The sequence below is a fragment of the Carassius carassius genome, chromosome 7 (assembly GCF_963082965.1).
Source record: "Carassius carassius chromosome 7, fCarCar2.1, whole genome shotgun sequence".
NCBI classification, from domain to species: Eukaryota; Metazoa; Chordata; class Actinopteri; order Cypriniformes; family Cyprinidae; genus Carassius; species Carassius carassius.
This window is the reverse complement of record NC_081761.1, coordinates 14,618,629-15,133,357: the sequence shown is the minus strand read 5'-3', so window position 1 is coordinate 15,133,357 and position 514,729 is coordinate 14,618,629. Positions and strand designations below refer to the sequence as shown.

General features: G+C 39.8%; 9 protein-coding genes and 188 non-coding genes across 207 annotated transcripts; 191 read left to right on the top strand and 6 right to left on the bottom strand.

Annotated features, from left to right (window-relative positions):
• Positions 1-118,327: 118,327 nt before the first annotated feature.
• On the top strand, positions 118,328-157,093 carry lcorl (ligand dependent nuclear receptor corepressor-like). 2 transcript variants are annotated; one of them, XM_059553996.1, is made up of 8 exons: positions 118,359-118,528; positions 120,820-120,885; positions 120,986-121,065; positions 125,997-126,126; positions 142,250-142,462; positions 143,384-143,456; positions 149,919-154,393; positions 156,926-157,093. In XM_059553996.1, the coding sequence occupies exons 1-8, from the start codon at positions 118,432-118,434 to the stop codon at positions 156,937-156,939; spliced, it is 5,148 nt and encodes a 1,715-aa protein (XP_059409979.1). In that variant the 5' UTR covers positions 118,359-118,431; the 3' UTR covers positions 156,940-157,093. The 2 variants fall into 2 exon arrangements, with proteins under 2 accessions (XP_059409980.1, XP_059409979.1); XM_059553997.1 differs by lacking the exons at positions 149,919-154,393; positions 156,926-157,093 and adding an exon at positions 144,166-145,968 and having other exon boundaries at positions 118,328-118,528.
• Positions 157,094-159,038: 1,945 nt separating this feature from the next.
• LOC132143613 (condensin complex subunit 3-like) lies at positions 159,039-180,464 on the bottom strand. Of its 3 annotated transcripts, XM_059553994.1 has the most exons (23): positions 180,101-180,329; positions 179,964-179,998; positions 179,586-179,703; positions 178,791-179,003; positions 178,440-178,668; positions 178,146-178,291; positions 177,920-178,004; positions 177,460-177,655; positions 176,808-176,957; positions 176,535-176,675; positions 176,220-176,343; positions 174,723-174,812; positions 174,445-174,630; positions 163,279-163,389; positions 162,990-163,109; positions 162,692-162,910; positions 161,337-161,518; positions 160,992-161,154; positions 160,722-160,892; positions 160,440-160,566; positions 159,841-159,882; positions 159,684-159,753; positions 159,039-159,581 (listed from the first exon to the last, which is right to left on the bottom strand). In XM_059553994.1, the coding sequence occupies exons 2-23, from the start codon at positions 179,981-179,983 to the stop codon at positions 159,455-159,457; spliced, it is 3,030 nt and encodes a 1,009-aa protein (XP_059409977.1). In that variant the 5' UTR covers positions 179,984-179,998; positions 180,101-180,329; the 3' UTR covers positions 159,039-159,454. The 3 variants fall into 3 exon arrangements, with proteins under 3 accessions (XP_059409977.1, XP_059409976.1, XP_059409978.1); XM_059553993.1 differs by lacking the exons at positions 179,964-179,998; positions 180,101-180,329 and adding an exon at positions 180,341-180,464; XM_059553995.1 differs by lacking the exon at positions 179,964-179,998.
• A 798-nt stretch (positions 180,465-181,262) lies between these two features.
• Positions 181,263-213,108, top strand: fam184b (family with sequence similarity 184 member B). 2 transcript variants are annotated; one of them, XM_059553989.1, is made up of 19 exons: positions 181,263-181,747; positions 193,816-193,995; positions 194,120-194,773; positions 197,113-197,239; positions 198,092-198,243; positions 199,166-199,438; positions 200,611-200,706; positions 202,914-203,093; positions 203,398-203,504; positions 204,511-204,628; positions 204,711-204,893; positions 205,259-205,481; positions 207,951-208,081; positions 208,193-208,356; positions 209,701-209,865; positions 210,595-210,703; positions 210,791-210,895; positions 211,007-211,260; positions 212,619-213,108. In XM_059553989.1, the coding sequence occupies exons 1-19, from the start codon at positions 181,592-181,594 to the stop codon at positions 212,707-212,709; spliced, it is 3,468 nt and encodes a 1,155-aa protein (XP_059409972.1). In that variant the 5' UTR covers positions 181,263-181,591; the 3' UTR covers positions 212,710-213,108. The 2 variants fall into 2 exon arrangements, with proteins under 2 accessions (XP_059409972.1, XP_059409971.1); XM_059553988.1 differs by having other exon boundaries at positions 181,264-181,747; positions 197,113-197,248.
• Positions 213,109-213,116: 8 nt separating this feature from the next.
• Positions 213,117-224,925, bottom strand: LOC132143612 (uncharacterized). 3 transcript variants are annotated; one of them, XM_059553991.1, is made up of 19 exons: positions 224,756-224,922; positions 223,637-223,815; positions 223,416-223,520; positions 223,024-223,194; positions 222,834-222,921; positions 222,110-222,726; positions 221,042-221,189; positions 220,409-220,837; positions 219,502-219,676; positions 219,147-219,304; positions 218,658-218,843; positions 218,338-218,423; positions 218,185-218,247; positions 217,949-218,040; positions 217,783-217,862; positions 217,178-217,266; positions 216,933-217,075; positions 213,542-213,644; positions 213,117-213,440 (listed from the first exon to the last, which is right to left on the bottom strand). In XM_059553991.1, the coding sequence occupies exons 2-19, from the start codon at positions 223,801-223,803 to the stop codon at positions 213,236-213,238; spliced, it is 3,105 nt and encodes a 1,034-aa protein (XP_059409974.1). In that variant the 5' UTR covers positions 223,804-223,815; positions 224,756-224,922; the 3' UTR covers positions 213,117-213,235. The 3 variants fall into 3 exon arrangements, with proteins under 3 accessions (XP_059409974.1, XP_059409973.1, XP_059409975.1); XM_059553990.1 differs by having other exon boundaries at positions 220,409-221,189; XM_059553992.1 differs by lacking the exons at positions 213,117-213,440; positions 213,542-213,644 and adding an exon at positions 214,404-214,493 and having other exon boundaries at positions 220,409-221,189; positions 224,756-224,925.
• Positions 224,926-230,407: 5,482 nt separating this feature from the next.
• Positions 230,408-230,480, top strand: trnar-ucg (transfer RNA arginine (anticodon UCG)). Its single transcript has one exon. It is a non-coding gene; the product is annotated as a tRNA-Arg (tRNA).
• A 7,303-nt stretch (positions 230,481-237,783) lies between these two features.
• On the top strand, positions 237,784-237,856 carry trnaq-uug (transfer RNA glutamine (anticodon UUG)). The gene has a single exon. It is a non-coding gene; the product is annotated as a tRNA-Gln (tRNA).
• Positions 237,857-238,795: 939 nt separating this feature from the next.
• trnar-ucg (transfer RNA arginine (anticodon UCG)) lies at positions 238,796-238,868 on the top strand. Its single transcript has one exon. It is a non-coding gene; the product is annotated as a tRNA-Arg (tRNA).
• Positions 238,869-239,028: 160 nt separating this feature from the next.
• Positions 239,029-239,101, top strand: trnaq-uug (transfer RNA glutamine (anticodon UUG)). Its single transcript has one exon. It is a non-coding gene; the product is annotated as a tRNA-Gln (tRNA).
• Positions 239,102-240,168: 1,067 nt separating this feature from the next.
• On the top strand, positions 240,169-240,241 carry trnaq-uug (transfer RNA glutamine (anticodon UUG)). Its single transcript has one exon. It is a non-coding gene; the product is annotated as a tRNA-Gln (tRNA).
• Positions 240,242-241,568: 1,327 nt separating this feature from the next.
• Positions 241,569-241,641, top strand: trnar-ccg (transfer RNA arginine (anticodon CCG)). Its single transcript has one exon. It is a non-coding gene; the product is annotated as a tRNA-Arg (tRNA).
• Positions 241,642-242,760: 1,119 nt separating this feature from the next.
• On the top strand, positions 242,761-242,833 carry trnar-ucg (transfer RNA arginine (anticodon UCG)). The gene has a single exon. It is a non-coding gene; the product is annotated as a tRNA-Arg (tRNA).
• Positions 242,834-243,908: 1,075 nt separating this feature from the next.
• Positions 243,909-243,981, top strand: trnar-ucg (transfer RNA arginine (anticodon UCG)). The gene has a single exon. It is a non-coding gene; the product is annotated as a tRNA-Arg (tRNA).
• Positions 243,982-244,697: 716 nt separating this feature from the next.
• On the top strand, positions 244,698-244,770 carry trnaq-uug (transfer RNA glutamine (anticodon UUG)). The gene has a single exon. It is a non-coding gene; the product is annotated as a tRNA-Gln (tRNA).
• An 825-nt stretch (positions 244,771-245,595) lies between these two features.
• Positions 245,596-245,668, top strand: trnar-ccg (transfer RNA arginine (anticodon CCG)). The gene has a single exon. It is a non-coding gene; the product is annotated as a tRNA-Arg (tRNA).
• Positions 245,669-245,838: 170 nt separating this feature from the next.
• On the top strand, positions 245,839-245,911 carry trnar-ucg (transfer RNA arginine (anticodon UCG)). Its single transcript has one exon. It is a non-coding gene; the product is annotated as a tRNA-Arg (tRNA).
• Positions 245,912-246,072: 161 nt separating this feature from the next.
• Positions 246,073-246,145, top strand: trnar-ucg (transfer RNA arginine (anticodon UCG)). The gene has a single exon. It is a non-coding gene; the product is annotated as a tRNA-Arg (tRNA).
• Positions 246,146-247,207: 1,062 nt separating this feature from the next.
• Positions 247,208-247,280, top strand: trnar-ucg (transfer RNA arginine (anticodon UCG)). Its single transcript has one exon. It is a non-coding gene; the product is annotated as a tRNA-Arg (tRNA).
• A 1,327-nt stretch (positions 247,281-248,607) lies between these two features.
• Positions 248,608-248,680, top strand: trnar-ccg (transfer RNA arginine (anticodon CCG)). The gene has a single exon. It is a non-coding gene; the product is annotated as a tRNA-Arg (tRNA).
• Positions 248,681-249,804: 1,124 nt separating this feature from the next.
• Positions 249,805-249,877, top strand: trnaq-uug (transfer RNA glutamine (anticodon UUG)). The gene has a single exon. It is a non-coding gene; the product is annotated as a tRNA-Gln (tRNA).
• An 818-nt stretch (positions 249,878-250,695) lies between these two features.
• Positions 250,696-250,768, top strand: trnar-ucg (transfer RNA arginine (anticodon UCG)). Its single transcript has one exon. It is a non-coding gene; the product is annotated as a tRNA-Arg (tRNA).
• A 943-nt stretch (positions 250,769-251,711) lies between these two features.
• Positions 251,712-251,784, top strand: trnar-ucg (transfer RNA arginine (anticodon UCG)). Its single transcript has one exon. It is a non-coding gene; the product is annotated as a tRNA-Arg (tRNA).
• Positions 251,785-252,859: 1,075 nt separating this feature from the next.
• trnar-ucg (transfer RNA arginine (anticodon UCG)) lies at positions 252,860-252,932 on the top strand. The gene has a single exon. It is a non-coding gene; the product is annotated as a tRNA-Arg (tRNA).
• A 959-nt stretch (positions 252,933-253,891) lies between these two features.
• Positions 253,892-253,964, top strand: trnar-ucg (transfer RNA arginine (anticodon UCG)). Its single transcript has one exon. It is a non-coding gene; the product is annotated as a tRNA-Arg (tRNA).
• A 1,483-nt stretch (positions 253,965-255,447) lies between these two features.
• trnar-ucg (transfer RNA arginine (anticodon UCG)) lies at positions 255,448-255,520 on the top strand. The gene has a single exon. It is a non-coding gene; the product is annotated as a tRNA-Arg (tRNA).
• Positions 255,521-256,417: 897 nt separating this feature from the next.
• Positions 256,418-256,490, top strand: trnar-ccg (transfer RNA arginine (anticodon CCG)). Its single transcript has one exon. It is a non-coding gene; the product is annotated as a tRNA-Arg (tRNA).
• Positions 256,491-257,205: 715 nt separating this feature from the next.
• trnar-ucg (transfer RNA arginine (anticodon UCG)) lies at positions 257,206-257,278 on the top strand. Its single transcript has one exon. It is a non-coding gene; the product is annotated as a tRNA-Arg (tRNA).
• Positions 257,279-258,184: 906 nt separating this feature from the next.
• trnar-ucg (transfer RNA arginine (anticodon UCG)) lies at positions 258,185-258,257 on the top strand. Its single transcript has one exon. It is a non-coding gene; the product is annotated as a tRNA-Arg (tRNA).
• Positions 258,258-258,916: 659 nt separating this feature from the next.
• Positions 258,917-258,989, top strand: trnar-ucg (transfer RNA arginine (anticodon UCG)). Its single transcript has one exon. It is a non-coding gene; the product is annotated as a tRNA-Arg (tRNA).
• Positions 258,990-259,810: 821 nt separating this feature from the next.
• Positions 259,811-259,883, top strand: trnar-ccg (transfer RNA arginine (anticodon CCG)). The gene has a single exon. It is a non-coding gene; the product is annotated as a tRNA-Arg (tRNA).
• Positions 259,884-260,053: 170 nt separating this feature from the next.
• On the top strand, positions 260,054-260,126 carry trnar-ucg (transfer RNA arginine (anticodon UCG)). The gene has a single exon. It is a non-coding gene; the product is annotated as a tRNA-Arg (tRNA).
• Positions 260,127-260,610: 484 nt separating this feature from the next.
• trnar-ucg (transfer RNA arginine (anticodon UCG)) lies at positions 260,611-260,907 on the top strand. The gene is made up of 2 exons: positions 260,611-260,647; positions 260,872-260,907. It is a non-coding gene; the product is annotated as a tRNA-Arg (tRNA).
• An 824-nt stretch (positions 260,908-261,731) lies between these two features.
• Positions 261,732-261,804, top strand: trnar-ccg (transfer RNA arginine (anticodon CCG)). The gene has a single exon. It is a non-coding gene; the product is annotated as a tRNA-Arg (tRNA).
• A 170-nt stretch (positions 261,805-261,974) lies between these two features.
• On the top strand, positions 261,975-262,047 carry trnar-ucg (transfer RNA arginine (anticodon UCG)). Its single transcript has one exon. It is a non-coding gene; the product is annotated as a tRNA-Arg (tRNA).
• A 484-nt stretch (positions 262,048-262,531) lies between these two features.
• On the top strand, positions 262,532-262,828 carry trnar-ucg (transfer RNA arginine (anticodon UCG)). The gene is made up of 2 exons: positions 262,532-262,568; positions 262,793-262,828. It is a non-coding gene; the product is annotated as a tRNA-Arg (tRNA).
• Positions 262,829-263,649: 821 nt separating this feature from the next.
• Positions 263,650-263,722, top strand: trnar-ccg (transfer RNA arginine (anticodon CCG)). The gene has a single exon. It is a non-coding gene; the product is annotated as a tRNA-Arg (tRNA).
• Positions 263,723-263,892: 170 nt separating this feature from the next.
• trnar-ucg (transfer RNA arginine (anticodon UCG)) lies at positions 263,893-263,965 on the top strand. The gene has a single exon. It is a non-coding gene; the product is annotated as a tRNA-Arg (tRNA).
• Positions 263,966-264,125: 160 nt separating this feature from the next.
• trnar-ccg (transfer RNA arginine (anticodon CCG)) lies at positions 264,126-264,362 on the top strand. Its single transcript has 2 exons — positions 264,126-264,162; positions 264,327-264,362. It is a non-coding gene; the product is annotated as a tRNA-Arg (tRNA).
• A 2,412-nt stretch (positions 264,363-266,774) lies between these two features.
• trnar-ucg (transfer RNA arginine (anticodon UCG)) lies at positions 266,775-266,847 on the top strand. Its single transcript has one exon. It is a non-coding gene; the product is annotated as a tRNA-Arg (tRNA).
• Positions 266,848-267,668: 821 nt separating this feature from the next.
• On the top strand, positions 267,669-267,741 carry trnar-ccg (transfer RNA arginine (anticodon CCG)). The gene has a single exon. It is a non-coding gene; the product is annotated as a tRNA-Arg (tRNA).
• Positions 267,742-267,911: 170 nt separating this feature from the next.
• trnar-ucg (transfer RNA arginine (anticodon UCG)) lies at positions 267,912-267,984 on the top strand. Its single transcript has one exon. It is a non-coding gene; the product is annotated as a tRNA-Arg (tRNA).
• Positions 267,985-269,815: 1,831 nt separating this feature from the next.
• trnar-ccg (transfer RNA arginine (anticodon CCG)) lies at positions 269,816-269,888 on the top strand. The gene has a single exon. It is a non-coding gene; the product is annotated as a tRNA-Arg (tRNA).
• Positions 269,889-270,058: 170 nt separating this feature from the next.
• trnar-ucg (transfer RNA arginine (anticodon UCG)) lies at positions 270,059-270,131 on the top strand. Its single transcript has one exon. It is a non-coding gene; the product is annotated as a tRNA-Arg (tRNA).
• Positions 270,132-271,243: 1,112 nt separating this feature from the next.
• Positions 271,244-271,316, top strand: trnar-ucg (transfer RNA arginine (anticodon UCG)). Its single transcript has one exon. It is a non-coding gene; the product is annotated as a tRNA-Arg (tRNA).
• Positions 271,317-272,142: 826 nt separating this feature from the next.
• On the top strand, positions 272,143-272,215 carry trnar-ccg (transfer RNA arginine (anticodon CCG)). The gene has a single exon. It is a non-coding gene; the product is annotated as a tRNA-Arg (tRNA).
• Positions 272,216-272,385: 170 nt separating this feature from the next.
• Positions 272,386-272,458, top strand: trnar-ucg (transfer RNA arginine (anticodon UCG)). The gene has a single exon. It is a non-coding gene; the product is annotated as a tRNA-Arg (tRNA).
• Positions 272,459-274,288: 1,830 nt separating this feature from the next.
• Positions 274,289-274,361, top strand: trnar-ccg (transfer RNA arginine (anticodon CCG)). The gene has a single exon. It is a non-coding gene; the product is annotated as a tRNA-Arg (tRNA).
• A 170-nt stretch (positions 274,362-274,531) lies between these two features.
• Positions 274,532-274,604, top strand: trnaq-uug (transfer RNA glutamine (anticodon UUG)). The gene has a single exon. It is a non-coding gene; the product is annotated as a tRNA-Gln (tRNA).
• Positions 274,605-274,765: 161 nt separating this feature from the next.
• Positions 274,766-275,002, top strand: trnar-ccg (transfer RNA arginine (anticodon CCG)). Its single transcript has 2 exons — positions 274,766-274,802; positions 274,967-275,002. It is a non-coding gene; the product is annotated as a tRNA-Arg (tRNA).
• An 824-nt stretch (positions 275,003-275,826) lies between these two features.
• On the top strand, positions 275,827-275,899 carry trnar-ccg (transfer RNA arginine (anticodon CCG)). The gene has a single exon. It is a non-coding gene; the product is annotated as a tRNA-Arg (tRNA).
• Positions 275,900-276,069: 170 nt separating this feature from the next.
• Positions 276,070-276,142, top strand: trnar-ucg (transfer RNA arginine (anticodon UCG)). The gene has a single exon. It is a non-coding gene; the product is annotated as a tRNA-Arg (tRNA).
• Positions 276,143-276,857: 715 nt separating this feature from the next.
• Positions 276,858-276,930, top strand: trnar-ucg (transfer RNA arginine (anticodon UCG)). The gene has a single exon. It is a non-coding gene; the product is annotated as a tRNA-Arg (tRNA).
• An 821-nt stretch (positions 276,931-277,751) lies between these two features.
• trnar-ccg (transfer RNA arginine (anticodon CCG)) lies at positions 277,752-277,824 on the top strand. Its single transcript has one exon. It is a non-coding gene; the product is annotated as a tRNA-Arg (tRNA).
• A 170-nt stretch (positions 277,825-277,994) lies between these two features.
• Positions 277,995-278,067, top strand: trnar-ucg (transfer RNA arginine (anticodon UCG)). The gene has a single exon. It is a non-coding gene; the product is annotated as a tRNA-Arg (tRNA).
• A 1,020-nt stretch (positions 278,068-279,087) lies between these two features.
• On the top strand, positions 279,088-279,160 carry trnar-ucg (transfer RNA arginine (anticodon UCG)). Its single transcript has one exon. It is a non-coding gene; the product is annotated as a tRNA-Arg (tRNA).
• Positions 279,161-279,320: 160 nt separating this feature from the next.
• On the top strand, positions 279,321-279,393 carry trnar-ucg (transfer RNA arginine (anticodon UCG)). Its single transcript has one exon. It is a non-coding gene; the product is annotated as a tRNA-Arg (tRNA).
• Positions 279,394-280,598: 1,205 nt separating this feature from the next.
• trnar-ccg (transfer RNA arginine (anticodon CCG)) lies at positions 280,599-280,835 on the top strand. Its single transcript has 2 exons — positions 280,599-280,635; positions 280,800-280,835. It is a non-coding gene; the product is annotated as a tRNA-Arg (tRNA).
• Positions 280,836-281,902: 1,067 nt separating this feature from the next.
• Positions 281,903-281,975, top strand: trnar-ucg (transfer RNA arginine (anticodon UCG)). The gene has a single exon. It is a non-coding gene; the product is annotated as a tRNA-Arg (tRNA).
• Positions 281,976-282,690: 715 nt separating this feature from the next.
• trnar-ucg (transfer RNA arginine (anticodon UCG)) lies at positions 282,691-282,763 on the top strand. Its single transcript has one exon. It is a non-coding gene; the product is annotated as a tRNA-Arg (tRNA).
• Positions 282,764-283,096: 333 nt separating this feature from the next.
• Positions 283,097-283,169, top strand: trnar-ccg (transfer RNA arginine (anticodon CCG)). Its single transcript has one exon. It is a non-coding gene; the product is annotated as a tRNA-Arg (tRNA).
• Positions 283,170-283,339: 170 nt separating this feature from the next.
• On the top strand, positions 283,340-283,412 carry trnar-ucg (transfer RNA arginine (anticodon UCG)). The gene has a single exon. It is a non-coding gene; the product is annotated as a tRNA-Arg (tRNA).
• Positions 283,413-283,896: 484 nt separating this feature from the next.
• On the top strand, positions 283,897-284,193 carry trnar-ucg (transfer RNA arginine (anticodon UCG)). Its single transcript has 2 exons — positions 283,897-283,933; positions 284,158-284,193. It is a non-coding gene; the product is annotated as a tRNA-Arg (tRNA).
• An 822-nt stretch (positions 284,194-285,015) lies between these two features.
• Positions 285,016-285,088, top strand: trnar-ccg (transfer RNA arginine (anticodon CCG)). The gene has a single exon. It is a non-coding gene; the product is annotated as a tRNA-Arg (tRNA).
• A 170-nt stretch (positions 285,089-285,258) lies between these two features.
• Positions 285,259-285,331, top strand: trnal-uag (transfer RNA leucine (anticodon UAG)). The gene has a single exon. It is a non-coding gene; the product is annotated as a tRNA-Leu (tRNA).
• Positions 285,332-285,492: 161 nt separating this feature from the next.
• trnar-ccg (transfer RNA arginine (anticodon CCG)) lies at positions 285,493-285,729 on the top strand. Its single transcript has 2 exons — positions 285,493-285,529; positions 285,694-285,729. It is a non-coding gene; the product is annotated as a tRNA-Arg (tRNA).
• A 1,204-nt stretch (positions 285,730-286,933) lies between these two features.
• On the top strand, positions 286,934-287,006 carry trnar-ucg (transfer RNA arginine (anticodon UCG)). The gene has a single exon. It is a non-coding gene; the product is annotated as a tRNA-Arg (tRNA).
• An 821-nt stretch (positions 287,007-287,827) lies between these two features.
• On the top strand, positions 287,828-287,900 carry trnar-ccg (transfer RNA arginine (anticodon CCG)). Its single transcript has one exon. It is a non-coding gene; the product is annotated as a tRNA-Arg (tRNA).
• Positions 287,901-288,070: 170 nt separating this feature from the next.
• On the top strand, positions 288,071-288,143 carry trnar-ucg (transfer RNA arginine (anticodon UCG)). The gene has a single exon. It is a non-coding gene; the product is annotated as a tRNA-Arg (tRNA).
• Positions 288,144-288,571: 428 nt separating this feature from the next.
• Positions 288,572-288,868, top strand: trnar-ucg (transfer RNA arginine (anticodon UCG)). Its single transcript has 2 exons — positions 288,572-288,608; positions 288,833-288,868. It is a non-coding gene; the product is annotated as a tRNA-Arg (tRNA).
• An 821-nt stretch (positions 288,869-289,689) lies between these two features.
• trnar-ccg (transfer RNA arginine (anticodon CCG)) lies at positions 289,690-289,762 on the top strand. The gene has a single exon. It is a non-coding gene; the product is annotated as a tRNA-Arg (tRNA).
• Positions 289,763-289,932: 170 nt separating this feature from the next.
• Positions 289,933-290,005, top strand: trnar-ucg (transfer RNA arginine (anticodon UCG)). Its single transcript has one exon. It is a non-coding gene; the product is annotated as a tRNA-Arg (tRNA).
• Positions 290,006-290,166: 161 nt separating this feature from the next.
• On the top strand, positions 290,167-290,403 carry trnar-ccg (transfer RNA arginine (anticodon CCG)). Its single transcript has 2 exons — positions 290,167-290,203; positions 290,368-290,403. It is a non-coding gene; the product is annotated as a tRNA-Arg (tRNA).
• Positions 290,404-292,817: 2,414 nt separating this feature from the next.
• On the top strand, positions 292,818-292,890 carry trnar-ucg (transfer RNA arginine (anticodon UCG)). Its single transcript has one exon. It is a non-coding gene; the product is annotated as a tRNA-Arg (tRNA).
• An 824-nt stretch (positions 292,891-293,714) lies between these two features.
• Positions 293,715-293,787, top strand: trnar-ccg (transfer RNA arginine (anticodon CCG)). The gene has a single exon. It is a non-coding gene; the product is annotated as a tRNA-Arg (tRNA).
• A 170-nt stretch (positions 293,788-293,957) lies between these two features.
• Positions 293,958-294,030, top strand: trnar-ucg (transfer RNA arginine (anticodon UCG)). The gene has a single exon. It is a non-coding gene; the product is annotated as a tRNA-Arg (tRNA).
• A 715-nt stretch (positions 294,031-294,745) lies between these two features.
• Positions 294,746-294,818, top strand: trnar-ucg (transfer RNA arginine (anticodon UCG)). Its single transcript has one exon. It is a non-coding gene; the product is annotated as a tRNA-Arg (tRNA).
• Positions 294,819-295,716: 898 nt separating this feature from the next.
• On the top strand, positions 295,717-295,790 carry trnar-ccg (transfer RNA arginine (anticodon CCG)). The gene has a single exon. It is a non-coding gene; the product is annotated as a tRNA-Arg (tRNA).
• Positions 295,791-295,959: 169 nt separating this feature from the next.
• On the top strand, positions 295,960-296,032 carry trnaq-uug (transfer RNA glutamine (anticodon UUG)). Its single transcript has one exon. It is a non-coding gene; the product is annotated as a tRNA-Gln (tRNA).
• Positions 296,033-296,502: 470 nt separating this feature from the next.
• trnar-ucg (transfer RNA arginine (anticodon UCG)) lies at positions 296,503-296,799 on the top strand. The gene is made up of 2 exons: positions 296,503-296,539; positions 296,764-296,799. It is a non-coding gene; the product is annotated as a tRNA-Arg (tRNA).
• Positions 296,800-297,623: 824 nt separating this feature from the next.
• On the top strand, positions 297,624-297,697 carry trnar-ccg (transfer RNA arginine (anticodon CCG)). Its single transcript has one exon. It is a non-coding gene; the product is annotated as a tRNA-Arg (tRNA).
• A 169-nt stretch (positions 297,698-297,866) lies between these two features.
• Positions 297,867-297,939, top strand: trnar-ucg (transfer RNA arginine (anticodon UCG)). The gene has a single exon. It is a non-coding gene; the product is annotated as a tRNA-Arg (tRNA).
• Positions 297,940-299,541: 1,602 nt separating this feature from the next.
• trnar-ccg (transfer RNA arginine (anticodon CCG)) lies at positions 299,542-299,778 on the top strand. Its single transcript has 2 exons — positions 299,542-299,578; positions 299,743-299,778. It is a non-coding gene; the product is annotated as a tRNA-Arg (tRNA).
• An 824-nt stretch (positions 299,779-300,602) lies between these two features.
• Positions 300,603-300,675, top strand: trnar-ccg (transfer RNA arginine (anticodon CCG)). Its single transcript has one exon. It is a non-coding gene; the product is annotated as a tRNA-Arg (tRNA).
• A 170-nt stretch (positions 300,676-300,845) lies between these two features.
• On the top strand, positions 300,846-300,918 carry trnar-ucg (transfer RNA arginine (anticodon UCG)). Its single transcript has one exon. It is a non-coding gene; the product is annotated as a tRNA-Arg (tRNA).
• Positions 300,919-301,633: 715 nt separating this feature from the next.
• Positions 301,634-301,706, top strand: trnar-ucg (transfer RNA arginine (anticodon UCG)). Its single transcript has one exon. It is a non-coding gene; the product is annotated as a tRNA-Arg (tRNA).
• Positions 301,707-302,527: 821 nt separating this feature from the next.
• trnar-ccg (transfer RNA arginine (anticodon CCG)) lies at positions 302,528-302,600 on the top strand. The gene has a single exon. It is a non-coding gene; the product is annotated as a tRNA-Arg (tRNA).
• Positions 302,601-302,770: 170 nt separating this feature from the next.
• On the top strand, positions 302,771-302,843 carry trnar-ucg (transfer RNA arginine (anticodon UCG)). Its single transcript has one exon. It is a non-coding gene; the product is annotated as a tRNA-Arg (tRNA).
• A 315-nt stretch (positions 302,844-303,158) lies between these two features.
• Positions 303,159-303,231, top strand: trnar-ucg (transfer RNA arginine (anticodon UCG)). The gene has a single exon. It is a non-coding gene; the product is annotated as a tRNA-Arg (tRNA).
• Positions 303,232-303,391: 160 nt separating this feature from the next.
• trnar-ucg (transfer RNA arginine (anticodon UCG)) lies at positions 303,392-303,464 on the top strand. The gene has a single exon. It is a non-coding gene; the product is annotated as a tRNA-Arg (tRNA).
• Positions 303,465-304,128: 664 nt separating this feature from the next.
• Positions 304,129-304,202, top strand: trnar-ccg (transfer RNA arginine (anticodon CCG)). Its single transcript has one exon. It is a non-coding gene; the product is annotated as a tRNA-Arg (tRNA).
• A 170-nt stretch (positions 304,203-304,372) lies between these two features.
• On the top strand, positions 304,373-304,445 carry trnar-ucg (transfer RNA arginine (anticodon UCG)). The gene has a single exon. It is a non-coding gene; the product is annotated as a tRNA-Arg (tRNA).
• A 715-nt stretch (positions 304,446-305,160) lies between these two features.
• trnar-ucg (transfer RNA arginine (anticodon UCG)) lies at positions 305,161-305,233 on the top strand. Its single transcript has one exon. It is a non-coding gene; the product is annotated as a tRNA-Arg (tRNA).
• An 821-nt stretch (positions 305,234-306,054) lies between these two features.
• Positions 306,055-306,127, top strand: trnar-ccg (transfer RNA arginine (anticodon CCG)). The gene has a single exon. It is a non-coding gene; the product is annotated as a tRNA-Arg (tRNA).
• Positions 306,128-306,297: 170 nt separating this feature from the next.
• trnar-ucg (transfer RNA arginine (anticodon UCG)) lies at positions 306,298-306,370 on the top strand. Its single transcript has one exon. It is a non-coding gene; the product is annotated as a tRNA-Arg (tRNA).
• Positions 306,371-306,685: 315 nt separating this feature from the next.
• Positions 306,686-306,758, top strand: trnar-ucg (transfer RNA arginine (anticodon UCG)). Its single transcript has one exon. It is a non-coding gene; the product is annotated as a tRNA-Arg (tRNA).
• Positions 306,759-306,918: 160 nt separating this feature from the next.
• trnar-ucg (transfer RNA arginine (anticodon UCG)) lies at positions 306,919-306,991 on the top strand. Its single transcript has one exon. It is a non-coding gene; the product is annotated as a tRNA-Arg (tRNA).
• Positions 306,992-307,655: 664 nt separating this feature from the next.
• On the top strand, positions 307,656-307,729 carry trnar-ccg (transfer RNA arginine (anticodon CCG)). The gene has a single exon. It is a non-coding gene; the product is annotated as a tRNA-Arg (tRNA).
• Positions 307,730-307,898: 169 nt separating this feature from the next.
• Positions 307,899-307,971, top strand: trnar-ucg (transfer RNA arginine (anticodon UCG)). The gene has a single exon. It is a non-coding gene; the product is annotated as a tRNA-Arg (tRNA).
• Positions 307,972-308,686: 715 nt separating this feature from the next.
• trnar-ucg (transfer RNA arginine (anticodon UCG)) lies at positions 308,687-308,759 on the top strand. The gene has a single exon. It is a non-coding gene; the product is annotated as a tRNA-Arg (tRNA).
• Positions 308,760-309,092: 333 nt separating this feature from the next.
• trnar-ccg (transfer RNA arginine (anticodon CCG)) lies at positions 309,093-309,165 on the top strand. Its single transcript has one exon. It is a non-coding gene; the product is annotated as a tRNA-Arg (tRNA).
• A 170-nt stretch (positions 309,166-309,335) lies between these two features.
• Positions 309,336-309,408, top strand: trnar-ucg (transfer RNA arginine (anticodon UCG)). The gene has a single exon. It is a non-coding gene; the product is annotated as a tRNA-Arg (tRNA).
• Positions 309,409-310,123: 715 nt separating this feature from the next.
• trnar-ucg (transfer RNA arginine (anticodon UCG)) lies at positions 310,124-310,196 on the top strand. The gene has a single exon. It is a non-coding gene; the product is annotated as a tRNA-Arg (tRNA).
• An 821-nt stretch (positions 310,197-311,017) lies between these two features.
• On the top strand, positions 311,018-311,090 carry trnar-ccg (transfer RNA arginine (anticodon CCG)). The gene has a single exon. It is a non-coding gene; the product is annotated as a tRNA-Arg (tRNA).
• Positions 311,091-311,260: 170 nt separating this feature from the next.
• trnar-ucg (transfer RNA arginine (anticodon UCG)) lies at positions 311,261-311,333 on the top strand. Its single transcript has one exon. It is a non-coding gene; the product is annotated as a tRNA-Arg (tRNA).
• A 315-nt stretch (positions 311,334-311,648) lies between these two features.
• On the top strand, positions 311,649-311,721 carry trnar-ucg (transfer RNA arginine (anticodon UCG)). The gene has a single exon. It is a non-coding gene; the product is annotated as a tRNA-Arg (tRNA).
• Positions 311,722-311,881: 160 nt separating this feature from the next.
• On the top strand, positions 311,882-311,954 carry trnar-ucg (transfer RNA arginine (anticodon UCG)). Its single transcript has one exon. It is a non-coding gene; the product is annotated as a tRNA-Arg (tRNA).
• An 824-nt stretch (positions 311,955-312,778) lies between these two features.
• Positions 312,779-312,851, top strand: trnar-ccg (transfer RNA arginine (anticodon CCG)). The gene has a single exon. It is a non-coding gene; the product is annotated as a tRNA-Arg (tRNA).
• A 170-nt stretch (positions 312,852-313,021) lies between these two features.
• On the top strand, positions 313,022-313,094 carry trnar-ucg (transfer RNA arginine (anticodon UCG)). The gene has a single exon. It is a non-coding gene; the product is annotated as a tRNA-Arg (tRNA).
• A 484-nt stretch (positions 313,095-313,578) lies between these two features.
• On the top strand, positions 313,579-313,875 carry trnar-ucg (transfer RNA arginine (anticodon UCG)). Its single transcript has 2 exons — positions 313,579-313,615; positions 313,840-313,875. It is a non-coding gene; the product is annotated as a tRNA-Arg (tRNA).
• An 821-nt stretch (positions 313,876-314,696) lies between these two features.
• trnar-ccg (transfer RNA arginine (anticodon CCG)) lies at positions 314,697-314,769 on the top strand. The gene has a single exon. It is a non-coding gene; the product is annotated as a tRNA-Arg (tRNA).
• Positions 314,770-314,939: 170 nt separating this feature from the next.
• On the top strand, positions 314,940-315,012 carry trnar-ucg (transfer RNA arginine (anticodon UCG)). Its single transcript has one exon. It is a non-coding gene; the product is annotated as a tRNA-Arg (tRNA).
• Positions 315,013-315,173: 161 nt separating this feature from the next.
• trnar-ccg (transfer RNA arginine (anticodon CCG)) lies at positions 315,174-315,410 on the top strand. Its single transcript has 2 exons — positions 315,174-315,210; positions 315,375-315,410. It is a non-coding gene; the product is annotated as a tRNA-Arg (tRNA).
• A 1,372-nt stretch (positions 315,411-316,782) lies between these two features.
• On the top strand, positions 316,783-316,855 carry trnar-ucg (transfer RNA arginine (anticodon UCG)). The gene has a single exon. It is a non-coding gene; the product is annotated as a tRNA-Arg (tRNA).
• Positions 316,856-317,681: 826 nt separating this feature from the next.
• trnar-ccg (transfer RNA arginine (anticodon CCG)) lies at positions 317,682-317,754 on the top strand. Its single transcript has one exon. It is a non-coding gene; the product is annotated as a tRNA-Arg (tRNA).
• Positions 317,755-317,924: 170 nt separating this feature from the next.
• On the top strand, positions 317,925-317,997 carry trnar-ucg (transfer RNA arginine (anticodon UCG)). Its single transcript has one exon. It is a non-coding gene; the product is annotated as a tRNA-Arg (tRNA).
• Positions 317,998-319,827: 1,830 nt separating this feature from the next.
• trnar-ccg (transfer RNA arginine (anticodon CCG)) lies at positions 319,828-319,900 on the top strand. The gene has a single exon. It is a non-coding gene; the product is annotated as a tRNA-Arg (tRNA).
• Positions 319,901-320,070: 170 nt separating this feature from the next.
• On the top strand, positions 320,071-320,143 carry trnar-ucg (transfer RNA arginine (anticodon UCG)). Its single transcript has one exon. It is a non-coding gene; the product is annotated as a tRNA-Arg (tRNA).
• Positions 320,144-320,304: 161 nt separating this feature from the next.
• Positions 320,305-320,541, top strand: trnar-ccg (transfer RNA arginine (anticodon CCG)). Its single transcript has 2 exons — positions 320,305-320,341; positions 320,506-320,541. It is a non-coding gene; the product is annotated as a tRNA-Arg (tRNA).
• An 824-nt stretch (positions 320,542-321,365) lies between these two features.
• trnar-ccg (transfer RNA arginine (anticodon CCG)) lies at positions 321,366-321,438 on the top strand. Its single transcript has one exon. It is a non-coding gene; the product is annotated as a tRNA-Arg (tRNA).
• A 170-nt stretch (positions 321,439-321,608) lies between these two features.
• Positions 321,609-321,681, top strand: trnar-ucg (transfer RNA arginine (anticodon UCG)). The gene has a single exon. It is a non-coding gene; the product is annotated as a tRNA-Arg (tRNA).
• Positions 321,682-322,396: 715 nt separating this feature from the next.
• On the top strand, positions 322,397-322,469 carry trnar-ucg (transfer RNA arginine (anticodon UCG)). Its single transcript has one exon. It is a non-coding gene; the product is annotated as a tRNA-Arg (tRNA).
• An 821-nt stretch (positions 322,470-323,290) lies between these two features.
• On the top strand, positions 323,291-323,363 carry trnar-ccg (transfer RNA arginine (anticodon CCG)). The gene has a single exon. It is a non-coding gene; the product is annotated as a tRNA-Arg (tRNA).
• Positions 323,364-323,533: 170 nt separating this feature from the next.
• Positions 323,534-323,606, top strand: trnar-ucg (transfer RNA arginine (anticodon UCG)). The gene has a single exon. It is a non-coding gene; the product is annotated as a tRNA-Arg (tRNA).
• A 161-nt stretch (positions 323,607-323,767) lies between these two features.
• On the top strand, positions 323,768-324,004 carry trnar-ccg (transfer RNA arginine (anticodon CCG)). Its single transcript has 2 exons — positions 323,768-323,804; positions 323,969-324,004. It is a non-coding gene; the product is annotated as a tRNA-Arg (tRNA).
• An 824-nt stretch (positions 324,005-324,828) lies between these two features.
• Positions 324,829-324,901, top strand: trnar-ccg (transfer RNA arginine (anticodon CCG)). The gene has a single exon. It is a non-coding gene; the product is annotated as a tRNA-Arg (tRNA).
• Positions 324,902-325,071: 170 nt separating this feature from the next.
• On the top strand, positions 325,072-325,144 carry trnar-ucg (transfer RNA arginine (anticodon UCG)). The gene has a single exon. It is a non-coding gene; the product is annotated as a tRNA-Arg (tRNA).
• Positions 325,145-325,859: 715 nt separating this feature from the next.
• On the top strand, positions 325,860-325,932 carry trnar-ucg (transfer RNA arginine (anticodon UCG)). The gene has a single exon. It is a non-coding gene; the product is annotated as a tRNA-Arg (tRNA).
• Positions 325,933-326,753: 821 nt separating this feature from the next.
• On the top strand, positions 326,754-326,826 carry trnar-ccg (transfer RNA arginine (anticodon CCG)). Its single transcript has one exon. It is a non-coding gene; the product is annotated as a tRNA-Arg (tRNA).
• A 170-nt stretch (positions 326,827-326,996) lies between these two features.
• trnar-ucg (transfer RNA arginine (anticodon UCG)) lies at positions 326,997-327,069 on the top strand. Its single transcript has one exon. It is a non-coding gene; the product is annotated as a tRNA-Arg (tRNA).
• A 466-nt stretch (positions 327,070-327,535) lies between these two features.
• trnar-ucg (transfer RNA arginine (anticodon UCG)) lies at positions 327,536-327,608 on the top strand. Its single transcript has one exon. It is a non-coding gene; the product is annotated as a tRNA-Arg (tRNA).
• Positions 327,609-327,768: 160 nt separating this feature from the next.
• Positions 327,769-327,841, top strand: trnar-ucg (transfer RNA arginine (anticodon UCG)). The gene has a single exon. It is a non-coding gene; the product is annotated as a tRNA-Arg (tRNA).
• A 664-nt stretch (positions 327,842-328,505) lies between these two features.
• Positions 328,506-328,578, top strand: trnar-ccg (transfer RNA arginine (anticodon CCG)). Its single transcript has one exon. It is a non-coding gene; the product is annotated as a tRNA-Arg (tRNA).
• Positions 328,579-328,748: 170 nt separating this feature from the next.
• trnar-ucg (transfer RNA arginine (anticodon UCG)) lies at positions 328,749-328,821 on the top strand. The gene has a single exon. It is a non-coding gene; the product is annotated as a tRNA-Arg (tRNA).
• A 715-nt stretch (positions 328,822-329,536) lies between these two features.
• trnar-ucg (transfer RNA arginine (anticodon UCG)) lies at positions 329,537-329,609 on the top strand. The gene has a single exon. It is a non-coding gene; the product is annotated as a tRNA-Arg (tRNA).
• Positions 329,610-329,942: 333 nt separating this feature from the next.
• Positions 329,943-330,015, top strand: trnar-ccg (transfer RNA arginine (anticodon CCG)). The gene has a single exon. It is a non-coding gene; the product is annotated as a tRNA-Arg (tRNA).
• Positions 330,016-330,185: 170 nt separating this feature from the next.
• Positions 330,186-330,258, top strand: trnar-ucg (transfer RNA arginine (anticodon UCG)). Its single transcript has one exon. It is a non-coding gene; the product is annotated as a tRNA-Arg (tRNA).
• Positions 330,259-330,742: 484 nt separating this feature from the next.
• Positions 330,743-331,039, top strand: trnar-ucg (transfer RNA arginine (anticodon UCG)). The gene is made up of 2 exons: positions 330,743-330,779; positions 331,004-331,039. It is a non-coding gene; the product is annotated as a tRNA-Arg (tRNA).
• An 822-nt stretch (positions 331,040-331,861) lies between these two features.
• Positions 331,862-331,934, top strand: trnar-ccg (transfer RNA arginine (anticodon CCG)). The gene has a single exon. It is a non-coding gene; the product is annotated as a tRNA-Arg (tRNA).
• Positions 331,935-332,104: 170 nt separating this feature from the next.
• trnar-ucg (transfer RNA arginine (anticodon UCG)) lies at positions 332,105-332,177 on the top strand. Its single transcript has one exon. It is a non-coding gene; the product is annotated as a tRNA-Arg (tRNA).
• A 161-nt stretch (positions 332,178-332,338) lies between these two features.
• Positions 332,339-332,575, top strand: trnar-ccg (transfer RNA arginine (anticodon CCG)). The gene is made up of 2 exons: positions 332,339-332,375; positions 332,540-332,575. It is a non-coding gene; the product is annotated as a tRNA-Arg (tRNA).
• A 1,204-nt stretch (positions 332,576-333,779) lies between these two features.
• trnar-ucg (transfer RNA arginine (anticodon UCG)) lies at positions 333,780-333,852 on the top strand. The gene has a single exon. It is a non-coding gene; the product is annotated as a tRNA-Arg (tRNA).
• An 821-nt stretch (positions 333,853-334,673) lies between these two features.
• Positions 334,674-334,746, top strand: trnar-ccg (transfer RNA arginine (anticodon CCG)). Its single transcript has one exon. It is a non-coding gene; the product is annotated as a tRNA-Arg (tRNA).
• Positions 334,747-334,916: 170 nt separating this feature from the next.
• Positions 334,917-334,989, top strand: trnar-ucg (transfer RNA arginine (anticodon UCG)). The gene has a single exon. It is a non-coding gene; the product is annotated as a tRNA-Arg (tRNA).
• Positions 334,990-336,518: 1,529 nt separating this feature from the next.
• trnar-ccg (transfer RNA arginine (anticodon CCG)) lies at positions 336,519-336,591 on the top strand. The gene has a single exon. It is a non-coding gene; the product is annotated as a tRNA-Arg (tRNA).
• Positions 336,592-336,761: 170 nt separating this feature from the next.
• trnar-ucg (transfer RNA arginine (anticodon UCG)) lies at positions 336,762-336,834 on the top strand. The gene has a single exon. It is a non-coding gene; the product is annotated as a tRNA-Arg (tRNA).
• A 2,811-nt stretch (positions 336,835-339,645) lies between these two features.
• trnar-ucg (transfer RNA arginine (anticodon UCG)) lies at positions 339,646-339,718 on the top strand. The gene has a single exon. It is a non-coding gene; the product is annotated as a tRNA-Arg (tRNA).
• An 822-nt stretch (positions 339,719-340,540) lies between these two features.
• trnar-ccg (transfer RNA arginine (anticodon CCG)) lies at positions 340,541-340,613 on the top strand. Its single transcript has one exon. It is a non-coding gene; the product is annotated as a tRNA-Arg (tRNA).
• Positions 340,614-340,783: 170 nt separating this feature from the next.
• On the top strand, positions 340,784-340,856 carry trnar-ucg (transfer RNA arginine (anticodon UCG)). Its single transcript has one exon. It is a non-coding gene; the product is annotated as a tRNA-Arg (tRNA).
• A 1,831-nt stretch (positions 340,857-342,687) lies between these two features.
• Positions 342,688-342,760, top strand: trnar-ccg (transfer RNA arginine (anticodon CCG)). The gene has a single exon. It is a non-coding gene; the product is annotated as a tRNA-Arg (tRNA).
• A 170-nt stretch (positions 342,761-342,930) lies between these two features.
• Positions 342,931-343,003, top strand: trnar-ucg (transfer RNA arginine (anticodon UCG)). The gene has a single exon. It is a non-coding gene; the product is annotated as a tRNA-Arg (tRNA).
• Positions 343,004-344,115: 1,112 nt separating this feature from the next.
• On the top strand, positions 344,116-344,188 carry trnar-ucg (transfer RNA arginine (anticodon UCG)). The gene has a single exon. It is a non-coding gene; the product is annotated as a tRNA-Arg (tRNA).
• Positions 344,189-345,258: 1,070 nt separating this feature from the next.
• On the top strand, positions 345,259-345,331 carry trnar-ucg (transfer RNA arginine (anticodon UCG)). The gene has a single exon. It is a non-coding gene; the product is annotated as a tRNA-Arg (tRNA).
• Positions 345,332-346,274: 943 nt separating this feature from the next.
• trnar-ucg (transfer RNA arginine (anticodon UCG)) lies at positions 346,275-346,347 on the top strand. Its single transcript has one exon. It is a non-coding gene; the product is annotated as a tRNA-Arg (tRNA).
• An 822-nt stretch (positions 346,348-347,169) lies between these two features.
• trnar-ccg (transfer RNA arginine (anticodon CCG)) lies at positions 347,170-347,242 on the top strand. The gene has a single exon. It is a non-coding gene; the product is annotated as a tRNA-Arg (tRNA).
• Positions 347,243-348,540: 1,298 nt separating this feature from the next.
• trnar-ccg (transfer RNA arginine (anticodon CCG)) lies at positions 348,541-348,613 on the top strand. Its single transcript has one exon. It is a non-coding gene; the product is annotated as a tRNA-Arg (tRNA).
• A 1,165-nt stretch (positions 348,614-349,778) lies between these two features.
• trnaq-uug (transfer RNA glutamine (anticodon UUG)) lies at positions 349,779-349,851 on the top strand. The gene has a single exon. It is a non-coding gene; the product is annotated as a tRNA-Gln (tRNA).
• An 822-nt stretch (positions 349,852-350,673) lies between these two features.
• trnar-ccg (transfer RNA arginine (anticodon CCG)) lies at positions 350,674-350,746 on the top strand. Its single transcript has one exon. It is a non-coding gene; the product is annotated as a tRNA-Arg (tRNA).
• A 938-nt stretch (positions 350,747-351,684) lies between these two features.
• On the top strand, positions 351,685-351,757 carry trnar-ucg (transfer RNA arginine (anticodon UCG)). The gene has a single exon. It is a non-coding gene; the product is annotated as a tRNA-Arg (tRNA).
• A 160-nt stretch (positions 351,758-351,917) lies between these two features.
• trnar-ucg (transfer RNA arginine (anticodon UCG)) lies at positions 351,918-351,990 on the top strand. Its single transcript has one exon. It is a non-coding gene; the product is annotated as a tRNA-Arg (tRNA).
• A 2,925-nt stretch (positions 351,991-354,915) lies between these two features.
• Positions 354,916-354,988, top strand: trnar-ucg (transfer RNA arginine (anticodon UCG)). Its single transcript has one exon. It is a non-coding gene; the product is annotated as a tRNA-Arg (tRNA).
• A 943-nt stretch (positions 354,989-355,931) lies between these two features.
• trnar-ucg (transfer RNA arginine (anticodon UCG)) lies at positions 355,932-356,004 on the top strand. Its single transcript has one exon. It is a non-coding gene; the product is annotated as a tRNA-Arg (tRNA).
• An 824-nt stretch (positions 356,005-356,828) lies between these two features.
• Positions 356,829-356,901, top strand: trnar-ccg (transfer RNA arginine (anticodon CCG)). The gene has a single exon. It is a non-coding gene; the product is annotated as a tRNA-Arg (tRNA).
• Positions 356,902-357,071: 170 nt separating this feature from the next.
• trnar-ucg (transfer RNA arginine (anticodon UCG)) lies at positions 357,072-357,144 on the top strand. The gene has a single exon. It is a non-coding gene; the product is annotated as a tRNA-Arg (tRNA).
• A 161-nt stretch (positions 357,145-357,305) lies between these two features.
• Positions 357,306-357,378, top strand: trnaq-uug (transfer RNA glutamine (anticodon UUG)). The gene has a single exon. It is a non-coding gene; the product is annotated as a tRNA-Gln (tRNA).
• Positions 357,379-358,448: 1,070 nt separating this feature from the next.
• On the top strand, positions 358,449-358,521 carry trnar-ucg (transfer RNA arginine (anticodon UCG)). Its single transcript has one exon. It is a non-coding gene; the product is annotated as a tRNA-Arg (tRNA).
• Positions 358,522-359,464: 943 nt separating this feature from the next.
• Positions 359,465-359,537, top strand: trnar-ucg (transfer RNA arginine (anticodon UCG)). The gene has a single exon. It is a non-coding gene; the product is annotated as a tRNA-Arg (tRNA).
• Positions 359,538-360,359: 822 nt separating this feature from the next.
• trnar-ccg (transfer RNA arginine (anticodon CCG)) lies at positions 360,360-360,432 on the top strand. Its single transcript has one exon. It is a non-coding gene; the product is annotated as a tRNA-Arg (tRNA).
• Positions 360,433-360,830: 398 nt separating this feature from the next.
• Positions 360,831-360,903, top strand: trnar-ucg (transfer RNA arginine (anticodon UCG)). Its single transcript has one exon. It is a non-coding gene; the product is annotated as a tRNA-Arg (tRNA).
• Positions 360,904-361,973: 1,070 nt separating this feature from the next.
• On the top strand, positions 361,974-362,046 carry trnar-ucg (transfer RNA arginine (anticodon UCG)). Its single transcript has one exon. It is a non-coding gene; the product is annotated as a tRNA-Arg (tRNA).
• A 943-nt stretch (positions 362,047-362,989) lies between these two features.
• trnaq-uug (transfer RNA glutamine (anticodon UUG)) lies at positions 362,990-363,062 on the top strand. Its single transcript has one exon. It is a non-coding gene; the product is annotated as a tRNA-Gln (tRNA).
• Positions 363,063-363,884: 822 nt separating this feature from the next.
• trnar-ccg (transfer RNA arginine (anticodon CCG)) lies at positions 363,885-363,957 on the top strand. The gene has a single exon. It is a non-coding gene; the product is annotated as a tRNA-Arg (tRNA).
• A 398-nt stretch (positions 363,958-364,355) lies between these two features.
• On the top strand, positions 364,356-364,428 carry trnar-ucg (transfer RNA arginine (anticodon UCG)). Its single transcript has one exon. It is a non-coding gene; the product is annotated as a tRNA-Arg (tRNA).
• A 1,070-nt stretch (positions 364,429-365,498) lies between these two features.
• Positions 365,499-365,571, top strand: trnar-ucg (transfer RNA arginine (anticodon UCG)). Its single transcript has one exon. It is a non-coding gene; the product is annotated as a tRNA-Arg (tRNA).
• Positions 365,572-366,514: 943 nt separating this feature from the next.
• On the top strand, positions 366,515-366,587 carry trnar-ucg (transfer RNA arginine (anticodon UCG)). The gene has a single exon. It is a non-coding gene; the product is annotated as a tRNA-Arg (tRNA).
• Positions 366,588-367,408: 821 nt separating this feature from the next.
• trnar-ccg (transfer RNA arginine (anticodon CCG)) lies at positions 367,409-367,481 on the top strand. The gene has a single exon. It is a non-coding gene; the product is annotated as a tRNA-Arg (tRNA).
• Positions 367,482-368,646: 1,165 nt separating this feature from the next.
• trnaq-uug (transfer RNA glutamine (anticodon UUG)) lies at positions 368,647-368,719 on the top strand. Its single transcript has one exon. It is a non-coding gene; the product is annotated as a tRNA-Gln (tRNA).
• Positions 368,720-369,541: 822 nt separating this feature from the next.
• Positions 369,542-369,614, top strand: trnar-ccg (transfer RNA arginine (anticodon CCG)). Its single transcript has one exon. It is a non-coding gene; the product is annotated as a tRNA-Arg (tRNA).
• Positions 369,615-370,779: 1,165 nt separating this feature from the next.
• On the top strand, positions 370,780-370,852 carry trnaq-uug (transfer RNA glutamine (anticodon UUG)). The gene has a single exon. It is a non-coding gene; the product is annotated as a tRNA-Gln (tRNA).
• A 1,375-nt stretch (positions 370,853-372,227) lies between these two features.
• trnar-ucg (transfer RNA arginine (anticodon UCG)) lies at positions 372,228-372,300 on the top strand. The gene has a single exon. It is a non-coding gene; the product is annotated as a tRNA-Arg (tRNA).
• Positions 372,301-372,460: 160 nt separating this feature from the next.
• On the top strand, positions 372,461-372,533 carry trnar-ucg (transfer RNA arginine (anticodon UCG)). The gene has a single exon. It is a non-coding gene; the product is annotated as a tRNA-Arg (tRNA).
• Positions 372,534-375,458: 2,925 nt separating this feature from the next.
• trnar-ucg (transfer RNA arginine (anticodon UCG)) lies at positions 375,459-375,531 on the top strand. Its single transcript has one exon. It is a non-coding gene; the product is annotated as a tRNA-Arg (tRNA).
• A 943-nt stretch (positions 375,532-376,474) lies between these two features.
• On the top strand, positions 376,475-376,547 carry trnar-ucg (transfer RNA arginine (anticodon UCG)). Its single transcript has one exon. It is a non-coding gene; the product is annotated as a tRNA-Arg (tRNA).
• Positions 376,548-377,369: 822 nt separating this feature from the next.
• On the top strand, positions 377,370-377,442 carry trnar-ccg (transfer RNA arginine (anticodon CCG)). The gene has a single exon. It is a non-coding gene; the product is annotated as a tRNA-Arg (tRNA).
• A 1,541-nt stretch (positions 377,443-378,983) lies between these two features.
• On the top strand, positions 378,984-379,056 carry trnar-ucg (transfer RNA arginine (anticodon UCG)). The gene has a single exon. It is a non-coding gene; the product is annotated as a tRNA-Arg (tRNA).
• Positions 379,057-379,999: 943 nt separating this feature from the next.
• Positions 380,000-380,072, top strand: trnar-ucg (transfer RNA arginine (anticodon UCG)). The gene has a single exon. It is a non-coding gene; the product is annotated as a tRNA-Arg (tRNA).
• An 822-nt stretch (positions 380,073-380,894) lies between these two features.
• Positions 380,895-380,967, top strand: trnar-ccg (transfer RNA arginine (anticodon CCG)). Its single transcript has one exon. It is a non-coding gene; the product is annotated as a tRNA-Arg (tRNA).
• Positions 380,968-382,264: 1,297 nt separating this feature from the next.
• trnar-ccg (transfer RNA arginine (anticodon CCG)) lies at positions 382,265-382,337 on the top strand. The gene has a single exon. It is a non-coding gene; the product is annotated as a tRNA-Arg (tRNA).
• A 1,198-nt stretch (positions 382,338-383,535) lies between these two features.
• Positions 383,536-383,608, top strand: trnar-ucg (transfer RNA arginine (anticodon UCG)). Its single transcript has one exon. It is a non-coding gene; the product is annotated as a tRNA-Arg (tRNA).
• An 826-nt stretch (positions 383,609-384,434) lies between these two features.
• On the top strand, positions 384,435-384,507 carry trnar-ccg (transfer RNA arginine (anticodon CCG)). Its single transcript has one exon. It is a non-coding gene; the product is annotated as a tRNA-Arg (tRNA).
• Positions 384,508-384,677: 170 nt separating this feature from the next.
• trnar-ucg (transfer RNA arginine (anticodon UCG)) lies at positions 384,678-384,750 on the top strand. Its single transcript has one exon. It is a non-coding gene; the product is annotated as a tRNA-Arg (tRNA).
• A 943-nt stretch (positions 384,751-385,693) lies between these two features.
• trnar-ucg (transfer RNA arginine (anticodon UCG)) lies at positions 385,694-385,766 on the top strand. Its single transcript has one exon. It is a non-coding gene; the product is annotated as a tRNA-Arg (tRNA).
• A 656-nt stretch (positions 385,767-386,422) lies between these two features.
• On the top strand, positions 386,423-386,495 carry trnar-ucg (transfer RNA arginine (anticodon UCG)). The gene has a single exon. It is a non-coding gene; the product is annotated as a tRNA-Arg (tRNA).
• Positions 386,496-387,764: 1,269 nt separating this feature from the next.
• trnar-ucg (transfer RNA arginine (anticodon UCG)) lies at positions 387,765-387,837 on the top strand. Its single transcript has one exon. It is a non-coding gene; the product is annotated as a tRNA-Arg (tRNA).
• Positions 387,838-417,248: 29,411 nt separating this feature from the next.
• On the bottom strand, positions 417,249-426,288 carry chrna9a (cholinergic receptor, nicotinic, alpha 9a). The gene is made up of 6 exons (XM_059553220.1): positions 426,178-426,288; positions 424,053-424,207; positions 423,684-423,867; positions 421,298-421,649; positions 417,980-418,276; positions 417,249-417,643 (listed from the first exon to the last, which is right to left on the bottom strand). The coding sequence occupies exons 1-6, from the start codon at positions 426,271-426,273 to the stop codon at positions 417,411-417,413; spliced, it is 1,317 nt and encodes a 438-aa protein (XP_059409203.1). The 5' UTR covers positions 426,274-426,288; the 3' UTR covers positions 417,249-417,410.
• A 5,821-nt stretch (positions 426,289-432,109) lies between these two features.
• Positions 432,110-435,520, bottom strand: LOC132143056 (rho-related GTP-binding protein RhoH-like). 3 transcript variants are annotated; one of them, XM_059553219.1, is made up of 2 exons: positions 435,143-435,520; positions 432,110-433,487 (listed from the first exon to the last, which is right to left on the bottom strand). In XM_059553219.1, the coding sequence occupies exon 2, from the start codon at positions 433,149-433,151 to the stop codon at positions 432,564-432,566; it is 588 nt and encodes a 195-aa protein (XP_059409202.1). In that variant the 5' UTR covers positions 433,152-433,487; positions 435,143-435,520; the 3' UTR covers positions 432,110-432,563. The 3 variants fall into 3 exon arrangements, with proteins under 3 accessions (XP_059409202.1, XP_059409201.1, XP_059409199.1); XM_059553218.1 differs by having other exon boundaries at positions 432,110-433,493; positions 435,147-435,520; XM_059553216.1 differs by having other exon boundaries at positions 432,110-433,490; positions 435,147-435,520.
• A 1,399-nt stretch (positions 435,521-436,919) lies between these two features.
• n4bp2 (NEDD4 binding protein 2) lies at positions 436,920-458,670 on the bottom strand. The gene is made up of 16 exons (XM_059553982.1): positions 458,233-458,670; positions 456,086-456,995; positions 455,337-455,461; positions 454,782-454,870; positions 454,432-454,508; positions 454,036-454,188; positions 451,478-453,885; positions 448,400-448,485; positions 448,236-448,281; positions 447,044-447,210; positions 446,831-446,955; positions 440,440-440,566; positions 440,178-440,360; positions 438,273-438,441; positions 437,676-437,799; positions 436,920-437,285 (listed from the first exon to the last, which is right to left on the bottom strand). Exons 1-16 carry the CDS (start codon positions 458,504-458,506, stop codon positions 437,225-437,227), a joined length of 5,124 nt encoding a protein of 1,707 aa, XP_059409965.1. The 5' UTR covers positions 458,507-458,670; the 3' UTR covers positions 436,920-437,224.
• Positions 458,671-461,893: 3,223 nt separating this feature from the next.
• Positions 461,894-507,542, top strand: LOC132143609 (sister chromatid cohesion protein PDS5 homolog A). 3 transcript variants are annotated; one of them, XM_059553983.1, is made up of 34 exons: positions 461,894-462,054; positions 462,780-462,944; positions 485,878-486,081; positions 486,307-486,393; positions 486,579-486,676; positions 486,760-486,886; positions 486,984-487,064; positions 487,212-487,352; positions 487,442-487,557; positions 487,663-487,757; positions 487,853-487,998; positions 489,802-489,953; positions 490,080-490,193; positions 490,354-490,435; positions 492,473-492,521; positions 492,610-492,749; positions 492,936-493,051; positions 493,681-493,786; positions 494,042-494,202; positions 494,327-494,450; positions 494,589-494,747; positions 494,832-494,900; positions 494,983-495,119; positions 495,223-495,346; positions 496,863-497,067; positions 497,156-497,270; positions 497,419-497,551; positions 497,637-497,756; positions 497,836-497,904; positions 498,909-499,060; positions 499,185-499,269; positions 502,589-502,926; positions 505,373-505,589; positions 506,629-507,542. In XM_059553983.1, exons 2-34 carry the CDS (start codon positions 462,819-462,821, stop codon positions 506,668-506,670), a joined length of 4,230 nt encoding a protein of 1,409 aa, XP_059409966.1. In that variant the 5' UTR covers positions 461,894-462,054; positions 462,780-462,818; the 3' UTR covers positions 506,671-507,542. The 3 variants fall into 3 exon arrangements, with proteins under 3 accessions (XP_059409966.1, XP_059409968.1, XP_059409967.1); XM_059553984.1 differs by lacking the exon at positions 461,894-462,054 and adding an exon at positions 462,083-462,201; XM_059553985.1 differs by lacking the exon at positions 505,373-505,589.
• Positions 507,543-508,698: 1,156 nt separating this feature from the next.
• Positions 508,699-513,246, bottom strand: LOC132143610 (ubiquitin-conjugating enzyme E2 K). Its single transcript, XM_059553986.1, has 7 exons — positions 513,086-513,246; positions 512,208-512,301; positions 512,046-512,104; positions 511,203-511,285; positions 510,935-511,034; positions 510,722-510,850; positions 508,699-509,276 (listed from the first exon to the last, which is right to left on the bottom strand). The coding sequence occupies exons 1-7, from the start codon at positions 513,146-513,148 to the stop codon at positions 509,202-509,204; spliced, it is 603 nt and encodes a 200-aa protein (XP_059409969.1). The 5' UTR covers positions 513,149-513,246; the 3' UTR covers positions 508,699-509,201.
• Positions 513,247-514,729: the final 1,483 nt, after the last annotated feature.

Sequence of the window (514,729 nt, the reverse complement as noted above, 5' to 3'; positions counted from 1 at the left end):
GGTGGGGGGGGAGGATCGCCCGGTGCTGTACATTAGCCGGAAGCTCTCTAAGAGAGAGGCTAAGTACAGCACCATAGAAAAGGAGTGTTTGGCCATCAGGTGGGCGGTCCTCACCCTTCGTTACTACCTCCTGGGCCGGGAGTTCACCCTCTGCTCGGACCACGCGCCCCTCCAGTGGCTCCACCGCATGAAGGATACCAACGCGCGAATCACCCGTTGGTATCTAGCTTTACAGCCATTTAAGTTCAAGGTGATTCACAGGCCGGGGGCGCAGATGGCTGTGGCCGACTTCCTCTCCAGGAATGGGGGGGGGGGCTGCAGGCCGGATGGCTCCCCGGCCTGAGTCGGGCGGTGGGGGTATGTGGCAGGGGAGGTGTGGTTCAGCGAGGTCTGCGACGGGAGAGAGAGTGAGGAGATCAGCGGTGGTAAGTGAGTTAAGTGAGAAACAAGTGACACCTGCTTCTCATTGCAGTGATTGGCGTGGGGAAGCAGTATTTAAGCCGGCTGGGAACCAGAGGAAAGTGAGAGACCTGAGGACTCGTGGGAGAAACGACCGACAGAAAGCGAGAGCCTGAAAGTATCAATGTTATGATTTATGCGCATGTGGCGCGACTGTGTGTTTCGTTCATTTTGATTTAGCGTAATAAAGTTCCCACGAGCCTCAGTACGCCGACCCTGGTCTCCTTCCTTCTCTGCCATACGAACTTTATCACACAAATAAACTGATAGCCAATCCTACAGTGTTTCCTCTACCTTCCCAGTGTCCCCACAGGATTTTGTGAGACTGTGATGGGTGCACATTGGTTCTTTTAGTCTAGGGGGGTACATGAATTATGAGCTTCTAGAGCGTTTGACATCCTAACTGAACTCCTTTTCACAAATTAAGAGCAAATAATAAGTGCTCTCTCTCTATTTATATTGAAAGTGCAAATAGATACAAATTTTTTTAACATGATGCAGAGCTATAGACAACTACACAACCTATTATAGCCTACATACTGTACTAATAACAGCCTAGATATGTTATGTAGCCTAATTTTTGAGCATCAGGGAGTCACTCTCAAAATGTGGGGTATTAAAATCGCTTTTAAATGCGTGTGCGTGTTTTACTTTGTTTCCATTTAATGATGCTGGGCGTGCATTCTACAATAAGAGACAATAATTTTGTCAGACACTGCAATGAAACCTCCTTTGATGTTTCTTATGGGCCAATGAGGGTCTTTTTTCTGCTTGCGCTGAAGAAAATGTTAAATAATTTTTCAAAAATCCGGCAAGCCTGATGCCCCTGCATACATGGGGCCCCTAATTTGACACTGGACATCAAGTGACAACCTAACAAAGTACTAATAATGTTTACTGCAGCATATTTAATGTTTTCTGGTTCAGCTTCTTTTCCAAAGACACAAAATATTGTATGGTTATTGGATAGTTAGACATTTTATGCTTTTATTATTGTGTTTTCCCTCCTGTCCAAGGGCCCCAATAAGAGCAAATATGTGACTCACTTTTAATTTATGACCCATGAGTTTGGAGCCACTCTGAAGGGGTTCTATATTTCCTATACACTGTCAGGGTATGTATGAGTAATATACTATATATAGTTTATTAATAGGTCAGTGACGTCTATTGCCTTCACAACATTCAGCACATTCAGCAAAATCAGTTCCAGTGTGTCATCTTGCTTGCTTCCTGTCTGCAAACAGGGCCTGTTTTTTCAGTTATAGTTATACAGTATCAGGGCTCAATACTAGGTTCTATAGAAAGCAGTTAATGATCCACTCTCTTTTAGGACATGCTGTTTTTGTGACTTCATTTGCATGTTTGCTGAAACAATTTCAGCCAGAAGTTCCATGCTGGCAGGCAACTGAAGCTTTCTGTGATTGGAAAGAAAATCTTTCTTTGTGTTCTCCCATGTTGGCCGTGTTTAAAATTGTTAGTTCCACCATGGATAACCATTGTCTTATAGTGTTTTGCTTTTGATAAGAGCTGAAAAAACATCTCCACCAACACTAAAACATGCATCTTCAATTCCAACGTGAAACAGGCAATGCTGTATGATCCGAAACATAGAGAACAACAAAACACATCACACAGACTGCAAACAATTATCAACACCTGCTTCAGAAGGATATTAAACATCTGATGGAAAGACAAAGTCAACAATGTGGACCTGTGGAAAAGGACAAGCCAAGACCCCATAGACTTACAAATCCTAAAGAGAAAGTGGAGTTGGATTGGACATACCCTCAGAAAACCTGCCACAAACATCACCCGACAAGCCCTGAAATTGAACCCCCACGGGAAAAGGAAACAAGGTCACCGCAGGAACAGCTGGAGAAGAAGTGCAGAGGCAGAAATGTCAGAGAGTGGGCTCAACTGGGAAGAAAAGCCATAAACAGAGTGAAATTTTGCATATTCGTCAATGGCCTATGTACCCATGAGGAGTCTTGGTTAACTTAATGCAGTACACATACAAAGTTTTTTTTTATAATATATAATAAATTAATAAAAGATAGAATAACAGATAGAATAGAAAAAGAATAGAGCAAGCTAGTGTTACAGGCCTTTTTTGCTTTTGTTAATTGTACAATAAAAATAGATAGAATACAAAATAGATTAGAAAAGTTAGTGTTGTTTATGTAAAGAAAACAAGTAGTAAATGAATAGAGTGCAAGTCTAAATATAATATATAGGAATATAATTAGAATAGAGAGTGCTAGAGTTAGAGTGCCAAATAAAGATGGAAGAGATGTGTTTTTAGCCGACTTTTGAAGATGGCTAAGGACTCTAGGGGCAGGTCATTCCACCAGGAGGAAACATTTAACTTAAAAGTATGTGAAAGTGATTTTGTGCCTCTTTGAAATGGCACAATAAAACAACGTTCACTTGCAGAACACAAACTTCTAAAGGGCACATAAATCTGATGTCATGAATTTAGTTAAAGGGGTGCCGAGCCAGTGGTGGTTTTGTAGGCAAACATTAATGCCTTGGATTTTATGTGAGCAGCTATTGGTAGCCACTGCAAACTGATTAACAGAGGTGTGCATTCTTTTTGGCTCATTAAACATTAATCTTGATACCGCGTTCTGGATTAATTGTAAAGGTTTGATAGAATTGGTTGAAAGACCTGCCAAGAGAGCATTGCAATAGTCCAGCCTGGACAGAACAAGAGTTTGAAAGAGGAGTTGTGAAGCATGCTCCAAAAGAAAAGTCCTGATCTTACTGATGCTGAATAAAGTAAATCTTCAGAACTTACCAGGCAGTTTTAGCAATGTGAAACATTTGAGCAAACCTGCAGCATCTACCACATTACATTGCTAGGACTAGAGATATGATGACTAGGTGCCTATAAGTATTGTTATGGTGCAAAAAGACAAACTTCAGAGGCATGTCATCAATAACCTTTAATGGAATGTAAATGTACATCCAAGCTTAGCTGCAGGAATCTGCGAGGGCAATGGACAATAAAATTGGTGTACCCAGGGCAGGCTTAGTAACAATTACTCTTGTATGGTTGTCTATTTACAATAAACATTATAATGCTGTCAAAATGAATGATTAATCTAAGTGATTAATCAAAAACTAAAAATGAAAAATAACTCATAATCCTGATAACTTCTTGATTGATAGCTTCCTGTATTCGCTACATACGTCTGCTATGTCCAGTGGGGGGGGGGGGGGTTAACGAGTTACAAAGTTGGTAAAGCCTACTTATCACAACATTGTCAATCATGTTGTCAATCGCAAACGATAATTTATTAAAACGTCTCGCTACCAAACTACCTACAGTTGCTTAATTTGTGGAGGACGAAGAGAAAACACCCATTTGGTAAATGAGCCAGTACTGAGAAAAAATAACTTTTAAGTAGGGTCCAGTGCCTTTTCGATACTTTTATAAATGGTGCCGGTGCCTAAACGGTGCCTGAACCGATACTTAAAAAAAGAACCACAAAAAAAACTATGGATAACATTAAAGAACATTACAAATATTTAAAATAAATCCATAGCTTTCACCTTGGATGCTCTCATTTCCACAATTACAAGTTGTGCTTCCCTTAATCTAAGGCTAATAAATGTATTTCACAATCTGGGTCATTATTTAATACAACACCAAACATAATGTTATTTAGTTAAGATATTATAATATACTGATATTTAGTTAAGATGAGTGCTGTCTGTCACTGTGTTTAATCAGTTCTGTGAATTACTGTATGCTCATTCTTTATAAAGTAGCAACAATGTCGTTTGTAAAGTACAGTACTGTGCAAAAGTCTTTAGTCTTTAGTCATTAGTATTTTCACCCCAAAAAAGGGTTTTAAGCCAGTTATTTATATCTTTTGCTGTAGTGTGTCAGAAGGAAATATCAGTTTGCCATTAATTTTAATAATAATCTAGTGCGATTTTGAATGCACAAGCAGTCTGACAACGGCGAAATGAATGTTTGGAAATGTAAACTGTTATTTTACACTGACACACTACAGCAAAATATATAAATAACTGGCCGAACACCATTCTTTTGGGTGAACATACTAACGTGACTAAGACTTTTGCACAGTAGTGTATGTATGAAGTACGTATGATTAAATTAAGTTTATTTAAATAAGTGTAATTAAAGTATGTGTTCGTTCATATGTGTTAAGGGCTTGATTTTCGCTGGAGGAAACAGCTGTGGTCTGACAAGCGAAAACTTTACAGTAGCTAGATGAGAAACCGACTGCTCCCTCATGACCTTTTGTAAACTGTATTTATGACAAAGAACTGCACAGATACTGATATTCTAACAATCTATCGATAAACACACCTTGTGTCCTCTGTCTCTGTATGAGTCCGCTCACTGTCTGCGGTTTGAAGAGCGCGCTGAAAGACGGGGAGGAGACCGGTCTGACGCCAGTTTCATATGAAATTTAAGGGGACTGACTCTTGAGGCGATCGGACACCGGTTCCATACCCAACCCTACTTTTAAGAAATATATTTTTTGATAAACGAACCCAACACTGGCTATGTCCTGGCTGGAGTGTGATGTGATTTGTGTCATGTGCAGGTGCGATGGATCGCGTACAAACCAATAGGGTGTCGGAATGGTACATGTTTATACCGAGCGCCAACCTCCCGCTCTCTCTCTTGAGGCCAATAAGGAAGTGACTAAAACTGCAATTCATCGACTGGCCGCTTGAGGCTGGCTGCAAAAGGGAGTCAGTCCCATAGACTCCCCATGTTAAAATGCCCAACTTTACAGCAGGAAAAAAACATGTTTACAGCCTGGTTCAAAAAATGATTTTGGTCTAAATAGCAAATTTTGCCCTTCATTACAACTGTGAGGGGGGTGAATTTTTTTAAAACTCATCCGTTTAAATTATATTAAGACTTAAAGTTCTGCATAATTAAGGGCGTAGCCACTTGAGTGACAGGTGGATTGCTGCTGCTGACACTGCCGTCGTGCTAGGTGGGTGTGGCTACAGCAACTACCTCCCGCCTTTTTGCCCATTTTTGATTGTCCAGGAGAGTCGCGCGGTGACGCGCTGCCAAGATGGCGACGGGCCGCTCTACACACTTTAGGCTTCAAAAACACACTTCAGGAGTCTACGGATGAGGTCACGGACGTCCATGTTTTTATACAGTCTATGGTTTATACTTCTCATCCAACCACAATCAAATTCACTCCATCTGGATGGCGTGATTTATCTGGATAGGTTTTTTTTTTTTTTTTTGAATGACGACAAGCCGGAATGAAATAGCAGTAACGAAGCTATTTTTAAAATGTAAGGAGTAGAAAGTACAGATACTTGCATGAAAATGTAAGAAGTAGAAGTAAAAAATCGGCTGAAAAATAATTACTCAAGTAAAGTATAGATACCCAAAATTTCTACTTAAGTAATGTAACGAAGTATTTATACTTCGTTACTTGACACCTCTGATAATTTGTTACAGTATATGTAGATAAGTAAGAATAAATATCAATTTAATGAATAGTAATATTAATAATAATAATAATAATTCTATTATAAAAATATTATTGTAAAATTAGATTGTAAAATATATGTCTAATAATATTGAGTAATCAATTTAGTGTATCGAGGTACCAGGGACTGGTATTATACTGAAGCTAAAATTGTGGCATCAAGCCATACTCTTCTAGAAACACAGACACACTCACATACATATTTCAATAGACTCTCAGTAGGTATTACTGATGTGTTAACTTTTGAAGGACTGGAGGACTGCAGGGGAAAGGAAACACATGTCTACAAACTAATATGTATCTTAATATCTGTCTTATAAACTATTGAATTATTTAAATAATTTAGATAAGCCATAAAACATTTGAGAAGCGTTTACGGAAAGTGATTTATTTTGTTTCCTCTTTCTCCTTGCTTCACTCTCCCCATTTCTCTCTCTCTCTTTCTCTGTTTCACTGCATCTTTCTATTTCTAGGCCTTATTTCCACTTTGAATGAGGTATGACTTCATGATTCCACTGACATAACTTGGGCGATATGAGTACTAAATAATTTCCACATTTCTTAGAAATGGCATGATAGAAGTAATACACTCCATCATCAATCCAGAAGCGTGTGTTAGAAAGAGAAATAAATATAGTGTGAATATAGGGAGAGTGTGTGTCATATTTTATGCAGTTAATAAAATGCAAAAATGAAATATAATCCCTTCTTTGAATCAGATAGTAAAAAATATATATAATCATTTGATTCCAAAAACACACACACACACACACACTTCTGAGCGACTACATCTTAGATACAGCAAAATGCTGCACAATGTAGTCTACATAAGTGTCAAGCATTTTTAAACATGCACATGCACACAGAGTTTTGGCACATTATTTGGGATCAGGGTGGCCTGTGTGTATTTGAGAGCTCTGAGCTTGAGACGCCACTAAACTCAAACCACATGTTTGGGAGAGTGTGTGAGAGAGTGTGAGATAGGCAGACAGCGGGAGGAAAAAACACCTTACTCGGCTGTTGGTGTTGCCAAATCCAGTGCTCTCTCTGTACAATCTCCTGCACTTTTGAAGCTGTCCACAGCTCATAAAGTCAGAAAAACTGCAATTCCCATAAGACTCAGCTACAGCCAGGGCTAGCTGCTTACAATCATCAGAAGTAAAGGAGGCATATATCAACTTGAGCATCAAAAACATGTATCCACCCAACTATTGAGCTCATATAATTATTAATATTAGTTAATGACAAGTACAGTACATAACAGATGTGCTGAATGAGAAGAGGTTTTATAACATTTTTCTGTCATACATTGCAGCATCATAAACTATTAATCTATTAATAGAGTAATTAATAATTTTGATAATGCATACTTAATTCTGAGCATCACAGCTACACAGGAGTAAATTAAATAAGTGAATAATTACATTTATATATACTACATTTTTCTTATGCCCCATGAATCTGTGCATGAATTATAGGAGTAACTTCCATTAAATTGTTACCAATCAGCAAAATGTTTACTCTGGAATGTTTGGAAAACTTCCAGTAAACACTGCTAACAGTGATTAGAGGGAAAATGGGAGACAATGACATATTAAGCATCCGTGTGACAGTAAACCTGGAAAGAGACGTGAGGACTTGGGGAGGAAAATGACAGATTCTTTGTGCATTGCAGTAAATTATTCATTGGATATATTGTAAATTAAATTAGTAGAGCAGACAACAAATGCGCTGTATATGTTGTCTTTTTATAGTTACAATGCAACACAAAAGACGAAAGAAAATAACCAGGAGCATCTTTATCCATATGAAATACATGATGCAATTATAAAAATCCACCTGACACATTAAAGCACAACATAGACTGTATAAAAATTCATGAGAGATCTGAGCTGCTTTTAACATTACTATGGGAACTGGAAACAAAAACATTAGACAAGAACCACAAGGCAAAATGTGGCACAAGGGCTGCCCCAAAATCACGACAATGCGTAATTTACCCATGAAAATGTGACACTGCGTAAATTTACCCAAAAACAAGACCTAAAACCATACACACATTCACATTATATAGTGCAATAAGCACACATAGACGCACTGAGGAGCAAACTGCATTGGTCTGGGAATACTGATGTCATTCAGATGACATCACGGGTGTGGTTAAAATTTTAATCCCTGAGTTCGTTTTGGTTTATCCCTCAATTACAATCTATTACACTTTCCCTTTCTCTTTCATACACATGCACATAGTGGAACAAGTGTGCCTGAAACACACACATACTGAAAATCAGCAGTGCCCAGTGTTTGTTCCCATTAAGCTCACATCATGTTTTATTAAAAATTCTTTATTTTAAGGGAAAATTTTAAAGAATAATTGTAAAAATATATATTTTTGAAGTTACAAAGTCAATCACAAAGAAACAACACTACAATCAAGCACATTTTAAAATCTATACTAGTCCACATTCAGCTAAGTAACTTATTAAAAAATCAAATAAAACAAACCAATAAAACATTTAATTCATGGGGATGAACACAGAAACTAGCTTTATTATGAAGCCTCTTTTTAAATGGATGTCAGCTTATCTATAGTCTCTTAAAGCTGGATTTTTGCCCTGATTTTCCACTGATTTACAATATGGAGAAGTTGATGCTAGTAGCCAAAGTTCAGAACCAGTCTGCAGATTTAAGTTGACAGAATATATAGAAAATCAATTAACAAGCATCAGTTAATATTTAAAGTATGTTTATGAAATTTTATGTAATATTTATTAAAATAACAGGATTTCGTTAAATAAATGTCTATGTCATGTATTAAGTTCATACATATTTTAAGACGAACAACTATTATTAACAATATCTATGAAATTATACTTTTTCTTATTGATGACACACTGAAGCTGTGTGATTTCATAGTAGTGTACCCTTTAAGCTCACCTTAGAATAATATGAAATCTTAAAAAAAATCACAGCACTGTAATTTATAATATTATGGATGTAAAAGTACAAGCCAATAATGCCTGTAAAATAATATATTAGCATAACACACAATCTTATACAGCAAGTCAGCTAACTGTGTTCTGTAGAATCTTTGCTATGTTGCTAAAACTATCTTTTGGATCTAATGTAATTATTTCCCACATCCATGTTCTTGGTTATAATATGCAAAAGTCTGAACATTAATCTCTAATTTTACATTAAGTAGTGAAACATACCTAAAATAAAGGCTTAAATGTCTCAAAAATGCACATTTAAGTGGCCCCTCTTTTGGTGAAGTTTTTTGACAGCTAAAAAAAAAGAAAAAAAAAAAGAAAAGAAATGTTTCTTGAGCACCGTTGATTAACATATTATAATGATTTCTGAAGGATCATATGACACTAAAAACTGGAGTAAAGATGCTAAAAATTCAGCTTTGCCATCACATGAATAAATTGCATTTTAAATTGTAATGTTATTATTATTACTGTGTGTTTTTTTTTTTTTTTTTTTTTTTTTATGGTAGTGTGTAATGACAGATACATAATTTAACAATGACAATAAAGTTTCAAAAGCAGACATGTCTTTTTCACATTGCCTTTGTTGTGACTGGTTAATCACACTTTTATTTTGCTAAACAAAAATGTTTGAAGCGGTTCCACAGCGGGTGGAAATGAACAAAATAATCAAAGAGTAAAGAATTTACTCATCATCATCACCTCGTTTTAGTTTACCCACGATTTATTGACTATTGGTTGAAAAGATATACATAATGCATAAACCTGAGATGTTGGTAACTTGTAATAAATTCATGTTGTAATATAAATTTATATATATATATATATATATACAGTGCCCTAAAAAAGTTTGGAATTGCCCTATGGGGTTTTGGACAATATCAGCATAAATCAATACACTGTGTACAAGTCACAGTCAGACATGGGTCTTTGGCAACTGCGCTGTCTGATTACTAGATCAAACTACTTTTTTGAAGCTCATAGGTTAAGCATACCTTTAGAGATTTAATTACTAATCAGAAAACAGTACTATCTCTTCTGAATTCATAAATTTTTTATCCAGCAATATATTTTCACCATTTGTTTTGTCCCTTAGCAATGCAAAGTCATCACAAAATTCAGGTTTTGTGCTGATATTTTGCCTACGGTGCTTCCAAACTTTTCGGAGGGCACTTTGTAAATTACATATAATTTAGTTTTGATTGCTTGTTGATAGTGTAAGAAAAACAGTGTTCCACATAGCTTTAATCTAGAAACTGTGCAAACATCAAATAGTAAATGTAAAAGGAATGTAAAAAAAAAAAAAAAAAACGCAGAAGGGACCTTGCTTTCTTGTTTCTGAAGCCCAACACACACAGTTGATGCACCGATACATATTCACACAACATATGTTCATTTACTTTGAAAAGAAAACTGATGACAACACAAAACCAAACTCACTTAATGCTGATTTGATATTTTCCCACAGTCCACAGAAAGCATTCCAAATTTTACAAAGAGGGGCAACACACACACACAAACACACATACACACACACACACACACACATACAGACATTTGCCTGTCCAAATGCATGCATAAAGGGAGATGGAATCTCTTCAATAAGACACTTGCAAATATTTGAGAACAAGAGTAATGATGAAGGCCATTGTGCTTTGGGCATCCAGCAAACTGAGTCTCGTTTAAAGGCCCTGGTACTCACACACACTGTTTGAGTTTGCGAGTTTGTTTGTGTGTGTGTGTGTGTGTGTGTATTAGAGAGAAAGAGAGGGTGCAAAACTTTATGATAATAACCAACATCACAATTAACACAAAACAACACATTTCTTTCATTCATGTTTTTGCTAGACACAACACAAATGCTTTAGATTTATGTTGCAGGAAGGTGTTTAAACTGTTTACAGTTTTTTACGATTGTTTACACACTAAAATAAAAATTTCCACACAATTAGCAAAATTTTACTCCAATGAGCAAAACACCTCCACAGATTTGCACAACATTACACACAATGTCTGCTTCACCCTTTTTGCAAAACATTACACACAGTGATTTGTAAAACTCTACACACATTTTCACACCTTAGACACAGATAAGGATTGTGAGGTTACTTCCTTGTAATTACAAAGCACCGGATTGCCAATTACCACACTAATGAATGAATTGGATAAACACATCTACCAGGTGTGGAAGCACACATGTGCTAATTTGAAAACGCAGCACTCAGGTGTGCTATATAAGGCAGCAGGTGAGTTCACCTGTCTTCAACAAAAATGGAAGGAGTTAGAAGAAGAAGAAGAGTGAGAATGAGAGGGGGAGCTCAAAGAGGAGATGAAGGTGGTAGAGTTAGAGGAAGAGGAGAAGGAGGTAGAGGAAGAGGAGAAGGAGGTAGAGGAAGACACTTAGGTAGAGGAAGAGGTAGAGAAGGACTTGAAGAGGTGATAGAACCTGAACAAAGAAGACGAGGACCAAATTTGACTCGAGAAATCCGTGCCATGTTATCAACCATGGACTGACACTGATGGAAGCTGGACAAAGAGTTCAACCAAATCTCAGCAGAAATACTGTTGCGTCAGTAATTCGGACATTTCATCGAGAAAACATGTAAGCTAACCACACAGTATACATTGAAACTGAAGCTTGTATAATCAATATTGTTTACGGTGACATTTGACAGTAGGCTGCATATATATATATATATAGATATATATATATATATATATATATATATATATATATATATCTATATATCTATATCTTTTTTTTTTGGCCAATAATTGTATCAGGCTACGAGAAATCCAAGCCAATATCATCAATGACAATATTTTCAATAACCTCCAATGAGTCTCTCTGTCAACATTAGGTTGAATCCTAAAGAAAAATCAAATATACATGAAGCAACTGTATCATTTGCATTGTTCATCTGACTATGGTGTGGTATCATGCACTGCTCATAATGTTCTGTCACAAAACAAATACTGTGCTATAGATATTGAATAGCATCCTATTTTCTTTAATGTGTTTCAGAGGGTCTTGCAAATGGATGCTGCTGAAATTCAACATGAATTTATATATGTGGATGAGGCTGGATTTAACCTTGCAAAAACAAGAAGAGGGAGAAATGTAATTGGGCACAGGGCAATCACCAATGTGCCAGGGCAGCGAGGGGGTAACATCACCCTTTGCGCTGCTATCACACAAAATGGGGTCCTCCACCACAATGCAAATCTGGGACCCTATAATGCAAATCTGATACTTGCATTTCTTGACCGATTGCATGAGATTGTCACAGCATTACACCAAGTGGACCAGACGCGGTACATTGTCATTTGGGACAATGTCTCATTTCATCGGGCTGCTCTGGTCCAGAACTGGTTCCATGATCACCCTGATTTTGAAGTTTTATACCTTCCCCCATACTCCCCCTTCCTGAATCCTATAGAAGAATTTTTTTCAGCGTGGCGGTGGAAGGTATATGACCTGCGGCCTTATGACCATTTGCCCCTCATTCAGGCCATGGAACAGGCATGTGATCTTATTGAAGCAGCTTCAGTGCAGGGGTGGATTCGTCACACAAGGCGATTCTTCCAACGGTGCCTTGCCAATGAAGACATAGCCTGTGATGTGGATGAAATCTTATGGCCTGATCCAGCCAGACGGAGAGACGGATAGTTACAGTATTCTTGTTGCTTTTACAGTAGTTTTCTTTCATTTCTGTTTACTTTTACTTTACTTCTCTTCAGAGTCAAAGTGTATGTACTGTCATGCAGTAATTTTTATTTGTCTATAGATTTTATTTGTTTACAGTTATTGATATCATTGTTGGTGAATTACTGTAACTGATTATGGTAAGAAATACTGTAAGTATTGAAATAAATACTTGAAATATTCAGTCTGCAGCATCAAGTGTTGTGCAGTGCTTGGTAAGGTTGTAGTAGGCCTACAGTATTTGTCTACATTCTCCTTATATCTCAAAACAAATCATGAATAATGTTGTGAGTTTCTCACTATTTTTGTCACCTAAATTATCTCTTACATACAGTAAGAATGTCTGGCCAAAAATCTTTTTTTTTTTTTTTTTTTTTTTTTTTTTTTTAACAAATGTTTTTTATTTATCACAGCAGTGTGAAACTGGCTGCAAGAGTGTATGATCATTGATGACTGTGTTGGTTAAATGAAAACAAATAGCATTTTCACAAATATGTGTATATGTTTTGACTGAAGTGTGTCATTTTGCAAACAATCTAGGAATTTTGCTAATTGATTGTGGTGTTTGGATAATTGTGATTATATTTTGACAAAAAGAACTCTGTTTTCAAAATTGCGTGTATACAATTGAAAAAAACTGTAAAACCAGTTTCATATCAATGCTGTTTGAATTGTTATAATTGATGTAAATACCTCTTTAAAGTAACAATATTAGGAAATACTGTGTCTGCCAGGAATAGGCCTACTTATTTACTGAAGGTTACATGAATAAATTCATATAATTCCAGATACAAACCCTCTCTCTTCAGTTGAGATCACTGAGTTATGGTAAGGCTTTGTTTGTGTGTGTGTGTGTGTGTGTGTGTGTTTGTATATCTGTCTAAACGGTCTACTTGGAATAAACTGCCGGTCATAAGTACACATGCTCTCTCTTTCCATCAAATATTAGGAAGAGCTCATGCCGCCACCAACGCTGTTTTTGTAACTTCAGAATGCTAATAATGTGGTTGCTAATGATTAAATAGTCTGACTCTTGGGAGCGGTTTGTGGAATGTGAGCCTGAGAGATGTTTGGGCCTGTCAGCAGTGGCCGTAAGTGATTAGCTATGACCTAAACACCATCTGAATTAAGCACCAATCAAATCTGTCCATAGCATGTAATCATCAGGGCTATTATTGCACTCCAGAGAGCTCAAATCAAAACAATGAATATATTAATTTACTAAAAGAGGCACATAGAAAATCAAGTCAAAGCCAGAGAGGTGGGAAATGTAAGGTCACAGAAACCACATGAGGGCTAATATTTGCATTTCTTAAAGGAATAGTTCACCAAAAAAATTTAAATTCTGTAATTTACTCACCTTCATGTCATACCAGTATGGTAAAACAATAAAAACACCAACAAAGGCAACATAAAAGTTGTGTTCTATATATTTATCCCAAGTCTTACAACAGTTACGTTTTAATTTTGTATGAGAAATAGACTGTATTTTCAGCAACTGAACAGATTTGACTGAAAGTTTTGGAGGGCCAAAATCATTGACTGAAGCTGTGACGTTTATTAATTAGTGCTTATCTGATGACAGGTTTTGACTGTCTGTTTTGTGCACACAACATGTACATGCTGCAGCCAGCAGTGTGGACACACTGTAATTCAGTGTGACCAAAAAATGTGCTGGAATGGCAATAAGTCAAATATTTTAGGCTGAAACATTGAAAGGCAGCTTGTTGCGGAAGAACTACTGTAAAACTGGTTTAATTTATCACCTGAGAACATGACACCATGAACAGCATGAAGATTTGAATTACTGTAATTACTTCAAGGTTATTATTTTCAGTTTTTAGCTGAATTAAAATTGTTATATGTTCACTAAAAATACATTCCAGTTCATCACTACAAGAGCCCAAAATCTGAGTTATTATTCACAGAATTTAGCCTCCCCTGAAGCTGTTTTGTGACCAGAATTTGAAATCTGGACACAATCTTTGGCCAAGGGAAGATTATAAATGAATAATGACTGAAATATGAATCTGTTTGAAATGCAAAATCCTTATTTGGATTCAAAAGAATAGGAATATAGAGTTTTATGGATGACTTTTACAGTATTCTTTTTGGAACTTGGCAGCACCTTGGTCACAATGAACTGTCGTTGTATGGCAAGAGTTGCTTAATGATTCCTATGGGTTTGGAACAACATGATAGTGACAGAAGTTTCCTTTTCGGAGTGAATTATTATATTATTAAAAGCTGCTGAAGTTGCTTGCTTTAGGATAAAATACACACAGACAAACAGAGCTTGACATGAAAGCAACAGACAGAGATAGAGAAAAAAATGGAAGCATAAATGTATTGTATTATGCCAATATTTTGTACATCATCAAGGCGTAGCTCACTTGACATATCAAGCAAAACAGTTATACATCATCTGTGACCTGGAGAGAGAGAGAAAGAAAGAGTGAAAAAGAAAGAGTAAAACCGAGCCATAGCGTTTGAACTTTAGGGGGTGGACAGTTAAAATGCTCCAAAATCAAAAGTCTCTTTGAAACAAAAGCCACACAACAACAATCATTTCCAGACCTCCTTCTGATCAAATGCACTAAACAAAAGTACATGTGGGAGAGTCTCTAATTGACTCTTATGGCAAAGTCAATCTGAACCACACCATGCTGATGTCATGCTGGGGTTTTCCAAAAGAACAATACAAATGTGATCCAAGCTTTAGAGTGAAACACTTGTACCAATACAACCCCACCAAATCAAAATTCATGACAAAGTTTCAAAGCTTGTGGGTGTTTCACAAATGGAGGTGTTAGAGGAGGGACTGACTGCAAGCAACAAAACAGCAGACTAGTCCAATGGGTTCAAATCAAACACACTATATGTTTTAACGTATTTAACTGGACTGATGGAAACTTCAACATTTAAAGCAATAGGCTGAATTTACTACCTTTTCTCACTGTATTTCAGTACTAAATGTGGATGCTATCAGTAGCCACCTGGAATTGCTCCTTAACATTGTCCACATGTGATCCTTGGCTGTGCCCAAAACTGAATACACTCTTTTGAATAAGTACTTTTCTTTTGAATAAGTACTTACTTTTGGGACCACAAAAAAAATACGTTCTACATCTATAGTATTAATTTGCAGAAGTAATTCAGATGTAGGCTACACAATCTTTGGCCCTTTCTCGATAGGCTGTGTTAATATGCGATCTTGCATCCTTGCATTCTTGGACATCATCAACCATTATCAAAGTTAAAATTCAAATATTCAGAAACAAGTACAGAGAACGCATTAAAGTAACCGTAGTTGTTCTTGATTTCAAGAATGCATCGAATACAGACTTTAGAGAATTGAACTGTTAGAAACAGTTGAGCAAGAAGATCACAGCACATCTCAATTCTCACAAAGATGCGCTCGAAATCTTCATGTCCTTGTGAGTTTATTCTTTCAAGGCAGTCTGGTAAGACCAGTCTCCACAAGAAGGCAAGATGCATTCTTAAAATTGAGAAAATGCCTTCATGTTGTCATTACCATCCACTTACCAGTGTCAGCTGAGTTGCTTCATTGCCATTCAGAGTGCACACTTCAGCATTGGCACAGTCTGTGAAAGTGTCTGTTTATGATTACCATTAAATGGGCTGTTTTTAGTACAGCTTAAATCATATATATGTATAGTATGTATGCACATACATATATATGGCTAAAATACTCAGGAGGTCACTGATACTGGACGCCTTGGACATTTAAGTTAAAAATGGCTGTGCACAATATTACATAAAAAATAAGGTGGTTATTACCAAAAGCAGCTGGGTTTACTTACAGTGAGTGACATTAACCTAAAGCTCTGAATTGATAAAAAAAAACAAATAAAAACATTACTTACTTGGGTTTATTGTTTCTAGAAATGTTGTCTTTAAGAGATTTTTCTTTCCCTTTACCAAGAACTTGATGATTTAATGACTGTTTTGCAGGTTTAGCCATTTTGCACATATGAGATGTATTTCTTACTATAGAAATTATATTATTTAAAAAAAGCACCTTATTGAGCCTGGCTACGCCTAAAGAATATGGAGAACAATAAAATAATATGGCAAGCTAAATATGAAAATCAACATGTATTCCCCAGTAGTATAATTAAGTATTGTAGCCTGAATCCACGGGCAACTCTTTGATTAAATTCTGAAGTAAGAGTCACCATCGACCATGTGATATTTCAATATATCACAGGAAATAAAAATGATGAGGGTGATAATTCCACACAGAATAGAGACAGGAAATTTCTCAGATGTGCTCCTCTTGACAGATGTTTTAATGGTTTATTTGCTGACATTTGAGAGTGTTTATGTTGTTGTGATCTGCAGTTTATAACTGCAGAGGAAGATAAATTAATAACTCAATTGGAGACTGACTCATCGAGACAAACCTTGATTGGAGTGACATTTCAAAAACATTTTCAGTCACAGCCTGTCAAAGGACATTAGGAGAGAGGGCGAACGAAACAGAATAAATGAGAGATAAGATAACAATTAAGTGTTCCAAGCTCCCAAAGAATTTTTGTCTATTGTCATTTTTCAATACTGAGATTTCTGCAATGGTATAAATGCTTAGAACTAATTCAGTGGCACTAATTCTAAAATAACAAAACATGACAACTGACTCCTGACCAAATGGTAACACTTTAGTATAGTGAGCAATTCTCACTATTAACTAGTTGCTTGTTAGTATGCTCCCATGCTCCTATATTCTACATCCATAATACCTAAACTTAACAATTACCTTAATTAATAAGCAGCAAATCGGGAGTTTATTGAGGCAAATTACATTGTCCATACTGAGAACTGGACCTTAAAATAAAGTGTGAAGGACCAAAAAAATATATTATATATATATATATATATATATATATATATATATATATATATATATATATATATATATATATATATATATATATATATAATTTTAGGAAAAGGGACTATTTTTGAAGCTTACCAACATGCCAACATGCCATTTTGAAGCTACAACAACCAAGGTGGTGATAACCAATCAATATTCTAAGAGGGTTAGTTTGTGTTGTCAGTAAGCCATAGTATTTATGGAATAACAATAAATTATACTTTCTCTCATTTCCTTTAAAACTAAGGTAACTAAGGTTACAACGAGGCACTGAATTAATTCAGAAATTTTAAGCTTTTTATAATGTGTAGTATTTGAGCTGTAAAGCTGTTTAAATCCCTTTTTTAAATCATGTTAACATATTACATGTTTGTATCTTGTGGCTATAGGCTACTACTTACATATTGGTTCACACTTACAAAATGGACTCATTTACTTCAATTGTGAGTGCCTTGCTGTAATTGGCTGTTTTTTTGTAAGAAGGCACTACATTTTTGTGTCAATCAGCATTATGTATAAATGATGTAGATTGTTCTAAATTTGTACTTAATCTGGAATATTCAGTTAATAGTTACAATGAAGCAAAAAAGCAGAGAGTAAATAGTATGCTATATTGTGTTGTATGTCATGATTGGGGTTGCCTGACAGAAATCCAAATGCTCATTCACAAGCACAAATCCCTTCTCATTAGAGCACTGATTAGTGGAGCAGGTTTGTTTGTACGGAGAAGAGTCATGTTCATCAATGAACTGCTACAAAGAGAACGCATTCATTTAGCATGCCTGAGTGGACGAGAAAGTTGAAAGGAAACAAGAAGAGGAAGGAGGGGATGAACGGTGGACACCATTTATTAATGTATATCAAGACAGACATATCGATGGGTTACACATGTAACCTACATTGGAACTGACAAGAACAAGAGACTAGTATGTAGCGCATAAAACTGTTATGTGGCTCAGGTCTATGTGAATCATAAGTCATAGTCTGCTATAAGAATATATTTTTACTCTTATGTGCTAATGATTGTAACTGTGAACAGTTTAACAGCAGAGAGCTACATTAAGCTCCAACTTACGTCCTATGGTGTGTGTGTGTGTGTGTGTGTGTGTGTGTGTGTGTGTGTGTGTGCACGCGCACTTACATATTGCAGGGCAGCTGGATTTAGTTTCTGAGTTTTAATGAGCTTCTCAGTGTGATACTAAGATTGCAGGCTTTATTAAGCATTTCTAATGAGGTCCACCCATTCCACAAACCCACAAAGACATATTTACAATGACAGTAACTCTAAAGCAAAAACCAGCAAATTAGGTCATGAAAAATGTTTCTCATAACAAATTATGTAATTTTATGGTGAGTTCTGAAGTTCTAAAGTTACCTTTTTTTATATTTTAGAAAACAACAAGAGGATAAGCCCAGAAATGTATATATGATCTTGCTATTCTTTATTATTATGCACATCAGGGTGTATTTATGCTATAGGTAATATAAATATAATAAAAATAAGTAATAAGGTGCAAGAGACCATGCTGTATAGTGAATAACTCACAGCACGCATTGAGTACTTTAATGCTTTTATAAAATGGTTACACAATAAAAAATATTAAAACCAAAAATATATGCATGATATGTTAGTTTTCTTAAGTAAATTTGTAAAATAATGTCCTTCCGCTAAAAAATAGTTCTTGACAGCAACAGTAAACTAGTTCAAATGTCAAAATATAACTAAAAACTCACTTGTTATTATCTATTAATTCAAAACCAGGGACAAAACATTTTTGTATGTTTTTGTCTTTTTATTGTTATGGGTTTCTAACTCAGTTAATTAAACTGAATTACTGTAATTCCATTTTTTTGTTCAGTAATGCACTAATGACATCAAGTGGCATCAAAGTGACTACTGATCATCTGAAATGTAGCATGATCATAGCATCATAAATGTAGAATAGAAGGAACAATGTAAAATGTAGACATTTACACACAAAAAAATATTTTGTAGTCTGTTATGATTAGTACACTTCACCTCCACAGGCTGTCACTGACATTTGTTCTCACAATAAGCATTTGGATATTTGGGGCAGCTTTGGCCTAATGATAAGAGAGTTGGACTTGTAACCCGAAGGTCGCTGGTTGAAGTCTTGGTGCTGGCAGGAGTTGTAGGTGGGGGACAGAGTGAATGAACAGTGCTCTCTTCCACCCTCAGTACCCATGGCTGAAGTGCCCTTAAGCAAGGCACTGAACCCTCAGTTGCTCCCCGGGCACTGGATATATAGCTGCCCACTGCTCCAGGTGTGTGTTCAGGCTGTGTTCACTTCTCACTGCTGTGTGTGTGCACTTGGATGGGTTAAATGCAGAGCACCAATTCTGAGTATGGGTTACTATACTTGGCAAAATGTCACGACTTTCACTTTCATTGATTTGATAACAGTTAACCTATTTGATACTGTCCATGCATCATTCATCTGAGAGAACATATTCTCAACTGGTGCATTACTTCCTGGCAAACACATGATAATTTAGAGAGGTTAGTGTGTTTGATGTCATCATCTTGAAAGAAGGTAAACACTGTGCTCCATCTCTGAGAAGGTGATGTTTCTTTTCTTTTTTTCTTAATTTTTCAAGTGATTCCCCATTTGAAAACTCTTGCAGGCTAGTGACCTCATCAAACAGTGGATCCTCATTGATGGTCACATTAGCATTTCTCCTGCAGTTTGGCTGCTGCCTTCTGAATTTCCTCACATTGAATTTGCTGTTTTAAACGGAGACATTGCAGATCTTTGAGATCATCTGTGTGCTTGCACCATGTTTTATGTATGTGCAGTTGTTAAGAATGATTGAGATGTTTTGAGAAAAGACTCTTTAGAAATTGCTCCATTGTCCACAAGCTTCCTGGGTAGTCCTCACACCAAAACAGGAATGAAGTTTTCATTATATCCTGCTGTCAGTTTTGCCTCAATGTTCCTTAGAATTGCAGCATGCTCAAAAGCACAACGTTAATTGTTTAATTGAATACAGTTGAGTTCCCAGGAACAAAGGTCAGCCAAAGTTCAGTCATCAAAGATTGTTCTTAGAAACACAGGGCATTTGTCTTTAAAAACAAACAAACAACAAAAATATTTTAATGGCACATACATTTGCAGCACTCTTTCATTTACAGGGAGCATGGACAGCCAGTGAACATTACTGTGACAAAGTAGTTTTTCCTGACAAAATCTCTTTAGTCTTTCAACTGAAAATATTTTGTGAGCAGGTACTGAACACTAAGAGGAATCATATCCAAATCTTTTCTGGCTGTGTTATGAATGATGAGGGCAAGGAAACCTAAGCCAATAACATCACCCTGCAGAGCCGTTTTGTATTTTTGTATGGGCATTGACCCTACCAAGCTTATTCAGTCCTCCAAAATTGGTGCTTGTGTTGTCTACAGAGAATGCTACAACTTTGTTTTCGAGGTGAACATTTTAAATAATCACCAGGCCCTCAGCTGCAATTTCCTCCGCTGTTACCCCCTTCCAGTTCAATCAAATCCAGCTGTTTTGTTTCCACAGATATGCTGCCATCATATATCTTTACATATCTGACTACTTGTGTAAGAAGTTTCACTTGGTTGGACACATCAATGGACAGGAACACATACTGAACCTGTTCTAGGTCCTGTGTTACCAGAGAAGCTGCCCAGGGTGCAAACACATTACTCATAATGACTTCACATTTTGTTCTGGCACATGTAAACTTGATCTGAAACTTTGATTGTGATGCATGCTGCAGTATGCAAAACACCCTCCTTTACTGCTAAATCATATTCTTGTTGGAAGGCCTCTACCTTCTTGAATGTGATTATTTTCTTTTCTTTTTTAAAAAATATTTTAACATCGAAAGGAAAATTGTTAATTTTCAAGTTATTTGATACAAAATCACCTTATAATTATCATCAGGGCTCGAATTGAGGGCGGGTGGGGGGGGGTTATCCCCGAAAAATTACAAAAAGCATCACCCTTGTGAAACCACCACCCCCACAACTATCTCCTGTAGATTAATAATGTTGTGTTTTATGTAAAATTTATCATGCAAATTGAAATGTTAATGTTACAAACTATAACAGCGATTGGCCACTCAGAACTAGATACTATAACAAACTGCGCAAGTTTTTTTTCATGCAAAATGGTAGAGGAACGTTGAGTGTTACCGACTTTTCAAACAAACAAAAACACATCTCCAGAGTCCAGAAGCTTTCACTTCGCGATGAAGCACATTAGAAAGAAGTTAGAGTGCCCTTATAATTCAAGGAATGAAAGAAAATATACCCATGTATGAATTTTTATGTTTCTATATTCATTGCACACGCAGTGTACTTTTAATATGATAAATATGATAATAATTTTAAATAACAATGTAGAGCAACGCAGTGTTTCATTTCTTGAATGAATCTGTTTTTGAACGAATCACATGCTTAAGCGGTCCAGTCACTTGTTTCGTTTCTAATTGAATCAGCCGTTTTGAACGAATCGTTTTGAATGATTCAACAAATCATTTATTAAAACAGCGATTTGGTGTCATCTACGGGTGGTTTTATTGTCATCATTATTTATCCATGACAGGCCTAAACAAGACAAGGTGCCAGCACAAAAATGCATTCAGCAAAATACTGTTTAATTAACAGTATTGAGCCAAATACCTCCATTTCAGGCCCCAGAAGGAAAATAAGAATTTTTTTTTCATTAAATAAAAACCTTTTTGGACAAATTTTGTAATCATTGTGTAAAATTAGCTAAAGGACAAACCCCAAACACCCCGGATCAAACATTTCATTGAAATGATTGAACTGAAAACGACTTGCTCATGAATTGGGCATGATAAACGGCAAGAACTGCTAGACGGCTTATACAATTTTCAGAAAAAAAAATAATAATAAAAATCAGTTTGTTTCTCACACAAAGCTATCATATAGCTTCAGATTACTTGGAATACAAAACACATATTTATATGGTGCTTTTGAAGTTTGAAAGCTCCAGTTCCTATTATAATTTTATGGAAAAACTGACCAGTACATTCTTTCAAATTTCCACTGAAGAATGAAATTAAGCACATTTGGAAGAAGACAAGAGTGAGAAAATAATGACATTTCCATTTTGGGGTGAACTGTTTTCTTCACACTCAAAACAAACATGCTTATCGATAGACAAGATACTGTAGAAAAGGAAGACACCTATACTTACTAAAACCACCTATACACAGATCATGGTTCATGTAAATGTGTTATGTGCGATAACACAAACCAAGAAAACCACATCACTGAGAATCTACCTCAGTTTGTTCAGTTTTCTTAAACCCAAACTAGCCCCACAAAAGTCTAAACCCTATAACATACTCCAGGGAGGAAGAAAAAAGATGTGGAGGTATTTGACATTAAACAAGAGGTATTTTTGTAAGGTCACACACTCACTCAAGGATTTGTAGCTCCTGGCAAATGAAACTACAGTGTCAGAACAGTGTTTGCATCTTTCACAGAGAGAAAAGAAAAAGGGGTAACACTTTAGTATAGGGTCCAATTCACACTGATAATTAGTTGCTTATTAGCATGTCTATTATTAACATATTGGCTGTTTATTAGTGCTTATAAAGTACATATAATGCATCACATCCATAATCCTACCCAATTCCCAAAACTTAACAACTACCATATAAACTATAAGTAAGCATCAAATAAGGAGTTAATTGAGGCAAAAGTTATAGTTAATGGTTAGTTAATAGTGTGAATTGGACCGAAAAAGGAAATCAATGTGTTTTCATTTGAATCTGCTGTCAATCTCATCAGATATTTGAGGTTAAACCTCCAGAATCTTTGTTCTGCACTTTCCCTTCTCACAGGAATGTTAAATAGATACACAGCTCACCATCTAACTTCTCCAAAGGACAAAGTTTGTTATCAGAATGTGAGCAGCAGAGAAATACAGAGTGACCCAAAATGATCTGCTACAGCCATCTGATCACATACTATGTAATCGTAAATACACATCAGTTTTAAATCAACCAAGAAGAAGGGAAATCAAATGATCAAGAAAATTGCAATGAATATGAGTGTGTAAGAACACATCTGACTCTGTTTTTATTTTGCTTGTTTTTTAATGTCCTCATATATAAAGTAAAGCATGTTGAAAACCTACTTCTGAAGCTGACTTCACATTTGTAAGGCTCATATAAATCTGCCAAATCATGTCAAACCTAATAATTTCAACACCTTTCTTTGAGAGTTAAGTTTAGAGGTAGGGCATAGTAAATATCATTATTTTAGTATGAAAACCATGACGTCTATATAAGAGGATAATATAAAAAGTCTGTGTGTGTGTCTGTGTTTACTACGTTCATCACTCTGTCCCTGATTGCAGTTGACAGTGCCGATTGCGGCAGACATCGGTAGCCTGAAGTCAGCACCAGCTGTGAGTAGCAGCACCTCCAGAGCTCGGAGAGGGGACAGGGAGAGCACTGACCCAGCCAGGAGGCTATGATCTGGTCTAGCACTCCATCGCTACCCCCTACAGCCCTGGAGCAAGGTGACACCCAAAAAAAACAAAAAAGTACAGTGAAAAGAGAAAAAGACATGTCAGAATTGGCACATAGAGAAAGACAATCAAAGCTAAGACAAAACAGTGCCGATGGAAGAGTAACCAATGTCAAACATACACAAACACGCAACCTGGCTGCTTTCCTTCGGACCAGATGTGTGAGCATTTTTCTCTGTCTGTGAGCATTGGAGAAATAAACACAGCGATACATCTGCAATAGCAATGTCCTGTTGTACTGTATGGGAGGAAGTATTTGCTTAATTAAGGCTCTAGATTTGAGTTCTACTTCCTTGTTCGTGCCAAAATCACATCAATTACTATGTGCTTCAAATAAACAAATTAAATGAAAAATAAACAACAGTTTCATGGGAGGAAAGTTGATCTGTAGAAATAGTCTCTGACAAATGACAAGATTATTAGGTTGCTATGAAAAGATGCTATTCTCATATTTTCTAACCAGTGGATATACGTAGTGTAACATGCACCAGATGATGACCTTTGACCTTCAACTGCGGGCCGATCAGAGTGAACACACAGTTAGGCCATAAATCCATGTACACAAGCACACGTTCATGCTCACTTTAGGACCTTAGCATGCATTATTAATGCCCTGATTCATTCCATATTTTATATGGCAATAGTAGCTCTAAGCACTCTAAGACATGGTCAGACCTGTAGCACTAGATCAGAGAAGCATGTTCACACGGTTGACGTAATGGATGATGTCAGCTTTCACTGAAAATGACAGTGTTGAGTTTTATGACAGTTGATGTCAACCGAATAAATAACCCTATAGGTATTTATTTTGTGTTGCCAAATTTTCTTTGGGTCCAATTTAGAACTTATGAAGGAACTTATCTATCTATCATCTTGTTCTTTCTTTTGTTTTGTTTTGTTTCTTTATTTTGTTTTTTCTGCAGTCTGCTTGAAGCAAATGTTTAAGACTTGATCTTTACTGTTATCATTACTCTTTGCATCCAGGTGTTAAATTGGGCTAGAGCAAACTGAAATGACATCCGGGCAACTGGAGATCTCATCAGTGTTGGTAGGTATTTGTGTGTAACATTTGTAAAGATACTAATGTGGACAATATCATTAAACTGAAAGCTTATAAAATGTAAATCCTTGAGAGCTAAGTCCTCAGGACCTAGAAGATTTATAAAGGTTCCATTGCAGGTTAGTTCATTAATCAGACGCAACACTAGGGACACTCACTATCATCAAATCTTTTTATGAAATGTATAACAAAATTAAGTAATAAATAGTTAAAACTCCATAGTAACCTAAAATGTAACCTAAAAAACAATTACAACATCAATTTCATGAAATTCTATGAGAAAAAAAACGATTTACTGTTAACTCTAATTATTTTAAATACATTATAAATATTTATTTTAAATATATATTTGAATGAATTTGTTTCTGTTTTTAAAATGTACATTTATTTGAAAATATATTTTAAAACATTATTAGAATAAAATCAGCATCAATTTGATGAAATTCCATGGACCTATATTATTTGTCTCTAAATTAGTTCATATGCAAAAAAGGTAAAAATAAATATTTAATAATATAATTATAAAATAATAATTTTAATACATTTGTAATGTATGTTTTAGTGTCTACACAATCATTTATGCTAGAAATACACTTAACACATGAACACGCATATGATGTTTGATAAAAACCGCATCTACTTATAGGCCTGTGCAGTAGCAATTTTATTCAAATTTTTATTTTATTTAAGTAATCACGTGGTCATGTCTTATTTTGCTTTGGCCTAGAGTTCCCATACCTCCAAAATCGCAATATAATTGTTGTTTGTGTTCACTAGGATGGAAATGGACAACCATTGACATTTCTCTCAATACAGTGTTGCATTGGTTCTGTTCCATATAAAATATTTCTTCAGTCTTAGTCTGTGATGAAAAGAATGGAAATGAATCTTGACTTGACCTGACTTGACTTCTGTACCATACAAACACATAAACCTAAACACATACTGACATCTCCAATTCCTCATCCCAGTCTCCTGCTGGTCACACTATACTTTGCTATAAATGCTAAAGGTGATCCACACATTTCTGTTCACCTCAAGACACATCCCGTCTGTGTGCATCACTTCTGCTCTGCTACATTACACAAACCCCTTCAAACCTCCTCTGTGGCTGGTATTTACTAAGAAGAGAGAAAACAACAAGAAATATTAGAATACTGCTAGAGGGGGACAAAAATAAGAAATATCACTGTGCAAGAAATGTGCTACATGGTAACCGTTGGCAACTGTTCCCACCCCTAGGTTGTTTGTTTTGAGTGTAAGGATTCCAACCAGCTGTTAATGACAGCAATAATCAGCGCTCAATCCGTGTGTGTTTGGTTTGTAAATGTGAATGTCTCACTGGTTTTCACACATTAACAGACAGACATGTGGCCTGGTGAATCTACTTGTCAGAAATATCACAAACCATAAGTGTCTTCACAATGCACACAACACACACACATTAGTTTACAGCCTCACACACACATGCCCACACCAAACCGGAAATGTCACCAAAGCCTCTAAAGAAAACAATCATGACATAACACAAAAACATTCTTATATCTACTGCATATTAAGCTGGGATAGAAGAAAATATTAACAGAAACAAAGCGGGATACAATAAGGCTATTAGTGGATCCAAGTCATGTCGGAAAGATCGTATTTATGAGTTGAATGAACATGAACACCGCAGCAGCCTCAAATTTGGGAATTTTCTCATGTCATTGAATTTCAATTATTTTCTTAATTCACAGCATCTCATGAAATGAATAAATAAATAACACAACTGATGTGCCTTTCAATAAAAAAATGTATGTACTTTCTCTAACCAAAACCTAACATTAACCCTAACCCAAACTTGTAAATCTAAACTTCTCAAGATTACTTGACTGCTGTGTGGACTTTAAAGTGGTTTCAAAGAAGGAATGTTAAGTTCAACTTTGAGTGGATGACTCACATTGGCCAAAGTTGTACTTTAATGTACAATGAATATACATAAAGCCTACATGTCATATTCAGTATAATATATATACTGTACATTGCCCTTCAGATTAACACAAGACCTCCCACATAAACAGGAATTTCCTGAGTGCTGTAAAGGTTAAAGGGCACAAATAAGTAATTCTTTAAGAAATGTTGTGCTGTTCCACTTTAATGTAATATCGGTAACACTTTACAATAGGTTCATTAGTTAACTACTTAAGTTAACATGAACTAATAATGAACAATACTTCTACATCATTTATTATTCTAAGTTAATGTTAATTTCAGCATTTACTAATGCATTATTAAAACCACAAGTTTTGATTGTTAACATTAATTAATGCACTTTGAACCAACATGAACAAAAAATTAATGACTGTATTTTCATTAACTATCATTAACAAAGATGAATAAAGTTTGTTAATGAATCAACTAATGTTAACAAATGACATTGTAATATTACTGATACACAATAAGCATACTTTAAGTAAATATTATTTTTCACCTAAAGTAAATAATGTGTAAATTATGTGTAATTTATTATCTATATAATTTTTTAATTAAAATTTGGGTTCTGTAGGACTTCAAGACGTCTGTTAAACGCAGTGTGAACTTACAGAGAAATTCTTATCATTGTTTACATTTTAATACTATAATATTTTATGAGAGTATAACATGAAAAACACGAATACATTCTCACATGTAAACTTATCACAGAAACACGCGCAGACACATGTGCAAAGAAACCTTTAATCTGCTTTGAATATCAATTCAGACTGTCACAGACAGCAACGCGCAAAGAATAAAAACGATAATCAAAGAGGAGAAGAGAAAAGGGGAATTAAAAATCAAAGGAGAAGAAGAGGGGCTCTCTCTCTTCCTCTCTCAACCCTTCATCACAAAGCTGAATCAATTACTGCCACTCCAGAATGTGAGTCAGTGAGAGAGAGAGAGAGTTTGCAAAGGAGGAGAAGAGAGGGATTTGCCAGAGACTCAACCAAAAGGCAGGAATGTGTGGAGAATAGGAATCAGGTGCTTTTCCTGAAATCCGATAACGTCGTTTGCCTTTTGTTTTCATCTTTCTTTCATTGACACACACACACACACACACACACACACACACACACACACACACACACACTCACTCACAACAAAACTCCCTTAGTCATCAGAAGCACATAGTCAATCTGCACATGCGAGCACACATACCATTACACATTCTGTCAGGGAACACCCATTGCGATCAAAGGCCATGTGTTCTGTGATGTATGAATATATGGATGATTGTGGAGCCACGACAAAACTCAACGTGAACACACACACACACACACATCATATTTGGTACTCTAACTTTGAAATGCCAGCAGTGAACTGTTAGTGCTTTCAACTTCAAATACTTACAGACAGACTGAGGCGCACACACTCATATTCATATGCATGTACGCTAACAAAAGCCAAAAGCCAGGCACGCTGTTTTCGGCCTCTCAGAGTGATATGAGGCATAAAGGTGGCACGGATTCTGTTTATCATTGGTTTGATGCAGTTTGCTTTAAAGAGTATGCTCTATAACCACATCATACACACATGCAGACACACACACCACATCACAAATTCTAAACCTCAAACACAAATGACTCCAGACAATGTGGCAGACCACAAAGTTAGCAAGCCAGTGACAGAAAGAGAGAGAGAGAGAGAGAGAGAGAGAGAGAGAGAGAGAGAGAGAGAGAGAGAGAGTTACAGTGAATTTTACCACTTGCACCAACTCTTAAATTAAACAGCATGTTACAGTAAGTGAAGTGCTATAAAATAATTTTATCATTGGCATTTGATAGGTCTCTTTTTCCAGATGACTAAAGTTTCATCTGGGAACAGACCTGGTCTTGCTTCAGCCTTGAGAGCAGGGTTGTTTAATTTATTTAACAATATATTTTTATTTAGTGAGGGCACCAAAGCCATCTCATGTCCTGTAATATCAATCACTTACCAATGCTGCTGGGAAAAGACACTGTAATTGCAGGCCAAAGAAAACTGAGCTCTTCAAAATGTGTATTTTGCATTTGGAAGGAGCCATCCACTGACTGTGAAAAAGGAAAGGGATTTGTATTTGCTTTTAACTACAATCATATTCTTTTTTCTTTAGTACTTGTCTCTTTTCCAATGAGATTCCTTGAAACCATAATTAAATCCGGATATTATGGTACAAATGGCATGTAAATGTTGAGAGCTAGCTAAATTAATCCCAGACTGCAAATGGACAATAACACTACAACAACTGGTAATATGCTTCTAATTGAGACTTTATTTATTTTTGCACTTATTGTATGATCAAGGACACTGTGCTTCCAGTACAATACCAAAAGCCCAGAATGATACAATGATAGTATATGACAGATGTGCCAGAGTTACACAAACAAGCACACATTCAGTTAAAGACAAGTCAAAAACAATAATGCTGCATCTAAGAGTGAGTTTTCCATGTCGCCCTGGGGCTTGTGAATCATAAATATACCGTCTACAAAACACACACACACACACACACATACACATACAAAATGGGCACAGAGTGTTAAAAACTACAATCTTCAATATGGGGTAATACCAGTTTAGTTTATCTAAACATTTCAAATTTTTATACATTTGTATATATTTATAGGTAAGTATATATTTAAAATGAGGTAACAGCATAACACTTTAGTATAGGGATGAGTTCTCACTAGTAGCCAGTTGCTTATTAGCATGCCTATTATGAACATATTGCCTGTTTATTAGCACTTATAAAGCACAAAATCTGCATGACCACATTCTACATCCCGAATCTTACCCAATACCTAAACTTACTAACTATTAATAAGCAGCAAATTAGGAGTCTATTGAGGCAAAAATTGTGATTAATGCTTAAAATAAAGTGTGACCAACAATTGTCTTGATGTTAAACTACATTATATTTACTGAACATACTCTACTTCTATTCATCACAGCCTGTCATTCCTGTGAAACTTTAAATACAGTGTTTAAATACACACTAAAGTGTATGAGCAAGTTTGGATTATGGTCACATAATCACAGGTGTGGCCATAGCTGTAAGACTAAAAAGTAGACTTAAAAGTAGTGGACTTACAAAGAAGCCTCAGAGTTGTGTGATATTGCTTTTATACAGCAGTTCAATAAAAATCTAATCATTTTAGATACTGTATTTCCTCCCACTTTGTCAATTTTTCTCTGCTAAGAAAAAAATTAATAAAGAGAAATTTCGTTTAATAAACAGCCATGCAGGAAGCCAGTTGTACCAGTGTGCCCTGTTTGAAATTGTTTAATTTGTATGTTCGTTCTATTTATTTATTTATGCAATTTACACAATGTTTAAGTTTAAATAGCACTGCATAGTCTTCAATGTAAAATAAATTATACAGTCAAACCAAAATTTATTCAGACACCTTCATAATTTCTTACATTATCACAGTTTATTTGCTTTAGTTTAGAAATTGGTAATAAAATATAACAAGAACTCTTATGACAAGAGGTAAAGACAATTCACAGTGTCACAGTTCACTTTATTTTGCTATACTCACTTACATAAATGAACTATAGTGTCCTGCACCCACTAGTAAAACAATATAAACAATTATATCTGGTGTCTGAATAATTTTTGGTTTGACTGTGGATTAATTCTTGTTAAAACTACAAAGTAATTCAGTCAAGAACAGAGTTATTTTCTTTCTTTCATTTTCTTGGGTTAAGGACACCGAAAGCAGAGCTAGTAAATTAGGCATGGTCACTTTAAGAGACAAACGCTTTTGAATGTTTAAATTGGCAAGGTTTGAAAACACATGAAAATGATAAGCTTTCGTGATGATGCGCAGCAGTGGCCCGTCAACTGTCCTGAGGATCTGGTCTTAGCCAGTCGGTTAAGATCGCCGGTGCCCCCCCCCCCCCAGCCTTGGGCCCCTATAATCATCACCACCTTTGACCCCACTAGCGACCTTTGACCCCACTAGACATGCTTAAATAAGCTCTCTAGCTCAGATCTAATCTAAAGTATAAGGTCATCCTTAAGCTTAATGCTGGGAGGAGCTCTGTGATTTATGGGCAACCAGCAGGATTTCTGTTTTATTGATGTTCTTGAAGACAGGAAACAATAGAAAGGGGTGGACAAACTGAGTTGAGTTTAACTTTAAAATAAATTTGAATATCATCAGCTTAGCTATGAAAATTGAAACCATGACGTCTGGTGATCTGACCCAGTGGCAGCAAGTAAATGAGAAATAGAAGTGGACCAAGTACAGAACCTTGGGGGACACCATGGGAAATAGTGACAGTGTGAGATCTATTCTTATCTAAACTAACGATGTGCTGTCTATCCAATGGATAGGAAGTAAGCCACTGAAGAGTAGCACCAGTGATATCTATAGCAGATAGTCAAGAAAGAAGTACAGAGTGGCAAACAGTATCAAAGACTGCACTCAGATCGAGGAGAACCAGGATATAGTGGGCACCTGAATCAGAAACCAGATGAGATCATTAACCACTTTTAAAAGTGCTGTTTCTGTGATGTGAAGGACTAAAACCAAACTGAAACTGCTTATAAAAATTATGTTTCTCTAAATGTGACTAGAGTTGTGCTGCAACTACCTTCTCAAATATTTTAGCAACAAATGGGAGGTTTGATATTGGTCTAAAAAAAAGTTCAGATCTTTGTTATCAAGACCAGGTTTCTTAAGGATTGGGATGATGGCAGCTATTTTTAAGACTTGTGGAACATTACCAGTGGCAAGGGATCTGTTTATAATATGAGTAGTAGGTTGGATGAGCGAAGGCAAAATAGTTTTGAGTAAGTATATTGGAATAGGATCAAGTGTGCTGGAGGCAGAGTTAGATTTGATAATCAGTTGTTCAACCACATATATATTTGTGGGTAAGAAAGTGTTGAGTGGGTAACCTATCAGACATGGAGAAAGGTGGGGATAGACAGATGGAGAAAAGTCTTGGTAAATGTTTACGTAGGAAAAAAGACTGAAAGCTTTCAAAAAAGATCAACAGAGCCATTATTAGATACTGAATATGGTTTAACAAGTTTGTTGATCTCAGAGAAACAAGCTTTAAGTTTGCACTTGGCTTTATTAATGACAGTAGAGAGATAGGTAGAGCATGCAGTGTTAAGTGCTTCTTTATATTTCACTACTGAATCTGAAAAAGCAAAAAACATGCACTAAAAGGGAGGATTTTTTATAAAGCCATTCAAGGCGCCTATATTCAGCTTTCATTACTCTAAGTTCAGGGATGAAAAAAAGAGAGAAGTGAGCAGAAGGGACATTTCTAGTATTTAGTGGACCAAGGTCATCCAGTACACTGCAAATAGTTTCATAATTGGTTGAGAGTATCTCATCAGGGCTCAGGAGGTTGAGGGCGGATGAGACAGGGAAGGCAGCAATAGCTACAGGGGGGGTTGCCCTCGAAGTGGCTCCTTGTACTAGTAGAGCAGCTCTTGGAATGGGCACAGCTAAACAGCTAAACACTTTTCCCCCAGTTGCCCTGATTCCACAGGTAATCAGGCAGATTAGGAAACAGAAACTGTCTCATTCGGTGGGAGTGACAAGGAGCTGCTGGATGACAGCCTGTCATTAGCAGCCTCAGATGCTAAGGAGCTGTTGGGCTCAATAGCTGTCCCTGTCCCCCTGCCACCAACCAAGCCCAGCAACACTCTCTGTCCTCTCAAAAGCCATCGAGGAGATGGGATTGGAGTGGTCTCCACCAGAAGAACCCTCCCACAGCCATCTGGATGAGTGGTTCCTGCCAGGGTGCAGGAAAGCCCCTCATCAGTGATCCTCTCTTTTTTTTCCGGAGGTCCACGATGAGCTCACCAGATCATGCCACACCCTATAGTCTGGCCGCCTCCGCTCTTCTGCTTCATCCACCCTCACTTCGGTCAACAGCGCTGAAGGCAAGGGGTATGAGAAGTTGCCTCCGCTCAACAAGGCCTCTGGCCACCCTCTGTGATCAGCTGGAAGGCTACGGCTGCCCATCCATTCAAGTTGTGAAGAGTGATGTCAACCCTCGCTGTTCATGCCTACTTATTGGCTCAGCAACGGCCCCGGCACTCCACTCAATGGCCATGCTCCAAGTCTACCAGGCAAAGCTCCTCGCTAGCGAAGATGAGTCAGACCCAGCAATGCTCAGGGAGTTGAGAAGCACGACAGACCTGGAATTGCGCGCAACAAAAACCACGGCCCAGCACAGAAGGTACTGAAGCACAGAAGTCATCCCAAGCCATGCAACACTTCCTATCAATGCACACCAGCTCTGCAGCTGCCTCAAGATGGCCCAAATCTGCACCGACTCAGCAGCCCACAAAGCCTGCTACTGTGGCGGAAGAGGAGGGGACCAAGTCCCGCTGCAGCCGGACCACCCCCCATAAGCCACCAATCACCCCGTCCAGTTCCGGGTGCAGCCAGCAATGCGTTTGCTGTAAACTTTGGGCCCGTTCAAGCACCCAAGTGGTGATCCACTGTTATAGCGGGCAAAAGAAACCACAAACATTTTCAAAGAGAGAGCAAATTTCCTCTTCTGTTTCATATGAGTAACGTGTCCCCTTGCAGCGACCATGCACTTGACCCAATCCAACCCTTGTCCTCCCAGGCCGAGGCATGGCAGGCCATCCCCGGAGTATCAGAATGGCTTCCTGCATGAGGAAGTGAGGAATATGCTGAAAAAGGGAGCCATAGAGGTTAGGGTTAGGGTTAGGGTTAGGTGGTTCCTCTGGCCCATAGAGGTGGTTCCTCTGGCCCAGAACGAGTCAGACTTCTACAGCCATTTCTTCCTCATCCCCAAGAAGGACGGAGGCCCTAGGGCCCATCCTCAATCTCAGACGTCTGAATCACGAGCGTGCCCCGACCATACAACAGCTCGCAGCCTCCTTCAAGTCTGGTGCCTCTCACCACCTCTAGAGGTTTCAGAAAATGCTAGGCCTCATGGCTATAGCATCTCCAGTGCTACGCTTGGGCATGCTGCAAATGCACCCCCTCCAGCACTATCTGAAATTGTGGGTCCTATCCCTGGCATGGCATCATGGAAACCAGATTATCATTGTAGATCAGGTCTATAGCAGCCCTGACCCCCTGGATGAAATCTCAGTGGATGAAACAGGGAGTTTCCCTGGGAAGGAGGATGGTGGTTTCGACAGATGCTTCCAACACAGGTTGGGGAGCTTTTCGTGAAGAGAAACTGACGTTTGACCACTGGTCAACAGTGGAAAGCAGTCTGCACATCAACTGCCTCAAAATGTCGGCAGTATGGCTAGCCTGTCAAACCATCCTACCAGACCTCAGGGGAGGTCCTACATAAATCACCAGGGGGGACTGTCCTCGAAGTGGCTCCTTGTACTAGTATAGCACCTCTTGGAATGGGCCCAGGTAAACCTGCGCTCATTGAAAGCAGCACACGTTCCAGCATATTGAACCGTGGAGCGGATATGTTGTCACGAAGCAAGGTCCCCCCCAGAGGAGTGGATGCTTCATCCACAGACAGCAGAAACTTTCTAAATGGATAATTGGTGGTATTCTGCTAGCAGAAACTTTCTAAATGGATAATTGGTGGTATTCTGCTAGCCATTGAGCCCACTCAACTAGAAGCATTGCCTCTTTGTGGGCATGGTCTGGCGATGTGACCACTGCAGAAATTTGTGAGGCGGCTGGCTGAGTCTCTCCATCCACTTTTGCTAGGTTCTACAACCTGGATGTCCCTGCCTTGCAGGCAAGGGTTATATCAGAGATCTGAAGTTTATGATCAGAGATGCCCAATTCAAAACCCTGAGCACCAACATTGTCAATACCAACAGTGCAAAGCAAATCAAGAATATGAGAATGTGAATGTGTGGGGATATTAATACGCTGTAATACATCAAAATAATCAAAAACAGACAAAAAATATTTTTTCAGTATTATAATTAGAAACAACATGTATGTTAAAATCACTTAGCATTATCATTCTGTCATGCTGAGCACAGGTGAGAGTGAGAAGTTCAATCAACTCGAGAGGAAACTTGCGTTATATTTAGGAGGTTTATTAATCAACAAAATCAGAACTGGAGCAGGATCAGAAAATTTTAAATAATAGACATTCAAAACTTGAAACAGTCACATCATAACTATGGTAGCACATAGATCTGTGCGACCAGACCACAGGTATTGAAGAAAGAGGGTTGTAGTCATAAATCCACTGATGCTTTGCAGACTGATGGATGTAACGTGGACGATAAGCAATTCCGAGGGTTTTACATCATTGTTGATATATCCAGACGGGAGGGACAGTTAAGGTTATGCAGCTGCGATGAGGTATAACAAAGATCCATGCCATCAATGAAAACCAAAAATAAGCCCGGCTATGACTAGAGCCAGTGGTCTCAAATTGGTTTCAAAAAGTGAGACATTGAACGGAAGTTTGCAAAGCAGTCCCAAAAATATCACAATCAGCAGTCCAATCAGAACCATTCCAAACGTTCCAATATGGTGATGTCACTGTTTATGCGGAAGTTCAGAAACTGAAGCAATTAATGCAAAAATAAAACAAAAAAATCTGATAGGTTTCAAGTTCTATAATCAAACTCTAAGCAGCAATATTGGAGATGCTGTCTGCATTAAGCGTGAAGGACACTTAGTACCCTAACGAGAGGTGCTTAACAGCATCTCCAATATTGCTGCTTAGAGTTTGATATAGAACTTGTAACTTAGCTGATTTTTTTGTTTTATTTTTGCATGAATTGCTTTAAGAGATTTTATTGTTACTATTGCCTCTAGTGAGACTTTACTTTTAACTACCACTTCAGGCGGGTGAGAGTGCTTTATGGTTTAGGCTAGATTTGACTGTCCTTACCCTATACCTGAACAATCATAGGGTTAAAGGTGTAAGATAAAAGGACACACTGAATAACAATATCTTTCAAACATATATGTGTGTGTGCAGAATCAGCTGATTATATTTGTAGTATAAAATCAGTTCAAAGTTTTATACACAAGGCATTAGGTCTTTAATAGTTTATCAGCTTTTGTTTTTAACAGTAAATTGGCGTGACCAAAAGGGCCAGGTTTGATTTAACATAATGTTCAACTAAATAAACTTTGCATTTTTAACAATAGTTTCAGTTATATATGAATTCTGGGCTGTTATTGTCAGAAAATTGTGTTTTCAGTGTGTTCAATGTCCTACACACACATAGCTGACACCTCCACAAATCTGCTGCTACTATGAACACACTCACATCCAGACACACACACACACAGCAGTTGATATATGGAGCCTGCAGTCACTGAGTCAACATTTCACACATCAGGAGGGAAAAGACAGGAGTGTGCATAGCTTATTCACAGACAGCTCTGCTAATTCAAGCTGTCATTATGGGCAATGATCTCATTACAGCCACTTTCTTTGCACACTATTACCAAACTATTAATGTTCTGGTGGATGTTTTGCATCCACTGCAGAACCTGTTAGAATTAGCCTAATGTACATTTTCCACCATTCTAGAGCACCATTACAACTATACCAAACTGTTCCACAGAGTCAGCGGAGTCTCTTTTGGCATCACAATAATGCTTAATGCAGATGAAGCTACACTGAAATATATTTTGACAACGCCAGCTTCTGCTTGTCTGCTGCTAAGGGGTTCAACCTTTTTAGCCTATAAGCAGCTAACGCATCCACACTCAACTCCATTTCACAAACTTTATAGCCTTATGACCTTCAACATTTGAGTCTCTCTTAAAGAACACTGAGTTTAATTTACTTGTAAAATCCCCATGTGGCTGCTGCATCACCAGTCAATTAGCCGTAAAATGCTATGTGAAAATCTTAGCAAGACGGAGTAGCTGGCGCAGTCTGGATGAATTAAAAATATCATTGGGCAAATGAAAAGCTTGCTATGCATGGGCACACCATCCATCATGTTTATGAGCTGACCTGTTAAACCTGTCTCAGTGCTTTTATTGTCTCAAGACTGAACAGAGTGACTCCTTACTTTCATCAACCCTGTCCGATGCTAACCATGCTTTAGATCAGTGGTTCCCAAACTTTTCCATTCCACGACCCACCTAGACAAGTGTAATCTATTTCATGACCCACCACAATATTTGAGGAAAAAAAAAGGTTGATATTACTTTAAGCCTAATCTTACTTAAAAGTTTGATGACAGAAATGAAGTATTTAAGAAAAAAAACCTTTTTATTTTAGAGTAGGCCTACACCTGAAAAAAATCACTATTAATATTTAAGTTTTAATTTTTGTTTACAGACTTTAGAATATGTAGTGTCCATAAAAACGTTAAACAGGCTCACTCCAGTGAACTGTAATCTGCGCTGCTGTGTTTTGTTGCAGAAAATGCATTCACGATCCTTCCGTGTGTGTCGGTGAGAACGGAGCACAATCCAACACTTTTTTTAGAAAAAGCATAAGAAGCAAAGCAGAACTATCTAAAACTGTTTGGAGATTAAAATAATTGTGAAATAGGTAAAAAATAATAATAAACATGTGTCTCGTTTTAAATAAACAAAAAAAAAAAAAAACTGGATGACATTAAGTTCAGGCAGAAATTTATTTTAGCAATGGTTAAATTAATGTTCAGCAATATCTTCAAAAGATTTCTGAACTTTGGCAAATTTTTCTCTAAAAAGAGATGATACGTCAAGGAGTATTGCATTATTTTTTTGTGCATTTTGTTATGTGGAAATGTTTAAATCTTGTAGTGTTACAATTAACCCTGCGTTTGTGCACTGCTCACCCTGTACATGTGAAATGCTTTTTACAAACCGTTTCCCGAACGAAAAAAGTGCACAGAGCTCAAACGGACGATAGAAATGAATGAACATGGCCTACCTGAAACCGTTTTCGTAACATTTGTTTTCTGGTGTATGCAATCTCATGCGGAATATAGTGTATTGAAGTGAGCAAGTTTTTCTCTTTTAATAATGCGGACCGATTGAACCTTTTAATGACATTGCTCTGAGACCTTCACTGTTATTACAACTCGTGCGCGCCCGCGCTTCAAAACACGCAAAGCACGCGGACTTAATTGCAATTCGAAAATCACACTAAGGATATTGCAGTCCTTATTAATGTTGGTGGGCTATATCATTGTGACGAGTGGGTTCCCGGTTCCCGCCTCCTCCTTCCCGTGATTGAGAAGTTTTTAATGTGTTAGACTGGTGCCGAAGCCTGGGAGGAAGGAGGGACGCGGTGCCGAAGATCCCTCGGCACTGAGGTGAATCCGCAGTGCCATCGAGCAGGGCGAAGGAGGATGCTCGAGGCGGTGGGCTGGAGTGAGTTGCCGGGGAGACGGACGCTCCTCTTTTGTATCCTTCCGATCTCCTCCGTGGTTCTCGAGACTGGTGAGTCGAGCAGGTGTCGCTCAATTCCAATCACTCCACCGGCCTCGCACCGTTCCCACTCGTCACTTTCGTGCAGCCCTAGACTGAACTGTGTGTGTGTGTGTCATTGAAACGCAAATTTAGCTGCAGCCAAGTGACTTTGTGCGACCCACCTTGTTCCATTCTGTGACCCACAAGTGGGTCGCGACCCACAGTTTGAAAACCCCTGCTTTAGATGATGACAAAGAGCCCTTGATGAGCCACGGACTCTTAAATCAAGCATCTGAAAGAGAAGATTGAAGAGGTTGTCATCAGGACAGAGTTTCAGGGGTGTGTTATTTTGACATTTTCAGACCTTCAGAGTGTGTAAGATAGCATTTGTCTACTATTAACTTCCTTTGAAGGCTACATGACCAGTTTTAAACATCTTATTCCAGTCATTCGCAGTGAACATCTGCTGAACAATGAGATGAGATTCACAGTCCATCCTTGGAGTTCACAGCTTTGTTTCCCCACAGAAATTATCATGTTTCTCTGGGGAAACACATTACAAAAGATTTTCCACATAAACCTGTGGAAGAGTTTCACTGTTATAAAACTAGAAGGATTCATCCTCCCTTAAAAGACCTTTTCCTTCCATACATCTGTGCAAATTTGTGTGTCTCTTTGTATTCAGCAGTATGATACCTGTGAGCAAGGCTTCTTTGAATTTAAAGAAAAACACAAGTACGACAGAGAGAGAAAACCATTTCGGCTCTATAACTAATTGACCTGGCATACATGCATGAGTATTTTTTCTTCTGTTTTCATCAATCACTCCAAAACCAAAATTGCTCTTTCTTCACCACTGGAAAAGTCCCATTCACACAGACATTAGCCCCCTGGATCCATGTGGTGAGTTCTACTGGTGAGGGTGAAATCTGAATCGCTTCAGATATTCATCTGAGTGTCTTAACCTTCGCTCCTATTATTAAAGCTGTTATTGTTGGAGAGACACGTTCAGGACAAAGAGAGAAATAGAGGAAACCTTAGCCAGGATAAAATAGTTCCCCAACCTGTTCTAACAAAATAACCTCAGTGCACTGCTTAACACATTAAGAGTGAGTGAGTGAGTGATTAATGAATGAATGGACATTTGCAGGCACATTTCCATAAAGTTCATTTACTACAAGGTTATATTTGAATTATTGTGGACTCACTATGATCCTGATCCTGATCCAATTCTGCAGTTACTGGATTCTAATTATTATCATTTCATTAATTGAACTGTACCACATCATTACCACGGATATTGTATTGAAACTTGAGATAAATATAGAATAGAATAGAATAAAATAGAATAGAATAGAACAGAACAGAACAGAACAGTCTGTGAATAAAAGAGTAAAGTAAATGGCTTAAAGAAAAAGTAAGTGTATGAATGAGTGAATATGTGCAACATAAGCACATTGGAAAAAGTCTTTTTTTTTTTTTTTTGCTAAACTCCAAAAACATACCCATACATACAAATCACAGCAGTTTACAGCCTAAAGGACTACTAGGTAGGGCTGCACGATTAATCGAATGTGATTATCATGCGCATCTTGTCAGTAAAGCTGGTTCTGTAATCAGTAGTAAATCTCCATCACGTGCTTTCAGAAGGAGTAGCATTTACTACACAGAGGCATAGTCCATTGACAAGCTACACAAAATCTCGTTCATATTTGCAGAAGATTTAATTGTGCGATTATGAAAACAAAGAAATTGTTCTACGATTATAAAAGCTGTTTGCGTAGCTTGTCGGTGAACTACGGCTCTGTGTATTAAATTCTGCTGCGTCTGAAAGCATGTGAACTGTTTCACCACATTTAATAACATGTTTTTAATCCAAACGTCATACGAGTGTTTGAAATAAATGAAATAAAAAATTATAATAGGGCAAACTGAGATAAACCATATATTGTAATAGTTGTGTGTTTATTAGTCACATTGAATTAATGAAAGCAGTTAAGTCTTCTGTTTATTCATTTCCTAGATTTCTTCTGCAGGATGTATTTGGAGTTTCAGCGTGATAGTGCCCTCTGGCATGTAAAAAAAATTACATTTAAAAATTTAAAAAAAAACACATTACACTTACGAAGAGTCCCCATTAAATTTGAAACTCACCTTGTGTGTTCTTGCTGCTAGGTTAAAGGTTGCGCTCACAGGGCTCCTAAAGATCAAAGCCACTGTTGCTGTGGCAATGGCTGCTGTCTGGGATGTTGCCGTGGTGATGAGAGTTTCTGGCCACCTGCCTGAACGTTCTGCCATGTTAACACACACCTTTAACATCATGCTTTCATAGAAACGCATCTCATGCACTCAGCTGCACTAAACATACTGAAAATCTGGGCTGAGAAATCTGGAAGTTCTTTGGTCAATTTAGCTGGATGACTGATTTTCTTTTTGACAAACATATATTGTTTCTACTTAAAAACAACCAATGTACGAAAATGTAAAAAAAAAAAATAATAATCAAAGGTTATAGAGATCACATTTTATTTTTTCCCTCATTAAATGTGAAGAAACACATACACACACACACACAAATCTGTGAGATCCCAGTGTGTGATGTGCATGTTATGTATATATGATTAATGAATGATATGTAATTACTTTCTCCCCTCTCTGCATGACAGCAACTGTTTTAATAACAGCACTGGCCCATCTCTCAGAGCGATGAATGAAAAGGCCCGTCAGACACTTGGGCAGCTAAAAGTCTTTAACACCTGTGGACTGAGGGGGCGTGGGAAACACAGAGGAAGTGATTGATCTGAATCCACACACTTTCACACAAGCCAACAGGCCAGGACAGAGTGTTACATAGAAGAATCAAATAATCACAGAGTGATTCAGCAAACTTAGAAGAAAACCAGGGCTCCAAATTAAAATATATATTTAAATCATTTAAGATCTTAATTTGATCATTTTCAAAAGTATTTGAAATCATAAGTTCTTTTAAATCTAAAGTGTAAACAATCTAGGATTCCCAAATTCACTTCTATAGTGCCAAAATGACCCTGCAAAAGTGGCAGATGCTCAGAGGTGGCATAAATGCATTTACACAACAATTTTAGTTGTTACATATTGTTACAACAAATGCAGGTATGACATAGTCCAGATTTTATGCAGTATGAGGAAAGGATGTGTGGCATCCCATACTTGGAATTTGTGCACTTCATTTAACCCATCCAAGTGTACACACACAGTAGCGAACACACACCATGAACACACACCCAGTTGGCAGCCACTGCTGCGGTACCCAGGGAGTAGTTGAGGGTTCAGTGACTTGATCAGGGGTCTTGCCTCAGTCGTGGTATTGAGGGAGGAGAGAGCACTGGTTATTCACTCTGTCCACCAACAATCCCTACCAGACCTGAGACTCAAATGACCTTTGGGTTATAAGTCTGACTCTCTAACCATTGGGCCACAACTACCATTACAATATCTTTATAAAGAATTTTGTGCGGGAACAGAACAATCTTGAAGGAGTCATGAACAAGGAAAATCAAAATTCCCTTAATCTTTTAATGTACAGTATAAGTGGTCATCGTGCTATAAAAACCTCCTGTAAGTTTCAGGACTTAAAACTTTCCTGTTAGTCTAAAAGCAGCTTATATTAAAGCTACTCTGCCAAAAAAGCAGGTTGTGGAATGTGTCACTTAAAAGCGACATAATAGTGTGGGTAAACACCGCCTCCGCAGAATAAGGCAGAATAAGATCAACACCTGGTTCTACATCAATACCTGTTTAGCCCCGCCCACCAATTCGTGCAGATGGTGTAAAAAAGAGGTGACCACAGGTCTAGGCAGAAACCAAAGGATAAACTTTATTTGATGAACTTTATTTTTAATAAAGTTCAAGACCACGAACTTTGTCCTTTGTTCACTACAATTTACAGAGGATTTGTTTATAAATAAGGAACAATTAGACAAACGTTTTTCAGAAATACTGAAACTATCCTTTGGTACTGAGCATTTATGCAATTTTCTGCTAAATCACAGCAGTGTTCATCATCGGTGTAGGATGTAGGCTATCAAAAACTCACAACTGTTTGCCAGTCATAGCAGTGGGTATTTATTTCCAAGTCTACAATCCGCCAGGCCTGTTCAAACAGAGCGCTCTGATGAGGGGAGTTAAAACAGGACAGAAAATAGCCTATTACTTAAATTATGATGTTTTTTAAAAATCTTGACAACATTATGAGTGGACCTCAGAGAACAGTATAAAAATAAAAAAACAAAGGCAGTTCATGACCCCTTTAAGATTTGTAAAGATGCCTGTCTTGTGGGTTAGGTTTTCCCTACACTGTTGGGACCAGATGTTACCAAGTATAGTAAAACCTGAAATCACCTGCATTGTGGGAACCAGAGCCCACAAGGAAAACAGCTTAATAAACCTATAAATCATATCTTTAGTAAATAATGTAAAAAAAGTATGAGTAATAATTATGAAAATTACGCTAAGGGGTAAAGTGAAGGGACTAAAAATATCAGAATAATATGTGATTAGTCACAATCACAATATAAATGTCTGTGTTCATGTGTATTTACTGAGGTGATAGTAATACTTTAAGCTATAATGTTGACCTTTAAATCAGGAAAGTAGTGAGAACTATTCGCCTGACTGGATGGGCAGGTCTCTGGTTATGATTGCCATTTTAAACTGATCTGATAGCAGTTGTTCAATTTGAGGGTTCTGATTTTTGTGAGAAAGTCTGTTCTTGAATAAGTTATAAATGGTAATATCTACCTGGACTACCTTGGCCACTTCACATCCATGAGACTGCATTTTTGATAGCACCATTAAGATAAGCTGTCAGTCATAGGAAGTGTTAGGAGGTCGTGACCCTCAGGCTTACTATCATGAAAGCCCAGCCACCATCAGGGTTGACAAGGTGTTTTCATATTCAAAGACAAAACATTTAAGAATGTTCTGATTATTTATCATTGTTTTTAAAATAATACCAATGGGGGAAAAAACTATCCAGAAAAATAGAAACACTAGGATCACATTCGAAGGTAAAGTAATTGTGCTAACAAAAGGTTGCATGTGATAGGTACAGGAGTTACCGAAAAATGTGAACTTGGGAAAATAGGCAATATATTTTTATGAAGGTGTTTTACCACCATTTTCATCCTGTCACAGTTATGGATTTATGTTCTTTCTGAGTTTCCTTATTTGGTCATGTTCCTTTTCTTGTTTAGTTAATTAATTAGCCCCACACCTGTTTCTGTTTCCCACTGATTACATTCCCAGTGTTTAAAAGTCTGTGTTCTTCATTTATTCCTTTGTCCGCTATTAATGTTTGATGTTAGAGTATTTGGATTTGTGTTTGGATGTGCCCTTTTTCCTCCTGTGGATCTCTAAAAGCCTTATTTGTTATCTCCTTCATTGAACTTTTCACGTCGTTTTCACTTAGCACACTTAAACGTGTTACAGAATAGCGGACCTAAAATTAAGTAATTTAGATGTGTTTTTTTCATTTTGTTTTCTCCCTCTCCCGGCAGTCCGACTCCTGTGCCTGGAGCAACGGGACCATTCGCTGGAGGACCATACCAGGGACTTTAACGATCTGGCATGCCGATCTGGCATGGACTTCCCTGACCGCTCACTCTGTGCTTTCTACTATGCCAGCCTGAGCGAGCGAGAGCACGACTGACCAGGTGTGTGAGCCGCTAACACCGTGCGTCATGGGATTACTGGTGGAGATCTAGGGTGTGGAGGGGAGCCCTGCCCACCCTCCTGCGACTGAGGGTGAGCTGCAACTGGTTTCTGGAAATTATATGCAGGAATGAATGGACATTTTTTTAAATGGACTGTATAGATTGGTTTGGGGAGGTAATTTCTAATTCTCATGTATCTCCGCTGGTTCTGCCCAGCCCTAATCCTCCTGTGTTCCCTCCCTGCCTCCCTCTCCCGCCTCCTCCTAGACCAGTCAGTTCTTCTGCTCCACCTCTGCTGGTGCCTGTCAGCCCTTCGGCTCACCCTCAGTCAGTGCCCCCTCTGGTCCGCCTCGGGACTTCCAATCTCCAGCTCCACCTTGGCGTGAGAATCCCCTGTCACCGCTTCCAGCCTGCGAGTCCTGGGCTCCACCTCAGACCTCTGACCAATCGGCTCCGTCATCGCTATCCGGTCGCTATCCTGGCTGGCCCCTGGAACTCAATCTGGCTCCGGGCTCCTCCCTCCATCCACTCCACCCTGGCACATGGGTCTATGTTCCGTCTCCATTGCCTGCCCCTTGACTGCCCCATGCCCGTGTCCTGAACCCCCATCCTCCCTCCGCTGGACTATTTCTGACGGTGCGGGGATGCACCGTTCCGGGAGGGGGCGAACTGTCAAAGTTTCCCACTGATTACATTCCCAGTGTTTAAAAGACTGTTCTCCATTTATTCCTTTGTCCACTATTAATGTTTGATGTTGGAATATTTGGATTTCTGTTTGGATGTGCCATTTTTCCTCCCGTGGATCATTAAAAGCCTTATTTGTTATCTCCTTCGTCAAGCGTTTTACTTAGCACACCTACCCGTGTTACACACCCAACACAGCTTCCAACCTTTTTAGAATAGATTTGTACAACTTTTGAATAGTCTCCATTTGAATGCGGTTTTATCAGAATATGTGTTGAAGATGGTCTGTCAGAGCATCTGCCAGTAGCTTCAGAGATGTTGGAGGAGGGAACTGGCTTTTCACCAATCTCTCCAAAACTGCCCACAGTGGTTTGAAAATATTTGAGTCAGGTGACTGAGCTGCCAGGGCTCAAGTTCTTCCTAGTGCTCCAGGTTTTTGGATTGATGCCATATTTTTGCATTTTGACATTGGTGCCATGAAAGTTTTATCAATTGCAGCTCTTTCACAAATTTTGGCTTTGTGAAGTTCTCTGTGATAAATTTGTTGAAAAATGGTCTTTGAGGAGAATATTGAGGTTTGCTGTCACTTTTGCTGAAGTAGTCCTGTGTTTAGACACCGTCCTTTCAAAGGTCTATAATTCACTTTCAGATTTTGTCCACCATTCTTCTTGGCTGATGAAGTCTTGCCATGCTTTACGTATGCAATAATCGTAAAAACTATTTGCCCTTTTTGAAAGTCTGACAAGCCACTCATTTCAACAAACGCTTGTACTAACCACTGCTGAAGTGATCTAAAACCAAGTGAATGTAGACAAAAAAATGCCTACAAAAATGATTAAGTCTCATAATAGGTGTTCACATAATTTTTCCAACCCCTGTAGTACTAAGTCATGTACTAGAGTCACAATTTAAAACGCCAATACACCATGTCAAGTGTAAACCGCAATCTGTCTCGCCTGACCACTTGTGATTGGATCACCCGAGACGGATGTTAATACCAGGTGTAAACAGCGCCTTCGGCTCTCATAGTCCAATCAGATCGGTGACTGGTTTAATGAATATGCATTGTTCGAAGTTATTTGGCCACGTTTTTGTCCAGCTGTGTAATCAGGCATAGATTATTCAATAAACATTCTGGTTTTCTTAATGAGAACTCTGAATTGTTTGAAAGGCTCATTCAGAGAGCTAAAATAGGTAGGTAAAAAAAGAGCCTCAAAGGAACTAAAAACCCAAAAACATTAGATCAGGTTGAAGCACCTGCAATGTAACATATTCAAATCGAGGTGAAAAACAATACACTGCCCTGGGATCATTCTTCCGTTGTGGAAAAACCTGTTTATAAACGAGTATAAATGTTAGTTTTAAATGACCATTAGCCTTGCAGTGATAGATCTAAATGTGATTATCTGAAGCAAGAGTTGATAATGTTAAGAAAAAGTCAAAATGATTAATGCTTTATGTGTGCATGTTTGGGCAAGGTGGGGAATTTAGGGCCAATGTGCTACCAAAATCCATGTGCCGAAATGAAATCACCAGTGTTCGAGCCAATCCATGCAATTTATTCAGAGACAGTCACAATCAATAAATAAACAGCACAAAGCGATCTGAGAGAGGAAGACACAATAGATTACACAGGAAAAAAGAAGATAGGGACACAAAAGAGAAAAAGACGGAGGGCTTGATTTTTCCAGGAAATGTCTTCTTAGATGCCAGAGAAGGTAAAGATGGAGAGGCATCTGGAGAGAGGGGATGCATGTAGGAGTTTATGTGTATATGTGTGTTGTGTATAGGGACTGGAGATGAATGGAGGAAATTTCAACACTGATTTGGGACTGCAAACAATCCACACACACCGACAAAGAGGGGAAATCATGCAACAGTGCTCACACTTCAGTCCCTGGATCCTCTCTCAATCTCTCTTTCTCTTTGCTTCATTTTCCATTTTTCTCTGTCTGTCTTTCTATGTCTACACATGACCAAAAAATATTTCTACACATGCAAAAAAGTGTATTATGATGGCTGAACTTATTTTCTCTCTGCTTCATAATATACTTCATGCATCTAATACAAAAAGAAAAGGCTTTAAATGGACAGTTCACCCAAAAATGAAAAGTATGTCATTAATTTTTCACCCTCATGTCGTTCCAAACCTGTAAGACCTTCATTTATCTATGGAACGCAAATCAAGCTATTTTTTAGACATTCCGAGAGCTCTCTGACCCTCCCATTAACAGCAAGGATCCTTACACGATAAAGGCTCATAAACGTAGCAATGAGATCGTTAAAATAATCCATGTGACAGTGGTTCAACTGTAATTTTATGAAACTATGAGAATACTTTTTGTGCGCAAATAAAACTTTTGGAGACTATCACATATGTAAACAACGTATACTTTTCTGTGTCAGCAACACCGTACACAGATACGCTGTTTACATTGTTTAAACTTTGATCTGAGCTTAAATAAAATTTCCGTGTGCAGTACATTGCATACGTTGTTTACGTATGTAATGCTCTTCAAAATGGCACTATAGGGTGACGTGAAGGAGATGAATTGTTGAATACAGTTGTTATTTTTGTTTTCTTTGTGCACTAAAATATTCTCATAGCTTCTTAAAGTTATGGTTGAACCACTGATGTCACATGGATTATTTTAACAATCTCCTTGCTGTTTCTAAACCTTGATCGTGTAAGGATCCTTGCTGTCTATGGATGTCTTACAGGTTTGGAGCAACATGAGGGTGTGTAACTAATAACAGAATTTTCATTTTTGGGTGAACTATCCCTTTAAGTAGTGATATAATTAACAGCTGTCTTTTCATCCTCTTTTATTCTTCATTCCACTTTAATGACAACATATCTACAAAATCATGCATAAAACAGATTGTAATGTGTGTTCACCATGCCCTGCTGTTAACTTCCTCAGGTCTATCATACGTTCTCCTGTGTTCTCATGAGGCTGCAAAAAGTAATTCACCAGATTGTTACAGCAAGACAATCAAGACACTTAAACTAAATAAACATGGAACACAGTGTAACATTTTGCATGTGATTGTGCAAGTGCATGTCTGTGCATCTGTTTGCATGTGCTCTAATTTCAGATCAATTAATCAAAGGTAGTGTCATAAAAATATGCGTTGTAGAGACACACAATAACCTTTCCATTATCATAAAACATGTATTGTTATCCTTGATGATGGATCTTTCTCTCTCTCTCTCTCTCTCTCTCTCTCTCTCTCTCTCTCTCTCTCTCGCTCTCTCTCTCGCTCTCTCTCTCTCTCTCTCTCTCTATCTCTCACACACACACACACACACACACATACACACAAACACAACTGCAACACAAACAGACACATTCCCACAACTTATGATGTGCTGACAGGATTTAAATCCCTTCAGAAGACTGGCCAGGAAGGAATGGGAGGGTGTGTCAGGAAGTGTTAGAAATTTTTGTGTTCCTGTAGCCCAGTCTTCCTTTCTCATTGTCGCACACATACACTCATACACACAGTCACATACACACTTTCCAAGCAGAGGTAGGGTGTGATATGGACGAAATGAGTCAGTCATTCACACATCTTGTCAATCACTCACATTTACCAAGTGAGGTTTGAGGACAAAATTGTACCTTTACTAAGGTGACATTTACTGTTGCAAAGGTTAGTGTATTGTATTCATAATTACTTTTACATGAAAACAACAGAAGGCTAAGTCTAATGTTCTTATTCAGAGAGCCGAGTAAATGTGTCAAATGTTCCATAAGGTACACCTGCTATTTCATATCTGTCATCATCTCGATTTTAAGCACATGCAGTCACACAAACACACAAAATCTATGACACAATCTATAACCACTCCCAAACCACAGACAAGCTGTATCACCCCCTTCGCCAGTATGCAGACAGCTAAAATAAAAGTAACAAGAGTTAAAACTAGAGTCAAATGCATTTAATATGTTATATGTTAAAATAATTTACCTTATTCCATCTTACAGTTTTTTTTTATAATCACTAGGACCCATGTTTCAATAATTAGGTCACTTCTTCAAAACTCTTCACAGTGAGCGCAACAGCATTCCATGTGGGTTAAACTGTGGATCAGTTATCACTGTGTTGGAACAAAATGCATTCAATGACTACATCTTTCATGATATGAATTCTTCTCTCACGTAGAGACAACCGCCACCCAAGTAGTGTTGCCAGATTGTATAGCCAAAAGCTCACCAAAACCCACCCACTCCAACAAAAAAACGCCCAAATCTTTTACAGTTTTCTTTTATTTCTAACATCCTTTTGTCCAATCTGTAGTCACATTTTCAAAATACTATACACAATTAGCACAACATCAGTCTGTTGTGACCATACGTTTAACACAATTCATGTTGTTTTACACAATCTTCAGTTAATTAACATGTTTCTAAAATGCTTAAATGTTATTTTCACATAAGCTTACCTCATACCAAAATAATAGATTTTTTTCTTTTTTTTTTTTTGCAAATGCTTAAACACAGCATGACAGAAATGAAGACCTAACAGCAACTCAAAAGTATTGAACAAATATCTCTATATAAAATATTGTAACAACTGATAAGCATTTTTTAACAGATCACTAAAATATTTAGAAATAGCTGATTCCAGTCTCATATGGAGGAATAGTCAGGTGTTGATGCTCTTTCCGTTACATCAAAGTAGAGTAAAAACATACCTCTTACACATGCAGAACCCATGAAAGCTTATTTCTGCAATGGAATATAAAGAGTAAAATGTAATTGTGACTTTGTTTCATCTCACAGTTCTGACTTTTATTTCTTGCAATTGTGAATCTTATAAAGTCTGAATTGCAAGATGTAAACTCGCAATTCCAAGAACAGAAGTCCAAATTGTGAGATAAAAAGTTCACAATTACTGTTTTTACTTTTTTTATCCTGTGACGGAAACAAGCTTGCATAGTAACTAAAGGTCATGTATGTTGTAATTTTTCTTGATCAGTGGCAACAGCAACCATGGGGCACCATCCACATCCAATCCCTACCCTCTGGAGAGGAACTTCAATCAAGGTTCCATTTGAATTTCTGATTTAAATTTTTTTGTACATTCTATAAAGTAATGACTCATTCAATTTTAGACAGTATGTTGCCAAGAATTAACACATTCAACGCTTAAAAATGTAAAATGGGGTTCAGATGAAGGTAACTAAATTACAAAAAAACAATGGAATTTTTGAACAATGAACAATTATTTTTTTATTAATTAATTAATACAATTAATTATTTATTAATTGTCTATGTAAGTAGAACTAAAACATCTATGTCAAACTTGTAGAAGGAAGTAATGCAGTTTTTTTAAAGCCATCAAATGTTAGTATTTTGACAGTCAATGTTCAATGATTGACTATATGTTCCCATTGGATAGAAAAGCAGTGCTACTGTGTTTTGTCCGAATGACTCATTTTTGAATTGTGTTTGCTGTGTTTTGATAGAGTTAGTATATGTAGAAAAAGTTATTCAGCATTTTGAAATGTAGAGTTTGTATTTATTTAACAGAATGTGGTTTTGACCAGAAAATTAACTATTTCTATTTTGGCTAATTCTGTGATGTGTGTTGCTGTCAAGTCAAGTCACCTTTATTTATATAGCGCTTTAAACAAAATACATTGTGTCAAAGCAACTGAACAACATTCATTAGGAAAACAGTGTGTCAATAATGCAAAATGATAGTTAAAGGCAGTTCATCAATGAATTCAGTTATGTCATCTCTGTTCAGTTAAATAGTGTCTGTGCATTTATTTGCAATCAAGTCATGATATCGCTGTAAATGAAGTGACCCCAACTAAGCAAGCCAGAGGTGACAGCGGCAAGGAACCGAAACTCCATCGGTGACAGAATGGAGAAAAAAACCTTGGGAGAAACCAGGCTCAGTTGGGGGGCCAATTCTCCTCTGACCAGATGAAACGTACTCGGTTACTAAACGTAACCTCGGTTCTCTCTAGAAGAGCGAACGAGTACTGCGTCTTAGCTAAGACGCTACGGGAAAAGTCTCTTTTCATGAAATACTGAAGCAAAAAATTATCCTTAATTTTGTATTTTTGTAAAGCGCATTTGCAGCAGTACACAGCCATAGGCGAGACGGCTCGTTCGCTCATTGGCTTGTTCTGCGGCAACTGCACAGCCTATCGAGCGCGGGCTGATGCAACATCAGACCAATAAGGGCGCTTCGCGCCCTTCTTGCCACTTCCCGCCGAAACGGGTGTGGCCCAACCTATAAAAGGAGCTCGAAAAGGCTGACTCACCTGATTTATTTCATCGCCGAAGCGAACCAGAGTGAATCGTGCGCACGGCAGAGAACGCAGTACTCGTTCGCTCTTCTAGAGAGAACCGAGGTTACGTTTAGTAACCGAGTACGTTCTCTTACGAGAGCTCTCTCGTACTGCGTCTTAGCTAAGACGCTACGGGAAACCAATGTAAAACGCCGTGCGCGCAGGGATCACACACCAATAAACCTGAAGCAACGCCCAGGATTTACAGTGCACAGTCACCTGAGGGATTTACAGAGAGTCCAGGACAGAAAAGGGAAAAAGCCCTCCGTCCTATATCTAGCAGCATCCGTAGATGCGGCAATATGACATCACACAGCCGAGGCAAGGCCTGACCAATGTGGCAATGCGGGTCTTACGCAATACTGCCCATATAACAGTCGGCAGCGCATAGCGCCCGTGAACTCAGAATTCCCCTCAGGGCCCTGATTCGACTATACCGACAACAGCCTTGCTTGCAAGGCGGGGACCTCCAGGTTATAGAACCTGATGAATGTAGACGGCGAGGCCCAACCTGCCGCCATACATATATCCTGCAAGGAGATCCCAGTAGACCACACCCACGATGAGGCGACGCCTCTTGTGGAGTGTGCTCTGCCGCCCAACGGGCACTGAAGGCCCCTGGAAGCGTAAGCTAACGCTATGGCGTCAACTATCCATCTGGATAGAGTCTGTCTCGAAACAGCCATTCCCTTGGAATGTCCACCGAACGAGACAAACAGCTGCTCCGTCTGCCGAAAGGCAGCAGAGCGAGACACATAAGCTCTTAAAACCCTGACAGGGCAAAGAAGACTTGAGTCTCCATCCTCCCCTGACACCGGCAGGGCAGACAGGGCAATAACCTGAGCCCGAAATGGTGTGTTGAGGGATTTCGGCACATAACCGTGCCTAGGTTTGAGTATGACCCTTGAGTCATTGGGCCCAAACTCCAAGCACGACTGGCTCACCGAGAGCGCGTGCAAATCACCCACATGCTTCACAGAAGCGAGAGCCAACAAGAATACTGTCTTGAACGACAGATGCTGAAGGTTAACCGATTGGATAGGCTCAAAAGGGGGACTCTTCAAGGCCTCCAAAACCGCCGCGAGGTCCCACATAGGGACTGACGGAGGTCTGGGAGGATTCAGCCTCCTAGCTCCTCTGAGGAACCAGATGACCAAATCGTTCCTTCCTATTGACTGACCGGATGCCGTTTCAGAAAACGCAGCGATGGCCGCCACATAAACTTTGAGCGTGGATGGGGCTCTGCCCTTATCCAACAGCTCCTGTAGGAAGGAGAGGACCTCCGTCACCTCACAACTAAGGGGTGAATAACCTCGAGCTGTGCACCAGCTGGAGAACACCGACCACTTCGAGGCATACAGACGTCGTGTCGACGGAGCTCTAGCCTGAGTGATGGTATTTAGCACTCCCACTGCGAGATCAGCGGGTAACCGTTGAGCGCCCACACATGGAGGGACCACAACTCCGGTTGAGGGTGCCAAATCGAGCCCCTGGCCTGCGAGAGGAGGTCCCTCCTCAACGGTACCGGCCACGGGGGGACATCTGCTAACTGCATCAAATCTGGGAACCATGGTTGGTTCTTCCAAAGAGGTGCTACAAGCAGTATTGAACATCTCGTTTCTCTCACCCGTTCTATCACCTGCGGAAGGAGGGAGATGGGAGGGAACGCATAAAGCGGGCAGCACGGCCATCTCCACGACAGCGCGCTTTCGTTCTTGGAAAAGAACGCGGGCAGTGAGCGTTTTCGTGGGACGCAAAGAGGTCCACCTCCGCCATGCCAAATCTCTCCCACAACAGCCGGACTGTTTGCGGGTGTAGAGACCATTCACCCGTAGGAACATTGCCTCTGGACAGCCTGTCTGGACCCAGATTCTGCAGTCCAGGCACATGCACTGCTCTCAGCGAGCGCACGTTGCGCTGAGCCCAAACCAGGAGGCGTTCCGTCAGCCTGCACAGGTTTCGGGACCCGAGACCGCCCTGGCGATTTATGTAGGACACCACGGACATGTTGTCCGCACGGACTACGACGTGGTGATCCTTGATATGGGGACAAAAGCGCGTCAGCGCGTTCTCCACTGCCAGCATTTCCAGGCAGTTAATATGATGGAGCTTTTCCCGTTCTGACCATAGGCCAAAGGACGGTCTGCCTTCGAGCAGCGCTCCCCATCCCGAAGTGGAGGCGTCCGTCGACACCATTTTCACACTCGGGGAAGTCCCCAGGCTTACACCTGATCGGTACCAGCCGTTCGCTGTCCAAGGTGCTAGAGCCGCAACACAGCTTTGATCGACCTTGAAATGCAGCCGGCCAGACGCCCACGCTCTGCGCGGCACCCGAGCCTTCAGCCAGAACTGCAGGGGGCGCATGCGGAGCAGGCGCAGCCGCAGAACCGGAGATGATGAGGCCATGAGACTCAGCATCTTTTGACAGTGTTTGAGCGACACGGTCGCACCGCAGCGGAAAGAACTCGCTGCGCGCTGAATGCCCATCGCGCGCTGTGGTGACAGTCGCGCCGTCATGGAACACGAGTTCAGAACTATACCCAGAAACAGGATCGTCTGACTGGGGTTTAGCGAACTCTTCGCCCAACTGACACTGAGGCCGAGCTTCTCGAGGTGATCGAGTAAAACGGCCCTGTGGTCCACGAGCTCCACTCGTGATCGGGCCAGAACCAGCCAGTCGTCCAAATAATTCAGCACTCGTATGCCTCTGAGTCTGAGAGGAGCGAGCGCTGCATCCATGCACCTCGTAAACGTACGAGGAGCCACGGAGGACTGTAAACTGGTATGCCTGGCCTTCGAAGGCGAATCTCAAATATCGCCTGTGGTTTGACGCTATCTGTATTTGAAAACACGCGTCCCTCAGACCTATTGACATGAACCAGTCCCCTCTGCGAATCTGCGCGAGGAGTTTCTTGGTCGTAAGCATTTTGAAACTGCGTTTCATCAATGCCTTGTTCAGCTGTCTTAGATCCAGTATGGGCCTGAGACCCCCGTCTCTCTTGGGCACCAGAAAGTATCTGCTGTACAGCCCCCCCCTCGCTTTGAGCTTAAGACACAGGCTCTACAGCCCCTTTGCTCAACAGTTTTGATATTTCGGCCCGAAGTATGTGTGCTACTTCTGTTTTGACCGTAGTTTCGGCGCGCGCTGAAAAGCGTGGAGGGCGTCGAAAAAAACTGTAGCGAGTAGCCTCTCTTTATAATGCCTAGCACCCAATCCGAAACCCCTGGAAGCGCTGACCATGCATCTGCATGAATGGCTAAGGGCTGGATGCGAAGCGCGCTCTGTTGACCGGGCAACGGCGGCTCTCGGGTGTGCTGCGCATTTGAAGCGGGGAGCGCGCTGATCACAGCGGGCAGATCGCTCCTCCTCGACCCCGTCCCGGCGCTTAACCGACTGGGGGAAGGCTGAGCAGGTCCCGTGGGACTCGATATGTCTGCGAGTGACTGTGGGCTGCATATGCCACTTTCAACTCGCTGTCTGCCTGTGCAGAGCGTACGTGCACGGGCCTCGTTTTTACAGAAGCCATGCGCCGTATGTGACATAGTATATGTGGGCACTGGGGAGTGGGCACGTTTACTATGCGGCGCGCTCGACCGATCTGTGTCGATCTTATGTGCGCGAGCCCTGTGTGCAGGGCTGTGCTTACATGTGGAGATGGGCACTGAGGAGTGGGCATCGTCACTACATTTATAGCACCATCGGCCGTGGCCGGACGAACGTGCACAGGTTTTGTTTTTACAGAAACCACATGACGCGTGTGACATAGTGATTGGGGGCACTGAGGAGTGGGCACGTCTACTATGTAGTGCGCATGATCGACTTGAGTCGCTTTTATGGGCGCGAGCCCTGTGTGAAGGGCTGTGCTTATATGTGGAGATGGGCACTGAGCAGTGGGCATCGTCACTACATTTATAGCACCATCGGCCGTGGCCGGGACACCAGAAATTACACCTTTTTCGGGAAATATCTGGGTAGCCGTGATAACGGTTTTCGTGTGCAGGCAAGCGGGCAACCGTACAGGCTTGTGCATTGCAAGAAAACGCTGAAACAGTCACAATCTCTGGAACTGAAACAGCGGCGCGCTTAGGTGAGAGCCCGGCCACAGCGGAACTCGTACACCAGCGCTTCGATGAAGCAGCCATCGTGTGTAGTCCCGACGCAGCGTCATGCAGCATGCGTAGATGGCTTTCCTAGGATGGCTTCGGGGCTCCCGGCCTCACCGTAATCCTCTGCCGCGGTCCCCGTGGCGCGGGGCGACGGCCGGTAGAGCGAGAACGGGGGTCTCGAGCTGCGTTGCTGAAGCTGTTGTGATAACGGCTTTTGTGTGCAGGCAAGCGGGCAACTGTGCAGGCTTGCGCATTGCAGAAAATGCTGAGACAGTCACAATTCCTGGAACTGAAACAGCGGCGCGCTTGGGTGAGAGCTCGGCCACAGCAGATCTCGTACACCTGCGCTTCGTTGAAGCAGCCATCGTTAGTAGTGGCGACGCAGCGTCACACAGCAGGCTTTAGATGGCAACACCGCTTTTGCCGCCGTCCAGCAGAGGGCGGACAAAGGTGCGTCGCTATCGCCTGTTCCACCGGCGGAAGTGAGTGGTAGTTCCTGTTTTTAGCATCATCAGTGTGGAGAATGCTAGTGAGACAGACGAACGAGTTCGCGCTGAATATGGAGCGTTCCAAGCCTTCGCCACCTCTTCGTGAAGCTCAGGAAGAAATGAGGCGGGCTTTGATAAGTACGCTCATCCGAAAGGGAAATACCATCCAGCCGGGAACGAGAGGGGGGGGGGGGGGGCGCTAATGCAAACCACTCGTGGCCGAGACTCATCGCGGCCAACACGAGCATTCGCCCTGGCTCCTTCTCGATGTCAGCTCGTCTGCTGGGCTTCTGAGCAGAAGTCGCAAGATCCTCGGAGCTCACCCAGCCCTCACTGCCCGAAGCTAGCAGAGAGCGCGTGTCCTCTTCCTCCGACGCGGCCCTGAGATCGACTTCCTCGGACGACGCGCCGGCAAACAGCGGGCGCTGCCCACCGGGAAGCGATGCAGGCGGGGCCGGTGAAGCAGGGAGAACCGGCGAGCTCGGTTGAGCTGAAGACGGTTCCGGAATCCGCTGGAAGCGATGCTTTTACGGCGCCTCAGCGCAGCAGAGAATGCAGGCTCAGAGAAAAAGGCCAGGCGAGTCCTCAGAGTCACCATGGCAACAGCTCGCAGTGGGGGCATCCGCCGTCAGCGAGCGCAAGCGCTATGGCGTCAACTATCCATCTGGATAGAGTCTGTCTCGAAACAGCCATTCCCTTGGAATGTCCACCGAACGAGACAAACAGCTGCTCCGTCTGCCGAAAGGCAGCAGAGCGAGACACATAAGCTCTTAAAACCCTGACAGGGCAAAGAAGACTTGAGTCTCCATCCTCCCCTGACACCGGCAGGGCAGACAGGGCAATAACCTGAGCCCGAAACGGTGTGTTGAGGGATTTCGGCACATAACCGTGCCTAGGTTTGAGTATGACCCTTGAGTCATTGGGCCCAAACTCCAAGCACGACTGGCTCACCGAGAGCGCGTGCAAATCACCCACATGCTTCACAGAAGCGAGAGCCAACAAGAATACTGTCTTGAACGACAGATGCTGAAGGCTAACCGATTGGATAGGCTCAAAAGGGGGACCCTTCAAGGCCTCCAAAACCGCCGCGAGGTCCCACATAGGGACTGACGGAGGTCTGGGAGGATTCAGCCTCCTAGCTCCTCTGAGGAACCGGATGACTAAATCGTTCCTTCCTATTGACTGACCGGACGCCGTTTCAGAAAACGCCGCGATGGCCGCCACATAAACTTTGAGCGTGGACGGGGCTCTGCCCTTATCCAACAGCTCCTGTAGGAAGGAGAGGACCTCCGTCACCTCACAACTAAGGGGTTAATAACCTCGAGCTGTGCACCAGCTGGAGAACACCGACCACTTCGAGGCATACAGACGTCGTGTCGATGGAGCTCTAGCCTGAGTGATGGTATTTAGCACTCCCACTGCGAGATCAGCGGGTAACCGTTGAGCGCCCACACATGGAGGGACCACAACTCCGGTTGAGGGTGCCAAATCGAGCCCCTGGCCTGCGAGAGGAGGTCCCTCCTCAACGGTACCGGCCACGGGGCGACATCTGCTAACTGCATCAAATCTGGGAACCATGGTTGGTTCTTCCAAAGAGGTGCTACAAGCAGTATTGAACATCTCGTTTCTCTCACCCGTTCTATCACCTGCGGAAGGAGGGAGACGGGAGGGAACGCATAAAGCGGGCAGCACGGCCATCTCTGCGACAGCGCGCTTTCGTTCTTGGAAAAGAACGCGGGGCAGTGAGCATTTTCGTGGGACGCAAAGAGGTCCACCTCCGCCATGCCAAATCTCTCCCACAACAGCCGGACTGTTTGCGGATGTAGAGACCATTCGCCCGTAGGAACATTGCCTCTGGACAGCGAGCGCACGTTGCGCTGAGCCCAAACCAGGAGGCGTTCCGTCAGCCTGCACAGGTTTCGGGACCCGAGACCGCCCTGGCGATTTATGTAGGACACCACGGACATGTTGTCCGCACGGACTACGACGTGGTGATCCTTGATATGGGGACAAAAGCGCGTCAGCGCGTTCTCCACTACCAGCATTTCCAGGCAGTTGATATGATGGAGCTTTTCCCATTCTGACCATAGGCCATCCCGAAGTGGAGGCATCCGTCGACACCATTTTCACACTCGGGGAAGTCCCCAGGCTTACACCTGATCGGTACCAGCAGTTCGCTGTCCAAGGTGCTAGAGCCGCAACACAGCTCTGATCGACCTTGAAATGCAGCCGGCCAGATGCCCACGCTCTGCGCGGCACCCTAGCCTTCAGCCAAAACTGTAGGGGGCGCATGCGGAGCAGGCCCAGCCGCAGAACCGGAGATGATGAGGCCATGAGACTCAGCATCTTTTGACAGTGTTTGAGCGACACGGTCGCACCGCAGCGGAAAGAACTCGCTGCGCGCTGAATGCCCATCGCGCGCTGTGGTGACAGTCGCGCCGTCATGGAACACGAGTTCAGAACTATACCCAGAAACAGGATCGTCTGACTGGGGTTCAGCGAACTCTTCACCCAATTGACACTGAGGCCGAGCTTCTCGAGGTGATCGAGTAAAACGGCCCTGTGGTCCACGAGCTCCACTCGTGATCGGGCCAGAACCAGCCAGTCGTTCAAATAATTCAGCACTCGTATGCCTCTGAGTCTGAGAGGAGCGAGCGCTGCATCCATGCACCTCGTAAACGTACGAGGAGCCACGGAGGACTGTAAACTGGTATGCCTGGCCTTCGAAGGCGAATCTCTATTGACATGAACCAGTCCCCTCTGCGAATCTGCGCGAGGAGTTTCCTGGTCGTAAGCATTTTGAAACTGCGTTTCATCAATGCCTTGTTCAGCTGTCTTAGATCCAGTATGGGCCTGAGACCCCCGTCTCTCTTGGGCACCAGAAAGTATCTGCTGTACAGCCCCCCCCCCTCGCTTTGAGCTTGAGACACAGGCTCTACAGCCCCTTTGCTCAACAGTTTTGATATTTCGGCCCGAAGTATGTGTGCTACTTCTGTTTTGACCGTAGTTTCGACGCGCGCTGAAAAGCGCGGAGGGCGTCGAAAAAAACTGTAGCGAGTAGCCTCTCTTTATAATGCCTAGCACCCAATCCGAAACCCCTGGAATCGCTGACCATGCATCTGCATGAATGGCTAAGGGCTGGATGCGAAGCGCGCTCTGTTGACCGGGCAACGGCGGCGCTCGGGTGTGCTGCGCATTTGAGGCGGGGAGCGCGCTGATCATAGCGGGCAGATCGCTCCTCCTCGACCCCGTCCCGGCACTTAACCGACTGGGGGAAGGCTGAGCAGGTCCCGTGGGACTCGATATGTCTGCGAGTGACTGTGGGCTGCATATGCCACTTTCAACTCGCTGTCTGCCTGTGCAGAGCGTACGTGCACGGGCCTCGTTTTTACAGAAGCCATGCGCCGTATGTGACATAGTATATGTGGGCACTGGGGAGTGGGCACGTTTACTATGCGGCGCGCTCGACCGATCTGTGTCGATCTTATGTGCGCGAGCCCTGTGTGCAGGGCTGTGCTTACATGTGGAGATGGGCACTGAGGAGTGGGCATCGTCACTGCATTTATAGCACCATCGGCCGTGGCCGGACGAGAGTGCACAGGTTTTTTTGTTTGGTTTTTTTTACAGAAACCACATGACGCGTAAGACATAGTAATTGTGGGCACTGAGGGGTGGGCACGCTTACTATGCAGTGTGCGCGATCGACTTGAGTCGCTTTTATGGGCGCAGGCCCTGTGTGCAGGGCTGTGCTTACATGTGGAGATGGGCACTGAGGAGTGGGCATCGTCACTACATTTATAGCACCATCGGCCGTGGCCGGACGAACGTGCACGGGTTTCGTTTTTACAGAAACCACATGACGCGTGTGACATAGTGATTGTGGGCACTGAGGAGTGGGCACGTCTACTATGTAGTGCGCGTGATTGACTTGAGTCGCTTTTATGGGCGCGAGCCCTGTGTGAAGGGCTGTGCTTATATGTGGAGACGGGCACTGAGCAGTGGGCATCGTCACTACATTTATAGCACCATCGGCCGTGGCCGGGACACCAGAAATTACACCTTTTTCGGGAAATATCTGGGTAGCCGTGATAACGGTTTTCGTGTGCAGGCAAGCGGGCAACCGTACAGGCTTGCGCATTGCAAGAAAACGCTGAAACAGTCACAATCTCTGGAACTGAAACAGCGGCGCGCTTAGGTGAGAGCCCGGCCACAGCGGAACTCGTACACCGGCGCTTCGATGAAGCAGCCATCGTGTGAAGTGCCGACGCAGCGTCATGCAGCATGCATAGATGGCTTTCCTAGGATGGCTTCGGGGCTCCCAGCCTCACCGTAATCCTCTGCCGCGGTCCCCGCGGCGCGGGGCGACGGCCAGTAGAGCGAGAACGGGGGTCTCGAGCTGCGTTGCTGAAGCTGTGCAGGCTTGCGCATTGCAGAAAACCCTGAGACAGTCACAATTCCTGGAACTGAAACAGCGGCGCGCTTGGGTGAGAGCTCGGCCACAGCGGAACTCGTACACCTGCGCTTCGATGAAGCAGCCATCGTTAGTAGTGCCGACGCAGCGTCACACAGCAGGCTTTAGATGGCAACACCGCTTTTGCCGCTGTCCAGCAGAGGGCGGACAAAGGTGCGTCGCTATCGCCTGTTCCACAGGCGGAAGTGAGTGGTAGTTCCTGTTTTTAGCATCATCAGTGTGGAGAATGCTAGTGAGACAGACGAACGAGTTCGCGCTGAATATGGAGCGTTCCAAGCCTTCGCCACCTCTTCGCGAAGCTCAGGAAGAAATGAGGCGGGCTTTGATAAGTACGCTCATCCGAAAGGGAAATACCATCCAGCCGGGAACGAGAGGGGGGGGGCGCTGGTGCAAACCACTCGCGGCCGAGACTCATCGCGGCCAACACGAGCATTCACCCCGGCTCCTTCTCGATGTCAGCTCGTCTGCTGGGCTTCTGAGCAGAAGGCGCAAGATCCTAGGAGCTCGCCCAGCCCTCACTGCCCGAAGCTAGCAGAGAGCGCGTGTCCTCTTCCTCCGACGCGGCCCTGAGATCGACTTCCTCGGACGACGCGCCGGCAAACAGCGGGCGCTGCCCACCGGGAAGCGATGCAGGCGGGGCCAGTGAAGCAGGGCGAACCGGCGAGCTCGGTTGAGCTGAAGACGGTTCCGGAATCCGCTGGAAGCGATGCTTTTACGGCGCCTCAGCGCAGCGGAGAATGCAGGCTCAGAGAAAAAGGCCAGGCGAGTCCTCAGAGTCACCATGGCAACAGCTCGCAGTGGGGGCATCCGCCGTCAGCGAGCGCGAGCGCTGCATGATCTTCACCCAGGCAGGAGACACAGATGACGTACCAGTCTCCCTCGCTGAGTGGGGCTCTGACGAGCTGCAGGAAGGCATCTTAAAAAAGACGCGAGCTCTTTTACGAGTGTGTGTCGCAGGGCGAACACACACACACACATAAAGAACAGCTTGGATATAACAGAATTGAAAGGATATAGGCGCCGGATAGCGCAGCAGGAACGGCAGTGGAAGGCGGCGATGCCAGCAGCTTCAGAATGGCTCGTCCTGCTGATGTGCTTTCTCAGACGGCGCTTGCTTCCTCCGTGATCCAGCGATGCGTGAGCTTCGCTGAAGAGATGAAAAATCAGGTGAGTCAGCCTTTTCGAGCACCTTTTATAGGTTGGGCCACACCCGTTTCGGCGGGAAGTGGCAAGAAAGGCGCGAAGCGCCCTTATTGGTCTGATGTTGCATCAGCCCGCGCTCGATAGGCTGTGCAGTTGCCGCAGAACAAGCCAATGAGCGAACGAGCCATCTCGCCTATGGCTGTGTACTGCTGGAAATGCGCTTTACAAAAATACAAAATTAAGGATAATTTTTTGCTTCAGTATTTCGTGAAAAGAGACTTTTCCCGTAGCGTCTTAGCTAAGACGCAGTACGAGAGAGCTCTCGTAAGAGAACCAGTAGTTCAATTCCAGGCTGCAGCAAAGTCAGATTGTGCAGAAGAATCATCTGTTTCCTGTGGTCTTGTCCTGGTGGTCCTCTGAGACAAGGTCTTTACAGCGGATCTGTATCTGGGGCTCTAGTTGTCCTGTTCTCCGCTGTCTTTCAGGGATGTAGAGGTCCTTTCTAGGTGCTGATCCACCATCTGGTCTGGATACGTACTGGATCCGGGTGACTGCAGTGACCCTCTGATCTGGATACAGACTGGATCTGGTGGCTATGGTGACCTTGGAATAAGAGAGAAACAGACAAATATTAGCGTAGATGCCATTCTTCTAATGATGTAGCAAGTACATAGGGTGTTATGGGAAGTGTTCCCGGTTCCCGGCTGTATTAAGAGCTTAGAATAAGTACTTTAAGTATTAGTAAATGCTTGTTAGCAATTGAAAAAAAACTGTAACTGTCAAAATAATGTGATAGAATGTTATTGCCATATCAATAAAGACTGATTAGGACCATTTCAACTTCTTAAAACTAAATAATAATGTCAAAATAATATGAAAATAGAAAAATGTCCTAGGAAAACTGGTAAAAACAGGACAAATACATTAAAGAGAACTGAGCCCAAACCTATGGAGGCACATGGGTAACGATATTCAATTTGCAATGTAATATGCAAAATGACAATGCAATATGTAAAATGACAATGCATTTCTGTATTTACATTTTCATTTTCCAATACATTTGTGCAACGTTTGGTGCGAAATGAAAATGAAAATTTAATTACATTAATTTTCATTTGCCATTTCATACACCAGTTTTAATATGTAAAATGAAAACTAATTTTAACGCTTTATAAGTTAAAATGAAAATGTATTACAGAAATTATTAGATATGTATAACATGTTCAAGCAAAAACTGTGGCAAAATTATCATTTAAATGCTATTTTTCTTAAATGCATTAACACTTACAGTCAAGACACTTACGATTGCATTTTCATTCAGTGTCCCGCAATGAATGTAGTAAAATTCAATGTGCACATTGAAAATGCATTCCGAGCCGATCATTAAGGTCTCCGCCCCCTCGCGCCATGTCAATCACTGCGTGAACACGGCGGGGTTTTGCAGAAGGTCTGAGACTCAAATCTTAAGAAGGATTCAAGTGAGAGAACATGGACAAGACAGTTGGTCAGTGTACGTTTTGATCATTTCAGTTTATGGCTTTAATATTTCATTCGCACTTGCGGGCGGAGCTGAAACGCTGCTTTCATCTGATTGGTCGAATCGCTCCACCTTCAGCTCGGTCTTTTCATTCTTTCAGGCAGAATAAGAGTCAGTGCGAGTGAAGCACTGTAATGTCTGAAACCACCGCTCACTGTTAATTAGCATAATATTTGAATCAGATGTAGCTGGGCACATAATTCGTGCTGCTGAGACCTGCAAATTATTTCTAGGTTGTAGTATTGTATGAATATTGTCCCACTGATAAATACAGTGCAAATAGTTCTGTCTCTTTGGAAAAAAGTGAAGTGGAAATAAAAATCAATAATAGACTGAACAGTTCCATGTCTGTAACATTTACCACTCTCATATTTTAAGTCATAAGGCACTAGGTATGTGTGTGTGACATTAATAAATAATTGTAAAAATAGTTACATTTCTAAAAAAAAAAATATTAAAATTAGCTCTATGCTGCTCAGTGCTCCTGTAGCCTACCCCAGAGCGCCCTCTCGCGGCTGTAGACGGTAATGTTTTCTCTTGGTTCTGAATAAATGCGACTTATATATATTTTTTTCCTCGTCATGACGTGTTTTTGGACTGATGCAACTTATACCGAAAAATACGGGTAACATTATTATTATTATTTATTATGAGGGTAACGGACACAGACTAGAACTTTAATGTTTCACCAAATTCAGCTCAGATCTTCAGACTCGTCTGACTCGTGTTGCTGTTTAACTGGCCAGACTTACCTTCCCAAAAAATCCTATTTAATTTTATTTCATAAATTTAACTATATTTATTTCCACTTCACTGTTATCCAAGGAGACAGAACTATTTGCACTGTTTTTATCAGTGGGACAATATTTATACAATACTATAACCTAGAAATAATTTAACGGGGTCTCTTGCAAATCGCAGCAGCACGAATTATGTGCCCAGCTACATATGATTCAAATATTATGCTAATTAACAGTGAGCGGTGGTTTCAGACATTTCAGTGCTTCACTCGCACTGACTCTTATTCTGCCTGAAAGAATGAAAAGACTGAGTTGAAGGTGGAGCGATTCGACCAATCAGATGAAAGGAGCGTTTCAGCGCCGCCCACAAGTGCGAATGTAATATTGAAGCCATAAACCGAAATGATCAAAACGTACACGGGCCAACTGTCTTGTCCATGTTCTCTCACTTGAATCCTCTTCTTGAGATTTGAGACCTTCTGCAAGCCCCGCCGTGTTCACGCAGTGATTGACATGCTGGGAGGGGGCGGACACGTGATCGGCTCGGAATGCATTTTCAATGCGCACATTGAATTTTGCTACATTCATTGCGGGACATTGAATGAAAATGCAATCGTAAGTGTCTTGACTGTGAGTGTTAATGCATTTAGGAAAAATAGCATTTAAATGATAATTTTGCCACAGTTTTTGCTTGAACATGTTATACGTATCTAATCATTTCTGTAATACATTTTCATTTTCATTTTGCAACTTATAAAGCATTAAAATTAGTATTCATTTTACATATTAAAACTGTTGTATGAAATGCCAAATGAAAATTATGTAATTTAATTTTCATTTTCATTTTGCACCAAACGTTGCACAAATGTATTGGAAAATGTAAATGTAAATACAGAAATGCATTGCCATTTTACATATTGCATTGTCATTTTGCATATTACATTGCATATTGAATATCGCTACCCATGTGCTTCCATACAAACCAGCCCAAATTTTGTCCACCCACTCAAAATAATTTTTACCCCCACAAATAAATTCAAAATGGCCCCAAACTCTATTATCAACAGGCCAATTTGCATATTTATTTAATAATAATAATAATAATAAATTAATAAAGAACTATCAAGCCAGTTGGGTGTTAGTCTTACAATTTCATTACCATCTGTATAAAAAGGGAGGCTTCAGGGATCATTTTGTAATGTAATGTTAACATGGACCATGTAATATATAGTGCAGTGAATTCTACCTTGATTTGAATTAAAAATAAAAAATAAATTAATTTATGCATTTAGCAGATGCTTTTATCCAAAGCAACTTACAGTGCATTCAGGCTATCAATTTTTACCTATAATGTGTTCCCAGGGAATCGAACCCCCAACCTTGCGCTTGATAGCGCAATAGTCTACCAATTAAGCTACTGGAACACTATAATATATTACTGTATTTTCCGGACTATAAGTCGCACTTTTTTTCATAGTTTGGCTGGTCCTGCGACTTATAGTCATGTGCGACTTATTTATCAAAATTAATTTGACATGAACCGAGAGAAATGAACCAAGAGAAAACATTACCGTCTTCAGCCGCGAGAGGGCGCTCTATACTGCCGGAGATGCTGCTCAGTGCTCCTGTAGACTTATAGTCCGAAAAATACGGTATTTTGTTAGAACTATGTGAAGAGTTGTGAAAAAAAGTCCTAAGTATTGAGCAATGTGTCTTAGCACAGTGGCTGCAAAGGGTGCTCGCAAGCACCCTTCTGAAACCTAAAAGGCTGAATTGGACACCCTACAATTCTAAGGACCATGTATATGCACACACAACAACCATTACAGGTCCACAAAAACACATTAAGTTGGCCATTTGGAGCAGGGCCAGTGCTTACATTCTGAGAACCGAAAACAAACATTTCTAGAAACTAAGTTCCCAAAGTGTATTAAATATTGCTTTTTTGTTAGGGAGAAAAAAAGTCTTTACAGAAGTAGAATGATTGTTCAGTTTTGCAGAAAGCACCCCTAAAAAAATCCATTAGGGAACACTCGGTTATTTTTAGATTGTCTTGAAAAACTTCCCAATGATATTCTGAGCATTTTATTGTCTGGAAAATATAAATAAATACAAGCTAAAATAACATTCCTAGAACATTTTATATTGAGTTCCCCAAAAAACTTTAGGGGAGCGTTATGGGGGAGTGGTCAGGACACTTGTTGGAAAACAAGCATTATTTTTTTCAATTCCCCTTACAAAGACATTACAGTTTTTCTCGATTGTTTACACACATTTTCTGAAAGCATGCCTCATATTCTCAAAACTCTACACACAAATCCAAAAACACACACACAATGGGCAAAACCCCTCAATGCTCCTGCGAAATGAAACTTTACATTCAAAACAATGTTATTTCTTCTCAAAATGGTATTTTGTTTTCAAATGACACACACAAACCATCATATGAATAGACATTTATAAGAACCATTTGAACACTGATGTGCTCAGTGTAAAACACTATGATGAATGGAAAACACATTCTCCATTCATCATAATCAGTGTTACACTTACTACAGATAGTACATACATAAGTGTGTTGTAAAATATTTGAGAATATTGTTTTTACAGAACACACAAATACACGGTAACGAATATATTACATTTTTCCCACAAAAACAATGTACACACTGTACATCCCAACCAACACAAAGTAGGACATACAGTGGTCTACATACAAAAAAACAGAAGAATTTACTGTATACAGTTACAGTAATACTGTAAAAAAAAACACTATGCTGCATCCTCTCTTCTGTTGCGGTCTGGCCACAGCACCTCATCCACATCACAAGCAATGTTTTCCCTGGCCAAGCAGCGGGGGAAATATCGCCTAGCATGGCGATTCCAGCCATGAAAAGCATCAGCTGCTATATCTCCACATGCGTCCTCCATAGCTTGGAGAAGAGGTATACGCGTTTGAGGATTTCGGTCATACACTTTCCATCTCCAGGCAGAAAAAAAATTCCTCAATAGGATTGAGGAATGGAGAATATGGAGGGAGATAAACAACTAAAAAGCGTGGGTGGGCAGTGAACCAGTTACGAACCAGAGCAGCCCTGTGGAAACTTACGTTGTCCCAAATGACAACGTACCTGAGCTGCTCTGGGCCATCTACCTGATCTGGTGGAATGAGTGTGTTGTGTAGGGTGTCCAGGAATGTGATCAGATGGGCGGTGTTGTAGGGGCCAAGGGTAGCATGGTGATGGATGACGCCGTGATGGGTAATCACTGCACACATTGTGATGTTCCCTCCGCGCTGGCCAGGGACTTCAACAATGGCACGCTGGCCGATTATATTCCTTCCCCTCTTTCGTCTTTTTGTGAGTTTGAACCCAACCTCATCAATGAAGATGAACTGGTGCTCCACTGCAGCCACCTCTAGCTCAAGGACTCTCTGAAACACACATGACAATATCAGAAATAGACATGGAGTGGTCACTATTGTGAAGCTCAATCATTATGATTACAATATTGAAATATGTATAATTTACAGTAATGTATACAGTGTTGAGAGTATGCATCAATTGTGGGACTCACTTGCACATAGTTATGTCGCAATTCTTTGACTCTTTCTGAATTGCGTTCAAATGGCACCCTGTAGACCTGCTTCATCCTGAGATGATTTCTGCGCAAGACACGGTCCAGTGTTGATAAGCTTACCCTATCAATATTTTGAAATATGTCATTGTTTTCTATTATCTTTCTTTGTATTTGCCGTAATGTTATGGCATTGTTTTCTAGGACCATGTTAATGATTTGAGTTTCCTGTTCAGGAGACAGAACACGTTCCCGACCGCCTTGTGTTGGTAATCTTTCAGTTCTGCCAAACAAATACATAGTAAAATAGTGTAAATACAAAGTAGGTATACATTTCCTATATACATGAAGCATACTTTACAGCATTTTTACAGTCCTACAGAACAGTCCACAGGCAATACTGTACTACTGTACTCATTGAATACTGTATTTATATGTAGTACTGCAATTTTCTAGTGAGAGTAGATTTCTTACCTATTCTCATTTCGGAAAGTCCGGATGATGGATGCCACAGTGTACCTGCTCAAATTTGGCTGTACTCTTTGCCCAGCCTCCCTCATTGTTAGACCATGGTTGACCACATGATCAACTAAAGTGGCTCGGATCTCATCAGAGATTACGTTCCTTGGCCTTCCTCGTCCTCGTCCTCCTCCTCATCCCCGTCCCCATCCCCGTCCCCGTCCTCCTCCTCCTCCTCCTACTCTCACTCATCTGGCTCTGCCTCTGTTTCCAATGTTGGCATCCATTGTTCCATTGAAGAGCTCACCTGTTGCCCTTTTATGCTAAAGCTCTGATTGCTAATTGTAAAACTGTGTGACGGGTGTTTGCCCATATGATGAGTCAGTGTGCATATCTGAATGGCAGTGTGTTCCTTGTGAAAACAAGAAATTTTCCGCATGAAAATGGTGCCTAAAGCAGAGAATTGTGTGTAGTGTTTTGAAAAAAGTGTGTTTTAGAACTGCAGTTTGAGTGTAAAGCAGGAATTGTGTTTGTAGTTTAGCAGAATTGGCTCAGGGGGTTGGTGAATGAGTTACATGTTGTGGTCATTGTGTCTCAAGTACCAGAAAATGTGTGTAAACAAACGAGAAAAAGTGTAACATGGTCCTAGAAAACAATGCCATAACATTACGGCAAATACAAAGAAAGATAATAGAAAACAATGACATATTTCAAAATATTGATAGGGTAAGCTTATCAACACTGGACCGTGTCTTGCGCAGAAATCATCTCAGGATGAAGCAGGTCTACAGGGTGCCATTTGAACGCAATTCAGAAAGAGTCAAAGAATTGCGACATAACTATGTGCAAGTGAGTCCCACAATTGATGCATACTCTCAACACTGTATACATTACTGTAAATTATACATATTTCAATATTGTAATCATAATGATTGAGCTTCACAATAGTGACCACTCCATGTCTATTTCTGATATTGTCATGTGTGTTTCAGAGAGTCCTTGAGCTAGAGGTGGCTGCAGTGGAGCACCAGTTCATCTTCATTGATGAGGTTGGGTTCAAACTCACAAAAAGACGAAAGAGGGGAAGGAATATAATCGGCCAGCGTGCCATTGTTGAAGTCCCTGGCCAGCGCGGAGGGAACATCACAATGTGTGCAGTGATTACCCATCACGGCGTCATCCATCACCATGCTACCCTTGGCCCCTACAACACCGCCCATCTGATCACATTCCTGGACACCCTACACAACACACTCATTCCACCAGATCAGGTAGATGGCCCAGAGCAGCTCAGGTACGTTGTCATTTGGGACAACGTAAGTTTCCACAGGGCTGCTCTGGTTCGTAACTGGTTCACTGCCCACCCACGCTTTTTAGTTGTTTATCTCCCTCCATATTCTCCATTCCTCAATCCTATTGAGGAATTTTTTTTCTGCCTGGAGATGGAAAGTGTATGACCGAAATCCTCAAACGCGTATACCTCTTCTCCAAGCTATGGAGGACGCATGTGGAGATATAGCAGCTGATGCTTTTCATGGCTGGAATCGCCATGCTAGGCGATATTTCCCCCGCTGCTTGGCCAGGGAAAACATTGCTTGTGATGTGGATGAGGTGCTGTGGCCAGACCGCAACAGAAGAGAGGATGCAGCATAGTGTTTTTTTTTACAGTATTACTGTAACTGTATACAGTAAATTCTTCTGTTTTTTTGTATGTAGACCACTGTATGTCCTACTTTGTGTTGGTTGGGATGTACAGTGTGTACATTGTTTTTGTGGGAAAAATTAAATATATTCGTTACCGTGTATTTGTGTGTTCTGTAAAAACAATATTCTCAAATATTTTACAACACACTTATGTATGTACTATCTGTAGTAAGTGTAACACTGATTATGATGAATGGAGAATGTGTTTTCCATTCATCATAGTGTTTTACACTGAGCACATCAGTGTTCAAATGGTTCTTATAAATGTCTATTCATATGATGGTTTGTGTGTGTCATTTGAAAACAAAATACCATTTTGAGAAGAAATAACATTGTTTTGAATGTAAAGTTTCATTTTGCAGGAGCATTGAGGGGTTTTGCCCATTGTGTGTGTGTTTTTGGATTTGTGTGTAGAGTTTTGAGAATATGAGGCATGCTTTCAGAAAATGTGTGTAAACAATCGAGAAAAACTGTAATGATTTGAGTTTCCTGTTCAGGAGACAGAACACGTTCCCGACCGCCTTGTGTTGGTAATCTTTCAGTTCTGCCAAACAAATACATAGTAAAATAGTGTAAATACAAAGTAGGTATACATTTCCTATATACATGAAGCATACTTTACAGCATTTTTACAGTCCTACAGAACAGTCCACAGGCAATACTGTACTACTGTACTCATTGAATACTGTATTTATGTGTAGTACTGCAATTTTCTAGTGAAAATAGATTTCTTACCTATTCTCATTTCGGAAAGTCCGGATGATGGATGCCACAGTGTACCTGCTCAAATGTGGCTGTACTCTTTGCCCAGCCTCCCTCATTGTTAGACCATGGTTGACCACATGATCAACTAAAGTGGCTCGGATCTCATCAGAGATTACATTCCTTGGCCTTCCTCGTCCTCGTCCCCATCCTCATCCCCGTCCTCGTCCCCGTCCTCCTCCTCCTCCTCCTCCTCCTCCTCTTCCTACTCCTCCTCCTCCTCCTACTCTCACTCATCTGGCTCTGCCTCTGTTTCCAATGTTGGCATCCATTGTTCCATTGAAGAGCTCACCTGTTGCCCTTTTATGCTAAAGCTCTGATTGCTAATTGTAAAACTGTGTGACGGGTGTTTGCCCATGTGATGAGTCAGTGTGCATATCTGAATGGCAGTGTGTTCCTTGTGAAAACAAGAAATGTTCCGCATGAAAATTGTGCCTAAAGCAGAGAATTGTGTGTAGTGTTTTGAAAGAAGTGTGTTTTAGAACTGCAGTTTGAGTGTAAAGCAGGAATTGTGCTTGTAGTTTAGCAGAATTGGCTCAGGGGGTTGGTGAATGAGTTACATGTTGTGGTCATTGTGTCTCAAGTACCAGAAAATGTGTGTAAACAATTGAGAAAAACTGTAATGGTGAATAAACTGCACATGTCAGCATTCATGTTTATTTAAAGCTCTATTATTAGTTTGTTTTTTTTTTGACAAAAGAGTTGAAAGTATGTGAGCGTGAGTATATGTTTTTGTGTGTGTCTGGGAACAAAATTGTAAGACCCTGTTCCCTAATAAATGAAAATCATTACATTTGCCATATGGGGTGCCCATCCCAATGATTTCACAAAGAGAGCAAAAGAGAGTGAATGTGTGAAATTGGGAAAAAGAGGAAGGAAGAATGAGGTGATCTTGGAGGGAGAAATGGAAACAGTGTTTTATTTTCAAAAGAACGAGCCCGCCGAGACATTTATCGGGAATGAATAGCCTATAAACACAAAAACTCACACACACACACATCCTCAGGGTTTGGGTTGGATCCACTATGCTATTGTTATCTTGTGTTTTTATATATACGACAAAACTTAGAAAAACAACCTAGAGTTACGAGTCACACGAGTGTAGCTAAAAGAGGCAAATAACTTGTATAATGTCAGGATATGTATGTGTTCATGCAAGCGTGCATGTGTTTGAGTATGTCACATAGATTAGCGCAGCTGTACTGGTCAGTGTAGATCAGCAATATATCACAAAGTCCCCCCCCATCCATCTTTTTTTCAGTTATGCATACAGTACACTCACACTCATACAAATATTGTAATGTCTGAGAACCTTGGACAGATGACAAGGGAATACTTCTGTTTCTCTCTTTTCTGTTTGAAAAAATGGTAGAGTTATAATGCAGATACAATGGAGCTATTCTGTGGTTCTAAAACCAGGAAGAGAATTAGGATTTTTGAGACATAAGTTATACTTCAGAAATGTAATGGGTTTTTAGAATAGTACTTTTTGATTTATGAGTAAAATAAGATCTCTATTTAAAATAACTTGAATAGATTTTGCCGTTTTGTTTTACAACAAATGAGAATTTTGGGTCCCACTTTATATTATGTCCATAATACCTGTGTACTTAGTAACTAAATGTGTATGTAGTCTGTAACCACAGTGTAAGTACACATTGGTACAGCTGTAATATTTCTGTAACTACACATATGTAACAACCCTCAGGAAGGTTTGTGTAAGTAGAAATGTGTAACAGGACATAGTTATTATTTTGTAACAACAATGTGTATAAGAGTAATTGGAACCATTTGATCCAGGAGGTGGAGATGGGTAGGTTTAGGGGTTAAGCAGGATCCAGGAGGTGGAGATGTTACTAGTTACTATGTAAGTACACAGGTATTAGGGACACAATATAAAGTAGGACCGTATTTTGAAACCATTGTGAAAAATGTACATTGCTAACAAACTGCTATTTGAGCACTACTACTGGATAGGATTTTACTCAGAGAATCAGACAACCACTATAGTTCTTACATGTTTGAAAATGTGTGCTTTTGAGATGTGTTCACAAACTCACAAACATACATGCACAGATTTCTGCTTGTGGTTTAGTTCATTATCTTTCGAGTTCTTAGTATTTCAAAGCCTGTGTGTGTATTAGGACATATAAATAATAGGAAGTCAAGCTGTGAGTTTTCAGGAAAACTAAGATGAAAGCAAAGCAGAGTGTGTTTACAAGGCAACACATCATTACATGAGAAACTAAATGACTGTATTTAGTCTTATAATCAACATACATTAATCTCACCATCACCAATCTCTCCTTTGGCTCTATTTCTGTTCTCTATTCTCATTCTTCCTCTCTCTCTCTCTCTCTCACTCACTCACACACATACACACACACACACACACACACTGACCTGTCCAGTGTCCACAGTTTTATTCTTTAAGATTCTGGAATGAGCTGAGCTGTGATTCACTCAGATTACCATAATTACTCTTAAACTCTTTTTATTATTCATGTGTCCTCCTTAATTATTCATGATTTAACATTCAAGTCCATGCCCCCTGTATTCAGCCTATTAGCCAGATATTCCCTCAGGGGGTCTGTGTGTGTGTGTGTGTGTGTGTGTGTGTGTGTGTGTGTGTGTGTGTGTGTGTGTGTGTGTGTGTGTGTGTGTGTGTGTGTGTGTGTGTGTGTGTGTGTGTGTGTGTGTGTGTGTGTGTGCATTTATAGATCAAGCTTCTATGGAAAGTTAAAGTTAAACATATAACATCAGATGGCTAAATGAATCAAATTAATTTGATAAACACTCATTTGTAAAACACAACACTTTTTTACAAAAATGAGTGAAAATAAATTATGTTGCCAGCTTTATTGGAAGCATCTGATATCTCACTGTTCAAACACACACATACACGTTGTGTTTCCATGTTTTATGGGGGCATTGCATAGGCATAATGGTTTTTATACTGTACAAACTGTGTTTTCTACAAATCAACCCTACACCTAAACCTACCCCTAACAGGAAAGTTTCTGTATTTTAGATTTTCAATAAACCTTAATTCTGTATGATTAATAAGATTGTTTACTTGTGGGGACATTTGGTCCCCATAACGTGATAAATACCAGGTACACACTCACACACACACACACACACACACACACACACATATACTTAAGCATGCCTGGGTAATATATTAGAATAGCAGTTTTCATTTTAAGTCAAATAAGGTCTGTAGTTAACACTTCATTAATAGACCTTTGTTCTACAACAGAAATTGTCATAATTCAAACATGAATTTTGAAGCTGCAACTTTTGAATATGCAATTTTCTAACTAGTTTCTATATAAGGTCTACAACAGTTGCCTGGTTGATCAAGCACACAAACGCATTTCCCTGTGGTAGAGGGAGTCCTGGACTTGGGTAGTAACTTAGTCATTTGCTTTTTAAATTTTCTATCTATCTATCTATCTATCTATCTATCTATCTATCTATATATATATATATATATATATATATATAATTTATTTTGACCAGCCCTACTCGCAAATATGCACATTTACACTTAAAGTAAATCTGACATGCAAAATTATTAGTTTATAGTACGGTACTTACATTTTTCACATTCTGTCTGTTCTTATCTGGGTGCATCACACAAATTCGACAGCCCAGTAGGATCAGCCTGCAACACAAAAAAGGAATTCTCAATGTCTGAGCTCACCCCAGAGTACAGGTCCTCAGGGAAGGCCTTATCTTCCTCCATATCTGAACAGGGTTTCTGCACTTTACAGTCAAGTTAATCTTCCCAGAATACAGAAGGAGAGAGAACTAAGAGAAAAAAGTCATTTAAAGGCTAATCTTAACCTTAATGGAACAGATAAACAATCAATATGAACAGTGCTAATATCTCAGTCTCCATCGATTTCATTTTCAGGTGAGTCTTACAATCTCCTCCAAGCCTGCACCCCTAAATGAGGATTGCTGAATCTGTATTGTTTTCTATACAGTAGATATTTGCAAAACAATTTTACACCCTGCACAAACAGGGGAATCATGCAGATTTTTTATATATCCGGGGACCCAGTCCAGTCATTTGGTTCCCTATAAAAGTCCCACAAAGAAATTATGAAGAAAAGGTTTACTACTTAGCAGTTACTTTTAATGCGTAAGAGGTTAAATTTCCATTCTATATAGTTTTGTGTTTTATAAAAAAAAGAAACAAGCTAATTTGCAATTGAATGACAGCCAGTGATTACAATGTATTTTTAGTTGTCTGGGAAAAGCAACTTTAACATTTAACAAGTAATTTATTTGTGGAAGATGTAATTCAGTGAAACATCTGAAACACACAGTGACTAACTGTCCAACACTGATATACAACAGAGAAAGAAAGAGAAAAAACATGAACATCACTTCTTCACTTATATGATCGAAATAGTCCCGATCTCTCTTTCATGTCATGGGATCTGCTCTGCATTTCCTTTTTTTCTAGCCACCTCATGCTGTGTTCAAATTCCAGAGACTCAATTAACCTTCAGAGACCCAAAAATTTATATTGATTGTATTATTTCCCGCCTTTAAACTTGTTTTTAAGCCAATGCTATAAAACATGACTTTCTTACCATCAAGCTGAAATTTAGATATGTTCATCTCAGAGCAGCCTTCTTACACTCGATCCTTAAATATTCCTGCATCTCGCAGATCCCCTTAAAGTTATTTTAAAATGGGGCACAGTTGTTCTGAATTGTATATAGCCTTCTTAGTACACATGAAGTTGAAGCCTTTTATGTTCATCTCAGAGCAGCTAAATAAAAATAAAGTTTAATTAGGCTACCCTAAAAATGATTTGAAATAGTTTATCAATGATTTATTGAATGGGCCAAATGGTCAATGTTTGTATGGCCAAACTGCTGTTAAGAGTGTTTTGGCTGCATCAAGCTAAATGTTCTTCTTTAAAGTCAATGAAAACTGTGGGGGGAAATGTAGTATACAATAAATTGATCAAAGGACTTTTGGGTTGTAATGAAAACTTAATTTAAAATAGATGCTTTTTTTTTTTACTTTCTGCTCATAGTATCCTGAATTTGAACAAACATGTTTAGCAGCATAAGTGTTTTCAACTTGTAAAATAATAAGAAATGTTTCTTGAGCACCAAATAAGCAAGAATAATTTCTAAAGCATCACGAGGGACTGAAAATGCCCGCATGCTGAAAATTCAGCTTTGCCATTACAGGAATACATTTTTAACCTCTCAGAAATTTTAAATGGTAATACTAGTTCACAATTTAACTGTTTTACTGTAATTTTGAATAAATAAACACAGCCTTTGTCAGCAAAAGAGATTTCTTTCAAAAAACATAAAAAAATAAAATAAAAACAATCTTTTAAACGGCACTTACAAATTTTGATCCAAAGCAACCAGGAGTAAAGTGTTAGACAGCGTCCTCTGTGTTTGACTTTGGCATGCAGGATAGATCCAAACTCGAAATATTTTCAAGCCAAATGTATTGCTATGATACATTTCAGAACATTAGTTGCTGTTGTATTGTGTTGTTTTAACCCATATTTTATGAAATCTAAATATTATTTAATTGCTTCAAACAAGTAATGCAGTGTTCCAGCAGTGAGTGTCTGGGGATTCAAAATGAATTTATAAAACAAACACACAGTCATATAATAGGCTGTTAACGGTTCTTGTTCTGGGAACAAGGGCCCTAAATACTTCTAACAAGGGCATAAATTCTTCAAACTCAAAGCCTTGTCATATTAGTTTTAGATATTTTCCTTCTAGATCCACCTCACACACTCAAACACAGACATTGGACTTAATGTTTTTTGTTCTTGCCTACTGGGTCTGTGGTTAGCCACAAGCCAATCAACGAATCAATGTAGTGCTGCCTCAAAAGACAGACTGACAGACAGACAGACACACACACACACACACACACACACACACACACACATACACACACACACACACACACACCATTTTAACTGCTCAAGACAGCACAGACACAATGATTACCAATGTATAAATGTATGAATTACACAATACTGAAAATATTTAAAATAAAATATTGTGTTAACATATTACAATATATTGAATAACACAAAAAGGAATTGTTGACTGTATATTTTTATCATAACAAGCAATATTATCATAACATGCAGACATGTATATTCAGCAAAACACTTCAAATTAAATATATGCGATAAAATACATTTATTTGGGAACTTGTATGTGCAGTATATACAATCATGAGTAATAATACAATAATATATACATATAAATATATACATATAAATGTTAATATCTACATACATACCATGTTGTCATGACCTTAAAAAGAGTTTTCCGAAATTTTTTAGATTTATTTTAGTAATATTTTTTCCTATACACCATCACACATTTTCAAAACTGTGCAATAAGTCATGAAAGAGAAATGAATTAATTAAGCATTTCCATAAAGCTAATGCATATATATATGTTTGTGTGTGTGTGTGTGTGTGTGTGTGTGTGTGTGTGTGTGTGTGTGTGTGTGTGTGTGTGTGTGTGTGTGTGTGTGTGTGTGTGTGTGTGTGTGTGTGTGTGCGTGCGTGCGTGCGTGTGTGTATGTGTGTGTGTGTGTGTGTGTGTGTGTGTGTGTGTGTATACAGTACAGACCAAAAGTTTGGACACACCTTCTCATTCAAAGAGTTTTCTTTATTTTCATGACTATGAAAATTGTAGAGTCACACTGAAGGCATCAAGGGCTATTTGACCAAGAAGGAGAGTGATGGGGTGCTGTGCCAGATGACCTGGCCTCCACAGTCACTGGACCTGAACCCAATCGAGATGGTTTAGGGGTGAGCTGGACCGCAGACAGAAGGCAAAAGGGCCAACAAATGCTAAGCATCTTTTGGGGAACTCCTTCAAGACTGTTGGAAGACCATTTCAGGTGACTACCTCTTGAAGCTCATCAAGAGAATGCCAAGAGTGTGCAAAGCAGTAATCAAAGCAAATGTGACTACTTTGAAGAACCTAGAATATGACACATTTTCAGTTGTTTCACACTTTTTTGTTATGTATATAATTCCATATATAATTCCACATGTGTTAATTCATAGTTTTGATGCCTTCAGTCTGAATCTACAATTTTCATAGTCATGAAAATATAGAAAACTCTTTGAATGAGAAGGTGTGTCCAAACTTTTGGTCTGTACTGTATATGTATATATATATATATATGTATATGTATATATATGTATATGTATATGTATATGTATATACATATATGTATATATATGTATATATATATATATATATATATATATATATATATATATATATATATATATATATATATATATATATATATATATATATATATATATATCATGCATATATTGCAGTATCCTGAAAAATTTTAATACTAGTTTCCCATATGAAAATTTATTATTTAATATTATTTTAGTCCCATACATTTCCCATATGGATACTTATTGAACATCCTAAATAAAAATATACGCAAATACTAAATTACATTCATATACAGATATACACATACAATTTTTTATCAAAAACATATGGCATTAAATAGCTTTAATCAAAATCCAGCTTTAGTAATGCTTCGTTCTCTATCACACACACAAAAATCTATATGAAACCAACAAATTCTAGTGATAAATAATAATTTCCATGTTTATACCTAAGAGTTTAAATCAAACGTTTTTTTCTATCTTTCATTTTTACTCATGAAATAAAAACAATCTATTGAAAATTAATCGCAAAATAACTGCAGTTTGTCTGCTTAGTTTCAGCAGTTATTGAAGAAAAGGAAAAGGAAGAGAAGGGGAGTTTTTTCTTTTTTTACACACCTGCTTGGATCCAATAAATGTCTAAATTTGATTAATGAGACATTCAAATGGTTCTGAGTTTTGGATCTGTAGCTAAATGCATAAAACACATACATCCATCATTGGCTTGAAGAACATTATTTAAAACAATGATCTTTCACGGTCCTTTGTACATGTGTCCCCTATGTCCTGTTTGCATACCTGAGCTTAAATGAAGTTGATCAAATGTGACCACAGGGTGAACACAGGGTCATGGTCATAGGACATCAAGTGCAAGTGTGTGATATTGCACTTATGGATTTCGGCATACTAGAAATAAAAATGATCGTTTATTTTCTGATTCCTCATACACACATAGGAATACACAGAGATCTCCTAACCTTGTTAGGTGACCATGAACTGAGGAGTTTAGATCGTTGTCGCCATCTAGTGGATATTGGGAGCTGTTCTCAGTCTAAATGGTTTCTTTGTTTTGTTTTAAATTACTGAATGGTCGTTTACAACCTAATATATGTATGTTAATGAGAAATGTTTTTAATTATTTCTGAGGGTTTTTTTAGGCTATTTTTTTTTCATGTTCGTTCATCGTTTGTTTGTTTGTTTATTTTTGTTTTGTTTTTGATTAAAGAGGGCCCCGTTTATGCTCCTCAATCTTCATGCTATTATGAGCTAAAGTGGCATAAACTATGTCATATGACAATTAGAGTATATTTTCATGAATTTGACTGTGCTATTGCTTAAATATGTGATTGCATATGCTATGTGTTACCCTTCTGATGACATTAAACACTGTGCAGGTAAATTTACTTTGATCCCAAAGAATATAAACTTCCATCACAAATCTATCCAAAACAGTTCCAATTTTGCATATAGTTCACCCCAAATGTCCCAATATATTTTATAGAGAAATACTGAACATACATAAATAATTAGATTCTTCAGTCTGAACATGCATGACACTTCTGTTTCTGAAAAAAATAACCATGAAATTAAAACAGAAGAAAAAAAACTTGGCAACACAACATCATTGTAGTCTTTTTGGGTCTACACTGTAAAAACAACAACAAAAAAAAAAAAAATATATATATATATATATATATATATATATATATATATATATATAATGTACAGGCAGATAATTAGCATGACTTTTTTGTTAAATTTACGGACATTTCCTTCAACTTTAAAAAAGAAAATTCGGTATAGATTTACATTAACTTCTGTACCATAAACAGACAATCCATTAAGCAGAAACTTCTACAAAAATTTTAGCATAGGCCAATCTTTAGTAGCAAATAAAACCAGCACAATATATATAAATTATACATGATTTATTTTTACCTCATTTAAACATTCTTAAAATTGCATTCAGTGGCTTTTGTTTGCCTTAAACAGGTGAAGACAAAAATATTATGGCATCAATTAATTTAACAATGTGCAAAGTGCCATTGAAAATGCTTGTATTGTGGAACACTTTTTAGTTTTAAACAGCAACAAACAAGGAAAAAAAGAAAACATGAGCAGGAACTTGTACAATATTGGTGATGCACCAAATAGTTTTATCCTTGTCACCACTCATTTTCAAATACATGGGGAACAAAATAATATAAACAGGGCTGTCATTAATAATTGCTATAAACTTATAGTCAAGTGAAATGTTCCAGTGTTGACACCATTTTCCTATAGGAGAACCCAAGATTATTTAAAAGGACAGTTAACCCAAAAATGTGAATTCGGTCATTAGTTACTCACCCTCATACTGTTACAAATCCATAAGATTTTGATTCATCTTTGGAACACAAATGAAGAGTATTTTAAATGAAATCTCTGTGCTTTCTGTCCCTCCATTGACAGCCAATGCAACTACCATTGTAAGGTCCAATACGGTATAGCTCTCATATTTCATTAAAATCCTCATTAGTGTTCCAAAAATTAACAAAAGTCTAACAGGATTGGAATGAGATTTTGTCACGCTGTCTAGTCTCTGTTTCCCTGGGTGTCCACTAGTGGGCTCACTTCCCCTTAGGCACTTCACCGTAGGCACTAGTATTCCACTAGTCTTGTCCTTTCATCACAGCGCCACGAGGCAAGATGGACGCTAGCCCAGCGCCACAGCACAAAGTGGTCGCCAGCCCCACGCCACGATGCAAGATGGCCGCCAGCCCAGCGCCACTGCCCAAGATGGCCGCTGAGACATTCTTGGAATATTTCTCTATGCTGAACAGGATCATAGAGATTCCCAGGTGTGTTCACGTCACGTCTGTTGAGCCAGCGCCACAGTACAAGATGGCCACCAGCCCAGTGCCACAGCACAAGATGGCCGCCAGCCCAGTGCCACAGCACAAGATGGCCGCCAGCCCAGCGTCACAACGCAAGATGGCCGCCGGCCCAGCGCCACAGCACAAGATGGCCGCCGGCCCAGCACTACTGCCCAAGATGGCCGCCGGCCCAGCACTACTGCCCAAGATGGCCGTCAGCTCATCGCCACTGCCCAAGATGGCCGCCGGTCCTGAGTCGAGTCAGGTTCCCATTGACCTGCCAGAGCCGAATCAGGTTCCCGTTGACCTTCCAGAGTCGAGTCAGGTTCCCGTTGACCCTCCAGAGTTGAGTCAGGTTCCAGTTGACCCTCCAGAGTCGAGTCAGGTTCCCATGGACCCTCCAGAGTCGAGACAGGTTCCTGTTGACCTTCCAGAGTCGAGTCAGGTGCCCGTTGACCTTCCAGAGTTGAGTCAGGTTCCGGTTGACCCTCCAGAGTTGAGTCAGGTTCCCGTGAACCCTCCAGAGTCGAGTCAGGTTCCTGTTGACCTTCCAGAGTCGAGTCAGGTGCCCGTTGACCTTCCAGAGTTGAGTCAGGTTCCGGTTGACCCTCCAGAGTCGAGTCAGGTGCTTGTGGACCCTCCAGAGTCGAGTCAGGTGCTCGTGGACCCTCCAGAGTCAGGGTTAGTCACCGTTGACCCTCCAGAGTCAGGGTTAGTCACCGTTGACCTTCCAGAGTCAGGGTTAGTCACCGTTGACCGTCCAGAGTCAGGGCTAGTCACTGTTGACCTTCCAGAGTCAGGGCTAGTCACCGTTGACCTTCCAGAGTCAGGGCTAGTCACCGTTGACCTTCCAGAGTCAGGGCTAGTCACCGTTGACCTTCCAGAATCAGGGCTAGTCACCGTTGACCTTCCAGAGTCAGGGCTAGTCACCGTGGACCTTCTAGAGTCAGGGCTAGTCACCGTGGACCTTCCAGAGTCAGGGCTAGTCACCGTTGACCCTTCAGAGTCAGGGCTAGTCACCGTTGACCCTTCAGAGACAGGGCTAGTCACCATTGTCACCGTTGACCTTCCAGAGTCAGGGCTAGTCACCGTTGACCTTCCAGAGTCAGGGCTAGTCACCGTTGATCTTCCAGAGTCAAGTCAAGTCACTGCTGATCTTCAAGGACAGAGTCAAGTCACTGGTGATCTTCAAGGACAGAGTCAAGTCACTGGTGATCTTCAAGGACAGAGTCAAGTCACTGGTGATCTTCTAGGATAGAGTCAAGTCACTGGTGATCTTCAAGGGCAAAGTCAAGTCACCGGGGTTCTTCATGGGAGAATTCAAGTCACCAGTGATCTTCAGGAACAGAGGCAAGTCACCATTGATCTTCATGAACAAATACAAGTCACCAATGATCTTCATGAACAAGAACATGTCACCAATAATCTTCATGAGCAGAGCCAAGTCAGCATGGATCTTCGGGAATCCAGTATAAACACCATGGGATTACCAGAGTCTCGTCACATCTCTGAGGGACTACCAGAGTCTCCCCATGTCTCTGCTGAACTATCAGAGCCTATCCACGTCTCTGATGAACTACCAGAGCCTCTCCACGTCTCTGCTGAACTACTAGAGTCTCTCCTCGGCTCGGCTGATCTACCAGAGTCTCTCCTCGCCTCTGTGGAACTTCCAGAGTCTCGTCACATCTCAGTCGAACTCTCTGAGCACCCAACTGATCCTGTGGTGGCCACAGTCACAGAAGTCCTTAACTTGTTCATGTTTTCTGTTTCAGGCTTGCCCAACCAGACTTGTCCTCCTGTTTATTCGGCCGCACAGATGTGGTGGTCTTCTGCTCCGCCCTGGGGGGTTTTGGTCTCGACCACACGGTTGTGGTGGTCTTCTGCTCCGCCCTGGGGGGTTTCCATCCCAACCACACGGTTGTGGTGGTCTTCTGCTCCACCCTGGGGGGTTGCTGCCTCGACCACACAGATGTGGTGGTCTTCTGCTCCGCCCTGGTGGGCGTCACGTTATGTCCTCCTGGACTTGTGTTTTTGTGGTTGTTCTGTTTTGTACTTTTGTCTGTGTCTTTCTTTCGGTTTCCATCTATGGACCTGGCCCTCCATTCCTCCCCCTGATCCTCCGCAGGTCCACCTCCCTCCTGGGTTTCTTGTCTGTGTCTTTCTTTCTGTTTCCCTCTAAGGACCTGGCCCTGCGACCCCACTGCCCTGGACTCCTTGTTTTGTGTTGCACTTCTCTTGTCTCTGTTTTCCCCATTTTACCTGGTCCTCTTGTCTCTGTCTCCCCATTTTACCTGGTCCTCTTGTCTCTGTTTTCCCCATTTTACCTGGCCCTCCGTCCCTCCCCCTGGTCCTCCGCCGCTCCACCTCCCTCCTGGTCTCTTTGTGTCTTTGGTCTTCCCTTGGGTTCGGGTGGAGCATCTGGCAGCTGCTCCGTGGAGGAGGGGGTAATGTCACTCTGTCTAGTCTCTGTTTCCCTGGGTGTCCACTAGTGGGCTCACTTCCCCTTAGGCACTTCACCGTAGGCACTAGTATTCCACTAGTCTTGTCCTTTCATCACAGTAATTGCACTCCTGCTAATTGCAGCAGGTGCCTTCACTTAATTGTCATTAGCCTCCCTATATTTACCAGTCTTTTCATGTTGTCTGTATGGAGTCCTTACCCTTCGTGATCCCAGTCTTCTCGTCCTCCGAGATTCCTCGTCTTCCTGTTCCCTTCCTGTCCTTTCCCTGTTTGTTTTATTTTTGGATTGTTCTCTGGTTTTGACCCTGGCTTGTTTGACTTCATTTTGGATTATCCCATTAAAATATCATACCTGCAATTGGATCTCTCCCTCTCCTGTGTCTCACTTGGGTCGCGATCTTCACAGATTTTTATATATATTCAGATATATATATATATTCATATAATATTTTGGATGAAATAACCCTTTAAGTTAGATTACTAACCTCTAATTCATGCTAAATTATCTGCATCTTAAACTGACATGATTCTGTAAAAATACTTTCTTGTATAGCATTTAAAAATATTGAACAAAGATTTATGCAGTCATGCCTCATAGTTCAAATTATGAAACTAGATTCTAGATTTGAGGTTGTGTTTGAGTGTGTGAGTGGACTTGGATCATGTTTCCTAAAGCAGTATGGCTTGTTTAATTTGTGGAATTTGTAAATTAGTGTGTAAACACCCAGTTTACAGAGCTAGGCCCAATATGAGGAAGGAGGGGGTGAGGAGCAGCTGAAGTTTGTAGTCTGAAAGCTTTTCCTCAGACAACTCAGTTACTTTCACTAGGTCAAGACAGGACAGGACAAGTCTCTGCAAACACGACACACACAAGTCATGCATTAATCATGGAAGATCCATTCAAGAGACAGTCACTGCCTGAGAATAAGACTGAGACAGAGAGAGACGAAGGTGATTCAATGCATTTTAAAAAATCTACAGACACAGATGGGTATGTAATCAGGTTGTGTATTCAAAATATAAGTGCATTTATGTGTATAAGTTATGCATTTGTCAATCAAACAAGAAAGAAAGAATTAATGAAAACACACAATGCTACTGGTTTTGGTCGCCTCACTAAACAACATAACACAAACCAGGTGCCTGTGTCTCCTGTTCTTTCTCTCTCACTGGTACCTTTAACCCAAAACATCTGTTTGCAGTCTCATTTTGTAAGGTTTAAACTGCAGTCAGTTATAAATCGAAACAGACAAAAAATAAAATAAAATGTCGAAGCATAAAATCAAATGATTACCCATTAAACAGTCTTAAAGCTTTACTCTTTGAAGATTATTTCACAGTTTTGATCAGTCAGAATCTGAGTCAAGGTGTGTGAGCCAATTTCCCCCACTTTACTGAAATATCTGAAAAGCTCAGTGCCAACAAGTGGGGGTCCTAATGAGAAAACATTGATTTTCTACAGGAAATGGAACAGAGGAGATTAAATGTTTTTTTCCAACAGCGATGTTTGCACGTTCCTTCACACACCACTAAATTCTTCTACACTGCCAAACATTTTATCTATCAACAGGAGAGCCGTTGACTGATTTATACCAGTGAACTGAACCACCCCGCCACCACGCCAAATAAAACCACAGCAAATAATTACTGTTATAAAATCCAACAAGATATAAGTAAAAACATCTTCGACTTTGAAACAGTTTTTTGCGAGGACATGCAGGAATGAGGACAGTGAGAGTTATCGAAACCTGTCATGGAAATGAACCTGTTGTGCAAAGAACTCGAGAGTCCTTGTGTGTTTGCCAGACATTTTTTAAAACCACTTAGCATTGGAAAAATTCAAATGGTAATGGATTCACTGCCAGGGATTGTGTCAAACGTTTAAAAACCTGTTAGCAAGTGTCCAATTACAACAGTGGTGTTATTATTTTGACATAAATCAGGAACCAGTCATGACTACAGAGTATGCAAATTTTAGTCACTATATTTGTTATGTTATTTGTAGGTGAGCATTCACCAGAGATGATGCTTCCTGCAATAATATCCAATAATGTCATATCTCTTGTTTTCCTCGTCAGCAAATAACTGTTGATTTTGAGCATGTTGGAGTTAGTTGCTTATAAAAACATAAGGTACAATTCATAAATATACTGTAGCTGCAAACAGTGATAATGGACCACACTACTATGGTGCCTTCACAATATTGTGCCTCTATAGTACAATAATACAATACAATAATATGCAATAATAATATTACAATGCAATACACTGTGAGCAAATGCATTAAAGCAGGTTGATATAAGAGGACTACTATATTTCGAAGTCTATTGAAAGTGCCACACTTTCTGTTGAATCTACATACACATACATATTAGACCAACAATATTCTACTAGATGTTGTCCCAGTCATTTTACGATACAGGATGTTTGTTTTATTATTAGCTTTATTTATAATGTTGCTGTAATTGTGTCATAATTATTTTTTATGTACTTATAATCAGCAATATTTAGATTTGTACATTAAATTAAGGGCTGATGTGTGTCTCATCAAAAACTAAATTAAACATCATTATTATAATCTTTATTATTTTTAGGTAAGACACAACACCTGAGGTTTCTCCATGGGCGCTGTAAATAGCATTGCATCAAAACATTAGCTAAATAACAAATGAGCAAATTAGAAAACTTGCTGTTGAACTTGAATACTGTCTTGAATAAGAAAATGCATGTTGTCTTTTCATATGTCAGGCATATAAAAAGTTATAAATATCTATAAAAATAAATACAAATATCTCCAATTAGGCTATAAAAACAGCCTGTGCATTGGAATCTCTGAGACATAAATTGCCCCTGGTGATCTGGGTGGTAATTGGTTATTGGGTGATCAATCCAATTAAATAATCACTCTTACTTTATTTCTATGGACAAACCTATTACTTGCTATATGTGCTGCATCTCTTTTTAAACTCTGCTTTAGGTTTCTGCAACAAGCTTTAAAAAAAGATTGAATAAGATCCACTGGGCTAGAGAGCAGATGACAGAGAGGGTTGAAAAAAGGGGCTTATAACACTTAACTTTTCAAAGTGGCTGGAAACGGCAAGAGGCAAGAAATGTAACACATTTTCTGTGTGTGATTTTACAGTGTATTCAGCTGCTCCGTCTTGCACTGGACAGAATTTGTCTTTTGCATCTATTTTTGGAATATCAGTATGCCACACACACAATTGCTGCATGTATGTCGCTGATCCTCCAGACAGATGAGTTTGAATTTATCTTTGTGAAGATTGCAGATCATTTTATTTATTTTTTCTGACACCGAGGTTTGGCAGAGGATTGTACTTTAATCCTACTCCATGGATTCACAAGATAATTTTGAGGTTCCAGAGCTGCCTTTATGGCCTATGCAGCATCAAATAGCATTTAAAATATTCAAAATAAATGAACAAATAATACAAATAAAACAAAATAAACTCCAAAACATTTACATTTCAAATTTAAGAATAATAATAAAAAATTAAAAAAACACTCATGCAAACATACACTCAAGCATGTCTGTATTATGAGTGTGTTTTATTGCTTACTGTTTCAATTACTGTACCTGTACTCTGAAGTGATTAAGTTATTTTTTAACCACCTTTTTTTTTTTGATGGTCTAGTGATCTTAAAGGAAGCTAGTGGAAGAGAGGGCCGGGAATAAGGACAGTCCACGAGGCAGGATTCAAACTCCAAAGTGTGACTACAACAAATGTCGATGCTTACTCTATACTGCATTCTAAAATAACACAAATCTATTTTACTTGATTATAGTATTGTACTTTGCAAACAATCATTACATAAAAATCAGGACAACATATGAATGGTTAGTCTGTATAATTCTGCATAGTTTCAGAGTTTCAGTCCTTTGAAATTGCTATTAAGCGGATTACTTAGCTATTCAGAATTCCATCTCCTTATCATTCCTATTCATCGTCAAAATCCTGTGTATGATTAATCCAACTTGTGAACCAAATGGCAACATTTTTGAAATTCTTAATTTTACCCAAACTTGTGTGATTTATACATTGCCCCACATTACTCAAAATGTGATTTATATTCTGATTGCATCAGACAACATATAATAGCATTTGAGATTTAATCAAATGCTGAATTTATAAGTAGAAAATAAATGTACATAGTTTAACTGGCCAGCAGATGACGCAGCAAGAAGACCTGGCATAATGAACTACATCATTCAGCGAAGCCATTAATCTGGAATTTAGCTCTTATTTGAGTATAGCAAACATCACTCTTCGATATACACACTTAAGTTAAGTATTCCTGGTATTTCGATTGCTCAACAACAACAAAAAAACATTAACCATTAATTCAGTTTTCTAGACAAAGACACATTTCTCAAAAAGTTTAAAGAGTAGCTTAATTTAAACATTAGGTAGCAAAACTAGCCAAGTTACAATTCTTTGGTATTTGAAATTTTCTAGTGCTTTTCATTTACTGCAAAATAACTTTACAGTAGTAAAATGAAAATTATTTTTTTCCCCCAAAAGTTAATTGCTGAATTATATATCTGTATATGTAATTTAATTTATGTACATTGTAATAGACATAGAGCTGCAAAAAATAATCCCTGAATCCTAAGAGAATTTGGTAACACTTTATTTTAAGGTGTAATTGTTACACGTGTTACATGTACTTAATATTATAATAACAATTAATTATGCATTATTACATGCAAGTAACCCTAAACCAAAGCCTAATCATATAGTAAGTACATGTAGTTAATTAAAGCAGTTAACACTGTAACAAGGACACCTTAAAATAAAGTATAACCAAGATTGTTTTTTGTTTGTTTTTGTTACAGTGTTATTGATCTCAGTGTTCACTGGGCAGGAAAGTCATCTGTGTATTTGAATTGTAAGCATTTACAGTTTTTTTTCAACTGCTTACACACAAAATCTTTACTTGTCACACAATTTCTAGAAGCTGACAAACAGACACCAAATCTGCAAAACCATACACTAATTTTCGACCTTTGACTCAGTTTTCAATTTCATAAAACACTTTTTGCAAAACACAACACACAATTCTCTATGTAACACAAAAATCTAACAGGAATTAATATTATGGCAAAGGTGTTTGCAAATATTTGCTTTTGAGATGTGTTTGTGATATTTTGAGTGCAGTGTGTGAGGCATTTTGTAGTTTGTGTGTGCAATTCTTGGATTTGTGTGTAAAAAAAGAGGCAAAGTTTTGAAAGTGTGTGTTAGCAACTGAAAACAAAAAAAAATTAAAAGAAGAGAAACTGTAATGACTAGATTGAAAAGTTTGAAAGGTAAATTTGTGACCCTGGACCACAAAAAAAAAAAAAAAAAAAAAAAATAGTCTGAAGTGTTCATTTTTAGAAATTGAGATGTATACATCATCTGAAAGCTTAATAAATATTCTTCTCATTGATGTATGGATTGTTATGATTGGACAGTATTTGCCTGAGATAAAATTATTTAAAAATCTGGAATCTGAGGGTGCAAAAAAATGGTTTGGTCAGTTAGATGTTCTATGTTTGCTAAAGTATTGTTAGTTGGTTGCTAGGATATTCTAGGTGGTTGCTTGGCTCTTGCTATGCAGTTGCTGGGGTGTTGCTAGAATGGTTGATAGAGTTCTGGGTGATAATAGACATTCCCACCTATAACAGAAAATCAAATAGTGTCAGTGCTTTAGACCATCCTTAAAAATATTTTGGTTTGCAGTAACAGTAAAAAAAAATAAAAAAAGGGTCAGTAGGTAGGTCTATATTTTTTTTCAAGTTTCAATGTAAAAAAAAAAGTACAATTTTGGTGATGGTGATTACGTAGGTATGAATTTAAACAAATTAGCATATCGTGTCGTCGCTGACTGGGGTTTCAACCCGTGCCTTCGGGCGCATCATTGCAAACCTCATTTTGATGCAGGCTATATAGACCACAAACTAATTGAAATCTTTGTCAAAAACATGTTAATTGCATGAATTTCAGGTGAGAAAAAAAAAAATGAGGTACTGTTTTACTTGCATCCACCGCTAGGTGTCGTGCAACCTACAAATGTGAGACGGTTTACTTTGCTTTCTTGGGTTGTCACTTTTGTAAAAAAAAATCCTGTTTAATTTGAGTGACAAGTGTTCATTGAATCGATTGTAAAATCGATTTAGCATGTCTGGATGAATTTTATACAGCAAATAACATCAAATATAGGTAAAACCACGGACAACAGGCAGGACGAATGTAAAGATTCAATATATTGGTAAAGACCAATATTTCTGATGAATTATTGGCGTTAAGTTACGTGCACAATGACAAACAGGAGTCCAGCATTCTCGAAAAACAGTAAGTAGAGTGGACTGCCATAATGCAAAACATTTACTGCAGGCTTCAACATGGCTGTGTTTACGATTAGAAATGTCAACAACAACAAAAAATCGTAGGCGATTCTAGCCTGAATCTGTATCTGTATGCATGAGACTGTCTGAATACTGGCAGAATTCACATTTCTGTTGTAAAAAGAGAAACACTGTGCAGAATTATTATTTGCTGTTATGCGTGTGTGTCCGAAGCTGCAGTTTCTGTGTGGCGCGTGTTCAAAAAAAAAAAAACACTGGACGCGCCCCGAGAGAAGGTCGTTAAAATCAATTTCCTATTTTCGTTTTCGAAACTTGTGTTGGTTGGTCCAATCGATTCGTGCAATAGATTTTCGAACAAAAAATGACAGTCAACACGGTCACGGTTTTAGACTAGACGGGAGAAGTTAACGCCAAATTGTTATCTGATGAGTTAGTAATCCACTCAACACAGAAAAAGCCAATTTCCTAATTGTTCACACAGCTGTCTTGCATAATAACAACTACTACAAAAGGGGAAGAGAAGAAGAACAAAGAAGATAAATGAGGAGATACAGTAAGACAAAAAAAGAAGTATGAGCAGTGGAAACAGAAGAGGTTTAAGAGTGAGAGGTGGTGGCCAGGGTAGAGGGAGAAGAGGAAGAGGAGATAGAGAAAGATAAAGAAGAGCTGAAGATGTAGGAGGAGGAGAAGAGATTGAAGAGATGGATAGATTGGAGGGCAATGGTATAGTGGAAAGAGAAAATATAAGAAGAGGTGGACAGGGAGGAAGAGGAGGGCAAAGAGGAAGAGGAGGCCAAGGTGTAAGAGGAGGGAGGAGAGGTAGAATGAGGGTAGGGTACACGCGTGTTTCAAATGAAATCAGAGCCACACTTATTGACTATGTCATAAATCATGGTCTCTCACTGAGAGAAGCTGGCCAGAGAGTTCAGCCCAGGCACGTGCACAGGTAGGGCTCAACCTGTGCAGAGCATATGCCCTTTTTGCCCTTACACTCCGAAGTGCCCTTTTTTTGGTGGTGTTTTTTTTTTTATCAATGCTATTGGTCAACCTTTATGTCTGTTTTACAAATATTTAGCAAATGAAAGTTCTTAAAACGAGCTTGTGTAAATCTTATGCGATCCTCAAGCTGTCAGTAAGCTGATAACTCCGCCCCCTCTATATTCATTGAATCAAAAGTTCCACAGCAGCCGCACAGTAGACAACAGCTGACCTGAACAAAGTTTTGCGAAGGGTAAATAAATATCTTGTTGTTGAATAAGTACTACTAAACACTATGTTTATAAAGGCTCATATTTTATTTATTTGATGTCTGACTGACTGAGACATGTGGGACGTCGCCTGATAGGGCTAGCATTTGCCATCTAGTCATAGCCAATACATAGCCAACACTTAAATAGCCTGTGCATATAGTAGCTAGCATTTCATCTTTTATAAAATGCGATTTTGGCCAAATGCATTTTACCACAGGAAAAACTGAGCGCTCCGTCTATATAGCTGAAAATAGATGAAAATGTAATGTGATGTGACGGCAGGCGCCGTCGCCATTTTAATGACGGACAAAAAAAATTCACATTTGCACACATTCGCTGGCCAATACTATATATTGATAAGTAATACAACAACATATAATTTGTTTTTACCATCGGAAAACCATAACCGGTGCGCCCCCGCGCTGTGTCGTACTGGAACTTACACAAAGCGACGAGTGATCCTCGTCACCTAGATAACATATATTTCTAAGAAATTTCTTCTTTGATTTATGATTGCTGATACACTTAATTTATTGACATTTAGGCTAATCGTGTTATGGTATACTCTCCGCTCGTCCTCACATGTATAAAATGTAGTAGTAACTAAAAAAAATTAGAGAAGATCACTGTGAAATCTTTATATTTTATCATGCAGAATGTAATTCATGATTCATTTCAAGTCTTCATTTATTTGATCCAAAATACAGCAAAAACAGTAATATTGTCTAATATTTTTACAATTTTAAATAAGTGTTTTCTATTTGAATATATTTTAAAATGTAATTTATTTTTGTGATCAAAGCTGGATTTTCAGCATCATTACTCCAGTTCAGTACTCTTCAGTGTCACTTGATCCTTCAGAAATGCTTTTCACTGCAACTGTACTTTTAATATACAGGTACCCATAATGAGTTGCACTGCTATCCAACTCCAAGATTCTCTAGAGTAGAAAAAGAACTACAGATAAATTATAGTAAATTTGTGTTTTACAGTAATGCCATTGATTGCAGTCAATACTACTGTGAAATTGTTGTTAAAGTTTGAGTTCACACTTTGAAGCAGCAGTTTACATAGATATGCCTAAATCTTTTCACATATAGTAGCATGGAATAGTTTATGGACACATACTTAAAATTCAGAAAAAATATATCTTTGAGTTGACAGTAAAATTGCAGTAATTGGGTTGCACATACTTGAACAAACTTGAATCACATCTCCTTCACTCTAACGGAGTTCCTCTCAAAGGGCACTTTGTATATTTGCTTCATTTGAATAGCATTTCTTCTTAGAACACGGTCAATTGTGGAGAGACTGCATTGGTGGATATTGTGGAACAGTTGATTGTCCGGTGTTATTCTTTGCTGAATTTCTTTGAGGCGGAGGGTGTTGTTCTGGACCACCATGTCAACAATGGCATCCTCTTGTTCAACTGAAAATTTGTCTTGTTCGTCCATTTTAATTATCTCTAACTTCAATTAGGGCTGTCACGATTATGAAATTTGGCTGACGATTAATTGTCCAATAAATAATTGCGATCATGGCGATTAATTGTCTGTTTTAGGGCTTTGTCGATTAATTGTCTGTTTTAGGGCTTTGACGATTAATTGTCTGTTTTAGGGCTTTGTCAATTAATTGTCATACAAATTGTTGTGATTATTTAATTGAATCCCTTGTAAGTTGTCACTTGCAATAACACATTAATACACTTAAAGCCTTTAAATATTAAATTAATTTATTAAATGAAAAATATGTATCTTTCAGAAATGTGTACATTTAAAGAAAAAATGTAAATGTATATGAAAGTATAAATAATAAAAACAATCACCATAAAGTTACCATAACACAAAAAGGACTGTCGTGTCAATATCTCAAACTAAAGTAAAATATAAATATTTTTTACAAATTTGAAAATTCTGTAAATAACAGAAACAATGAATCACAAATATAAACTATGACCATAACAGAACAGGCCATAAAAGTCCAATTCTGAAACAAAAACAATCATGCTGGTAGATTACGGGAAAGGAACACTAGCATGTTGACCTTTTCTGGCTTAAGACAGCATCTAACTGGGGTGACAATATTGCCAGCTGTACTGAACACTCTTTCAGAAGCAGTACTTGTTGCACAAATGCACATGTACTTTCTTGCCAACTTGGAAATCAAAGGAAACCTAGATTCATTGTCTTTCCACCACATCAGAGGGTCTGCCGAGTTATCTAGTGCTTCTTCCTGTAGGTACCTTGACAGTTCAGCATCAGCTTGCTCTCTTTTTGTTAAGCCATGTGTAGAAGGTTGAGCTTTTCTTTTCTGCAGCAGATCACACAGTCTCTTCTTTTTTGGAGGAGGTGCAGAAGATGTTGTAGGCACATCATCATCTGCTGCAGCTCTGTCAGACACTGTTAAAAGTAAAGGGGTAGCTTTTACCTTAAGCAGGATGTCTACCTAATATAACCCTTAAAAATTACTTTTGTTAGTGTAATCTTGTGTTGGTGTATATATACACTGAATAAAACCAGTTAATTTAGATTGCAGCATGAACATTTTTAGGTCATATTTTAGGTAAATATTTTACAGTGTACTTCCTACCTTGTTCAACATTGTGTCCTTCCTCTGTCATCTCCATTATCTCTTTTAAAAGCTGGCCTTTGGTGTCATCTATAATTGCAGCTTCAAAGTGGGCCCTGTATCTTGGATCAAGAAGGGTGGCCTTTCTCAGGAGCTCTTGAAGTGGAGCTGGGCTATACTTTTCATCAAGTACAGCGCACATTTTTTTCTTGATATTTGAAGTAAGAGTTGTGTCATTGGAGTCAGGGGATAAGAGTTCATCTTTTAAAAGGTCTAGAACAGGCTTCACCGAAGACACAGTAACATATTTTTCCCCTGATAGAACATCTGTGAAATCAGCCACAGGTTTCAGTGCCGCATTAATGGACTCAAGGACAGATACATCTTGCCAGGTTGGGTTTAGGTGTCCATGTTTTCTGTCATCAATCAGGACACGTCTGATTGCAGGTATTTGCTCCAGAACTCTGTCTATCATTTTTTGTTTTGTTCCCCAGCGTGTAGAGACATCCTGGAGGAAATATGACATGTTTGTTATAGTTTATCTAATTATTAACTATATATATATATTATATATATATATATATATATATATATATATATATATATATATATATATACATATATATAAAATAAAAACATTAGTTTTAGAGATTATATAATATAATTTAAAGTAGAAAATTGGTTTGAGGATTATAATATATTTTTTAAAAGATAAATTTACTTTATACTTGTTTTACTTAATTTAATATACAAAATAAAAATACTTTTAATAAAATATTTAACTTACCAGAACTAAATTATGCTGAGGAATGTCGGCCTCCATCTGTGCCTTTTTCAGGTCTCTTCTTTTTAACCAGCTCATGCTGAACGTGTTCACCAGATTCCTGCAAAGTCCTAGGGCACGTGCTGTGCGATCCTTCTCACTTGCTATGGCATTTGTAACAGCCAAGTGGAGATTATGGCCCAAACAATTTAGCCATGGCCAGCCAAGTTTGCCCACTGCAGCCACAATATTAGCCCCATTATCAGTGGTTATGCAGGATTTTTTTTTCTCATCTAATTCCCAATCTGATAAAATGCACTTAAGAGTTTCTGAAAGTGTATCAGCAGTATGGTTCTCTGGGGTGTATCTTGTCTCTAGACATTTTGATACTAGTGTCCAGTCAGTTGTGAGGTAATGTACTGTTAGGCTCATGTACGGGGTCATATTTACACTGGACCACATGTCTGTTGTGGCTGAATAAAAATCAATTTCTTTCAAATCCTTGAGGATTTCATCCTTCACTTCTCTGTATAAATTTGGAATTGCGGTTTTGGAAATGTACGTTTACCCTGGCAATTCATATTGCTTGTCAAAGTTGTAGAGCATTTCTTTAAATGCTGGTTTCTCCACAGTATTAAAAGGCTGCATTTCCTTAGCAATGTATCTCGTGACACTGTCGGTCAGTGTGCGCCATTTCATACTGTCGCGTTTATATTTTGTTACCCGTTCGAAGGCCTGCGCTATTGTCACCTGACTGGAAGTATGAGCGGCTGTGGATGACTTCAAAACTTCGGCGAACTCTTTTGGGTGATGTGCTTTCAGGTGATTCCTAAGATTTGTGGTGTTGGCAGCTTTCGCTGGTATTTCTCTCCTACAAATTCGACACACTGCCGTGTCAACGTCTTTTGGCTGTCCTTTATCATCGGGTGTAAAACCAAAATGTGCCCAGATCGGCGCTGTCGTTTTCTGCTTTGAAACTAAATCCATCTTTGTTAAATAACTGGGCTGCTCTAACTCAAAATGATGGAGAAATCAACAGGGCAATATCATTTGAATGTAATGCTCGTAATTGCTCAGCGTAATGAGTTCAGAGGGAGACCGGTAGAAGTAGAGTGCTGCAGGTACTACAGCGCCCCCTTGTGTCTTCTAATAGTGGGCAATAATAACGATCATCTGTAATGACCGCGATTAGACCAATTAATCGCGATCAAACGATTATTTAATAATCATGACAGGTCTAACTTCAATTCTAAAAAAGGTTTGGACAAGCAGGAACATTTACTGTAGAGATCTATGCAAGGCAAGAGTACATGGACTCTATTGTGTAACGTTAGTAAAGTGGTGAGGGAGCAAGTGCGAGTTAATGATAAATTTATTGAACAATAAAACAAACACTGAACATGAAGACAGGAGAACGAGATATCTTGCAGGTCTGGTATAATCCGGGAAGAGACAAAGCTCTTGGGTGATCCAGGGTGCGGTGGTGAGTTGGCAGCAGGAGAGCGTGACACAGGGTTCCGAAGACAGGACAATCCAATGACGAGAAGAACATAAACAGGAACGTGAGAAAACAGGAAGTAACACTAGAATTGACAAACAACGCTCTGACAAACACAAGACGAAAGACAGGGCAATATATAGGGAAAGGGTAATGAGTAGCAGCTGGTGATCATGAACAATTAGCGGAGATGCCCACATGAAATAATCAGTGCTGACGCAATACACACACTCACTCCACCCACATAGTGCAAAACCTGAGGCCACCTGAGGCCTGAGGCCACGGCTGCTGTCCCGAGCCTCCGCAGTAGAGACACAGTCCTTGGGACCTCCGCCTCTCTTTATCCTCCCGGGACAGTCGAGCTCTACCCACCTGCATGGGTTCGTGATCGATGACGGGACCGACCATGTTCTCTCGACTTGAGTTACCCACTCTCCGGGATGCGGAGAAGGCGTGCTGCGCCCCCAGGCAGTTAATCCGAGCGTCCACGCGGAGCGCCAAGTCGATGAGCCCGTTGAGACTGGTTGGCAACTCGAGGAGGTAGATCTCCTTGTGAACACGGTAGGCGAGGCTGTAGGGAAAAGTTCGTGGAACACTTGGTTAGGAATGTTCTGCAAAAATCTGGCTCACCAGAGTAACTCTCCGGCAATGGAAGACGAGGTTCGGGTCGGTAGTGGGCTTTGGGGATGTCCTGGGGAACGGGCAGTGCGGGGGGCGCAGCGGGTGAGGTCAGCTGATGGATTTGCTGGGTGAGCTTAGACACCTGTGTCACAAGTGCTCGGACAGCGTGTCCGGTGTTGACTATGCTCTCCTGCTGCTGATCCATACGGCTGACACTGTGATGAATAAAGTCTGTGAGAGAAGTGGTACTCAATGCTTCAATGTTGGGTCAGAGCATTCTGTAACGGTAGTAAAGAGGTGAGGAAGCAAGTGCGAGTTAATGATAAATTTATTGAACAATAAAACAAACACTGAACACGAAGACAGGAGAACGAGTGATCTTGCAGGTCTGGTATAATCCAGGAAGAGACAAATCTCACGGGTGATCCAGGGTGCGGTGGTGAGTTGGCAGCAGGAGAGCGTGACACAGAAACTGCGGGGGAAGAGCCGTTAAGGTGAGTGGTAAAGTCCGTGGATGAAGAGGAGTGGATGGGTTTCCGAAGACAAGACAATCCAACGATGAGAAGAACATAAGCAGGAACGTGAGAAAACAGGAAGTAACACTAGAATTGACAAACAACGCTCTGACAAACATAAGACAAAAGACAGGGCAATATGTAGGGAAAGGGTAATGAGTAGCAGCTGGTGATCATGAACAATTAGCGGAGACGCCCACATGCAACAATCAGTGCTGATGCAAGACACACACTCAATCCACCCACATAGTGCAAAACCCGAGGCCACAGTTAACCAACCGTGACACTTTGTAAAATTAGAATGATATAGTTACTTACCGGTTTTCCCTCTGAAATATACGGATAATTGAAGCCACTGTGGATCTGTTTATATTGGGCTGAACTCTCTGGCCAGCTTCTCTCAGTGAGAGACCATGATTTATGACATGGTCAATAAGTGTGGCTCTGATTTCATTTGAAACACGCGTGTACCCTACCCTCATTCTACCTTTCCTCCCTCCTCTTACACCTTGGCCTCCTCTTCCTCTTTGCCCTCCTCTTCCTCCATGTCCACCTCTTCTTTTATTTTCTCTTTTTTTTTTTTCTTATAACTTCTTCTGTTTCCACTGCTCATACTTATTTATTTGTCTTACTGTATCTTCTCATTTGTCTTCTTTGTTCTTCTTCTCTTCCCCCTTTGTAGTTGTTGAAATTACATAAGACAGCTGTGTGAACAATTAGGAAATTGGCTTTTTCTGTGTTGAGTGGATTACTAACTCATCAGATAACAATTTGGCGTTAATTGAAGACACAAGGTGTGCAACTGACTATTTTACAATTCACAGAGTTTCGTTTGTTGTGTTTTGAAAATTGTACAAAAATGCTTATGATCTTTGTGAAGAACAATGAAAAAGTTACAAATGTTTTTCCTGATATATTAAAGATTTGGTTGGCTGTATGAACAGCTGTGATAAAATAAGGGATTTGTGTGCACAGTGTTTTGAGAAAATTATGCTTTTGATTTGTTATTTGTATGAAATGAAAGAGAATTTACTATGTGTTTAGGACAATTACAAAGTGTACTGGTCACTGTGGTAACTGTTTTGAGAGCTGTTACCTGAGTTTGGAGAAATGTACCAAATCGATTGAGAAAAACTGTAATTGTGTCATTATGCTCAGGTGTATCTCGTCAATTACCCTCATTACGTTCATTCCCCTTATTGCATTCTGTTCAGTGTTTGGTTGTCCAGTCTCGTCGATGTGTACATGTTTCTGCCTTCTCCCTATGGTTTACCCCATGTGGATTATTAAAGACTTTGTATCATCATCTTCCTCGCTACGTGCTTCTCTCTAGCATCACACCGTGATAGAAGACCGGACCTTATAAAAGTAAAGCAGCGTGTTTCCCCACGTTTTGATTTTCCTTTTTGCAGTTTTATTTTTATTTTATGGATGATCCTGCCGTCTTCCTCCTCCTGCTGGAGCAGAGGAGACTTTCCCTCGAAGATCATATGACACTATTCGTGGAAATCGCCAACCATACCCACTACCCAGAGTACTGCCTCTGCACTTTCTACAAAACCAGCCTGAACCTGTGCAGAGCGTGGTTGTCCGAGCATGGTCCTCGGGGGAATTTCGCCGCCTTTGTGGACTTGGTGCTGTTGTCCTGTGGATCACCTCTGACTGTGTACATCACTGATGACACCAGCCCCACTCTGGACCCAGAGCCCTGCCCACCATCTCCCCGCTGCACAGAGCCGAAGCCTGAGCCCACCACTGACAGAGAGCCAGAGTCCGCCGCAACCGATGAGCCATTGCCATGGACGGTGACAGAGCTGAGGATCGCCGCAGAGCCAGAAGCCACAACGTCAGACCAGGTGCAAGAGCAGGCAACAGAGCTCGCCATGGTGGAAAGTGTCCGACTTCAGCCTTTGAGTCCCAGACTCTGCTTCGGCCCTTCGACCCAGCAGTTCCACCATGGCTCCTAGCTCACTCCTCTCCACCGTGGCCCATCAGTCAACCAGCTCCGCCAGGCTCCCTCGTTCCTCCGCCTTGGTTTGTCGTCGAACATCACATTCCCCAAAATTGCCGGTTAATTGTGTCATTATGTTCAGGTGTGTCTTGTCAATTACCCTCTTTAAATTCCCCTTATAACTTGCATTCTGTTCAGTGTTTGGTTGTCTGGTCTCGTCGATGTGTACGTGTGTTTCTGTCTTCTCCCTATGGTTTAACCCTATGTGGATTATTAAAGACTTTGTATCATCATCTTCCTTGTTACGTGCTTCTCTGCCGTATCACACCATGACAACAATAGAGAATCTGTTAATCTCACAAATTGCCAGGATTGTTTCATACTGAGCAAGTTTTGTGAACTCAGTTTTGCTCTAATGTGTCAGTCTAAAGATAGCTCAAGTTAATCTAAGATGATAGGATCTAAGATAATAAATCTAATTTCCAAATCCCACTTGTCCCTTTATTTTCTGTCTTTTATCACTCCACCTTTCTTCTTAAATGCAGCAATAAAAAGAAGTGGTAATATCTAGCCCACTTTTGGCATACCCCAGTAATCTTAAAGTAAAACACACATTAGGGCAACTCTAAAGAGACATTTTAATTGCTGCAGATGTGGTTACCAAGGAGAAAGGGCACTGGAGATCAAACAAACCCTTCCAGAGGGAGAATTTGTTTCTATCTGTGAAGACATCAGACAAACCGTGGGGCTCTATACATGTCAAAGAGAGTGTGCGGACACAGAAATGTGGAGAGACAGAAACAAGGCATAAAGGAATGCATTCAAGGTTAATGCATCTTCATAACAATTCACTCTGTATTTGAACTACTGCATGATAAACTCAACCTTTCTTGCACTGTGTATTTCTCTAAACATCTGTATATATATATTTAATCATCCTACCCTTCTCTTGGCAGGGCAAATAGTTTTAAAAAAAAATACAACCCGAATTCCGGAAAAGTTGGGACGTTTTTTAAATTTTAATAAAATGAAAACTAAAGGAATTTCAAATCACATGAGCCAATATTTTATTCACAATAGAACATAGATAACGTAGCAAATGTTTAAACTGAGAAATTTTACACTTTTATCCACTTAATTAGCTCATTTAAAATTTAATGCCTGCTACAGGTCTCAAAAAAGTTGGCACGGGGGCAACAAATGGCTAAAAAAGCAAGCAGTTTTGAAAAGATTCAGCTGGGAGAACATCTAGTGATTAATTAAGTTAATTGATATCAGGTCTGTAACATGATTAGCTATAAAAGCTTTGTCTTAGAGAAGCAGAGTCTCTCAGAAGTAAAGATGGGCAGAGGCTCTCCAATCTGTGAAAGACTGCGTAAAAAAATTGTGGAAAACTTTAAAAACAATGTTCCTCAACGTCAAATTGCAAAGGCTTTGCAAATCTCATCATCTACAGTGCATAACATCATCAAAAGATTCAGAGAAACTGGAGAAATCTCTGTGCGTAAGGGACAAGGCCGGAGACCTTTATTGGATGCCCGTGGTCTTCGGGCTCTCAGACGACACTGCATCACTCATCGGCATGATTGTGTCAATGACATTACTAAATGGGCCCAGGAATACTTTCAGAAACCACTGTCGGTAAACACAATCCGCCGTGCCATCAGCAGATGCCAACTAAAGCTCTATCATGCAAAAAGGAAGCCATATGTGAACATGGTCCAGAAGCGCCGTCGTGTCCTGTGGGCCAAGGCTCATTTAAAATGGACTATTTCAAAGTGGAATAGTGTTTTATGGTCAGACGAGTCCAAATTTGACATTCTTGTTGGAAATCACGGACGCCGTGTCCTCCGGGCTAAAGAGGAGGGAGACCTTCCAGCATGTTATCAGCGTTCAGTTCAAAAGCCAGCATCTCTGATGGTATGAGGGTGCATAAGTGCATACGGTATGGGCAGCTTGCATGTTTTGGAAGGCTCTGTGAATGCTGAAAGGTATATAAAGGTTTTAGAGCAACATATGCTTCCCTCCAAACAACGTCTATTTCAGGGAAGGCCTTGTTTATTTCAGCAGGTCAATCCAAAACCACATACTGCAGCTATAACAACAGCATGGCTTCGTCGTAGAAGAGTCCGGGTGCTAACCTGGCCTGCCTGCAGTCCAGATCTTTCACCTATAGCGAACATTTGGCGCATCATTAAACGAAAAATAAGTCAAAGACGACCACGAACTCTTCAGCAGCTGGAAATCTATATAAGGCAAGAATGGGACCAAATTCCAACAGCCAAACTCCAGCAACTCATAGCCTCAATGCCCAGACGTCTTCAAACTGTTTTGAAAAGAAAAGGAGATGCTACACCATGGTAAACATGCCCCGTCCCAACTATTTTGAGACCTGTAGCAGAAATCAAAATTGAAATGAGCTCATTTTGTGCATAAAATTGTAAACTTTCTCAGTTTAAACATTTGCTATGTTATCTATGTTCTATTGTGAATAAAATATTGGCTCATGTGATTTGAAAGTCTTTTAGTTTTAATTTTATTAAAATTTAAAAAACGTCCCAACTTTTCCGGAATTCGGGTTGTATAAAAAATAAAATTTAACTGTATTTATTTTTTTATCTATCCCTCTTGAATTAAACAGGTGAATGCACATGCATGCACAATGAAAAGCTCATTCATATTCAGAAAGTACACAATAAATACAATATAAATTTTAAAAGGATGCCACCTCCCTTCTTGGCCTTGCTGTTTATCCAGTGTTAAGGTCAAATTCAGTAAATCTGTTTTTCTATTAAACATAAAACATCACATAAAAAAATCTTTAAATACACAAAAATTACTTAAGCAGTGGTACATAACCTTTTCCTATCTGTCACCATCTCTATTTGAAACATAAAAATGCATGTTACTTGCAGAGGTTTTTTTTTTACGTTGGTTGTGCTTCATAGCATTGATAATGTGTGTTGACAAAACTGTGATCAACAGATCAACGCATCTGTCATTGTACATCCACATACAGTGGAGATCAAAATTAGAGAACAATTTATGAACATTTGATTGTTTCAGAAATAATGTAATCTTTTATCATTCAAAATTTGAAGGAATTTTAGTTGTGGCTATACCATGCTATTAGAACAGTGTTTTACAAAATAACCAAGGCACTTTGACAAAAAACCTTTATTTTGTGGAAAACACTGTGATGAAAATCAGAGAACAGCAATGATTGTAGCATGAAGAAAGAATACAACAAAAATTTCTGAAGGCTACAGCAGTAAAAATATTAGCAGGAAGTGAAGAGGCCCTTGCTTTGCACGTCTGCAGCTATAGTCAAGTCAAGTCACCTTTATTTATATAGCGCTTTAAACAAAATACATTGCGTCAAAGCAACTGAACAACATTCATTAGGAAAACAGTGTGTCAATAATGCAAAATGATAGTTAAAGGCAGTTCATCATTGAATTCAGTGATGTCATTGCTGTTCAGTTAAATAGTGTCTGTGCATTTATTTGCAATCAAGTCAACGATATCGCTGTAGATGAAGTGACTCCAACTAAGCAAGCCAGAGGCGACAGCAGCAAGGAACCGAAACTCCATCGGTGATGCAGCAAAACTATATCCAGGCTGCAGCAAAGTCAGATTGTGCAGAAGAATCATCTGTTTCTGTGGTCTTGTCCTGGTGGTCATTTGAGACAAGGTCTTTACAGGGGATCTGTATCTGGGGCTCTAGTTGTCCTGGTCTACGCTGTCTTTCAGGGCAGTAGAGGTCCTTTCTAGGTGCTGATCCACCATCTGGTCTGGATACGTACTGGATCCGGGTGACTGCAGTGACCCTCTGATCTGGATACAGACTGGATCTGGTGGCTACGGTGACCTCGGAATAAGAGAGAAACCGACAAATATTAGCGTAGATGCCATTCTTCTAATGATGTAGCAAGTACTTAGGGTGTTATGGGAAGTGTTCCCGGTTCCGGTCTACCTAATTAATGCAGCCTAAAAATCCTTTAACGGATTTGGATATTAAAAGCATATTAGTATGTTATGTGTAAGCCAGGTTAAAGAGATGGGTCTTTAATCTAGATCAGTGGCTCCCAACCTTTTTCAGCTCGCGGCCCACACAACCAAACACATATGTTTGCGCGGCCCACTGCAAAAACAAATAACTGAACCCGCTATTGTTGGGTTCATAACTTAGTGCTCAGAAGCTAGATTGTTAACTGTCTTTATTGAATGAACTAGGGCTGTGCGATATGAAAAAAAAAAACCTATCGCGATTTCTTGATCAATTTTGCGATTTTGATTTTAATCACAATTTTGACGCACACAGATATGCTTTACAGGCATAAATGCATTCAGGATGTATTTGAAACATATTTCCAAAAGAAAACCATTAGAGCTTTATCAAAAAGTTGTAACGTCTCTAGAACAGACATAAGTCAAAATAATCACTATAGTAGCCTAAAGGTGTAACAACATTTCTAGACTTATGGCAAAAAAATAAATAAATTATAAATAAATAAATCCCGTGTCCAGGGACGCACGCAGATTTCCTTTGCTCTGTCACAAAACCAGACGTGCTGGCTCAGAAACACGCATAAAAAGATCCAGCCAGAGCTCAGAAGCGTAGACAGTCAGCGGAGCAAGCAGTCAGGAGGGAAACTGTTGAGAGCCATTTATGCATGTTTGAATTTGTTGTTCTGTAGCATATGCAGCAAAAATATAAATTGGTTGTCTATTCTTAAACCAATCAGCGAGCTCGAATAGTGGAAGCAAAGTTACAGTTTAATATTTATTTTTTTGTTATTTAATTATATATACAATGATGTTATTATGTTACGACTTAGACATTTTTACATATATTAATAATATTATTATTTCTTTTAATAGTAATTTGCGGCCCACCTGCAATACGGCCCACAGGTTGAAAACCACTGATCTAGATTTAATCTGCAAGAGTGTGTCTGCCTCCCGAACAATGTTAGGTAGGTTATTCCAGAGTTTAGGCGCCAAATAGCAAAAGGATCTGCCGCCCGCAGTTGATTTTAATATTCTAGGTATTATCAAATTGCCTGAGTTTTGTTTCAAGTTTTGAGAACGTAGCGGACATAGAGGATTATAATGTAAAAGGAGCTCATTCAAATACTGAGGTGCTAAACCATTCAGGGCTTTATAAGTAATAAGCAATATTTTAAAATCTATACGATGTTTGATAAGGGAGCCAGTGCAGTGTTGACAGGACCGGGCTAATATGGTCATACTTCCTGGTTCTAGTAAGAACTCTTGCTGCTGCATTTTGGACTAGCTGTAGTTTGTTTACTAAGCGTCCAATAAAGCATTACAATAATCTAACCTTGAGGTCATAAATGCATGGATTAACATTTCTGCATTTGACATTGAGAGCATAGGCCGTAATTTAGATATATTTTTGAGATGGAAAAATGCAGTTTTACAAATGCTAGAAACGTGGCATTCTAAGGAAAGATTGCGATCAAATAGCACACCTAGGTTCCTAACTGATGACGAAGAATTGACAGAGCAACCATCAAGTCTTAGTGTTCTAGGATATTACAAGCAGAGTTTTTAGGTCCTATAATTAACACCTCTGTTTTTTCAGAATTTAGCAGTAAGAAATTACTCGTCATAGGTTATAGGACATCACTATGGTGTGATCTTGGTCCTTTCTTCCAATTTTTTCACCAGTTTGGTGACTATAGTGGGTTTCTTAGCCATAACTTTGTTACCAAGGATTTTCCAAAGATTTTCAGTTGGGCTTAGATCAGGACTTAACTGATTCATTATTTCAAATGTTTTCAGCTTCAAGGAACTTTACCCATTTTGTTGTGTGACAGGGGGCATTGTCCTGCATGAAAATGGTTGGCTGATGGGTCGATGAATGCAGGGTAAGAACCACATGTTGCCACAGGAGGTTCTAATAAACATTTGCATTAACCTTGCCATGTATCTGTATAAGAGGCCCAACTCCTGCAGCAGAAAACATCCCCCAAACTAGGGATGCACAATCATGATTTTTCATGGCCGATTCCGGTACCGATTTTTTTTTACAAGCAAACTGGCCGATTCCGATACCGATTTTTTTTTATTATCTTTAAGCAACAAACCAGAAAGAAGGAAAGTGTGCATAAACAAGATGTTTATTTGGTATTTAATAGGCCAAACTGGCTTTTGGCTATTGAAAACAATAACCATAACCATCTGAAATTAACAGCACAGTAAGTAGACTACATTCAATACAAACATAGATGGTACAGACATCAGCATTTAGCTTTTGTTTTTGAATTGTGTTGAAACTACAGAGAACTGGCCTTAAATTAAAAGAGTAACTGTAACCATGTGAAAATAAAGGCAATAACTGCATAGTTCTACAATCCAAACAACAAAATCAACACACATTCAATAAGATGTTTCTTAATCAGCGTTCAGTATTTGTTTTAGTTTTTAAATTTGCTTTTAAATTTAAAAAAAGGTCTTTACCAGTTAGACTAAATAAAAGTATGCTATATAAAAACCTTATTCCAAAATGTTAATATCAAATAATGTTGGTGCGAATAAAACAAAGATGCAAAAATTATTTCATTCATCAGATAAAAAAAAAAAAAGAATTATGGTAATGATTCACATCTATATTTTTTTACTTGAGCCAATGAAAAATAAATGTATTGTCTCAAGTAAAAAAATATAGATGTGAATCATTACCCTAAAAAAATTTAATTGGATGAATGAAACACTTTTTTGAGTGTGCTACAGCAGGTGATTTTTATGTAAGTCTATGTAATTTCAAGGTAAAATAAAAATAATCATCCTATACAGAACTGACGTTTACTTCTGGCTTTTCAAAAGTGTATGCAAGTTCTACTTTACAAAAAAAAAAAAATTCAGTTTTGTCACAGTTTAGTCCATTTTGTTTCTCATCCAACACGTGAGAAGTTGAGCTGAACATCTCTTCATGGTCTACTCGTGTTCAGGGCGCGGACCGGTACAGCTTTAGTGCGCGCAGAAAAGGGGCTCTTATTTGTGCGCTGTAATAAGTTGAACCTTAATAATCATCCTGAAGAAGGAGGCGGGAACCGGCGGACAATCAAATAACATTTTAATAATACAAAATAAACACAAAACAGCGCACCAGCCCCTCACGGACGACTGGTGCGCTCAAATAAAAACCAAAACACAACTAAAAGCCCAGGCCTGGTCCTCTCTCGTCCTTCACTGTCGTCGCTCCAGTTTTATATCCTTCCATCTCCTATGTGGGACTCGAGACCGGCGGTGGGTCGCAGGTATCACTGATTTGCCCAATCATTGCCGGCCTCACCCACGTCCCTCGGCCCCGCTCCACTCGCCACATACCCCCATCGCCCCTCGCAGGCCGGGGGGTACCCACGAGACTGCGCTCTACTCCCCCCCCCCCCTCCGGGGGGGACCGCTCACGGGAACCTGCGGGAACCTGGGGGTAGGACAGACGAGGCGAGAGAAAAGGAGATGGAAGGAGGAGCGACAGAGACGAGAGAGGGGATAGAGAAAAAAAAAAAATTCTGGTTCCCAGACGCACTGCTGCTCGGCCCTCCACCGGCTGGGCGATCTCCTCCGCGGTGCCTGGCGGTGGCACTGGACGGCCCTCGGCGGACGGCACGACACCCCTCCGCCGCCCGGTGGACAGCGACGGCTCCTCCGGTTTTGGGCAGCCGGCAGGAGTCCCCCGTTCCCTGCTCCTCCGGATACCTTCACGGAGGCAGCAGGCTCTGGCCCCCTGGCGAACGGCGCCGACTCCTCCGCTCCCTCACGGACGGCAGCCGTCCCTCCACATCGCGGGAGGTCGGCAGCAAGCTCGCCCGTCCCTGGCAACTCGCTCCAGTCCACCGCCTCGAGCGTCCATGGCGGCATCCTCCTCGCCAGCTCCGTGGCACCGCGGATTCACCACAGCGGCGAGGGATCTTCAGCAGCGCGTCCCTCCTTCTCCCGGGTTTCAGCACCACTGTAATAAGTTGAACCTTAATAATCATCCGGAAGAAGGAGGCGGGAACCGGCGGACAATCAAATAACATTTTAATAATACATAATAAACACAAAACAGCGCACCAGCCCCTCACGGACGACTGGTGCGCTCAAATAAAAGCCAAAACACAACTAAAAGCCCAGGCCTGGTCCTCTCTCGTCCTTCACTGTCGTCGCTCCAGTTTTATATCCTTCCATCTCCTACGTGGGACTCGAGACCGGCGGTGGGTCGCAGGTGTCACTGATTTGCCCAATCATTGCCGGCCTCACTCCTTGTTCCCACGTCCCTCGGCCCCGCCCCACTCGCCACATGCGCCAATACACCAACGGCTGATCGCTTCCTGTTATCTGTGCCTCAGACATGAAGATCTGCATTCCCAGTGCTGAACGGCTGCCCTTGTCCTGCACACAGATTTCGAAATACTTCCACACAAATGACATAGCGAACCATTACAATGTAGTCGGTTCAGGCGAGCGCACTTCTGGAAAAATCATTCGAAAAAAGACCAAAAACCGGCCGATTGTCGATCGCGTATTTTAATTTAAAACCTGCAGGTTCCGATTTATGGCCGGTCAACCGGTGCATCCCTACCCCAAACCATGACACTTCCTCCTTCAACTTTCACTGACTTCTTTACACATTTTGCGTTCAGTCTTTCCCCAGTTTGATGACAAACATAATTTTTCTTTTGTTAGTTAGTGACACGGTAAAGATGCAATATTCTAGAAATCACAGATTTGCTACAACCAGCTTCTCTTGCTATGGCTGCTATTGGCCTCCATCTGGACAGACTGTTGTCAAATGGTTTCAGTCACACTAGAACCCACCATCTTGTAAAGTCAGTGAAAACTGCACTTTAACTCCTTTTAGGGTAACTTCAAATAGGACCAAGCAGTGAAATTTAGGAAATTTTTGTCACGGTTGGTAAACCGTGATCTCTGGGTTTTGCACTTTGTGGGTGAAGTCTGTGTGTTACGCGTCAGCACTGATTAGTTTGTGGGCGTCTCCGTTAATTGTCATCAGCAATTGTGTGTTTCTGCGTTGGATGTCCGTCTCTCCCCGGAAACCCGTCCACTCTACGCAACCCACCACCAAGCAACACCACTTACCTTCGGCTCGCTTCCCCGCAGTTCCTGGGTCCCCCTCTCCTGCTGCCAACTCACCTCCGCCTTCCAGATTCGTCACTCATCACCACCATCTTGGACTGTGCATTCCTCCCAGCGTTGTTTGTGTCTCAAGTACTGTCTGTATCATTGTCTTCATTAAATCTCATTAATCTTGCACTTGCTTCCTGCCACTCCTTCACCCAGTCGTTACAGAACGCTCTCACCAAACATGGAAGCAGCAAGCACCACTCCACTGTCTGAATTCATCCACCACAGCCTCGGACGATAAGATGCATCCCTGCGCATTTTTCTCACATAGTTTATCTCCTGCTGAACGCAATTTATGACATTGGTAACAGAGAATTGTTGGCCGTCAAATTAGCTTTAGAGGAGTGGCGTCACTGGTTGGAAGGGTCAGGGGTAGCTTTCATTGTTTGGACCGATCACAAGAATTTAGAGTACATTAGAACTGCCAAAAGACTCAATTCCAGGCAGGCTCGGTGGGCACTTTTTCGGTCGTTTTGATTTTACTCTGTCGTACCGCCCTGGTTCCAAAAATGTCAAACCCAATTCTTTGTCACGTCTTTTTGATCCCTCCGCCTGCCCGGTGACTCCCGAGTGTATTTTACCTGAGAAAATAGTCGTCTCGTATGGGAGGTCGAATCGTAGCACTCGTATGGGAGGTCGAATCGTAGGTCAAGACGGCCTTAGAAGGGGTAACGCCTCCGCCGGGTTGCCCACCGAATCGTTTATTTGTGCCGGAAGAGTTACGGTCCGAAGTTATTCAGTGGAGTCACTGCTCTAACGTTGCTTGTCATCCAGAGATAAGCCGAACCAAGGGGTTAGTTAAACAATGATTCTGATGGTCACTTATGGCTCGTGATGTCCACGATTTTGTTTTGGCTTGCTCAGTTTGCGCTAGTGCTAAGTCGTCTAACCGGCCTCCTGATGGGCTTCTTCAACTGCTGTCTGTCCCTTCGAGACCCTGGTCACATATCGCACTAGGATTTTGTTACTGCCCTCTAATGGCATGACGGTCGTTTTGACCGTAGTGGACCAGTTCTCGAAGGCGGCACATTTCATTCCATTGCCCTAATTACCTACAGCCAAGGAGACAGCGGTCACTTTCCTAGATCACGTCTTTCGGTTACATGGCCTCCCGGTAGACGTGGTTTCTGACAGGGGATCCCAATTCATATCCAAATTTTGGAAGGAATTTTGTAAATTGCTAGGAGCGACAGTTTGTCTGTCTTCGGGTTATCATCCCCAGAGTAACGGGCAGTCTGAGCGAGCCAACCAAGATTTAGAGAGAATGTTGCGATTGTTTTGTCTCCAAGAATCCTTCTTCCTGGAGCCAACAACTCTCTATGGTGGAGTACGCTCACAATTCGTTACCAGTGTCAGCCACGGCCTCTCTCCGTTTCAGTGCAGCGTAGGTTACCAGCCACCAGCTTTTCCTAGTCTGGAATCTGAAGTCGCGGTCCCCTCCGCTCACGCATTTGTGAAGAGGTGCCAGCGCACCTGGACCAGAGTCCGCGAGACTCTGCTCCGGATGAGGGAGCGCACTAAGGCCAAGGCCGATCGCCACCGGTCAAAGCCTCCCGTTTACGTCGTGGGTCAAAAAGTGTGGCTTTCTACTAACAATATTCCTTTCCGTTCCATTTCTAACAAATTAGCTCCCAAATTCATTGGCCCATTTACTGTCACCAAGATCATTAGTCTGGTGACAGTCCGCCTCAAACTACCTCCAGCGTACAGGAGAATACATCCCGCCTTCCATGTGTCCAAAATTAAACCGGTCCGGAGGAGAGGAGTTGGGTACCTGCTAGGGACATACTGGATCACTCCCCTATTGATGATTACAATCAGCAGGTAGGCCCTTCTGGGAACTCCAGGAGGCGTTCTTAGAGGGGGGGGGGGGGTACTGTCACGGTTGGTAAACCGTGATCTCTGGGTTTTAAACTTTGTGGGTGAAGTCTGTGGATGAAGTCTGTGTGTTACGCTTCAGCACTGATTAGTTTGTGGGCGTCTCCGTTAATTGTCATCAGCAACAGCTGTCACTCGTTACTCATCCCTATATATTGGCTTGTCTAGTGTCTTGTGTTCGTGAGAGTGTTGTTTCATGTTTATGACCTATGCTTTGCTTTCTTGTGTGGTTCTGCGTTGGACCCCGTCCACTCTACGAAACCCACCACCAAGCAACACCACTTACCTTCGGCTCGCTTCCCCGCAGTTCCTGTGTCACCCTCTCCTGCTGCCAACTCACCTCCGCCTTCCGGATTCGTCACTCATCACCACCATCTTGGACTGTGCATTCCTCCCAGCGTTGTTTGTGTCTCAAGTACTGTCTGTATCATTGTCTTCATTAAATCTCATTAATCTCGCACTTGCTTCCTGCCACTCCTTCACCCAGTCGTTACAATTGTAAGTTGTTCTAATTGTAAATTTTAATCTCCACTATACGTCCTACTAGGTATAAACCTGAAAAAAGGTAATTAAAACATGTAAATAACATCTCTGCTGCTTTTGTTTTGTCTGGCCAAATTAAATGTTTTAAATAACATTACTGCCGTTTATCTATAACATTTGCTCATTAAGATAATTTCACATGGATCAGAGGACTTGCTCTGTCATTTATAATTTATTTTATAACAAAAAGTTATTGCTACATGCTGCAGTTTTACTATATTTGCCCCAGTTATAACCCCCCCCCCCCCACCACCCCCCCCCCCCCAAAACAACACTAAAGAGCAGACTGAATATTATGGGGTTAGAATTGTTGCATTATTCCAAATAAATAGATTATGATCCACAAATAAATGTAACGAGATTCACAAAAATATATCAAATTCACAAATGAATATAAAGAGTTTCACAAAAAAAATTAAAACTCACAAATAAATAAAATGAGATTTGCAAATAAAAAAAAATATATTTACAAATGTGTTTAATGTCACAAACACAACTCTACCTGGTATTTATTTGTGAACCGCTGTCTGTGCATTTGTAAATCACTGCACGCATTTGTGGATCGGTTCCTGTGCATTTGTGGATTTGAAACACTTCTAGCGTCGACGTGCAGATAAATCCACAAATAAGTGGACTCCACCCACCGTTTACTCAAGCCAATCAAATAACGGCCACATTGAGCTGACCAATCGTAGCACGTTATCGCTTCAACCAATCACGTTTTGGCTTACAGCCAGGGGAACTGCGGGAATTGACACCGAACTTGAGACCAACAACAGACAGTCAGGGCATTTCTCAATACCAAGTTCGCAGAGTCTGGACTTCCGTCCTTCCGAGTTTGGACATGCCAAGTTGGACTCAGAAGAACGAACTCTCGAGGACGGGAGGACGCGAGTCCAGTCATTCTACAAATGGAACGGCAGCGTACTTGATAGCTTCACTCAGCATGCATGTTTTACTTGAATTAACTTCTTTTTTATTTTCAATATATTAAATATATTAGTATTAAAAAACTAATATTTACCTACTCTGATTATTTTCACTTTATATTTATAATGAAATTGAATATAATATTAAACGACTGTCTCTTTTTTATTTTAAAAACTATTAAACATTAATATGTGGTTCAGGTAACATTAATACTGTGATTATATTTACGTCGTTCAAAATAAATAAAATATGTGGAAACAACTGCCTCTTTTCATTAAGAACAATCTAGCAATAAACCCACTCAGCTACAATTTAAATAATACGGTTGAAAAGTGTAAATCAATTGTAAATAAGTGTAAATCAAAATGGAACAGCTTAGGATTGCCATTGCAATTGCTATTTATCAAGATGCTGAAGAGGAGGCTGCCGAACGGAGGAGACGAATCCTTCAAAGAAAAGCCAGGATGCAGCGGAGGATGGCGAAGAGACGTGCCATATTAGCATGTCTCTCTAGCATTGTACGTTTTTCTAATTATTCTTTCTTCATAAACTGCCCATATACTTATGTGGACTTAGTTAGGTATATCCAAATGAAAAGTCATAATAAAAATTTATTATAATGTATCATATAGGCACCCTATCAACAGACTACAAAGTACGATCTCACAAAAAGTTATGTAAACTATTGCAGGGATGTAATGAGACAACATTAGATTTTTCAGTATACCAAATAAACTGACAAGTACAATAGGTTTGACAGTTGATAACATTTAAATTAACTAGCTTACACTTCACACACCTTTTATTTGTCTTTGTGGTGCTCAAATAAGTTTATAGTTTATCATCTTTATATAGCTAGGTGCACATCATATTACTGCATTAACACAAACAGGACAATTTAATATCTATAATAATCATATAGGCTACAACTTTTAGACTCTGGGATGAATGTTGTGCTAGAGCTTATCAATAAATGAATGAAACCGAAATAGAGTATAAAGAAATACTTCACGAAAAGAGCAAATGTTAGAGGGAGATTTAATTATGGCAGATTTTAGTAAATTTTAGACAAAATCCTTAAAACAACTGAGTATATAGCTTATATTAAATCCAAAAATATAATAAATACAATGCAACGACAGTACATATAGTAACAACTTTTTAAAAGCAATACATATAACAAATACATAATACAACAAAAGTAAAAACATTCTTAATATATTATCTATATATTTTAACAGGAACAAAGTCCCACTCGCAGGTATTCACAGATCAATGACCAGGTACCAATCCTGGTCAAGTTTTTTTCTGGAGAGGATTTAAAGCCAGCTTTCAGGCTCTCCAGGAACAGCATCAACATGCTGGTACAGATGCTGCCCCGTCAAAAAGCCCATGGATGGAGCCGTGAAATTGAAGTACTTGTTACGGTTTATTGGCTTGCCTGTTGAGCATCCGACAGGGTCACATCAGATGACTTCAGCATGCCACTTTCAACAGTTTGTAGGACTGTTCACAATGTTGTGGAGGAGATGATGACCATCCTCCACAAAATTATTCATTTTCCAAAAGCAGAGGAAATGGATGAGGTGGGGGGCCTTGCTGGCCATGAGGCATTCCGCTGTGCTGCTGGTGCCACATCAGGATTGTTCCTCCTGCAATGCCACAAAAAAGATGCTACATAAATAGAAAGATCTTCCCTTCCATCATTCTACAGGGCACCTGTGATGCTAAAGGCATATTTATAGATGTGTATATTGGCAATCCAGGCTCTGTACAGGATGCCCTTGTGCTGCGCAGATCACCAATGTACCAGCAGGCTTTGTATTCACCAGCTGGATACTATCTTTTGGGAGATGGGGGATACCCTTGCTTGCAGCATCCTATTGCAATCATGACCCCATACCGCCAGCCTGTCGCAAGTAAGAACACTTTTTTATGTCAGACAGACAGACACACACACACGATAAACCAAATTTTTACTGTTATGAATTTGCAATACACTACACATTTTCTACACGATTTTTGATTAACAGGCCAAGTTGAAGCCCGATACAACAGGCATTATGCACAAGCACGGAACATCATCGAGCGCACTTTTGGGATGTTAAAAACTCACTGGCGTGCAATTTTCTTGCGGGCCCTAGAGATCAGGCCACTGTTCGCCCCAAAGGTGATTGGTGCCTGTTGTATCCTCCACAACATCTGTGTGATGGGAGGTGATCTCTTGGAGGAGGAGGAGGAAAGCCAAGGACAAGAAGACAGCGAGGATGGTGAGAATGCAGCAGTGGGTGAGAGGGACCTATCAGGGAACCATCTCCGAGGACGTCTGGCTGCTCAGCTTTCTTCTCCCGTGGAACTGCCTGGGTGTCTAACTGAACAGTACTACATCTAGACAGTAAACCTTTCCAGATGTTGTCATGTTCATTAAAAGAGCAACATAAACAGTTGAAATAGCTATGACATTAATTAGAAAGATAGGTATGAATAAATGTGCAAGTAGATGGGTATAGATACATTTATACGTTTTCTTAATGTTGGTATGTTCTTCTTGAGATTTAACTGCATGATTGTAAATAATTGTATACCACTATAGACATTGGATATTACATTATTTTATATTATTTGTGTTTTTGTTGTAAATATAAAGAATACACTGTTGCTATAACAATGATTTGCCAGGGTTGAAATTGAAACATTCATTTTTATTTTTTTTTATTCAAATAATCTATATAAAATCATTTATCATTAAATACAACATTAATTTAGAATTTATTAAGTTTTTCTAAAAGAGAAATATGTCTCTGCTCTGGCTGTTGCTGCCCTCTCTCTCTCCTCTTCTCTCGCCAATGCTTCTCTCTCCCTCTCCTCTTCCCTCTCTGCCTGTTCTTTTAGAAACTAAAGAAGAGCCTGGCTGTCCCGTCGCCTCTTTCTTGACTGCTGGCTACTCCTGGCTTCCACAGAAGGGGCTGAACCTGGTGTGCTGACTGAGCCACCTGTAGTGGCAGTGGGTTTGATGCAACAACTCGAGTGCTGCCCCTGGAGTGCAGCATCCATTGCAGTGTACCACTGCCAGGTGGCAGCAGTCACACTACCGGCCTCTACCCCTTTTCCTGTGGGTGGGTCCCTAAGCTCCTGAAATAAAGCAAAATGCTGTCATGTTCTCACCTCACGTTGTTCCACACTTTTAGACATTTTTTATTTTTGCTCTACACAGAGAAAGATATTCTTAAGAATTTTTGTAACCTAACAGTTTGAGGCACCAAAAAATTACACATGTCAGTGGTGCCCCAGAACTCTTAGGTTACAAATATTCTTCCTTTGTGTAAAGCAAAAAAAAAAAAAAAAAAAAGATTAAATAAATAGTGTATACAGGTGTGAAACAACTTAAAATTGTAGGTGAATGGCAGAATGTTCATTTTGGGGTGAACTATTCTTTTTACAGTCTCAGAGTAAACAATGTAAACGGAGTAAACTACATTTTACAAAATAAAATGTAAGGGCCAATGCATCTATGTTAGGTTTCAAATATGACCGGAAAGTCTTTACACACATCTTGGTAAGCCTCTTTCAGTAACAGAAAGTAGAGAAACAGGCAGATTACCTTGTATTTATCTTTTAGGTTATTCAATTTTTTCTTTGCCTGTTTGGCAGTTATGGCCAAACCAGAAGTGGAACAAAATGCCTATAGGCAAAACAAACCCATAAAGATTTACATGATTCCACTTCAATAACGTATTCATTCTTATGGATGAAGACTGTCCAAATCTAGCTCCAAACCTTCAGACATGCAGGGAATTATACAAGCACTCAAAATGAATACTCACTCCCATCAACTTTTGGAGGAATTGCGCCTCCCGGTGAAAAGCCTTTCGTTGGCCGCCCGCCACTCTATCAAGGCCCGAGTTTCCTCAGCAGTCCCTTGATAAAAAATAATGCTTAATTTAAGTTGATGAAAAATAATACAATTATAAAAGAATTTGTAAAAAAAATGTAAATAAAGACAAGCAAACTATTTGGTTAAAATGACAAGAGCACTCTAAAATAAGGTTTGCATTTGATATAAGTATCGTTAGGCAAACGTTAGTTAGGAAACTTTTCCCTCAGGCAAAACAATTGCCCATTAGATATACCCAAAGCAAAATATATCAAATGTTTATCCACTACAGAATCAACACAGGCAGCCCCATATTTTACAAAATGTTACAGGGCCTAGCTACTTTTTAGGAGGACTTGCCGAGGGTTAGGCTACTTTTCAACTCGTAACGAAATCGTCTGAGCAAATTTTCAAATAGTTCCTTAAAATTCGACGGTAGCTTTGAAGTTTAAACAACATTCTGGCATCAAAGCTCTTAGAACTACGTTACATTTTGTGATAAAACAACAATAGTATTTCGAAATGTATAACTTACAGTTGTGAGTTTTCTCCTCCGCCATTGATGCTAACCTGGTTCGAGCTGAATTCTGGGTTATGGCCCGTATCAAGTCCGCACAAGTCACCTCTCCATGCATCCTCGGTAAAAGGAGCGGAGCAAGAACACATCCGGGGATTTGAACTGGACTTGGCTAGATGTGAACTTTGAAAAGGGAAACAGTACTTGGGCAGCGACTGATGACATTTCACAAGTCCACAAGTAACGTTACAGACAAGTACGCACAACATGGCCGATCAGGCAAGACGCCCCCCCGGATTTAAGCCAAAACGTGATTGGTTGAAGCGATAACGTGCTACGATTGGTCAGCTCAATGTGGCCGTTATTTGATTGGCTTGAGTAAACGGTGGGTGGAGTCCACTTATTTGTGGATTTATCTGCACGTCGACGCTAGAAGTGTTTCAAATCCACAAATGCACAGGAACCGATCCACAAATGCGTGCAGTGATTTACAAATGCACAGACAGCGGTTCACAAATAAATACCAGGTAGAGTTGTGTTTGTGACATTAAACACATTTGTAAATATATTTTTTTTTATTTGCAAATCTCATTTTATTTATTTGTGAGTTTTATATTTTTTTGTGAAACTCTGTACATTTATTTGTGAATTTGATATATTTTTGTGAATCTTGTTACATTTATTTGTGGATCATAATCTATTTATTTGGAATAAAGCAACAATTCTAACCCCATAGAATATAGGGGAAGAGCGAAGGAATTGAAATCTGGATGACCAAACAGACCAACCTGGTTCCCTTGAGCCAGTAACGCATGCATGTTGTGAGCATGTGCACAAACTCTGACAGAGTCTCTTTGTTCAAAAATTTGAATTTGGACATATAATGCCATTTAATAGTCTCTCTCTCTCTCTCTCTCTCTCTCTCATGCAATTGTTTGTCCTTTTTTTCTGCCCTTTCCCTTTTGACTCTCCTACCTCTAACCTCAAATGTACAGTAGCCATGCATCTTGGAATTGATATGCTTTTCATATGATCAGACTGGATAATATGAGCTATACCACATTTTATCCCTTACTATTTATTTTTTTGTAAAGCATCAAATCAATTTCCATTGTAATGTATAAATGCTGTACGTTTTGGTTACTGATTTTGGTACATGCATTTGTATTATCTTATGCCCCACTTGCGTTTCAAGTGGTGGGGTTGGAGTAGACCTTTATTCCTAACTTTTTCTAGAAATCCAAATTTATACAAAGTTGCCACTGTCTAATATAATTTTGATTTGTCATGAGATTGAGTTGGGCTTTATGTCTTGGTTGTTGCAATGCCATTTTTGGACTATTTTACCAATAAGGTTTACATAGATACAATCCCTGTCAATGGAACAATGCTGTCCTTACCACCATTAGCCATGTAGCTGTGGAGGAGGGGCATTGTTGCCATCAACCTAAAAGAGCTCTTTTCATCAAGGACTCATTAGAATTAGATAAAATGTAGCTAGAGGGAGTCAGCAGTGTATGTACAGTAACATGACCATGATGAATCAGATGACTTTATATGCCTGACTCCTTCAAAGTATGCACATTTAAAGGCAGACCTCCTCAGAGAGCCTTTAAAATCAGGTGTGGATTTGCACAATGAGTGGGGAGTTGTCTAAAAAGTTGTTAGCAAATTATGTGTGTGCATCTGTTTCTTTTTTAATTTCTGCACTATTTGATTTACTGTTAGTTAAAAGGGCCTTGTGCAAATTAAAACATGCCTGAATACATTCAAGAAGTCATTCTTACAAAGCTGTAACATGGCAAAGCTCGAAATTATTAGAGAACTAGAGCATGTTTTAATGTCTTTCCAATACTGAACAATAAAAAATGGTCAAAAGAAAACAAATACTACACCTACTTTTCTCCATACAAAATAATTTAGTTACTTGGTTTAATTATTTGTTTTGAGTTTACTAAAACAATACAGAACATATTAGTTACTATGTTGGTGAATATTTCCAATAGCAAACAGGGCACATGATAGAGAGAGATATTATCCATAAGATAGCTATTTTCTTTCTTTCTTTCTTTTTTTCTTTTTATTTTGTTTGTCTATTCAGTGATATTGGTAGAGATTTGAGGTTCAAACTGAAAGTCATGCAGTAAAATTGTCATGTGGGATTGAATGTATACATTGTGAAAGCTGTATCAGAAAGACTGATATCCAAATTAGTTCAAATAGACCTCAAGTGACACTCTGATATCAGATGGATTTTACACACTTGGACAATTTGTAAAATTAAAACATGTTGACCGATACTTTTGATATATGACCTGTATATTGATCCAAAATGGAGAAGGGGAATATACAATCAATTGCATGTGAATCTGAATTAGAAGCAGCATATTGAATTGTAAAACAGACATGTTCTCTCCCCTCTGTGTGTGTGTGTGTGTGTGTGTGTTTGACATAGATGCTCAGCTGGGCTTTTAACTCCATCTGTTCTCTCTGAGTGCCTTCGTATTTCTGAACAGTTGGACTTCATATACATTCCATGTGTATGTGTGTGTGTGTGTTCGTGCATGTGTTTCACTTTAGTGAAATGGGGGAGGGGCACACATTACGTTTAATGTTAACGTTTTGAAATCTAAAGACAAAAGGACACATCAGTAGATTTATAATTCATGATTCACCAAAGTTAAATGCATAGAGCACAATTGAATTATGAAAATAATGTGCCCACAATTTTATCATTAAAATTTTACTCGACACAATGCAATATCTGCTTGATTCTCCTGATCGGTAAAGCTGCTTTTCTGTGCCACTTCTACAGTATTATTAAACTAACAGCCGTTTTAGCACAGAAATACTATTATAATCAGCTTCTAGTTGATGATTAAACAGTAGGCCACAAACTGTTGCATAAGAGCTGATAGTTTATGCACACATTGTAAAGGTCTTGTAATATTATGTGATTGATAGGAAGAATATTATTTAATGGTAATACTAGTACGAGAGTTATAGTTGACAGCTGCAGACATGTCAACTTAACCTTAAAACCTAAATATTAAATTAAACACTGGCATTAAGATACACTGCATTCAGTTCATCAAACAGCTACTGTAATTTTCCGTAACTCAAACAGCACACAGCAATTTTGCAAAATAAATGCGCATACTGCGGGTTGTTTACATCTCTAAGCTCCGCCCCTGACCTGTTCTGACACGTGTCAATCAACCGGAGCCGTGATATGGATGACGCGCGGTGACGTCACGCTTAGAGCCGGGGCGAAGGTGGACGGACAGAATGGCGACCCAGTGCCGGAGCTCTAGATGCACGGCCGAAAGAAAAGGATTCCGGCGGGAACTCGACTCATGGCGACACAAACTCATTCACTGTGTCGGTAAGAATAAATCAACGGTGCCGAAAAGCCGTGTTTGCGTAACGTTAGTTGCAAAAGCGTACATATCGCACAATCCATCCACTCAGTGTCGCGCTCGGTTTCTTTCTCTCCCGGTTCTTGCGGAGCTCCCTCCCCCAGCCGCTGCTAGCTCTCGGAAGTTGCTAAGCGAGCGTGTGTCAAGTAAAAAACAAAACAAAAGCCGTGGTCCGCGCGAGCCCGAGGTAACGTTAGCCTTTGTAGCTAACAGAAAAAAACGGACACGGCCAAGCGAGCTCTGCCATTTTCTTTGTTCTTACTTTTTGATTTCTCAATAACCGAGTTAGCTTTGCACTTATTGACCCTTTATGCACAGAATACCGATGTACAAACGATCGCTTGATTGTATTATAATAATAATTCATCACTAGGGTCAGTCATTATTCAGTCACTTGCACCCTTGACATGGATTGTTGTTGAGATGTCCAAAAGTAGAAGAGTTTTAAGAAGTCATTAGAGAGTGTTTCTTTACTAAATTACTGAAGGTTTTTTTTGACGTTTTGAAAACGGTTAACGTTAATTGAATAGATACACAGCTTACGCTTTTAAAATGTGGCAAAACTGTACTGTTGTTGTTGACACTTGTTTGGCAGAGTTCACGGTGTTCAGCGTAAATCCACAGATTCAGATGACTAATGACGTTTAACGTTACAAACGAATCACTAACGTTAAATGAGCTCCGGTTTATTGTGAAACTGTTGACACGCATTTTATACACTGCTGTAAACGGTACTATATATTGAATTTATGCAAATTAAAATGAGTTGTTAGAATTGTTTTTACTACAACAGAATACAATTGATGTAAAAAGAATCTAAGTTTAATAGGTTGTGATTTGTTGTTTGGTTTTAAGGGTTGAATACAGTCGAGAATGTCAAGACCTCTGAGGTTTATAAGGGTAACTTAAATAATGGCATATTTAAAACTAGATTTTTAAAGATGTGATGGTCCATTAAACATGTATTAAATGTTTTTTTATCTTAAAATGACATTTGTGGCTTTATTGCTTTGAGAAAAAAAATTCTTGGGTGAGCTTTTGTGTGTGTTTTTTATTTTTAAGGAACTAATGTGAATGAATTTACACTTTTATCATAGCATCATGACCACCTGATTTTTTGTTGTTATTTTTTTTTATACATAGGGCTATACTTGTCTTGCAACTAATGATTTTGTGTGCAGTGACTATGTGCTTTTGTTGTTAGAACATTTCATAGAATTAAATATTACATTTAAAATACATTTTTTACTAGCCAATATTGTAAACAAGAAACCGTTTACATTTGTAAACATTTTAACAAAGCCATCAACTACTAGGGCTGTGCAAAAAATCGAATGCAATTTTCATGCGCATCTTGTCAGTAAAGGCACTCCTGTGATTAGAAGTATATCTCCAGCACGTGCATTCAGATCAGGGTTGCCAGGTTTTCAAAACAAAACCTGCCCAATTACTTCTCAAAACTAGCCCAATTGCTTTTCGTTCCGGGTGATAAAATAAATTTTTTTTTGCGGGGTTCCCTTGGTAAAATTTGCATTTTAGGGGCTAAACATCCAGTTATTTGTATTGGGGTCGCTTCAACCCGCAGACATGAAAAACAACCGCGGACTTGGCAACACTGGTTGGCCTTTACTACACAGAGCCGTAGTTCACAGAAAATCGATTTCAAAATCGAAAGGCGATCCTTTGTCGATTTTGAAAGCAAGTTTGTGTAGCTTGTCGGTGGACTATGGCTCTGTGTAGTAAATGCCGCTCCACCTGAACCAGTGTTGCCAAGTCCACGGTTGTTTTTCCATGTCTGTGGGTTGAAGCGACCCCAATACCAATAATGTGATGTTTAGCCCCTAAATTTTACCAAGGCAACCCTGCCAAAAAACGTGTATTTAAACCCCGGGACGCAATTTTTATCAGGGAACCTTCTGGAAACGCAATTGGGCTAGTTTTGAGAAGCAAGTGGGCAGGATTTGTTTTGAAAACCTGGCAACCCTGATCTGAACGCACGTGCTGGAGATGTACTTCTAATCACAGGAGCGCCTTTACTGACAAGATGCGCATGAAAATCGCATTAGATTTTTTGCACAGCCCTATCAACTACCACTTTCTTGGCAGGGATGAGTTGTGACGGATCTGTGTAGGTTTACGATATGAATGTGTTTATGATGATGTATTTGTTTTATAGGGTACTTTTTACTCTTGGATTTATTTTTTTATTTTTTTGCAAATGATAATTCTTTTTTTTTTTTTTTTTTTTTTTTTGCAGGGTTTGAAAGTATACTGGAGGGAATATATGGACCAAGGCTGCTGCAAGATCTCAATATATTTGATGGTGAGTTTTATGTTGTGTGTGTGGTAATATTCACCTATGCTTGGTCTTAGAAAATTCAGCTTATTTGACACTGATGATTATTCATATGTTTCTCCCTCAGAGTGTGAACCAGAGGCTGTGGATGATTGGTCAATGAATGCAAACTGCTCTTTTTGCAACCTGCAGCAAGAGATATTAAATGTAAGTCGACCCAAATCTTTCAGTGAAGCATGGTTCTGTGATCAGTAGTAAATCTCCATCCCAAGGACAGAGGGCGCTCTTGGGTGGAAAGCCTAAATTAATTTAACACTTGACTGACCTTATGAAGTGAGTTTGGAGTAAAAACATGTTATTAAATGTGTGTTTTTGTTTTTTTTACGTTGTTTCAAAAGGAACAGCATTTACTACACAGAGCTTTAATTTACAGAGAAGCTACATAAACAGCTATCATTATCCTTCTGATTTCTTCGATTTCATAATCGCATGATTATATCTTCCGCAGTTTTTTTTTGTCAGTGAACTACTGCTCTATGTAGTAAATGCTGCTCCATCTGTAAGCAGGTGATGGAGATTTACTACGGATTACAGAACCGGCTTTAAAGGGTTAGTTAGCCCAATTTGCTAAATTATGTAATTAATAACTTACCCTCATGTTGTTCCAAACCCATGAGACCTCAGTTTATTTTTGGAACACAGTTTAACCCTTATGAGTTGTTGGGGACGTTTTCGTCCACTAGGGGGTAAAGTTGAGTCTTATTTTGGCCACAACTTTCTCTGTGTTTGAGCTAATGGAATGATTTTTGCTGACAAAATCTTATTTTGACCCATATTTTGGGAAAATGCTTGAAATTTTTCAAAAACTCAACAGTACACTGTGGGCAAATTCACTACCCTTTCGGTATGTTTGTGGATGAAAACATCCACTAAATTAAACTGCTTTAAAAAAATTTGCATAAATCTATTAATCAACCTCAGTTCTGATCGAAACTACCAAATGTTTAAAAAAATTCCAAGATTTTAACTCTTTAATTACCAAGTTCATAAATGATGTCACTGATTTGGGGGAAAAAACACACAAAATTACACATTTTCAACATAAAAAGTGATTGTGGACTGGATATTTTTTTTACCTTTTATCACAGTCTTGGGCATGTCAAAGATTAGTAACAAGATTGGCTTTGATGCATTGTTAGTTTTTGTGCAGCATTAGATTTAAACTTTTTCTCCCTAATTTGTTGTTGGTGGCTGTTTTTGCCCCATTGACTTCCATTATAACGAAATTTTATGATTGCAAAGCCATGACACCATATAATCATGCATTCTTGATTGTTTGTGGTTTTCCCTTTTGGGATGAGGTAAAAAAAAATATTTTTACAGTTGATCACTAGGTGGGACCATTAACCCTTTAGATAGGCGTGTGCAAAAAAAGGCTTAGTTTCTGGCTTGTATATGAAGTTATATGGAGTATAACAGCAAATTATAGTGTTTGTGTGTGTGTGAGATTCTTGATTGTTGGTGGTTTTCCCTGTTGGGAAGAGGTAACATTTGTTATTTTTTACAGTTGATCACTAGGTGGGACCATTAACCCTTTAGATAGGCCTGTGCAAAAAAAGGCTTAGTTTCTGGCTTGTATATGGAGTTATATGGAGTATAATAGCAAATTATAGTGTGTGTGTGAGAGAGAGAGAGAGAGAGAGAGAGAGAGAAAGAGAGGGTGTGAGAGAGACCTTTGTGCACTTACCTTGATGTACAGTATCTGTAAAAATCCAAATATGCACCTCATGCTCTCAGAACTACATGGAGTAAACAATAAAAAAAGAAGTGTGTTTATGCACCTGCTGCCTTTTGATGGTGAAAAGTACAGGTGGCCTATATGTGAAATGCTTGTCTTTTCTTGATGGTAAAGCCAGTTTAAAAACCTTAAAATCCTGTAAAAAAATCTACTTTGCATCAAATTTATGAACATAATGTATTATGAATCAAAATGCAATACCAACTTCAAATAAGCTGCAGCTTGCTTGAGGGGTCAAGCTACATAATCATTTCTAAAACTTTGGTACAAGTCAAGCCTTTTCTCGTATTGCTTGCTGCTCTTCTCACCATTAAATGACCAGCACGATGGCATGCAAGTGTTTAAATCCACATACTTTGCTTTTGTTTAGTCTATTTGCTTGTTAAGTCTGACGTCACGTTGCAGCGCTTCCGTGTCCAAACGCTCAATCAGTTACAACAAAAGATGCTAATATAAACTCACAATGTGATAGAATACTAGCGAAAAAGTTATAATATTAACCTTTAACTCCATACCGAAGTCCCAGATAGCCAGATAATGAAAAAATAAATATAAAAAAATATATATAAAAATTATGTGTTTGGGACGCTGTGAGCACGGAGACTGTAGTGTATATCGTAAGTTTGAAAGCGTTTAACTTAAATTACCAATATGAATAAACAGTGCTCATAAACGGCTGCTGAGGTCATATTCTCAAGTGAAGCGAGTTGAGGCCTGGACCCGGAAACCGCGCTTCTTACGTCATCATTTAACAACCGAATACTTTCACCACCATTAAAAGGCAGCAGGTGCATAAATACACTTTTGTTTACTCCATGTAGTTCTGAGAGCTGAGGTGTACATTGTGATTTTCTGAAATACATCAAGGTAAGTGCGCAAAGGTCTCTTTCACACACACTCTCTCTCTCTTTCTCACACACACACACAATATAATATGCTGTTATACTCCATACAGCTTCATATACAAGTCAGAAAATAAGCTTTTTTTGCACAGGCCTATCTAAAGGGTTAATGGTCCCACCTAGTGATCAACTGTAAAAATAACAAATGTTACCTCTTCCCAACAGGGAAAACCACTAACAATCAAGAATCTCACACACACACAAACACTATAATTTGCTGTTATACTCCATATAACTCCATATACAAGCCAGAAACTAAGCCTTTTTTTGCACAGGCCTATCTAAAGGGTTAATGGTCCCACCTAGTGATCAACTGTAAAAATAACAAATTTTACCTCTTCCTAAAAGGGAAAACCACAAACAATCAAGAATGCATGATTATATGGTGTCATGGCTTTGCAATCAAAAAATGTCGTTATAATGGAAGTCAATAGGGCAAAAACAGCCACCAACAACAAATTAGGGAGAATTTTTTTTTAATCTAATGCTGCACAAAAACTAAAAATGCATCAAAGCCAATGTTGCTGATAATCTTTGACATGTCCAAGACTGTTATAAAAGTAAAAAAAAAAAAATCCAGCCACAATTACTTTTATATTGAAAATAAGTCATTTTGTGTGTTCCCCCCCCCCCCAAATCAGTGACATCATTTATGAACTTGGCAATTAAAGAGTTAAAATCTTGGATTTTTAAAAAAAACATTTGGTAGTTTTGATCAGGACTGAAGTTGATTAACAGATTTATGCAAAAAAATGAATCTGATACATTTTTACAGCAGTTTAATTTAGTGGATGTTTTCATCCCGAACATACCGAAAGGGTAGTGAATTAGAACAATCCACAAGGGTTAAGATATTTTAGATTTAGTCCGAGAGCTCTGTTTCTCCATTGAAGCTGTTTGTACGGTATACTGTCCATGTCCAGAAAGGTAATAAAAACATCTTCAAAGTAGTCCATGTGACATCAGAGGGTCAGTTAGAATTTTTTGAAGCATCGAAAATACATTTTGGTCCAAAAATAGCATAAACTACGACTTTATTCAGCATTGTCTTCTCTTCCGTAACTGTTGTGAGACAGTTCAAAACAAAGCAGTTTGTCATATCCGGTTCGCACACGAATCATTTGATGTAACCGGATCTTTTTGAACCAGTTCACCAAATCGAACTGAATCGTTTGAAATGTTTCGCGTCTCTAATACACATTAATCCACAAATGACTTAAGCTGTTAACTTTTTTTAATGTGGCTGACACTCCCTCAGAGTTAAAACAAACCAATATCCCGGAGTAATTCATTTACTCAAGCAGTACACTGACTGAACTGCTGTGAAGAGAGAACTGAAGATGAACGCCGAGCCGAGCCAGATAATGACTCGTTCACGAGTCAAGAACCGTTTCTGTCAGACGTGTCCGATTCGAGAACTGAGGAGCTGATGATACTGCGCATGTGTGATTCAGCGTGAAGCAAACTGACACACAGAGCGTCTGAACCAAACTGATTCTTTTGGTGATTGATTCTGAACTGATTCTGTGCTAACGTTACGAGCCCAGGTAAACCGAAGGCTTGCAATAATCACCAATAACGCCATTACGTCGAGCGCAAAAGAACCGATGAACCGTTTTCTTCAACCGGTTTATTGAATCGAACTGTCAGAAAGAACTACTGGTGATCCGAAAACCGATGCAACCAGTTCTTGACTCGTGAACGAGTCATTATCTGGCTCGGCTCGGTGTTCATCTTCAGTTCTCTCTTCACAGCAGTTCAGTCAGTGTACTGCTTGAGTAAATGAATTACTCCGGGATATTGGTTTGTTTTTACTCAAAGGGAGTGTCAGCCACATTAAAAAAGTTAACAGCTTAAGTCATTTGTGGATTAATGCGTATTAGAGACGTGAACCGTTTAAAATGATTCAGTTCGATTTGGTGAACTGGTTCAAAAAGATCCGGTTACATCGAATGATTCGTTCGCGAACCGGATATGACAAACTGCTTTGTTTTGAACTCTCTCACAACAGACACGGAAGAGAAGACAATGCTGAATAAAGTCGTATTTTTTGCTATTTTTGGACCAAAATGTATTTTTGATGCTTCAAAAAATTCTAACTGACTCTCTGATGTCACACTACTACTGACTACTTTGAAGATGTTTTTCTTACCTTTCTGGACATGGACAGTATACCATAAACACAGTTTCAATGGAGGGACTGAGAGCTCTCTGGCTAAATCTAAAATATCTTAAACTGTGTTCAGAAGATAAATGGAGGTCTTACTGGTTTGGAACAACATGAGGGTGAGTTATTAATGACATAATTTTTATTTTTGGGTGAACTATCCCTTTAATGATACAATGCACATGACAATCGTATTCGATTATTCATGCAGTCCTAGTATGGGCTGTATCTGACAGGGGTCAGTAACTGACTATTGCTTTTTGTGACATAGGACCAACCTGCTGTGGCCGTGCCTGGCTCGCCACCACCTGCTGAAACCCCCCAACCTCAGGGCCTGTCCACCTCTGATAAACTCCAGTGCCAAGCAGACCAATTCCTCAGTGCTATATTTCTTAAGAAGGGTGAGATACATTTTTACTTCCATTATCCATAGGGTGTGAAGTCATTGTGACAACTATTACGTATTTTATGATTGGTCCAACTGCTGGGTCATGATCCAAAAATTAGTAGCAGGTCTGTTCTGGTAGGTTTGCAGACCTACTTGGGATGCCTCCATTGTAGATAAGGCAGTATTTATCCTAGCAGCATAATTATCATAGCAACAGATTTTTACTTCAGTATTTCTGTCAGCTTTCTGTAGCGCAACTGCTGAACTTGGCGCCTAGCATCCAGACACATATACAGTACTCGGAAATTGAATAAAGGAAAATGTAAAATACAACACTATGAATGAAATATACATCGTTGCTGTTTTTTCCCAGTCGAGCAGTGAGTGATTTTCTCTTTCTTATGTTGTTTTATTAGCATTATTGGCACAGACAGCAGCAAGTATATTAGGTTGCAGTTACTTTAGGATTGACTGCATAAATCTAATCAGAGTTGGGGATACACGTTACTGTATTCTAATTACTTTTCCTGGTAATGCAAAAATGTAATGCGTTACATATCAAATTTATGTAATTTGATTGCAGTTAATAATGTCAATAAAATTGTTACTTAAGTAGCAAATGCAGTGTTAAAAAATATCAGTGTGCCTTTTAAAGGTCCCATGACATGGATTATTTCCTTTTCTTTAAATGCTTTTTAATGTTACCTTAGGTGTACTTATATTGTCAGTATGATTATTACATTTACAATTTAGAAATAAAAAGCATTTCTATTTCTATCTTTGTTGTGCAGCATAACAGCGTCATTCATTGTAACGGCAGTTAAGGCAAGAGTGCAGATATACTCGCGATGTGTGATTGACAGCTCCGAAAAAAAAAGGGAGCGTTCTTTGATCGCTCTCTGTAGTTAAATCACAATTTAAATAACAGATTTGTTTCATGCTACTAAGAGAAACAACGTGAAGTTGATTGTTTAGTCACTGGCTTGATTCACTGATGCATAAACAGTATTAAATGACTTTGAAAGAAAGTCTGTGTGAACTTGAAGAATTAGCTACACATCAGAAATCACTGATCACAGATCAGGCATTAATGAACACTGTTACTCACGGTTTGTGGTGGTGCTGTCGAATCCATATCATAAAAGTTTGTTTGTAACGCCTGTGCTGACATTGCGACTGAATTATATGTAAATATTTGGGCGGGCAAAGAAGCGAAAGGGGAGATAAAATTTCTCCTTATAACGTCACCAGGAGGAGATTCCAGATCAGCCCGTTTGAGCTTCCATTTTCTCAAAGGCAGAGAAAGATAGCAAAATCTCGATTTACACCGATTAGAATTTCTAGAAACTTGGGGACCATATACAGGCTAGGGGAACTCATTTTAATGTTAAAAAACCTCAGAAAGTGAAATTTTCATGTCATAGGACCTTTAATAAATCACTGGAGATTGCGAGCTAAAATGCAGGTGAGTCCTACAACATTTAGCTGCAATGAATCAATCATATTTCAAAATGTTGCACACGATTTCACATATTTTTGTCTGGCATTATAGTTTGGGAAATGTTCAACAAGTGAATGTGTATAGTAGGGTTGGGCCGATAGACGATTTATACCTGCGGTTCTCAATTCCAGTCCCCGCGCCCCCTGCTCTGCACATTTTGTATGTTTTTCTAATGCTTCAGATGTTTGTTCTATTTGAACACAAGTTCCCTGTGAAGTGGACATCACAGGATATTCCGCCATCAATTCCAGTTCAAAGTGAATGTATATGTTGCATTCAAAGTGCACTGAAGTGTGCAAGACATGAATATGATGTCACACTTGTCCATGTGTGAAGATGTTGGAGAGCTGGGGGGCGTGAGGACTGGAATTGAGAACCGCTGGTGTAGAGTAGGAATTGTTGTCTGTCATTTCTCAGATCACAAATGCAGACATCATTTTATGTTAACACAGCGCGATGCAACGCGTAAAAACACATAAGTCATTATAATCCATAATTGTGTCCCCACTGGATGCATTTAATGGCTCTTTTGTAATGAGTTTTATTGTTTTTGTCTTGTCTTACCAGTGTTCTGACCGGGATCACAGTATAATAATGGGCATAACATTTCCGTCACACGCTTTGCATTCAGCCAATCACAAGGCACTGGATAGCTGGCCAATCAGAGCACACCTCACTTTTCAGATCGATGAGCTTTGTAAAAAACGACACGTTTCAGAAAGATTTTTTTTTTTAACCTTAAGCTGCATAAATACATTTAATTAGACCAAATACCCCAAATAATGTTCTTTTTAGCAACATCATACGATCCCTTTAACCAGGGTTTCCGTGGGGTCTTAAAAAGTCTTAAATTTAGTTATCAAATTTAAGGCCTTAAAAAGTCTTAAATTGTACAAGAAAGTCTTAATTATGATATCAAGAGGTATTAAATTTGGGGACTGACAGACCAGAATTGCCATCTGGCTTAATGTGACGATTAAATTTCAAAAGGCAATGATTTCATTAAATAAACTGAAGCGCTGCACGTTCAAAGTCCGGTGCTGCACTGCTTTGTGTTCTGCCATTACCTGGGAAACAGTAGTGCTGGCCGATATAGCTAAAATATCACTTTTGATATCATTCTGTATCAATAATTATTCACATTTTTTAAAACGAAAATATATATTTTTTTAATTTAAATTATAGATTAATTATTTTCAAAGAAATTATAATTTAAGTGTCAAAACTGAGGCATACATTAAAATAAATAATAATATAAAACACTGCCTTTTAGTCAAAGTTCTGAACATAAGCCTTTACTGTCTTGGAATGCTTTGTAGCATTTAGGAGGCAAAAACACATGGACAGGAACTTGGAACAAAAGTCCATGCATGGTTTCACAAAGAGTGCTTTAAGCCAATATATTCATGAGAATATAATTGTCTCTCTCTCGATGTGTGTGCAAGTCTTTAAAGGAGCATGTGATTGCAATGTAGAAAGGTAAGCATGTCAACATGCTCAGAACTAAGGCTTGCCCTGCGCTTTGAAGCAATGTTTGAAGCAACAGACGCTCTGCTGGCGTGGATGTGGCCGGAATACACATCATGGTCTTTGCCAGTGTTGGATAGCGCGCTTGATTCATTTTCCACCAAGACAGTGGATTCTCCTTCTTGGACAGGGGATGTTCTCCGAAATACATAAGGATCTGTGGAATAAAATGTGTTTTGTTTTGGTTATTTATCTTTGCAAAAAGTTTCTGTTTTAAAAATGTTATATTATGTGAATTGCCTTATTGTGGAAATTGTTAAATAAGAGCAAAAAAAAAAAAAAGATCTTGCCTACCTCCTTCTGCACAGCTTGGTTTAACTGCTGCTCCTCATCTTCCTCATCACTGGAGTTGGAGTCTGATCCCAGTATGTCGAGGAACAATGTGACCTTCTTGACATGCGCTTCTGGAGAGTTGTGTGCTGTGCTGGATGCTCCATTTACTCTTAAAGTGGGCTGCCTCACTTGCTTTTTGTTAGCAACAGCTAGTGCCATGGTTTGTACTGTGCTTTGGACCTTGAATATTTGGTCAGCAGTCAATAATTTAGTTTTCGAAACCTGGGATCTGGAGCAGTAGCAAGTAGGGTAATGTTTGGAGATTCAGGTGTAAACTCTGTCAGTCCTTGCCATCTTGCTGTGATCTGTTCTGTCGCATGAGCCTGGAATGACCTCACTGGTGCAGTCTCAGGATCTGGACTCTGCACGGTGATCTTAAGATTGTGCACTAGATGTGGAAGTGCAGAAAGTGTAACAAAATGCTGTCCGCTCAGAAACACTGTTGCTGCTTCAAAGGGCTCAAGAACCTGGCAAAGCTCTTCAATCAGGCTCCACTGTTCAGGCTTGAGATCAAGGTAGTGTTTTGCTCTCTGAGTCACTGCTGGGTCAGAGAGTGTAGCAGTCACTGGCCATCTTTGTTCTAGCAGCCTGGACAACATCTGATAGGTGCTGTTCCACCGTGTGCATACATCTTGCACTAGCATGTTTGTCTCGGTGCCCATTTGCTTCTGCTTCTCCATCAACTTGGTGCATGCTAATTCACTCTTCTTAAAATGTTCAACAAGGAATCTTACAGAAGCCACACACTTGGAGATAGCTTGGTGGATCTTTAGCGAGCTTTGTACAACCAAGTTGAGGGTGTGCCCTGCACATCGCAATGATGCCCATCCATGCCTTTCTTGCAAAATCTTTGCTGCTGCTACGACATTAGCACCGTTTCGTGAACAACAGCCTTGATTTTCTCTGGTGGAATGTCGAATTTGGCAATTACATCCTCAATCCACTTTGCAATATTAGCAGCCGTGTGTCTCTCTTCAAGGGGCATCGTTGTCAGGCAGTGGGACAACATTTCCCAATCCTCCCCAAGATAGTGACACGTCACCCCCAGATAAGCCTCTGTTGCAACGCTCGTCCAAATATCAGTTGTTAGTGCAACACTGTCAGTCTCCCGCAGGGCTTTCATCAACTTGCCTTTGATGCCTTCATACTTTTTCTCCATCTTTTTCGTGAAGAAGGCTCTTGAAGGAAGCTCTTACTTGGGATTGAAAGTGGAAATCATCGCTTTAAAACCATCATCCTCCACCATGGACAGTGGGCCCATGTCTGTAATAATCATGTTTAAAATGCTCTCTGAAAACTCAGCTGCTTGCTCAGTGGAACATGAAGTAGTTGTCCGCACATATCTGTCCATATGAAGCTGTGATGATTTACAGAAAAAGGTGAAAAAATAATTATTGATATTACTCAGCTAAAATATCATTATCATACAGTAAGTTCATGGCTGTGCATTTATAAATCCTATTCATGGCAATCAAACTAAAATGAACAAAGACTCAAATTGGAGCACATTAGGCTTAGGGACGTGATTATAACGTATTCAACGTTCAGAATTCAAACGAAAGTATCAACTGAGTATTCAGAGGGATGGTATAAAGAAAGTTTCAAAAAAAGTTGTGAATAATATAATTTGTATTATGGCTGCACGATATTGAAGAGAAATGTGATATGCCATAACTTTGTTTGAATGTTTTCACATTCTGTCACATTATAAAGAGAGTATCTAGTATATTTATTCGTAAAAGCTATTCACAACTTTTTTTGGCAGTAAATTAACTCCTTTGGTAACCGTTATATAAACTAAGCTGTTAAATAATCTGGTGGTGTAACGGCCCCTCCGTATCTGCGTGCGGTTTATTTTCACCGTCGTGGGTTGTCCCTTAAATTAGTTAATATACTTTATTTAACCGCCTTCACTAGCAATCACATTGAGTTAATGCTACACTGAATTAACCTTGTCCCGGGTGACGGTCCTCCGGTCTCTGAGTAGAGTGGATGTTTTCTGCTGAGATGCTGCAGCATGGACGATGTGCTGTTGTGGTATGCCAGCTCTATTTGGCAATGGACACAGGTCGCGACGTTCTCTCTAGGTTTCAATATGAAATGATCCCAAACCTTGGACATTTTGAGTCGTTTTCTCCTATTTGTTTCTTCTTTTTGCTCATCGCTAGTGTTGTCAAAAGACCCGGTACTTCGGTACCAAGTTGGTACTAAAAAAATTTAAATGTGACGGTACCAGGTTTCTTTAAGTACCGGTAGTATCGAGCTGTTAGCGCTGTTTCTCACACATGCAAAGAGAGAGAGAGCGAGAGTCTTACCACGCTGAATCGTCACGCTATATGTAAACTATTCTTTGTCTTCTCCTGTCAAAATAGAGTTCATTAAGAATTTTTATGTTCATTTTCGAACAAGCAGGAGACATACCGGTTTCTCCAGTAGTGGGCGGAGCTAATGCGCAAATGGCAATTTCATTGGCTGGCGCTGATCTCTTACGTCCCTGTTTTGATTTCAGCAAATCATTTTGACCAAACGCAGACAACGTGATTAATATTCATGAACCCAGCAGCTCATCAATTCATAGTGCATTGTATATACATTAGTATGATAGTAGAATTAGTAGTAGTATTATCTTTTAATAATAATTAATATGATCTATTAATATTTTTTTACAGAAACCCTCAATGACCAAAAATATCTTAAGCATCACCACCAGTCTTAAGTTCAGTTAAAATGACAAATATGCATTCATTAGGCCTAAAAGTTAATTTTTACATAAAGGCATTGTGCTAGAAATATTACTATTATTTAGTAAAATGTATGTGATACTGCTACTACTGTTGAACATTTTATAAAACTTTATTTTTTAAAGAAATAAATAACAATATTTCTTCCATGTTTTAATTTTAATAGCAAATCCCCTTTATTTACCTAAAATAAAATGTTAAAATTTCATAAATTAAAAGACAAATTAAATTTGGGTGAAATTTGTTTACTGTTTTTCATAATTATATAACTTGTAGAAAAACTTTAAACACAATTGTAAATAAGTATAAAGAATGGCATTGGTTTTATTTTTAGTGCTAAAAAGTTTTTTTTTTAAATTAGCATATTTTTGTGTTTTGCTTTGGTACCAAAATTGGTACCGAGAACCGTGGATTTTCACTGGTATCGGTACCGAATACTGAAATTTTGGTACCGTGACAACACTACTCATCGCCATTATTATCGCTCCCTTCCATTTTGCAGCCCGCGCACTCAAATCAAAACATTGCCTCCTTGCATCTCCTTCCGCTTTGTGAGTGACGTAAACGCGTTGTCACATTAAAAAAAGAATTGCGAAAGTACCTGACGTGAGCTTTAAAACAAATTAAAAGAGGCTTCGAGGCAGAGGAATTTGCCTCGATAATTTTTTGTAATCGAGTTACTCGAGGAATCGTTTTAGCCCTAAAATTAACACAATTTGAGATCAGAAACAGTTTTTTTTAAACAAAACTAAATTAAATATCCAATTTCTAATGTTTTATATGCAGATTAAATAGGTCTTTATTGTATAAGTCTAATTGTATAGGCCACAGGAGGGAGCAATGAGCAAAATAATGCAGCCCATTTAAATTGTCAACACAAGGAAGTAACTTTGTAAAATCTTGCATTACATCTAAACTAACTAAACTAATTGAATATAATATTCAGAATATAATTCGGAATATAGTTTCGGAAATTACATAAAAATTTATGAACAAAACGGCATCATGTATTTATGCGTTTCTTAAAAAGTCTTAATTTATGATATTATTTCAAGATGTCTTAAATTTGGGGATGGAAAGACCAGAATTGCGATATGGCTGAATGTGAAGATTAAACTTCAAATTAATGCACATTAAAAGACTAGTGAGGACAGCAACCACTGGCGCCTAATATTCAAGTCTGCTGGAAAACTATGCAGACCAGCAACACTAAACCTATGTACCATCCTGACCACTGTATTAAAAACCGATAAATCTACGCCAACTTGAAGCTATCCTAACTGATGCAATACTATGCTACTAACTAACTATGCTTCTAACAATACTAAAGTTACACTAACAACTATGCTAATTAACTACATAGGCTACACGAAATAATCTAAATAACTATATCAATGCTATGCTAAATAGATGCTATAATGCTCTATCCTGGTCGCTTTCAATACTCGCAATTCCAACTCCTGACTCACTACAGTGATTTTGACGAAAACAAGATGGTTTTATACTGCCAAGGGCATGGTAGCTCGTACCAACGGGCGTGGTGAGCTGGAAACTGCTTACATCACCTGTAGGGCTGACAACAAATATTCTAAATTCGAATATATATTCGAATAGTTTAAAAAAAACTAATTTCGAGGGTGAAAATTAATATTAGAATGAAAAATAAATGTGGAAAAAAACGCCCGCGGTAGCAGAGACGTGGCTTTCTGCTTTGCGAGTGGGCACGCTAGCGTGCCTGAGGGTTTAGGGACAGGTCATGGGAGTCGCACTGTCTGGCACAGCATCATTGCTGAAAGTTGATGGCTTCATGGAAGATGGCAGCAAGTGCAGAGCCCAACTCGACCGCAGCAGAGAAAGTGAGGTAAAATTGTTGACCCGCAAGATAAAGTTGTATGCAAGCTATTTAAGATAAAGTTAGTAAGCATGTATAGATTTACTGAACTCGCGATGTGATGCGATACGATTCACGATACTGGTTTCACGGTACGATTTTCTCACGATTGTTTGTACAAAATGAGATTTAAGAAAGATAAATGAAAAAGTTTCCTTTTATTATTTCATTCTCACTCAGACAAAATTTAAAATTTAAAATGGTTTAATTATCATCACGGTGACTTTTTCATTTCATCTAATCTAATCTTTAATGTTGATGATAAATTCGCTGACAGCATTAAAACATTCCTGTATTTATTGTATATAATATTCTATATTATTTAAAGGTTTAAATACTCCCTCATCAACTACGGAAGAATGCTGTACATTTCTTTCTGAAACTGAAATATCTTTGTCAAATAACAAAACTAAATTGATATATTAAAACAAATCCCAAATAAAATAAATAATACAAAATAAATCTTTTCATATAAACAAACTAAGGCTTTGCCAGTGCTCTTTCCTAGCTTAGAATCTCCATTTTAGTATGACCTCGAATTTAGCTTGGAATTCAAATTGGTTGTACGTCTGTTTCTAATTAGTAGACCTATTCTTCTGACATTTGATTATTCTAGTTAAACTCTTTAGTTTATATTAACTTGTTCATTCGGGTGCTCATGTCTCTAACAAGGATTCAACGTAATCTACTAGTCAATAATTACAGAGTAAAACAGAATAAAATCAAATGTAACAATTTATTATCAGTCAGGTAAATATGAATTCTGCCAATTACATATCCAATTGAAACACATCAAATCATATCAATACAAAACATCAAATTCTCAAAGATGAATCTAAAAGTAAAATATGCATAACTGACCTTAGAAAATACATAGTATGAAGTGAAGAGACACACAACACACTACGGGCTTTCTGGCTACAGAAATCGCCCTGATCCTTTTGCTGCAATCGTTTAAATACCTCAGACCAAGACAAACATCCCCCGAGATGGAGACAGGAACTAACAATTGGAATTTGCATTAACTCAGGTCCCAAGCCTGGGTGGTTTTACAACTCAAAGGGAATAAAGGGTAATTTACATGGAGGACCCTAGGAAAGGACACTCCCATCACAGTAATCAAGATATCTCTTGACTCTTCGGATCTGTATTATCTTCTAATCTACTTTTGTGAATGAGTTGAATGAACTGATACATCTCGTTCGTGAATGAAATGAATGAGTATACAGGGTCAGTGAGCCAAGCATGTAAATCTCGATCAGCAATCAGCAGATACAAAGCGCAGATACGCTCGTTTTCATATTTAGCATACAGAACATAACTCCACGTTTAATCCCCGATTAATGTGAATATTATATATGATGACCAAAATATTAAAATGTTAATTATGCAAGAAAACCTCATGCTTTCTTCATCTGAACAACTTATTTAAACTATTTAATGCGATTATGTACACATTTTAGTAAAGCCAAATCAGTTTAGTAAAGCCACTAATGCAGCCATCTCAAGCTGTAGTGCTTTTTTGCTGCTTGCGTGTGGAGAAAAAACACAGACGTCCATAGGGAGGCACTGGAAGTGTGCGTTGCACACACCAACATGAAATACGTCTCTTACAAATCTGGAACGCAGTCATTCTTTGAATTATCGATACTAATAAATTTAGGAATCATGACGTTTTTAATTTCCGAGAATCGCGATACTTTTGCAGTATCGGTGCACCGTGCAACACTAGTCTGTGACGCCGTGTCCCGGTCAGAACACCGGTGTAACAAGAGAAAAACAACAAAACCCATTATAAACAAGGCATTTGTTGCATCAAGTTTGGACATAATTACTGATTATAATGACTTATAATGTCTTTTTACGTGTTGTTGCATATCTTATCGCGCCACGTAAACATAAAACCATGTCTGCATTTGTGATCCTAGAAACGACAAACAACAAGCACTCTACACTGCTCAAAACTCGCGTTCTAGTCATCAGTGGCAAATTCTTTACATATGAAAATGTACTTATAGACTGTGAGTCAGAAGCGCCAGACTGTTCTTGCAAAGTTGCAATTGCTCCACTTTATAGAAACAGACACCCACATTGTAGGCTTCTTTCCCAGAGACAGTCCTCATCCTCCATAAAATGCGCTGCACACATCTGAATATTTGGGATGAACTGTTCTGGAACAGTGTTGTAAATACAACTTAAAGTGATAGTTCACCCAAAAATTTACATTTTATGTTTATCTGCTTACCCCAGGGCATCCAAGATGTAGGTGACTTTGTTGTACACATTTCGTGATTGTTGTTTTATGATGTAATTTCATTTAGTTAATCGATATCACAAAATGAGTGCTGTTTTTCCTCCAAAAATCAGCATGATTACAAATGTGATATTGATTTTATACAACTGTTCAACAAACAAGAAGTTAATATTAAGAGACTTACGTTTTAGACACTATATTGCCTGTTTTTGTTAATAATATTAAAATATTACCTATGTGTGTAACTGCAAGTTGAATGCATTATTCCGTGTGTAAATGCCATTTCAGATGCAGCTTCTGTGTTTCCTGTGCATTGCAATGATGAATTTTGTTGATTGATAATTTCATTTGATTGATAACAGCCCAAATATCTTATTATAATTGACTTAAATATAAGAATTTGACTCAAATGATAATGCACACTTTTAGAAAAAATGGCTTTAAGGTAAAAATGACCATAAAAGGTAAAGGGAAGTTGGGAAGTCATGGCCTAGTGGTTAGAGAGTTTAACTCCTAACCCTAGGGTTGTGGGTTCGAGTCTTGGGCCATCAATACCACGGCACCGAACCCCCAACTGCTCCCCAAGTGCCGCAGCATAAATCGCTGGCCACTGCTCCTGGTGTGTGTTCACTGCTGTGTGTGTGCACTTTGGATGGGTTAAATGCAGAGCATGAATTCTGAGTATGGGTCACCATACTTGGCTGTATGTCACGTCACTTTTACTCACTTTCACTAAAAATAAATTTAAACTTATTGGAAAAGATTCATTTCTGTCTCTGCTGTAAACTGACCACCACACAGAATATGAAGAATATAAAAAAAATCAGCTGTCAACTGGTGTCCTCAAGATATCAGCACAGTAACACTCAAATTATTATTGATAAAATTCCAGAAAATAGAGATAATGTTTTGTCAATATCGCACACCCCTAGCTGCCAGCCGTTCCGTGCAATTACTTGCCAAAGAAGAGCTTAACTTTAGGTTGTCAGTGTTCTTTTCATTTTCTCTCTTCTTCAGCCCTTTATTTTTCTTGCTGCAGTTAGCGGGAAGCAGTGACTGAGTGATTGACAGCTAATGTTAACCAATCTTTAAATCTGCATTAATGTTAATAATGTAAGTATAAAATCTGTAAATACCTAATTTGTAGTAGTGTTGCTCCTAAATTTTTGCTGGTGCTCCTTACTTTTTGACGCTGAGAGCACCAGTGCTTTCCGATGTAAAAAAAAAAGTAAATTTCGAGCCCTGCTTACAAATCTCCTTTATGCACCAAGAGCTTATAACACTCCAAAGAGAAAGGAAAAATTTTAATTGCATCATACCAGTTTTCGAATTGTCAAAGCTCTTGCCCCCCACCCCACCCAAAAAAAAATAAATAAATAAATGTACATTTGTATTTCAATTCAAGTTTATTTGTATAGCGCTTTTTACAATACAAATCGTTACAAAGCAACTTTACAGAAAATTGTTTCTACAATATTTAGTAGTAGCTTATGGTGGTGACTGTCAGTTTGTGCACGTTTGATAGGATTTTTAGAAAAAATTAATACAAGACGTAGTCAGCTAGACAATGAACATTATAAATATTATTAATTAATAATTATTATATGATGCAGTCACACATGTAGCAATAATTGTTAGTTCTGTTTGTTGATTCAGGGCTAGCATCATCTGAGGTCCTCTGAGGGTCAGCATCATCTCTTCTCAGGTGTTCTGGATCCAGACTGGAGCTTGTGTAAATCCTAGTTACAAAACATAGAAACAAAATAGAGACATCATTAGCATAGCTGCTGATCCAACAAAGTAAAATTAGTTTAACCCAAGCTAATGAATAAAAATGCACATTTGATCAGATGCAACTACACTCACAATTTAAGAGATACATTATTCGAATGATTGGTGAAAGAGATGCATTTTTAATCTAGATTATACAGAGAGAGTGTGTCTGAACCCCGAACATTATCAGGAAGGCTATTCCAGAGTTTGGGAGCCAAATGTGAGAAAGCTCTACCTCCTTTAGTGGACTTTGCTATCCTAGGAACTACCAAAAGTCCAGCGTTTTGTGACCTTAGGGTGCGTGATGGGTTGTAGCGTGGTAGAAGGCTAGTTAGGTACGCAGGAGCTAAACCATTTAGGGCCTTATAGGTAAGTAATGATAATTTGTAACTGATACGGAACTTAATGGGTAACCAGTGCAGAGACTGTAAAATTGGGGTAATATGATCATATTTTCTTGACCTCGTAAGGACTCTAGCTGCTGCATTTTGGACTACCTGTAGCTTGTTTATTGACGAAGCAGGACAACCACCTAGAAGTGCATTACAATAGTCCAGTCTAGAGGTCATGAATGCATGAACTAGCTTTTCTGCATCAGAAACAGATAACATGTTTCGTAGCTTGGCAATGTTTCTAAGATGGACGAATGCAGTTTTTGTAACATTGGAAATATGATTTTCAAAAGACAAATTGCTGTCTAATATAACACCCAGATTTCTGACTGTAGAGGAAGTAACAGTACATCCGTCTAGTTGCAGATTGTAATCTACAAGATTCTGTGTAGTGTTTTTTGGTCCAATAATTAATATCTCTGTCTTATCCGAATTTAATTGGAGAAAATTATTTGTCATCCAATCTTTTACATTTTTAACACATTTTGTCAGCTTAGATAATTGAGAAGTTTCATCTGGTCTCGTTGAGATATATAGCTGAGTATCATCAGCATAACAGTGGAAGCTAATTCCGTATTTTCTAATAATATTACCAAGGGGCAACATGTATATTGAAAATAGAAGGGGACCTAGGACGGATCCTTGTGGCACTCCATATTTTACTGATGATAAATGAGATGACACCCCATTTAAGTAAACAAAATGGTAGCGATCGGACAGGTAGGATCTAAACCATCTTAGAGCCTGCCTGCCCTTAAATACCTGTATAGTTTTGTAATCGATCTATGAGTATGTCATGATCTATGGTGTCGAACGCAGCACTAAGATCAAGTAAGACTAGAAATGAGATGCAGCCTTGATCTGACGCAAGAAGCAGGTCATTTGTAATTTTAACAAGTGCAGTTTCTGTGCTATGGTGGGGCCTGAAACCTGACTGAAATTCTTCATACAGATCATTGTTATGCAGGAAGGTGCTCAATTGAGCAGACACAACTTTTTCTAAAATTTTAGACATAAATGGAAGATTTGAAATAGGCCTATAATTTGCCAGTACACTAGGATTTAGTTTTGGTTTCTTAATAAGAGGCTTGATAACCTCCAGCTTGAATGGTTTTGGGATGTGACCAAAAGATAACGACGAGTTAATGATATTGAGAAGTGGTTCTTCGGCTACAGGTAACAACTCTTTCAGTTAGTGATAGACCGAAATAAAAATTCTGCGCCGAAAACGAAAATTTAGGATGCACTTGGCCGAAAACTGAAACTGAAGCCGAAAATGGCAAATGGCAAAAAATCACAATAGCCTATAATAATCAAACTTTTATTAACGGTTACATAACAAAACATAAAATATTTTTTACAATAAATATAAATAATAATTATTCTTCAAGTTTTATGTTCCATCAAATAAAATTGTTTTTTAAAAATTGTGCAAAAAAATCCACAATTTTGGAGATTTTTGCAGAACAAATGTTACATATTGCAACTTTGGTGTCCTCTCGTATAGGGCTGTCACTTTTGTGAAAAAAAAATCCTGTTCGATTTTTGAGACATAGGCAAAGTGTTCATTGAATTGTTAGTAAATTGCCTATATTTGGCGTTGATCCGTTTTTCAACGCCAAATATAGGCAAATCCACCGACAACTAAACAGGCATTAGGGCGAACGTAAAGAGGGCGCTTGAGACGCGCACAAGTCAGCAATGTGGACTGCCATAACATCAATGAAAAACATTACTGAAGGCTACATTGATATTATGCAATAATAGGCTCTCTCTCTCTCTCTCTCTCTGTGTGTGTGTGTGTGTGTGTGTGTGTGTGTGTGTGTGTCAGAACCTGCAGTTGCTGTGTGACGCGCGTTCGCTGCGAGCGTATAGTGACGAGCTGGATGCGCTCCGAGAGAAGGCCGTTAAAATCGATTCCCTGTTTTCGTTTTCGAAACTTGTGTTGGTTGGTCCGATCGATTGTGCAGCTTTTGTGACAAGCTTTTTTTGATTGTGACAGCCCTTTGACATGCTTAATCTTTGATAGGCAGATGCGTGATAACAGCTCGACCGTGAGTGAAACCTAAGCGCTTGCGCACGGATGGGAGGGGCGGGTGACATTCATTTTCGGTTTACGTTTTCGGCTGTTTTTTTTATTTCGGCCCGAAACCGATAATGCCATTTCGGCCGAAAATTTTCGGCGGCTGAAATTTCGTTGCACCCCTACTTTCAGTAATTTAGTGGGTACAGGATCTAATAAACATGTTGTTGGTTTAGATACAGTGATAAGTTTATTTAGCTCTTCCTGTTCTATAGTTGTAAAGCACTGCAGTTTACCTTTGGGTGCGATGGATGAAACTGAAGTGTTAAACTGAACTGACGTTGTAGAATCTTTATTTATTTCATATAATATAATTTAATTTACTTGCGAATTTCATTAACTTTGTGTGTTTCAGAACATGTTTTTGCAGCTGAGCATTTACTATATGTAAAATTAAATAAAAATCTATATACTTTGAACAGTGCGCATGTAGGCATTTTATTTAATTAAAAAACTAATTTATCTTGAATCTAGTTATATAACCCTTTCATATTTTCTAGCGGAAGTTGTCCTAGTTGGGTAAACTTCTATAGTGGTGAATGAGACTACATTAAATATGTTTTGTCACAATAGTGTTTCTACAAGAGGGAAAAAATAGAAAGACCATTAATCAGTTTCAATCTCTTGTGTTTGATCATGTCTAAATATTTATTCAAAGGCAAAACCTAAAAATAAGTAAGCAGTTATGACCTGCAATACTCTTTTGAGCAACTAGACTAGATACATGTATATTTATTAGAGTGGGTAAACAATTGCATTGCAAATGGAAATTATTATTTTTCTGGTCACAAAATGACTTTAATTTGCCTCTTTGCATTCAATTTAAAACACTTTTCTCCATTTAAACTTAAATACTACACTAACTGTATTAGGTTATACATGACTGAAAATAGGATACAATTCATAACAAAAACGGTTGATCTGCATGTTTGTCTTCGGTGTAGCAACCCTGCTTTGTTGCTTTGTACTAGCACTTATCCTTTCTTTTCTTTTCTTGGCTATCATATTCAAAAAAAAAAAACACCTGGCTATGTGTTCTGTTCTAGACTAACTGAGACTTGTCATGGCACTTGTATACTGTCGTTGTTCCCTTGTTGGTCTGATCGCTTCTATTGTTCTCATTTGTAAGTCGCTTTGGATAAAAGCGTCAGCTAAATGATTAAATGTAAATGTAAATTATCTGATTAACTTGTTTAATTTAAAAAAAATTTAGCCTAATAAACAAATGTGGTCATAAATTTGGTACTTTAATGAGCCACATCTGGGTTAAGAAATGTGAATTTATTTATCAATATATTATGCATTTTTATAATGGCATTAACCATATTATTATGCTGAAGTAATATATTGCATGTCAGATTTTACATGATTTGGCCCATGGTGTTGGAAGAATTGTGACAGCTTGTGTATGTACACGTGTCAAAACAATGTATGATAAGGACCGAAAGAGAGAGCAAGAAGAGAATGAGGAGAGAAAGAAAGGGAGAGAGAGCAAGATTTCAGATTTGTTACGATTGTTGTTTAGTAACTCTAAATTCTGAAATGCATTGAAAAATATGTAGTAAAAGTAGAAAATGTGTTTTTATATAAGGAACCATTTGATGAGATACTCAGCAATTTTTCTATTGTTCAATTTCTTAGAATTCCCTCAGAGCTGCGATTCCAGCGTACCGTTGGTGGCACAGGAGTTGATGCACAAGATGATTCGGAGGTTTGCTTTAGAGTATGCATGTAAAAGCCAGGCTCACGAGGGCCTGAATGGCCTAAGCGACACCTCTGAGCTTCTCCCCCATCAGCCGGACCGTGATGGGCCTCTGGACCTCACCATCAGCCGAGCTTCTCAGGCCCTGCAAGGTAATCAAGGCTTTTTTTTTTTTTTTTTATGGAAATCACGACCATTTTCAATTCAAAAGACCAGATTCTGGAGTTTGTAGCTTTGAAATATTAAACAGTATCACTGTTAATATTCAGACATTTTTCAGTCTTTTCAGAGAATCTGGTCTTTGACTTTTTTTAATTATGCTCATCATTGAAAGGCACAGAACTCTGAATAAATGGTCAATTTACTGAGAGTAGGGATATGCCGGTATAAAATTTTCATGTTGCGATTAATTGCTAATACTTTTATCATGGCATGATAAAAGTATCACGGTATTATCACGATGTTGAAATATAGTTTAAAAAATAATAACAGTATAACCGGTTTAATAACTTTTTTCTTATAAAAGAAATAACTGAATATTTAAATACAATAAAACAATACAGAAAAATATATAAAATAAATGTTTTACACAAATTAAAGTGCAAAAGAACTATAAAGACCATAAAGCAATAGCTACATTTGCTACAGAAGTTATTAATCTTTGTTAAAAAATACAAGTCTTAGTTCATGTTAGCTCATTAAATAACACAGTTGCAAGTCCTAATGTAAAGTGTGACTGAACAATAAAGAATCAAAACACTTTCAAATAATATCTAGGGGATGTTGTAGTCCAGGTAAAATGTAAAAAAAAAAAAAAGTTTGAAAATGATTAGCCTATTAAGTAATAATATTTAAGTATTTGGCGCTGTGATGAACACTGTAGCAAATCAACAAATCTGAATGGCTATTTAAATCTATTTAAGTACGTTTTAGAAAATAGCTGCTATTTATGGGGTTTCCAGGGTAATGGCTGCATTTTCTGCAGTTTAGTGCCATCTGCTGTCAAAGAGTGAATGTGCTTTCATTCAGTGCATCTCTCACACGTTCCCCTGTGTGCTTGTTAACTTTTATAGTTGATGGAGTACTTGACCTCTCAAAGAAAAATACATCACCAGAAAATGAAACTACTCAAAGAAAGTTTTCAGGGTGAGTACTTCAGGTTTTGTTTACCAAGTTGTGTTCTTGACTTTCTTCATCCTACCAAAGCCAAAGAAAAATTTGGTACTAAAATGGTAACATTTATATTACAAGTAATATTGATGAGCTTTTTATTCCAGAAAATATTAATTTTATTTCCGAATCTTTTTCATTTGTATTCTTTCTGATTATTGTGTGAACAAATTCTACTCCTGATTCATTTGATGTGTTTTATGTATAATTTAGTGGTGGTTTTGTTGCACTGCCAAAGGGTTGACTCTTTTCTAACTTGTTGGAAGGTAACGTCACATTTACCGACAGTCAGGGGCTTTACTTGTTCCTTTGTACCGCCTGTATTTATTCATTTGTTTGATCTATTCGTTGACTTATGCTATATTATTTTCACATGAGAAAATAGATACCAGAGTCGCACAAAATGCATCTGCATTACAAAGATACTGGAAGTAATCCCATAAGCGCTTGTCTTTCTCCACACAATTGATGAGAGACTGTCCTTCCAAGAAGTATCGTTTGCAACCTAAGGCCAAAAACAAAGTGTTTTATACCCAAACAACTCAAAGGCTTTGTGTTATACAGACAATTGAAAAGTGAGTGATGTTACCAAAAGACAAGGCAGTAAAGGAGTGGACCCTGAGTGTGTCCTGTCATTGGTCTGCTCATCAGTACATTTCTCATCCTCCCACTCACCTCCCCTTAGGAGACCAATCAGAGAGGACTTTTTGGATCGCAGCTCTGAGTTTGCAGAAGGTTTGCTCTCTAAAGCCTTGAAAGATATTCAGTCTGGATCACTGGATATTCACAAAGCAGCCATACTATACGGGATACCTCAGAAAACCTTACAGTTTCAGACAGAGGCCTTATTGCCAGAGTGGAAGGCAGGGGAACCATCGATTTTTGGTGACAGTGGCAAGGGGACAGAGGCAGTGTCCCCAACCAATGACACTCGATTAGTCCTGCAGAAGGTAGAAGCATGGGCTCGCTCACAGTCAAAGCAGTCTGAAGTAAGAAAATGTAAATTTACATCACTAGAGCACACCGAGCTAAAGTTCCCGGCAGCCGTGACTGCCTCGTCATACCTTCACCACTTAACCTTGCAGAGGATCGTCTCGCAGCTACGGGAGCAGAACGACGGGACTGAGACCACAACATCTCCTCAGAGTCTTGCCGCTGGGCCAGCTGTGCACATCCGAGTCCCTCAGGTATGCTTCAGTGCTCAGCCCAAAGCGCAGCTGGATCTGGCTGGCCTGGTGGATGCTGTATACCAAGCCAACAAAGCCTCTGATGGCTCCACTGCTTTCCACAAGTTGAAGACCATTCTCCCTAAACAGGGCTTGATGGAAAGCCACTCGGGCTTCGAGTCGCGTCTACTCCAGGGTGACCTGCCTCCACTGTGTCTGAACATGAAGAACGGGAGCGTTGGCGGGAGCGTCACTGGAAGTGTGGTTGACAGCGGAGATGATGACCGCCGAGACAAGCAGCCACGGAAAAAGCGGGGCCGTTATCGGCAATATGACTACGATATCCTGGAGGAAGCCATAGCCATGGTGATTAGTGGGAAGATGAGCGTGTCAAAAGCTCAGGGCGTTTATGGGGTGCCACACAGCACCTTGGAGTACAAAGTCAAAGAGCGAACGGGCACACTCAAGACCCCACCAAAAAAGAAGCTCCGTCTTGTTGAAGCAGCAACCTCAGGCTCAGGAAAGTCAGGGACAACAACCAATGCCTCATCTACTGCCTACAAACGGTCTTAACTCAAAACCAAAACCTCAACTATTTCATAGAAATGGTTTTAACTAAAAATTGCCTAAACTACAGCCAACAAGGATAAAAAAACATGCAGTCAGGATCTCATTCAGACTTAGAAGATACACTTGAACAGGATAAATGGTACATTTTATCAAGTTACAAAACATGCCTTTAAAAAAATCTATTCAGGTGTTTCACTGTGGGTATCTATATTAATATATTTAAAATATTGTAAAGCACTGTTGATTTTAAAGTTAATCACTCTTTTAAAACTAAGAAATATAATATTCAGGTTTTGTTCATACATAAGCTAATCTCAGCTTGAAGATTGTTGTATGCAGCTTTCACACTAATTAGTCTTTGTAGTGACTGGTCTTTTCATTTGAAGTCTATCAACATTATTTTTTATGGTGTCTGTGTGACAGCCTGGTGATAGAATGACTGTAACATCTCTTTAACTCACCAGTGGGAGATCCTAATATGCAATGGTTAGATATACACTCACCTAAAGGATTATTAGGAACACCATACTAATACTGTTTGACCCCCTTTCGCCTTCAGAACTGCCTTAATTCTACGTGGCATTGATTCAACAAGGTGCTGAAAGCATTCTTTAGAAATGTTGGCCCATATTAATAGGATAGCATCTTGCAGTTGATGGATATTTGTGGGATGCACATCCAGGGCACAAAACTCCTGTTCCACCACATCCCAAAGATGCTCTATTGGGTTGAGATCTGGTGACTGTGGGGGCCATTTTAGTACAGTGAACTCATTGTCATGTTCAAGAAACCAATTTGAAATGATTCTAGCTTTGTGACATGGCGCATTATCCTGCTGGAAGTAGCCATCAGAGAATGGGTACATGGTGGTCCTAAAGGGATGGACATCGTCAGAAACAATGCTCAGGTAGGCCATGGCCTTTAAACGATGCCCAATTGGCACTAAGGGGCCTAAAGTGTGCCAAGAAAACATCCCCCACACCATTACACCCACCACCACCAGCCTGCACAGTGGTAACAAGGCATGATGGATCCATGTTATCATTCTGTTTAAGCCAAATTCTGACTCTACCATCTGAATGTCTCAACAGAAATCGAGACTCATCAGACCAGGCAACATTTTTCCAGTCTTCAACTGTCCAATTTTGGTGAGCTCGTGCAAATTGTAGCCTCTTTTTCCTATTTGTAGTGGAGATAAGTGGTACCCGGTGGGGTCTTCTGCTGTTGTATCCCATCCGCCTCCAGGTTGTGCGTGTTGTGGCTTCACAAATGCTTTGCTGCATACCTCGGTTGTAACGAGTGGTTAATTTAGTCAAAGTTGCTCTTCTATCAGCTTGAATCAGTCGGCCCATTCACCTCTGACCTCTAGCATCAACAAGGCATTTTCGCCCACAGGACTGCCGCATACTGGATGTTTTTCCCTTTTCACACCATTCTTCGTAAACCCTAGAAATGGTTGTGCGTGAAAATTCCAGTAACTGAGCAGATTGTGAAATACTCAGACCGCTCCGTCTGGCACCAACAACCATGCCACGCTCAAAATTGCTTAAATCACCTTTCTTTCCCATTCTGACATTCAGTTTGGAGTTCACGAGATTGTCTTGACCAGGACCACACCCCTAAATGCATTGAAGCAACTGCTATTTGATTGGTTGATTAGATAATTGCATTAATGAGAAATTGAACAGGTTTTCCTAATAATCCTTTAGGTGAGTGTAGGTACGAGTTTACACTCCAGCAAAGGAAAATGTCTTTATTAAATGCATTTTCACCTCAATTTTAGCCAGCTCAACATCGTGATGTCTCTCAGCCATCGGCGATGGACAATGGCGTCTTCTATCGGCCCAATCCTAACTGAAATCCTCACTCAATATTCCCTTTTCAGAATTGAATTTCTTTTTTATAATGTTGTGTTGTTCCTCAAACTAAAGACATCCTTGCATTATCTGCCTGCTGAAACCAAAACAGTTCAGGGTCATTTTGCCTCTCCACTTACACACTCCATGAATGAAGCAGTTCAGAGTAGAGCGCTGCCGAACTTGGATCAAAATTTCTCCTTGTCCATATTTCATGATGCACATACCATGGGACTGAAATGCAAAGCCTGATTCAAGTGCTGCTCTGAATTGCTTTGTTTTTATGACCAGGCTTCTATAGTTTTGCTGCTCTTGGTTGTTGTTTTGTTCATGCTACTGATTACTATAACGTTAAATGGCCTATTATACAACAGTTTCATTTCATGATACTGGTAATTCAACAAGTCCATATTTATAGTATGGACTTTTTTCTTACTGTATTTAAAAGCTTGTATAGTTGGAATATAATATTTAGTTGCACTTTACAAAAGTTGCACACATACTTGTGATACAGGTTATTGTTTCGTACTTGCTATGAAAAATATTGCCATACACTGATTTTGAATGGCATCTTTTTTCACTTATCTGATTCACAATTATAATTGTAGTGCTTTGCAAAGTGTAGCTGAAATGTTAATTTTGTGATTGAAGCTTTGGAAATATAAACATTTCAATATGAAATGTTAATGTGTTTATCTTTTGTGTTGTGAATGTTCTGTAAATGTTTTACCTTTTGTTGTTCCTTAAAGTTAAATTCCCCTTATCCTTAAAGAGAGAACAGATTTACTGATATATTTTTAATTTTAATTTGGAAGCATTTATCAAACCACCATGAATGTTCTTCACCGCTCTTAAAATAACGACAGTGCCTGCTCTTACAGCTACTGTTCAGTTATTTTGCAAGCCAGTAGCAGTTTTACATAAATCTTTGGAGGGGGAAAAAAAAGTTTTTATATACTACTGCGGATCATATATAATCTGTATGGTGGATTTATATACTGTTACCACAATTAACAATGTAACTTTTTTGGGGGTGGTATAGATGTCACAGGCACATTTTCACTTGTAATGTAAAGGGTGGTCATGTAAGAGTTAATGTCATGCAGATTTTTTAAATCATATACATGTACATTGTCAGTGCTGCATTCTCCTTTTCATTATATAGGATACTGTTAGGCTTGATTTGGGGAATGCAGAACTGTTATTTCTCTTTTGTGTTCTAATAATTCTTAATATTCTGTCCTGTATAATTACAATCCAAAAACATTACTATTCTCAGGGTAACAACAGTCCTATTGAAACATAGCGCATGATAGTGTTAGAACTGCTCTTTTATATAAAAATAAGGGCCCTTAGGTTTCTTTTATAGAGCCAAAATGGTTCATCCAAAGCCAATTTGTTTTCTCCCATATTATGGGGACAGTTTATGTTCAGGAGTGGTTACAGATAAGAAAGGCATAATATAAATTATTGTGAGCTAAATTGGGTTTAACTGTTTTTCCCCTCAAAAAAGTTTGGCTTGATTTATAGATGGATTATTAAACAGATCAGTATCACCAATTTAGGCCTTTCCAAGTATGTTTAATTTCATATTCATAATGGGTGCAGGATATTAATCATTTTGCAATCAGTTATGCATATTTGTTGCACTATGATTGATTTTGCATTATTCCCTCTAATATCTAATTGTATGTATGTGTGTTGTGTTGTTTTTTTCCGATGTAATCAGAATAGGAAGTTTAAATGTTGTGTTGGTTTTGTGTTGAAGCACTTTTTTTTGCTCTTGCACATTGATATGTGATTCTTTACTGCACTAAAACTAAAAGCTAATTGGTCATTTAAGCATGTTGTCTGAAATGTATTTGGTGTGGTCTCATTTGTAACATTTCAGGATTAGGGTAATCAAAGCAAGAATTAAATTAATTGTAATAGAAATACTGACGGCATATTACTCCAGTGTGTATTTTATATCCTTTTATATATTTTTTTCTCTTAACGTTTCCCTCCATCCCTTGACAAACCTGCGTTACCCCTTGGGGTAGTTTTTATTTTAATTTCAAAGAGACGACATTGCCTGCAAATGTTGTTGGTTTGTAATTGGTTTTATCAAGAGACACATTGATTCATCAGGAAACAAAATTATTCAAGTTTGATTTAAAATAATTAAATATTCTCTATAGTTTTCCTGAGTGTAAGCGTTGCTACAATCGCCATCCTATTGCCTTCAATTTACCAATAAAAAATTGTTCCATGTACAGAGTTGTTTGTACTTTGTTGTAAATTTCGAATACATGCATAAACTTGACAGAAGTGGAATATTACTTTATCTGTGGCATTTAAACATCTTTAATTCTGCATATAAGGGAAGTCGTGGCCTAATGGTTAGAGAGTCGGACTCCCAATCGAAAGGTTGTGAGTTCGAGTCCCGGGCCGGCAGGAATTGTGGGTGGGGGGAGTGCATGTACAGTTCTCTCTCCACCCTCAATACCACGACTTAGGTGCCCTTGAGCAAGGCATCGAACCCCCAACTGCTCCCCGGGCGCCGCAGCATAAAAGGCTGCCCACTGGCTGAATGTCACTTCACTCACTCACTCATATATATGACCATAACATGCATGCAATGTCTTGTGGTGCCTTTAAGGAGATGAGGAGTGCTCTTTTAAATACAGCTATGCAAACTTTATAATTTTTGTAATATGTCTTTTTGGTAGGATGTTAAAATTTTAATCCAATTCAAATGCATTGCACATTACAATAGAGTAAAAAATACAAAGCTCAGCTCACATTCATGAAAAGCTAATTATGTCAGTGATTGAGTAATGACTTAAACCAATTTATTTATGTAGTTCCTTAGGGCCAAGTGTGGAAGACTGGTCCAGACTGGAGAAGGAAGGTGGTTCTAAAGCTCCAGTGGTCTGGAGAGTCACTGTGTTGGAGAAGGTCCTGTCTTCGCTTTGTTCCCATCATAGACTGCTACTCTGTCATATTTTAAAGGACATGCAGGAAGATTATAACATCTCTGTAACACTGCGGGATGCTCACAGAAGACAGTTTAAGGCTGGATCTCTCTGTTGCCATGCTGATAAAAAATCACTTAATGAGGCCCCAATACTTACATTCAGTGACTGCTCAGTAACTGCCGGCATTTGTTGTAGAAAAGCTTGTAGGCTTCCAACGATTGCATTTTCTCCTCTATGCGTCTGTCTGAGGAACATTCATGGCAATGCCTGCCAAAATACATCTATGGCAAGTGTTGGGCAAGATATCTGTTCTAACCCCACTGTTTGTTGTACTCACTCAAAACTACCCTCATGCCAGCTTCAGCACAATGTTGATCATACCTACATTTCTCTTGTAAAAGAAACTCTAATCACCCATCAATGTGATTGTAACTCTCACAATAGATGCAAAGGAAGCCGTAGCCCCTCCCCACCACCACTATCACCAAAGCCAGTGGACCTGGACTGTAAAATAGTGGTCAAGTCCAGTATATTACAAATTCAGGACTGCAAGTCATTAAACATGGCACCACCTCCTCTCTTACCTCACAGAACGAAGGATGAAGATACAGCTTTGTACTCTAACACTCTTCATGTGGGATCTCCTGATGAATGTTGTGAAAAGGTTGCACTGTTGCCTACACAAGCAGAGAAGGAGAATGACCACCAGTGTGGGTCTTTTATAGGAGATCTAATGGATAGAGTCACTGAAAAGTTAAGAAGTATCCAACCTTCAGAGAAGGAACAAAATCTTCTTACCCATGCTAGTCAAATAACCAAGACAGATGACACGCATTTGACAGAGATTATAACAACTGTGCTACACAACAGTAATGACAAAGATTACAACCTTAATGAGCTTTTACAACAGCATGTAGCCACTGAACAGCGATCCCCTCAGACACGTTCCCGTAAGAGACTGGAAACGTTAGTTGGCATGAGCAAGTCTCCTGATCTTCCATCATCAAGAAGACAAAGCTTACAAATCAAAAGAGATCTGGCCAGACTTAGTCCATCATATTTTAAGAGGAATATAGGGTTTGAGAGAGATCGGTCCTTAAAAACGGGTAAAAATGCACAGCTAACATACTCTCTTGTTGAACAATCAGATTGTAGAAAGTTGGGCAGAATTTCCAAGGCAGTCGACTCAAAGCCTGTAAAGGATACCTTAGAAAATTCGACCACATATGCACAAACTAAGGAGAAACTGAATAAACAAAAGAGGCAAGAAACTCAACCCCAACTTGTATGTCTTGAAGAAACAATGCCTCTTGATGATAGTGCACAATTGCAAACAACTGATAGTGACCGGAAGGTAAAAGCAAAAATTCACAAAGAGAAAAATCTGACTATTCAAGTTGGAAGAGCCAGACGAAATATTGTACCACCTCAGCGTTTCTCTTCCTATGTAACTGAGCCACGGAAAATGTATTTTGCAGCCTGTTTTTCAGAAAGTATATTCACCAAGCATTCCCGTAAGGACATTAGCTCAACAGCACTTGGCTCTACAGAAGAAATTGCCTGGCCAAATGATATATGTGACAAACAGCCTTTTCAAACTGAGGATAAACGAGAAGACTGTGATGTGCCACAGAACATAACTTCATCAAAAAATCTGATTTCATCCAAAAAAGAGCAAGCGTGTGGGCACAAGGATAATGGAAGGAATCCTGATAAAGAGAGTGCAAGAAAAAGAAAACCATGCCAGAATTATACTTCACCATCAAAAAGATCTAAACTCCATAAGACCAACAGTCTAAACACTGACTCACAAAGTCCTACTGAAACAGTGTCTAACTTGACTACCACTGAGAGTGGACAAGAAGATAAAGTAAGCCTGTCTGGACTGAAATATGATAGTCCAATAAAGCTCATGTTTGTTTCCTCTGTGACCGGTGAAGATGGTGTAAAATATACTCTTAAAGCAGCTGCCTCAGGCTCAAATTCCCAAAGAGAGATGTTTGATCCATGCGTGGAATCCTCATGGTCAGGCAGTGCCATCGATGAACATTTCCAGGATTCAGTCCTTGAATCAGCTTCAGGGAGAACTGTTGAACATGGTGGAAACAAGTGCACTTCATCAAAAGTGGTTTCACGTGATGCAGTATTGCCCAGTTGTTCAAACAATGAAGATGAAATCCAAGAAACACTACTAATTGTACATGAAACATCTCCAGTAAAAAGGCGTCCTGGGCGCCCCAAAAAAATAGGACCACATATTGTGAAGTCTGTGAAACGTCCCATCGGCAGACCTCCAAAACCCAAAATAACAGACTTCTGTTCAACTGGTACAACCGGTTCCAGTGCAGTAAATCACAGGACAACAGAAATGTCTTGTAAGGATAATAGAAATAAAAATCTAAAAATCACCATAGCGAATGGAAGATCAAGAAGGGCAAAAAGAGTTGTTTCTGAAGATTTGAGCAATATCTCAGAACATCAACATGTTTTTGAACTATTAAATGGTGGCACATACAATGAAATATGTTCTAGAAAGACTAGTAGTAATGATGAACTGCTTAAAGACCACCATTTTGTTATGCCTATTGAAGAAAGGAAATGTGTCTCTTCGGGCAGCAACATCAAATGTCAAAGACAGAGTGACACAGCGGTGTCAAGAAAGCCAGGAAGACCTCCCAAAGTCAAAATTTCTGGGATCTCTGTCACTGTCACCGCAGGATCACCAAGGCAAAGAAAGATACATATAAAAAGGGACACAAATGATTCACATCTGCGCAGAAAGACTCTTCTCATTGAAATTCAACCTTCTAAAGACCAGAAGACAATCTGCATTCCTACTGACATTCACAAGGATATAGTGGATGCACCAAAAGAACATAGTCAGAATACCAGAGGGCAGTTCATTCCAGTGAGGCATTCTGTTAGAGAACGCAAACCCTCCATTCATTTGCTCCACTCTGTTGCTACTGCCAGATCCTGCGCATTGGTTCGCAGGTCACGAAAACTACTGCTGAATAAGGTTAGCTGTGAATCCAGCCAGAATACAAAGAACAGACAAGAGCAAGGAGAGCTCCCAAAAAATGCACTTTCCATGAGGACCAAGAATGTCAGTTGCATAAAAGATGTTCGTTTTTCTACCATTTCGATGGATTCCATTTTTTCATCAAATGAGGGCTTCAGGTGGTGGCCCACCTTAGCATCACCTGAAACTTTAAATGAAGAGTTAGCTAGGAGGATCAAGCTAATGTCCAACACTTGGGTATCAGATGTTGGGTTTCAGGCTAAAAAGTCAGGGGAGATTAAATCAGATCTTAAACCCAAAACTTGTGAGAAGCTCAGAGGTTCTGCTAAGAAGTCTGCTTCTGCCATCAAAATGCTTTTTGAGGGAAACTGTAATATGGAGAAGCTCTGTACTTGGTTTATGCAGTCCACAGAGACTCAGTCCCTTGCTATTGTAAAGAAGACCACGGAAAAAAATCCTAAGGATGTCTTTCACTACAACCTCAGCAGACCCAATTGCAAAGGCAATGTTTGCCCAAGTCCACAAGCAGAGAGACTCAGGAAACATGTCAAGAAATTTGCTAAAGTTGTCCCAAATAGTCCCTCAATACACAAACAAGCACAAGAAATGCTGTCCAAATCAACAAGATCAAAAGCCAAGAGAAAGCTTTTTAATACATCGTTTAAACAGAGGCATGACATTAGACATAGAATGTCTAGGTCTAGAAGCACATGGGTTGTCTATAGAACAGCTCTGCTTAGAGCGAGACTTAAGTTTAAAACCAGGCCTAGGATAACATTAGGAGGTGATATGGCACACAAAGTGTTGGGTGATCAAATGAGGACAAGGACTTCAGGTGCTGAGACTCCAGAATTATGGAAAGAAATGCCTAACTTGGTAGGAAGGACATCCAGACCAGTCATGAAAGTTCAAAATGCATTAAATCTTCTTGTCAAAACTCCTCAGAAAATGATTGGGATTGCCAATATTTCAAAGCAGCACAGAATCAGCTCCAAAGCTTGGAGTCCAGAGTCCCTAAAGCAGTGCAGGGTGTTTCTGAAAAAGATAAACTCCCCAAACACAAAGTCAGCGACAGAGGAATGTAACATTTGCACAGTAAAGCTCTATGATGTCTCACATCAAGAGGAGAATGAGGATGTTTTGGTTGGAGGGACACCTCCCAGTACAGTTAACCTTCCAATAGAGCTGCACTCATCCCCAAAAAGCCAGAGCAAGGGAGGAGGAAAAAGAGGCAAACGGAAAAGTTGGAGCACAAGTCCATCTTCCCCAACAAAAATGCTCAGACAATCAAGGAGCAGCAGGGGTGTTCTAGGAGCAAGGTGGTGTGACTTTGTGCTCGGTAAGTCATCTTTTAGCATTATTTCACTATGCCTTAGACACATGGCGTTATTTTAATGACAAATGTCGAGAGCGCATTATTGTAGCGCAGATGAGAGTGCTCGCACTTAAAACATGTCTCTCCTCATTTAAACTGACCTGTGCACTCACAAATCTCTCAATGCTCATGTGCTAGATATTAACTCTTTTCCCACCTGAATTAAACATTGTCAAACGTTATGCACTTTTAAAAAGAAGTCTCAAAACAGATTTGTTCAGGTCCTTTCCTTGTTTTTTTTTTTTTTTTTTTATTGTATTTAAACTATATATAAACTGGTTATTGTACATCGTTTTACTAGGCCCACTTTATCTCTTTTATGTTTGTATTTTGATATTTTCTCTGAAAGCACATATGCATCTCTCTGTAAAGTACTTTGTAAACAGTTTTAAAAGGCTAAATAACGCTTAAACCAATCAGACCTCCACGACTGATGAAAGTGTGTCAAATCTAATTGGCTGGGAGGGAAGTGAACCTGGAATTAAATGCTGGAAACAACATGATCAAACATGGATCTTTAATTTCTTTCCAGTTTAATCATATTTGGCAATGGCAATGAAATGTAGCCTATATTAGAAATGGTTAGGAATTGGGTGCTTGGATGATTTGTACATATAACCTCTGTCCTGGTTGGTCTCGGAGCAGTTTTTTTTAAAACAGCATATTATCATCTATGGCTCTAAAGACTTAATATAAAAGATCAGTGTTATGTCACAATGTCAGATACCTCAACTGAATTTAAAATCACTGCAATAAATTCTCAGTTGGTATGATGGCAATAATAAGTAAAAACTCCTATCAAACCAGCATCATCTGCAAAAATAGATGTAACTGATTGATGTTCAAACAAGTAATAAATGATCTGATAGCATCGATGTTTGGACATTTATTGGGAGTTTTTATTTATTTATCCAGTGTTTGTTTTCAGTTCAATTTTAGTTGGATTTAAAAAATAAAATTTCTGAAAACCCACTTCATATTAGCTACACATTCAATGGCACTCTTCTCTAAAATAGTGAATATACAGTTATTTGACAGTTACATGTAACTGTATTGCATTGACTGTAAATGCATTAAAAACATAATATAAGAAATTCATTTATAGTGTTATATTCGGTCTCCAAATATTAAGTATCGGCGTTAAGTATCTTAAGTATTGTGCATCAATGCAAGTATTAAATTATAAAGAAATTACAGATCCATCTTTTAAATCTGATTGGTTGATAATTTTTGACAACATTTAGTTCTGGTGCGAAAAGAGTTACTATCTAGCGCATGAGCATAGAGAGATTTGTGAATGCAAAATATCACCATATAGACATACTCTAATCAAGTTCGCAAGTGCTAATTCATTCTAGCTACAGAAGCTCTGTTTTGAGCATTAATAGTGTTAGAACATGCCTCCACACCAGAAATATCTGATCCAGAGCCAGACACCCGATCCTGTAAGAAAATATGTTTTGTCTGGTAACGGAACAACTAGTCACCAAAATTGTCTAAAACCCAAAATCTGTTAACGAGTCCTGTCTGGTACTCAAAACTGTATTAACAGTCTTCTATCAGCCAAGAAGTTGACTGAGTAAAGCCAGCAAAGTGCAGAATCATAGATGAAGTACTGATGATATAAAAGGAGCAGAGTTTATTGAATAGTCTTAGTTGTGTATGTTTCAATTCCCCGATTTCCTCTGAAAAATACAAATCCAACAAGGGTAATTAAACCAAAAGCAATAGCAATGGAAAATTATGGCTTTACATAATCCCGTGGCATTTAAAACCATGAAGACATTCTCTTATCTAGTACACAAGGACAAATATCCCTTGAAACCACACAATCATAAGACTAAACAATGGGAAAATTATATAAAAAGAAAAATTCATATGACTAATCAATTAATGAATCAAGGTAGTATATAAATGGTTAAAATGATCATAAATTAAGGAATAAATGGAGAATAAACAAATATAAAAAAGTAAAACAAGTATATTGTTGCTCTCTTGAAGCAAAACACAGTTTGTTTTTGAGGATCCTTAGATCCTTCGTTAGGCAGAGTAAGTTAAAAGAGATTTTTTTTTTTTTTTGTAAGTTACACTAAACTGAATAATAACTCATCCAGTTTAACACCAAGGCATATTTGAATTTAACTCACTCTGAAAGTAGTACTGAGGTTTGTTCCTGCCATACCAGTGCAATAGCCCATGTCAAATAAATTCAACCTGACTTGTGTTGTAGACTTAGCACTCCTATCTGCATACTGGCATGAAGTATGTTTCTGGCTTCGGTAAAGAATGCTTTGATATTAGATTGAAAAGTTAGATTTTCTTCCTTTGCAGTGTTTACTTTGTATTGATTCTATTAGTGTGGTACCAGAATGGTCTGCTTTCAAAAGTTTACTTGTTGTTTTTTAATCCGATAAGGATTTAAAAACGGCACATTCTGTATATACAGTATTTTCTTTGAGAACTCAAATCTAAATGTCTTCAATTTGTGCTTTTCAGGGTCATTGAAATAACTTGGGACCAGTTTTTGGACAAGACATGTTCTTGAACTCTTATCATAAGGTGCCTTTCGACAGTGGTCTGGCCGAGTATCACAAGCATTATGACACGCAACCTCTGCAAGCGTCATGTAGCAAAAAAAAAAAAAACTTTAAGACACTTGTTGCACTATTTAATCTTATTTTGTTTTTATGTTTGTAAAATGTTTTATCTACCTTTTAAAATCTACTTTGAATTTTATTTTTGATGCAGACCATGAGATCTAGTTACATGGAGAATCAAAGGTTACAAGAGCATTATGCTGTTTGGTTTGCCCAAATCTCATAAGAGTTGAACATCAAGGCAAACTTTTATATTTCATTCAATTTCATTTCATTTCATTTTTTTAACACTTTATAATCTTAGAAGTTGTAAGAGATCTTTAAAATTGGATTTTTGTGAATATTTCAGTTTTTAAACATTGCTGATCTTTTTAAGTTGGGAGTATATTTAAGTCTTTTCTCATGTGCCATTGATGTGTCAGACAAAAACTGCCCACTTAAAATAATTACAATGCATTATGGAATTTGAAAATGATGGTAGAGTCTCCTTTTTTTTTAGAGTCCTGTATTTATAGAAACCTGTGAATTTCAACTCTTTGCCAAGTTGTGGGAAATAATTTAAGCATTAATTTACATCCAGGTTCATGTTCTCATTGCACTACTAAACTGCTACCCATTCCATTTTATTCCTGACTTTAACCATTGTTATAATATACAGTGTATTTTTGGTGCAATGTCTCGCTCTCAAAAAGATGTAAGATTCTCTTTACTTTCTTTTAAATTAAAAGCTTTTAAGATGATCCAGAGGCAAATGTTCCACATTGTTTCTTAAATACAAAAACTTATGTTGTGCAAATCTTAATTTGTGATCTATTGCAGTATGTGACATCTACCTCCTGAAATCTACTGGTAAAGCATGGTAGATTGGTCTAAACGGATAAACCTTTTGTTGTAACCATGTCATTCGTCTAGACCTCTACCAAATACATTGTTTATACAGCCTGTATGTTTAGTTATTTAAATTGCTGTGTTCGTTCTAGTTTCCATCTGCTGTTACCAATCTGTGGCCCTGCCCCTGAGATTATAGAAGTTTAAAAGCGTTGATGTCCGCTTAGTCAATGTCAATGTCAATGTCACCTTTATTTATATAGCGCTTTAAACAAAATACATTGCGTCAAAGCAACTGAACAACATTCATTAGGAAAACAGTGTCAATAATGCAAAAATGATAGTTAAAGGCAGTTCATCATTGGATTCAGTTATGTCATCTCTGTTCAGTTAAATAGTGTCTGTGCATTTATTTGCAATCAAGTCAACGATATCGCTGTAGATGAAGTGTCCCCAACTAAGCAAGCCAGAGGCGACAGCGGCAAGGAACCGAAACTCCATCGGTGACAGAATGGAGAAAAAAACCTTGGGAGAAACCAGGCTCAGTTGGGGGGCCAGTTCTCCTCTGACCAGACGAAACCAGTAGTTCAATTCCAGGCTGCAGCCAAGTCAGATTGTGCAGAAGAATAGAAGCTTAGTCTATTTAGGTTCCCTGTAGCAAAACTGGCTTGCATCAGGGCACTACAAGTCCACCTTAGATGTATTTAGATGCATAAAACTGGTTTGTTTGGTTGTCACCTAGTTTATTCTATTAGATTTTAACCATTGTCTGGATACTTGTTAGCTAGAGACGTTTGTTCCGAAACTGCTGAAGTTATTTCCATCATATACATACTATGTGCCAACATAAAGAGGCTTCCATCAACTGCTTTAGGGCCACATTAACCATTCAACCTGCTGGAGTAATCCAAAAACTGTCAAAAGTACAGTCAAAAATGGTGCATTCTTTATACCTATGCCAACCATATGCTGGAGTTAAAGCTTAAGAAAATTGTCAGAAGACCTTCTGTATATATCATTTTCAGATCTGTAGTTTTGGCACTGTAAACGTGTTACCTGGTGCTATATGTTGTACATGAACATGCAAATTATGTACACATTGTATTTTCTCTGTTTTTATACTTCAACGAAGTCGTCTCAATCGTTAGAACAATAAAAGCCCTTGCAAACTGATTTTGAGTGTGTTACAAGGCTTAAACATTTTTATTCAGACTAAAATGCATACAAATGAAAGCAACTTTTTCTTTCAAATATTAGCCATTATTAACATACACCAACTGTTTATAGTATCATAGGATCAGTTACCTTAAAATAGTTAACTATAAAAAGTTAATAGTTTGGCTCAATAGCTCTTACACTCTTACACCAACAGCCTTGAGCAAGTAAATGAATGTTAAGATGACTCCTACCCAAAGACAACCTCTTGAGAAGTATGACATTCATTTTGACAATCAAGACCTTATTCCAGGTTGAAACTGTAAATAGTCTAAACAGTTACACTAGTCTCTTTGTATTCAAAATTAGCAGTATATAATTTCTTAGGTAAATCGGAAGAAACTGTAGGATGTAAAGGGCCAAAAGTGGACCTTAAGTACTTCACTTATGGACCATTGGACTCCTGGTTCATAAGGGCAGTCAGATCCTGCTTCGTTTTATCCAAAGCAGCAATCTTGGCTCGGCGACTTGGTCGCACTGATGGAGGTGCTTCAGGAACATTTTCTTCATCACTATAGAAAGATTAGATGGAAAACAAAAGATAAGCAACCTACTACATTAAAAATGTACATTTGAGATTAACAACAAAACGATTAGATGTAGAATAAACCAACCCTTCATCAGAGGACAATTCTGCTTTACTAGCTAACTTCCCATTCTTTGCAGTGGAAGCTTTTTTCTGGCCTGAAACACAGCAGAGTGAAAGTTAATACAACAATCACATAGGAGAAAGATTCACTTATCGCATTTGACTAAATTAAATAACTCCACCTCTTTTTGCACGTTTAGGTTTGATCTCCTCTTTGGTCACCTCTGCAAGGATGCACAGATAGTTTTGTTAATGTAACATACATTTAATACTATAGATATAAGAAAACCACTTGCATTTTTATACTGAACCTGAGAGAGAATCAACTATCAGTGTCAGAGACACTGGATTTTAAAGGGTGTGTTTTAACCTGTGTTTTTTTTTTTTCTTATTGCTCATTTACATCAAATATTGTAATTCAATGTAGAATATTAAATTTGAACAATTATAAATGTTTTATATATTTTTTTATGTAAGTTATATGTATTTGTATATATATATATATATGTATTTGTATATATATATATATATGTATTTGTATATATATATATATATGTATTTGTATATATATATATATGTATTTGTATATATATATATATATATATATATATATATATATATATATATATATATATATAAACAATCGTGTTTTTATAATTATTACAATTATACCCCCTCTCTTAGTTCCACCAACACTGAGTGAGTTCAGATTCTACACTATATGGGTCTAAAAACATCCATTTTAGATGGATAAAGATTGGTATAATGTGTTAGCTAGTACCTGCAGTGTTTTCATCCAAGGTAAGCAAAGTTGTGTCCTGATTACTGCCTGATTTGGAACAACGATCTCCATTTAGCTGGTTACAAAGCTTCTCAATAACCCTTGTACAGTACTTATCTTTCACTTCCTGTAACCCACACACACAAGAGAAACAGTCAATCATAATTGCTTACCTTAAATGGCAATCTAATCTGATCAATTTCTGCTTAATCTGCTGCTTTTATCCAATGCTTCTTTTTAAACATTTAGAAGATCACAAAAGAGACATAACTATGGAAGTACCTGTAAAATATCTTTTAACAGGAGTTGCAATTCACTGTTAGCAGGTCCAGGTTCAGTGTTAATCTCCAGCCAGCTGAGAGTTTTACAATACAGACGCACCTCAGGAGCAGAAATGTCCCTCAAGATTTCATTACAAATACGCACTGCCAGAGAGTCATGCACAGACACAGCCTGCAAAAAAAGTTTTGATTATTTACATAAATCATTAAGTGCTTTGAACACAACCCATTACTGTTATTTTTGTAAGCGTGCATGTATATTCAAGTGTACCTGTACAGCAGCAGGTTGCACAAGAGCGCTGGGTCGTGTTAGTTCAACAAACAGTTCAGCCACGTTGGATGCGTCTACCTCAGACAATGGAGATGTCACAGGAGCATTGAAAAGAGTTCTCATGGTTGGTAGGAAACTCTCCTCCACACATTCTTGATTTGTTCTAGTGTATAATAATTACAGTAACAATAGTCTTAAATTTTAATGGCAGCATTAACATGTACTCATTATATTGAAGGGTTAGCTCCGTAAGTAACAATTTTCATTTTTGGATGAACTATTTCTTTAAATAAAATACAATAAATATTTAAGATCAAGGACGGGAGAATCTCCCACCATGTATACCTGCTGGCCCGCGCATACAGCTGTAAGAATACCCCCAGGCAATGGCGCAGTCTTTGGTCATCCTCTGTTACAGGATTGTACCACAGCAGAACCAGACGGGACAGCAGCTTTGGGCTTAGAATTCTCCCACAGTACATCAACTTGGCCAGACCCTCTGCTGTCTCCGTGCGGAGCTCACAGATCTGAAATAATGACATTTCATTTGGTACAGCACTTGCATCATTTAGGCACATTGTCAAAATGACTGCCAATCAGCATTAGCAAGTTGCCAGCTTAAGGAGTTGGCAGAAAAACTAGGCATTGATGTGAACGAAGCTGTAACAGTTGTCCAGCGTAACGTTGGTTTTTTTAACAGCAAAGTTGACAATTTTTGATTTTTGTTCAATGGAATACTGCCATCTCTTCCCTGATGAAGCATACAATAGCGTGGGGCCTGGGCAGTTAAGTTGTCCAATAGACCAATTTCAGTGTTTGCAAACAGCAATGACATTGTTGTGGGTGGAGCCTATCTGGTGGCAGAAAATGACAGTTTTAAAGTAGCAATCTATAGAAGCCATTCAATAAAAGAATAAAAAAGGTAATTTTATAATTCAAAATTCAGACTTTCACACAATTTCAAGATTATATCGCTCAATTCTGACAAGAAAAATCACCTCATTCCCTCTCAGCTCAAAATCATGAGTTTATATCCCACACTTCTGGCTTTTTATCCTCAGAACTGACAAACTCGTAATAGAGTTAAAATCAATTCATAAAGTCTGAACTAGGAGATGAAAATTGACATTTGCTAGAAAAAAAACTGATGAAATAGGTAAATGTTGTAGGAATAAATAGTATTTCACGATGTAACTGTAGTAGGGCTAATAACATATGTCCCCTATGAACTGCACAACATGTAAATATTATGTAGATGACCAATTGTATAAATCAAATTTATGCTGGGTAAACGAAAGTTTCCATCCATAGTTTGTCCATTTAAACATCTGCGTTTAGCTTTATGGACTCTTTGATGACAGTATTCTATAAAAAATTATTTGCATTCCAATGGAACAACAATGATTTTTTTTTTCTTATTCCATGGATTTTAACCATTTCCCTCTACTTGTTACCAATGTTTTGTAACTGTGAATTCTACTCCAAACTAGTCTATAGCCAGACAAGTTTCAATTCTTCGATCACAGCAATTAGCAAATAACGGTCCAATCAACTAGACAAAAATCAAGTCCCTATCTTTATTTTGTTTCTCGTTCAAGAAACAGTTTAACAACTGTCACTTAAGGCAGGAATCATTAGGTTTACTAGTGATAGCGACGTTCCAATATAGCATAAGTAATAACATAATGGATAGGCAGTACCTCACTATCAAGGAATTCTGAGAGCATCTTCAGAATGCTTTGGACGGTACTCTCCTCCTCAGTTTGCTGTTCAGGCTGTCCATTACTGTCTGGTGAGTCAGGTACTTGTGAGATAGGAGCAGACTTGTTTGACAAGATGTTGAGGCCATTGAGCAGGAGCTGGTCAATGAGAGCTCGGAGAGAACTGATCCTGATTTTAGGCTCATCTAGTTGTGTTATCTAAACAAAAATAAATTACCTCTAAGCCACTAGTACAAAGTGAATTAATTCATCTTTATAGCAAGCGTGTTATAAATACCTGCAAAAGCAGCACAAGGTGTGTGTTGGCAAGGTCTTTACTGTGGAGAGCAGCCGTTCCCAAACAGATGACAGCCATGTTGCGCACAGCAGGGTTAGGGTTGGACACACTTGGCAGAATCTACAGTAGAATTGAGAGATCACTTTTAAGTTACATTCCCATAACTGCACCCCCTAATGAATTATTGCACTGATTTTGGGTTGAGAGTTCAGTAACCAAAGTGGCTTGTCCTATACCACAGAATGGCAGGAAATGGCTATTGATGTGAGTGCTTTTGTGAGTATTGTACCAGTGATTCTATCAGAGCATTCATGGTAGGGCAGATTCCTCTCTTGATGTTAATTTGCTTGAACAACTCGGCACACATTGTCAGACACTTCAACAAGGTCTCTGGATCACTCTGTGGAAAATACACAAATGAGGTAAGATTACATTAAGTGGGATTATTTAAATTCAGCAATCAAGTCTGTAAAAGTGTGCATATATTGACAGCAAGGTAAAGTCAACCATTCAGAAATGTTCACCTATTACTTGAAGCCAAGACTCAGGCCATTTAACAATCCATCTTTTAATAGATTCACTCACAACACTGATTGATAGTTAGTAGCCGGTGTTAGTGCTCAATTCATGATCATATGATACAAGTTCAACAGTGAACAAATTTGATTCAAGATTTTTATTCGTCACATACTAAATTATATAGAGCAGCGGTCCCCAACCTTTTTAGCGCCAAGGACTGGTTTAATGTCAGACAATATTTTCATGGACCGGGCTTTAAGGTGTGACGGATAAATACAACAAAATAAAATGATACGACTGGCATAAAAACTGTGGTATATTGTAAATATAGTAATAAACATGAATCCACTGTGTATTCTTGTCCAACTTTATTAGCAGCGTCCTCATAACATCACGCCAACAACATAACATGAATAACATCCTCTCTGCCCCTAACGCTCACTGACTCTGCGACATTTAAACATGCCTTAAAAATATAAGATACCGCAAAAATCCACCGCGCCCGGCTCTACTGGTCCAATCAGCGCAGGGTTGTTCCAGTGTTGTTTTGTCAAAAATTTAAAAAATATATATAATGAGCGAGCACATCATGAATCTATTTTCCCAAACCGTGTTTTTGTCTTTTCCTGAATCACTACGGTACCCTTATAATAAGTGTTTATATCCGGACTATTTTAGTCTGGTTGTGGTCGGCAACGCTGCAGAGTAGCACAGTACCTGCGTGACTCGCCATAGATGTAAACAGAGAGAAGTAGCTCCGGCTACAATGTTCTTCCGCCAGACGCGAGCGCCAAAAGTTACCGACTGCAGCTTTAATGTAAGTTATTTATTCTTTCTTGTGCGGCCCGGTACCAAATGACGCACGGACCGGTACCGGTCCGCGGCCCGGGGGTTGGGGCTGCTGATAAAGAGCATATATAACCATATATGAAATGTGAGTCCGCTCCATGGACAGTGCAATTATTAAAGAATACAACACAGATGAAAATTTACATAAATATAGCTATGAAAGAATTAAATAAAAGTAAACAATAAAAATATAAGAATAAAATATAAAAAATATATATATTGTAGAATTAAATATAGAACGCAAAATAATGTGCATGAAAGTAGGGATGTCCAGATCCTATCACGTGATTGGAAATCGGGCCTGATCTCGTGGTTTCAGACTCAATCGGATGCAACCTCCCGATCAGGACTCGGATATATATATATTCTCATTAATTTTTAACACATCTTTAGTTATGCGGTGGCACAGAGTTAGACCCTTTTGACTCCACACAGAAACAGCGACGCGTGCGGCATGACATCACTTTGTTTTCAAGAGCTGGTGTGAATAAATATAAATTCAAACTCAGAGACATGATGGTCCGAATGAAATATCAGGTCATGCGCAGACTCAGAATACAGAGAGATGAACATCACGGAGCGCTAAACTCTCATGCAGTGTGTGTTTCATTCATACTCTGATATCAGGAAATTCCTAATATGGACAAAAGCGTCCAGCTATGCTGTGGTGCTCACAGGAAAACAGAAACTTATGCAAACATGAAGAAATTAATATACAATCACGACAATAAATAGTTATTCAAGTCATGTCCAGCAGGTGATAAATAAAGTATATGAACAATGCAGTGCTAATTGACATAGTACGTATTACAGTATAGAAACTATTCTGCATTATTATGTGATAAACAGTGTTTGTAGTATATAAACAAATTATTATTTGTTATTGTCCAGGATTTATAGATTTCTAAGCCAATTAAAAGCTAAAAATAAGAGAAAAATTTAAGTTGCCTATACAGGGTTTCTGCAGGTATCTTCAAATTAAATTTAATGCCTTTTTAATGCCATTTTAAAAATTTTTAATGCCATACACGACCCATGACTTAACACGGATATTTTATATACGGATACAATCGTTTTATTTTAAATAGACATGTCGCAAATTATTAATTGCAACCATCCAGTTTGATGATGATGCAATCATGAAATTATATAACTCAGAACTGAATTAGAAATGGCTCAGGAGGCAGCTTAATTAATTGTCAAATTATTTGGAGATATTTCAAAATTAGCAAAAAGAGAATTATTGTATTTATAATTTTATCACAAAAACAGCTCTTCAATAAGCTCAACTTTTTAAATGCTGGAACTTTATGTATTCAAAGTACATACATGTAAGCAAGAGCTATAGAAATTGCACATTCATTTACTGTGTAAATAAGTTTATTAAGGCATGTGCCTTAATTCAGTCGATTTTAGTTCCAACTCTGACTCAACATTTTTCAATTCACAGCACTTTTCCTTGAATCTCCTCAGAGTATTAGATTTTGTTATCATTTCAGCCATGAGCGTTTTCGATTTGTTTTAGGCCTGCTCAGCTAGTTGATCGGCTTCCTTCTGAAGGCTGGCGCACATGACCGTCAACACCCCCTTTTTCTTTTTCAGTTCTTCCAACTCATCTTCCAAAGCTTTTCTCTTTAGTCCACGCATGGCACCCTCTCTCTTCCTCCTCTCCTCATCAAGGTAGATCCTGTATCTGGTCCTGGCTGAGGCTACAGAATGCAGTAGTTCCTTTGTGAGGGACACTTTGAGAACCCCCCCAAAGCATGCACTTGGTCACAGACAAGTCTCTGGGCCTCAACAGTTTCTTCTTTTATGTTGCATGTCTCTACTTCCTTGTTTACGGAGAAGCCTCTCGGAGAAGATGGACAGCTGTGTTCAGACACCAGAGCACCTCCGCCTGCAAAGTCGCATTCGAGCCAAACGTTGATCGAATATCGCTCGATTTTGCTGTGGTAATGTTAGCTGCTCCACAAACGTTGGTGACAGCATCAGTTGTCGTCGTAACGTTATTACTTTTAGATTTGTCGGTCACGCCAAAGTAACTAGACATAGTAGTTTGCTGTTTTGCTCTTACCGCGGATTTGTTGCCGTCACACTGCATATGGGATTTTACGGCGCCAATTCCCATTGTCCCCAACTTAAATGCTTTTCTGCAAACACCGCAAAATCCTTCATCATTTTTACCACTAACAGGCTGCAACCATGTCTTGAAATTTTCGTTTTCCAGCCACTTCAGTTGGAATTTGCACTTTCCCATTTTTCCTCAGACCTCGTCCACCACTGTACAAAATGCCCGCCGCCCGCGTCACCTCCGTATCACGGCAATTTTGCTGCGGCCAAAACCAATTACCAAACCGAAAGCAAATAAAATTATTAATTATGAAGGCTATATTCAAAGAAATTGATATAAAATTCTCTTCAAAACTATAAAAAAATTTAATGCCTCTAGGAATCAAATTTAATGCTTTTTAATGCCTTTTAAGGCCTTAATTTTTGCAAAATCCATTTAAGGACTTTTAATGCTTTTTAATGCCCCGCGGAAACCCTGCTATACTACCAGTCAGAAGTTTTTGAACAGTAAGCTTGTTAATGTTTTTTTTTTTTTAAAGAAGTCCCTTCTGTTCGCCAAGCCCGCATTTATTTGATCCAAAGCACAGCAAAACAGTAAGATTTTGAAACATTTTTACTAGCCTATTTAAAATAGCTTTTTTATATTTGAATATATTTCAAAATGTAATTTATTGAACATCCTGGATCTGTTTTTTCACTCTATATTCTTTTTTTATGTATTATAAAAGTATCTGATCGGGACTCTGTATCGGCAGATACTCAAAATCAAATGACTTGGACTCGAGGTAGGGCTGGGCGATATGGGGCAAAAAATATATCTCGATATATTTTGCTATATCTCGATATACGATATATATCTCGATATCTTTACAGGAAAAATAACCCCCCAAAAACTACTGCAAAAACAAATTATGCCAAATACAAGTCTTTTTTTATTAAAGTGCAAAGAGGTTCATGTAAGAACAAAGTGCTTCTGCAACATAAAAAAATAAATCTCTGCATACAAAATAATAATTTAACTGTAAAATAAAGGAAGAAATATAACTTATTGCCTTTTCATTCAAAAATATAACAACTAACTTGAGGTAGGCCGTGCATACAGGAATAAAGTGCAGGGATTTAAAAAAAATCCCTGGTAACATAAATAATAATAATTTAAATATAAAATAAAATAAATACATATTGCCTTTTCGTTCAAAAATAAAACAACTCAACCTCATCTTTGCATTAACTGTTGTAGCTATCAACAAATAGCCAAAAAACTAGTTTGTGTAACTCTTTTACATTTTAATATTTTGAGCAAGGAATACCAATCTGTCTACTGTGTCAGGATTCAGTGCAGCCCTTTGACAAGTAACTATATTTCCACTGCAGCTGAAGATCCTTTCAGACGGACTGCTAGTGGCAGGCACACAGAGGTACTTTTTTGCAAGGGTGCTCAGTGCTGGATAGGCAACCTCATGTTCCTGCCACCATTGTAGTGGATCTGCCTCACTCTCCAAACATGCAGACTGTAAATAGCTTGACAGCTCATTCTCAATGGACTCGCGAGGTGTGAATGAAGAGTAAGGGGTTGCATCTTGGACAAAGAAGCTGGCTAGTGTTTTTTTCTTTTTAGCAATGGGGGGCACAGGATCTGCTATGGCACTCACTTGTGCGGACTGAGGCACAGCTTTGTCAACACCTGCAGAGGCAGAGCTCTCCTGATCACCCAGCAAACTCTGTGCTTCGCAGATGACCCTCTCTTTCAATGCAACCAGTTTCCCACTGCTGACATATTTCCCCCGAAACCGTGGGTCTATAAAGGAAGCAATGTCCAGCAAGTCACTGGTAGAGGGCTCTGAATACTTCTCATTTAAGTAAGTCAGGATGGTGTGTTTGATGGACTTTGTTAGCTCACTGTCACCTTCCTCAGGAGCAAGGAGGCTGCTGTTAAAGAGCTGGAGCACAGGTCTTACATAGGAGAGTGTCACATACTCCTCGCCTGACAAAGCGTCAGTGAAGTCATGCAGGGGCTTCAGTGCTCTTTGGATGGCCTCTAGCACCTCTATGTCTTGCCAGGTAAGAACCAGAGGTCTTGTTTTCTTGTCAGCAGACAGGACTTTGGCAAGAGCCCTTTCCTGCTCAAGGACGCGTTCTATCATTTGTAGACGTGATCCCCACCGTGTGGTGGACTCCGTACTGAGCTGATGAGCTGGTAAATTCATCTGTGCCTGCACTTCGGCCAGCTCCCTCCGCTTTTTCCAGCTGTAGGAGAATGCGCTCACAGTTTTCTTGCAGAGAGAAATGGCCCGTGTGATACGAGGGTCTTGCATTCCATGACCTGTAACACAGTAAAAGCAAAAATGAAATATTGTTTTAAAATGTAGTTTAATAGCTCAAGACATGAATTATCTCTTAATTTTGTGACTGTATAAGTATAGTTTCTTTTTAATTTGTAATAAAGTTATTATTTTGACATTTACCTTTTTAATTATTTTGCAATACACTGTTTTTTTTAAAAAAGACCAGATTATTTGCCAGTCCCTTCAACCCAACCAAACATTTCACACCGAAAACACTGAAAAAAAATATTCATTGAATTTAATAAAAACATTATGGTAAGTGATTGCACACAATTGATTTTAGCTTAATTTAAACAAATGTTATAAGTTGAACTGTTAAACGTTAACGTAATGCATTTGTTAAAATGTAGCTTAAATCAATTGTGCAACCACTTACCATAAAGAAATTGATTACAAAAACATTTTCAGTGTACATGTGTACTGTGCGCGCGCACACACACACAGACACATGCACGCACGCACGCACGCACGCCCATGTAAGACCAGGTATATTCCACTCACCAATCGCCAAATGTAGTCTGTGACCAAAACATTGCATCCTCTGCCAGTTGTTGTTTTGGACTGCGCAGACGATATTCGCTCCGTTGTCAGTGGTGATGGCCACGGGTCCATTTGGATTTAACATCCAGGTTGTTGTTACGTCTCTGAGGGCCTCTGCGATATTTTCCCCTGTGTGATCTTGTGGGAAATATGTGGTTTGAAGGCATGCACTTTTAATCTTCCAGTCCAAAATATAATGTATGGTGACGCACATGTAAGGCTCGCATGTCCTGCTGCTCCACATGTCTGTAGTCAGGGCATAGTCAGTAACCTTCTCTAATTCGGAAGCAAGACGCTCTCTCTCCGTAGTGTACAGTCGTGGGAGTTCTTGTCTCGCAAAGTAATGCCGACTAGGTAAACTGTATCTCGGATCAAGTGTTTTTAGCATGCTTATAAAGCCACGTTGTTCAACGATGGAAATGGGTGCCATGTCCACCGCTATATGAAATGCCACGGACTTTGTGATGCTACACCACCTTGCGCTCTTTCTTTCATATTCTACACTCCGCGTTAGAGCATTGTGTAGTGTTATCTGTGTAGTGTGTGGAGTGTTGCCAGTGGGTTTAGTGGCCGGGATCCTTAATCTGTTGCACTCCTCGTAAGCGAGTTTGTGTCTTGTCTGCAGATGGTGGAACAGGTTTGTGGTGCTAGAAGCTTTGGTTGGAACCAACTTGCGGCATTCACGGCAGTATACCTCGGTTTGCTGTTCGTCCGACGCCTTAAACCCGAAGTATCTCCATATAATGGAGCCATTTGTCCTTTTTTTTGAGACGAATTCTGGATCTGTAGCCTGCGGGCTGATTGTGGGCGCCGCCATGTTAAATCAAATGAGACAACACGCGAGGGGAGGGGGAACAAAAGCAAGGGAGCGGGGGGCGAGCGGGAGCGAGCGAGCACAGCACAGAGAATGCAAACAAGCAAAGTGGCGTAATCAAAATTAAATATAAACAATATATCGATATATACGATATGTCAAAATCCATATCGAGTTAAAAAAATATCTCGATATATCGTAAATATCGAGATATCGCCCACCCCTAACTCGAGGGCAAAAAAATTAAAGTTTTATATATTAAGATACACAGGAATGTATAAGAAGCAAATGTGCAAAAAGGTTGACACTGTCAGTGTGTCAATGTGAGGTAGTGAATAGAGAATATCTTACTGATAAAGTGAACATTAAGTGGAGACATGAAGATGTTAAGAGGCTGGTTTTGAGTTTAGGAGCCTGCTGGCCTGGGGGAAGAAACTCCTCCTGAGGAGAGCTGAAGATCTTTGCCCGAACCCGACGAGACCCGACGGGTTCGGGTTTAATTTATATCATCTTACACGGGCTCGGGTCGGGCTCGCGCTCCGGTTTGCGAGGTAAACGAGCGGTCATGTGATGTGTTTCGATTAGTGCAAGAAAGATGCGAAAATGTATGCGGAGTAGGTGTAACGGAGGCTTGCCTCTGGTGATTACGTTTTGGTGGCACTAGCAACTAAAGCAAAGTCTGAGGTGTGGAACAGTTTTGACCATGTTTATAATGAGAATAATGAGTGAATAATGACGCACCATCAGTGAGCACAGGAACGCCCTGAAGCCATCTACAGTGGATTCAATCATTTTCCTGCACAAAAACATGTAGGTTTAGCCTAATCTCTGTGAGTAAAAGTTTTTTAAATGATAACTAAATATTCATTGAGTCTTAAATGCATAATGTGGACAGAGTATTTATGCTAATGTTGGCATTATTCTTTTATTAAATGTCAGCTGCTAGTAAGAAAATCCGGCGGAGCCTTTATCTTAATTTCATTATTGCCAAATACCCATCTTAATTTAAAATTTATCTTAATTTAATTTGTTTAAAAAAGACTCGTTTTTATTGGTGGGTTGGTCGATTTATAGGCTAAATGAGCCTATGCATATTTAGAGTGCTGAGATGTTAAGATGTCACAGAGGACTTATTTTATTTCTTTATTCCAACTTCCAAGTGGTCTAGTCTACGTTAGTTATGAATAAATGATGTTAAAACATGTATAAATTACTCATTCTTGTCACAAGGAAAAAGAGCGTGTGTGTGCGCGCACATTTGAATAATGTCGGGCTGTAAGGGGGTTCGAGCTTGTAAAAAGCTGTCAATCAAAATGTACTTGTCGGGTTCGGGCCGAAAATTGACGGGCTTGGGTCCTGTCGGGCCTAACTTAGCTTAGCTAAGCGCATCAACTCTCCGCATGGCTCTGCAGTCTTGACTGGAGCTGTTCCCACAGAACACTGAGATACACAGAGTCAATACACTTTCTATAGCCCCTGAATAGAAAGTTTTCAGGATTGCTGGTGAGACCCTGAATTTCCTCAGCTGTCGCAGATGGTACAGTCTTTGCCTAGCTTTGTTAACCTGTGTTTGAATGTGAGTAGTCCAAGTCAGGTCCTCTGAGATGTTTACACCAAGGTACTTGAAGTTGCTCACCCTCTCCTCAGGTGTCCCGCTGATCATAAGAGGTGTATAGGGCTGCTGCTGTCTCTTCCTGAAGTCCACAATCAGTTCTTTAGTTTTGCTCACATTCAGAGAGCGACTGTTGTCCTGGCACCATGATGTTAATTTCTCTACATCATCCAAGTATGCGGTCTCATTGTTGTGAATGAGGCCCAGAACCACAGTATCATCAGCAAATTTGATTATAGATGTGGAGCTGTGGGAAGACACACAGTCATGTGTGTAGAGAGAGTAGAGCAGGGGACTCAGGACACAGCCCTGTGGGGCTCCTAAGTTCAGGGTGATGGAATTGGAGGTGTACTGGCCTAGTTTCACCACATGAGGTCTTCCAGTGTGGAAATCAAGAATCCAGTTGCAGAGTGAAGAATTCAGTCCAAGGTCCATGAGTTTAGAAGCTAGCTTTATGGGGACTATAGTATTAAAAGCTGAGCATAGTTCCCATTATTGCTGATTCAACACCCCATCCATAAAAAGGAGACAAATATTGATATTTTAATTACAATAAGGCACTCTATATAGATTTCCTTCCTCCCAGCATGTAAAAATGTGTTGAAATCGCTGCTGCGCCATTTCCACCTTCTTTCCAAAGCACTATGAGCATCCATGAACTGCGTTTTCGATGAAGATGGGGAAGCACGAGAAACCGAAGGATAGATTTCCAGCCACTGTATTAGCTCTACTGCTATATAAGTTTATGGAAATGAGAACTAATCAACATGCACCGATCACGTTATTACTGCAGAGCACATATTCAGTTCATGAGTAGCCTAACCTTTCCGCTCGGATCGCAGGTGGATTTCCCTCACTAACTATATGAGTGAGAGAGTGCCGCCGGGACATTCAGTTTTGTTGAAATAAAACCATTTGACATAATAAAGACCGTGAGTCGTGACCCAAACCGCACCCGCATCAAATCTATTAGGCTACATCAAGTAAGCAAAATTATTTTCTCATGCAATCAAACAAAAATTAGGCATTCAAGTTGGTGTCTTGAAGACAGACATGAAGCGCAACGTGATAATTAACAAAAAAGAAAAAAATGAGACATCCTTTCTGTAAACAATACTAAACTTAAGTCTAGCGTCTTGTGATCATTCTGCCAGACTTTAGGGATAAATGTGCATATAGGCTAAATCACATAATACACATGCTTATAATTCTTCATAAATTAAGAGCATATTAAAATATGAACCTTACTGTTACAATGTGGTTGCTGTTATTGAATTTCATTAGTCTCAGTTATGATTTATGCGCAGTTGTTCACAGAAAAGTGAGCAAGACAACAGTTACACATGCTTATAATTCTTCATAAATTAAGAGCATATTAAAATATGAACCTTACTGTTACAATGTGGTTGCTGTTATTGAATTTCATTAGTCTCAGTTATGATTTATGCGCAGTTGTTCACAGAAAAGTGAGCAAGACAACAGTTACAATATCACGATTATGGTTATATAAGAAAAAAAGACATCTAACCATCAGAATCAAACTATGCTACATTTATTATATTAAATATCTCAATACACATCATTAGAAATGACATTTTACAACTTATGTAGATTAATTTAGTTAGTAAAAAGGCTTGACTGCTTCATTTTGGTGTATATTTGTATACTTTTATATATAATTTTATCAATCTCAGCATGCGTTAATTTTGTCACTAAACGTTTGCCTCACTAACACTAATCTGCCTAACACTATCTGTTAATTCTGCTAAACTTTAAAAAGTAAAAGTAAAACTGAAACTAAACTAAATAAAAATGTTTACAAAATAAAAACTAAACTAAAACTAACAACAAAATCAAATAAAAATTAAACTGAATTTCATAGCAAATTTGACAACTAAATTAAAAGCTATAATAACCTTGGTGTGTGTGCTTGCTGCGCGTCTACATTTGACATAACAAACCTGAGCACACAAAAGAGGCGATGTGAATGGCTATTTTTTCCCTGAGTGTCATGTGTGCCGGGCTCCGTTTTTATGACAGGAGAGGTTGAGAAAACACAGAAAAAGTCAAAAGAAAATTCTAAGCTTTTATTAAGTCCAAGAATAAAATGATTATTTTACTTGGCGTGTTAAATTTGACTTGCAGAACTTTTGTGCTTTTTTTTCCCTAACAGTTTGGATTTGAATAAAGAGAGGAAACTTTTACTTAACCTTTTCACAGGCATATTGTTTTCATAGACATATCTTGATGTATCGTTATAGGATTTTCTAGCAATAAATTGATTATCGCAGAGTCACTGTATCGTGATATCTCATCATGATCCATGTATCGTGATTCATATTGTTTCTTGAGGTACACTGCGATTCCCACCCCTAGTTTTCAATGTCACGATTTCTGAAGCATTATTCTAATATACAAATTTTTTGTTCAAATAACATTTCGTATTAATAACAGTTGAAAACATTATTTTCTGCATGTGTAACACAGGCCTGCGAGTAGGTGCTGTGCAGGTAAACATCACTCCCCTGATCTCAAGAAACGCACTAGCAACTGACACTAGTGGCTTCAGTCATTTAGTCTCCTTGTTAGTGTGTCCGTCTCTCATGCCGGAGACCCGAGTTTCGAGTTCCACTTGGAACGAGAATGAGGTGTGGTGATGAGGACCAAGGAAAGAGGAGTTACACATGCAAGTATGAGTGTTTCTACCTTCTCCACGCGCTGCTCTTTGATATTGTCAGCAGGCTGTGAAGCTTCCAGGGTGAGCTGGTTCTTGAGCTCCTCAAGCTGAGAGATGGAGTCTTTCAGTACAGCTGCGCGACTGAAGTCCTGACAGCTGATGCATTCTTCTAGAGTCTGCTTCGCCTCCATTATCTGCACTCGCACCTCTGCCAGCTATAGAAAAATATTTAGATATGTTATTTGGGGCAATCTAATGTAAGTTGTTGATGTCACTTAACAGCAGTGGTGTATAAGGTGTCACTCACTCTGACTTGTTTTCTGCGTTTCTCATTCTCATCCACAGGTGCAGAGATGGGCAAAATGGGCTCTCTCACATCAGAGATTATTTCTGCAACCTGATTAAAATATAACCATACACAACAAACTGTCAGCAAATTGCTGCAGAGCAACTTTCTTGCATTAATGAGCAGATCTCAAAGGCCACATTAACATAATCAACCAAATACAACTTTTTCAACCATCTAAAAGTGATTAATATTGTCATGTGCATGAAAAACACTTAAATCAGATTTTTTTTGCCACTCAGTTTGGGCCTATTTAAAGGGGGGGGGGGGTACAATGGTGTTTCATGTATTCAGAGTTGTTCATAGTGTTAAAGAGATGGATTATCATGCTAAACATGGCCAAAGTTATAAAAAAAATAATTTAGAAGAATGACAGAATTTCTGTGCCGAAAATCTTACTTCCGGGTTGGTACAAGTTTCGGCTGTTTTTTTTCGATCATGGATCTAATGACGCAGGCGAGAATGAAAGTCCTTATATGAGCATTTCTCCCAGAAAAGCGCCCGTGCACACGTTGACCAGAGGAGAGTGAGACCACGCAAATCAACACACTTCCTCGGGAGATCGTCGGCAGCGCTGCATAGGATTTGTTCAAGAATGTCTCCAATTAACTGCGTTTTTGGATGTGAGGGAAAGTTTTCCATGTTCAGCTTCCCAAAGAACCCAGCGTTACATGAACAGTGGATGCAGTTTGTTTTTCCGGGGCAGCGACGGAGTGTAGTGCCTATGTGTGTTCTGGTCATTTCAGTGACAAATGTTTTATAAACAAGGCCCAGGTCGACGCTGGATGTGCACATCGTTTGCTATTAAAACATGGAGCCGTCCCTGTGATAAAAGACCCCATTCATGTAATAACAACTGCATCAGATTTCTGTCTTTTGTTGGAAATCAGCACATAAGTGAATATATGTTAATGGAAACAACACATATTTTAGCTCCGCCCACCACATGCCTCCAGGAGCTCGACTTTTTCCAGAGAGAATCAGAAAGCTGTATTTTTCTTTTATAAATATGATAAAACTGAAGACTTTTGGGACGTATGAAGGATGCAGTACTACTCTATAGGTACTCAAGATTAACATTACATTATGTGAAACAGTGTATGTTATGTACCCTTTAAATCTTTGTTTGAAATTGTATATATACACTGGACCTACATGTAGACCATTCCTCAAGCCCATTCCTGGAGAACCCCTGCACTGCACATTTTGTATGTCTCTCTTATCTGACACACCCTGTTCAGTTCATAGAGCTCCCTCTGAAAGAGCTGATGATCTGAATCAGGGGGCTGTTTCATAAAACAAGTTTACCAAATAAGCCAGGTTTATTTAAGTTATTCCGATTTTGTTGGGAACCACTGACGTGGTCACAGCCAAAGAAAAACACATGCTATCTGAGAGCAAACTGATACAATCTCACGTTGATTTTTTTAAGAGTCTGATTGTCACACAAAGACTGACCATCTGAATTTTCTGTGTCTCGTCTCGCAGAAGTCCAATTAGTTTCTCCACTAGCAGACCAATCAGAGAGGTGGGCGTGTTGGGCATCACAAGAATTTCCTGTAGCACCGCTACCATGCGCTTCCTAGAGCAGTTCATGGGATTATTAAAACTTTAACATAACACATTTTTAATGTAAAATAAATGTGCAGTAAAAATAATAAAAAATTAAAAGTGTCTTTGTACCACAGAGGCACAAAGAAAACGTACTAGACACATTTTCTAAAATATTTTTGATCTGCACTGATTAGTATGAGACGTATTGATAACTCAGACCTGCCCCCTTCTTCTGAAGAGTCCAGACACCCGACTAGCACAATCAACTGCTGTCCAACAAACTCTTGGGTCATCGCCATCTCAAGCTGTGTCATATCAGCTTTCTTCTCCTCAGACAGCCCAGTAATGCTCCTTAGATAACTGAAACAAAAATGCTTTCGTTATTTAACTGGGTTTGCATTTGCAAATGTTTAACGTTAAACTGAATTCAAAAGAAAATAAATAAGAACATTTAAAAGGGTTACAAGAAACATAAGTGAAAAGCATAATCACCTGTACAGATACTCAGCAAAGATGGCCGCCTCAGGGAGTAACTGCTCCAGTAATTCCTCACCCTCATTTCCTTTACTCTTGACAAACTCACACAACGCTCTCCAGTACAACACATTTTCACATGTTAGGGAGTCCACAGGAATTAATTTCCTGTACAGAGAAACATATACATTAAAGCATTAAGACTAATTTTAAAAATTGTCCAAGATACTCTGATATACTGTCAGGCAGTGTAGAAACTCAAAGTATAAAAAATTATGTAACAACTGAACATTACTTTGTATTATTTTGAACTAACCCTTTTATAAATATTATATACTTTTTAATGAACACAAAATAAAAATCTATTTTATTATCTCTTAAAAGTTATCATCTACAGCACCGATACAGATTTTTTTAATAGCCAATACTGACTGGAAGGTCCAAGATCTGAAGACTTTTAAAAATGGCAAATATGGGAAAAACTAGCTAAATGTATAAATACAATGCTTCTAATGATAGCTGAAAGCAAAGAATGATGTAATAAGATGTAATATTTCCATAAAAATTTTCTCGAATTCCAAATGAATACAGAAAAGGCTGTTTGATTTATGTCACAAAGCTGCAGCCACTGAATTAAGCTTGTTGCAGTGTATGGGTTCAAGCAGGTGACCTCTCATCCAGCCTGACACCGTTCTGCAAGAGGTCATCCGGGCTTGTCGCCATGGAAAAGATGGCATGTAAGGTAGTAACAGCAGTTTCTGCACAGTTCTCCACATCCAGTTTGTGCAGCAACTGCAAAACATCTCCCTGCAGCAAGCGAAGCCAAGCAGGCAGCAAATGGGTCTTGACGACCTCCTTTACTGAGTCTGAGGAAATAGACATGATTTGTTTTATTGACTTTAACTGACCTGTCAGCAACATGGCTATTTCTTGGCAAGCACAGAGCAATATAAGATACGCAATTAACAAAACTAAGAGTAACAACAACAAAAGAATTCTAAAATGGATTCAGATGATTCCTTCCCAAAACATTTCTATTAATTATGTCTTGACTGATATGTCTTTAAAGACTTGGAGGACCGTGTTATGATTCTTTGACTGCTTGATCAACAAACACTGTACTTCCTTACCTGCAGAGTCACTGAGCCCTTCATGCAATAGACTGACTCTCTGAGCAATGCTCAGTGCTCGAATATGCACTTTCTCTGCCAGCACCTGACACACATACATGATCAAACATAAACACACATTACATTTGAACTTATAGTGTGCATAACCATTCAAAACAGAAACTCATACAGGATCAAACAACATAAGGGAGAATAAATTACAGGATTTTATTTTTGACAATTTCACCTGATAAGCAAGTTTCCTGACTTTCTCTTTAACATCCCGGGTACGCTTGTAGATTTTAGTAAGTGTAGTGACCGAGGGAGCAATGCAAGATAGCACAGCCCGTCGAACCTCAGGGTTTGAGTCATTTTCCAAAAGCAGAACATAAGCTAAAAACACAAAATGAATCACTTTTATAATTTTTACCTTTCATTAATAGAAGATTCATGGATCAGTAATGAACTCGTTTACTTGTTTAAGAATGGACTGTAGCTCAATGTCCTTTAGCGTGGTTTTAAGTAAGAGCATTCAGAGTACCTTTAATAGTGGGGCAGTCTGAGTTACTGGGGTCCTGGAGTCTTGCCATGGCCAGTGCTGCCTGAATCCTGACATTAGGGTATTTGTCTGTGACTCTGATCAGCATGGCCTCATGGATTCTATCACAGAGACCATCATCAATCTGAGCATTCTCACTGAGACTGCCCAGCAACTTATTCACCAGCTGACAAACACGAAACCGCACAGCATGGCTGTTCGCACCATGAGACTGAGGGAGGAAAAAAATATGATAACGATAAGAAAACTTATGTAAAAAAACGTAATGCTATGATGAGATATGCTCTCCAGTGTGCTTTTTCTCATGCTAAATGCCTGTATGTGTGACACTACCTCTAACAGGAAGCTGAACAAGAAGTTCAAAAACTCATTCTCGTCTTCTTCCTCCTCCTCTTCAGCATCCTCATTAACAGGAGTTTCGAAACTAGCAGCAAACTTTGTGACAAAATCAATGACATTCTCCACTGCTGGCTCCCGGGTGTAAATGATCATGGCATACTTCAGGCAGCGGATGAACTCCTCATGGAATTCGGTCTTATCTTCCAACTACACACAGAACAGAATTAAAACAGATCTCGATTTCATAATGTTTTTCAATGTATTAGACAGCAATGTTGAGGGGGGAAAAGCCCATTCACCTACAGTAAAAATGCATTTTGTGAAACATTACAATTTATTTTTTTTTTTTTTATGTTATGTCTTGTGATGGCAAAGCTGAATTTTCAGCAGCTATTCATATTTTCTGGCATGCAATGCTCAAAGGTATTATGGTGGAAGATTTATTTTTATAAATGACAATTGAATTTATAAATATAAATTGTTGTGTTACTTTCTTTAACTTCATGAATGTGTATTATTTGGTTTCTTAAATTATTTGAGTTAATTGTTTGTAAAATGAGAGATACATTAGCCCATTATTCTTGTGATTGGTTGTTAACTTTCATATTAATTGGATAAATGTATCAATTAGAATTCTATCAGTATTCTTAGATGGACAGAAGAAAAAAAATATAAGATTTTTGTAAAAATGTAATCAATGTAATGTACCTTTCTTGAACATAGGAGCATTTAAAACCCGACCAAAAAATTATGAATGGTAGTGTATCATTATATGTAAATCTCCTGTACCTTATTATATCTGTTCTTCAAACTGGCAACAAGTTTGGCCTTGTTATTATGAGCTTTCTGTGCTCTCCGGAAAGCCTCCTCAATCTCCAGATCACGGTCTCCAGGCATGTTGATGTTACTAAAACACACACAAAAATTACTTGCCAGCCTAGCCTACTGGTGTGAATGAGTGATATTTGATGTTTACAAAACCAAAACACCCAATAATTTCAGAAAGATAACGTTAACCAAATGGAACATAGTATAAGAAGGACACTTGCTTGAACATGCATTTTTTGTTGTTGTTGTTTTAGCGTTAGCTGTTAATAACACATTGCACAGGTTAAGGTTAATTAGTCACAGCAGACGAGTTCACTTACGACAGAATCATTAAGTTACCTGATCTTTCCTCGTCCCATCGGACACTTAATGATCTAATGTAACGTTAAATAAAGAGTTATTCATTAAATGACCTAACATATACGGCACAACACGATGGTATCCCAAACTAATCAAAACGAATACAAGAAATGTACTGGAAAAATCGCGGAGTTAAAAGTCAAACTCCGTCTGTGAAACAGAACGGTGTCTGTGCTTATAAAATGAGCGATTCGATCAATTGTTAGCCCCGACAGTTAGCATCAAAACAAAAAACATAACGAACTAACTCATAATTACCATTTAAACGAATTAAAGTTTTCAAATCATTCGTCTTTGTTAATGACTGTGTAAAATACTTAGTTTTTAACCAAGATATTTTGTAAAATATACTCTACCTGCGGAAAATCGCTCTTGAATTTCCTATGTTGAATAACGGTGAACGCGCCACTTTTCGAAATGTCCTCTCGCGAGAGCAACCTAGTCCCGCCTCCTTCAGCCTCTGGCTGTCAATCATAGCCAGCTGTGGCCAATGAATAAAAACGCGTGGCCGCATCCTTGAATTAGTTAAACACGTGGGTTATCCTCCAGGGGGCGTTCAGAGGCTTAGTAAGAGCAGCGTTCAAATCTGTTCAACAGAAGCTCTCGTTTAAAATCTCAGGACGTGTTTTTGTCTCAATGGATGTCTTTGAGCACTAATTAATATATATTTTTAATTTTATTAATTCGTTTAATGGAGCCTGACAAAGAAATGTATTTACAATGACTGAATAAAACTGACTTATCATGTACTTACAGACACCTGATCAAAAATATAATAAATAAATCAACTCCTCTCCAGCTCAACTCCTTTGAAGGCAGCAAAACACATTTCTGATCATATATCATAACTCCTGTAGAATGACGCGAGTATGGATATTGACAGTATATCAAAGCAGTATATCAAAGCCCTGTATGCGTTTTCTGATTAGTATTATGCACAGTACTATGCATACAACTTGGTTATAGCGAAATACGCTTCATACGTGTGAGGATTTCACCTTTCACGTTTGTTTTAAATAGCCCACGCAAGTAATTTTGTACCTTCAAAATGAACCTGGCTCTCTTACGTCCTCTGCTGTTCTGGGACAAAGAAAATCCATTTGTTTATATTTATTTAATCATTTATTTATTTATGTGATTTTGTTAATAACAAAAACGACTTAAATCTTTATACACTCACAAAGTGAATGACTGTGGTATCATAAGACACCGCGGCTGTGGAAATTGCGCGAGCTTATGTTTGTTGTGCTCTTGGGCGTGTTGGTGTTCATGGGAGGGGCCGAGATTACACTGCAGTGTGACCCGCCCGTGACTCGTAATGTAAGACTGTAGTCACGCCCCGGGTGAGAGACAGGTGTACGGGCTGGGGGCACATGCCGTGAGTGAGTCGTGTCCCGCGGGGTGGCGGAGCGCCGATGGCATTATCTTGTGCGCTGTGCACTCACCGGAGGCAGCTTCACGGCGGAGCGGGAGAGTGTTCGCCGGTCGCTGCAGCATGCACAATGCTTTCGGCTGTCGTGAGGACTCTACCTTCAGGATCACGTCGATGCAACCAGGGTATTGCGCAGCCCAGTTTGTGATTGATCAGCGTGCTCTAACGGGTTATTATGGCTTCCAGCTCTGGGAAGATGAACCTACCCCCCGGCGGCAGCGGTGCATGTAACGGGACCGCTATTGCGGATATCCCCAGTGGTGTGAATGTAGAACTCTATGATTATCAAATGCACACGAAAATGTGCAAGAAAATAGCGCAACTGACAAAGGTAAGCACGTAATTTTAATACTTAACTAACGGGACTCTTTATCTTAATTATCTGTTTTCTAGATATCCGCTCACATCCGCAGATGTGTGTCCACAAACACACACACACACACACGCACGCACACACACACACACACACACACACACACACACACACACACACACACCTATAGGCTACAGTAGGCTATATATATGCAAATACTCAAATGTATCTTTTTGCTACCGCGCATATTTTACGCTTAATCATTTACATGTACTTAAAGACAGTTTAAGACAGTAATAATAGTAATAATAATAATAATAATAATAATAATATAGTTGTCAATGTGAATTATATATAGGCCTAGAAATGATCAGTTTATGCTGCCTGACGCACTGTTGTTTTTTCATGGAATGCAACAGGGTTTTAATGCACGCGGCGTCGCTTCACTGTCTTTCCATTACAGGTGATGCAGAACAAGCAAAGGGGAATCCAAGACCAGTCATGATTTCAATAGCCTAGATGTTGTTTGGTAGCAGATATGCGCTTTCATTGAGTTTATATAGTTCACGGCGGGCTACTGAAGTTCACGTTGCAAATGGCTCATCTAAAACAATCTGACCCGTTGGGTGATCGCTGGCAACAAAAAAGTGCGATTATTTATTATCAGGTTTATATGTGTGCATAAGAACCACCCCTTCACAAGCAAGCAGCATCCAGTTGTTATGAGATAAACGCGACAGGACAGTTTGGCAAAAGATAGTTCTCTTCTAGTTGAGTTAAGCCACATTTGTTTCAGTTTTGTGTTGGTTCCACTAGCAAAAAAAACACACTGGAATTAATGTTTGTTAGGTCATACTTTACTAGTGCAATAGTAGGCTATTATCTGTTAAAAGCTAGCATTTTTTTAATTGTGCCAATATTGACTGAATATTGGCACAATTCAAAAAATTGCCGCTTTTAACTGATAATAGCCTATACTATTGCACAAGATGTTGTTTGGTAGCAGATATGCGCTTTCATTGAGTTTATATAGTTCACGGCGGGCTACTGAAGTTCACGTTGCAAATGGCTCATCTAAAACAATCTGACCCGTTGGGTGATCGCTGGCAACAAAAAAGTGCGATTATTTATTATCAGGTTTATATGTGTGCATAAGAACCACCCCTTCACAAGCAAGCAGCATCCAGTTGTTATGAGGTAAACGCGACAGGACAGTTTGGCAAAAGATAGTTCTCTTCTAGTTGAGTTAAGCCACATTTGTTTCAGTTTTGTGTTGGTTCCACTAGCAAAAAAAACACACTGGAATTAATGTTTGTTAGGTCATACTTTACTAGTGCAATAGTAGGCTATTATCTGTTAAAAGCTAGCATTTTTTTAATTGTGCCAATATTGACTGAATATTGGCACAATTAAAAAAATTGCCGCTTTTAACTGATAATAGCCTATACTATTGCACTAGTACAGTATGACCTAACAAACATTAATTCCAGTGCATGACTGTAATAGAAAAGTGTATACAATTATAATACTGATTGTCACTTTTGATAACAATATATGCTAAAATACCAAATACCAAAGTGACCAAACAATCTGTTTCACAGCACACTAAATTAAATATACTGTATGTAAACAAAATGTATTGATGAAACACAACTTCCTAGATGCAAACACATTTACAAAAACCTCCCTTTATACTCTCAACACTTTGGGGTTTCAGTTTGAATGATGCATTTTGGTTAAACTGCACCTTGATGATGTATGATAAAATCAATAGCCATTATTCAATCTGACACTGCCTGAAAAATTATTGTCCTCTTAACCAACAATGAAGAATTACTATAAAAACATTAGGTTTAAGGGCTGTAGCCTACTATACACACAATTAATAGCTATTCATTTAGGCCTTTACTTTTTTTGAACTCTTATAATTTTTGGTCATCTTTATTAGGACTGTAAAAGAAAAATTAAGATTTTATTGGCAAAACAGATAATTAATAATGATTTTTGAAAATTGTTAAAAACAGACTTATCTGTTTTATGCAAACTCTTCAAATGTTGATTAAAATAAGGCTTAAAATCTTGTATTCTCTTTATGGCCTTGGAATAGAACACTTAAATATATAAAATGTACAATACTGTAAATCCAAAAATGTACATCCAAATGTCACTTTGGATAAAAAAAAATATATACATTGAAATACCAAAAGATCAAACAACCTATGCATAGTCCACACACTGAACATATGAAATTAAAAGTTAATGAGCACAAAATTTAGTTTAGCAACAAAGAACTTCTTAATAGAAGCAAATGCATTTACACAAAATTCCCTATATTGTCAACCTCTGGAGTTTCAGTTTGAATTTTTTGTTAAACTGAACCTTGATGATTTATGATAAAATTAATAGTGCCAAATATATCTGTCGCTGTGTGAAAAATAATGACCCTCTTGGCCAGTTATAAAGTATGAAAACTGAGGTTAAAAGCTTTAATATCTATACACTATTAATGGCTAATGCATACACAGTCATTTGGATCTGTTAAGGTGGGAGAAGGGAAGTGAGAGAGTACGTATCAGGTTTTATTAGTATGGACCTTAGGGAAGATGCCAAATTTACTGAGAGTGAAAACAAGGCTGTGGGGGACGTAAGCCTTTTCTATGGACATTTTTCATCTAGAATTGATTTCTAGAAAGCATTTTTTGTTTTTATGTTTGATAGCCAGGTATGCAACAGTGCAAGCTAATGAAAGGCCTGTATGTCCCTCAAAGCCTCGCTTTTATTCTTGTCAAAAAAAAGGGTTTGCCCTGACTAAGGTCCACTGGGGTTAGGAACATCGAAATGGCAGCACTGTTGCTAAACAAAATAGGTCAGGGCTCAAAATTCAAACCTGCCATGCTGTGCGTGTGTGTGAATATGCATGCAGGAGTGTGTATGTGAGAGTATGCCTATGAGCTTGAATGTCACAGCTGTGTGGAATCCCTCTCTGTATCATCATGTTAACATACTCCTAATAGTTATCTTTAGCTGTGTGTTTGTTTGTGTGTGTGTCTATTAGAACAGACGTGTGAGTCATACCCTCTCTACATTCGGCTCAGCTTTTTGTGACACTTAGTAATGCTACACACCAAAGCCACACTATTTATACCAATCAGGAGCATAGGAGATTTGATCTACTTCAGTCTATTATTGGTATTAGAACATGATGGGAATGTCATAATGGGTGCCATGAGTCTAATTGCTAAAAAAACTTATGAAAACTTTAAGGTCCAAACAGGGGTGTGTTTCCCATACAACATCGCAACTCACAGCTAACTGTTACATATTTTGAGTTTATCATTTAGTTTACCAATGTAGGAATTAGGGCTGCATGATTAATTGACCATGCACATCTTATCAGTAAAGCCAGTTCTGTGATTAGTAGTTAATCTCCAGCACATGGTTTCAGATGGAGCAGCATTTACTACACAGAGCCGAAGTTTACTGATGAGCTATGCAAAATCGAGTTCTTATTTGCAGCATACGTTTTCTGTAAAGATACGAATCAAAACAACTCACCTGTCGAATAAAATCAGCATCTCTTTCTAGTTGAAGTTTGTCGCGAAGCTACTTCCGTATTTGTCCACGACACTGTTGTCATGTGGTTTCTACGTCAGTAAAGGTGGTAACAAAGGGTAACTAACATCATTGACAGGCGACTGTACTGCCCCGTGTCAATGTTTAGAATGGGAATTTTCTCATGATTTACAAGTAGTTAAAAACATTAGAGATATTGTTAGTAATCAGCTGGACAAAATATATAACTCTAGCCTAGTGGTTTTTGGATATTTTACTGCAAATAACTTACATATTGTACCTTTAATATGAAGTATGTAACTGGGATACACTTATGGTTTATATAGTCTGCAGCTTTCTCCACAATGTAATTTATTTGAGTTGCTGTCAAATTTGTTTGTGATGTTTGTTGCTTCACATCTTTGAAAGCTGTTTAGAGATTTGCTGGATACACATAGAAGTAAGCAAACTAAATATTCAAGCAGATTTATATCTGTACTTCTTAACTTTGGGTAAATAGAAATTGTAATCTCAAAGTCTGTACAAATTTCCATTAATAAATGGTGGTTTCCTGTACATCTGTTCATCTATATCAGATAAACCAAAACAAACAGTGGTTGGTCCTTTTACATATCAGATGGCCACTTGGGGAGTTCTTGGCCAGAAAATGTCAAAAGCCTGGCTAGGCTGCAAACGTTAGACAGACAAAATGTTGTTAGGCTACTCACAGTAGCTAAACATTCATGCTTAACAGACTTTTGTAGGACTACGGTTCATTCACATTAATGATAATAACAATGACTAACTATAAAGTTTTAATAATCACTCTAAATATATGAAAATAAGAAAGTCCACAGTATAACGGATCAGATGAATGGTATTGTTGGAACCACTTTCAGAATGTTTTATTAGCTGATAAATGCTGACTGAATCTATTTGACTTTAAACAGCTTTTAAACCAGCACGTGCTTAGAAAAAAACAGATTGTTATCATGTGTTGGAGTGGAATTTATCTTTATAGATATTGTTCTTCATGTAAACAGGCCTTCACACATGCAAATGCAAACTCAATAAATTCACTAGCCGTTCTATCATTTGTGTTTGTTAAGAAGGGAGAAGGAAAGCAAGACAGTATGTATCAGATTTCATTAGTATGGATCTTAGTCAGGCAGGGTGCCATATTTGCAGAGAATGAAAACAAGGACAAATAGATAGAGAGAGACGGGTATTTCAGCACTTTCTATTTAAAATAGTAAGTTTTGTAAACAAAAAAAATCTATTCCTATAATCTGGTGTTTATCTTACTTTTCTCTCTGCCTCAATCCATTCCAGTCTGCTTGTTAAGTTATGAGTGCTGTTGCTCTATATAAAGCTAGCAGACATTTCAGTCATACAGATATATGACATTACTTTCCCTTTTATTCTATGCACCTGTAAAAATGAGAGTTCATGTTCAAGGACTGAGAGAGAGAGAGGCAGGGAATAGACCGAAGGTGAAAGTTATAAAGGGGAGTCAGGGGACAGAGAGAGAGAGAAAGAGAGAGAGAGAAGGTGGTCGGCTTAAACACTATGGAGGACAGGAAAAGAGGTGGAGAAAGAGAGACGGGTGAGTGAAGAGGAGACAGTGACTTCCTGGCAGTTTATCATATGGAATGTCCAGCTCTGCTGCGGTGGCGATTAACGACAGACAGTCAGGCGTCATGGTAACACACGACCCGCTGGAGGGATGAGTGAGACGTTGGGAATCTGATGACACCCCAGGCATGGGGACTTGTGGGTAGGACACATTGACGGATAGCCAAAGTGACACATAATATTAGGACTCTCTCATATGCCTACACATATTTAGACTCAAATACACAAACGCTACTCACAGATTACACTGTGTTATGAAACAAAACTTTCTGCAAACAGTTTTTTTTTTTTGGACAAATGATCAGTATAGAGTTGATATTTTATTTCCTATTCACTTAGTTCGGTTCACTTTGCAGTTTTTGTAACCGTTACAAAAATAATGCAGCTTATTATCTTTTTGTGTGTGTGTGTGTGTGTGTGCGTGCACGCTTTATAATTTGCACAGGATCAGCACTGCTGTGGAGTAGCCCAGTATCTATGTGACTCGACATAGATGTAAACAGAGAGAAGCAGCTCCAGCTGCAATGTTCTTCCACAAGATGCCTGCAGTTCTGCTTATTAACCGCTAGAGAACCAAAAATTGTGGACTGGTGTTTTAAATAAGGCTGGACGATTATGGCCTAAAATCAAAACCTTGATTAATTGAACATTTTACCTCGATTACGATTAATGAACGATTATTTTGTTTCTTTGTTGTTTTTTTGCCCTCATAGTTCAGTGACAAGATTTGTACTGTAAATATGGTGAGATATTTTTCCCTATTGAAAGAGCGATCTGACATCATAGCTCACTATTAGCAGTTATTTTATCTATGTTCGTAACATTTCTTAAAGATTATTGCTCGGTGTAAGAGATAAATAAAGATAAGATAAAGATTAATTAGTAAAGCAACCCTCTACACACACCTTGGCAATATAATCGCCATTGGCTAGTAAAATGTTTAGTTTACTCTCCAGACTGATATACTATTTTACACACACACACACACATGTAAATATATATATATATATAAATGTATATATATATATATAACACATATGTAAATATATATATATATATAAATGTATATATATATATATAACACACATGTAAATATATATATATATAAATATATATATATATATAACACACATGTAAATATATATATAAATATATATATATATATAACACACATGTAAATATATATATAAATATATATATATATATAACACACATGTAAATATATATATATATATATATAAATATATATATATATATATATATGTATGTGTATATATATATATATATATATATATGTATATGTACATATACTCTCTCTCTCTTTGCATGTGTGAGAAACAGCGCTATCAGAAAAGCGACGGAGAGTCGAGCGCCTTCACACAGAGTTTAGAGTTCGGCAAATACAGGTGTGCTGTGTGTCCATTGAGATGAACTGAAAAGTACAGATCGCTTGATGTAGAGACAACTCTGAAGCGCTTAGTCGGTGTTCAGCGAGTAAAAATGTGCTAATCTTATAATAGCCTTGAACACACACACTGGCGAGTAAAATCTAAGAATTTATAAGCCAATGGCTTACAAAAGCCAGTGATTTACTCGCAATGTAGAGGGTTGCACAGCACCACGAGTGATTGCATGTGTAAATTAGTCATACCGTCTCTATATTATTGTAAATAGCCTAGTTCCTTCAAAAGTAGAAAAATATGCTATAACAAGTTTGAGATTCTAAGCTACTTTAGTGATAAATCCCAGGACAGCGCTGACAACTAGTTTCTGAGTTCCTCTGTGCGTGCAAATCTTCACAGCTTCACAGCTGTTTATAGTGTTTGTGCCACAATGCAGCTGAGCGAACATGGGAGCTCGATATAATAATACACATCCAATCATCTAATCACTTGAATGTCCAAACCATAAAACAAATACAACTGACAAAGTTTAGTGAAGACACAAGGCTCACCGCTCGTGCGCCATCACTATGTGTTGAACCGGTGTTCACCTCCGTGGTTTGCTTTTATGCCACTGACTGGACGAAGCAGAGTCATGTCACACGCGGTAGTATGCTTTTAAGGGGTAAGTATTAACAGGATTAAAAAACCGAAATAACCGACATGGGAAAATTACATTGGTTAGAGGTTCTGAATTTCGGTTTCGATTACTTTTCGATTAATCGTCCAGCCCTAGTTTTAAATAAATGCACACACGCACACAGCTCTTTTGCCTTTTGTCAAGAATGAGTCATTTATACATGTTTTAACATAATTTAATAATGACTAATGTAGGCTATAGGCCACTTGGAAGTTGGAACAAAGAAATAAAATAAGTTCTCTGTAACACCGTAACTACCCTTACAAAAAAATCCTACAGCAATCCTGTACGATTTTGGTTTTATGTGCAGGGATCCTGTAGGACTTTATAAAAATCCTACAGGACAGGGCACATTCCTGCAGGAATCCTGTAGGATTTTGGTTTTATGTGCAGGGATCCTGTAGGACTGAATAAAAATCCTACAGGACAGGGCACATTCCTGTAGGATTCCCGTAGGACTCTGTAGGATTCCTGCATGTTTCCTGTAGGATTCTGTAGGATTCCTACATGTTTCCCGTAGGATTCCTGTAGGATTCTGTAGGATTCCTACATGTGTCCTGTAGGATTCCTGCATGTTTCCTGTAGGATTCTGTAGGATTCCTACATGTTTCCTGTAGGATTCTGTAGGATTCCTGCATGTTTCCTGTAGGATTCTGTAGGAGTCCTACAGGAAAATGGTCACGAAAATCCTGCGGGATCCTGTAGGAATATGCAGGTATGTGGTCTGTAGGATTCCTGCAGGATTTTTTTGTAAGGGATAGGACTGTCACTTTTGTGAAAAAAATCATTTTCGATTTTTAAGACATAAGTGTTCAATTTAAATCGATTTTCCATGTCTAAAAAAAAAGAAGTTTCCTTTTTCAACTTCAAATAACGGACGAACGAAAAGAGAGCGCTGGAAACACACAAGTCAGCAATATTTCTTATGTATTGGCATGAAGTTTCATGCAGAAAAACAAACAGCAACAGGAGTGCAACATTCTCAAAAAAATATATATGCAGAGGGGACGGCTGCCATAACAAAAGAAAAACATCACTGCAGGCTTCTGCAGGCTTCAACCCGGCTGCAGTTTTGATTTAGGCAATTCAAAAATCTCCAAGATTATTTTAAATAATGATTCAATCCATTTCAAACAACTGTTCAAAAAGAAGACGCACTCTGACCGCACTGAGTTCCCAGGGACACTCAGGTACAGCTGCGCAAGGTGGGGGTATTACCAGGGCCGGCACTAGGTTATTTGGTGCCCAAGGCGAGAGACTCCTCCATCCCCCCCCCCGGGAAAAAGAAACTCCACAGTTATTCCATAGTTATTCATTTTTTATTTTAAATGTTCACACAACAACTCTTTAAAAGCAACAACCTGAAGGATACAGTAGAAAACAATAGAGAAGCATTAAGATCTCACCTCAAGGAAAAGCAGTTATAGTGTTTTCATTTTATTACGTGTTTTCATTTACCCCATCATTTAAAGCACTAAAACCAGCTGTCAGATGTTTTCGCGCCACTCCCGGTTGCTGAGCAGCTGAGTTTGACAGCTGCCTGTCAGAGTGACTCAGTCGTTTTTTAGGATTGTAAATCTAGTAAAAGAAATTGACAAATACAAGGAGTATGTGGACAGTGCACAGTAAAAGTGTACAGTGTGTGCGCAGCTTTCATAATACAATACATACATTTAATTAACTTTTTTTTTTTTTTAATTCTGCAATTTTGCGCCCCATCCAGCAGATGGCGCCTGTCGGCAAAGCCGGCCCTGGGTATTACTGCCAATTTTCCACCACAAAAGCCAGTCGCTGTCAGCTTGCAATGGTCCTTTTTATAACTCAGAATCTCCTGTAACTAGTTGCGCGTAAACACGTCTTTACATTGACTTAACATTGAAATCATTCGCGCAAGGCGCTCTATTCATGTTTGGTGTGAACGCAGCATAAGAGGTCGCTTTCGACTTCACTGGGTCTTATAGGCGCGTAAAATTGCTGGTATTTTCCGTCTAGCTTTCGCAAGGCATACTGCACTTTCGGAATTTTTTATTTTCTTTTTCTGCTTGTTTGCCAGTTTTGTTACATCTATATTTTTTAATTGCTTAATTATTTTAAAATTAATAGTGTACATATTTGGTTAAAATCGATTCCCCATTTTCATTTTCGAAACTTTTTTTGGTTGGTCCGATCGATTGTGCAATCGATTTTCGAACTGAAAGTGACAGCCCTAATCGTAACATCTCAGCACTCTAAATAGGCCTAGGCATACACTTAATAAAAATTAATAAACATAAAAATTAGTCTTTCTTAACAAATTAAATGAAGATAAATTCTAAATTAAGATGGGTATTTGGCAATAACGAAATTAAAATAAAGGCTCCGTTGGATTTGCTTAACCACTTCTCTCCACAATCCGACCTCCACATGATGTTTTTTTTTTTTGCATTTCACATAACCCACTGGCTCATTATTCTCATTATGCACATGGTCAAAACTTTTCCACACCTCAGACTTTGCTTTAGTTGCTGGTGAAACCAAAACGTAATCGCCAGAGGCAAGCCTCCATTACACCTACTCAGCATCCATTTTCGTATCTTTCTCGCACTAATTGAAATGCATCACATGACCGCTCATTTACCGTGCAAGCCCAAGCCCATGTAAAATTATATAAATTAAGCCCGAACTCGTCCGAACCCATCGGGTTTGGTTAAAGATCTTCAGCTCTAGTGAGGAATATCTGAGGCCATATTAGCATTGCAGAGCAGCAAGGCCCCTGGCCCCGATGGCTTTCCCATCAAATTTTATAAGACATTTCTGCTAAATTATCTCCACTCCACTCCTATCTCAAGGAACTCTGCAAAAGTCCCTTACTGAAGCATTGATTACACTTTTGTTAAAGCCACAGAAAGAACCAACACAATGAAGTGTATAGTCAAAACTATAGCAAAATTACTGGCTATTCGTTTAGAGTCTTCCCTAGTCAGTATCATCTCAGCAAATCATACTGGTTTTATAAAAGGTCTGCACAAATTTCCCAACATTTGTCGCCTCTTAAATCTTCTTTACACCCACCTATCTCAAGACACCCCTGAAATTGTAGTATCATTAGATGCCGAAAACACATTTGATAGAATGGAATGGGATTATCTTTCGTTAGATATGGATAGGTTTGGATTCAGCACCAGATTTTTTGGATGGATCCATCTGTCGTATACTTCTCCAGTTGCTTCCATGGTTACTAAATAAATGGAGGTCAATTTTTTTTTTCTTTGGGCCCATTAAGCCCCCTTTTATTTACAATTGCAATTGAACCATTGTCTGTAGCAATAAAATCCACACCCTCTTTTCATGGCATATAAAATGGGGTGTCGAACATAAGCTCTCATTATATGCGGATGACCTGCTTCTTTACATTTCAGATCCTTTAACGTGCATCAATGATATTATCAAAGTCTTGCACAATTTTGGGACCTTATCGGGCTACAAGTTGAATATCTCCAAGAGTCGATTCATGCTTGTTAATACACTTGCCAGGCATATTCCTTACTCTGTGTTTCCCTTTCGCATGGCAAGATCTGAGTTTAAATATCTGGGTGTTAATATCACACAAAACTTTAAAGGACTATATGAAAATAATTTTACTCCTCTATTGATTAAACTTAAATCTGATCTTCTTAAATGGAGGATTCTCCATCTGTCTTTGGTTGGCAGAGTGAACTGTGTTAAAATGACAGTCCTTTCTAGATTTTTATATACCAGGCGATGAATCGAGTAAAGACAACTAAACTGTATTGCTTTTACATCCTTATTGGCTCTCAAACAAGTTTTATTACATTGGAAATCTACAAATCCGCCTAAAGCATTACACATCAGGATTTTATATTATACCAACACTTGGAAAATATTAAATATTCAATTAGAGGTTCCCATAAATTCTCTTACAGTATGTCTGCCAACCCTTATTATCATATTTCTCTGATATAAATATACTTCCTGGGGAGTAATGGGATTTACATTATTGCAATTTCTTCTTATCCTCACCCCTCTCTTATGTAGGGTATATGTTTGTTCATCACAGTATAATGACACTGTATTATACCTACTATTACATTATAAACTATTGCATCTTTGTTATCTTTGATTTATTTTAATTTTCTTTTATCATTATTATCATTATCTATAATATAAAAAATACAATCCCTGTACAAACAATAGCATTTTTATTTGGAATAATATGTATGATTTAGCTTCAAGAATAAAGTCATCATGTTGTATTTGTTTAATTTACTGCAGAAAGGGTGCAATTAATGTTTAATTTTAGGTGTCAATGAATTATTTCTTGAAACTTCACAGAATGTAACTTTTTTTGTAATGGAGACTATGTTAAAAGGTTATGAGTTGTGCACATCATGTGGGAAGAGGGAATTGTGGTTTCTTATTATACCGATTCAACAGATTATGTCAGAATTGTTGGATAAAGTCGAGACATCCTGAAGTCAGACAGACCTAAATTTGGGGGGAGGGGGGCACAAACAATCTTAAGCACTCATAGAAGGTTAACACAGACATCTGCAGAGCATAAACAGACACACATGTACAAGATAAACTGCAGCTCAGTTACTGCAGACTGTGGGCGTGTGACTGATTCAATCGGAGAGGTGAAAGATTTCATCATCAAGACTTTTTGTTTTGTGCTATAGGCCTGGAGCTACACTCTTACAAATAAAGGTTCCAAGAGGGGGGTTTCGCAGCAACAGAAGAACCATTTTTGTTTTCCCCAAAGAATTTTTCAATGATTAGAATTCTTAATTCTATTTATGTGTGTGTTTTATGCATAGGTGATATATTCTTTAAACACTAAGAATGAGGAGCAAGAGGCAACTCTGCAGTCACTACGCCGTGTTGCCACGGAGACACAGGGCAGCCTCCAGCCAACCACAGATCAGGATGAAGAAGAGGAGGAGTCAGCATTTATTCTGAGGACACGCCTTCTAGAGCTGCAGGCCACTGTAGAGGAAGTAAAAACATAAATGGTCACACATACACACATATTTTGTAATGGACTCAATATAAGTATATTAAATACAACATGGAGAGAATCACTTCATTTTCTTAGGATTTGTGGATGTGTATCCATTTCAGGTGGAGGAGCGTGGACAGAGGGCTGAAATAGAGTATGCGGAGCGCATAGCCATGTTAACCCAAGAGACATCAGATCTGCGCAGAGACTATCAGAACCTGCAGACAGATAGAGACAACCAACACAAATTACTGCAACAAACACAGGAGGAAAACAAGCGCTTGGAGAATGAGTGCCAAGAGCAACGTAGAGCCAGAGATGAAGAGAGAAAGAGAGAAGAGGAGGAGAAAATGAATAGAGTGGAGGAGGAGAGGAAGAGAGAGATGGAGGAGAGGAATCGTGAGTCACAGGAAAGACAACGCGTAGAGGAGCAGTGTGAAGAAAGGTTGAAAATGGTAAGAAAGGAGCTACAGGCTCTGAAGGAGGAGAAAGAGAGAACGGAGAAGGAATGGAAGAGAGATGTGGATGACTGGAAGAAGAGAGCAAAAGAGATTGAAGAAGAGAGGAGGGAGGAGCAAAAGGCAGCTGAGAAGACACTACAAAAGAGCCTCAATGAACACATCAATCAGTGGCACCAGAGAGAGCAAGAAAACCGCAAGTCCCAGAATGCAACACTTCAGCAGAGGCTGAGAAAAGCAGAGACGGACTTGGAGGTTCAAGAACAGAGGTTGAATGAGAGCAACAGACACTGCAGCAAACTTCAGGAGAGAGTAGAGGTACACATGTGGTTTCAACAGGGTCCAAACTTTTGCCTATTCTAGGTTAATCAGAATGTTATTTTAATGTATTGTGCATTTTTAATACTTTACTTAAAAAAAAAAAAAAAAAAAAAAAATATATATATATATATATATATATATATATATATATATATATATATATATATATATATATAAAGCATAATTCTATTTTATACACAGTATAAACATTGTGTAAGACATTCAGTATATTTAGATTTTACTTTTGTTATCCAACATAAAACATATGCCAAAATAAATATGCAGGTGATTCGCTGTGGAGACAGAACCAGCCAAAAGTGAGAATAATTTGGTTTAAGGAAATTCAAATGATATACAAAAAAAAACTGAATATGAAATTTGACACTTCAAAAAATTTCAAACACAAGCTCATATTACATTATTAACATGGAAAAACTGAAAATTGTGATTTCCAGGCCTGATAATTCATGAAGATGTTTGTGCCGAATATAAATGTTTCTATTTATGCATAGCAAAAACAAAACACTCATTGTGTACACACAATCCAGTATTGCTTTACAAGACATTTCACATAAATTCACTTGACTGACCATGTGTAACTGACCTTTCAGCGGGGTGGTCGTCTCAGTGTAAGGGGGCAGTAATTACTGCTGTGACTGACACTTCCGAATCTAATTGAGACAGAGATTAGAGGGACCAGACAAACACCCACAATTACCATCACTCAGACACAAACAGCTGTGTAGAAACAGATGGCATACCAGACTTAAACAGTCCGTGACAATACCCCACAGATCTGTAGTCGGTTTTTATACAACAAAGTCTGCACAGAACCTGCAGAATATAAAAATAACATAGGCTTTTTTAAGTGGGACACAAAAGTAAGTCGTTACACTTAGTATTTAGTACAGGATAAAGCCAAGTGATTAAATCAGTAAGAGTTACTAGGCATGCAACATTGACTCCTCCGTCTCTGATGCAGCTTTTTACATACGCTGCGGCTAATGTGCATTAGATGTGCCTAAAAATGCCAGGCACAGAGAGAGATGAGTAACACCCTCTCTGCTCTGGCATGACATCCTTCACAGAAAATTAATCAGAGGCACCTCAGATCTGCAAACTCAGAGCCGCTGCTGTGATGTAATCAAAGGTTCGTGGGCTCAAAGTGTTCATGGGGCGGCCAGAATTGACTGATTAAAGTCATCTTGGGCTTCATGGGCCTGACAGATGATACCATTACGGTTGTTCATTTCTGCCACAGGATCATTCAATAACAGGATCCTGCAGAATAATGGACAACTACATTTTTTAGAAAATGTGAGTGGTGCTAGGGTGGTTGTCAGGTGGTTGCAATGCAGTTTCTGAGGTTTTTGTAGTGGTTTTTAGTGTGTTGCTATGTGGTCTCTATGGTGTTCTGGTTAGTTATTGTGATATTCTCATTAAAATCTTCTAAAGAAAGTGGTTAAGAAAGTGAATAATAACATAAATTCTAGGAAGTTCATAAGACTGTTCCTAAGCGCAATTCTTGAAAAAAGTTATCACACTTTTTTTTTTCAGAAGAAGAAAATGACAGGCTTCCAAAGAAAAAACAATAATTAAAAAAAGAACATTGTTACGAAATACAAAATAGGAATACAACACTTTCTTAACTTTATTTCTTAAGTTGAAAAAAAAAAAAAGATAATAATGGTTGAGAGGAATACAGAAGGATTCAGTGCCACCTTCAGTGCAAGTCTATGATATTTTCTCTTCAGTGATCCTCACGATTTGAAATATCATTCATGTGCATATCACATGTACAAGTTATGCTTTGTAGGTTAATACCTATGGTTAGGGATTGTAACCCCTAATAAACCCCTAATATCCCTTCTAACCCTAATTCCGGATATAGGCTACACAATTTTAGGCCGTAAATTGTGAACAAAAGGCCAAAATCTGAGGCAGATCTGTGCTCATTCACATGAGTGACGATAGATTGAATGAGGTCATCTGAGAGAAGTGCCGATACGATGCCTATGCTCAGAGCCTTGCAATGTATTTTGACTGGAAATGTCATCACCAATGACCTACAGCCAATGAGAGAGCAAGATACAGGGCAAGGGATATTTCAGGGGAAGGAGTCATAGTCTACATTTCTGTAAGACAGATTTGTCTGGATTCTTCAAAGTGAAATATTGTATCATGTGTGACCCTCAGTCGCTGATCCGTCATGTTACCTGCAAACGACTGAATGGAGCATTAATTCGATGACTTTGTAAATTGTGTAGTGTATACCCAGTATAAGTTTAAGCAGTTGTTATAATTATGCTGATTTGTGTTACTCATTTCTTTTACAGGACCTTGAGGAGCAGTTGGAGGATGGGCGTCACCGGGTGGCCGAGGCTGAGGCTGAGGCAAAGAAGGCAGAGGAGGAGTTAGCTGTAGCCAAAGAACGATTATTACTGCAAGAGAATGAGCTACAGAGCAAGTCAGGTGCACATACACAGTACAGATCAGTAAAAGGCTTGTGTACTTACATTTGTCATCATTGGAAATCAAATAATCAGAAATGCTAAATAATTAATTAAACTAATAGCGTTAATCTTTCAAAATCAATAGTTGGTAGAAGATATTTCAAAGAGAGTCTAGTAAATAAGTTAATAGACAAAATAAAAAGTTAGTTTTAATTCCATATCACTGAACAGAAGCCACAGACGTTCACTTTGCAATCAAGTTTGTCAGTCTGTCCAAGGTAGATTTAGGAGCCATTTACACAGGACATATTTTCAGTGTTTTGTCAGTTCTATTTCTATAATTGTTGGTCCACGCAGACATGTGTCAGATGGACGTCTTTGCCTTTTGCGTCACACCTCTTTTTTCAGTCTCCCAGCATAAGTGCCCTGTTTTCGCTGTCTCGAGATCTGAGCATTCTGTTCCGTTCCATTGCACTGCATCTGTCTTGTTTCTCAGGAAACAAAGCTAATGCATAATTGTAGTACTTTGAGCTTAAATTGCTCTGATGGTATAGGAAAATGCCTTTTTACAGAATTTAAGCATAGGATTACGTGGCATGATTGTTTTTTTAGATTAGCAATTTAACATTAATTAAAAAGCCTTTATTACAATATAAACATCTGCCTTTTCAGAAGTAAATAAGTTGCCAGTTTACTGTCAGCAGTTATCGTTTACAGTCAGTTTAATGTTAATTTTTCCAGTGTTTATTTTTACATCTCTGTAGAAATTATTGCTTTTGTCATATGACACTTGAGATCAACAGCTTGTTCACTGATTGTTCTGCTTCCTTTGATCTAATTACCATCTTTCTCATTTCTGCAGAGGAGTTAATGAGCCAGAGTTCATCTCAGGTGAGGGTCTCTGCTGAAGTGGAAGAGCTAAGGTCTCAACTGAGTCGTCTCAACATTAGAAACAAAGAGCTGGAGCTTCAGAACAGTGGCCGATCCAATGACCACGCTCGCATGCTTAAACAGGCAAGTCATTCAAGTCATGTATGAAGGATTGTATTTCTAAGTTGAATGCACATGAACAGCACCACAATGTCATCATTACATTTAATTTAGCCCTTAGTTGGGGGGGTGTAAGCAGTGTTAATATTGTTAACTAAGATTATTAAAAATAATCTTCAGTGAATGGAAAAAGCTGAAATAACATGAAATATTACAAAAATATTATTAAAATGTTAAAAGAAAAACTTGAACTGAAACAAAAATAGTCTACAATATTACCCTAATATTATTAAACTGTCAACTAGATACAATAAAAATTGAAATGAATGAATACTGTAATAACTGATAAATGGCATATTAACAGCACAATACTTTTTTGCTTAAATGAATTAAAATAAAAAACAAAAACATTTTTTAAGTGAATTTAAGCATCACAAATAAAATAATACACTATAGAAATTACTGTGATTTGCTGAAGTGTACATTTTACAATTATTAGTGTTTTAAGGATTTAAAAGAGCATTAGATGAGAGCAAACCTAATCTAAAAGTAGGATAAATGAACATTTAAATGACAATTAAATATCCAACATCAACTAATACTAATAAAAATAGAAAAGAATTGTATAACGCGCTACTGTTTTTAATCAGCTGTACTGTTCTCTACAGCACGTCTAACATACAAGAACACATAAACCACATGGTGAAATGATATGAAATCACATCCCAAATGAGGCCTGCCATCTCAGACACACAAATACAAACGAATAAAGCACACCATAAAATGTTCTCTGAAAAGCGTTTGTATGCAGAAAAAGATCAGCCAAGCCCTTTAACTTCTTAAAACATCACAACTGACACACCAGAGGCTTAAAATGCGTAGTGACATTCTTTTGAAACTACAGGATTACAGTTTTATGTCATTAAGAATCATGTGTGTGTTTTAGCATGCAGATGCTCTATCCTCTATGCGTCTGGAGCTGCAGCGAGCTCACATTGAGGAGATCAGACGCCTTCAGCAGGAGGTGGAGAATGAAAGAAAGAATGACAGACAGGAGCTGGAAGAAGAGAAGAAAGAGGTTCAGCAGAAGATGGAAGAAGAGAAAGTAAGGCTGAAAGAGCAGCTTCGGAAAGCACTTGAAGAAGTGATACGCAAACATGCCAGTGAGCTGCGGCAAGCACATGCAATGCTGGATGCAGAGAAAAAGAAGACGCAGCAGGTAAGACCGATTTCAACTGTGGTTTGCACTTGCAGACACACTAGCTTTGCTTAAGAACATCATACCTTCTCATTTACTCCTGTTAATACTAGAGTGAAAGGTGAGCAATCGGAACTGACTTTCTGATTTGAATTGATTGGTAAATATTTCAATGTCTAACAAAATTTAAATGTCTTCCAATAACAAAAGGCAGAGACTGAACATGGGATTTTAGGAATATTCTAAAAGAATATATTACGAGTATAATCTGTACACTTACCCATCTATATTAGTGTGGCTTTATTGTTACAGGGAAATAAAAATAATTTTGTTCGTGCTTTGTTTATAGACACACGTTATTATTCACAATGCAAATCTCCAAGCCCAAGTCCATTCAGTCCAATTATGGAAACTAAGCTGCAAAAATGGGTCATTCTGAAATCAGAATCACATTAACATATGACGCATATTCTGCATTCAGAAACTTGGCCCATCCTTATGAACATTCAGAGATTAGCCATCATATCATAACAAGTCGCATAAAAAGTCTTAAAGGTACAGAAGCCAAAACAGCCTATTTAAATGTTTAGTTGAACCAAAAATAAAACTTCATTTATTCAAGCTTTGTTTCATTCGCACATAACTTTCTTTCTTGTGTGGAACACAAAAGGAAAATGTTCACCCTCTTTCATGTAATGAACTCCAAAAAGAACAAAATAACACAATAAAATATTATAAAAGTGTTCAATACAGCTCATGTGGTTCTAAAGTAAAAGACTGAAATATAAGTAGATAATTCTTTGCTGAAAAACTTTATTTTGTTGAATGTCATTGAGCAACATTCTGCACAGAATCCTGGCTTGTGATCCACAAAAGGAAAAAAAGAAGGTTTAGAATTACATTAAATAAATTTTCTTTTTTTGTAGAGCTCATTCTAAAAGTTAGAAAGGGAGGAAAATGGTTATGTTATATTAAATTAACATTTTGCTACAAGAACGTGTTCCTGTAAGGGATGGATGGGGGAGATAAACAAATAAAAACAGCTGCAAAGATGTAGACTGTATGTCTTTAAAACAATTTAAAAAGTAACTGGCAAAGCAGTATTAAAAAGATCTGATGTATAATTTGATTTTTTTTTTTAAATACTATTGAAATTAAGAGATACTTGTATTATTATGTTGGTTTGACTACAGATTGAGGAGCAGATGAAAACCGGAGGAGAAGAGCGAAAGGCTTTAGAGACAGAGAGGGAAGAGCTACAAAACCAACTACAGCTGTCCAACAGAGAGGTAAGTTACTGCAAAGAATACCATTATATTTGTCCTCTTAAATTAAAATTATCCAAAGCGACTTACAGCGCATTCAGGCTATTCATTTTTTACCTATCATGTGTTCCCATCGAACCCCCAACCTTGTGCTTGATAACGCAATGCTCTACCACTTGAGCTACAGGAACACTTAAAAGCCAAAACAATCTTGGATATGTTTGCATAACATTGTTGACCTACTAATGAATCAGGTCACCACAAACATACTCAGTCCTTCTGCTTAAATACGCAGAGACAGACTGAGAGGCCCAGAGCTCTCCACATGACCATGATAAATGAGAAAACACAAAGAACATTTGTAGTGCCCAAGGCACAAGGCTTCGTCTAATGCTTCATCTAATATGCCAACAGGCTTGGAACTGGTTTATGATAATGAAATAGTGCTTAATAAGTGACAGCTAGGAAGAGGATTGTTGTTTTAGTGCTGTGTTGCAGTAAAGCAAGCATTAGTTTCAGCTATTTATCAGAAAACCATTTGTTTTAAGTCAAGTTAAATATATGGATTTTAGTGGTATCGTAGTGTTTAATGATCTAAGTTGGTGCACATAAGGTTGAAGGTTAAATTGCCTCTAGGGACAATTCTTGAAAAATCCTACGCTAGATTTTCTGGCTCATTTGTTTCCAAGTGTTTTTAACACTGGCCTTAGGTTTGCATGCAGCTACACCAAAAAAGTACTAAAATGATCTACTAAAGCTCATCTGCTAACACGTCTATAGGATTGTCATGCATTTTTTCTGATTTAACAGAATAAATATGCCATTTGATGTGTGCTTCCAAACAACTGCAAAATAGTGGGCGGTATCATTGCAGGTGGATTAAATAGAACGTGCGAAATGATTTATGAATCCTGAAAGCCGTTTCAGAAACGGTTACTGTGTGAGCAAATTAACAGGACTGAAAGGCAGGTAATCTAATTCCCGCTGTGCACCATGCTGTCACTTTAGCAGAACTTTGAGAACGAAGGACACATAGTGTGACAGTACTGCTGAATTGCTGACATTATTGTGATAATAAAATATCCTCATGAGCGATGGTTTTGTTCAAAACTGTATTTAGAATAGAAATCATAAATTAACTTAAACTTCACATTGCCAAGATATTCAAACAGAACTATAACGTGTTATATATCATATTTCAATCACTTCAACATTGCTGTCTGACAGCTCTCTTTCGTAGGACCTGCTGTCCACAACCTTATAGGGACAAAAATGGTTGTTCGTGACCCACCCATTGAGAACCGCTGCTTTAAATATTGAGACACAGATGACTCAATTTCCCATGACACCTTATAAGCTCATTAAGATGTTTTTGCTTTTTATCAACAGGACCATTGGACGTGCTTGTCCTGCTTTAAACATAATGGCATTCAGACATTATGCACAAATATAATCAAAATACAATTGCAGAACATTAATGAAAAAGAAAAATGGGTCTCTTTAGTCTTCTACAACTTCAAGTTCTGTATTATATTTAAGTTTGTAATAGACAATAATGATAATAAGTGTTTTTCAGTTGTTGAAAGAAGTCTTTTATGGTCACCAAGATGCATTTATTTGATCACAAATGCATTAAAGACAATCATATTATAATAGTTTTCTGTTTTAATAAATTTCTTATTATTCTCAGTGTTGAAAATGATTGGCCTGCTTAATATTTTGAGGCAAATGTTTTGACGAATAAACATTCAAAGCGATAGCATTTATTTGAAATAGAAATATTTTGTAACATTGATCAATGAAATAAAAGTATTCATTTCTTAAAAAAAAAAAAAACAACAGAACAACATTGCAGAAAAACTTTTGAAAGATAGTAAAGTTGATTACAAATTACACCTCACCTCATAACAGAAATAAAATATATATATTTTCATAAATGGTGACAACATTACAGATTAAATAACATTACTTTTGACAATATTACCGGTAACTGAGTGTAGTAAGAAAACAAATTACTCTTTCCACTGATCTAGAGAATGGATTCAGACACACCCTATAACAATCCCCATTGTATCCTTTTGAGAAAGCACCTTAACCTCAGGTTGCTTTAAATAAAGACTATTCTATAACAGAAGATCAGTTTCTTTGTATAGGCCACATGAATTATCAAGCTTGAGTGGATTTCACATGCTGTTAAGGTCTTTGCTGATCTAAGATGTATTGGCTTGCAGATGGTGAAATTGGAGGGGGTGATTCAGATGCTGGAGAGAGAAAGAGAAGAGGAGAAGGAAAGGGCAAGAGAGAGAGAGCAGGAGTATGCAAAGGTGGAGCGACAGTCAGCATGTGGCCCAGAGTGTGTACGTGTGAGAGAAGAACTGGAAAACACACACAGCAGTATGCAGCAAATACAGGTTCTCGCTCTTTTTGCTCTAGACACTCTTCCATTTGACATGTGGACAAAGTGTCAGTGATGTCCCTTTCCATTACTGTGCAGCTCTATCACACGTACACACAAGCATACACAGATCTGCAATTCCCTTAAGGCAGGACAAGGTTCTGCTGATCTCAGCAGATCTGTGCCGCCCAGAGGAAAGAAAGACGTTATTATTCACCTAGCAACCAATCGACTTCTTTTTCTTCCTTAATCCATGGATCTTTCCTTCCATCCATGAATCTATCCATCCTTGTCCTCCTTTCTTTTTATGTCTCCCCCAGGAGGAGTTTGCTGCACAGAAGGAAGTGTTACAGGCAGAGATTTCTGCTCTACAGCAAGAGAGAGACATTCTACAACAGTCCAATCATAGTATAGAGGAGAGAATCAGGTGTGTGAAATGAAAGTGAGACATTAAGGGACAGAAAGAGAAATTCGCTCACATTACATGTGTGTTTCTAATAGAGTCTGTTAATTAAAATATTTAATTGAAAGTCATTTTAATTATGTTATTAATTAATTTTTGGGTCAGTACGATTCCTCAGTGTGCTCACCAAGGCACTTTATTTGATAAAAAAATAAAGATTACAAGTTATTTTAATATTTGGCAATATTATAACTAGTGTCATTGTAAACAAATGTATTTTTGTGCTGGAAGCAGTCATTACTTCAGTCTTCAGTGTCACATGATTCTTTATTAGTCATTTGAAGATTTTGATTTTGTGCTACAAATACATTTTTTTTTTGTTAGTATAAATGTTGACAACATTTTTTCTGCAGAGAACATTTTTTTCAGTATTCATTGAATGTAAAGTACAAACAACAGAGTTAAAATAAATCAAATACATTTTGTAAAAATAACTACATTTTATCACCAGTTTTGATCAGTTTAATGCATCCTGTCTTTGAAAAAATGTAAAAGTCTTACTGACCACAAACGTAGTGTGTATTACTGCCCCAAAATGGATGAATTTAGTTTTTGTATTTTTCTGCAACAGCTCACAATGCACTTACCTCAGTGCTAATATGCAGTAATTGAATAAAAATCTTAAATAATTTCATACCCTTTATAGACTTTTTGGCAGAATCACAAAAACAAACAGTGCTGTTGTTCTGAATGTGCCATGCATTATGATCAACCAGAGCCATGCTGATACTTAGCAATCAGCAACTGTGGCAATTAAAGGCAATACAAAAAAGGGATACAATTATAATAACATTACAAAGTCTTCAAACACATATTGGTCAATTAAATTGAGAAGCAAAATTAAACCATTATACAGTATAAACATATTAGTCAAATGCGATAATGTGTTAACTTTGACATCCCTAGTTTCTAATAATGTGTAAAATGGGTATAGAGTGCAATTTCATTCATTTAATATTATTGTGTGTAGGCTACAGTTTGAGAAGCAGTTCTCCGATCAGATTGTGGAAATGAAGAGAGAAAGAGAGGAAGAGATCAGAAAGAAGAACCAACAGTGGCAACACAGAGTAGACGAACTGCAGACACAGGTAAAACACACTGACAGTTTCCTCAGACCCACCATACACACAGTTCGGGCTATCAGCGTTGTTTTTCTGTCTTTGTGTGTAGTTGGAGGAGAGGAGAGCGCTCTCAGAGAAGATGGAAGGAGAGAGAGAGAGACGTTACGGTAATGGAGAGATGGAACGAATGAAGCAGGAGATCCAAAAGACGAGAGATATGAACAGCACGCTCAGATCTCAGCTTCACTCCACCATTCAAGAGAAAGAGAGACTGATGAGGAAGCAGTTACAAGTGCGTATACACTAGGGCTGTCAGGAGATTTCCTATGATTAATATATTTATCATTACTAATGAATAATCATTAATAATAAATAACATTTAACTGAGAGAGCTGCCAAAGGGATCATTAAAAAAACCATCATATACTCTCAGGTTATTCCAAACTTCTGAGTATTTCTTATATGCTTCATTATATGCTTCATCCATATAATTCAAGAAATTGGGGTCCAGTGATGTTTTGGATCTCAATGACTGAGTGAACAGAAAGCATTGAAATGATTACAGCGCACGCACACACACACACACACACACACACACACACACACACACACAATTTGGAAAGAACTTTATGTTAGTTATATGATGTTGTCCTGTAGGTGGTAAAAGAGGAAGATGAGGACGAGGACGAGGAGGATGGAAAGGCTACGGTAGAAAGGGAAGAGGAGAGGGCAAAGCGGGGGTGGCGTGAGCGAGAGGAGGAGTTGTTGCGTGTGGAAAGGTTAAATCACCAGCGTGCTCTTCAGGCCCTGGAAGCACAAGCTAATGAAGAACTTCAGTCGGAAAGACAACGCTTGCTCACACAGCACAAACTACAGCTGGGTAACCATCACACCCCATTCAGAATGTTTTTGCAAATATCATAGTCACATTCTTGATATAATACTTTTAGATACCATAATACTACATGCGCTGCAGTCTGAAGGTTTTACCTCTTTGTTGCCATCTCTGTTTGAAAACCTGGAATTGCAGTTACTTGCGGAAATATCTTCATTGTGTGGGTTGTACTCTGGCATGGCTCCAGCGTGGATGATGTCTAATGTTTTGAGGAGTGTGTGTGACTGTCAGTCACCGCACCAGTGTGAATCCTCTATTTAGTAATCAGCGATCTAGTCTATGTTTTGGAATATATGATCCAAAATAAGACTTTTCACCGTATATTGTCATCTGAACAAGTAAGTAACAAGTCTGTCACGTTTGTTCTGACCAACTGAGGGAAAAAGCATTATAATAAATTGTGCTACCAATGGTGATTTAATCTAATAATAGATTAGCTCATATCACATCAAACCGTGCAAATTATTAATGTTTACATCAGCATTGCAACTATGACTATAGTGTGTATTTGCATGTAGATCAAAATTTCTTTACAGTCTAATCTCTAATTGTCATTCCATTCGAATTTCATAGAAATTCTTTTAATCCAAAAAGCAAACTATGTTCCCATCGAAATGGTTGTCTTTAAAATACAAATCTTGTGTAATCACAGGCTATCTGTTATAGAACCACATTTAAAACTGGAATATAATTTAATTTCATTCACATGTGTTTAATATAATTCTTTCTGGATTACAATCCGCCAGCAAAACAATTTTTTGAACATTTAATTACTCTAACTGGTGTGAGAAAAGGCTTTTAACGATCCGTCTCTAGCAGAATCCTCATATGCGATAGCCTAGTAGCTGGGATAATTTCTTCATGTTTACAGACGTGATGTAATGAAGCGGCAGCATGCTCAAATATCACGCGAAAACCTACCCATAACATTCAAATTAGAAAACATTATTAGAAACTAACCGTTGTTAATCGGACTAAAGTAAGGTGATAGTTTTGAACACTGGCTGGTTATGTACTTGCTCAAATATTGATTTTGGATAATTTTTTACTAAAAAAAGTTACAGATTGCAGCTTTAAGTCTATTTTACAAAAAGGACACAAAAAATCTTCCCTAGTCATCCAGGGGCTGGGGGCCTTATCACACCACCAATGGGGCAGCAAGATGATGTAAAATAAAGCATATCTCTATGATATAATTAGTTCCTGTAACAATTTTCTTTCGTGGGAAGAAGGAGGCGGGAACCGGCGGACAATCAAATAAGACTTTAATAATAAAATAAAGACAAAACAGCGCGACAGCCCCTCACGGATGACTGCCGCGCACAAACAAAATCAAAACACAACTAAAATCCAGGCCTGGTCCTCTCTCGTCCTTCACTGTCGTCGCTCCTGTTTTATATCATTCCATCTCCTCCGCGGGACTCGAGACCGGTGGGTCGAGCAGGTGTCGCTCATTTCTAATCACTCCACTGGCCTCGCCCCGTTCCCACGGCTCTCGGCCCCGCCCCACTCATCACAGTTCCCTTAACAAAATTTAAGAACCATTTTTAAGAACCATGGTTCTCATGATATTGGACAACCCAAATATACTGTATGAAAAAATTTGTGATTTCCAGATCTGAAAAGGTTAAAGTGGAAACCATGAACAACATTAAATTACGTACTCTATTTAGTTATAATAATGTATGATTTTTTTTTTTTTTTATTAACCGCTTTGTCAATGTAGATACAATGGAAATATCTTGGTGTGTTTTCAAATATTGCCGTTGACAATGAGGGGCCCTGGGTGATGGAGTCAGAAAGGTAGAGGACCACTAAGACATAACTAAGGCAGTGCATATACCGTAATCTAATCTAATAACTCACACAACAAAATTTTAACAAAATAACACATACTGAATATTGTGCACTATACATGAATACAGTTAATCAGCAACACATTAGAATTAAAATTTTTTTTAATACAAACATTAAAATGAATGAACATGAATCAATGTAAAAAAAAATTTTATTTAAAAAAAGGTTACTGGCCTATATTTTCCTATTCAGCCTACTCTTCTGTCATTAGGGATATGAATAAGAATGAATGTTAATTAAAGGACTAAAATGGAGCTTAATAATATTCAAACGGCAGACAGAAGAGACTAGCAGGGATATCTTTGTTTATTAAAAAGTTTTAATATGCTGATTGCCATATCTTTATTAGAACATTGATGGTAATTGTAAGTACTGTCAATATCTGTCATAATGAGGAAGGTGTATAATATAAGGTAAGGTTTGTGTGAAAAAATCGTATTCTTTTACAATGAACTGATGATTATGTATTGCATTTTGCACAACAGCACCATCTTGTGCCACCGACTAAAGTAGAGCAAGACTGAACACAGCGCATATAGCATGTCTGATCTAATGTGTCTTCCAACTGTGTGTGTGTGTGTGTGTGTGTGTGTGTAGACAAGCAGAAGGCAGAGCTGACCCAGCAGCACACTGAGTGGGTGAGACAGGTCACCCAGAGACACATGCAGCAGATCGAGGACCTTCAGAACGAAATACACACACACACACAAATGATGGCCCTGCAGCAGGTAGACATACAAACCAGACAGACAGACAGACACACACACACACACACTTACACTGCCTCAAGGGGTTCATCACCCCACGTCTCTCTCTCTCCCTATTTGTCTCCTCCTCAGGATCTGAAGCAGCAAAACCGCTTACAGTCGCTAGAGAGACAGCTGGATGAGAAGAGCAGTGAGGTTCAGGAGCTAAAGAGAGAGAACGAAGATCTGAAAGAACGCATGAGTGCAGTCATAGCACAGAAAGTAGAACAAGATGACCATAAACAGAAACACAAGAGGTCAGTACCAAAATAACTACAGGCACAATCACACATGGAAGGTCAGTAACAAGATGACCTCAAACACGCACGCAGACAGGAGGTCAGTAACAAGATGACCACAAGCACACTCACACGGGCATCAGTGGCAAGACTGACTGCTAAGTAGTACACATTGCTGCTATTCTGGTCAAGAACTGCTTACTTGTGCCCATTATTCACTGACAAGGGGCCCATTTGAAACTGTTCCATGTTTCCACTACTCTGCATTAGCTCCTTAAAGGGATAGTTCTCTCAATTATTTACCCTCATGTCATTCCAAACTTATTAAACGTTTATCTTAGAAACACAAATTAACATTTTAATTAAACCTGAGAAATTTCCATCTTCCATTTGAGCCTCCTGTTGACTATATTAGATGTGCTCTATGTCCATGTATTGATAAATGTTTTTTGTGAAAAAAGTCTACATTAAATCTGGTCATCATATCAAGCTATATGTTTCTTCAGAACACTTGGATTGAATTGGTCAATTCATAAGAATTTATTTAAGAATGTCTTTATGAAATGTTCTCCACTGGAAGTTCTAAAGGAATGAACTTCCAGTGGAGGTATTTAAATATCTTATGAATCATAAAAAAATATCTCTTACAGGTTTGAGAGTAAGTAAATTATGACAGATTTCTTTTTTTTTTTTTTTGAGAGAGAGTGAACTAACCCTTTAAACCTGCTGGTGTCAAACCAGGAAACACTAACATAATAGTCCACATCAAGTAAACGTTTCTCAACAGTAACAACTTGGTTTGGTCAGATTGACACAAAACAAAACTTGGGCTCTCTATAGGATGCAGAGAAGACGTGCATGTTCAGTTGATCTTGTTGATATGCATGTCATTTGCACATTGGCTTTGGGCAGTTTATTATTACTTTTGTCCTCTATTATTATCTAAAATAATTTGCTTTTATTCAAGTTTATTAAATTAAATGTCATGTTTGAATCAATTTAAACCGGTTTTATTTGTGACATTAAATTACTACTGGCATCTTGTGATGGCATGAAGAATCAATTAAATTAAAATAGCTTTTAAATCTCTTTTCAAAACTCATAGGACTTATAAATTTAATTTGTAGGCAGACAATGTACTTTAGTAACAATGACTTTTAAAACATTGTTCACTTTGCCAATTGTTAGAGTTTTCAGATCTCTCTGCTCCTGGAAAAGTGGTATTAAACAGATTGTCTGAGCGTAAAGGCACCAACCACATGCTGTGATGTTTAAGGCAAAGTAAATCTAATATCTGCTGTAGGCTTGAGAACAAAGTAGAATATACATGCGTGATATTGATGTATTGTGTCTGATGTGCAGTTTCTCAGAGGAACGCGATGAGGCGGGTGAAGCAGTTGGGTCGGACCACAGGAATAACATGGAGAGTGTGAAGAGAGAGCACAGAATGGAGATCCAGACCATACTATCAGACTTCAGCAATGCCCAAACACGACTACAGGCCCGCATAGTTGCCTTGGAAACAGAGTACCTACTCCTCCCACATCAATAATGCAAAACGCAAACCATACATACATACAGAATTAACCCAAGCAAGACAATATATGGCAATGTCTTGTGACTTGGATTTCCTTCAGATTTCCATAGAACTGAAGCGAGTAAAATTCCACACACTGCATGCTATTTAATGAAATATATTGGCTAATTTAATAATAATCGCCATAAAAATGCAGTGCTTACAGATCTGTTTAACACATTTTCCTATATTTTACCACTGCTTAACATTTTACTGCATCATATAACAGAGTCATAATTACTCATTTCAAAAAAGTTGTACAATACCTTATAGTTCTACAACAAAATACAGTTGAAATACATAAGGTTCCGTTAGAATGATTCATATTATCTATATAAGAATGTCATGTCAATAATAAAAGTTTTACAGTGTTTTAGTGCCATATTAAAATAACAAATAAGATTTCAAGAATAAAATCAAAACATTATGAAAATAAAGGCTGCATTTTCCTTGTAAATAAACTTTTTAATATTTTTGAAAATAAATCGTAAAATGAGAATAAAGACATAAGATTTTGTAATGATAGAATGCTACACCTTTATTCTTGTCTATTAAAATCTTATTGTGAGATTATTCTCTTAACATTTTGACTTTTATTCTTTTCTTTACTAAAACAGTTCAAGTGTTGTATTTAATTAATATTTGTGTCCGCTTTGTGTGCTTGTATTTTATGATTGTAGGTTGAGAGAAAGGGAAGAAAGGGGGAAGAGGAGAGTAGAAGACCTGCACACAATTGCTAAACTACAGGACAAGCTCAGCGAGAGAGACCGACTCATCAAAAGTCTAGTGGTTAGACATGCACATACACAGACAAGTATGAGACACAAGACGCTAGTAGCCTTCTGTCTCATCACATCATTTTTATTTTCCTTTCAGGAGGACCTCCACCAGCTATCCCAGCATCCAACTCTGTGCAGCGATGAAATATTGAAGCCATATGACTCTAGGACACAAGCAGGGACCCTCACACCTACTATGAAGGTAGCACACATTTACACTTTTTCAAATCCCAGTCCATTCATCTAGTATCATACAATAACTAAAAGAACATGATTAATAAAGCTTGGACTTGATCTGTTGCCTTGTTTGTAGAAAAAAGGGGTTGAGGAAACTAGCATCCCAAACCTCTGCTCGTATGATGGGGGGTCACCGAAGGCCAAATGCTCACCAGTTATGGAGCGTGGTAGTCTGGAACAGTGCGGGCGAGGGAACACCCTAACAAGGACACACACACCCACCTCCCCTCATTCTGAACACAGAGCCTCCTCTATCAGACAGAGCCGCCCACCTTCACAAGAGGTGCGACATCAGCCACCGCCTAAAGTCAACTACAACCAGCACATCAGGTAATCACCCACAAAACAGCCAATCCAGAAAACTCCTGGAAACTTTTTTTTCTTTTTGAGGTAGATTAATACAAATCTCAATGTATGTCCTATGTTCATGTGGAGAATTAATAATACATAATTACATATTTTTCATTGATTAGATGCTTTTATCCAAAAAATTCTTTGTATATGGTGCATCTTCTGTTCTGAGATGAATCATCTCATATTGTAAAACATGGTCTGAAATTTTTTAATGTAGTTAAGGATTTCTATAGGCACGTGTGGCAATCATCCAAATAATTATTTAAAACTAGTGTTATTAATTCAAACTATTAAAACATAAATTGTTAAAAAATTAATAAAATGCAAATGTATATGTAAATACCATAGACTGTATAAAAACATGGACGTAGTGTCCGTGACGTCACCTATTGGTTTCCGAAGAGCGTTTTTGAAGCCAAAAATGGGCAGAGATGGCCATCTTGGTTGCACGTCACTCCCGGATAATCGAAAATGGGCAAAAAAGCGGCAGCACGTTGCTGAAACCACGCTCACCTAGCTCAACGGTGGTGACAGCAGCGGCAATCCACCTGTCACTCAAGTGGCTGAGCCCTTAATTATGCAGAACTTTAAGGCTTAATAGAATTTAAACAGATGAGTTATAAAAAAAATTCCCTCCCCCTCACAGTTGTCACGATGATTAAAAATTAGCTATATAGTCTAAAATAATTTTTTGTACCAGGCTGTTAACATGTTTTTTCTGCTGTAAAGTTGGGCATTTTAACATGGGGAGTCTATGGAATTGATTCTGTCCTTTTGGAGCCAGCCTCCAGCAGTCAGTCGATGAATTATAGTTCTAGTCATTTCCGTGTTGGTTTTTAGAGGGAGCAGAAGGTTGCCGCTTGGTAAATACATGCAAATATTAAAGCTAATTTGAAATATTAGGAAATACTATAAATCACATTAAATAATACTAAAATAGCACTCTTCAAAACTAACCCAAAGACCAATAAAAGCTCCTTTTTACCTTCTATCCAATATAAAATACCTTTGTAGAAAGGGTGGATATTTGTAAAAAAAAAAAGAAAAGAAAGAAAGTCTAAAATAGTTACAAAGTATATTTGCCAAAATGTGTAGTATGCAATAGCATAAACTATAATTAGAAGAAGCTGACACCTGAAGCCTTGCACGGTAAAGTAAAAAATTGTTCTGCCCACTTTTACATAAATTAGGTAAATGCATTCTAACCTTATAAACACACACACAAAAAAAATATTGATAGTGTCAAAAAATCCTCTTAACTTTATTTCCCCCCTCTCTCTCAAGATGTCATATTTACAATTCCTGCTTTTATTTATCTTGTACTTTTGTTTCAGGACTCCAGCTGAGCAGAGGGTTATTGAAACAGGGCCTGATGGACAAGACCCTCAAAAACAGGAGTGGTTCACCAAATACTTCTCTTTCTGAGGTCCCACAAACCTTCGTCCATATCGGTCCCAACATTTTGAGTACAAGCTCACCAAAGTCTCCTTTTTCTGCATAATTACACTCAACCGCAAGCTAACACCAAATAAGCTTTTCTACAGGATGCATCTCACTTTTATCCTGTTGATCGAATGGCAGCAAAAAAAAAAAAAAATACCTGAACAGGTCTGCAGCAAATCCAACATGGACAACTATTAATTTATAAAAATGAACTGCCCATTCTGGATTGCTGGAGATGTGGTGTGGACTGCTGAGACTTTTCTGAATAAACAAAAATGAGAATCCAAGAACAGCTGGTTTTGCCATACTATGCCAAAACTGTAACTGTAATCTCAAGATAATTAATGTATATCAATAAATTACTTATTTTTGTTTTTTAAATTGCATGATTGCATATTTTCTTTATTTGTTTTTAATATCTTTTTACAGAAAATTAGAATACTGTACCCTGGACTAGTCATTCGATATATACAGGTCTATCTATTGTGTTAATTAAAATAGAAACGTTTCACTGAAATAATTTGCAGTTCATAAGAGCTTCTGTAGCTGACGTATAGTGGAGTATCTCCGACTGGAAAGATTTGAGGGCGCTCTTCAGTGTCCTCTGCTGGTTGCTCTGGGCTTTGCTCTTGTATTTAATGCTCAAAAGTTTATCAGCCAGATAGTGCAGCCACAACACGTTAGAATGAGGATTATAGTTGGACCAGCAGTTACTGAGACAGAGAAAATGCAAAGAAAACAATGAGAATCAATCATTCAGTGGTTTAGAATGAAAGAATTTGAAAGATGTTTTGTCTAAGGCTAAAGCACATACTTGTTTTCTTTCTTCATTAGACGGTAGATTTCAAACTGATAATCTCCTTGACCCATAAACAACTCCTCATCATTAGATATATCACATGACACCGTCAGTCCATCTAAAAGAGAGAGAGAGAGACAAACTAAATTATTTCAAAATTTACAACAATTTCCTATTCATTGTATCAGGCTGTAGAAAGTTGTTCACCTCTTACCAAAATTTTACTCTTCAATTTACACCAATATATTTGAATATAGTAAAAACAACAACAAAAAACATATGACGGTTTTATAGACAAGCAACATTAATTTAAACAAAACATGGCTGAACAAAACAACTTTTCGATGTTTCAAAAAATTCCAACTGACCCTCTGATTACTTTGATGATGTTTTTCTTACCTTTCTGGACATGGACAGTAGACCGTACAAACAGTTTCAATGGAGGGACTGAGAGCTCTCAGACTAAATCTAAAATATCTTAAACTGTGTCCCGAAGATGAATGGAGGTCTCACGGGTTTGGAACGACATGAGGGTGAGTTATTAATGACATAACTTTCATTTTTCGGTGAACTAACCCTTTAACATATTTTGGATGAAAACCAGGAGGCTTGTGACTGTCCCATAGACTGCCAAGTAAATTATACTGTCAAGGTCCAGAAAAGTATGAAAGACATCGTCAGAATAGTCCATCTGCCATCAGTGGTTCAACCGTAACGTTATGAAATAACAGGAATACTTTTTATACACAAAGAAAACAAAAATAATGGCTTAATTCAACAATTTCTCTCCTCTGGGTCTCTTCACATCACCGTAGCACCATTTTGGAGAATATAAGCTGAACGCAAACTGCGTATGCTATACTGTGTCACAAGGATGTTGATTTGAAAGAAAACAGCACATCTTTGTGTCACGGTTTACACAAGAATGTAAGCTGCATGCATTCAGCGGATATCCTCCAAAATGGCGCTATACGGTGATATGGAGAGACACAGAGGAGACAAATTGTTAAATAAAGTCATTATTTTTATTTTATCTGCATACAAAAATTATTCTCGACACTTCATAACGATGCTGATGGACCTTGACAGTGTAATTTACTTGGCAGTCTACGGGACAGTCACAAGTAGGGCTGCACGATGTGTCGTTTAAGCATCGATATCGCGATGTACGAATCCACGATAGTCACATCGCAGGATGTGCGATGTAGGCTGTCGTAGTTGATCTGTTATTCATTAACTGTACGGGCCAGCTGCTCCCCGGCCCTTGACGAATGTGATTCGCAGATTAATTGCACAGCTTAACCATCATAGAGTGAAAGTTTTTTCATTGACAGGAAAATTTTTTCAGAGAGAGTTCAGAGTTCAGGGCAGAGAGAGAGAGAGAGCGCGCGAGAGAGACAGAGAGCGTGCGCGAGAGAGACAGAGAGCGTGCGCGAGAGAGACACAGAGAGAGAGAGAGCGCGCGCGAGAGAGACAGAGAGAGAGCGAGCCGTCTTCAAACAACAGGAGCACTGTCTTGCTCTCTCTCCCTCCCGCATATTAATCAATTGACGCGATGGTGTCGATGTTTAAATCATTTAAAATGAGAATGTAAGTGTGCTCACCCCATTTTTGTTTGTAAGAAAAAATATCGCAATATATATCGCAGAAAAATAAAATATCGCAATGTCATTTTTTCCCAATATCGTGCAGCCCTAGTCACAAGCCTTCCGGTTTTCATCCAAAATATCTTAAATTGTGTTCCGAAGACAAAAGAAGCTTTTATGGGATTGGAACGACATTTTGATTAAATGATTCATGATGATAATTTTGATTTTGTGGTGGAGTATCCCTTTAAAAGGATAACTTTGTATTCTTATGGTCAGTAAATGAAATTGAGCAAATAAATGAACAAATTGTACTCTTTCTTCATGACATTTATGCTACCTTCATTAAAGCGATACAAAGTGTAATAAAAATCTGCAAACGTGTCCTTAAACAGCTAGCCAGTTGGGACTGAATATTGATTTGTAGCTAATATATGAGAAATTAGCAAATTAACATTTGTAAAAACTAAGAGAATATTAAATTATGCCATAATAAATACTACAGACTGTCAAAATTATGTTGCTGCATTATTTAAATTGTTAGATGCTGTGGAGAAAGTTAAGGAAGGTCTCTGAATTCAGGACAAAAAAAATCACAATTCAGGGTTTCTGCAGGTATCTTCAAATTAAATTTAATGCCTTTTTAATGCCATACACGACCCATGACTAACCACGGATATTTTATATACAGATATAATCATTTTATTTTAAATAGACATAGATAGGCAAATTATTAATTGCAACCATCCAGTTTGATGATGATGCAATCATAAAATTATATAACTCAGAACTGAATTAGAAATGGCTCAGGAGGCAGCTTAATTAATTGTCAATTTATTTGGAGATATTTCAAAATTAGCAAAAAGACAATTATTGTATTTATAATTTTATCATCACAAAAACAGCTCTTCAATAAGCTCAACTTTTTAAATGCTGGAACTTAATGTATTCAAAGTACATACATGTAAGCAAGAGCTATAGAAATTACTGTGTAAATAAGTTCATTAAGGCATGTGCCTTAATTCAGTCGATTTTAGTTCCAACTCTGACTCAACATTTTTCAATTCACAGCACTTTTCCTTGAATCTCCTCAGAGTATTAGATTTTGTTATCATTTCAGCCATGAGCGTTTTCGATTTGTTTTCGGCCTGCTCAGCTAGTTGATCGGCGTCCTTCTGAAGGCTGGCGCACACGACCGTCAACACCCCCTTTTTCTTTTTCAAACACCGCAAAATCCTTTTTTACCACTAACAGGCTGCAACCATGTCTTGAAATTTTCGTTTTCCAGCCACTTCAGTTGGAATTTGCACTTTCCCATTTTTCCTCAGACCTCGTCCACCGCTGTACAAAATGCCCGCCGCCCGCGTCACCTCCGTATCACGGTAATTTTGCTCCGGCCGAAACCAATTACCAAACTGGTTCCGTGTGTTTATCACACTAACTTACATTTTGCGGAAGCAAATAAAATTATTAATTATGAAGGCTATATTCAAAGAAATTGATATAAAATTCTCTTCAAAACTATTAAAAAATTGAATGCCTGTAAGAATCAAATTTAATGCTTTTTAATGCCTTTTAAGGCCTTAATTTTTGCAAAATCCATTTAAGGACTTTTAATGCTTTTTAATGCCCCGCGGAAACCCTGACAATTGTATGAGTGAGGCTAGGAAGACATGCAAAATGTATTTCATGTAGCTTAACATCTACATCTATAGTAGTTAATAAGCATGGGATTTGTGACTAATGTTATGAAAACAAGTCACAATGGCAAACTATTTGCACCAAAAAGAGTTAGAGAAAGAGTTTTGTCTTAGACTGACCAATCTCCAGGCGTGAGAGTGAGTAGTCGATAACGTTGACGTGAACCCCTCGTGTCTCTATGGAATGCACTTTTCCATTCAGAATAAACTCATTGTGCTTGTGCTTAATGTTCTTCACCAGGATGTTTCCCCAATGAAGATCTCTGAAACATCAGCACACAACATTTACTTCAGCTTACACAGAAAAGGTTTTTTCACATTGTACATTTATAATAAAACTTCAATTTCAGCTTTAAACATGTTACCTGTGTTCAAAGCACAGTGCTTGCTCAGCTACAGCCAAAGCTGCAGTTACTTGATGTAGAACACTCTTGGCCTGGACCATAGAAGATAGCTGCAATCAACGGTACACACAAAAAAACTTTTAACTTGTTGTAATGATACACTATAGTTCCAAGCATATGGATGCCCCACTTCTAATTAACAGGTTAGGCTATTACATTGATTTTTTAAAGGAATAGTTCACTCAAAAATCTATTTATTTTTCATTAATTACACACCCTCATGTCATTTCAAACCATAACACTTCATTTGTGTTTGGAAAATGAACTTGTTTGAAATTAAATCTGAGATTCCATCAAAATACAAAATTTGGAATAAAGGTTTTCTGAGACTTAAAGCTTTCTGGTTTCATTAAAATATTTGTTTCAAAGAAGAGTTGAAGTCTTAACTAAATGATGACAACATTTTGAACCATACAATGACAAAAGCATCAGTGAGGTCAGGAACTGATGTTGGCCTCAATTCACCTCGAAGGTGTTCAGTGGAGTTCAGTCTTCACAGAAATTACTGGAATACCGCAACCTATATAGAGAAGCAAAAAAGCAAAACTCGTGTGTGTGCAAGGTACCTTTCCATTCATGTTCTCTAGATCACTCCCTCCAAACTCAAACTCCAGGATTAAAAACAGCTGCTCGTCTTCAAAGAAATCTGTGCCAACAGAATAAATACATTAATAAACATTAAATGTAACAATGCAATTAAACAGCGTAAAGATAGTTTAAATTTTAGCTTACCGGGTCTGTCATTCTCAGATCCCTTCTGGCGGTCAAACTTGTCCCAGGCTTTGAGCAGAGCTTTCGGATAGCATCCACGAACACAATGTAGACTAAAAATTAAACCAACAGTCAAAAAACAAAAATCACCTTCTTCATGTGTTCTTCTTTATTCATATAACTATAACACACACAAACACAGACTTTCATTCACCTAATTTTATACCCAAGCTAGCTAAGAAAAAAAAGCTGCATACTTGTTGAGCCCAATGAAACCATCTGTCTTGTTAAACTCCTTCGTGTTAAGGCTGCTCAGCTCCCTGTAGGGACATTAAAGATGTGTATGAATATTTACACAACATTACATTCAAATGTACAATAGATTTGCTGAGCTACGCCAGGCTTCCTACTTGGAAATGATGATTTCATGGAGGATTTCGCCAAATGTTTTCTGGTGTTCACCATTGACCTGCTGACTACCTTCTACTGGGATGATCTACAGAAATTACATTCAAACATTACTTTTGTAAGTTTAAGAAAGAACAATAATGCCAAACTTTTATACTTCACCAAACAAATGACCAAACTTCTATTTCTACATATATAAAGTATGTACATATAAATTTATTTTTAATACTGAATGTATATATTAAAATCACCCTGTGATATGTCAGACAGTAGTTAGTACGCTTCTATGATAAAACCATATGTGATTAAATCGTGAACATACTTTGAGAGCAACAGTCTCGTTGGACTCATTTATGGTTGAGAAGACCTCTCCAAACGTCCCTTCTCCGATCTTGTTGCAGTGTTTCATGCGAGATGGAGGGATGCAGTCACTGAAGGAAAGTGGGCCGCTCTGCTGACATTCCTGATACACTTTTTCTGCATCACTTATATCTTCGTCATATGAAATCTGGACCATAGACAAAGGAGGACAGTGAAAAAACCACAACAAAAAGAGAATAGAGACAAAAGAAATCACTGTGTGTGAGAGTATACTCAGTCTGGATAAAAAAATAAAAACATTTTTTTATCGATGGACTTGTAATATGTTTTGTGTGTTTGAGTGTATATACATAAATATAATTTTTTTTTTTTGTACCTGTCTTAGTCCCATCAATACAGGAAAGTTTACAAGTCTTAGGGATACAGTTTCCTAAAATAACAATTGTTCATTAGTTTTGATGAGTGAACACAGATCTCTTTATGTCTTTACCATGGAGGTGTTCATGTTGGAACGGAGCATGCGTGAAGGTGTGAATCTGGATGGTGTGCAGACAGGGGAACCAAACAAGTCTAGACTGTTTTCAGCTGGAAACCTAGAGCCTGGGGACTTCAAATGAGACTGAACCAAGCGTCGAGGGGTGGGGAATGCTGTGGTAAACAAACACAAACATTCAGCAATTTACACGTAATGGGTGCTTTTAGGAAAAGTGACAAGCACTTAAGGCCATTTGACACACTTTCAAGTTATCAAAGGGAGAGAGAGGTATTAAAACACGGGTGGCACTGAAAGCTTGCCGCCAATCATATATGATGTATGAATCATCTAGCCTGCTGTAAACACTTACCAGTTTTCTTCTTATGCAGGGACAGTGCTGCCTTTAGTCGGCCCCAGGATTGTGTTGTGAGTGTGTCAGGAGTGAAGTTGGCCAGGATGGAAGACAGATTCATTTGCTCCATTCTGAGAGGGGTCACAGCCAGACCAATCCCACTGGTGCCCTGCAGCCAGCCCCATGTTGAGTCCTGTACATATGTACAGAAAAAGAGACCAAGCAGAAACACTTGGATAAAATCAATTGAAAAATCAGTGGCATTTTTCATCTCTCTGAAAAATAACATCTTTCAGCCAAAGACCCACTTTTAGATTTAATTTACTAAACACAGACTAACAAAGTCCAAAGGGGGCTGAAAGCACACAGCCAATATTCTATAATGACTTTACATTCTACATACCTATACTGAATAAATAAATCTAAAAGTGCTGAAGCATATCACTAGGTTGTCAGATGTTGGTCTGGGATAAAAAAAAAAAAAAAATGTGTATATATATATATATATATATATATATATATTAATAATAATACAAATAATTTTGCTTATAGTGGGACCTTAACAGTAATGTTTATTAAAATATATAATTACTCATTCCCTTTAAAGTTAACAAACATTGCAAAACTAAAAATATAAAATTGGACTGTCAGTTTAACATTTTAATTTTGTGTGTAAAACATATTTGAAAAATTATTTAAAATAATTGTAATAATAATAATTAATCATACCCCTTGACCCATGCATACATTTCATAGAGGATTTAAATAAGCAATTCCCAAATTAACTGCAGGAATGTGTGAACCGAGTGAACGGTTACATCATAAAAACTCAACAGTAAAATGTAAAAAAAAAACAAGCATGTTTATAAAACATTTTCATTTACTTGTAAAAGAATTGAATGCATTCTTGACAATGATAACTGACCCCTGCACAAGTGTCAGCTCCAGCAGACAACATGCTGCAACAGGAACTGTAGTCTCCTGATACAGCCTTTGTTCGCCCTTCCTTTCTCTTGCGCTTTCCATTGAATTCTCCAGTACCCCTCTTTGACCAGCGGCTGACATTAAGTCCACTCACGCAAACTTTACGACCGGTGCCAGAACCAGCACCTGTGCGTTCTTTAGGCACAGCAGGTGGTCGTGTTTTGCTAGGAGCTGCAGAAGAAGGTGGAGAGACCGGAGGTAGCTGGAATGATGCTGACAAATTTTGAACAACTGCTTCAGCTTTACGGGGAGTCCTATTATTTACTAGACTGTTTAGGATAATATTCCCTGTCTCCTTATAAGGTGAAGAGGTGGCACTTTCCCTGTGACAGGTGTATGGGGACTCAGCGCAGGGTGCTTTTGTTGGCCCCTGGTGGACAGAAGGATATGCACCCAAGTCAAGACGTGGAATTCTGACAGCAAGGGAAGATAACAGACATTCAGCTTTAAGACGCCCAGTGAGGGTCTGGTTTGAGCAAACTGCTCCAGGAAAAGGGGAAGTGGAAAGAGAACTTGAGGAGGAGATATAGAGTGATGATTTGGAAATTGAAGAGAAGCTGGATGATAAGGTTACATAGGTTTTGCTGTTCTGAGTGGTTGCTGCCACAGAGGACTCCAAACAAACTGAAGCAATCTTCTCTTCCCCTTTCCTGCTGAAGCTTTGTACCATGTCTGAGACATCTGTTTTTTTGAGCTTAATGGTTACATCCACTGTGCGACACCTACATATCAGACAAAACAGACAAAACTTAACTGAAACTTTTCATTCAAATAAAAACATATGACAGTTGTACAGTCCCAGTCAAAGGTTTGAACATACAGTATATACTCATCCTTTATTAACACTATTTCCCACATTAATAAACAGTCAGAACATCAAAATAATGAACTGACAAAACAGCCACTTTGCAGGGATTCCAGCATTTCATGAGGTTCACCCTGGGATACTTTTTAAGCAGTATGTATGTTTGCTGAAAATTTGTTGGCTGTTATTCCTTCACTTTCTGATCAAACTTTGCTCTGTTAATGTTTTGCAGTTAGTGCAATTTTAATGTTAGTGAAGTTGTTGTTTTGTAAAGAGATTAATGTTAATATTATAAATGAACTGCTCCATCATTATGAGTCACTTTAACCCACATACATTGTGTTTTAAGCACTGACTGAAAGTGGAATTCTAATTACATCACAAAATAATGGGACAGGTTTTGTCCATACAATAAAAGGGAACTTCTCTAAAACAACAGGAAATCAAGCAGTGTATGATGATAACAGACTCCGATTTTTAGCTTCAGACTTTAAAATTAGAATGCGCATTATTTTCATGTTTGTCATGCATATCCCTGCAACAAGGCACATGTTTCTGCATGAGTTTGTTGTGAGCAGAATGACTTTAAAGTCTGGTAGTGTTCAGATTATAAATGTCATGTAGTGTATTCCAGCCTACAGTACAGTTATGAAACAACACAACAGTAATTAATCGATGACAGAATTACCATTTTCAGTGAAATACTCCTTTAAGTAAAAAACAATTGTTTTTAATTACATTATAATAATTATATTTTTAATTTTTGCTATATACTCCTCTACAGATAAAAAAAAACACCACTCTCTAAAAATCAGTGAATAAACAACTATTACTCACCTCTTTTTTAGCTCATCTGTTAAAGATTTTATGTGTGACTGTGGTGACACACATCCAAAACTTGTGCTTGGCTGTGCAGACATGGCCTCTGCACATCCTTCTTTTCCCTGATCCCTCTCTCCATCCCCGGTTCGTTCTTCCACAACCGCTTCCTCTTCTCCCTCCATCTGCTCCATCACTCTCTCTCCAGAAGAGATGCCTGGGTTTGGGAGCTGTTGACTTGTCTTCTCCTGTGCTGTGTGCTCACAAACTCTGACACTCTTCAAACTATGAAGACTGTTGTTGTTTTCTGTAGGTTGGTGCATTTCATCAAAGCTAAGAGAGGAAATCTCACTGATGGAGGGCTCTGGTAAGTTTTTGAGCTGTCTGCAGACAAGGGAAGGGGTGCTTGATAGCAGGGGACGTTTACTTGGGAGCTGCTGGTCATCGCTATCATTGAAAGAGACCTCAGCCAGAGCCACACATTTGTGTGAGCGTTTGCGGTTCTTGAGAGCAGCTTGATTCTTTGAGTCATGTTTATCCATGTCAGATGGCCTTCTGCTTGCAACAAGCTTATTTTTGGAGAATGAAGGGGGGAACTCATCTGAGGAATCTAGTGTGCGGTGAAGAACAACAGACTAGGAGGAAAGGAAAAAAGCGGGAAAGACAAGAATCCTGCTTTAACGACAGTCCATCAGAATTTACTCTCTTGCATACAAAGTAACCCCAGTATACTGTTACTTACAATCCTCTTAGTTTGGATAGTTGCCAGTGGTCTTTTGCGTTGTGTAACAAATCTGCCCAAATGGGGAGGGTCTAATACCTTCTTGGAACTGCAGGGGTACAAAACAACATTTCACTTATGCTGACTGTGTTATGTATTATTATTACTCTATTGAGTTTCAGATTTTTCACAAAATATGTTACAAGCTTACCCAGCACATTCATCAGCAGATGTTTTTGAACGGACTTCATTCTTCATCATCAAGGCGTCATCCTCATATTCACTGCTACTGAAAACGATTAATTGTTTATTTCGTTTTGCATTTGTTGTTTGAGTTCTCGCAGCTGTTGTCCTTACTGATGGTTTTGCATTTGCCTTTTTTCTGCCAAAGCAAAGTCATACAGAACAGTGAAGACTAAGATAATAGCTGTTCAGTCTACTGAGTATTTCTAATGGGTTTTAGAATCTTCAAATGGTGAGTAAAATAAGATCTAGGGTTCATGAAAGTTGACAGAAAATTCTTTATTCAAATAATATATTCTCTGTGTTTATAGTTCATCTGTTCTACACAATGTTGTTGAGTTGTTTTGCCACAGTCCTGACCTGGATGATACAGATGGCCTGTAGTTTTCCTCATCACTCTCTTTCTCCTTTACGGCAGTCATGCCTTTGCTCTTTGCAGCATGGGAGCCTGGTTCTCTTACTCTCCTTAGAACAGAGAAACGAATGAGAAATTGTAATGCATAATAACAGCTTGCTTACAGAAGAGTTTTGTAATATAAAATGGCAATGTTAATGAATAAATAGTTGAGAGCAAGTTTTACCGTTTCTTGGGATGTGTGATTTCTGATATGGACCGATCTGATGAGGGGGTGCTTGAAAAAGAGAAAGCTGCTTTCTTCAGGTCAGGGGAGAACCAAGGCTCCACCTTTCGCATTCTTTTACTGTACGTTTTGATAAACACCGGCCCATTTTTTCCTGTTGCATTCATCTTGGATCTTTACTACAAAGTAGAATTAAAACCATTACCATATAAAAATGGAGAAATAATAACTTGTAACTTAAACTAGAGCATGTGCTAGCCAAAGCAAGGTCTTGGGTTAAAGCCCCTGAGAAATCATGAAGTGACCCAAAACAGAAAACGCAAATGTAATTCCTCTGCTAATAAATGTATGTTTGATGAATGTTAGTAACACTTTACATTGTTTAGTTCGTTAATATTAGTCAACTTAAATCATTTAGCATGAACTAAAAATTTATAATACTTCTACTGCATTTATTAATATAATTTCATTTTAATTTCATATCAAACATGGTATCTGTTAACATAAATTAATGCAATGTAAAAAAACTAACATGAACATTTTTATTAACCAAAATTAACAAAGGTTAATAAAAGCTATAAGAATACATGACTCCCTGTTAGTTCAGGTTAACAAATGAGACCTTACTGTACAGTGTCACTATAAACATTGCACCTCACAATCCCCGAAGAGACAATCTTTACAGATGGAGATTACATAAAAATCATCATGTTTTAGTCTTATTTGAAATGTAGGTTTTCTAGAGATTTGTATAAACTAATTATTATTTAATGATCCCTTGAAACAGCTTGTGTAACGTACCAACACAAAAATGAAGGCACTAAAACACAAGCAGACAATCAACTTGAACGTTCAGTGACATTTCACTGACAGTTTTCAAATATACACATTTTCAAAGCAAATGTCCTAGATCAGAACGGATCGAACGGTTTGCAGTTACTAACAGACTTTCTTGATACACATTATTTGAAATCATTTGAAAATAAGTATAATTAATTAATTAATTCTTGACTGCATACATGCATAACCCTCTATCGTTATACTGTACAGGAAGCAACTGCGCTACCATACCCATATTTTAAAAACCAAAAGCGTTATTATGTTGACAATTAAATTTACCTCAACAAATTATCACCATGTAGATAGCTTCTCAAGATTACTTAATAGCTGTAGAAGCAAACAATGTGAAGTCTTCGATTACCGAACCAATGAACAATACTGAGAAGGGCCATACCGAGGAACCGCTTTACGTTCAAACCTGAGAACGGTTGCTGATTGGCTTTTTCTTCTTCATGTGTAATGCCGGCTCGATCTTTTGGATCATTGTCGCCACCTTCTGTATACTGTGGACTGTACACCCTTCTTAAGGGCTGCAGCAGCCATCATCTGTGCGTGTTCAGCTCTGCCTTATGAAATTAAACAAGTGCCTTAATTGCACATTAATGCACTGCTTAGTCCAGACTTTTAATCATGTAACAAACAATCCATAATACTTTCATATTAGATAGTAGGGCTACTGATATCACCATTTATGTCAAATCTCTTTTTTTTCAAGTTTAAAATAACAAAAATATACTGTAATTATAGCCCATTACTCATTTAATACATTAAATGTCTACGTTAATAGTCATTCCTACTATTGGGTGCCTTTAGACATCATAAAATGTAGAAACTAAACACAGATTTTAAAATTACGTTTCGCATAATAATGATAGAGAGATGTAAAACATCTGGGGAAAAAAAGATTGTGGTCAAGCTCAGGCAAATAAATTTAAGCATTTATGAAACAATGAATACAAATATTAAAAAATAAACAGTTTAAAAGGTTTATGATTTTAATGAATGGCCATTGTGTACATTATCTTAGAAAACTCATTGTCCGTTTAAAAGCTGATCAGGTAATAAATTATTCAAATTAATTACATATATAGATTACTTTCTTGCCAGCACATTGTCAGAGTTATGGACCTGATATGTTTGTCTTTGTTCCATGTAAGCCATGTCCTGGTTTTCCCATGTGTTTCCTTAAGCCCTTATTTGGTCCTTCCTGTTTCCTGTTCGCATTATGTTCCCTGATTAGTTCTCCATTAGTTCCAGCTGTGTTTGATTAATTAGCTAGCTTACTCATTGTACTTAAGCTCTGTGTTTCCTTGTCTCCAGCGTCTGGTGTTGAATGTCTTCGTGTCTGTCGATGTTGGTTTGGGTTTGGGTTTGGGTTTGGGTTTGGGTTTGGGTTTGGGTTTGGGTTTGGGTTTGGGTTTGGGTTTGGGTTTGGGTTTGGGTTTGGGTTTGGGTTTGGGTTTGGGTTTGGGTTTGGGTTTGGGTTTGGGTTTGGGTTTGGGTAGTGATGGCAAAATCGAGGCCTCGTGAACCAATGAAACAGTTGAACCAAATGTGCCATATTGTTTCGAGGCTTCGAATCAATCCGACACCCGTCTCAACGGTGACACCTAGTGGTCACTTGCAGGTGTTGATCTGAAACAACCTTGACGAGCCATTAAAAAAATGTGTTGTTTTTTTATTATTATAATGTTCTAATATGTGAAGCTTGTAACCTATAGGCTCCTCACTGTGCATAATGTTATTTTGGTCATGAAAAATGAATATTAATAAAAGAAATCAAGCCACAATGTCTCACTTTTTTAGAGATTTTTATTCAAAAATATTAATTAATCTGCTGTGGAAGGACTTAGCCTACTTCTTTTTTTTACAGATAATTTCTCCAGCCTTTGAAAAAATCCTCTCACAAGGGACACTTGTTGCTGGCATACAAAGATATTTTTTTGCAAGGACATACAAATGAGGAAAGATTACTGCTCTCTCTTTCCAGTAAGTTAGTGGATCATGAGTTCTTGGCAAATACGCATCGTTGATGTATTTTTTCACTTCCACTGTAGCATCAGCTGTAGCATTGTGTATCATCTTGGTTTGATGGATGCGAGTATCAAAAAGTTCCCATAAACTGTCCTGTGTTTCTACTGGTGTTGATGTTGATGTTGATGGTGATGGTGATGATGATGATGATGGGTGTGATGTTGACATTTCTGGGTCTGAATAAAAATGAAAACAGCAATTAGTAACAAATCCTAAACTGACGGCATATATGAAGGATATATTATATTACATGATTCAGATTACATAACATAACACAGACTGAAACTGCTCACCAGGATTTGTGTTTGAACGCATCAGTGAAGCACACTCCAGTGTGATATGCTTTTCAGCTTCCTGGGCTTTGGCAGCATTTCCAAATGCCACATTTTTGAACCTTGGGTCCAGCAGTGTAGCCAGTGCCAAGGCTCTAAAACTCTCATAACCTCCACATCTGGAGTGCAGACCTTCTTGCAGATGTGAGCCTATGAGCCAAAACAGGAGAAACACATATTTATAATAATGACAATAATATGACAGTTATGGCCAATCACATGGGTAGTATGGTCATTGTGGCCTACCTAATTGAACAGTTGATTCCTGCGTTGCATTTCCTTTTTTCTGTGCAAGCTTGTGCTGCAACATCCTGTACAGTGGTATAAGCTTTGAAGCAGGCACTCTCTTTTCCTCTGACATCTCTGTTGTTGCGAGTTTGAATGGTTGCAGTATTGACAATGATTGTTCAATAATGTCATAATCAATACTTGTCAGGGGAGCAGTATCATTGTTTAAGTTGGAAAGTGCAGCAGCCACTGGTTCACGTTGGTCATACACGCGCTGTAGCATGTCAAATGTGCTGTTCCATCTCGTGTCAACCTCCTGTATCAGTTTCAGAGTTGGTCTTCCCATCAAGCTCTGCATCTCCACAAGCTTGTCCTTTGCTTTGCAGCTGGATCTGAACAACCCCACTATCTTTCTGGCCTTCTGGCGTATTTCATTGATGACTGGGGTTTGATCTAGTGCCTTTTTCACAATCAAATTTAAAGTATGAGCAAAACATGGGACATGGCGAAGGTGGAGTAGCTGGGCACTTAGGATCATGTTAGATGCATTGTCAGCCACCATGCACTGAACTTTGGAGGTTATTCCCCACTCAGCCATTAGCAAGGCTTTAGCCTCCATGAGATGCTGGGCTGTGTGGGTTTGGTAAAACCTCCTTACACCCAGTACAACAGTTGCCATTTTTGCCTCTGGTGTTATGTAATGGCAAGTCACACCAAGATATCCATCCATATTAATGGAGGACCACATGTCAGCTGTAAGGCTAACAAATTCGGCCTTTTGTAGGTCCTCCATTGTCTTCTCCTTGGCTTTGTTGTACTTTTCGCTGACCATTATTTTAAGCACCTTCCGGGATGGGAGGACATAGCTTGGATCAAGCTTGTTCACAAATGCCCTGAATCCCTCATCGTCCACGATGGTGAAGGGCTGCAGATCCTTCACCACCATGTTTATAAGAGCCTCATCCAATTCCCTCTGTCTGACTTTTAAAAGAGAAAACAAAACATACTTTCAAACAAATACATTGGAAAAATACAGCTTCAATTAGTGCACATCTATTAAAAGTATAGCCTACTGGTTCATTATTTGGAAATCTTCCAGTGTTTATAAGCAGTGCTTTATATAACTTATAAACTTTATAAACAGTGTCCCAAAAGGTTGTAATTATATTTCAATTATAATTATATCCCAAACAATGCATACCTTGCTTAGATGGCCCAGCAGTGTCAGTAGCAGGCCTAGGTACAGGGGGAATGCCATCCTCTGCACCCTGCAAAATGGCAGGATGAGTGCTCCTCAAATGGCGCATCATGGATGATGTATTGTTGCAGTAGGCTAGCTGCCGATCACAATACACACATCTCACTTTATTTGGGGTTTCTAAATGGAAATGCTCCCACACCACAGATGTACGGCATCTCTTCTGGGGAGCTTCCATTTTATCTATCTATCCAAATCTATCTATCTATATATGAATCGATCTATGTATCTAGATATGTATCTATAATCTATGTATCTATATATGTATCTATCTATAATATATGTATTTATATATGTATCTATAATCTATCTATATATGTATCTATCTATAATATATGTATTTATATATGTATCTATAATCTATCTATATATGTATCTATCTATTAATCTAGCTGTCTATATATATTTATATCTATGTATCTATTAATGTGTCACTATATGTATACTCTGTCTGTCTCTAGCCTCTCAGTCAATGTGCTGTGTCAATTTAAATGTAAGTCTAAATTGCCTATAACTAATCAAATCGCACTATGTCACTATATCACCAAAAATCCGCTATCTCAAAGTCAAACTCCTCTCACAAAAACCCACGAGTTCAAAATGCGTTTATTTCACTTTTATACAGATGTGCGATTGTGTGGTCTGTTCCCGACCGTTCCAATCAAACGCTGATTCGGCGGACCACGCCTGATGAAACAATTAGTGAAACACTTCGAGGCTTCGTTTGGTCATAGTCACGTGACATGGGTGTTTCGAATCACGCTTCGGATCAGTGTTTCGACACATCTGCGCTTCGGGATCTCGCAAAGCTTCGGAACGACTGTTTCGCTTCAGCCATCCTTAGGTTTGGGTTTGGGTTTGGGTTTGATTAAAGTCTAGGTTGAGCATCTCCTGTGTCCATGTCTCCCTGTTCCATCGCTCCTTGAGAAAACCGAAACTGTATAATAAGTGGTGCCCCTTTGTCTTTTTGTTTTTTTCCTTCTCTTCCTGTGGCAAGGAATTAGCTGCTTGCTTCTCCTCCCTAGCCTGCAGATATCTCATCTTTGTGAACTATGTGTGGGAGTTCTGTGGGATCGCTGTGAAAACAGCGCTGAATGATGACATGTTAAACTCTCTGTTCTGGATTGGGGCCAATTGTTATTGCCCAGTGGACCTCCCAGACACCACAGGATTGAGCTGGAGAGAAGGGATCCTTCGGTGTCTGGATAGTGTCCATCCCCGAACCAGAACCAGCCTGCTGGCCGTGCTGAGAGTCAGTCTCTCCGCTGACAAAAACTGCCTACCTCACCACTAACCAGAAGAGGAATCTGAGGAGAAAAAGACTGCTCCCACAGCCCACTCCAGTGTCGGCTCCTGCCCCCGAATCCTGCCCAGAAAGGGCTCCGGTTCTCATATAAATCTTTAATAATAACTCTTTCCAAGAGTTATTCAGGACACCAATTCCCTTTCCTCCAATCTTGGTTCCACTGGTTGTCACATTGTGTCAATTTCAAGTGAAATTACCGGAAGGATCACTCAAGCATGTCCAGAATCAATCAGTCCATCTGTAACTACTGAAGAAGCAGAGACGGATAGCTGTGACACAGCTGATGGGTGAAGAATGGTGAGAAAGCAGTCCAGACTGGTAGCACCAAAACAACACTTTTCAAGTTTACAAAACGGCACGAGACACAGTGGGTCTCAGCAAAGCTTCTGTGTCACGGGTGGTATACAGGGTATCAAGAGCACTTTCAAATAAGCTCCCTCAGTTCCCAAACCAAATGGCTGAGCTGAACAAACTCAAAAGAGGGTTCTTCAGCATAGCAAGATTTCAAGGATTATAACTTCACTGTATTGAGGTTCACTGAGGTTGTGAATTAAATTACCAGCTGAGTCGTCTTTCAGAGGTTAGTTTTAAGTTGGCTGCGCAACAGGTACCAGGATGATAAGTTCAAAGAGACAGAATAGCTGTGATAAAGGAACATGAGAGTTAGCATAGAACTGCCAACGGAACATGAGAACTGGCAATTTCATGAAAACTGTTTCAGTTTAGTTTGTTTCTGACTGTCTGTCAATGCCTCTGGGGACACCAGTGAACAAGGCCCAGTGGCCTAATGGATAAGGCATCAGCATTCGGAGCTGAGGATTGTGGGTTTGAGTCCCACCTGGGTCATCTTTCAATAGTTGCATTTAAGCTGGCAGTGCAAGAAAAAAATCCAAGAACGATAACTTTACTATAGACACAAGAATTAGCATAGAACTCTTTTTTTTTAAAATCACTTTCAATTTAGCTTGCACCAGAATGTTAATGAATACCTCAGGCTTAATCAGAGAAAATGCCCAGTTGTCTAATAAATAAGGCATCCACCTTCGGGGCTGGGGGTTGTGAATTAAATTACCACCTGAGTTGTCTTTCATAGGTTAGATTTAAGTTGGCTGCGCAACAGGTACCAGGATGATAAGTTCAAAGTCAAAGTCACCTTTATTTAAATAGCGCTTTGAACAAAATACATTGCGTCAAAGCAACTGAACAACATTCATTAGGAAAACAGTGTCAATAATGAAAAAAATGATAGTTAAAGGCAGTTCATCATTGAATTCAGTTATGTCATCTCTGTTCAATTAAATAGTGTCTGTGCATTTATTTGCAATCAAGTTAACGATATCGCTGTAGATGAAGTGTCCCCAACTAAGCAAGCCAGAGGCGACAGCGGCAAGGAACCGAAACTCCATCGGTGACAGAATGGAGAAAAAAAACCTTGGGAGAAACCAGGCTCAGTTGCGGGGCCAGTTCTCCTCTGACCAGACGAAACCAGTAGTTCAATTCCAGGCTGCAGCAAAGTCAGATTGTGCAGAAGAATCATCTGTTTCCTGTGGTCTTGTCCTGGTGCTCCTTTGAGACAAGGTCTTTACAGGGGATCTGTATCTGGGGCTCTACTTGTCCTGGTCTCCGCTGTCTTTAAGGGATGTAGAGGTCCTTTCTAGGTGCTGATCCAGCATCTGGTCTGGATACGTACTGGATCCGGGTGACTGCAGTGACCCTCTGATCTGGACACAGACTGGATCTGGTGGCCACGGTGACCTCGGAACAAGAGAGAAACAGACAAATATTAGCGTAGATGCCATTCTTCTAATGATGTAGCAAGTACATAGGGTGTTATGGGAAGTGTTTCCGATTCCGGTTTACCTAATTAATGCAGCCTAAAAATCCTTTAACGGATTTGGATAATAAAAGCATATTAGTATGTTATGTGTATGCCAGGTTAAAGAGATGGGTCTTTTATCTAGATTTAAACTGCAAGAGTGTGTCTGCCTCCCGAACAATGTTAGGTAGGTTATTCCAGAGTTTAGGCGCCAAATAGGAAAAGGATCTGCCGCCCGCAGTTGATTTTGATATTCTAGGTATTATCAAATTGCCTGAGTTTTGAGAACATAGCGGATGTAGAGGATTATAATGTAAAAGGAGCTCATTCAAATACTGAGGTGCTAAACCATTCAGGGCTTTATAGGTAATAAGCAATATTTTAAAATCTATACGATGCTTGATAGGGAGCCAGTGCAGTGTTGACAGGACCGGGCTAATATGGTCATACTTCCTGGTTCTAGTAAGAACTCTTGCTGCTGCATTTTGGACTAGCTGTAGTTTGTTTACTAAGCGTGCAGAACAACCACCCAATAAAGCATTACAATAATCTAACCTTGAGGTCATAAAAGCATGGATTAACATTTCTGCATTTGACATTGAGAGCATAGGCCGTAATTTAGATATATTTTTGAGATGGAAAAATGCAGTTTTACAAATGCTAGAAACGTGGCTTTCTAAGGAAAGATTGCGATCAAATAGCACACCTAGGTTCCTAACTGATGACGAAGAATTGACAGAGCAACCATCAAGTCTTAGACAGTGTTCTAGGTTATTACAAGCGGAGTTTTTAGGTCCTATAATTAACACCTCTGTTTTTTCAGAATTTAGCAGTAAGAAATTACTCGTCATCCAGTTTTTTATATCGACTATGCAATCCATTAGTTTTTCAAATTGGTGTGTTTCACCGGGCTGCGAAGAAATATAGAGTTGAGTATCATCAGCATAACAGTAAAAGCGAACACCATGTTTCCTGATGATATCTCCCAAGGGTAACATATAAAGCGTGAAGAGTAGCGGCCCTAGTACTGAGCCTTGAGGTACTCCATACTGCACTTGTGATCGATAGGATACATCTTCATTCACTGCAACGAACTGATGGCGGTCATATAAGTACGATTTAAACCATGCTAATGCACTTCCATTAATGCCAACAAAGTGTTCAAGTCTATGCAAAAGAATGTTGTGGTCAATTGTGTCAAACGCAGCACTAAGATCCAATAAAACTAATAGAGAGATACACCCACGATCAGATGATAAGAGCAGATCATTTGTAACTCTAAGGAGAGCAGTCTCAGAACTATGATACGGTCTAAATCCTGACTGGAAATCCTCACATATACCATTTTTCTCTAAGAAGGAATATAATTGTGAGGATACCACCTTTTCTAGTATCTTGGACAGAAAAGGGAGATTCGAGATTGGTCTATAATTAACTAGTTATTTGGGGTCAAGCTGTGGTTTTTTGATGAGAGGCTTAATAACAGCCAGTTTGAAGGTTTTGGGGACATATCCTAATGACAATGAGGAATTAATAATAGTCAGAAGAGGATCTATGACTTCTGGAAGCACCTCTTTTAGGAGCTTAGATGGTATAGGGTCTAACATACATGTTGTTGGTTTAGATGATTTAACAAGTTTATACAATTCTTCCTCGCCTATAGTAGAGAATGAGTGGAACTGTTCCTCAGGGGGTCTATAGTGCACTGTCTGGTGTGATACTGTAGTTGATGGCTGAATGGTTGCAATTTTATCTCTAATAGTATCGATTTTAGAAGTAAAGTAGTTCATAAAGTCATTACTGCTGTGATGTTGGGAAATGTCAACACTTGTTGAGGCTTTATTTTTCGTTAATTTAGCCACTGTATTGAATAAATACCTGGGGTTATGTTTGTTTTCTTCTAAAAGAGAAGAAAAGTAATCGGATCTAGCAGTTTTTAATGCTTTTCTGTAGGATATGTTACTTTCCCGCCAAGCAATACGAAATACCTCTAGTTTTGTTTTCCTCCAGCTGCGCTCCATTTTTCGGGCTGCTCTCTTTAGGGTGCGAGTATGCTCATTATACCATGGTGTCAAACTGTTTTCCTTAACCTTCCTTAAACGTAAAGGAGCAACTGTATTTAAAGTGCTAGAAAAGAGAGAGTCCATAGTTTCTGTTACATCATCAAGTTCTGAAGTTTTGGATATGCTAAGAAACTTGGATACATCAGGAAGATAACTTAAAAAGCAGTCTTTTATGTTAGAAGTGATGGTTCTTCCATACTTGTAACAAGAAGTAGGATTTACAATTTTGGCTATATGAAGTTTGCACAAAACTAAATTATGATCTGAGATATCATCACTTGGCTGAATAATTTCGACACCATCAACATCAATTCCATGTGACAGTATTAAATCTAGAGTATGATTTCGACAATGAGTAGGTCCTGAAACGTGTTGTCTAACACCAATAGAGTTCAGAATGTCTATAAATGCTGATCCCAATGCATCTTTTTCATTATCAACATGGATATTAAAATCACCAACTATTAAGACTTTATCTGCAGCCAGAACTAACTCGGATGTAAAATCACCAAACTCTTTAATAAAGTCTGTATGGTGCCCTGGTGGCCTGTATACAGTAGCCAGTACAAACATAACAGAGGATTTATCATTAACATTTGTTTCTCTGGATAATGTTATATGAAGCACCATTACTTCAAATGAGTTATACTTGAAGCCTGCTCTCTGAGAGATCCTGAAAACGTTGTTATAAATTGAAGCAACACCTCCACCTTTGCCTTTTAGACGCGGCTCATGTTTATAACAGTAATCTTGGGGGGTGGACTCATTTAAAATAATGTAATCATCAGGTTTTAGCCAGGTTTCTGTCAAACAGAGTACATCTATATTATGATCAGTGATCATATTATTTACAAAAAGTATTTTCGTAGAAAGGGATCTGATATTCAATAAGCCAAGCTTTATCATTTGTTTATCCATATTGCTTCTGTTTTTTATTTGTTGAACCTCAATTAAATTGTTAATCTTAACTTGGTTTGGACGTTTTTTGTTTTTTCTAGTTCGGGGAACAGACACAGTCTCTATAGTGTGATATCTAGGTGAAAAAGTCTCTATGTGCTGAGAATTAACTGACCTCTGTGACGGGAGGCAGCTAGCAGACGGTCGGTTTAGCCAGTCTGTCTGCTTCCTGACCTGGGCCCCAGTTAGTCAAGTATAAACACTAAGACTATTTGCCAAATTTCTAGAGAGAAAAGTGGCGCCACCCCAGGAGGGATGAAGACCATCTCTTTTAAGCAAGTCAGGTCTGCCCCAAAAGCTCGTCCAATTGTCTATGAAACCTATGTTATTCTGTGGGCACCACTTAGACATCCAGCCATTGAGTGATGACAATCTGCTATGCATCTCATAACCACGGAAAGCAGGGAGGGGACCAGAGCATATTACAGTGTCTGACATCGTGCTTGCAAGTTCACACACCTCTTTAATGTTATTTTTAGTGATCTCCGACTGGCGAAGTCGAACATCATTAGCGCCGGCATGAATAACAATCTTACTGTATTTACGTTTAGCATTAGCCAGCACTTTTAAATTTGCCAAGATGTCAGGCGCTCTGGCTCCCGGTAAACATTTGACTATGGTGGCTGGTGTCTCTATATTCACGTTCCATACAATAGAATCACCAATAACTAGAGCACTTTCATCAGGTTTCTCAGTGGGTGCATCACTGAGTGGGGAGAACCTGTTTAATGTTTTGATCGGAACAGAAGAGCGGTGTTTTGACCCACGACTACGCTGCCTCACCATCACCCAGTTGCCCTGCTGCAAGGGCTCTGTTTCCGGAACCGAACAATGTACAGGAATCCCTGAGCTAGACGTATCCAAAGCCGTATCTAGAGCCCTAACATTCTTACTGTCCTCAATTAAAGTTTGGATGCGTGTCTCTAATTCTGAAATCTTCTCTGTCAGCCTAACTATTTCCCTGCATTTATCACATGTGAATCCCTCATCAGCGACAGAGATAGATAAACTATACATGTGGCAAGAGGTGCAAGAAACAATGATAGGAGAAGCCATTACTCACCGTGCTTGATGAAAATTCTTACTGCGGTTGTTTGATGAACTTGTGAAAAACTGGAGCGAGAGGAGAAAAGAATACAGCGATAGGTTCGAATGAAAACACTAATGACAAGCTAACGAGTGCTAACGCTTTGCAGGTGAAAAGAGACAGAATAGCTGTGATAAAGGAACATGAGAGTTAGCATAGAACTGCCAACGGAACATGAGAACTGGCAATTTCATGAAAACTCTTTCAGTTTAGTTTGTTTCTGACTGTCTGTCAATGCCTCTATATATATGAGATTTGGAGGAGTGACTGTTTTAACAGAGTATTTTCATTTTAAAGAAACAAAAGAAATAAGGATTTTAGGTGTTCTAATGGGAAAAGAAGAAAGGAATGTTAAAGAAAAAATGTGGGAAGAAATAGTAGGAGGTATTGAAAGAAGGTTACATTTTTGGAAATTGAGGACATTAAGTTTAAAAGGGAAGGTTTTAATTTTAAATGTGTTAATGGTGTCAAAGTTGTGGTATGTTTTATATGTGACTGCTATGCCAATGTGGGTGGAGACAAGGTTGAAAAAATGTTTTTTTAGATTTTTTATGGAATAGTAAACCGTCAAGAATTGCATATAGTACATTAATAGGAGAAGTAGGGAAAGGAGGGATGGGATTAATTGATGTTGAACAGAGGAAAAATGGCTTAAGAATTAAAATAGTAAAAAAATATCTAGATGATGGTCACAAAACTGCATGGAAAAAGACAATGGAATATTTTTTAAACAAATGTGGGGATTTTAACATGGGGGATGGGATTTTATGGATGAAAACAAAGAATTGGATGACAGAGCGCTTACCAGAGTTTTATAGGGAAATGTTTAGTGCCTGGGGAAAATTTTTAGATAGACTTGAGTATGATCCACATGGGAGAGAAAACATTTTAAATCAACCTCTGTTTTTACACCAAAACATTTTAAAACAAGACAAAGGAATTTTTTTAAAGAAATGGATGGAAGTGGGGATAACAAGAGTGAGAGATGTTTTGTATGAATTTAAAGAAGGGTTTTTACCTACACAATTTATTGTAGGTGCAATGGAGGAGGCAAAAGAGGATTACAGTGAACAAGTAATAAAAAATAAATATGAAATCATTAAAAATGCAATACCTAAAGAGTGGATAAAAAGAATAGAAAGTATGGAAGGAGAGCCAAAAGAGAAATGTATTCATGTGAAATTAGGGGGGAAACTGTATGATTTTAAGGAATGTACTGTGAAAATGATTTATTGTGCTTTTAGAGATGATGTTTTTAAAGAGCCGATTGCAAATGGTTACTGGGTGCAGAAATTCAAAGATTTAAAAAAAGAGTGTATATGGGGAAACATGACGGGGAAATGTGTGGAAACAAAATTGGAATGTTTGGAGTATTTTATAAGGCATAAAGTGGTTTTTACTGATGTTATTTTAAATAAAATAGGAATGGAAGAAAATGCTCTGTGTAAAGTGTGCCAGGAAGAGGAAGAGGGGATTTTACATATTTTTTACATTGTAGAGAGCTAGAGGACTTTTTAAGGAAATGTAAATGTTTAATTAAAGATGTGACTGAGGAGTGGGATGAAAATGGAATGGAATGGAACAGAGTTGTGATGTTTGGTTGGGAAAAAAAAGTGTCAAAACAAAAGTTTCATTAATCTGTGTGTAATGCTAATGAAAAGTGCAATATGGGACAGAAGAACTGTGGCTAAAAAGGAAAAAAATGTGTTGGATGTTTGGAGGGTGTTTAAAAGAAAAACAGAATTATATATTGAAAGACTGTATGTGTACTTTAAAGGTGTAAATATGTTAGACTCTTTTTATGATGTTTTTACCCCAAAAGTGTATTGTGTTTTAAATGATTTAATGTGGAAGCTGCCAGGAAGTGAAGGAGATTTTTAAATTATCTATGTAAAGGAAAGATGTGTAATGTAGAGATATGTAAAGACAATGTTCTGTATTTTCTATTGTTTGTGTTTAATCTATTGTATTTTATTGATTGAAATTTCTTAAAAAAAAAAAAAAAAAAATCAGCCTCCGGAGCTGGGAATTGTGGGTTCAAGTCCCACCTGGGTCGTCTTTGAGGGCTTTCATTTAAGTGGGCTATGCAAGAAATTTAAGGATGATAACTTCAATATGACACTATTTCCACAAGAATAAGCATAGAACTGGCAATTTCATGATATTGCTTTCAGTTTAGTTTGTTTCTGACTGTCTGTAAATGCCTCTGGGTTCACCAGAGAGCTAGGCCCAGTGGCCTAATGGATAAGGCATCAGCCTTTGGAACTGAGGATTGTGGGTTCAAGTCCCACCTGGGTCATCTTTCAAGATTTACATTTAAGCTGGCAGTGCAAGAAAGACATTCAAGGACGATAACTTTACTGTAGACACAAGAATTAGCATAGAACTGGCAATGCCATGATCCAACTTTTAGTTTATTTCTGACTGTCTGTCAATGCCTCTGGTTCACCAGTGAACAAGGCCCAGTGGCCTAATGGATAAGGCGTCAGCCTTTGGAGCTGAGGATTGTGGAGTCCCACCTGGGTCATCTTTCAAGAGTTACATTTAAGCTCGCAGTGCATGAAAGACATTCAAGGACGATGACTTTACTGTAGACACAAGACTTAGCATAGAACTGGCAATACCATGATTTCACTTTTAGATTGTTTCTGACTGTCTGTCAATATCTCTGGGTTCACCAGTGAGCAAGGCCCAGTGGCCTAATGGATAAGGCATCAGCCTCCGGAGCTGGGAATTGTGGGTGCAAAGTCCCACCTGGGTCGTCTTTGAGGGCTTTCATTTAAGGGGCCTATGCAAGAAATTTCAGCATGATAACTTCAATATGACACTATAGCCAGCTCTGTGTGGACTTGTGGGAAAAGGTCCAGTGGCCAAAAGAATAAGGCATCGAGCTGAAGATTGTGGGTTCAAGTCATGAGGATTAGCATAGAACTGGCAATTTTCTGAAAGCTCACTCAGATCAGCTTTGGATAAGACTGTCTGTAAATGCCTCTGGGTACACCGGTGAACAAGGCCCAGTGGCCTAATGGATAAGGCATCAGCCTTCGGAGCTGAGGATTGTGGGTTCATTTTTCAAGGGTGTTGTTTATGTTGGCAGTGCATGAATGAAATTTCAGTATGATAACTTCAATATGACACTATAGTCACATGATTCAGAGTCTGTCAATTTCATGAAAACTCTTTCAGTTTAGTTTGTTTCTGACTGTCTCTCAGTGCCTCTGGCTTCACCAGCGAACAAGGCCCAGTGGCCTAATGGATAAGGCATCAGCCTTCGGAGCTGAGGATTGTGGGTGCGAGTCCCACCTGGGTCAGTTTTCAGGAGTTACATTAAGCTGGCAGTGCAAGAAAGAAATTCAAGGTTGATAACTTCACTCTAGACACAAGAAGTAGCATAGAACTGGCAATTTCCTGATATTGCTTTTAGTTTGTTTCTGACTGTCTGTCAATGCCTCTGGGGTCACCAGTGAAAGAGGCCCAGTGGCCTAATGGATAAGGCATCAGCTTTTGGAGCTGAGGATTGTGGGTTCAAGTCCCACCTGGGTCATCTTTCAATAGTTGCATTTAAGCTGGCAGTGCAAGAAAAAAATCCAAGGACGATAACTTTACCATAGACACAAGAATTAGCATAGAATTGGCTTTTTTTTAAATCACTTTCAATTTAGCTTGCACCAGAATGTTAATGAATACCTCAGGCTTAATCAGAGAAAATGCCCAGTTGTCTAATAAATAAGGCATCAACCTTCGGAGCTGGGGGTTGTGAATTAAATTACCACCTGAGTTGTCTTTCATAGGTTAGATTTAAGTTGGCTGCGCAACAGGTACCAGGATGATAAGTTCAAAGAGACAGAATAGCTGTGATAAAGGAACATGAGAGTTAGCATAGAACTGCCAACGGAACATGAGAACTGGCAATTTCATGAAAACTCTTTCAGTTTACTTTGTTTCTGACTGTCTGTCAATGCCTCTGGGTTCACCGGTGAACAAGGCCCAGTGGCCTAATGCATCGGTCTTCGGAGCCGAGGATTGTGGGTTCATCTTTCAAGGGTGGCATTTATGTTGGCGGTGCAAGTAAGAAATTCTAGGACGATAACGTCAATATGACACTATAGCCACAAGAATAAGCATAAAATTGGCAAATTTCTAAAAGCTCACTCAGTTCAGCTTGGATAAGACTGTCTGTAAATGCCTCTGTGTGGACTTGTGGGAAAAGGTCCAGTGGCCAAACGGATGAGGCATCAACCTTCAAAGCTGAAGATTGTGGGTTCAAGTCATGAGAATTAGCATAGAACAGGCAATTTTCTGAAAGCTCACTCAGTTTAGCTTTGGATAAGACTGTATGTAAATGCGTCTGGGTTCACTAACAGATGAGGCCCAGTGGTCTAATGGATAAGGCATCGGCCTCCGGAGCTGTGAATTGTGGGTTCAAGTCCCACCTGGGTTGTCTTTGAGGGCTTTCATTTAAGTGGGCTATGCAAGAAATTTCAGGATGATAACTTCAAAATGACACTATTTCCACAAGAATAAGCATAGAACTGGCAATTTCATGATATTGCTTTCAGTTTAGTTTGTTTCTGACTGTCTGTAAATGCCTCTGGGTTCACCAGAGAGCAAGGCCCAGTGGCCTAATGAATAAGGCATCAGCCTTTGGAGCTGAGGATTGTGGGTTCGAGTCCCACCTGGGTCATCTTTCAAGGGTTACATTTAAGCTGGCAGTGCAAGAAAGACATTCAAGGACGATAACTTTACTGTAGAAACAAGAATTAGCATAGAACTGGCAATACCATGATACCACTTTTAGTTTATTTCTGACTGTCTGTCAATGCCTCTGGTTCACCAGTGAACAAGGCCCAGTGGCCTAATGGATAAGGCGTCAGCCTTCGGAGCTGAGGATTGTGGAGTCCCACCTGGGTCATCTTTCAAGAGTTACATTTAAGCTGGCAGTGCAAGAAAGACATTCAAGGATGATGACTTTACTGTAGACACAAGAATTAGCATAGAACTGGCAATACCATGATTTCACTTTTAGATTGTTTCTGACTGTCTGTCAATATCTCTGGGTTCACCAGTGAACAAGGCCCAGTGGCCTAATGGATAAGGCATCAGCCTCCGGAGCTGGGAATTGTGGGTGCAAAGTCCCACCTGGGTCGTCTTTGAGGGCTTTCATTTAAGGGGGCTATGCAAGAAATTTCAGCATGATAACTTCACTATGACACTATAGCCAGCTCTGTGTGGACTTGTGGGAAAAGGTCCAGTGGCCAAAAGGATAAGGCATCGAGCTGAAGATTGTGGGTTCAAGTCATGAGGATTAGCATAGAACTGGCAATTTTCTGAAAGCTCACTCAGATCAGCTTTGGATAAGACTGTCTGTAAATGCCTCTGGGTACACCGGTGAACAAGGCCAAGTGGCCTAATGGTTAAGGCATTAGCCTTCGGAGCTGAGCATTGTGGGTTCATCTTTCAAGGGTGTTGTTTATGTTGGCAGTGCATGAATGAAATTTCAGTATGATAACTTCAATATGACACTATAGCCACATGATTCAGCCTAGAACTGTCAATTTCATGAAAACTCTTTCAGTTTAGTTTGTTTCTGTCTGTCTGTCAATGCCTCTGGGTTCACCGGTGAACAAGGCCCAGTGGCCAAATGCATCGGTCTTCGGAGCTGAGGATTGTGGGTTCATCTTTCAAGGGTGGCATTTATGTTGGCGGTGCAAGTAAGAAATTCTAGGACGATAACGTCAATATGACACTATAGCCACAAGAATAAGCATAATATTGCCAAATTTCTGAAAGCTCAAACGGTTCAGCTTGGATAAGACTGTCTGAAAATGCCTCTATGTGGACTTTTGGGAAAAGGTCCAGTGGCCAAACGGATAAGGCATCAACCTTCAGAGCTGAAGATTGTGGGTTCAAGTCATGAGAATTAGCATAGAACAGGCAATTTTCTGAAAGCTCACTCAGTTCAGCTTTGGTTAAGACTGTATGTAAATGCGTCTGGGTTCACTAACAGATGAGGCCCAGTGGCCTAATGGATAAGGCATCAGCCTCCGGAGCTGGGAATTGTGGGTTCAAGTCCCACCTGGGTCGTCTTTGAGGGCTTTCATTTAAGTGGGCTATGCAAGAAATTTCAGTATGATAACTTCAATATGACACAATTTCCACAAGAATAAGCATAGAACTGGCAATTTTGCGATGTTGCTTTCAGTTTAGTTTGTTTCTGACTGTCTGTAAATGCCTCTGGGTTCACCAGAGAGCAAAGCCCAGTGGCCTAATGGATAAGGCATCAGCCTTCAGAGCTGAGGATTGTGGGTTCGAGTCCCACCTGGGTCATCTTTCAAGAGTTACATTTAAGCTGGCAGTGCAAGAAAGACATTCAAGGACGATAACTTTACTGTAGACAAAAGAATTAGCATAGAACTGGCAATACCGTGATACCACTTTTAGTTTATTTAGCCTTCGGAGCTGAGGATTGTGGAGTCCCACCTGGGTCATCTTTCAAGAGTTACATTTAAGCTGGCAGTGCAAGAAAGACATTCAAGGACGATTACTTTACTGTAGACACAAGAATTAGCATAGAACTGGCAATACCATGATTTCACTTTTAGATTGTTTCTGACTGTCTGTCAATATCTCTGGGTTCACCAGTGAGCAAGGCCCAGTGGCCTAATGGATAAGGCATCAGCCTCCGGAGCTGGGAATTGTGAGTGCAAAGTCCCACCTGGGTCGTCTTTGAGGGCTTTCATTTAAGGGGGCTATGCAAGAAATTTCAGCATGATAACTTCAATATGACACTATAGCCAGCTCTGTGTGGACTTGTGGGAAAAGGTCCAGTGGCCAAAAGGATAAGGCATCGAGCTGAAGATTGTGGGTTCAAGTCATGAGGATTAGCATAGAACTGTCAATTTTCTGAAAGCTCACTCAGATCAGCTTTGCATAAGACTGTCTGTAAATGCCTCTGGGTACACCGGTGAACAAGGCCCAGTGGCCTAATGGATAACGCATCAGCCTTTGGAGCTGAGGATTGTGGATTCATCTTTCAAGGGTGTTGTTTATGTTGGCAGTGCATGAATGAAATTTCAGTATGATAACTTCAATATGACACTATAGCCACATGATTCAGCGTAGAACTGTCAATTTCATGAAAACTCTTTCAGTTTAGTTTGTTTCTGACTGTCTCTCAGTGCCTCTGGGTTCACCAGTGAACAAGGCCCAGTGGCCCAATGGATAAGGCATCAGCCTTCGGAGCTGAGGATTGTGGGTTCAAGTCCCACCTGGGTCAGTTTACAGGACTTACATTAAGCTGGCAGTGCAAAAAAGAAATTCAAGGTTGATAACTTCACTCTAGACGCAAGAATTAGCATAGAACTGGCTTTTTTTAAATCACTTTCAATTTAGCTTGCACCAGAATGTTAATGAATACCTCAGGCTTAATCACAGAAAATGCCCAGTTGTCTAATAAATAAGGCATCAACCTTCGGAGCTGGGGGTTGTGAATTAAATTACCACCTGAGTTGTCTTTCATAGGTTAGATTTAAGTTGGCTGCGCAACAGGTACCAGGATGATAAGTTCAAAGAGACAGAATAGCTTTGATAAAGGAACATGAGAGTTAGCATAGAACTGCCAACGGAACATGAGAACTGGCACTTTCATGAAAACTCTTTCAGTTTAGTTTGTTTCTGACTGTCTGTCAATGCCTCTGGGTTCACCGGTGAACAAGGCCCAGTGTGAACAAGGTCCAAATGCATCGGTCTTCGGAGCTGAGGATTGTGGGTTCATCTTTCAAGGGTGGCATTTATGTTAGCGGTGCAAGTAAGAAATTCTAGGACGATAACGTCAATATGACACTATAGCCACAAGAATAAGCATAAAATTGCCAAATTTCTGAAAGCTCACTCAGTTCAGCTTGGATAAGACTGTCTGAAAATGCCTCTGTGTGGACTTGTGGGAAAAGGTCCAGTGGCCAAACGGATAAGGCATCAACATTCAGAGCTGAAGATTGTGGGTTCAAGTCATGAGAATTAGCATAGAACAGGCAATTTTCTGAAAGCTCACTCAGATCAGCTTTGGTTAAGACTGTATGTAAATGCGTCTGGGTTCACTAACAGGTGAGGCCCAGTGGCCTAATGGATAAGGCATCAGCCTCCGGAGCTGGGAATTGTGGGTTCAAGTCCCACCCGGGTCCTCTTTGAGGGCTGTAATTTAAGTGGGCTATGCAAGAAATTTCAGGATGATAACTTCAATATGACACTATTACCACAAGAATTAGCATAGAACTGGCAATTTTCTCGATATTGCTTTCAGTTTAGTTTGTTTCTGACTGTCTGTAAATGCCTCTGGGTTCAACAGAGAACAAGGCCCAGTGGCCTAATGGATAAGGCATCAGCCTTCGGAGCTGAGGATTGTTGGTTCGAGTCCCACCTGGGTCAACTTTCAAGAGTTACATTTAAGCTGGCAGTGTAAGAAAGACATTCAAGGACGATGACTTTACTGTAGACACAAGAATTAGCATAGAACTGGCAATACCATGATTTCACTTTTAGATTGTTTCTGACTGTCTGTCAATATCTCTGGGTTCACCAGTGAGCAAGGCCCAGTGGCCTAATGGATAAGGTATCAGCCTCCGGAGCTGGGAATTGTGGGTGCAAAGTCCCACCTGGGTCGTCTTTTGAGGGCTTTCATTTAAGGGGGCTATGCAAGAAATTTCAGCATGATAACTTCAATATGACACTATAGCCAGCTCTGTGTGGACTTGTGGGAAAAGGTCCAGTGGCCAAAAGGATAAGGCATCGAGCTGAAGATTGTGGGTTCAAGTCATGAGGATTAGCATAGAACTGTCAATTTTCTGAAAGCTCACTCAGATCAGCTTTGCATAAGACTGTCTGTAAATGCCTCTGGGTACACCGGTGAACAAGGCCCAGTGGCCTAATGGATAAGGCATCAGCCTTCGGAGCTGAGGATTGTGGATTCATCTTTCAAGGGTGTTGTTTATGTTGGCAGTGCATGAATGAAATTTCAGTATGATAAGTTCAATATGACACTATAGCCACATGATTCAGCGTAGAACTGTCAATTTCATGAAAACTCTTTCAGTTTAGTTTGTTTCTGACTGTCTCTCAGTGCCTCTGGGTTCACCAGTGAACAAGGCCCAGTGGCCTAATGGATAAGGCGTCAGCCTTTGGAGCTGAGGATTGTGGGTTCGAGTCCCACCTGGGTCAGTTTTCAATAGTTGCATTTAAGCTGGCAGTGCAAGAAAAAAATCCAAGGACGATAACTTTACTATAGACACAAGAATTAGCATAGAACTGGCTTTTTTTTTAAATAACTTTCAATTTAGCTTGCACCAGAATATTAATGAATACCTCAGGCTTAATCAGAGAAAATGCCCAGTTGTCTAATAAATAAGGCATCAACCTTCGGAGCTGGGGGTTGTGAATTAAATTACCACCTGAGTTGTCTTTCATGGGTTAGATTTAAGTTGGCTGCGCAACAGGTACCAGGATGATAAGTTCAAAGAGACAGAATAGCTGTGATAAAGGAACATGAGAGTTAGCATAGAACTGCCAACGGAACATGAGAACTGGCAATTTCATGAAAACTCTTTCAGTTTAGTTTGTTTCTGACTGTCTGTCAATGCCTCTGGGTTCACCGGTGAACAAGGCCCAGTGGCCTAATGCATCGGTCTTCGGAGCTGAGGATTGTGGGTTCATCTTTCAAGGGTGGCATTTATGTTGGCTGTGCAAGTAAGAAATTCTAGGACGATAACGTCAATATGACACTATAGCCACAAGAATAAGCATAAAATTGGCAAATTTCTGAAAGCTCACTCAGTTCAGCTTGGATAAGACTTTCTGAAAATGCCTCTATGTGGACTTTTGGGAAAAGGTCCAGTGGACAAACGGATAAGGCATCAACCTTCAGAGCTGAAGATTGTGGGTTCAAGTCATGAGAATTAGCATAGAACAGGCAATTTTCTGAAAGCTCACTCAGTTCAGCTTTGGTTAAGACTGTATGTAAATGCGTCTGGGTTCAGTAACAGATGAGGCCCAGTGGCCTAATGGATAAGGCGTCAGCCTCCGGAGCTGGGAATTGTGGGTTCAAGTCCCACCTGGGTCGTCTTTGAGGGCTTTCATTTAAGTGGGCTATGCAAGAAATTTCAGTATGATAACTTCAATATGACACTATTTCCACAAGAATAAGCATAGAACTGGCAATTTCGAGATATTGCTTTCAGTTTAGTTTGTTTCTGACTGTCTGTAAATGCCTCTGGGTTCACCAGAGAGCAAAGCCCAGTGGCCTAATGGATAAGGCATCAGCCTTCGGAGCTGAGGATTATGGGTTCGAGTCCCACCTGGGTCATCTTTCAAGAGTTACATTTAAGCTTGCAGTGCAAGAAAGATATTCAAGGTTGATAACTTCCCTCTAGACACAAGAATTAGCATAGAACTGGCAATTTCCTGATATTGCTTTTAGTTTGTTTCTGACTGTCTGTCAATGCCTCTGGGGTCACCAGTGAACGAGTCCCAGTGGCCTAATGGATAAGACATCAGCCTTCGGAGCTGAGGATTGTGGGTTCAAGTCCCACCTGGGTCATCTTTCAATAGTTGCATTTAAAATGGCATTGCAAGAAAAAAAAGCAAGCACGATAACTTTACTATAGACACAAGAATTAGCATAGAACTGGCTTTTTTTAAATCACTTTCAATTTAGCTTGCATCAGAATGTTAATGAATACCTCAGGCTTAATCACAGAAAATGCCCAGTTGTCTAATAAATAAGGCATCAACCTTCGGAGGTGGGGGTTGTGAATTAAATTACCACCTGAGTTGTCTTAGGTTAGATTTAAGTTGGCTGCTCAACAGATACCAGGATGATAAGTTCAAAGAGACAGAATAGCTGTGATAAAGGAACATGAGAGTTAGCATAGAACTGCCAACGGAACATGAGAACTGGCAATTTCATGAAAACTCTTTCAGTTTAGTTTGTTTCTGACTGTCTGTCAATGCCTCTGGGTTCACCGGTGAACAAGGCCCAGTGGCCTAATGCATCGGTCTTCGGAGCTGAGGATTGTGGGTTCATCTTTCAAGGGTGGCATTTATGTTGGCTGTGCAAGTAAGAAATTCTAGGACGATAACGTCAATATGACACTATAGCCACAAGAATAAGCATAAAATTGGCAAATTTCTGAAAGCTCACTCAGTTCAGCTTGGATAAGACTTTCTGAAAATGCCTCTATGTGGACTTTTGGGAAAAGGTCCAGTGGACAAACGGATAAGGCATCAACCTTCAGAGCTGAAGATTGTGGGTTCAAGTCATGAGAATTAGCATAGAACAGGCAATTTTCTGAAAGCTCACTCAGTTCAGCTTTGGTTAAGACTGTATGTAAATGCGTCTGGGTTCAGTAACAGATGAGGCCCATTGGCCTAATGGATAAGGCATCAGCCTCCGGAGCTGAGAATTGTGGGTTCAAGTCCCACCTGGGTCGTCTTTGAGGGCTTTCATTTAAGTGGGCTATGCAAGAAATTTCAGTATGATAACTTCAATATGACACTATTTCCACAAGAATAAGCATAGAACTGGCAATTTCGCGATATTGCTTTCAGTTTAGTTTGTTTCTGACTGTCTGTAAATGCCTCTGGGTTCACCAGAGAGCAAGGCCCAGTGGCCTAATGGATAAGGCATCATCCTTCGGAGCTGAGGATTATGGGTTCGAGTCCCACCTGGGTCATCTTTCAAGAGTTACATTTAAGCTGGCAGTGCAAGAAAGACATTCAAGGACGATAACTTTACTGTAGACACAAGAATTAGCATAGAACTGGCAATACCGTGATACCACTTTTAGTTTATTTCTGACTGTCTGTCAATGCCTCTGGTTCACCAGTGAACAAGGCCCAGTGGCCTAATGGATAAGGCGTCAGCCTTCGGAGCTGAGGATTGTGGAGTCCCACCTGGGTCATCTTTCAAGAGTTACATTTAAGCTGGCAGTGCAAGAAAGACATTCAAGGACGATGACTTTACTGTAGACACAAGAATTAGCATAGAACTGGCAATACCATGATTTCACTTTTAGATTGTTTCTGACTGTCTGTCAATATCTCTGGGTTCACCAGTGAGCAAGGCCCAGTGGCCTAATGGATAAGGCATCAGCCTCAGGAGCTGGGAATTGTGGGTGCAAAGTCCCACCTGGGTCGTCTCTGAGGGCTTTCATTTAAGGGGGCTATGCAAGAAATTTCAGCATGATAACTTCAATATGACACTATAGCCAGCTCTGTGTGGACTTGTGGGAAAAGGTCCAGTGGCCAAAAGGATAAGGCATCGAGCTGAAGATTGTGGGTTCAAGTCATGAGGATTAGCATAGAACTGTCAATTTTCTGAAAGCTCACTCAGATCAGCTTTGCATATGACTGTATGTAAATGCCTCTGGGTACACTGGTGAACAAGGCCCAGTGGCCTAATGGATAAGGCATCAGCCTTCGGAGCTGAGGATTGTGGATTCATCTTTCAAGGGTGTTGTTTATGTTGGCAGTGCATGAATGAAATTTCAGTATGATAACTTCAATATGACACTATAGCCACATGATTCAGCGTAGAACTGTCAATTTCATGAAAACTCTTTCAGTTTAGTTTGTTTCTGTCTGTCTGTCAATGCCTCTGGGTTCACCGGTGAACAAGGCCCAGTGGCCAAATGCATCGGTCTTCGGAGCTGAGGATTGTGGGTTCATCTTTCAAGGGTGGCATTTATGTTGGCGGTGCAAGTAAGAAATTCTAGGACGATAACGTCAATATGACACTATAGCCACAAGAATAAGCATAAAATTGCCAAATTTCTGAAAGCTCAAACGGTTCAGCTTGGATAAGACTGTCTGAAAATGCCTCTATGTGGACTTTTGGGAAAAGGTCCAGTGGCCAAACGGATAAGGCATCAACCTTCAGAGCTGAAGATTGTGGGTTCAAGTCATGAGAATTAGCATAGAACAGGCAATTTTCTGAAAGCTCACTCAGTTCAGCTTTGGTTAAGACTGTATGTAAATGCGTCTGGGTTCACTAACAGATGAGGCCCAGTGGCCTAATGGATAAGGCATCAGCCTCCGGAGCTGGGAATTGTGGGTTCAAGTCCCACCTGGGTCGTCTTTGAGGGCTTTCATTTAAGTGGGCTATGCAAGAAATTTCAGTATGATAACTTCAATATGACACTATTTCCACAAGAATAAGCATAGAACTGGCAATTTCGCGATGTTGCTTTCAGTTTAGTTTGTTTCTGACTGTCTGTAAATGCCTCTGGGTTCACCAGAGAGCAAAGCCCAGTGGCCTAATGGATAAGGCATCAGCCTTCAGAGCTGAGGATTGGGGGTTCGAATCCCACCTGGGTCATCTTTCAAGAGTTACATTTAAGCTGGCAGTGCAAGAAAGACATTCAAGGACGATAACTTTACTGTAGACAAAAGAATTAGCATAGAACTGGCAATACCGTGATACCACTTTTAGTTTATTTAGCCTTCGGAGCTGAGGATTGTGGGTTCGAGTCCCACCTGGGTCAGTTTACAGGAGTTACATTTAAGCTGGCAGTGCAAGAAAGACATTCAAGGACGATGACTTTACTGTAGACACAAGAATTAGCATAGAACTGGCAATACCATGATTTCACTTTTAGATTGTTTCTGACTGTCTGTCAATATCTCTGGGTTCACCAGTGAGCAAGGCCCAGTGGCCTAATGGATAAGGCATCAGCCTCCGGAGCTGGGAATTGTGAGTGCAAAGTCCCACCTGGGTCGTCTTTGAGGGCTTTCATTTAAGGGGGCTATGCAAGAAATTTCAGCATGATAACTTCAATATGACACTATAGCCAGCTCTGTGTGGACTTGTGGGAAAAGGTCCAGTGGCCAAAAGGATAAGGCATCGAGCTGAAGATTGTGGGTTCAAGTCATGAGGATTAGCATAGAACTGTCAATTTTCTGAAAGCTCACTCAGATCAGCTTTGCATAAGACTGTCTGTAAATGCCTCTGGGTACACCGGTGAACAAGGCCCAGTGGCCTAATGGATAACGCATCAGCCTTCGGAGCTGAGGATTGTGGATTCATCTTTCAAGGGTGTTGTTTATGTTGGCAGTGCATGAATGAAATTTCAGTATGATAACTTCAATATGACACTATAGCCACATGATTCAGCGTAGAACTGTCAATTTCATGAAAACTCTTTCAGTTTAGTTTGTTTCTGACTGTCTCTCAGTGCCTCTGGGTTCACCAGTGAACAAGGCCCAGTGGCCTAATGGATAAGGCATCAGCCTTTGGAGCTGAGGATTGTGGGTTCGAGTCCCACCTGGGTCAGTTTACAGGAGTTACATTAAGCTGGCAGTGCAAAAAAGAAATTCAAGGTTGATAACTTCACTTTAGACACAAGAATTAGCATAGAACTGGCTTTTTTTAAATCACTTTCAATTTAGCTTGCACCAGAATGTTAATGAATACCTCAGGCTTAATCACAGAAAATGCCCAGTTGTCAAATAAGGCATCAACCTTCGGAGCTGGGGGTTGTGAATTAAATTACCACCTGAGTTGTCTTTCATAGGTTAGATTTAAGTTGGCTGCGCAACAGGTACCAGGATGATAAGTTCAAAGAGACAGAATAGCTGTGATAAAGGTACATGAGAGTTAGCATAGAACTGCCAACGGAACATGAGAACTGGCAATTTCATGAAAACTCTTTCAGTTTAGTTTGTTTCTGTCTGTCTGTCAATACCTCTGGGTTCACCGGTGAACAAGGCCCAGTGGCCAAATGCATCGGTCTTCGGAGCTGAGGATTGTGGGTTCATCTTTCAAGGGTGGCATTTATGTTGGCGGTGCAAGTAAGAAATTCTAGGACGATAACGTCAATATGACACTATAGCCACAAGAATAAGCATAAAATTGCCAAATTTCTGAAAGCTCAAACGGTTCAGCTTGGATAAGACTGTCTGAAAATGCCTCTATGTGGACTTTTGGGAAAATGTCCAGTGGCCAAACGGATAAGGCATCAACCTTCAGAGCTGAAGATTGTGGGTTCAAGTCATGAGAATTAGCATAGAACAGGCAATTTTCTGAAAGCTCACTCAGTTCAGCTTTGGTTAAGACTGTATGTAAATGCGTCTGGGTTCACTAACAGATGAGGCCCAGTGGCCTAATGGATAAGGCATCAGCCTTCGGAGCTGAGGATTGTGGGTTCGAGTCCCACCTGGGTCATCTTTCAAGAGTTACATTTAAGCTGGCAGTGCAAGAAAGACATTCATGGACGATAACTTTACTGTAGACAAAAGAATTAGCATAGAACTGGCAATACCGTGATACCACTTTTAGTTTATTTCTGACTGTCTGTCAATGCCTCTGGTTCACCAGGGAACAAGGCCCAGTGGCCTAATGGATAAGGCGTCAGCCTTCGGAGCTGAGGATTGTGGAGTCCCACCTGGGTCATCTTTCAATAGTTACATTTAAGCTGGCAGTGCAAGAAAGACATTCAAGGACGATGACTTTACTGTAGACACAAGAATTAGCATAGAACTGGCAATACCATGATTTCACTTTTAGATTGTTTCTGACTGTCTATCAATATCTCTGGGTTCACCAGTGAGCAAGGCCCAGTGGCCTAATGGATAAGGCATCAGCCTCCGGAGCTGGGAATTGTGAGTGCAAAGTCCCACCTGGGTCGTCTTTGAGGGCTTTCATTTAAGGGGGCTATGCAAGAAATTTCAGCATGATAACTTCAATATGACACTATAGCCAGCTCTGTGTGGACTTGTGGGAAAAGGTCCAGTGGCCAAAAGGATAAGGCATCGAGCTGAAGATTGTGGGTTCAAGTCATGAGGATTAGCATAGAACTGTCAATTTTCTGAAAGCTCACTCAGATCAGCTTTGCATAAGACTGTCTGTAAATGCCTCTGGGTACACCGGTGAACAAGGCCCAGTGGCCTAATGGATAACGCATCAGCCTTCGGAGCTGAGGATTGTGGATTCATCTTTCAAGGGTGTTGTTTATGTTGGCAGTGCATGAATGAAATTTCAGTATGATAACTTCAATATGACACTATAGCCACATGATTCAGCGTAGAACTGTCAATTTCATGAAAACTCTTTCAGTTTAGTTTGTTTCTGACTGTCTCTCAGTGCCTCTGGGTTCACCAGTGAACAAGGCCCAGTGGCCCAATGGATAAGGCATCAGCCTTCGGAGCTGAGGATTGTGGGTTCAAGTCCCACCTGGGTCAGTTTACAGGAGTTACATTAAGCTGGCAGTGCAAAAAAGAAATTCAAGGTTGATAACTTCACTCTAGACGCAAGAATTAGCATAGAACTGGCTTTTTTTAAATCACTTTCAATTTAGCTTGCACCAGAATGTTAATGAATACCTCAGGCTTAATCACAGAAAATGCCCAGTTGTCTAATAAATAAGGCATCAACCTTCGGAGCTGGGGGTTGTGAATTAAATTACCACCTGAGTTGTCTTTCATAGGTTAGATTTAAGTTGGCTGCGCAACAGGTACCAGGATGATAAGTTCAAAGAGACAGAATAGCTTTGATAAAGGAACATGAGAGTTAGCATAGAACTGCCAACGGAACATGAGAACTGGCACTTTCATGAAAACTCTTTCAGTTTAGTTTGTTTCTGACTGTCTGTCAATGCCTCTGGGTTCACCGGTGAACAAGGCCCAGTGTGAACAAGGTCCAAATGCATCGGTCTTCGGAGCTGAGGATTGTGGGTTCATCTTTCAAGGGTGGCATTTATGTTAGCGGTGCAAGTAAGAAATTCTAGGACGATAACGTCAATATGACACTATAGCCACAAGAATAAGCATAAAATTGCCAAATTTCTGAAAGCTCACTCAGTTCAGCTTGGATAAGACTGTCTGAAAATGCCTCTGTGTGGACTTGTGGGAAAAGGTCCAGTGGCCAAACGGATAAGGCATCAACATTCAGAGCTGAAGATTGTGGGTTCAAGTCATGAGAATTAGCATAGAACAGGCAATTTTCTGAAAGCTCACTCAGATCAGCTTTGGTTAAGACTGTATGTAAATGCGTCTGGGTTCACTAACAGATGAGGCCCAGTGGCCTAATGGATAAGGCATCAGCCTCCGGAGCTGGGAATTGTGGGTTCAAGTCCCACCCGGGTCCTCTTTGAGGGCTTTAATTTAAGTGGGCTATGCAAGAAATTTCAGGATGATAACTTCAATATGACACTATTACCACAAGAATTAGCATTGAACTGGCAATTTTCTCGATATTGCTTTCAGTTTAGTTTGTTTCTGACTGTCTGTAAATGCCTCTGGGTTCAACAGAGAACAAGGCCCAGTGGCCTAATGGATAAGGCATCAGCCTTCGGAGCTGAGGATTGTTGGTTCGAGTCCCACCTGGGTCAACTTTCAAGAGTTACATTTAAGCTGGCAGTGTAAGAAAGACATTCAAGGACGATGACTTTACTGTAGACACAAGAATTAGCATAGAACTGGCAATACCATGATTTCACTTTTAGATTGTTTCTGACTGTCTGTCAATATCTCTGGGTTCACCAGTGAGCAAGGCCCAGTGGCCTAATGGATAAGGTATCAGCCTCCGGAGCTGGGAATTGTGGGTGCAAAGTCCCACCTGGGTCGTCTTTTGAGGGCTTTCATTTAAGGGGGCTATGCAAGAAATTTCAGCATGATAACTTCAATATGACACTATAGCCAGCTCTGTGTGGACTTGTGGGAAAAGGTCCAGTGGCCAAAAGGATAAGGCATCGAGCTGAAGATTGTGGGTTCAAGTCATGAGGATTAGCATAGAACTGTCAATTTTCTGAAAGCTCACTCAGATCAGCTTTGCATAAGACTGTCTGTAAATGCCTCTGGGTACACCGGTGAACAAGGACCAGTGGCCTAATGGATAAGGCATCAGCCTTCGGAGCTGAGGATTGTGGATTCATCTTTCAAGGGTGTTGTTTATGTTGGCAGTGCATGAATGAAATTTCAGTATGATAACTTCAATATGACACTATAGCCACATGATTCAGCGTAGAACTGTCAATTTCATGAAAACTCTTTCAGTTTAGTTTGTTTATGACTGTCTCTCAGTGCCTCTGGGTTCACCAGTGAACAAGGCCCAGTGGCCTAATGGATAAGGCATCAGCCTCCGGAGCTGGGAATTGTGGATTCAAGTCCCACCTGGGTCGTCTTTGAGGGCTTTCATTTAAGTGGGCTATGCAAGAAATTTCAGTATGATAACTTCAATATGACACTATTTCCACAAGAATAAGCATAGAACTGGCAATTCCGCGATATTGCTTTCAGTTTAGTTTGTTTCTGACTGTCTGTAAATGCTTCTGGGCTCACCAGAGAGCAAGGCCCAGTGGCCTAATGGATAAGGCATCAGCCTTCGGAGCTGAGGATTGTGGGTTCGAGTCCCACCTGGGTCATCTTTCAAGAGTTACATTTTAGCTGGCAGTGCAAGAAAGACATTCAAGGACAATGACTTTACTGTAGACACAAGAATTAGCATAGAACTGGCAATACCATGATACCACTTTTAGTTTATTTCTGACTGTCTGTCAATGCCTCTGGTTCACCAGTGAACAAGGCCCAGTGGCCTAATGGATAAGGCGTCAGCCTTCGGAGCTGAGGATTGTGGAGTCCCACCTGGGTCATCTTTCAAGAGTTACATTTAAGCTGGCAGTGCAAGAAAGACATTCAAGGACAATGACTTTACTGTAGACACAAGAATTAGCATAGAACTGGCAATACCATGATTTCACCTTTAGATTGTTTCTGTCTGTCTGTCAATATCTCTGGGTTCACCAGTGAGCAAGGCCCAGTGGCCTAATGGATAAGGCATCAGCCTCCGGAGCTGGGAATTGTGAGTGCAAAGTCCCACCTGGGTCGTCTTTGAGGGCTTTCATTTAAGGGGGCTATGCAAGAAATTTCAGCATGATAACTTCAATATGACACTATGGACTTGTGGGAAAAGGTCCAGTGGCCAAAAGCATAAGGCATCGAGCTGAAGATTGTGGGTTCAAGTCATGAGGATTAGCATAGAACTGTCAATTTTCTGAAAGCTCACTCAGATCAGCTTTGCATAAGACTGTCTGTAAATGCCTCTGGGTACACCGGTGAACAAGGCCCAGTGGCCTAATGGATAAGGCATCAGCCTTCGGAGCTGAGGATTGTGGATTCATCTTTCAAGGGTGTTGTTTATGTTGGCAGTGCATGAATGAAATTTCAGTATGATAACTTCAATATGACACTATAGCCACATGATTCAGCGTAGAACTGTCAATTTCATGAAAACTCTTTCAGTTTAGTTTGTTTCTGACTGTCTCTCAGTGCCTCTGGGTTCACCAGTGAACAAGGCCCAGTGGCCTAATGGATAAGGCATCAGCCTCCGGAGCTGGGAATTGTGGGTGCAAAGTCCCACCTGGGTCGTCTTTGAGGGCTTTCATTTAAGGGTGCTATGCAAGAAATTTCAGCATGATAACTTCAATATGACACTATAGCCAGCTCTGTGTGGACTTGTGGGAAAAGGTCCAGTGGCCAAAAGGATAAGGCATCGAGCTGAAGATTGTGGGTTCAAGTCATGAGGATTAGCATAGAACTGTCAATTTTCTGAAAGCTCACTCAGATCAGCTTTGCATAAGACTGTCTATAAATGCCTCTGGGTACACCGGTGAACAAGGACCAGTGGCCTAATGGATAAGGCATCAGCCTTCGGAGCTGAGGATTGTGGATTCATCTTTCAAGGGTGTTGTTTATGTTGGCAGTGCATCAATGAAATTTCATTATGATAACTTCAATATGACACTATAGCCACATGATTCAGCGTAGAACTGTCAATTTCATGAAAACTCTTTCAGTTTAGTTTGTTTCTGACTGTCTCTCAGTGCCTCTGGGTTCACCAGTAAACAAGGCCCAGTGGCCTAATGGATAAGGCATCAGCCTTCGGAGCTCAGGATTGTGGGTTCGAGTCCCACCTGGGTCAGTTTTCAGGAGTTACATTAGGCTGGCAGTGCAAGAAAGAAATTCAAGGTTGATAACTTCACTCTAGAGACAAGAATTAGCATAGAACTGGCAATTTCCTGATATTGCTTTTAGTTTGTTTCTGACTGTCTGTCAATGCCTCTGGGGTCACTAGTGAACGAGGCCCAGCGGCCTAATGGATAAGGCATCAGCCTTCAGAGCTGAGTATTGTGGGTTCGAGTCCCACCTGGGTCATCTTTCAATAGTTGCATTTAAGCTGGCAGTGCAAGAAAAAAATCCAGGGACGATAACTTTACTATAGACCCAAGAATTAGCATAGAACTGGCTTTTTTTTAAATAACTTTCAATATAGCCTTCACCAGAATATTAATGAATACCTCAGGCTTAATCAGAGAAAATGCCCAGTTGTCTAATAAATAAGGCATCAACCTTCTGAGCTGGGGGTTGTGAATTAAATTACCACCTGAGTTGTCTTTCATAGGTTAGATTTAAGTTGGCTGCGCAACTGGTACCAGGATGATAAGTTCAAAGAGACAGAATAGCTGTGATAAAGGAACATGAGAGTTAGCATAGAACTGCCAACGGAACATGAGAACTGGCAATTTCATGAAAACTCTTTCAGTTTAGTTTGTTTCTGACTGTCTGTCAATGCCTCTGGGTACACCGGTGAACAAGGCCCAGTGGCCTAATGCATCGGTCTTCGGAGCTGAGGATTGTGGGTTCATCTTTCAAGGGTGGCATTTATGTTGGCGGTGCAAGTAAGAAATTCTAGGACGATAACGTCAATATGACAATATAGCCACAAGAATAAGCATAAAATTGGCAAATTTCTGAAAGCTCACTCAGTTCAGCTTGGATAAGACTGTATGTAAATGCGTCTGGGTTCACTAACAGATGAGGCCCAGTGGCCTAATGGATAAGGCATCAGCCTCCGGAGCTGGGAATTGTGGGATCGAGTCCCACCTGGGTCATCTTTCAAGAGGTACATTTAAGCTGGCAGTGCAAGAAAGACATTCAAGGACGATAACTTTACTGTAGACACTAGAATTAGCATAGAACTGGCAATACCATGATTTCACTTTTAGATTGTTTCTGACTGTCTGTCAATATCTCTGGGTTCACCAGTGAGCAAGGCCCAGTGGCCTAATGGATAAGGCATCAGCCTCCGGAGCTGGGAATTGTGGGTGCAAAGTCCCACCTGGGTCGTCTTTGAGGGCTTTCATTTAAGGGGGCTATGCAAGAAATTTCAGCATGATAACTTCAATATGACACTATAGCCAGCTCTGTGTGGACTTGTGGGAAAAGGTCCAGTGGCCAAAAGGATAAGGCATCGAGCTGAAGATTGTGGGTTCAAGTCATGAGGATTAGCATAGAACTGTCAATTTTCTGAAAGCTCACTCAGATCAGCTTTGCATAAGACTGTCTGTAAATGCCTCTGGGTACACCGGTGAACAAGGCCCAGTGGCCTAATGGATAAGGCATCAGCCTTCGGAGCTGAGGATTGTGGATTCATCTTTCAAGGGTGTTGTTTATGTTGGCAGTGCATGAATGAAATTTCAGTATGATAACTTCAATATGACACTATAGCCACATGATTCAGCGTAGAACTGTCAATTTCATGAAAACTCTTTCAGTTTAGTTTGTTTCTGACTGTCTCTCAGTGCCTCTAGGTTCACCAGTGAACAAGGCCCAGTGGCCTAATGGATAAGGCATCAGCCTTCGGAGCTGAGGATTGTGGGTTCGAGTCCCACCTGGGTCAGTTTTCAGGAGTTACATTAAGCTGGCAGTGCAAGAAAGAAATTCAAGGTTGATAACTTCACTCTAGACACAAGAATTAGCATAGAACTGGCTTTTTTTTAAATCACTTTCAATTTAGCTTGCACCAGAATGTTAATGAATACCTCAGGCTTAATCACAGAAAATGCCCAGTTGTCTAATAAATAAGGCATCATCCTTCGGAGCTGGGGTTGTGAATTAAATTACCACCTGAGTTGTCTTAAATAGGTTAGATTTAAGTTGGCTGCGCAACAGGTACCAGGATTATAAGTTCAAAGAGACAGAATAGCTGTGATAAAGGAACATGAGAGTTAGCATAGAACTGCCAATGGAACATGAGAACTGGCAATTTCATGAAAACTCTTTCAGTTTAGATTGTTTCTGACTGTCTGTCAATGCCTCTGGGTTCACCGGTGAACAAGGCCCAGTGGCCTAATGCATCGGTCTTCGGAGCTGAGGATTGTGGGTTCATCTTTCAAGGGTGGCATTCATGTTGGCGGTGCAAGTAAGAAATTCTAGGACGATAACGTCAATATGACAATATAGCCACAAGAATAAGCATAAAATTGGCAAATTTCTGAAAGCTCACTCAGTTCAGCTTGGATAAGACTGTCTGTAAATGCCTCTGTGTGGACTTGTGGGAAAAGGTCCAGTGGCCTAATGGATAAGGAATCAGCCTCCGGAGCTGGGAATTGTGGGTTCAAGTCCCACCTGGGCCCTCTTTGAGGGCTTTCATTTAAGTGGGCTATGCAAAAAATTTCAGGATGATAACTTCAATATGACACTATTTCCACAAGAATAAGCATAGAACTGGCAATTTCGCGATATTGCTTTCAGTTTAGTTTGTTTCTGACTGTCTGTAAATGACTCTGGGTTCACTAGAGAGCAAGGCCCAGTGGCCTAATGGATAAGGCATCAGCCTTCGGAGCTGAGGATTGTGGGTTCGAGTCCCACCTGGGTCATCTTTCAAGAGTTACATTTAAGCTGGCAGTGCAAGAAAGACATTCAAGGATGATAACTTTACTGTAGACACAAGAATTAGCATAGAACTGGCAATACCATGATTTCACTTTTAGATTGTTTCTGACTGTCTGTCAATATCTCTGGGTTCACCAGTGGCCTAATGGATAAGGCATCAGCCTCCGGAGCTGGGAATTGTGGGTGCAAAGTCCCACCTGGGTCTTCTTTGAGGGCTTTCATTTAAGGGTGCTATGCAAGAAATTTCAGCATGTGGGAAAAGGTCCAGTGGCCAAAAGGATAAGGCATCGAGCTGAAGATTGTGGGTTCAAGTCATGAGGATTAGCATAGAACTGTCAATTTTCTGAAAGCTCACTCAGATCAGCTTTGCATAAGACTGTCTGTAAATGCCTCTGGGTACACCGGTGAACAAGGCCCAGTGGCCTAATGGATAAGGCATCAGCCTTCGGAGCTGAGGATTGTGGATTCATCTTTCAAGGGTGTTGTTTATGTTGGCAGTGCATGAATGAAATTTCAGTATGATAACTTCAATATGACACTATAGCCACATGATTCAGCGTAGAACTGTCAATTTCATGAAAACTCTTTCAGTTTAGTTTGTTTCTGACTGTCTCTCAGTGCCTCTGGGTTCACCAGTGAACAAGGCCCAGTGGCCTAATGGATAAGGCATCAGCCTTCGGAGCTGAGGATTGTGGGTTCGAGTCCCACCTGGGTCAGTTTTCAGGAGTTACATTAAGCTGGCAGTGCAAGAAAGAAATTCAAGGTTGATAACTTCACTCTAGACACAAGAATTAGCATAGAACTGGCTTTTTTTAAATCACTTTCAATTTAGCTTGCACCAGAATGTTAATGAATACCTCAGGCTTAATCACAGAAAATGCCCAGTTGTCTAATAAATAAGGCATCATCCTTCGGAGCTGGGGTTGTGAATTAAATTACCACCTGAGTTGTCTTAAATAGGTTAGATTTAAGTTGGCTGCGCAACAGGTACCAGGATTATAAGTTCATAGAGACAGAATAGCTGTGATAAAGGAACATGAGAGTTAGCATAGAACTGCCAATGGAACATGAGAACTGGCAATTTCATGAAAACTCTTTCAGTTTAGTTTGTTTCTGATTGTCTGTCAATGCCTCTGGGTTCACCGGTGAACAAGGCCCATTGGCCTAATGCATCGGTCTTCGGAGCTGAGGATTGTGGGTTCATCTTTCAAGGGTGGCATTTATGTTGGCGGTGCAAGTAAGAAATTCTAGGACGATAACGTCAATATGACAATATAGCCACAAGAATAAGCATAAAATTGGCAAATTTCTGAAAGCTCACTCAGTTCAGCTTGGATAAGACTGTCTGTAAATGCCTCTGTGTGGACTTGTGGGAAAAGGTCCAGTGGCCAAACGGATGGGGCATCAACCTTCAGAGCTGAAGATTGTGGGTTTCAGTCATGAGAATTAGCATAGAACAGGCAATTTTCTGAAAGCTCACTCAGTTCAGCTTTGGATAAGACTGTATGTAAATGCGTCTGGGTTCACTAAGAGATGAGGCCCAGTGGCCTAATGGATAAGGCATCAGCCTCCGGAGCTGGGAATTGTGGGTTCAAGTCCCACCTGGGCCCTCTTTGAGGGCTTTCATTTAAGTGGGCTATGCAAAAAATTTCAGGATGATAACTTCAATATGACACTATTTCCACAAGAATAAGCATAGAACTGGCAATTTCGCTATATTGCTTTCAGTTTAGTTTGTTTCTGACTGTCTGTAAATGCCTCTGGGTTCACTAGAGAGCAAGGCCCAGTGGCCTAATGGATAAGGCATCAGCCTTCGGAGCTGAGGATTGTGGGTTCGAGTCCCACCTGGGTCATCTTTCAAGAGTTACATTTAAGCTGGCAGTGCAAGAAAGACATTCAAGGACGATAACTTTACTGTAGACACAAGAATTAGCATAGAACTGGCAATACCATGATTTCACTTTTAGATTGTTTCTGACTGTCTGTCAATATCTCTGGGTTCACCAGTGAGCAAGGCCCAGTGGCCTAATGGATAAGGCATCAGCCTCCGGAGCTGGGAATTGTGGGTGCAAAGTCCCACCTGGGTCGTCTTTGAGGGCTTTCATTTAAGGGTGCTATGCAAGAAATTTCAGCATGATAACTTCAATATGACACTATAGCCAGCTCTGTGTGGACTTCTGGGAAAAGGTCCAGTAGCCAAAAGGATAAGGCATCGAGCTGAAGATTGTGGGTTCAAGTCATGAGGATTAGCATAGAACTGTCAATTTTCTGAAAGCTCACTCAGATCAGCTTTGCATAAGACTGTCTGTAAATGCCTCTGGGTACACCGGTGAACAAGGCCCAGTGGCCTAATGGATAAGGCATCAGCCTTCGGAGCTGAGGATTGTGGATTCATCTTTCAAGGGTGTTGTTTATGTTGGCAGTGCATGAATGAAATTTCAGTATGATAACTTCAATATGACACTATAGCCACATGATTCAGCGTAGAACTGTCAATTTCATGAAAACTCTTTCAGGTTAGTTGGTTTCTGACTGTCTCTCAGTGCCTCTGGGTTCACCAGTGAACAAGGCCCAGTGGCCTAATGGATCAGCCTTCGGAGCTGAGGATTGTGGGTTCGAGTCCCACCTGGGTCATCTTTCAATAGTTGCATTTAAGCTGGCAGTGCAAGAAAGAAATCCAAGGACGATAACTTTACTATAGACCCAAGAATTAGCATAGAACTGGCTTTTTTTTAAATAACTTTCAATATAGCTTTCACCAGAATATTAATGAATACCTCAGGCTTAATCAGAGAAAATGCCCAGTTGTCTAATAAATAAGGCATCAACCTTCTGAGCTGGGGGTTGTGAATTAAATTACCACCTGAGTTGTCTTTCATAGGTTAGATTTAAGTTGGCTGCGCAACTGGTACCAGGATGATAAGTTCAAAGAGACAGAATAGCTGTGATAAAGGAACATGAGAGTTAGCATAGAACTGCCAACGGAACATGAGAACTGGCAATTTCATGAAAACTCTTTCAGTTTAGTTTGTTTCTGACTGTCTGTCAATGCCTCTGGGTACACCGGTGAACAAGGCCCAGTGGCCTAATGCATCGGTCTTCGGAGCTGAGGATTGTGGGTTCATCTTTCAAGGGTGGCATTTATGTTGGCGGTGCAAGTAAGAAATTCTAGGACGATAACGTCAATATGACAATATAGCCACAAGAATAAGCATAAAATTGGCAAATTTCTGAAAGCTCACTCAGTTCAGCTTGGATAAGACTGTCTGTAAATGCCTCTGTGTGGACTTGTGGGAAAAGGTCCAGTGGCCAAACGGATGGGGCATCAACCTTCAGAGCTGAAGATTGTGGGTTTAAGTCATGAGAATTAGCATAGAACAGGCAATTTTCTGAAAGCTCACTCAGTTCAGCTTTGGATAAGACTGTATGTAAATGCGTCTGGGTTCACTAAGAGATGAGGCCCAGTGGCCTAATGGATAAGGCATCAGCCTCCGGAGCTGGGAATTGTGGGTTCAAGTCCCACCTGGGCCCTCTTTGAGGGCTTTCATTTAAGTGGGCTATGCAAAAAATTTCAGGATGATAACTTCAATATGACACTATTTCCACAAGAATAAGCATAGAACTGGCAATTTCGCGATATTGCTTTCAGTTTAGTTTGTTTCTGACTGTCTGTAAATGCCTCTGGGTTCATTAGAGAGCAAGGCCCAGTGGCCTAATGGATAAGGCATCAGCCTTCGGAGCTGAGGATTGTGGGTTCGAGTCCCACCTGGGTCATCTTTCAAGAGTTACATTTAAGCTGGCAGTGCAAGAAAGACATTCAAGGACGATAACTTTACTGTAGACACAAGAATTAGCATAGAACTGGCAATACCATGATTTCACTTTTAGATTGTTTCTGACTGTCTGTCAATATCTCTGGGTTCACCAGTGAGCAAGGCCCAGTGGCCTAATGGATAAGGCATCAGCCCCCGGAGCTGGGAATTGTGGGTGCAAAGTCCCACCTGGGTCGTCTTTGAGGGCTTTCATTTAAGGGTGCTATGCAAAAAATTTCAGCATGATAACTTCAATATGACACTATAGCCAGCTCTGTGTGGACTTCTGGGAAAAGGTCCAGTGGCCAAAAGGATAAGGCATCGAGCTGAAGATTGTGGGTTCAAGTCATGAGGATTAGCATAGAACTGTCAATTTTCTGAAAGCTCACTCAGATCAGCTTTGCATAAGACTGTCTGTAAATGCCTCTGGGTACACCGGTGAACAAGGCCCAGTGGCCTAATGGATAAGGCATCAGCCTTCGGAGCTGAGGATTGTGGATTCATCTTTCAAGGGTGTTGTTTATGTTGGCAGTGCATGAATGAAATTTCAGTATGATAACTTCAATATGACACTATAGCCACATGATTCAGCGTAGAACTGTCAATTTCATGAAAACTCTTTCAGGTTAGTTTGTTTCTGACTGTCTCTCAGTGCCTCTGGGTTCACCAGTGAACAAGGCCCAGTGGCCTAATGGATCAGCCTTCGGAGCTGAGGATTGTGGGTTCGAGTCCCACCTGGGTCAGTTTTCAGGAGTTACATTAAGCTGGCAGTGCAAGAAAGAAATTCAAGGTTGATCACTTCACTCTAGACACAAGAATTAGCATAGAACTGGCTTTTTTTAAATCACTTTCAATTTAGCTTGCACCAGAATGTTAATGAATACTTCAGGCTTAATCACAGAAAATGCCCAGTTGTCTAATAAATAAGGCATCATCCTTCGGAGCTGGGGTTGTGAATTAAATTACCACCTGAGTTGTCTTAAATAGGTTAGATTTAAGTTGGCTGCGCAACAGGTACCAGGATTATAAGTTCAAAGAGACAGAATAGCTGTGATAAAGGAACATGAGAGTTAGCATAGAACTGCCAATGGAACATGAGAACTGGCAATTTCATGAAAACTCTTTCAGTTTAGTTTGTTTCTGACTGTCTGTCAATGCCTCTGGGTTCACCGGTGAACAAGGCCCAGTGGCCTAATGCATCGGTCTTCGGAGCTGAGGATTGTGGGTTCATCATTCAAGGGTGGCATTTATGTTGGCGGTGCAAGTAAGAAATTCTAGGACAATAATGTCAATATGACACTATAGCCACAAGAATAAGCATAAAATTGGCAAATTTCTGAAAGCTCACTCAGTTCAGCTTGGATAAGACTGTCTGTAAATGCCTCTGTGTGGACTTGTGGGAAAAGGTCCAGTGGCCAAACGGATGGGGCATCAACCTTCAGAGCTGAAGATTGTGGGTTTAAGTCATGAGAATTAGCATAGAACAGGCAATTTTCTGAAAGCTCACTCAGTTCAGCTTTGGATAAGACTGTATGTAAATGCGTCTGGGTTCACTAACAGATGAGGCCCAGTGGCCTAATGGATAAGGCATCAGTCTCCGGAGCTGGGATTTGTGGGTTCAAGTCCCACCTGGGCCCTCTTTGAGGGCTTTCATTTAAGTGGGCTATGCAAAAAATTTCAGGATAATAACTTCAATATGACACTATTTTCACAAGAATAAGCATAGAACTGGCAATTTCGTGATATTGCTTTCAGTTTAGTTTGTTTCTGACTGTCTGTAAATGCCTCTGGGTTCACTAGAGAGCAAGGCCCAGTGGCCTAATGGATAAGGCATCAGCCTTCGGAGCTGAGGATTGTGGGTTCGAGTCCCACCTGGGTCATCTTTCAAGAGTTACATTTAAGCTAGCAGTGCAAGAAAGACATTCAAGGACGATAACTTTACTGTAGACACGAGAATTAGCATAGAACTGGCAATACCATGATTTCCCTTTAGATTGTTTCTGACTGTCTGTCAATATCTCTGGGTTCACCAGTGAGCAAGGCCCAGTGGCCTAATGGATAAGGCATCAGCCTCCGGAGCTGGGAATTGTGGGTGCAAAGTCCCACCTGGGTCGTGTTTGAGGGCTTTCATTTAAGGGTGCTATGCAAGAAATTTCAGCATGATAACTTCAATATGACACTATAGCCAGCTCTGTGTGGACTTGTGGGAAAAGGTCCAGTGGCCAAAAGGATAAGGCATTGAGCTGAAGATTGTGGGTTCGAGTCCCACCTGGGTCAGTTTTCAGGAGTTACATTAAGCTGGCAGTGCAAGAAAGAAATTCAAGGTTGATAACTTCACTCTAGACACAAGAATTAGCATAGAACTGGCATTTTTTTAAATCACTTTCAATTTAGCTTGCACAAGAATGTTAATGAAAACCTCAAGGTTTAATCACAGAAAATGCCCAGTTGTCTAATAAATAAGGCATCATCCTTCGGAAATGGGGTTGTGAATTAAATTACCACCTGAGTTGTCTTAAATAGGTTAGATTTAAGTTGGCTGCGCAACAGGTACCAGGATTATAAGTTCAAAGAGACAGAATAGCTGTGATAAAGGAACATGAGAGTTAGCATAGAACTGCCAATGGAACATGAGAACTGGCAATTTCATGAAAACTCTTTCAGTTTAGTTTGTTTCTGACTGTCTGTCAATGCCTCTGGGTTCACCGGTGAACAAGGCCCAGTGGCCTAATGCATCGGTCTTCGGAGCTGAGGATTGTGGGTTCATCTTTCAAGGGTGGCATTTATGTTGGCGGTGCAAGTAAGAAATTCTAGGACGATGACTTTACTGTAGACACAAGAATTAGCATAGAACTGGCAATACCATGATTTCACTTTTAGATTGTTTCTGACTGTCTGTCAATATCTCTGGGTTCACCAGTGAGCAAGGCCCAGTGACCTAATGGATAAGGCATCAGCCTCCGGAGCTGGGAATTGTGGGTGCAAAGTCCCACCTGGGTCGTCTTTGAGGGCTTTCATTTAAGGGTGCTATGCAAGAAATTTCAGCATGATAACTTCAATATGACACTATAGCCAGCTCTGTGTGGACTTGTGGGAAAAGGTCCAGTGGCCAAAAGGATAAGGCATCGAGCTGAAGATTGTGGGTTCAAGTCATGAGGATTAGCATAGAACTGTCAATTTCATGAAAACTCTTTCAGTTTAGTTTGTTTCTGACTGTCTTTCAGTGCCTCTGGGTTCACCAGTGAGCAAGGCCCAGTGGCCTGATGGATAAGGCATCAGCCTCCGGAGCTGGGAATTGTGGGTGCAAAGTCCCACCTGGGTCGTGTTTGAGGGCTTTCATTTAAGGGTGCTATGCAAGAAATTTCAGCATGATAACTTCAATATGACACTATAGCCAGCTCTGTGTGGACTTGTGGGAAAAGGTCCAGTGGCCAAAGGATAAGGCATTGAGCTGAAGATTGTGGGTTCGAGTCCCACCTGGGTCAGTTTTCAGGAGTTACATTAAGCTGGCAGTGCAAGAAAGAAATTCAAGGTTGATAACTTCACTCTAGACACAAGAATTAGCATAGAACTGGCTTTTTTTTAAATCACTTTCAATTTAGCTTGCACAAGAATGTTAATGAAAACCTCAAGGTTTAATCACAGAAAATGCCCAGTTGTCTAATAAATAAGGCATCATCCTTCGGAAATGGGGTTGTGAATTAAATTACCACCTGAGTTGTCTTAAATAGGTTAGATTTAAGTTGGCTGCGCAACAGGTACCAGGATTATAAGTTCAAAGAGACAGAATAGCTGTGATAAAGGAACATGAGAGTTAGCATAGAACTGCCAATGGAACATGAGAACTGGCAATTTCATGAAAACTCTTTCAGTTTAGTTTGTTTCTGACTGTCTGTCAATGCCTCTGGGTTCACCGGTGAACAAGGCCCAGTGGCCTAATGCATCGGTCTTCGGAGCTGAGGATTGTGGGTTCATCTTTCAAGGGTGGCATTTATGTTGGCGGTGCAAGTAAGAAATTCTAGGACGATGACTTTACTGTAGACACAAGAATTAGCATAGAACTGGCAATACCATGATTTCACTTTTAGATTGTTTCTGACTGTCTGTCAATATCTCTGGGTTCACCAGTGAGCAAGGCCCAGTGACCTAATGGATAAGGCATCAGCCTCCGGAGCTGGGAATTGTGGGTGCAAAGTCCCACCTGGGTCGTCTTTGAGGGCTTTCATTTAAGGGTGCTATGCAAGAAATTTCAGCATGATAACTTCAATATGACACTATAGCCAGCTCTGTGTGGACTTGTGGGAAAAGGTCCAGTGGCCAAAAGGATAAGGCATCGAGCTGAAGATTGTGGGTTCAAGTCATGAGGATTAGCATAGAACTGTCAATTTTCTGAAAGCTCACTCAGATCAGCTTTGCATAAGACTGTCTGTAAATGCATCTGGGTACACCGGTGAACAAGGCCCAGTGGCCTAATGGATAAGGCATCAGCCTTCGGAGCTGAGGATTGTGGATTCATCTTTCAAGGGTGTTGTTTATGTTGGCAGTGCATGAATGAAATTTCAGTATGATAACTTCAATATGACACTATAGCCACATGATTCAGCGTAGAACTGTCAATTTCATGAAAACTCTTTCAGTTTAGTTTGTTTCTGACTGTCTCTCAGTGCCTCTGGGCTCACCAGTGAACAAGGCCCAGTGGCCTAATGGATAAGGCATCAGCCTTCGGAGCTGAGGATTGTGGGTTCGAGTCCCACCTGGGTCAGTTTTCAGGAGTTACATTAAGCTGGCAGTGCAAGAAAGAAATTCAAGGTTGATAACTTCACTCTAGACACAAGAATTAGCATAGAACTGGCTTTTTTTAAATCACTTTCAATTTAGCTTGCACCAGAATGTTAATGAATACCTCAGGCTTAATCACAGAAAATGCCCAGTTGTCTAATAAATAAGGCATCAACCTTCGGAGCTGGGGTTGTGAATTAAATTACCACCTGAGTTGTCTTAAATAGGTTAGATTTAAGTTGGCTGTGCAACAGGTACCAGGATTATAAGTTCAAAGAGACAGAATAGCTGTGATAAAGGAACATGAGAGTTAGCATAGAACTGCCAATGGAACATGAGAACTGGCAATTTCATGAAAACTCTTTCAGTTTAGTTTGTTTCTGACTGTCTGTCAATGCCTCTGGGTTCACCGGTGAACAAGGCCCAGTGGCCTAATGCATCGGTCTTCGGAGCTGAGGATTGTGGGTTCATCTTTCAAGGGTGGCATTTATGTTGGCGGTGCAAGTAAGAAATTCTAGGACAATAACGTCAATATGACACTATAGCCACAAGAATAAGCATAAAATTGGCAAATTTCTGAAAGCTCACTCAGTTCAGCTTGGATAAGACTGTCTGAAAATGCCTCTATGTGGACTTTTGGGAAAAGGTCCAGTGGCCAAACGGATAAGGCATCAACCTTCAGAGCTGAAGATTTTGGGTTCAAGTCATGAGAATTAGCATAGAACAGGCAATTTTCTGAAAGCTCACTCAGTTCAGCTTTGGTTAAGACTGTATGTAAATGCGTCTGGGTTCACTAACAGATGAGGCCCAGTGGCCTAATGGATAAGGCATCAGCCTCCGGAGCTGGGAATTGTGGGTTCAAGTCCCACCTGGGTCGTCTTTGAGGGCTTTCATTTAAGTGGGCTATGCAAGAAATTTCAGTATGATAACTTCAATATGACACTATTTCCACAAGAATAAGCATAGAACTGGCAATTTCGCGATATTGCTTTCAGTTTAGTTTGTTTCTGACAGTCTGTAAATGCCTCTGGGTTCACCAGAGAGCAAGGCCCAGTGGCCTAATGGATAAGGCATCAGCCTTCGGAGCTGAGGATTGTGGGTTTGAGTCCCACCTGGGTCATCTTTCAAGAGTTACATTTAAGCTGGCAGTGCAAGAAAGACATTCAAGGACGATAACTTTACTGTAGACAAAAGAATTAGCATAGAACTGGCAATACCGTGATACCACTTTTAGTTTATTTCTGACTGTCTGTCAATGCCTCTGGTTCACCAGTGAACAAGGCCCAGTGGCCTAATGGATAAGGCATCAGCCTTCGGAGCTGAGGATTGTGGAGTCCCACCTGGGTCATCTTTCAAGAGTTACATTTAAGCTGGCAATGCAAGAAAGACATTCAAGGACGATGACTTTACTGTAGACACAAGAATTAGCATAGAACTGGCAATACCATGATTTCACTTTTAGATTGTTTCTGACTGTCTGTCAATATCTCTGGGTTCACCAGTGAGCAAGGCCCAGTGGCCTAATGGATAAGGCATCAGCCTCCGGAGCTGGGAATTGTGGGTGCAAAGTCCCACCTGGGTCGTCTTTGAGGGCTTTCATTTAAGGGGGCTATGCAAGAAATTTCAGCATGATAACTTCAATATGACACTATAGCCAGCTCTGTGTGGACTTGTGGGAAAAGGTCCAGTGGATAAGGCATCGAGCTGAAGATTGTGGGTTCAAGTCATGAGGATTAGCATAGAACTGTCAATTTTCTGAAAGCTCACTCAGATCAGCTTTGCATAAGACTGTCTGTAAATGCCTCTGGGTACACTGGTGAACAAGGCCCAGTCGCCTAATGGATAAGGCATCAGCCTTCGGAGCTGAGGATTGTGGATTCATCTTTCAAGGGTGTTGTTTATGTTGGCAGTGCATGAATGAAATTTCAGTATGATAACTTCAATATGACACTATAGCCACATGATTCAGCGTAGAACTGTCAATTTCATGAAAACTCTTTCAGTTTAGTTTGTTTCTGACTGTCTCTCAGTGCCTCTGGGTTCACTAGTGAACAAGGCCCAGTGGCCAAATGGATAAGGCATCAGTCTTTGGAGCTGAGGATTGTGTGTTCGAGTCCCACCTTAGGTCAGTTTACAGGAGTTACATTAAGCCGGCAGTGCAAAAAAGAAATTCAAGGTTGATAACTTCACTCTAGACACAAGAATTAGCATAGAACTGGCTTTTTTTAAATCACTTTCAATTTAGCTTGCACCAGAATGTTAATGAATACCTCAGGCTTACTCAGAGAAAATGCCCAGTTGTCTAATAAATAAGGCATCAACCTTCGGAGCTGGGGGTTGTGAATTAAATTACCACCTGAGTTGTCTTTCATAGGTTAGATTTAAGTTGGCTGCGCAACAGGTACCAGGATGATAAGTTCAAAGAGACAGAATAGCTGTGATAAAGGAACATGAGAGTTAGCATAGAACTGCCAACGGAACATGAGAACTGGCAATTTCATGAAAACTCTTTCAGTTTAGTTTGTTTCTGACTGTCTGTCAATGCCTCTGGGTTCACCGGTGAACAAGGCCCAGTGGCCAAATGCATCGGTCTTCGGAGCTGAGGATTGTGGGTTCATCTTTCAAGGGTGGCATTTATGTTGGCGGTGCAAGTAAGAAATTCTAGGACGATAACGTCAATATGACACTATTGCCACAAGAATAAGCATAAAATTGCCAAATTTCTGAAAGCTCACTCAGTTCAGCTTGGATAAGACTGTCTGAAAATGCCTCTGTGTGGACTTGTGGGAAAAGGTCCAGTGGCCAAACGGATAAGGCATCAACATTCAGAGCTGAAGATTGTGGGTTCAAGTCATGAGAATTAGCATAGAACAGGCAATTTTCTGAAAGCTCACTCAATTCAGCTTTGGTTAAGACTGTATATAAATGCGTCTGGGTTCACTAATAGATGAGGCCCAGTGGCCTAATGGATAAGGCATCAGCCTCCGGAGCTGGGAATTGTGGGTTCAAGTCCCACCTGGGTCGTCTTTGGGCGCTTTCATTTAAGTGGGCTATGCAAGAAATTTCAGGATGATAACTTCAATATGACACTATTTCCACAAGAATTAGCATAGAACTGGCAATTTCGCGATATTGCTTTCAGTTTAGTTTGTTTCTGACTGTCTGTAAATGCCTCTGGGTTCAACAGAGAGCAAGGCCCAGTGGCCTAATGGATAAGGCATCAGCCTTCGGAGCTGAGGATTGTGGGTTCGAGTCCCACCTGGGTCATCTTTCAAGAGTTACATTTAAGCTGGCAGTGCAAGAAAGACATTCAAGGACGATAACTTTACTGTAGACAAAAGAATTAACATTGAACTGGCAATATCGTGATACCACTTTTAGTTTATTTCTGACTGTCTGTCAATGCCTCTGGTTCACCAGTGATAAAAGGCCCAGTGGCCTAATGGATAAGGCGTCAGCCTTCGGAGCTGAGGATTGTGGAGTCCCACCTGGGTCATCTTTCAAGAGTTACATTTAAGCTGGCAGTGCAAGAAAGACATTCAAGGACGATGACTTTACTGTAGACACAAGAATTAGCATAGAACTGGCAATACCATGATTTCACTTTTAGATTGTTTCTGACTGTCTGTCAATATCTCTGGGTTCACCAGTGAGCAAGGCCCAGTGGCCTAATGGATAAGGCATCAGCCTCCAGAGCTGGGAATTGTGGGTGCAAAGTCCCACCTGGGTCGTCTTTGAGGGCTTTCATTTAAGGGGGCTATGCAAGAAATTTCAGCATGATAACTTCAATATGACACTATAGCCAGCTCTGTGTGGACTTGTGGGAAAAGGTCCAGTGGCCAAAAGGATAAGGCATCGAGCTGAAGATTGTGGGTTCAAGTCATGAGAATTAGCATAGAACTGGCAATTTTCTGAAAGCTCACTCAGATCAGCTTTGCATAAGACTGTCTGTAAATGCCTCTGGGTACACCGGTGAACAAGGCCCAGTGGCCTAATGGATAAGGCATCAGCCTTCGGAGCTGAGGATTGTGGGTTCATCTTTCAAGGGTGTTGTTTATGTTGGCAGTGCATGAATGAAATTTCAGTATGATAACTTCAATATGACACTATAGCCACATGATTCAAAGTAGAACTGTCAATTTCATGAAAACTCTTTCAGTTTAGTTTGTTTCTGACTAAGCCTTCGGAGCTGAGGATTGTGGAGTCCCACCTGGGTCCTCTTTCAAGAGTTACATTTAAGCTGGCAGTGCAAGAAAGAAATTCAAGGTTGATAACTTCACTCTAGACACAAGAATTAGCATAGAACTGGCAATTTCCTGATATTGCTTTTAGTTTGTTTCTGACTGTCTGTCAATGCCTCTGGGGTCACCAGTGAACGAGGCCCAGTGGCCTAATGGATAAGGCATCAGCCTTCGGAGCTGAGGATTGTGGGTTCGAGTCCCACCTGGGTCATCTTTCAATAGTTGCATTTAAGCTGGCAGTGCAAGAAAAAAATCCAAGGACGATAACTTTACTATAGACACAAGAATTAGCATAGAACTGGCTTCTTTTTTAAAATAACTTTCAATTTAGCTTGCACCAGAATATTAATGAATACCTCAGGCTTAATCAGAGAAAATGCCCAGTTGTCTAATAAATAAGGCATCAACCTTCGGAGATGGGGGTTGTGAATTAAATTACCACCTGAGTTGTCTTTCATAGGTTAGATTTAAGTTGGCTGCGCAACAGGTACCAGGATGATAAGTTCAAAGAGACAGAATAGCTGTGATAAAGGAACATGAGAGTTAGCATAGAACTGCCAACGGAACATGAGAACTGGCAATTTCATGAAAACTCTTTCAGTTTAGTTTGTTTCTGACTGTCTGTCAATGCCTCTGGGTACACCGGTGAACAAGGCCCAGTGGCCTAATGCATTGGTCTTCGGAGCTGAGGATTGTGGGTTCATCTTTCAAGGGTGGCATTTATGTTGGCGGTGCAAGTAAGAAAATTTAGGACGATAACGTCAATATGACACTATAGCCACAAGAATAAGCATAAAATTGGCAAATTTCTGAAAGCTCACTCAGTTCAACTTGGATAAGACTGTCTGTAAATGCCTCTGTGTGGACTTGTGGGAAAAGGTCCAGTGGCCAAACGGATGGGGCATCAACCTTCAGAGCTGAAGATTGTGGGTTCAAGTCATGAGAATTAGCATAGAACAGGCAATTTTCTGAAAGCTCACTCAGTTCAGCTTTGGATAAGACTGTATGTAAATGCGTCTGGGTTCACTAACAGATGAGGCCCAGTGGCCTAATGGATAAGGCATCAGCCTCCGGAGCTGGGAATTGTGGGTTCAAGTCCCACCTGGGTCGTCTTTGAGGGCTTTCATTTAAGTGGGCTATGCAAGAAATTTCAGTATGATAACTTCAATATGACACTATTTCCACAAGAATAAGCATAGAACTGGCAATTTCGCAATATTGCTTTCAGTTTAGTTTGTTTCTGACAGTCTGTAAATGCCTCTGGGTTCACCAGAGAGCAAGGCCCAGTGGCCTAATGGATAAGGCATCAGCCTTCGGAGCTGAGGATTGTGGGTTTGAGTCCCACCTGGGTCATCTTTCAAGAGTTACATTTAAGCTGGCAGTGCAAGAAAGACATTCAAGGACGATAACTTTACTGTAGACAAAAGAATTAGCATAGAACTGGCAATACCGTGATACCACTTTTAGTTTATTTCTGACTGTCTGTCAATGCCTCTGGTTCACCAGTGAACAAGGCCCAGTGGCCTAATGGATAAGGCATCAGCCTTCGGAGCTGAGGATTGTGGAGTCCCACCTGGGTCATCTTTCAAGAGTTACATTTAAGCTGGCAATGCAAGAAAGACATTCAAGGACGATGACTTTACTGTAGACACAAGAATTAGCATAGAACTGGCAATACCATGATTTCACTTTTAGATTGTTTCTGACTGTCTGTCAATATCTCTGGGTTCACCAGTGAGCAAGGCCCAGTGGCCTAATGGATAAGGCATCAGCCTCCGGAGCTGGGAATTGTGGGTGCAAAGTCCCACCTGGGTCGTCTTTGAGGGCTTTCATTTAAGGGGGCTATGCAAGAAATTTCAGCATGATAACTTCAATATGACACTATAGCCAGCTCTGTGTGGACTTGTGGGAAAAGGTCCAGTGGATAAGGCATCGAGCTGAAGATTGTGGGTTCAAGTCATGAGGATTAGCATAGAACTGTCAATTTTCTGAAAGCTCACTCAGATCAGCTTTGCATAAGACTGTCTGTAAATGCCTCTGGGTACACTGGTGAACAAGGCCCAGTCGCCTAATGGATAAGGCATCAGCCTTCGGAGCTGAGGATTGTGGATTCATCTTTCAAGGGTGTTGTTTATGTTGGCAGTGCATGAATGAAATTTCAGTATGATAACTTCAATATGACACTATAGCCACATGATTCAGCGTAGAACTGTCAATTTCATGAAAACTCTTTCAGTTTAGTTTGTTTCTGACTGTCTCTCAGTGCCTCTGGGTTCACTAGTGAACAAGGCCCAGTGGCCAAATGGATAAGGCATCAGTCTTTGGAGCTGAGGATTGTGTGTTCGAGTCCCACCTTAGGTCAGTTTACAGGAGTTACATTAAGCTGGCAGTGCAAAAAAGAAATTCAAGGTTGATAACTTCACTCTAGACACAAGAATTAGCATAGAACTGGCTTTTTTTAAATCACTTTCAATTTAGCTTGCAACAGAATGTTAATGAATACCTCAGGCTTAATCACAGAAAATGCCCAGTTGTCTAATAAATAAGGCATCATCCTTCGGAGCTGGGGTTGTGAATTAAATTACCACCTGAGTTGTCTTAAATAGGTTAGATTTAAGTTGGCTGCGCAACAGGTACCAGGATTATAAATTCAAAGAGACAGAATAGCTGTGATAAAGGAACATGAGAGTTAGCATAGAACTGCCAATGGAACATGAGAACTGGCAATTTCATGAAAACTCTTTCAGTTTAGTTTGTTTCTGACTGTCTGTCAATGCCTCTGGGTTCACCGGTGAACAAGGCCCAGTGGCCTAATGCATCGTTCTTCGGAGCTGAGGATTGTGGGTTCATCATTCAAGGGTGGCATTTATGTTGGCGGTGCAAGTAAGAAATTCTAGGACGATAACGTCAATATGACAATATAGCCACAAGAATAAGCATAAAATTGGCAAATTTCTGAAAGCTCACTCAGTTCAGCTTGGATAAGACTGTCTGTAAATGCCTCTGTGTGGACTTGTGGGAAAAGGTCCAGTGGCCAAACGGAAGGGGCATCAACCTTCAGAGCTGAAGATTGTGGGTTTAAGTCATGAGAATTAGCATAGAACAGGCAATTTTCTGAAAGCTCACTCAGTTCAGCTTTGGATAAGACTGTATGTAAATGCGTCTGGGTTCACTAACAGATGAGGCCCAGTGGCCTAATGGATAAGGCATCAGCCTCCGAAGCTGGGAATTGTGGGTTCAAGTCCCACCTGGGCCCTCTTTGAGGGCTTTCATTTAAGTGGGCTATGCAAAAAATTTCAGGATAATAACTTCAATATGACACTATTTCCACAAGAATAAGCATAGAACTGGCAATTTCACGATATTGCTTTCAGTTTAGTTTGTTTCTGACTGTCTGTAAATGCCTCTGGGTTCACTAGAGAGCAAGGCCCAGTGGCCTAATGGATAAGGCATCAGCCTTTGGAGCTGAGGATTGTGGGTTCGAGTCCCACCTGGGTCATCTTTCAAGAGTTACATTTAAGCTGGCAGTGCAAGAAAGACATTCAAGGACGATAACTTTTCTGTAGACACAAGAATTAGCATAGAACTGGCAATACCATGATTTCACTTTTAGATTGTTTCTGACTGTCTGTCAATATCTCTGGGTTCACCAGTGAGCAAGGCCCAGTGGCCTAATGGATAAGGCATCAGCCTCCGGAGCTGGGAATTGTGGGTGCAAAGTCCCACCTGGGTCGTCTTTGAGGGCTTTCATTTAAGGGTGCTATGCAAGAAATTTCAGCATGATAACTTCAATATGACACTATAGCCAGCTCTGTGTGGACTTGTGGGAAAAGGTCCAGTGGCCAAAAGGATAAGGCATTGAGCTGAAGTTTGTGGGTTCGAGTCCCACCTGGGTCAGTTTTCAGGAGTTACATTAAGCTGGCAGTGCAAGAAAGAAATTCAAGGTTGATAACTTCACTCTAGACACAAGAATTAGCATAGAACTGGCTTTTTTTTAAAAATCACTTTCAATTTAGCTTGCACCAGAATGTTAATGAATACCTCAGGCTTAATCACAGAAAATGCCCAGTTGTCTAATAAATAAGGCATCATCCTTCGGAGCTGGGGTTGTGAATTAAATTACCACCTGAGTTGTCTTAAATAGGTTAGATTTAAGTTGGCTGCGCAACAGGTACCAGGATTATAAGTTCAAAGAGACAGAATAGCTGTGATAAAGGAACATGAGAGTTAGCATAGAACTGCCAATGGAACATGAGAACTGGCAATTTCATGAAAACTCTTTCAGTTTAGTTTGTTTCTGACTGTCTGTCAATGCCTCTGGGTTCACCGGTGAACAAGGCCCAGTGGCCTAATGCATCGGTCTTCGGAGCTGAGGATTGTGGGTTCATCTTTCAAGGGTGGCATTTATGTTGGCGGTGCAAGTAAGAAATTCTAGGACGATAACGTCAATATGACAGTATAGCCACAAGAATAAGCATAAAATTGGCAAATTTCTGAAAGCTCACTCAGTTCAGCTTGGATAAGACTGTCTGTAAATGCCTCTGTGTGGACTTGTGGGAAAAGGTCCAGTGGCCAAACGGATGGGGCATCAACCTTCAGAGCTGAAGATTGTGGGTTTAAGTCATGAGAATTAGCATAGAACAGGCAATTTTCTGAAAGCTCACTCAGTTCAGCTTTGGATAAGACTGTATGTAAATGCGTCTGGGTTCACTAAGAGATGAGGCCCAGTGGCCTAATGGATAAGGCATCAGCCTCCGGAGCTGGGAATTGTGGGTTCAAGTCCCACCTGGGTCCTCTTTGAGGGCTTTCATTTAAGTGGGCTATGCAAAAAATTTCAGGATGATAACTTCAATATGACACTATTTCCACAAGAATAAGCATAGAACTGGCAATTTCGCGATATTACTTTCAGTTTAGTTTGTTTCTGACTGTCTGTAAATGCCTCTGGGTTCACTAGAGAGCAAGGCCCAGTGGCCTAATGGATAAGGCATCAGCCTTCGGAGCTGAGGATTGTGGGTTCGAGTCCCACCTGGGTCATCTTTCAAGAGTTACATTTAAGCTGGCAGTGCAAGAAAGACATTCAAGGACGATAACTTTACTGTAGACACAAGAATTAGCATAGAACTGGCAATACCATGATTTCACTTTTAGATTGTTTCTGACTGTCTGTCAATATCTCTGGGTTCACCAGTGAGCAAGGCCCAGTGGCCTAATGGATAAGGCATCAGCCTCCGGAGCTGGGAATTGTGGGTGCAAAGTCCCACCTGGGTCGTCTTTGAGGGCTTTCTTTTAAGGGGGCTATGCAAGAAATTTCAGCATGATAACTTCAATATGACACTATAGCCAGCTCTGTGTGGACTTGTGGGAAAAGGTCCAGTGGCCAAAAGGATAAGGCATCGAGCTGAAGATTGTGGGTTCAAGTCATGAGGATTAGCATAGAACTGTCAATTTTCTGAAAGCTCACTCAGATCAGCTTTGCATAAGACTGTCTGTAAATGCCTCTGGGTACACCGGTGAACAAGGCCCAGTGGCCTAATGGATAAGGCATCAGCCTTCGGAGCTGAGGATTGTGGATTCATCTTTCAAGGGTGTTGTTTATGTTGGCAGTGCATGAATGAAATTTCAGTATGATAACTTCAATATGACACTATAGCCACATGATTCAGCGTAGAACTGTCAATTTCATGAAAACTCTTTCAGTTTAGTTTGTTTCTGACTGTCTCTCAGTGCCTCTGGGTTCACCAGTGAACAAGGCCCAGTGGCCTAATGGATAAGGCATCAGCCTTCGGAGCTGAGGATTGTGGGTTCGAGTCCCACCTGGGTCAGTTTTCAGGAGTTACATTAAGCTGGCAGTGCAAGAAAGAAATTCAAGGTTGATAACTTCACTCTAGACACAAGAATTAGCATAGAACTGGCTTTTTTTAAATCACTTCCAATTTAGCTTGCACCAGAATGTTAATGAATACCTCAGGCTTAATCACAGAAAATGCCCAGTTGTCTAATAAATAAGGCATCATCCTTCGGAGCTGGGGTTGTGAATTAAATTACCACCTGAGTTGTCTTAAATAGGTTAGATTTAAGTTGGCTGCGCAACAGGTACCAGGATTATAAGTTCAAAGAGACAGAATAGCTGTGATAAAGGAACATGAGAGTTAGCATAGAACTGCCAATGGAACATGAGAACTGGCAATTTCATGAAAACTCTTTCAGTTTAGTTTGTTTCTGACTGTCTGTCAATGCCTCTGGGTTCACCGGTGAACAAGGCCCAGTGGCCTAATGCATCGGTCTTCGGAGCTGAGGATTGTGGGTTAATCATTCAAGGGTGGCATTTATGTTGTCGGTGCAAGTAAGAAATTCTAGGACGATAACGTCAATATGACACTATAGCCACAAGAATAAGCATAAAATTGGCAAATTTCTGAAAGCTCACTCAGTTCAGCTTGGATAAGACTGTCTGTAAATGCCTCTGTGTGGACTTGTGGGAAAAGGTCCAGTGGCCAAACGGATGGGGCATCAACCTTCAGAGCTGAAGATTGTGGGTTTAAGTCATGAGAATTAGCATAGAACAGGCAATTTTCTGAAAGCTCACTCAGTTCAGCTTTGGATAAGACTGTATGTAAATGCTTCTGGGTTCACTAACAGATGAGGCCCAGTGGCCTAATGGATAAGGCATCAGCCTCCGGAGCTGGGAATTGTGGGTTCAAGTCCCACCTGGGCCCTCTTTGAGGGCTTTCATTTAAGTGGGCTATGCAAAAAATTTCAGGATAATAACTTCAATATGACACTATTTCCACAAGAATAAGCATAGAACTGGCAATTTCGCGATATTGCTTTCAGTTTAGTTTGTTTCTGACTGTCTGTAAATGCCTCTGGGTTCACTAGAGAGCAAGGCCCAGTGGCCTAATGGATAAGGCATCAGCCTTCGGAGCTGAGGATTGTGGGTTCGAGTCCCACCTGGGTCGTCTTTGAGGGCTTTCATTTAAGGGGGCTATGCAAGAAATTTCAGCATGATAACTTCAATATGACACTATGGACTTGTGGGAAAAGGTCCAGTGGCCAAAAGGATAAGGCATCGAGCTGAAGATTGTGGGTTCAAGTCATGAGGATTAGCATAGAACTGTCAATTTTCTGAAAGCTCACTCAGATCAGCTTTGCATAAGACTGTCTGTAAATGCCTCTGGGTACACCGGTGAACAAGGCCCAGTGGCCTAATGGATAAGGCATCAGCCTTCGGAGCTGAGGATTGTGGATTCATCTTTCAAGGGTGTTGTTTATGTTGGCAGTGCATGAATGAAATTTCAGTATGATAACTTCAATATGACACTATAGCCACATGATTCAGCGTAGAACTGTCAATTTCATGAAAACTCTTTCAGTTTAGTTTGTTTCTGACTGTCTCTCAGTGCCTCTGGGTTCACCAGTGAACAAGGCCCAGTGGCCTAATGGATAAGGCATCAGCCTCTGGAGCTGGGAATTGTGGGTGCAAAGTCCCACCTGGGTCGTCTTTGAGGGCTTTCATTTAAGGGTGCTATGCAAGAAATTTCAGCATGATAACTTCAATATGACACTATAGCCAGCTCTGTGTGGACTTGTGGGAAAAGGTCCAGTGGCCAAAAGGATAAGGCATCGAGCTGAAGATTGTGGGTTCAAGTCATGAGGATTAGCATAGAACTGTCAATTTTCTGAAAGCTCACTCAGATCAGCTTTGCATAAGACTGTCTATAAATGCCTCTGGGTACACCGGTGAACAAGGCCCAGTGGCCTAATGGATAAGGCATCAGCCTTCGGAGCTGAGGATTGTGGATTCATCTTTCAAGGGTGTTGTTTATGTTGGCAGTGCATCAATGAAATTTCATTATGATAACTTCAATATGACACTATAGCCACATGATTCAGCGTAGAACTGTCAATTTCATGAAAACTCTTTCAGTTTAGTTTGTTTCTGACTGTCTCTCAGTGCCTCTGGGTTCACCAGTAAACAAGGCCCAGTGGCCTAATGGATAAGGCATCAGCCTTCGGAGCTGAGGATTGTGGGTTCGAGTCCCACCTGGGTCAGTTTTCAGGAGTTACATTAGGCTGGCAGTGCAAGAAAGAAATTCAAGGTTGATAACTTCACTCTAGAGACAAGAATTAGCATAGAACTGGCAATTTCCTGATATTGCTTTTAGTTTGTTTCTGACTGTCTGTCAATGCCTCTGGGGTCACTAGTGAACGAGGCCCAGCGGCCTAATGGATAAGGCATCAGCCTTCGGAGCTGAGTATTGTGGGTTCGAGTCCCACTTGGGTCATCTTTCAATAGTTGCATTTAAGCTGGCAGTGCAAGAAAAAAATCCAAGGACGATAACTTTACTATAGACCCAAGAATTAGCATAGAACTGGCTTTTTTTTAAATAACTTTCAATATAGCTTTCACCAGAATATTAATGAATACCTCAGGCTTAATCAGAGAAAATGCCCAGTTGTCTAATAAATAAGGCATCAACCTTCTGAGCTGGGGGTTGTGAATTAAATTACCACCTGAGTTGTCTTTCATAGGTTAGATTTAAGTTGGCTGCGCAACTGGTACCAGGATGATAAGTTCAAAGAGACAGAATAGCTGTGATAAAGGAACATGAGAGTTAGCATAGAACTGCCAACGGAACATGAGAACTGGCAATTTCATGAAAACTCTTTCAGTTTAGTTTGTTTCTGACTGTCTGTCAATGCCTCTGGGTACACCGGTGAACAAGGCCCAGTGGCCTAATGCATCGGTCTTCGGAGCTGAGGATTGTGGGTTCATCTTTCAAGGGTGGCATTTATGTTGGCGGTGCAAGTAAGAAATTCTAGGACGATAACTTTACTGTAGACACAAGAATTAGCATAGAACTGGCAATACCATGATTTCACTTTTAGATTGTTTCTGACTGTCTGTCAATATCTCTGGGTTCACCAGTGAGCAAGGCCCAGTGACCTAATGGATAAGGCATCAGCCTCCGGAGCTGGGAATTGTGGGTGCAAAGTCCCACCTGGGTCGTCTTTGAGGGCTTTCGTTTAAGGGTGCTATGCAAGAAATTTCAGCATGATAACTTCAATATGACACTATAGCCAGCTCTGTGTGGACTTGTGGGAAAAGGTCCAGTGGCCAAAAGGATAAGGCATCGAGCTGAAGATTGTGGGTTCAAGTCATGAGGATTAGCATAGAACTGTCAATTTTCTGAAAGCTCAGTCAGATCAGCTTTGCATAAGACTGTCTGTAAATGCCTCTGGGTACACCGGTGAACAAGGCCCAGTGGCCTAATGGATAAGGCATCAGCCTTCGGAGCTGAGGATTGTGGATTCATCTTTCAAGGGTGTTGTTTATGTTGGCAGTGCATGAATGAAATTTCAGTATGATAACTTCAATATGACACTATAGCCACATGATTCAGCGTAGAACTGTCAATTTCATGAAAACTCTTTCAGTTTAGTTTGTTTCTGACTGTCTCTCAGTGCCTCTGGGTTCACCAGTGAGCAAGGCCCAGTGGCCTAATGGATAAGGCATCAGCCTCCGGAGCTGGGAATTGTGGGTGCAAAGTCCCACCTGGGTCGTCTTTGAGGGCTTTCATTTAAGGGTGCTATGCAAGAAATTTCAGCATGATAACTTCAATATGACACTATAGCCAGCTCTGTGTGGACTTGTGGGAAAAGGTCCAGTGGCCAAAAGGATAAGGCATTGAGCTGAAGTTTGTGGGTTCGAGTCCCACCTGGGTCAGTTTTCAGGAGTTACATTAAGCTGGCAGTGCAAGAAAGAAATTCAAGGTTGATAACTTCACTATAGACACAAGAATTAGCATAGAACTGGCTTTTTTTTAAAAATCACTTTCAATTTAGCTTGCACCAGAATGTTAATGAATACCTCAGGCTTAATCACAGAAAATGCCCAGTTGTCTAATAAATAAGGCATCATCCTTCGGAGCTGGGGTTGTGAATTAAATTACCACCTGAGTTGTCTTAAATAGGTTAGATTTAAGTTGGCTGCGCAACAGGTACCAGGATTATAAGTTCAAAGAGACAGAATAGCTGTGATAAAGGAACATGAGAGTTAGCATAGAACTGCCAATGGAACATGAGAACTGGCAATTTCATGAAAACTCTTTCAGTTTAGTTTGTTTCTGACTGTCTGTCAATGCCTCTGGGTTCACCGGTGAACAAGGCCCAGTGGCCTAATGCATCGGTCTTCGGAGCTGAGGATTGTGGGTTCATCTTTCAAGGGTGGCATTTATGTTGGCGGTGCAAGTAAGAAATTCTAGGACGATAACGTCAATATGACAGTATAGCCACAAGAATAAGCATAAAATTGGCAAATTTCTGAAAGCTCACTCAGTTCAGCTTGGATAAGACTGTCTGTAAATGCCTCTGTGTGGACTTGTGGGAAAAGGTCCAGTGGCCAAACGGATGGGGCATCAACCTTCAGAGCTGAAGATTGTGGGTTTAAGTCATGAGAATTAGCATAGAACAGGCAATTTTCTGAAAGCTCACTCAGTTCAGCTTTGGATAAGACTGTATGTAAATGCGTCTGGGTTCACTAAGAGATGAGGCCCAGTGGCCTAATGGATAATGCATCAGCCTCCGGAGCTGGGAATTGTGGGTTCAAGTCCCACCTGGGCCCTCTTTGAGGGCTTTCATTTAAGTGGGCTATGCAAAAAATTTCAGGATGATAACTTCAATATGACACTATTTCCACAAGAATAAGCATAGAACTGGCAATTTCGCGATATTGCTTTCAGTTTAGTTTGTTTCTGACTGTCTGTAAATGCCTCTGGGTTCACTAGAGAGCAAGGCCCAGTGGCCTAATGGATAAGGCATCAGCCTTCGGAGCTGAGGATTGTGGGTTCGAGTCCCACCTGGGTCATCTTTCAAGAGTTACATTTAAGCTGGCAATGCAAGAAAGACATTCAAGGACGATAACTTTACTGTAGACACAAGAATTAGCATAGAACTGGCAATACCATGATTTCACTTTTAGATTGTTTCTGACTGTCTGTCAATATCTCTGGGTTCACCAGTGAGCAAGGCCCAGTGGCCTAATGGATAAGGCATCAGCCTCCGGAGCTGGGAATTGTGGGTGCAAAGTCCCACCTGGGTCGTCTTTGAGGGCTTTCATTTAAGGGGGCTATGCAAGAAATTTCAGCATGATAACTTCAATATGACACTATAGCCAGCTCTGTGTGGACTTGTGGGAAAAGGTCCAGTGGCCAAAAGGATAAGGCATCGAGCTGAAGATTGTGGGTTCAAGTCATGAGGATTAGCATAGAACTGTCAATTTTCTGAAAGCTCACTCAGATCAGCTTTGCATAAGACTGTCTGTAAATGCCTCTGGGTACACCGGTGAACAAGGCCCAGTGGCCTAATGGATAAGGCATCAGCCTTCGGAGCTGAGGATTGTGGATTCATCTTTCAAGGGTCTTGTTTATGTTGGCAGTGCATGAATGAAATTTCAGTATGATAACTTCAATATGACACTATAGCCACATGATTCAGCGTAGAACTGTCAATTTCATGAAAACTCTTTCAGTTTAGTTTGTTTCTGACTGTCTCTCAGTGCCTCTGGGTTCACCAGTGAACAAGGCCCAGTGGCCTAATGGATAAGGCATCAGCCTTCGGAGCTGAGGATTGTGGGTTCGAGTCCCACCTGGGTCAGTTTTCAGGAGTTACATTAAGCTGGCAGTGCAAGTAAGAAATTCTAGGACGATAACGTCAATATGACAATATAGCCACAAGAATAAGCATAAAATTGGCAAATTTCTGAAAGCTCACTCAGTTCAGCTTGGATAAGACTGTCTGTAAATGCCTCTGTGTGGACTTGTGGGAAAAGGTCCAGTGGCCAAACGGATGGGGCATCAACCTTCAGAGCTGAAGATTGTGGGTTTAAGTCATGAGAATTAGCATAGAACAGGCAATTTTCTGAAAGCTCACTCAGTTCAGCTTTGGATAAGACTGTATGTAAATGCGTCTGGGTTCACTAAGAGATGAGGCCCAGTGGCCTAATGGATAAGGCATCAGCCTCCGGAGCTGGGAATTGTGGGTTCAAGTCCCACCTGGGCCCTCTTTGAGGGCTTTCATTTAAGTGGGCTATGCAAAAAATTTCAGGATGATAACTTCAATATGACACTATTTCCACAAGAATAAGCATAGAACTGGCAATTTTGCGATATTGCTTTCAGTTTAGTTTGTTTCTGACTGTCTGTAAATGCCTCTGGGTTCATTAGAGAGCAAGGCCCAGTGGCCTAATGGATAAGGCATCAGCCTTCGGAGCTGAGGATTGTGGGTTCGAGTCCCACCTGGGTCATCTTTCAAGAGTTACATTTAAGCTGGCAGTGCAAGAAAGACATTCAAGGACGATAACTTTACTGTAGACACAAGAATTAGCATAGAACTGGCAATACCATGATTTCACTTTTAGATTGTTTCTGACTGTCTGTCAATATCTCTGGGTTCACCAGTGAGCAAGGCCCAGTTGCCTAATGGATAAGGCATCAGCCTCCGGAGCTGGGAATTGTGGGTGCAAAGTCCCACCTGGGTCGTCTTTGAGGGCTTTCATTTAAGGGTGCTATGCAAAAAATTTCAGCATGATAACTTCAATATGACACTATAGCCAGCTCTGTGTGGACTTCTGGGAAAAGGTCCAGTGGCCAAAAGGATAAGGCATCGAGCTGAAGATTGTGGGTTCAAGTCATGAGGATTAGCATAGAACTGTCAATTTTCTGAAAGCTCACTCAGATCAGCTTTGCATAAGACTGTCTGTAAATGCCTCTGGGTACACCGGTGAACAAGGCCCAGTGGCCTAATGGATAAGGCATCAGCCTTCGGAGCTGAGGATTGTGGATTCATCTTTCAAGGGTGTTGTTTATGTTGGCAGTGCATGAATGAAATTTCAGTATGATAACTTCAATATGACACTATAGCCACATGATTCAGCGTAGAACTGTCAATTTCATGAAAACTCTTTCAGGTTAGTTTGTTTCTGACTGTCTCTCAGTGCCTCTGGGTTCACCAGTGAACAAGGCCCAGTGGCCTAATGGATCAGCCTTCGGAGCTGAGGATTGTGGGTTCGAGTCCCACCTGGGTCAGTTTTCAGGAGTTACATTAAGCTGGCAGTGCAAGAAAGAAATTCAAGGTTTGAACACTTCACTCTAGACACAAGAATTAGCATAGAACTGGCTTTTTTTAAATCACTTTCAATTTAGCTTGCACCAGAATGTTAATGAATACTTCAGGCTTAATCACAGAAAATGCCCAGTTGTCTAATAAATAAGGCATCATCCTTCGGAGCTGGGGTTGTGAATTAAATTACCACCTGAGTTGTCTTAAATAGGTTAGATTTAAGTTGGCTGCGCAACAGGTACCAGGATTATAAGTTCAAAGAGACAGAATAGCTGTGATAAAGGAACATGAGAGTTAGCATAGAACTGCCAATGGAACATGAGAACTGGCAATTTCATGAAAACTCTTTCAGTTTAGTTTGTTTCTGACTGTCTGTCAATGCCTCTGGGTTCACCGGTGAACAAGGCCCAGTGGCCTAATGCATCGGTCTTCGGAGCTGAGGATTGTGGGTTCATCATTCAAGGGTGGCATTTATGTTGGCGGTGCAAGTAAGAAATTCTAGGACGATAATGTCAATATGACACTATAGCCACAAGAATAAGCATAAAATTGGCAAATTTCTGAAAGCTCACTCAGTTCAGCTTGGATAAGACTGTCTGTAAATGCCTCTGTGTGGACTTGTGGGAAAAGGTCCAGTGGCCAAACGGATGGGGCATCAACCTTCAGAGCTGAAGATTGTGGGTTTAAGTCATGAGAATTAGCATAGAACAGGCAATTTTCTGAAAGCTCACTCAGTTCAGCTTTGGTTAAGACTGTATGTAAATGCGTCTGGGTTCACTAACAGATGAGGCCCAGTGGCCTAATGGATAAGGCATCAGTCTCCGGAGCTGGGATTTGTGGGTTCAAGTCCCACCTGGGCCCTCTTTGAGGGCTTTCTTTTAAGTGGGCTATGCAAAAAATTTCAGGATAATAACTTCAATATGACACTATTTTCACAAGAATAAGCATAGAACTGGCAATTTCGTGATATTGCTTTCAGTTTAGTTTGTTTCTGACTGTCTGTAAATGCCTCTGGGTTCACTAGAGAGCAAGGCCCAGTGGCCTAATGGATAAGGCATCAGCCTTAGGAGCTGAGGATTGTGGGTTCGAGTCCCACCTGGGTCATCTTTCAAGAGTTACATTTAAGCTAGCAGTGCAAGAAAGACATTCAAGGACGATAACTTTACTGTAGACACAAGAATTAGCATAGAACTGGCAATACCATGATTTCACTTTTAGATTGTTTCTGACTGTCTGTCAATATCTCTGGGTTCACCAGTGAGCAAGGCCCAGTGGCCTAATGGATAAGGCATCAGCCTCCGGAGCTGGGAATTGTGGGTGCAAAGTCCCACCTGGGTCGTGTTTGAGGGCTTTCATTTAAGGGTGCTATGCAAGAAATTTCAGCATGATAACTTCAATATGACACTATAGCCAGCTCTGTGTGGACTTGTGGGAAAAGGTCCAGTGGCCAAAAGGATAAGGCATTGAGCTGAAGATTGTGGGTTCGAGTCCCACCTGGGTCAGTTTTCAGGAGTTACATTAAGCTGGCAGTGCAAGAAAGAAATTCAAGGTTGATAACTTCACTCTAGACACAAGAATTAGCATAGAACTGGCTTTTTTTTAAATCACTTTCAATTTAGCTTGCACAAGAATGTTAATGAAAACCTCAAGGTTTAATCACAGAAAATGCCCAGTTGTCTAATAAATAAGGCATCATCCTTCGGAAATGGGGTTGTGAATTAAATTACCACCTGAGTTGTCTTAAATAGGTTAGATTTAAGTTGGCTGCGCAACAGGTACCAGGATTATAAGTTCAAAGAGACAGAATAGCTGTGATAAAGGAACATGAGAGTTAGCATAGAACTGCCAATGGAACATGAGAACTGGCAATTTCATGAAAACTCTTTCAGTTTAGTTTGTTTCTGACTGTCTGTCAATGACTCTGGGTTCACCGGTGAACAAGGCCCAGTGGCCTAATGCATCGGTCTTCGGAGCTGAGGATTGTGGGTTCATCTTTCAAGGGTGGCATTTATGTTGGCGGTGCAAGTAAGAAATTCTAGGACGATGACTTTACTGTAGACACAAGAATTAGCATAGAACTGGCAATACCATGATTTCACTTTTAGATTGTTTCTGACTGTCTGTCAATATCTCTGGGTTCACCAGTGAGCAAGGCCCAGTGACCTAATGGATAAGGCATCAGCCTCCGGAGCTGGGAATTGTGGGTGCAAAGTCCCACCTGGGTCGTCTTTGAGGGCTTTCATTTAAGGGTGCTATGCAAGAAATTTCAGCATGATAACTTCAATATGACACTATAGCCAGCTCTGTGTGGACTTGTGGGAAAAGGTCCAGTGGCCAAAAGGATAAGGCATCGAGCTGAAGATTGTGGGTTCAAGTCATGAGGATTAGCATAGAACTGTCAATTTTCTGAAAGCTCACTCAGATCAGCTTTGCATAAGACTGTCTGTAAATGCCTCTGGGTACACCGGTGAACAAGGCCCAGTGGCCTAATGGATAAGGCATCAGCCTTCGGAGCTGAGGATTGTGGATTCATCTTTCAAGGGTGTTGTTTATGTTGGCAGTGCATGAATGAAATTTCAGTATGATAACTTCAATATGACACTATAGCCACATGATTCAGCGTAGAACTGTCAATTTCATGAAAACTCTTTCAGTTTAGTTTGTTTCTGACTGTCTCTCAGTGCCTCTGGGCTCACCAGTGAACAAGGCCCAGTGGCCTAATGGATAAGGCATCAGCCTTCGGAGCTGAGGATTGTGGGTTCGAGTCCCACCTGGGTCAGTTTTCAGGAGTTACATTAAGCTGGCAGTGCAAGAAAGAAATTCAAGGTTGATAACTTCACTCTAGACACAAGAATTAGCATAGAACTGGCTTTTTTTAAATCACTTTCAATTTAGCTTGCACCAGAATGTTAATGAATACCTCAGGCTTAATCACAGAAAATGCCCAGTTGTCTAATAAATAAGGCATCAACCTTCGGAGCTGGGGTTGTGAATTAAATTACCACCTGAGTTGTCTTAAATAGGTTAGATTTAAGTTGGCTGTGCAACAGGTACCAGGATTATAAGTTCAAAGAGACAGAATAGCTGTGATAAAGGAACATGAGAGTTAGCATAGAACTGCCAATGGAACATGAGAACTGGCAATTTCATGAAAACTCTTTCAGTTTAGTTTGTTTCTGACTGTCTGTCAATGCCTCTGGGTTCACCGGTGAACAAGGCCCAGTGGCCTAATGCATCGGTCTTCGGAGCTGAGGATTGTGGGTTCATCTTTCAAGGGTGGCATTTATGTTGGCGGTGCAAGTAAGAAATTCTAGGACAATAACGTCAATATGACACTATAGCCACAAGAATAAGCATAAAATTGGCAAATTTCTGAAAGCTCACTCAGTTCAGCTTGGATAAGACTGTCTGAAAATGCCTCTATGTGGACTTTTGGGAAAAGGTCCAGTGGCCAAACGGATAAGGCATCAACCTTCAGAGCTGAAGATTTTGGGTTCAAGTCATGAGAATTAGCATAGAACAGGCAATTTTCTGAAAGCTCACTCAGTTCAGCTTTGGTTAAGACTGTATGTAAATGCGTCTGGGTTCACTAACAGATGAGGCCCAGTGGCCTAATGGATAAGGCATCAGCCTCCGGAGCTGGGAATTGTGGGTTCAAGTCCCACCTGGGTCGTCTTTGAGGGCTTTCATTTAAGTGGGCTATGCAAGAAATTTCAGTATGATAACTTCAATATGACACTATTTCCACAAGAATAAGCATAGAACTGGCAATTTCGCGATATTGCTTTCAGTTTAGTTTGTTTCTGACTGTCTGTAAATGCCTCTGGGTTCACTAGAGAGCAAGGCCCAGTGGCCTAATGGATAAGGCATCAGCCTTCGGAGCTGAGGATTGTGGGTTCGAGTCCCACCTGGGTCATCTTTCAAGAGTTACATTTAAGCTGGCAGTGCAAGAAAGACATTCAAGGATGATAACTTTACTGTAGACACAAGAATTAGCATAGAACTGGCAATACCATGATTTCACTTTTAGATTGTTTCTGACTGTCTGTCAATATCTCTGGGTTCACCAGTGGCCTAATGGATAAGGCATCAGCCTCCGGAGCTGGGAATTGTGGGTGCAAAGTCCCACCTGGGTCTTCTTTGAGGGCTTTCATTTAAGGGTGCTATGCAAGAAATTTCAGCATGTGGGAAAAGGTCCAGTGGCCAAAAGGATAAGGCATCGAGCTGAAGATTGTGGGTTCAAGTCATGAGGATTAGCATAGAACTGTCAATTTTCTGAAAGCTCACTCAGATCAGCTTTGCATAAGACTGTCTGTAAATGCCTCTGGGTACACCGGTGAACAAGGCCCAGTGGCCTAATGGATAAGGCATCAGCCTTCGGAGCTGAGGATTGTGGATTCATCTTTCAAGGGTGTTGTTTATGTTGGCAGTGCATGAATGAAATTTCAGTATGATAACTTCAATATGACACTATAGCCACATGATTCAGCGTAGAACTGTCAATTTCATGAAAACTCTTTCAGGTTAGTTTGTTTCTGACTGTCTCTCAGTGCCTCTGGGTTCACCAGTGAACAAGGCCCAGTGGCCTAATGGATCAGCCTTCGGAGCTGAGGATTGTGGGTTCGAGTCCCACCTGGGTCAGTTTTCAGGAGTTACATTAAGCTGGCAGTGCAAGAAAGAAATTCAAGGTTGATCACTTCACTCTAGACACAAGAATTAGCATAGAACTGGCTTTTTTAAAATCACTTTCAATTTAGCTTGCACCAGAATGTTAATGAATACTTCAGGCTTAATCACAGAAAATGCCCAGTTGTCTAATAAATAAGGCATCATCCTTCGGAGCTGGGGTTGTGAATTAAATTACCACCTGAGTTGTCTTAAATAGGTTAGATTTAAGTTGGCTGCGCAACAGGTACCAGGATTATAAGTTCAAAGAGACAGAATAGCTGTGATAAAGGAACATGAGAGTTAGCATAGAACTGCCAATGGAACATGAGAACTGGCAATTTCATGAAAACTCTTTCAGTTTAGTTTGTTTCTGACTGTCTGTCAATGCCTCTGGGTTCACCGGTGAACAAGGCCCAGTGGCCTAATGCATCGGTCTTCGGAGCTGAGGATTGTGGGTTCATCATTCAAGGGTGGCATTTATGTTGGCGGTGCAAGTAAGAAATTCTAGGACGATAATGTCAATATGACACTATAGCCACAAGAATAAGCATAAAATTGGCAAATTTCTGAAAGCTCACTCAGTTCAGCTTGGATAAGACTGTCTGTAAATGCCTCTGTGTGGACTTGTGGGAAAAGGTCCAGTGGCCAAACGGATGGGGCATCAACCTTCAGAGCTGAAGATTGTGGGTTTAAGTCATGAGAATTAGCATAGAACAGGCAATTTTCTGAAAGCTCACTCAGTTCAGCTTTGGATAAGACTGTATGTAAATGCGTCTGGGTTCACTAACAGATGAGGCCCAGTGGCCTAATGGATAAGGCATCAGTCTCCGGAGCTGGGATTTGTGGGTTCAAGTCCCACCTGGGCCCTCTTTGAGGGCTTTCATTTAAGTGGGCTATGCAAAAAATTTCAGGATAATAACTTCAATATGACACTATTTTCACAAGAATAAGCATAGAACTGGCAATTTCGTGATATTGCTTTCAGTTTAGTTTGTTTCTGACTGTCTGTAAATGCCTCTGGGTTCACTAGAGAGCAAGGCCCAGTGGCCTAATGGATAAGGCATCAGCCTTCGGAGCTGAGGATTGTGGGTTTGAGTCCCACCTGGGTCATCTTTCAAGAGTTACATTTAAGCTAGCAGTGCAAGAAAGACATTCAAGGACGATAACTTTACTGTAGACACAAGAATTAGCATAGAACTGGCAATACCATGATTTCACTTTTAGATTGTTTCTGACTGTCTGTCAATATCTCTGGGTTCACCAGTGAGCAAGGCCCAGTGGCCTAATGGATAAGGCATCAGCCTCCGGAGCTGGGAATTGTGGGTGCAAAGTCCCACCTGGGTCGTGTTTGAGGGCTTTCATTTAAGGGTGCTATGCAAGAAATTTCAGCATGATAACTTCAATATGACACTATAGCCAGCTCTGTGTGGACTTGTGGGAAAAGGTCCAGTGGCCAAAAGGATAAGGCATTGAGCTGAAGATTGTGGGTTCGAGTCCCACCTGGGTCAGTTTTCAGGAGTTACATTAAGCTGGCAGTGCAAGAAAGAAATTCAAGGTTGATAACTTCACTCTAGACACAAGAATTAGCATAGAACTGGCTTTTTTTTAAATCACTTTCAATTTAGCTTGCACAAGAATGTTAATGAAAACCTCAAGGTTTAATCACAGAAAATGCCCAGTTGTCTAATAAATAAGGCATCATCCTTCGGTAATGGGGTTGTGAATTAAATTACCACCTGAGTTGTCTTAAATAGGTTAGATTTAAGTTGGCTGCGCAACAGGTACCAGGATTATAAGTTCAAAGAGACAGAATAGCTGTGATAAAGGAACATGAGAGTTAGCATAGAACTGCCAATGGAACATGAGAACTGGCAATTTCATGAAAACTCTTTCAGTTTAGTTTGTTTCTGACTGTCTGTCAATGCCTCTGGGTTCACCGGTGAACAAGGCCCAGTGGCCTAATGCATCGGTCTTCGGAGCTGAGGATTGTGGGTTCATCTTTCAAGGGTGGCATTTATGTTGGCGGTGCAAGTAAGAAATTCTAGGACGATGACTTTACTGTAGACACAAGAATTAGCATAGAACTGGCAATACCATGATTTCACTTTTAGATTGTTTCTGACTGTCTGTCAATATCTCTGGGTTCACCAGTGAGCAAGGCCCAGTGACCTAATGGATAAGGCATCAGCCTCCGGAGCTGGGAATTGTGGGTGCAAAGTCCCACCTGGGTCGTCTTTGAGGGCTTTCATTTAAGGGTGCTATGCAAGAAATTTCAGCATGATAACTTCAATATGACACTATAGCCAGCTCTGTGTGGACTTGTGGGAAAAGGTCCAGTGGCCAAAAGGATAAGGCATCGAGCTGAAGATTGTGGGTTCAAGTCATGAGGATTAGCATAGAACTGTCAATTTCATGAAAACTCTTTCAGTTTAGTTTGTTTCTGACTGTCTCTCAGTGCCTCTGGGTTCACCAGTGAGCAAGGCCCAGTGGCCTGATGGATAAGGCATCAGCCTCCGGAGCTGGGAATTGTGGGTGCAAAGTCCCACCTGGGTCGTGTTTGAGGGCTTTCATTTAAGGGTGCTATGCAAGAAATTTCAGCATGATAACTTCAATATGACACTATAGCCAGCTCTGTGTGGACTTGTGGGAAAAGGTCCAGTGGCCAAAAGGATAAGGCATTGAGCTGAAGATTGTGGGTTCGAGTCCCACCTGGGTCAGTTTTCAGGAGTTACATTAAGCTGGCAGTGCAAGAAAGAAATTCAAGGTTGATAACTTCACTATAGACACAAGAATTAGCATAGAACTGGCTTTTTTTTTAAATCACTTTCAATTTAGCTTGCACAAGAATGTTAATGAAAACCTCAAGGTTTAATCACAGAAAATGCCCAGTTGTCTAATAAATAAGGCATCATCCTTCGGAAATGGGGTTGTGAATTAAATTACCACCTGAGTTGTCTTAAATAGGTTAGATTTAAGTTGGCTGCGCAACAGGTACCAGGATTATAAGTTCAAAGAGACAGAATAGCTGTGATAAAGGAACATGAGAGTTAGCATAGAACTGCCAATGGAACATGAGAACTGGCAATTTCATGAAAACTCTTTCAGTTTAGTTTGTTTCTGACTGTCTGTCAATGCCTCTGGGTTCACCGGTGAACAAGGCCCAGTGGCCTAATGCATCGGTCTTCGGAGCTGAGGATTGTGGGTTCATCTTTCAAGGGTGGCATTTATGTTGGCGGTGCAAGTAAGAAATTCTAGGACGATGACTTTACTGTAGACACAAGAATTAGCATAGAACTGGCAATACCATGATTTCACTTTTAGATTGTTTCTGACTGTCTGTCAATATCTCTGGGTTCACCAGTGAGCAAGGCCCAGTGACCTAATGGATAAGGCATCAGCCTCCGGAGCTGGGAATTGTGGGTGCAAAGTCCCACCTGGGTCGTCTTTGAGGGCTTTCTTTTAAGGGGGCTATGCAAGAAATTTCAGCATGATAACTTCAATATGACACTATAGCCAGCTCTGTGTGGACTTGTGGGAAAAGGTCCAGTGGCCAAAAGGATAAGGCATCGAGCTGAAGATTGTGGGTTCAAGTCATGAGGATTAGCATAGAACTGTCAATTTTCTGAAAGCTCACTCAGATCAGCTTTGCATAAGACTGTCTGTAAATGCCTCTGGGTACACCGGTGAACAAGGCCCAGTGGCCTAATGGATAAGGCATCAGCCTTCGGAGCTGAGGATTGTGGATTCATCTTTCAAGGGTGTTGTTTATGTTGGCAGTGCATGAATGAAATTTCAGTATGATAACTTCAATATGACACTATAGCCACATGATTCAGCGTAGAACTGTCAATTTCATGAAAACTCTTTCAGTTTAGTTTGTTTCTGACTGTCTCTCAGTGCCTCTGGGTTCACCAGTGAACAAGGCCCAGTGGCCTAATGGATAAGGCATCAGCCTTCGGAGCTGAGGATTGTGGGTTCGAGTCCCACCTGGGTCAGTTTTCAGGAGTTACATTAAGCTGGCAGTGCAAGAAAGAAATTCAAGGTTGATAACTTCACTCTAGACACAAGAATTAGCATAGAACTGGCTTTTTTTTAAAAATCACTTCCAATTTAGCTTGCACCAGAATGTTAATGAATACCTCAGGCTTAATCACAGAAAATGCCCAGTTGTCTAATAAATAAGGCATCATCCTTCGGAGCTGGGGTTGTGAATTAAATTACCACCTGAGTTGTCTTAAATAGGTTAGATTTAAGTTGGCTGCGCAACAGGTACCAGGATTATAAGTTCAAAGAGACAGAATAGCTGTGATAAAGGAACATGAGAGTTAGCATAGAACTGCCAATGGAACATGAGAACTGGCAATTTCATGAAAACTCTTTCAGTTTAGTTTGTTTCTGACTGTCTGTCAATGCCTCTGGGTTCACCGGTGAACAAGGCCCAGTGGCCTAATGCATCGGTCTTCGGAGCTGAGGATTGTGGGTTAATCATTCAAGGGTGGCATTTATGTTGTCGGTGCAAGTAAGAAATTCTAGGACGATAACGTCAATATGACACTATAGCCACAAGAATAAGCATAAAATTGGCAAATTTCTGAAAGCTCACTCAGTTCAGCTTGGATAAGACTGTCTGTAAATGCCTCTGTGTGGACTTGTGGGAAAAGGTCCAGTGGCCAAACGGATGGGGCATCAACCTTCAGAGCTGAAGATTGTGGGTTTAAGTCATGAGAATTAGCATAGAACAGGCAATTTTCTGAAAGCTCACTCAGTTCAGCTTTGGATAAGACTGTATGTAAATGCTTCTGGGTTCACTAACAGATGAGGCCCAGTGGCCTAATGGATAAGGCATCAGCCTCCGGAGCTGGGAATTGTGGGTTCAAGTCCCACCTGGGCCCTCTTTGAGGGCTTTCATTTAAGTGGGCTATGCAAAAAATTTCAGGATAATAACTTCAATATGACACTATTTCCACAAGAATAAGCATAGAACTGGCAATTTCGCGATATTGCTTTCAGTTTAGTTTGTTTCTGACTGTCTGTAAATGCCTCTGGGTTCACTAGAGAGCAAGGCCCAGTGGCCTAATGGATAAGGCATCAGCCTTCGGAGCTGAGGATTGTGGGTTCGAGTCCCACCTGGGTCATCTTTCAAGAGTTACATTTAAGCTGGCAGTGCAAGAAAGACATTCAAGGACGATAACTTTTCTGTAGACACAAGAATTAGCATAGAACTGGCAATACCATGATTTCACTTTTAGATTGTTTCTGACTGTCTGTCAATATCTCTGGGTTCACCAGTGAGCAAGGCCCAGTGGCCTAATGGATAAGGCATCAGCCTCCGGAGCTGGGAATTGTGGGTGCAAAGTCCCACCTGGGTCGTCTTTGAGGGCTTTCTTTTAAGGGGGCTATGCAAGAAATTTCAGCATGATAACTTCAATATGACACTATAGCCAGCTCTGTGTGGACTTGTGGGAAAAGGTCCAGTGGCCAAAAGGATAAGGCATCGAGCTGAAGATTGTGGGTTCAAGTCATGAGGATTAGCATAGAACTGTCAATTTTCTGAAAGCTCACTCAGATCAGCTTTGCATAAGACTGTCTGTAAATGCCTCTGGGTACACCGGTGAACAAGGCCCAGTGGCCTAATGGATAAGGCATCAGCCTTCGGAGCTGAGGATTGTGGATTCATCTTTCAAGGGTGTTGTTTATGTTGGCAGTGCATGAATGAAATTTCAGTATGATAACTTCAATATGACACTATAGCCACATGATTCAGCGTAGAACTGTCAATTTCATGAAAACTCTTTCAGTTTAGTTTGTTTCTGACTGTCTCTCAGTGCCTCTGGGTTCACCAGTGAACAAGGCCCAGTGGCCTAATGGATAAGGCATCAGCCTTCGGAGCTGAGGATTGTGGGTTCGAGTCCCACCTGGGTCAGTTTTCAGGAGTTACATTAAGCTGGCAGTGCAAGAAAGAAATTCAAGGTTGATAACTTCACTCTAGAGACAAGAATTAGCATAGAACTGGCAATTTCCTGATATTGCTTTTAGTTTGTTTCTGACTGTCTGTCAATGCCTCTGGGGTCACTAGTGAACGAGGCCCAGCGGCCTAATGGATAAGGCATCAGCCTTCGGAGGTGAGTATTGTGGGTTCGAGTCCCACTTCGGTCATCTTTCAATAGTTGCATTTAAGCTGGCAGTGCAAGATAAAAATCCAAGGACGATAACTTTACTATAGACCCAAGAATTAGCATAGAACTGGCTTTTTTTTTAAATAACTTTCAATATAGCTTTCACCAGAATATTAATGAATACCTCAGGCTTAATCAGAGAAAATGCCCAGTTGTCTAATAAATAAGGCATCAACCTTCTGAGCTGGGGGTTGTGAATTAAATTACCACCTGAGTTGTCTTTCATAGGTTAGATTTAAGTTGGCTGCGCAACTGGTACCAGGATGATAAGTTCAAAGAGACAGAATAGCTGTGATAAAGGAACATGAGAGTTAGCATAGAACTGCCAACGGAACATGAGAACTGGCAATTTCATGAAAACTCTTTCAGTTTAGTTTGTTTCTGACCGTCTGTCAATGCCTCTGGGTACACCGGTGAACAAGGCCCAGTGGCCTAATGCATCGGTCTTCGGAGCTGAGGATTGTGGGTTCATCTTTCAAGGGTGGCATTTATGTTGGCGGTGCAAGTAAGAAATTCTAGGACGATAACGTCAATATGACAATATAGCCACAAGAATAAGCATAAAATTGGCAAATTTCTGTAAGCTCACTCAGTTCAGCTTGGATAAGACTGTATGTAAATGCGTCTGGGTTCACTAACAGATGAGGCCCAGTGGCCTAATGGATAAGGCATCAGCCTCCGGAGCTGGGAATTGTGGGTTCAAGTCCCACCTGGGACCTCTTTGAGGGCTTTCATTTAAGTGGGCTATGCAAAAAATTTCAGGATGATAACTTCAATATGACACTATTTCCACAAGAATAAGCATAGAACTGGCAATTTTGCTATATTGCTTTCAGTTTAGTTTGTTTCTGACTGTCTGTAAATGCCTCTGGGTTCACTAGAGAGCAAGGCCCAGTGGCCTAATGGATAAGGCATCAGCCTTTGGCGCTGAGGATTGTGGGATCGAGTCCCACCTGGGTCATCTTTCAAGAGGTACATTTAAGCTGGCAGTGCAAGAAAGACATTCAAGGACGATAACTTTACTGTAGACACTAGAATTAGCATAGAACTGGCAATACCATGATTTCACTTTTAGATTGTTTCTGACTGTCTGTCAATATCTCTGGGTTCACCAGTGAGCAAGGCCCAGTGGCCTAATGGATAAGGCATCAGCCTCCGGAGCTGGGAATTGTGGGTGCAAAGTCCCACCTGGGTCGTCTTTGAGGGCTTTCATTTAAGGGGGCTATGCAAGAAATTTCAATATGACACTATAGCCAGCTCTGTGTGGACTTGTGGGAAAAGGTCCAGTGGCCAAAAGGATAAGGCATCGAGCTGAAGATTGTGGGTTCAAGTCATGAGGATAAGCATAGAACTGTCAATTTTCTGAAGGCTCACTCAGATCAGCTTTGCATAAGACTGTCTGTAAATGCCTCTGGGTACACCGGTGAACAAGGCCCAGTGGCCTAATGGATAAGGCATCAGCCTTCGGAGCTGAGGATTGTGGATTCATCTTTCAAGGGTGTTGTTTATGTTGGCAGTGCATGAATGAAATTTCAGTATGATAACTTCAATATGACACTATAGCCACATGATTCAGCGTAGAACTGTCAATTTCATGAAAACTCTTTCAGGTTAGTTTGTTTCTGACTGTCTCTCAGTGCCTCTGGGTTCACCAGTGAACAAGGCCCAGTGGCCTAATGGATCAGCCTTCGGAGCTGAGGATTGTGGGTTCGAGTCCCACCTGGGTCATCTTTCAATAGTTGCATTTAAGCTGGCAGTGCAAGAAAGAAATCCAAGGACGATAACTTTACTATAGACCCAAGAATTAGCATAGAACTGGCTTTTTTTTAAATAACTTTCAATATAGCTTTCACCAGAATATTAATGAATACCTCAGGCTTAATCAGAGAAAATGCCCAGTTGTCTAATAAATAAGGCATCAACCTTCTGAGCTGGGGGTTGTGAATTAAATTACCACCTGAGTTGTCTTTCATAGGTTAGATTTAAGTTGGCTGCGCAACAGGTACCAGGATTATAAGTTCAAAGAGACAGAATAGCTGTGATAAAGGAACATGAGAGTTAGCATAGAACTGCCAACGGAACATGAGAACTGGCAATTTCATGAAAACTCTTTCAGTTTAGTTTGTTTCTGACTGTCTGTCAATGCCTCTGGGTACACCGGTGAACAAGGCCCAGTGGCCTAATGCATCGGTCTTCGGAGCTGAGGATTGTGGGTTCATCTTTCAAGGGTGGCATTTATGTTGGCGGTGCAAGTAAGAAATTCTAGGACGATAACGTCAATATGACAATATAGCCACAAGAATAAGCATAAAATTGGCAAATTTCTGAAAGCTCACTCAGTTCAGCTTGGATAAAACTGTCTGTAAATGCCTCTGTGTGGACTTGTGGGAAAAGGTCCAGTGGCCAAACGGATGGGGCATCAACCTTCAGAGCTGAAGATTGTGGGTTTAAGTCATGAGAATTAGCATAGAACAGGCAATTTTCTGAAAGCTCACTCAGTTCAGCTTTGGATAAGACTGTATGTAAATGCGTCTGGGTTCACTAAGAGATGAGGCCCAGTGGCCTAATGGATAAGGCATCAGCCTCCGGAGCTGGGAATTGTGGGTTCAAGTCCCACCTGGGACCTCTTTGAGGGCTTTCATTTAAGTGGGCTATGCAAAAAATTTCAGGATGATAACTTCAATATGACACTATTTCCACAAGAATAAGCATAGAACTGGCAATTTTGCGATATTGCTTTCAGTTTAGTTTGTTTCTGACTGTCTGTAAATGCCTCTGGGTTCACTAGAGAGCAAGGCCCAGTGGCCTAATGGATAAGGCATCAGCCTTCGGCGCTGAGGATTGTGGGATCGAGTCCCACCTGGGTCATCTTTCAAGAGGTACATTTAAGCTGGCAGTGCAAGAAAGACATTCAAGGACGATAACTTTACTGTAGACACTAGAATTAGCATAGAACTGGCAATACCATGATTTCACTTTTAGATTGTTTCTGACTGTCTGTCAATATCTCTGGGTTCACCAGTGAGCAAGGCCCAGTGGCCTAATGGATAAGGCATCAGCCTCCGGAGCTGGGAATTGTGGGTGCAAAGTCCCACCTGTGTCATCTTTGAGGGCTTTCATTTAAGGGTGTTATGCAAGAAATTTCAGCATGATAACTTCAATATGACACTATAGCCAGCTCTGTGTGGACTTGTGGGAAAAGGTCCAGTGGCCAAAAGGATAAGGCATCGAGCTGAAGATTGTGGGTTCGAGTCCCACCTTGGTCAGTTTTCAGGAGTTACATTAAGCTGGCAGTGCAAGAAAGAAATTCAAGGTTGATAACTTCACTCTAGACACAAGAATTAGCATAGAACTGGCTTTTTTTTATATCACTTTCAATTTAGCTTGCACAAGAATGTTAATGAAAACCTCAAGGTTTAATCACAGAAAATGCCCAGTTGTCTAATAAATAAGGCATCATCCTTCGGAAATGGGGTTGTGAATTAAATTACCACCTGAGTTGTCTTAAATAGGTTAGATTTAAGTTGGCTGCGCAACAGGTACCAGGATTATAAGTTCAAAGAGACAGAATAGCTGTGATAAAGGAACATGAGAGTTAGCATAGAACTGCCAATGGAACATGAGAACTGGCAATTTCATGAAAACTCTTTCAGTTTAGTTTGTTTCTGACTGTCTGTCAATGCCTCTGGGTTCACCGGTGAACAAGGCCCAGTGGCCTAATGCATCGGTCTTCGGAGCTGAGGATTGTGGGTTCATCTTTCAAGGGTGGCATTTATGTTGGCGGTGCAAGTAAGAAATTCTAGGACGATAACTTTACTGTAGACACAAGAATTAGCATAGAACTGGCAATACCATGATTTCACTTTTAGATTGTTTCTGACTGTCTGTCAATATCTCTGGGTTCACCAGTGAGCAAGGCCCAGTGACCTAATGGATAAGGCATCAGCCTCCGGAGCTGGGAATTGTGGGTGCAAAGTCCCACCTGGGTCGTCTTTGAGGGCTTTCATTTAAGGGTGCTATGCAAGAAATTTCAGCATGATAACTTCAATATGACACTATAGCCAGCTCTGTGTGGACTTGTGGGAAAAGGTCCAGTGGCCAAAAGGATAAGGCATCGAGCTGAAGATTGTGGGTTCAAGTCATGAGGATTAGCATAGAACTGTCAATTTTCTGAAAGCTCACTCAGATCAGCTTTGCATAAGACTGTCTGTAAATGCCTCTGGGTACACCGGTGAACAAGGCCCAGTGGCCTAATGGATAAGGCATCAGCCTTCGGAGCTGAGGATTGTGGATTCATCTTTCAAGGGTGTTGTTTATGTTTGCAGTGCATGAATGAAATTTCAGTATGATAACTTCAATATGACACTATAGCCACATGATTCAGCGTAGAACTGTCAATTTCATGAAAACTCTTTCAGTTTAGTTTGTTTCTGACTGTCTCTCAGTGCCTCTGGGTTCACCAGTGAGCAAGGCCCAGTGGCCTAATGGATAAGGCATCAGCCTCCGGAGCTGGGAATTGTGGGTGCAAAGTCCCACCTGGGTCGTCTTTGAGGGCTTTCATTTAAGGGTGCTATGCAAGAAATTTCAGCATGATAACTTCAATATGACACTATAGCCAGCTCTGTGTTGACTTGTGGGAAAAGGTCCAGTGGCCAAAAGGATAAGGCATTGAGCTGAAGTTTGTGGGTTCGAGTCCCACCTGGGTCAGTTTTCAGGAGTTACATTAAGCTGGCAGTGCAAGAAAGAAATTCAAGGTTGATAACTTCACTCTAGACACAAGAATTAGCATAGAACTGGCTTTTTTTTAAAAATCACTTTCAATTTAGCTTGCACCAGAATGTTAATGAATACCTCAGGCTTAATCACAGAAAATGCCCAGTTGTCTAATAAATAAGGCATCATCCTTCGGAGCTGGGTTTGTGAATTAAATTGCCACCTGAGTTGTCTTAAATAGGTTAGATTTAAGTTGGCTGCGCAACAGGTACCAGGATTATAAGTTCAAAGAGACAGAATAGCTGTGATAAAGGAACATGAGAGTTAGCATAGAACTGCCAATGGAACATGAGAACTGGCAATTTCATGAAAACTCTTTCAGTTTAGTTTGTTTCTGACTGTCTGTCAATGCCTCTGGGTTCACCGGTGAACAAGGCCCAGTGGCCTAATGCATCGGTCTTCGGAGCTGAGGATTGTGGGTTCATCTTTCAAGGGTGGCATTTATGTTGGCGGTGCAAGTAAGAAATTCTAGGACGATAACGTCAATATGACAGTATAGCCACAAGAATAAGCATAAAATTGGCAAATTTCTGAAAGCTCACTCAGTTCAGCTTGGATAAGACTGTCTGTAAATGCCTCTGTGTGGACTTGTGGGAAAAGGTCCAGTGGCCAAACGGATGGGGCATCAACCTTCAGAGCTGAAGATTGTGGGTTTAAGTCATGAGAATTAGCATAGAACAGGCAATTTTCTGAAAGCTCACTCAGTTCAGCTTTGGATAAGACTGTATGTAAATGCGTCTGGGTTCACTAAGAGATGAGGCCCAGTGGCCTAATGGATAAGGCATCAGCCTCCGGAGCTGGGAATTGTGGGTTCAAGTCCCACCTGGGCCCTCTTTGAGGGCTTTCATTTAAGTGGGCCATGCAAAAAATTTCAGGAAGATAACTTCAATATGACACTATTTCCACAAGAATAAGCATAGAACTGGCAATTTCGCGATATTGCTTTCAGTTTAGTTTGTTTCTGACTGTCTGTAAATGCCTCTGGGTTCACTAGAGAGCAAGGCCCAGTGGCCTAATGGATAAGGCATCAGCCTTCGGAGCTGAGAATTGTGGGTTCGAGTCCCACCTGGGTCATCTTTCAAGAGTTACATTTAAGCTGGCAGTGCAAGAAAGACATTCAAGGACGATAACTTTACTGTAGACACAAGAATTAGCATAGAACTGGCAATACCATGATTTCACTTTTAGATTGTTTCTGACTGTCTGTCAATATCTCTGGGTTCACCAGTGAGCAAGGCCCAGTGGCCTAATGGATAAGGCATCAGCCTCCGGAGCTGGGAATTGTGGGTGCAAAGTCCCACCTGGGTCGTCTTTGAGGGCTTTCTTTTAAGGGGGCTATGCAAGAAATTTCAGCATGATAACTTCAATATGACACTATAGCCAGCTCTGTGTGGACTTGTGGGAAAAGGTCCAGTGGCCAAAAGGATAAGGCATCGAGCTGAAGATTGTGGGTTCAAGTCATGAGGATTAGCATAGAACTGTCAATTTTCTGAAAGCTCACTCAGATCAGCTTTGCATAAGACTGTCTGTAAATGCCTCTGGGTACACCGGTGAACAAGGCCCAGTGGCCTAATGGATAAGGCATCAGCCTTCGGAGCTGAGGATTGTGGATTCATCTTTCAAGGGTGTTGTTTATGTTGGCAGTGCATGAATGAAATTTCAGTATGATAACTTCAATATGACACTATAGCCACATGATTCAGCGTAGAGCTGTCAATTTCATGAAAACTCTTTCAGTTTAGTTTGTTTCTGACTGTCTCTCAGTGCCTCTGGGTTCACCAGTGAACAAGGCCCAGTGGCCTAATGGATAAGGCATCAGCCTTCGGAGCTGAGGATTGTGGGTTCGAGTCCCACCTGGGTCAGTTTTCAGGAGTTACATTAAGCTGGCAGTGCAAGAAAGAAATTCAAGGTTGATAACTTCACTCTAGACACAAGAATTAGCATAGAACTGGCTTTTTTTAAATCACTTTCAATTTAGCTTGCACCAGAATGTTAATAAATACCTCAGGCTTAATCACAGAAAATGCCCAGTTGTCTAATAAATAAGGCATCATCCTTCGGAGCTGGGGTTGTGAATTAAATTACCACCTGAGTTGTCTTAAATAGGTTAGATTTAAGTTGGCTGCGCAACAGGTACCAGGATTATAAGTTCAAAGAGACAGAATAGCTGTGATAAAGGAACATGAGAGTTAGCATAGAACTGCCAATGGAACATGAGAACTGGCAATTTCATGAAAACTCTTTCAGTTTAGTTTGTTTCTGACTGTCTGTCAATGCCTCTGGGTTCACCGGTGAACAAGGCCCAGTGGCCTAATGCATCGGTCTTCGGAGCTGAGGATTGTGGGTTAATCATTCAAGGGTGGCATTTATGTTGGCGGTGCAAGTAAGAAATTCTAGGACGATAACGTCAATATGACACTATAGCCACAAGAATAAGCATAAAATTGGCAAATTTCTGAAAGCTCACTCAGTTCAGCTTGGATAAGACTGTCTGTAAATGCCTCTGTGTGGACTTGTGGGAAAAGGTCCAGTGGCCAAACGGATGGGGCATCAACCTTCAGAGCTGAAGATTGTGGGTTTAAGTCATGAGAATTAGCATAGAACAGGCAATTTTCTGAAAGCTCACTCAGTTCAGCTTTGGATAAGACTGTATGTAAATGCTTCTGGGTTCACTAACAGATGAGGCCCAGTGGCCTAATGGATAAGGCATCAGCCTCCGGAGCTGGGAATTGTGGGTTCAAGTCCCACCTGGGCCCTCTTTGAGGGCTTTCATTTAAGTGGGCTATGCAAAAAATTTCAGGATAATAACTTCAATATGACACTATTTCCACAAGAATAAGCATAGAACTGGCAATTTCGCGATATTGCTTTCAGTTTAGTTTGTTTCTGACTGTCTGTAAATGCCTCTGGGTTCACTAGAGAGCAAGGCCCAGTGGCCTAATGGATAAGGCATCAGCCTTCGGAGCTGAGGATTGTGGGTTCGAGTCCCACCTGGGTCGTCTTTGAGGGCTTTCATTTAAGGGGGCTATGCAAGAAATTTCAGCATGATAACTTCAATATGACACTATGGACTTGTGGGAAAAGGTCCAGTGGCCAAAAGGATAAGGCATCAGCCTTCGGAGCTGAGGATTGTGGATTCATCTTTCAAGGGTGTTGTTTATGTTGGCAGTGCATCAATGAAATTTCATTATGATAACTTCAATATGACACTATAGCCACATGATTCAGCGTAGAACTGTCAATTTCATGAAAACTCTTTCAGTTTAGTTTGTTTCTGACTGTCTCTCAGTGCCTCTGGGTTCACCAGTAAACAAGGCCCAGTGGCCTAATGGATAAGGCATCAGCCTTCGGAGCTGAGGATTGTGGGTTCGAGTCCCACCTGGGTCAGTTTTCAGGAGTTACATTAGGCTGGCAGTGCAAGAAAGAAATTCAAGGTTGATAACTTCACTCTAGAGACAAGAATTAGCATAGAACTGGCAATTTCCTGATATTGCTTTTAGTTTGTTTCTGACTGTCTGTCAATGCCTCTGGGGTCACTAGCGAACGAGGCCCAGCGGCCTAATGGATAAGGCATCAGCCTTCGGAGCTGAGTATTGTGGGTTCGAGTCCCACCTGGGTCATCTTTCAATAGTTGCATTTAAGCTGGCAGTGCAAGAAAAAAATCCAAGGACGATAACTTTACTATAGACCCAAGAATTAGCATAGAACTGGCTTTTTTTAAAATAACTTTCAATATAGCTTTCACCAGAATATTAATGAATACCTCAGGCTTAATCAGAGAAAATGCCCAGTTGTCTAATAAATAAGGCATCAACCTTCTGAGCTGGGGGTTGTGAATTAAATTACCACCTGAGTTGTCTTTCATAGGTTAGATTTAAGTTGGCTGCGCAACTGGTACCAGGATGATAAGTTCAAAGAGACAGAATAGCTGTGATAAAGGAACATGAGAGTTAGCATAGAACTGCCAACGGAACATGAGAACTGGCAATTTCATGAAAACTCTTTCAGTTTAGTTTGTTTCTGACTGTCTGTCAATGCCTCTGGGTACACCGGTGAACAAGGCCCAGTGGCCTAATGCATCGGTCTTCGGAGCTGAGGATTGTGGGTTCATCTTTCAAGGGTGGCATTTATGTTGGCGGTGCAAGTAAGAAATTCTAGGACGATAACGTCAATATGACAATATAGCCACAAGAATAAGCATAAAATTGGCAAATTTCTGAAAGCTCACTCAGTTCAGCTTGGATAAAACTGTATGTAAATGCGTCTGGGTTCACTAACAGATGAGGCCCAGTGGCCTAATGGATAAGGCATCAGCCTCCGGAGCTGGGAATTGTGGGTTCAAGTCCCACCTGGGACCTCTTTTGAGGGCTTTCATTTAAGTGGGCTATGCAAAAAATTTCAGGATGATAACTTCAATATGACACTATTTCCACAAGAATAAGCATAGAACTGGCAATTTTGCGATATTGCTTTCAGTTTAGTTTGTTTCTGACTGTCTGTAAATGCCTCTGGGTTCACTAGAGAGCAAGGCCCAGTGGCCTAATGGATAAGGCATCAGCCTTCGGCGCTGAGGATTGTGGGATCGAGTCCCACCTGGGTCATCTTTCAAGAGGTACATTTAAGCTGGCAGTGCAAGAAAGACATTCAAGGACGATAACTTTACTGTAGACACTAGAATTAGCATAGAACTGGCAATACCATGATTTCACTTTTAGATTGTTTCTGACTGTCTGTCAATATCTCTGGGTTCACCAGTGAGCAAGGCCCAGTGGCCTAATGGATAAGGCATCAGCCTCCGGAGCTGGGAATTGTGGGTGCAAAGTCCCACCTGGGTCGTCTTTGAGGGCTTTCTTTTAAGGGGGCTATGCAAGAAATTTCAGCATGATAACTTCAATATGACACTATAGCCAGCTCTGTGTGGACTTGTGGGAAAAGGTCCAGTGGCCAAAAGGATAAGGCATCGAGCTGAAGATTGTGGGTTCAAGTCATGAGGATTAGCATAGAACTGTCAATTTTCTGAAAGCTCACTCAGATCAGCTTTGCATAAGACTGTCTGTAAATGCCTCTGGGTACACCGGTGAACAAGGCCCAGTGGCCTAATGGATAAGGCATCAGCCTTCGGAGCTGAGGATTGTGGATTCATCTTTCAAGGGTGTTGTTTATGTTGGCAGTGCATGAATGAAATTTCAGTATGATAACTTCAATATGACACTATAGCCACATGATTCAGCGTAGAACTGTCAATTTCATGAAAACTCTTTCAGTTTAGTTTGTTTCTGACTGTCTCTCAGTGCCTCTGGGTTCACCAGTGAACAAGGCCCAGTGGCCTAATGGATAAGGCATCAGCCTTCGGAGCTGAGGATTGTGGGTTCGAGTCCCACCTGGGTCAGTTTTCAGGAGTTACATTAAGCTGGCAGTGCAAGAAAGAAATTCAAGGTTGATAACTTCACTCTAGACACAAGAATTAGCATAGAACTGGCTTTTTTTAAATCACTTTCAATTTAGCTTGCACCAGAATGTTAATGAATACCTCAGGCTTAATCACAGAAAATGCCCAGTTGTCTAATAAATAAGGCATCATCCTTCGGAGCTGGGGTTGTGAATTAAATTACCACCTGAGTTGTCTTAAATAGGTTAGATTTAAGTTGGCTGCGCAACAGGTACCAGGATTATAAGTTCAAAGAGACAGAATAGCTGTGATAAAGGAACATGAGAGTTAGCATAGAACTGCCAATGGAACATGAGAACTGGCAATTTCATGAAAACTCTTTCAGTTTAGTTTGTTTCTGACTGTCTGTCAATGCCTCTGGGTTCACCGGTGAACAAGGCCCAGTGGCCTAATGCATCGGTCTTCGGAGCTGAGGATTGTGGGTTAATCATTCAAGGGTGGCATTTATGTTGGCGGTGCAAGTAAGAAATTCTAGGACGATAACGTCAATATGACACTATAGCCACAAGAATAAGCATAAAATTGGCAAATTTCTGAAAGCTCACTCAGTTCAGCTTGGATAAGACTGTCTGTAAATGCCTCTGTGTGGACTTGTGGGAAAAGGTCCAGTGGCCAAACGGATGGGGCATCAACCTTCAGAGCTGAAGATTGTGGGTTTAAGTCATGAGAATTAGCATAGAACAGGCAATTTTCTGAAAGCTCACTCAGTTCAGCTTTGGATAAGACTGTATGTAAATGCTTCTGGGTTCACTAACAGATGAGGCCCAGTGGCCTAATGGATAAGGCATCAGCCTCCGGAGCTGGGAATTGTGGGTTCAAGTCCCACCTGGGCCCTCTTTGAGGGCTTTCATTTAAGTGGGCTATGCAAAAAATTTCAGGATAATAACTTCAATATGACACTATTTCCACAAGAATAAGCATAGAACTGGCAATTTCGCGATATTGCTTTCAGTTTAGTTTGTTTCTGACTGTCTGTAAATGCCTCTGGGTTCACTAGAGAGCAAGGCCCATTGGCCTAATGGATAAGGCATCAGCCTTCGGAGCTGAGGATTGTGGGTTCGAGTCCCACCTGGGTCGTCTTTGAGGGCTTTCATTTAAGGGGGCTATGCAAGAAATTTCAGCATGATAACTTCAATATGACACTATGGACTTGTGGGAAAAGGTCCAGTGGCCAAAAGGATAAGGCATCAGCCTTCGGAGCTGAGGATTGTGGATTCATCTTTCAAGGGTGTTGTTTATGTTGGCAGTGCATCAATGAAATTTCATTATGATAACTTCAATATGACACTATAGCCACATGATTCAGCGTAGAACTGTCAATTTCATGAAAACTCTTTCAGTTTAGTTTGTTTCTGACTGTCTCTCAGTGCCTCTGGGTTCACCAGTAAACAAGGCCCAGTGGCCTAATGGATAAGGCATCAGCCTTCGGAGCTGAGGATTGTGGGTTCGAGTCCCACCTGGGTCAGTTTTCAGGAGTTACATTAGGCTGGCAGTGCAAGAAAGAAATTCAAGGTTGATAACTTCACTCTAGAGACAAGAATTAGCATAGAACTGGCAATTTCCTGATATTGCTTTTAGTTTGTTTCTGACTGTCTGTCAATGCCTCTGGGGTCACTAGCGAACAAGGCCCAGCGGCCTAATGGATAAGGCATCAGCCTTCGGAGCTGAGTATTGTGGGTTCGAGTCCCACCTGGGTCATCTTTCAATAGTTGCATTTAAGCTGGCAGTGCAAGAAAAAAATCCAAGGACGATAACTTTACTATAGACCCAAGAATTAGCATAGAACTGGCTTTTTTTTAAATAACTTTCAATATAGCTTTCACCAGAATATTAATGAATACCTCAGGCTTAATCAGAGAAAATGCCCAGTTTTCTAATAAATAAGGCATCAACCTTCTGAGCTGGGGGTTGTGAATTAAATTACCACCTGAGTTGTCTTTCATAGGTTAGATTTAAGTTGGCTGCGCAACTGGTACCAGGATGATAAGTTCAAAGAGACAGAATAGCTGTGATAAAGGAACATGAGAGTTAGCATAGAACTGCCAACGGAACATGAGAACTGGCAATTTCATGAAAACTCTTTCAGTTTAGTTTGTTTCTGACTGTCTGTCAATGCCTCTGGGTACACCGGTGAACAAGGCCCAGTGGCCTAATGCATCGGTCTTCGGAGCTGAGGATTGTGGGTTCATCTTTCAAGGGTGGCATTTATGTTGGCGGTGCAAGTAAGAAATTCTAGGACGATAACGTCAATATGACAATATAGCCACAAGAATAAGCATAAAATTGGCAAATTTCTGAAAGCTCACTCAGTTCAGCTTGGATAAGACTGTATGTAAATGCGTCTGGGTTCACTAACAGATGAGGCCCAGTGGCCTAATGGATAAGGCATCAGCCTCCGGAGCTGGGAATTGTGGGTTCAAGTCCCACCTGGGACCTCTTTGAGGGCTTTCATTTAAGTGGGCTATGCAAAAAATTTCAGGATGATAACTTCAATATGACACTATTTCCACAAGAATAAGCATAGAACTGGCAATTTTGCGATATTGCTTTCAGTTTAGTTTGTTTCTGACTGTCTGTAAATGCCTCTGGGTTCACTAGAGAGCAAGGCCCAGTGGCCTAATGGATAAGGCATCAGCCTTCGGCGCTGAGGATTGTGGGATCGAGTCCCACCTGGGTCATCTTTCAAGAGGTACATTTAAGCTGGCAGTGCAAGAAAGACATTCAAGGACGATAACTTTACTGTAGACACTAGAATTAGCATAGAACTGGCAATACCATGATTTCACTTTTAGATTGTTTCTGACTGTCTGTCAATATCTCTGGGTTCACCAGTGAGCAAGGCCCAGTGGCCTAATGGATAAGGCATCAGCCTCCGGAGCTGGGAATTGTGGGTGCAAAGTCCCACCTGGGTCGTCTTTGAGGGCTTTCATTTAAGGGTGTTATGCAAGAAATTTCAGCATGATAACTTCAATATGACACTATAGCCAGCTCTGTGTGGACTTGTGGGAAAAGGTCCAGTGGCCAAAAGGATAAGGCATCGAGCTGAAGATTGTGGGTTCAAGTCATGAGGATTAGCATAGAACTGTCAATTTTCTGAAAGCTCACTCAGATCAGCTTTGCATAAGACTGTCTGTAAATGCCTCTGGGTACACCGGTGAACAAGGCCCAGTGGCCTAATGGATAAGGCATCAGCCTTCGGAGCTGAGGATTGTGGATTCATCTTTCAAGGGTGTTGTTTATGTTGGCAGTGCATGAATGAAATTTCAGTATGATAACTTCAATATGACACTATAGCCACATGATTCAGCGTAGAACTGTCAATTTCATGAAAACTCTTTCAGTTTAGTTTGTTTCTGACTGTCTCTCAGTGCCTCTGGGTTCACCAGTGAACAAGGCCCAGTGGCCTAATGGATAAGGCATCAGCCTTCGGAGCTGAGGATTGTGGGTTTGAGTCCCACCTGGGTCAGTTTTCAGGAGTTACATTAAGCTGGCGGTGCAAGTAAGAAATTCTAGGACGATAACGTCAATATGACAATATAGCCACAAGAATAAGCATAAAATTGGCAAATTTCTGAAAGCTCACTCAGTTCAGCTTGAATAAGACTGTCTGTAAATGCCTCTGTGTGGACTTGTGGGAAAAGGTCCAGTGGCCAAACGGATGGGGCATCAACCTTCAGAGCTGAAGATTGTGGGTTTAAGTCATGAGAATTAGCATAGAACAGGCAATTTTCTGAAAGCTCACTCAGTTCAGCTTTGGATAAGACTGTATGTAAATGCGTCTGGGTTCACTAAGAGATGAGGCCCAGTGGCCTAATGGATAAGGCATCAGCCTCCGGAGCTGGGAATTGTGGGTTCAAGTCCCACCTGGGCCCTCTTTGAGGGCTTTCATTTAAGTGGGCTATGCAAAAAATTTCAGGATGATAACTTCAATATGACACTATTTCCACAAGAATAAGCATAGAACTGGCAATTTCGTGATATTGCTTTCAGTTTAGTTTGTTTCTGACTGTCTGTAAATGCCTCTGGGTTCATTAGAGAGCAAGGCCCAGTGGCCTAATGGATAAGGCATCAGCCTTCGGAGCTGAGGATTGTGGGTTTGAGTCCCACCTGGGTCATCTTTCAAGAGTTACATTTAAGCTGGCAGTGCAAGAAAGACATTCAAGGACGATAACTTTACTGTAGACACTAGAATTAGCATAGAACTGGCAATACCATGATTTCACTTTTAGATTGTTTCTGACTGTCTGTCAATATCTCTGGGTTCACCAGTGAGCAAGGCCCAGTGGCCTAATGGATAAGGCATCAGCCTCCGGAGCTGGGAATTGTGGGTGCAAAGTCCCACCTGGGTCGTCTTTGAGGGCTTTCTTTTAAGGGGGCTATGCAAGAAATTTCAGCATGATAACTTCAATATGACACTATAGCCAGCTCTGTGTGGACTTGTGGGAAAAGGTCCAGTGGCCAAAAGGATAAGGCATCGAGCTGAAGATTGTGGGTTCAAGTCATGAGGATTAGCATAGAACTGTCAATTTTCTGAAAGCTCACTCAGATCAGCTTTGCATAAGACTGTCTGTAAATGCCTCTGGGTACACCGGTGAACAAGGCCCAGTGGCCTAATGGATAAGGCATCAGCCTTCGGAGCTGAGGATTGTGGATTCATCTTTCAAGGGTGTTGTTTATGTTGGCAGTGCATGAATGAAATTTCAGTATGATAACTTCAATATGACACTATAGCCACATGATTCAGCGTAGAACTGTCAATTTCATGAAAACTCTTTCAGTTTAGTTTGTTTCTGACTGTCTCTCAGTGCCTCTGGGTTCACCAGTGAACAAGGCCCAGTGGCCTAATGGATAAGGCATCAGCCTTCGGAGCTGAGGATTGTGGGTTCGAGTCCCACCTGGGTCAGTTTTCAGGAGTTACATTAAGCTGGCAGTGCAAGAAAGAAATTCAAGGTTGATAACTTCACTCTAGACACAAGAATTAGCATAGAACTGGCTTTTTTTAAATCACTTTCAATTTAGCTTGCACCAGAATGTTAATGAATACCTCAGGCTTAATCACAGAAAATGCCCAGTTGTCTAATAAATAAGGCATCATCCTTCGGAGCTGGGGTTGTGAATTAAATTACCACCTGAGTTGTCTTAAATAGGTTAGATTTAAGTTGGCTGCGCAACAGGTACCAGGATTATAAGTTCAAAGAGACAGAATAGCTGTGATAAAGGAACATGAGAGTTAGCATAGAACTGCCAATGGAACATGAGAACTGGCAATTTCATGAAAACTCTTTCAGTTTAGTTTGTTTCTGACTGTCTGTCAATGCCTCTGGGTTCACCGGTGAACAAGGCCCAGTGGCCTAATGCATCGGTCTTCGGAGCTGAGGATTGTGGGTTAATCATTCAAGGGTGGCATTTATGTTGGCGGTGCAAGTAAGAAATTCTAGGACGATAACGTCAATATGACACTATAGCCACAAGAATAAGCATAAAATTGGCAAATTTCTGAAAGCTCACTCAGTTCAGCTTGGATAAGACTGTCTGTAAATGCCTCTGTGTGGACTTGTGGGAAAAGGTCCAGTGGCCAAACGGATGGGGCATCAACCTTCAGAGCTGAAGATTGTGGGTTTAAGTCATGAGAATTAGCATAGAACAGGCAATTTTCTGAAAGCTCACTCAGTTCAGCTTTGGATAAGACTGTATGTAAATGCTTCTGGGTTCACTAACAGATGAGGCCCAGTGGCCTAATGGATAAGGCATCAGCCTCCGGAGCTGGGAATTGTGGGTTCAAGTCCCACCTGGGCCCTCTTTGAGGGCTTTCATTTAAGTGGGCTATGCAAAAAATTTCAGGATAATAACTTCAATATGACACTATTTCCACAAGAATAAGCATAGAACTGGCAATTTCGCGATATTGCTTTCAGTTTAGTTTGTTTCTGACTGTCTGTAAATGCCTCTGGGTTCACTAGAGAGCAAGGCCCAGTGGCCTAATGGATAAGGCATCAGCCTTCGGAGCTGAGGATTGTGGGTTCGAGTCCCACCTGGGTCGTCTTTGAGGGCTTTCATTTAAGGGGGCTATGCAAGAAATTTCAGCATGATAACTTCAATATGACACTATGGACTTGTGGGAAAAGGTCCAGTGGCCAAAAGGATAAGGCATCAGCCTTCGGAGCTGAGGATTGTGGATTCATCTTTCAAGGGTGTTGTTTATGTTGGCAGTGCATCAATGAAATTTCATTATGATAACTTCAATATGACACTATAGCCACATGATTCAGCGTAGAACTGTCAATTTCATGAAAACTCTTTCAGTTTAGTTTGTTTCTGACTGTCTCTCAGTGCCTCTGGGTTCACCAGTAAACAAGGCCCAGTGGCCTAATGGATAAGGCATCAGCCTTCGGAGCTGAGGATTGTGGGTTCGAGTCCCACCTGGGTCAGTTTTCAGGAGTTACATTAGGCTGGCAGTGCAAGAAAGAAATTCAAGGTTGATAACTTCACTCTAGAGACAAGAATTAGCATAGAACTGGCAATTTCCTGATATTGCTTTTAGTTTGTTTCTGACTGTCTGTCAATGCCTCTGGGGTCACTAGCGAACAAGGCCCAGCGGCCTAATGGATAAGGCATCAGCCTTCGGAGCTGAGTATTGTGGGTTCGAGTCCCACCTGGGTCATCTTTCAATAGTTGCATTTAAGCTGGCAGTGCAAGAAAAAAATCCAAGGACGATAACTTTACTATAGACCCAAGAATTAGCATAGAACTGGCTTTTTTTTAAATAACTTTCAATATAGCTTTCACCAGAATATTAATGAATACCTCAGGCTTAATCAGAGAAAATGCCCAGTTGTCTAATAAATAAGGCATCAACCTTCTGAGCTGGGGGTTGTGAATTAAATTACCACCTGAGTTGTCTTTCATAGGTTAGATTTAAGTTGGCTGCGCAACTGGTACCAGGATGATAAGTTCAAAGAGACAGAATAGCTGTGATAAAGGAACATGAGAGTTAGCATAGAACTGCCAACGGAACATGAGAACTGGCAATTTCATGAAAACTCTTTCAGTTTAGTTTGTTTCTGACTGTCTGTCAATGCCTCTGGGTACACCGGTGAACAAGGCCCAGTGGCCTAATGCATCGGTCTTCGGAGCTGAGGATTGTGGGTTCATCTTTCAAGGGTGGCATTTATGTTGGCGGTGCAAGTAAGAAATTCTAGGACGATAACGTCAATATGACAATATAGCCACAAGAATAAGCATAAAATTGGCAAATTTCTGAAAGCTCACTCAGTTCAGCTTGAATAAGACTGTCTGTAAATGCCTCTGTGTGGACTTGTGGGAAAAGGTCCAGTGGCCAAACGGATGGGGCATCAACCTTCAGAGCTGAAGATTGTGGGTTTAAGTCATGAGAATTAGCATAGAACAGGCAATTTTCTGAAAGCTCACTCAGTTCAGCTTTGGATAAGACTGTATGTAAATGCGTCTGGGTTCACTAAGAGATGAGGCCCAGTGGCCTAATGGATAAGGCATCAGCCTCCGGAGCTGGGAATTGTGGGTTCAAGTCCCACCTGGGCCCTCTTTGAGGGCTTTCATTTAAGTGGGCTATGCAAAAAATTTCAGGATGATAACTTCAATATGACACTATTTCCACAAGAATAAGCATAGAACTGGCAATTTCGCGATATTGCTTTCAGTTTAGTTTGTTTCTGACTGTCTGTAAATGCCTCTGGGTTCATTAGAGAGCAAGGCCCAGTGGCCTAATGGATAAGGCATCAGCCTTCGGAGCTGAGGATTGTGGGTTCGAGTCCCACCTGGGTCATCTTTCAAGAGTTACATTTAAGCTGGCAGTGCAAGAAAGACATTCAAGGACGATAACTTTACTGTAGACACAAGAATTAGCATAGAACTGGCAATACCATGATTTCACTTTTAGATTGTTTCTGACTGTCTGTCAATATCTCTGGGTTCACCAGTGAGCAAGGCCCAGTGGCCTAATGGATAAGGCATCAGCCCCCGGAGCTGGGAATTGTGGGTGCAAAGTCCCACCTGGGTCGTCTTTGAGGGCTTTCATTTAAGGGTGCTATGCAAAAAATTTCAGCATGATAACTTCAATATGACACTATAGCCAGCTCTGTGTGGACTTCTGGGAAAAGGTCCAGTGGCCAAAAGGATAAGGCATCGAGCTGAAGATTGTGGGTTCAAGTCATGAGGATTAGCATAGAACTGTCAATTTTCTGAAAGCTCACTCAGATCAGCTTTGCATAAGACTGTCTGTAAATGCCTCTGGGTACACCGGTGAACAAGGCCCAGTGGCCTAATGGATAAGGCATCAGCCTTCGGAGCTGAGGATTGTGGATTCATCTTTCAAGGGTGTTGTTTATGTTGGCAGTGCATGAATGAAATTTCAGTATGATAACTTCAATATGACACTATAGCCACATGATTCAGCGTAGAACTGTCAATTTCATGAAAACTCTTTCAGCTTAGTTTGTTTCTGACTGTCTCTCAGTGCCTCTGGGTTCACCAGTGAACAAGGCCCAGTGGCCTAATGGATCAGCCTTCGGAGCTGAGGATTGTGGGTTCGAGTCCCACCTGGGTCAGTTTTCAGGAGTTACATTAAGCTGGCAGTGCAAGAAAGAAATTCAAGGTTGATCACTTCACTCTAGACACAAGAATTAGCATAGAACTGGCTTTTTTTAAATCACTTTCAATTTAGCTTGCACCAGAATGTTAATGAATACTTCAGGCTTAATCACAGAAAATGCCCAGTTGTCTAATAAATAAGGCATCATCCTTCGGAGCTGGGGTTGTGAATTAAATTACCACCTGAGTTGTCTTAAATAGGTTAGATTTAAGTTGGCTGCGCAACAGGTACCAGGATTATAAGTTCAAAGAGACAGAATAGCTGTGATAAAGGAACATGAGAGTTAGCATAGAACTGCCAATGGAACATGAGAACTGGCAATTTCATGAAAACTCTTTCAGTTTAGTTTGTTTCTGACTGTCTGTCAATGCCTCTGGGTTCACCGGTGAACAAGGCCCAGTGGCCTAATGCATCGGTCTTCGGAGCTGAGGATTGTGGGTTCATCATTCAAGGGTGGCATTTATGTTGGCGGTGCAAGTAAGAAATTCTAGGACGATAATGTCAATATGACACTATAGCCACAAGAATAAGCATAAAATTGGCAAATTTCTGAAAGCTCACTCAGTTCAGCTTGGATAAGACTGTCTGTAAATGCCTCTGTGTGGACTTGTGGGAAAAGGTCCAGTGGCCAAACGGATGGGGCATCAACCTTCAGAGCTGAAGATTGTGGGTTTAAGTCATGAGAATTAGCATAGAACAGGCAATTTTCTGAAAGCTCACTCAGTTCAGCTTTGGATAAGACTGTATGTAAATGCGTCTGGGTTCACTAACAGATGAGGCCCAGTGGCCTAATGGATAAGGCATCAGTCTCCGGAGCTGGGATTTGTGGGTTCAAGTCCCACCTGGGCCCTCTTTGAGGGCTTTCATTTAAGTGGGCTATGCAAAAAATTTCAGGATAATAACTTCAATATGACACTATTTTCACAAGAATAAGCATAGAACTGGCAATTTCGTGATATTGCTTTCAGTTTAGTTTGTTTCTGACTGTCTGTAAATGCCTCTGGGTTCACTAGAGAGCAAGGCCCAGTGGCCTAATGGATAAGGCATCAGCCTTCGGAGCTGAGGATTGTGGGTTCGAGTCCCACCTGGGTCATCTTTCAAGAGTTACATTTAAGCTAGCAGTGCAAGAAAGACATTCAAGGACGATAACTTTACTGTAGACACAAGAATTAGCATAGAACTGGCAATACCATGATTTCACTTTTAGATTGTTTCTGACTGTCTGTCAATATCTCTGGGTTCACCAGTGAGCAAGGCCCAGTGGCCTAATGGATAAGGCATCAGCCTCCGGAGCTGGGAATTGTGGGTGCAAAGTCCCACCTGGGTCGTGTTTGAGGGCTTTCATTTAAGGGTGCTATGCAAGAAATTTCAGCATGATAACTTCAATATGACACTATAGCCAGCTCTGTGTGGACTTGTGGGAAAAGGTCCAGTGGCCAAAAGGATAAGGCATTGAGCTGAAGATTGTGGGTTCGAGTCCCACCTGGGTCAGTTTTCAGGAGTTACATTAAGCTGGCAGTGCAAGAAAGAAATTCAAGGTTGATAACTTCACTCTAGACACAAGAATTAGCATAGAACTGGCTTTTTTTTAAATCACTTTCAATTTAGCTTGCACAAGAATGTTAATGAAAACCTCAAGGTTTAATCACAGAAAATGCCCAGTTGTCTAATAAATAAGGCATCATCCTTCGGAAATGGGGTTGTGAATTAAATTACCACCTGAGTTGTCTTAAATAGGTTAGATTTAAGTTGGCTGCGCAACAGGTACCAGGATTATAAGTTCAAAGAGACAGAATAGCTGTGATAAAGGAACATGAGAGTTAGCATAGAACTGCCAATGGAACATGAGAACTGGCAATTTCATGAAAACTCTTTCAGTTTAGTTTGTTTCTGACTGTCTGTCAATGCCTCTGGGTTCACCGGTGAACAAGGCCCAGTGGCCTAATGCATCGGTCTTCGGAGCTGAGGATTGTGGGTTCATCTTTCAAGGGTGGCATTTATGTTGGCGGTGCAAGTAAGAAATTCTAGGACGATGACTTTACTGTAGACACAAGAATTAGCATAGAACTGGCAATACCATGATTTCACTTTTAGATTGTTTCTGACTGTCTGTCAATATCTCTGGGTTCACCAGTGAGCAAGGCCCAGTGACCTAATGGATAAGGCATCAGCCTCCGGAGCTGGGAATTGTGGGTGCAAAGTCCCACCTGGGTCGTCTTTGAGGGCTTTCATTTAAGGGTGCTATGCAAGAAATTTCAGCATGATAACTTCAATATGACACTATAGCCAGCTCTGTGTGGACTTGTGGGAAAAGGTCCAGTGGCCAAAAGGATAAGGCATCGAGCTGAAGATTGTGGGTTCAAGTCATGAGGATTAGCATAGAACTGTCAATTTTCTGAAAGCTCACTCAGATCAGCTTTGCATAAGACTGTCTGTAAATGCCTCTGGGTACACCGGTGAACAAGGCCCAGTGGCCTAATGGATAAGGCATCAGCCTTCGGAGCTGAGGATTGTGGGTTCATCTTTCAAGGGTGTTGTTTATGTTGGCAGTGCATGAATGAAATTTCAGTATGATAACTTCAATATGACACTATAGCCACATGATTCAAAGTAGAACTGTCAATTTCATGAAAACTCTTTCAGTTTAGTTTGTTTCTGACTAAGCCTTCGGAGCTGAGGATTGTGGAGTCCCACCTGGGTCCTCTTTCAAGAGTTACATTTAAGCTGGCAGTGCAAGAAAGAAATTCAAGGTTGATAACTTCACTCTAGACACAAGAATTAGCATAGAACTGGCAATTTCCTGATATTGCTTTTAGTTTGTTTCTGACTGTCTGTCAATGCCTCTGGGGTCACCAGTGAACGAGGCCCAGTGGCCTAATGGATAAGGCATCAGCCTTCGGAGCTGAGGATTGTGGGTTCGAGTCCCACCTGGGTCATCTTTCAATAGTTGCATTTAAGCTGGCAGTGCAAGAAAAAAATCCAAGGACGATAACTTTACTATAGACACAAGAATTAGCATAGAACTGGCTTCTTTTTTAAAATAACTTTCAATTTAGCTTGCACCAGAATATTAATGAATACCTCAGGCTTAATCAGAGAAAATGCCCAGTTGTCTAATAAATAAGGCATCAACCTTCGGAGATGGGGGTTGTGAATTAAATTACCACCTGAGTTGTCTTTCATAGGTTAGATTTAAGTTGGCTGCGCAACAGGTACCAGGATGATAAGTTCAAAGAGACAGAATAGCTGTGATAAAGGAACATGAGAGTTAGCATAGAACTGCCAACGGAACATGAGAACTGGCAATTTCATGAAAACTCTTTCAGTTTAGTTTGTTTCTGACTGTCTGTCAATGCCTCTGGGTACACCGGTGAACAAGGCCCAGTGGCCTAATGCATTGGTCTTCGGAGCTGAGGATTGTGGGTTCATCTTTCAAGGGTGGCATTTATGTTGGCGGTGCAAGTAAGAAATTTTAGGACGATAACGTCAATATGACACTATAGCCACAAGAATAAGCATAAAATTGGCAAATTTCTGAAAGCTCACTCAGTTCAACTTGGATAAGACTGTCTGTAAATGCCTCTGTGTGGACTTGTGGGAAAAGGTCCAGTGGCCAAACGGATGGGGCATCAACCTTCAGAGCTGAAGATTGTGGGTTCAAGTCATGAGAATTAGCATAGAACAGGCAATTTTCTGAAAGCTCACTCAGTTCAGCTTTGGATAAGACTGTATGTAAATGCGTCTGGGTTCACTAACAGATGAGGCCCAGTGGCCTAATGGATAAGGCATCAGCCTCCGGAGCTGGGAATTGTGGGTTCAAGTCCCACCTGGGTCGTCTTTGAGGGCTTTCATTTAAGTGGGCTATGCAAGAAATTTCAGTATGATAACTTCAATATGACACTATTTCCACAAGAATAAGCATAGAACTGGCAATTTCGCAATATTGCTTTCAGTTTAGTTTGTTTCTGACAGTCTGTAAATGCCTCTGGGTTCACCAGAGAGCAAGGCCCAGTGGCCTAATGGATAAGGCATCAGCCTTCGGAGCTGAGGATTGTGGGTTTGAGTCCCACCTGGGTCATCTTTCAAGAGTTACATTTAAGCTGGCAGTGCAAGAAAGACATTCAAGGACGATAACTTTACTGTAGACAAAAGAATTAGCATAGAACTGGCAATACCGTGATACCACTTTTAGTTTATTTCTGACTGTCTGTCAATGCCTCTGGTTCACCAGTGAACAAGGCCCAGTGGCCTAATGGATAAGGCATCAGCCTTCGGAGCTGAGGATTGTGGAGTCCCACCTGGGTCATCTTTCAAGAGTTACATTTAAGCTGGCAATGCAAGAAAGACATTCAAGGACGATGACTTTACTGTAGACACAAGAATTAGCATAGAACTGGCAATACCATGATTTCACTTTTAGATTGTTTCTGACTGTCTGTCAATATCTCTGGGTTCACCAGTGAGCAAGGCCCAGTGGCCTAATGGATAAGGCATCAGCCTCCGGAGCTGGGAATTGTGGGTGCAAAGTCCCACCTGGGTCGTCTTTGAGGGCTTTCATTTAAGGGGGCTATGCAAGAAATTTCAGCATGATAACTTCAATATGACACTATAGCCAGCTCTGTGTGGACTTGTGGGAAAAGGTCCAGTGGATAAGGCATCGAGCTGAAGATTGTGGGTTCAAGTCATGAGGATTAGCATAGAACTGTCAATTTTCTGAAAGCTCACTCAGATCAGCTTTGCATAAGACTGTCTGTAAATGCCTCTGGGTACACTGGTGAACAAGGCCCAGTCGCCTAATGGATAAGGCATCAGCCTTCGGAGCTGAGGATTGTGGATTCATCTTTCAAGGGTGTTGTTTATGTTGGCAGTGCATGAATGAAATTTCAGTATGATAACTTCAATATGACACTATAGCCACATGATTCAGCGTAGAACTGTCAATTTCATGAAAACTCTTTCAGTTTAGTTTGTTTCTGACTGTCTCTCAGTGCCTCTGGGTTCACTAGTGAACAAGGCCCAGTGGCCAAATGGATAAGGCATCAGTCTTTGGAGCTGAGGATTGTGTGTTCGAGTCCCACCTTAGGTCAGTTTACAGGAGTTACATTAAGCTGGCAGTGCAAAAAAGAAATTCAAGGTTGATAACTTCACTCTAGACACAAGAATTAGCATAGAACTGGCTTTTTTTAAATCACTTTCAATTTAGCTTGCACCAGAATGTTAATGAATACCTCAGGCTTAATCACAGAAAATGCCCAGTTGTCTAATAAATAAGGCATCATCCTTCGGAGCTGGGGTTGTGAATTAAATTACCACCTGAGTTGTCTTAAATAGGTTAGATTTAAGTTGGCTGCGCAACAGGTACCAGGATTATAAATTCAAAGAGACAGAATAGCTGTGATAAAGGAACATGAGAGTTAGCATAGAACTGCCAATGGAACATGAGAACTGGCAATTTCATGAAAACTCTTTCAGTTTAGTTTGTTTCTGACTGTCTGTCAATGCCTCTGGGTTCACCGGTGAACAAGGCCCAGTGGCCTAATGCATCGTTCTTCGGAGCTGAGGATTGTGGGTTCATCATTCAAGGGTGGCATTTATGTTGGCGGTGCAAGTAAGAAATTCTAGGACGATAACGTCAATATGACAATATAGCCACAAGAATAAGCATAAAATTGGCAAATTTCTGAAAGCTCACTCAGTTCAGCTTGGATAAGACTGTCTGTAAATGCCTCTGTGTGGACTTGTGGGAAAAGGTCCAGTGACCAAACGGAAGGGGCATCAACCTTCAGAGCTGAAGATTGTGGGTTTAAGTCATGAGAATTAGCATAGAACAGGCAATTTTCTGAAAGCTCACTCAGTTCAGCTTTGGATAAGACTGTATGTAAATGCGTCTGGGTTCACTAACAGATGAGGCCCAGTGGCCTAATGGATAAGGCATCAGCCTCCGAAGCTGGGAATTGTGGGTTCAAGTCCCACCTGGGCCCTCTTTGAGGGCTTTCATTTAAGTGGGCTATGCAAAAAATTTCAGGATAATAACTTCAATATGACACTATTTCCACAAGAATAAGCATAGAACTGGCAATTTCACGATATTGCTTTCAGTTTAGTTTGTTTCTGACTGTCTGTAAATGCCTCTGGGTTCACTAGAGAGCAAGGCCCAGTGGCCTAATGGATAAGGCATCAGCCTTCGGAGCTGAGGATTGTGGGTTCGAGTCCCACCTGGGTCATCTTTCAAGAGTTACATTTAAGCTGGCAGTGCAAGAAAGACATTCAAGGACGATAACTTTTCTGTAGACACAAGAATTAGCATAGAACTGGCAATACCATGATTTCACTTTTAGATTGTTTCTGACTGTCTGTCAATATCTCTGGGTTCACCAGTGAGCAAGGCCCAGTGGCCTAATGGATAAGGCATCAGCCTCCGGAGCTGGGAATTGTGGGTGCAAAGTCCCACCTGGGTCGTCTTTGAGGGCTTTCATTTAAGGGTGCTATGCAAGAAATTTCAGCATGATAACTTCAATATGACACTATAGCCAGCTCTGTGTGGACTTGTGGGAAAAGGTCCAGTGGCCAAAAGGATAAGGCATTGAGCTGAAGTTTGTGGGTTCGAGTCCCACCTGGGTCAGTTTTCAGGAGTTACATTAAGCTGGCAGTGCAAGAAAGAAATTCAAGGTTGATAACTTCAGTCTAGACACAAGAATTAGCATAGAACTGGCTTTTTTTTAAAAATCACTTTCAATTTAGCTTGCACCAGAATGTTAATGAATACCTCAGGCTTAATCACAGAAAATGCCCAGTTGTCTAATAAATAAGGCATCATCCTTCGGAGCTGGGGTTGTGAATTAAATTACCACCTGAGTTGTCTTAAATAGGTTAGATTTAAGTTGGCTGCGCAACAGGTACCAGGATTATAAGTTCAAAGAGACAGAATAGCTGTGATAAAGGAACATGAGAGTTAGCATAGAACTGCCAATGGAACATGAGAACTGGCAATTTCATGAAAACTCTTTCAGTTTAGTTTGTTTCTGACTGTCTGTCAATGCCTCTGGGTTCACCGGTGAACAAGGCCCAGTGGCCTAATGCATCGGTCTTCGGAGCTGAGGATTGTGGGTTCATCTTTCAAGGGTGGCATTTATGTTGGCGGTGCAAGTAAGAAATTCTAGGACGATAACGTCAATATGACAGTATAGCCACAAGAATAAGCATAAAATTGGCAAATTTCTGAAAGCTCACTCAGTTCAGCTTGGATAAGACTGTCTGTAAATGCCTCTGTGTGGACTTGTGGGAAAAGGTCCAGTGGCCAAACGGATGGGGCATCAACCTTCAGAGCTGAAGATTGTGGGTTTAAGTCATGAGAATTAGCATAGAACAGGCAATTTTCTGAAAGCTCACTCAGTTCAGCTTTGGATAAGACTGTATGTAAATGCGTCTGGGTTCACTAAGAGATGAGGCCCAGTGGCCTAATGGATAAGGCATCAGCCTCCGGAGCTGGGAATTGTGGGTTCAAGTCCCACCTGGGTCCTCTTTGAGGGCTTTCATTTAAGTGGGCTATGCAAAAAATTTCAGGATGATAACTTCAATATGACACTATTTCCACAAGAATAAGCATAGAACTGGCAATTTCGCGATATTACTTTCAGTTTAGTTTGTTTCTGACTGTCTGTAAATGCCTCTGGGTTCACTAGAGAGCAAGGCCCAGTGGCCTAATGGATAAGGCATCAGCCTTCGGAGCTGAGGATTGTGGGTTCGAGTCCCACCTGGGTCATCATTCAAGAGTTACATTTAAGCTGGCAGTGCAAGAAAGACATTCAAGGACGATAACTTTACTGTAGACACAAGAATTAGCATAGAACTGGCAATACCATGATTTCACTTTTAGATTGTTTCTGACTGTCTGTCAATATCTCTGGGTTCACCAGTGAGCAAGGCCCAGTGGCCTAATGGATAAGGCATCAGCCTCCGGAGCTGGGAATTGTGGGTGCAAAGTCCCACCTGGGTCGTCTTTGAGGGCTTTCTTTTAAGGGGGCTATGCAAGAAATTTCAGCATGATAACTTCAATATGACACTATAGCCAGCTCTGTGTGGACTTGTGGGAAAAGGTCCAGTGGCCAAAAGGATAAGGCATCGAGCTGAAGATTGTGGGTTCAAGTCATGAGGATTAGCATAGAACTGTCAATTTTCTGAAAGCTCACTCAGATCAGCTTTGCATAAGACTGTCTGTAAATGCCTCTGGGTACACCGGTGAACAAGGCCCAGTGGCCTAATGGATAAGGCATCAGCCTTCGGAGCTGAGGATTGTGGATTCATCTTTCAAGGGTGTTGTTTATGTTGGCAGTGCATGAATGAAATTTCAGTATGATAACTTCAATATGACACTATAGCCACATGATTCAGCGTAGAACTGTCAATTTCATGAAAACTCTTTCAGTTTAGTTTGTTTCTGACTGTCTCTCAGTGCCTCTGGGTTCACCAGTGAACAAGGCCCAGTGGCCTAATGGATAAGGCATCAGCCTTCGGAGCTGAGGATTGTGGGTTCGAGTCCCACCTGGGTCAGTTTTCAGGAGTTACATTAAGCTGGCAGTGCAAGAAAGAAATTCAAGGTTGATAACTTCACTCTAGACACAAGAATTAGCATAGAACTGGCTTTTTTTAAATCACTTCCAATTTAGCTTGCACCAGAATGTTAATGAATACCTCAGGCTTAATCACAGAAAATGCCCAGTTGTCTAATAAATAAGGCATCATCCTTCGGAGCTGGGGTTGTGAATTAAATTACCACCTGAGTTGTCTTAAATAGGTTAGATTTAAGTTGGCTGCGCAACAGGTACCAGGATTATAAGTTCAAAGAGACAGAATAGCTGTGATAAAGGAACATGAGAGTTAGCATAGAACTGCCAATGGAACATGAGAACTGGCAATTTCATGAAAACTCTTTCAGTTTAGTTTGTTTCTGACTGTCTGTCAATGCCTCTGGGTTCACCGGTGAACAAGGCCCAGTGGCCTAATGCATCGGTCTTCGGAGCTGAGGATTGTGGGTTAATCATTCAAGGGTGGCATTTATGTTGGCGGTGCAAGTAAGAAATTCTAGGACGATAACGTCAATATGACACTATAGCCACAAGAATAAGCATAAAATTGGCAAATTTCTGAAAGCTCACTCAGTTCAGCTTGGATAAGACTGTCTGTAAATGCCTCTGTGTGGACTTGTGGGAAAAGGTCCAGTGGCCAAACGGATGGGGCATCAACCTTCAGAGCTGAAGATTGTGGGTTTAAGTCATGAGAATTAGCATAGAACAGGCAATTTTCTGAAAGCTCACTCAGTTCAGCTTTGGATAAGACTGTATGTAAATGCTTCTGGGTTCACTAACAGATGAGGCCCAGTGGCCTAATGGATAAGGCATCAGCCTCCGGAGCTGGGAATTGTGGGTTCAAGTCCCACCTGGGCCCTCTTTGAGGGCTTTCATTTAAGTGGGCTATGCAAAAAATTTCAGGATAATAACTTCAATATGACACTATTTCCACAAGAATAAGCATAGAACTGGCAATTTCGCGATATTGCTTTCAGTTTAGTTTGTTTCTGACTGTCTGTAAATGCCTCTGGGTTCACTAGAGAGCAAGGCCCAGTGGCCTAATGGATAAGGCATCAGCCTTCGGAGCTGAGGATTGTGGGTTCGAGTCCCACCTGGGTCATCTTTCAAGAGTTACATTTAAGCTGGCAGTGCAAGAAAGACATTCAAGGACGATAACTTTTCTGTAGACACAAGAATTAGCATAGAACTGGCAATACCATGATTTCACTTTTAGATTGTTTCTGACTGTCTGTCAATATCTCTGGGTTCACCAGTGAGCAAGGCCCAGTGGCCTAATGGATAAGGCATCAGCCTCCGGAGCTGGGAATTGTGGGTGCAAAGTCCCACCTGGGTCGTCTTTGAGGGCTTTCATTTAAGGGTGCTATGCAAGAAATTTCAGCATGATAACTTCAATATGACACTATAGCCAGCTCTGTGTGGACTTGTGGGAAAAGGTCCAGTGGCCAAAAGGATAAGGCATTGAGCTGAAGTTTGTGGGTTCGAGTCCCACCTGGGTCAGTTTTCAGGAGTTACATTAAGCTGGCAGTGCAAGAAAGAAATTCAAGGTTGATAACTTCACTCTAGACACAAGAATTAGCATAGAACTGGCTTTTTTTTAAAAATCACTTTCAATTTAGCTTGCACCAGAATGTTAATGAATACCTCAGGCTTAATCACAGAAAATGCCCAGTTGTCTAATAAATAAGGCATCATCCTTCGGAGCTGGGGTTGTGAATTAAATTACCACCTGAGTTGTCTTAAATAGGTTAGATTTAAGTTGGCTGCGCAACAGGTACCAGGATTATAAGTTCAAAGAGACAGAATAGCTGTGATAAAGGAACATGAGAGTTAGCATAGAACTGCCAATGGAACATGAGAACTGGCAATTTCATGAAAACTCTTTCAGTTTAGTTTGTTTCTGACTGTCTGTCAATGCCTCTGGGTTCACCGGTGAACAAGGCCCAGTGGCCTAATGCATCGGTCTTCGGAGCTGAGGATTGTGGGTTCATCTTTCAAGGGTGGCATTTATGTTGGCGGTGCAAGTAAGAAATTCTAGGACGATAACGTCAATATGACAGTATAGCCACAAGAATAAGCATAAAATTGGCAAATTTCTGAAAGCTCACTCAGTTCAGCTTGGATAAGACTGTCTGTAAATGCCTCTGTGTGGACTTGTGGGAAAAGGTCCAGTGGCCAAACGGATGGGGCATCAACCTTCAGAGCTGAAGATTGTGGGTTTAAGTCATGAGAATTAGCATAGAACAGGCAATTTTCTGAAAGCTCACTCAGTTCAGCTTTGGATAAGACTGTATGTAAATGCGTCTGGGTTCACTAAGAGATGAGGCCCAGTGGCCTAATGGATAAGGCATCAGCCTCCGGAGCTGGGAATTGTGGGTTCAAGTCCCACCTGGGTCCTCTTTGAGGGCTTTCATTTAAGTGGGCTATGCAAAAAATTTCAGGATGATAACTTCAATATGACACTATTTCCACAAGAATAAGCATAGAACTGGCAATTTCGCGATATTACTTTCAGTTTAGTTTGTTTCTGACTGTCTGTAAATGCCTCTGGGTTCACTAGAGAGCAAGGCCCAGTGGCCTAATGGATAAGGCATCAGCCTTCGGAGCTGAGGATTGTGGGTTCGAGTCCCACCTGGGTCATCATTCAAGAGTTACATTTAAGCTGGCAGTGCAAGAAAGACATTCAAGGACGATAACTTTACTGTAGACACAAGAATTAGCATAGAACTGGCAATACCATGATTTCACTTTTAGATTGTTTCTGACTGTCTGTCAATATCTCTGGGTTCACCAGTGAGCAAGGCCCAGTGGCCTAATGGATAAGGCATCAGCCTCCGGAGCTGGGAATTGTGGGTGCAAAGTCCCACCTGGGTCGTCTTTGAGGGCTTTCTTTTAAGGGGGCTATGCAAGAAATTTCAGCATGATAACTTCAATATGACACTATAGCCAGCTCTGTGTGGACTTGTGGGAAAAGGTCCAGTGGCCAAAAGGATAAGGCATCGAGCTGAAGATTGTGGGTTCAAGTCATGAGGATTAGCATAGAACTGTCAATTTTCTGAAAGCTCACTCAGATCAGCTTTGCATAAGACTGTCTGTAAATGCCTCTGGGTACACCGGTGAACAAGGCCCAGTGGCCTAATGGATAAGGCATCAGCCTTCGGAGCTGAGGATTGTGGATTCATCTTTCAAGGGTGTTGTTTATGTTGGCAGTGCATGAATGAAATTTCAGTATGATAACTTCAATATGACACTATAGCCACATGATTCAGCGTAGAACTGTCAATTTCATGAAAACTCTTTCAGTTTAGTTTGTTTCTGACTGTCTCTCAGTGCCTCTGGGTTCACCAGTGAACAAGGCCCAGTGGCCTAATGGATAAGGCATCAGCCTTCGGAGCTGAGGATTGTGGGTTCGAGTCCCACCTGGGTCAGTTTTCAGGAGTTACATTAAGCTGGCAGTGCAAGAAAGAAATTCAAGGTTGATAACTTCACTCTAGACACAAGAATTAGCATAGAACTGGCTTTTTTTAAATCACTTCCAATTTAGCTTGCACCAGAATGTTAATGAATACCTCAGGCTTAATCACAGAAAATGCCCAGTTGTCTAATAAATAAGGCATCATCCTTCGGAGCTGGGGTTGTGAATTAAATTACCACCTGAGTTGTCTTAAATAGGTTAGATTTAAGTTGGCTGCGCAACAGGTACCAGGATTATAAGTTCAAAGAGACAGAATAGCTGTGATAAAGGAACATGAGAGTTAGCATAGAACTGCCAATGGAACATGAGAACTGGCAATTTCATGAAAACTCTTTCAGTTTAGTTTGTTTCTGACTGTCTGTCAATGCCTCTGGGTTCACCGGTGAACAAGGCCCAGTGGCCTAATGCATCGGTCTTCGGAGCTGAGGATTGTGGGTTAATCATTCAAGGGTGGCATTTATGTTGGCGGTGCAAGTAAGAAATTCTAGGACGATAACGTCAATATGACACTATAGCCACAAGAATAAGCATAAAATTGGCAAATTTCTGAAAGCTCACTCAGTTCAGCTTGGATAAGACTGTCTGTAAATGCCTCTGTGTGGACTTGTGGGAAAAGGTCCAGTGGCCAAACGGATGGGGCATCAACCTTCAGAGCTGAAGATTGTGGGTTTAAGTCATGAGAATTAGCATAGAACAGGCAATTTTCTGAAAGCTCACTCAGTTCAGCTTTGGATAAGACTGTATGTAAATGCTTCTGGGTTCACTAACAGATGAGGCCCAGTGGCCTAATGGATAAGGCATCAGCCTCCGGAGCTGGGAATTGTGGGTTCAAGTCCCACCTGGGCCCTCTTTGAGGGCTTTCATTTAAGTGGGCTATGCAAAAAATTTCAGGATAATAACTTCAATATGACACTATTTCCACAAGAATAAGCATAGAACTGGCAATTTCGCGATATTGCTTTCAGTTTAGTTTGTTTCTGACTGTCTGTAAATGCCTCTGGGTTCACTAGAGAGCAAGGCCCAGTGGCCTAATGGATAAGGCATCAGCCTTCGGAGCTGAGGATTGTGGGTTTGAGTCCCACCTGGGTCGTCTTTGAGGGCTTTCATTTAAGGGGGCTATGCAAGAAATTTCAGCATGATAACTTCAATATGACACTATGGACTTGTGGGAAAAGGTCCAGTGGCCAAAAGGATAAGGCATCGAGCTGAAGATTGTGGGTTCAAGTCATGAGGATTAGCATAGAACTGTCAATTTTCTGAAAGCTCACTCAGATCAGCTTTGCATAAGACTGTCTATAAATGCCTCTGGGTACACCGGTGAACAAGGCCCAGTGGCCTAATGGATAAGGCATCAGCCTTCGGAGCTGAGGATTGTGGATTCATCTTTCAAGGGTGTTGTTTATGTTGGCAGTGCATCAATGAAATTTCATTATGATAACTTCAATATGACACTATAGCCACATGATTCAGCGTAGAACTGTCAATTTCATGAAAACTCTTTCAGTTTAGTTTGTTTCTGACTGTCTCTCAGTGCCTCTGGGTTCACCAGTAAACAAGGCCCAGTGGCCTAATGGATAAGGCATCAGCCTTCGGAGCTGAGGATTGTGGGTTCGAGTCCCACCTGGGTCAGTTTTCAGGAGTTACATTAGGCTGGCAGTGCAAGAAAGAAATTCAAGGTTGATAACTTCACTCTAGAGACAAGAATTAGCATAGAACTGGCAATTTCCTGATATTGCTTTTAGTTTGTTTCTGACTGTCTGTCAATGCCTCTGGGGTCACTAGTGAACGAGGCCCAGCGGCCTAATGGATAAGGCATCAGCCTTCGGAGCTGAGTATTGTGGGTTCGAGTCCCACCTGGGTCATCTTTCAATAGTTGCATTTAAGCTGGCAGTGCAAGAAAAAAATCCAAGGACGATAACTTTACTATAGACCCAAGAATTAGCATAGAACTGGCTTTTTTTTAAATAACTTTCAATATAGCTTTCACCAGAATATTAATGAATACCTCAGGCTTAATCAGAGAAAATGCCCAGTTGTCTAATAAATAAGGCATCAACCTTCTGAGCTGGGGGTTGTGAATTAAATTACCACCTGAGTTGTCTTTCATAGGTTAGATTTAAGTTGGCTGCGCAACTGGTACCAGGATGATAAGTTCAAAGAGACAGAATAGCTGTGATAAAGGAACATGAGAGTTAGCATAGAACTGCCAACGGAACATGAGAACTGGCAATTTCATGAAAACTCTTTCAGTTTAGTTTGTTTCTGACTGTCTGTCAATGCCTCTGGGTACACCGGTGAACAAGGCCCAGTGGCCTAATGCATCGGTCTTCGGAGCTGAGGATTGTGGGTTCATCTTTCAAGGGTGGCATTTATGTTGGCGGTGCAAGTAAGAAATTCTAGGACGATAACGTCAATATGACAATATAGCCACAAGAATAAGCATAAAATTGGCAAATTTCTGAAAGCTCACTCAGTTCAGCTTGGATAAGACTGTATGTAAATGCGTCTGGGTTCACTAACAGATGAGGCCCAGTGGCCTAATGGATAAGGCATCAGCCTCCGGAGCTGGGAATTGTGGGTTCAAGTCCCACCTGGGCTCTCTTTGAGGGCTTTCATTTAAGTGGGCTATGCAAAAAATTTCAGGATGATAACTTCAATATGACACTATTTCCACAAGAATAAGCATAGAACTGGCAATTTTGCGATATTGCTTTCAGTTTAGTTTGTTTCTGACTGTCTGTAAATGCCTCTGGGTTCACTAGAGAGCAAGGCCCAGTGGCCTAATGGATAAGGCATCAGCCTTCGGCGCTGAGGATTGTGGGATCGAGTCCCACCTGGGTCATCTTTCAAGAGGTACATTTAAGCTGGCAGTGCAAGAAAGACATTCAAGGACGATAACTTTACTGTAGACACTAGAATTAGCATAGAACTGGCAATACCATGATTTCACTTTTAGATTGTTTCTGACTGTCTGTCAATATCTCTGGGTTCACCAGTGAGCAAGGCCCAGTGGCCTAATGGATAAGGCATCAGCCTCCGGAGCTGGGAATTGTGGGTGCAAAGTCCCACCTGGGTCGTCTTTGAGGGCTTTCATTTAAGGGTGTTATGCAAGAAATTTCAGCATGATAACTTCAATATGACACTATAGCCAGCTCTGTGTGGACTTGTGGGAAAAGGTCCAGTGGCCAAAAGGATAAGGCATCGAGCTGAAGATTGTGGGTTCAAGTCATGAGGATTAGCATAGAACTGTCAATTTTCTGAAAGCTCACTCAGATCAGCTTTGCATAAGACTGTCTGTAAATGCCTCTGGGTACACCGGTGAACAAGGCCCAGTGGCCTAATGGATAAGGCATCAGCCTTCGGAGCTGAGGATTGTGGATTCATCTTTCAAGGGTGTTGTTTATGTTGGCAGTGCATGAATGAAATTTCAGTATGATAACTTCAATATGACACTATAGCCACATGATTCAGCGTAGAACTGTCAATTTCATGAAAACTCTTTCAGTTTAGTTTGTTTCTGACTGTCTCTCAGTGCCTCTGGGTTCACCAGTGAACAAGGCCCAGTGGCCTAATGGATAAGGCATCAGCCTTCGGAGCTGAGGATTGTGGGTTCGAGTCCCTCCTGGGTCAGTTTTCAGGAGTTACATTAAGCTGGCGGTGCAAGTAAGAAATTCTAGGACGATAACGTCAATATGACAATATAGCCACAAGAATAAGCATAAAATTGGCAAATTTCTGAAAGCTCACTCAGTTCAGCTTGGATAAGACTGTCTGTAAATGCCTCTGTGTGGACTTGTGGGAAAAGGTCCAGTGGCCAAACGGATGGGGCATCAACCTTCAGAGCTGAAGATTGTGGGTTTAAGTCATGAGAATTAGCATAGAACAGGCAATTTTCTGAAAGCTCACTCAGTTCAGCTTTGGATAAGACTGTATGTAAATGCGTCTGGGTTCACTAAGAGATGAGGCCCAGTGGCCTAATGGATAAGGCATCAGCCTCCGGAGCTGGGAATTGTGGGTTCAAGTCCCACCTGGGCCTTCTTTGAGGGCTTTCATTTAAGTGGGCTATGCAAAAAATTTCAGGATGATAACTTCAATATGACACTATTTCCACAAGAATAAGCATAGAACTGGCAATTTCGCGATATTGCTTTCAGTTTAGTTTGTTTCTGACTGTCTGTAAATGCCTCTGGGTTCATTAGAGAGCAAGGCCCAGTGGCCTAATGGATAAGGCATCAGCCTTCGGAGCTGAGGATTGTGGGTTCGAGTCCCACCTGGGTCATCTTTCAAGAGTTACATTTAAGCTGGCAGTGCAAGAAAGACATTCAAGGACGATAACTTTACTGTAGACACAAGAATTAGCATAGAACTGGCAATACCATGATTTCACTTTTAGATTGTTTCTGACTGTCTGTCAATATCTCTGGGTTCACCAGTGAGCAAGGCCCAGTGGCCTAATGGATAAGGCATCAGCCTCCGGAGCTGGGAATTGTGGGTGCAAAGTCCCACCTGGGTCGTCTTTGAGGGCTTTCATTTAAGGGTGCTATGCAAAAAATTTCAGCATGATAACTTCAATATGACACTATAGCCAGCTCTGTGTGGACTTCTGGGAACAGGTCCAGTGGCCAAAAGGATAAGGCATCGAGCTGAAGATTGTGGGTTCAAGTCATGAGGATTAGCATAGAACTGTCAATTTTCTGAAAGCTCACTCAGATCAGCTTTGCATAAGACTGTCTGTAAATGCCTCTGGGTACACCGGTGAACAAGGCCCAGTGGCCTAATGGATAAGGCATCAGCCTTCGGAGCTGAGGATTGTGGATTCATCTTTCAAGGGTGTTGTTTATGTTGGCAGTGCATGAATGAAATTTCAGTATGATAACTTCAATATGACACTATAGCCACATGATTCAGCGTAGAACTGTCAATTTCATGAAAACTCTTTCAGGTTAGTTTGTTTCTGACTGTCTCTCAGTGCCTCTGGGTTCACCAGTGAACAAGGCCCAGTGGCCTAATGGATCAGCCTTCGGAGCTGAGGATTGTGGGTTCGAGTCCCACCTGGGTCAGTTTTCAGGAGTTACATTAAGCTGGCAGTGCAAGAAAGAAATTCAAGGTTTGAACACTTCACTCTAGACACAAGAATTAGCATAGAACTGGCTTTTTTTAAATCACTTTCAATTTAGCTTGCACCAGAATGTTAATGAATACTTCAGGCTTAATCACAGAAAATGCCCAGTTGTCTAATAAATAAGGCATCATCCTTCGGAGCTGGGGTTGTGAATTAAATTACCACCTGAGTTGTCTTAAATAGGTTAGATTTAAGTTGGCTGCGCAACAGGTACCAGGATTATAAGTTCAAAGAGACAGAATAGCTGTGATAAAGGAACATGAGAGTTAGCATAGAACTGCCAATGGAACATGAGAACTGGCAATTTCATGAAAACTCTTTCAGTTTAGTTTGTTTCTGACTGTCTGTCAATGCCTCTGGGTTCACCGGTGAACAAGGCCCAGTGGCCTAATGCATCGGTCTTCGGAGCTGAGGATTGTGGGTTCATCATTCAAGGGTGGCATTTATGTTGGCGGTGCAAGTAAGAAATTCTAGGACGATAATGTCAATATGACACTATAGCCACAAGAATAAGCATAAAATTGGCAAATTTCTGAAAGCTCACTCAGTTCAGCTTGGATAAGACTGTCTGTAAATGCCTCTGTGTGGACTTGTGGGAAAAGGTCCAGTGGCCAAACGGATGGGGCATCAACCTTCAGAGCTGAAGATTGTGGGTTTAAGTCATGAGAATTAGCATAGAACAGGCAATTTTCTGAAAGCTCACTCAGTTCAGCTTTGGATAAGACTGTATGTAAATGCGTCTGGGTTCACTAACAGATGAGGCCCAGTGGCCTAATGGATAAGGCATCAGTCTCCGGAGCTGGGATTTGTGGGTTCAAGTCCCACCTGGGCCCTCTTTGAGGGCTTTCATTTAAGTGGGCTATGCAAAAAATTTCAGGATAATAACTTCAATATGACACTATTTTCACAAGAATAAGCATAGAACTGGCAATTTCGCGATATTGCTTTCAGTTTAGTTTGTTTCTGACTGTCTGTAAATGCCTCTGGGTTCACTAGAGAGCAAGGCCCAGTGGCCTAATGGATAAGGCATCAGCCTTCGGAGCTGAGGATTGTGGGTTCGAGTCCCACCTGGGTCATCTTTCAAGAGTTACATTTAAGCTAGCAGTGCAAGAAAGACATTCAAGGACGATAACTTTACTGTAGACACAAGAATTAGCATAGAACTGGCAATACCATGATTTCACTTTTAGATTGTTTCTGACTGTCTGTCAATATCTCTGGGTTCACCAGTGAGCAAGGCCCAGTGGCCTAATGGATAAGGCATCAGCCTCCGGAGCTGGGAATTGTGGGTGCAAAGTCCCACCTGGGTCGTGTTTGAGGGCTTTCATTTAAGGGTGCTATGCAAGAAATTTCAGCATGATAACTTCAATATGACACTATAGCCAGCTCTGTGTGGACTTGTGGGAAAAGGTCCAGTGGCCAAAAGGATAAGGCATTGAGCTGAAGATTGTGGGTTCGAGTCCCACCTGGGTCAGTTTTCAGGAGTTACATTAAGCTGGCAGTGCAAGAAAGAAATTCAAGGTTGATAACTTCACTCTAGACACAAGAATTAGCATAGAACTGGCTTTTTTTTAAATCACTTTCAATTTAGCTTGCACAAGAATGTTAATGAAAACCTCAAGGTTTAATCACAGAAAATGCCCAGTTGTCTAATAAATAAGGCATCATCCTTCGGAAATGGGGTTGTGAATTAAATTACCACCTGAGTTGTCTTAAATAGGTTAGATTTAAGTTGGCTGCGCAACAGGTACCAGGATTATAAGTTCAAAGAGACAGAATAGCTGTGATAAAGGAACATGAGAGTTAGCATAGAACTGCCAATGGAACATGAGAACTGGCAATTTCATGAAAACTCTTTCAGTTTAGTTTGTTTCTGACTGTCTGTCAATGCCTCTGGGTTCACCGGTGAACAAGGCCCAGTGGCCTAATGCATCGGTCTTCGGAGCTGAGGATTGTGGGTTCATCTTTCAAGGGTGGCATTTATGTTGGCGGTGCAAGTAAGAAATTCTAGGACGATGACTTTACTGTAGACACAAGAATTAGCATAGAACTGGCAATACCATGATTTCACTTTTAGATTGTTTCTGACTGTCTGTCAATATCTCTGGGTTCACCAGTGAGCAAGGCCCAGTGACCTAATGGATAAGGCATCAGCCTCCGGAGCTGGGAATTGTGGGTGCAAAGTCCCACCTGGGTCGTCTTTGAGGGCTTTCATTTAAGGGTGCTATGCAAGAAATTTCAGCATGATAACTTCAATATGACACTATAGCCAGCTCTGTGTGGACTTGTGGGAAAAGGTCCAGTGGCCAAAAGGATAAGGCATCGAGCTGAAGATTGTGGGTTCAAGTCATGAGGATTAGCATAGAACTGTCAATTTTCTGAAAGCTCACTCAGATCAGCTTTGCATAAGACTGTCTGTAAATGCCTCTGGGTACACCGGTGAACAAGGCCCAGTGGCCTAATGGATAAGGCATCAGCCTTCGGAGCTGAGGATTGTGGATTCATCTTTCAAGGGTGTTGTTTATGTTGGCAGTGCATGAATGAAATTTCAGTATGATAACTTCAATATGACACTATAGCCACATGATTCAGCGTAGAACTGTCAATTTCATGAAAACTCTTTCAGTTTAGTTTGTTTCTGACTGTCTCTCAGTGCCTCTGGGCTCACCAGTGAACAAGGCCCAGTGGCCTAATGGATAAGGCATCAGCCTTCGGAGCTGAGGATTGTGGGTTCGAGTCCCACCTGGGTCAGTTTTCAGGAGTTACATTAAGCTGGCAGTGCAAGAAAGAAATTCAAGGTTGATAACTTCACTCTAGACACAAGAATTAGCATAGAACTGGCTTTTTTTAAATCACTTTCAATTTAGCTTGCACCAGAATGTTAATGAATACCTCAGGCTTAATCACAGAAAATGCCCAGTTGTCTAATAAATAAGGCATCAACCTTCGGAGCTGGGGTTGTGAATTAAATTACCACCTGAGTTGTCTTAAATAGGTTAGATTTAAGTTGGCTGTGCAACAGGTACCAGGATTATAAGTTCAAAGAGACAGAATAGCTGTGATAAAGGAACATGAGAGTTAGCATAGAACTGCCAATGGAACATGAGAACTGGCAATTTCATGAAAACTCTTTCAGTTTAGTTTGTTTCTGACTGTCTGTCAATGCCTCTGGGTTCACCGGTGAACAAGGCCCAGTGGCCTAATGCATCGGTCTTCGGAGCTGAGGATTGTGGGTTCATCTTTCAAGGGTGGCATTTATGTTGGCGGTGCAAGTAAGAAACTCTAGGACAATAACGTCAATATGACACTATAGCCACAAGAATAAGCATAAAATTGGCAAATTTCTGAAAGCTCACTCAGTTCAGCTTGGATAAGACTGTCTGAAAATGCCTCTATGTGGACTTTTGGGAAAAGGTCCAGTGGCCAAACGGATAAGGCATCAACCTTCAGAGCTGAAGATTTTGGGTTCAAGTCATGAGAATTAGCATAGAACAGGCAATTTTCTGAAAGCTCACTCAGTTCAGCTTTGGTTAAGACTGTATGTAAATGCGTCTGGGTTCACTAACAGATGAGGCCCAGTGGCCTAATGGATAAGGCATCAGCCTCCGGAGCTGGGAATTGTGGGTTCAAGTCCCACCTGGGTCGTCTTTGAGGGCTTTCATTTAAGTGGGCTATGCAAGAAATTTCAGTATGATAACTTCAATATGACACTATTTCCACAAGAATAAGCATAGAACTGGCAATTTCGCGATATTGCTTTCAGTTTAGTTTGTTTCTGACTGTCTGTAAATGCCTCTGGGTTCACTAGAGAGCAAGGCCCAGTGGCCTAATGGATAAGGCATCAGCCTTCGGAGCTGAGGATTGTGGGTTCGAGTCCCACCTGGGTCATCTTTCAAGAGTTACATTTAAGCTGGCAGTGCAAGAAAGACATTCAAGGATGATAACTTTACTGTAGACACAAGAATTAGCATAGAACTGGCAATACCATGATTTCACTTTTAGATTGTTTCTGACTGTCTGTCAATATCTCTGGGTTCACCAGTGGCCTAATGGATAAGGCATCAGCCTCCGGAGCTGGGAATTGTGGGTGCAAAGTCCCACCTGGGTCTTCTTTGAGGGCTTTCATTTAAGGGTGCTATGTGGGAAAAGGTCCAGTGGCCAAAAGGATAAGGCATCGAGCTGAAGATTGTGGGTTCAAGTCATGAGGATTAGCATAGAACTGTCAATTTTCTGAAAGCTCACTCAGATCAGCTTTGCATAAGACTGTCTGTAAATGCCTCTGGGTACACCGGTGAACAAGGCCCAGTGGCCTAATGGATAAGGCATCAGCCTTCGGAGCTGAGGATTGTGGATTCATCTTTCAAGGGTGTTGTTTATGTTGGCAGTGCATGAATGAAATTTCAGTATGATAACTTCAATATGACACTATAGCCACATGATTCAGCGTAGAACTGTCAATTTCATGAAAACTCTTTCAGGTTAGTTTGTTTCTGACTGTCTCTCAGTGCCTCTGGGTTCACCAGTGAACAAGGCCCAGTGGCCTAATGGATCAGCCTTCGGAGCTGAGGATTGTGGGTTCGAGTCCCACCTGGGTCAGTTTTCAGGAGTTACATTAAGCTGGCAGTGCAAGAAAGAAATTCAAGGTTGATCACTTCACTCTAGACACAAGAATTAGCATAGAACTGGCTTTTTTTAAATCACTTTCAATTTAGCTTGCACCAGAATGTTAATGAATACTTCAGGCTTAATCACAGAAAATGCCCAGTTGTCTAATAAATAAGGCATCATCCTTCGGAGCTGGGGTTGTGAATTAAATTACCACCTGAGTTGTCTTAAATAGGTTAGATTTAAGTTGGCTGCGCAACAGGTACCAGGATTATAAGTTCAAAGAGACAGAATAGCTGTGATAAAGGAACATGAGAGTTAGCATAGAACTGCCAATGGAACATGAGAACTGGCAATTTCATGAAAACTCTTTCAGTTTAGTTTGTTTCTGACTGTCTGTCAATGCCTCTGGGTTCACCGGTGAACAAGGCCCAGTGGCCTAATGCATCGGTCTTCGGAGCTGAGGATTGTGGGTTCATCATTCAAGGGTGGCATTTATGTTGGCGGTGCAAGTAAGAAATTCTAGGACGATAATGTCAATATGACACTATAGCCACAAGAATAAGCATAAAATTGGCAAATTTCTGAAAGCTCACTCAGTTCAGCTTGGATAAGACTGTCTGTAAATGCCTCTGTGTGGACTTGTGGGAAAAGGTCCAGTGGCCAAACGGATGGGGCATCAACCTTCAGAGCTGAAGATTGTGGGTTTAAGTCATGAGAATTAGCATAGAACAGGCAATTTTCTGAAAGCTCACTCAGTTCAGCTTTGGATAAGACTGTATGTAAATGCGTCTGGGTTCACTAACAGATGAGGCCCAGTGGCCTAATGGATAAGGCATCAGTCTCCGGAGCTGGGATTTGTGGGTTCAAGTCCCACCTGGGCCCTCTTTGAGGGCTTTCATTTAAGTGGGCTATGCAAAAAATTTCAGGATAATAACTTCAATATGACACTATTTTCACAAGAATAAGCATAGAACTGGCAATTTCGTGATATTGCTTTCAGTTTAGTTTGTTTCTGACTGTCTGTAAATGCCTCTGGGTTCACTAGAGAGCAAGGCCCAGTGGCCTAATGGATAAGGCATCAGCCTTCGGAGCTGAGGATTGTGGGTTCGAGTCCCACATGGGTCATCTTTCAAGAGTTACATTTAAGCTAGCAGTGCAAGAAAGACATTCAAGGACGATAACTTTACTGTAGACACAAGAATTAGCATAGAACTGGCAATACCATGATTTCACTTTTAGATTGTTTCTGACTGTCTGTCAATATCTCTGGGTTCACCAGTGAGCAAGGCCCAGTGGCCTAATGGATAAGGCATCAGCCTCCGGAGCTGGGAATTGTGGGTGCAAAGTCCCACCTGGGTCGTGTTTGAGGGCTTTCATTTAAGGGTGCTATGCAAGAAATTTCAGCATGATAACTTCAATATGACACTATAGCCAGCTCTGTGTGGACTTGTGGGAAAAGGTCCAGTGGCCAAAAGGATAAGGCATTGAGCTGAAGATTGTGGGTTCGAGTCCCACCTGGGTCAGTTTTCAGGAGTTACATTAAGCTGGCAGTGCAAGAAAGAAATTCAAGGTTGATAACTTCACTCTAGACACAAGAATTAGCATAGAACTGGCTTTTTTTTAAATCACTTTCAATTTAGCTTGCACAAGAATGTTAATGAAAACCTCAAGGTTTAATCACAGAAAATGCCCAGTTGTCTAATAAATAAGGCATCATCCTTCGGAAATGGGGTTGTGAATTAAATTACCACCTGAGTTGTCTTAAATAGGTTAGATTTAAGTTGGCTGCGCAACAGGTACCAGGATTATAAGTTCAAAGAGACAGAATAGCTGTGATAAAGGAACATGAGAGTTAGCATAGAACTGCCAATGGAACATGAGAACTGGCAATTTCATGAAAACTCTTTCAGTTTAGTTTGTTTCTGACTGTCTGTCAATGCCTCTGGGTTCACCGGTGAACAAGGCCCAGTGGCCTAATGCATCGGTCTTCGGAGCTGAGGATTGTGGGTTCATCTTTCAAGGGTGGCATTTATGTTGGCGGTGCAAGTAAGAAATTCTAGGACGATGACTTTACTGTAGACACAAGAATTAGCATAGAACTGGCAATACCATGATTTCACTTTTAGATTGTTTCTGACTGTCTGTCAATATCTCTGGGTTCACCAGTGAGCAAGGCCCAGTGACCTAATGGATAAGGCATCAGCCTCCGGAGCTGGGAATTGTGGGTGCAAAGTCCCACCTGGGTCGTCTTTGAGGGCTTTCATTTAAGGGTGCTATGCAAGAAATTTCAGCATGATAACTTCAATATGACACTATAGCCAGCTCTGTGTGGACTTGTGGGAAAAGGTCCAGTGGCCAAAAGGATAAGGCATCGAGCTGAAGATTGTGGGTTCAAGTCATGAGGATTAGCATAGAACTGTCAATTTCATGAAAACTCTTTCAGTTTAGTTTGTTTCTGACTGTCTCTCAGTGCCTCTGGGTTCACCAGTGAGCAAGGCCCAGTGGCCTGATGGATAAGGCATCAGCCTCCGGAGCTGGGAATTGTGGGTGCAAAGTCCCACCTGGGTCGTGTTTGAGGGCTTTCATTTAAGGGTGCTATGCAAGAAATTTCAGCATGATAACTTCAATATGACACTATAGCCAGCTCTGTGTGGACTTGTGGGAAAAGGTCCAGTGGCCAAAAGGATAAGGCATTGAGCTGAAGATTGTGGGTTCGAGTCCCACCTGGGTCAGTTTTCAGGAGTTACATTAAGCTGGCAGTGCAAGAAAGAAATTCAAGGTTGATAACTTCACTCTAGACACAAGAATTAGCATAGAACTGGCTTTTTTTTAAATCACTTTCAATTTAGCTTGCACAAGAATGTTAATGAAAACCTCAAGGTTTAATCACAGAAAATGCCCAGTTGTCTAATAAATAAGGCATCATCCTTCGGAAATGGGGTTGTGAATTAAATTACCACCTGAGTTGTCTTAAATAGGTTAGATTTAAGTTGGCTGCGCAACAGGTACCAGGATTATAAGTTCAAAGAGACAGAATAGCTGTGATAAAGGAACATGAGAGTTAGCATAGAACTGCCAATGGAACATGAGAACTGGCAATTTCATGAAAACTCTTTCAGTTTAGTTTGTTTCTGACTGTCTGTCAATGCCTCTGGGTTCACCGGTGAACAAGGCCCAGTGGCCTAATGCATCGGTCTTCGGAGCTGAGGATTGTGGGTTCATCTTTCAAGGGTGGCATTTATGTTGGCGGTGCAAGTAAGAAATTCTAGGACGATGACTTTACTGTAGACACAAGAATTAGCATAGAACTGGCAATACCATGATTTCACTTTTAGATTGTTTCTGACTGTCTGTCAATATCTCTGGGTTCACCAGTGAGCAAGGCCCAGTGACCTAATGGATAAGGCATCAGCCTCCGGAGCTGGGAATTGTGGGTGCAAAGTCCCACCTGGGTCGTCTTTGAGGGCTTTCATTTAAGGGTGCTATGCAAGAAATTTCAGCATGATAACTTCAATATGACACTATAGCCAGCTCTGTGTGGACTTGTGGGAAAAGGTCCAGTGGCCAAAAGGATAAGGCATCGAGCTGAAGATTGTGGGTTCAAGTCATGAGGATTAGCATAGAACTGTCAATTTTCTGAAAGCTCACTCAGATCAGCTTTGCATAAGACTGTCTGTAAATGCATCTGGGTACACCGGTGAACAAGGCCCAGTGGCCTAATGGATAAGGCATCAGCCTTCGGAGCTGAGGATTGTGGATTCATCTTTCAAGGGTGTTGTTTATGTTGGCAGTGCATGAATGAAATTTCAGTATGATAACTTCAATATGACACTATAGCCACATGATTCAGCGTAGAACTGTCAATTTCATGAAAACTCTTTCAGTTTAGTTTGTTTCTGACTGTCTCTCAGTGCCTCTGGGCTCACCAGTGAACAAGGCCCAGTGGCCTAATGGATAAGGCATCAGCCTTCGGAGCTGAGGATTGTGGGTTTGAGTCCCACCTGGGTCAGTTTTCAGGAGTTACATTAAGCTGGCAGTGCAAGAAAGAAATTCAAGGTTGATAACTTCACTCTAGACACAAGAATTAGCATAGAACTGGCTTTTTTTTAAATCACTTTCAATTTAGCTTGCACCAGAATGTTAATGAATACCTCAGGCTTAATCACAGAAAATGCCCAGTTGTCTAATAAATAAGGCATCAACCTTCGGAGCTGGGGTTGTGAATTAAATTACCACCTGAGTTGTCTTAAATAGGTTAGATTTAAGTTGGCTGTGCAACAGGTACCAGGATTATAAGTTCAAAGAGACAGAATAGCTGTGATAAAGGAACATGAGAGTTAGCATAGAACTGCCAATGGAACATGAGAACTGGCAATTTCATGAAAACTCTTTCAGTTTAGTTTGTTTCTGACTGTCTGTCAATGCCTCTGGGTTCACCGGTGAACAAGGCCCAGTGGCCTAATGCATCGGTCTTCGGAGCTGAGGATTGTGGGTTCATCTTTCAAGGGTGGCATTTATGTTGGCGGTGCAAGTAAGAAATTCTAGGACAATAACGTCAATATGACACTATAGCCACAAGAATAAGCATAAAATTGGCAAATTTCTGAAAGCTCACTCAGTTCAGCTTGGATAAGACTGTCTGAAAATGCCTCTATGTGGACTTTTGGGAAAAGGTCCAGTGGCCAAACGGATAAGGCATCAACCTTCAGAGCTGAAGATTGTGGGTTCAAGTCATGAGAATTAGCATAGAACAGGCAATTTTCTGAAAGCTCACTCAGTTCAGCTTTGGTTAAGACTGTATGTAAATGCGTCTGGGTTCACTAACAGATGAGGCCCAGTGGCCTAATGGATAAGGCATCAGCCTCCGGAGCTGGGAATTGTGGGTTCAAGTCCCACCTGGGTCGTCTTTGAGGGCTTTCATTTAAGTGGGCTATGCAAGAAATTTCAGTATGATAACTTCAATATGACACTATTTCCACAAGAATAAGCATAGAACTGGCAATTTCGCGATATTGCTTTCAGTTTAGTTTGTTTCTGACAGTCTGTAAATGCCTCTGGGTTCACCAGAGAGCAAGGCCCAGTGGCCTAATGGATAAGGCATCAGCCTTCGGAGCTGAGGATTGTGGGTTTGAGTCCCACCTGGGTCATCTTTCAAGAGTTACATTTAAGCTGGCAGTGCAAGAAAGACATTCAAGGACGATAACTTTACTGTAGACAAAAGAATTAGCATAGAACTGGCAATACCGTGATACCACTTTTAGTTTATTTCTGACTGTCTGTCAATGCCTCTGGTTCACCAGTGAACAAGGCCCAGTGGCCTAATGGATAAGGCATCAGCCTTCGGAGCTGAGGATTGTGGAGTCCCACCTGGGTCATCTTTCAAGAGTTACATTTAAGCTGGCAATGCAAGAAAGACATTCAAGGACGATGACTTTACTGTAGACACAAGAATTAGCATAGAACTGGCAATACCATGATTTCACTTTTAGATTGTTTCTGACTGTCTGTCAATATCTCTGGGTTCACCAGTGAGCAAGGCCCAGTGGCCTAATGGATAAGGCATCAGCCTCCGGAGCTGGGAATTGTGGGTGCAAAGTCCCACCTGGGTCGTCTTTGAGGGCTTTCATTTAAGGGGGCTATGCAAGAAATTTCAGCATGATAACTTCAATATGACACTATAGCCAGCTCTGTGTGGACTTGTGGGAAAAGGTCCAGTGGATAAGGCATCGAGCTGAAGATTGTGGGTTCAAGTCATGAGGATTAGCATAGAACTGTCAATTTTCTGAAAGCTCACTCAGATCAGCTTTGCATAAGACTGTCTGTAAATGCCTCTGGGTACACTGGTGAACAAGGCCCAGTCGCCTAATGGATAAGGCATCAGCCTTCGGAGCTGAGGATTGTGGATTCATCTTTCAAGGGTGTTGTTTATGTTGGCAGTGCATGAATGAAATTTCAGTATGATAACTTCAATATGACACTATAGCCACATGATTCAGCGTAGAACTGTCAATTTCATGAAAACTCTTTCAGTTTAGTTTGTTTCTGACTGTCTCTCAGTGCCTCTGGGTTCACTAGTGAACAAGGCCCAGTGGCCAAATGGATAAGGCATCAGTCTTTGGAGCTGAGGATTGTGTGTTCGAGTCCCACCTTAGGTCAGTTTACAGGAGTTACATTAAGCTGGCAGTGCAAAAAAGAAATTCAAGGTTGATAACTTCACTCTAGACACAAGAATTAGCATAGAACTGGCTTTTTTTAAATCACTTTCAATTTAGCTTGCACCAGAATGTTAATGAATACCTCAGGCTTACTCAGAGAAAATGCCCAGTTGTCTAATAAATAAGGCATCAACCTTCGGAGCTGGGGGTTGTGAATTAAATTACCACCTGAGTTGTCTTTCATAGGTTAGATTTAAGTTGGCTGCGCAACAGGTACCAGGATGATAAGTTCAAAGAGACAGAATAGCTGTGATAAAGGAACATGAGAGTTAGCATAGAACTGCCAACGGAACATGAGAACTGGCAATTTCATGAAAACTCTTTCAGTTTAGTTTGTTTCTGACTGTCTGTCAATGCCTCTGGGTTCACCGGTGAACAAGGCCCAGTGGCCAAATGCATCGGTCTTCGGAGCTGAGGATTGTGGGTTCATCTTTCAAGGGTGGCATTTATGTTGGCGGTGCAAGTAAGAAATTCTAGGACGATAACGTCAATATGACACTATTGCCACAAGAATAAGCATAAAATTGCCAAATTTCTGAAAGCTCACTCAGTTCAGCTTGGATAAGACTGTCTGAAAATGCCTCTGTGTGGACTTGTGGGAAAAGGTCCAGTGGCCAAACGGATAAGGCATCAACATTCAGAGCTGAAGATTGTGGGTTCAAGTCATGAGAATTAGCATAGAACAGGCAATTTTCTGAAAGCTCACTCAATTCAGCTTTGGTTAAGACTGTATATAAATGCGTCTGGGTTCACTAATAGATGAGGCCCAGTGGCCTAATGGATAAGGCATCAGCCTCCGGAGCTGGGAATTGTGGGTTCAAGTCCCACCTGGGTCGTCTTTGGGGGCTTTCATTTAAGTGGGCTATGCAAGAAATTTCAGGATGATAACTTCAATATGACACTATTTCCACAAGAATTAGCATAGAACTGGCAATTTCGCGATATTGCTTTCAGTTTAGTTTGTTTCTGACTGTCTGTAAATGCCTCTGGGTTCAACAGAGAGCAAGGCCCAGTGGCCTAATGGATAAGGCATCAGCCTTCGGAGCTGAGGTTTGTGGGTTCGAGTCCCACCTGGGTCATCTTTCAAGAGTTACATTTAAGCTGGCAGTGCAAGAAAGACATTCAAGGACGATAACTTTACTGTAGACAAAAGAATTAACATTGAACTGGCAATATCGTGATACCACTTTTAGTTTATTTCTGACTGTCTGTCAATGCCTCTGGTTCTCCAGTGATAAAAGGCCCAGTGGCCTAATGGATAAGGCGTCAGCCTTCGTAGCTGAGGATTGTGGAGTCCCACCTGGGTCATCTTTCAAGAGTTACATTTAAGCTGGCAGTGCAAGAAAGACATTCAAGGACGATGACTTTACTGTAGACACAAGAATTAGCATAGAACTGGCAATACCATGATTTCACTTTTAGATTGTTTCTGACTGTCTGTCAATATCTCTGGGTTCACCAGTGAGCAAGGCCCAGTGGCCTAATGGATAAGGCATCAGCCTCCAGAGCTGGGAATTGTGGGTGCAAAGTCCCACCTGGGTCGTCTTTGAGGGCTTTCATTTAAGGGGGCTATGCAAGAAATTTCAGCATGATAACTTCAATATGACACTATAGCCAGCTCTGTGTGGACTTGTGGGAAAAGGTCCAGTGGCCAAAAGGATAAGGCATCGAGCTGAAGATTGTGGGTTCAAGTCATGAGAATTAGCATAGAACTGGCAATTTTCTGAAAGCTCACTCAGATCAGCTTTGCATAAGACTGTCTGTAAATGCCTCTGGGTACACCGGTGAACAAGGCCCAGTGGCCTAATGGATAAGGCATCAGCCTTCGGAGCTGAGGATTGTGGGTTCATCTTTCAAGGGTGTTGTTTATGTTGGCAGTGCATGAATGAAATTTCAGTATGATAACTTCAATATGACACTATAGCCACATGATTCAAAGTAGAACTGTCAATTTCATGAAAACTCTTTCAGTTTAGTTTGTTTCTGACTAAGCCTTCGGAGCTGAGGATTGTGGAGTCCCACCTGGGTCCTCTTTCAAGAGTTACATTTAAGCTGGCAGTGCAAGAAAGAAATTCAAGGTTGATAACTTCACTCTAGACACAAGAATTAGCATAGAACTGGCAATTTCCTGATATTGCTTTTAGTTTGTTTCTGACTGTCTATCAATGCCTCTGGGGTCACCAGTGAACGAGGCCCAGTGGCCTAATGGATAAGGCATCAGCCTTCGGAGCTGAGGATTGTGGGTTCGAGTCCCACCTGGGTCATCTTTCAATAGTTGCATTTAAGCTGGCAGTGCAAGAAAAAAATCCAAGGACGATAACTTTACTATAGACACAAGAATTAGCATAGAACTGGCTTCTTTTTTAAAATAACTTTCAATTTAGCTTGCACCAGAATATTAATGAATAACTCAGGCTTAATCAGAGAAAATGCCCAGTTGTCTAATAAATAAGGCATCAACCTTCGGAGATGGGGGTTGTGAATTAAATTACCACCTGAGTTGTCTTTCATAGGTTAGATTTAAGTTGGCTGCGCAACAGGTACCAGGATGATAAGTTCAAAGAGACAGAATAGCTGTGATAAAGGAACATGAGAGTTAGCATAGAACTGCCAACGGAACATGAGAACTGGCAATTTCATGAAAACTCTTTCAGTTTAGTTTGTTTCTGACTGTCTGTCAATGCCTCTGGGTACACCGGTGAACAAGGCCCAGTGGCCTAATGCATTGGTCTTCGGAGCTGAGGATTGTGGGTTCATCTTTCAAGGGTGGCATTTATGTTGGCGGTGCAAGTAAGAAATTTTAGGACGATAACGTCAATATGACACTATAGCCACAAGAATAAGCATAAAATTGGCAAATTTCTGAAAGCTCACTCAGTTCAACTTGGATAAGACTGTCTGTAAATGCCTCTGTGTGGACTTGTGGGAAAAGGTCCAGTGGCCAAACGGATGGGGCATCAACCTTCAGAGCTGAAGATTGTGGGTTCAAGTCATGAGAATTAGCATAGAACAGGCAATTTTCTGAAAGCTCACTCAGTTCAGCTTTGGATAAGACTGTATGTAAATGCGTCTGGGTTCATTAAAAGATGAGGCCTAGTGGCCTAATGGATAAGGCATCAGCCTCCGGAGCTGGGAATTGTTGGTTCAAGTCCCACCTGGCTCGTCTTTTCAGGGCTTTCATTTAAGTGGGCTATGCAAGAAATTTCAGGATGATAACTTCAATATGACACTATTTCCACAAGAATAAGCATAGAACTGGCAATTTCGCAATATTGCTTTCAGTTTAGTTTGTTTCTGACTGTCTGTAAATGCCTCTAGGTTCACCAGAGAGCAAGGCCCAGTGGCCTAATGGATAAGGCATCAGCCTTCGGAGCTGAGGATTGTGGGTTCGAGTCCCACCTGGGTCATCTTTCAAGAGTTACATTTAAGCTGGCAGTGCAAGAAAGACATTCAAGGACGATAACTTTACTGTAGACACAAGAATTAGCATAGAATTGGCAATACCGTGATACCACTTTTAGTTTATTTCTGACTGTCTGTCAATGCCTCTGGTTCACCAGTGAACAAGGCCCAGTGGCCTAATGGATAAGGCGTCAGCCTTCGGAGCTGAGTATTGTGGAGTCCCACGTGGGTCATCTTTCAAGAGTTACATTTAAGCTGGCAGTGCAAGAAAGACATTCAAGGACGATGACTTTACTGTAGACACAAGAATTAGCATAGAACTGGCAATACCATCATTTCACTTTTACATTGTTTCTGACTGTCTGTCAATATCTCTGGGTTCACCAGTGAGCAAGGCCCAGTGGCCTAATGGATAAGGCATCAGCCTCCGGAGCTGGGAATTGTGGGTGCAAAGTCCCACCTGGGTCGTCTTTGAGGGCTTTAATTTAAGGGGGCTATGCAAGAAATTTCAGCATGATAACTTCAATATGACACTATAGCCAGCTCTGTGTGGACTTGTGGGAAAAGGTCCAGTGGCCAAAAGGATAAGGCATCGAGCTGAAGATTGTGGGTTCAAGTCATGGGGATTAGCATAGAACTGGCAATTTTCTGAAAGCTCACTCAGATCAGCTTTGCATAAGACTGTCTGTAAATGCCTCTGGGTACACTGGTGAACAAGGCCCAGTGGCCTATTGGATAAGGCATCAGCCTTCGGAGGTGAGGATTGTGGATTCATCTTTCAAGGGTGTTGTTTATGTTGGCAGTGCATGAATGAAATTTCAGTATGATAACTTCAATATGACACTATAGCCACATGATTCAGCGTAGAACTGTCAATTTCATGAAAACTCTTTCAGTTTAGTTTGTTTCTGACTGTCTCTCAGTGCCTCTGGATTCACCAGTGAACAAGGCCCAGTGGCCTAATGGATAAGGCATCAGCCTTCGGAGCTGAGGATTGTGGGTTCGAGTCCCACCTGGGTCATCTTTCAATAGTTGCATTTAAGCTGGTAGTGCAAGAAAAAAATCCAAGGACGATAACTTTACTAGAGACACAAGAATTAGCATAGATCTGGCTTTTTTTAAAATAACTTTCAATTTAGCTTGCACCAGAATATTAATGAATACCTCAGGCTTAATCAAAGAAAATGCCCAGTTGTCTAATAAATAAGGCATCAACCTTCGGAGCTGGGGGTTGTGAATTAAATTACCACCTGAGTTGTCTTTCATAGGTTAGATTTAAGTTGGCTGCGCAACAGGTACCAGGATGATAAGTTCAAAGAGACAGAATAGCTGTGATAAAGGAACATGAGAGTTAGCATAGAACTGCCAACGGAACATGAGAACTGGCAATTCCATGAAAACTCTTTCATTTTAGTTTGTTTCTGACTGTCTGTCAATGCCTCTGGGTACACCGGTGAACAAGGCCCAGTAGCCTAATGCATCGGTCTTCGGAGCTGAGGATTGTGGGTTCATTTTTCAAGGGTGGCATTTATGTTGGCGGTGCAAGTAAGAAATTCTAGGACGATAACGTCAATATGACACTATAGCCACAAGAATAAGCATAAAATTGCCAAATTTCTGAAAGCTCACTCAGTTCAGCTTGGATAAGACTGTCTGTTAATGCCTCTGTGTGGACTTGTGGGAAAAGGTCCAGTGGCCAAACGGATGGGGCATCAACCTTCAGAGCTGAAGATTGTGGGTTCAAGTCATGAGAATTAGCATAGAACAGGCAATTTACTGAAAGCTCACTCAGTTCAGCTTTGGATAAGACTATGTAAATGCGTCTGGGTTCACTAACAGATGAGGCCCAGTGGCCTAATGGATAAGGCATCAGCCTCCGGAGCTGGGAATTGTGGGTTCAAGTCCCACCTGGGTCGTCTTTGAGGGCTTTCATTTAAGTGGGCTATGCAAGAAATTTCAGGATGATAACTTCAATATGACACTATTTCCACAAGAATAAGCATAGAACTGGCAATTTCATGATATTGCTTTCAGTTTAGTTTGTTTCTGACTGTCTGTAAATGCCTCTGGGTTCACCAGAGAGCAAGGCCCAGTGGCCTAATGGATAAGGTGTCAGCCTTCGGAGCTGAGGATTGTGGAGTCCCACCTGGGTCCTCTTTCAAGAGTTATATTTAAGCTGGCAGTGCAAGAAAGAAATTCAAGGTTGATAACTTCACTCTAGACACAAGAATTAGCATAGAACTGGCAATTTCCTGATATTGCTTTTAGTTTGTTTCTGACTGTCTGTCAATGCCTCTGGGGTCACCAGTGAACGAGGCCCAGTGGCCTAATGGATAAGGCATCAGCCTTCGGAGTTGAGGATTGTGGGTTCGAGTCCCACCTAGGTAATCTTTCAATAGTTGCATTTAAGCTGGCAGTGCAAGAAAAAAATACAAGGACGGTAACTTTACTATAGACACAAGAATTAGCATAGAACTGGCTTTATTTTAAAAATCACTTTCAATTTAGCTTGCACCAGAATGTTAATGAATACCTCGGGCTTAATCAGAGAAAATGCCCAGTTGTCTAATAAATAAGGCATCAACCTTCGGAGCTGGGGGTTGTGAATTAAATTACCACCTGAGTTGTCTTTCATAGGTTAGATTTAAGTTGGCTGCGCAACAGGTACCAGGATGATAAGTTCAAAGAGACAGAATAGCTGTGATAAAGGAACATGAGAGTTAGCATAGAACTGCCAACGGAACATGAGAACTGGCAATTTCATGAAAACTCTTTCATTTTAGTTTGTTTCTGACTGTCTGTCAATGCCTCTGGGTACACCGGTGAACAAGGCCCAGTGGCCTAATGCATCGGTGTTCGGAGCTGAGGATTGTGGGTTCATCTTTCAAGGGTGGCATTTATGTTGGCGATGCAAGTAAGAAATTCTAGGACGATAACGTCAATATGACACTATAGCCACAAGAATAAGCATAAAATTGCCAAATTTCTGAAAGCTCACTCAGTTCAGCTTGGATAAGACTGTCTGTTAATGCCTCTGTGTGGACTTGTGGGAAAAGGTCCAGTGGCCAAACGGATGGGGCATCAACCTTCAGAGCTGAAGATTGTGGGTTCAAGTCATGAGAATTAGCATAGAACAGGCAATTTTCTGAAAGCTCACTCAGTTCAGCTTTGGATAAGACTCTATGTAAATGCGTCTGGGTTCACTAACAGATGAGGCCCAGTGGCCTAATGGATAAGGCATCAGCCTCCGGAGCTGGGAATTGTGGGTTCAAGTCCCACCTGGGTCGTCTTTGAGGGCTTTCATTTAAGTGGGCTATGCAAGAAATTTCAGGATGATAACTTCAATATGACACTATTTCCACAAGAATAAGCATAGAACTGGCAATTTCATGATATTGCTTTCAGTTTAGTTTGTTTCTGACTGTCTGTAAATGCCTCTGGGTTCACCAGAGAGCAAGGCCCAGTGGCCTAATGGATAAGGTGTCAGCCTTCGGAGCTGAAGATTGTGGAGTCCCACCTGGGTCCTCTTTCAAGAGTATTATTTAAGCTGGCAGTGCAAGAAAGACATTCAAGGACGATAACTTTACTGTAGACACAAGAATTAGCATAGAACTGGCAATACCGTGATACAACTTTTAGTTTATTTCTGACTGTCTGTCAATGCCTCTGGTTCACCAGTGGCCTAATGGATAAGGCGTCAGCCTTTGGAGCTGAGGATTGTGGAGTCCCACCTGGGTCATCTTTCAAGTTACATTTAAGCTGGCAGTGCAAGAAAGACATTCAAGGACGATGACTTTACTGTAGACACAAGAATTAGCATAGAACTGGCAATACCATGATTTCACTTTTAGATTGTTTCTGACTGTCTGTCAATATCTCTGGGTTCACCAGTGAGCAAGGCCCAGTGGCCTAATGGATAAGGCATCAGCCTCCGGAGCTGGGAATTGTGGGTGCAAAGTCCCACCTGGGTCGTCTTTGAGGGTTTTCATTTAAGGGGGCTATGCAAGAAATTTCAGCATGATAACTTCAATATGACACTATAGCCAGCTCTGTGTGGACTTGTGGGAAAAGGTCCAGTGGCCAAAAGGATAAGGTATCGACCTGAAGATTGTGGGTTCAAGTCATGAGAATTAGCATAGAACTGGCAATTTTCTGAAAGCTCACTCAGATCAGCTTTGGATAAGACTGTCTGTAAATGCCTCTGGGTACACTGGTGAACAAGGCCCAGTGGCCTAATGGATAAGGCATCAGCCTTCGGAGCTGAGGATTGTGGATTCATCTTTCAAGGGTGTTGTTTATGTTGGCAGTGCATGAATGACATTTCAGTATGATAACTTCAATATGACACTATAGCCACATGATTCAGCGTAGAACTGTCAATTTCATGAAAACTCTTTCAGTTTAGTTTGTTTCTGACTGTCTCTGAGTGCCTCTGGGTTCACCAGTGAACAAGGCCCAGTGGCCAAATGGATAAGGCATCAGCCTTTGGAGCTGAGGATTGTGGGTTCGAGGCCCACCTGGGTCAGTTTACAGGAGTTACATTAAGCTGGCAGTGCAAAAAAGAAATTCAAGGTTGATAACTTCACTCTAGACACAAGAATTAGCATAGAACTGGCTTTTTTAAAATCACTTTCAGTTTAGCTTGCACCAGAATGTTAATGAATACCTCAGGCTTAATCACAGAAAATGCCCAGTTGTCTAATAAATAAGGCATCAACCTTCGGAGCTGGGGGTTGTGAATTAAATTACCACCTGAGTTGTCTTTCATAGGTTAGATTTAAGTTGGCTGCGCAACAGGTACCAGGATGATAAGTTCAAAGAGACAGAATAGCTGTGATAAAGGAACATGAGAGTTAGCATAGAACTGCCAACGGAACATGAGAACTGGCAATTTCATGAAAACTCTTTCATTTTAGTTTGTTTCTGACTGTCTGTCAATGCCTCTGGGTACACCGGTGAACAAGGCCCAGTGGCCTAATGCATCGGTGTTCGGAGCTGAGGATTGTGGTTTCATCTTTCAAGGGTGGCATTAATGTTGGCGATGCAAGTAAGAAATTCTAGGACGATAACGTCAATATGACACTATAGCCACAAGAATAAGCATAAAATTGCCAAATTTCTGAAAGCTCACTCAGTTCAGCTTGGATAAGACTGTCTGTTAATGCCTCTGTGTGGACTTGTGGGAAAAGGTCCAGTGGCCAAACGGATGGGGCATCAACCTTCAGAGCTGAAGATTGTGGGTTCAAGTCATGAGAATTAGCATAGAACAGGCAATTTTCTGAAAGCTCACTCAGTTCAGCTTTGGATAAGACTCTATGTAAATGCGTCTGGGTTCACTAACAGATGAGGCCCAGTGGCCTAATGGATAAGGCATCAGCCTCCGGAGCTGGGAATTGTGGGTTCAAGTCCCACCTGGGTCGTCTTTGAGGGCTTTCATTTAAGTGGGCTATGCAAGAAATTTCAGGATGATAACTTCAATATGACACTATTTCCACAAGAATAAGCATAGAACTGGCAATTTCATGATATTGCTTTCAGTTTAGTTTGTTTCTGACTGTCTGTAAATGCCTCTGGGTTCACCAGAGAGCAAGGCCCAGTGGCCTAATGGATAAGGTGTCAGCCTTCGGAGCTGAAGATTGTGGAGTCCCACCTGGGTCCTCTTTCAAGAGTATTATTTAAGCTGGCAGTGCAAGAAAGACATTCAAGGACGATAACTTTACTGTAGACACAAGAATTAGCATAGAACTGGCAATACCGTGATACAACTTTTAGTTTATTTCTGACTGTCTGTCAATGCCTCTGGTTCACCAGTGGCCTAATGGATAAGGCATCAGCCTCCGGAGCTGGGAATTGTGGGTGCAAAGTCCCACCTGGGTCGTCTTTGAGGGCTTTCATTTAAGGGGGCTATGCAAGAAATTTCAGCATGATAACTTCAATATGACACTATAGCCAGCTCTGTGTGGACTTGTGGGAAAAGGTCCAGTGGCCAAAAGGATAAGGCATCGAGCTGAAGATTGTGGGTTCAAGTCATGCGAATTAGCATAGAACTGGCAATTTTCTGAAAGCTCACTCAGATCAGCTTTGGATAAGACTGTCTGTAAATGCCTCTGGGTACACCGGTGAACAAGGCCCAGTGGCCTAATAGATAAGGCATCAGCCTTCGGAGCTGAGGATTGTGGGTTCATCTTTCAAGGGTGTTGTTTATTTTGGCAGTGCATGAATGAAATTTCAGTATGATAACTTCAATATGACACTATAGCCACATGATTCAGCGTAGAACTGTCAATTTCATGAAAACTCTTTCAGTTTAGTTTGTTTCTGACTGTCTCTCAGTGCCTCTGGGTTCACCAGTAAACAAGGCCCAGTGGCCTAATGGATAAGGCATCAGCCTTCGGAGCTGAGGATTGTGGGTTCGAGTCCCACCTGGGTCAGTTTTCAGGAGTTACATTAGGCTGGCAGTGCAAGAAAGAAATTCAACGTTGATAACTTCTCTCTAGACACAAGAATTAGCATAGAACTGGCAATTTCCTGATTATGCTTTTAGTTTGTTTCTGACTGTCTGTCAATGCCTCTGGGGTCACCAGTGAACGAGGCCCAGTGGCCTAATGGATAAGGCATCAGCCTTCGGAGCTGAGGATTGTGGGTTCGTGTCCCACCTGGGTCATCTTTCAATAGTTGCATTTAAGCTGGCAGTGCAAAGAAAAAATCCAAGGACGATAACTTTTCTAAAGACACAAGAATTAGCATAGAACTGGCTTTTTTATTTAAATAACTTTCAATTTAGCTTGCACCAGAATATTAATGAATACCTCAGGCTAAATCAGAGAAAATGCCCAGTTGTCTAATAAATAAGGCATCAACCTTCGGAGCTGGGGGTTGTGAATTAAATTACCACCTGAGTTGTCTTTCATAGGTTAGATTTACAGTTTTTTACAATCACTTTGTTACTATTTTCAGAACCTTGATGTCATTTTTCACAACTCTAGACACAAAACTCACAACCAATGATCAAAATGCACATTTTTCACAACTCTAACCCTTTTCTCAATTGCTTGGATACAATACACATAAAACTTAGATCATTTGTTCATTCAACAAAAATCACCTGTTCAATATGACACAACTTAACATCAAAGTGCTACTATTTCAAAAGGCAATTCACACATTACATTTCAAATGAGTGTCTATTCATTTCCTTACAATGATCTAACTATCAATTGATACAACTGCTCAAAATGATAAGTAACTGTTGCATTACTCTTAGTATGGAAACAGACAAACAATCTTCCATGTTTACTGTAAATCATGAACGTTTCAAGATAACAAGATTCATTGTCATCAATTAGCGCGTGAACCAATTAGACTACAATATCCATGGATGTAGCCTAATATTTTATCATAATGCTTCATCAGACACTGTGTCTATGGCCCCAAATACTGTACCACCTTTTCAGACTATTTACAGTATTGACAGTACTGCACTGTACAGATGCAGGCCCTTGTAATTGCTTGTCCAATTCTGCCAGCTCATTACTGATGATTGAGTGCACATTGTGAAAGAATTGATTGGGATCCAATTGCAAGAGCATAGTGATACGTAACATGGAGCCAGCAGGTGATCCAGGTCACAATGGAGGTCAAGCAGTGGTGGGAGGAAGACGAGGAAGACATGTTGGTCAAAGGAATGGTAGAGGACAGGCACCCCTTCTGAGAGGTGGTCGTGGGCCTCGTTTGAGAGGTGTGGGGGAACGTGGCAGAGGACAAGGTCACGGACCAAGACAACGGCAGCAACAGCATAGAGTGTCCAATGAAATTCGGGCAATAGTTGTAGACCATGTCATAAATCATGGCATGACAATGACTGAGGCGGCTACAATGATACAACCAAACCTCAGAAGGTCAACCGTGGCCTCAATAATCAGAACTTTCCACAATGAGAACCGGTAAGTTATCAGCATGCACTAAACATTATGCTACTCTCAATTGTCAAATGACTGCATACCAATGTGTATCACAGAATAGGTGATGTTTCAAAAATTCTACATTGTACACTAATCTCTAAATCTCTTTCTGAAATGTATTTTTAGAGGGTGACGGAGCTGGATGCTGATGATGACCATCACAAATTCATATATTTGGATGAGGCAGGTTTTAATCTGGCCAAGACAAGGAGGAGAGGTCAGAAGTTCATTGGCCAGCGGGAAACCATCCAAGTACCTGGACAACGTGCGGCTAACATTACCATGTGTGCGGCTATATCAGAAGATGGTGTGGTGGGTTTCAATTTCATAGCTAATTATTTTTGCTTTGATTCAAATAAACCTATGTTGTAATTGTACAGTACTGTAGTGTTTTGCATCAATATATTACAAACTTTGTTCAATGATTCCACTGTGTCTGTAGTATTCTCTCTACTACTGCAGTACTTTTACAGAGATGTATTTACTGTACATGTAGTACCATAATGAAACCTGTATCACCTATTTTGTTCTACAATATTTAATTATTGTACGAACAATGACACAGTGAAACTATCGGTTGCTTGTGTGTGGGTGATCTATAGTTATGTTTCAATGGTAATTCACAGTAAAGTTGTGTTTTGAACCAATGATTGTGCAAGTGCAAGATTTCTTTAAAGATGTGAATGCGTAAGGCAATGTTTTGAACATTAGACAGCCTGTGTTACAAGTGATAACCGTTTTGAGTTTTGTGTCTAGAGTTGTGAAAAATGACATCAAGGTTCTGAAAATAGAAGCAAAGTGATTGTAAAAAACTGTAAGTTGGCTGCGCAACAGGTACCAGGATGATAAGTTCAAAGAGACAGAATAGCTGTGATAAAGGAACATGAGAGTTAGCATAGAACTGCCAACGGAACATGAGAACTGGCAATTTCATGAAAACTCTTTCAGTTTAGTTTGTTTCTGACTGTCTGTCAATGCCTCTGGGTACACCGGTGAACAAGGCCCAGTGGCCTAATGCATTGGTCTTCGGAGCTGAGGATTGTGGGTTCATCTTTCAAGGGTGGCATTTATGTTGGCGGTGCAAGTAAGAAATTTTAGGACGATAACGTCAATATGACACTATAGCCACAAGAATAAGCATAAAATTGGCAAATTTCTGAAAGCTCACTCAGTTCAACTTGGATAAGACTGTCTGTAAATGCCTCTGTGTGGACTTGTGGGAAAAGGTCCAGTGGCCAAACGGATGGGGCATCAACCTTCAGAGCTGAAGATTGTGGGTTCAAGTCATGAGAATTAGCATAGAACAGGCAATTTTCTGAAAGCTCACTCAGTTCAGCTTTGAATAAGACTGTATGTAAATGCGTCTGGGTTCATTAAAAGATGAGGCCTAGTGGCCTAATGGATAAGGCATCAGCCTCCGGAGCTGGGAATTGTTGGTTCAAGTCCCACCTGGCTCGTCTTTTCAGGGCTTTCATTTAAGTGGGCTATGCAAGAAATTTCAGGATGATAACTTCAATATGACACTATTTCCACAAGAATAAGCATAGAACTGGCAATTTCGCAATATTGCTTTCAGTTTAGTTTGTTTCTGACTGTCTGTAAATGCCTCTAGGTTCACCAGAGAGCAAGGCCCAGTGGCCTAATGGATAAGGCATCAGCCTTCGGAGCTGAGGATTGTGGGTTCGAGTCCCACCTGGGTCATCTTTCAAGAGTTACATTTAAGCTGGCAGTGCAAGAAAGACATTCAAGGACGATAACTTTACTGTAGACACAAGAATTAGCATAGAATTGGCAATACCGTGATACCACTTTTAGTTTATTTCTGACTGTCTGTCAATGCCTCTGGTTCACCAGTGAACAAGGCCCAGTGGCCTAATGGATAAGGCGTCAGCCTTCGGAGCTGAGTATTGTGGAGTCCCACGTGGGTCATCTTTCAAGAGTTACATTTAAGCTGGCAGTGCAAGAAAGACATTCAAGGACGATGACTTTACTGTAGACACAAGAATTAGCATAGAACTGGCAATACCATCATTTCACTTTTACATTGTTTCTGACTGTCTGTCAATATCTCTGGGTTCACCAGTGAGCAAGGCCCAGTGGCCTAATGGATAAGGCATCAGCCTCCGGAGCTGGGAATTGTGGGTGCAAAGTCCCACCTGGGTCGTCTTTGAGGGCTTTAATTTAAGGGGGCTATGCAAGAAATTTCAGCATGATAACTTCAATATGACACTATAGCCAGCTCTGTGTGGACTTGTGGGAAAAGGTCCAGTGGCCAAAAGGATAAGGCATCGAGCTGAAGATTGTGGGTTCAAGTCATGGGGATTAGCATAGAACTGGCAATTTTCTGAAAGCTCACTCAGATCAGCTTTGCATAAGACTGTCTGTAAATGCCTCTGGGTACACTGGTGAACAAGGCCCAGTGGCCTATTGGATAAGGCATCAGCCTTCGGAGGTGAGGATTGTGGATTCATCTTTCAAGGGTGTTGTTTATGTTGGCAGTGCATGAATGAAATTTCAGTATGATAACTTCAATATGACACTATAGCCACATGATTCAGCGTAGAACTGTCAATTTCATGAAAACTCTTTCAGTTTAGTTTGTTTCTGACTGTCTCTCAGTGCCTCTGGATTCACCAGTGAACAAGGCCCAGTGGCCTAATGGATAAGGCATCAGCCTTCGGAGCTGAGGATTGTGGGTTCGAGTCCCACCTGGGTCATCTTTCAATAGTTGCATTTAAGCTGGTAGTGCAAGAAAAAAATCCAAGGACGATAACTTTACTATAGACACAAGAATTAGCATAGATCTGGCTTTTTTTAAAATAACTTTCAATTTAGCTTGCACCAGAATATTAATGAATACCTCAGGCTTAATCAAAGAAAATGCCCAGTTGTCTAATAAATAAGGCATCAACCTTCGGAGCTGGGGGTTGTGAATTAAATTACCACCTGAGTTGTCTTTCATAGGTTAGATTTAAGTTGGCTGCGCAGCAGGTACCAGGATGATAAGTTCAAAGAGACAGAATAGGTGTGATAAAGGAACATGAGAGTTAGCATAGAACTGCCAACGGAACATGAGAACTGGCAATTCCATGAAAACTCTTTCATTTTAGTTTGTTTCTGACTGTCTGTCAATGCCTCTGGGTACACCGGTGAACAAGGCCCAGTAGCCTAATGCATCGGTCTTCGGAGCTGAGGATTGTGGGTTCATTTTTCAAGGGTGGCATTTATGTTGGCGGTGCAAGTAAGAAATTCTAGGACGATAACGTCAATATGACACTATAGCCACAAGAATAAGCATAAAATTGCCAAATTTCTGAAAGCTCACTCAGTTCAGCTTGGATAAGACTGTCTGTAAATGCCTCTGTGTAGACTTGTGGGAAAAGGTCCAGTGGCCAAACGGATGGGGCATCAACCTTCAGAGCTGAAGATTGTGGGTTCAAGTCATAAGAATTAGCATAGAACAGGCAATTTTCTGAAAGCTCACTCAGTTCAGCTTTGGATAAGACTGTATGTAAATGCGTCTGGGTTCACTAACAGATGAGGCCCAGTGGCCTAATGGATAAGGCATCAGCCTCCGGAGCTGGGAATTGTGGGTTCAAGTCCCACCTGGGTCGTCTTTGAGGGCTTTCATTAAAGTGGGCTATGCAAGACATTTCAGGATGATAACTTCAATATGACACTATTTCCACAAGAATAAGCATAGAACTGGCAATTTCATGATATTGCTTTCAGTTTAGTTTGTTTCTGACTGTCTGTAAATGCCTCTGGGTTCACCAGAGAGCAAGGCCCAGTGGCCTAAAGGATAAGGCATCAGCCTTCGGAGCTGAGGATTGTGGGTTCGAGTCCCACCTGGGTCATCTTTCAAGAGTTACATTTAAGCTGGCAGTGCAAGAAAGAAATTCAAGGTTGATAACTTCACTCTAGACACAAGAATTAGCATAGAACTGGCAATTTCCTGATATTGCTTTTAGTTTGTTTCTGACTGTCTGTCAATGCCTCCGGGGTCACCAGTGAACGAGGCCCAGTGGCCTAATGGATAAGGCATCAGCCTTTGGAGCTGAGGACTGTGGGTTCAAGTCCCACCTGGGTCATCTTTCAATAGTTGCATTTAAGCTGGCAGTGCAAGAAAAAAATCCAAGGACGATAACTTTACTATAGACACAAGAATTAGCATAGAACTGGCTTCTTTTTTAAAATAACTTTCAATTTAGCTTGCACCAGAATATTAATGAATACCTCAGGCTTAATCAGAGAAAATGCCCAGTTGTCTAATAAATAAGGCATCAACCTTCGGAGATGGGGGTTGTGAATTAAATTACCACCTGAGTTGTCTTTCATAGGTTAGATTTAAGTTGGCTGCGCAACAGGTACCAGGATGATAAGTTCAAAGAGACAGAATAGCTGTGATAAAGGAACATGAGAGTTAGCATAGAACTGCCAACGGAACATGAGAACTGGCAATTTCATGAAAACTCTTTCAGTTTAGTTTGTTTCTGACTGTCTGTCAATGCCTCTGGGTACACCGGTGAACAAGGCCCAGTGGCCTAATGCATTGGTCTTCGGAGCTGAGGATTGTGGGTTCATCTTTCAAGGGTGGCATTTATGTTGGCGGTGCAAGTAAGAAATTTTAGGACGATAACGTCAATATGACACTATAGCCACAAGAATAAGCATAAAATTGGCAAATTTCTGAAAGCTCACTCAGTTCAACTTGGATAAGACTGTCTGTAAATGCCTCTGTGTGGACTTGTGGGAAAAGGTCCAGTGGCCAAACGGATGGGGCATCAACCTTCAGAGCTGAAGATTGTGGGTTCAAGTCATGAGAATTAGCATAGAACAGGCAATTTTCTGAAAGCTCACTCAGTTCAGCTTTGGATAAGACTGTATGTAAATGCGTCTGGGTTCATTAAAAGATGAGGCCTAGTGGCCTAATGGATAAGGCATCAGCCTCCGGAGCTGGGAATTGTTGGTTCAAGTCCCACCTGGCTCGTCTTTTCAGGGCTTTCATTTAAGTGGGCTATGCAAGAAATTTCAGGATGATAACTTCAATATGACACTATTTCCACAAGAATAAGCATAGAACTGGCAATTTCGCAATATTGCTTTCAGTTTAGTTTGTTTCTGACTGTCTGTAAATGCCTCTAGGTTCACCAGAGAGCAAGGCCCAGTGGCCTAATGGATAAGGCATCAGCCTTCGGAGCTGAGGATTGTGGGTTCGAGTCCCACCTGGGTCATCTTTCAAGAGTTACGTTTAAGCTGGCAGTGCAAGAAAGACATTCAAGGACGATAACTTTACTGTAGACACAAGAATTAGCATAGAATTGGCAATACCGTGATACCACTTTTAGTTTATTTCTGACTGTCTGTCAATGCCTCTGGTTCACCAGTGAACAAGGCCCAGTGGCCTAATGGATAAGGCGTCAGCCTTCGGAGCTGAGTATTGTGGAGTCCCACGTGGGTCATCTTTCAAGAGTTACATTTAAGCTGGCAGTGCAAGAAAGACATTCAAGGACGATGACTTTACTGTAGACACAAGAATTAGCATAGAACTGGCAATACCATCATTTCACTTTTACATTGTTTCTGACTGTCTGTCAATATCTCTGGGTTCACCAGTGAGCAAGGCCCAGTGGCCTAATGGATAAGGCATCAGCCTCCGGAGCTGGGAATTGTGGGTGCAAAGTCCCACCTGGGTCGTCTTTGAGGGCTTTAATTTAAGGGGGCTATGCAAGAAATTTCAGCATGATAACTTCAATATGACACTATAGCCAGCTCTGTGTGGACTTGTGGGAAAAGGTCCAGTGGCCAAAAGGATAAGGCATCGAGCTGAAGATTGTGGGTTCAAGTCATGGGGATTAGCATAGAACTGGCAATTTTCTGAAAGCTCACTCAGATCAGCTTTGCATAAGACTGTCTGTAAATGCCTCTGGGTACACTGGTGAACAAGGCCCAGTGGCCTATTGGATAAGGCATCAGCCTTCGGAGGTGAGGATTGTGGATTCATCTTTCAAGGGTGTTGTTTATGTTGGCAGTGCATGAATGAAATTTCAGTATGATAACTTCAATATGACACTATAGCCACATGATTCAGCGTAGAACTGTCAATTTCATGAAAACTCTTTCAGTTTAGTTTGTTTCTGACTGTCTCTCAGTGCCTCTGGATTCAGCAGTGAACAAGGCCCAGTGGCCTAATGGATAAGGCATCAGCCTTCGGAGCTGAGGATTGTGGGTTCGAGTCCCACCTGGGTCATCTTTCAATAGTTGCATTTAAGCTGGTAGTGCAAGAAAAAAATCCAAGGAAGATAACTTTACTATAGACACAAGAATCAGCATAGATCTGGCTTTTTTTAAAATAACTTTCAATTTAGCTTGCACCAGAATATTAATGAATACCTCAGGCTTAATCAAAGAAAATGCCCAGTTGTCTAATAAATAAGGCATCAACCTTCGGAGCTGGGGGTTGTGAATTAAATTACCACCTGAGTTGTCTTTCATAGGTTAGATTTAAGTTGGCTGCGCAGCAGGTACCAGGATGATAAGTTCAAAGAGACAGAATAGCTGTGATAAAGGAACATGAGAGTTAGCATAGAACTGCCAACGGAACATGAGAACTGGCAATTCCATGAAAACTCTTTCATTTTAGTTTGTTTCTGACTGTCTGTCAATGCCTCTGGGTACACCGGTGAACAAGGCCCAGTAGCCTAATGCATCGGTCTTCGGAGCTGAGGATTGTGGGTTCATTTTTCAAGGGTGGCATTTATGTTGGCGGTGCAAGTAAGAAATTCTAGGACGATAACGTCAATATGACACTATAGCCACAAGAATAAGCATAAAATTGCCAAATTTCTGAAAGCTCACTCAGTTCAGCTTGGATAAGACTGTCTGTTAATGCCTCTGTGTGGACTTGTGGGAAAAGGTCCAGTGGCCAAACGGATGGGGCATCAACCTTCAGAGCTGAAGATTGTGGGTTCAAGTCATGAGAATTAGCATAGAACAGGCAATTTTCTGAAAGCTCACTCAGTTCAGCTTTGGATAAGACTATGTAAATGCGTCTGGGTTCACTAACAGATGAGGCCCAGTGGCCTAATGGATAAGGCATCAGCCTCCGGAGCTGGGAATTGTGGGTTCAAGTCCCACCTGGGTCGTCTTTGAGGGCTTTCATTTAAGTGGGCTATGCAAGAAATTTCAGGATGATAACTTCAATATGACACTATTTCCACAAGAATAAGCATAGAACTGGCAATTTCATGATATTGCTTTCAGTTTAGTTTGTTTCTGACTGTCGTAAATGCCTCTGGGTTCACCAGAGAGCAAGGCCCAGTGGCCTAATGGATAAGGTGTCAGCCTTCGGAGCTGAGGATTGTGGAGTCCCACCTGGGTCCTCTTTCAAGAGTTATATTTAAGCTGGCAGTGCAAGTAAGAAATTCAAGGTTGATAACTTCACTCTAGACACAAGAATTAGCATAGAACTGGCAATTTCCTGATATTGCTTTTAGTTTGTTTCTGACTGTCTGTCAATGCCTCTGGGGTCACTAGTGAACGAGGCCCAGTGGCCTAATGGATAAGGCATCAGCCTTCGGAGCTGAGGATTGTGGGTTCGAGTCCCACCTGGGTCATCTTTCAATAGTTGCATTTAAGCTGGCAGTGCAAGAAAAAAATCCAAGGACGATAACTTTACTATAGACACAAGAATTAGCATAGAACTGGCTTCTTTTTTAAAATAACTTTCAATTTAGCTTGCACCAGAATATTAATGAATACCTCAGGCTTAATCAGAGAAAATGCCCAGTTGTCTAATAAATAAGGCATCAACCTTCGGAGATGGGGGTTGTGAATTAAATTACCACCTGAGTTGTCTTTCATAGGTTAGATTTAAGTTGGCTGCGCAACAGGTACCAGGATGATAAGTTCAAAGAGACAGAATAGCTGTGATAAAGGAACATGAGAGTTAGCATAGAACTGCCAACGGAACATGAGAACTGGCAATTTCATGAAAACTCTTTCAGTTTAGTTTGTTTCTGACTGTCTGTCAATGCCTCTGGGTACACCGGTGAACAAGGCCCAGTGGCCTAATGCATTGGTCTTCGGAGCTGAGGATTGTGGGTTCATCTTTCAAGGGTGGCATTTATGTTGGCGGTGCAAGTAAGAAATTTTAGGACGATAACGTCAATATGACACTATAGCCACAAGAATAAGCATAAAATTGGCAAATTTCTGAAAGCTCACTCAGTTCAACTTGGATAAGACTGTCTGTAAATGCCTCTGTGTGGACTTGTGGGAAAAGGTCCAGTGGCCAAACGGATGGGGCATCAACCTTCAGAGCTGAAGATTGTGGGTTCAAGTCATGAGAATTAGCATAGAACAGGCAATTTTCTGAAAGCTCACTCAGTTCAGCTTTGGATAAGACTGTATGTAAATGCGTCTGGGTTCATTAAAAGATGAGGCCTAGTGGCCTAATGGATAAGGCATCAGCCTCCGGAGCTGGGAATTGTTGGTTCAATACCCACCTGGCTCGTCTTTTCAGGGCTTTCATTTAAGTGGGCTATGCAAGAAATTTCAGGATGATAACTTCAATATGACACTATTTCCACAAGAATAAGCATAGAACTGGCAATTTCGCAATATTGCTTTCAGTTTAGTTTGTTTCTGACTGTCTGTAAATGCCTCTAGGTTCACCAGAGAGCAAGGCCCAGTGGCCTAATGGATAAGGCATCAGCCTTCGGAGCTGAGGATTGTGGGTTCGAGTCCCACCTGGGTCATCTTTCAAGAGTTACATTTAAGCTGGCAGTGCAAGAAAGACATTCAAGGACGATAACTTTACTGTAGACACAAGAATTAGCATAGAATTGGCAATACCGTGATACCACTTTTAGTTTATTTCTGACTGTCTGTCAATGCCTCTGGTTCACCAGTGAACAAGGCCCAGTGGCCTAATGGATAAGGCGTCAGCCTTCGGAGCTGAGTATTGTGGAGTCCCACGTGGGTCATCTTTCAAGAGTTACATTTAAGCTGGCAGTGCAAGAAAGACATTCAAGGATGATGACTTTACTGTAGACACAAGAATTAGCATAGAACTGGCAATACCATCATTTCACTTTTACATTGTTTCTGACTGTCTGTCAATATCTCTGGGTTCACCAGTGAGCAAGGCCCAGTGGCCTAATGGATAAGGCATCAGCCTCCGGAGCTGGGAATTGTGGGTGCAAAGTCCCACCTGGGTCGTCTTTGAGGGCTTTAATTTAAGGGGGCTATGCAAGAAATTTCAGCATGATAACTTCAATATGACACTATAGCCAGCTCTGTGTGGACTTGTGGGAAAAGGTCCAGTGGCCAAAAGGATAAGGCATCGAGCTGAAGATTGTGGGTTCAAGTCATGGGGATTAGCATAGAACTGGCAATTTTCTGAAAGCTCACTCAGATCAGCTTTGCATAAGACTGTCTGTAAATGCCTCTGGGTACACTGGTGAACAAGGCCCAGTGGCCTATTGGATAAGGCATCAGCCTTCGGAGGTGAGGATTGTGGATTCATCTTTCAAGGGTGTTGTTTATGTTGGCAGTGCATGAATGAAATTTCAGTATGATAACTTCAATATGACACTATAGCCACATGATTCAGCGTAGAACTGTCAATTTCATGAAAACTCTTTCAGTTTAGTTTGTTTCTGACTGTCTCTCAGTGCCTCTGGATTCACCAGTGAACAAGGCCCAGTGGCCTAATGGTTAAGGCATCAGCCTTTGGAGCTGAGGATTGTGGGTTCGAGTCCCACCTGGGTCATCTTTCAATAGTTGCATTTAAGCTGGTAGTGCAAGAAAAAAATCCAAGGACGATAACTTTACTATAGACACAAGAATTAGCATAGATCTGGCTTTTTTTAAAATAACTTTCAATTTAGCTTGCACCAGAATATTAATGAATACCTCAGGCTTAATCAAAGAAAATGCCCAGTTGTCTAATAAATAAGGCATCAACCTTCGGAGCTGGGGGTTGTGAATTAAATTACCACCTGAGTTGTCTTTCATAGGTTAGATTTAAGTTGGCTGCGCAACAGGTACCAGGATGATAAGTTCAAAGAGACAGAATAGCTGTGATAAAGGAACATGAGAGTTAGCATAGAACTGCCAACGGAACATGAGAACTGGCAATTCCATGAAAACTCTTTCATTTTAGTTTGTTTCTGACTGTCTGTCAATGCCTCTGGGTACACCGGTGAACAAGGCCCAGTAGCCTAATGCATCGGTCTTCGGAGCTGAGGATTGTGGGTTCATTTTTCAAGGGTGGCATTTATGTTGGCGGTGCAAGTAAGAAATTCTAGGACGATAACGTCAATATGACACTATAGCCACAAGAATAAGCATAAAATTGCCAAATTTCTGAAAGCTCACTCAGTTCAGCTTGGATAAGACTGTCTGTTAATGCCTCTGTGTGGACTTGTGGGAAAAGGTCCAGTGGCCAAACGGATGGGGCATCAACCTTCAGAGCTGAAGATTGTGGGTTCAAGTCATGAGAATTAGCATAGAACAGGCAATTTTCTGAAAGCTCACTCAGTTCAGCTTTGGATAAGACTATGTAAATGCGTCTGGGTTCACTAACAGATGAGGCCCAGTGGCCTAATGGATAAGGCATCAGCCTCCGGAGCTGGGAATTGTGGGTTCAAGTCCCACCTGGGTCGTCTTTGAGGGCTTTCATTTAAGTGGGCTATGCAAGAAATTTCAGGATGATAACTTCAATATGACACTATTTCCACAAGAATAAGCATAGAACTGGCAATTTCATGATATTGCTTTCAGTTTAGTTTGTTTCTGACTGTCGTAAATGCCTCTGGGTTCACCAGAGAGCAAGGCCCAGTGGCCTAATGGATAAGGTGTCAGCCTTCGGAGCTGAGGATTGTGGAGTCCCACCTGGGTCCTCTTTCAAGAGTTATATTTAAGCTGGCAGTGCAAGTAAGAAATTCAAGGTTGATAACTTCACTCTAGACACAAGAATTAGCATAGAACTGGCAATTTCCTGATATTGCTTTTAGTTTGTTTCTGACTGTCTGTCAATGCCTCTGGGGTCACCAGTGAACGAGGCCCAGTGGCCTAATGGATAAGGCATCAGCCTTCGGAGCTGAGGATTGTGGGTTCGAGTCCCACCTGGGTCATCTTTCAATAGTTGCATTTAAGCTGGCAGTGCAAGAAAAAAATCCAAGGACGATAACTTTACTATAGACACAAGAATTAGCATAGAACTGGCTTCTTTTTTAAAATAACTTTCAATTTAGCTTGCACCAGAATATTAATGAATACCTCAGGCTTAATCAGAGAAAATGCCCAGTTGTCTAATAAATAAGGCATCAACCTTCGGAGATGGGGGTTGTGAATTAAATTACCACCTGAGTTGTCTTTCATAGGTTAGATTTAAGTTGGCTGCGCAACAGGTACCAGGATGATAAGTTCAAAGAGACAGAATAGCTGTGATAAAGGAACATGAGAGTTAGCATAGAACTGCCAACGGAACATGAGAACTGGCAATTTCATGAAAACTCTTTCAGTTTAGTTTGTTTCTGACTGTCTGTCAATGCCTCTGGGTACACCGGTGAACAAGGCCCAGTGGCCTAATGCATTGGTCTTCGGAGCTGAGGATTGTGGGTTCATCTTTCAAGGGTGGCATTTATGTTGGCGGTGCAAGTAAGAAATTTTAGGACGATAACGTCAATATGACACTATAGCCACAAGAATAAGCATAAAATTGGCAAATTTCTGAAAGCTCACTCAGTTCAACTTGGATAAGACTGTCTGTAAATGCCTCTGTGTGGACTTGTGGGAAAAGGTCCAGTGGCCAAACGGATGGGGCATCAACCTTCAGAGCTGAAGATTGTGGGTTCAAGTCATGAGAATTAGCATAGAACAGGCAATTTTCTGAAAGCTCACTCAGTTCAGCTTTGGATAAGACTGTATGTAAATGCGTCTGGGTTCATTAAAAGATGAGGCCTAGTGGCCTAATGGATAAGGCATCAGCCTCCGGAGCTGGGAATTGTTGGTTCAAGTCCCACCTGGCTCGTCTTTTCAGGGCTTTCATTTAAGTGGGCTATGCAAGAAATTTCAGGATGATAACTTCAATATGACACTATTTCCACAAGAATAAGCATAGAACTGGCAATTTCGCAATATTGCTTTCAGTTTAGTTTGTTTCTGACTGTCTGTAAATGCCTCTAGGTTCACCAGAGAGCAAGGCCCAGTGGCCTAATGGATAAGGCATCAGCCTTCGGAGCTGAGGATTGTGGGTTCGAGTCCCACCTGGGTCATCTTTCAAGAGTTACATTTAAGCTGGCAGTGCAAGAAAGACATTCAAGGACGTTAACTTTACTGTAGACACAAGAATTAGCATAGAATTGGCAATACCGTGATACCACTTTTAGTTTATTTCTGACTGTCTGTCAATGCCTCTGGTTCACCAGTGAACAAGGCCCAGTGGCCTAATGGATAAGGCGTCAGCCTTCGGAGCTGAGTATTGTGGAGTCCCACGTGGGTCATCTTTCAAGAGTTACATTTAAGCTGGCAGTGCAAGAAAGACATTCAAGGACGATGACTTTACTGTAGACACAAGAATTAGCATAGAACTGGCAATACCATCATTTCACTTTTACATTGTTTCTGACTGTCTGTCAATATCTCTGGGTTCACCAGTGAGCAAGGCCCAGTGGCCTAATGGATAAGGCATCAGCCTCCGGAGCTGGGAATTGTGGGTGCAAAGTCCCACCTGGGTCGTCTTTGAGGGCTTTAATTTAAGGGGGCTATGCAAGAAATTTCAGCATGATAACTTCAATATGACACTATAGCCAGCTCTCTGTGGACTTGTGGGAAAAGGTCCAGTGGCCAAAAGGATAAGGCATCGAGCTGAAGATTGTGGGTTCAAGTCATGGGGATTAGCATAGAACTGGCAATTTTCTGAAAGCTCACTCAGATCAGCTTTGCATAAGACTGTCTGTAAATGCCTCTGGGTACACTGGTGAACAAGGCCCAGTGGCCTATTGGATAAGGCATCAGCCTTCGGAGGTGAGGATTGTGGATTCATCTTTCAAGGGTGTTGTTTATGTTGGCAGTGCATGAATGAAATTTCAGTATGATAACTTCAATATGACACTATAGCCACATGATTCAGCGTAGAACTGTCAATTTCATGAAAACTCTTTCAGTTTAGTTTGTTTCTGACTGTCTCTCAGTGCCTCTGGATTCACCAGTGAACAAGGCCCAGTGGCCTAATGGATAAGGCATCAGCCTTCGGAGCTGAGGATTGTGGGTTCGAGTCCCACCTGGGTCATCTTTCAATAGTTGCATTTAAGCTGGTAGTGCAAGAAAAAAATCCAAGGACGATAACTTTACTATAGACACAAGAATTAGCATAGATCTGGCTTTTTTTAAAATAACTTTCAATTTAGCTTGCACCAGAATATTAATGAATACCTCAGGCTTAATCAAAGAAAATGCCCAGTTGTCTAATAAATAAGGCATCAACCTTCGGAGCTGGGGGTTGTGAATTAAATTACCACCTGAGTTGTCTTTCATAGGTTAGATTTAAGTTGGCGCGCAACAGGTACCAGGATGATAAGTTCAAAGAGACAGAATAGCTGTGATAAAGGAACATGAGAGTTAGCATAGAACTGCCAACGGAACATGAGAACTGGCAATTCCATGAAAACTCTTTCATTTTAGTTTGTTTCTGACTGTCTGTCAATGCCTCTGGGTACACCGGTGAACAAGGCCCAGTAGCCTAATGCATCGGTCTTCGGAGCTGAGGATTGTGGGTTCATTTTTCAAGGGTGGCATTTATGTTGGCGATGCAAGTAAGAAATTCTAGGACGATAACGTCAATATGACACTATAGCCACAAGAATAAGCATAAAATTGCCAAATTTCTGAAAGCTCACTCAGTTCAGCTTGGATAAGACTGTCTGTTAATGCCTCTGTGTGGACTTGTGGGAAAAGGTCCAGTGGCCAAACGGATGGGGCATCAACCTTCAGAGCTGAAGATTGTGGGTTCAAGTCATGAGAATTAGCATAGAACAGGCAATTTACTGAAAGCTCACTCAGTTCAGCTTTGGATAAGACTATGTAAATGCGTCTGGGTTCACTAACAGATGAGGCCCAGTGGCCTAATGGATAAGGCATCAGCCTCCGGAGCTGGGAATTGTGGGTTCAAGTCCCACCTGGGTCGTCTTTGAGGGCTTTCATTTAAGTGGGCTATGCAAGAAATTTCAGGATGATAACTTCAATATGACACTATTTCCACAAGAATAAGCATAGAACTGGCAATTTCATGATATTGCTTTCAGTTTAGTTTGTTTCTGACTGTCTGTAAATGCCTCTGGGTTCACCAGAGAGCAAGGCCCAGTGGCCTAATGGATAAGGTGTCAGCCTTCGGAGCTGAGGATTGTGGAGTCCCACCTGGGTCCTCTTTCAAGAGTTATATTTAAGCTGGCAGTGCAAGAAAGAAATTCAAGGTTGATAACTTCACTCTAGACACAAGAATTAGCATAGAACTGGCAATTTCCTGATATTGCTTTTAGTTTGTTTCTGACTGTCTGTCAATGCCTCTGGTTCACCAGTGGCCTAATGGATAAGGCGTCAGCCTTCGGAGCTGAGGATTGTGGAGTCCCACCTGGGTCATCTTTCAAGTTACATTTAAGCTGGCAGTGCAAGAAAGACATTCAAGGACGATGACTTTACTGTAGACACAAGAATTAGCATAGAACTGGCAATACCATGATTTCACTTTTAGATTGTTTCTGACTGTCTGTCAATATCTCTGGGTTCACCAGTGAGCAAGGCCCAGTGTCCTAATGGATAAGGCATCAGCCTCCGGAGCTGGGAATTGTGGGTGCAAAGTCCCACCTGGGTCGTCTTTGAGGGTTTTCATTTAAGGGGGCTATGCAAGAAATTTCAGCATGATAACTTCAATATGACACTATAGCCAGCTCTGTGTGGACTTGTGGGAAAAGGTCCAGTGGCCAAAAGGATAAGGTATCGACCTGAAGATTGTGGGTTCAAGTCATGAGAATTAGCATAGAACTGGCAATTTTCGGAAAGCTCACTCAGATCAGCTTTGGATAAGACTGTCTGTAAATGCCTCTGGGTACACTGGTGAACAAGGCCCAGTGGCCTAATGGATAAGGCATCAGCCTTCGGAGCTGAGGATTGTGGATTCATCTTTCAAGGGTGTTGTTTATGTTGGCAGTGCATGAATGACATTTCAGTATGATAACTTCAATATGACACTATAGCCACATGATTCAGCGTAGAACTGTCAATTTCATGAAAACTCTTTCAGTTTAGTTTGTTTCTGACTGTCTCTGAGTGCCTCTGGGTTCACCAGTGAACAAGGCCCAGTGGCCAAATGGATAAGGCATCAGCCTTTGGAGCTGAGGATTGTGGGTTCGAGGCCCACCTGGGTCAGTTTACAGGAGTTACATTAAGCTGGCAGTGCAAAAAAGAAATTCAAGGTTGATAACTTCACTCTAGACACAAGAATTAGCATAGAACTGGCTTTTTTAAAATCACTTTCAGTTTAGCTTGCACCAGAATGTTAATGAATACCTCAGGCTTAATCACAGAAAATGCCCAGTTGTCTAATAAATAAGGCATCAACCTTCGGAGCTGGGGGTTGTGAATTAAATTACCACCTGAGTTGTCTTTCATAGGTTAGATTTAAGTTGGCTGCGCAACAGGTACCAGGATGATAAGTTCAAAGAGACAGAATAGCTGTGATAAAGGAACATGAGAGTTAGCATAGAACTGCCAACGGAACATGAGAACTGGAAATTTCATGAAAACTCTTTCATTTTAGTTTGTTTCTGACTGTCTGTCAATGCCTCTGGGTACACCGGTGAACAAGGCCCAGTGGCCTAATGCATCGGTGTTCGGAGCTGAGGATTGTGGGTTCATCTTTCAAGGGTGGCATTTATGTTGGCGATGCAAGTAAGAAATTCTAGGACGATAACGTCAATATGACACTATAGCCACAAGAATAAGCATAAAATTGCCAAATTTCTGAAAGCTCACTCAGTTCAGCTTGGATAAGACTGTCTGTTAATGCCTCTGTGTGGACTTGTGGGAAAAGGTCCAGTGGCCAAACGGATGGGGCATCAACCTTCAGAGCTGAAGATTGTGGGTTCAAGTCATGAGAATTAGCATAGAACAGGCAATTTTCTGAAAGCTCACTCAGTTCAGCTTTGGATAAGACTCTATGTAAATGCGTCTGGGTTCACTAACAGATGAGGCCCAGTGGCCTAATGGATAAGGCATCAGCCTCCGGAGCTGGGAATTGTGGGTTCAAGTCCCACCTGGGTCGTCTTTGAGGGCTTTCATTTAAGTGGGCTATGCAAGAAATTTCAGGATGATAACTTCAATATGACACTATTTCCACAAGAATAAGCATAGAACTGGCAATTTCATGATATTGCTTTCAGTTTAGTTTGTTTCTGACTGTCTGTAAATGCCTCTGGGTTCACCAGAGAGCAAGGCCCAGTGGCCTAATGGATAAGGTGTCAGCCTTCGGAGCTGAAGATTGTGGAGTCCCACCTGGGTCCTCTTTCAAGAGTATTATTTAAGCTGGCAGTGCAAGAAAGACATTCAAGGACGATAACTTTACTGTAGACACAAGAATTAGCATAGAACTGGCAATACCGTGATACAACTTTTAGTTTATTTCTGACTGTCTGTCAATGCCTCTGGTTCACCAGTGGCCTAATGGATAAGGCGTCAGCCTTCGGAGCTGAGGATTGTGGAGTCCCACCTGGGTCATCTTTCAAGTTACATTTAAGCTGGCAGTGCAAGAAAGACATTCAAGGACGATGACTTTACTGTAGACACAAGAATTAGCATAGAACTGGCAATACCATGATTTCACTTTTAGATTGTTTCTGACTGTCTGTCAATATCTCTGGGTTCACCAGTGAGCAAGGCCCAGTGGCCTAATGGATAAGGCATCAGCCTCCGGAGCTGGGAATTGTGGGTGCAAAGTCCCACCTGGGTCGTCTTTGAGGGTTTTCATTTAAGGGGGCTATGCAAGAAATTTCAGCATGATAACTTCAATATGACACTATAGCCAGCTCTGTGTGGACTTGTGGGAAAAGGTCCAGTGGCCAAAAGGATAAGGTATCGACCTGAAGATTGTGGGTTCAAGTCATGAGAATTAGCATAGAACTGGCAATTTTCTGAAAGCTCACTCAGATCAGCTTTGGATAAGACTGTCTGTAAATGCCTCTGGGTACACTGGTGAACAAGGCCCAGTGGCCTAATGGATAAGGCATCAGCCTTCGGAGCTGAGGATTGTGGATTCATCTTTCAAGGGTGTTGTTTATGTTGGCAGTGCATGAATGACATTTCAGTATGATAACTTCAATATGACACTATAGCCACATGATTCAGCGTAGAACTGTCAATTTCATGAAAACTCTTTCAGTTTAGTTTGTTTCTGACTGTCTCTGAGTGCCTCTGGGTTCACCAGTGAACAAGGCCCAGTGGCCAAATGGATAAGGCATCAGCCTTTGGAGCTGAGGATTGTGGGTTCGAGGCCCACCTGGGTCAGTTTACAGGAGTTACATTAAGCTGGCAGTGCAAAAAAGAAATTCAAGGTTGATAACTTCACTCTAGACACAAGAATTAGCATAGAACTGGCTTTTTTAAAATCACTTTCAGTTTAGCTTGCACCAGAATGTTAATGAATACCTCAGGCTTAATCACAGAAAATGCCCAGTTGTCTAATAAATAAGGCATCAACCTTCGGAGCTGGGGGTTGTGAATTAAATTACCACCTGAGTTGTCTTTCATAGGTTAGATTTAAGTTGGCTGCGCAACAGGTACCAGGATGATAAGTTCAAAGAGACAGAATAGCTGTGATAAAGGAACATGAGAGTTAGCATAGAACTGCCAACGGAACATGAGAACTGGCAATTCATGAAAACTCTTTCAGTTTATTTTGTTTCTGACTGTCTGTCAATGCCTCTGGGTTCACCGGTGAACAAGGCCCAGTGGCCAAATGCATCGGTCTTCGGAGCTGAGGATTGTGGGTTCATCTTTCAAGGGTGGCATTCATGTTGGCGGTGCAAGTAAGAAATTCTAGGACGATAACGTCAATATGACACTATAGCCACAAGAATAAGCATAAAATTGCCAAATTTCTGAAAGCTCACTCAGTTCAGCTTGGATAAGACTGTCTGAAAATGCCTCTGTGTGGACTTGTGGGAAAAGGTCCAGTGGCTAAACGGATAAGGCATCAACATTCAGAGCTGAAGATTGTGGGTTCAAGTCATGAGAATTAGCATAGAACAGGCAATTTTCTGAAAGCTCACTCAGTTCAGCTTTGGTTAAGACTGTATGTAAATGCGTCTGGGTTCACTAACAGATGAGGCCCAGTGGCCTAATGGATAAGGCATCAGCCTCCGGAGCTGGGAATTGTGGGTGCAAAGTCCCACCTGGGTCGTCTTTGAGGGCTTTCATTTAAGGGGGCTATGCAAGAAATTTCAGCATGATAACTTCAATATGACACTATAGCCAGCTCTGTGTGGACTTGTGGGAAAAGGTCCAGTGGCCAAAAGGATAAGGCATCGAGCTGAAGATTGTGGGTTCAAGTCATGCGAATTAGCATAGAACTGGCAATTTTCTGAAAGCTCACTCAGATCAGCTTTGGATAAGACTGTCTGTAAATGCCTCTGGGTACACCGGTGAACAAGGCCCAGTGGCCTAATAGATAAGGCATCAGCCTTCGGAGCTGAGGATTGTGGGTTCATCTTTCAAGGGTGTTGTTTATTTTGGCAGTGCATGAATGAAATTTCAGTATGATAACTTCAATATGACACTATAGCCACATGATTCAGCGTAGAACTGTCAATTTCATGAAAACTCTTTCAGTTTAGTTTGTTTCTGACTGTCTCTCAGTGCCTCTGGGTTCACCAGTAAACAAGGCCCAGTGGCCTAATGGATAAGGCATCAGCCTTCGGAGCTGAGGATTGTGGGTTCGAGTCCCACCTGGGTCAGTTTTCAGGAGTTACATTAGGCTGGCAGTGCAAGAAAGAAATTCAACGTTGATAACTTCTCTCTAGACACAAGAATTAGCATAGAACTGGCAATTTCCTGATTATGCTTTTAGTTTGTTTCTGACTGTCTGTCAATGCCTCTGGGGTCACCAGTGAACGAGGCCCAGTGGCCTAATGGATAAGGCATCAGCCTTCGGAGCTGAGGATTGTGGGTTCGAGTCCCACCTGGGTCATCTTTCAATAGTTGCATTTAAGCTGGCAGTGCAAGGAAAAAATCCAAGGACGATAACTTTACTAAAGACACAAGAATTAGCATAGAACTGGCTTTTTTATTTAAATAACTTTCAATTTAGCTTGCACCAGAATATTAATGAATACCTCAGGCTAAATCAGAGAAAATGCCCAGTTGTCTAATAAATAAGGCATCAACCTTCGGAGCTGGGGGTTGTGAATTAAATTACCACCTGAGTTGTCTTTCATAGGTTAGATTTACAGTTTTTTACAATCACTTTGTTACTATTTTCAGAACCTTGATGTCATTTTTCACAACTCTAGACACAAAACTCACAACCAATGATCAAAATGCACATTTTTCACAACTCTAACCCTTTTCTCAATTGCTTGGATACAATACACATAAAACTTAGATCATTTGTTCATTCAACAAAAATCACCTGTTCAATATGACACAACTTAACATCAAAGTGCTACTATTTCAAAAGGCAATTCACACATTACATTTCAAATGAGTGTCTATTCATTTCCTTACAATGATCTAACTATCAATTGATACAACTGCTCAAAATGATAAGTAACTGTTGCATTACTCTTAGTATGGAAACAGACAAACAATCTTCCATGTTTACTGTAAATCATGAACGTTTCAAGATAACAAGATTCATTGTCATCAATTAGCGCGTGAACCAATTAGACTACAATATCCATGGATGTAGCCTAATATTTTATCATAATGCTTCATCAGACACTGTGTCTATGGCCCCAAATACTGTACCACCTTTTCAGACTATTTACAGTATTGACAGTACTGCACTGTACAGATGCAGGCCCTTGTAATTGCTTGTCCAATTCTGCCAGCTCATTACTGATGATTGAGTGCACATTGTGAAAGAATTGATTGGGATCCAATTGCAAGAGCATAGTGATACGTAACATGGAGCCAGCAGGTGATCCAGGTCACAATGGAGGTCAAGCAGTGGTGGGAGGAAGACGAGGAAGACATGTTGGTCAAAGGAATGGTAGAGGACAGGCACCCCTTCTGAGAGGTGGTCGTGGGCCTCGTTTGAGAGGTGTGGGGGAACGTGGCAGAGGACAAGGTCACGGACCAAGACAACGGCAGCAACAGCATAGAGTGTCCAATGAAATTCGGGCAATAGTTGTAGACCATGTCATAAATCATGGCATGACAATGACTGAGGCGGCTACAATGATACAACCAAACCTCAGAAGGTCAACCGTGGCCTCAATAATCAGAACTTTCCACAATGAGAACCGGTAAGTTATCAGCATGCACTAAACATTATGCTACTCTCAATTGTCAAATGACTGCATACCAATGTGTATCACAGAATAGGTGATGTTTCAAAAATTCTACATTGTACACTAATCTCTAAATCTCTTTCTGAAATGTATTTTTAGAGGGTGACGGAGCTGGATGCTGATGATGACCATCACAAATTCATATATTTGGATGAGGCAGGTTTTAATCTGGCCAAGACAAGGAGGAGAGGTCAGAAGTTCATTGGCCAGCGGGAAACCATCCAAGTACCTGGACAACGTGCGGCTAACATTACCATGTGTGCGGCTATATCAGAAGATGGTGTGGTGGGTTTCAATTTCATAGCTAATTATTTTTGCTTTGATTCAAATAAACCTATGTTGTAATTGTACAGTACTGTAGTGTTTTGCATCAATATATTACAAACTTTGTTCAATGATTCCACTGTGTCTGTAGTATTCTCTCTACTACTGCAGTACTTTTACAGAGATGTATTTACTGTACATGTAGTACCATAATGAAACCTGTATCACCTATTTTGTTCTACAATATTTAATTATTGTACGAACAATGACACAGTGAAACTATCGGTTGCTTGTGTGTGGGTGATCTATAGTTATGTTTCAATGGTAATTCACAGTAAAGTTGTGTTTTGAACCAATGATTGTGCAAGTGCAAGATTTCTTTAAAGATGTGAATGCGTAAGGCAATGTTTTGAACATTAGACAGCCTGTGTTACAAGTGATAACCGTTTTGAGTTTTGTGTCTAGAGTTGTGAAAAATGACATCAAGGTTCTGAAAATAGAAGCAAAGTGATTGTAAAAAACTGTAAGTTGGCTGCGCAACAGGTACCAGGATGATAAGTTCAAAGAGACAGAATAGCTGTGATAAAGGAACATGAGAGTTAGCATAGAACTGCCAACGGAACATGAGAACTGGCAATTTCATGAAAACTCTTTCAGTTTAGTTTGTTTCTGACTGTCTGTCAATGCCTCTGGGTACACCGGTGAACAAGGCCCAGTGGCCTAATGCATTGGTCTTCGGAGCTGAGGATTGTGGGTTCATCTTTCAAGGGTGGCATTTATGTTGGCGGTGCAAGTAAGAAATTTTAGGACGATAACGTCAATATGACACTATAGCCACAAGAATAAGCATAAAATTGGCAAATTTCTGAAAGCTCACTCAGTTCAACTTGGATAAGACTGTCTGTAAATGCCTCTGTGTGGACTTGTGGGAAAAGGTCCAGTGGCCAAACGGATGGGGCATCAACCTTCAGAGCTGAAGATTGTGGGTTCAAGTCATGAGAATTAGCATAGAACAGGCAATTTTCTGAAAGCTCACTCAGTTCAGCTTTGAATAAGACTGTATGTAAATGCGTCTGGGTTCATTAAAAGATGAGGCCTAGTGGCCTAATGGATAAGGCATCAGCCTCCGGAGCTGGGAATTGTTGGTTCAAGTCCCACCTGGCTCGTCTTTTCAGGGCTTTCATTTAAGTGGGCTATGCAAGAAATTTCAGGATGATAACTTCAATATGACACTATTTCCACAAGAATAAGCATAGAACTGGCAATTTCGCAATATTGCTTTCAGTTTAGTTTGTTTCTGACTGTCTGTAAATGCCTCTAGGTTCACCAGAGAGCAAGGCCCAGTGGCCTAATGGATAAGGCATCAGCCTTCGGAGCTGAGGATTGTGGGTTCGAGTCCCACCTGGGTCATCTTTCAAGAGTTACATTTAAGCTGGCAGTGCAAGAAAGACATTCAAGGACGATAACTTTACTGTAGACACAAGAATTAGCATAGAATTGGCAATACCGTGATACCACTTTTAGTTTATTTCTGACTGTCTGTCAATGCCTCTGGTTCACCAGTGAACAAGGCCCAGTGGCCTAATGGATAAGGCGTCAGCCTTCGGAGCTGAGTATTGTGGAGTCCCACGTGGGTCATCTTTCAAGAGTTACATTTAAGCTGGCAGTGCAAGAAAGACATTCAAGGACGATGACTTTACTGTAGACACAAGAATTAGCATAGAACTGGCAATACCATCATTTCACTTTTACATTGTTTCTGACTGTCTGTCAATATCTCTGGGTTCACCAGTGAGCAAGGCCCAGTGGCCTAATGGATAAGGCATCAGCCTCCGGAGCTGGGAATTGTGGGTGCAAAGTCCCACCTGGGTCGTCTTTGAGGGCTTTAATTTAAGGGGGCTATGCAAGAAATTTCAGCATGATAACTTCAATATGACACTATAGCCAGCTCTGTGTGGACTTGTGGGAAAAGGTCCAGTGGCCAAAAGGATAAGGCATCGAGCTGAAGATTGTGGGTTCAAGTCATGGGGATTAGCATAGAACTGGCAATTTTCTGAAAGCTCACTCAGATCAGCTTTGCATAAGACTGTCTGTAAATGCCTCTGGGTACACTGGTGAACAAGGCCCAGTGGCCTATTGGATAAGGCATCAGCCTTCGGAGGTGAGGATTGTGGATTCATCTTTCAAGGGTGTTGTTTATGTTGGCAGTGCATGAATGAAATTTCAGTATGATAACTTCAATATGACACTATAGCCACATGATTCAGCGTAGAACTGTCAATTTCATGAAAACTCTTTCAGTTTAGTTTGTTTCTGACTGTCTCTCAGTGCCTCTGGATTCACCAGTGAACAAGGCCCAGTGGCCTAATGGATAAGGCATCAGGCTTCGGAGCTGAGGATTGTGGGTTCGAGTCCCACCTGGGTCATCTTTCAATAGATGCATTTAAGCTGGTAGTGCAAGAAAAAAATCCAAGGACGATAACTTTACTATAGACACAAGAATTAGCATAGATCTGGCTTTTTTTAAAATAACTTTCAATTTAGCTTGCACCAGAATATTAATGAATACCTCAGGCTTAATCAAAGAAAATGCCCAGTTGTCTAATAAATAAGGCATCAACCTTCGGAGCTGGGGGTTGTGAATTAAATTACCACCTGAGTTGTCTTTCATAGGTTAGATTTAAGTTGGCTGCGCAACAGGTACCAGGATGATAAGTTCAAAGAGACAGAATAGCTGTGATAAAGGAACATGAGAGTTAGCATAGAACTGCCAACGGAACATGAGAACTGGCAATTCCATGAAAACTCTTTCATTTTAGTTTGTTTCTGACTGTCTGTCAATGCCTCTGGGTACACCGGTGAACAAGGCCCAGTAGCCTAATGCATCGGTCTTCGGAGCTGAGGATTGTGGGTTCATTTTTCAAGGGTGGCATTTATGTTGGCGGTGCAAGTAAGAAATTCTAGGACGATAACGTCAATATGACACTATAGCCACAAGAATAAGCATAAAATTGCCAAATTTCTGAAAGCTCACTCAGTTCAGCTTGGATAAGACTGTCTGTTAATGCCTCTGTGTGGACTTGTGGGAAAAGGTCCAGTGGCCAAACGGATGGGGCATCAACCTTCAGAGCTGAAGATTGTGGGTTCAAGTCATGAGAATTAGCATAGAACAGGCAATTTTCTGAAAGCTCACTCAGTTCAGCTTTGGATAAGACTATGTAAATGCGTCTGGGTTCACTAACAGATGAGGCCCAGTGGCCTAATGGATAAGGCATCAGCCTCCGAAGCTGGGAATTGTGGGTTCAAGTCCCACCTGGGTCGTCTTTGAGGGCTTTCATTTAAGTGGGCTATGCAAGAAATTTCAGGATGATAACTTCAATATGACACTATTTCCACAAGAATAAGCATAGAACTGGCAATTTCATGATATTGCTTTCAGTTTAGTTTGTTTCTGACTGTCGTAAATGCCTCTGGGTTCACCAGAGAGCAAGGCCCAGTGGCCTAATGGATAAGGTGTCAGCCTTCGGAGCTGAGGATTGTGGAGTCCCACCTGGGTCCTCTTTCAAGAGTTATATTTAAGCTGGCAGTGCAAGTAAGAAATTCAAGGTTGATAACTTCACTCTAGACACAAGAATTAGCATAGAACTGGCAATTTCCTGATATTGCTTTTAGTTTGTTTCTGACTGTCTGTCAATGCCTCTGGGGTCACCAGTGAACGAGGCCCAGTGGCCTAATGGATAAGGCATCAGCCTTCGGAGTTGAGGATTGTGGGTTCGAGTCCCACCTAGGTAATCTTTCAATAGTTGCATTTAAGCTGGTAGTGCAAGAAAAAAATACAAGGATGGTAACTTTACTATAGACACAAGAATTAGCATAGAACTGGCTTTATTTTAAAAATCACTTTCAATTTAGCTTGCACCAGAATGTTAATGAATACCTCGGGCTTAATCAGAGAAAATGCCCAGTTGTCTAATAAATAAGGCATCAACCTTCGGAGCTGGGGGTTGTGAATTAAATTACCACCTGAGTTGTCTTTCATAGGTTAGATTTAAGTTGGCTGCGCAACAGGTACCAGGATGATAAGTTCAAAGAGACAGAATAGCTGTGATAAAGGAACATGAGAGTTAGCATAGAACTGCCAACGGAACATGAGAACTGGCAATTTCATGAAAACTCTTTCAGTTTAGTTTGTTTCTGACTGTCTGTCAATGCCTCTGGGTACACCGGTGAACAAGGCCCAGTGGCCTAATGCATTGGTCTTCGGAGCTGAGGATTGTGGGTTCATCTTTCAAGGGTGGCATTTATGTTGGCGGTGCAAGTAAGAAATTTTAGGACGATAACGTCAATATGACACTATAGCCACAAGAATAAGCATAAAATTGGCAAATTTCTGAAAGCTCACTCAGTTCAACTTGGATAAGACTGTCTGTAAATGCCTCTGTGTGGACTTGTGGGAAAAGGTCCAGTGGCCAAACGGATGGGGCATCAACCTTCAGAGCTGAAGATTGTGGGTTCAAGTCATGAGAATTAGCATAGAACAGGCAATTTTCTGAAAGCTCACTCAGTTCAGCTTTGAATAAGACTGTATGTAAATGCGTCTGGGTTCATTAAAAGATGAGGCCTAGTGGCCTAATGGATAAGGCATCAGCCTCCGGAGCTGGGAATTGTTGGTTCAAGTCCCACCTGGCTCGTCTTTTCAGGGCTTTCATTTAAGTGGGCTATGCAAGAAATTTCAGGATGATAACTTCAATATGACACTATTTCCACAAGAATAAGCATAGAACTGGCAATTTCGCAATATTGCTTTCAGTTTAGTTTGTTTCTGACTGTCTGTAAATGCCTCTAGGTTCACCAGAGAGCAAGGCCCAGTGGCCTAATGGATAAGGCATCAGCCTTCGGAGCTGAGGATTGTGGGTTCGAGTCCCACCTGGGTCATCTTTCAAGAGTTACATTTAAGCTGGCAGTGCAAGAAAGACATTCAAGGACGATAACTTTACTGTAGACACAAGAATTAGCATAGAATTGGCAATACCGTGATACCACTTTTAGTTTATTTCTGACTGTCTGTCAATGCCTCTGGTTCACCAGTGAACAAGGCCCAGTGGCCTAATGGATAAGGCGTCAGCCTTCGGAGCTGAGTATTGTGGAGTCCCACGTGGGTCATCTTTCAAGAGTTACATTTAAGCTGGCAGTGCAAGAAAGACATTCAAGGACGATGACTTTACTGTAGACACAAGAATTAGCATAGAACTGGCAATACCATCATTTCACTTTTACATTGTTTCTGACTGTCTGTCAATATCTCTGGGTTCACCAGTGAGCAAGGCCCAGTGGCCTAATGGATAAGGCATCAGCCTCCGGAGCTGGGAATTGTGGGTGCAAAGTCCCACCTGGGTCGTCTTTGAGGGCTTTAATTTAAGGGGGCTATGCAAGAAATTTCAGCATGATAACTTCAATATGACACTATAGCCAGCTCTGTGTGGACTTGTGGGAAAAGGTCCAGTGGCCAAAAGGATAAGGCATCGAGCTGAAGATTGTGGGTTCAAGTCATGGGGATTAGCATAGAACTGGCAATTTTCTGAAAGCTCACTCAGATCAGCTTTGCATAAGACTGTCTGTAAATGCCTCTGGGTACACTGGTGAACAAGGCCCAGTGGCCTATTGGATAAGGCATCAGCCTTCGGAGGTGAGGATTGTGGATTCATCTTTCAAGGGTGTTGTTTATGTTGGCAGTGCATGAATGAAATTTCAGTATGATAACTTCAATATGACACTATAGCCACATGATTCAGCGTAGAACTGTCAATTTCATGAAAACTCTTTCAGTTTAGTTTGTTTCTGACTGTCTCTCAGTGCCTCTGGATTCACCAGTGAACAAGGCCCAGTGGCCTAATGGATAAGGCATCAGCCTTCGGAGCTGAGGATTGTGGGTTCGAGTCCCACCTGGGTCATCTTTCAATAGATGCATTTAAGCTGGTAGTGCAAGAAAAAAATCCAAGGACGATAACTTTACTATAGACACAAGAATTAGCATAGATCTGGCTTTTTTTAAAATAACTTTCAATTTAGCTTGCACCAGAATATTAATGAATACCTCAGGCTTAATCAAAGAAAATGCCCAGTTGTCTAATAAATAAGGCATCAACCTTCGGAGCTGGGGGTTGTGAATTAAATTACCACCTGAGTTGTCTTTCATAGGTTAGATTTAAGTTGGCTGCGCAACAGGTACCAGGATGATAAGTTCAAAGAGACAGAATAGCTGTGATAAAGGAACATGAGAGTTAGCATAGAACTGCCAACGGAACATGAGAACTGGCAATTCCATGAAAACTCTTTCATTTTAGTTTGTTTCTGACTGTCTGTCAATGCCTCTGGGTACACCGGTGAACAAGGCCCAGTAGCCTAATGCATCGGTCTTCGGAGCTGAGGATTGTGGGTTCATTTTTCAAGGGTGGCATTTATGTTGGCGGTGCAAGTAAGAAATTCTAGGACGATAACGTCAATATGACACTATAGCCACAAGAATAAGCATAAAATTGCCAAATTTCTGAAAGCTCACTCAGTTCAGCTTGGATAAGACTGTCTGTTAATGCCTCTGTGTGGACTTGTGGGAAAAGGTCCAGTGGCCAAACGGATGGGGCATCAACCTTCAGAGCTGAAGATTGTGGGTTCAAGTCATGAGAATTAGCATAGAACAGGCAATTTTCTGAAAGCTCACTCAGTTCAGCTTTGGATAAGACTATGTAAATGCGTCTGGGTTCACTAACAGATGAGGCCCAGTGGCCTAATGGATAAGGCATCAGCCTCCGAAGCTGGGAATTGTGGGTTCAAGTCCCACCTGGGTCGTCTTTGAGGGCTTTCATTTAAGTGGGCTATGCAAGAAATTTCAGGATGATAACTTCAATATGACACTATTTCCACAAGAATAAGCATAGAACTGGCAATTTCATGATATTGCTTTCAGTTTAGTTTGTTTCTGACTGTCGTAAATGCCTCTGGGTTCACCAGAGAGCAAGGCCCAGTGGCCTAATGGATAAGGTGTCAGCCTTCGGAGCTGAGGATTGTGGAGTCCCACCTGGGTCCTCTTTCAAGAGTTATATTTAAGCTGGCAGTGCAAGTAAGAAATTCAAGGTTGATAACTTCACTCTAGACACAAGAATTAGCATAGAACTGGCAATTTCCTGATATTGCTTTTAGTTTGTTTCTGACTGTCTGTCAATGCCTCTGGGGTCACCAGTGAACGAGGCCCAGTGGCCTAATGGATAAGGCATCAGCCTTCGGAGTTGAGGATTGTGGGTTCGAGTCCCACCTAGGTAATCTTTCAATAGTTGCATTTAAGCTGGTAGTGCAAGAAAAAAATACAAGGATGGTAACTTTACTATAGACACAAGAATTAGCATAGAACTGGCTTTATTTTAAAAATCACTTTCAATTTAGCTTGCACCAGAATGTTAATGAATACCTCGGGCTTAATCAGAGAAAATGCCCAGTTGTCTAATAAATAAGGCATCAACCTTCGGAGCTGGGGGTTGTGAATTAAATTACCACCTGAGTTGTCTTTCATAGGTTAGATTTAAGTTGGCTGCGCAACAGGTACCAGGATGATAAGTTCAAAGAGACAGAATAGCTGTGATAAAGGAACATGAGAGTTAGCATAGAACTGCCAACGGAACATGAGAACTGGCAATTTCATGAAAACTCTTTCATTTTAGTTTGTTTCTGACTGTCTGTCAATGCCTCTGGGTACACCGGTGAACAAGGCCCAGTGGCCTAATGCATCGGTCTTCGGAGCTGAGGATTGTGGGTTCATCTTTCAAGGGTGGCATTTATGTTAGCGGTGCAAGTAAGAAATTCTAGGACGATAACGTCAATATGACACTATAGCCACAAGAATAAGCATAAAATTGGCAAATTTCTGAAAGCTCACTCAGTTCAGCTTGGATAAGACTGTCTGTAAATGCCTCTGTGTGGACTTGTGGGAAAAGGTCCAGTGGCCAAACGGATGGGGCATCAACCTTCAGAGCTGAAGCTTGTGGGTTCAAGTCATGAGAATTAGCATAGAACAGGCAATTTTCTGAAAGCTCACTCAGTTCAGCTTTGGATAAGACTGTATGTAAATGCGTCTGGGTTCACTAACAGATGAGGCCCAGTGGCCTAATGGATAAGGCATCAGCCTCCGAAGCTGGGAATTGTGGGTTCAAGTCCCACCTGGGTTGTCTTTGAGGGCTTTCATTTAAGTGGGCTATGCAAGAAATTTCAGGATGATAACTTCAATATGACACTATTTCCACAAGAATAAGCATAGAACTGGCAATTTCGTGATACCACTTTTAGTTAATTTCTGACTGTCTGTCAATGCCTCTGGTTCACCAGTGAACAAGGCCCAGTGGCCTAATGGATAAGGCGTCAGCCTTCGGAGCTGAGGATTGTGGAGTCCCACCTGGGTCATCTTTCAAGAGGTACATTTAAGCTGGCAGTGCAAGAAAGACATTCAAGGACGATGACTTTACTGTAGACACAAGAATTAGCATAGAACTGGCAATACCATGATTTCACTTTTAGATTGTTTCTGACTGTCTGTCAATATCTCTGGGTTGACCTTTGAACAAGGCCCAGTGGCCTAATGGATAAGGCATCAACCTTAGGAGCTGGGGGTTGTGAATTAAATTACCACCTGAGTTGTCTTTCATAGGTTAGATTTAAGTTGGCTGTGCAACAGGTACCAGGATGATAAGTTCAAAGAGACAGAATAGCTGTGATAAAGGAACATGAGAGTTAGCATAGAACTGGCAATACCATGATTTCACTTTTAGATTATTTCTGACTGTCTGACAATATCTCTGGGTTCACCAGTGAGCAAGGCCCAGTGGCCTAATGCATAAGGCATCAGCCTCCGGACCTGGGAATTGTGGGTGCAAAGTCCCACCTGGGTCGTCTTTGAGGGCTTTCATTTAAGGGGGCTATGCAAGAAATTTCAGCATGATAACATCAATATGACACTATAGCCAGCTCTGTGTGAACTTGTGGGAAAAGGTCCAGTGGCCAAAAGGATAAGGCATCGAGCTGAAGATTGTGGGTTCAAGTCATGGGGATTAGCATAGAACTGGCAATTTTCTGAAAGCTCACTCAGATCAGCTTTGCATAAGACTGTCTGTAAATGCCTCTGGGTACACCGGTGAACAAGGCCCAGTGGCCTAATGGATAAGGCATCAGCCTTCGGAGCTGAGGATTGTGGATTCATCTTTCAAGGGTGTTGTTTATGTTGGCAGTGCATGAATGAAATTTCAGTATGATAACTTCAATATGACACTATAGCCACATGATTCAGCGTAGAACAGTCAATTTCATGAAAACTCTTTCAGTTTAGTTTGTTTCTGACTGTCTGTCAATGCCTCTGGGGTCACCAGTGAACGAGTCCCAGTGGCCTAATGGATAAGGCATCAGCCTTCGGAGCTGAGGATTGTGGGTTCGAGTCCCACCTAGGTCATCTTTCAAAAGTTGCATTTAAGCTGGCAGTGCAAGAAAAAAATCCAAGGACGATAACTTTACTATAGACACAAGAATTAGCATAGAACTGGCTTTTTTTTTTTTTAAACTTTCAATTTAGCTTGCACCAGAATATTAATGAATACCTCAGGCTTAATCAGAGAAAATGCCCAGTTGTCTAATAAATAAGGCATCAACCTTTGGAGCTGGGGGTTGTGAATTAAATTACCACCTGAGTTGTCTTTCATATGTTAGATTTAAGTTGGCTGCACAACAGGTACCAGGATGATAAGTTCAAAGAGACAGAATAGCTGTGATAAAGGAACATGAGAGTTAGCATAGAACTGCCAACGGAACATGAGAACTGGCAATTTCATGAAAACTCTTTCAGTTTAGTTTGTTTCTGACTGTCTGTCAATGCCTCTGGGTACACCGGTGAACAAGGCCCAGTGGCCTAATGCATCGGTCTTCGGAGCTGAGGATTGTGGGTTCATCTTTCAAGGGTGGCATTTATGTTGGCGGTGCAAGTAAGAATTTCTAGGACGATAACGTCAATATGACACTATAGCCACAAGAATAAGCATAAAATTGGCAAATTTCTGAAAGCTCACTCAGTTCAGCTTGGATAAGACTGTCTGTAAATGCCTCTGTGTGGACTTGTGGGAAAAGGTCCAGTGGCCAAACGGATGGGGCATCAACCTTCAGAGCTGAAGCTTGTGGGTTCAAGTCATGAGAATTAGCATAGAACAGGCAATTTTCTGAAAGCTCACTCAGTTCAGCTTTGGATAAGACTGTATGTAAATGCGTCTGGGTTCACTAACAGATGAGGCCCAGTGGCCTAATGGATAAGGCATCAGCCTCCGGAGCTGGGAATTGTGGGTTCAAGTCCCACCTGGGTTGTCTTTGAGGGCTTTCATTTAAGTGGGCTATGCAAGAAATTTCAGGATGATAACTTCAATATGACACTATTTCCACAAGAATAAGCATAGAACTGGCAATTTCGCAATATTGCTTTCAGTTTAGTTTGTTTCTGACTGTCTGTAAATGCCTCTGGGTTCACCAAAGAGCAAGGCCCAGTGGCCTAATGGATAAGACATCAGCCTTCGGAGCTGAGGATTGTGGGTTCGAGTCCCACCTGGGTCATCTTTAAAGAGTTACATTTAAGCTGGCAGTGCAAGAAAGACATTTAAGGATGATAACTTTACTGTAGACACAAGAATTAGCATAGAACTGGCAATACCGTGATACCACTTTTAGTTTATTTCTGACTGTCTGTCAATGCCTCTGGTTCACCAGTGAACAAGGCCCAGTGGCCTAATGGATAAGGCGTCAGCCTTTGGAGCTGAGGATTGTGGAGTCCCACCTGGGTCATCTTTCAAGAGTTACATTTAAGCTGGCAGTGCAAGAAAGACATTCAAGGACGATGACTTTACTGTAGACACAAGAATTATCATAGAACTGGCAATACCATGACTTCACTTTTAGATTGTTTCTGACTGTCTGTCAATATCTCTGGGTTGACCAGTGAACAAGGCCCAGTGGCCTAATGGATAAGGCATCAGCCTCCGGAGCTGGGAATTGTGGGTGCAAAGTCATACCTGGGTCGTCTTTGAGGGCTTTCATTTAAGGGGGCTATGCAAGAAATTTCAGCATGATAACTTCAATATGACACTATAGCCAGCTCTGTGTGGACTTGTGGGAAAAGGTCCAGTGGCCAAAAGGATAAGGCATCGAGCTGAAGATTGTGGGTTCAAGTCATGTGGATTAGCATAGAACTGGCAATTTTCTGAAAGCTCACTCAGATCAGCTTTTCATAAGACTGTCTGTAAATGCCTCTGGGTACACCGGTGAACAAGGCCCAGTGGCCTAATGGATAAGGCATCAGCCTTCGGAGCTGAGGATTGTGGATTCATCTTTCAAGGGTGTTGTTTATGTTGGCAGTGCATGAATGAAATTTCAGTATGATAACTTCAATGTGACACTATAGCCACATGATTCAGCGTAGAACTGTCAATTTCATGAAAACTCTTTCAGTTTAGTTTGTTTCTGACTGTCTCTCAGTGCCTCTGGGTTGACCAGTGAACAAGGCCCAGTGGCCTAATGGATAAGGCATCAGCCTTCGGAGCTGAGGATTGTGGGTTCGAGTCCCACCTGGGTCAGTTTTCAGGAGTTACATTAAGCTGGCAGTGCAAGAAAGAAATTCAAGGTTGATAACTTCACTCTAGACACAAGAATTAGCATAGAACTGGCTTTTTTTAAATCACTTTCAATTTAGCTTGCACCAGAATGTTAATGAATACCTCAGGCTTACTCAGAGAAAATGCCCAGTTGTCTAATAAATAAGCCATCAACCTTCGGAGCTGGGGGATGTGAATTAAATTACCACCTGAGTTGTCTTTCATAGGTTAGATTTAAGTTGGCTGTGCAACAGGTACCAGGATGATAAGTTCAAAGAGACAGAATAGCTGTGATAAAGGAACATGAGAGTTAGCATAGAACTGGCAATACCATGATTTCACTTTTAGATTGTTTCTGACTGTCTGTCAATATCTCTGGGTCCACCAGTGAGCAAGGCCCAGTGGCCTAATGGATAAGGCATCAGCCTCCGGAGCTGGGAATTGTGGGTTCAAGTCCCACATGAGTCGTGTTTGAGGGCTTTCATTTAAGTGGGCTATGCAAGAAATTTCAGTATGATAACTTCAATATGACACTATTTCCACAAGAATAAGCATAGAACTGGCAATTTCGCGATATTGCTTTCAGTTTAGTTTGTTTCTGACTGTCTGTAAATGCCTCTGGGTTCACCAGAGAGCAAGGCCCAGTGGCCTAATGGATAAGGCATCAGCCTTCGGAGCTGAGGATTGTGGGTTCGAGTCCCACCTGGGTCTTCTTTCAATAGTTACATTTAAGCTGGCAGTGCAAGAAAGACATTCAAGGACGATAACTTTACTGTAGACAAAAGAATTAGCATAGAACTGGCAATACCATGATTTCACTTTTAGATTGTTTCTGACTGTCTGTCAATATCTCTGGGTTCACCAGTGAGCAAGGCCCAGTGGCCTAATGGATAAGGCATCAGCCTCCGGAGCTGGGAATTGTGGGTGCAAAGTCCCACCTGGGTCGTCTTTGAGGGCTTTCATTTAAGGGGGCTATGCAAGAAATTTCAGCATGATAACTTCAATATGACACTATAGCCAGCTCTGTGTGGACTTGTGGGAAAAGGTCCAGTGGCCAAAAGGATAAGGCATCGAGCTGAAGATTGTGGGTTCAAGTCATGGGGATTAGCATAGAACTGGCAATTTTCTGAAAGCTCACTCAGATCAGCTTTGCATAAGACTGTCTGTAAATGCCTCCGGGTACACCGGTGAACAAGGCCCAGTGGCCTAATGGATAAGGCATCAGCCTTCGGAGCTGAGGATTGTGGATTCATCTTTCAAGGGTGTTGTTTATGTTGGCAGTGCATGAATGAAATTTCAGTATGATAACTTCAATATGACACTATAGCCACATGATTCAGCGTAGAACAGTCAATTTCATGAAAACTCTTTCAGTTTAGTTTGTTTCTGACTGTCTCTCAGTGCCTCTGGATTCACCACTGAACAAGGCCCAGTGGCCTAATGGATAAGGCATCAGCCTCCGGAGCAGGGAATTGTGGGTGCAAAGTCCCACCTGGGTCGTCTTTGAGGGCTTTCATTTAAGGGGGCTATGCAAGAAATTTCAGCATGATAACTTCAATATGACACTATAGCCAGCTCTGTGTGGACTTGTGGGAAAAGGTCCAGTGGCCAAAAGGATAAGGCATTGACCTGAAGATTGTGGGTTCAAGTCATGGGGATTAGCATAGAACTGGCAATTTTCTGAAAGCTCACTCAGATCAGCTTTGGATAAGACTGTCTGTAAATGCCTCTGGGTACACTGGTGAACAAGGCCCGGTGGCCTAATGGATAAGGCATCAGCCTTCGGAGCTGAGGATTGTGGGTTCATCTTTCAAGGGTGTTGTTTATGTTGGCAGTGCATGAATGAAATTTCAGTATGATAACTTCAATATGACACTATAGCCACATGATTCAGCGTAGAACTGTCAATTTCATGAAAACTCTTTCAGTTTAGTTTGTTTCTGACTGTCTCTCAGTGCCTCTGGGTTCACCAGTGAACAAGGCCCAGTGGCCTAATGGATAAGGCATCAGCCTTCGGAGCTGAGGATTGTGGGTTCGAGTCCCACCTGGGTCATCTTTCAATAGTTGCATCTAAGCTGGCAGTGCAAGAAAAAAATCCAAGGACGATAACTTTACTATAGACACAAGAATTAGCATAGAACTGGCTTTTTTTAAAAATAACTTTCAATTTAGCTTGCACCAGAATATTAATGAATACCTCAGGCTTAATCAGAGAAAATGCCCAGTTGTCTAATAAATAAGGCATCAACCTTCGGAGCTGGGGGTTGTGAATTAAATTACCACCTGAGTTGTCTTTCATAGGTTAGATTTAAGTTGGCTGCGCAACAGGTACCAGGATGATAAGTTCAAAGAGACACAATAGCTGTGACAAAGGAACATGAGAGTTAGCATAGAACTGTCAACAGAACATGAGAACTGGCAATTTCATGAAAACTCTTTCAGATTAGTTTGTTTCTGACTGTCTGTCAATGCCTCTGGATTCACCAGTGAACAAGGCCCAGTGGCCTAATGCATCGGTCTTCGGAGCTGAGGATTTTGGGTTCATCTTTCAAGGGTGGCGTTTATGTTGGCGGTGCAAGTAAGAAATTCTAGGACGATAACGTCAATATGACACTATAGCCACAAGAATAAGCATAAAATTGGCAAATTTCTGAAAGCTCACTCAGTTCAGCTTAGATAAGACTGTCTGTAAATGCCTCTGTGTGGACTTGTGGGAAAATGTCCATTTGCCAAACAGATAAGGCATCAACCTTCAGAGCTGAAGATTGTGGGTTCAAGTCATGAGAATTAGCATAGAACAGGCAATTTTCTGAAAGCTCACTCAGTTCAGCTTTGGATAAGACTGTCTGTAAATGCCTCTGTGTTCACCAGTGAACCAGGCCCAATGGCTTAATGGATAAGGCATCGGTCTTCTGAGATGAGGATTGTCAAGTCAAGTCAAGTCACCTTTATTTATATAGCCCTTTAAACAAAATACATTGCGTCAAAGCAACTGAACAACATTCATTAGGCAGTCTTTAAAGGCAGTTCATCATTGAATTCAGTGATGTCATCTCTGTTCAGTTAAATAGTGTCTGTGCATTTATTTGCAATCAAGTCAATGATATCGCTGTAGATGAAGTGAGCCCAACTAAGCAAGCCAAAGGCGTCAGCGGCAAGGAACCGAAACTCCATCGGTGACAGAATGGAGAAAAAAAACCTTGGGAGAAACCAGGCTCAGTTGGGGGGCCAGTTCTCCTGTCCACCAGACAAAACCAGTAGTTCAATTCCAGGCTGCAGCAAAGTCAGATTGTGCAGAAGAATCATCTGTTTCCTGTGGTCTTGTTCTGGTGGTCCTCTGAGACAAGGTCTTTACAGGGGATCTGTATCTGGGGCTCTAGTTGTCCTGGTCTCGGCTGTCTTTCAGGGCAGTAGAGGTCCTTTCTAGGCGCTGATCCACCATCTGGTCTGGATACGTACTGGATCCGGGTGACTGCAGTGACCCTCTGATCTGGATACAGACTGGTGTTTCCGGTTCCGGTTAACCTAATTAATGCAGCCTAAAAATCCTTTAACGGATTTGGATATTAAAAGCATATTAGTATGTTATGTGTAAGCCAGGTTAAAGAGATGGGTCTTTAATCTAGATTTAAACTGCAAGAGTGTGTCTGCCTCCCGAACAATGTTAGGTAGGTTATTCCAGAGTTTAGGCGCCAAATAGGAAAAGGATCTGCCGCCCGCAGTTGATTTTGATATTTTAGGTATTATCAAATTGCCTGAGTTTTGAGAACGTAGCGGACGTAGAGGATTATAATGTAAAAGGAGCTCATTCAAATACTGAGGTGCAAAACCATTCAGGGCTTTATAAGTAATAAGCAATATTTTAAAATCTATACTATTTTTGATAGGGAGCCAGTGCAGTGTTGACAGGACCGGGCTAATATGGTCATACTTCCTGGTTCTGGTAAGAACTCTTGCTGCTGCATTTTGGACTAGCTGTAGTTTGTTTACTAAGCGTGCAGAACAACCACCCAATAAAGCATTACAATAATCTAACCTTGAGGTCATAAATGCATGGATTAACATTTCTGCCTTTGACATTGAGAGCATAGGCCGTAATTTAGATATATTTTTGAGATGGAAAAATGCAGTTTTACAAATGCTAGAAACGTGGCTTTCTAAGGAAAGATTGCGATCAAGTAGCACACCTAGGTTCCTAACTGATGACGAAGAATTGACAGAGCAACCATCAAGTCTTAGACAGTGTTCTACGTTATTACAAGCAGAGTTTTTAGGTCCTATAATAAACACCTCTGTTTTTTCTGAATTTAGCAGTAAGAAATTACTCTTCATCCAGTTTTTTATATCGACTATGCATTCCATTAGTTTTTCAAATTGGTGTGTTTCACCGGGCCGCAAAGAAATACAGAGCTGAGTATCATCAGCATAACAGTGAGAGCTAACACTATGTTTCCTGATGATATCTCCCAAGGGTAACATATAAAGCGTGAAGAGTAGCGGCCCTAGTACTGAGCCTTGAGGTACTCCATACTGCACTTGTGATCGATATGATACATCTTCATTCACTGCAACGAACTGATGGCGGTCATATAAGTACGATTTAAACCATGCTAATGCACTTCCATTGATGCCAACAAAGTATTCAAGTCTATGCAAAAGAATGTTGTGGTCAATTGTGTCAAACGCAGAACTAAGATCCAATAAAACTAATAGAGAGATACACCCACAATCAGATGATAAGAGCAGATCATTTGTCACTCTAAGGAGAGCAGTACTATGATAGTACTATGATACGGTTTAAATCCTGACTGGAAATCCTCACATATACCATTTTTCTCTAAGAAGGAATATAATTGTGAGGATACCACCTTTTCTAGTATCTTGGACAGAAAAGGGAGATTCGAGATTGGTCTATGATTAACTAGTTCTTTGGGGTCAAGTTGTGGTTTTTTGATGAGAGGCTTAATAACAGCCAGTTTGAAGGTTTTGGGGACATATCCTGATGACAATAAGGAATTAATAATAGTCAGAAAAGGATCTATGACTTCTGGAAGCACCTCTTTTAGGAGCTTAGATGGTATAGGGTCTAACATACATGTTGTTGGTTTAGATGATTTAACAAGTTTATAAAATTCTTCATCTCCTATAGTAGAGAATGAGTGGAACTGTTCCTCAGGGGGTCTATAGTGCACTGTCTGATGTGATACTGTAGCTGACGGCTGAATGGTTGCAATTTTATCTCTAATAGTATCGATTTTAGAAGTAAAGTAGTTCATAAAGTCATTACTGCTGTGGTGTTGGGAAATGTCAACACTTGTTGAGGCTTTATGTTTCATTAATTTAGCCACTGTATTGAATAAATACCTGGGGTTATGTTTGTTTTCTTCTAAAAGAGAAGAAAAGTAATCGGATCTAGCAGTTTTGAATGCTTTTCTGTAGGATAGGGTACTTTCCCGCCAAGCAATACGAAATACCTCTAGTTTTGTTTTCCTCCAGCTGCGCTCCATTTTTCGGGCTGCGGGTGCGAGTATGCTCATTATACCATGGTGTCAAACTGTTTTCCTTAACCTTCCTTAAGCGTAAAGGAGCAACTGTATTTAAAGTGCTAGAAAAGAGAGAGTCCATAGTTTCTGTTACATCATCAAGTTGTTCTGAGGTTTTGGATATGCTAAGGAATTTGGATACATCAGGAAGATAACTTAAAAAGCAGTCTTTTGTGGTTGAAGTGATGGTTCTTCCATACTTGTAACAAGAAGTAGAATTGACAATTTTGGCTATATGAAGTTTGCACAGAACTAAATAATGATCTGAGATATCATCACTTGGCTGAATAATTTCAACACTATCAACATCAATTCCATGTGACAGTATTAAATCTAGAGTATGATTATGATATGAGTATTACTTGAAGCCTGCCCTCTGAGAAATCCTGAAAACGTTGTTATAAATTGAAGCAACACCTCCCCCTTTGCCTTTTAGACGCGGCTCATGTTTATAACAGTAATCTTGGGGGGTGGACTCATTTAAAATAATGTAATCATCAGGTTTTAGCCAGGTTTCTGTCAAACAGAGTACATCTATATTATGATCAGTGATCATATTATTTACAAAAAGTGTTTTCGTAGAAAGGGATCTGATATTCAATAAGCCAAGCTTTATCATTTGTTTATCCATATTGCTTCTGTTTTTTATTTGTTGAACCTCAATTAAATTGTTAATCTTAACTTGGTTTGGACATTTTTTGTATATTCTAGTTCGGGGAACAGACACAGTCTCTATAGTGTGATATCCAGGTGAAAGAGTCTCTATGTGCTGAGAATTAACTGACCTCTGTGTGACGGGAGGCAGCTAGCAGACGGTCGGTTTAGCCAGTCTGTCTGCTTCATGACCTGGGCCCCAGTTAGTCAAGTATAAACTCTAAGACTATTTGCCATATTTCTAGAGAGAAGAGTAGCACCACCCCAGGAGGGATAAAGACCATCTCTTTTCAACAGGTCAGGTCTACCCCAAAAGCTCGTCCAATTGTCTATGAAACCTATGTTATTCTGTGGGCACCACTTAGACATCCAGCCATTGAGTGATGACAATCTGCTATGCATCTTATCACCACGGTAAGCAGGGAGGGGACCAGAGCATATTACAGTGTCTGACATCGTGCTTGCAAGTTCACACACCTCTTTAATGTTATTTTTAGTGATCTCCGACTGGCGAAGTCGAACATCATTAGCGCCGGCATGAATAACAATCTTACTGTATTTACGTTTAGCATTAGCCAGCACTTTTAAATTTGCCAAGATGTCAGGCGCTCTGGCTCCCGGTAAACATTTGACTATGGTGGCTGGTGTATAAGCATGGAATTGGCAAATTTCTGAAAGCTTACTCAGTTCAGCTTGGATAAGACTGTCTGTAAATGCCTCTGTGTGGACTTCTGGGAAAAAGTCCAGTGGCCAAAAGGATAAGGCATCGAGCTGAAAATTGTGGGTTCAAGTCATGAGAATTAGCATAGAACTGGCAATTTTCTGAAAGCTCACTCAGATCAGCTTTGGATAAGACTGTCTGTAAATGCCTCTGGGTACACCGGTGAACAAGGCCCAGTGGCCTAATGGATAAGGCATCAGCCTTCGGAGCTGAGGATTGTGGGTTCATCTTTCAAGGGGTTGCATTTATGTTGGTGGTGCAAGTGAGAAATTCTAGGATGATAACGTAAATATGACACTATAGCCACAAGAATAAGCATAAAATTGGCAAATTTCTGAAAGCTCACTCTGTTCAGCTTGGATAAGACTGTCTGTAAAAGCCTCTGTGTGGACTTGTGGGAAAATGTCCAGTGGCCAAACGGATAAGGCATTAACCTTCATAGCTGAAGATTGTGGGTTCAAGTCATGAGAATTAGCATCCCTTACGAAAAATAACCATGGTTTTATTATAGTAAAACTGTAGTAAACCATGGTTTTTTGGCGCGTTGACTACCATTTGTATATCCACAGATTTACTACAAATACCATGGTTAAACCATGGTTAATATAGCAAAACCATGGTTAATTTGTGGTTAACATGGTTTAACTATAGTAACCATGTTTTTTTGGTTTTATTTGTAGTAAAACCATGGTTAATTTTCGTAAGGGATAGAACAGGCAATTTTCTGAAAGCTCACTCAGTTCAGCTTTGGATAAGACTGTCTGTAAATGCCTCTGGGTTCACCAACAGATGAGGCCCAGTGACCTAATGGATAAGGCATCAGCCTCCGGAGCTGGGAATTGTGGGTTCAAGTCCAACGTGGGTAATCTTTGATGGATTTCTTTTAAGTGGGCTATGCAAGAAATTCCAGGATGATAACTTTAAATATGACACTATAGCCACAAGAATTAGCATAGAACTGGCAATTTCATGATATCGCTTTCAGTTTAGTTTGTTTCTGACTGTGTGTCAAAGCCTCTGTGTGGACTTGTGGGAAAAGGTCCAGTGGCCAAAAGGATAAGGCCTCGAGCTGAAGATTGTCGGTTCAAGTCATGAGAATTATCATAGAACTGGCAATTTCATGATATCGCTTTTAGTTTGTTTCTGTCTGTCTGTCAATGCCTCTGGGTTCACCAGTGAACAATTTAGCTTGCATCAGAATGTTAATGATTACCTCAGGCTTAATCAGAGAAAAGGCCCAGTTGTCTAATAAATAAGGCATCAACCTTCGGAGCTGGGGGTTGTGAATTAAATTACCACCTGAGTCGTCTTTGAGAGGTTAGATTTAAGCTGGCTGGCAACAGGTACCAGGATGATAAGTTCAAAGAGACACAATAGCTGTGACAAAGGAACATGAGAGTTAGCATAGAACTGCCAACAGAACATGAGAACTGACAATTTCCTGAAATCCCTTTCAGTTTAGTTTGTTTCCGCCTGTCTGTTAATGCCTCTGGGTTCACCAGTGAACAAGGCCCAGTGGCCTAATGGATAAGGCATCGGCCTTCGGAGCTGAGGATTGTGGGTTCATCTTTCAATGTTTATGTTGGTGGTGCAAGTAAGAAATTCTAGGACAATAACGTCAATATGACACTATAGCCACAAGAATAAGCATAGAATTGGCAAATTTCTGTAAATGCCTCTGTGTGGACTTGTGGGAAAAGGTCCAGTGGCCAAACTGATAAGGCATCAACCTTTGGAGCTGAAGATTGTGGGTACAACTCATGAGAATCAGCATAGAACTTGTAATTTTCTGAAAGCTCACTCAGTTCATCTTGGATAAGACTTTGTGTAAAAGCTTCTGGGTTGATGTAGAAATGTACAATGGCTTAATGAATAAGGCATCAGCCTTTGGATCTGAGGATTGTGTGTTCAAGTCTTTCATCTGGGTCATCTTTAGCATAGAACTGGTGCAGGACCTTGGTGATCAGTCATGCCAATAAATGCAGAATTGGCTACTTCTGCCAAAGGAATTAGAAGAGCCTACTTCCTCCCATCTGCGATCTGAACTAAATTAATGACTAGCTGAAGAAGAACAATACTTAGATTGTCTGGACCCGTTTTCTGTCAAGGACAACTTCTAATTAATAATTAATGGACCTCAACACAAAGAACCAATACAGGATCCATCTCATTCGTCTACTTTCTGCTAGATTGTGAAACTTTCTATGAACTTTACTTTTTAATAAACAATCTCAAAAGGAAAACCATTGAGAAATCTGACTGTTTAATGATATTTACAAATAAAATGTTTTATGTTTTATATGTGTTTGATGTGCTCACGGTAATCTGTGCAACTTCAATGTTTTAGAACACCTTTTAGCATTTAGTGCAATTCAATGTGTGTAAGATATGGTAAGTTTAGTATTGAATGAAAGCTCACATTGGTTGCTTAATCTTGGAGTGAATGAAATATCCAGATTCTGTATTGTGTGCATATTATGACACTTTATAAGGTATTGTAGGTATCTCAAGAAATCCTTTTATAAATTTATTCGTACCATGCGGTACATTAAAACAGAACCCATCTCTAATTTTTAAATGCATACAATTGTTAAATATAATACAATTTTGATGCAAGATTAAAAATGTATGCTGAAAAAAACTCAGAACAGTCGCATTCCAAGGACAAACAGGATCAAGTTATTTAATTTTTAAGATAAAAACAGGATCAAGTTATTTCATTTTTAAAATAAAATAATCATACAATTTTACAAAATTTGCTGTAACATTGAGGCTACATGCCTATGAACAATGTATGACAACTAATACTGGCTTATTGGTGATAGTTCATCAAAACATAAAGAATTATGTCATAATTTATGTATTATTCATCATGTATAATAATTTTTTTCTCCTGCTGAACAAAAAAAAAAGATTTTGAAAAAAAAAAATGTTATCTGTAATATTCACACAAATGTTTACATTTTATATATACAGGTCCTTCTCAAAAAGTTAGCATATTGTGATAAAGTTCATTATTTTCCACAATGTAATGATAAAAATTAAACTTTGATATATTTTAGATTCATTGCACACCAACTGAAATATTTCAGGTCTTTTATTGTTTTAATACTGATGATTTTGGCATACAGCTCATGAAAACCCAAAATTCCTATCTCAAAAAATTAGCATATCATGAAAAGGTTCTCTAAACTAGCTATTAACCTAATCATCTGAATCAACTAATTAACTCTAAACACCTGCAAAAGATTCCTGAGGCTTTTTAAAACTCCCAGCCTGGTTCATTACTCAAAACCGCAATCATGGGTAAGACCGCCGACCTGACTGCTGTCCAGAAGGCCATCATTGACACCCTCAAGCGAGAGGGTAAGACACAGAAAGGAATTTCTGAACGAATAGGCTGTTCCCAGAGTGCTGTATCAAGGCACCTCACTGGGAAGTCTGAAGGAAGGAAAAAGTGTGGCAAAAAACGCTGCACAATGAGAAGAGGTGACCGGACCCTGAGGAAGATTGTGGAGAAGGACCGATTCCAGACCTTGGGGGACCTGCGGAAGCAGTGGACTGAGTCTGGAGTAGAAACATCCAGAGCCACCGTGCACAGGCGTGTGCAGGAAATGGGCTACAGAGAAGCAGCACTGGACTGTTGCTCAGTGGTCCAAAGTACTTTTTTCGGATGAAAGCAAATTTTGCATGTCATTCGGAAATCAAGGTGCCAGAGTCTGGAGGAAGACTGGGGAGAAGGAAATGCCAAAATGCCTGAAGTCCAGTGTCAAGTACCCACAGTCAGTGATGGTCTGGGGTGCCATGTCAGCTGCTGGTGTTGGTCCACTGTGTTTTATCAAGGGCAGGGTCAATGCAGCTAGCTATCAGGAGATTTTGGAGCACTTCATGCTTCCATCTGCTGAAAAGCTTTATGGAGATGAAGATTTCGTTTTTCAGCACGACCTGGCACCTGCTCACAGTGCCAAAACCACTGGTAAATGGTTTACTGACCATGGTATTACTGTGCTCAATTGGCCTGCCAACTCTCCTGACCTGAACCCCATAGAGAATCTGTGGGATATTGTGAAGAGAAAGTTGAGAGACGCAAGACCCAACACTCTGGATGAGCTTAAGGCTGCTATCGAAGCATCCTGGGCCTCCATAACACCTCAGCAGTGCCACAGGCTGATTGCCTCCATGCCACGCCGCATTGAAGCAGTCATTTCTGCAAAAGGATTCCCAAACAAGTATTGAGTGCATAACTGAACATAATTATTTGAAGGTTGATTTTTTTTTTGTATTAAAAACACTTTTCTTTTATTGGTCGGATGAAATATGCTAATTTTTTGAGATAGGAATTTTGGGTTTTCATGAGCTGTATGCCAAAATCATCAGTATTAAAACAATAAAAGACCTGAAATATTTCAGTTGGTGTGCAATGAATCTAAATATATATAAGTTTAATTTTTATCATTACATTATGGAAAATAATGAACTTTATCACAATATGCTAATTTTTTGAGAAGGACCTGTATAGTACTAGCTGTTTTTGTAAACATACCTAAACCTCAAACTGTCATGCACGGCAGATTTGAGTTCCTTAATGACAGTCTAATCACTGGCAGTCGAGCGCATCTCATCAAGGAGCGGTGCTTGCAATGGTGCAATAATAGAGAGGGTAGCGGAGTTCTCCCCAGGCATCACCAGAGTTGCACTCTTCATCAGCCGAAAAGGTCCTTTTCGCTCCGACGGACTTCAGGAGAAATAAGTGCAGCTGAGGTTGCCGGTTGCTGCTCCAAAAATCTGTCGAGCATGTCCAGCGCGCTTTTCCACCTAGTCACCACATCAATTTTAAGTTTGCTACAGGGCAAGTTCAGTAGCGTCTGTTTTTCTTTGAAAACTTTGTTAGCATAAGCGCTCCTGTGAAAGAATGTCGCTATGCTCCTAACTCAACCTAGAAACCGAGAGATGGCCGGAAGTTTCAGTGCAGCTTGCGATGCTAGATTTATTGTGTGAGCAAAGCAGTCGATATGGAGCAGCTCTATCATCTCCACGTCATGTATCATGTTGGTAGCGTTGTTGGTCACAATGATCGGGTCTTTCTCAGTAAGACCCCACTCTTCCAATGTATCAAAAAGAAATGCACATATATTTGCCCCTGTGTGACTATCCTGCATAGCTCTGGTCTGCAACACATTTGAAATGAGAACCCAGTCATCTAAATAGTGGCAGGTAATTGTGACATAGGTGTCTTGATGTCTTGATGTGAGGGCCACTCTGTCCGCTGACTGTAGGGACAGAGTAATTTTTTGCTTCACTTCATTGTACAGTCTTGGGATAATCTCTTCGCTCACCTGTTTGCGACTAGGAATACAATAACGAATCCATCGTTTTCAACCACGCTGTATGGCTTTATGTCTTTGCAAATAAAAAATGCAATCGATTCAGTGATCTTTTGTGCACAAGGTGAATTTTGAGGAATTTTGCTTGTGAATGCATTTGAAATCTTCGGTTTTGTGCTCGTCTGTGGGGATGTTGTAACGTCTGGGTGATGCCTCATCAAATGGTTCTGCAGATTTGTAGTATTACTACAGCATTTACAGAAATAAATATGAAAAAAAAAATATTCGTGGCCTTTGAGAATCGATTTATCGAAAAATAGAAAAAACCACCAGCGACGGCGTAAGAGCAGTGAAATACTCCATAAATGAGTAGCATCTGGCTGTAAAACCGGAGGCTGCATTTTCAGCACCGCAATCCTAGGAACATATTTCTAGGACCCTAGGTTTTTAGTGACAACACCATCTACTGAATTAGAGGACCAGCAAAGATAGATGACAATCAGAGTATGAGTATCAAATGTGAATCAATTCTTATTTGGTTAACATTAAAAACTATTGTGATGCATTTCAATGGATAGTTAACATAGCCGAAGTGTTTGTTATTTGCTAAATAGTCTTGAATGCATATAGCCATCATATATTAGCCTCTGATTCATTTTATGAATATGTTGCATAACAGGTAAGCATGTGTTGACTTAGTGACCGCACAATAATCTGTAGCACGTTCATTGTGAAATCCTGTTAATTACTCATTGTTTTGCCATTTTAATTATGTTAAAATAATCTTAATGTTTTAACTGTCACATGCTCACAGTCAGCCTGTTTAACGTTACCCCACAATACATGAGTACATTATGAGTACGTCTCTTCTGTTCGACATGGTTTTATAATGTCGATTGAGACATATGACATTTTATTAGTCAAACATTACAGGGAGGCCATCCTAATAATTGACTGTTAAAATACCATTTGTTAGATTGTGTCATGTTTTGGCTACATTCCTATAGCCTGTACAGCCTAATGTCTCACTGGTTGTCTCATCTATCTGTTTTAAATTATTTGTATTTTATTATTATTGTTATTATTATTATTATTATTATTATTATTATTGTGTAGAGATCTTGCTCAGAAAAGCTGATCCTGGTAGCTGGACTGAGAAGACTGGGCATAATATTGTGGTGAATAATATATTGCATAATTAAATATTTCAATGAAATATGATTGCCCGTTATCTGCATTTCATATACAAGACATGTGATAAAGAGAGATTGTTGTCGTCCTAAAAATGACCACATAAGTCGTTTGTGCAAGCAGCATATTATGACATATTATTACGTTTTAAAATCAAGTGCGATCTAGCGGTTTTATTATGACAGTCTCGTTTGTCGGGTGTGTCGTCATCAAATGACCTTTGACTGTAGTTACCATCGTTACCACTTAAAAAAGATGTGACCCAACAGTTCACCGAGTGTTGTTGTCCAGGTGTGTAAAGTATTTTATTTTATGGTTTGTTTTTTTAAGGTACTGTTCTGATTGTCTGCAATTAATGTTAAAGTAAATGCAGTTTGATGTTTTCTTTACAAATCTGAACAATGCGAATGCCAGTGAATGTGTGGCATTCGCAACGAATGTGAAATGCCAAGTGACCACAACACTTGGAATATTTTTACCATTATAACTGTTTTACTGTGGTATTTGTAGTTAAAGCACATTAACTACAATGCCATGCCTTTAATACCTGTTTGTAATGTAATTGTAATTCAGTGTTTTTTCTTTTCTGTTTTACAGTTTCTTTATATAACATGCATCTCCAGCTCCTACAACAACATTTAGTGTCCAGCAGCTCTTTATGAAGCCCCCCCCCCCCTCTCTCTCTTTCTGCATGTCGGGAGTGTGGGGTGCGTGAGTGTTTCACAGGTGGGAAGAGCAACTGATTTCCTCTTTTCAGTTGTTTACGTTTTTTTCTTTCTTTCTATTTTTTTTCCTTTTGCCAGTTTTTTTTTTGTTTTGGTATTTTTTTTATTTTATAGATTTTTTTTTTTTTTTTATTGATTTTATTTTTTTTTTTGGCCTCGTGGCGGGGTGTGAGAATCGAGGCTCACCCGAGCGGGTAGGATTCCTCTCTTTCACTCCGCCATGGGGTAAGGTGCGTGCCTGTTGCCGATGCATCAGTTGAAGATGTACTTGTTGCAGTTGGAGAGCAAATTGGATTTGAAAACATAGTTTCTGCCTCACACATGAATAAGGCCATTTTGATCTTCATGAAGGATCAGTGTTTGGTTGGTCGGTTGATTGAAAGCGGAGTGTGGGTAAGTGGTGTTTTCTGTGTTATTTCACTGCTGGTTTGACTTTCAACAAAAGTTACAATTTATAATGTTCCACCGTTCGTACCTAGCTGTGAAATTGAGCGAGAATTACTCCTGTTTGGGAAACTAGCTAGCGGAATAAAAATGATTCCACTAGGTTGTTAGAATCAAGAATTAAAACATGTTTTTGGAATCATCGTCTTTGGATATTTATTTTCGCGTACAGCATGAAGTAAAATGTTTGTCCACATAAGAAGCAAGTTGAAATCAATGAAAATGCAAATGAAACTGAAGTTGTTTTACCATCAGAAGAAGTGCAGAGAATAGAAACAGGGAAAGATCAAGCTGAAAAAAAACGAGGATTCGAAAGCAGGCCTATAGTAAGTGAAGTAGTCTAGGAAAACAGTGGAAGATGGGTTTTAGAAGAAAGGTCTGACGCAAACTGTACTGTTGAAATGGAAAATATAGGACAAAAAGGTGAAGATCACTCTTTTGTCTCACAGATAGAGTAAGAGGGAATTTATCATGGAATAGAGGAAGGTGACAAGGATGATAACATGTCTGAAATTTCTGATATTCCTTCTCCGTGTGGGGATAAACAGTTGTACACTGTAAAAGAAATCAATGATTTTCTGGATTAAACTTTGACAGAAATCAGTAGGTTTTGAGGAGCTTAGTAGAGGCTACAATCTGATGAATCTCGATTTCTGTTGAGACATTCAGATGGTAGAGTCAGAATTTAGCGTAAACCGAATGAGCACATGGATCCATCATGCCTTGTTACCACTGTGCAGGGTGGTGGTGGTGGTGTAATGGTGTGGGGGATGTTTTCTTGGCACACTTTAGGCCCCTAAGTGCCAATTGGGAATTGTTTAAATGCCACGGCCTATCTGAGCATTGTTTCTGATGTAGCGTATCAGACCCGAATCAGACAAATTAAAGAGTCGATCAGGACTGTGGTTGAAAAACGAGCCGAATTCTTCAGAAAGGCAACAGGAGGTCATAAATCATTCCATGCCACAAGTCCGAAGCAAGATAACCAACCAACCAACCAACCAACCAACTCTTTTACAGAACAGCTTTCAACATTAACACCATTAGAACAATTATTGGCAATTTCAATTCGGAGAAGAGATTGTCAAATTTGGGGCAAGTAATTGAGATGCAATGCTGGACATCACATGTAAATGCATGAGAGTAATACTCAAGATTCTTGGATTGACTTTCCTCACCAAGCAGAACCAGACTGAAATTCCTAAGGGGGGGGGGGGGGGGGGTCTTTTAACCTCTGGTCTCCATAGAAATCTTTTTGTCAGAGAATGGCACATAAACTCTTTTCTAGATATAAATGGACCAAAATGAACTCAAAACTACTAATAAATGAATATCAGTCCATCGCTTAACTCCATATTCATTTATACTGTATGTAACCCACACATTTGACTATCATGTTATAATCACTTATTGTGTATGTCTTTTAATAACTATTGGAAAGCTTAAGGATATCTATTGAATCTGTTAGCTTGAAACAGTCCTGCCCATCAGTTATTTGTCATATGTATCCTATTCTTGTTATAGGAATCATGTCTAAAATTATACTCTGCAAGAGCAGGAAAATTCAGATTACGTGCTTGATAAGATAACATATGATTTATGATACCCTCGAGCAAAGAAAATATGTGATTGGTCAAGACAACATTTGAGGTGTGGCCAACAAGCCAGTTTAAATACTTAGGACACCATAAAATCTTGTTTTTAGCTTCTAGCTTTGCTTCTTAGCTTTTGCTATTAGTCATGTTTGCTTTTAGCTTGTAGCCTTGCTTCCTAGCTTTTGCTTTTAGTCATCACTGTTCTTTGAGTGCGGTTCCAGCGTGCTTCGGCCTGCTGCAACTTAGCCACGATGAGAAGAAACACCACCTAGTCTCGTCAAACTTTACTTCTGTTGTTATTTAACTTTAGTTTCTTTTCTTTTCCGTTTGAGAGTTTCGTGTTCTGAGTTAAGTTTTGTAACGCCGTGTCTCCAAGTCTGACCTCGAGTGCCCATTCAACTTCAACCAGACCACAAAACTCTGCGTCTTCAGCCAACGCCCAACCACGGGCTTTCCAAGATGTCACTTCAACGACTACTGAACTTCCAGCCAATCAGCGACATCGGGAAACCCCCTTTCAACAACAACAAAAGGAACCCCCTTTACACAGGACACGCAAGTAGTACCTCCAGACACTGATCTATACTGGTGTACCTAATATAATTTTAACCTCATTGAGGAAACTCAATGTGAGGTTTAATTAAGTGATTGATGGCTGATCATGTTGTGGCGGGGTGAAGGACACGACGAGTAGGAACAGGTGAGTTCCCCGAAGGGTGGATTTTATTAACAAAGAGTGGGCCCGAAGGCGGTGGCGTGAGGTGGTTTGGTGCAGGGTGCTCGGCTTCCTCTTTGGTCTGTGCGCTGTGGCGGTGTGGGTCCGTTGTGCTCTCCCATGTGCGGTGGGGCTGGCGGTCACACACTGCTCTCTGAAAGCAAGACAGATAGTTGGGATTAGCCGAGTCTCGTGGAGACATCTCTCACCTGTGTTCATTTGCTGTGCTTAAGAAGGCAGCTCTTGATGGGGCGCAGGTGTGGCCGCTCAGCCCGTGACGAGCAGGAGCAGGTGTGACTGCTCGGTTTCCAGGGCGACGCTGATGAAAGCTCGGTACACGTGTCACCCCCCCCCCCACCCCAAGCGTCGTCCTAGTCCTGTGGACAAGCGGGGAAACTGGGGGAGGGTGGGGAGTGGACCCTGACAGACCTGTGAAAGCTGCCCAAATCCGAGAGAGTCCGTCAGCGTTGGCGTTGGCCATTCCCGCTCGGTGTTGCACGGTGACGTTGAAGTACTGGAGCGCCAGGAACCACCGCGTCACTCTCGCGTTCGTCTCCTTGGCCCGGGCCATCCACTGCAGGGGGGCGTGATCTGTAATGAGAGTGAAGGGGCGGCCGAGGAGGTAATGCCTGAGCTCCAGGACTGCCCACTTGACGGCCAGCGCCTCCCTCTCCACCGTAGCGTATTGTTGTTTCGCGGGGGTCAGCTTTCGGCTTATGTAAATCACCGGGTGTTCCTCGCCGTCGTGGTCCTGGGAAAGGACGGCTCCCAACCCAGTGTGGGATGCGTACGTCTGCACCAGAAAGGGACAGTTGAAGTCCGGTGCTCGGAGTACCGGCTCCATCGTGAGGGCTGCCTTTATTCGGTGGAACACCGCCTCCGTCTCGGGGGTCCACGGGACCTTCTCCGTTTGCCCCTTCCTGGTTAGATCTGTCAGGGGAGAGGCTAAGGAGGAGAAGTTAGGGATAAAACAGCGGTAATACCCTGCCAACCCCAAAAAGGCCCGTAACTGTGTTTTAGAGGTGGGCTGCGACGTGGAGAGGATTGCTGCCACCTTCTTCTCATGAGGTCTAATTAGGCCGCGACCCACCTGGTACCCCAGGTACATAGCTTCAGAGAGGGCCAAGTGACATTTCCGGGGGTTGGCGGTCAGGCCAGCCCGGCGCAGTTCCGAAAGCACCCTCCGCAGCCACTCCAGGTGGTCCTCCCAAGTCTCCGAGTGTATGACGACGTCGTCGATGTAGGCCACCACGTAGGCCTGTTGCGGCCAGAGGAGGAAGTCCATCAGCCTCTGGAAGGTGGCCGGTGCTCCGTGGAGGCCAAAGGGAAGGACCCGGTATTGCCAGTGTCCGTTTGGAGTCGAGAAGGCCGCCTTCGGCTTGGCCTGTTCCGACAGAGGGACTTGCCAGTAGCCCTTAGTGAGGTCGAGGGTTGATATAAACCGGGCCCTTCCCAGACGGTCCAACAACTCATCGACGTGGGGCATGGGGTTGCAGTCAAATGCGGAGACTTCGTTGAGGCGGCGGAAGTCCCTCAAAGGCCCACTCATTGAAGAGCTGGGCAGCGCTGATCGGTGAGAGCCCCATCCGGCCGAGGATTTCCTTTTCCAACTCCTCATAAGACTAGTTGAGCGCGGGGGAAGCGTGAAGTAAGCCCGTTGTGCCTCTTCCGTCAGCAGCGGGGCGATGATCCGGGCCCCCTCCTCCTTGGGCCACGCCTCCCGGATGGCCACGGTCTCAAACATCTGGAGGTAAGTGGTAACATCATCGTGGGACGTCATCCTCGGCAGCAGCTGTGTGGCCTGGACACGGGGGTCAGGCAGCGGAGTACGTGCGCCGGCAGCCATACGGAGCGCGGCGAGCTCCTGTTCGGTTTCCCCTTGCCGGGAGGCCATGTGCTCCATAATTTGTTGCTGGCGGATGCTCACCTCAGTGAGGTGCTTCAAGATTTCTTCCATCGCTGGGGGAGGACCGCCACCTGGGGAAACCAGAGAAGACACGTAAGCCAACAGGGTGTGGGGCAAAAGAAAAACCACAAAAAACAACTAAACCAGCCCAACTGGGGAAACAACGCGTGGGAAGGGGTCGTCGGTGTCTTCTTCACTGTCCTGCCCGCATTCTCCACCAGTGTGGCAGGGTGAAGAAGGACACGACGAGTAGGTACAGGTGAGTTCCCCGAAGGGTGGATTTTATTAACAAAGAGTGGGCCCGAAGGCGGTGGCGTGAGGAGGTTTGGTGGAGGGTGCTCGGCTTCTTCGGTCTGTGCGCTGTGGCGGTGTGGGTCCGTTGTGCTCTCCCATGTGTGGTGGGGCTGGCGGTCACACACTGCTCTCTGAAAGCAAGACAGATAGTTGGGATTAGCCGAGTCTCGTGGAGACATCTCTCACCTCTGTGTTCGTTTGCTGTGCTTAAGAAGGCAGCTCTTGATGGGGCGCAGGTGTGGCCGCTCAGCCAGTGACGAGCAGGAGCAGGTGTGACTGTTCGGTTTCCAGGGTGACGTTGATGAGAGCTCGGGACACGTGTCACACTGTCTATGCAATTTCACGTATTGCTGTAAACTTGGGATTTCACATTTTCATTCTCTTAAACTCATTCTTCCCTAACTTTCTATCTTCCTGCAACTTGTATGAATGTCTGAGTGCATATGCTTATGTGTTAGATTAGTTTATGTCTTAGATATATCTAATAAAGCCTTATTCATATTGAAAAGAGAAGTATCTTGTGTTTTGTGCTTAGAAGTTAATGTCTTAAACTGCCGATCTTGTTACTGTGCTAATTTATAGTGTTTTCACTATAGTTTGGATATTAATATCCAGTGCAGATTTGATGCTAAACGGCTCGTTCAGTGAATCGCAGGGCGTCTCAGTGATCAGCTATGAAACAGTGATTCTGTTCAAATTCCCTTTAATATCTTAAATGATACCCTTTGAGCTTCCCTTACACTGACCATGTCCATCCCTTTATGACCATCATGTACCTATCCTCTGATGGCTACTTCCAGCAGGATAATGTTCCTGTGGCACAGTGGTAGAGCATTGCATTAGCAGCGCAAAAGGTTGTGTGTTTGAGTCCCAGGGAACACATGTTAGGTCAAAAATGTATAGCCTGAATACACTAAGTTGGTTTGCTTTTAGCAGACGATAAAAGCGTCTGCTAAATGCATACATATAAAGTTATTAAGTTTCCTATTTGGGGTGGTTTTGGTGCAGTGGATAAGACACATGCCTTTGGTGTGAGAGACCCGGGTTCGAATCCACTGTGATATACCAATGTGTCCCTGAGCAAGAATAAATATATATATAAATATATACAGTGTTGGGGAGTAACTAGTTACCTGTAACGGCGTTACGTAATTTAATTACTAAATTAATGTAACTGTAATCAGTTACAGTTACTAAGAAAAAATGAGTAATTAAATTACAGTTACTTTGGAAATTGTAACGATTACAAAGGGGATTACATTTGAATATTTACACATCCTCATACAGCTTATTTCTTTCCCAAATTGCACTAAGACATATGGCCCATAATCTCCGCGACGCGGAAAACACAGTCTGGTTCGTAGAATCCGGTACTTTCTGCGTGTCTGTGGAAACCTGGCGCTGATTGGCCATCGGGAGAACCAGGACAATTCCCGGTGGCCTGGCAGATTTGGCCCGCTGTTTTATTATTGTTATTGTATAATTGCACGCCAAATGTAGGCTACTTAAGCGATTATTTCCGAATCCGCCATTCGATAAATCTCTAATAAATCATAGATGGGTTAGTCGTGACTGGCAATGGTTGGGCGCGCGCGCTCTCTGCGCCTCCGCCGAACGGTTTGGATCAGACTCCAAGTAATCAATACGAGAGAGACAGAGAATAGAGTGGACTGTGGAAGCGTACAGCTGGAGCAGAGAAGTAACTCTTCTGTTCAGGGTTTCAAGTGCAGGTCAGTTTTATCTGTAAATATGCTATTGTAGTTTTTACTTAGTCAAGCAGCAGCAGCACATTGCTCACACTCATTCAAAATACTGTATAAACGACATCCTTATTATCTATTGTAATGTTACAATAGTCATTTAGCAGACAAATAATCATATTTTATCATCGGTTTAGGGGGAGCTAATGCAGACAAAAACACAACCCTTAGGAAAATTAATGTAGCCTATGGTATGGCACTAACCATAGTTTGAAAAAATATATAGAAATGTCCGCAACACTGCTTCTAACTCCCATGTTAAGCAGTGTTGCGGACATTATTCATTTTTCACTTCAGTAGTTTCTTTTGTCCTGCACCTGCCAGAAGGTGGGATGTGCACACAATTACTTATTTAACACTAACCGCTGAGTTTAACCATGGAATTTGTAGTAAAAATAAATACAAATGGTAATTAATTTGCCAAAAAACAAAAATGCACTTACAAAACATGGTAAAAGTCAAATAAAAATCTTCAGTATTAAAGTCATGAGAGGATGGATGGATAATGGAAGTGAAGGTGCAGTTCAGGAGAGAACTCTAAATTAAATTGCATGTCCCCAACCTAAGGATTTAAATCTTTTTGTCCGGTCCATACACAAAATAGGGTTGTCCATGTTTCAGAATGTGTTGTGGGTGTATGAGTGTGAGATTTCCCAGCCTAATTTTTGAACACAAACATAATCTCTAGAACTGCTGTGATACACTTCATGAGCATTTTACTTATTTTGAGAAACTATCATCATACAAAGAGACAGCAGTGTTTCAAAAAGACACCAACGTTTCAGGAGTTTAGTACCGAAAATAGGACACATGCTTATTAGATAACCGTGTATGAGTTGATGTATATGCTTGTATTTTTTATTAACAATTTTTTTCCCCAAACCATTGTTAGATTACAGTGTTTCCTGTATGCAAAGATTTGGTTTCAAAAACAGTATCTATACTTATAGTAACTATTTATTTAGATTTTAAATCTGCATTGAACTTCAGATAAATCTCAAAGTAAAATGCAGTACTAAAGTCTGATTTTGTGGTGGATGTGTTCAAATGTGATCATCTTAATTCAGGTGATGAAGGATGGTGAAACTCTGACAGTCTTGAGCACTACTTTAAGGTTAAACCGGCATGGTGTAAATGTTTGAAAATGATTTACAGTTGCAAAAAAACATTCAATAGAAATTTAGAAAAGTAATCAAAAAGAACTCAAAAGTAATTAGTTACATTATTAAAGTAATTAAAAAGTTACACTACTATTACATTTAAATAGGGTAACTTGTAATCTGTAACCTATTACATTTCCAAAGTAACCTTCCCAACATATATATATATATATATATATATATATACATACACACACACACACACACACACACATATACATTTTTTTAGAATAAATTAAAAAAATAGAGAGAATACAAAGAAAATTAGAAAGGTAGTTAGATTAATATTATTATTTATTTCTTATTTTTTTAAAGAATAGAATTAGAATAGTGAGTGCTAAATTTAGAGGGTCAAATAAAGATGGAAGAGGTGTGTTTTAAGCAGATTCTCGAAAATGGCTAAGGACTCATCTGCTCGGATTGAGTTGGGCAGGTCATTCCACCAGGAGAGATCATTTAATTTAAAAGTCCATAAAAGTGACTGTGCTTTTTGGGGATGGCACAATCAAGTGACGTTCACTAGCTTCTAGGGGGCACATAAGTCTGAAGTAATGAATTTAGGTAAAGGGGTGCAGAGCCAGTGGTGGTTTTGTATCAAACATCAATGCCTTAAAATTTATGCAAGCAGTTATTGGTAGCCGGTGCAAACTGATAAACAGAGGTGTGACGTGTATTCTTTTCGTTCTGGATTAATTGTAAAGGCTTGATAGAACTGGCTGGAAGACCTGGCAAGAGAGCATTGTATTGGTCCAGCCTGGACAGAACAAGAGCTTGAACAAGGAGTTGTGCAGCATGTTCCAAAAGAAAGGGCCTGGGCCCGTATTCATAAAGATTCTAAGAATCCTCTCAGAAAACTCTTCATTTAGTTTAAAAACTTTTACGTAGGAGTCTTCTCTTAAGAGCGATTCAGGACCGATCTGAGAGCAACTCTGAATAAGGAGAAGACAAAAACTTTCATTTTAGTGAGGAGGCGGGGTTGACCCCGTTGCTATGTATGACACAATCTTTTGAAGACTGTGATTGGTTGGTTGTCCAAGAAGGAAAAAAATAGTGATTTTAAGTATAGAGTCTATTATAAATTCTCACTTTGAATTTACATGCGTAATTTTTTCTTTTTGACCGTTCTCTCTCTCTCTCTCTCTCTCTCTCTCTCTGTCTCTCTCTCTCACACACACACACACACATTATATGTGTGTATATAATTTTTATTTTTATTTACCATGCTTTTAATTTCCTATAAGGTATTTGATTGGCAGCTATATGTCCTATTTAAGTGGCGGTTTGAATGTTGGTTTTAATGTATCAAACATGGAATCAAAACCAAGAAGGGCGAGAAAGCCAAACTGGACAGAGGAACAGTGTTTACTGTTAGCCCAGTTAGTGGATGAACACAAGACCATTCTTAAAGGAAAATTCGGGCCGGGTGCCACAGCAAGGGACAAGAAGCAGACATGGGAGCGTAAAGCACAAACTATTAACGGTTCATTCCCCCTGCTTGTGCGCACCTATAAGCCTGCTATATTCATAAATGCAGTTTTTTTGAGCCTGCAAGGTGGGAATGTTCAGTGAAAACGAAATGAACTGCGACACAATAAGATGTTCTGAAAGTGCTGTAATTGTCTGTGTGATCGCTCTGCTTACAGAAGGTTGTGACAGACCCAAATCATCACTATTGCATTGTTGCATTTTCCCAGTTGCCAAATATTGTAATGTAGTGATTACTTTAATTTCTGGAACTATGGCATTTCTGTGCTGTGTCAGAGATGTTAGCATGTCTCTAGTAAGATCAGTCACAAACAGGATCCCTGCACGATCTAATCTATAGCGTCTTATTAACTCACTGTCATCCATTGTCTGCAACACATTTCTTCTGCCTCTTCGTATTTCTGCCATTTTCTCCTCTGCTAAAGAAACTCTTAAGCCTCTTAAAAGTCCTCGTCTGTGCTCCTAACAAGTTTGACCTTAAGACCACTTTTAAGGGTTAAGATGCTTTCTGAATTACTTTTTTTCTTTACTAGGATTTTTTCTTTAATTTTAGGCGTAAACGCCCACATTTCTAAGAATTTTCTTAGAATTATGTCACTAGGAGCTACTTTTTGCATTAAGATTCTTTATGAATAGGGGCCCTGATCTTCTTAATGTTGAATAAAGCAAATCTGCATGACCAGACAGTTTTAGCAATGTGATCTGAGAAAGTTAGCTGATCAATCATAACTCCAAGGTTTCTGGATGTTTTTGAAGGAGTTATGGTTGATGTGCCTAACTTGATGGTGAAATTGTGATGAAACGATCGGTTTGCTGGAACCACAAGCAGTTCTGTCTTGGCAAGGTTGAGTTGAAGGTGATGGTCCTTCATCCAGTAAGAAATGTCTGTTAGACAAGCTGAGATGCGAGCAGCTACCGTTGGATCATCAGGATGGAATGAGATGTAGAGTTTAGTGTCATCAGCATAGCAGAGGTAAAAAAAAGCCATGTTTCTCAATGACAGAACAAAATAATGCCATGTAGACAGAGAAGAGAAGTGGTCCAATAACTGAGCCCTGAGGCACCCCAGTACTGAGACGTTGCGACTTGGACACCTCACCAAGATACTTTAAAGGACCTATCTGATAGGTAAGACTCAAACCACTGGAGTGCGGTTCCTGAGCTGCCCTTTCAAATGCCCTTTGTCAGTAGTGTTGACAGAATGATTTGGTGGGTAACCCTGTCAAAAGCAGCAGACAGATCAAGCAAGATAAGTATTGAAGATTTCGATACTGCTCTTGCCAGTCTTAGGGCTTTAACAACTGAGAGCAAGGCAGTCTCAGTTATGTCCACTTCTGAAACCAGATTGGTTGCTGTCAAGCAGGTTGTTCTTTGTGAGAAAGGCAGAGACTTGGTTGAACACAGCTCGTTCAAGTGTTTTTGCAATGAAAGGAAGGAAAACTGGTCTGTAGATCTATAAAAGAATACCTACTGTATTCTACATGCCAACTAATTCAAAATGGTAATGTAGTGAGGAGAGGTGAGGACCCAAAAGTGAAATGTAAATGAAGACTTTTAATAGAGAATAGCAATGTAACAGAAAAAAACAGTCTTCAGATAAATAACAAAAGGCAGCCGATGAGCAGGCACACAAACAGTTAACAGAAAGTCTCTTTTCGAAGTAAATCAACAAACAGAAAGTTCTTCCTTGTAAAGGGATCAGCACACAGTCAGCGTGCAGGGAAAGGCGTTCGCTGTCCTCCTTTCTCTCTTAAGCGAAAGTCAGATAACTGGAGTAGAGATTGCTCAGAGGACTCATCAGCAGGACGGGACAGAGTGCAGAGCAACAGGTGAATACAGAGCACAGTTAGATCTGACCTGAAACTGAAGATTTAATATGCAGGACATGACACAGCATGGCATGACAGGAATAGAAGGTTAGTGTAATGTGTTGACCGTGGACATGCTCTGAGCTGACTTATTCCGAGATACATTTTTGGAACCAGCATACCTTAAGTAAGCTAGGTTTGGGTTAACTAACTGAGAGATCAGGGTATATGTGACTGTAAGTTAACCTTGCTTTCGGGCATACCACCTGCACTGCCTGGGAAGTATGTCCTTTGCAGAATCCTGGCTACATTAAAGTACAGATGAATAAAGATGACTCAAAGGCTGATGCATGTGATCAACATCTTTTTTTTTGCTCTTTTTTAAGTCGGTCCAAAAAGCATCAACATTGTAAGGGTTGTTGTGCAAATATTCAGCACTCAGTACTTTATCCATGCATACTTTTTTAACTAAAACATTTGCACCACAAAAAAGGAGGTTTTGAGTTATTTTTCAGAACTATGAAATTATTTAAAATGTTAAGTGTGTAGTAGATTTGTGAGAATTGGGGGTTGTGACACCATTGAGTTATTGAACTGAATGTCACTGACCTGTTGGACCCACTTGCAAATATACTCCCTTTACTTGGGTGCACTATCATCTCAGCATGGGCCGGTACAAGATTTTGACGGTATGATAACTTAAAGCTAAATTATCACAGTTTCACTGTATTGCGAACACAGTTCTTACATTAATTATTTTTATATGTCTGGGTAAAAATAGATTTTTTTCCCCCCATGAACAATATATTTAATTTTTTAAGCAACACACGAAACATTTGCACGAAACACTCATTTTAAGTTGATTTTTTGAGGTACAAAATATTTCTGATATCACAGAAATACCTTGACAAAACATTTTGAAAAGAGATTTACATTGTATTTACATTTCACTCTGCAGTTATAACATTTTTCTAGGGAGCCACGAAGCACACCGTGGTTTCAGTGAGTTCAGAGAGAGACGTTCTCCTGCTGGGATGTGGTTTCAGGGTCTAAACTCTTTCGTTCTCCAAAAGCACCGGCCTACATGACTTCGTCTCCATAAACCACATAACATATACTCCTTCTTTCTGTTGCTCTGTCTTCTTTTTCTCCTCTGCCGACTCTTCCTTTTATGTAGTGCGAGTGGTAGCATGCATCTTCTTTGTTTTTACATTTTGCCTGTGTGTTATTTTGATGGCAATTTTATAAAACATTCTGCTGTCTAGTAATATAGCACAAAGTCTCAAAATGTCAGAGACTACATGGGAATATTATAAATAAATGTATTATGTGCATTTTCCTAAAATCTCTTCTATGTATCGATCCTTATTCACATAAGTAGTTTTATATTGTGTTTACAAACAAACAAGGCTCTATCAGTTTGCTGGACAAGCAAATTGTCAGTCTGCTGTGATACACTGCAAATCTAAAAATATCTGATGTAAAATATATAATCATAATCAAGAAGGTCTGTACAGTATTGTACAGTGCTGTTTGAAGCTTAAGTAGAGATCAGCTCGAACAATGTGAACTCTGTCTCCGTTATCTTCGTGTTCATTCTAACCAGTCACTAGCACACACTTAGCTCTCACAACTGACAACCAAACCTGGAACCTCAGAATACAGAATGTTTCAGAACGGCTAGAAATAACGTACTCGCTTTATGTCCTGCATGTACAGGTATGTAGAGTCTTAATGGAGAAGACATACATATAATGTATTACATAATATATCTGGTGTGAAAAAAACGCTTAACCCGTAGCTTGCAAAGTGATTATATCAAGAGTAAAACATCTCAGATTAAAATGTTTATTGCATAACAACAGAAGCGATTATTCACAAATGTTATCATGATTTATTTGTAACATGCCTTATACTGATATATTTAAACAGAACGTTTTACATCAAATGAGGTAAGAAACAGCTTGGTAATTTTTATGTGCAGATATTTTGTCAGTAACTAATTTATAATGGAGGTCCAATTCACCAGTTTTAATAAGGTTGTATAAGGTATCTTCAAAAACTGTATTGTGGTTTGTCAGATCGAATAACATGGAATAATTTCTAGTAAAACTGTTTTTAGCTAGGTGTATTCAAATGAGGTATGGGGACCCCCCTAGGGGCCTCCAGAAGGGGCTATATGGGCCGCAGAAAATTTCAGCGGAATTAAGTGTAAAAGAACGACAACAACAAAAAAACACTTTGCACAGTTTACTGAAAAAAAAAAAAAAAAAATTATTCCTATAAAATTTAATTTAACTCTATTAATAACATTTTGAACAATAATATTTTTCAGATAATGTAATTTATTTATAATAATTTATTATTAGAATTTTAAATCACAATTTTTTATATCTATTTTTTTTCTCATATAGTAAAATTCTTGGCATTAATAAGTTTAAAAACCACCTTTTCAGAACATTTATTATTCATGATAAACACATGCCTTAAGTTCATTTTTAGTCCGAACTTATGTAAACGCATTTTCCATGGGTTCGCTGTGCATGACAAACCACACAGATACATTAGCAAAGTAACAGCTAAACTCTTTTTTATTAAAATAACTACTTATTTAATTGACTTAATAAAGACTATAAAATCAATCTTTTATGAATAAGAACTTCGACACTGAAATCCTCATTCCAGTATTTAGCTCCATAAACAACATTTCACAAAAAAAAGCATTGTCAGCAAATCAGAAATACATAATCAAAGTCATTTAATCGCCATCTAAAATTAAGATTACAGAAGGAGATCTCAGTGTGACATTATGATGTGAATTCTTATTTTACATGATCACAAGTGTAGGAGAGGAACCAGCAGTTTCGATTCACAAGAATTAAATTTAGAACTGAACTTGAAGAACTACTATCTAAAAATTTACATTTTGCAACACATGTAGCAGTGTAATAAAAGATGCACGTCTTTTTAAAAGATATGCTTAACTTGTAAAATCCTGTGATTGATAATTTTATATTAATAAAATTAACAAGGGCACAGCTGTTTAAGGAATAAATGGTCCCACTTTATATAAGTTGATCTTAACTACCATGTACTTACATAAAAAAAATATGTATATGTCCTTATTGTGTTCATGCTGTATTACAAAACACTTTTGCTGCTATTGAGGTGGGATACGGTTACGCTTATGGACAGGTTGGGTGGTATGGGTAGGTTTAAGGGTGGGTTAAGGTGTAAGGGACAGGTTAACAGTACAACCCGAATTCCAGAAAAGTTGGGACGTTTTTTAAATTTTAATAAAATGAAAACTAAAGGAATTTCAAATCACATGAGCCAATATTTTATTCACAATAGAACATAGATAACGTAGCAAATGTTTAAACTGAGAAATTTTACACTTTTATCCACTTAATTAGCTCATTTAAAATTTAATGCCTGCTACAGGTCTCAAAAAAGTTGGCACGGGGGCAACAAATGGCTAAAAAAGCAAGCAGTTTTGAAAAGATTCAGCTGGGAGAACATCTAGTGATTAATTAAGTTAAACTTAATTAATTAATTAAGTAAAGATGGGCAGAGGCTCTCCAATCTGTGAAAGACTGCGTAAAAAAATTGTGGAAAACTTTAAAAACAATGTTCCTCAACGTCAAATTGCAAAGGCTTTGCAAATCTCATCATCTACAGTGCATAACATCATCAAAAGATTCAGAGAAACTGGAGAAATCTCTGTGCGTAAGGGACAAGGCCGGAGACCTTTATTGGATGCCCGTGGTCTTCGGGCTCTCAGACGACACTGCATCACTCATCGGCATGATTGTGTCAATGACATTACTAAATGGGCCCAGGAATACTTTCAGAAACCACTGTCGGTAAACACAATCCGCCGTGCCATCAGCAGATGCCAACTAAAGCTCTATCATGCAAAAAGGAAGCCATATGTGAACATGGTCCAGAAGCGCCGTCGTGTCCTGTGGGCCAAGGCTCATTTAAAATGGACTATTTCAAAGTGGAATAGTGTTTTATGGTCAGACGAGTCCAAATTTGACATTCTTGTTGGAAATCACGGACGCCGTGTCCTCCGGGCTAAAGAGGAGGGAGACCTTCCAGCATGTTATCAGCGTTCAGTTCAAAAGCCAGCATCTCTGATGGTATGGGGGTGCATAAGTGCATACGGTATGGGCAGCTTGCATGTTTTGGAAGGCTCTGTGAATGCTGAAAGGTATATAAAGGTTTTAGAGCTACATATGCTTCCCTCCAAACAACGTCTATTTCAGGGAAGGCCTTGTTTATTTCAGCAGGACAATGCAAAACCACATACTGCAGCTATAACAACAGCATGGCTTCGTCGTAGAAGAGTCCGGGTGCTAACCTGGCCTGCCTGCAGTCCAGATCTTTCACCTATAGAGAACATTTGGCGCATCATTAAACGAAAAATATGTCAAAGACGACCACGAACTCTTCAGCAGCTGGAAATCTATATAAGGCAAGAATGGGACCAAATTCCAACAGCAAAACTCCAGCAACTCATAGCCTCAATGCCCAGGCGTCTTCAAACTGTTTTGAAAAGAAAAGGAGATGCTACACCATGGTAAACATGCCCCGTCCCAACTATTTTGAGACCTGTAGCAGAAATCAAAATTGAAATGAGCTCATTTTGTGCATAAAGTTGTAAACTTTCTCAGTTTAAACATTTGCTATGTTATCTATGTTCTATTGTGAAAAAAATATTGGCTCATGTGATTTGAAAGTCTTTTAGTTTTCATTTTATTAAAATTTAAAAAACGTCCCAACTTTTCCGGAATTCGGGTTGTATAATTATACAGAAATTAATTACAAATTTAATTACATGCAGGCATTTTTTTAAATGTAAGTACGACATATTTATGTACACAACAAGTGCATCTTATCAAATGCTTCATTTAAATGTAAGTACATAGTAGTTAAGGCCAGCTAATATAAAATGGGACTGAATAAATAGCTGTTCATGTCTGTAATGTGTCTAACATATGGTCAGATTTCAGAACCTGACTCAAAATCAAACAAGTATTTTAAGTAAACCGTATTTAGACATCAGTCTTTGTTGAGGCTTCAAATACTTGGTTTTGTGTGTGAGAAACAATATTGTCTTAGTGATGAGAATTAAACAACATCCCTCTATTGAAATCATCAGGAGATTTTACAGGGGTTAAGGTCCATCAGTCTCCGCCTTGTCCGTCTTCGTGCCCGATTAACAGCCGTTCGAACGGCACACTCAAAAACCTGTTGCACACCACGATTGCTGAGAGCCGAGCATTCCAGGTATCCCTTGGCACGGATCTCCTGTGCCACCTGTTTGCCCTCAGAGGCTGTCGTGCAGTTAGCACGATACGGTCCCATCTCACGATGGTCTGTCTGTGTGGCTACAACCAGCACAGGTACTTTTGGAAGAAATTCCCTCACTTCAGCAATCCATTTATAACGTATACCTTGAAAGCAGGTAATCGGTTCATGCCTACAGTGAATTAGGATTGCTGTTGGGATTGCTTCCACTTTAAGATGAGATTTACTGTGACTGGATTAAAATGGGCTAAGAAAAGTTTGAAGGGTATAGGTTTGACATTTGCATTTGTGGGGATATAACTGCAGTCACTGGATATTGATAAGGACATCCCTAATAAATGGTACTTTCCTAGTAAAGGAAAGTAATTTTTCGAATAGCCCTGTGATAGACAGGCCATTTAAGGGGGGTAGTAGCACCATTTGTAAAGAATAATAGAACCAGAGAACAAAGTAAGAAACAAGCACAGCAAATCAAACAAATAATGAAATACAGAAATTGCAGAATGTAGATTTCTCTGATGAGATACTATGTTAGCATTGGTCAAGGATGCAAGTTTTACACAGTGTGTGTGTGATCAACATTCAAGACTGGTCTATTTATGCATTTTTAATGTGCATTAGTGTGGATGTCTGTCAATGCGCATGTGCAGGGTTAATTGTGCATTATTAATGTTTGTCCATGCCAGACAAAGATTGTGTTACTCTATATACCCATGTGGGAACACGTCTACACCTAAAATTTTAATGCCTCTTCTTTAACTTTTACAACTAAATAATATTTTGGAATGTAAAGAATGAAATAAACAATTAACATATTGAGACATTCAAGCAAATACAGAACATGAGCCCATTTGCCAACAAATAAAAGACTGTAGGAATTAATGTTTGAAAAAAAAATGAACAATCAATTACAAACTGGTCTTTTGACACATAGTGTTAGCCAGTATGAAATATCAATTGATTATATATTTAAAGTGTACACGGTCTAGGTTGCCTTGGCCATGACAAGGATACTCATGAGGAAGACCATGATGAAAAACACCCACATGAAGAACCTGTCCATCACCTTGGCAACCTTTTTCCATTCAGCCCCTTTGGCCTGGTGTGCCCTCTGCTCTCGGAAACAGTTAGCTATGTACTCAATGTTTCGCACCACTTTCTGATGTTGGCCACAGATGCATACACATCCTGTGCCAGTGGAAATCTTATTTTTACTATCTGCTCCAAAGGTTTTGCTGTAGCTATTATTGTGGTGATACCCAACTCCACTGAGGTGACCATTGCCATGATCGTAGGTGTACCCAGTAAGTTTTTCTGGAATGGAAAGTTCACTATCTTTGAGTTTCTCCTGGCTTGTCAGTGGGAGCTTTTCACTTCCATCTCGGCCAATGTAATGTGTGTATTTTGGATGATGGGCATTCTGTCGAATAGGGGAATTTGAAGATGAGCGGGTCCTCCTTCCCTGGTTATGCCTCTGTTGTCGATAGTCACTGTTGCTGTGATGGTACCCATTCCCATGCCGGTGGTCTCTGTGATTGTACCCATTAAACTGACTGCAGTTTCTGTCATCATGATGACAGTCTCCATAAAACCCTTTGTCAAAATACCCATCTCTCTCAAGGCTAGCCAGTGGGTCTTCAGAGAACAATGTGCCTCGGTCACTTTCAGGTGTGGTACAGTTCTCCCCTACCTCATACACAAAGAAGATCTTCGACATGAAATCTATTATCAGGACTTTGGCCCAGTGGGGCACAGGTTTGGCTTCCGCTCCACAGAAGTGTATATTCATGATAAAGATAGTTAAAGATGTAGAGGCTGTTATCATGGTCATCGTTGCAATGTAGTATTTTCCTATAGGAAAGACAGACAAGGGATAAATAACAAAGAGGCTGTCAATGCTTATGACAAAGGATAAACAATAGACATTGTTTTTCTTTGCATGTCACATTATATTTTAACATACCAATACAAATTATAGAATATTTCTTATTTTTGATAATTTAGTGACAATCTCAATTTTATTTATTCATTGATTGATTAATATAGCATTTTTTTGTCTATTGTCTATAACACCCAGCTACAGCCAGAAACACAATTTATTCATTTTCAGTAGTGTCTTACCGAGACTATGATGTGTAATGTGTACTCTGCTTTTACTTAACTTCACAAATTGAAAGTTAATAGCAACTTACACTAGGGGGGCAACTGGGCCATGAATAAAGTATTTAAAGCTGCAGTCTGTAAGTTTTGCCTCTTTGTTGCCATCTCTGTTTGAAAACATGCAATTGCAGCTGTTTGTGGAATTATCTTCCTTGCGTGGGTTGTGCGGTGTTTGTCGACATGGCTCAAGCGCTGATTAATCTAATGTTTGGAGGAGTATGTGTGGCAGTCATTCACCGCGCCTGTGTGGATATTTACTGTACTTCACAATCACAGATTTTCATATTAAGAAATTATTTTAACCCAAAAAGCAAACTATGCTCCCTTTGACCTTGTTGTCTTTAAAATAAAAATCTTGTGTAATCCCAGGCTATGTGTAATCAGAAGCGCATTTAAAACTGCAATATAATTTCATTTCATTCAGATGTGTTTCATAAACACATAATCAGATCAAGGCTGCATCTCATTGCTAGTTTTTCTTGATCTTAGTCCTGCGTTCGACACCATAGATCATGACATACTAATAGATTGATTACAAAACTATACAGGTATTCAAGGGCAGGCTCTAAAATGGTTCAGATCCTACCTGTCTGATAGCTACCATTTTGTTTATTTAAATGGTGAGTCATGTCATTTATCACCAGTAAAAATATGGAGTGCCACAAGGATCTGTCCTTGGTCCTCTGCTATTTTCAATATACATGTTGCCCCTTGGTAATATTACTAGAAAATACTGGATTAGTTTCCACTGTTATGCTGATGATACTCAACTATATATCTCAACGAGACCTGATGAAGCTTCTAAATGATCTAATCTAACAGAGTGTATTAAAAATGTAAAAGATTGGATGACCATTCATTTTCTCTTTTTTGGATATTACTTATTGGACCAAAAAACAGTACACAGAATCTAGTACTACAGTTTGCAAATAGACGGATGTACTGTTACATCCTCCGCAGTCTAAAACCTGGGTGTTATATTAGACAGCAACTTGTCTTTTGAAAACCATATTTCCCATGTTACAAAAACAGCATTCTTCCATCTTAGAAACATTCCCAAGCTGCAAAACATGTTACCTGTTTCTGATGCAAAAAAGCTAGTGACCTCTAGACTGGACTATTGTAATGCACTGCTAGGCAGTTCTCCTGCATCTTCAATAAACAAGCTACAGGTAGTCCAAAATGCAGTGGTTAGAGTCCTTACCAGGTCAAGAATATATGATCATATTGCCCCAATTTTACAGTCTCTGCACTGGCTACCTATAAAGTTCTGTATCAGTTACAAATTATTTTACTTACCTATAAGGCCCTAAATGGTTTAGCTCCTGCATACTTAACTAGCCTTATACCACGCTACAACCCATCACGCTCCCTAAGGTCACAAAATGCTGGACTTTTGGTAGTTCCTAGGATAACAAAGTCATCTAAAGGAGGTAGAGCTTTTTCGCATTTGGCTCCCAAACTCTGGAAAAGCCTTCCTGATAATGTTCGGGGTTCAGACACACTTGCTCTGTTTAAATCTAGATTAAAAACACATCTCTTTCGCCAAGCATTCGAATAATGCATCTCATAATTTGTGACTGCAGTTGTATCTGATTAAATGTGCATTATTATTAGCTTGGGTTAAACTTGGAATAGCAGAAGCTCCAGTCTAGATCCAGAACACCTGAGAAGAGATGATGCAAACACATCAGAGGACCTCAGATGATGCTAACCTTGAAACAACATACAGAACTAACAAATATTGCTACAAGTGTGATTGCATCATATAATAATTGCTGTTAATAGTGTTCATTGTCTGTTCATTGTTCATTGTTCATTGTACGTCTTGTATTAATTTTTCTGAAAATTCCTGTCATATACACATAAACTGACAGTCACCACTGATAAGCTACTACTAAATATTGTAGAAACTTAATTTTCTGTAAAGTTGCTTTGCTGTGATTTGTATTGTAAAAAGCGCTATACAAATAAACTTGAACTGATTTGAATAATACTTCTGGCTTACAATCCGCCATCAAAATGATAAATTTAATGTGTTCCAGTAGCTCAATTGGTAGAGCACTGTGTTATCAAGTGCAAGGTTGGGGGTTTGATTCCCTGGGAACACATGATAAGTAAAAAATGATAGCCTAAATGCACTGTAAGTTGCTTTGGATAAAAGCGTCTGCTAAATGCAAAAATTTAATTTAAATGTAATTTTAATTATTCTAGCTGCTGTGAGAAAAGGGCTATAAACAATCTGCCACCTGCAGGATCTTAACATGCAATATAGTCTACTAGCCGGGACAATTTTCTTTATGTTTACAGATGTGACGTAATGACGCAGCAGCATGATCGAATTTCCCGTAAAAACCTACCCATACCACTCAGATAAGAAAACATTATTATAAGATAACCGCTGTGAATTGGGCTAAAGTAAGGCAATAGTTTTGAACACTGGCTTATGTACTTTCTCAAATATTGATCTAGAATAATGTTTTGCCAAAAAAAGTTACGAACTGCAGCTTTAACCATAGTGACAATGACAGAAGTCAAGAAGTTGAGTTATAGCATTTGATTGTCACTTTTGTTATTATCCAAACTGTATAAACAGAAAAACACTTAGCATTTCAACAGAATTGACAATATTCTCTAGCCAGAGTGAAATGAAAAGAAAAAAAGAGAAAACATATCCAAATATTTACAAATTCTGCTTTACAGTAAACTCACCAATTAGGGGAACACTTTCTGAAGGTGGCATACTCTCAGCCACCATCAGCTGAAATACAGTCAGAGCCAGCAGAACCGTCACCCCCAGTGAGACCTTCTCCCCTGAATCAGCAGGCAGGTAGAAACCCAGAGGAGCCAAGAAAGAGATGAGGAAACACGGCAGAAGAAGGTTGAAGATGTAGAAGGAAGAACGCCGCTTGAGCAGGACTGTGTACGTTATGTCAGGGTACGGATCAGAGCAGCAGCCGTACATTATGACGTTTTTAACGGCCGGCATACCGTGACACTCCCATTCCACGTTTTCCACAAAGTCTGAAAGGTCACCACTCTCCATGCCCATTCTGATATCCACCTGGGGTTATAGTGATGGGATTTTTAGTCAAGTCAAAGTTCCAAAACTGCCATATGTATAACAGGGTTTCATTTACAATTGATATGGATATCTATTTATATATATACTTTTAATGTATAATGATTTCTTCTTTAAAAGTTCTATTTATTTTGTTATGTTTTTTATGAGGAAAATTGGGGTTCCCATGCATGAAGATGATACAGCGGTCCAGCCACCATACATTTTATACAACTGGTAATATTCCTCCTTACTGTGTTTTTGTATGTATTCTGATTTCACTTCATAATCTGTGGATGTTGAGGACATACTGACTAACAGCATATACACCTACAATAAATCTATGTAAAGTTTTTTCATTTACTGTTACATTTATTTAATCCTTTTGTTGAACGGATAGTCTACCCAGAAATGAAAATTCTATAATCATTTACTCAACACTTGTTCCAAACCTGTATGAGTTAATCAATAATAGTACAGAATGAGTTTACAGCTACATGCATCAGACCTACAGATCTGAAGAACATTTTTTTTCATACTGTAGTAGACAATGGCTACCCCCAACTGTTTGGTTACCAACATTCTTCAAATTAGCTTCTATTGTGTACAATAGCTGGAAGAAATTTGGAAATTTGGTTTGGAACAAGTGGAGGGTGAGTAAATGAAGAAGAATTTCATTTTTGAGTGAATTATCCCTATGAATATTTTGAATTCAACAGTTGACTTGCATGTACTGTATTTAAGGTGAGACACTGCAGGCAAAAACACTGTTTTTTCAAGCACCTGTCTATTTTGAGATTTTGGGCTTTTTGGTTTTTCATAAAGTGCTTTTTCAAACTAGTGGAAGGAAAACATCCAAAAGACACTGTTAAGTGTTTCTTTTATAGCACTTTATCTGTTTGTGTCAATAGATTTCAATTACAATACATATTTTTAAAGGCCGTTTTCTCAAAATGAGTTTTTTCTTCAACACTGAGCCATAAATCTCCACTTCAGGTGCACTTACACACACCAAACTTGACATTTTTATTCCTGTCTATATTCTGAAGATTTTTACAGAGGGATTTGTTCATATATATTTTCCTTGATTATATACAACATTTTATTCCCCCCAAAATTGTGAAAATATATTGTTTTCTGGCTGTTCAAAGTATTTTCTGAATTATGGAGTGACAAAAAAAGATAACCAGAATTCCCTCTGTAAAAACATTTGACTCTAATATGTCAAAAATATTTTACAAAAAATTTGAAACTGACTTCATCTAGTGTTCAGATTTTTGTACTAGACATTTATGCAAATTAGCACATATTTCATTAAATAATGCCTCATTTGCATATTTAAACATAACATTTTTGAAAATTTGTAATACAAAAAATGTTTGCAATAATCAATGTAATCAATCAACTGGGTAAGTAAGGTGATAACTATTAGTTATTTTTTTTTGCCCTATTCACCTGCAGTGTCTCGCCTTAAGACTAAAATAAGAGTAAATGAGCAAAACCCAAATGTGTTACATATACCCCTGTTCATACCTACAGTGAATTAGGGGACTACATCTACATCCATTGGAACATAACAGTGTGCACATTTTACATTTATACTTTATATTAGGTGGCCTTAACTACAATGTACTTACAACAAAAAATAAGTACAATGTACTTTTTGTGTTTATATTGTATTGCAAAACACTTTTGCTGTTGTTGAGGTGAGATGCAGGTAAGGTTAGGGACAGGTTTGATGGTATGGGTTAAGTTGTAAGGGATTGGTAAACAGTGTAATTATAAATATATTTACAGAAATTAATTACAAATGAAATTACATGCAGGTATTTACAAAAAAAATAGGCACAATTTAAGAACACGCATGCAAGTGCATTGTATCAAATGATTAATTTAACTGTTAGTAGTTAAGGCCACCTAATATAAAGTGTGACTCAAAAAGCTGTTATACAAAGCAACTTATTGGAATAATTCAACACAAGTATGCATGCTCACTATTGTTCTTGCTAAGTATGTACACCTATCAAGTACATATACCTGGTTGCCATTGTAGGTCCAGGAGCCAAAGGTAAGGTTGCACTGCTGACTATCAAAGGGGAAATAAGAGACGTCCACCTTACAGGAACTCTTAGTGATAGCAGGGGAGTCCCAAGTGATCTCACCATTATATCTCAACACCACATTCGTGTCTGGGGGTCCGGAGGAGTCCTCCTCATCCGCACTGAGTGAAAAACAAATATAGAGGTCAATAATTCAGTCTTTTATTCATTAATCAAATTTGAGCCTGTTGTCTATATTAGTTAAGTATGAATGTTTACATTCTCACTTTATGTCATAGTTAAATTAACAAAGTTATATGTTTCCCTGTTTTATGCAAGATAATGTGTGTATGTGACATGTATTAACTTGTTATACAGAACGATGTCTGGCCTCCATACAAGACTGCTGGGTATTCGAATGACCTCAAGTCCATCATACTCATCTTTATCCCAATGCAGATAAGCATCATGCCAGATCTGACGCACCCAAAGGTATGTGGTCAACACCTGGTTCCTTTCATCCTAGCACAAAGAGTCAAGCACAAAGCAAAACCAATTTTCAATAACAAACCTGCACATATTTTTTTATTTATTTGTGCTCTCTATATATGAATTAATCAGTTATTTGATTTGTGAATAACCACCTAAATCTTGGTCTATTTATCATAAATAGTGAGTGCAGAAGACATAGAGTTGAATGGAATCTTTTGCTCCTTTTGGAGCTTAAAAGCCTATGTGCTTACTGTGAACATGTTCAAATGTATAAGGTTAGATATCTATTTTTCTTTGAGTATGGGTAACATTGAGTATGGGTTACATTGTATGTTAAGACCAAGTATTCAGTCACACAGGGTCTTGCACTGCAAGATAAAACTCTGTTGTTGTACATGGTACACTTTCTCACAACAATGAAGAATGAAAGGAAAGAAAGTCTGAACCCTTAGGTTGCACTTAATGCCTTGTACATATCACATCTCATTGGTTAAAAGTACTCCTCAGGTTCAGTAAATTAATATTTGATTGAGATTGATCAGGGTGGAAATTCAGTGCTTCTTGAATGAGAAATGCATTGTCTCTTTCTGGAACACACATAACAATTACTACCTGTGTCTTATATAACCATCATCCACAGACAGACAGAGACACAAACACTAATGTAAAACCATACAATTACAATTTAATTAGTGCATTTGAACTGTTCACCCAAAAATGACATTTCTGTCATCATTTACACTCATTTGCACTATTTTGTGCAAACAGGTGTTATTGCTTCCATTGAAGCACAAGCTGTAACCATTCTGAAATCATGCTGGATAACAATTTTTCAGAAACTTGTTTATTCTGCACTTCAGCTTGAAGCCGTAGTAAGATACTCTGAAGTTTAGATTAATATGTTAATTAAATGTTTCACCCAATATGCTATACTCATAAAGTGTGTGTGTGTGTGTGTGTGTGTGTGTGTGTGTGTGTGTGTGTGTGTGTGTGTGTGTGTGTGTGTGTGTGTGTGTGTGTGTGTGTGTAAATAAATAACATGAAGAAAAAGAATTACACATCTTATTATCCAACGCTTTGATCCGCAGTGGCACACTTGCTAAAAAACTACTATGCATTAGTCACACAGCTTACACTATGCATACACGCATAAAACTTTGCATTGTCACAGGATACAGAGAGTTGATGAGAAGAGGATACACACATTAAACATTTGACGAGCACTGACACCTAGAGTTATCCATAATAACTGCAACAATAATGAAGACCACAGCTATTAATCCAGTGGGGGCAGTTTTGGCTGGTTGGTAACTCTGTAACTTCATAATTATGTGGACAAAATTTTCCCACTGATGACCATTCCAATTTAGTTGTATGATCTTATTTAATGAATGAATTGTTTAGATATAAGTTACTGTGGTGGTTCTCCACTTGACATCCAATGTAAAATCTGTGTGCTAAAGCAAAAGCCTTTCAAGAGTAAATGATGCTTTGAAATTGGCTAGGCACCATTAGCAAATTTGCTGTCACTACATTATTAACTGCTGATATTTAAGTACTAGGTCTGCATAAGTATGTATTTGAGCTAGGCATGTATTTTCAGAGGTTAAAAGTTTGGGGCAGTTGTGCAATCTTTGCGGTTTCAGCATTAAGTTGCCAAAGTATGATCAGAACATACACACACCATGCCACATCAAGGCCAGTTGGACAGCGTGTGGGTGTTTTGCTGGTGCGATATACAGTATGCCTTTATCTCCGAACCAACGGAAGTGATATCAAACCCACTGTTTCTGCAGTAGGTCTGATGCATGTAATTGTAAACTCATTCTGTTCTGTTATTTATTAAAATTGTGAGGTAAAATAGATGCAGGGTTTAATGTCAGTATTCCATAGACGTGTGTGTGTGTGTGTGTGTGTGTGTGTGTGTGTGTGTGTGTGTGTGTGTGTGTGTGTGTGTGTGTGTGTGTGTGTGTGTGTGTGTGTGTGTGTTTAGTGCTCACCATATCTTTGATCTGTGAGAGTGTGATCTGTAGAGTGACATTAAGGGCTTTGTCTGTGTCCTCCACAGGCCGTAAAGCATTAGAATAGTTCTCCATTAGGTCATTCAGCAGTTTTTGAGCAAAACGACCCTGAGCAGAGAAAACAACTAGAGAGGACATATATTTTATTTAGTTGTTGTAATTTAAACAAATAGAGTCATATAGCATAAAAAATAATACATTGGTTGAAATTTAACAAATCATTTCAATATTTTCTCAGGTATAGTAGTTTTGCAAAAATATGACTACCATATTGATAAGTATAACAGTACACATACACATATATAAAACAAGAAATACAATTTGTTAACAAGGTGAGAACATTTTTACTCTGAAAATCTATTGTTAACTGAAACAATATTGCTTATCAAATAAATTAATTTTGTTCAAAGAATCTTCAGTTATCTTCTACTAAAAAACAAGACAAAATACTGATTAGGAAAATAATGTATCTTTTGTCAGTATCAGCATTAAAAGGAGCATGGACTTACCATGTAACAACATGCTAATGTGAACCACAATAAATATAATCTGCATTTTTCAGAAGAATGGCAAAAAAATACAATAAAATCTGTCAGTTATTATTTGCTGTTTCTTCTCATTTGCCGTCCAAGGTCATATTTTATTTGCTGGAGAGGAGGAAAGTCCCAGAGCGGTCTGAACGTTGAGAGTGGTGGTGTGCCAGGTACAACACTGTAGGCCTGAATGTCTTGTTTCTCTGGAACAAGAGCCGAGGTATCACATAGCATACACACACACACACACACACACACACACGTACACACACTTCTTTTTACTGTGGAGATACTTATCTATGCAAGAAGAATGTGTGTTTATATTACTGGAGATCTTCTTTTCTTTCCAAAAACATCTTATGTGTTATCTTTTGCAGACTTGTGAAGGACTGTCCATAGTAATTATGTGTCATTGAATGTGTTTGTTCTGTCCGTCACAGTGAGAGCCGATCTGACAAGAGTGTAGTGCAGACAGCTCATGTGGTTTGAGTGTTACACACAATGAATTTTAAAGGAAGAGAGGTCTGTCTCTGACACATGCACACACTGACTTTCAAGACAGCAGAGATTAACAGGTCACATGTTACAAGGTACAAATTCTAGACATTTCTTGTGCAGACATGGAAATGAAAAATATCATTTTTAACCAGCTTTTCTTTGCATCTCTGACACATATTAACTTTCTCATTAACTTTCTCATCTCATTAAAGAGTGAGAACAAGTAATATTGTTCCCTGTGTTAGTTTACTGGTGGGGCATATTGTTTTTTCAATGGCTGAAGCACAGAAATGAAAATGTAAAACTAATACTACGTACAGTGCTACATACATTTGTTTAGACTAATATTGTTAATAGTGCACAAGTTTTTGATATTTTACATGAGATAGAACAGGCTATACGTCAATGAAAATGTATGTATAAAATAATTATTTTAGTTAAATCAGATAAACAAATCCATTTGTATTTTCTCAAAAAAATAAAATCCATGCTTGTTACTAAATATGCGTCAAAAAAAAAATAAAAAATAAAAAAAAACCAATAAAGTGTCTTATATGTGCATGTCAAAATGTTAGATAATGACACAACTAGCATTCAAATCTGATCTTCAGCGTAATAGATAATAAAAAAAAAGTTTAAATTGTAAAAATCCCAGATACATTCTTTGCAATTAATTTGACAAACTGCATCAATATATTGTGACTGTGTATTCCGAACATTTTCTAAATTAAGTACTTTCTCTCTCTCTCTCTCTCTCTCTCTCACACACACACACACACACACTGTATATATCAGAAAATTCCATTGAAAAAAACTTGGGATATGTTTTGTCCCATGTGTAAAATATCAGTGAGTTATTTTACAAGTAATTTAAGTAACAGATTTCTAAGCACCTTTGGGGAGTTGTTTGTAACTAAATCTATTTAGATTGTGTCAGACAGCCCCCTCATTTTTCCCAGCGCCTACACAGGAATACAAGCACATACACACACAATGACTGTAGGGTCTGAAATGATGACAGGAACAAGACAGGAAGTGGTTCTTCTCGAGGTGTCTTTCTATCTTTCTCTTTCTTTCTCTTTCTTTCTCTTTCTTTCTCTTTCTTTCTCAGGCGTAGGAGAGTTTCATATCCTGTAGTGCACTTCGACATATTATGCTGGAGAACTACTTTTCCCATAATGCTCCATTACAGACAATCATTCTCAGGGATGATTAAATAGCCTAGATTGCACTAAAGAAAGCAGTTTTAAGTTTTTATTTTCTTCCATTGTTTTATCTTGCCTGTTCATATTACAGTGCAGCAGATCAGGTAAATTTAGAAAGAAAAAAAAACTCAATAAAATGACTTAATGAGTCAAAATGACTCAGTATTCTCTTTGTATTGTCTGAAATTAGGGTGATTCCCTCAGTATCATTTTCAGGGGTGTCTTCCCTGCCCTACACACTCCTTCCTTTCTGACTCACTACTGCCAGACAACACAAAGCATGGAAAATCCTAAAGGTTGATGTGATGAATTTTAATATCTCTGCCTATTACCAATGTTTATTTGTGTTTTTTTTTTTTTTTTGGTTTTGTTTTTTTATATTTGAAATTTGCATATGTAACTTATCTTGTGAGGCAAAATCTCTAGATGTTGACTTAACTGTCATAGATAGGTGATTGTGCATGGCTTTGATGCTTTATGGGTGTATGTATGTGTATGTGTATCAGAACGCTCATGTGGTAACAGAACAATGCAGGTGTTTCCTGTTGTAAAAAAGAGAACAGAATGTGTGGTGTGTCGCATAGAACAAATGTGTATATGTGTGTGTGTATTGATTTAGTGTGTTGTGTAGACCACAGCACTCTGTAAACTGGCAGAATATGGACTGAGGCATATATATATATGTATGCATATGTATATGTATATATGTATATGTATGTATATGTATGTATATGTATATGTATGTATATGTATGTGTATATATATATATATATATATATATATATATATATATATATATATATATATATATTTATATATATATGTATATGTGTGTGTGTGTGTGTGTGTGTGTGTGTGTGTGTGTGTGTGTGTGTGTGTGTGTGTGTGTGTGTGCGTGTGTGTGTGTGTATATATATATATATATATATATATATATATATATATATATATATATATATATACACACACACACACACACCTGTATAACATCTCCAACAGTCTCTCTTACACACATTAAAGTTTCAAGCCTATTTCTTTAAAGGGACAGTTCACACAAAAAGGAAGATTCTGTCATAATTTCTTCATTTTCAAGTCATTACAAAAGGAATGTAAGAAAAAGATACTTTGTAAAATGTCTCAACTGTTTTTGTTTGTACAGGTAAAGTCATTGAAGTCCAAAATAACAATGGACACTTTCTTTCTTTCTGTCTTTTTTTTATTCACAAAGCACACACAAAAACACACACACACACACACATATATTTATATGTATGTATACATTTTGCAGTTTGAGTAAAATCCTGTTGACTGTATTACCTAATGCGACCATTCATTTATTCATTTGTCACAAGAGCAAAGGTTCATTAAGTTATACACTCATTTTAAGTTGATTTTTTTGAGGTACAAAATATTTCTGATATCACAGAAATACCTTGACAAAACATTTTGAAAAGAGATTTACATTGTATTTACATTTCACTCTGCAGTTATAACATTTTTCTAGGGAGCCACGAAGCACACCGTGGTTTCAGTGAGTTCAGAGAGAGACGTTCTCCTGCTGGGATGTGGTTTCAGGGTCTAAACTCTTTCGTTCTCCAAAAGCACCGGCCTACATGACTTCGTCTCCATAAACCACATAACATATACTCCTTCTTTCTGTTGCTCTGTCTTCTTTTTCTCCTCTGCCGACTCTTCCTTTTATGTAGTGCGAGTAGTAGCATGCATCTTCTTTGTTTTTACATTTTGCCTGTGTGTTATTTTGATGGCAATTTTATAAAACATTCTGCTGTCTAGTAATATAGCACAAAGTCTCAAAATGTCAGAGACTACATGGGAATATTATAAATAAATGTATTACGTGCATTTTCCTAAAATCTCTTCTATGTATCGATCCTTATTCACATAAGTAGTTTTATATTGTGTTTACAAACAAACAAGGCTCTATCAGTTTGCTGGACAAGCAAATTGTCAGTCTGCTGTGATACACTGCAAATCTAAAAATATCTGATGTAAAATATATAATCATAATCAAGAAGGTCTGTACAGTATTGTACAGTGCTGTTTGAAGCTTAAGTAGAGATCAGCTCGAACAATGTGAACTCTGTCTCCGTTATCTTCGTGTTCATTCTAACCAGTCACTAGCACACACTTAGCTCTCACAACTGACAACCAAACCTGGAACCTCAGAATACAGAATGTTTCAGAACGGCTAGAAATAACGTACTCGCTTTATGTCCTGCATGTACAGGTATGTAGAGTCTTAATGGAGAAGACATACATATAATGTATTACATAATATATCTGGTGTGAAAAAAACGCTTAACCCGTAGCTTGCAAAGTGATTATATCAAGAGTAAAACATCTCAGATTCAAATGTTTATTGCATAACAACAGAAGCGATTATTCACAAATGTTATCATGATTTATTTGTAACATGCCTTATACTGATATATTTAAACAGAACGTTTTACATCAAATGAGGTAAGAAACAGCTTGGTAATTTTTCTGTGCAGATATTTTGTCAGTAACTAATTTATAATGGAGGTCCAATTCACCAGTTTTAATAAGGTTGTATAAGGTATCTTCAAAAAATGTATTGTGGTTTGTCAGATCGAATAACATGGAATAATTTCTAGTAAAACTGTTTTTAGCTAGGTGTATTCAAATGAGGTATGGGGACCCCCTAGGGGCCTCCAGAAGGGGCTATATGGGCCGCAGAAAATTTCAGCGGAATTAAGTGTAAAAGAACGACAACAACAAAAAAACACTTTGCACAGTTTACTGAAAAAAAAAAAAATGTATTCCTATAAATTTAATTTAACTCTATTAATAACATTTTGAACAATAATATTTTTCAGATAATGTAATTTATTTATAATAATTTATTATTAGAATTTTAAATCACAATTTTTAATATCTATTTTTTTCTCATATAGTAAAATTCTTGGCATTAATAAGTTTAAAAACCACCTTTTCAGAATATTTATTATTCATGATAAACACATGCCTTAAGTTCATTTTTAGTCCGAACTTATGTAAACGCATTTTCCATGGGTTCGCTGTGCATGACAAACCACACAGATACATTAGCAAAGTAACAGCTAAACTCTTTTTTATTAAAATAACTACTTATTTAATTGACTTAATAAAGACTATAAAATCAATCTTTTATGAATAAGAACTTCGACACTGAAATCCTCATTCCAGTATTTAGCTCCATAAACAACATTTCACAAAAAAAAGCATTGTCAGCAAATCAGAAATACATAATCAAAGTCATTTAATCACCATCTAAAATTAAGATTACAGAAGGAGATCTCAGTGTGACATTATGATGTGAATTCTTATTTTACATGATCACAAGTGTAGGAGAGGAACCAGCAGTTTCGATTCACAAGAATTAAATTTAGAACTGAACTTGAAGAACTACTATCTAAAAATTTACATTTTGCAACACATGTAGCAGTGTAATAAAAGATGCACGTCTTTTTAAAAGATATGCTTAACTTGTAAAATCCTGTGATTGATAATTTTATATTAATAAAATTAACCAGGGCACAGCTGTTTAATGAATAAATGGTCCCACTTTATATAAGTTGATCTTAACTACCATGTACTTACATAAAAAAATATGTATATGTCCTTATTGTGTTCATGCTGTATTACAAAACACTTTTGCTGCTATTGAGGTGGGATACGGTTACGCTTATGGACAGGTTGGGTGGTATGGGTAGGTTTAAGGGTGGGTTAAGGTGTAAGGGACAGGTTAACAGTATAATTAAACAGAAATTAATTACAAATTTAATTACATGCAGGCATTTTTTTAAATGTAAGTACGACATATTTATGTACACAACAAGTGCATCTTATCAAATGATTCATTTAAATGTAAGTACATAGTAGTTAAGGCCAGCTAATATAAAATGGGACTGAATAAATAGCTGTTCATGTCTGTAATGTGTCTAACATATGGTCAGATTTCAGAACCGGACTCAAAATCAAACAAGTATTTTAAGTAAACCGTATTTAGACATCAGTCTTTGTTGAGGCTTCAAATACTTGGTTTTGTGTGTGAGAAACAATATTGTCTTAGTGATGAGAATTAAACAACATCCCTCTATTGAAATCATCAGGAGATTTTACAGGGGTTAAGGTCCATCAGTCTCCGCCTTGTCCGTCTTCGTGCCCGATTAACAGCCGTTCGAACGGCACACTCAAAAACCTGTTGCACACCACGATTGCTGAGAGCCGAGCATTCCAGGTATCCCTTGGCACGGATCTCCTGTGCCACCTGTTTGCCCTCAGAGGCTGTCGTGCAGTTAGCACGATACGGTCCCATCTCACGATGGTCTGTCTGTGTGGCTACAACCAGCACAGGTACTTTTGGAAGAAATTCCCTCACTTCAGTGATCCATTTATAACGCAAATTATTTAACGAATTTGGATTTGCCACCGAATAACATAGCAAAACCACATCGGCCTGCTGATAGGACATGGGCCGGATTTGGCGGAATGTATCGTGTCCTGCTGTATCCCACAGTCCCAAGCTGATCTGGATTCCATCCATGAAAACATCAACGCCAGTGTTTTCATAGACAGTCGGTCTGTAGCTGTCTGGGAAAGTTTCAGAAGTGAATCGTACAAGAAGTGCAGTTTTACCCACTGCGCAGTCCCCGACCAGTACGCATTTCACTGAGGTCTCTGCCAACCCATTCATCCTTCCTTCTCTGGTGTTGTAGTTATTGTAAAGTACAGTCTAATGCTTCTACAAAAATATATCAGCGGTGTCCGACTGAAGATGAAGTCATCGTTGTAATTTCAAGTCTGCAGAACTATGAGGACTAAGAGCAAAAACCCTGCACGTTTAACAGCATTCTGAAGTCTTCTTCACGCTCTTCGTCTTGGGACGTGGTGATTTACTCCTCGGCTCTGTATTCCCGTGAAGGTTTTGGAACTGAGGTCATTATGTACCATTAGAGATATTTAAGACAGAAATCCAGAAGTGAGAAGTCCCCCAGCCGTATCTTTCGTTTGACCGTTGTACTCTCTCTGACTCCTGCTTAGTTGAAAGAATAAAGAAGTAAAAATTACTATTATGCAATCACAAAACACCAAGAAATGATTTCATACAATGAGATTTTTTATATATAACCTTAAAATAGATGTATATGTAGCCTAATTTGTCTCATATTTAAAGAAATTATCATTTACTCAGACTTGTGTCATTTCAAACCTGTATGATTCTCTTTCTTATGTTGAACACAGAAACAATTTGGAAAGGGTTTTCTATGTTGGGAATGGAGAACTGTGGTCTTGATCACAGACTGGAACTGTGACCATGTGGTAAATGTAAATCTGCTATTGTACCACTCCCAATGTTTCAAAAATAAAGAATTAAAAAAAAAAAAAAGGAAAGGGTTTTCTTTTTTTTTTTTTTTGGTCCATACAGTAACAGTCGGGTCAGATGTTGTTTCGACTGCAACGATCCTAAAAATACATTCCTTTGTGTTCCACAAAATAAAAGTAATTTTCTCATTCTCATTTTTGTGCTAAATATAAATTTAAAAAAGAAATACTATACCATCCTGCAATAGACAGTCACTAAATTTTTCACTTTCTCCTCATTTTTCATAGATGTGAAATAGAGTACAATGTCCCGCTATACTACAGAGCATGTAGACCTTCCTCATTATGAGGCCTGGGACGATGCTTCGCGTTGACAACAGCCCTGCTATCGACTAAAGTCTCATTTAAGAGTTTTTGGTTATGAGTGTTTTAAAAAAGGCTGTTTAACACAAATACCACATCATATTTGTTTTTTATTTAATAAATCTATGGGCCAGTGCTGGTAAGGATATTTTTGACATAACACAAACTCATAGATGATTCTCGAAATGGCAATGGCTTACACTTCCTAGGCCTACATGGCTGTCGTGAGAGGAAAGTAGACTTATGATTCAAACAGCTGTTCAATTTAATACCACAAAAGGCCGAATGGTTGTATTATATTCTGTCTGAAAACACTTTTTGGCATTATCAGACTACTTTTAAGAATAAGAATAATCTGGCAAGTGTTTAATAATCTCTACGGTTAATACATTTCTGTACCAATACGTATTTTAAAATGACTCCAGTAATTATATCTTCATCGACAGCTGAAACACATCAGGATTCTGAAAAGAAATACTATAAGTATTGGAAAAAAAATATATATATTTTTTATTATTTAAATGTATAAGGTTACAATACATTCGGCGATGGAGCACACACACTGTTGTCAGACTCTAAGTATTGTAAGGTATAATAAAAATGTAGAATAAAATAATTGTTATTTTTATTGTATTTTTTTTTATCAAAAAACAATTAGTAAATAAAAAATTATATGCTAGCAGAACGTATCAAACATTTATTTAATTAAGCCCTTGGTAACCATGTTATATTAAACCAGGGAACAATAATATTTTTTTTTTAAGACATAAAATTGTAATATTTCAAAAATCTCAATTTCAATCTACATTTAAAAATAATTCATTTAAATTTAAACCGGTCAAGAACCTAACAAATATTGAACACTATAGCAGGTTTGGATTGTTGATCAATTTATGCAGATGAAAAAAAACATTTATACATTTATAAAACAGATTCACAGTTTTAAACTGAAGCATTATATAGTTAATAAATGTAGTCTATTAAAAAGAAGAAAGCAACTCACCTCTTTGAAATCTTCAACTGTGAGATTTACAAGTTGATGTAAATCAACTCAATTTAGCATGTTATTTCGTGTAATCTAATTAAGCATTATGAAAAGATCAGAATGAAAGCTGCATATTTCTCAGAAGTTAAACTGTTAAACTCAGGAAACTCAAATACTCAAACACAGAGAGAAAATATGTGCCTTCACAGACGGAGCATATATGTTGCATCCTCTAGTAGAGGGAAGTGAAATGTGAGGCTGGGCTCTTTTCTCTGTAAAATCATACTTCAAATCTCTTCTAAGCTTCCGCTGTGACGTCCTAGGCACATCTACGGTGTTGAGTTTTGCTTCTTCTGCAGTCAAGAACTCATACATGAAACTACTGCAGGTAATGCAGCAAATTTATAAGCAAGAGCAAGATCAAACCCTACCTACATCAGCTCTCATGTCCAGATTAGATTTACTGTTTGTTCTTTGTTTGGGGTCCCTGAGACTTCTGTATAGAAGTCTTTTCAGGTCAGAAAAAGTAAAGTCAGTTTTGAAATTAACCCTTATTTACAGTTTAAATTATTTTATCACTACGTAGACACATTTTAGAGAGGACTGCCAGACAGTATGGTATTTAAAAAGCCAGAGAAGTTCTCATTTCTCAAACAAAACATGAAATTTAAGGTTAAGTCTAGAATAATTTCACACAAAAGAATAATTTCACACAATATCAGACCTTGTTTGGGTAGCAATTCAAACTATTTCAATTTTCAAACGACAATTTTGAAGGGCATTGAACATTTATAACCAATTCAGCAAACAAGTTATTTGTTTGTTTAATAAAACCTTATATTCAGTTTCAGATGGCACGAAGTAATTTGAGTCAACAGTGTCGCCCTCTGATGGAGAGAAGGTGCACTGCAGTCACTTCAACAGCTGCCACTTTCATCATGGAGGAATCTGACCTTTGCTAATTGAAACAAATGCTACTGAGCGTGCAACGTGCTGAGTTAAATTTCCCCCACCAACGGTTACTACTGATTACAGAGGAAATGTAGAGAAAGAGACACGAAGATGCAGAAAATGTTCAGCTGTGATTTTTGAGGTCCAATCACATGCTACGCTACCCCCTAGAGCTGTGCTAACTATATAACACTTTAATTTCACCAAAACAACGCTTGTACATGTTAAGACTTTATTCTTCTGTTAAGTTTTATCAACCATACTTTCTAACAAAAATAAAACAAAATTTTACATAAAATCTCTTGAGGTTCAAAATATACAATTTCACAAAAATATATTTTTCAGAACAAATTCTTACACATAAGAATTGTGATTTGCATAGCAGCATTAAGATGTCTATAAAATATGTGTGGTATCAACATTTTCAACTGAAAATATAAAAACCAAAGCTGAGCTAAAACAATCACTAGCACAGCATAGCATCATAAAATGTTCAATTCTGATCTAGGATCAGTCCAAGCTGCTTACAAACAAACTAAAATTCAAAGCTGATTGAGGATCAGCATTTATATTTCCAGAAACTCTATTAATGTATTTTTATATATACCAACACTGAAGAGAATAATCCCCATTTCCATACACAACATCCTAGGTTTTGTAAAACTGACGTACACTTATAAACCAAAAGTATGGATCAAGACAATGTACAATAAAAAGTAAATTAAACATCAAACATCATATCAAACAAATACCTGAATAACAACCCACTTTTTCTCCTATATGGTCTGGTTATGAAAAATGTGTGACCATTATATTGTTACAAAAGGCCAAAAAAAAAACTGTTATGGAAAATTGTAGTGAATACGATAAGGAAGTGGGATCAGTAAGTGGGATAAGGTTGCATCAATAAACATTCAATAAAGAATAATATGTATGTAGATGTCAGTGCAATAAAAAACAATGTAAATATGTAGTACCTTGATTTTTATGATTTGGATAAACTCTTGCACAATTACAGAAAGACATAAAAATGCTGTATGTAGTTAAAAGACAAAAAAAACTGTATAATTACTGGCACTATTTTTCTGCAGAGAAGACACTTTGGATTAAGGCAGTGGAAAGAGAGAAATCTTAAAGTAAATGCTTCATTGTAGCAGCTCTTTATGAAGAGTGACCAGCACCAGTCCAGTCTTAGGCTCAGTAAAACTGTAAGAAAGACAAAAAGAAATGATGGGAAAGAAACACACACATAATGACAACTGGTTATGCAAGATAAAAAAAATAATTCACAAATTACGTCCCTAGTTTGTTTCTATAATTCTAATGGATTACATATTCAGATTAAATATATTATATACATTTATAATTGTTTTACCTTAATTAAAAAAAAAATGTTTTTAAAAAAAATTATTAGAACCCTAGTATTCTCACCAGCTAAAATTGGTTTCAAGTCAGTTATTTCTATCTTTGCTGAAATGTGTCAGTAGGAAATATCAGTTTACATTTCCAAACATACTAATACTAGTGTTTAAATAATTTTAGCCACCACTGTATATAAAATTAACATTTCAAAAATACTGGATTCAGTTAGTATACCTGTAGTGATGATTTTTGAGGTAGTCTAGTACAGCGGGCCTGATGCGTGCCACTCCCCCTTGGCTGCGATTACCTCTTCCTGTGATGATTGACAGCTGAGGCTGACACAAACCCTGACTGTATTCTACAACAACAACAAAAAAAACACACACATTCATTCAAGATCATGTCAGACTCTGAAATAATCCAATACATACTGCACTGCTATGTGGGGAAGTCATGGCCTAATGGTTAGAGAGTCGGACTCGCAATCAAAGGGTTGTGAGTTCGAGTTTCGGGCCAGCAGGAACTGTAGGTGGGGGGAGTGCATGTACAGTTCTTTCTCCACCTTTAATACCACGACTGAGGTGGTAAGACACCTAACCCCCAACTGCTCCCCGGGCGCCGCAGCATAAATGGCTGCCCACTGCTCCGGGTGTGTTCATGGTGTGTGTGTGTTCACTGCTGTGTGCGTGCACTTTGGATGGGTAAAAAAAAAAAAGCAGAGCACGAATTCTGAGTATGGGTCACCATACTTGGCTGTATGTCACGTCACTTTCACTTTTTTATATATAATAGAAAAACTATTATTTGTATGTATGTTAGTGGTTCACTTACCTAAACTCTTGTCTGTGAGAACCTGACCAAGATGATGAAGGGCCTCATCCACATGCAGTCCATGGAGATCTAGAATATTCTGAGGCAGGAGTGAAGCATTCACTCTCCTAAATATCTGCATGGCTGCTCTGTAATTCGCTTCACGCATCTTGTCCCCATGCATGTGACCCTAAGAATGTACACAAAATTGGACATGGAAACTGTAAGAGTTCTAATCAAATAACAGCACTGCACTCTGCACGCATGTTTTTTAAAAAGCTAACAGACATAGGAAATAAAGCTGAGCAGCAAGTGTCCTGAAAGTTCACATAAGATGTGATACAAAAAACTCTTTCTTTTTCTACATTATTTAAACTGCTTCATGGAACGAGGGGTTCATTCAGTACAAACTGAATAATCGCTAGAATGGCCCAAAGATAACTAGAAATCAGGAGAAATTTGTAATTCTCCAGTTTATAAATTAAAAATTCCTGGTTGTGAGGATGATTTTAACGAACTCGGATCTTGAGATGGTTATTCATGCTTTTTTTCTTCACGTTTAGATTATTGTAACTCTCTTTTTTCTTTTCTTAACAAATCTGCTCTAAATCGTCTCCAAATGGTACAAAATGCTGCTGCAAGGCTTTTAACAGGATCTGGCAGACGGGCTCACATCAACCCTATTTTGTAAAATATTAGTTTTAACTTTTAGAGCTTTTAAATGGTCAGGCCACACAATACATCACTGACTTGCTATGCACATACTCCCCAGTTCGTTCCCTTCGATCAGCAGGCCAAAGTCTTTTAATTGTCCCAAAGACTCGTTATAAAACCCGGGGAGATCTGTCCTTTGAGGCTGTAGCCCCCAGACTGTGGAACGCCTTGCCTTTGTTCCTCCGTGTGGCTGATTCTGTTGAGTCCTTTAAAAGGCAACTCAAGACACTGTTATTTAAACAAGCTTTTAGTTGATTGGGCTTAAGTTTACTTTGGATTTTTTTACTTTTGGATACTTATTTGTTTTAATTTTATTTTAATATTAATGTGGTTGTACCTTGTAAAGCACTTTGTGATTGTATCTGTGAAAAGCGCTCTATAAATAAACTTTACTTATAAAAATGTTGATTTCTATAGAATGCAACAGTTAGCTTGCTGAAGTAAAAATCTCAATTTTCTCTATGAATAAATTTATTTTTAACTATAAATTTAAAGACAGACCTACTGTGATCTACAATGCTAATAATTAAGGGTATGTTTTTAATGCCATCAGCCCAATGTTTTTTCTTTAAATAATCATGGTTAGCAGTCCACCCGTAAATATGATTATTGAAATAATTTATTTAAAGAAATAATGTGGGCTGATGGCTTCTTGGTCAAAAATATAAAATTACCCATGGTTCTGCAAAGAAATCTCTGTCAGTCAGAGAATCACAACATATAGCATCCAGCATCTTTAAGTCAATACTTTCATATTTTGCCATAGTTTTAATTTCATTGTCATTCACAATGCTTTATGGTATTGTAGTTTTTTTCCCTCATCAAAGCTGTTAAGGAAAATATTCTCATGCCTTTTTCTTTAGGTATAATTTTGCTTGTTAACTGGTTTGACTCATAGCTTATAACTGTGAAACAAAGACTTAAAAAAAAAAAATTAAGTAAAAATGCTTCCAGAAGCAAGGCTTCTGAAAAGTGGCCAGCACTGTTTCGCACTATTTTTGTGAGTTTGTACTTGGAAGACTTACCCATCTGTTAAACATCAAAAATGTTATTGTCTTGCAGCGCAGCAGTTCAGTGCTCAATGTGGACTGACAGTTTATTCTTACCTTAAAACACTATTTACAATGTTTAAAATGTTGCGTTTGTCTCAAATCTATTCGTTTGTTTTTCTATCAGTTTTTCAGCACACATTATAATGTTCATCTCTTGAACCTGTTGTGCGTAGAAACTAGCCACGTCCTTTCGCCCTTGTCGATGAGCTTCAGCTGCCTTGTTAAAACACTCTATCTGCTGACGTCTCTGCAGTGTTGCCTCTGTGCGGAAGTCTTCATATTCTGGATCCTCCGAATCCTGGAATTGAGCAGCTTCCACCACCTCCTCTTTCAGTTTCCATCTCTGAGTGAGTGAGACAAAAAAGTGTCAACACAGGGTTTTGGTTTCATTTCAGTATGATATATGGTCATATGTAGCTCACCCGCTCTTTGCTCGGAGTTCTGTGAGCACCATTACGTTGAGGAGCAGGTTCAGGTGCCACCACATTTTTGACTGGCCCATCATCAAGTAGAGTATGCAAAAACTGCTCAGTCTGCTCCAGAGAGTAACTAAATCACAAGCAGATGGTCAAGTGACATTTCCTTTAAGGTTATTTCTGCTTTCTTAATAACTCTTTATTGTCTGCAATTGCACAATTCTTCAGGGCACATTTTAAAAATAAACCCGACCCCCCCCCAAAAAAATCACAACAAAAGCACCATTATGCAACTATTCTACACATAACAATATTATATATATATAAATTATTGAACACATCATCAATTTTCTCAGTAAATATTTTTCTAAAGGAGCTATTGACATGAAATTTTTACAAGATGTTGTTAACCCAAGTAATCCATACATACAAAGAAAACAACACAAATAAGTTCAGAAATTAAGTTATGTGTAATAAAATGGAATGATACAGTGAAAAAGTACTGAACACATAAAAAAGGGAGGTGCAAAAAGGCTTTGAAAGCCAAGACACCAGCAGAAATCTATCAGCAATTAGTAAGCTATCCTGGCCCTTAACAGTGGAAAATAATATTAGCTGATTCAGTGCCAACACCTACAGTGCAAGCATGATGAAGATGAAACAAGGGTGGACATTTCATGATCCCAAACACAGACAAATTAAATCTCTCAATTTGTTTCAGAGAAATAAAATAAAGCTTCTAGAATGGCCCAGGCAATCACCTGACTTGAATCCAAAAGAAAATAAGAACTACAGATCAGACTTCAAAGAAGAGATCCACAGAACCTTCTAGATTTGAAAACTGTGTGGAAATGGGCCAAATATCACACCTGAGCAATGTATGCGACTAGTTTCTCCATACAGGAGGCGTCTTGAAGCTGTCATTACCAACAAAGGCTTCTGAATGAAGTATTAAATAAATTTCATTACCTCAATACTTTTTCACTGTCATTCCATTTTATTACACATAACTTAATTTCTGAACTTATTTGTTTTGTTTTCTTTGTATGTAAGGATTACTTGGGTTGTTATCGACATCTGGTGAAAATTTCATGTGAACAGCATCTTTAGAACATTTTTATTTTAAATTTTAACATTTTAAAATTAACTCCTATTTTTATCAGTTCTGAATATACATTTAATTAATATTTTTCAAGTTTTAAATACTCTAATCAAGATAACCATGGACAAATATGGATGCTTTATGCAAATGTATGTTTATTATTAGTAAAACCGTTCTCAAACAGAGCATGAATAGTAGACATGTTTCAAAGGTCTTAAGCCGCGTTTCCCCCACTGGAACTTTACCCAGGAACTAGTGACTTTGGGCTGGTACTCTGTGTGTTTCCACCGCAGGAACCAGGATCTAAATAAAGCTCTGGGTAAAAAATTGCCCCTCAGAAAGTCCCTGCTTGCGAGGTAGGTCCGGAACTTTCTGGGGAAGGGGAAGGATGATAAACATGCTGATTGGTTGAGTTCACACAGCATTGTGATTTCAACCACCGTTTTTTCGGATGATTTTCAAACTATTACTGTTATTGTGTGGCCGATTTTGGAGACGATCAGCTCCACGTGATCAGCGGGAGCTCAGTGCTCATGTTTACCAATGAGAGCGGTTTCAACTCGGATAGTCCTTCTGACATTTTCTATTTATCTATTAATATGTAAAAAAAAAAAAAAAAAGCAATTGATATTATATTTTTTGTTTCATTGTTATGTACGCTGTATATATACACGTTTCCCTGAGCTACATTTCTGTGGCTATTATGTTTAAATTAAAAAGAAAGGAGGCAGTTGTAGCCTATTTGATATCATATTTTGTCTTCTTGTAAATATACAGTGAGGAAAATTTCAGTAGCCAAGACGAGCTGACTGATGTCATCAAGTACGCTGCTGTTTAAAGAGTTATTACTGGACTTGCGTTGTCCTGTCCGCGGGAGTTCACATTCCCGAGTCGAACTCGCAAAGTCCGAACTACAGAGGATGCAAGTCCAAAATTTGTGTACTTTGTATTGAGAAACGTGAGCAGACGCATGTCACCAGACTATTTGCTCAATCAAAAAGCAACAGGTCTGGGGGGAAAATAGTTCCTGTACAATTGTTCCAGTTAATTTCAGTGGAAACGCGGCAACAGATGTTTTTCAAAGAACTTGTTCATGTTCATATAGTTTTTGGTCTCGTACTGTATCGCGTACCTTGTCAGTGTTGTGCACTTGCATGCCCATTTGCTGTTATAAACAGCAAATAAACAAGTGTGTCCAGCAGAATTCAATTTGAGTTTTGATAGACGAATATAAAAAGCTTAGCATAACGTGGCAGCCCTTGTGTGAAGAACGAAGAGTGTGAAGACCATAAACGTAACTGTTTGACTCCACCGAGCAGGAACACTGCAAGACACTAATATCGCTTTTGAATCATTCTCTTTCTTACTACTTGTTTCCCTTATGTTTTTAGTTTTTATAATAAATAATAACAATTCATTACATTTATATAGCGCTTTTCTAGGCACTCAAAGCGCTTACATAGTCAGGGGGTATCTCTTCATCCACCACCAGTGTGCAGCATCCACCTGGACGATGCGACGACAGCCATATTGCGCCAGAACGCCCACTACACACCAGCTTACTGGTGGAGAGGAGACAGAGTGAAGAAGCCAATCAGCATATGGGGATTGTTAGGAGGCCATGATGGTCAGAGGCCAATGGGTGAATCTGGCCAGGATGCCGAGGTCACACCTCTACTCTTTTCGACATTCTGGGATTTTTACTGACCACAGAGAGTCAGGACCTCGGTTTAACGTCTCATCCGAAGGACGGTGCTTGTTGACAGTATAGTGTCCCCATCACTACACTGGGGCGCTAGGACCCACACAGACCACAGGGTGAGCACCCCCTGCTGGCCTCACTAGCACCTCTTCCAGCAGCAACCTAGTTTTCTCAGGAGGTCTCCCATCCAGGTACTGACCAGGCTCAGCCCTGCTTAGCTTCAGTGGGAAATCGGTCTTGGGCTCCAGGGTGATATGGAGCGCTTTTACAACCAATTATTACTGTGTTTCCAGATCCCTACTATCTCTACCACTCCCAAACCACGCATAACACACTTCTCTGCACTCTTTGAGGCAGAAGTCACTAAACTCATCCTTTCCAATCATGCTACTACTTGTCTGCTTGATCCGATTCCATTTTATCTTCTTCAATCTATTTCTCCTGCCGTTGTGCCAGCACTCACTCACATTATTAACACATTCCTTCATACTGGTGTTTTTCCCCTTCCACTTCTTAAGAAGCCCACTCTAAACCCAACTCTTCGAGAACTATGGACAGTTTCCCTTCTACCTTTCATTGCAAAAACACTGGAAAGATTTGTGTTCAAACAAATCTCTATCTTTCTCACACAGAACAACCTCCTGGACAGTAGGGCTGCAACTAACGACTATTTTAATAGTCGACTAGTCACCGACTATTGAAACGATTAGTCGACTAATCGAATAATTATAAATTTTTTCTAAAATTTAGCATGAGATTGCTTTAATTCTGTGGAAAATGATAGTAAACACAAGAAAGAAGGGGGTACTTCAATGAAAAATGCATATTTTATTGAACTTTGCTGCTGATAGGCCGATTCATACTAAAAGTAAATAAAAATACCCTGTCTAAAACCAATTAGGCACAGTGCTCGGTCAGTATAGACATAAATGCATAAATAAAGAAACTCTATCATTTTTATAAAGGACAGGCACATTTGTTTTATAAGAAAAAATAAATTAAAATCAAGTAAACATTTTCTTCCTGTAAACCAGGGGCAGGCACATTAGCAGCAATAAAACAGTAAACAAAAATATTAAGTGAATTTTGTGAGATACATTCAGTGGTCAATCTGTTGCAAAAGAACTTTACAACTCGTCTCAACATTATGAAATCTAACGGTTTTAAAATAAGCTTTCAGAGTCGTCTAAATTTAAGTTTTAAACATGGACTTTGTGATACTACCTGGACACAAACCTGTCATGGTGGACAGACCAAGTTTAAAATCAACATGAGGCTCAGGCTATGTCGTCCAGTTTATTCATATTAAGGAAAGTCAGCATATCCACATGGTCTCGTGTGAGACTTGCGCTCTTCTGGGAGCAGATATTATCCTATCATAACAAACAATATATCAATGGAAAGATTATGTATTCAGCTTTCAGATGATGTATAAATCTCAATTTAAAAAAAATTACACATAAGACTGGTTTTGTGATCCAGGGTCACAAATGTACAATGTACATCCAAAACAAAACGTATTGGCTTCCATGTTATTTAAATCTGACCGAGGCGAGTCAAACTCCGGTTTCATTCAACTGTCCGACGTGCTTTCTCTTTAAATGTTCATGCATCACAGAGGTGCTGCCGTGATACGCAAGGACTGCTTTGCAAACCATGCAGGTAATCTTTTTATTCGCCGTATCCAGGCTAAAATGCTCCCAAACTTTAGATGTTTTGGTACGCGCAGCTGCTGCGTTGGACGCCGCCATTTCTGTATGTTATCGCTCAGCAGAGAAGCTAATGCGCATGTGCGACTCTCGGCAGAGATTGTAATGAAGAGAGATGCCTCACTCGGTCGGAAAAAAACATGTCTGGCGACAACTTCGACAATGAAATTCATTGTCGACTATTTGTATTATCGATTTTTGTCGACAACGTCGACGAATCGTTGCAGCCCTACTGGACAGCAACCAATCTGTCTTCAGAAGAGGACATTCTGCTGAGACTGTCTTGCTCTTAAGTTCTTGAAGCCCTAAGACTGGCAAGAGCAGCTTCCAAATCTTTTTTTACTCATCTTGCTGGATCTGTTTGCTGCTTTTGATGCAGTGAACCACCAGATTCTCCTGTCAACCCTATTGGAAAATGGCATCTCAGGAACTGCACGCCAGTGGTTTGAGTCTTGACTGTCAGATAGTTCTTTCAAGGTATCTTGGAGAGGTGAGGTGTCCAAGTCGCAACATCTAGCTACTGGGGTGCCTCAGTTCTTGGACCACTTCTCTTCTCTGTCTCTGTCTTCTCTTCACTGAAGGACCATAGACAGGCTAGGGGAACTCATATTAATGTTAAAAAAACCTAATAAAGTGATATTTTCATGTCATCGGACCTTTAATAAATCTGGTTATTTCCTTGTAGTGACGTAAAAATATAATCATTTGCATATCGGACAGTTGTGATGTTAAATTAATCTTGCTACATGTCAACTTGCAACATGTCGGGAAACTTACAGCTCATATTATTCTCTCATGCAGTAATAAACACAGCATTGTGACTGAACCACTTCTACTTCTGCTGCATTTTCTGAATCATGAAAAAGTCTGCTTTTGTGATATATTTCCTTCTTTCTTTACTGCAAGACGTTTGCTCGGTCTAGACGTGCTTAAATCTCCACTAACGATGCGTTCCTATCACATATCACACAGAAAGCGAGTTATTGGGTTTGCATGCCATGCAAAATCGAAGAGGCAAAAAACTACCTGTTGCAACTGGTTTTTGCTTACGCCATTATGACCTTAAAAGAAAACAGGTTACCACGTTTACATGACCAAGTGCATTTTCGGCTTATTAAGCATAATCGGCTTAAGAACGTACATGTAAACGCACTCAGTGTAAACAGCACAAACTGCATGGAATCTGATCTTTTTACTTTTGATTTGTGCCACTTCCATATGTGATACTAAATCCAATCCATGTCAGATGCTTTGCAATGCGACCACAGTGTGCACTGTTATATCGGATCTCATGCGGCTTTTACATCACTCTAGATCAACATTCGTCTGAAGACACTTCAAAGATTTTATGGTGAGACCCAAAGTTATCAACACAGTAGCGAAAGGTAATCAGTGGATGTGTCAGAAATTGTATTACAGTGATAACTCTACAAGCAAAACATGATGGCTCGTAACATGAATGTTTCAAAACTCTGCTTTCTTTTGTCACATCCTTGTATTATTTTTGTTATATTGCCAGTGCATAATTCCAAGTGGTCGACCAGAATATTGCCACGGCCAATATATATCGTTTTTTTAATAATTTTTATATACGTTTTTTTGCTTGGCTAAATCTAGTCGACAACACTGTGCATCTCCATTTCTTCAAGTATGGACTAGGCCACAGGTCAAACAGAAAATCCGCTCTGCATTAATAAAATTAGTGCCATTTAAATAAATGTGTGTTAATGCGTCATTAACACATTAATTCTGACAGCCTTTATATACACACACAAATTTTGTTTATATATATATATATATATATATATATATATATATATATATATATATATATATATATATATATATATATATATATAAAATCACAATTTATTATTTTCTCACTTGTGATCTCTGAAGATGTCCCTGAGAAAATGTCGGTCTATAGTGGGGAACTTGGAAAACAGCTGGTTCTCCTTCAGTTTAGATGCACCGTCTTTCTTATCCAGGTCCTTCCGACTTGACCTGGACTAAAACCCAAACATAGCTCACTTTCACTACTTTCTTTCAAAGTTCTAGGTAGTGATGATTTTTTTTTTTTCGATGTGTGACCATTACCTTCTCAATGCTGTCTTGCATCGCCTGCTCTTCGATCATGATGTCCCTCAGTGAGACAGGAGCACAGGATGCGCTCCAGTGATCCATAAAAGGAATTTGTTCATACAAATCTAATTGGTCCCTCAGTCTGGTTTTGCTTCCCTGGGATTCACCCCAGTGGACAGGACCTTCGTTACCATGGAGACACAAAGAGAGATGGTGAGCAAAGAGCAGAAACAGAAAAAAAGCATTAGAGACACAAATCCATCCCTTGTTTTTGTTGTGAAAACTATTAGATATTTTAGATAAAGTAATACATTTTGTTTTAATGTATGTAGTTTTTAAAATTAAAAATATCTGTATTCTCTTCTTTCGGCCTTTCCCACCTCCTTGGTTTCAAATAAATCATATATAAAATAAATAAATAAATAAAATAAAAAAATAAAAAATCCTTTGACAAACAGCTGAAGAAAATTTGCACTTTAGCAAATGTGTAAAAAATTATATTTTGCACACTACAGTGGCCCCCGTGCCATGAACAGTCACTTCCATCAAACACCTCTGTGCATCCCTCTGCCACATATAATTATTTTTATATATTATATTAATTTTGTCTCTGCAGTTTTCATTACTTGACATTTATTAGTAGAAAACAATAAAAAGGCATATAAATATAAAAATAAAATAGTTATACATTCAAATTAAAAAACAGCTTAATAAAGGATTTAGGGTGACTCCATTTTGTATTTGCAGAAAGAAAGGGTTCCACTTTATATATTAACTACTATGTACTTACATTTTAATTAATCATTTGATACAGCATACTTCGTATTCATATGTTAATATGTTTTTACATTGTACTTATAATTTTAAAGATATCTACATGTAATTACATCTGCAACTTATTTTTTGTAATTACATTATAATTACACTGTTGACGCATCACTTAAACCTACCCATAAAACAAAACCTGTGAAAGAAAGAAAGACCAGGCACCTCACTGAAAGTGAAATACTGATGTTTGAGACAGATGGGGCAAAATAGTGGACCATTAAGATTTCATTCTGGGTCTGACCGCCCAGCGTGGCCACCCAAGATTAAACTAGAGAAGATGTGATTTCTCTCTTAATCCTTTACTGTATCACTATTAGTACATGGTGTATATGTGTGATCAATTTGTGTTTGTGTTTATTGACAGAATAAGCTGTCTCACTCTCTTGGATTAGCTGATAGGACAGAGCTGCCTGTCTGTGCTTCTCCTGCCAAAGACAACAGACACTAGTTAAGTTTTACATAAATTCAGAATCAGATTTTGTAGGGTTAATATCACACTGTACATCACTGTAAACATAAGAAAATATAAATATCTGAACTCACTTGGATAGTGTCCTTCCATTTCTGGTGCAGCAGTTTGGCCAAGTTCAGGTCTATCTGAACTGCACAGTCATCTGATGAAAACGCACCTGCAACCATATGGAGTTCAAAAAGATTTGAAAACTATTTTATGAGTGTGAAAGAAGATTGATGTGGTTACTCATTTCAAAGTAAGAACTTTTCACATTACTGTAGAATCAGTTTCTTTTTATCTGCTACACTACTATCGCTTTTTAATGGGCTTTAGCCTTCACAGAACAACAGATCTGTTTGAACAGGATTGCAAATAGCAAGGAAAAGAAATGCTTAATGAAAATGAAATCTACCACATAATCACAGTTCCAATAACAAAATAAACAGGCATCAACTTTTAAAAAGAGAAAACACTTCCTAATATACAGTACAGACCAAAAGTTTGGACACACCTTCTCATTCAAAGAGTTTTCTTTATTTTCATGACTATGAAAATTGTAGATTCACACTGAAGGCATCAAAACTATGAATTAACACATGTGGAATTATATATGGAATTATATACATAACAAAAGTGTGAAACAACTGAAAATATGTCATATTCTAGGTTCTTCAAAAAAGCCACCTTTTGCTTTGATTACTGCTTTGCACACTCTTGGCATTCTCTTGATGAGCTTCAAGAGGCAGTCACCTGAAATGGTCTTCCGACAGTCTTGAAGGAGTTCCCCGAGAGATGCTTAGCACTTGTTGGCCCTTTTGCCTTCTGTCTGCGGTCCAGCTCACCCCTAAACCATCTCGATTGGGTTCAGGTCCGGTGACTGTGGAGGCCAGGTCATCTGGCGCAGCACCCCATCACTCTCCTTCTTGGTCAAATAGCCCTTGATGCCTTCAGTGTGACTCTACAATTTTCATAGTCATGAAAATAAAGAAAACTCTTTGAATGAGAATGTGTGTCCAAACTTTTCTGTACTGTACATAACAAAAAAGTGTGAAACAACTGAAAATATGTCATATTGTAGGTTCTCCAAAGTAGCCACCTTTTGCTTTGATTACTGTTTTGCACACTCTTGGCATTCTCTTAATGAGCTTCAAGAGGTAGTCACCTGAAATGGTTTTCACTTCACAGGTGTGCCCTGTCAGGTTTAATAAGTGTGATTTCTTGCCTTATAAATGGGGTTGGGACCATCAGTTGTGTTGTGCAGAAGTCAGGTGGATACACAGCTGATAGTCCTACTGAATAGACTGTTAGAATTTGTATTATGGCAAGAAAAAAGCAGCTAAGTACAGGAAAACGAGTGGCCATCATTACTTTAAGAAATGAAAGTCAGTCAGTCCGAAAAATTGGGAAAACTTTGAAAGTGTCCCAAGTGCAGTCACAAAAACCATCAAGCGCTACAAAGAAACTGGCTTACATGCGGACTGCCCCAGGAAAGGAAGACCAAGAGTCACCTCTGCTGCGGAGGATAAGTTCATCCGAGTCACCAGCCTCAGAAATCGCAGGTTAACAGCAGCTCAGATTAGAGACCAGGTCAATGGGACACGGAGTTCTAGCAGCAGACACATCTCTAGAACAACTGTTAAGAGGAGACTGTGTGAATCAGGCCTTCATGGTAGAATATCTGCTAGGAAACCACTGCTAAAGAAAGGCAACAAGCAGAAGAGAGTTGTTTGGGCTAAAGAACACAAGGAATGGACATTAGACCAGTGGAAATCTGTGCTTTGGTCTGATGAGTCCAAATTTGAGATCTTTGGTTCCAACCACCATGTCTTTGTGCGACGCAGAAAAGGTGAACGGATGGACTCTACATGCCTGGTTCCCACCGTGAAGCATGGAGGAGGAGGTGTGATGGTGTGGGGGTGCTCTTTGTTGGTGACACTGTTGGGGATTTATTCAAAATTGAAGGCATACTGAACCAGCATGGCTACCACAGCATCTTGCAGCGTCATTCTATTCCATCCGGTTTGCATTTAGTTGGACCATCATTTATTTTTCTACAGGACAATGACCCAAAATACACCTCCAGGCTGTGTAAGGGCTATTTGACCAAGAAGGAGAGTGATGGGGTGCTGCGCCAAATGACCTGGCCTCCACAGTCACCGGACCTGAACCCAATCAAGATGGTTTGGGGTGAGCTGGACCGCAGAGTGAAGGCAAAAGGGCCAACAAGTGCTAAGCATCTCTGAGAACTCCTTCAAGACTGTTTGTTGGAAGACCATTTCAGGTGACTACCTCTTGAAGCTCATCAAGAGAATGCCAAGATTGTGCAAAGCAGTAATCAAAGCAAAAGGTGGCTACTTTGAAGAACCTACAATATGACATATTTTCAGTTGTTTCACACTTTTTTGTTATGTATATAAATCCACATGTGTTAATTCATAGTTTTGATGCCTTTAGTCTGAATCTACAATTTTCATAGTCATGAAAATAAAGAAAACTCTTTGAATGAGAAGGTGTGTCCAAACTTTTGGTCTGTACAGTACTGTATGTAGTTGTTATTGTTATTCAAGACTGTGGGTAGAAGGTAGACTTGGTAGAAGGTTGCCAAATTAAGGAAAATCCATCATGGGTAGGTTGTGTAAAAACATGAATAAAACTACTCAGGGTCTGAAAATATAGACCCACACTTCATTGAATATGAAAGTGACGTGACATTCAGCCAAGTATGGTGACCCATACTCAGAATTCGTGCTCTGCATTTAACCCATCCGAAGAGCACACACACAGAGCAGTGAACACACACACACACACACACTGTAAACACACACCCGGAGCAGTGGGCAGCCATTTATGCTGCGGCGACCGGGGAGCAGTTGGGGGTTTGATGCCTTGCTCAAGGGCACCTAAGTCATGGTGTTGAGGGTGGAGAGAGCACTGTACATGCACTCCCCCCACCTACAATTCCTGCCGGCCCGAGACTCGAACTCACAACCTTTCAATTGCGAGTCCGACTCTCTAACCATTAGGCCACGACCTTCCCACAATGTGTTACGGTTTTGTTATTGTTTTGTTATTGTTTTGGGTCATCACTTGATGTCATTGGAATGATTGACTTGACTCACTAAATAACTGAATGATTTTTTTGACTTATTGATTAGATGTTTTATTACCTGGACTGACCCCAACAGGTCCAAAAAGTTCAGTGAGCTGCAATGCAAGTTCAGTTGGAAGTTTCAGCTCCAAGGTCTGAATATCCATTGAACTTGGCTCCCTCCTACCCTGTGCAGTTCTCTTTCTTTCCCTTTCTCGTTCCTTCCTTTCTTCCTCATCTTTGTGCTCCATTTCATCAATCTGACACAGCAGTGACTGTGTTATGGCATTCACCGCTGCTATTGTCTCCTCATCCTCCTTTTCCTTCTCTCCAGCCTCCTCTTTACTCCATTCCTTCAATGCTTCCTCCAGGCATTGAACTTTCTCACCTTCTTTCACAAATGCCTCTTCCTGCTCTGGACCTTGCTGACCTGTGATGTCTGTCTGTTGCTCATTAACTGCCGTAACCTCCAGTTGTACTTCAGTGCCTTCTGTTGGTTGTTTTAATGCTCCAAAGTAAGTTTTGGACTCACATTTCTCCTTTGTCATGATTGCCTCATCAGCTTCACTTTGTGTACTTTGACCTGCAGTCCAATCATCATCAGGTTGGCTAACGTCACTAAGGTTAGTTTCTTGGGACTTGAGACTGATGTTACTTCCTGAACTGTTGCTAAAGTCATCAGACAATACAGGTCTAGCCTGGACACTTTCTGAGCCCATTACAGTTTCTGATGGTTCTATAGATGATTTACATGGCTCTTCATCAAGAACAAAATCATAATTTTCCTCAACATCTGCTTTATACAGTCGTTCTCCAGAATCTAGTAACAAGTTGGTTGTCCACTGGATATCTTGATGGCACTTGTCATAAAGGTCCTCCAGAATATCAATGGAGACACATCTGAAATGGCGGCTCAGAATCTCAAGGTTTTGCTTTTTAGATATAGGTTCTCTAAAGTCATTCTCTTCTACCTGACAACCCTTCTCATGGACCACACGGTATGGCACTCCCTGCTGGCAGGCAGACTCCGGTTCACTTGTTTTTGGCATGAAACGAGAAGGGTTTCCCTCCAAAACAAAAACACCGCAACTAGATAAGTCAGCGTCTAATTCAGAACATTTCCTCTGCTCAATTCGCCAAAACAAGGCAAAGTCCTGAGGTTGTGTCTGGGTTGAGGCACTTGAACATGACTCTACAGGCAATGAAGGTGGTGGCTCTGTAGGTGTAAGATCAGGGTGCATATGTGAAACAACAGGAGATATTGAGCAAGGTGTTAAAGGGCTTTGATTGGTGAAGGTAAGAGCCAGTTTACAAGATTTCCCCACTCTTCTGCTAATCCCTCTCCGTCTTTCCAGACTGCTCTCTGAGTCTACAGCAACCTTTGAGCACAGAGTTTCTTGGACATTTGGGCTCAATCTGCATTTATCTTCTGACAAACCATTGTCCTCCTGCTCAACCTCATCCTGTGTGTTCTTCTCAGCAGACACCTGATTAGACTGCTCAGTTTGGTCTGTTCTCTGTTTTGTTGGACTTGAAGAATTCGAGTAGTCTTTGCATGGGTCAGTGCACTCTGTAAACGTTTTCTCCAGCACACAGTCGGGAAGTTCAGGCCAAGCCACAGTCTCCAGGTTCATGTTACCCTCTTTTCCACCAATGGAAGGGGAATTCAAAGTAGTCTCTTTACTTGGAGCTGGACCTTGGTAAAAACCCGGAGAACAGTTTATTCCACATCGCAGTAGATCTACAAGTTTTTGAAATTCAACTGCATTCTGGTCATCAGTATCAGAATACTTGTCTTCATCCGCAGAAGTGTTATCTTTGTGTTCAACAACACTGGATTGCAAAACAGTGTTCTTAATAGTATTATTCTTTGAATTCTGACATCTTCCTTGACGTTGACTTTGAGATTCCAGTGGCCAATCCCCAACAAAATCCAACAGCTCTGGTCGTACTAATTTGTCTCCAGAAAGAGTCTCGTCTTCACATCCACCCTCATCTTGCCCTGTAGAGTCAACACTGTGGTCAAAGTTCATTAGTTGATCAATGGCACTAGTTCCTAGTACATTTCTATCTTTTACTCTGTCCCTCCTCAAACGCTGAGCAATGGACTCTGAAAATGCTACAGGTGGCTCCAGAAACTTTTCATGCGCCAACACTACAAATTCTTCAGTTGTCCCGCTACTCAAATTTCCCAAATCTTTTTCCATGTCCACAAGGCAGGCATCTAGCTCCAAGTCTAACCCTTCAGTATCAAGAAGATCAGAGTGAGCAGTTCCAGACCCTTCCAGAATATTCTCATGGAACAAGACGGATTCCTTGGAACTGTAGGAGCCAATTTTACCTTCTTCTTCACCTGTAGATATGGTACTGTAAGTATGGCTAACAGAGGATACATCGGGCAGAGATGAAGAAAGTTTTGTGTTGAGTTTGCTCAACCCAGAGTCACCAACAAGATCAGGATGACTGAGGCCAAGTTGTAAAGATTGCCTGAAGGGTATGAGAGAAATACATGTTGTTTAAATGCATAAGAAATCATATGGCTTCACAGTCAGTGTTTTCATAATTACTAAAAGGTGTAACACAGTAAAACACAACAAAAATTCTGTGAAGTAACAGTAACATAACGCATATACTTACTGGGGTTGCTCAGTCTCTGTTTGTGATGAATCCACAACACTTGGCACTGGTTCCGGTCTTTGTGAATTCATAATGATCTGGACAGAGACAAATCGGTCATACCGTTCTAATATGCGTCGGATCTTCTCCTTTGTTACTTGATGCCTTGTGCGCCTTTATAAAGAGGGAAAACCACAAAGAGTTGGCAAAAATAACAAACATTTGTGATCATAAAATGACTTAAAAGCAATGGATCACAGTTGCGCATGAGTTCTACATGTATTAAGGGTAAATTGTTCAGACTCACAAGAAAACCAGTTTGAAGATAACTGTTCTTACATTAGTTATGTTTATGAAATATGTATGAAATGTGTAGCAACAATAGTTATTTCTGGATTGTGGTTGTGTTTAACATACTTCTCCAGCTCTCTGGGTTTAGTCTTCCACCAGGTATCTGGCTCACGAAACAGCACCTTATATCTGTGTTTCTGTGCCTAGGAAGAGGAAAAAGTTGGCCTACAATCAGCACAATGGACAAATGTTTGCATATCTGTGTACACTCTAAAGTATGGAATATTCTAAAGTTAAACCAATAAATCTATAGTATTAACTATAGCATTAGTAATTGTGTATCAGGATACATGCATTATAATAAATTGTTCAACTTGTGAATTTAAACCTGGAAGAGCAACAGCTGATTGTCTAATATTGTAAATTAATAACTTATGCCTGTTTCAATTGTATGCATTTCAAAATAAATTGCTTACCATGGCAACATATGGTTTCATTTCCCAACATTGCATATTGGTGTTGTCTATTATGATGGGTGTCTGTCCTTTTTCAAAAGCCTCTTTTGCTGAAATGTTGATCACCACAAAGAAATTGCAGAAAGATTATATAAAGATTAAACGTGAAGTGTATAATTTTATGTGCTATCAATTTTATTTTGCTAGTTTTCATCCAAACAGGTAGACCCTCACCAAACACACTACCGGTTGAGCCAATGTTGCCATGTCAGGCTGGTTGAGTCTCTCAAACAATCACGCAATGTTTTTACAGTGACATTAAGTTTGAGAGTGTAAAATTTCACAGTAATTAGCATATAATTGCTGACTTGTATCAGCACACTAAACTGTTAAAGGTAATCAATATTGAAGAAAAGATCTAAAAAAATTTTTTTAAAAACTCTTCAGATAACCTACAAAATAAGACTGTGTAGTCAATGGGTAGTGAAATAATTTAACACACGGCAATAACTAAAACTAATCGTACAGACCTGACATTTTGCTTTGGCTTGAGCTTAACAGGCCTGTAATACTCACCTCTCTGGTGATTCCACTCGTGGGCCTCTCCTAGTAAATTTGGCTCAAAATGGTACTGTCCATTTCGAGTAAAATAATCATCAGTGCTTAAAACAACTCCTCCAGGGTTCTGCACCAACATAGCACTGAACAACAGCGAGAGACAAAAACTAACACACTTGATTTACGAACATACCTTACTATATCTGCAGTAAGCATGATTAACTGCCAGTGTACTTCATTTCAAATCTAATTACAATATATGTGCTGATATTTGTTACAGCATACTTTGATCATTGTTGAGTATTATTACTTTCACAGTCTATATGCATACCAAAAATTCTAAATGAAACAAGCTTTTGCTCTTTTGATCCACAGGAGGTTCAAATATTCAATTAATGTTACTTTTGTCTATGTATTTAAAATACAATTTTGTTTCCTTAATATTCTTTTACATTTTTTTTTTTTCAAATGTTATTTTATTTATTTTAAGGCCAATCTGATATTTGAAAAGTACACTGAAATTTCACTAAAACAACAAGGTTTATCTTGCAAAACTCTATTTTGTAATGCAATACAAATTGACATAATAGAGTATTGTACGTCATAAACTGCTTTCATGGACTACATTGTTTAAAGAAAAAAAAAAGAAAAAAAAATTACATGATACTCTCTTCTTCCAGAACTTAAAATGCCAAAAAATAAAAGGTTTCCTTTACGCTATTCCTTCTCTTTTCGGTAAAATAACACATATCGGTCTTCTTGCTTACTTGGCTAGTGTGGTTTTGCCTGATCCAGGAGCCCCTCTAAGTAACACCAACAACTGCCCTTCCAATTTGAGTCTGTTCCTGGGGGGCAGAGTCCATGACTCCGGTACAGTTGCAGAAGGTTTTAGAGGTGCTTGTCTGATAGGTCCATGAGCCAACCACTGAGCAGCAGGGATGGGATTAGTGCTCCAAAGTGTGGGGTTAGGAATGACAGGTGTAATGAAGGTTGGCCCCACAGCGCGAGGATGAAACTCTGCAGCTTGAGTGTTCCAGAACATGGCAGGAGTGTGGAGCGCTTCTTGATGCTGCTTTGCAGCTGCATGGTTACGGAGATGGTCAGGTCTACGGTAAACCTGGAAGGCTGAGGGCCGTGGTTCAGTAGAGCTGGCCTCCAGCTTTAGGTGACTAAAGTCAAGAGATAAGGTGTTGGTCTCAGGGATATGAACCCCACCAAAACTTAATTCATTCACAGGTGAACTACCGCCACAGGCCTCACTGAGCCCGGGGTCAGAGTATGAGGCCTGCTCTGGTAAAGTTGGAGGAGCTAGTGTAAGAGGAAGCGAGGAGAGAGGGATCGATTGAGAAGGAGGAGGCAGAGAAGACAGTGGTATGGAGGACATTGGAGAATGCAAGCTAGTTTCTGACTGCTGTGACGTCAGTGTTTGAAGTTCCTTATCTATGAGAGCATCAAACTCCTCTGTCAGGTGTGTTTCTGTAGGACTGAGCTCTGCTTGAGATGCAGGCTGGTTTGAAACGGTGAAGCTCTGCACCGTTCCACTGAGGGGATCTGCTTGAGTGGTGTTTGTTCCCAGAAGAGCGGCTGCCTGCTCAAAGCCTGAGACAGAAGGAGGGGGTGGAGCTATGACCTCAGCAGCATCTGACAGCTCCAAAAGGGAATCCATCGCATTGTCCACTAATGCAGAGATACACAAGAAAAACTTTCATATTTTAAAACAGCATACGTGCAATATTTAAGGACATTGTGAAATATTATTACAATTGAAAAAATTAAAATAATAACAATTGTTTTCTATGTAAATATATTTACAAATGTTATTTATTCTTGAATGTTTAGTAGCCATTGCTTTTCAGTGTCATCCTTCTGAACAAAAAAACTGATTAGGTGCTCAAGAAATTGTAATATTTCTTATTATTATGAAAAGTGAGAATAGTTTTTGCTTCTGAGAATACTGTTTGTAGAAACTGTTTAAAAGTTTGTAAATGCATAAGGGTTAAAAATTATTTAATACTTTCAGAAAGTCTGTAATGTTACAAATGATTTCCATTTCAAATAAATTATGTTGCTTTTAAACTTTTAGTCAAAAAATAGTGAAACAATTTAGCACAGTTTACACACAAAAATATTAAGTAGCATAAACTACATAACAAGAGAACCATAGTTAATAATTGAACACCAGTAATAACTGATAATAATTTTGCACCAAATCAGCATATCAGATGATTTCTGAAGGATCTGACAATTAAGACGCAAGGAGAGAAACATCAGCTTAGTACAGGAATTACATTTTAGAATACATTTAATTAGAAAAGTTATTTTCGTTAATGATCCCTCCGAATATTACGCTTTGTAATGCATTTCTGATTAAATAAATGTAGCCTTGGTGAACATACACCTGCCTTTTTCCTTTTAAGAATGTAATCATATCACACGTCATGACAATGCCAACTTCCAAGATTTTATATATAAAATATATAATAATAATAATAATATTATAAAGAAAACATAATAATATTAAGTAACTAAGTTAATCTAGGTGAAGGTGGTTTCTAGACGGTCTAAGATGGTCATTAGGGGGTCCAAGTTGATCTTTAGCCATCTCTGACCATTAACAAACCTGCTACCAGCTGCATACCAGGTGAAGAAGGGAAAGCTGGCTTGGTAGTTGGTCAAGCAACTAATGACTATCTTGCACCAAGTGAAGACCATCACACAGAAACCAGCTAACGTTACCATGTTCCAAAAACAAATATATTAGCTTCAGATAGGTTTTCCTACAGGTAAAAGTAACAAAAGATCTAGAAATAGAATCGTTGATTATAATGTAACGTTATCTTATCAGATTGTGTGCTGTCTGTTCCCAAAATTGCTAAAGTTACAGCCAGTTACAGCCATTTATTCTTAACACTACCTTTAAAATCTGCTTCTGAGAGCACCATGTAAATGACTTCTGAATCCAGATGTGAAAACATCTCCTGCATGCTCTGGACGATTTCTTCTCTGCTTTGAGATCCCAGCTGACCGCTCCTGAACTGCGTGGATCCAAAGTTATCATATGATGAGTCCGGCCGGGTCACAAAAGGTCCACTTGCCCCGTGTGCTCGACTCTCGGATCCGCTCCCGTATTCAGCGGCATGTAACGGGGCTCGGGAGGGACTCAGTCCGTTTTTCTTTTTCTTTGGCATTTTGCTGTGACCCGTTCACAAGACACCGACGACAAATCCACAGCTTACAAGTTTTACAAGAGGAAGGAAAGTAAAGAAGAAAACCAGATGAACAACAACTTCTTCTTCTTCTTTTGTTTTAATTGGCGGTTGGCGAACAGCTTTCTGGCGCATTACCGCCACCGACTGATCTGGAGCGTGGACTAAACGATCTACATCATTATACACAACTATGGAATGATATTTCGGACTTTATATAAAAGGCATTGCAAATTGTATTTGCAATTGCGTTTTCAATTTGTGGACGCATAAAATGTGACATAATCCAAACGCAAATGCATATCGCGCATTACCGTTTTCATTTTCGATTAAGTGAATGCACAGTGTCTGCCAAATTTAAAATGGAAATGCAAAGTCCGTTTGCAATTGTGTTTCCCATATCTTACGAGCTATGAGCCTGTCATATTTAAATCGCAATATTAATTACCACATTTGCCTTTTCACTCTCTCTGCACTGTGCATGTAAACTGCCAAAACTCAAATGGAATCGCAATACCTTTTGCATTTGAATTTCCAACGTCTACACGGAAACCTGTCAATCAAGTGACAGGGGTGGGGCCATTTTATTGGGCGTGTTTGCATTGGGAAGTGACGATCGTACTAAAATGTACCATGTTTTTACTAGGGTAAATATGAGTTAACGATAGTGTTTATATCTAAGCCACAGTAGCCACAAATGTACAGTTGTCTGAGACGTTATGAAATGTTCTTTAACATCATGAACCATAAAATATGTAATAAAATAAATACTATCTTTTAGCGCGTGTTCGAAACCCGGGCCAACACAGACTTTTTTATTTTTTTGTTTATCCTACTAACTTCAGCCGCTGATTTCGGACTTGCATCCTCAGTAGTTCAGACTTTGTGCATTCGACTCGGGAGTGTGATGTCTGCGAGGACGCAGGTCCGGTAATTCTGCAAACAGCAGTGTACTTGATAACATGTCAGCTCGCCTTGACTACTGCAATTTTCCTCACTGTATGATCGCCCGTTTGGCGGCTGAAGTTAGTAGGATAAACAAAAAAATAAAAAACGTCTGTGTTGGCCCGGGTTTCGAACACGCGCTAAAAGACGGTATGCCGTCAGAGGTGACAGTCACTAACCAATGAGCTACCAAACTATTTACCTATATTTACCCTAGTAAAAACATGGTACATTTTAGTACGATCGTCACTTCCCAATGCAAACACGCCCAATAAAATGGCCCCACCCCTGTCACTTGATTGACAGGTTTCCGTGTAGACGTTGGAAATTCAAATGCAAAAGGTATTGCGATTCCATTTGAGGTTTGGCAGTTTACATGCACAGTGCAGAGAGAGTGAAAAGGCAAATGTTGTAATTAATATTGCGATTTAAATAGGCTCATAGCTCGTAAGATATGGGAAACACAATTGCAAACGGACTTTGCATTTCCATTTTAAATTTGGCAGACACTGTGCGTTCACTTAATCGAAAATGAAAACGGTAATGCGCAATTTGCATTTGCGTTTGGATTATGTCACATTTTATGCGTCCACAAATTGAAAACGCAATTGCAAATACAATTTGCAATGCCTTTTGAATAAAGTCCGCAATATCATTCCATACACAACATTATATTTAAAGAAACCTTTAAACAAATAACATCAATAATGTTATATTTCTCCAGCTTTGTTGGGGTGGGGTGGGAGGTTGCCATCAGCAGAAAAATAAAATAAAATAAAACAGTAAAGAGCCAAAGGAATACCTAATAAATAATTAGTTAGTCAGTTAGTTAGTTAGTAGTACTTTATTGTTCAGCCTAAGCTGAAAATTGATCTTTGGTCTCGCCATACAATCACAAAACAATTAACAATACACAACATCCAATGAATACATCTAGCCATACACAACATCCATAATATGAGTTTTTAAATGTTTTAATGAAGTCTCTTGCTCACCAAGGCTGCGTTTATGTGCTCAAAATACATAAAAATACTAATATTGTATAATAATATTACACTTCAACTGTTTTCTATTGTAGTATATTTTAAAATGTAATTTATACCTGTGATGGCTAAATTTTCAGGGTCTGAGTCACATCACATAACATCATTCTATCATTCATGCTGATCTGCTGCTCAACATAATAATTAATATCAATGATCATTCAACATTATTATTAATATTGAAAACTGTGCTACTTCATATTTATGCAGAAACCATGATATAAGAATCCTTAGATCCTCAGGTGCAAATTGTGTATGTTGTGTTTTAATTTTTTTATTGTTTTTTTATTTATTAATTTAGAATAATTTATTCATATAATAATTTTATAATAATTAGTAATTCATGTGATTTATTATTTGATGATTTTTATAATTTGATTATTTTTTTTATAATTTATTTTATATTATTTAGGTTTTTTTATGGTATTTCATTTATTCATTTATTATGTTTCTATATTTTATATTTCTCATAAATTTTTCCTTGTTTATGCATTCTTGTTGTTCTTCAATCTCATACGTGTGTGGTTTCATGAACAGATGCCTTGCTCAAGGGCACCTAAGTCGTGGTATTGAAGGTGGAGAGAGAACTGTACATGCACTCCCCCCACCCACAATTCCTGCCGGCCCGGGACTCGAACTCACAACCTTTTGATTGGGAGTCCGACTCTCTAACCATTAGGCCACGACTTCCCCATTAATCGCATTGCATCCAAAAAAAAATTGTTTACTATACTGTATGTATGTGTGCTGTGTATATTTATTATGTATATATAAATACATACACATTTATGTATATATTTCAGAAAAATATGTTATGTTAATATATTAAATATATTTATTTATAATATCAATTATATGAATACAAATATAGACATGTAAATACATTTAAATATTTTCTAACTATATACATGCATGTGTGAGTATTCATATATACATAAATATACACAGAACACACACATATAATATGCAAACAAAAACTTGTATTTTTTTATTTATAATTTTATTAATCGCGATTAATTATTTATAGTCTTTGTTATAACCATAGACTGTATAAAAACCAACACTATTATTTTCACAAATATATATATTTTATGTATTCGTTTTTTATGGGGGCGAGAGTAAGTAAAAAACGTATGTTATGCAATTGCCAACATTATTAACACATTCAGTTCCGATTCTTTCACCAGTTGTGCAAGTCAATGAAGAGGCGCGTCTTCTGTGCGATTTACGGTAAACCAAGTTCACGCTGTTCTTCCATAGACAGTAAAGGTTCTTTCCACTGATCTGACTAGTTCTTTCACATTTATTTCATGCGTCTCTTTTCTAACCTGTATGGTAATGTTTCTCCCTCCATCGGCGCGTTGCAATACCGTCTTTCAGCCAACGGGGTCGCTGCGCCTCCGCTTTCCACGCGAGGACCTTCACACAAGCCTGTAATGAAAGAGACGGAGCTTTGTGCCCTAAACGAAAAAAAAATAACAACAAAAAAAACACCAGAACCCGAACCCGACTCATGAATTAAAACAACGAATTGTCTGTGAGGTAATGACCGGGGAATTGTCTGTAGACGGTTGTAAGACAACTGGCGTCGCTCGAGGAAGTTTAATTGAAACAGTTTGTGTGGGATGATCAAGTTTGTGTTCGCCGTTTGCCTCGCTGAGTGAACTTGTAACGTTACAGAGAAAACAAGTAAACAATTCAGATTTCTTACTGTTTAAATTAAAGATAACGGCCATGGTAGAGTAGTGTCGAGTGAACGATATGGAATAAATGTTTCTGGTGTCAAAGAAAGCGGCGGGTTGTGATATTAATAGCTAAATGTGAGTGTTGGCTGTGTGTTTGTTGAATAGTTTGAGGCCTGGAGCTGACGGGTAGGCCAATAGCAGCTCAAGGAGCTCTTTTACTCTCTGAGTCGCTTTTAAACGATGCTTTATTATCCAAGTAGTATTGTTATGTCTGAACGTGCATAATATGAGGAGACCCTTTGCAAGAGAACTTTAAATTCATAGATACTACGTTTTAGAGTAAAAGCGCGGCAGCGGGGCTGATCTCGTTAGCTCTCTGGCTAGTACTACCATTAGCTTCGTGCTCTTTTTCGGGAATTTCCCGCAAACTGTCGTCTGTAGGGTTTTCGTGTCATTGTACGGTTATAGAGGTGTTAGTTACACGCCCAGAGAGCACGAAACAGAAGCGCATATGGTATTTTTGAGTGTTTTTGTAGCGGCGTGGTGGGTTTGTGTGCTGAACTTTAGTGTTGTTGCCTATAGAGGCCAGTAGAGGAGCGTCTGTCTGTCTGGAGAAGGCGGATGATGGAGTTCCCGCAGCAGCCTCAGCAGCAAAGACCCGCGGGGGACGGGAAGATCATCTACCCGCTGGGTGTCAAAGAGATCACTGATAAAATCAGCAACGATGAAGTCGTCAAACGACTCAAGGTAAGAGTGACAAATGCAATCACTGACTGGAATTAATATATTGAGCTTTATAGCAGGTTTAATTAATAGAAGTTACCAATTAATACTTTATTGGAAAACACCAGTGCATGTTTCAGTTATTAATCTATAGTATCATTTATATAATGTTTTAATGTCCCCTTAAGATGATTAATTGGTTGGAATGGATGGCCATGATGTTGTGTCCTGTCTGTTCTGTACTTGATCACAAGCAGTCACACAAATTTCCTGTAACAGGTTAAATGGCATTTGTGAGCCTAGTTTAGTTCTAGTTAATGTACATGTACCAGTAATAGTGCACTAATAATAGTTGCAAAATGCAGCGATAATATATCTATTGCTCAGGCTTTTAGGGCAGTGAACATGGAGGCTAGAGGTTAAATGAGTAGCTCACACAAAACTGAACATTTTCTGAAAATCACTCAGACTTGGGCCATCTAAGCTGATGAGATTAATTCTTTTTCAGAATAGAATTTAGTAAACTAAGCATTACATCACTTGCTTACCAGTGGATCCTCTGCAGTGAATGGGTGCTGTATGAAGGAGAGCATCACAATAATTCACGACACAATTCCAGTCCATCACTTAACATCTTGTGAAGCTAGAAGCGTGTTTGTAATAAACGAACTTATCATTGAGACGTTTTACTTATAAGTGTTGCTTACGGCGAAGTTCCCCATCTTTAATATTGCCTTCTCCAGTGAAAATAAATCATCTTGCCTGAAGCAGGAGTGAAATACACACTGATCAAATGCAGTTTGCTAGCAAAAATAAAGTTCTAAACAAATATGAAAGTGGATTTTGTTTTGAGAGGACAACGGGGGATGTATTTTTTCATGGAAGGAATCATTATTATTATTTTTATAAGCTTTTTAAACTCTTATTTTGACAAGCACCCATTCACTGCAGATGGTCCATTGGTGAACAAGTGATAATGCAAAATTACTCCAAATCTGTTTTGATGAGGGAAAAAAAACTTATCTACATCTTGGATATCCTGAAGCTGACTACATTTAATTAGCTTGATGTTATCATACCTGCAACTTGGAGAGTTAACTTCTGTTAAAAAATCCATTAAACTTGCACTGACAGAGGGAGCAAAACTGTATCTAGTGAATATTAAAATGTTGAGGTGTGCACTTTTGATTTGGGTCAGTAAACAACTAATTTCTTGCTGTCGTTTTCATTGCATAATTGATGTTTGTGTTCTTTCTGTTTGTTTGCATAAAGCCTATGTATTTATGGAAGACAGTGGCACAGAAAGGGTAATATTATGGTAGTACTGTTTAGAAAAGCTTTCAGAACAAAATAACTTTAACGTTTATTTATATTGAAATAATTTGGGGGAATAAATGAAGACGTCAGAAAACATGTTCTGAGAAAAAGGGATGTTCAGCTCAACTTCTCGCATGTTTGATGAGAAACAAAACAGACTAAACTGTGACAAAATCGTTTTTTTTTTTTTTGTGAAGTAGAACTTGCATACATGTTTGAAAAGCCAGAAGTAAACTTTCGGTTCTGTATAGGATGATTATTTTTATTTTACCTTAAAATTATATCGACTTAATTTGATTTTAAAATCGCCTGTTGTAGCACACTGAAAAAGTGTTTCATTCATCCAATTAAAACATTTTAGGGTAATGATTCACATTTATATTTTTATAACTTGAGACAATAGTTATTTATTTTTCATTGGCTTAAGTAAAAAAATATAGATGTGAATCATTACCTTATTTATTTATTTATTTTATTGGATGAATGAAACACTTTGCATCTTTGTTTTATTCGCACCAACATTATTAGATTTTAACTTTTTGGAATAATTTTTATATAGCATATAGGGGTGTAACGGTACGTGTATTCGTACCGGACCGTTTCGGTACAGGGCTTTCGGTACGGTGCACGTGTGCACCGAATGACCGAATGCAATATTTTGTTATATCATCTTAAAACCTCTGTACTTTCCACATCCGCGAGTCCGCTATGGAGTGACGTAAAAATCATCCTCGGAGAGTGTGTGTGCCGAGGCTCTGAGCAGACCACCGCGCAGACAGGTGCGTGTGGTCAGTAGGCTCCAAAAACAACAGCTGCACATGTGCAGGCAGTGTGAAGAAGCCCATTGCTACTCAAACCTGTGCAATCCTTCAATAAAAGAATAATAATTCTGGGCAATTGTTTGTTCACATGTTTGTTGCAGAGCGAACCATCATGGTACGTTTTCGGAAGTATAAATGGTAGAGGTCCGCGTCCGCGCTGGCCGTGTACGCGTCCGGATTGCTCATGCGGAAAGTATAACACAGGCTTTACAATCGCAACTTCTTTGTGCTGTTAGTCCTTTTGAGCAGAATTTCACAAAATTGGTCGGCTCCTGACAGCATCAGGTGTTTTATTTATGGGGAGTAGAATTATTTATTTATTTCAATGAATGTAATCGATTAGATATCATAATATTTAGGCTATAATATTATAAATCAGGTTGTTTTTTATTGGTGACGTAATATGTAAATTATATGAGTGCGGCCCGCGAGACTTGCACTTGGACCACAGTACGGCCGCTGGGAAAAAAGGTTGAGAACCACTGCCCTACACCAACACTGATCTCTAAACCTACCCGTCGTCACTGTAACCAATGAAATCGACTGCAGCGCGGGATTTCCGCTGAACTGGTTTGAATAATAAAAATAAATAAAAAATCACACACCGCGCGCTGTACACCAACATACACGGCATGCTTTAGCCCAGCCTCTCGCTAGCTAGCGTCATGGCCAATGACAGTAAAAGGGTCATGGCCAATGCAGACAAGCCCATAGACAGTATGGACAAGTGATTGTGATATTGGTTTGAGACTGAGAGTATTTTATTTAGTGGAGAACTTTGCAGCAGTATTTTATTTCTTATTCTTTTTTTATTTTATATATTTTTAATTTTATTAAAAAAGTGTTTAGAAAAGTGTAAACAAATTGTTAAAAAAAGTTTATAGTAATAAACAACCTACAGTTTAATGTTTGCATTTCTTTACCTTACTGTACCGAAAATGAACCGAACCGTGACTTTAAAACCGAGGTACGTACCGAATAGGGATGGGACGATAACCGGTTTTATTGATAACCGTGATAAAATGTAATAATTTGTCACGATTAAAGTTCAAAGTGTACGCGCACCGTTCTGAATGCGCACACACCCAACCATCTACTCATGTGAACAGCTTCAGTTGATTGACGAAGACCGTGAACACGGGTGATTCATGTAAGCAAATCCAATATATTGTCTTTCATTTTTATATGCAGGTCTAGTAAAATTTGACCAATCAATTGATCACTTTTGTCATGATTCCATAACATTAATGTTAAACGATTCTGGGCTAACTTAGCGAAGTAACGCCATGTTGGTTATTGCTTACTTAGCTAGAAAGTTTAGCAGCTTCTACAAGGCTCGAAATTGCCAACATTTTTGACTAATGACAAGTCCGATTTGCGAACTAATGACTCCTTTGAACCGATTCACTTTAATGAATGCTTAAATCTGATCTGGGTCGAGTTTCCTGAAAACAATGTATCTTAGCTCTGAAGAGTGCTCTCAATGTGCAAGTTTATAAACGCTCGCCGCAATTCCACGCGCTTTTCCCAAAAACTTTACTTGACATGAACGCGTTCTACGTGCTATTTAAGAGTCGCTGTCCATTCGCGAAATTCGTGCTGAAATATAACCTATGGAATCATATTCTGAACGTTCAACCTAATAATCGTCTTCTGTTGTGAATTAGCAATCCTAGAAGTCTATAATAAAGCACTGACAAAATGGCTGAATAAAAACACAAGAAAAGATACCTTTCAAAAATATAGAGGTAAATAAAGATGTTATTTTTAATAGATGTAAATAGTGTTGTCAAAAGTCCCGGTACTTCGGTACCAAGTCGGTACTAAAAAAATGAAAATGTCACGGTACCAGGTTTCTGTAAGTACCGGTAGTACCGAGGACCCGTTCAAACCCGGTTCTTGACGCATTCAGCGCTATGATTTCCGCGAAGCAGAAAACGAGGACGGAATCTCAAAATCCAGTCATGAAAATGAAACTTACATTTTAATATGGACAGTCATGGAATTTGTCAAAGTTAGCATAAATTTATCAAATCAAATCTCCATATGGACCAGTATCTGTAAATGTTAAGCCACAAAAGTTGTTTGAAATATGAATCCGTGTTCTGCGCGTCTCTGTGCGAATTAATGAATGGCAGAGACGTGCGGGTTTGTTTACTACATAGACTGAAGCGCATGACACTTGCATTGATTTCAGCATCTGAGCTTCAGAGTTCTCTCTCCATCAAGCGATCTGAACTTTTCAGTTCATCTCAATGGACGCACAGCGCACCTGTATTTGATGCTCTGTAAACTCTTTGTGAAGGCGCACGCCTCAACGTCGCTTTACTGATAGCACCGTTTCTCACACATGCAAAGAGAGAGAGAGCGAGAGTCTTACCACGCTGAATCGACACGCTATATGTAAACTATTCTTTGTTGTCTTCTCCTGTCAAAATAATGGAGTTCATTTAGAATTATTCATATTAATTTTCTAACAAGCAGAAGACATACCGGTTTCTCCGGTAGTGGGCGGAGCTAATGCGCAAATGGAAATTTAATTGGCTGGCGCTGATCTATTTCAGCAAATCAGTTTGACCGAACGCAGACAACGTGATTAATATTCATGAACCCAGCAGCTCATCAATTCATAGCGCATTGTATATACATTAGTATGATAGTAGAATTAGTAGTAGTATTATCTTCTAATAATAATTAATATGATCTATTACTATTTTTTTTACAGAAACCCTCATTTACCAAAAATATCTTAAGCATCACCACCAGTCTTAAGTTCAGTTAAAATGACAAATATGCATTCATTAGGCCTAAAAGTTAATTTTTTACATAAAGTCATTGTGCTAGAAATATTACTATTATTTAGTAAAATGTATGTGATACTGCTACTACTGTTGAAAAAATTTATAAAACAATATTTCTTCCATGTTTTAATTTTAATAGCAAATCCCCTTTATTTACCAAAAATAAAATGTGTTTACATTTCATAAATTAAGACAAATTAAATTTGGGTAAAACTTGTGTACTGTTTTTCATCATTATATTACTTGTAGAAAAAGTTTAAACACAATTGTAAATAAGTATAAAGAATGGCATTGGTTTTATTTTTAGTGCTAAAAAGTTTTTTTTTTTAATTAGCATATTTTTGTGTTTTGCTTTGGTACCGAAATTGGTACCGAGAACCGTGGATTTTCACTGGTATCGGTACCGAATACTGAAATTTTGGTACCGTGACAACACTAGATGTAAAGGACACCATAGAAAAAAGAAAAACAAAACATCTAGGAGGAAGAGAAATGCCCGATAAATGGCTAATTTTCGATTTTTTGGATTTCATCCCTATTTTGCCCAGTCTTTGAAGCATATTTCCCACATTACTCCTTTTATGATTTTTTTTTTGTTCAATCATTTAATTTAGATGTGTATTTAAATTTTTCTTCCCTTTTTTAATTATTTAATTTATAAATTAATTTAAACAAAAAACAAGTACAATATTTTTTAATAATTTCTTATTATACTATATAAATTATGTCACTGTGTGCGTGTGGTGGGGGGGGGGGGGTAAGTGCACCGTATAGTTTCCTGCTTTTTTGTCCTTTGTGGATCACACCTATGCATCAGGTGCGTGATTTCACATAGAGCAGCTGTTACTACACAGAGCCGTTGTTAACTGAGAAGATGCGCAAATAAACGCTGAAAATGAACGTGGATTTGCACAGGTTCTCAGTTAACAATGGCTCTGTGTAGTAACAGCTGGTCTATGTGAAATCACTCACCTGATGGAATTTACCGCTGATTAGAGAACCGGCTTTACTGACGAGATGCGCATAACGATCGGCCGATCGTGATCGGAGCACCCCTAGTTTTGCATGTTTTTGCTCAATTTCGGCAACAAAAAATAATCCCAAACACAGCCACAGTGCTGTTTTGCGTCTCTGAGCAACATGAGGGCGTTTCGTTCTGTGAGGAGTGTAAACTTCCGCCCGAGGAGGTAATACCGCAGCTCCAGGACTTCCCACTTGATGGCCAGAGCTTCCTTCTTCCTTTCGGCCGGGGTCAGCTTCCTGCTGATGTATAAGATGGGATGCTCCTCACATTCTTGAACCTGTGACAGGACGGCCCCCAGTCCTGTGTCAGAGGCATCCGTCTGCAGCAGGAAGGGGCAGCTGAAGTCCGGGGCACGCAGGACTGGCTCCGAGGTGAGGGCCAACTTCTTAAACGCCTCCTCCGCTTCAGGTGTCCAGCACACTTTTTCCGGCTGCCCCTTCCTGGTCAGGTCTGTCAGGGGGGCGGCTAAGGAGGAGAAGTTAGGGATGAAACCGCGGTAGTATCCTGTCAACCCCAACTGCCAACCCCAAAATCGCTCGTACCTGGGTCTTTGTGCTGGGTCTGGGTGCAGACCATATCGCTTCGACCTTCTTCTCCTGTGGTCGGATGAGTCCCTGTCTGACTTGGAAACCCAGGTACTTCGCCTCTGTCAAGCCCAGGTGACACTTCCGGGGGTTGGCAGTGAGCCCAGCCCTACGTAGCTCCATCAGCACCCTCCGCAGATGGTCCAGGTGGTCTTCCCAGCGCTCGGAGTGGATGACCACGTCATCCAGGTATGCCGCGGTGTAGGCCTGGTGAGGACGCAGCAAGATGTCCATCATGCGTTGGAACGTGGCTGGGGCCCCGTGTAGGCCGAACGGGAGGGTCCGGTATTGCCAGTGCTCACTGGGGGTACTGAAGGCGGTCTTGGGCTTGGCGGCTTCAGATAGGGGAACCTGCCAGTATCCCTTGGTGAGGTCCAGGGTGGAGATATAGCGGGCCCTTCCCAGGCGATCGAGAAGTTCATCCACCCGAGGCATGGGGTAGCCGTCGAACGCCGAGACCTCGTTCAGGCGGCGGAAGTCATTGCAGAAGTGGAGGGTGCAGTCTGGCTTGGGGACCATGATGATAGGGCTGGACCAAGGGCTGTTCGATGGCTCTATTACCCCTAATTTCAGCATTTGTTGAATTTCCTCTTCAATAGCCTGCCGACGAGCCTCTGGGACACGGTAGGGCCGTTGCCGGACGATGACTCCGGCTGGGGTGTGGATCTCGTGTTGGATCACGTGGGTCCGCCCGGGGGCCGACGAAAACACATCTGGGAACTGACCGACCAGGTGTTGCAGCTCTGTCTTTTTGGCCGCCGACAGTTCCGGGTTGACATCCACTATGTACGGGGTGGCATAGTCCACAATCACCAAGATGTGATCGTGGCCGCGGGCAGACTTAGGCAACGGCCCTAAGAAATCCATCCCGATGTGCTTGAAGGGCACCCCAATGATGGGCAGTGGAATCAGCGGGCTGGGGGGGAGGTTTCTGTGGGGACGTCTTCTGGCAGATTGGGCAAGCCTGGCAGAAAGGTTTGACTTCTGCTTCCAGCCCGGGCCAATGGAAGCGATCCCTAACTCGGTGAGTGGTATTCTCTGGCCCCAGGTGGCCCGTCAGGGGTGCGAGTGAGACAACTCTAGCACCGTTTCCGTCTTCGTCTGGGGTACCACTAATAAAGTTTTTTCTCCCCCCTTCGCTGTGCGACACAGTAGAGTAGGCCATTTTGGACGATGAAGTGCGGGAGAGGATGGGGCCCCGGTTTTAGTTCCTTTTCGTCCACCATGCGCACTTGGGACCAACAATGCTTGAGACAATCATCCTCGTGTTGTTCTTGGGCAAATGAACCTCCTCCATTCACCTGTTGGAACATATCATGGTAGAGGTTAGTTTCAACAACCGGGGCCAGTAGGGCCGGCTGCTGACGGGTTCCTCTTACTGGCCTTTTCTTGGGGCGGCTCCCCTTCATGGTGGTGGGCTGTATGGCGGCCAGTCTCGGCCAAAAAGGAGGGGGACGGGCAGATCCTTCAGCACACCCACTTCAAGGGGCCAGGCGCCCGGGAAAGCAGAGATCGTCACTCTCCAGGTCGGGACATGGCGGGTGTCTCCATGCACGCAGGTGATGGGGCAGGTAGCCTTGGTTTCTCCACGTGGCGTGAGGATGTGAGATTGCACCAAGCTGACCGCGCTGCTGGAGTCAAGGAGGGCTTGTACTGGACGGCCGTTAATTTTCACCTCCACCTCCGGCGCCCCCTTGGGCAGGTCGCGGTGTACGATACAGCCTGCCAACCACGTCCGCGTGTGCGAAGCAGGGTCCACTGTGGGCGAAGCAGGGTCCGCTGTGGGCATCGGTTCGTCCTTTGGGGAGGGAGCCGCCGGCCTAGCTACTGGTCGCAAGGTGCCCTCCGGTGTGCGCCGCTCCTGGACCACTCTCCGGGGAAACAGTCTCAACTGCTCCCCGGTGTCCCGTTGTTGGGCAGCATCCGCCAGTTCCACCGTCTCGACGAGCTTGGTTATAGTGGTAGGGTTCCGCATCCCAACAGCTTGCCGGTGAGTCCGGGGAAGGGCTCGGAGGAATTGGTCCACGACGATGTGCTCTACAACTTCGGCAGCAGTGGGCTCCCCGGCGAGCAACCAATGCCGCACAAGGCGGGACAGTTCGGCCACCTGGGCTCGGGCTGGGAGGCGGAGTTTATTGTCACATTCATGGAAGTGCTGGGCAGCGCAGACCGAGGAGAGCCCCAGCCGGGACAGGATTTCCTTTTTTAGCTCGCCGTAATCGTTTGCCACTTCCGTCGGCAGGGCGAAAAAGGCCCGCTGAGCTTTGCCTGTGAGGAGAGGGGTGACCAACCGCGCCCAGTCATCGCTCTCCCAGCCCTCCTGAGTGGGACACTTTCGCTCGTGGGTCGGGCAGTGGAACGTGTCGAGCGGGTGCCGCCCGCAGCTCGCCGTGTTCCCGCTCAGTCTGGTCCACTCAAGCAGCTAGGTGTTCCGTGATCTGTTGCTGGCGGATGCTGACCTCCGTTAGTCGTTGGAGGATTTCTTCCATTCTGGAGGTTTGGGGAGCAGCGGCTACCTGTCAGAGAAAACACAAAAAAAAACAAGGAGTGTGAGTCGCTGGGGAACCGCAGATTTGTATTCCTTCCACAGTTATGCCCGCATTCTCCACCAGTGCGACTGGGTGGAAGGAATACGCAGGAGCAAACTCAAGTGTAAAGCTCCGGAGGGTGGATTTTATTATAAAGTGAAGGGTTGCGGGGGTGATGGCGGTGATTCGGCGTGCAAAGGTGCTCTCACTCGGGTCCAGGTGCAGGTGAGTCGGTGAAGTGCTCGTGGCAAGGTCTCCCGGTCACAGGCTGCTTTCTGGAAGGCAGAGAGAGGAGAGTCAGTGTGCTAGCTCGTGGAGAGGCTTCTTCCCCTTTTCCTGAGTGCCCGCTGTTTATATGAGGCCCGGCTGATGAGAGGCAGGTGCGGGTGATCAGCCCGTGATGAGCCTCGAGCCGGTGCTCCTCGTGAATTACCAGGGCGAAGCTGATGTGGAATCGGGACGCTCGTCACAATTTAACTGCTATTGTTGGGTTAATAACTTAGTACTCAGAAGCTAGATTGTTAACTGTCTTTATTAAATGAACTGATAATGAACAGAAAATAAGTCGGGCTGGCACCGCTTGGCACAACTGCTGTTGTTCTGTAGCATATGCAGCAAAAATATCTAAGAAAAATTGGCGGTTTATTCTCAAACTAATCAGCGAGCTTGAATAGTGGAATCATAGTTATAGTTTACTGTTTATTTTTTCTTAATTCTATATATGAAATGATGTTATGACTTAGACATTTTTACATTTATGAACAATATTATTAATTTTAATATTAATCGGCGGCCCACCTGCAATACCATCGGCGGCCCACAGGTTGAAAACCACTGAAATAGTGTAAATAGGCCTACATCTAAATGCCTCTTCAGATGCAGCTTCTGTGTTTCCTCTGCATTACAAAGATGAATTTTGTTGATACTGATATCATTTGTTGGGTAACAGCCCAAATGTCTTATTCTAATTAATGGATTAAATGTAAGAATTTGACTCAAAAGATTATGCACACTTTTAGAAGGAAAAAAAATGCTTTATAAAGGTAAAAATGTCTGTAAAATGTAAAAGTCAATTTAAACTTATTGGAACAGAATAATTTCTATCACGGCTGTGAACTGACCAGTACACAGAATATGAAGGATATTAAAAACAAGTTTTACACACACACCAGTACGTAGAGACACGGAATTTGCCAAGTTTTGAATGAATTAATCAAAAATAGGTCATTGCACTTACATCAAATCACGATATAGACTAATATGTGTAAATATTAAGCTGAAAAAGTCTATTAAAATATGAATCCTGCATGTTCTGCGTGTTTGTCTCAATGAATGGCGAAGAAGCGCCGCTTTGTTTATTACACACGGAAGCGCGTGACGCTCACAGTGATTTCAGCGCCTGCCGTCTCAATAAATGAATATGTAAACACATGAACAACATCTCCAGAACTGCTCTGAGAGTCACTTCATGAGCATTTGACCGTTTGATTTGAGTAAAAGTAACGTCATATCACATACACAGAACTGTAAAGGTACGTCAACCTGTCAAAATAAAAGTCTGGTTTAATTTAAAGACAAGTGTTTGCCAGAAATGTTCAACAGAATGTACATAGCCTACTACTTCTAAAAAAAAAATCTAAAATTTTTTTTAAGGTTTAATCACACAACATTTCTTTCATGTTTTATATTTAATAATAAATCCCCTTTGTTTACCAAAAAATTAAGTTTGCTTAATTTTCAATAATTAAAAGATAAATTAAATTAATGTTTTATGCCTTCATTTGATAACCAGAAAAATGCTAATACACACCTAAATTTCAGAGGGGGAAAAACATTTCATAAGGCTATTTTAAGAAACAAATCGATTATTCATTTAAATAATTATACATGCTAAAACACAGAATAAGGTAACAATAAAAACATATGGTGAATAAAAAATAAAACATTTCATAGGTCCCTAAACATAATTTTTGTAAAAAAAAAATTTATAAATTGATGTGAAAATGTATACGTTTTATGATTTTAATTAATTAGGCATGCTTTTTGATTAATACAACTTAATTTAACCATGACAAAGGAGTGGAGAAAAATTAAAATAGAAAAAAAATGGAATCCAGAAAAATTAACGGAAAAAACGGAATTTGGAAAAAATAAAACGGAATTTGGGAAAAAATAAAACTGATTTCATAGGGCCCTACTTATGTCATGCTTGAGCTTTAGTTAGACTGAAACTTGAAAGTTAAGTTTCACGGCATGGGCTAAATGCAATGTTTAGGTATTTTTATTACTATTATTTTGATATATGCTTTAGTTTTATTTTGTACCTTTTTAACTTTTAAGTAATGTGAAATAAATTTTTTAATTTTTTTATTACTATTTTATTTATTTGTAGTTGCCTTTTGAATGTAATTCGGAAGTTAAATGCTTCAAATGGGTTTAGTTTTAACTGTAATAATGTATGCAATTTCATCAGTAAAGGCGGGCGTACATTGTTCGATTTTTGCTGTCGTACGAGTTTGCATTTTTTTCAATCGTGTGGAAATCATGTATGCTCGTATGGTCGCAGCTCGTATCATGTGCGATGAAGTACAAGGCGAGCGGAGTGCCGTACGAGCACTTCCTGACCTCCCGATCATTTTTAAACATGTCTAAAGAGTTTGTGAGCTGTCTGTTTGAATTTGAGACGTGTGCGATTGAATGAGCTGATTTGTTGATCTATCTAAAGTTGACCAATCACGAACTAGGAAAAAGACTATCCAGCAATGACATTTGTTTAAAAATATCTAAAAACGACGTTACTATATGCACAAACTTGTGTGACACACTATGGTTATATACTTTACCATATCTTCCACGACCACTTCAAAGCATGATCACACAGATACACTTATCTCAAGCTGTTTTTGAAGAACAGAAAGTCCATGCTTTTCTCTGCTCTTCAGCCAAACAGTTTGCCATGCCCTTTTTTCCTTTTCTTTTTTATTCTTTTGGAAGCCATTGCTGGCACAAAAAAAAGCAATCTCTTCCTCTGACTCCATGTTTTTGGCGTGGAACTTTGTGTGATTGCTTCGGAAATTGGCACGTCGTTAAATCGTGTCTTATATCACCTCGTCAGTATGATTTTCAGATAAACTTACTCGTGACGTGTGCATGGACATACGATCTTCCGACCATCAGAATTCGCACCGTATACGCCCACCTTAAAATATTACTTTTTCTAAAAAGGGAACAAAATATATATATATATTTTTTAAGAGACCAGTCTTATTTTATCTTGTATATCTATTATTTCTCTTTGATAAAGAAAATACTTTTTATCCAATTGCTCGATTAATCAATGGGATAATCAGTAGAATACCAGATTACTAAAATAATCAATAGCTACAGCCCTACTTGACACTGCTGTAAGATAAAATGGCCATAATCTAAGTGATAACAAAAAAGTTTAAAAATTTTTTGAAATGTCACCCAATTATGTAAAATGTCATACACTCAAAGGATGTCATAACAACAAAAGTCATGAAGAAAAAGTTTCAATATCTTGCCTTTGCTTTCATTTCGAACCATCTTGAAAAGGACATACAAAAAATACAAAATAAACAAATGATTTACAAGTTTAACATGTGTTTATCATAGAAGATAATATAATTAGTGCTTTTGAAATAGGAAATGGAGGCGGGTCCAGATTGAATTCCCTCTGAGTCCAAACTTTGAGTAGCACTGTTGTAAACTGTCTCTAAAATGTTTTGCAGTCCTACATTTCAACTTGTGTGTCATATATTGTTTCTTAATTTGTTTTGTGTTGTTACACACAACCATTATGGCAGTGCTGAATAGACGGATTTGTTTTCAACAAATCAGGCCAATAAATATGCCCTTTCAGCTAACATGTTGTTCACTTTTTGTGGAAAATAACATTGTGATCTCATAGAGAGGCCATCCTTCTTGTGAACAAAACATGAATTAGGTCAGCCCATCCCCAAAAATATCCAGTGGTGATGAAAATAAATGGGCAATCAGATTGAAATATAGTGCCACATGTTGTTGTTTCTCTCATAAGTACTTGATTAATTAAAAAACTGTGGGCTCTTTGCAGCAATCAGTTTATACACTTTCCAGAGATTCTGTCACTCTAGCTTTCTGTAGTATTCACTTATTAAATGTGTAAAAATTAGGGAGGGTATCAAAGTCCTTTGGAGGAAAATGGACTGACTGCTGGCCTTCCCAAGAACGGTCTGTCTGCAGACTTGCACTTGCACTCTGAGACTTGCACTCTCAGACACTTGTGCTTCCGCTAGCGACGTCACTTGCAGTCTTTATTTATTTATTTATTTTTTCTATTTATTAATAACTTTTTGTTTGAATCTCTCAACATTTTACAACAGTAGTCAGGTGTTGAAGACAAGAAAAAATAAACTAAATTACAATGTCACTTGCAATCGCTACTTGCACTCTCCACTACCTGTGACGTCACTTGCAATCAATACAAATCGTGCATGTTGCCAATGGAGACAAGACGCTGTGATGGTGATTAAACGATTAAAACTAAATTAGTAGGCCTACTACTATAATGTACAGGGTCCTGCAAGAAAAAGACAAGACTGGCAAATCCGTGGCCACAGAACAGCAGAATATGAACGCAATGCACAAAGTCTTTCGTTAAGCGTTTTCCTCCTGTAGAAAAAAACAAACACTTAATATGGCATAATGTATTAGGATACGTTAAGTTCAATTAAAAGACCAAATTCGATATATGGTTATTATTTAATGTACTACAAGGCAAACAGATGGCTATGAACACAATGCGAACGCTTAATGTGGCCTAATAACAGACTAAGATGATAAAGACAATTCAGTAGGCCTAGCCTATATGTCTTGTTGTTGACTCAACGTATATACAGACTAGGGCTGGGCGATATACAAAAAAAAATGATATCTCGATATATATCTCGATATGTTTGCATTTGCATTTAAATAATAAAAAATAAAACATGATTTTCTTTTGCCCATTAAAAAAAAAAAAAAAAAAAAACTATTTAGATTAAACAGCTAATTTAAGCAGTTAAAAAAATCTAGACCAAGAGAGCACTTACTGCTTTTTATTAAATGAATACATGTAGGCCTATATGTAACGGAAGGAGTGCAAATTAAGTAACAGTTACAGAAAGTGCATTCTGACAACTTTTTAGTGCATGCAATTCACAATTTAAACTATGCAACTGGGATAAGTATTTTATTTTAATTTTTTGAACAAGTTTTTAAGCTAAGAACACAAGTCTGTCAACTGTCTGTGGTTTTAAGAGTAGCTCTGTGGCATGAAACTATGTTCCTACTGACACTAAAAACCCTCTTAGATGGGGAGCTAGTTGCTAAAGCACATAGCTATTTCTTATATATAAATATATATAAATGAATACCAAAGACTTTTGCATTCTCTCTGTCTATATTATGGAAACTGGTAAACATATCAGTGAAATTCCCCAATAGTAATTCCAAATGGCCATAGCCTATGTTTCTCTATTCAAACATCAGCGGTCGAGTAAGTGCATTTATTTTGCGATCACAAATGCAAACAATACAGTTGAGATCTCATGACAGAACACAGACCGGCTGAACGACGCTTTCATTAGATCGCTCAATTCCAGCTCGATAGTGTTTTCAGATTATCGGCGGCGGCTCTTCCGCAATGAGGAGTGAGCACGTGCGCATGGTTGCCAGATTGCTTAAAATAAGCAAACACCAGGCAGAAAATGTATCCTTGTAACAGTGGAGCTCTGATTCGGAGATTTAAACTCTTGTTATCTGGCAACCGCTATCATTAAAGCTCTCGTAGTAGAGGGGCGTAGAGCAGTCAGCAGTTACAGGTTCCTTTTTTGGACATTCGGCGCGTTCTTTTGGGAAAGTATGCTTGCATTTGAAATATTCGATATTCCCGATATATTCAAATTGTACATCGTCGTCAAAATTATTCCGATATTATCGCTAATATTCGATATATCGCCCAGCCCTAATACAGACCAGCAAATATGAACGTGCATTATGAAATGCACTAAGTGATTTTAAAAGGATCAACTCCGTACAGGCAAGCAGACGAGTACAGAACGCAGTGCGTTAAATTGTACATTAAACGTTTTCCTCCTATAGAAAATCATTATAAATAAAACACATAATGTAGCTTAATGGACAAAGACAGTGATATAAACGAGTTGTAGACAGTTTATTCTATATGGAAAAATGCTTAACGCGAAACTTCATTTATTCACCCCCACAGCTTCTTGTCTCCATTGGCAACAAGCACGATTTGTGTCGATTGCAAGTGTCACAGTTAACGGAGAGTGCAAGTAGCGATTGCCACTTACATTGTAATTTAGTTTATTTTTTCTTGTCTTCGCCACCTGGCTACTGTTATAAAATGTTCGGAAATTCAAACAAAAAGTAAAAAAAAAAATCAATAAAAAATAAAGACTGCAAGTGATGTCACTAGCGGAAGTGCAAGTGTCTGAGAGTGCAAGTCTGAGAATGCAAGTGCAAGTCTGCAGCCAGACCCTCTTGGGCCTTCCTGCTTTTGCCAGTGTGCTGTTTTGTCTGAGTCTGAAGCTCAACTGCTTTCCTTGAGCTTACAGCACAGGCTGCCCTTCCCCCCGCTTTACCAAACATACTCAGCTCTCTCTTTCTCTCACACACAGGCGCCAGAGAGAGGTAGAAACTAGAGTACTTAATTTCTCCTGGGTCCTAGAAATATAAGTGTTAAGTGCTTGTGAAAAATTAGATCTTTCTTTCTTTTCTTTTAAATGCCATGCCAGCTTCTAAGGCTATATTTATTCATGGCGAGAATAAAGTGCAATCAATCAAAGGAAGACTAGAAAAGATATTTAAAATTTATTTCTTCTAGAAATCACTTGATTAAAAACTTTTTCAAAAGAATCAACAGAATAAAAAAGGTTTCTCACAGGGGCAGATGTAATACAATCTAGAAGGATATCTTTATTGAACAATGAACTCTGACAAGATGAACATTTCGGAGGATTTTCTCCCTAGAGTAAAAACTGTGGAATTTTTGAATGTCCTATTCTGCATCTTGTATAGACGGTTTCATCGGGTGCACGCGCCTTGACCTAAGTTAACTTCCGGTCTGTGTTCTGTATATCAGTCTGGCTGCGGTGCCTTCTACAAACGCAGTTAAAGTCAAGGTGATGAGCAGACTGAAGTTGAGCTCAGGTGGTTGTGCTGCGGGATGTGTTTCCCATACATTTATTTTTGGAGATTCACCACAATTTTAAAACTGATCGATTTTCAAAAATGCTTCGTTGAATAAACATGACTAACGTTATGTACTGCACGTTTAATAATAATAATTCCTTACATTTATGTTTAAATATCAAAACTAGGCACAGGTGTTTTTATATCGCTGTATTTCTGAAGGAAGACTTGCATGTTGTATGTCTGCAGCGTGTGAGCCATAGACTGTATAAAAACATGGACGTAGTGTCCGTGACGTCACCCGTAGACTCCTGAAGTGTGTTTTTGAAGCCTAAAGTGTGTAGAGCGGGCCGTCGCCATCTTGGCAGCGCGTCACCGCGCGACTCTCCCGGACAATCAAAAATGGGCAAAAAGGCGGGAGCTAGTTGCTGAAGCCACACCCACTTAGCACAACGGCAGTGTCAGCAGCGGCAATCCACCTGTCACTCAAGTGGCTACGCCCTTAATTATGCAGAACTTTAAGTCTTAATATAATTTAAACGGATGAGTTATAAAAAAATTCACCCCCCTCACAGTTGTCACGAAGGGCAAAATTAGCTATTTAGACCAAAATCATTTTTTGAACCAGGCTGTAAAAATGTTTCTTCCTGCTGTAAAGTTGGGCATTTTAACATGGGGAGTCTATGGGACTGACTCCCTTTTGCAGCCAGCCTCAAGCGGCCAGTCGATGAATTGCAGTTTTAGTCACTTCCTTATTGGCCTCACGAGAGAGAGCGGGAGGTTGGCGCTCGGTGTGAGCGTACCAGCTCTGCTTCGTTTACAACTGTTACTGGGGAAACCTCTATTTCTCGCGCTTTATGTCTATGCTTTAAAACAGCGGTTCACAAACTTTTTTTCCTGTGCACCACCTTCTATGTCCCAACCGGGTTGGCGCACCCCCAATCCCCACTTAAATAAAAAACGCAACAAAGCTGTCTTTTATCGCCATATAAAGAGTCATGTTTAATCATGCGCAAATAACCAGAACACGCATGACAATAAAAACATCAACAAAGTTTCAATATAATGCAACAAAGCTACGCACAAACTTCCACTTTTAAAAGGACGAGTGACAGACACAGGCTCAGTAACAGAAAGCACGGTTATTTTCAGCTGCGTAAAAGAAACATTGCCACGATTTCAAATGCGTCCCACCATGCTGAACACAATTAATTGTTGTTGTTTTTTTCAGTTTTACAATTTTTTTTTTTACATTTAAACATTTACTTATAAGCTATAGCCTAATGTTTTTTATTTCTTATGTTAAATTATTTTGTGTTTCATATATTATTTATACTCACATAACATTACACATTTAACGAACACATACAAGCGTGCACATTGGCAGAATTCAATTCAAATAGCCATCAACAGCCATTAGTTCGGTAAAATTGAGCATCAGAATGGACAAATTTGTTTTTAAGGGAGAAAAAAAAGAAATGTGAAAAAGGCCAGCGAATGAACATGTAGAAAAAATGATAGTCGCAGTATCAGCAGTGAAGGAGAGTGCTGGATTTTTGGTTTGCCCCGCAACTTACTTGAAGAAGTTCAGGCAAATGGGAACACCGTATATTACGTAGCAATCATCCTTAATTGAAGAAATGTGGCAAAACATCTCTGGAGAGAACCTCATATTATTAAATTCGAATGTGCTTTCCATATTTGGATCAACATAGGCTACATTTGTGAACGCACATTTTCTGCAATGTCGCGTCAAGTCATGCTCCCGTGCGCGTCCTGCATCTTAAGCCTATGTTAAACTTTCCGCGCCGGCGGGGAGTCCGCTAGGTAGGCATGACGTAAACATCGTCATGGGAGAGTGTGTGCGGAGGCTCTGAGAGGACGAACGCGTACCTCCCATTTTTTATGACCGCGCGGACAGGTGCGCGTGGTCAGTAGGCTTCAAAAGCACTATTGCACATGTGGAGGCAGTGTGAAGAAGCCCATTGCTACTCGAACCTGTGCAATCCACTTGCACTTGGACTTGGACCATAGTGCGGCCCAGTGGGAAAAAAGGTTGAGAACCACTATAACACAACGGTTATGGAAATTAGAACGACAGTACATTGAATTAAATTGCAATGAAGTTACAAATGATCCACATCATTAAAGAGAATAAGTTCCAAAATAGATAAAATAAATAAAAACGAGGATCAATCTGAAACTTTTCAAGTGCGACAATAAAATTAGCCTACACACGATCCACAACATAATTAAGTTGCAAAGAGCATAGGCTCAAACTTAAAATAAAATAAAAGAGTATGCATCTGGAACTTTTCAAGTGGAGCGGAAAAGTCGCTCAGCCATGACCAAAAGATACACGGACCCCCCTCTCCTCCTGACTAACAACTTTATCATAAGATGTCCGACTTGACAGTTTCTCTGATTTCAGCCAGTTAAGCATATTTATAATATATATTATGGAATGAATGAAACAAGTTGGCACGCATATAGCCTAGCCTGCAGTACATAAAAGAACAGTTCGTTTCCATCGAAAACTAAAAAATTATAGTTTTCTATTTAAAATTAAAGCGATTATAAAGGAAATGTTTACTGTGCATGTTTTTTATTGTATGGAAAAATCCCACTTAAAAAAAACAGACCGCCATTACATTTTTCCTCTCGCGCACCCCCTGGTGGCAGCGCACCACACTTTGGGAATCCCTGCTTTAAAACATCTCCTGCTGGCAAAGAATGAATTTGCATTTTCATTAAGTCCACCTGATCCACGCAGCAAACATATTTTGTTTGTTATCAAAAAATATCTACTCTAGAGGGACTTGGCTGTTGTTATTGATTCTATTTGGAAGTCTACCGGAAGTTAAGTTAGGTCCACAAAAGCGCGCATGCGCAGTAACGTTTGTTTATATTGTTGCCGTTGAAACCGTCTATAGATGACTTGATTCCAACAATTCTCAAAACAAGAGATTGTTTTTTCCTCACATCAGGATTTATTTCATGCAACTTATTATTTAGACATTGATCCCATTCTGATTGCCATTTATTTCTAATGTATTCATTTATCGTTTGTTTTAAGTCTGTAAAAGGTATAGAACACTTTACTAATTCTGTGGATAGTGCTCCTCCTTTTGCTTGTGAATCCACCTGCTGTGTTGTACGTGGAAAAAAATTAGATCTACATAAAAGTTTGCATGCATGCAAATATTCAGTGGTCATCTCAATTAAACATAGCACTCTTCATGCAGATTAGTCTTAATTATTTACCTCTAGCAAAGTATGACCATTGCTTTTTTGAAGAGGTAAATCCAATCAACGGCAGATGTAGTCCCCTCTGCCCCCCCCCCCCCCACTTTTCTTTTTTTTATCCTTTTTTGATAATTCAATTTAATATGCATCACAATAATGGAGAACAGAACTGGCACCGTTTCCATTTCATTGTGATTTTAACAAAAATGTTACCGTCCATACCACACCTGCAATGGTCAAATCAATGTTATCTTTGTCAATCATTAGTTATTCCAAATTTCCTTTTTTCTATTATTCCTTTATTTTAGTAATGGACTTGAAATTACCATTGTGTTTTCTGGCCAAGCATTTTACATTTTCTTTTTTCTGTTTGCAAGACTTTTATTGTAGTGGACCTGAACAACACATTTCTTGATCAAAGGTTTCTATAATCAATTCATTCCAGCTCTGCTCCTCATAAGACATTTTGAGCTATCTTGGAGTGAGAAAGGAGACACTCTGACTTTAAAAAATATGGCTGTTTCTCAATATGCGTTCTTTAGCGATCTTGCATCCTTGTGTTTTCGCTATACGTCATCATTAACCGTCGCAGTTCAATTCCAATTCTCAAGAACGCAATTACAGAGGACGTATGTAAGTGCCCGGATGTGTTCTTGATATCAAGGATGCATCGAGTGCAGACTTGAGAGAATCAAACCGTTAGAAATCAAAGAAGCGGGCGGCCGGTGTACAGAAGTCTGCAAGCTTTAAACTCGCTCTCGCAAATACTTGATGGCTCTTGAAAGTTGACATTTATCGTTTTGTTTTGCTTAATTTTAATAAAGTTATAAGACCTGGAGAAAGGTCTTATACACGGAAAACTTTCCCTCACATCCAAAAACGCAGTTATCTGGAGACATTCTCGAACAAATCCTATGCAGCGCTTTCGACGATCTCCCGAGGAAGCGCGTTGATGTGTGCATCTCGCTCTCCTCTGGTCAATGTGTGTGTGTGGGCACGCTTTTTTTGGGAGAAATGCTCATATAAGGACTTTCGTTCTCGTCTACATCATTAGATACACGATCGAAAAAACCTGCCGAAACTTGTACCAACCCGGAATTAAGATTTTCAGCACAGAAATTCTCAGTCATTCTTCTAAATTATTTTTTAAAACTTTGGCAATGTTTAGCATGAGAATCCATCTCTTTAACACTGTGAACAACTCTGAATACATAAAAACACCATTGTACCCCCCCCCCTTTAAAATGAATCTTAATATGGAAATAGTTAAATATATAACGTTAACGCTGTAAAATAAAGCGTTATACAATTATATGTAAATAATATCTATAATAGTATAAAATGTTTTAATAACTTTACAAACAAATGTCATTAATTTATTTTATATTTATTGTTCATTGGCCGCTGCTTATGCTGTGTCTATGCGGTAAGTTAAGCAAGTATGCAGCACATCTCAATACTCATAAGGGTGCATTCTGTGTTCTCGCGTCCTTCCAAGGAAGCTTGGCAAGACCGGTCTCCTCGAGAACACAAGTCCGTTCTTTGCATTCTTGGAATTGAGAAACAGCCTATGTTTCTTACTACTGGATAAATCACAGCTCCATCTCCGTTTCCACTTCCACATACATAATCTGGAGCAGATAAGCATTGTGAACAGATAAGCATTGTGATACAAACAGTGAAGCATGATATACTATATATCGGCATACTTCATACACCCATCAGCCAGTCACTTTTGAGGATTTTATAATAACTATTTCAAAGTAATAAAGTAATTAGATTTCTTAAAGTAATTACATTAATTTGTTGCCATGTTAAAGGTTTGTATGTGCAGACAATAAAGTTAAAACCAAGGGAGACAATAATTATAAAAAAAGTCAACTTGATCCAATTCGTCTTGCAGCACAAAGCACCATAAAGATCCTTGAACACTGAGTTCACGGAAATTGGGGGTCTTCTTTTTAATATGTGATTCTAGTATCGCTAGCAGATCATCAAACTGAGCAATTGACATCCTGAAGTAAACTTTTAATCACCCTTGAAAATCCCGCAGCTCCTTATCTAAGTGGAATAGAGTGGATGCCAGGCAGCTTTGCTGTGGCAAAGTTATGCATTTTAAAATGAAAATGCATTGGAGTTAAACTTAGCCTAAAGCTTGTAGAGTTTGTGCTGATGAAATGGAGGAAAGAGTGGTGTTTTACTGCTGCCTGCCACTGCCACTGTCTTGTTCTCTCCCTCATGTCTGCCACTGCAACGGTGTGTGATGATTTGGTAGCAATTCATATGTCTGCAAAATGCAGTAAAAGTGTTTGTGTGCTTAACTTATTTTGTTAACAATAACTATAATAATGTAATGTTCTTACCTTAAAATAATAAGGTAGATAGATGCATTCCCTTCACTTCATTGATGCAGATTTATTGATTGTTAATGTAATGCTGTGGCTATTAAAGGGTACATAACATACACCGTTTCACCTAATCTCATGTCAATCTTGAGTACCTATAGAGTAGTACTGCATTCTTTATATATCCAAAAAGTATTTAGTTTTATCATATTTATAAAAGAAAAATACAGCTTTCCGATTCTTTCCGGAAAAAGCCAAGCTCCAGGAGGCTTGCCGTGAGCGGAGCTATAATACTTGATGTTTCGTGTTGTTTCCATTAACATATATTCACTTATGTGCTGATTTCCAAAAAAATACAGAAATCTGAATCAATTGTACTTACATGAATGGGGTCTTTTATCACAGGGACGGCTCCATGTTTTAATAGCAAACGATGTGCACATCCAGCGTCGACCTGAGCCTTGTTTATAAAACATTCATCACTTAAACACTTCACATTTTATCACATTAGACCCCCCCCCCTTTAACGTAAAAAAAGTTGTTGCTGGAATTAGTTAATGGTGGTTATGTCTTAAAGGACTTCTGTATAAAAAAAATTTAAAAAAGCAGCCTTTTTTTTTTTTTTTTTTTTAAACTTGTTAGGTTTTATAGTAAGAAGCAGATGGATATAAAAGCAGGTAGATTGTGTCTAAAGTTTACAGAATGATTAAATATTTTGAGATATTTTACTCAGTGCATTAAGGCCCCGATATACTTCAAACGTAGTTCATTTTCATTCTTCATGGCAAAAATAAGTTAAAAAAGTCTGAGCGACGGTATACTGTTAACAAACTGTTAACAAAAAAAAATGCGGATCAAAGAAGGTGGAGTTTCAGAACACACCCACTGATCGCAATGGACCAGTGGAAGCACAAATGTGTTTTTAGGAGCCAAAGCGAACTCCCCCAGAAAGTTTGCTTTGGTGAGCTGTTTCGAACTCAAAATGAACTTCGTTTTAGCCTGATTTTGTTCGAAATGTGGTCATATCAGTTCGATTTTCTATTTCGTTTGAAGTATACTGTGGCTTTAAATGATGCCTTTCTGTCTAATAGCTGGTGGTCAAGACATATATGGACATGGATCAAGACTCAGAGGAGGAAAAGCAGCAGTACTTGGCTTTGGCTCTTCACTTGGCCTCTGAGTTTTTCCTGCGAAACCCCAACAAGGATGTACGGTTACTTGTGGCCTGCTGTCTTGCTGACATTTTCAGAATTTATGCTCCAGAGGCCCCATACACCTCGCATGACAAGCTCAAGGTATGCCAAAAGATAAACTTCACACGCATGACTTTGATAAACTGACCTCTTTCTTATGGCTCACACTAAAAATGTATGATTAAAAACTGATCTCACACTTGCACCTCATGTCAAGCTGTCTTTTTCCCCATCCTACACACAATACCATCAACCATTATGAAACAAAAGAGAATTGAGATTAGCTTTACAGTTAAAAAATTTAATATCTTTTTATCTTCTATCTAGGAAATTTTTCTCTTCATTACACGGCAGTTGAAGGGTTTAGAGGATACCAAGAGCCCTCAGTTCAACAGATATTTTTACTTACTAGAGGTGAGCTTTTCTTTGCTATGTTTTTACAAATAACTGGTTGATTATATGTGCATGTTTTAAATGTACTTTCAGGCTTGTGGGGTTATAAGCCACACAGCAGCAATATTTACCCGTTTGTTTTTCATTTAAGATTAAGCATGTAGTTTAATTGTCATAACTAATATGTTAAACTTTAATTTGCACAGAACCTGGCATGGGTGAAGTCCTACAACATCTGTTTTGAATTGGAGGACTGTAATGAGATTTTCATCCAACTCTTCAAAACCCTCTTTTCTGTCATCAAGTCAGTTTAATTTTAAGTGAGTTTAATCGTGTCTTCTGTTACGCAACTGTACTCTTTTTGATCAAGACTTTTCCCTCTTCCAGTAATAGCCATAATCAGAAGGTGCAGATGCACATGTTGGACCTGATGAGTTCCATCATCATGGAGGGAGATGGAGTGACGCAGGAGCTGCTGGACACAATCCTCATCAACCTCATCCCTGCTCACAAAGTAGGCAAACTTATTATCTTATTTCTTCCCAATCTCATTTCCAGTCCAGTCTCAGATGGCTAACCAGTGTGTGGTTGTACCTGTTTCTGTGCTTTAGAACTTGAATAAGCAGGCATATGACCTGGCCAAGACTCTTCTGAAGAGAACGGTTCAGACCATCGAAACCTGCATTGCCTCAGTGAGTCACAAAAACATAAGTTTGTCCTTTCAGAATTTAGTACATTTAAATGACGTAATGAGTTCAATTCTTTTTAAGAAGACAAAATGATACAACAGATGTTGTATTGACTTCCTTCTCTAATCCCTTTCTTCTCTTTCTCTGTAGTTCTTTAATCAGGTTTTGGTGATGGGAAAGTCCTCCGTGAGTGATCTGTCTGAGCATGTATTTGACCTCATTCAGGAGCTCTTTGCAATCGACCCTTTGCTCCTTGTCTCGGTGATGCCACAACTTGAGTTCAAATTGAAGGTGACTTAATGCACATACATTTATTTGTGCTTCAGCTCGCATACAAACACTTTAATTCCAAGACTAATATTTTTCTGTTGTCTGTGTAGAGTAATGATGGAGAGGAGAGGTTGGCTGTTGTGAAACTGTTGGCTAAACTCTTTGGTGTAAAAGACTCTGAACTGGCCACTCAGAATCGCCCACTTTGGCAGTGCTTTCTGGGAAGGTGAGAGATTCCTACCATTGGAAAAACTGTCCTGAAAGACAAGTTTTGAAAATGTATAATTTGAGGTTTATTGAATTCTGATTTTCTTTTTATTTCCTCTCAAAGATTCAATGACATCCATGTTCCTGTGAGACTGGAGTGTGTAAAGTTTGCTAGCCACTGCCTGATGAACCACCCAGACCTTGCCATGGATCTTACTGGTGTGTTCAGGATTAATGTGATGTCTACTGATTTTTTTTTTCTCCATTAAGCATTGCTTGACTTGTAAACATCTTGTGTAACTCTGTCACTTCAGAGTTTCTGAAGGTGAGGTCACATGACCCAGAAGAGGCAATCAGGCACGATGTCATTGTGACCATCATCAACGCAGGGAAGAAAGATCTGAACCTGGTGAATGATCAACTGTTGGGGTTTGTCAGAGAGAGGATGTTGGACAAGAGGGTGAGAAAGATGCAAAGCTTACCCTAAAGTCTTCTGAGCTCAATGGCATGATTTTTTTTTCTTTCTGTTATGTAGATTGCAATATGAAAAAAGTACTGTATTGTCTTGAAAGAAAGAACGAATCATTCTAGAAAGATTAGGATGATTTTTTTTAGCGGTGGACCTGCATGGAGCATAAATAATTTACTTTAGAGTTAAAAAGTATTTTTTCAATTTATTTTTGTTCGCGCACCATTCTTCATGGCTGAACAAACTCTAGCCTCTTTCAGTAATGAAGTGAACAAAAACAAATCTTCAAGTCTACACTTCCCACAATTTTTCACATTTTCAATATCGCTATAAAAAATATATGTATTTTTTTGTAATTGTGAAATAAAAAATATTAAGCAAAGGGACTATTAAACTGTACAAATATACAACTGTAAATGTACAGTGCAACAGTTTGCATATTAATTTCTTTTGAAACGTTAAACCATCAAAACATCCAAATGGTTGTTAATTTGCTGTTTTGCCAGCAGATGTGTGCTGCAGGTTTCAGAGTGAGACTCCACTGCAGCTTTATGCAGAAACACTCATGTAGCTCTCTCATTCGGCACAAATCCAAATATCTCTTTATCAGTGCTGTCAAACAATTAATCGCATCCAAAATAAAGGTTTTTGTTTACATATGTGTGTGTACTTGTATATTTATGTATATATAAATATACACCCATACAGTATACATTCTGAACATATTTTGATTTATTTACATGTATATATTTATATTCATATAATTTATATTATATATAAATATATTTCATATAAAAACATATATTGTTCTTTAATATATACATGCATGTGTGTGTATTTATATATAATACACATAATAAATATACACAGTACCAAAGTCTCTTTAAGACAAGTCATGTCACTGCAGCCATCTTTGAAATGGGGAAACATCAAATTCTCTAAAACTGTTCACTTAGCTTACGATTAAATTTCATATTTGAAATCACCAAAGAAATCTAACAACAGCTGTGTCATAAATGTTGTTTCTTTTGCTCAAATAGTGTTATAAAAAGCTTATTTTTCAGGCTAGATCAGCCAGTCCGTATGCGCAGTCCTAGGCGTGTGTCTGTGTTTACCGATTAGCAATTGGCTCTTTCTTTCAGAAGGTGGGGCTTCCTGCAATTAAGTGGTCATATTGAGCGTTGCATTATTCCCCGTCCAGAACTACACGAGTGACACATCCTGGGTATTCTATAGTCTTTGACCGTACACAACCATATGTTATGGAATCAAAATCCTTTATTTTGGATGTGATCAATCGTGATTTATTGTTTGACAGCACTAGTTTCTATGTTTGCAATGTAGCCTAGCTTTTGGTTGCAAAACAGTTATTTGTTTTGTAAGCTTTGTACTTAACTCGTGTCCCAGTATCCACTTATTGTCATACATAACAGCATACTTCACAAGTACTTGTTTGAAATAACACCATGGGGGTACGGTGGTCACACTGACCTTCTGAGCAGTGTAACTTTGTCTATCTTATATGCTGTGTATGTGCATTTTTTATGTGCGCTTTGCCCATGTGTTGCATATTTGACAGTAAATGCATTATACATTCACTTTGGAATTTGTCATGTTAAAAAAAACATGATTTATATTCTGGAAAATACGATGCATTCCATTGTGATTTGATAAACTCATATTGCAATATTTATTTTGATATATCTTGGAGCCATGATTCAAATCTACTTCGAATTTAAATAAAAAGGGAGCTGAGAAAAACAAATTAAATGTAATTATAATGTTTGGTTTCAGTGGCGTGTCCGTAAAGAAGCAATGATGGGGTTGGCTCAGCTTTATAAGAAGTACTGTCTGCACCATGAAGCTGGGAAGGAGACCGCATTGAAAATCAGCTGGATCAAAGACAAGCTCTTACACATCTACTATCAGAACAGCATAGATGACAAGTATGCACATGCATCTGTACACACAAATTATTTAATCTGCTTCATTGACTAGTTTATTGACATAAAACAATGAAGCATGCCTAAATTCGAAGTGTCAGGTTCTTTAAAAGTGTGCTTGTGTAATAGGTTGCTGGTGGAGAAGATCTTTGCACAGTACATGGTTCCCCACAGTCTGGAGACTGAGGAAAAGATGAAGTGTCTATACTACCTTTATGCCTGCCTGGACACTAACGCAGTCAAGTGAGTCTTAAACGACTTTTTAAAAGCTTATCAGATTGCCAAGAGAGTGTCTGGTTCTCATCTGACCGTTTTGGAGCGTATCACTGTACATCTATTAACAGCACTCATCTCACTGATGTGTTTAATTAGATCAAGCTGAGAACATCTCGTTGTTTTTCAGAGCACTGAATGAAATGTGGAAGTGTCAGAATGTGCTGAGAGGGCTTGTTCGAGAATTGCTGGACTTACACAAATTGCCTACAGTAAGTTACACAAACCAGGGCTCCAAACAAAAAAATACAGTAAGGAGCCATTGGCTCCTATAAGAAAAAAACGTAGGCATAATTTTTTAGGTGCCACAGAATAAACATGTTTTTTTTTTTTTTTTTTTTTTTTTTTTTTTTATACACATTTCAATCATACTGTCATGTGTTTGTCTCTCATTTTCTTGACTATCAGCATTTTAATCTATCTTGTAGATGACCTGGGAACTAAGATTCACTTAAAGTGGGAACCAAATGTCTTTTTTAATTTGAAATATACAGTCACATAATTGTTCATTATCTGTACCAGTATCATGGACCATAAGCATCACTTGATCACTGAGTATAGTTTGGGCGTTTCCTCAAGGTTGTTAAACCATCATTTACCTTTTGTGAATGTTGTCATACTCTCAAAAATAAAGGTGCTTCACAGTGCCATAGAAGAGCCTTTTTATATAAATGGTTTCGTAAAGAAACGTTAACATCTGAAGAACCTTTGTTTCACAAAAGTTTCTTTGAAATGCCTAAATGTATTGAAAGATGTTTCTTCAGATTATAAAAAGCTGAGAAAGAAATGGTTCTTTAAAGAACCATTAAAGAATGATTCATTGTAGAACCAAAAGTGGTTCTGTGAAGAAACTTTTAAGCACTTTTATTTTTAAGGCTGTATGTCTTTCACACTTTCAGTCTGTTTTTCTTAATTAGTAAAATGCAATTTTATAAGAGGCATTGAATCATGTAGAAAACAGGTTAAGTATAAATATTTAAATGCAATAGTGCATAAATATATAGTTATTTATAGTTATTTTTCTAGCTAACTGATGAGCTTATTGTCACTGAATGGTCAATGTATATTACCTTGCAATGTTTTACAAGCTTTACACATTTTCCGCAGTTTGAAAACTGACATTTCGGTAAGTTGTGTACTATAGGCTCTCTTATAAAATAGCCTATCGTTTGATGTTAATTAATGTTCATTATGTACGATAGTAGTAAAGAGAAAGATTAAATGGGTTACTTGCTGCTTGAAATGAGGCGCTAAAGCAACCACGCCTTCTATTTCGTTATTAATTTTACATTTTATAGCTGATACTTTGTTTATTAAAAAGTAACAAAACACAAAGCTTTTGCGATTTACTGGACAGCATGTGCTCTTCAAATAATGAGGCTCACACATTAACAGCACACAGCATAGACTTAAAATCTTAAACCATATTAATGATTATAAATTAGAATTGTTAATGATATTGCCAATATCAACACAGCTGACAGCTTTACCAGTTGTGGTTTGTTCAAATTGGGCACGAAATAGACGTTGCTTTTCTGCTCTTTCACTTCTTAAATCTTTCATTTCAATCTTTCTTGCGCTGTAAAGCTGAGCTGAATTTATCAGGTGTGTGTCAGCGGTGCTGCGTGGCTGAGATGAGGACAGTTTGAAAAGTTTTTTTTTTTCCACTAAAACTTTAATGCGCATCGTCTCAGTTTAATTTGTGAACATAGCAAATGATGCAAACAATCAGGAAAAAAGGCATTACATGCACATTTTTTAGTTATTACATGTAATTACATAGGCCTACATGTAATTACATAGGCCATCAGCAAAAACTTCACTCACAATTTAATATTTTTTCTGTCATTATTTTTCAGAGGAAGGCAAAACGTCTTTGTAATGACTAGTGGTCGACCGATAATTTCGCCATGGCCGATAAGTTTTTATATTTGGCCGATGCGTTCATGGCAGCTTTTGGGGATACAGTGCGCGCCAGTTACATGTTATCACATAAGCATAATTTTCAACATATCTGTGGATTAATAGTTATTAATGTAGATTTGTAATGAAAAGCGAGTAAAGAAATTAATTTCCATTTCCTTCGCATATTGTTTCTTTCTCTTAATGTTCTGAGGGACATTGAGAATGTATTGTCCTAATCAAAGTGTTTTTATTAACTGACATTTATTTTACATGCCAAAGCATTAGTACATTTGACAGGTACAGTGACAAACATAAATTTAACTGTTGTTTTTCTCTTCTTGCAGTCTGAAGCAAACACCACAGCCATGTTTGGAAAACTTATGACCATCGCTAGTAAGTATATATATATATATGCCTGTAAGTGGATGCTAAGTAAAACCATTAGGTTTCAGAATGTGTAATTCGTTTCTTTCATTCTTAGAGAATCTTCCAGATCCAGGTAAAGCTCAGGATTTTATGAAGAAGTTTAATCAGGTTCTGGGTGAAGATGAGAAACTCCGTCTTCAGCTTGAGCAACTCATCAGCCCTACCTGCTCGTGTAAACAGGCTGAACAGTGTGTGGTAAGTTTAATCTCATTCTCCACCAATCACATTCAACACTGCCTTTTCCAAGCTCACATGATAGGTGTTCATGTATAATGTATATAATGCATATTTACTAAGACCTTTTCCAGTCCAACGTATTTGTTGTAATATTAAACATTAAACTGATACAAGTCATCTAAGAGTGGTATTTTTTTTTTCCAGAGGGAAATCACACGAAAGCTGACATTCCCCAAGCAGCCCACAAACCCATTCCTGGAGATGGTGAAATTTCTGCTGGAGAGAATTGCACCGGTGCACATCGACTCTGAGGCCATAAGGTAGGCGATGAGGTCAAATAGCAGATGATTTTTTTTTTTTTAGTAATGAACATGCATTCAGCAAAAAATTGCCATTATATTTTTATTTGAAATGCCTTATTGAAACACTGGTCATGTTTTTTTTTTTTTATTATTGTATTTTTTGTTGTAATATTTTTGTTGTGATATTTCCACAAATGCTGTCTATCAAGAGTCGTTCTTATAACAGGTACTGTAAACATACTTTACATAGACTACAAAGCCCAAATAAATTCACATTTTCACACCTGCAAAATAAACTGCAGACAATCAGCCCTAAAAATCAAGTCAGAAAAGCAAATCGGAAATGATGTGCAGGATGAAGCACAGTCAAAGAAAATGCATGCACTTGGTTTGAACAGCAACATTGGATATGGACTCCTATCAGTGCACCTGCAGATGTAAAACGAGAACATGAATGAGCGGGGAAGAGAAACTGACTGAGTGGGAGAGAGATAAGCGCAATATGGGCCATGTGTTTTTTTCCTCTCAGCGGTTGTGTAACACTCTGAATAGCTTGTTATGGGTGAGACATCTAGTGAGAGTGAAGTGTAACTGCAGGTATTGTGTAGATGTTTTGGATCACCAATAATGTGTGTGTGTGTGTGTAGCGCCCTGGTTAAGCTGTTAAATAAGTCAATTGAGGGCACTGCTGATGATGATGATGAGGGAGTAACCCCTGATACTGCCATTCGTGCTGGACTTGAGCTACTCAAGGTACTGTTTGTAACTGCAAGTGCACTAGTTTAAAGTTTAAATATCATGGAAAACAGGATTTCTGGATTTTTTTTTTAAATAAGAGTTTGAAATACAATGTAGACATCCAATCACATTAATATAAAAATATGAATATATTCATATAAAAATAAATTGCTGGATATGGGCTATTGCTCTTCTTAATACTAAGTGCTCATTTGCAGTTATGTTCTTAATTTTAATGTAAGTTTGCTGTTCTGTCGGTCCCTACCTTAGGTTTTGTCATTTACACACCCCACTGCGTTCCACTCAGCTGAGACATACGAGTCTTTGCTGCAGTGTCTGAAGATGGAGGATGATAAAGTGGCAGAAGCAGCCATACAGATCTTCAGAAACACAGGACAAAAGATTGAGACAGAACTGCCACAGATTCGCTCGTATGAACAGCTCCCACATGCATACACACAACTGTTTAGAACCAGTACCAAGTATTGTCAGCTTTATTGAAATCAAATACACATGTTTGATGTGGTAAAATGATGTTCTGTTTTCTTTTTGCAGGACTCTAATTCCCATACTACATCAGAAGGCAAAAAGAGGCACCCCCCACCAGGCCAAACAGGCAGTCCACTGCATCCATGCCATCTTTCACAACAAAGAGGTCCAGTTAGCGCAAATATTTGAGGTAAATCTAAGTGCATAAATACATTTTTCTTAAAATGCTCACTTTTGACTGTCAATATTACAATAATGATAATAAGGTCATTTTTTGCTGTATGAGAATTTTTTTTGTACGTGCTTTTCTGTCTGTCTCTTGTTCCAGCCGTTGTCTCGCAGTCTGAATGCAGACGTGCCTGAACAGCTCATCACTCCGCTTGTCTCTCTTGGACACATTTCTATGCTGGCCCCAGATCAGTTTGCGTCACCCATGAAGTCAATCGTAGCCAATTTCATCGTGAAGGACCTTCTGATGAATGACAGAGTGAGCATATTGATGTGGTGTTCTGCTTTGAGCATGTATTGAATGGTTTTATTGCATGTTAAATGAGCCCTCTCTACCTCTCAGTCTGTGGGAAACAAAAATGGCCGGCTCTGGACAGCTGACGATGAGATTTCTCCTGAAGTGCTGGCTAAGGTAAGATTTCTTTAAGTAATCAGGTTGAAAACAACATCTCTTGGTGATTTGTGTGCGTATTAATGTGCATGAGTGTTGCCAGGTGCAAGCCATTAAGCTGTTGGTCCGCTGGTTGCTGGGAATGAAGAATAATCTGTCCAAATCAGCCAACTCTACTCTCAGACTCCTCTCAGCCATGCTGGTCAGCGAGGGAGACCTTACCGAGCAGAAAAAGATCAGGTACTAACTGGGAGTCAAGATCCCCAGTGAGATTTTGTGTACAATTACGAAAGCTGCCCTAATATGGCTAACAGGCCCCTAACACGTGTGTTTATGGACACAGCAAGTCTGACATGTCTCGGCTGAGGCTTGCAGCGGGGAGCGCCATCATGAAACTGGCACAAGAGCCCTGTTACCATGACATCATCACTCCAGAACAGTTCCAGCTCTGTGGACTCGTCATTAATGTGAGTTGAGCACAAGACTACTTGGACACATATGGAACATAAATTCAGTTACTATTTTTTTAGATCATGGTTGGCTTTAAAATTCTGTACTGTTTTGTCTAAATAAAACTGAAACCTTTAAACTAAAATCAGTCATTTATATGATGCTAGTGAATTTAGGAATAACAAGTTTGTGTGTACAGTATGAAAATGGTGTTGAACATTTAAGTGTTTAAAGATGAACTTTTCTGTCATTTAATGCTCGCTTTATCTACAAGTAGAAACTTAGGTCAAATAAATGTTAAGATAAAACTGGGGGAAATAAGCATTACAATTAATTATCCAATATCGACCGAAGCTGAAAATATAAGATGTTAACTGAATGGTACTAATATACAAATGTGTATAATAATGTGACAAGTGCCAGCAGTATATTTTGCAACGATAAGGTTGTGAAGATATTGAGAGAGCTCTCATGAAATGTTTCTTGTGTGACATTTGTAATAAGGCACCTTTTTATAGGCCATCAGTTAGTTGGGACTAAACCAGCTAATGATAGTTTCCACTGACAAGGGGCATGATTGCTTTCTTATTACTGATAGATTTCTGCTGATGTCTTGGCTTTCCATGCCTTTTTTGCACCTCCCTTTCTTCATGTATTTAATACTTTTTTCTTGAGTAATTCCACTTTATTACACAACTTTATTTCTGAACTTCTTTTTGTTTTCTTTATGTATGGACATACAAGGGGGAAAATTCATGTCAACAGCACCTTTATAAATATATTCACTGGGAAAAATGGTGACGTGTTCAATACTTATTTGAAAACCCTAGTATAAAAAGAAGTGGCTTCTATAATTTTAAATCAAGATATGATCAAGTTGTCTTCACTAGGTGTAGACTGGGGCACTCAAGGACTTACCCATGGGTTTTTATTAATAGGCGAAGTTCCTCCTTTGTCTTTCATGTAAAGTTCCTTTGACTATTAATCCTATTTTGTTGAATTGTAGTTTTTATGATGCTGCTAGAAAACGCTTTTATTCAGAAACATGCTTGCATGGAATATTTGAAAATGTACCACCTGAATGTATTTTAGATTTTCTATCTTAAGTTGAAAGGGTTTATATAATGTACATTTTATGGATGATCCTGAACCTTTTGCCATGTTAATAGTCATGATGCTAACATGGCTTAAAAAACTTAACAAACAAACAATACTTATTTGACCTGCTCTATAGTGCAGGATTTTCCTTGTAGATGATGGAGCTAGTAATTCCAAGGTCTTGAGTTGCCTTGGTCAGTGCCTTAAATACACTTGCAGTTAGCAAATATATAAATCCAAATGTATTTTGTTCTACCAAGTCATTCATTTATGTATAAAACTCTTCGATGCACAGGGGCAAAAAAAACTGCTTATTAACACTGTTTTGTAACAATCAAATAACAGGGGACATATACGAACATGCTACAAAAGCGTATATTAGCCATAACGTCACATATTTTCATGTTTTTCCCTCCCTTTCCCCTCTTTTTATAGGATGAGTGTTATCAGGTGCGCCAGATCTTTGCTCAGAAGTTGCATGTTGCTCTGGTGAAGCTGTTGTTGCCACTGGAGTACATGGCTGTGTTTGCATTGTGTGCTAAAGATCCAGTGAAAGAGCGCCGTGCTCATGCCCGACAGTGCCTGCTCAAGAACATCAGTGTCCGCAGAGAGTACATCAAACAGAACCCCATGGCCCATGGTAGATACAGTTTCTGGTTTTTGGTATCAAACATGCCATACTGATGTATTGCTTGAAGACCTAAATATCCTATGTGTTTGATTTTCAGAAAAGCTGCTGTCTCTGCTTCCTGAATATGTGGTGCCATACATGATCCATCTTCTAGCTCATGATCCAGACCTTACCAAACCACAGGATTTGGAGCAGCTCAGAGACGTCAAAGAGTATGAGTTTCAAACATGTTCAGACACTTTTGCACTGCACTTCTCTTTTTATTTCTGCTCATAGTGAGTTGACACAGACACTAATGTTCTCATAAGATGTATGTTTTACATTGAATTCAGACTAATTCAGATGAGATTTTTTTTTCAGATGCTTGTGGTTCATGCTGGAGGTGTTGATGACAAAGAATGAGAATAACAGTCACTCATTCCTGAGGAAGATGGTAGAGAACATCAAACAAACAAAAGATGCTCAGGCCCCAGATGACCCAAAAGCAAATGAGGTCCGTCACCATTAACCTATCCTGCATAATGTTTGTATATTTCTGAATCCCAGTGTTTTTTACTCTTGTTCTTATGTATTTACAGAAACTTTACATTGTGTGTGATGTGGCGTTATTTGTGATCGCGAACAAGAGCACTTCATGTCATCTGGACTCCCCAAAAGATCCTGTGCTGCCTTGCAAGTTCTTTACCCCACCTGATAAGGTAACAACCACTCTTAACTGCAGTGACACTTTACATGTGACCTTACTATGAAACTCATTCTGTCTGCCCCTCTATACAGGATTTTATCAATGATAAGGAATATTTGTCACCAGAAGCCAAAATAGTTCTGCAGACAGGAAAAATCCAGGTAGGTTTTGTCACATCTGCTACTGTATGTGAGTACAGGTACAGATGAGTACAAGTCCCTGATGAATTTCTAGAAGTGAGGAGTACAGTAAGTTTGAAAGATTATAGCAATTTAGGCACTCTATAGTTTATGCAAATAAAAGGTTGTACAGTTTCTAATAGAAAGCCAGTTCCAAATAAATATAAAAATTTATTTTTAAAAAATAAATGTACAAAAATAGACACTACTGTTCAAACGTTTTGGGTCAGTAAGAACAGTATTTATTTGAACTCCTTTGTAACAATATAAAAACCATTACTGACAATTTGGTTAATTTAATGCAAATAGAAATATAAAAACATTATTATAAAATAATATTTTATTTTTTAATAAATGTTTCTTGAGGATCAAATTGGCGTTTTAAAATGATTTCTAAAGGATCATGTGACACTGAAAATCCAGCTTTGCCAGGAAAGAATTACATTCCGTTATTTTGATTTGCAATATTTCACAGTATTATTGTTCTTGATCATATTTTTATTAAATATAGCCATGGTAAGTATGAGAGTGAGATCTTACCAACCCCAAACTTATGAACAATTAAACAAAAATAAGTGATTACATTTTTTTCATTACATTAAAAGATGAGAACATTATAAACAAAAAAAGTCGACTGTGTTCAAAGTAGTTGGGAGTTTTACACACAGGGATCGATGTCAATGTCACCTTTATTTATATAGCGCTTTAAACAAAATACATTGCGTCAAAGCAACTGAACAACATTCATTAGAAAAAACAGTGTCAATAATGCAAAAATGATAGTTAAAGGCAGTTCATCATTGGATTCAGTTATGTCATCTCTGTTCAGTTAAATAGTGTCTGTGCATTTATTTGCAATCAAGTCAACGATATCGCTGACATATCAACATTCTTTTTGTTGAAAAGATGCAGTTAACCAGTAATTAACAAATGAATGCCTTGAATGTGTTACATTACACATACTTGTTCATATATTTCCACCAAAGCAACCACCAAAGCAGACAGGTGTGCTGGGGGCAGTGAACAAACCTTTAACAGTAACCGCTCGCCGACCGTACATTAAAACCCCCACCTCTGACACAGTAAGCAACGCAAGCACCAACTCTCAACCCAGCTCCCCTGCAACAAATAAGAGCAGGTTTGTGCTTATCAGAATTTACTTTTTCATTCATTGTGATGTGGCATTTATCCAGTGTTGATTAAACTATACTGCAAGAGGTTCTTTATCAATAGTTCACAATTTGCTTTTTTCTATCATAAAGGGATATGAGTTCTGAGGCCTCAGAAACAGGGGCGAGGGAGAATGAAGAGAACCCTGTTATCACAAAAGCAGGAGTTGTAAAGAAGGTAAGTTATATCTCATGTAAACATAAAAAACCGGGGCTCTTAACCCGTTCAAAGAAAGATTACAATAGCCTCAAATGAACAAAACTTTGACAGGAGCATAAACAGAAACCAAATAAAATGAACTGAAACTTTTTATAAATGGCCATTAACCAGTTAATAACATTATTTTATTGTTCTGCTTAGTATTTTAATTTTGCAATCAACCAGTCACAAATTCAAAAAGTACGGCCATTGCAAATGTGATGTTGATGTATCCAGCAAGTATAGGCATAGGCATTTCCCGTGAAAATTACCAAGATAGTGTAGATGGATTCACACAAGGTCACATCACCTACACCACATCATCTAGGGTTGCAGACATAAAGGCAGTTTGCTCTCCAATGTCCACAAACCTGCTTTGAGCATTCCAGTATGGTGGATGTCTTGCATATAGCAGCCCATAGAAACAGCCGTTTATAGGGAATCTACCTATACATATCTATGGTTATAGCCTGTCAGGAGGATGATGTTATGTTGTTAATGTGAGTGAAGTACAAAACCTATAGTTTACGTAATAATATTTTAGCATACTGATATGCTGCGAATATTGAAACATTTGGATTTGTGCGAAATGAAAGAGGTAGGCTTCGGTTTCTCGTTAAATGAATTAGTTTAATTATCTTGAAGTTCATAACTACTAGCTTTAGAGGATTTGTTGTGGAGAGAAGGCAACTAGGATTAGCCTGTAGCTGTGTTAAACAAAATAAAACGTATATAAAAATATATTAAAAAATATATTAAAAAACAAAATATAAAATATATTATAAAACATATTTTGCTTTATTTACCGGTATTTTAGCCTATGTTATTTCTGAATGTTATAATAAAATGCATCATACTGCCTACGTTACTTCTTTTTTTAAATCAATTTACTTATTTTATACTATTTTCTTTTTTTATCCATGCATCAAACATTTTTAAATCTTGAAAAAATAAACCAGCATGTCGGAAACGATATGCCTATTTCAATAGTTCTGTATTTTGAACATTTTTCTTTAGAAAATGTAAACATGTTGAACATAGGCATGCATTATGCAAATGTGTTACCAAAAGTGCAATTTAAACTACTAAAGACTTGTTTCAGCTGTTCAGAGTTGATTATTTTAGGAGCAGAGGTGGAAAGAGTACAAAAATAATCTACTCAAGTAAAAGTACCATTACATTAATGAAATTTTACTTAAGTACAAGTAAAAGTACCAGTCTAAAAATCTACTCAAGTAAAAGTAAAAAGTAGCTCATTTAAAATTTACTCAGAGTAAAAATTACTTAGTTACATTTTAACAGTGGGAGGGAGTCAAAATGGGACAGGCCAAGGGTGTCAAACTCAGTTCCTGGAGGGCCACAGTCCTGCACAGTTTAGATTTAACCCTAATTAAACACACCTGATCCAGCTAATCTAATCATTTAGGTTTATTTGAAAACTACATGATATGTGTGCTGGAGCAGGGTTAGAACTAAACTCTGCAGGGCTATGGCCCTCCAGGAACTGAGTTTGACACCCCTGGGATAGGTCTATTAATCTCAAACTAGTTGTTTTTAATTAAAGGAATCAGTTATTTAGAATAATAAAACATTTGGGCTGTTAACAGGCAAATCGGTATCAACAAACTCATCTTTTAATGCAGAGGAAATGCAGAAGATTCATTGGAAGTGGCATTTAGATGTATTACACTGTTTAGTGCAGGACAAGAATGCATTTAACCTGCAGTTACAAATGCATGAATAATGTTTTGATATACAAGACATAAAATGTTGAATACTCATTTGAAATGATAAGATAAAAAGAAGAAAAAAATCAAAAGATACTTTAAATGTGAAATTAAAATGGCCAGTATGTGTCAGCAAGTCACTGTTAATAAGTGAGTCATTGCGATTGAACCGAATCATTTAAACGGTTGATTCATTCAGGAACGAAACACTGTCATGTTGCTCAGAGACGCAAAATTGTGCTTTGGTGGCTGTGTTTGGAATTATTTTCTGTTGTAGAAATAGAGCTGAAAAAGGCAATATGTTGTCTAAAACGTAAGTCTCTTAATTAACTTGTTTACTGAACTGTTATATATATGTATGTATATATTCATGATGATTTTTGGAGGAAATGGCATTTAATATATGAATTGAATTGATTTAATATATGAAATTATATAAATATGTGAATTTTCTGCCCCTATATCTATTTTGTGATCATTCTAAATGCATTTTAGGAGACTGAATCACACCGTGAAAGAACGCACTATAAATGCGCACGTACGTCCTTAAAACAAAAATAGCACACTCCTCACCACGGTCTTTTTAGCTAATTTGTGCAAAACCTCTTGCTAAAATGTCAAAGCTTCATTTTAACCACCAATGCAACGATGCAATTATTTAGCTTACCTCTACATTCTTGCGAACGGTTGATGTCTTGTCGAGATTTTATAAGCTGCTAGTTTGGTCTTCCTAGGCAAGTACAGCTTACACTGCATAATAGAGCATACATATTGCCCGGGGTTCACTTCATTTCCTTCGAGTTCAACTTCAGAATATGACGGGGTTTTGTTTTCAGCGTTGTCTGCACCACTAACGCCTGTTTTGTCCGTCTGCATCTTTCTTGTGATTTTAGCGCCAGTTTGCCCTCCTGCCCATTATTTACTGCCGTAGCTTCCAGAGAGCGATTTATTTTTTTTATTTTTTATTTTTTTTACTCAGTAATTAATGTGTTTTAAAATGTAGCGAAGTACAATACTTCAAACAAAATATACTTAAGTAAAAGTAAAATTACAGATTTAAAAAATTACTTTAAAAAGTATTAGTACACAAAAAAGCTACTCAATTACAGTAACGCGAGTAAATGTAATTCGTTACTTTCCACCTCTGTTTAGGAGACAATAACTTTACGTGCACTTTCAGCTTTACAACTTTGCAGATTGTTTACATTCACATAGAAATACATTACACACTGTTTTTGCTTTCATTTAATAAATTTGTCTAAAATTTTGCTATAAGAGATGATGCTGTATTGAATGACTAGTAGCACAATTTTAAATTTTTTTTTTTTTTTTTTTTTGAGTGAAGAAAGCTCTGTACTTAGTAGCAGTAGTATTATTGGCAAATGAAACATTAACTGGTATTTCTTTCTGCTCAAACAGAATGGCAATAATACAGAAGGAATGCATAAACAGAAACGTTTAAATACTGATTCTGCTTGGAATGAACAGATTTTTTTTAATCCCTGCTGAAAATGCTACACGTTCACACTTCTATCATCCCTAATTTATTTTTATTTTTTACTTTCTTTTAGGAGGAGACTGCTCAGCCCAGTGGGAAGAAGCGTGCTGCTCCTGCGAGTGACGGCACAGAGAACAGCTTGTCTTCAAACACCTCAGCGGGGTCACAGCCCCCTGCCAATAAACCACGACGTGGTCGACCCCCTAAAAATGCTGCGGGCATTGCCACACCAGAGAAAGATGCTGGAGCTACCACAGGAGGAGGGGCCGGACGGGGCCGGAAGAGAGCAGCACCTGCCCAGGATCCTGCCACCGCAGCCTCAGCTGATTCAATCAATGTCAAGACACCAAAACAGCAGAAAGAAACCGAGCCGAAAAGAGTGGCGCCACAGAGACAGATTGACCTGCAAAGGTAACTGAGTGCAACTTAATTAATTTTTGTATTGTATGCATTTTATTATATAAATCAATTGTAGTTTTATTGGAAATAAATTTGGCAATCCAAGTTACCAGTAGGCTTGCATTTGTTAGGTGATGTTGATGAATTTAGTACCAAGAGTGCAAACAATAACAGCTTTGGTGGCAGAGGTAGAGGAGTGATGTGCTATAAAATGGAAAGTGTGGCCATGATTTCTTTTTTCCAGCCATACCAAGAAAAAATATTGTTTATTAGAAGTATATAGTTATTAGCGTGATCGTGGCCGATAAAAATGTCTCCACGATCTGCTTTTGAAGAAATATCGTAGTATCATGGTAGAGTGCACACTCTATCAGCTGCAGTTCTGGCGCCTCTGTCATATACTGTACAACACCACATGCATTCACAGCAGTGTTAACTCAGCAGTAGAGTTACTCTCTTATTATTTTCTGAGCGCCGCATACATCCGAAGTGTGTGCGCCCGCTAATGTCTGTCATGCAGTGCCTGATTATTGAACTAAGTTTTCTTTTGTACTAATACTGTCAAAACACACAAGGTTTACATGTAGACTCATTTGGTTATGTCTTAAATGAAAGTTAACCGTTGAGAGAAAAAAGTATACATGCCTGTATATTAGATGTGTGCAGGTCTTAAAGGGACAGTAGGCTTATTAATCATGCAGCCTACTGTCATTACTGTCAAGGGATAGATCACCCTAAAATAAAATTTCTGTCATTATTTACTCACTATCACGTTGTCCAAAGCCTGTATTAATTTCTTTCTTGTGCTGTACACAAAAGAAGATAATTTAATGAATGTCGGTAACCAAACAGTTGCTGGTCCACACTGAATTTCATAGTAGCAAAAAACAATGTAAGCCACTGTGGACCAGCAGCTGTTTGGTTTTCCACGTTCCTCAAAATAGCATTTATGTTCAGAAGAAAGAAACTCATTCAGGTTTAAAACCACTTTTGAGTGAGTAAATGGTGGTATAAATCTAAAACACTGACAGAATTGACAGACAGCTGACAGAATTATTAAAAAATAATAACAAAGATTTTTTTTTTATCTTCGCACTCTTTGGCCTAAATGCCTGCCATTCTTTTTTTTGTTACCTTGAAAGGCTTAGTCTTTATAATTGGTAAATTAGTTTGGCTGTAATGCTCAGACAACAAAATAGTAAAACCAACATGACAAAGAATTGTGATAAAATCATGATATATGATATAAAAGTGATGATTTTTCCATATCGCCCACCCCTATTTTGAGTATAAATAAATGCAGTCTAAGAGGGTTCTTTTAAAGGGGAGATTTTAATTCTTCCTTTCTCTTTTGAGTGTAAAAAGCTCTTGGTGTATAAAGAAGATCTGTAAAGATGCAAAGATTAAAGTCTCAAATCCAAAGAGATAAAAGTTAAGACTCGTCCACACCCGCCTAAAACAGCTTGTTTTAACACACCCCCACATCTCTACATCACTATGTGGGAAGATTTGCATAACGCCACCCAGATGTTCACACAAAGAAAGAAGGGGTACCTTTTATTCTCCTTGTAGTATTGTTGTCACTGCGCTGTGTTGCACCTCTGCATTGAGACAGCGAAACTACTTTGTTTGGCCTTCCAAACGACTAGAAATCATGTTTATATCATGTTTATAATTGGGTTTAATGTTTGTCGTTTTGCTCCGGCTCGGACAGGGCATCACAGTATGATGAGGGTCGTTGTCACACGCTTGAGGTATTCAGCCAATCACAACGCACTGGATAGCTGGCCAATCAGAGCACACCTCGCTTTTCAGAACGATGAGCCTTGTAAAAATCGACGCGTTTCAGAAGGCAGGGCATAGAGTAGAAACAATAATGTACAGTATGTGGAAAATAATGTTTTTTTTTTAACCTTAAACCGCATAAATTTCATTACACCAAATACACAAAATAATGTTCTTTTTAGCAACATCATATGACCCCTTTAATAACATAATAACAGTCCAACCAACCACAAAATTTCAAATGGTGTTCTACTGTATCATGCTATTTTTTCTCCTAATTTTGCCATTCAAGGAGAGCAATGTTTATGGGAGTTTACAATTTATTATCAAGTTAATAAATAGTTTATTTTTGCTAATGTGTGTGAATTAGAAGGAGAAGAACTTGAATATTATAAACCCACTCCTATTTATCAAGCAAGTTTTTCATTGAGCACATCAACGGCCAGGATGCATTTCATTTATTCTTGTATCCATTTCATTTATTCTTGTATGCAGATCTTTTTCATAGAATGACACATTTGCATTTAATTTGCATCGATGGTAATTGTTTTTTAATGGAAACTAGCTTGTTGCATACTAGTATTTAACTTGGTGTGAACCTGTAACTTTGTCATTTTCAGCTGTTGTTGAAGTCTTTTATGTGAATTTGAGGCAGGTGTTTCTTTTGTCTAAGATCAGTGAGGGTAGCACAGCGAGATCAGCAAGCGTCTCGGAAGACATATGGAAGTGAAGGGGAGACAGAGAGAGAATTTGAGTCCAGCCCAGAGTATGTATGTTCACTCACACAGCTACAGGAGCAGCAGGAAGAAGCCATTCGCAAGCAGTCCAGGGGTGCAGCAGGCCCCAAACAGAAAGAATCCACCCATGCAGGAGAGCAGGGCGAGCTGTCAGTGAGTGTCTGAGAGGAAGCCTCATTTAAGCAGTTTAATTTTGTTGTAGCTATAAGCTCAGTAGTTCACCTAAAAATGAGTTTAGATGTAATTTACTTACCCTAATTTTGTTCCAAACCCTATGCTTTTGTTTTTCATGTTATAATAGGAGAAAATGTTAATTATGTATAGGCTTGTTTTCTATAAAACAGTAACACCATAAAACTAGTATGACTGTTTTGTATTTCTTTTAGTGCTGTCAATTAAAAAAATTAAGGAAAAAAAAACCTAAATATCGCACATTATTATCTGACCTTTTAATTGCGATGGATCCCACCAAACATTAGTTTTCAAATCTATATTTTATATTGCAATTATTTCACAAGCAATTTTCAAGTTAACTTAGAAACAGAGTATATTTTTAATATTTGTTTAGTGGCATCTTTTTTTTATGACTGAAGGTAAGCATCACTGATACCAATACCACAACTTTATTTTGTTCTTTGAACAGACATCACAGCTGCTGGGTTATTAGGTTTTTTGGCTGCTATTATTTTAGGAGATGCCACCTCTGAACATGACGCGGATCTGACATGGATCGTATTTTAGATGACATAACGACAATGCATGCTTGTAGTTTCGTTTGCACTTTAATCTGGAATGATACAGGCTTCAGTGCATGCCACCACATCTGTGTGTGCAGTTGCAGAGCACATGCTACGAGCGCAGTAGAATGACTGACAGGACAGGAAAATTCATTTTTACTGACATGACCTGACAGCATCTATTCTGACAGCAGTTCCCTGTTGTTCTACTGAACCTTTTCTCTGCTCATTTGACTAGAGCACATATGAAAAGTCTCCCATTTGATTTTGACAGCACTAATTTCTTTATATATTTTTAAGTCTCTTGTTGTATGTTAGCTTCGTGTAAGGAACAGACTAAAACATGATGTTACCAACTGGAAATGTCTTCCATTTAATATTTTAAAATGCAGTTTTCACCATAATGCCACTCTCTGCTGTAAAGTAGATTGATTTATCAATTTTTCTGGTTTCAGGTAAAGCGTCGGTGTGTGAAGACCAGGACGGTCAGGCAGTAAAGGATTGAGTGACCCAACGAAAAGTCGCATCCACTTCATACATCAGACGCTCTTCACAAAACTGAACTGTCAATACTCCACACCTCAAACGGATGAGGAATGAATTGTTTAGGTTAAGATGTTCAAACTTATATGTAGAAACACAGACCTGTTTCTCTTCATTCGTTTTCTTTTCTTTTGTGTTGAAATTGTTCATGTTGCTCTTTGCGTCTCTGTCCGGAGCCATTTTTAAAAACAAAAATTTGAAAAAAAAAAAAAAAAAAAAGAAAGTTTTAATCTGCTCTAAGGTTGCTTATTAAATACCTGGAAAGATTTTTTTACTGTTTTATCTCTCTCTCCTCTTTTAATCCTCTATTAAATCCAAATACTGTCCTCAGATTTCTTTGATTGCAAGGATTTATTGAGGCTCATGTCTTGTATTAAATTAGTTTAACTATAAATTTAAAGAGCAAAGACTGCAAGACTGTATGATTAATAATGCTGCTATTTATTCTGTTGGGTGTATGAGCATGAATTCCTCATACTATTACCAGGACACGTTAAGTTGCTACATTAAATTTAAAATCAATACTAAATATTTAGAAACATGTTCAGAATTCAGTGTTCAAATTGTTTCAAACATTTAAATAGAAAATGATGTTGTTTTATTTTACCCACGTTTATATGAATACCCAAGCTATTTTTTACATTTTAATTCTTTAAATGACATGCATTTCAAACACGAGTCGACTTAAATTTGACACCTACTGATGTAGATGTCCTCACAGGTGCAGAGCAGAGATTCACATAACACAAGTTAAAAACTTTTTTTTGTTTGTTTTGTTTTAATTCAAAAGAATATGACAGTTTCACAATAAATAACCATGCTTGTACGGCTCGAGTAGGTTTTTTTGTTTCTTCCTTTTTTTTTGTCTTGTTTTGTAAAGGAGCTTCAAGTGACTAAAGCCAGAGCCCATGACCTGCATTTATCCTTTGACAGAAGTTTTCGTCCTTTAATTCATTTCTTCGTGCAATATTGAACAAGGTGATCACTACAGGAAGACCGTCTTTGTTTTTTTGTTTCATTTTTGATTTTCATACAAAATATAAATCCAGCCATTGATGGTGCATTCTAGAGATGAACAGTACTTTATCCCCCACCAAAAAAACATGGCTGTATGTACATGAGAAAGGTGTATGAAAGCGACTAGCTGTGAAAGTGGGGGCATTTTGAAAACAGAAGTGGGAATGCTAGCAAATTAAAGTAGAGCACATAGCAAAGGGCGAAAAGAAACTTAACAATTCACCCCTGTAAGAAAAGAACACAACACTAGGTAAAAACAAGTTCACAAAGCATTGTGTGGCAGTACCTGCTCTTGGCCCGTTTGCTTTGAAGCATCTTTGTTGACTAGAAAACTAGCTGTTTGATTCATGCTTGCAATATCAGTTAAGTGCAAAATATGAAATTATATCTGCAGCTTGTGTGTGGAAATTTGAATACATATTTGGTATAAGAAACGCACCCCACCTCACTCAGAAACCCTTTTAAACCTCCACATTAACATACCTTTATGCCAAACTGAATGTCTCACCATTCGGTTTCAAAAAAGCCAATCATTTTAAGAGAATAGAAACTCTTGTGTCTTCACTTTCTCATCTCTACAAGTTCAAAATGTTTATACAATACATTCTTCAAAAAAAAAAAAAAAAAAAGAGGCAACTCAAGGTATCTGTCCGTTATCAAGTTCCAAACCCCACAGCTGCCTTGAAAACAAAAAGAAAGGGTTTGTGACCACCAATCCTGCATCGTCCCCCTTTTCAAAAAGAGGGAACATGAAAAAGGGCAATCTTCCTTGCATTAAAAAAAATAATAACACTTCATCCAGCAAGTCTGAAACTGTCTGCACTCACATAACACCTTGTCATCTGGCCATATCAACTACTAGACAGATTAGTGCAAAGAAACATTAAAAGAATCAAATGAGCAAATTAAATCACACATTTGTTCATTGTAAGAGAGTGTCAAATGGAAGGGGGATTAATAATCTCAGTTTAGTTTTTATATGCTAAATATTCCATTCAAATAAGAATATCCCAAAACACATTTTTATGGTGTACAGATTGGAAAAAAAAAAACATTAGTGCTGTTTTGCCTTTTAAATGTACACAGCCTTAAATATACTAGTTTACATGTACTAACATTGTCTCACAGATGCGAGTGGGTGTTTCTTTTCACATGAAATGACAGTGATGGAGGCTTTGTCTTTTTGGGTTTCTTTAAAAAGGAAGTGACAGCCTAAATTTAAGAGGAAAATGATTGTAGCAAGGCAAAAACAGAGTGAAAATGTTGAAAAAAAAGACAAGGGATGAGACCATTTGCTAAGAGAGACAGAAGATGACTCAGAGGTCTCGCTGTCTAACTGCTAACATTCATTCTGAACACAAACCAAGACGGGTGATGCATGTGTGCATGGTTGGGTGGGTGAGAGTGAATGGGTCATGATGCAGGAGGGGTTTGACGAAAACATGGCCTGATGAAGAGAACTGGATGATCAGTTGCTTAGTAGCAGCTCTGTCGCCGTCTCCACGTCCCATGATTTTGAGGACAAGGCTACTATTACTGCATTCTGTTTGAGAGAGACAAAGACAAAATGTAACACTTGTAAGCAACAGTAGATTTGCTTAATTACTTCTTAGATGACGCTTACAGTTCCAGAACATTTTTGCCCATTCAATATAGCATAAAGTGTTACTCCACCAATGAAATGACTCAAATCAATGAAACTGAAATTTGAAGGATTATTTAATTATCCTTTCAACAGTGCCTACTTTACAGTATTCTGCATATTTTTATAATACCAAAGGTTTGGGATTGGTTATTGTATTTTTATACTTTTATTTAGCAAAGACAGATTAAATTGACAGTAAAGGCACTTTCAATGTTACAAAGGTTTTTATATGAAATAAATGCTATAATCATTTTAACTCTTTCCCTGTCAGCATTTTTTTTTAAAGTTGCCAGCCAACCCCAGCGATTTTGAGGATTTTCACTCCAGTATATTTTTCTTTATGAATATTTGAATATGCAATACACCAAAACAAAGATCACAGCCTCTACTTTATATATGAAAAAAAAACACACACATTTTATTTTAACTTAAAGCATTCTTTTTTTTCTTTTTTTTTTTATCAACACTTGAATATAGGTAGGTTTCATACAAATGCATAATTGAGCAAAAAGCTGAGAAAAATCGAATTTTTGTCAATTTACATCTGGATAATATTCGGTACGATTATCAAAGCATAAATCCAATAAATCGCATCCATCAATACCTCCAAAGCTTGCACTGACATATACTACGTCCTGGATCAACATTTTACTCCGTAACATTATGCAGTTTTCATTTATTTGCTGATGATTACATTATTTTTCATATGCATCTGTTTACATAAGACATTGTTTGTTTCCCTATCCTGTTCATGTGTGGTTTTGTACCCATTCAGAAGATGTGTAATAGCGCCCCCGACTGTATAACAGTGAAAACGTGAAAAGCAGTAAAAACTCTTTAGTGGCGGGGAAGTATTGTCTTCTAAATGATGAGATGACTCTTCAGTGGCAAGGAAAGAGTTAAGCAGCACAACCCTTTTCAATACTGATTATTGGAGCACCAAATCAGCATATTAGAATGATTTCTAAAGAAATGTGGAAGACTGGACTAAACTTAGCTTTCTATATTAGGCTACAACAGAAAATAGTTCTTTTAAATTGTAATTCTTTTTTCACCATTACGGTTTCTATTTTGATCAAATAAATGGAGCTTTGGTGAGCTTTCTTATATATAAAAAAAAAAACAAGCAAAAAATGTTATTTTCCAAGCTATTATCATCTTATTGATCATTAAAGATCATATAAGACAAGTTTAAACCCTGACAGTGGTCATTTCTCATTTATATCGGGTAATGTGCTGAAAGTTAAAGGCAACACATGCCAATATTGTCCCATGTCCCTAAGGTTGCAAACCCCAGACTGAATTTTTAAGCACACTATCAGCTGTACACTTTCAGTACTTACTTTGTCGAAGCCCATTGCACAAAGTTTGTCTATTTTGCGTGTGTACTCGGGACTGGACACGGGAGCACCAGCATAAACATGAGACCAGAGACGAGCGGTTTGTTTGAACATTTCTGGATTCTGCTTATACTGCAAAAAACAACAAAAGTAACGTAGCTGAAAGGTTTGCAATGCTTTGTTATTGTCCGTTCTCATTCAGACAAGCATGTGTACCTGATTTGCTACCACAGCGTCTTGAGGATCGTCTGGCTCTGCTGCAGCTAACAGCGCCTGTAGTGAGAGCAGAACTGTTCGCAGAGTCATCGCAGCAGCCCTGTGCACAGGAAGTGAAGACCGAATACAGAGCAGATGGAGAAAGAGTATAGAAAAGTGAACAGGAAAGAGAAAGTACTTACATAACAGTAATTGGGGAAATAAGACACATTATATGCTTGATGACAGTAAACTAAACCTGTCATGATCATTAATTATATGCACTCACCACTGGTCTTTTAAAATGTCCAAACATATTGCCCCAGTAACTGAACTTATATTGGGATGCCAGATCTTAGTAATAAACCGCACCTGAAAAACATGTAGTAAAAATATATAAGTTTATAGTCCTATGATCTTTCAAATCAAGTCGACATTAAATCATAATTAATCATACCTGCAAAAAAAATAAAAATTTAAACAGCCAGTCTTTTTTCCCCCTGCTCCTCTAACAATTTATACTACTGTTTCAGCTATTAAAATAGTTCAGTTTTGTTTGTAATGGGAAAGTTATTATATTTTGCGTTTTTTTAATTTAGAAAAACGTTTGGAGCGCGTTTTGTTTGATAAATATACTTTTTTGTTTTTAAAGTAACGACCGAGTGGCAGACAGTGAGCTGATCATAGCATATATTTGATCAATTTTGCCTTTTCAAAATCTTCACGGTAGATATAAATATACATATGAAACACATAAATACATATAAAACAGTTCAAGCATATAACAATGTTTAAACGTTAAACCTGGAAACAACTTAAAATATGCCATCATTCTTGCTCATAAAGGTGAGGTTTAAAAAAAAAAAGTGCTTACAATTTAGCAAGTGAAAGCTGGTAAGTTCTTTGTTTTTGATATGTATTATTAAGTGAACATGGTTGTGTCTCTTTGATTACCTGGCTCCAATATGAATTGCAAGACCGACTATTAAAAACCTAATAAATTCCTGATAGGTAATATTAAGTCTGTGAAAAATCCTGATTTACTTACAAACACTTCAGCTTGATTTTTCTTTAAATATTAACTGCAATCACTAATATTACTAAAACATCAAATAAAGATGTAAAAGATTACCTTGGGTGGGTTAAAAGGATATGTCTCAGGTATCTTGATTTCTAGCTGGTATCTGCCCCCTATAGTGAAAAAAAAGCTTGTAAATGATAATATTCATCAGAACATATGATCTGCAAACATAATGTCAGCAATAGAGAAGACTGATGAAGATAGCCTCACTACCTTCATACGGTGTGTCTGGAGGTCCTGCTATTTCTCCCTTTAACTCTGTGAAGTTTTCATCCACCAGATCTACTTTTATTTGATTTTTACTTGTCTGTTATAAAGTAGAACAAAAATAGAAATAGGAAAAGGGTTATTTACCCATTTAACCTTTGTGCATTTAATTAAACTGGGATCAAGACAAAATGGCAGAAACGAGCCTTTAGTTAGTCAAACAAGGTTGTTTCTTTACTTCAGCTGCCCAGAACAGAGAAGTGACCAATTAAATCGAGGAGCCGTTTCAAAACAATGAGCGACCTAGGTAGACAGCATGAAAGGTGCCTGTGGTTCCCTAACATATTGTCTGGGTAGACACCTCAATGGGTTTTGAAACAACCATAGTGTTGCACTACTGAAAACTACTTAAAACACCCTAGCAGTCCTGCTAACTGACACCAACACAGCAAACATTTCTGGACACGACCAGTAAAAAAAAAAGTATTAAAAAATTCCGAAAAAAACGTTAACGCGACAAACACGAGTGCTAATATTATAACACACTAAAGAAGGGTTAGTGAAGCAGCTAGCAGGCTAACTATGTCAAATAGCAAGGTAGCTTCAACGCTAAAGAACGACGTGTGCAGTCAAGCATCTCGTGGTTCTTTGACAAGTCCATAAACGGTTTACACATTTCGGCCAAGGCTTTCGTCTTAAAATATCAAAGGATACACATTTGTCAGATGTAGGACTTCCGTATCTACAGGCCATCATATGACAGTTCATGCTAACATTAGCTTAGCAGGCTAAGCTAGCTCACTGGTTTCTGGACGTTTTCCCCAAAACTCCTTTCGTTTGCTCTTAACGGGCAGAAAAATAGAGTAAAGTAACGTTTTGCAAACCTCTTCGCTTTTCAGCACTTCTTTGAACTCTCGCTTGATCCTCTGCACAGCGATGTTTGCCATGGCTGATTGATTCCTCTCTCTCTCTATCACTCTCTCTCTTTCTCTCTTCCGCTGTTTTTGAGCCTCCAGTCCGCAAAGACTGATAGTGCTTCACTTTCACACCCCGCTCTCTCTCTCTCTCTCTCTCTCTCTCTCTCTCTCTCTCTCTCTCTCTCTCTCTCTCTCTCTCTCTCTCTCTCTCTCTCTCTCTCTCTCTCTCTCTCTCTCGCTCTCTCTCTCTCTCTCTCTCTCTCTCTCTCTCTCGCTCGCTCTCTCTCTCGCTCTCTTAAAACAGTTCGCTGCGCTCCAGTACAAACACTGGAGAGCACAATGAGAGTCTGGAAAACTCAAACATGACACTAGAACACTGCGTTTGTCCTCTTTATTTAAGCAGGTGGTGATGTCACGCAGCAGAAAAGCAGAGCTCTTGACTGATCCAGAATGCATCCAGATCTAGTATCAGTCCCATATGGTGGTGCTGTCACATGATATCCTGCTTCTACAGCTTGGATACATACGTTTCACCCCCACTTCCAAATCACGTCTGTCCAAGTGTCCATCCTCAACCCTGCATTGTTTTTGCTAAGATGTTAGGCCTTAGTAAATAGACATAAATAGACACATTAGTCAATAGTAAATAGTCATAAACGAATTATATGAAATATAAATTAAACATTTAGAATGTAACCTACAATGTACAATGATCTGTTTAATTACACAACCATTCAAAAAGTTGGGTTTATTTATTTACTTGAAATTACTTAGATTTTTTAATTTTTGACTTATGATTTTTATTCTGCAATAGTTCTTTAAATTGAAAAGTGACTGCAAACAAAACATAAAAAGTGACTTTTTATAAAAGAATCTTGGAAAATAATGTATCACATGTTCAACAACAACACTGAGCATTACAGCTGTTTTCAGCATAAGTATTGTTTATTGAGCACCAAAATAGCATATTATAATTTTTGAAGGATATTATTAGATTTCAGAAGAATCATGTGACACTGGAAACTGGAGTAATAGCTGCTAAAAAAATGGCATCACAGGAATTAATCATATTTGAAAATATATTACAATAGAAGACAAACTATATTATTATTATTATTATTCATATTTCTATTTAGATCAAATAAAACACAGTATAGCTTGGTGACCATAAAACCTTCCAATTAACATATGAAACATTTAAAAAAATATTTCTTACTAACCACAAATATTTAAACAGTAGAGGACATAATGGATTATATTTTTATATTGTATATACACTCTGGCTCTAACAATATAATTGTATATTGTGGATTTTATTTTGACATCCAAACATCCATTTTTAATTTTTAAATGAATTTCTGCCATTCTGCATTTTGAGAGATTAAGCTCATTGTGAAATGACTGGTTTAAAAATAAATAGTTATTTGCAAAGCATTTTAGAAAAATGATTCATAATATATTCATCATGCATTTGGTCTGTCAAACAATGCATTACAAGAGGGAGAGCTGTATAACAGTTTTCTTTAAGCATTATACAATAAATCTCAGTCTAATAAAACAAACTTGTCTTAGTGAACTAATGCAGCCTTCCAAAACTGTCTGGGGTGCAGG

Bases quoted from the DNA above. Each gene is read 5' to 3' on its own strand.
- lcorl (XM_059553996.1), top strand. From the start codon at position 118,432: ATGGCGACCCAGTGCCGGAGCTCTAGATGCACGGCCGAAAGAAAAGGA. The intron at 118,529-120,819 runs GTAAGAATAAAT...TTTTTTTTGCAG, and splicing joins CAAACTCATTCACTGTGTCG to GGTTTGAAAGTATACTGGAG. The intron at 120,886-120,985 runs GTGAGTTTTATG...TTTCTCCCTCAG, and splicing joins AGATCTCAATATATTTGATG to AGTGTGAACCAGAGGCTGTG.
- LOC132143613 (XM_059553993.1), bottom strand. From the start codon at position 180,459: ATGATTGACAGCCAGAGGCTGAAGGAGGCGGGACTAGGTTGCTCTCGC. The intron at 174,813-176,219 runs GTCAGTCTTTGT...TATTTTAATCAG, and splicing joins AGACACAGAAAATTCAGATG to GTTGCAGAAATAATCTCTGA. The intron at 163,390-174,444 runs GTAGAAACACTC...TATTTTCCACAG, and splicing joins AAGAGCAGCGCGTGGAGAAG to AGTGATCCAGAGACCTTGTT.
- fam184b (XM_059553988.1), top strand. From the start codon at position 181,592: ATGGCTTCCAGCTCTGGGAAGATGAACCTACCCCCCGGCGGCAGCGGT. The intron at 208,357-209,700 runs GTCAGTACCAAA...TCTGATGTGCAG, and splicing joins CATAAACAGAAACACAAGAG to TTTCTCAGAGGAACGCGATG. The intron at 210,896-211,006 runs GTAGCACACATT...CCTTGTTTGTAG, and splicing joins CCCTCACACCTACTATGAAG to AAAAAAGGGGTTGAGGAAAC.
- LOC132143612 (XM_059553990.1), bottom strand. From the start codon at position 223,803: ATGAATGCAACAGGAAAAAATGGGCCGGTGTTTATCAAAACGTACAGT. The intron at 217,267-217,782 runs GTACCTTGCACA...CGTTGATTGCAG, and splicing joins TAGAGAACATGAATGGAAAG to CTATCTTCTATGGTCCAGGC. The intron at 217,076-217,177 runs GTAACATGTTTA...CTGATGTTTCAG, and splicing joins GCACTGTGCTTTGAACACAG to AGATCTTCATTGGGGAAACA.
- chrna9a (XM_059553220.1), bottom strand. From the start codon at position 426,273: ATGGAGAACTATTCTAATGCTTTACGGCCTGTGGAGGACACAGACAAA. The intron at 423,868-424,052 runs GTTAATACATGT...TTTTTCACTCAG, and splicing joins GACATCGTTCTGTATAACAA to TGCGGATGAGGAGGACTCCT. The intron at 421,650-423,683 runs GTATATGTACTT...CTATAACCCCAG, and splicing joins GGACCTACAATGGCAACCAG to GTGGATATCAGAATGGGCAT.
- LOC132143056 (XM_059553219.1), bottom strand. From the start codon at position 433,151: ATGAATGGGTTGGCAGAGACCTCAGTGAAATGCGTACTGGTCGGGGAC.
- n4bp2 (XM_059553982.1), bottom strand. From the start codon at position 458,506: ATGCCAAAGAAAAAGAAAAACGGACTGAGTCCCTCCCGAGCCCCGTTA. The intron at 438,442-440,177 runs GTTCAAGAGATG...GTACATTCTTAG, and splicing joins CTAGTTTCTACGCACAACAG to GGTCACATGCATGGGGACAA. The intron at 437,286-437,675 runs GTATACTAACTG...TCTTTCTTACAG, and splicing joins CTCAAAAATCATCACTACAG to TTTTACTGAGCCTAAGACTG.
- LOC132143609 (XM_059553983.1), top strand. From the start codon at position 462,819: ATGATGGAGTTCCCGCAGCAGCCTCAGCAGCAAAGACCCGCGGGGGAC. The intron at 490,194-490,353 runs GTGAGTCTTAAA...GTTGTTTTTCAG, and splicing joins CTGGACACTAACGCAGTCAA to AGCACTGAATGAAATGTGGA. The intron at 493,052-493,680 runs GTAGGCGATGAG...GTGTGTGTGTAG, and splicing joins ATCGACTCTGAGGCCATAAG to CGCCCTGGTTAAGCTGTTAA.
- LOC132143610 (XM_059553986.1), bottom strand. From the start codon at position 513,148: ATGGCAAACATCGCTGTGCAGAGGATCAAGCGAGAGTTCAAAGAAGTG. The intron at 512,302-513,085 runs GTTTGCAAAACG...ACTTTATAACAG, and splicing joins AAGTGCTGAAAAGCGAAGAG to ACAAGTAAAAATCAAATAAA. The intron at 510,851-510,934 runs GTACACATGCTT...TGTTTTTTGCAG, and splicing joins ACGCTGTGGTAGCAAATCAG to TATAAGCAGAATCCAGAAAT.